This window comes from Macaca nemestrina, chromosome 11, assembly GCF_043159975.1.
Source record: "Macaca nemestrina isolate mMacNem1 chromosome 11, mMacNem.hap1, whole genome shotgun sequence".
In the NCBI taxonomy this organism is placed as follows: domain Eukaryota; kingdom Metazoa; phylum Chordata; class Mammalia; order Primates; family Cercopithecidae; genus Macaca; species Macaca nemestrina.
Window position 1 is genome coordinate 49,613,014 of NC_092135.1, and position 525,618 is coordinate 50,138,631.

Genomic DNA, 525,618 nt, shown 5'->3' on the forward strand with positions numbered 1-525,618 from the left:
TAGAAAACCCCATTGTCTCAGCCCAAAATCTCCTTAAGCTGATAAGCAACTTCAGCAAAGTCTCAGGACACAAAATCAATGTGCAAAAATCACAAGCATTCCTATACACCAATAACAGACAAACAGCCAAATCATGAGTGAACTCCCATTCACAACAGCTTCAAAGAGAATAAAATACCTAGGAATCCAACTTACAAGGGATGTGAAGGACCTTTTCAAGGAGAATTACAAACCACTGCTCAATGAAATAAAAGAGGACACAAACAAATGGAAGAACATTCCATGCTCATGGGTAGAAAGAATCAATATCATGAAAATGGCCATACTGCCCAAGGTAATTTATAGATTCAATGCCATCCCCATCAAGCTACCAATGACTTTCTTCACAGAATGGGAAAAAACTACTTTAAAGTTCACATGGAACCAAAAAAGAGCCCGCATTGCCAAGACAATCCTAAGCTAAATGAACAAAGCTGGAGGCATCACACTACCTGACTTTAAACTATACTACAAGGCTACAGTAACCAAAACAGCTTGGTACTGGTACCAAAAGAGAGAGATAAACCAATGAAACAGAATAGAGCCCTCGGAAATAATACCACACATCTACAACCATCTGATCTTTGACAAACCTGACAAAAACAAGAAATGGAGAAAGGATTCCCTATTTAATAAATGGTGCCGGGAAAACTAGCTAGCTATATGCAGAAAGCTGAAACTGGATCCCTTCCTTATGCCTTATACAAAAATTAATTCAAGATGGATTAAAGACTTAAATGTTAGACTTAAAACCATAAAAACTGTAGAAGAAAACCCAGGCAATACCATTCAGGCCATAGGTATGGGCAAGGACTTCATGACTAAAACACCAAAAGCAATGGTAACAAAAGCCAAAATTGACAAATGGGATCTAATTAAACTAAAGAGCTTCTGCACAGCAAAAGAAACTACCATTAGAGTGAACAGGCAACCTACAGAATGGGAGAAAATGTTTACAATCTACCCATCTGACAAAGGGCTAATATCCAGAATCCACAAAGAACTTAAACAAATTTACAAGAAAAAAATCAAACAACCCCATCGAAAAGTGGGCACAGGATATGAACAGACACTTCTCAAAAGAAGACATTTATGCAGCCAACAGACACATGAAAAAATGCTCATCATCACTGGCCATCAGAGAAATGCCAATCAAAACCACAATGAGATACCATCTCACGCCAGTTAGAATGGCAATCATTAAAAAGTCAGGAAACAACAGGTGCTGGAGAGGATGTGGAGAAATAGGAACAATTTTACACTGTTGGTGGGACTGTAAACTAGTCCAACCATTGTGGAAGACAGTGTGGTGATTCCTCAAGGATCTAGAACCAGAAATACCATTTGACCCAGCCATCCCATTACTGGGCATATACCCAAAGGATTATAAATCATGCTGCTATAAAGACACAAGCACATGTATGTTTATTGCAGCACTATTCACAATAGCAAAGACTTGGAACCAACCCAAATGTCCATCAATGATAGACTGGATAAAGAAAATGTGGCACATATACATCATGGAATACTATGCAGCCATAAAAAAGGATGAGTTCATGTCCTTTGTAGGGGCATGGATGAAGCTGGAAAACATTACACTGAGCAAACTATCGCAAGGACAGAAAACAAAATGCTGCATCTTCTCACTCATAGGTGGGAATTGAACAATGAAAACACCTGGACATAGGGTGGGGAACATCACACATGGGGGCCTGTCGTGGGGTAGGGGGAGGGGGGAGAGATAGCATTAGGAGATATACCTAATGACGAGTTAACGAGTGCAGCACACCAACATGGCACATGTATACATATGTAACAAACCTGCATGCTGTGCACATGTACCCTAGAACTTAAAGTATAAAAATAAAATAAAATAAAATAAAATAAAATAAAATAAAATAAAATAAGAAGACCCAAAGAAGTGAATAGTCCTGAGAACCAATACCTCATTTCAATAAAGAACAATATGTGGCGGAGACATAGCAAGACAAGGGAAAGAGGGGTTTGGGCTATGGATGATAACCTGTGGGAAAGTGACCAGGAAATATATGGAGAAGACTAATGAAAAATAAGCGTTATCGTAGTAGGTTCGTTTGTACAGATTCATCTCAGTGTTGACTTCCCCATCTCGAATGATAAAAACATTTTCTTCCTGGTATAGGAAGGACACCTTTTTCATGAGAAAGTTATGCTCCACTTTTAGGTAGGAAAGGGTTAGTCAGAGAGCCCTTCCTGCATCTGCTTTTCTTCAATTACCTTCAATTCAAAATAATGAATATGTGCTGGGTGTGGTGGCTCACGCCTGTAATCCCAACACTTTGGGATGCCAAGGCAGATGGATTACCTGAGATCAGGAGTTCGAGACCAGCCTGACCAACATGGCGAAACCCTGTCTCTACTAAAAATATAAAAATTAGCTGGGCATGATGGTGGGCACCTGTAATCCCAGCTACTCAGGAGGCTGAGGCAGGAGACTCTCTAGAACCCAGGAGGCTGAGGTTGCAGTGAGCCGAGGTGGTGCCACTGCACTCCAGCCTGGGTGACAGAGTAAGACTTCATCTCAAAATAAATAAATAAATAAATAAAAATAATCGATATGTTAAAGTAGTATATTTGTGGTTGGCATGTTCTGATCACCTTTAGGAACCACTGACAATGAAATCAGTAAGGTATGCAAGTAGAAGTAGAAATTATAGGTTATAGAATATGCCAATCTTCAATTTTATTAAGTAATTCCATCTGTTTCTCAAAGTGTTGGTACCAATTTACATTTCCTCAGTCATACATGCTCCTAAGCTGGCCAATACTTAAGATTAGGCTTTCCTGCAGGGCGTGGGGGTTCACGCTGGTAATCCCAACACTATGGGAGAGCAAGGTGGGTGGATCACTTGAAGCTAGGAGTCTGAGACCAGGCTGGGGGACACTGCAAGTCCCTGTCTCTACAAAACAATTTAAAAATTAACCAGGTGTGGTGGCATGCACCTATAGTCCCACCTACTCTGGAGGCTGAGAAGAAAGGATCACTTGAGCCCAGGAGTTCGAGGTTACAGTGAGCTATGATCGCACCACTGCACTCTAGCCTGAACAACAGAGCCAGACCCTGTCTCTGTCTCTCTGTCTCTCTCTCCCTCTCTCCCTCTCCATATATATATATATATATATATATATATACACATTTTTTTTTATTTAAAAATTAGGCTTTCCAAAGTTTGCCTATCTAACGGGTGTGTAACAGTATAATTGTGTGGTTTTAATTTGAATTTTCATGACTACTGGTGAGGCTGAACTCCTTTTTATATGTTTGTTAGTCAATTAAATGTTTTCAAGTGTCTGAGTCTCTTAGCCATTTTTCTGTTGAGTTGTTGACCTTTTGTTTATTGATCTATAGACTTTCTTTATTCTGAATATCCTTTGATGATTACGTGTGCTGCAGATGTCTTTGCCTCTCATTGGCTTTTCTTTTCATCATTTTCATGCTGACATATGATGAAAAGATTTTAATTTTCATGTAGTCAGCTTCATGAATCTTCTTTTTTTGTGACTACTGCTTTCAACAAAAAAATACTTTGTACCCAAAGTCACAAAGATATGTTCCTATATTCTCTTCTAAAATCTTTAGAGTTTTACCTATTACATTTAGATCTTTAACCTACCTACCTGGAAATTATTTTTATATGTTATGAAGGAGAGATTTAATTTTATTTTTAGTATATAGATAGCCAATTGTCTCACATTTTATTGAGAATTCCATCGTTTCCCAACAGGATAAAGTTCCTCCTCTGCTATCAATATTTTCTGTTATCAAAATTGTGAGTTCTTTCTGAACTCCCTGTTATATCCACTGGTCTATTTGTCTAGCCTTGCACGAATACCACACTATTTTAATTCTGTGGCTTTGTGGTATGTCTTGATTTCTAGAAGAGCAAGTCCTCTCACCTCATTCTTTATATTCAACAGAGTTTTTGTTATTCCTGTCTTGTATAGTCCACACAAATTTTACAACCAGCTTATCAAATTCCCTGAAAAGTGTAGTCTCTTTCCTCAATCTGTTTCACTGTTCCTAAGTCAGTATCATACTGTTTCAGCTACTGTAGCTCTTTAGTATGCTTTGATATCTATAGAGAAAACTGCCTCCATTCTTCTAAAATTCATTTGGATATTTTATGTTTTTGTTCTTTATGATGTATTTAGCCTATCATGTTTCACTGAAATTATCCTTGGATTTTAAAAAATTAATTGCATTGAATTTATAGCTTTGTTTTGCAAGAATTGGTACTTTTATAATGTAATATTCCCATTCACTTCCTTTTTTATGTCTACAGCAAGTGTTAAGGCTTTATTTATATAGGTCTTGCATGTTAAATAACATAAGTGTATTTGTGGGTATTTTAAAGCCTTTCTTTTCATTGTGAATTTTGTGTAGAAATTCTAGTAGATGCTATTTATCAAGCTTCTTGTTTTTTTATTGCCATTATTGATTTTTTATTTATTGTTATCATTAACTTTTTGTAGAATTTATTGAGATTTTGAGAAAGGTCACACATTTGACATTTTGATAAATGTCAGCCATCTTGACTCTGAAGCATGGAGCTAGCATTTTAAGTACATTTTCAATAGGATTTCTGAGAGGTAGAAATTACAGGGGGAAGAACATTACAGGATTAGTGGGTATTAAGAGCAACAGCACAGAGTTGGAAGGTGTGTAGCCTGTTTGGTGAATATAAATTGATCTGGTTTTGATCAACTATAAGGTATATGTAGAGAAGCAATGGAAAGCCATAAGGTTGAAGTTATTTTATGGAGGACCCTGCACACCCAGTCAGGCAGCAGAAACTGTACGTTCTGACACTGTCACATTGCTATTCTGTTCTACATAATGTAGAGCTTTAATTCAGACATTATCAAAGTAGAAATATATCAATAATACATTATACAGTATGTAATTAAACATATTCAATTGTGAAACATGCAGATTCAATAACACAGCAGGAATATAGGTATGAATACAAATCTATATCAACATTGAAAAGAGCTTTCTCAAATTATCAAACCTCCTAAGTGTTATCTACTTTTCAAAATCCATGTCAAACACAATAAGTTTCACTAATGCTGCCCCCTCATCCTTCTAAATACTCCTACCTCCTCCTACTGTTGTTCCCTAAAATCAGACCCCAAGAAAAACACATCAGCACGGAAGAGAAACGAGAGGTTTCAAAATATTAAATTACCCTCTGGTCCATTTCTAGGTTGCTTTTCTGCTGTCTGTGATTTCTTATAAGACTTGGATATAGATTTATCTTCTAAGGAGGTATTTCATTCAGTTTCATTGTTTGGAGGGTCCTGACTTTGGAATTGTGTGTCTCTTGATTTCTGTATTGAAATCAGAGTAGCCAAGGGTTGCATGTATTTTGCTTCTCCTCTTTCCATCTCTACAGCAAAGTGCAAAATTGCTCTTTTGACCCACTATTCACAGTTAATCAATTGTTACAGAGTAAATTATCAAATTTGGCCACAATTTACTCCCCATCCCAAACCAGAGTTTGCAAATCATGGGTCTCAAAAAATGCCACTCTTAAATTGCTGACTTCTAAGGAGCTTCCAATATGAGATATAACAAAGCCCATTTCTTGTATGGTTTGTCAACTAACTTTATAGTCAATACCTCTAACCCTTGGCCCCACATACAAATTATATGTGTGTGTGCACATGTGTGCATATGTATGTATATGTACATTTTTTTCCAGGAAAATGACCTCCAGATTTAAGTTTGAATTGATAAGTCCTTACACTGTTGTTAGTAGTAAGTCATAGTGTTTGAAAATTACACATTGCATGTATCCAGGTATACACATATATGTAAATATGAACATAGAAGCAGCCACAGGATTTGCAATATAAAAGGTGATTCTAGCTCAGATGACAATTTTTAAAGTAGAATATATATTTCCATGTTTATTAATTTTCATAGAGCTGGTCTTGAGGGAGGAAGTTGTTGCATAACTTCTAGTTAGCAAGAGAAGTCTGTGTGGAGTAAGTGGCATTTTATGAGGTCCTGTAGATGCCAAACTAACTCACCTGAGCCATCCTTAACAATCATTTTTTAATATTTCTTTTTTAAAAAAATGGATTAAATAGTTCTAAGTGCTTTTCATAAGAGCAATCCAGAAATACTTAATTCCTTTGACAGAGTTTGAACTAATATCTAAGTTACATTTCCATCACTATTACTCAAAGTATCTGGGACCAAAACAGTTGTTTCACAAGAAAAAGAGAGTGAAGAGGAGAGAGTTTGTCAGCAGTAACTTTTCAGGATCCATTATATAGCATCTGATATTGAAAGTTTGACAACAGCAAATACAAGTAGGTAAATAATGAACAATTGTTCCATTGATTCCTAGATCCATTTCACTCACAGGACACTCTCTGGAATGTAAGTCCTTTCCTGAAATCCAGTTCACTGTGGACTGTACAGTCTAGCTGACTCATTTAACATAAGTAGTCTGGAGGCCACTGAAAAACTGGGTCAGTTCTATCATCTCCAGTGACCTCAGATATACCGAGGAAGGGCCAAGATGGCATGATGGGCCCTGAATTAACAGATAATCGCAGATACAAACTGAAGCCCGACTTGATGCATTCCTGGGATTATCATTTCAGTAGACAGCTGTCCAGAGTGGGCATGACCTGGCGCTTGGTTAAACTTGAGAATAGCTTTTTCCAAAATGTAAGACTGGTTCCATAACACCTCTTTCTGGCTTCCTCTCCTCTTAACTCCTAATGAGTTCTTGAGAATCATTAGTCTCACAAGTTGGTCCATGAGAAGAGGTTTCCATCGTTAGCAAGTGTGGGAAATTCTGAACATTAAAACATTTTTGTGGGATTTGTAAATGCATTCAGTTGTAATGACCCCAAGAAGCAGAGCCTTGAAGTAAAATAAACCTACTGACTTTGTTCCACTTTGCATATCTGAAAACTACACAACTACAAAACAATACATTTAAGTAACATCAGTTCATTTTGTTCCATAGCATACGCTTCGTGAATCCCCACATTAACACTGTCCAGAGTGGCAACTCCAGATCTGCCCTGGTCTAAACCCAAATCCTTGGGACAGAATGGGCAGAGGACAGAAATGGCATCCATGGCTGGGGAGAGAGGCTCAGGTTACTGTCCTCCCCACCTCTGCCATTTACTTTACAACTAAATGTGTTACTCTTGGAAGCTACTCCCCTGCTTTGGGACTCATTTTCCTCATCTGCAAAATGAGTGAGCTGAATGACCCTTTCAGCTCTGTCATTGCACCAAATATCCTTCCCATGGGTGAGTTTACTTTAGAATTTGACCTCTTCCCAGCCCCTGGGCTGCTGAGTGACAGACACCACAGCTAATCCTCCATAAATAGATGTTCCAGATCTTGGGTCTCAGAATGAATTTATAGCTGAAGATTGACACGTAGTAACTTTTAAACAAGACTAATTTGACCTCCAAGAAAAAAATGTTATACTATTTTAAAACCATTATATTATGTTACATTACACTGCATAGCAATGTTACATGTTTTAAGAAATATGCATGATACCCCAGATTTTTATTATTTATTTATTTATTTATTTTTGAGACAGAAAGTTTCACTCTTGTCGCCCAGGCTAGAGTGCAATGGCACGATCTCAGCTCACTGTAACCTCTGCCTTCTGGGTTCAAATAGTTCTCCTGCCTCAGCCTCCCCAGTAGCTAGGATTACAGGCGCACATCACCATGCGCAGCTAATGTTTGTATTTTCAGTAGAGACGAGATTTCACCATGTTGGCCAGGCTGGTCTTAAACTCCTGACCTCAGGTGATCCACCTGCCTCGGCCTCCCAAAGTACTGGGATTACAGGCATGAGCCACAGTGCCCAGCCTGGATTTTTATTTTTTAAAATGTGTTTAAAGCTAACCATACTTACTGGTCAGCTTCTCTGGACAAGGCAATATGCAAGAGGAACTTCAATGAAACTTAGAGTTATTCCAGGAACCACTGGGGCTAATAATGACTTTTTATCTAAAATATTTGTTTCCTTTTGCTTTTCCTTTTTATGAAAAGCAATAAAGGGCCTTTCAACATGACTAGTACAGTTCCTCATTGGTCACAGGCATGTGTCATTCGATCAACCCAGGAGCTTAACAAGTAGCAGAAATATTTGGTTCCTCTGTCATTTTGCTTAACTCTAAATGGTGGCAAAAGGAATATGATTCCAGCTGATGGAAAAAAATGAATCCAAGGCTGCAGAGACTTGGAGGAATCAAAAGTAAAATGAAAACCCAATTTAAATGCCCAGGAAAATATGAGTTTCAGGAAAGAGTATTTGTTATGGACTGTACGTCTGTGTCCCTCCTAACCTCCAATTCAGAAATGGCATCTTTGGGAGGTTTAGATGAGCTCATGCGAGTGGAGCCACCGTGAAGGGATTAATATATCTATCAGAAGAGACAGGACTAGAGCTCTCTATCACCTGATGAATTAATCGGAAGACTGCCATCTGCAAACCATGAAGAGAGCTCTCACCAGACCCCAAATCTGCCAGCACCTTGATCTTGGACTTCCTAGACTTCTGAACTATGAGAAATAAATTCCTGTTGTTCAAGCCTCCCAGTCTATGGTATCTTGGTATAGCAGCCCAAACTGACTAACGATATTCTAAAAGACTACCCAAGGTATGGTATTTTTAGTGAGAAAAATGAGATAATGAACTCGTAATGTGCTAATCTCAAGTGAATATCCAAAACAAAACCCAGGACCTCATTAGCAGTTTGGAACTGACTTCTGCTTCCTGGAATAAGAAAAATAGTCCCACATGTAAGGAAGATTAAAATGCACTATTTCCACAGGCTAAATACCTGACATCCTTAGAACACCAAAAGGAATCCTCTCCATCCCAGCTCAACTCACCTTATTGGCTTCCTCTGTCTCTAATTGCACAAAATGAGAATGAACACAGGGTCACAAGGCCAATTGTCGCTTTGCCATAGCCACTTAAAGGTTCAGACCAGGAGCCTTAAGAGAGACCATTATTGGCATTTAGCTAGAGGTTACCCCAGATGGTGTTTATGTACAGTCTTTCCCGTGGACCTTTGAATATATTCCCACCATTTACAAAGCCAACACCTGCATCTCTGTGCCTGAGGCTCTTTCCCCAAGACTCAGGGAAGCCAGCTGCAGACCGGAAGTGCTAAGGAATTAACACACCTCACCTGTCACCAAATACAGCACTCAATCATGACTCTCAAGAGTTATTGTATTAATACCCCAGCCGCCTCCTACCTTGGCTGGGATCATTTTGAGCTTTGCACTTAACCCAGTTTTCCTGTGACTTAATGATTCCACCTTCTCTTCCCTGTACAACATGCCTTTCTTTCCTGGAGTTGCCTGCACTTCTTAAATAAAGTAGTTTCATTAAAATCCTTTTGGCGTCTGAATCTGAACCAACTCACAGTAAGACTCATTAAATCCAATGGCTGTATCACAACATGAACAAGGGAAGCTCTCACAGATACGCTGCAAAGGCACTGGTTATTTAAAAAGTCTTATCTCTACCACACTCAGGCCCTCAAGAGGCCATTTAGAACAGGCAGGACACAGTCTCATATTACTGACTGTCCATGCCATTTAGCCCACCTAACATGTTTTCCTCCATCTTCTCAGCCCATCTGTGTCTAATTCCTTCCTAGAAGCTACATTCAAACCTAACCACGCTATTCTCTAGGATAGTGGTTCCTGATAATGCTCCTGGTCTGAATCATTAGGTGGCCATGGCAAATCAACAATTGGCCTGTGACTTTGCATTCACTCCCATTTTTTGCAACTAGATAAAGAGAAAGCCAATAAAGTGAGTTGACGTGGGGTGGAGAAATAGAGATTGCTGGGCCCCTACCCAAAAGAGGAGCCCACAAATTTGCATTTTTTAACAAGTTCCCAGGTGATCCTAATGCTGTTGGTTCTGGGACCACACCTGTGAAGATTCAAAGGAAGATGGCTGTCTTTGAACTAGGAAGAGAGTCCTCATCCACTCTTGGGTAGGAGCCCAGCAATCTCTATTTTCACAAGCCTGCCAAGTGATTCTAATGTTAAAACAAAAAAAAACTTGAGAACAGCTGCTCTATGAAGTATTTCCTGTCACCCCCAACCCCAGATCCCCATCATCTTCCACATTCATTCAGTTCTCAAACTCTCAGCACTACCTCCTACCTCTCTCTCGCACCGGCCTCTTTTCTTCTCCTCCATTGTTGCTGCTTTAATTCAGACCAATCAATATTTCTCACCTGAATTATCAATACAGCCTCCCTACTCGTCTCCCTGAATCCAGGCGTCCAACTATTCTTCATCAGCTGCTAGAGTTACCTGTCTAGAAAGCCAATGTGTTAAGTTCCTCAAGTGTTTCAAGGAATGCCTGAAATACCTCCATCACAAGTCCATTCTGCAGGGTTTCTGAGGCCACTCCAGCAGCCCTGCTTAAACAAGCAATGGACATGTGAAAAACAGCCCTTTACAGCAATATCAGAGCTCGGAGGGGATCACAGCTGAAAGCAATTCAGACTGCAGCAGTGAAGAGTGAAGGAAGGCAGAGCTAAAGACAGATTTTTCTCACCTTTCACAATATTCCCCAGGGAAGTTCTTACCCTCCTGGCTTAGTCAGCCCACCTGGCTTCTGCATCGACCACCCCAGCCTCTAGGATTTCTCATGTTCCTGAACTCTTTGAAATGAACTCCTCCTCTGTAAACTAGACATGAATATTTGCCTTATCTACTACATGGCACTGGTCAAGGCTCACACGAGAAAACATTTCCCACGGGCTTTGAAAGGTTTGGCATAAGGCAGAAGTAAAGTACTGTTAAATAATTGTAATAATTATACTAGCCAACATTCAGAGAGCACTAATTTTGTTTTTTGGGTTTTTTTTTTTTTTTTTTTTTTTGAGATGGAGTCTCTCTCTCTCTCACTCAGGCTGCAGTGCAGTGGCATGATCTTGGCTCACTGCAACCTCTGACCCCCGGGTTCAAGAGATTCTCCTGCCTCCGCCTCTGGAGTATCTGGGATTACAGGCACGTGCCACCATGCCCAGTTAAATTTTGTATTTTTAGTAGAGATGAGGTTTCACCACATTGGCCAGGCTGGTCTTGAGTTTCCAACCTCAATTGATCCACCCGCCTTGGCCTCCCAAAGTGCTGGGATTACAGGCGTGAGCCACCGCACCCAGCCTCAACAAGCCTAATTTTATTTACTTCTCTTAACATCTCATGAGTAAGATATTTTGATAATGCTATCTTTCTACATAAGAAAACTGAGGCACACAGATGTGGAAAAAACTGCCCCCAGGTTACACAACTTGCAAGTGATGGTACTGGGATTCAAACCCTGGTAGTGTCACTCGGAGTTCAAACTCCTTGCTCCTGCATGCTGCTCCATCACAAGCATGTCTGTGACTGTGTGTACTTGAAAGGCCCGGCATGTCCTTGAGCAGGCCAGTCAAGCTCTCTGTGCGGGGATCAATCTATTGCTCTATTGTCCATCCATCCATCCACCCATCATCCTCCATAGGTCATCCTCCACAGGGGAAGTATGGTCTGAATGTTTATGCCCCACCAAATTCACATGTTGAAACATAGTACCCAGTGTTAGGATATTTGGGCTGGATGTGGTGGCTCATGCCTGTAATCCCAGCACTTTGGGAGACCGAGATCGGAGAAATGCTTGAGGCCAGGAGTCTGAGACCATCCTGGTCAATGTAGTGAGGCTCCATCTCTATTAAAAAAAAATTTTTAAAGGATATTTGGAGATGGGCCTTTGGGGGTTGATCAGGTCATGAGGCTTTCATGAGTGGGGTTACTGCCATTTATAAAAGAGGACTGAGGGAGTTCACTGCCCTGTCTGCCATGTGAGGTCACATTGAAAAGATGGCTATCTCTGAACCAAGAAGACTCTGAACCAGGTCAGAGTCCTGGTTTGGTGTCCTCAGCAGACACCAAATCTGCCAGCACCTGGATCTTGGACTTCCCAGCCCCCAAAACTGTAAGCAATAAATGTTTGTTGTTTTTAAACCACCCAGTCTATGATATTTTGTAATAGCATTCCCAAACAGAGAAGGACAGGGCCAGAGTGATGAAAATTCCTATCCCTGGGGTCAGAGCACGTGAGTGTGGGTTGCCAGGGTCTGCAAAGATACTAACAGTGTTGGATGGGCATGGTGGTTCATGTTTGTAATCCCAGCACTTTAGGAGGCCAAGGCAGGAGGACCACTTGAGACCAGGAGTTCAAGACCAGCCTCGGCAACATGGGGAGATCCTATCTTTACCAAAAAAAAAAAAAAAAAATAGCTGGGCATGGTGGTGTGTACCTGTGGTCCTAGCTACTTGGGAAACTGAGGTGGGAGGATCGCTTGAGCCTGGGACGTCAAGGATACAGTGAGCCGTGATTGTGCCATTGCACTCCAGCCTGGGTGACAGAGTGAGGCCTTGTCTGAAAAATAAATTTAAAAAATAAGATACTAACAATATGGCCTCACACAAGTAACCTACTTGCCTTGGGTCTTGGATTCCTTATCTGGAAAGTGAAGATGATATTTGTTCCTGCCTCATAATGTTTTGTGCAGATTAAATGACAGGATTCATATAAAAAGCCTAGAAGAGTGCCTAATACACAGTAATTGCTCAATAAATATTGGTTATTATTGTTATTTTTCTGGGGCAGTAGCAGTGGGGTCAGGTAAAGCAGTCCCTCACCATCAAAACGTGGAGAGTATATTATAGGCACAATGCCTCAGGGGAACACTGGCAGCACTGAGAAAATGGTTCTGAGCCCTGAGCCCTCTCTGGGTCACTGGACAAGAACAAACAGGCTTAAGGCCTGGGGTAAGCACAGTGTTGTTTGCAGAGCTCACTGCTGCAAATAGCAGCCACCTGCGGGCTGGAGATGAGCACGTCCACCCTCTGGCAAAGGACGGGCGAGATGCGGATGAGAAACGGACAGGAGACAGCCAGGCACTGCTCTGAGTCAGGAGCATGAGGACGTGAGCAGAGTGATGTCAGAGCAAAGGCAGCGTGTGTTGGCTCAGCAGGTAGAAGGGAAGGAACAAGGCACAGGTCAATTAAAAAATGGCTTCTTCCTAAGTGCGAGCAGGGCTATCTGTGGGGAGCCAGTCCCTTGGCCCAGCCTCACTATCGCAACGGGCCTCAAATGTAGGAGTCTGAAGTCATGACTAATGAGGCAAATGATTGCTGCCTGAGATAAACTCACAGGATTAAAATAAATTGTCTTTTCTTAGGGAGTTGAAAACTTGGATGCTCCTTCCAAGAGTACACTGTAAATTAATATTTTCAAAGTAAATTCTGTAATTATCTTGTGAATAACATGGTTGTATTGCACTCTATTTTTGTGTTATAAATGGTTAATTTAAAACATTTAAAGTATCCCACAATATGTATAATCCCACAAATCTTGCTACAGCATTTTTTAAAAATTATTTTTTAGTAAGTCAGGAGGCAACAAAGAGGAAGTGGAATAGGCTAGGAGATGAATCCTGTGAAACTTTGAAAATCCTTTGAAATGAACTGGACCTCAGGGTGTTATGGGTTTGTGTCTCCCTAAAAGATATGTTGAAGTCCTGATCTCCAGGGTCTCACAATGTGACCTCATTTGGAAATAGGGTCACTGTAGATACAGCGAGTTAAAATGACGTCATCCTAGAGCAGTGTGGGTTCTGAATCCAACACGACTGGTGTCCTTGTAGGAGGAGTAGAGACAGAGAGGACAGTGCCATGTGACTAGACAGAGACGCAAAGGGAGAAGATGGGGTGTGACAATGGAGGCAGAGCTTGGATTGAGGCATCTACAAGCCAAGGAACTCCAAGGATTCTCAGCAAACACCAGAAGCTGGAAGAGACAGGAAGAATTCACCCCCAGGTTTCAGAAGGAGCCTGGCCCTTCTGACTCCTTGATTCCAGACTTCTAGCGCCCAGAACTGCAAGACAATAAATGTCTATTGCTGTAGGCCACCCAATTGGTGGTACTTTGTTACTTTGTTTCACTGTCCCTAGGAAACTGATACAAACAGTTTTGTTTTTTTTTTTTTCCTTTGCTTCCACAGATTCAGGCATCTTTTAGAACAAGGTCCCCTGCATTGTATTATGTAACTCAGCATACAATAGTTGCTCAGTAAATGCATGTATGAATGAATGAATAGATCTCAAAGAGCCTCTGGGATTCACCTTGACTGCCTACTTACCTCCAGCCTCTGGCCCTTGAATACTGAACCGCTTCCCAACTTAACAGGAATGCAAAGGTTCCCAGGTGTGAAAAACCAAGACAGCAGCAAATAGACCCGGAGGGCACTGTGGAATCTGAGACACTGAGTTGGCCACAGCCTTGGCCTCAGATCTGCCCCTTACCTCCTCTGAGCAGCCTTGAGCTACACATTTGGCCTTTTGGGTCTTTTTCAGACTGAGTCTCGCTCTGTTGACCATGCTGGCCTTGAACTCCTGGGCTCGAGCTTCCCAACTATCTGGGGCTACTGGTACAAGCCACCATACCTGGTTTCTTTTCCATCTTTTAAAAAGTAAGTTATAGACAATTGACTTGACTGGCTGATTTGCCTGGGAAACAACTCCTTATAATTAAAGATGAGTATCGCTTTGATGTTAAGTGCACATTTTGTGTGATAAAAGCTGTAACTCAGTGTTTCTGCTTCTCCATACACTATACACAAACACGTGCACACATACATATGTAGAGTGTGTGGATGGGTTTCTGATTTTGATGTAAACATCATTTAATTTGATATATTATGATCTTTACAACTAGTCTAATGCAATTCTTACTGTATATGCAATAATTAGATTGAAAATAATTATATTATTAAACATGTCAGCTATGGAAAGATGACATGTAACAAAAGGAAAAGAAATAGTAAAACAAAAATCACCTCATTAAAGTGTATGCGTTTTCAGAAGTATTGGACATTTACAGTTCTTCAAAATGTGTAACTTCAAACATATCCAATTTATGCCTCACTAGAAAAAGTTGTATTTTGTTATTTATCCTTAGATAGAAATAGGTTTATTTCTAACAGAGAACCATCGTGACTTAAGAACTGGCACCCCCAGTCAACCACAGACAGTTGCTGGGAGGATCAGATGGGAAAGAGAATGACTATGTGCTCACCATCTGTTTCCCATATTGCCTGAGAAAAGATCCAGAAAATCTGAGTTTTCAGGGCAGCTAGCCTTCACATCAGTTGCCAGAAAGAGAAACGCTTCCTGACACTTCCAAACTGACCACACTACCATAAGTATACCTCATGTTCAGTGGTCAGAATCTCCATTGCCTGCTGTGATTTGAATAACACAATGCCAAAAAAAATCTAGAGAACTCTGACCCATCTAGATTGCACACTTTTGGGTACAACTGTTTTAGATGTGACACTTGGTTACACTGGGGCCTTCCTTTCTCTGAATTTATACTCAGGCCTGTCTACCTGCCAAGCAGTGTGGATTTCAGTAGCTTGCCAGAGGGTTAGCCAGACTGGGGTTTAAATTGGGGGCATGTTGCTTAAAATCAGATATTGGCATAGACCTGACATGAATATATTTTTTAAAAATATTTAAAAATAATCTTGCCTAGAGGTTTTCTGACCATGGTCTTTAAAGCCCTTGTGGCTGTACGGAGTTCCCCTGGGGTTACTCCAGTGGAAGCTTACTGTAGAATTGCTCTATTTCCTGCTCCCCTCTTTTTATATATTGGGATTTTTCTCTTGAAAGGCAAGGCAGAACTTGGAACTAAAATTTTAATGCATTATAAAAGGCATTCAGTAAATAGTTACTGAATGGCCTAAAATATTAAAAATATATGTACTTGGTGAATTTTGGATTAGCAGATGCTAAATAATGTCACTGCTTATAAAAGCAGGCCAGACCAAAAGGCCTAGTCACTGAAAGCTGTGCAAATGGTATACAGGCATTTAGGTATACCTTCCTCTTGACACTGTCTTGTGGGTATTTCACACAGCATGGGCTGTACCCCCTGAGGAAGAAAGAGGAAACCAAGTGAAGAGAACTCAGAGGTCTTGAGGTCTTTTCATGACCTTTAACTGCTCCGTGTAAACAGGGAAACCAAACCCACATGCAATCAAACAACTCCCCAAGCCCATGTGGTTGAAGCCACAAGGCCCGGCTGCCGTGTGGGGGTGGGGGACCTGGGTCCATGCATTATTATTCCCATCACCACCAGCTCTGGTGAAGCCCCTCTCTGAGACCCATCCTCAACACTGCCTAGAGGCCAGGCATATCACAGGCAGCATCTCCCCTCTGTCCTAGCCAGGCTGAGACCACAGAGAGGTATGGCGGCCCACCTCACTCGGCACTAGGGGAAACCTGCAAGGCTGAAGTTCTCGTTTCCTTCTATTTGCTGGCCAGATGGGCTCCTGACCTTGTAGTCATGGCTATTTTGCAATTTTCAAAAATAAAGTAAAAGTAGCACTTTTACTAGGCGATTCTTATGCAAATGCACACACACACACACACACACACACACACACACACACACACACACATCCAGGAGATATAATCAATGCAAATGATACCTGCAGGCATGTGAAACGAGCTGAGCCGGTGCTGGAGACATTGGGTAGACCAGCAAGTATGACTCTGTCTCACAAATCAAAGCATTTTTCCAGCAAATATTTATTGAGTGCCAACTATGTGCTAGGAACCATTTGCAGTGCCACGGATACAGTGATGACTAAAACAGACGAATTCCCGTCCTACTGTGCTTACATCCTAATGAAGGAGATAGATGATATGCACATGGACAGGTAAATATTCTTACAGAGGGACAAGCTGTCTGGGAGAGCCAGGGAGACCCCAAGAAGGTGAAGTTGGAGCACAGTCCTCAATGAAATGAGAGTGAGCCAAGTGCATGTCTGAGGGAGACCCTTCTGGGCCGAGGAAACAGCAAATACAAAGAAACAGCAAATACAAAGGTCCTAGGGAGGAATGTGCTATTCAAGTAAAAGAGAAACCAAGCAGGCTGGGAGAGAACAATGGGAGAAGATGAGCAGGAGACAGCCAGGAATACCACCTGGATCAATTCTTACTGGCTCTTATGATGCTTTTGAAGGTTTTGAGTCAGGGAGTGGCATCTATGTGCAATGTGGTCCACATGGATAAATCTTGAAAAGGGTATTACTGTACTGCTGAGGACTGGGCAGTGTCTTTGGTCGAGTATTTAGGGATGAGCAGAGAGCCACTTTTGCTTACAGAAAGCAAGTTCAAGTCTCAGACATTATGGAGCTAATTAGGGAGTGGGCATCACTCTGTCCACATTTCTGTCCTCCCGCCTGCTCCCCATCCTCTGGAACTCACCCTCCACTGCAGGCTTCTAGGGAAGGTGAGCTGTGAGAACAGACAAAACAAAGCCAGCTAATCTTTCAACTAAGTCTTTCAACTTGGCCCAAGTTTAGGTAATGGAGGGACTAACGCTGATCGGAGGTCTGGGAAGTAGTCGAGCAATGTGGATCTTTTGTGTTTGCCCTTTGCTTTCTTTAGATTCATTTATGCAGCCCCAGCCTTGCTCTTTTATTTACTTATTCTTTTTTTTTTTAAAATATTGTTACTTCTTTATTTTTGAGCCTTTGAACTCACCCTTCTGGAAAACAGGTTCCCACTTGTACCAGCCCACCCTGTCCACGCCACACCTCTGCCACCTCAGGAGAAACCTGAGGCCAGGAGAGTTGTGACCTCTTCTTGGATTTCAAAAGGTTTCATGGGAAAAAAATGGCTTCGGGAGATAATACAGGAACATTCGATGCACAGCACATAGTCTCTCAGCCTTGCAAATACTTTAAAAGTTAACTGAGAGGCAAATAATAGGCATCAACATCAATTCTCTCTGTCTCCAGGAGAAAATACAAGGGAAAAAGGAAAAGTGGAGGAAATAGGGCTTATCTACTCTTTCTAAGTAGTGACTTCAGAGCTTGGAAATACAAGATGAACTGGAATGCGTGCCCTTTCCTGCCTCTTTCCTCTGCCATCAACTCCACATGCTCTCCAAGAAGCCCTGCCAGACCCGCTCCATCCTTCCCTCCTCACCACCCCCAGACCCGCTCCATCCTTCCCTCCTCCTCACCACCCCCAGACCCGCTCCATCCTTCCCTCCTCCTCACCCCTGCCAGACCCGCTCCATCCTTCCCTCCTCCTCACCCCAACCTCCTGGTTCCACCTTTAGTGTCAAAACCACCAAGGCCACCACAGAGCGGGGAAGGAGATGGGAGAAGCAGTGTTTTAATCTGCTGTACGTGGACTGAAATACAGCACTGGGAGCCGAAATAAAAACAAAGCTCTCCCATTAGAATGAAATCCAATCCCCTTGCCTCAGGCCCACTTCCTGCCCCTCCGTGCTCAGGGCTCCCCAGTGACTGTGCTGCAATCCCCTTGGCCTTGCTGGGAGCTCTGGGCTTCAGATCTGCTGTGCCCTGCCCAGAACATTCTTCCCCCAAACACACCCCGGACTCCCTGCCTCAAGTGCTTAAGCTCCCTGCTCAAACAGCATTTCCTCCCCACAGCGCCTGCCCATCGCTCTCCACACCCTGCCTTGCTGTATTGCCTGCGTGCTGCTCATCCCCTCCACCTTTCACTGTGGCGCTGTCTATCCGGGTACGACCTGACCCCTCCCCGGGGCACGGGCTGCTAAGAGCTGGGACCGCGGGGGCTTGTTTCATGCTGTGAATTAGTTCCCGGCATGCAGAAGGTACACAAAAAAACAAGTGAGAACAGAAGTTTGAGTAGCATAATACACTAGAAATTACTTCCTATTTATGGTATTCATTTTAGAAATGGAGAAAATGAGGCCTAGAAAAGTAGAGGGGCTTCCCCAAAGCCACATAACCAGGGAGCAGTGGAGCCCAGGCCTAGAGGTCCAGGGGTCCTGACTCTCCCAGACCCGTGTTCATCCAAACACCCCACCCTCACCCACAGTGGCCTTGGGCGTGTTCTCTCTCTCTCTCTCTCTCTCACACACACACACACACCCCTTCTAATGGGCCACAAGGGAAATCTCAGGTAAATGATATTCAGTAGTGGTTTCCTGCCTCAACATTCAAAATTTGAGCCAAGAGAGAAAGGAAGTTGATAGCTACTAAGTAAACATCTAAAGCCTACAAGGCAGAGATCTCCCCCAAATTTGACAGATAAAGCACTGGGCCTTGAAGAAGCAGAGAAAGTAAGAAGTTTTGGTCAGTAGCTCCACCACCAAGCTGCGTTGCTGACCCAGAACCCTTTGTCATAACGGCACTGCTGGGCCCCTCATTAGCCTGCCTGCACCAAGGCTGAGGTCTCCTGTTGGTTGTCCCCATCTCTGGTGGATGCCCTTGTGACTGCAATGACCTACAGTCTCTCAGATTCTTTACGAGCCACATCAGCTTTGGGGTAGCAGCTCTACGTTTGATTCAGAGCTTCGGGCGTGCACCGTCGAGGTTGAGAGGAGTGTGCAGGCGTAGCTGGCACTTTCTAGAATGATAGCTCATCTGCCTGCTGGCCCCGGAAAGTGCCAGGGACTGAGATAACCCAAAGGCGCTCACCCTCCCAGGAGTACCTCTCATCCTTCCCCGTGCATTAGCTCCCAGGGTCAGTGGGATGCTCCCCACTAGAGATTACTGGGCAAAGCCACCTTTAAAATGAACAAACTCGCACGTATAGTCCCCCCAGCTACTCAGGAGGCTGAGGCAGGAGCATCACTTGAGCCCAGGAGTTGGGCTCCAGCATGGGCAACATGGCAGGTGAGACCCCCATCTCTAAAACACACAAAAGAAAAGAAAAGAAAAGAAAAATCAATGAGCCCAGCTAGCACTTAGCAAGTGTAGGCACAAACATGCATGTTCAATGTTCAAGCACCAGAGGACACACACGAACACCCCTCACAGTTTTATTTTAGGTCAGAAGTAGGCAACCTTGGAGTTGGAACTTGGAAACAGGCATATGTTAGTGTCGTACAGAGGACAGATGAGACAGAATCTGAGGGGCTCCACGGGGCAGAATGAGGCTTAAGAGAGTTCCAGGGAAGTCGGTACAGAGAAAGACCTCCTAACAGCTAGAGCTGCCTGAAAACTAAGCAGCCTGTCTGGCAAGGCAGTGGCTGCTGTGGCTCAAAGGGTTCGGAAGATGACTGCACAGCCTCCGAGTAGGAGCGCTGAGAGGACTTCAGCCTCCAGGATCCTTCCAACGCTAAGACTCTGAGACAGCGTGAAATAGTTCACTCACTGCTGTCTGGTGTCGAATCATCATTTCCTAAAGTCACTATGAGTCATGGTTCCTGAGGACAACTTTTGTCCCCATATCCCAGACGTATTCACTTTGAAGTTTTTAAGAAAGAAGATAAATTTGTAAGCAGGGAGTTTGTGTTTGGCTGTCAGTGATAACTCACAGCTCTTTCTCATCTCCCTCTCCCCGTGATATATTTTAAAAGTATATTACTATAGGAAATATACTTGGAGGGAACTATCGAAACGTCTTCAAAACTCAGGGAGTTAAAATTGAAGTCCTGCTTTCAGAAATAGCCAGGTAAATCCTTCCATTGACCTAAAACTCTCTGCTCAGCACCTCACTCAGCTCGAACCTGTCTGGGAGCAATAAGGAGGACTTGCTAATCCTCTTCAAGGAGCAGAGAAATATTTGCCATTACACTTGTGAGCCTGCAGTGTGACCCTGGGAAAGCTGCTTAGCTTCTCTGAGCCTCAGTTTCCTCATGTGAAATGTGGAGATTAGAATAGTGCCTACTGTACAGAGTTACTGGTAGCATTAAATTCAATAATGCGTGGAACGCACTTACACTATCAGTCACACAGTCAATACTTAAAAAAGAGGTTAGCTACAATTATTATTAACATCATCAGCATCATCTTCATTAGAAATTACTACTGTAAAGAGAGTACAGTACTTACAAATACAACCAGGTCTCTATTCTGGGTTTGCCACTCTTAGCGTTAGAATAGCACAGACATGTCAGGTTCATCGATGTTTTTCTTGTTGTGACTGGGATGTCATCCAGGCTGGCACAGGGCGCATGACACTAAAGATAAAAGATAGTAAAACACTTCTGAGACGGGTGACATTGCTGACTCTTGCTACCCAAAGTGTGGTCGATAGACCTGCAGCATGGGCCTCACCTGAGAGCTTGCTAGAAAATCAGCCTTGAAGGCTGGCACAGTGGCTCACCCCTGTAATCCCAGCACTTTGGGAGGCTGAGGTGGGAGGATACCTTGTGCCCAAGAGTTTGAAACCAGCCTGACCAATATGGCAAGACCCCGTCTCTAGAAAAAAATTTTAAAAATTAACCAAGTGTGGTGGTATGCTCCTATAGTCCCAGCTACTTAGGGGTGCTGAGATAGGAGGATCGCTTAAGTCCGGGGGGTCAAGGTTGCAGTGAGGTGTGATCATGCCACTGCACTCCAGCCTGGGCAACAGAGTAATACCCTGTTGAGAAAAAGAAAATCAGCTTGGGGAACAACCCTACCTTTGATTCAGAGCTGAGGGTGAGTGTGGGGAGGGAACAGAAGGGAAGTTGTGTAGAATCGCTCCCTGTGTATTTTTTTTAACTGAGCGTTAGAGATATTGTTTCCCTTTAAAATGGTCCAACCCCCACCCCCCACCCTCAGCCAAACACTCTCAGCAACTTGGTATATTCTAGGTGCTCTTGGGCAGTGAATGCAAAATCAAGACTGTCTTTCTAATAGCATGGGATAAGCCAAAGTAAAACGGGTGACTTACTAGACAGAGGAAGCTCATTTTAGAGTTTAGAATTTTAGACCAATGAAAGGATTTACCTGGCTATTTCTGAAAGCAGGACATCAATATTAACCCTGGTGTTTAGAGGATGTTTTGACAGTGCCATTCAAGTACACTACCTATAGTGATGTGCTTTACAAATACATCACAGGGAAAGAGAGATGAGAAATATATGTAAGTTCTCATTGACAGCCAAACATAAACTCATATTTAAATGAACCACAAAAGCATCTCTGTATTGTGGCCTTCAGAAAATTAGCTGAGCATTCCTCCAACATCTGCCGCAATGTCTGCCATACAATAGATGCCCAAAATATAACTGATATATTAATTTTTAAATTGTAGTGTTTCTTAGTCTCTAAAGAATTAAAGTAATTTATCCTGAAATTCTAGGCCTACCACAATCCGGATACATACGACAGAAAAATACTAAAGAACTGTATTTTAAAATTCTCTCTCATATAAAACAAGTCTAGAGATAAGCAGTCTCAGGCTACTTTGAGGCATTATTAATAACCCAGGCTCCTTCTTTTCTTCTCTATAAGCTTCAACATATGCCATTCTCAAATCACCTCCTAGCGCGAGATGGCTGCTGGAACTCCAGCCACCCCATCTGCAGTCCATGTAGCAGGAAGAAAGGAGGAAATGGACATGCATCTTCCCAGAGTCCCCCAGAACATTTCCGCCTCGATCTCCTTGTGTGGAGCCCAGCCATGTGCTCACACTTCATTGCAAAGGAGGGTGGAAAGTGTTATCTTTAACTCTGAGCATTAAGAAGCTCAGCTAAAAATCGAGGTTGGGTTATTAAGGAGGAAGAGAAGATATTGGGATAGGTAACTAGGGATGTCTGCCAAATCTTGAACCCCCTTCCAGCTGAAGCTGCTGTCCACTCACTCTCCTCTGTCCTGCCCTGCGAAGACGCTCATGTGCTTGTTGCTCCCGACACGGCACTTTGGTGTCCCGCTCATCGTGTTGTCCTGGCTTGGCGTGCCTCTGGCTTCTCTTCGCTGCCAGTGGCCTCCTCCTTCCAGGCTCCTATCAGGACCCTCCTCCTCCACAGAGCATCATGACCTCATTTTCCAGGAGATGACACTCCTTGCATTTTACCTTGTTGTTAAAAATTTACCTCCAAGGTCAGGTGCAGTGGCTCACACCTGTCATCCCTGCATTTTGGGAGGCTGAGGGGGGCAGATTACTTGAGCTCAGGAGTTCGAGACCAGCTTGGCCAATAGGGTGAAACTCTGTGTCTACTAAAAATACAAAAATTAGCCGGGCATGGTGGCACCCACCTGTAATCCCAGCTACTTGGGAGGCTGAGGCAGGAGAATCACTTGGACCCGGGAGGCGGAGGTTGTAGTGAGCCTAGATGGTGCCACTGTACTTCGGCCTGAGTGAAAGAACGAAACTGCCTCTCAAAAAAGAAAAAAAAAGAAAGAAAATTTATCTCCAGAATGATAGGATGAGCTTGTCAGGCCTAGGATCAATTTTGTTTTTTAACCAAGTTCCTGTCACAGTAAGCTCACCCCTTTTTGTGAATATTCCATACCTATTTGGCTTTGTTGTCAATGGCAGTGATAAGCAAGAGCTTGATAAGCAGAGCTGTAAGGTTTGGGTAATTATTTCAGCTTGTCGAACTCCCTTGGCTCCTATGAGTAGTATCACAAAACTGTACTGTCTCTCTAACCCTCTTTGGAGTAGAACTAGTCCAAGGTGCTCTTAGCTAATCTCAAAAGAATATGGAGAAGATGTGAAGAGTGGTAATATTATTATACAGACTTTACAGACGACATTAAAAAAATTTGTATAAGCCCTATTTGTGGATGAAGGCTGGGTCTCCTGGGTAGTTTTTGGTCTCTGTTTAACTTTGCAAAGATTATTGAAACTCTTAGAATCAGATGTTAGACAATTAGAAAGTTATCATATTATGAAGTCTTATTTTCCTATTATACAGACGAGCAAACTGAGATAAACTGGGCTTAGAGAGAAAATGTCATGCCCAACATAGAACCAGAGTTAGAAGGCTTTTCTCCAGACACGCTCCAGGTTCCTTACCACTTACCACATCACCATGTTAGAGGACCTTTGCTCCCTTCTCTAAAGACGTCTGAGACAAATACTCTATTGGGCCATTCCGGTACCCATTGTTCTTTCTTCTCTAGCCTCTCCTCCTCGTCAGAAGCCCAGACATAGACTCTCCAGTTGAGCAAGGGTAGAGTGAAGAATTTATGTGTTAAACTAATCCAGACCTTTAAAGACCTTGATTTAGAAACGGAGACCCTCAAATCTTGGCTTAGCCTCCCTTTCCTGCCTAGAGCCTGGACACGATGAAGCATTCCCATGATCTAAGCCAACAAGCCATTGTCATTGCCTTATCATGTTTACATTTAGACCTTGCCATTGTTTTGGTTTTTTTCTTTTCTCAGATCTCTATTTCTGGACTAAATAGAGAGGTGACATGAAACAGTTCAGCAAACACAGCTGTCTGGGGCAGCCCCGTGCCTCTGGGAAAGCAGTTGCTTCTCCTCCAGTAACACCAAGGAGCCAGCTCACACTGAAAGGTCATTGGCTACCAAGCTGGCTCTGAGGTGTCTGAAATGCAACAGTTGTTTGGCGTCCACTAATGCTGGTTTTACTCATGAGTTTGGCTTGTTTCTGGAAGCAACCAGGGATTATTATGACTACCGAGGCATACTATTTATTGAGTGCTTACGGTGTAAACAAAAAAGGGAGTATGTCTGTATTCAAAAAGGAGCTAGTGAAGGCACTGCACATGTCTTGAAGAGAAATACATTTCATTTTGGCTGCTCAACAAATGATCCCACAATAGTTCTTGGAGGTCTCCCATCTCACATAAACCTATTCCTCATTCCCTACCTGAACCAGGAAGGGTGCTGGTACCTGCGAGAGACAGAGGAGGCGTGAAGGAGGTGTGTTGGCCACAGCCCTGAGTCACATGTCCCCAACCTCTTTTCTTTCCAGAGGGCCACATGGGCTTACATCTCAGCCAAGACAGAATCTCCCTTACAACAAATGACATTACAGGGATTCAGCAATGCTCCTTCTAAAAGACTGAAAAATGACTCCAACCAGACTCTTCATAGCACCATCAGCTTACTGAAAACTGGAAGGAACTCTAATGTCTTCTAATCCATTCTTCCTGGCTTCCACACAACATTCCTATCAGATAACTTTTTTCCAGAGTCTGGGATTCCCCAGTTTTGTGAGGCAAATTTATTAGCAATACCCCAGTTTGGTTCTGTAATTGTTTAATAAGAAATCTTTGAGTGGCCAAGACTCAGGCTAGAGTAAGAAAGAAACTTAGGATAAACAAATTCTACAGTCTTGTAACTTAAAGATGAGCCCGGTAAGGCTTTTCAGCAGGGGAGCCTCTGGTTCTGTCCCTTGCAGCACCTTAGGATCACCTGGGATCTTTGTTATTCATCTTGCCATTGAGGATATGCAGCTTGTACTTCTTCTAAATACAGACTTTTCAACTATCTGGTCCAAGAATGGAACAAAAATGGAAGGCCTCATGTGCTACAAAAGAGGGTTACATTCCGTGTCTTTAAAGAAAACCTTCAAACACCTGAAAGTCTCTCTATGAAGCTTCCTCTGCTATCTTCCTCCCTCAAATGGAATTGACTATTCTCTGCTTTGTGTTCCTAGCATGGCCTAAGAATGTTTTCCATAGCACAATAACAATACTTTATTTGGTGGTATACCAGAGCTGGCTAGTAGCTACTCTCTAAAAAAAAAAAGTAAATCTGAAGAAACTAGCCATATTAGATATTAAGCCATATTATTAAACTACAGAAATTTAAAATAGTTTGTGATATTGCAGGATGACTCAGAAGATCACTGGCTCAGAATAGAGAATAAAATAGAAATGATAAAAGCAGCATTTCTAATCAGGGTAAGAAAGATTATTCAGTAGATGGTGTGAGGACTTAGTGCAATTAAAAAAAAGTTAGATTCCTATTTTTTTCTTACATGAATATTAATACCAGACGAATAAAGATGTAAGTACAACATAATGAAACCATGAAAGTACTAGAAGGAGATATTCTTGGCCTGAGGAGATACTTTCTTGAATAAGATACAACCCAGAAACCATAAAGACTGGCAAATGTACTACATAAATTTTGCATTAAAAATATCATAAGTTAAAAGAAAATGAACTGGTAAAAAAAAAAAATTGCAATTCGTAGGAGAATGGAGTTAACTTCCCTAATATATAAAGGCATTTATACAGCAATTTGAAAAAGGGGCATATATGAATCTTTAAATATATTTTAATGTTTTATTTCATTAAGAATATATCTGTAATATTCTTTACAAAATTTGGAGGAAAAAAAAGAATAAAAAAAAAGGAAGACTCATTTGACTCCAACACCCGTTAGTCTTTATAAAAGGGGTTCAATCTGTTTTAAAAATGAGAAAAGGCTTTGAATATGCAGTTCAAAAGGAATAAAAGAAAGGGCCAATAAACAAATGAAGTTTTTATCTCATATATAATTAAAGAAATGCTAATTAAAATGCTATTTTCCACCAATGCTTGTCTAATGTTAAGTCATTTGATAATACCCAGCATATAATAGTCAAACTTTTTGAAGTGCAATTATGTCTTTAAAAATATAACCTGAACAAATCCTTTGACCTGGCAGCTCCATTTCTAGTAATTTAGTTCATATATATATATATATATATATATATACACACTTTTATGAGTACACGGAAACATCTTCAGCAATATTTGTAACAAAGAAATGATTACAATAGGGGAAAGTAAACAATTAAATGCCCATCAATAGGAAGTTGGGGTAATAAATGAAGGTACCTCTAACATGAAATGTACAGCCATTAAAACAAATGAGGTAGATCTGTGTGAATATAAAAAGTTGTCTAAGATATAGTAAGTGAACAACAAAAGGTGCAGATACATAGGAGCTTATTTTATGTAAAATAGATATGTATACTTGTATATTTGTAGACATTTCTCTAAGAAGGCACGAATTATTAGCAGTAATTACCATTTCTTTTAAATTTAACGTATGCAGAGGCAGTTCTGTACTTCATTTATTGATACTACATATATAGCAAGTAGAAAGCATACTTGAAACTAAGACATAATATAGTTTATTTTAGGGAGAAAAGAGTGGAATGAAATTGGAGAGGGGCACATATAAATCTTTAAACATACTTTAATGTTTTATTTTTTTAAGAATATATCTGGAACACACCTTATAAATATTTGAAGGGGGAAAAAAAGAAATGAAAGACTTATTTGACTCCAACACCCGTTAACCTCTATAAAACTGCTTAAAATAATCAGTGATACAATGATGACTCACTTTTTTTTTTTAACGTGAAAGCCTGTCATGCGTAGGGATTAACATTTCCTTTGAGAAACTGGATCTACTTGGTGGAACATTCTTGTACTGATCTTTCTTGTTGACCAGATTTTTTCTATTAATACAGTCTGAAAGGAACAGTTGTGGTTTTATAGCGTGTCTCTGTTTGTTGTCAAACAGCAGCTGATATTTTATTAAGTTAGTAGTGCTGGGGAAATAGCCCCATGAACCCCTTACCTTCCTCACCTGCCTTGGAGATCTCTCACCAAAATTACTGGATCTTTTGTAAGACATGGGTCTCCAGCAAAATATTACTGGCAGATATTCTTTGAAACCTAAGAGGGTAAATCTTCATTTTCTGGAGAAGTCAAAAGTTAAAAACTGTTCACTCTGAGCTGTGGGCTGGGTTCTTAGATCTGCACAGCAGAATTCTCCCTTAAATATTGGAAACTTTTTCCTGCTTACACATCCCCACTGACACCTTTGGGAACTCTCTGTGCAGGATGGTTCAGAATCCACCACTCAGACTGCTCCCTAAGAGCAAAGAGGAGGGCTGGGTGACGTGGCACTACCTGCCCTCTTGTCCCTGATTCAGAAACTCATAGAGACAAGAGATAAAAGCACCAAGCAATGAAACTAACATTAGTCAAATGTGGGTGGGAGGCAGCTATTGCTTTGGATACCAAAGTAAGTGGCTTATCTTCTTGCACGACACACATTTTACCCTAGTAGCATTAAAACGGAGCTTTAAACATGCACAGTGGATTTTCTCCCAAATACTGTGTCATCAGTATGATGAATATTACTTAGTGAGGGGCACACATCTAAAAGTCACTTTTTGTATTGTTTTGTTTTGTTTTGGAGACAAGGTCTAACTCTGTCTCCTAGGCTGGAGTGCAGTGGCATGATCACAGCTCACTGCAGCTATGACCTCCCAGGCTAGTGATCCTCCCACCTTAGCTTCCTGAGTAGCTGGGACAGAGGGATATGCCACCATGCCAGGGTAATTTTTTTTATTTTTTATTTTTTGCAGAGATGGGGTCTTGCTATGGTGACCAGGCTGGTCTTGAACTCCTGGCCTCAAGTGATCTCCTCACTTTGGCCTCCCAAATTGCTGGGATTACAAGCATGAGCCATGATGCCTGGGCCCTAAAAGTCACTTTTAAGGAGACAGTTTCCTGCCCAGAAACCTGGGACAAACTCATTTCAGTAGACAGCCCAGTTGGCTAGTACCAACATCCCAATGGAAAGCATGCTAGCCACAAATTAGCCAAAGAAAGTATTATAGGAAGAAAAAAACTACATTACCTATTGCTAGGGTCTGAATATGTCCCCCCAAATTCATATGTTGAAACATAATTACGAATGTGATAGTGTTGAGAGGTGAGGCCTTCAGAAAGTAATCAAGTCATAATGGCAGAACCCTCATGGATGGGATCAGGGCCCTCATAAAAGGGGGCTTAAGGGACCAGGCCCTCACCAGACACTGAACCTGCCAGCACCTTGGTCTTGGACTTCCCAGCCTTCAGAACTGTGAGAAATAAATTTCTATTGTTTGTCAATTACCCAGTCTGTGTTAGAATGTTACAGCCGTAAAAAACAGACTAAGACACATACCTTGCCATGACAAATCCTAGAACAGTACTGTCAGTGAAAAGAGCCAAAGTCTGTAAAATATTTGAAGAGTTTTACTTTGAGCCAAATATGAGTGACCATGGCCCACATCACTGTCTCAAGAGGTCCTGAGAACATGTGCCCAAGGTGGTTGGGTTGCAGCTTGGTTTTACACGTCTTAGGGAGACATAGGACATCAATCAATACATGTGAGGTATACATTGGTTAAGTCCCAAAAGGCAGGGCAATTTGAAGGGTGGGGACTTACAGGTCACAGGTCAATTCAAAGATTTTCTGATTGGCTGAGAGTTAAGTTATTATCTAAAAACCTGGGATCAATAGAAAGGAGTATCTGGGTTAAGATAAGGGGTTGTGGCTCCAAGGTTCTTATTATGTAGTGAAGCAGGCAGTTTCCAGTAGTCTGTAAGTGGCAGGCCTTTCAGACCATAGATGGCAAATGTTTCCTATTCAGTCCTTTAAGGGGTGCTAGACTCTCAGTTAATCTCTTCAAGACTGGGAGGACCTGGAAGAGGAAAGACTTAGTTATGTTAACGGAGATTCTTTACAGATGCAAATTTCCCCCACAAAAAAACGGCTTTACAGGGCTATTTCAAAATATGGCGATGAAACATATTTTTGGGGTAAAATATTTTCGTTTCCTTCTTCATCTGTCATGTGATGTTATGACAGAATCAAGTTGGAAAGTAATTCACGTTACATAGGGTTAAATAAAACCCATCTTCTGAGACTTTATGTTTGTAGGGTATGGCTCCTATGACCCCTCAGGTAGGGATTTAGACAAGAGAGAAAAATGGTCAGAGTTCAGTTCTTGGTATATTTTGGTGAGCTCTCTGATGGTGTCTGGGTCTTGCTCTGTCAGCCTGACTGGAGTGCAATGACTCAATCATGGCTCAGTGTAGCCTTGACCTCCTGGGCTCAAGTGATCCTCCCACCTCAGCCTCCCAAGTAGCTAGGACTACAGACACACACCACCATACGTGGCTAATTTTTACATTTTTTTTGTAGCAACAAGATTTTTCACTTTGTTGCCCAGGCTGGTTTTGAATTCCTGAGCTCAAGTGTTCCTTCCACCTCAGACTCCCAAAGTGCTGGGATTACAAGTGTGAGCCACTGTGCCCAGCCTGGTTTGCATTTAGAGATGCTCTGTTGGCAGACTCCTCAGCAGAGCCTGCTGTCTGCTGTGTCTTCCCACTGGTGCAACAAGCCTGTTGATCTTTGGGTGTCCTCTGCTCTCCTGTCTCTTTGGGGCTCTGGGAGACATAGGCTTTTGCATATTCACCTCACTCCTGGTCCAGCGTCCTTACTCATTCATCATGGGCACTCTAGGTCTTTCTGCTGCTCCAGATGTTAACAGGTGAATGAAGTCTCATAGTCATCCTGTCAACTAGTGGTTACAGCAGCTCGCAGAATAAAACTTTCTTTCTCCACATCTTGCATTATGTTATTATCTATCAGCTAGCATATATTGAACACTAGGAGGCGCCAGACCTGCCCTGTCCAGTACAGGAGTCATTAGCTACTTTAGACTATGGAGCACTTGCAAGGCACCTAATACAAATTGAGATGTGCTCTGAATGTAAAATACACAATGGATTTTGAAGACTTAACACAAACAAATATAAAATATCTCAATACTTTTTATACTGATTATATGTTGCAGTGATAACATCTTAGATATATTGGGTAATTAAAATATATTATTAAAATTAATGTTATTGTTTCTTATTATGTTTGAATGTAACTACTCAACAATTTAAAATTACATATGTGGCACACATCTTACTTCTATTGGACAGCACTGCCCAGGACACGTTTATTCAAATGTCTGTTGAGTGCCTACAAGGGTTCAGGCACTAGGCCAAGTGCTAGCTGCATGGTGGGGCTTATGAAAAAAATCAAAGTCTTTGCCTTCATGAAGACAGATAGTAATGTAAACACCCTGTGGGTTCTTCTTGCTGACTTCCCAGATAGAGCCAATTTATCAAGGCAGGGGAATTGCAATAGAGAAAGAGTTTACCACTGCACTCCAGCCTGGGTGACAGAGTGAGACTGTCTCAAAAAAAAAAAAAAAAAAAAGAGTTCATCAGAGCGAACAGGCAACCTACAGAATGGGAGAAAACTTTTGCAACCTATCCATCTGACAAAGCGCTAATATTCAGAATCCACAATGAATTGAAACAAATTTACAAGAATAAAACAAACAACCCCATCAAAAAGTGGGCAAATGCAGGGGCCTTTGAAAACAGTATGCTGAGAATAGATAGGGCTCAAGGACAGTATCTCCAATTGAACTTTTAATGAACTCACGTAGGCACCAAGAAGGCGGGCAGATAAGGAAGAGCATAGAAACAAGGAACTGAGTAGAAGGTTACATCTGGGAAAAGAAAGTTTGTTTTGCATTGCATTCTTTCTGCTGACGTGGGGTTTATGGGGTATAAATAAAGTGAGGCAGAGGCTCTGAGCGCGGCCGCCATGTTCTCTGTGTGTCTTTGTCTTTTGTGTGTTCTTTCATTCTCCACCACCCCCAGCACAGACCCCAACAAGTGGCACAGCGAGCAGGTCAGCATGGGTGAGTAGGGGAGAACAACAAGGGGAACCCCCTAGGGGCGGGTAAGGCCTGGATATTGTTAAGGGGAACCTTCTTAAGCTTTCATTATGGGAATTCCATCTCTCTGGCCTCAGAATATTTACCCCTGTTTCAAGGACTGTTGCTGTCTATAGGAGTAGAAGTGAAAGAAAAAGACTTTGAAGCGATTGTTTGCCCATGTTGAACAACATTGTTACTGGTTTCAGTATCAGACTAAAGTGCAGCTGAATCGCAGAGAACAGTTACAGGTAGTAAAAGCTCTGCTTAGAGCTCTCCAGTTAGGGGATATTATGCCTCTAAAATTGTGGACCTTGTGTAACTCTATCATTCAGACATTAGAGTTACTTGAGACTGATTCAGAGTGTGGTGATGTAGCCACAGGAGGAAAGGTATCTGAGGATTTGGGAAAAAATAAATCTGAAATGGAGCCCATTTGTGCCAGGATAACAGAGGATGGGGGGGGAGCAAAAGGGGGAGAAGAGAAAAAGCCAGCTTTTCCTTCTTCTAAGGGAAATTCTGACATGCAGTGTATTATGGAAATGCTTCAACAAATATTACAGATATATTCTTCTAATTCACCTTTGCGAGCTTTCCCTGTTTCTTTTCCTTCTGCCCTGTTAAAAGAGGATTTTCCAGAGCCTCCAACCCCCCAGCTTCCTTATCTTTACCTTTGTTTGGCAAAGTTGAAGCCCTGTTCACATCAGACATACTTTAAATTTATACTAAACACCTGTTTAATATGTCAAAACCAGTGTATATGTATATCTTATTGTTTGTTAAAATATTATGAGTATTTCAATAGTCAATAAATAAGCACATTAATATTAATTATTAATATTAATATAGTATTGATAACCCCAGCTAGGGAATTGTTATGTTATAGGGGTGCATAGGTTCCACCAATTTACACTCCAAACAGAAGTTGAGTATTCAAGTTGCTTAACACATTAACTACCTCTTGATATTTTCTGTGTTTTTAAATTTTAACCATTGTATTGTGTATGTAATGATTCTCAATTTGGTATTAATATACATATTTCCTAGTGAGTAATGATATTAGACATATAGGTTTATTGTCATTTCTTTGTTCTGCTACTTTTGGTTGGGTTATTTACCTTTTCCTATTAATATGTTGGGATTCTTTATATTTGGGATATGAGTATTATTATATATTATATATACTTTTAATTAAAAAAAAAATTTTAAGGAGCTGGATCTGTTTCCAATTATTTGTGCTTCTTTTGCTCCTAATGCTCAGTTTTCAAATGGTGGCAATAATGTCCAATTTAATGCCTTACAAATTAAATTTTTAAAAGAAATGAAAGCTGCCATTTCTAACTATGGACCCCTATCCTTGGTCTTCTTGATATTTTTTCATCAGAAAATTTGATGATTCCTATAGACTGGAAGACTTTGGGGAAGGCTTTTCTTGATCGTTCTCAGTGGTTATAATTGCACAGCTGGTAAATGGACAAGGCACATGTACAGGCTAGAAAAAATGTTATGTGTGATCCCCCAGGACCCACTGAGGAACAACTCACAGGCACGGGCCAATATGCTACTCTTAATGCTCAGGCTGGTCTAGATGATGTTGCCTTTACTCAAATCAAGACTTTGTTTTTAAGGGCCTGAAATAAGGTAGAGATAACAGGAAAATCTTCCCTTTCCTCTGTGAAGATTTTACAGGACACAAATGAACCCTATCCAGATTTCGTAGCCCGTCTTCAGGATGCTGTCTTGAAAATTTTGAGTGCTGGCTTTGCTTCGAAAATTTTGTTACAAACATTGTCTTTTAAAAATGCTTATGCTGTCAAAAATTGTTAAAATCGTTAAAGGCCAATGGGGCCAATTTAAATAAATATATTAAAACTTGTGTTAGTGTTGGAGGGGCTATTTATAATGCTCAATTATTTGCTGGAGCTTTGTCTAAAGCCTTAAAAGGAAATAACAAACAAGGTATTTGCTTTCAGTGTGGTAAACCTAGACATTTCAAAAAAGAATGTCATAAAAATTGAACACTTTTATCCCTCGAGGCAGAAAGCTGCCTTCAGAGGTGTACAAATGTTGTGATAAAGGTCGACATTGGACAAATAAATGTCGTTCCAAAACTGATAAAAGTGGAAATTTACTGTCTCCTCTCCTGGGAAATGAGAGTCGGGGCCCACAGGTTTGAGGCCCCAATAATTACAATACAAGTCTACTACAATATTCAGTGAGCAATGGCCTACAACATTAAGAAATAAATTCAAGTCCTCCTTAAGGATCCCACACCTTACCCCAGTTTCTCAGCTTTATGCGGCAACTAAGTAGAGCGCCGCTGCTGACTTAGCTATTACTCAGCCTTATACTTTGTCTCCTAATAGAGGAGTATATAAATTAGCTATTAGAGTGTGTGGCCCTTTGCCAAAAGGACATGTAGGACTTTTGTTAGGTCAAAACAACAGTGCTATATGAAAGTTAATGATGATTTCAGAAATCATTGATCTTGATGTTACTAATAAAATTCTTATTATGGTACAAGTTCACAATTTATATGCCTAGAGGCAGGGGAACGTATTCTCAATAGGGAGGGTTTGGTAGCACAGAAAAAACTGTTTTTTGGGAAACTTTAGTTTCTAATCAAAAGCCCTTATGTTCATTGCATATTAATGAAATAGTTTTTAAAGGGTTAATTAATATGGGGGTAAATATGTCTATTATTTGTTTAAATTCGTGGCCTATACAATGGGAAAAAAGACAAGTTTCAGTCATACTCACTGGCTTGGGTGCTGCTTCTGTGGTTTATCAAGACGTAAAACCTTTAAACTGTGTCGGTCCTAAAGGTCAACAAGGTCAAGTTTTTTTTTATATTATTCCTATCAATATTAATCTTTGGGGACAAAATCTTTCATAACAATTTGGTGCTTTTTTAAACATTCTTCATATTTCCTCAGCTGCCAAAAATATGATGTTCAAAATGGGCTACAATCCTTTAAACTCATAGCCACTGTTCACCAGCCTCAAGTTTTATAATTAAAGTGTAAAATGACCACTCCTCTTTAGGTAAAACAGTGGCCATTATCTAAAGAAATACTTAGGACTTTAAAAGAGTAAGTCAAAAAACAAATGGCCAAGAGGAATCTAAAGCCACGTACTTCTGCATGGAATTCCCGTCTTTGTCTTGTCTTAAAACTATAAATGTTTACATTCAACCTAGGGAAAGTTTACAGCCCGGTCTTCCTAATCCTGCCCTTATCCCACAAAGTTAAAAATTAATGGTCATAGATCTCAAAAATTGTTTTTTCTCTATTCCATTACAACCTCAAGATTGTAAAAAGTTTGCCTTTATTATTCCTAAATATAATAATGGACAACCTATTCAAAAATATCAGCAAAAGCTTCTTCCCCAGGGTATACTTAATAGCCCTACTATATGTCAAAAATTCGTACATAGGACTTTAAATCCTGTAAACAATCAGTTTCCAACTGTGTTAATTTATCATTGTATGGATCTTCTCTGTCCCTGTTTTTAATAATTTTCAGCCACTTTCTCGATATCAATGGAAAGTTTTACCTCAAGGTATGTTAAATAGCCCTACCTTGTGTCAAGAATTTGTCCATAGGGCCTTGGATCCTGGTCGAAAGCGTCATCCTTCTGTTTTTTTATATCATTATATGGATGACATTCTTCTTGCTGCACCCACCAGAGAAAAGCAGCAAGATGCTTTTGTATCATTACAAACTCAGCTTTCTTTCTACTCACTTAATATTGCCACAGAAAAAAATTTAACTGGATTTTCCTATTCAATATTTAGGTTATACCTTAAGAACATATTCGACCCCAAAAAATTCAAATTCAACGTGATCATTTAAAAACATTAAATGATTTTCAAAAGCTTCTAGGAGACATTAATTGGATGCGTCCTGTTTTAGGAATACCAACATATCAGTTATAACATCTTTTTTCTATTCTAGAAGGAGACAGTCACTTGGACAACTCACGCCATTTAACTCCTTTGGCTTTACAGGAACTCCAGCTTGTTGAAGAGCAACTTCAAAAGGCCCTTCCTTTTGTTTATTTCATACTTTACCTTCTCCCACAGGAATGATTCATCAAACTAGTCCACCACTAAAATGGATCTTTTTGTCCAATAAAATATCTAAACGCTTGGCTACTTATATCGATCGTTTAGCTGAACTGATCATCAAAGGACGGCATCATTGTCGACAACTTTGGGGAGGAGATCCTTCCTTAATTATTCCTCAATTCACTCATAATCAGATCACTTATCTTCTTGCAACTTCTGATTCTTGGCAAGTTGCTTGCGCTTCTTTTGTTGGACAATTTTCTACCCAATATCCTAAGTCTCCGATCTTTTCATTTTTTAGGCAACATTCTGTGTTGCCTTTCTCACCAATTTCTGTATTTCCTGTTCAAGGTCCTACCTTTTTTACTGATGCTAGTAGCAATGGTAAGGCTGGATATTGGAGTGTTCATCAATCTCGAGTTACAGTTTATCCTTATCCCTTGGTGCAACAGGGAGAACTGTTTGCTATTCTCATGGTCTTACTTGATTTCCCTACTACTGGTTGTAACATTGTTAGTGATTCTCAATACGCTGTTTATGTTACTTCTTATATTTCTTAGGCCACTTTACCTCTTTGTGCTACTTCTTCTCTTCAAAAACTCTTTTCCTTGTCATCTTCTACTTTAAGCCAATGTCGAGCTCCTTTATTCATCACTCATCTTCGTTCTCATTCTCAATTTCCTGGACCATTAGTTCATGGTAATACTCAGATTGATTCGCTTTTAATCGGCCACCTACATGCTGCAGAACAAAACAAGCTCATTCTCTTATTCGAGCTTGTCTTTCCTGTGCTCCTTTGAGCATTCCATCCTTCCATCCTGGGGTTAATCCATGAGATGTCCCTTCTTTTGGACAATTAAAGTATGTTCATCATACCATTGATACCTTTTCTCATTTTCAATGGGCCACTCCGTTGCCATCTGAGAAAGCTGATTCTGTTATTACACATCTCTTGGTTTGTTTCGCCATCATGGGCATTCCTCTTATACTTAAAACTAATAATGCCCCTGCCTATGTCTCTCATAAATTACAAGTTTTCTTACAGCAATACAATATTCAACATATCACCGGTATCCCGGGCAACAGTCAAGGTCAAGCCATCATTGAGCGTGCAAATTTAACTTTAAAAACTCAACTACTAAAACAAAAAGGGGGAAATGAGCCCCCCAGAAACCAGATTTTGAAGGTTCTTTTTACCTTAATTTTTTTGAATCAATGGAGACAATTGCAAGACTCTGCTGTCGTAACCCATCTTTCCTCACCTCCCTCGGTGATAGTCCCCGCTGACAATTTAAAGGTTTGGTATCCTAATGAAGAAGGTAAGTATGTTCAAGGGCAAATTCTAAAACAGGGACGGGGCTATGCTCTTGTCCTTACAGGGAGCGGACCTGAGTGGTTTCCTACAAGATGATTGAAACCCTGTTGAAAAGAAAACTGGATTCAGCATACATTTCTTCCTTTGTTAGATGTGCCTCGGCGGGGGACTTATTTCTCTTAGTGAGGCTTTGTATGAATATTGGACTTATATTCCCTTCCGCCCTTGTATCAGGGAGTCGCCTGAGGGGAGGCGGAAATTAAGGTTTTCACCAATGACACTACTTGGATGCCGTCCCCCTATATAGACAAGGACAATATAGAACGGGAAACGGGAATTATAAACAACACATATCAATTTGGAGTGGAAGGACTTCCAATATGTATGGGAAATAGTTCTCATTGTCTCCAAAAATCGCATGAAGCCTGGGCTGTTCGCTATAATCATAGTCATGTGGCTGCTAAAACTGTTATTATTGTAACTAGAAGCTTTTAATATAATCATACTGTATATAGTAATGAAACTATTCCTAGTTCTTTACTTTTTTGTCCTATTCTAGAGGTTTCTCCTAATATTGAGGTGCTGGAGTGACAACAATGTCGGGGAACTAAACCCTGGATTTTATTAGAATACAATGGAATGTAAATAACTAATTGGAGTGTGCACGGTGATTTTCAAATAAAATTTAGTCACATACCTTTGAAATGACACTGGGTAAATAAAAGTATTGCCGCTAACAGTAATGAAACCTTGGTACGGCGTGAAGGAGGCCTGAAGTACAGAGTCATCTTTGGAAGTTGTTAGCTGCAGGCAATGCCATTAGCACTTTTGTGAGGAATATGTCCCTTAATCTTTCTAACCCAACTAACTCCTTTCATATTCAGTTATATCGGAATACCTCCCGATATATTATTGCTTGTGTCCGTAAGCCCTACCTATTATTCGCGGGGAATTTGACATGTGATAATAATACGGGAATTGTTAATTGTACAGATACGTGTACATTTTTGTCTTGCCTCAATCATTCTTGGTGGCACAACTTTACTGGGGATATTTATATCCTCAGGGCTCATAAGGAAATTTGGCTACCTGTTAACCTTACGTGACCGTTGGGGGCATCACCTCTTGAAACTTATATTTGGACTTCTCTTCAGCGAACCCGCCGTGCCCTTGGACTTATAATTGCCTCGGTGATGAGTCTCGTTGCCATCGCCTCCACTGCGACCGTAGCAGGACTCGCTCTTCATCAAAGCATACAAAATGCTGAATTTATGCAGTAATGGCACGAACAATCTCACCGGTTATGGCTTCAACAACGAAACATTGACTCTCAACTTGCTGAAAGATTGGACAACATGGAGCAAGCATTGACATGGCTTGGAGATCAGCTCACTGTACTCAGTACTCGGATGATATTACAATGTGATTGGAACTCCACTCAATTTTGTGTAACGCCTGTACCTTTTAACATCTCTCAGAATTGGACTGTAATCCGAAAATTATTAGTAGGCCATAAAAATACTAGTTTGGACATCCAAGAGCTCACTCAGAACATTTCCGAAGCATTTCGACAACAATTACATGTGTTGTCTGGAACCGTAACCCTGCAGAAGCTGGGTCAGCGCCTTGCTGCCTTTAACCCATGGACCCAGATGAAAACATGGATTTCTACAATCTCTGGAAGTATATTGCTTTGGGCACTTGGATTGGGTCTACTTCTTTTGGTGATTCGATGCTCCCTCTGTCACCTCCAAAAACAAAAGAAAACACAGGAACAAATATGGGCTACCTTTTTAGGATTGAGGCAAAACAAAAACAAAAAGGGGGAAATGCAGGGGCCTTTGAAAACAGTATGCTGAGAATAGATAGGGCTCAAGGACAGTATCTCCAATTGAACTTTTAATGAACTCACGTAGGCGCCAAGAAGGCGGGCAGATAAGGAAGAGCATAGAAACAAGGAACTGAGTAGAAGGTTACATCTGGGAAAAGAAAGTTTGTTTTGCATTGCATTCTTTCTGCTGACGTGGGGTTTATGGGGTATAAATAAAGTGAGGCGGAGGCTCTGAGCGCGGCCGCCATGTTCTCTGTGTGTCTTTGTCTTTTGTGTGTTCTTTCATTCTCCACCACCCCCGGCACTAACCCCAACAGGCAAAGGATATGAACAGACACTTCTCAAAAGATGACATTTATACAGCCAGCGAACATATGAAAAGAAGCTCATCATCACTGGTCATTAGAGAAATGCAAATCAAAACCACAATGAGATACCATCTCACACCAGTTAGAATGGCTATCACTAAAAAGTCAGGAAACAACAGATGCTGGAGAGGATGTGGAGAAATAGGAATGCTTTTACACTGTTGGTGGGAGAGTAAAATAGTTCAACCATTGTGGAAGACAGTGTGGCAATTCCTCAAGGATCTAGAACTAGAAATACCATTTGACTTAGCAATCTCATTACTGGGTATATACCCAAAGGATTATAAATCATTCTACTATAAAGACACATGCACACGTATGTTTATTGCGGCACTATTCACAATAGCAAAGACTTGGAACCAACCCAAATGTCTATCAGTGATAGACTGGATTAAGAAAATGTGGCACATATACACCATGGAATACTATGCAGCCATAAAAAAGGATGAGTTCATGTCCTTTGCAGGGACATGGATAAGCTTGAAACCATCATTCTCAACAAACTAACACAAGAACAGAAAACCAAACACTGCCTGTTCTCACTCATAAGTGGGGGCTGAACAGTGAGAACACATGGACACAGGGAGGGGAACATCACACACCAGGTCCTGTCAGGGAATAGGGGGCTAGGGGAGGGATAGCATTAGGAAAAATACCTCATGTAGGTGACGGGTTGATGGGTGCGGCAAACCACCATGGCACATGTATACCCATGTAACAAACCTGCACGTTTCTGCCCATGTACCCCAGAACCTAAAGTATAAAAACTAAAAAATAAAAAAAATGAAAAGATTTGAGGGACTAGTTAAAAGGCAATAGCAGTCATTCAAGCTTGAGGTGTTGATAACTTGTACTAAGGTGGTAGCAGCAGAAGTGCTCAGTGGGGAAGTATGTTTCACCTGTCCCCAGTCTTCCAGTTCTCTGGGCTCAAATGAAAACAAAGACAAGAAAATATACATAAATTAATAACTAGGAGAAGCTCAGCTCTCTCTCTACTGTTTCCGAGGAGCTCCAGAGAGGAACTTATATTTTCCCGGTGATCTCTCTCACCGTTGCTCCTGATCCCCGCTCTAAACTCTGTACTTGATTCTCTGTTCAGCTTGCTCTGAATGTGACCTTCCCATGCTCATACAAGTCTAGGCTGTGCTAATACAAGTCTAAGGAAGTAGTAAAGCTTCACTGAGGACTAGGGAAAAGGTAAGAAAAAACCAGAGTGTGAAAGAGAAAACAGCCTTCACATCAGTGCCTATTGGTAAAGATCACTTAGGCCATTTTCTCTTCTCTCCTTTTCCTTCAGTTCCAGGGTCCCAACTCCTTTTCTTGAGTTTCGAAGAGAAAATGTAAAAGTCTCCCTCCTTCCTACTTAGAGCCAGTTAGTGTTACTGCCCTCGTTCTCTTGACCTCTTGCATCCAGATGCAGTTGAGGCTTTGCCTTCCAGAAGTACATGGCTCCAAAGCAGTACACATTTTCCTTGGCTGAAGCTTGAAACCATCCTTCTCAGGATACAAAGATTCATGAGACTGTACCTGTCTTCAAGTAGTTCCTTGGTTGAGTCCCTTTAACATGAAATCATCTGAAATTAGGTTTTTAAAGAGAATGTTCTTTTTCCCACATTTGTATGACCTCATTTAATCCTCATATGAAGTAGATGTTGTGAAGCAGAAAAGAGAAGCTAAGAGAGGTGGCAGACTAATTTGCTCCAAATTATACAACAAGATCAAGAAAAGATTCAAAACCGCATCCAGCTGAAACCCTGGACCCATCACCACCAGCCTACACCACCTCCCCTGCAGAGATGGGCCCAAGGGCAAGGTCATTATTATCTCCTCACAGCACCACCACCTACTCCCTCTCCTTTTTGGAAAGCCACTTTTCACCTTGATGACTAGAGACTCAAGAATAAATTTTGCAGAAATTGTATAACCAAAACCGCATTCTAATTTAGTGCCATTTTTCCTCTTAAGGTTAATATTGTTGTTTTCTCTAAAGCACAGTTCTCTGTGTGCCCAGGAGCTGGTAAGTCACTCAAATTCATTCTATTTCAATAAAAAGCAATAGTCACCTATGGAGATTCCAGGTGAAATTATAACAGAATTCTCTGAATTCTAAGCAAGGAAGAAACAGGTCAGAGTTCAGAACACTTCCTCCAACTAGGCAAGGATATACTAGCATCTTAGTGGGAAATAGAAAACAAAAAATTGCAAAGGCTGTGGTGGTGGTGATAATGGGAAGAAGAAAGAAGGAGGAGAAGGAGAAGAAGGGGAAGGAGGAGAGGAATGGGGGGCAGGAATCATCAACATTTATTGTCACTTGGTGTGAGGAGGAGGAGGAGGAGGAGGAGGAGGGGGAGGAGTTGTCGTTGTCATCAACATTTACCGTCACTTGGTGCCATGCACCGCGCCAAGCACTTTGCCTTCATTGACTCATTTAACTCTCACATCAACTCTGTGAGGTTGTTCCTACTGGTATCCCCATCTTACTGCTGAAGAAACTGAGTCTCAGACAAATTTACCAACGTGCCCAAGATCACAGAGTCTAGATGTTTTATTTTTAAAGCACATGAACTTCTGGAAGATTTTAGTAAGATAACCTGGAGAGAAACATTGGTCCTCAGAACCTCTTCCAGATAACAGAACATCTAGAAAAGACAAATATCAATTGGGTGTTACTGAGAATTGGTGTATGAACCAGATGCCACTTGCCACACCTACTGATAAATTAATTAGGGTAGCAATTAATTTAGTTTTGGTTGCACCGATTTAATCATTGAATATTTATTCAAGTCATCACAGTGGAATGAATTTGATGCATTCATTTACTAATTTATTAATTCATTGATTAGCTGACACATGCCAGGTATGGCAAGGCACTGAGGATACAAAGATTCATGAGACTGTACCTGTCTTCAAGCAGTTCAGAGCCTAGAAGGGGACCATAGGCTTGGCAGGGTGGGACTCTTCCCGACTCTGCCCTGTCAAGCTGGCACCTTCAAGGCTAAGGTAATAGAAGGGGTCCTTGTGTACTGTGGCAGAAATGCAGACATTCTTAGCAGTAGAGAAAGGATTGTGTCAGCAAGTGTGCAACCTTCCCCATTTGTTTTTCAGACTTTGTATTCTGAGGTCAGACCTATATGGTGCTTCCTTTTTCCTTTCTTTTCCATTTTTAGAAGCAGAAGCTACCTTTCCTGCGTATCTAACAGGAGACATGTGTGGAGCAGAAAATGGAGACAGATGCATGCAGCTGAGACACAGCAGACAGCAAACCTTTGCAGTGGGGATCCAGGAGAAGGGAAGGACCATCCAGGAGGGGAGAGAGACCTTGAGAGAACTACACTTGGTGCCAGGTATTGAGGGGTGGCCAGAAAGGTGGTCCTAGGGAAGCAGCTGTACCTACAAATGTTTTACTTCCAGCAAAATAACGTTGTCCATCTTATTAAATAAACGTTGCTTCTTTGAACAGTATTAAATTTGTGGTATTTAAAATTTAATTTGTAAATGTATTTTCATTTAAATGTATCAGTAATAAATCTGATTTATAAATAAAAATATACTTGACTTTATATAGTCCTCCCTTATCTGTGGTTTTGCTGACCCACAGACAACTGAAGTCCAAAACTATTACATACAATAAGGCATTGAAAGAGACACCACATTCACAGAACTTGTATCATAGTAAATTGTTATAATTGTTCTATTTTTTTATTATTAATTTCTTACTGTGTGTAATTTATAAATTAAATTTCATCATAGGTATGTATGTACAGGAGAAACATAATATATATGTTTTCAGTACTATCCATGGTTTCAGGCGTCCACTGGGGATCTTGGAACATAACCCTTGCAGGTAAGGGTGCACTATTCAATGTATTCGGATGTGGAAATTTAGTAAAAACAACTCTGGTATGCATAGAATTATTTGATTAATTTTTCCATTTTCAAAATTACAGTATAATTAATATATAGTAAAATGTACCCTCTAGTGTACAGTTCTGTGAATTTTGACAAACATGTATAGTCATGTGGCCACCGCTATAATTAAAATGTCAAACGATTTCATCATCCCAAAAATGTCCCCCATGCTCCTTTGTGGTTAACCCTGCTTATCACCCTGGCTCCTGGTAACCACTGATATGTTTTCTGTCTCCATAGTTTTGCCTTCCTAAGAATGTCACATTAATGGACTTGAACATTATGTAGCCTTCTAAAAAACAAAAAAACCTTTGTTGTGGTATAACTGACATATAATAAATTGCACATATTAAAGGATACAATTTGGTGGTAAGTTTTGATGTATGTAAACACTCATGAAACCATCATCACTATAAAAATAATAAATATATCCATCATTCCAGACTATTTCCTCACGCCCCTTTGTAATCCCAGCTCCCATATTTCCCTGGTCTCCCATTCCCACTAATCTGCTTTCTGTGACTATAGATTACTTGGCATTTTCTAGAATTTCATATAAATGGGATTATTCAGTATGCAATCTTTTTTGTCTGGCTTACATTCAGCATAATAATTTTGATATTCATGTGTCTTGTGTATCAATAGTTTGTTCCTTCTTACGGCAGAGTAGTATTCCATTGTAGGGACATAACACAATTTGTTTGTACTTGCATGTGCTAAGGGACATTTGGTTTTTTTTCAGTTGTGGACTACTATAAATAAAGCTCCTATGAACATTTGTGTACGAGTCTTTGAATGGGCTTTTTCACTTGGGTAAATACCTAGTAATGAAATGGCTGGGTCATACAATAGGCATAGGTTGAACTTTTTGAGAAGCTACTTATTATTTCCCTAATAACTAATGCTGTTGAGCATCTTCTCATGTGCTTATTTGTCCTCTGTATATCTACTTTGTTGAAATGTCTGTTCAGATCTTTTGCCTTTTTTTTCTTTCTTTTGAGACAGGGTCTCGCTCTGTCACCCAGGTTGGAGTGTGGTGGCATGATCTTGGCTCACTGCAACCTCCCCTTCCTGGGCTCAAGCAGTCTTCCCATCTTAGCCTCCTGAGTAGCTGGGACCACAGGTACATGCCACCATACCTGGCTAATTTTTTCTATTTTTTGTAGAGACAGGGTTTTGCCATGTTGCCCAGGCTGGTCTCAAACTCCTGGACTCAAGCAATCTGCCCACCTCATCCTCCCAAAGTGTTGGGATTACAGGTGTGAGACACAGCACATTGTCCTATTTTTTTAATTGAGTTTATTTTCCTGTGATTTTTGGATGTAAGTTCTTTATAAGATATGTGATTTGCAAATATTATTTGTTCCAGTGTGTGGCTTATCTTTTGATTTTCTTATCCACATCTTTCAAAGAGCAGAAGTAAATTAGTTCCCCCTCATCCAGGAGGAATACATTTCAAGACGTCCAGCAGATACCTGGAATAGTACTGAACCTTACACACTATGTTTTTTTCCTATATATAATACCTATGATCAAGTTTAATTTATAAATTAGGCATAGTAAGAGATTAACAATAACAAATCAGAGCAATTATAAAATGCTCTTAAAAGTTATGTGAATGTGGTCTCTATCTCAAACATCTTACTGTATGTAACAATTTTGGACCATGGTATTCACTGCGGATAATGAAACCACAGAGAGTGAACTACAGATAAGAGGAGACTACTGTACTTAATTTTTATGAAGTTTATCTTTTTGTTTTGTTTTGTTTTATGGCTCAAATTTTGGTTATATAGCTAACAAGTCTTTGCCTAGCCGAAAGTCACAAAGATTTTCTTCTGTGTTATCTTAAGAACTTTTATAGTTTCAAGTTTTACAGTTAGGTCTATATTCCATTTTTAGTTGATTTTTGTATAGGTTACAAGATATGGAACAAGGTTCTTTAAAAACAGTTTGCATGAACTCAAGTTTCAGAAACATTATAATGTTTTCTCAAGGAGCTTGCTTGAAAAGGGAAGGGAAGAATCAGGTAGTATCAAGAAGGTGATATAAAGTTAAAAGAATTTAGGATTTTATTTCTTTTATACAGGGGAAAAGTTGGAAATGTCTTAGATCACATAGACAACTTGAGGGAAAGAGACTGAAAAACCAATAAAAAAGATTCTCCTCATCAGAATGGAAGCTCAACTTTGACCATCTTAATTATCATGACTACATTCCCAGCATCAGCACAGTGGCATGCATATAGTAGGTGTTCCATAAACTGTTATAGAATGAAAAAAACAAGGCATGAATGCAAAGGGAAATGGAACTAAGAGTATAGTTATGGAAGGAGTCTTGAATCAGCCTCAGTGATTACAGGAAACTCCCAGAATATGAGCAAAGGGAGATAAAATGGTAGAGAAGTCCAGGAGTTCACACCTCATAGCCTTTATCATCTTTTAAATTATGAAGCAAGGTTGTCTGCTGGGAATGGGAAAAGGAATATGGAGAAGACCTGAGGAGTCCACTGAAGTACAGCAATACCCCATGCAGACAGGGAGGAAGAGCATCCACTGTGTGCTGAGTGAGGTGTTTCAGGAGACACTGTGAAAGTTGAGATTCCCTACTATTCAGCCTTAAAAAAGAAGGAAATGCTGTCATTTGTGACAACATAGATGAACCTAGAGGACACTACGCTAAGTGAAATAAGCCAGGCACATAAAGAGGACTACCACATGATCTCACTCATATGTGAACACTCCATTTAAGGGTGTTGCTACTTTGCAGGGCCAAGATCGGTGCTACCGAAATTTGAGAAATGGGAAAGAAGGAGGCAGGAGGTGGAGGGTAGGGAATATGAATTCCCTTTCTGACATACACATTACCTTTCAGACATCATCTGAATAATCACAGAGGCAGCATGAATCTGTAGGTTACTAGGGTCTAAACAAACACTTAAAGGTCAAGGATGGAGAGGGAAGTTTGGTAAAACCCTGAGTGACTTGGGGTAGCAACAAGTGGGGGCATGTTATAAGGAATACCCCACAATATAGAGGTGAAAGAGCAGTAGGCACAAATAAGAAAAAAAGAAAACAAACCTACCCCAATAGAAGAACCAAGCTTGCTACTGACATCTAATAAAAAGTGGAGATGCCCTGGCACTGACTTATTTCTTACAGGTCTTTAGGCTATTCCAAAAGTATGTACGTCAGGAATTTCATTACTAGAAGCAGAAATACTTACCTGTGATATATTTCTAACACCACATAAGCTATTTGTTCATAAATCTGCCCCACCAGATTAAGCAACCTGGCAGCATACATGGTTTCATTCTCTACATCCCTGACCCCTAGCTGATTCTAAGTCAGAGTAGCTACTCAAATGTCTACTGACTTTTATTTTGCTATAAATAAAATTTTGCTATTATACATAAGAAGCCAAATGACACAATTTTGGATTCCCTAAGGGTGATGGGGTGAGGAGATACATACAGCATCAAAAGAATCATTTGTAGCTAAAATATTGTCCTCAGAAAACTGGACATGCACTTACTGATTTTTGCCCTGTTGATGGGTCCATCGAATGCTGTGTAGTTTACTTGCGTTTCCATTTAGCCAAGAAGGAGGGTAGGACTGCTTTCAGCCCACGGGGGCTCGTGCATTTATATGCTTGACAGTCTTACACTGTGAGGAAACAGACAACTAACAAATGCCTCTGAAGTACATTTCTTATATGTCTGAAATGAAACGAGCAACGTAGGTTTAAATTCCAGACACCCAAATAATGTTTTTACCCCAAAAGATCTATCTCCAAAGGAACTTTTCCAAAAAGTAAAATTTTTAACAGTGTCACCTTTTTCTGAATTCCCAGTATGGGCTATGCAAGCTGGTATAGTTACACTTTAAAGAAGCAAATATACTGAAAAGAAAAAAAAGCACAAGGTTTCCTTTGACTTTAATTAGTAGACTTTCAGCTCATTTCCTTTAAAATGCTGCCCCTGAATTGCAAATTACTTCATGGGCTTTATTTAGTGAGCTCTCTTCCTAGACTGACAGAGCCAGCTGCAGAATTGTACTGTCTGTGGAAATAATACCATCAGCACTTTGTCGCTGAATAAGACCACAATCATTACATTTGGCTTCTTTTTGCACAGCAGGAACTGAATATACGCTTGTTTACAGCAACAATATTCAGAAAGTTATCACTTTTGTACTCTATCAGTTGGCAACTTAAAATCAAAGGAAAATTTAGCATGAAATACCTGAATCCCTTTTTAAGGTCATTTAAATTTTAGCACATTGCTAATACTTAAACTCTTAGCTATTTTCCTAGGATTCAAAGATCATATTAATTATTATTAATTTTGATATTAAGTCAGAGCAGAAAGTATTAAGAAATCAATTTATATTATACATATTTATATTTCTTAGATTTTTGTTCCAACTTAGAAATAAAATTTTTGAGAACCACATTCACCCTGAAAAATGTTGTATAAATTTATGCCACATCTTTTATTCAAGTGAAGTTCTCATCTGGCAAATATTAGCAAAGTAGTCCATTAAACTATAAATAATTTTAATTTGGCTCTCACCACGTATGAAAATAAGCAAGTAATTCTGTAATTTGAAAAAATATTTTACATTTTCTTTATAAAATAACCACCTCTCTCTCACACTATTTAATAAAAGCTTTATTAAAATGAAGCCAAAACATTAACACCATTTATATGTACAAGACCATTAAACATTTTATTTTTCTATCTTTAATAAATGTTCTTCCATTTTTTGTCATTGGCTACTTTCCTAATTTGAAAAATTGATTAATGTGAAGAAACATTACTAAATTAAACAAATGTAAAGTTTAAATTTAATTATTAAACTGTTGAGTTTAAAGTTGACAGCTAGTTGAAGGTAGAAGACCTTCACAGTGCAATTACTTTTACTTGGTTTCAGAACTACTCCTAGGCAAACTGTTTCTCCTAAAATAGAAACTACATGCAAGAAAAACACAAGCAATGTTCATCATTTAAGATAAACTTAAAAACAGTTAAATTTTTAAAATTAATTTTAATAAAAATTGATTTGTTACCAGTTAGCTATATAACCTAGAGCCTATCAATCTCTGTGTGTTTTCTCTTTTGTTAAATGTAGAACTTAATTCTTGCTCTACATACTTCTCAGGATTGTGAGAATAAAGATGATACATGTAAAATCAACTTGGAAATTATGGCACTATTGTAGAGGTGGCAACGAATGGGAAATACTTTAGCAGATATACTGAACTCAGTTCCCAGCCAAGAACCAAATAATTTCAAAAATATTTAAGTGCAAAGAAACCACTAAGGTACCATGTAATCTCCTTTTACTAACAAATAGATGTAGTAATAAGACAAATCCAGACATAGTACTTGCATCACTTTATGATAATACATGCTAAGGAAAAGTAAAATTGGCCAAACCCTGAAAGTTTCTGTTCTGTATATGTATTCATGGACACCCCCAATGCATGCCATGCTGGTAGTGGGGATATGGAGCTGAATGGAATCGAGTCACTGCCCTCCAGAGGCTTGCAGTCTGGAACAACCTGCTGAAAACAGACAAAAATCCCGCACTATGGCAACAGAGAAAGACGTGCTGAATGGTCTTCCGGATAAGGCCAGACCTCCCAGGGTGATGGGAGAGCTCAGTCTTCAAGGATATGTCAAAGATTGCTATGTGAGAAAAGGAAGGAAAAGTCATTCTAGCTTAAAGGAACAGACTAGATCAAGGCATGAGACAGAAAGAGCAGATGTTTAGAATACATTTAATTATAATAACCAGTATTCAATATTTTAGAAATTGTTAAGACAATCAGTAAAACCACTATTTATTGAGGTTCCAAAATATATCGGGCTTGTGTTAAGGACTCTGATATATATTTAGTTAAAAATACAATGAAACTAAGGTCCAGGGATGTTACTTAGCTTGCTGATAATGTTGTGGGCATATTAATAGGGTGTCTTTTTCATGGTATCAGGCTGATGATTTTTCTTGGCACCATATCCTACTTACAGTTAGCTTTCTAAGAAAAAGATCAGGTAAAGTTAAAACATTTTTTAAGTTCTCCAGTTTGATTCTTATCTGTAGGCACATCTTTGTAATAAACTTGAAATAGCAGCATTCTTTACATGGCATAAGGCAGTTACAATTCCTTCCAAAGGAATGAGAATTAGGTAATTCCTAGGAATAGTCATTATAGGTGAGTTTGACTCAACCAATTGTCTACTGCTTCTGAATAACTTTTAAAAAGGTTTATTGCTAATCATTCTTCCCTGCCACTTGCCTTCTTACCTCAAACATAAAAGATGAGAAACAAAAACTTTAAGGCAAAGCTCTTATTTTACAATATCATTTCAGGATTAAAACAACATGAATTGAGTCACAACTATGTGCTTGGATCATAGAACAAGTTTACTTTCTTAATTGAATTAACATAACAGCATCATTTTAAGATTTGTGTAACTAGAGCAGGGCATGGTGGTGCAGGCCTGTAGTCCCAGCTATTCAGGAGGCTCAGGCAGGAGGATCACTTGTACTGAGGAGTTCAAGTCCAGCCTGGGCGACATAGTCAGACCTTGTCTCTAAAAATAAAATAAATAAATAAATAAATAAAGATGTGTGTAACTGAGGCAAAGAACAGGCAGAAATACTGATGATCATTCTGCCAATTTTGCAGATTAAAGAAGCCTTGCCCTTTTTTTTTTTTTCTATTAGCAGTACTTAATGTTCACTACATTCATTCATTCATTCACTTGAGTTATTTTTGATATAAAGGTCATTAATGACATTAAATTGCCTATTATAATGGCTCAATGTAAACATCAGCAGTCTGTCAGCAAGAAAAGCTTCATTATTCATGAATGCTGGTCAAGCCTTGCTACTAATTCATTTGATGATGACACAATTACCAACTGCCCCTTAAGCTGACAACCATTCCCCTCCACTGCTATCACTGCAAAAACACATTGTCCCCTATGTGAACACAGTATCTGAGTGTCATTTATGGATAACGTTGAGCTGATTCAAAACACACTTCATAATTAACAATGTGAATTATTTCACATCATCCCGCCTCTTTCTCTTCTCATACAGTCATTCTTCCAGGCAGCAAGCTCCAACTGCTCTGTGCCTCCTTCCTCTTTCTCCTCATATCTAGTTACCACAACTCTTCTGCCCCAGACTAGTTCTGGAGGAATGTTTTTCTTCTTATTCCCCTTTTTCATGAATTTAAAAAAAAATTACTTTTAGTTGACAAATTGTATATATTTATGGAGTATAATGTGGTATTTTGATATGCTGGAGTAATTATTAATAGTGCCTTCTTTGACTCTTAAATGTATTCCATTTTGGCTGATAACTTATATGGTTACTTACCCATATTCCATTAGATATCAAGTTTGTCTTTGCCTTCTCTGCCTTCAGGCCTTCGTTTTTTCTTTCACTAGGGATACTATAATAATCTATTTATGATATTATCCCCAGTTTCCTCTCTTTTCAACCCATATTTTAAAAGTTGCCACAGTAACTTTCATTTTAAGAGGCTGGCCTTAAAACTATTATTACCAGGCCAGGCACAGTGACTCACGCCTATAATCCCAGCACTTTGGGAGGCCCAGGTGACAGGATCATTTGAGTCCAAGAGTTTGAGACCATCTTGGGCAACATAGCAAGACCACATCTCTAAGAAAAAAAAAAAAAATTAGCCAGACATGGTGGTATGTGCCTGTAGTCTCAGCTATTTGGGAGGCTGAGGAGTGAGGATCACTTGAGCCCAGAAGGTCAAGGATGCAATGAGCCATGATCATGCCACTGCACTCCAGCCTGGGAAACAGAGCAAGATCCTGTCTCAAAACAAAATAAAACAAAAATGTTACTCCCCAGCTGCCAAACCTTCAGTGGTTCCCCAATGCCTACTACTACTACCTCATTTTAGTCTATAAGGACTGTTGACTCTTGCTATCACTGTCTCTTTTCATATAGCCTCCAGTACACCTGAACTATTCACTTTACATTTGGAGTGTTTTTTTTTTTTTTTTTAATTTGAGATAGTCTCATGGTCCCCTGGGCTGGAATGCAGTGTTGCATGTTGCAGTCAGGGCTCACCGTAGCCTCAACCTCCCAAGATCAAGTGATCTTCCCACCTCAGCCTCCCAAGTAGCTGAGACAACAGGCACATGCCACCATGCCTAATTTTTTTGTTTTTTTGTAGAGATGGGGTCTCACTATGTTGCCCAGGCTGGTCTCAAACGCTTGGGTTCAGGCTCTCCTCCTGCCTGGGCCTCCCAAAGTGCTGACATTACAGGTGGGAGCCACCACGCCCAGCCCCTTTGGGTGTTTTTAAATCTTACTTTTGTATTTATAATGAATGCAACCAAATGTTAGATCTTATTAGAAGTACTAAACTTTTAAGACACCATATCAGGTTAGTTGAAGAGTATTTTGAGTACAGCAGTTATCCCATTAAAAAGGCCATTACAATTTACAACTAATTCTCTGTGGGCATTTGATGTCAGTACTACACAGCCAAAAAGAACCTATCCCACAAACCAACCAACCACCAAACCATCTAAAGCAAAACACATAATATCAAGGCATAAGCTAAAAGGGTCATCTCTTTACATCTGCAATATTTGGTAAGAACTTTGTCAAGAGCAAACTTGCACTGGAGGTTGCAAATGGCATTGCATCAGTGAATTTTTGCCAATCATCTTTTGTTGTTGTTGTTGTTTTAATTTCAACTTTTATTTTAGCTTCAGTGGGTGTATGTGCAGGTTGTTACCTGAGTGTATTGCATGAAGCTGAGGTCTGGGGCATGACTGATCCCATCACCGAGGTACTGAGCATAGCACCCAGTAGTTTTTCAACCTTTGGCCCCCTTTCCCTTACCCCTCTAGTAGTCCCCAATATTGCTGCCATCTTTATGTCCATAAGTACCCAATGTCTAGCTCCCACTTATGTCACAACATGTGGTATTTGGTTTTCTATGTTAATTCGCTTAGGATAACCACCTCCAGCCGCATGCATGTTGCCGCAAAGGATATTATTTTGTTCCTTTTTATGGCTGCATAGTATTCCACTTACCAATCATCTTGATCTCTAAACTGAGAGCTGCATCCCATTTACTTAATACATTTACAACTTTTGTATTCCTTCCCAAGCCTCCATCCCTGATTCTTTGAAAACAAAATGTCAAGCCTGTAATCCCAGCACTTTGGAAGGCCGAGGCGGGTGGATCACGAGGTCAGGAGATCGAGACTATCCTGGCTAACATGGTGAAACCCCGTCTCTACTAAAAATACAAAAAATTAGCCGGGCGTGGTGGCGGGCGCCTGTAGTCTCAGCTACTTGGGAGGCTGAGGCGGGAGAATGGCGTGAACCCGGGAGGCGGAGCTTGCAGTGAGCCGAGATCACGCCACTGCACTCCAGCCTGGGAGACACAGCGAGACTCCGTCTCAAAAAAAAAAAGAAAACAAAATGATTCAGCAATGTTTTGTGATTATTGGTATACTGCGCTCAATATAGAATATCTGTAACACACAAAAGCATAATCAGAAAAATATTGACCTTAATGTTGCTGCCTACAACTCCTAATGTTATAATACATTTGTTTTTCTTTTTTTAAGACACGGTTGCACTCTGACACCTACGCTGGAGTGCAAACACAGCTCGCCGCAGCCTTTAACTCCTGGGCTCAAGTGATGCTCCCACTTTAGCCTCCTGAGTAGCTGGGACTATAAGGTTTATGCCACATGTCTGGCTAGTTTTAAAAAATATTTTGTAGAGACAGGGTTTTGCCATGTTGCCCAGGCTGATCTTGAGTTCCTGGGCTCAAGCAATCCTCCTGCCTCAGCTTCCCAAGCTACTTTCTTTTTTTGTTTTTTGTTCTCGCATAATTGAGATGATAGATGTCACAGTTTGTATTTTTTTGTCCTGTTTAACATGTCACAACCATTAATAATTTCCTCATATTATTGAAATCTGTTAAAATATTTAATGGTAGCGTGTTTTATCATATAACAACTGTTTTTAATATAATGAACATAAATGGATGGACACTGGGTGACTTTTCTGAATGAATGAACACAGGACTTCCTACACAGGACTGGCATTTAGAGCTGACAGTGTAGATGGACACATTGGTGGGAGAGCATCCTAGAAGCAGAAGACTGGCCGTCTATGTTAGATAATAAAAGTTCTTCATTATTCTTCCCCAACATTAAAAAAAAGTCAGCTGGGAGATTGTAGATGTCTTTTCCCTTCTACCTTCCCAAAAGGAGTCAATGATCAGCATAGGCTGAATACATTATAAGCGGGTTAACATGTAAATTGCACAATAAAGGCTGAAGATCACAGAAACCCTGTGGGTGGAGGGAAGCTTTGCACTGCCCACTGCTGGAAGGACTGGTGAACATGTAGCATGACCTGAAAATGCCCAAAGAGGTGGTGGCCTGTGACAGTAGTTAACAGGTTTACAAATCTTAATATAAAATGTCTTAATATAGAGACGGCCATGTATATAGCTGAAGAATTGACCAGGATATGGGGAATCTTTTGGCAAGACAATTAGGCAATAGGCCACCAAAGCCTTTTAAAAGGCCATACACTTTGACACAGCAATTGGACTTGTGAGAATTCATTCTACGAAAAATAAATCCAAATGTTAACTACAGGAAAATTACTGCAATGGTAAGAAATAAGGAACAACAATGCACATCAATATTAGACTGGTTAAATAAATTATGTCATGTCCAAACAGCAAACGCAATATATCCATTAAAATGTTTTATATGTAAATGATGTTTACAGTATATGGTGGAAAAATAAAGAGCTTTTTGGAATTCTATATTCAAAACAAACTGAGAAATATACAGTCATTCATTGCATAATGATGGGGATGTGTTCTAAGAAATGCGTTGTAGGTGACTTCATCACTGTGTGATCATAGATTGTATGTAGGCAAACCTAGATGGTATAGCTACATGGTACAGCCTATCGTTCCTAAGCTACAAGCCTGTATAGCCAGTTACTGTACTGAACACTGTAGGCATTCTAATACAATGGTTATGTATTTGTGTATCTAAACATAACTGAACACAGCAACAACATATGTTACTTGGGTGATGGATACACTAAAAGCTCGGAGATCGAGACCATCCTGGCTAACACAGTGAAACCCCGTCTCTACTAAAAAATACAAAAAACTAGCTGGGCGAGGTGGCGGGCGCCTGTAGTCCCAGCTACTCGGGAGGCTGAGGCAGGAGAATGGCGTAAACCTGGGAGGCGGAGCTTGCAGTGAGCTGAGATCCCGCCACTGCACTCCAGCCTGGGCGACAGAGCGAGACTCCGTCTCAAAAAGAAGAAAAAGAAGAAAAAAAAAAAAAAAAAAAAAAGCTCTGACTTCACCACTATGCAATCTATAGATTTAACAAAATTGTACTTATACCCCATAAATTTACACAAAATTTCTTTAAAAGATTAAAAAATGGTACATCTGTATAAGGCACTTAATGTGACTGGAGCTTGCAGGACTGGAAGTTGTTCTGGGTGAGTCAGTGGTGAGTGAAAATAAAGGCCTAGAACATTACTGTGCAGTACTGTAGACTTTACACACACCCTACACTTAGGCTATACTAAATTTATTTTAAAAACAAACGGTGCCACAACGTTACAAGTTACATCATCACTAAGTGATAGGAATTTTTAAGCTCCATTACAATCATACAGGACCACCACCATGTATGTCATCCATTGCTAACTGAAACACCGTTACATGTCTCAAAGTGTTGATAATGGTTTTCTTAGAATGTTGGGAAAATTGATAATTTTAATTATCTCAATTTGGCTTATTATATCTCTTTTCTGATTTTCACTCAAAGGAGTCATGTATATCTTACGTGATTTTTTTTTTTTTTTTTTTTTGAGATGGAGTCTCGCTCTCTCTCTCAGGCTGGAGTGTAGTGGCACAATCCCGGCTCACTGCAAGCTCCGCCTCCCAGGCTCAAGTGGTTCTCCTGCCTCAGCCTCCTGAGCAGCTGGGATTATAGGCATGTGCCACTGCGCCCGGCTAATTTTTGTATTTTTAGTAGAGACAGGGTTTTACCACGTTGCCCAGGCTGGTCTTGAACTCCTGACCTCAGGTGATCCACCTGCCTCGACCTCCCAAAGTGCTGGGATTACAGGTGTGAGCCACCTTGGTGCACAGCCTGTAAGGTTTTTTGTTGTTGTTTTTTTTTTAAGACAAAGTCGCACTCTGTTACCCAGGCTGGAGTGCAGTGGCGTGATCTTGGCTCACTGCAACCTCCGCCTCCCAGGTTCAAGCGATTCTCATGCCTCAGCCTCTTGAGTAGCTAGAATTACTGGCGTGCACCACCACACCCAGCTAATTTTTTTCTATTTTTAGTAGAGACAGGGCTTCACCATGTTGGACAGGCTAGTCTCAAACTCTTGACCTCAAGTGATCTGCCCACCTCAGCCTCCAAAAGTGCTGGGATTACAGGCGTGAGTCACCACACCTGGCTGTAATTTTTTTACATTAACAAACACTTTAGGCCAGGAGTGGTGACTCACAACCATAATCGCAGCACTTTGAGAAGCTGAAACGAGCAGATGACTTGAGACCAGGAGTTTGAGACCAGCCTGGCCAACATGGCAAAACCCTGTCTCTACCAAAAATACAAAAAAATTAACCAGGCATGGTGACACATGCCTGTAATCCCAGCTACTCGGGAGGCTGAGGCAGGAGAACTGCTTGAACCCAGGAGGCACAGATTGCAGTGAGCCAAGATCACACCACTGCATGCCAGCTTGGGTGATAGAGTGGGACTCTATCTCAAAAAACACACCACTCTATATGCTGAAAAGATAATTATAAAAATGTAAACAGCATACTAGGATGTGTTTTGCACACACATCTGCAAAAACATGACAAGAGATAATATATTCACTATTTAAACAAAGCTCCATTGGCGAAATTGGTTAGCACATGGTACTTATATTTACTATTTTAAGAATTTAATTTATTCACAATAACATCAAGATCATAATAAATAAATAAAGCAAAAGAACAATTCAGAGGAAATTAAAACAGCAAAGAAAAATAGTCTAAGTGCAAACTATAACAATATGCTTATCCCTCTGTTAAATTGGAAACGGTTGTTGTTGTTTAACATATTAGTGAAATTTGAAATAGGCACCCTCAAATCCCATCCTACCATTTAATCTAGTAGTTTCACCTGAGATTACAGCCAAAAGAAATAATTTTAAATATGAAAAAACACATTAAGTAGATGTCCATTGCAATGTTGTAATAATATAGGAGATACAGTAGAATATAATTTGGGGATCTAAATGTATTAGAAGTGTTTCAAAAATATTTTTTAGGTAAACATCAATTTTGGTATAGAACAATTTGCTAGAATGCAAAGTATGTGATGATGAGAATAATGAGTCACCTAGGCATCCCACCTCATGGAATCCCAAAAGGGTGGCAATCAATCATAAGGAACACATTCAAAAGGACTGTTAGAGGTTATTCTAATGTTGTGAAAATCTCATCAACTTCATGGGACAAAAATTATTTACCAGCAAAAAGGGGATATTCCAGATATCAAAAAATGAAGGAAGAATGAGCATAAAAGATGAATAAGACAAAGCTGTTTTTCCAAAAAAGTTGCTGTACCATTTACTATTTCAATGTCTGCAGATGCTGACAACAAACTCTGCTATGTTACTTACATTCCTTGATGTAGGCCCACACAGATTTCAAATACATAAAATTTCTACATATCTGCCACTGCATGATGCTTTTAAGCCATTTTTAAGGAAATAAGTGCTATTTCTACTAAAAGACTGAATGAGGAAAACACAGTCACCTAGAAACCCTTTTGAAATTAGGCAGAATTAAATGAGAATTGAGGTAAGTGTTAAGTAAGAATTAAACGAGGCAGTATGCTGCAATCACATAGGTTAAAAAAAAAAAAAAAAAAAAAACCTACCTATGAGAACAAAAGATGTAGAAAAAAACAACAAAAACATTAGGAATCCATTCATTCATTCGTCAACACATATAAATTGAACACCTGTTACATACCAGGCACTGTGTTCAGCACAGAGAGATGTAATTGCCATCCTGCGGTTTACATTCTAGCGGAGGGGAGAAACACGATATTGAAGTCAGCATGTGACTGGGGCTGACTCCTCTCTCCCTTTTTCCCTTTTTTCTTCTGTTTACTATCAACTAAGGTCATGAATGTTCACTTTAATGATATTCATTTTAAATGACTGAACTTTTCTCAGATTTTAAAATAAATCAACTATGCAAACTGATCATAATTTGTCAGGCTCATTTCCAATTCTAACATTCAGAAATAAAAGAGAGAGAGCTCTCTATAAATTGACCAGGGCCAGAAAAGTTTCCTAGAGAAGATCAGGACAATCTTTTTGTCATTTGTACAAAGCAGCTGTCATACCTTTTCAATTACCATGTGGATCCCAGTCTTCCGACACTGAATCTGCACATTTAGAGAATAAACCAGAATAAAAACACTGACAACACAGAGGTGTGAATAGTAATTATAATTAACCCTTTCTAAAAGAAAAGGTATATGTAATAGTACATAACAGAGTTAACAATTGTAACTCGTTTTTTTTTTTTGCCTTTTTACTCAAAGCATAAACCAGAGACAATACGTTATACCAGATTAACATGCAACTTAAAAAGAGGTTAATGTACATATTAAGCATGGAAATTCACCAGTAAAATCTTATTTGTCATTTTACCCCAACTACCTTGACATTATTCTTCCATTTCATAATCAACAAGGTTCTACTTCTGGTCACCTGATAAACACTTTGCATTCCTGGAGCTTGACATTTCAGTCAATTATGGACACAAGAACATTGTTATAAGTATAATGAAAAAACACATCTACAAAGTAGCTGACTGCGCTGCTTTCAATGAAGGTCCCCACTCCAACCTGTCCACTCCCTCCCTTTTCTCAGCACAAACATAAAGATCCCCCAGTCATTCATGAAGCTGTGTTGTTAAAAAGGTCCTGAAGCATTATTTCCCTAGACACCCAACACATCAGTACTGACCAAATAAAAACCACCCAGGCACTCTAAAATTGTTTTTCAAACATTCCTTGTGTGTAAAATTTTCCTAGCATACAGAGAAACACAAGTTCGCAAAATGATAAAAAGATGAGACAAAATTTCTGCCTCTTCTTGCATGCAAATCTTAAGTCAAAACCTTTTATTGTTTTGGAAATTCAAATACAAGAAACCAAAGATTTTCTTATTTGCTTGTCAATATGCATAGAGCTCAATTGGCAGGGATGGGGAGCAGAGCGGGGGAAGGTGTTACACAAAGAGACTAGGTGGAACCCATTTTTATCTAGGCTTCTCTAGGACAATATGATAAACAAGAAAGATTAATATCTACAAGAAGAATGTCATATTTAAAATCAATATGATTAGTAAAATGTATTTTAAGTACAAATTAAAATGATTAGTATACATTTCTCTCATCTCTAGCAACCAACAGAGCCCTCATTAGACATAGCTGCGTCCTCAATGCTGTATCCTGGACATTAGCCTAAAAAACATCTTTAAAAGTGCTTTGCAGGTATCACCTCATCTCATGGAACCACAGAGGGGATGTAAGAAAAGGCTACTCCAATCTAAAGGACTATTTTCAAGCAAAAATAGAGGAATTCTGTGTATCATCAATGAAAGAAGTTTAGGGGAAGGGTATAGTACATATTACAATAATTTAAAATCATATGCACATTTTACTTCCCATGCACGATGATTTCTAACATGAAACAATGTAACTATACATAACTGAAAATACAATCAAGCTTTGCCCCAGAACTTACAGCCACACTCTACAGTCAGTTTAAAAAAAAAACCCTGGAAGAATATATGATAAATGTATTCAGATTCTATTAGTCTGATTTGTAAGTAGAATCTAAACAAAGAGGAGGAATTTGGGCACTTATGCACATGCACAAATGGCTCAACATCTAAATGATACGATGCAAAATCACCACTATGAGAATCAAGAGGCTACTCGTATGCAAGCAACAAACTTTTACTTATGATTTCAAACATACAGTTTAATATTCTGTTAAAATTGTTTTTTAAAAAACAGTAGTAGGGTTCAGTTTTCTAGTCTCGGCATGAACTAATGCCAGGGACATGACTATTTGTATTAGGAAAGAGACAAAATGGTGTGGCTTGTGCTTCATTACGTCATGGTTTGTTGAGGGTTAGGTGAGTGTCTTCAATTTCAAGACTTTTTATTCAGGCCAGGCACAGTGGCTCACGCCTGTAATTCCAGCACTTTGGGAGGCCAAGGCAGGCGAATCATGAGGTCAGCAGATCGAGACCATCCTGGCTAACGTGGTGAAACCTTGTCTCTACTAAAAATACAAAAAAATTAGCCGGGCGTGGTGGCGGGCGCCTGTAGTCCCAGCTACTTGGCAGGCTGAGGCAGGAGAATGGCGTGAACCGGGGAGGTGAAGGTTGCAGTGAACCGAGATCACGCCACTGCAGTCCAGCATGGGCGACAGAGCAAGACAATGTCTCAAAAAAAAAAAAAAAGAAAGAAAAAGAAAAAAAAGACTTTTTATTCAAATAAAGCACAAATTGTGACAGAAACCCTCTAGGCTATGTCATCAGTTAAGACAAGCACATACGATACCATAGAAAATACATATAATTTATTAGATGGGCTTAAAATCAACACAAGTCCATTTTTAGGCACTTCTTGAGTACAGACTATGGGAATCTTTTACCAAAGAACGGGATGTCTAGCAGGTAACAGCATAAAGATTTAAACTTTAGTTTTCAGAACAATACACAAGGGCTAGACAATTGATAAGAAATACTGCATAACTAATCCAAGTGTATCCTGGAACATTTCTTCCCAATTTGACAGGGCTTTAGGGTTAACTAGAAAGTTACTTTTTAGCATCCAAAATTCTAATTTCTGGCTTTCTTTCCTTTTTACTCTATTATCATGGTCTTAAAATAAACTATCATACATTCTTCGAGGGAACATGATATAGAAGTTTTATTTTTGTATAAGTGGAGCTTTAAAGACGTATTTCTTTATCTCTATTTACAGTCAATGCATGACAAGTGATTATTTTGATGTCTTTTAAAGCCCATTTAAACAGGTTTATTTTGTAAGGACAGGCTTTTCATTACTCACTCCTTTAGACATCTAATGTTTATCTCTATTTTGTAAGTAAACATGAACTAAAAAATGGGATGTGGGCAATAGCTTCAAGAATGCCCTTAGGTTATAGGCTATATATAAATTTGGTTTGGCATCTTTTTCCAACTCAAACTGAACTGGTATTCTGTGAAACATAACCATTCTTGGTAGTGGGAAGATAATACACACAAAACTTAATCCTGCCCATGCCTAACTAGTAGCTCAAGGAAGTGGCAGAGTCTGGGTATTTCTCCTAAGTTTCTGAATCTACTTCCCAACATGTGAAGTTAAATTAAGAAGCATGAAAATGTTAAATATAAAGAATTATAATATTGGCATCTATATGCTATTCACACTGCAAGCTGGTCTTCTGATGGACTCCACATCTCTGATAATGCTCTCTAATGAGCAAAGTCCAAATCACTGCCTCAAGTCAGTGGTGAGAAGATAGCAAGGAACTAGAAAAGCTGCATAGAAACTACTGGTTTGGAAACCATTGTCTATAGCAATGATTATAGAGAAAGTTTAAAGTAACCTCCAGGACAGAGATATCGTCACTGAGAGTAAATGAAGACACAGGAGAGAAGGGGATACCTGAGCTATGGGGAAGCTGATCTTGAAAGCAAGGAGATCCAGATTACATTTGGAGAGTGTGAGGGGTCAAAGTTACATGCAGAAACTTGTCTCTTCCCAGCCTTGAAAAAGGGATTGATGACAAGATATAACTGGGCAATTGAGAGAAGACTGGAGTTTGGAGATAACCGATGATGTGGTACTATCTCCTGTATACAAAGCAGAGCCTATTATACATACATTCCCAAAAATGCCTGCAGAGAAATCTAGAAAGTTGTCTATAGTTTTTCTATTTACACTAATATAAACAGGTTTTGAGGTTGTCCGTACTGTATGTGGTTGCTGTAGTGACAGCAAGAAACATAAAGTGCCTATACAAGAGGGGACAATAGAGTCATGTTTCTAGGCATCTTAATACTATATACTGAGACAAAAAGGAAAAGAAAGTCAGGGACTTCATGCCTTTGCTCAAGCTCTGTGCACTTCTCTAGGTCTCAAATGACCTACTAGGCACTTTTTAAGGCCAGAAAATAAAAACTCTTCTTCCCTCTATTTCATCCCATGCTTCTAAAGTCATTTTCACTACCTATATTAAAAATGCCAGTCAGCAGCGCTAAAACACTTATATTCTTAAGGCAAAATGTCATATAAGAAAATGAATCCCCTATCCACTTCCCCACTATAACCCCTAAGCCACCTGCCTTCGTTGTATGCTTTGCCCATTATGAGGACCAAGATGTACTGGGAAGATAAAAAAGAAGTGAAAATTTCAAACAAGAACCCTCTATATAATGTGTAAGATACACTTTCACAGATGCTATTATGACAAAATTAAACATATTCAAATGCTTATAGCATATGGTTACTTTTGCCCAGATATCAAAAGAAGTTAAATAACTTTCAAAATTAGTATCAAACACAGGATATTTAAATCCAACCACATGTACAGAAGTATGAATCTTTGTTCTTCTCAGAGCTGAACACAATGACTCCACGAGATGTTTTCACTCAAAAGTGGCATGTTAAAAACCCAAAAGCATCTCCCTTTGCTTAATTCCACTTAAACTACATACAAATTGCCAATATGACTTTTCACCAGCCTCTCCATCTTATCTGAAAATAATACTGTTAAAATGATTTTGACATTTTCATATATAAATTTATTTCTTCCCAACTATAATTTTGGTTTTATGTACAAGTACACAAATACCACCTTATTTTTAATGTTTACCTTGAAGGGTAGAAAACAAAATCATATTTTATAAATGTGGTATAAAATTACACATCTTCTCATGATATCAAGTCAATAATCCACTAAACCAACTGTAACAAGGTAGTGCATGCTTTAAACATCCAATTAAGAATAAATCTGAGCCAATCTCTTGATGACAAGGTAATGTGCTGATACTGTGTTAAACTGATGTGGCAGTAATCCAAGGGACTAAGCACATGATTATTCAAATTAAAAAATAAAAAGGACAAAAGGTGCGGATTTTCTGGGCTACATCACAGAATATTTGTCTGGTGAAACCGTAATACAGATTTGGGGGAAGGAGATTTTTAATAGATAACAAGTAATTCTTTATAGTGATTTGAAAAAGTATGAGAACATATGAGAAAAGCTTAGTAATTTAAGATTTACTTTTGTAAAACCATGTGGACAAAGATTAAATGTTATGCTTGCATTTTGAACATTATAAATATAAAATACAAAACATCAATGTTAAATACTGATCTCCCATGCCTGACCTGGATTTAGATATTGAGTATTTCCCATTTTAAAGAAAGAAAACTTTCAAAGTTTTGTCAATATTTAAAGTATATACTATTATTCCTCACCAAAATCTTCATGAAACTTAAAAGGCTGATATTAAAAGTAGTTTTTTTTTTTCTTAAATATGCTAAAACAAGTGAGTTTGGATTAACCTTCAGATTTTCAAGGCATGAAAGATACATAGAGATAGAGTACCCCAGAATATGTTTTAACACATTTAGGATAAGTTTGTTTACAATTGTGACAGGAATACCTCTAACTTTCAGACATTGAAAAAAATACCCTAAGCAAACAGAGACGGTGTTTTGGGTCAAGTTACTTCTTAGTACAAATAATACATGGTAGCAATCAATTTTTAAACCAAATCCTTAAAATCATTCAAAAAACACTTGCAGTTTATAATTGTCAATGCATTTATGTAATAGATACAACAAAATTTAGAAATAAAAAATCTCACACTATATTCCAAGTACCAAAATAAGAAGAAATTGACAAATTAAGAAATTATCAATGTTGCTCAGAAACATGCCTTACTTTTACTCTGAAATTCACTTTAACTCCTTGACGTATAATTTAATGCTTAAAAATAATATAGCTAAGTTTTTTAATAGTATTTATAGAATATTACTTTTCTGGGTAGACATGTTTCACACAACAGTTTTCAATGAATGCTGAGCATTCATTTGATAATTTTAATCATAATTTGATTCACTGATTAATGGATTAATAATTTATTCAGTAATTTAGATGCCATAAGAACCACTGAAAGGAATAATCTGATAGTTGCTCATTGTACAATCCTGCCCATTAGTAATACTAAGCCAAGAATCTGATAGCTATCCCACTCTGTTGAATTATGTGTTTCCATGTTTGTGATTTTGGTCAACAACAAAAAATCAATACGCAATGTCATGCTTTTTCCTTTTCCTTTTTTTTTTTAAAATAAGCAGCTCAATGATTTGGGAGGTTGGTTAGTACAATACAGAGAACATAGAGAGAAAGTATAAAATGGCACTGAACACCAATGCCAATACTTATCTCATTATGGTTATAACGAAGGATATTATTAATATTTGTGTTATTTTTCTCTGGAACATAAATCAATGCCATTAACTTGAACTTGAGGTATATACACAATACACACACAACCTTAAGCAAAATACTTTTCATAAGTAACATTACATTTTAAAATATTGGAAACTGAGTATCTGTGCTGATTTGTATTTTGACTTAATGGAACAAGAAGAAAACAACATTCAACTAGGGAGGGTTATACTGATAATAAAGCTCTTAAAATTCAAAATGTCTTCCTCTCCCTTTGTACTTACCACAGGCTACACAATGTCCTGAGAGGATTCATTATGAGAAAAACGTCAATCACAGCTTTAATAACTTACTTTGGAAAAAACTAATAAGAAAGTAAATTGGAAGGTGAGACTTCATCTTTGTTTTCAAATAAGTGGTCTTAATTTTTCTTCTTATAGAAAAAGTTTAAATCAGTTTATTATAAATATATCTAAACCATTAATTTTTGCAGCTTTCAGGTAAAGTCCAGCACTTCATTTATACAAAGTCTATGAGAAGAGGTCAGTAGAGATCATCTAATCTTAAGTCGTGACATCATCCATTCAAGTCCTTGGCACAACCTATAAAGAAAACAAAATCATTTGATTAAATTCTGAACTAAGAAGCTATGAACAGCAAACTAAAAGGCAGTATTTTTCATTTAGCTAAATAACAAAGATTTAAAAATCAATAATATTCAGTGCTTGGGCTGCTGCAGTGAAGCCATATTCTCATACATAATCCATCTGTGCTTTTTTTGTCTTTCCTCTTTTTAAGACAGGGTCTCCCTCTGTCACCCAGGCTGGAGTGCAATGGCACAATCAATGGCAGCCATGACCTCTGGGCTCAAGCGATCTCCCCACCTCAGCCCCCCAGTAGCGGGGAGTAAAGGCGTGTGCCACCACGCCCAGCTAATACATCTGTGCTCTTTTGGTTCCGTTATATCTCTAGTCCCTGGAATGCTGTCTGACACTTTTAAAAAGCTTTGTAATTATACAATGAGTGCCCACAGAAAGCAACATATGTCAAAAATATATCTGGCAATATGTATCAAAAATATTTAAAATATCAATACTCTGAATCTTTTTCTACTTCCAGAAATGTATCCTAAAAAAGAAAATCAGACATAAACATAGACTTACATACAAAACTGTTCATTAAAGTACTTTTAATAGAAAAATAACTTCTGTCTAGAAATACAGAAAACAAATAAATTACAAGACATTTGTATGATGAAATATTTAAAATTTTCCTTTCAAAAATGATTTCATAATTCTCATCACCAGGAAATGGAGGAAATAAAACCATTTTATAATAGGATAAAATGCTCATGATATAAATGACAAATGGCAGAATATTAAACAAAATATATATTTTGTAGTTATTAAAACAAAGTATACACATAATATGTTATATAAATATTATAAAATGTAAGTATATAAAACTTTTGAAGGCAATAAAATTTCATATTGGTAACATCAGTTATCACTGAACAACTGGTAATTGAACATAACCCAAAATACAGAAAAGGATGTTCATTCTGGTAAAAGAAACTAAAAGTTCAGCAAAAGAGAAATGGTTGTACACATTAAGTTACAATAAAATGAAGAACTGTTAATAAGTATTATCTATGACAAGCTTTTGTAGACACAAAAAACTATGTTACAATATAAATTTTTTTCAATTCAGATTTTTGTTAAGTATGAGTCTAATAATGTAAAAGAAGACACAAATAGAAAAAAGACAGCAATGAGGTAAATAGATGGTTGTTTTGGGGTGGTTGTCCCATGCTTTTCTCCTGGGACTAGATTCATTACTTTTAAACTACTGACAGGAAATAGTACATAAAAATAATAGATGAAGAGACTGTTTAACTCCAAACTGATAAATGAACAGTAGTTACCTAATAGCAAACTAGAAACTGACTTAACATCCATTCTCTTAATTAATCTTTACAACACTGAGATTAGAATCCTTCCAATGTTACAGAGGAAATCCAGGTTGGCAATGTTAGCAAATGGGAAAAGTGGGAGTCAAATGAAGTCACACACCGAAGTTTGTGATCTCCAATTCACTGAATCAAAACGCTAATGCATACTAAAACCAATAATTTAGATCAAGGCAGCTGAACTATAAAAGAAAAACAGACCATTTCTCTCAAAACCAAACTCATCTATTACCTTCCTATTTTTAAAACAAAATTGTTTTACCTCTTTTTAAAATGAAATTGAGTTCATACTAATGATACATTTTCCATACAATTATCCAAGTATATAAATTAAATCTATGTCAATCCTAGATGACTTGTCTTTATTGCCAAATATTATAAATCCATGCTTTTGCTTGACAAAGATATATATACTAAACTATTTGACTAAGAAATATTTAACATATTTTTACTTAAATGAATACATGGATAATTGGTATTATCTGTGATTTTTTTAACGAACAGGTTTTTTTTTAAATTAAAAAACCTTTTTTAAGGTTCTAATTATGCTCTTCCAAATGTCAGTAATAGTGCCTTCTATTAAGATTTGGCTTCAATAATTCATTATATTTGGTTTACCCTTCATCTTGGTCTTGAAAGCAAAACGATTTCTCCCACTTGAGCAAATTCGTCCATACCCCACGCTTTTGTCCTTTTCTAAAACCTCAAGAACCCCAAACTTAAGACCTCTATTTAGAATCCTTTATCGCTTATTTCTTTTTTTCCTCTGCTTTTAAATGCAATCATGCATCATTCAATGACAGGGATACATTCTGAGAAACGTGTCAGGTGATTTCATCACTGTGTGAACATCACAGAGTGTACTTACACAAACCTAGATGGTATAGTCTAGTATGCACCTAGGCTCCGTGCTATACAGCCTGGTGCTCCCAGGCTACACATCTACATAGCATGTTACTGTACTAAATTCTGTAGATGACCATAACCCAATAGTAAGAACTTTTGTACTGAAACGTATCTAAAAATAGAACAGGTTATTGTAAACATACAGTATTTTAATTTTATGGGACCACCGTCATATATGTGGTCTATCACTGACCAAAACATCATTATAGGGTGAATGACTGTATATACAGATCCACCATATTTTGGAAAAACAACAACAAAAATTGTACTCTATTTTTATCCTTCTTTTGGCTTTTTATCCTATTTCCAACCTCCTCTATTTCATCTGCCACACTCAAGAGTTTACAAAGCTATTTTTGCTTCCTAAAATCTACCTCCTCTTTAAACTACACTTACCTTATGCCCACTTTCCCAATGCACAGAATTTGTTCTGACAAAATGGTTGAATATATTCATTTGTTGTTAATTCAGTGGCATCCTCCATCTCCTGGTCCTTGATCTTAGATTTGACAATGCCGACCACACCACTTCCTTCTTGAAATACTTTCAACTGTGGGCACTAGACAGGGCAAATTTCTACTCTAGGCACACAGTTCTCTTCCAACACCTATCATTCCAGAACCAAGGAACATCACTGCTACACTCTCTCCAATTCCCTCAATCCTTCTTTTGTTTAAGTGCATCAGTTCCAACAGTCAGTAACCCCAAAGTAGTCTCAGACATGAATTATCTTTGACTTGAGCTTCTTTATGAATAAAATATCACTTACAAACAATTACTCTGTAGGACTGTTATGGGGATTAAATGAAGCACTATATGGAAAGCACTCCAGACACAGGACATGCTCAGCAAGTGTCAGGTCTTCAGTTTCACTATCATCGTAAAATGTATTTCCTAACTTCTCCAGCTCTCACTGATACTCCTGTTTCTCTGAGCTCCTACAGCAATTTTAACAGCTACATGCTTACATGTTCAGTAGGTTTATGTGTATTATGTTTACGTTGTTTTACTATTTACAGAACCACCCTAAAAAGTCTCTGATTATAGACATGAACTACAGCTTACGTCTGTCCCTTACGATGTTTTGTACACAATAGCCTTAAATATTTAGGAGTTTAAAGAAGATATACATGTTTCTAAGCAAAATACAAGTTCGATAACATCTAAGAGGAAGACTTCTTACCCCTCGCCAGTTAGAGCACAGCATGCCTGGATATGCCACTGGTGATCTTTAATAGAAGTTAGCTTCAAAAACTGGGAGATTTCTGCTACAGTCATGCATTCTTTAACATCTTGTTTATTAGCAAAAATCAGCAATCCAGCTTTTCTTAGGTCCTATTAAAGCAAATAAAACTTTAAAGGCCAATACATTTTCCACATATTTTTCAACTTAATTAACAGAATCTTTTTCACAATCTTAGTAAACAAGAATTTCTCAACTATGTGACATAAAAGCATCTCATAGCGCATAGGCTGATAACACATTTTTAATACTTGTATGTGTTTACATATTTCTTGTAGTCTTAGACTACCATTTTTTATGGTCCTAAGTGCTGTATTTAACAGTCATGTTTTCCAGCATACATACTACCCACCCCCTAAATCCAAAATTAGGCTTAAATGGCAAAGAACTACCTTTTAGCCTAATACTTGAGAGCTCTCCAAAATTCTACCTTGCCTATACTTTTCTGTTTTACCTTACATCACTCCCATATAAGTCCTCTGCTGTAATTAGCAACCTATCCTACTGCTCTCTACACAGTTTTGGGCACTGCCATCTCTATGTTGTTCAAATCATTTCTCTTGTGTATATTTCCTTCCCTCCAACCTCCTAAACCAGCCTTTCCCAATCATGATTCCACAAGAGAATTAAGCTCCACAGAAAATGATGAATGACTACATTGCAAATCTTCCAGTAACATACATAGCTAGTACCTTCTAGCTGCATAGGAAATAAATGAATTCATTACAATATATGCCTTAAAGCTTAGGGCTTAATTCTCAGTTGAAGTTCTATCCTAAACCAATCCTATTCACCCTAATTTCTGTCACTGTACATGAAGATTTCTTAGATTTGAATATGTAATATGGCCATCTTGGAGTGGCATTAAACTTACCAAGTTTCCCCAATAAGAAGTTCTATCGCTTCAATGCTATGACTCAGAGGCAAGTTCTTTAGGCTTTCTGAATTTATTCCTCATTATCTTTTGAGTATCTGATCTGAGCAAAACACCCACTGCATAAACCCTTTTCCAAATGTAATTGTGCACACTCCAAATAACAGGTATAATGTTTTACTCACAAAATAGGCCACAGGTTCTTAGTCTTTTCCTGCCCCACTCCTCTCTACCTGCCAGTTTTAAAGCTAGGGACTTCCTTGACAATCTGTTTAAAATCACAGACCTTTCCCCTGAAAACGCACATATGCATATATACAAAAATTTTTAAAGTTTATGTACAATTTTAGGGTGTTAATAAATATCCTAAATTCCCTACATGGATACTGGGCCAAGAATCCATGAAGGATGTACTCAATTCGCAAATGAAATTCTCATAAAATTCTGTTATATATTGAGAGATATAAAATTAAGGTTTTGGTGCCACACTTGCAAGTTTTCACAACTGTTGAATGGCATCTGTCTTCTTAGGGATTTTACTGAGATATTTTGGTTTTAATAATGTGTGTATGTGTTTGAATCAATAAAATCTTCAGCAGATACAAAATGACTCGTTAGAATATAGTTTTGATGATTCTGATGCAAATAAAAACATTAGTAGTATATTTGTATTTTTCATTTGGTTAAAGGAGTTACATAAAACATTTTATATAGCAATCAAGACTAGGCCAGGCCCGTTGGCTCACGCCTGTAATTCCAGCACTTTGGGAGGCCGAGGCGAGCGGATCACAAGGTCAGGAGATCGAGACCATCCTGGGTAACACAGTGAAACCCCGTGTCTACTAAAAATACAAAAAAAATTAACCGGGCGTGGTGGTGGGCACCTGTAGTCCCAGCTACTTGGGAGGCTGAGGCAGGAGAATGGCGTCAACCCAGGAGGTGGAGCTTACAGTGAGCCGAGATCACACCACTGCACTCCAGCCTGGGTGACAGAGCTAGACTCCATATTTAAAAAAAAAAAAAAAAATCAGGACTGACTTTAATTACAGTGCCCTCTGCAGGATGGCAGCTAGTAATGCTACCACAGTTTATACAGTTATCTGAATAAGTATGGTCAGAAAGGAATACTGCTACAATGTTCACAATTGAGATAAAGTATAACTTGTATACATATAGTTATTATCAAGGATATACAGTAAATATTTTTTCTTTTCTCCTAAACAGAAAATGAAACCATTAATCAGCTGGGCGTGGTGTCTCACACCGGTAATCCCAGCACTTTGGAAGGCCAAGGTGGGGGATATCTTGAAGCCAGAAGTTTGAAACCAGCCTGGCCAACAGGGCGAAACCCCGTTTCAACTGAAAACATAAAAATCAGCAAGGTGTAGTGGTGTACACCTGTACTCTCAGCTACTTGGGAGGCTGAGTGATGAAAATCGCTTGAACCCAGGAGGTGGAGGATGTAGTGAGCCAAGATAGTGTTGCTGCACTCCAGCCTGGGTGACAGAGTAAGACTCTGTCTCAAAAAAACACAAATAAAAGAAACCATTATCAATAGTTGTTATGTGGCTGAGTCAATAAGTAGATGGACTTTCCATGGGATTTAATTCCTATCTTTCTATCTTCTCAGTTTCAGTATGTCTTGCTAGTGTGTGCTGAAGTCTTATATAGGTCAAGTTTGCTAATGTTGACATGTTGAAAGAACAACCTTCTGACAAATACTTGGCACAAGTTACGACACATAGTTTATATTATTATAAGTAATTTGTATTCATTCTTAATGATGAAATTATTTGTAGAAGTCCCTAAACTGAAAATTGAAAAATACAAAAAACAAAGCCATTTAATAAAAGGTCTCCAAATACCTTAAATCAATTTTTCTAGATCTCAAAGTTTCAAACTTTAGAGTTCTTGACTTTTAAGAAGTTATTTTATCAATTTTTAAATATTTAGAAAGAGAAGAAAATCTTCATTTGCTTTCTATTATATAACCCCAAAACCAAATATGTATACATTAGAACAGTAGAAAATAGATATATTAAATTAAGGCTGTTCATCAACTCGACTTAACAAGGGGTCAAAGTATAAGGTGAACAATGGTGATCTTTTGTACATAAGCCATTTCAAACACTTTAAAACCATTTCTGCTACAAATTTTTAGTCTAAGATATATTTTAGTTTTATCAAGGAGATGAATAACAGCAATTGCAAGACATATTTACTTAGCATCTTCTATATACCATACATAGTTGTCAATTTGTTTCTTAAAACTTCATTTGGGGGCTGGGCGCAGTGGCTCACGCCTGTAATCCCAGCACTTTGGGAGGCTGCGGTGGGCAAATCACTTGAGATCAGGAGTTTGAGACCAGCCTGGCCAACAAGGTGAAACCTCGTCTCTACTAAAAATATTAAAAAATTAGCTGGGTGTGGTGGTGGGCGCCTGTAATCTCAGCTACTCGGGAGGCTGAGGCAGAAGAATTGCTTGAACCCAGAAGACGGAGGTTGCAGCGAGCCGATACGGTGCCACTGCACTCTGGCCTGGGCAACAGAGTGACACTCTGTAACAAAACAACAACAACAACAACAACAACAACAGCAAAAACACTTCATTTGTGAAGGTAACTCCTAGAAGTTGAGTCACTCTGAATAAAATTTCAGACTTTGGTGTTTGGAACCATTTTAAAATTAATGAGTTTTAAAGTTGAACACTTCATTTATGATAAAACTTTGAAAATTATTTTAAAATTTTTAGTTTTGTATTTTGCAATAATGTAAAGAATCGTTATCAGCAATGACAATAAGATTTTGTTGGTTTATGTAGTATGTATGAAACATCCAAGTAACCTCATGTCTACATTTATTTTTCACTCACACATTCTCACTCTTTGATCCATTTGTCTCTCTCCAGAACTCTGCCTGTTTGGCTCTTCTTGACCCTACTGAGTAGCTTGCTCAAACTCCCAACTTCATCTGTAATTCCTTTCTTCTCTGGTCATCTCCCCATTCAGTCTCCTTTCACTTTCCAACTAGGCCCTACTTATGTCTTCTTTTTTCTTCTGCTAATAAAGAGTCTGAATGAGAATACTCAAGTTCAAAACCTAGATCTTAAAAAGCTAGTCAAGTCACATAACCTTTCTGGGCCCCAGTGTACTCACCCATAACAGATAAAGTTAAGTGACCTATGTAAGTTAATGCCCTCAGCTAGTAAAAATCAAAGACTTTGAACCCTGCTACTGGGCTCTTCATATACTGATCCTGCTGCATATTGGCCAATTAGAGTAAAAATCAGATAGGGTGACTACCTGTTAACAAAGTAAAAGATATAGCCCAGAGACAAATAACATTTGTATCAATTTTCCTTTTTCCAAACTCTTCATAAAACCACCCTTTGGAATAAACTGAAAAATGCTGCATTTTTGCAAAATATGAAGTTGAAAAGAAAAAAAAAAAACAAAAAACCTTTGTCTTCTGCCTCTGTTATGGCTTATTGCTTGTATCCCAACTAGAAATGGAATTTGGCAAATGAACACAGAATGGCAAGATGTATTTCTGTAAACCTCCACGAGGTTTAAACACAGCTGCCGGAATTAAGAGTCCAAAATAGGAAAAGGTGCATCTTAGTGGTCATAAGGAAATGAGGAACCTCAACTTACAAAACTACTTTACTAGGTTTGGTTCCCTAAAGCCCTGAAAGGTTGCCTGAAATACACAAAATTCTTAAAGCAAATCTCAAAAGCAGATCATCAAATCAATAATAAAATTAACATAAAACTTCACTACAAAGATACTCGTTTTCCTAAGCTTTGCAAAACATTCCACTGAAATAAAAAAACTCTACATATCTAAATATTTTTTCTATTCCTATCTATAAATGAGTTGAGAAAGTAGCTTCTGCAATATCCAAAAATACTCAATTTTACTAAATACTATATAAACACTATATTATAGTTATGAAGTTGACTATATTATTGTTTTTTAAACTTACATTATCGTAATATTTTTCTATTTAAAAAACTTAATTTTTAAATCTATTTTTATTTCTACTTATTTATTTTTAATTTAATTTTATTTTTTGAGACAGGGTCTCACTCTGTCATTTAGGCTGGAGTGCACTGGCAAGAACAGCTCACTGTAGCCTTGACCTCCTGGGCTCAAGCAATCCACTTGCTTCAGTCTCTCAAGTAGCTGGGACTACAGGTGCATGCCACCACACCTGGCTAATTTTGTTTATTTTTCGTAGAGATGGGGTCTTGCCATGTTGCTCAGCTGGTCTTGAACTCCTGGGTTCAAGTGATCCTCCCACCTCCGTCTCCTAAAGTGCTGTGATTACAGGAGTGAGCCACTGTGCCCGGCCGGTATTTTTCAAGGACTAAGAAAATGGGGCTAGTCATCTTGTTTTGTTTAGTCAAAGGGACAGTATTAGAGAAATCTAACAGCAATTACATTTAAATATTAGTCTGCTGAGTAACAATCAAGAATTGCTAAGCACACAGGTACTTTAAAATCTCATTTCCAATGATAATCCTCTGTATAATTAATCTATTCAAAATGCAAAATGAAAGCCACTTATAGCACTTACTTTTGCCCAGGAAAATTGTGAAATCAAATGTATCTAGGATAACTGAAATAAAGTTCTGCAACTTACTTCATAATCTTTCTGCTGCTTCCAGATACATTCCAAATTGGGAGATGTCAAAATAATCAAGCAGGCGTGGCCAGCAAATAACTAATTATTTTTAAAAATTTAAAATTGATAGCACCCTCATGAGAAACTAGAAAACAAAATAGCGATTCACATACCCTTCCCCATATCTAATGTAAAAAGACTACTTACTTACCTCATGCGCTAACATTTTATAGAGCTCTTCTCTAGTTACAGAAATCCTCTCTCTGTCTGTACTGTCCACAACAACTATTACAAACTAAAATAATTACAAAAAAATTATTAGTGATTACATAATTTGGTATCTGTAAAATTTATAATGTGTTTATTTGATATACAGGCTATTAATATCAAGAAATTGGAATCTTATGGTATTGTTGGAAAATCAGAGCTACCTATACATTGTGAAGCCAAAAGGTCTGATCGATTTTAATATATTTACTAATTTTTAGAGAAAAGAGAATATATGATACTAACATTCCAACTAATATATATAACGCATGTCTGTTTTCAGTATCTTGAATGCTAATGGGCCTATATCCATCTATTTGCACTACAAATCAGTAAGAAAAACATACAATATGATCCTGAATTTATTACTTCCAGGTAGATATTATTTGTTAATATCAATCTGAAATCCTAAAAGGGCATGGGTATGGGAGTAAAGTAATGTGACAGTTAAAGAAATCAATTAAAAAAAAAAATCAACCAACTGCAAGAATAAATCTCTATCTAAAAACAAGCTCTCTTCCTTACATAAGTATCACCTGCTACCTGCAAGCACAACCCCTTCATGAACTGATGAGACTGGGATCAGAAGGTGCAATGAAAGACTTGTGACTGCTGTGCAGGACTGAGCTCCTTCGCACTGCTTCCTCAACTCCGTGAGCACCCAAAAGCAACAGATCAGCAGGAACAGATGGAGATTTAACTTACTCACTTTATGATAGCATTTATGATGCCCAAGTTGGTTCTGACCGCCTATGAGTAACATGCACTATTTATTTTTTGGACCTAGATCTTAATTTTTAAATAAACTCTTAAGATTTTCTGGATCTTTTCTATTCTTCAGACTTCATCAACCAAAAGGCAGATGTATGAGAGAACTGCGACTTTACCTCCCCTCTCACTTGACAGCTTACTGATAGGTGACTTTATCACTGTAAGGCCCATTTTATTCCAAGGTATTTTAATAAAGCTGTTAATTTTCAGAGTGTTGGCATGAATTTGAAACCTATAGCATTATGTATACAGTAGCATATATACCTTTATAATCACACATAACTTCCCTTATAAAAAAAAAAGATTAAATGCCTAATGCAGTGTTGGGAAATCAGGTTGTTAGATACACTTAATGGTTTCTTAATGACTTAAAAGTCAGCTTTCCATACATATAAACCAGCTTTATTAACTTATAATGAACACTACGAAGACAATTGTCAGTCTTTTAATTCACAGGTCTATGCAATGAAGCACTTAAATGTCAAAGGTCTGAAATTTCCTTTGGAAAATAATGTGTAAATTAAAAGACATGATTACATCTAAAATGCCTTATAACGAAAAGAAAAACAATTATTTAATGTGCAATTGTGTTTTGTAAAAGAAAATAGTAAAACTGGCTAGGATTCAAACCACCAAAACCCTCTCATTTGGTGAGCTAAACTCAGTCAAACATAAATAGAGAGAAATGAAATTATAAACTATGAGATGGAAGTCATTTAAAACAAAAAAAAAAACTACTAAAGACAAGTTCTGGGATCAATACACAATCAAAACATAATTAACCACCAATTCTCCCTATAGAGGTTCAATGATAGTGGACATATTGAACAATGACCCTGGAATAGGAAATCAAAGATTTTACTCTGCTTAAACTCTCTCTATATTAACATACTGTGATATTTCAAAAAGATTAACTATAAGGGCTCAAATCTAGATGTTTTCCAAGCATTCTGTTTTCCAAGCATTAAATATTGTAAGAAACATTACCTCTGTGTTAGTATAGTAAGTGTTCCAGGAAGAACGAAGAGATTCTTGGCCACCAATATCCCACATTAGGAAACGTGTATTATTAATCACTATCTCTTCTACATTACTTCCTATTGTAGGAGATGTATGTACAACTTCATTCATAGAACTGGGGGAAAAAGTTTATATATATTTTACAATTAGCACGGAAGCTAACTTGCTTGAACAATTTTTTAATCAAGGACAAATCAGCATAAACTTTTATAATTTATACCTAAATATCTTTTTCCCACTAGTTTACAACATGAGTGAGGGTTTAAACAGGGCTAGAACTAGGTCTTAGGCTATCTGGCATATACTAGGATCATTCCAGGAAACTATAAAAACAAATATTTTTCTACTTTCTTTTTTTAAATGTTACCCAGGCCAGAGTGCAGTGGCATGATCATACATAATCAGTGGCATGAGGTTCACTGCAGCCTTGACCTCCTCAATAGGATCAAGCAATCTTCCCACCTCAGTCTCCTGAGTAGCTGGAACTACAGGTGTGCACCACTACATCCAGCTAATTTTAAAATATATGTGTATATATATATATCTTATAAAGAGATGGCATACCACTACGTGGCCCAAGCAGTTTCTCAAAGTCCTGGCTTTAAGCAATCCTCCCACCTCTGCCACCCGAAGTGTTGGGATAAAGGCATGAGCCACTGCACCCGGCCATATTTTTCTACTTTCTACAAACAAAAGAGTTTTAGTACAAAACAAGCGGACAACTCAATGCCAACTATATGCTCAATATCATACAAATTTTTTGCTTTCTACAAAGTATTGCTGAGATTTGGCTCCAGGTTTATAGTCAACCTGCTTTCTTACAGGGTAACTTAGGTTTCATGTAATTTCTTACTGTATTCATTGATTGAATATCACCCAGGCCAAAAAAGTAACTAGAAATAAAATAATTTTTAAGACAGTTAATACTTACAATTGGTAAAGAATGGTAGTTTTCCCTGCATTATCCAGCCCAACAATGATAACTTTGTGCTCTGAAATAGAGAAAACACCAGTGATTTTTTCTTCAAAAAAGGAGAAAAAAGATTAATTCGATTATAGACAAAAATAAATTCCGTATTTCACCCTTCTATCTATGGCATAATTCAGTGCATGGCACTTTATACTTTCTTGGAAGTCAAAAGAACATCCTAGCAAGACCACCAGAAGTGTGCCATTATACTCACCTTCCCCATTGCCATTATTCTAGAGACAACTCTCATCTTTCCAACCTCCTCTCTAGGAAGTCACAGCACTACATTTCCTCTACTCCTAGGCAAGCCTACTCTCAGTAAAGTAAACCAAATATAATCACAACGATCTACAAATGACTTAAAGTTTAAATGTTTCACAATGGATTACGTCAATGAGGTTCTAACAGGAAATTCAGGCATCAACTGGGTACGTGTATGTGGAGTGGAATGAGTGGGAAGGAAAAAAGGACCATTTTTTAAATGGGTAATTGTAATTTATGAGTACCTTAAAACCACAGGGCCACTGTAACATGAAAAACAAATCTAAGAACCTATGGCTATGGTGGCAGTGACTCCCTCCCCCCGTTTGGCTTCTGTGGCACCACTTTCTCCAAGTTTTCTTCCTGTCTCTAGTCATTCATTTTTTTTCAATGACTCCTCTTCCTTGGGTCTTCTTTCAAACATTCACGTTCCCCAGATGTTTTCTTGCACCCTCTTCACATTTCAGCCAGGCCCTTGTAAGACCCATCTATTTCCAGGCCGTCTGAAAGCAATCCGCAAAGACGAGCACAGCATGTGGAAGAAACTAGTGTCCAAGATGGCCTCTGGATAGTCATGCCATTATGTAGCCGCCTCCTCTTGAATCTGGGCTGGCCCTGTGACTTACTTTTAACCCACAGATGCAACAGAAATGACCAGGCATGATTTCTGAGCCTAAATCATCAGAAACATTGCAGTTGCTGCCTGGCCGTCTTGGACAAGTCCTCCTGCGGTAAGTCAGATACCATATAGCAAGTCCAAGACTGCTGTGCCTTTTAATGAGTAAGCCCAAGTTGATCATGTGGTGAGACCCTGTTGAAAGGGATGACCAGTCAGTCCCTATCTCTTCCAGCCATTCTAGTTGAGATGACAGACAAGTAAAGAAGCCATCTTGGCTATGCAGCCTGGTTGAACCTACAGAGTATTCTAATTTTAGCTGCTATCTGACTGCAACCAAAGGAGACTCCCCAAGGTAGAACTTCCTAGCTGAGCTCAGCCGACTCATAAGAAACATGAAAAATAATAAATCATTGCTTTAAGTCATAAAATTAGAGTGGGTTACTACATAGAAACAGATAATTGAAGGAAATATTAATGGTATTATAAGACCTTGAGCAAATGACTTTTATTATTTCTCTGACCTTAAGTTTCTTCATTGTAAGATAGGGGAAATACTACCTATCACTCAGGGTTGTTTAACAATTAAAATAGCACATAGCAGTGCCTAGCACTGAAGAGGAGAGAGTTCTTAACCTGTTTTACCAGCCCAGGAAAAGATAAAAATTTACTAGAAACTGTACTTCAAATTTTGAATTTTGATCTTTTCCAAGGCTAGTGATATCCAGTACGACACTCTCAAGACACTGGGCAGTAGCAGCGAGCTGCAGCTCCCAGTCAGCCATGCAATAACAAGGGTAAACAACCAGTACTGCATAATAGTATATACTGTGCTATCAGACGGTTTTGCCCAACTGGAGGCTAACGTCAGTGTGCTGAGCATATTTAAGGCAGGCTAGGCTAAGCTATGATGTTCAGTAGGTTAGATGTAATAAATGTGTTTTGACTTCAGTTACTTTCAACTTACAACAAGTTTACTGACACATAACTACATCATAAGTTGAAGGGCATCTATAAACTAAAGTTCAAGTCATTCTCCCTACATAAGCTGCACATATCTTCACAGCAAACATTTCTCTACAGCTACTCGTGGTATCACCAAATGCTGGAATTATCCTAATTATCCATTTAGGGAATTAGACCAATCCTTTAAAGTCTAGCTTTCCATGTAGAATCAATTTCTCCTGCTTTCCCACACTACCTCTAATCTACCACTTATCCTAATTATTTACATGTGCACTAATCTCAGTTTAAGAAGGCATCTTCAACCATATAGAATACATATTAATCATCTTTACATTTCTAGTGACAACAACTATTCCTGGCATAAAGAAGGTACTCAATAAATGTTGAATTAATATTCATTCTATAAGTAATAAATGTTGAGGATTATAACACCTCAGGGTAAGATCTTTATAATTCAAATGGTAGATGTTTTCCAAATAGTTGCCACTTACCAGAGGAAATTCCTAATGATCTATAGGCACCTGCTATTATACAAAAATAGGAAGATCAATTAAATAAAACATGTTAATACAATCCACTAGGGTCCTTAAATGACATGACCACCTGTCCCTTTTGTGAGTTATTAAGAATCATTTTAAAGACCTAGGGCCCAGGCCGGATTGGTGGCTCACGCCTGTAATCCCAGCACTTTGGGAGGCTGAGGTGTCGGGTGGATCATCTGAGGTCAGGAGTTCACAACCAACATGACCAACATGGTGAAACTCCATCTCTACTAAAAATACAAAATTAGCGGGGCGTGGTGGCACATACCTATAATCCCAGCTACTTGGGAGGCGGAGGCAGGAGAATCGCTTGAACCCAGGAGGCGGGGGTTGCACTAAGCCAAGATCATGCCATTACACTCCAGCCTGGGCAACAAGAGTGAAACTCCGTCTATGGCCCTTAGTCTCCCAGATCCACAAACAATTCTGCTACTATCCCAGAATAGACAGGACTCAGAGAGGGCAATTCATGGAAATGACTAAGACATAAATAAGAACAGTGAATGAGTAACATACAATAAGACCAAATGTTTAAAAATGAGAGACAAGTGCAGTCTATCCCTGAGGAAATGTTACATGGTGGCTGAATTAAAATCAGATGATTACTTGGGGAGCATGGAATCCCAACCCAAGGAGTGTTACAGGCTGCAATGACTGATGTGAATCCTTTTTTTTTTTTTTTTTTTTTTTTAAACAAGGTCTCACTCTTGTTGTCCAGGCTGGATTGCAGTATCACAATCATGGCTCACTGTTGCCTCAACCTCCCGGGCTCAAGCGATCCACCCACCTCAGCCTCCTGAGTAGCTGGGATCACAGGTGTGCACCACCACGCCTGGATATTTTGTTTCTTTTGTAGAGATAGGGTGTCCCTATGTTGCCCAGGCCTGTCTCAGACTCCTGGGCTCAAGCGATCCTCCCACCCCAGCCTCAAAAAGTGCTAGGATTACAGGTGTGAGCCCCTGTACCTGGCCTGAATTCATCTTTAGAGCAAGGCCACACCTGCATGAGGGCAAGGTAATCGAGTTGTTGAGAAAAGGTACCTTTGCACCTACAAAGTTTTTAAATAGCATGGCAATTCTGCCTAACTCCATTTTTCTATGTCCCAAAATTAAGCATTCCCTTTCTGATGACATAACTCCTCTACAGTTTTATTAATACAAGCACTCATAAACATTTTTAATACAACTAGAATTCATTATCAAGCTATACTCTGATCTCTGACTTGGGTAAAAGTTTTTAGCTTCCCAGGTGAATACTGATTTTTAACCATAGCATTCTCAAAATGTCAGATTTTTTTTTTTTTTTTTTTTTTGAGACGGAGTCTCGCTCTGTCGCCTAGGCTGGAGTGCAGTGGCCAGATCTCAGCTCACTGCAAGCTCTGCCTCCAGGGTTTACGCCATTCTCCCGCCTCAGCCTCCCGAGTAGCTGGGACTACAGGCGTCCACCACCTCGCCTGGCTAGTTTTTTGTATTTTTTAGTAGAGACGGGGTTTCACTGTGTTAGCCGGGATGGTCTCGATCTCCTGACCTCGTGATCCGCCCGTCTCGGCCTCCCAAAGTGCTGGGATTACAGGCTTGAGCCACCGCGCCCGGCCAAAATGTCAGCTTATTTTTAAGTTCCAGGAATATATCCCACCCCGCCTCCTCTCCATTCCCCCAATGTATTAGCTACAGGCCAGAATTTAGATGGGCTTGTCAACACTCAGGAAGAAAATACAATTACTCCGACAAATAAAAGAAATGGTACCCTAAAAATAGTACAAAATTAGCAGGAAAAGTCCAAAAGGAAACAAAAATATAGGCAAGAATCTATAATATATAACAATAAAGAATGAGTAAAAAATGTATATATGTATAAATAAGGTACACAGAGACCATGAAGTAAAAAACAGTACTCTCTTAGTTTCTTACAAGGTCCTTAATCAGTTAAGGTTAAACCCTTATTCCAACCACGTTACCATTTTTTCAAAATAGTTTGCTACGCTTCTTTCATAACTGCTTTCAGAGCCTGAGGTACACCATTTTGAATACTGTCACCTAATGGTGGCAAATCTTTTAAACTCTGAAGATGAACTTGACTTTAAAGTGGGAGACGAGCCACCTGATATCATCTTGGTCATAAGTTAAAAGGTATCTAAAATGAGTGCTATCTTTTTGTTGTTAAGTGAAATATGAAGAATTATTTAAAATTTTGTTTCCAAAGAACTTCTAAAAGGAGTTTCAAAGGATACACTGAATAACAGTAGGACATACAGTGAAAAAACTATATAGCCTCCTAAAATGAGAGCTTTAAAGTAAAACCTCATCTGGCTTTAGTACAGGTATTTTTTAAAGTGGTCTCCTTACTTCAGCCATGTCCCTAGGACTTGGTTATTACGTCCTAATTCCAAACCTGGTGCTTTCTAACAGTTCTGTTAGGAAAAACTAGCTTGGCGAAAACTACTAAAAGAAAAAAAAAAGAGACTCTTAGGCTGGGCGTGGTGGCTCACACCTGTAATCCCAGCACTCTGGGAGGCCGAGGCAGGTGGACCACAAGGTCAGGAGTACAAGACCACCCTGGCCAAGGTGGTGAAACCCCATCTCCACTAAAAATACAAAAAAATGAGCCAGGCCTGGTGGCGCGTGCCTATAGTCCCAGCTACTTGGAAGGCTGAGGCAGAAGAATCGCTTGAACCCAGGAGGCAGAGGTAAGATTCTTTATCATACCTGGCCACTAGCTGAACATGATCACCAAGGTAAAACTGCTCTGAACAAAACCATGTGCAACAACACAGAGACAAGCCTAAGATAAAGCAGATGGCAGAAATTACTCATTCCAGAATTTCATCTTATAACACAAGTTAGTTGCCTACTGAGGAAAGGAAAAGGTTAACTGTTTCAAGATGCATCATCTTTTACACCCACTGTATGGAATGAACTAGAGAATCAATAAGCTGAAATTAGATAACCTATCCTGTGGTGGATTAGGATTTAAACTGCTTCAAATCTTTCTTTAACAGTGCCTAGAAATAAAGAAAGCACACTGGAGAGAGAAGGTATAGTAGATGATATAGGGTAGGAATCCACATGTCTCGGCCAGGTGCGGTGGCTCACACCTGTAATCCCAGCACTTTGGGAGGCTGAGGTGGGTGGATCACTTGAGGTCAGGAGTCCAAGACCAGCTTGGCCAACATGGCAAAACCCCGTCTCTACTAAAAATACAAAAATTAGCTGGGTGTGGTGGCACACACTTGTGGTCCCAGCTACTTGGGAGGCTGAGGCATGAGAATCAGTTGAACTTGGGAGGCGGAGGTTGCAGTGAGCCGAGATTGTGTCACTGCACTTCAGCCTGGGCGACAGGTGAGACCCTGTCTCCAATAAATAAATAGACAGAATCCACATGTCTGGCATGGTGGAAAATGTTAATAGAGAAAAGCGCGTCGGAGCCGGTGGTAAGAAAGAAATGAAGCGGCTAGCTGTGGAATTTGGGCAGGGAAAGAAATCCAGTCCTGCCCTACAAAGTTAGAAATGGCTGGAAGTCCTAGTAGGTGAAAGGTTAGGTTACTGTTACAGTAGAACAGGAAAGATGAAAGGTAAAATGGCTATGAACAAGAGGAGGGAAACCAAGGTCTGAAGCTTTGGAGGACCCATAACCTTCTGGCTGCACCTGAAAGTGAGTAAGTAAACTGAGATAATATCGTTAGATAAACATGATGAAAAAGGATGAGTGTGACAAAGAAAGCTAAGCCTTAGCCCAAATCTTCCCCTAACTCTTCTTGACCTACCTCCTAGAATTTAGAAAAGCTGCTCTACTCGGTCTCTAGAACGTGTCATAAACTTTCCAATCATTTAATTTTGCTCACGCCATTTCTCCACACTGCAGACCTTACTCTTCTGCTTAATTTTACAAACTCAATGAATTCCTATATACTTACAAATGCATAAATATGCAACCATGCCCCCAAACTCTTAAGACCTAAGCAGATTTCTAAAGTCAATCAAGGGAAACCAAACTAATATATTTGAACATACCATATTCTTAACAAATGGTTAAAATACTTGAAAAAGGAAGAAAGAAACTCCGATCAAACATAAACAGAACCTGGAAAATATCCCAAAAAACCACATGTAGTCTGAGATCTCTGGAGGGCATTCCAATGAAGAATCCATGATTCAGAGGATCTTTACCTCCTTATTCCACCCAAACACCTACAAACGACATTCATTGCCAAGTTCTAGTTGCTCTCTCCCAAGACATAGCTCTATCTGAATTATTTTTGTATGTGTTTTTACAATAAAGCACCAATGACCTTTTTTTTTTTTGAGGCGCACTCTCGCTCTGTTGCCCAGGCTAGAGGGCAGTGGTGTGATCTTGGCTCAATGAAACCTCCACCTCCTGGGTTCAAACAATTCTCCTCCTGCCTCAGTCTCTCAAGCAGCTGGGACTACAGGAAGGTGCCACCATGCCCGGCTAATTTTTTTGTATATATTTATTTGAGACTGAGTCTCGCCCTGTTGCCTAGGCTAGAGTGCAATGGCATGATCTCAGCTCACTGCAACCTCTGCCTCCCAGGTTCAAGGGATTCTCCTGCCTCAGCCTCCCGAGTAGCTGGGCCTACAGGCACACACCACCACGCCCAGCTAATTTTGCATTTTTAGTAGAGACGGGGTTTCACCATATTGGCCAGGCTGGTCTCAAACTCCTGACCTCATGATCCACCTGCCTTGGCCTCCCAAAGTGCTGGGATTACAGGTGTAAGCCACCTGTACATGAATCATCAGAAGTTTACCGTACCTGGCCTAATTTTTGTATTTTTAGTAGAGACGGGGGTCTTGCCATGTTGGCCAAGCTGGTCTAGAACTCCTGACCTCAGGTGATCCATCTGCCTCGGCCACCCAAAGTGCTGGGATTACAGGCACGATCTACTGTGTCCCGGCCACCAATGACCATTTTTAATAGCTTCCTAAATCTAAGACATAGCATGTAGGTCACAATGAGAACTATAAACTTAAGATCAAACTCTGCAATGGGCTCAAAGACAAACATGTCAACTCAATGATAGGGTCAGATTAGTCATAAAGTTTTTAATACTAGATGAACTTTCTTTGAACATCTTTACTCTCACCACCACAGCCTGTTCCTTTCATTAGCAAGAAGGAAAAGCATCTATACAAAATGTAAATTTGTAGCCAAAAAGTGCTATAATGCACTTCAAAATAAAGACCCCATAGAATCCCAATATGCCTACTATGAGAATGTTATTATGGACAAATGTAATAAAACTTTCAGCCATTCCAACTCTTTGATGCATGCGAATCATCAGAAGTTTACTGCTTAGTATGATTTTTATTTTAGACTATGTCACAGCATTCCTGTATTTACTCAAATAAGCCACAACAACCACACTGTTCTAATGCTTTGATGGAACTGTGAATTATCAATTAGGCTTCAACGTACCAATCAATACCTTAAAGTTTTGTCATGAAAATGCTTGTTTCCCTTCTCCTTCGTTTCTTTTTGACACACTGAGGCAGTCTACCAGTTCCATTCATTGCCAGTCTTTAAAAGTTAATATGTACTCCCCCCAACTCATCAGTCAATAACTTAAGCATAATAATTGTTATTGTAGAGAATTACTATCTCTGTGAATCATACAACATCGGAAAACACAAAAACACCAAGGAAAATAAATGGAGAGTCATCCTAATTCATCATTCTTACCTCATATCTGAACTATCACTAAGCCCTATCAATTCTTTGTCTCTCAGAGCAAAAAATTCCATTTGTCAAGTTCACTAAAGTTCTCTCAGTCCATAGAACAGATCCTGGAATAAAGCATGAGCTTAATATTTTTCATGAATAAGTAAATCAGATCTGGAAAATATAAAGGTTAGGAGGGAGATATCTGATCAAGTCATTTTGTATTAAAAGTTCAATTTTTAAAACTTAAAAGTCTTATCAATAAAAAGAAAGTTTGAAAATAAATTTGCTAGTTCAGTAATGGCAAATGAAGTTTCAGGGTAATAACCAAACTTCTCTTTTGCACTATGAGGTTGCTGGAAAAAAAAAAAAGCAATGATTATACATGGCAAAATTAGAGATCCAATCAGGAGGCAGAAATCACACAATAATTTGAACTTGGAAAGTTCAATATCAAAAAAATATTACAGGGGACTGGAGTAATGAGAGATTGGCTAAAAGATTATGGGAATGACAAACACAAGAAGCACTCACTACCCCTAAGGTTGAGATAAAGGTCCTCCCACTCCCTAACACTGGCTGACTGAATGGCAGAGAAGCAGCAGGTGGGACCCGCCCAAAAATCCTCCCTCTTCGGTGCTGGGAAAAACTGTTTATTGAGAGGTATTTCACTGGAGACCTTCCATTATGAAACCAACTAAGACAGGTACTAGGGGACGCTGCTGGTTGCTGCTGACCACTGTGCAGTACAAGAGCCAGGCCTTGGAGAAGGTGTTCATGCTACAAGCAGAGCCTGTCAAGAAAGCACACTATAACTAAATACAAACACCCTTTCCTCCTGCAATGCCCCTCCAGTACAGCCTATCAACAAAGCTTAACATTTTGCCCAGTGGTAAAAGAAAAACGTTTAAAGGACCCAGCTCCACTTCCACAGAGCATGCAAAAAGGGTTTACAAATGGTCTCTGACTTGTGATATTGTAAAAGCAATACACATTCAGTAGAAACCATACTTCAAGTACCCAGGTAAAGATTCTGTTTTTCACTTTCAGTACAGTATTCAATAAATTACATGAAATATTCAACCTTTATTATAAAATAGGCTTTGAATTAGATTTTGCCAAACTGTAAACTAATGTAAATGTTCTGAGTATGTATAAAGCAAGCTAGGCTGAAGCCATGATTTTCAGGAAGTCTGGCATATTAAACTCATTTTTTACTTACTGTATTTTCAATTTACAGTGGGTTTACCAGGATATAATCCTATCATAAACTGAGGAGAATGTGTATTAGAAGCTAAGAGGCAAGTCTACCCCTTGGCTACTCAGCTTCCATATGTACTCTTCTCTACACATTTGAACTCCCTTATAATAATAATAATAAGCCAAAGGCAGAGGTGGCTTCCTCAGCATCAGGTTCCTGAAGCACAGGCAGCTTCTTCTGCACCCATTGATACTTACAATTCCTTTTCTAGCAACCAATCAAGAGAGCAATACAAGGCCATTAAGGAGGAAATTCCACAACTTCTTTTATAGTTCACATCAGAGTCAGTTCTTTGTATCTGAGTCCTTCTTATACAAAGTCCTTCTTATATGAAGTTGTGGGCAAACGTGTGTGTGTGTGTGTGTGTGTGTGTGTGTGTGTAGAACTGACTCTGGCACTAGATCTCGGTTAAAATCCAGGGGGGTGGAGGGGAGGTGTGTGTAGGAGAAATAATTCTGGCACTAGATAATCTTAGTTAAAATCCAGGTCTATCACTTTTAACTATAGTGCTTTAAGCAAGTTACCTGTTTCCTTGCCCCTGTAAAATAAGGGGAATAATACCTACCTAGTAGGGTTGTTGTGAAGAGTAAATCAACTAAGTGAAGATTAAATCAAACAACCTGTGTGAACCTTGCACAAGTGTTAACCACTATTATTTTACTTGTAGAGACAAAGTGAGTTAATTTCCTGTCTCCCCACACTGCATGAAAGCTTCATAAAGGCAGTGGAATTTGCCTGTTTTGTCTGTTATTCCCACCACCTAGAACAGTTCCTGGACTAAATAGGTGTTTAAATATTTGTTTATTGAAAACAAGTAAACCACTGATCACAAGCTCTTCTATAAAAAAAGTTACTAATGGCAACTTTTCGAAGTTCTAAAGACAACCTAGAGTTTAGCAACTAAAAAAGTTAATGGGGGGAGGAGGAGGGAGGAAAAAATGATGTTGATCTCTTCTTTAAAAAGACCAAAAATCAGCAACACATTCCTTCAGTGTTTTAACTTGCCTGACTCTGGCATATACCAGTTGTATGGCCTGGGGAAAAAAAAAAAATCATTCCACTTGAGCCTCAGTTTTCCCTTTTCAGGGGAAATAACTATTTCAAAAGATTGTTAAAACATAAAATACAATAAAATGATTTAAATGACAGCATCTAGGATAAAGTTTGTACTCTACTAAAGCTCAGTCTCATCGAAATGTGACCTCCGGTTTTTCTAGTTCGAACAGTATACAAAGAGCTTTCACTGTGCACTCAATCTGAGCTTTAACTGAGAAAGCTGTTCTCAGGGGGTTTCAGAAACAGGAGATACTGCTTAGTTTAAGTTTCATCAGATGGCAAATTCTGTAATCTCCCAAAACATTCTTTCCAAGAGTTTCTATGAAAAGAATATAAGATTGTATTCTGAATCCACTGAAGGTAAAACAAGAGCGTCCAAGACATATCTAACTTAAATACGTCCTATACAGAAAAAAAAAAAAACAAACAAAAAACCAAAAAAACCCTGCCGTGGCTAATGCCTGTAATCCTAGCACTTTGGGAGTCCGAGGCGGGCGGATCGTGAGGTCAAGAGATCGAGACCATCCTGGCCAACATGGTGAAACCCCATTTCTACTAAAAATACAAAAATTAGCTGGGCGTGGTGGCGCGCGCCTGTAGTCCAGCTACTCGGGAGGCTGAGGCAGGAGAATCGCTTGAACCCGGGAGGCAGAGGTTGCAGTGGGCCAAGATCACTTCACTGCACTCCAGCCTGGTGACAGAGCAAGACTCCGTCTCAAAAAAAAAAAAAAAAAAAAAAAAAACCAACAAATATCTGGCATTAAATGGTGGATATTCTGAAAAGTGACCCTATTGATAAGCCACATTGTTTACCAGAAGAGAAATAATTTATTCATATTTTCACAATATTCACATCTAATTTTCTAGAACTTAACTTCATTAATTCCCTTATTAATTTCTGCCAAACTGACATAAACGTCCCGTCAAAAAGTACCACAAAATACAGGTTATAAAAACACTACTATTAGCAATTTGTAGTGATACCAGAGCACACACCCTTATTATTTACTACTCCAAGGAGCTGTTGGCAAAGTTCTCAATTATTCTTAACTTACAGAAACAAATAATTTTATCATTGACTCAAAACAGAAAGTGGTGATATCTATTTTTCTGGCAGTACTAGAGCTCAATTAACAAGCAGTCTTTCTAAACCTCACAGCAGATGAAACACTAGCTTTGCTAAAAATAATATAAAATGATGGATGTTAAAACTAGAATAGATCTTATCTACTGTAAGTACTACCAGTCTTACAGCAATGTAAGTTTTAATATTTGAAATGTAGAAATAAAGTTTACAAGATTTGTAGGCTCCACAGAACCCTGGTGTTCTAGGTGAGAAAACCTAGACCAGAAAACCAGAGTTTAAGTGACTGGTTCCCACTCTCTTGCTCCCAACACAAACAGCCAGGCCAGTCAGAGACAGTGCTGATTAGAACTGATTTTCTCTACTTTATGAAAACTCCTCTTATCAGAAAAATTGATACTGCCCTTTCTTTCGGTATCACGTTATCTACACATTTGTGTGTGTGTGTGTGTGTAAAAGATACATTAAGGATCACAAGTTCTAGTTATGCTTGCTTCCCCTAAGCTTCTTACAAGAGCAGCTAGATCATGAAGGAGGTGGTTGTAGTACGTGTACGTAATAGATATCAACATTCACGTAAGTCTTTATTGGAAAACTGGGATGTAACACCACCAACCAGCTTACACAAGAGAAAAACACAAACTAAGTTACTGACAGCGGGATGATGAACCACCCAACGAGTTAAAAAGAAACAAAAGTACGCCACTATATCTTAATAAGTATCCAGTCTTTGGGTTCAAATTATATTCTTTCCCCAGTTTTAGTCATTTTGTAACAAATTTTAATAAGCCTGATATGTATTTCATGGTCATGTCTGAGGTTGGCTGAACTTAAGCATCCCTATATAACACACTTAACACTTAGTAACTTGCTAGTTACCTATGGTTAACAAATGTTTCATATGGTATGTTTTTAAAACTTTCAGTGAAACACTTTAACATTTTTAACCCAGCAAACAAAAACTGTCTAAGCAAATAACCCACACGAGTAGAAAAATGACCTTAAGCTTAACCTGAAACACATGTATAATAAGGAAAACAAATGGAGAGAAGTCCATCTCAATTCAGGAGGCAGAAGAACTCCCGCTGCCCCCAACACACACAAAGAGGGATGGCAGTGGAAGGCAGGCTCATAAACCAGAGGTGTACTGGACAAGTCAAGCGATTCCTCCCGGTTTCCGCATTCTGCAACAGCGGTCGCTCAGTGGTGCGGTTAGGGCCGCAATCTATAACCTTCATTCCAGAAGACCCCAGCATTTCTATGTGGTGTCCAAATCCAATTGGTGAGCAAAGAAAGGGCTGAAAGGCCAGGCCGTGATACTTAGGGACGTTGGACGTACGGCAAGAAACATTTTCCACTCTCAATCGAAATCGGAGCAATGGGTGTATTGCGGAAAAGACTTATTAGGAAGGTCCCCTAAGACAAAGGGCTGCGAGTCAGGAACCATCCCCAAGCTCGGGAGCGGGAACCGAACGGTCCCGGGGCCGTATCGGCGCAGCCTGCACCCCGCGCTAAGGCGGCGCCCGACCGCGCCGCCCACATTCCGGAAGTATTCGGAGACCCCTACCCAGCCGGCCCGAGCTGACCCTCTCCTCCACCCGTACGCCCGCGGACCGAGCTCCTCACCCTGGTGATTGAACAGTCTCCATATTCTGGTGAAGAGAATTCCCATTCTCGGACAGCAGACCCCCCCCTCCAGACACCCGGGCCGCCTGGCTTCCCCTGGCTCAAGCTGAAGGGGAGGAGAGAGACGCGTTGGAGCCTCCGCCTCTGCTGCTGCTCCCGCGCTGGTCGCGGGCCCGCTTCCAGGGAACCGGAGGGAGGCCGCAGCCCAGGCCGCCCTGCCGCGCGCAAGGCCCCGCCGCTGCCGCCGCGGCACTCGCCTGGCTCGCGGACATCGCCGCCGCGTTGTCTGCGACGAGCCTCGCGGGCCACCGTCCTCCCCCTGTTCCTCTCGGGCGGCTGCGGTGGCGACGACCACGCGGGCGGGGGAGGCGAGGGGGTGGGTTTGGCGGGACGTGAGTGCGCAGGCGCGCGGCCAGAGGGGCGGAGCCTGGGAAAGGGCGCCCGCCTGGTTCTCGCTTATTTGCATAACCAAGACTGCTGAAGGCGTGGGACCTTTCCCTGGGACTGAGGCTGTGAAGGCCGCAAGTTGGGGCAGATGGCTTCCGATTGCTTGCTGTTGCGTCCCCGAGTATTTATATTTCTCTCGAATCTCCTCCCTTGCTCCATAATGTGAACATATAATTGAGTACCCCATGTCCATCCCCAACCCTTGGCACACCAGTAAAAGTTCCACGTCTTGACCTCTAAGACATGGTGTCCCCCCTGGGTCTTTTAGGGAAAAGCCTGCCGCCCTCTGACACTCAGCTGAAGTCAGTGGCCTTACCTAGATAGTCGCCTTAAAGCCGTTTTTGCACTTCAGGGCTCTTTTCTTTCCAATCTCTCTTCACTCTCAGGTCAGTATTGCCCAAAACAACGATTTTGATCAAGTCACTCCCCTATTTAAAAACCTTTAGTGGCCACTAAAGCTCCGTCCCTTTCTGTTCTCCTTAACCTTAGTAAAAAGGAAAAGAAAGAAAAATTGGGAGACGTAGGAGCCATTTGAACTGCTTTGTACGCCCATCCACAACAGCTGCATGAAATTAAGCAAAATCAGCAATAAACTGCACCTTCCCATCTCACTTCTCCTAACTACATACAATTTTACCTCAAAATATAGAAAAGTAATTTATTTGACTTCTTTTGGGGCTTTATGGTTAAAAAGCCAAAATTTAGAGGAGCCATACATGAAGGGAAGGAAAATCATAGTAATCCATATTAATTTATAGATTATCATGTCTGGATTTACTTAATACTCTGTACGCTGTTTAGAAAAACAATGTAGTTTGTACAAGCAATTTGCATTAACTCTTTAATATTTCCATTCTTGCATGCTGTAGGTAATGCTTTGGTAGCTCTAAGACTTTTGCAGATTCCCACGCAGATGTCAGCTTATGAAATGGATGTCATATACACATTAACCTGTGATGCTGGAGCTTCATGTTTCACAATCTACCTTAAGGAAATTGTCTCCCAGGTTATTTTCCGAGTGAAAAAAGAAGAGAGAGAGAGAGACAGTTTAAAGACCAGTTTATCTATGATTAGAGAGAAGTGCAAAATGTCATTAGAGAGACTTCTGATTTCAGGCATGAGAGAGTAGGATGGTTTGAATATACCCTCCTACCATTAACAAATAGAAAACTGCACAAAGTACAGGCAACGACATTTCAGATATTGAAAAACACATCACAGGACTGTGATTCTTTGCAAAAGAGAAACAAGTGGAGTCTTACCATTTCCTGGACTTTATCCCTAAAAGGAATTCCCAGTCAACTACGGAGGAAGTGGGAACCTAAATGAGAATTTGGGAACCTCCTAGAACTGAAGATGCACATCAGCATTCCCAGAGATCAAGATGGCTAGAATTTGTGAAGCAGAGTAACTGGAAGGAGGCAGCTACACAGAGAAAAGCTCTACAAACCTGTTAATGGGCCATGGAGTCTTTGGCTGCATATCACTTTGTACTCATACAGTATGCACCCGCAGGAGGCTGGCCAATCACAATTCCTGAGGAAAAATAAGTACCAGGGAACTGTAATGCAAATGATTCCCAGAGATTACAACGGGTCAGGAATTATTCGAATTCCCTTCAGCCAGAGTGAAGAGAACTGAATATATAGGACGGGGGTGTCCAATCTTTTAGCTTCCTTGGGCCACACTGGCAGAAGAATTGTCTTGGGCCACACATAACATAAGCTAACATTATTGATAGCTGATTAGCAAAAAAATAAATAAAATCACAAAAATACTCATAATCTTTTAAGAAAGTTTACGAATTTGTGTTGGCCACATTCAAAACCATCCTGGGGCCAGGTGTGGTGGCTCACATCTGTAATCCCAGCACTTTGGGAGGCCGAGGTGGGCAGACCGCTTGAGGCCAAGAGTTTGAGACCAGCCTGGCCAACACGATGAAATCCCATCTCTACTAAAATTACAAAAATTAGCCGGGTATGGTGGTGCATGCCTGTAATCCCAGCTACTCTGGAGGCTGAGGCAGGAGAATCGCTTGAACTCAGGAGGTGGAGATTGCACTGAGCCGAGATTGAACCACTGCACTCCAGCCTGGGTGACAGAACGAGACTCTGTCTCAAAAACTAAATAAATAAATAAATAAATAAATAAATAAATTTTTAAAAAGCCATCCTGGGCTGCATGCAGCCCACAGGCTGTGGGTTGGATAAACTCGATATAATTGAGTGGACACCCCCAGAGACCTTAGAAGAGGAGCTAACTGGCCTAAGAATAAGCCCTACATAAGACCAGTTCTAAAGAAGCTTAAAACCAAACCTTGAAAGGGCCAAACTAATTCACAATTGCCTGCCAAAATAAGTATAACATTCTTTAAAGGAATACAAGATCAAGTCATCAGCAATGTAAACTTTACATTGTACTAAATCCAATACAAAATCACTAGACGTGCAAGGAAACAGGAAAATGTGATCCATAATCAAAAGAAAATCACTCTACAGAAATACCCAGGCATGGGGACGTTAAGTGATTGCTGCAAGTTCACGGCTAGTAATTGCTGGATCAAGACTTTGAACCCAGACAAAGGTTAGATCCATACTCAAACCACTGTGCTAATCTTCATGTTGTATGAAAGTACAAATGAGATGTTTCTCTCCTTAGTCCATTTTATTATTGGAAATGTGCTGATGACAAGAGAAGTAGCTTCAGGCATGGCTGGTGGATGAGTTTCAAATTGTTGGCTGAAATACTTTGATAGTTGAGATAGCCTTATATAATACCTCTCCAATAACTGAGGTACTGTTCATTCAGTCAACATTTATTATATTCCAGGCATTGTTTTGTATGCTTCAGATAATTACCTAGCTTAACAGTAACATATGAGTACTTTTTTTTTTTTTGAGACAGAGTTTCGCTCTTGTTGCCCAGGCTGGAGTGCATTGGTACGATCTCGGCTTACTGCAACCCCCGCCTCCCGGGTTCAAGCGATTCTGCTGCCTCATTCTCCCGAGTGGCTGAGATTACAGGCATGCGCCACCACACCCAGCTAATTTTGTATTTTTAGCAGAGACGGGGTTTCTCCATGTTGGTCAGGCTGGTCTCGAACTCGCGACCTCAGGTGATCCACCCACCTCGGCCTCCCAAAGTGCTGGGATTACAGGTGTGAGCCACTGTGCCCAGCCAAGAATTTTTCTTTAACATTTAAAATTTTTATTTAAAAATACATACTCATAGCCGGGTGCAGTGGAGGTGAAGGCAAAAGATACCAGTGAAGATGGATCCATTATGTAGGCTCACAATGAAGGAGAAAAATAAGCTGAAATATCCAGTTGAGGGAAATGACTAATGCAACATAATTAAGAATTTAGGCCAGGCGTGGTGGCTCACGCCTGTAATCCCAGCACTTTGGGAGGCCGAGGCAGGCAGATCACCTGAAGTCGCGAGTTCGAGACCAGCCTGACCAACATGGAGAAACCCCGTCTCTGCTAAAAATACAAAATTAGCCAGGTGTGGTGGCGCATGCCTGTAATCCCAGCTACTCGGGAGGCTGAGGCAGGAGAATCACTTGAACCCAGGAGGCAGAGGTTGCAGTAAGCCGAGATCGCACCAGTGCACTCCAGCCTGGGCAACATGAGTGAAACTCCGTCTCAAAAAAAAGAAAGAAAGAAAAATTCTTTGAGAGAGAAGTTTCAATAAGCTTTGGTTTCTTCATTTGTATTTGTGTCTCATAATCCATCCCCTGCCTACTTTCCTGGGTGATCTAATGAATTAAATGTGATAATTGTGAAATAACTTGACTCTAATAAATCACTGTATAATCCTAATGTAGTGATAATAATCAACACAGTCCATATTTCTTTTGAATCTCCTATACAGTGCACTGACAGAAAAGTCAAATTCCAATCAAGTCTTTAAACATAGACAATTGCTCCGAATACATACTATGGAATTCTTATAGGTACAAGATAGCTTTGGAAATGTCTGATAACTGCAATATTAATCATTTTGGAGTGAATGACTTGTGAACAATACTTCATCTAGTATATTTTTCTATACTCAATCCTATTTTGCACATGTATTCTAATATATTTTATTTCACACGTGTGTGTATTTAACTTATAAACTCTTTCCTGATACAGTGCTTATTTTGTGATCACTCATAGCACCTGGCAGAGTATTCAGAAAATAGTCATTTGATTGAATCCATTTTTAGGATAAATGTTTAGACTTTTTTTTTTCATAAAAGGGTACCTACTGATTTCCAGTATTTCTTCAATATATTTCTAGAATAATATAAAGGAGAGGTATAACGCTGGTTTCAGTGTTTTTTCATTTATTATATAAAAGAAAAAAAGTAATGCAGTTGTTTTGTACACATTTGAATTCCATAAAACAAATCCATAGAAATGAGGATACTCTATGCATGCACTCTGCATTTTCTTTGTTAAATGTTTTTATTCACAAAAATAACACCACATTTTTTTCTTTAAAGCCACTAAAGCAGAGGGAGAACAAAACATGCAGCACTGTACACATTTGCATAGTATATTTTACCCAGCATGCCTTGTAGAATGCTACACATACCTAGATAGGAAAAATAAAAGGGGACACATTATTAAAATAATTAAAATTTAAAGAAAGAAAAAAAATTATTTGACAAAGGCATTTTTTTATCCCACTTTGTCAATGGAGATATAGCAATAGCCTGGGATTTCAACAGCCCTCAGAATAGTAGGAAAAATCTTTTTATATCATTTTGCCATATTTCTGTTTTAGTATGTTTTATGTTAATACATTTATTTTTTATTCCCTCCCACCATCCCTACAAAAACACAGCTAATGGCTTTAAATTATGTTTCAAAGTAGTATTCAGTACAAAACAAACTAAAGAATCCCTAAGTAATATAATTCTTTGTGGTTGGGACATCTTTATTGATCTTTCTGACTTGAGGCTGTGAAAAATACGAAAATTTCAAACGTCCAAAATTCAGAGGAGCCCTATGAGCTCACTTGCTGTGACTTTCTGCTGTTGTTATTGAAAGAGAAGAAATAAGAAGAGAAAATATAGTATGAGTGTTATCACAAAATAAAATTTAATAAACTTTATGGAAGGGAATAAAACAAAAGAAATTACATCCACAGATTGCAAGGCTATGAAATAAATTGCTGGAACAGTATCAAGCAGCAAGTTAAAAAGATGGTAGATGAAGTAAATCTGATAGAACTAAATCGACATACTTTTAAAAAATATGACTGCCAAATTTAACAGTGGATTTTGTTATAAGTTTGTGCTATAACAAATGTGCTTCTTTCTCCTCAATCTATTTTTATATTATTGGCAAAATATATATTTTATAATTTTGTACTGTACAATATGTTTTTGCTACATTATTTTTCTACTGCTAATGCAGATTATAAATAACAACATAGATTTATTTTGGCAATAAAATGCTTTCATTTTAATAACGTCCCAGAAAATATTGTAAGGCATATGAAAAATAGTATGCAACAATATAGCGTTAATGATCCCGCATCTTTAATACATCCCTTATGCATACAGAATTCACACCGATTTCAGTTAAAAGTGTGTGAAAGTGGCATGCAAGTAGGGCAAGAGTGGCCCCTACATAAATATAGACATAGCCATTTGTTGAGAAATTTAAGTGTTCAAAACATAACCAAGAACACTTACAAAGTATTGAAAAGCTAGAGGCCAGCCACTACTGGTTCTTAGTTCCCCTTTTAACTCCTTATAATTTTCAAATGAGGAAGTATCAGTGTATTCTCCCAAACCACTCTAAATTCATTAGTAACAATTTCTACCATCCTTCTGCAAACATTTTACATACATCATGAGAAACAAAAGAAAGTTTCATACATAACTAAGACTCCTCTTAGTTAAGAGTGATTGCTACTCACTCTTAATTATACTTTGTTTATGGCAAGTAGAAGTTACAGCCCTTAGGATTATCTGATGAGAAACTTTCTAGTCTTCTCATAATGTCCCTCAATTACATGAAGCATTTAGAATTAATCATCTATAAGTAAAAAGAGATAGTTGCTATCAGAGGATGTATTTTAAGAAAGTCCATTTTAATAAAAGAAGAAATCTTTAAAAGTAATTTTTGAATGCTGTAGTTCTGGGTGCCCATATAAGCCAATTTTACTATTTTGACTAACTTGACTGCTTGAGTCAAAAAGAAGGTTATCCTTACTGTCTGTCTAACAGCTAACTGGATTGACTTGACTGGTTTGATCATGATTACCATTTTAAAGAAGAGGACTGTTTTGCCCCATAGACATAGCTTGAGGAAGTAAACTTAGTAAGAGTTATTTTAAATATTGACAGTATTTAAAGGTATGAGAAACTAATAAAACATATTTTATTACATAATTTCCTATAAAGTTTTCATTCATATAGTCATTCAAGGATGAGTTTTATATAATTAAAAAAAAAACACAACATGCAACATTGTCATAAAAGACAAAGGCAGAAATATAAAAGGAATAAGGGGTACACAGCATTTATTTGAAACATTGATATGAAGTTTATTCCAATTACATGGGAGTCCAAGATAATGCATATCCTTACCCAGTAAATAGCTAAGTCATGCTCTGGGTCTCTGCAGAAGTCAAGGACCAACAAAATGTGGATTTGCAAACCAGCTGCTCTTAAACATAAAGTCTCTGGACTTCTACTCTCTTTTAGACTTAGAACTAGATATTATAACAAGTTGCACACAAAGGCAATTCCCTTGCAGTTTGTTTTGTTCCCTATGATGACTTACATGTTAAATTAACCTTGCCTCATGATAAACTGTGGATCAATTCAAAGAAAACTTCACTAACGTGAAAGAAATGAAAGGGTGTCAAAGAGCATTTTGGAAACAGTTTAAAATCTAAAGGGAAGGCATATTTTAACACTCTATGCATTTAGTTTTGCAGCAAGGTTAGCCAGAATAGTGATAATTTTGATCACTACTTATTGACCAGTGTTTTTCCCTTTAAAGACAGATTGTCTTCTCTAGAGAAGAGGTAGTAAATATATCAGTACAAAGGGTAATTTCTATAATGGTATTACATTTTTTAAGCAAATACCAAAATAAAACTGTGTAACTAAGAAAATATATACTAACATGCAAATTAAGGTTGCCAAGAAACATTCTTAATGGACATCCTGGGTCTTAACAATATTTTGTGATATGTTCATTTAAAGAGTTTAAATTTGCAAACCATCATTTAGAATAATTTCCTTTTCTTACTTCCTTTCACTGCCTCCACTTCCTATTATGAATTTTAAGGCCCCCACACAAAAGACAAGTTCAAGTATGCAGGTATGAAAAGAGGTTAACATTCCAAAAATACATTTTGCAACAACAACAACAATTAAATAGCAGATTATTTAAAGGGAACAAATAATTGTCTCAGAATTTGTTTCACATTAATAAAATTCGTTTCATTAAAGACTAACTGCAATGACTTATATAGTCACAAAATTAAGACTCTTAGTAGGAAAGACCATCAGTCTAAATTGTGAACAATTTCAACCTTCTCTCCAATAGAACTGTATAAAGATAAGAGAGAATCATCATTTATAAACATTTCTAAGTGTTGCTTTAAATGTTAAACAAGATAATGTTGTTGGTTATAATATTAGAGTCACATTATACCCTTGAGAATTAACATCAGGATTGACAAACTGCATTCCTTTTTTTTTCCAGAACTACATTTCCACATTCTCACATGAGTCCATATTATTATATGTCTGTGACTGAAATTACAGAATTCTAGTATGTGGCTTGTACTGTAAGTTAAAACAGCCTCCAAACAGTAAAAGACTTGTTTCTCTTGCCTATAATCATTTGCTATCTTTAAATGAAATTAATTAAAAACAAAGTATTTATGGAATATGTATTTTTCAAAGGTGCTTGGTGTGCTTGGCAAAAATAAAACTTTTCATTTAGTATATATCTAGATTTTAAGTATCATTTACACAATAAACTCTTAAGTCTTTAAAAAAAATAAGATGTATATCCCCTTATCTGAGGAAGATAAACTTATTACAGAAGGAAGGGGAAAGAATATGCCAAATTAAAGTAAACATTTAAATATATCCATCAATAAAATATACATTATACCCTTTCCAAGATTGTCAGCTTTTGAGTAAGAATGCAAAGCAAAACAGGTATGGACGTCTGACGGTAAATGATAGATTGGTTTTGTGTACAGATATTGAATGAGCCTCTCCTTATCGGCATGACATGGAAGACTAAAAACAAGGCTTTGAGAGGCCTTTAAAAACAAGTGACTTTTAAAAAGTTGAAAGAAGATGGTAATCTTGATGACTAGGAAATATATGTAAATGCTGTTACAGCTACCTGCCATAAAATGTAAATATCTTAAAGTAGTTAAATGACCAAATTGCTAATGCTACTACAGAAAAAGCTGAACAGCTGTCTAGTCTAAATTTATACACCTTGGTGCACTCTTTGCAATTAAATACTTTAATGCGCACAAACAAGAAACCAGTAAAGCATATAGAAAAATGTTTTGGCTAATGTTTTCTTTCTCATGCAAGTATGTGCTGTACATGTAATAAATATATTTTTGTTTGCTGGAAGATGCTCTTCTGTGTTCTAACAAAGTATTCAGTAATGGCAGGTTATATGTTTATTAAAGTGCCTAATGGATATAACTCTTTTAAAATGTCTTAACTGAAAGTTTTATAAGCTTCACTAGATGACAGAAGAATCTCACAAGCCAGTATCACATGTTAACTTTTAAAATTTACTAAGCCCATATTTTTTAATTGTATCAAATATTTGAAATGACTTACAGATTTATAGGTATCCTCATTATCAGCTAAACAGGTTTGTAATGGGGTACATATAGTGAACATAAAGGCAGGGGGGATGTGGTGAGGTTGTAATGGGGTTCAAGATATATATATAATTCATCAGTAATATGGAACTTCTTTCCATGGTCGAGAAGATTACTGAACTGGTGCATGCTTTGAGTACCTAAATATTGAAAGGCTTGGGGAGAAAAGAAGATACTATAAAATTAATTATCATCATTTTCAAAAATAGGCTTCATGACATGTACTAGCAGAAAAGGACTTTGATGGCTGGACTTATTGGAGTTTTAGAAAATGCATGCACTGTGGACATTTAGAAACAAGAGCAATTTTTTAAAAGATATTTATGTAAAAAGGGTCAATTTCAATAATTTCTTGGATCATAGTGAATCTAAGGCTTCCTTGATAATATAAAACATAGGTCACCAATTCCATAATTATAGCCACTGGAAAAACGGTGAAGACTTAATAAGATGAAGAGGAGTGTTCATTAGAAATAAGGCAGCTCAATCTCCAAATTCTTTATAATTTTCTGCATTAAAATGCTATAATTTTAGTCAACAAATATTTCTGAATCTATGAGTTTATTTTTTGGTGCAAGCTTTCAAAATCATTTGTTTCAACCTTTTTCAATTAGTCATTTTGTAAAAACACCTCCTGAATATCAAAGTTGAGTGTGTCCACATAAAACAAAAATCCTTAGCATGATTTAAAGAATCTGCTGAAGGGCCAGAACATTCAGATATCCAAAGACAGAGACTGAAAGAAGCAATGGAAAGATACTCAATCTTGTTGGCGGAAAATACTGACCCTGCATTTGTATTAAGAGAAATAGATGAATTCCCGTCTGGAAGTGCTTAGCATTACACTCAGGAGGATTGGTACCACATCCTTACTATCTGACTTTAGATTCCTGGATGTATGTAGTTGTGCTCAGATTGATTAAAGGGAGAACAACACCCCATTTTATATTTCACATAACCAGCTATGCTTGGGCTTCTCTTTACTATTCTCTCTTACTGCTGAAAACATTTTGAGGTTTTTTGCTTGTTTGTATTTGTTTTTGCCAACCTCAAATGAGCTAACAGTACTGACTAAACAAAAAGCAAAACACTTTGAATACAACAGCTGTGCCAGGAAAGAAATAAAAATATTAAAATCTGAGGAGACTATATAATTTCTGCATTAAGATTTCTGAGATTTTTTTTTGGCACTATCAATACATTTGGTAAGTTTGAAAAGTCATTCTGGCAACATTAACATATATTAAAATGTTTATACACTCCAACTTTAAGTGTAAATTTAGCTTCCAGCAAATAAATACCAAAGCTGGATTTGGCTTCTATTGGTATTTCTATTTTCTTATTAGTTTTTTTTTTTTCCCCAGATTTTTCAATTGATTACAACATGCTCAAGTAGACTTTCTAGTCAATTCACCCAAATTCCAACAGGAATTGGTTTATAAATTGGTTCCAACTGGAACTGGTCATTTGGAATTTCCAGCATGGGAAATTATTTTATATGTGCCTTGTAAGTACCCTAAATTACAAATTGATGTGTCTAAATCTATGAAGAAAACAAAATGTACTGTTATCATGTAAATGTTGCACTTAAAAATATCTATATGATCGGGCATCTAATATCCATCTAGACTCAAGGGCATAATGTAATTTTTTTTGCCCCTTACTTAGCATAAAATGACAGCAGCCCATTGGCACAGTAAATACTGTGCTATGTTAGCCAAGTTAAGATGATTGGTTTATCCTAGCACTGCTATGGCAAATTGTCAACAGATGAATATTTTTTGTTTCATCAGACTCAAAGCCTATGTCGGGAGTCATGGCTATATCCCCCAGGTGATCCTCGGTTCCTATGGGGTTTGTAAGTGTCCTGGTATGAGTCAGGGTAATCTTCTTCCACAAGAGGGTAATGATCTCGGCTATGCTGAGAACTGGAAGACAAGCGGTTCCTACTCTTCCGAGCCCTTTCATTGTGATAATTTTCATCAGAGGTCATTAGACTTCGTCTTTCAATTGGAGAGTTCTCTGTGGAGTGGTTGCTGTGCCTCATTCGCTGACTCTAAAAATATCAGATAGTTCATTGATTAAATAATGTCAGCTTCATTCATCTAAACATGTAAATGTATGTAAAATCATAGGATCTGTACAATAAGATGCTAAATATCTGACTTAATAAGGCATTCTGATGCACCAATGGTCTGCTCAGAATATCTGGTCTTATTTATTTGGGACACAACATGAAAAGATGCCAGAGTGTTGATAGTTTATGAGTTTAATTCCACAGTGCTGAATGACTATGCTTCCGATTACAAATGTAGAATTGAAAGCTAACTGTTAAATGGAACTTAATATATTTAGGAAGGTCTAAATGGACTTACTCTATTGCATTTCTATTGCAAAAGTCCATTTCTATTGCAAAAATGAAAATTATTTTACTATTGGGAAATAAAGTTCAGAATAGCATTTATTATTTCTCTCCTGAATTGATATAATATTTCTCTTTCTAAAGTAACACAACTCACCTTGATCTAACTGAATATTCCTTATACCTTTTAAAACATTTTAATAAAATTATTATTTGTGCTGTTCATAAAATAAAGTGTTTCTGCATCCTACATTAATGTAATAATCTTTCCAAGGGTGTATACAATAATTATGAAGCCAGCTAATTGATACATTTATAAATCTTGCTTCCTCAACTATAATGTCCTGCAAAATAATCTTCCAATATAAACTAAATTCCTCTAATACCATTAATTGAAATTAGTATTTTAAGATACTTATTTGAAGGCTCAGAAAATATTATTTAACATTTTTCTTCACTATAAGAAAACATTTATCTACTTGTGTCTACCGGTTTAGGTAGGTCACATCAGTTAAGGCACAGGATCCTGGTGAAACCATGGGCTGACACATCTCATCTAAAGTACACTCAGATTCAGGCAGAAGGAAATTCATTTGACAGGTCACAGACTGTGCCTTTAACCTCAGTCAGGTGCCTCACAATGAAGTGTCAATTGTTACTGGGAGAAGAAATAGGCCACAGAATAAAGGGCAATACATTAACTCATTAGTGAAACAGGGAGGGCCACTCTAGGTGGATGTCTTAGCAGTGATGAGTCAAGATTGTTGTATTCAATACGAAAGTGCAACACTGCATTTCCACCTACATTACAGAAGTGTATTGCTTCATGCATCTATTTCTCATTCCGTAATGTACAATTCAGAGCCAATCCAAACTAGTCAGCAGTAATGTACACTCAGATCAGCCCACAGGAAGTGAAACAAGGCATGAAATAGTCCCAATGTATGCACATGTGCTGTACATTACCATAGTACATTTTTCATGTTCATTTCTAGTTTCAAAAGCTATTCATTTGCATGGCAGTTTTTCTGCTTACAAAGATGCAATTTTGTAACAGAGTAATACAGCTATAATAGCATTTCAGAGAGTGCCATTTATCTCAGAGTTAACTCTGTATGATCGACAATTATGACTATCATTATAATCCATTAAAACAAAACTCATCATCATACAAGAGGGCTCAATTGACTACTTGTTCCTCAGTTTGCTGCAGGTTTGGCCACATTCCAATAGCTACTTGATGAATGGTAAATAATAATTGATGTAGTAAGGCAGGCTCATTTTGTACCATAAGGTCTCTGGCTCCCTATCTCTACCTCTGAGTACAGCACCAGAACAGCAGAAGAGGGAACCTCTTGATCCTGTGTTCATCCCCAGCTTCCCTAAAAGACACGTGCCACAGCCACTTACAAAGGTGGGCCCCTGCACAGCCCCAAGAAAACTCAGGGATCAGTTACTGTTTCTGAACAGAGCAGCTCTACTTATATCCACACTGTCTTGTGCAAGGTAGAGAGCAGGCCTAGCAACCTGGGTGGGGCAGGATTAGTTAAGGGCAGTCGAAAGGCCTATCTGCATCTATATATCTTACTTAGCTATTGTGTAATCCTTGAGAAGTGGCATTAAGAAGTAATGAAGGGGCCAGGAGTGGTGGCTCATGATGGTAATTTCAACATTTTAGAAGGTCAGGGCGGGAAGACTGCTTGAAGCCAGGAGTTTGAGACCATCTTGGGCAACAAAGTGAGACACTGTCTCTACAGATTTTTTTTTTTTTTTTTTTAACTATCCACATGCGTGGTATGTGCCTGTAGTCCCAGCTATTTGGGAGGCTGAGGCAGCAGGACTGCATAAGCCCATGAGTCCAGGAACTTGAGGCTGCAGTGAGCTATGATCATATCACTGCATTCCAGCCTGGACAACAGAGTGAGACTATGTCTCTAAAAAAAGTAATGGGCAGGTACATTGAGTAGGCATTAAGTTTCCCAGCAGAGTTTAGACACAGGAGGAGTTAATTTACCTAAGTAAAATCCATTATAAATTCACAGAGAGCAAAGTTCTCAGGAAATTGTCAGTCTCTGGGTAGTTTTCCCTAGGATAGATCATAATTAGATAATATTTAAGATTTTTAAATATAATGTGCACATAGTGTTCCCTCTTCAGATTAAGGATGACTCTAGTCTCCATTCTAATCAAGTTCCCATAGAATCTTACATGTAAGGTTGTAAAAAGCATGAGCGAAAAAGTGACAATACCTGTAACCCAGAAATTGCTGTGGGATATGGTGAGAGTGCCGTGGAGCCCAAATTCCTTCCCAGCAGTGGGGTCATGGGTGTGCTACTCGTCGTGTGGGTGGCACGCCAGTATGCCTCCAGGTACTCCCCTAGATGTTCACATGCATCCTCAAGCTGATTTTCATCCAATATAACATCAAACATTTCCTGTAGATGACAAGAAAATCCACTTTACTTCCATTTTAGGTTTTTAGGCAATGAAACCTAAAATTCCACTTAACACAGATAATAGCATTTTTAATAGCTATTTGCTAATATCACATTTGAGGTGCTATATGGGCCGTTTCTAAAGTTAGGGTCAAGTGAAGAGTTACACAGTATTCCATGAACAAATGTGGACATTAATATAAAAGTGAGAGTGTTCATTCAATATTTGGATCTTTCTTTCTTTTTTTTTTTTTTTTTTGAGACGGAGTCTCATTCTGTTGCCCAGGCTGAAGTGCGGTGGCATGATCTTGGCTCACTGCAACCTCTGCCCACTGGGTTCAGGCGATTCTCCTGCCTCAGCCTCCCGAGTAGCTAGGATTACAGGTGCCTGCCACTGCACTCGGCTAATTTTTTTGCATTTTTTTAGTGGAGACAGGGTTTCACTATCTTGGCCAGGCTGGTCTTGAACTCCTGACCTCATGATCCACCCGCCTCAGCCTCCCAAAGTGCTGGGATTACAGGCATGAGCCACAGCGCCCGGCTGGATCTTTCATTATTTAGAAAGAAAAAGATAAAGTAAGTGTAAATGTGTTATAGGTAAAATATAATGAAAACCCGTGTGTATTCACATCTTTAGCCATATATTCCTATAGAGCTGCACTCTGCACGCTTCAGAATATGAGAGAAGCAAGTTTGTGGTACTGAGAAGGGAGTTCTAGACATGTTTTGGGCAATGACCACATCATTGGAATAAATATTTCTTCTCCTAAGGTAACTATGTTGAAGGGAATAACATTTACTTAGATAATTTTCAGAATGCTTGTGAAAATAACATTATATGTCTTAAGATAAAACACCAAGGAAAGAAAGTTTAGGATTAATAACAGAAAACCACATGGCAGTGGTTTGCTACCACAAGAGCATTTTGTGAAATGGTTAAAAAAGAACAAGGGGTGTTTAATTGGGGAAAGCAGGGGGTCACAAAAGAAGTATCTGCTGTCCATGTTTCGGACAGTAAGGCCATTGTTCAACATCTGGTCTGGACTTAGGAAGCTGTTCTGCCCCAGAGGAGCAGGGTGGCCCCCCCTGTCATTACAGTTTGGCTGGGAACACAGACAGGATATACCCCAGACATACACTCTTCAGAGGGAAATCAGAAAACTTTGGCATCACACAAAGAGAAAAGTCATTCCACAGGTAAGTGTTAGCACATCTCAACTTTCTTTTCTCTTCTCTTCTTTTCTTTTCTTTCAGAAAGAGTGTTGCTCTGTGGCCCAGGGTGGAGTGCACTGGAGCAAACACAACTCACTGCGGCCTGGAACACCTGGGCTCTAGCGATCCTCCCACCTCAGCTTCCTGAGTAGCTGGGACCACAGACATGCACCACTGCACCTGCCTAATTTTTTTAACTTTTTGTAGAGATAAGATCTCACCATGTTGCCCAGGCTGGCCTCAAACTCCTGGGCTCCAGCGATCCTCCTGCCTCGGCCTCCCAAAGTGCTGGGATTACAGACATGAGTCACCATGCCTGGCTCACATCTCAACTTTCAATAGAAGGATTGAAATGCCTTTCCCACCACCTTCATCTGCTTTTATGAACTCATTTTACCAAAATAAGAACCTCCCAGGAATGAATCAAAGACAGGGTCACTGCCATCGGCACTGATAAAGCTGGCTGAATTTAGGTTAATGGCAACTGGATGATGTGAAGTTCATGGTGTCTCAGCTCAGTCATTCTCTTCTGTGCTTAGAACAGAAGTCACCATGGAAACAATCTCTCTCCCAACATTTACTATTTAAATGTTTCATCACATCAATTTTTATGGAAAATTTTGGCCTTAAATTGGAAAGCCATTTGGGGTTCTTGGAACAGGACTAGGAAAAGAATAAGATGACTTCAGTCCAAATGGACTCATGTTTGAGAAGACTCAGCCAGTTCAACTCAGGTGGAAAATTACCCCCAACCAAGAACAGTTATTAGTAAATTTCAGATTTTTTTTTTGCATATTTTATTCATTCATAAAATATTTACTCAGTCCCTATTTTCTTCTAGGCACTGTGGGTATACAGTGGCAAGGAAAACAGGCAACATCTTATGCTCAAAAAGCATAAAGTGTGGAAGGAGAGGTAAGTATTAAAATCCATAATAATCTATATCACGCTGGGACTTTAATTCAGAAAAATAAAGAGACTCAGCCAGTTAACGTTTGGAGCTGCAGCATAAAGTTCTGGATTTAGAAGGAGGCTTGGAGAGATGTGTGAAAACTGAACTTACAAGAAAGGGGAAGTTATGAGTAAGCCAAAGAATGTTATCTGTAGAGGGACGAGAATAAAACAAAAAAAGAGAAGCAGAGGCACAATGGAAGAAAGAGACCATATAGCCATGAGGGCCAGGGAAAGCAGCTACTGCCTAGAGTTTCTGTCAACATACAGGCTTACAATAAATCCCGTTTTCCACTAAAGTAACCTAAGGGAATTCCTTGTCTCTTGCAATCAAAAGCCCCTCCCCCACTTGTGTAAACGTTCAGCAGTGACAAATATAGAATATCAGAACTGTCCATGATACTTTGACATAAATAGAAGCAGCGAGGTGCTGACTTGAGTGAGACAAGGACAGCTATACCCCAAAGAACATCCACAGACTCAGATGGCACAGGAGGAAGAAAGAGGAAACGAGGCAGCACCAGAACAAAGGACCACTCTCGGTCATTCCAGGCTAAAGTGTGCTGCAAGTTCTACACTTTATGTGATCTGGAGTTGGTTGTTTATATCATTTTATTTATGTGAAACATAAAATTTAATTACATAGGTCTCATATAATATGGGTTTGATTAGTCTCAACAAGTCATTTTCTTGCTGTTTCTTAAAGTGCCAAACTGAAAAACCTTCCAAGGATACCTGGGCTGGATGGGTCCTGACATTCACAGCCAGGATTGCAAAGCCCAAGGAGGGTAAGCAGCACCTATGGCAGAATGTTATTTGAATAAGGTTTATATCTACTTGGCCGTTCTACTTGTTACTTTGTCACTGTTGTAGACATAGTGGCACATTTAATTACCCTAAGTTTAATAAAGCACTTCTCTTTGCCAATGAATGGATAGAATTTGTATGTATCAGCACATGGCTGTGTGCTTAAGCCTCCGTCATTTCTAGGAAACTGCTTTTGCACTGCTAAAAGACAGATATAGGTTGGAAGATGACTTGAAACTGCTTTCAGGCTTTCAAAAAACACAGAGAAAAGCAAATTTCTGCTTCTGAATGAATACTGACATATGTGGCTTATTTTCAATGAGGAAGAATTTCACAGCCTGTGTATCTGTGACAATTTTTCTCTTTAGCTGTTTAGGAAATAACACAGCTGAGTAGACCAGAGTGATAGAAACTCAGTATCAGGGGAAAACAATTTTTAAAAATCATACAAGAAATGCAAAGAGAAGCAACCCAATGAATTATGCAAACCAGCTTTGCCAATTTTTCATAAATTTAAAGGTTCAAGTGCAGTCAACTCCTTACTATGCAATACGTGGCCTGCAGCATGGGCTATGGATGCAGAGAGCTCCAAATCAGCAGAAGTCCCAGGCAGCGAACAGTTACCAACTCAGTGATACCATGCCCTTGGTGCAGCCCAAGAGAAGGGCATCGCTGAGCTGTTTTCAAAGCACGGCCACAGGGAACACCTCTGCCCTTCTATGATGGGATGTTCTCTTCAGCTGAGGTAGGCAGAATGGTGTGGCTGCCAAAGTAAATAAGTAGTGAATAGGAGAATCAAATCAACCATCAAAACATCAGGCACATTAGGCTCCCTTTCTGGATAAGCTCTTTCAAGAAAATTAAAAAATAAAATAAAAGCACTGTAAATAACCCAGAGTGAAAAACAGGCCTCTAGCTCATTTAGTGGAGAGCTCATGTAGCTCTCATTTATGAGAGCTAAAATGGCAGAGAAGAAAGAAAGGGGAAGAAAGACTGAAAGTGAATAAAATGGAAATGAATACTTGCAAGGTCTTAAAAAAACAGTATTTAACCAACCGTTTGGTTCTCCATTAACACAGTAAGATGTAACACTCTTTACTAGGGAAGCCATCTGAATTAGGGTGACCAATTATTGTGGTTGCTGGGGATCTCAGTGTTTCTGGGATGAGACTATCCCTGCTAAACCTTGAAAATCCTGAGCAAATGGTGGGTCGCCCTACTTTTTACAGAAGATGCAGTGCTCTTCGAGTCCTACCTGGAGGAAATGAAGCATATTTCATTTATTTCTTTTCAATTCTTTTTGGAGGGAAGATATATAAAGACACTGGGTAAGTCTTCCTTAATGACTATAAAATACATATTTTCTAGCACGTTGGGGAGAATCTCATTAAAACTAACGTATATTGTCTGATTTTTTAAATCTAGGAAGCAGCTATTGAATATTTTTAATAAAAAGTATATAAAATGTAGAAACTAATTTTGAAGTTTAATTTTAACTTTTTTTTTTGGAGATACGGTCTCACTCCCACACCCAGGCTGGAGTGCAGTGGCGTAATCTCCAATCACTGCAGCCTCTATCTCTGGAGCTCGGGTGATTCTCGCACCTCAGCCTCCTGAGTAACTGGGACTACAGGTATGCACCACCACACCCAGCTAATTTTTTGTAGTTTTTGGTAGGGATGGGTTTTCCCCATGTTGCCCAGGCTAATATCGAACTCCTGGGCTCAAGTGATCCACCTGCCTCAGCTTCCCAAAGTGCTGGGATTACAGGCATAAGCCACTGTGCCTGAACTTCACTTTTTAAAGTTGGTTCATTACTGAATATTAGCTAGACAGGGGACTAAATGTACCAAAACTCTCCCATGCATATAATAATAATTATAATTATATGCATTGCTTTACATTTATTTGTTGTACATAGATAAAACTGCATGTTGGGCATTTTTCTTATTTCTAAGTGGTAAAAAGAAATAATATGGGTGAGCATACTTTTATTTTCTTGTTATTGGAAAATAACCCTGAAACTGACACCAAAAAAAAAAAAAAAAAAAAAAAAGGCAGCACTTTGGGAGGCCAAGGCACGAGGATCAGCTGCGCCCAGGGGTTCAAGACTAGCCCAGGCAAGAGGGCAAAACCCTGTCTCTACAAAAAATCAAAAAATCAGCTGGGCTTAGTGGTGCATTCCTATGGACTCTTACTGGGGAGGCTGAGGTGAAAGAATTGCTTGAGCTGGGGAGGTCACGATTGCACCACCACACTCCGGCCTGAACAACAGAGCGAGACCCTGTCTCAACAAAACAAACCATGCACAATAAAAAAGGACTGGCAAGTACTCTTCAGTAAAATAAAGCGGCTGAATGGTACAACATGTAATGCTAATTATAAAAATAATCAACCAATGTTTCTTTCATATCAAAACTCCATTCTTTACATTATTAAAGCTTTTGAGATTCTGAGTACTTAACTCACTGCTCAACTAATGATGGGAAATTAGACTCCGAGTTGAAGGGCTTTTAAAAGATCTATGATGGGTGCAGCAGCTCACACCTGTAATCCCAGCACTTTGGGAGAACAGGGTGGGCAGGTCACCTGAGGTCAAGAGTTCGAGACCATCTCTTCTTTTAAAAAAATACAAAAATTAGCTGGGCGTGGTGGCACATGCCTGTAGTCCCAGCTACTTGGGAGGCTGAGGCAGGAGAATCACTTGAACCCAGAAGGCGGAGGCTGCAGTGAGCTCAGATCGCACCACTGCACTCCAGCCGGGGTGTCAATAGTACTGGGCTCTAGCAGTTAGTCCCAGGCAGTTTCCACTTTAATGAGCTAAACAGGAAAGATTATCATAATTCTTACCAGTAATTAGTGAGGGTAAAATGAGGGCAAAAAAAATATACCTTTGATTCTTTTGACTTCCTCTCTCTTGATAATTTGTGACACTTGTTGTGAACCCAAACATGTTTTTCTCCCCACACCCCTCCATCCTGTCCACTTGTATTCTTCAAACATTACACCATCTACCAACATTAGTGCCTACAGAAAAGGCATCCCATGCTTTTGTTAAAGTCAGATTAATTGGATGTGTTAGATCATAGCAGTGGTGGGAATGAACTACCCCTAACTTGATATACCCAAGTCCAGTGGCTGAAATCCCTGGAAAAGGTGTAGTCCCCTTTGGGCTGAGAGAAACTGGATCCCATGTGGTCTTGTTTCATGAAGCAGACATCTGAAATTGATTACCTTCCTTTTCAAAAGCAGTGTTAGGACTTAAACTGTGGACATCCAGGGGCTGTGAATAATGAATGCACCAATGAGGAGAGCACTTCAAATAGACAGGTAAATCCACACGATTCTAAATAATTCAAATAAAATGACTGGAAGAGGGCAGTGGAAAATTACTACTGTGAGAGCAACCTGAGCAAGGATAACTGGGCACTATCATTCGCTCCAGAATTCTTGTGTTTCATAGGATAAATCTGAGTCCATTCAGCAGTGGAAAATAAAGGGTGACAGAAGAGAGCTACCATGGTTACTGTAACGTTAGAGGTTTGCAAGACTCTACTGAGGAGATGAGTTCCCTTCTCCCAGAAAGATCGATCAATGTCATTTTACACACACAAAAACATTACACAGCTCAAACTGCCACAGGGTCAGCTCTTGGGAAACACAAGCCAGATTGTAACTAAGTAGGATTAAAGGATTACATTTCATTTATATGTTCAATTGTCTCTCTCAGCTTTTCTTCTTATTACCATAGTACTGGGGACGTTTATACTTGGCCTTCTTAAAAAATATACTATTCTCAACTTATCTGAAGAGAAAAAGAATACCAATACTTGGTAGAAGCAAAAAGAAATAAAAAAAATATAGTGTATAGATGTGTAATGGCAATATAAAATCAGCCTGGTCATATTAAAAAAAAAAAATGAGATGGGTTTGCCAGTCCTGTTCCCATAGGCCCCCTTTTGTCTGCATCCCATCTTTTCTTCTGCGAATTCCGAATGGGCAATGAGAGGAAAGTCCCCCCTCTTCCAAAGTACAACTATCCAGGAGCCCATTTTCCCCTCTCATCTTATTGTCCATGACAGATTTTAAATGGTCACAAATTCCTTGACATTTCCTCATGGAGATGAAGACTTATATTCCCTCTCCTTGAATTTAGGCAGCCTCTGTGACTTTTTTTTTTTTTTTTTTTTTTAAGAGACAAGTCTCATTCTGTCGGGTGGAGTGCAGTGGCATAATCCTGGCTCACTGCAGCTCCAAATCCCTGGGTTCAAGCAATTCTCCCACCTCAGCCTACCAAGTAGCTAGGACTATGCCCAGCTAATTTTTTAAAATTTCCTTTCAGAGACAGGGTCTCAGTATGTCTCCCAGGTTGAAGGGCAGTGGCACAATCACAGCTCAGTGCAGCGTTGAACTCGCGGGCTCAGGTGATCCTCCTGCTTCAACCTCCTGAGTAGCTGGGGCTACAGGCACTCACCACTGCACCCTGCTCTTTGTGACTATTTTGATAAACAGAATGCTGTGGAAATGATGCGGTCTGGTATCTATGCCCAGGCCATAAGAGATTGGAATCTTTGATCTTGGAGCCTGGAGCTGCCATGTAAGAAGCCTGTATCCAAAAAGAGCTGGCGGAGCCCAGCCTTCAGTCATTCCTGCTAAGGTACCAGGTCAGCTGCCAGCTGAATACCACGAGTGGCCATTGTTTGAAGTCACTAAGTTTTGGTGGTTATTTTATTGCATAGTAATAGATAACCACAGCTTGGTCCTAGAACAAGGGGGTAACTTCAGTTTGCTGGCTAAATCAGGCCTCTCATGCCTCTATGAAGTTTGATTGGAACACAGCTACACCCATTTCTTTACACACTGTCTATGTTTGCTTTCCTGCTCAAGAGCAGAGATGAGGAGTTTTGCAAAGCGGTCTGTGTAGCCCACAAAGCCTAAGATATTACTATCTGGCCCTTTACTTAAAAAGTTTACTGATCTCTCTGATCTATCTCCTAGAAAAAGCCTTACCCAATACTTTTCTTGTCTTTTTTGTTTGAGACGGAGTCTTGCTCCGTCGCCCAGGCTGGAGTGCAGTGGCATCGTCTCAGCTCACTGCAACCTCCGCCTCCCAGGTTCAAGCAATTCTGCCTCAGCCTCCTGAGTAGCTGGGATTACAGGTGCGTGCCACCATGCCCAGCTAATTTCTGTATTTTTAGTAGAGAGGGGGTTTCACTGTGTTGGTCAAGCTTGTCTCAAACTCCTGACCTTGTGATTCACCCGCCTCGTCCTCCCAAAGTGCTGGGATTACAGGCATGAGCCACTGCACCCGGCCAAAACCCATATTTTTCTTTCCAGGAGAATATATAACTGACATGTTGCCATTCATCATCTAGTCTTGCTAGACTAGGAGAAAGAGATCTTAAGCTGACTTTCACCCAGGCATATAACCTTTGAAAAGCCAGTTCTCTTGGTCTCAGTTCCATCATTTGTAAAATGAGGAGATTGGACTAAGTCAATCTTTCCCTACACATGTTCCACTGGACCCATAGGATACTCAATGGAAAAGCAGATCTGTAGTCACAATTTTAGGGGAAGCTCTGCATACTATTTGTCCTATTGGAGATATAAAACACACATTGGCGTATTCAGGGTTCCGTAGTGAAGAAACCAGACTACCTTTGTTCACGTAAGTGTTTTCTCAAACATTTTTTGGTATCAGGATTATTTTCCCATAACACTTACTGATATCACATGGGACCCATATTATAAATAACATAGTTTAGGAAATGCTATACTGGGTGCTCTTTAAAGTCTCTTTTTGCTTCAATAGTCCCTGGAGCTAGGATTAATTCTTCTGGCTACAGAGTTAACTTTTTTCAGTGCTCTTACAGATTTCCCTTCCCAAAAACTGTTGCCTTTCATTTCTCAGTAATGTGATACTCTGCCAATGTAATTTGCTGACTTTTCAGACTGGAGATACGGTGGCCAATTAAGTAAGTTGCAAATTCTCCTAAAGGAATTAAAACGACACAGTGATCACCAGTCTTTGGATGACAATTATAATTGCGGTCTTGAAGTAAAACAGGGGCAAATGCAGGCACTTTTTAAGGTTACTACTGGTTTTTATAATCCAAAGATTTCTTCCCACATGCCAAAATAGAGGATATGATTCCTTCTCAGCATTACCACCGTCTGGACAGTATCAATTGAATATGTTTAATAAAGTAAACAGTGTTTAGAAAATGTTAAGTACAAGGTAACCTTATCCATCCAGACTGCCTGTTTAAAATTCCAAGTTATCTTACCAACTACATAAAAAGAGAAAGTGTTTATCCTACTGAGATAATGGTAAGGCAAGTCTGTCTTTCCAGTAATGGAGCTGTTTGAAATCTCTGACCTGGGTACAAGTCCTAAGGTAGTTCATTGTCTTACTTGCTTTTACAGATGCATATATCTTTTCTTGGTTCCAGCTATTTCAGATGTAACAAACCATATTACATGTACAACTACTCAATGATCAACCCTCTCAGCAGCTAAAATCCCTCAAATTTAATAGGTCACAAGAATTTTCTCTAGTAATTATTAGAATAAATGTTAATAAACTTATTTTCATAAAAATAAAATTTCTCCAATAAATCTCTGGCATTTCTAATTCCATTTAGGTGTCTGCTTCCCAGAAGACCAAACTGATACAATTATCCTTATAAGATTGTTCCAAAAATTGGAAATAATAACGTAGTTCCTGGCTTTTGATAGCTAGACAACAAAGATTATCTTCCTTCAACTGTGAAACATTAAAAGGTCAGGGCTGGGCAATACATTCTTCTGTATTGTTCAGTGCTTTAATCATACATTCCACTGTATAATTGGGCTTCATTAGCAGGCAGCGTGAAGTTAAACTTCTTAACAGAGCATGCCATGCTCCAAGCTATCAAATTATCTTCGGGGTAGGTAACCAGGTACATTTGTGTATGGGTGGATGGGTTACGGAGTAGGAAATTGTCTTTGGAGCCAGATAGATCTAGAATAGATTGAATCCTAATTTGCTATGTCACCTTAGGGAAATCGTTTAATCTCTGTTTTCAGTTGCCTAAACTATAAAATGGGGATAATATGGCCGATCTCACTAGGTAACTGTGAAGATTAGAGATAGTCTGTGTAAAGCATCTAGCACACTGTCTGGCCCATTGTAAACATCGAATGAAAGGATGTATTATTACTCTTATTGTCTGACCATCCTTTCATTCATTCACTCATTCCACAAATATATATTATGGGTCTACTATGATAGGGAACTGACATACAACAGTGAGCCAGAGAGGCACAGGTTCTTACAGAGTCTACTGGACCGGACATGACATCACGCAAAATGTATCCAGTAATTATAATAAGAAAACTTAGATGGTGCTTCTTATGTGCCTGGCACTGTTCTAACAGCTTTACCACATATTCATTCACTCAATCCTTACACCAATCCCATGAGATAGGTACTTGCCCAAGATTACATAACGAGTCAGTGTGGATTCAAAACCCAAATATCTGACTCCAGAGTCTGTGCTTTTACAGGTTATGCTGTGTTGCCTCTCTAAACATTTGAATCAGATTTCATGCTTCCATAGAGCTTAAACAATCTTACACAACTATATAAAACAATCTAATGAATCCATTGAGTAAGAAGGACAGTTATTTCCTTTACATAGACACAGAAATAGTAAGTCAGTGGAAAAAGTGGAGAGACTGGCCACTGGGGACCCAGTGCCATGTGATAGCAGTTCCCTCTCCCACCCCCGCCCGCCATTGCTCACCTTCCAACCTAGCAGCTGTTTTCTGGCAATGGCACCAGAAGAAGAGTTGCTATAATTTCGTTTTTCATCTCACTCAGCCCTGACTCTTTCATCTACTATAACCACAGGGCCTCTCTAGTTCCAATCAATTCTTGACCTTCAGTGTTATAATCTTTTATGCCTGCTGGAATTTTCTTGCAGAAAAGTTAAAGGAAGGTAAAATAGGTATGTTTTCTTTTGTTCTCTTCTTAAGCATATCCACATGACTGGAGGCTGAATGCTAAATGGTTTGCTGCATGTTTGCAAAGCAAACAAGGTAGCAGTGAGGAGAGCAGACCCTGGACACTAAGATCATTTCTTATTACAAGGCAAACACCATCCACATCTGGATGCTTGAATACAAGCAACATAACAGCAGAAGTTTGTTCCAAGAAATCTTTTAGATGACAACATACCATCATCACCATCATTTTAGAATGAAAACGACAACATGAAAAAAAACAAAAAAACAAAAAAACACCCTCTTCTAACAAGTCAAGAATGATGAAGACAAAAAATGATCATACTTACTGGGGGACATTGTGCAAGTTTATCAGCTGCCACCAGTTGAACATTCAAGTGTTTACTTTGTGACTTTCCTCTAGATTTAATCAACCGCTGTAAAACCTGATAGAAGAAGACATGAACCTCAGGTATTGTAGATGAGTTAAAAGAAAATCAAATAAGCCAGGATCTTTTTAATGGTCTGCTTGGCCCCAAGCATTATAAGAGAGGAAAATGCAGTGTGAGAAATCATATGTTTAAACCTGTAATGATGTCATCTGCTTACATTGGCTCTCAGTTCCATGGATTTGATATGTTCATCCTATTCCAACTCTGAGTGAAGTCTCAGTAAGAGCCTGAGTTCCCACCCTAGATTTTCCCCAGAGATTTCAAAGAGAGCCCTGCAAAAATGGAGGGAGTGGACTGTACCAGGTCATTTATGTTAAGTAATACTTTAATATTATTCAGTTGAATAATGTTTTAGCTCACTATCTCCATGTCAGATAAATGTCAGAGTCATTTACATCTTTGGTTATTTTTGTCTCCAATTATTAATGGGACATTTCAGTTTAATTTTAAAATAATCAGACTATTCTGTGATTAGGGATCCAAGCAAAACATTTGTATTAGTATATTGCTACATGTAAACCAGTGATATATCTATATCTTTTGGCTACCGCTGTTAACTGCATTTGGCCATATACTGCCATCTCCCATGGCCCTTCCCCTGCAAACAGTGTTAATCTATGAGCTCTATAATACCACAGGACCTAGGGTCTGGGAACTCCTGTTCTTGCACTTAAGGACACGACAGTGTCACGGGCAGTGGGAAGGGCTGAACTCTCCTGCACTGCGGTGAAGTGCTGGAATCCCCAGCAGTAATTTCAATTCACTCTACTGATTCTCAAAAGGCCCTAGTTTGCTCAGGATTCCCAAGTCCACTGCACCAAAGCAGTGTCTGCACAGGTAGATGGAAGGATAGGATCTCAGAAAATTTGGAGGAGAGTACAGCTTCTTTAGACATTCTCCGCCCATGAGAGGAGACTGCCATGCTGGTTGGCAGTTGAATTTGTATTTAGGCACCAAAATACACTAGGAGGCACAGAGAAGAAACTGATTATTAAGATGGTATTTCCCAAGGGCATCCATTTCACATTAACTTTTTAAGAACAATATCCTGTTTTAAAAATGAAAGAACATCCAAATCAAAGGAAACTAATTTGGGGCTATTTCACTTTTATTTTTATCTCCCACGGTGCCATAAAGATACAAAGCAAATTTCCCATTGTGCTTACCATGGAATAACTACATTCTTTCAAGAACTCAACCTAAGCACAAATCAGGGTCTATAATACTTCCATAGGAGATGTTTAAACAGTGATATTCTATTTTATATATGATCAATATAGATACCTTTTTTGATAAATATAGATGTACTCTCTCAACTAGGTACAGAGTATGGGTGACACAGGAATCAACAGTATCCAAGAAATTTACTAATGTAGAATTCATAGTCTATGATAAGCCAGAGTCTACTTTTCCACATCTGTCTTAATGTTTTGTTTTTATTAAACACTTGCATAACTGTCTGGTTTGGGCTCTACAATAGTAGCTTTTAGAAGAAATGAACTATTATATTCTCCACTATCTGAAAATTCATAGAATCTGTACACTGTGGAAAGATTTTAAATGTGCTTATTAATAATCAGCAAGATGTTCTCCTTGTCCACTAACAAAAAATCACAGAGCAAAGCACATTTTTAAAAGACGCACTTCTAACCTTTAAGACAGAAGGGAGCTAATTACCTTTGGAGATGAGACTTTTACATGAACAATAATTGGTGCTAAGGAAGTCTTTATAAGTTGTGCTGGGTGATTGATGGTGTCTGCATCAAGAACGACCAGTTGCAAAGATCTTGCCAACTCAAAGATTCTTTCAATTTCACTTTGTACTTCCGCTAAAAGGAAAAATAATAAATAGATCCTGGTTATTGTTATGAATTAGTTCTTACATTAGAAAGATATAGTATATTTTCAGATATGTTGGTCTACATTACAAAATAAAATATTTTAAATTTTCACAGATGGCTCTCAGACTTCTTCTAGTCAACATAATATTTAGCTGTTTATATACCTACGACAATTCTTTTATGTTGTTTTTGATTGTTGTTTTGTTCTAAAAAACTTTAATGTTAGCCATAGAAGCTGAAACCACATTGAGAAAACAACTGAAATATATGTGCAAAGCAACATCACATGGAAAGCAAATTACACTGAAATATTTCTATCAACAAAGTATATACTAATACTTTGTGGACATGCTTAAAAAAAAAAAACCCCACAACTCATCTGTTTTGACTGATATGCACATTTTTGTACCACTGGTTAACTGCTCTGAATCTATCCTTAAAGCTAATCATATTACTAAGTCTAGTTAGATTTAAGTATGAGAGCCAGTGTACTTGCTCTAAGGCATAATTAGCTTCAGTATTAAGAACAAAAAGTAAGGCCAATTATATTAAAATGCTGCAATGCATCTAGATGCAAATCTCTCTGGCTGACTGTAATAGCCAAGTGACCCAAATCTGTGCATGAGTCTAGTCAAATGAAAAATCTACTCTTTTCAAATGTCTGAAGCAATCCAGTTTTTTTTGTTTTTTTTTTTTTTTTTTTTTTTTTTTTTAAGGAAAACAGATAATCAATATAGGACATGGCTTTCTGAAATATAAAAAAAAAATTTTATATATAGTTTATAAATTACCTGACTTATTGGATCATGCCCAAAGTCTGAATTATACTTGATTTTCAGAGAAATTAATTTGTTTTCATTTTTGAGATACGGTTTTACTCTGTTGCCTAGGCTGGAGTGCAGTGGCATGATCTTGGCTCACTGTAACCTCTACCTCCCAATTCATGTGATTCTTATACCTCAGCCTCCCACATAACTGGGATTATAGGCACACGCCACCATGCCCAGCTAACTTTTGCATTATTAGTAGAGGCGAGGTTTAGCCATATTGGCCAGGCTGGTCTTGAACTCTCGAACTCCTGATCTCAAGTGATGCACCCACCTTGGTCTCCCAAAGTGCTGGGACTACAGGCATGAGCCACTGTGCCCAGCTGATTTTGTTTTTTTATTTTTATTTTTTGGCTATAGATTTGACCAAACAATGCTGTAATCTGGTCCAAAGTACATAGAGTACACAAAACTATCTAATATAAATTATTATTATTAATTTTTAGAGACAGGGTCTCACTCTGTGGCCCATGCTGGAGTGCAGTGGTACAGTCAAGGCTCACTGCAGCCTCAACTTTCTGGGCTCAAGTGATCCTCCCACCTCAGCTTGAAGAGTAGCTGGGACTACAGGTGGACATCACTGTGCCTGGCTAAATTTTTTATTTTTTGTAGAGACAGGGTCTCACTAAGTTTCCCAGGTTGGCCTTGAACTCTGAAGTCCAAGCAATCCTCCTGCCTTGGCTTCCTGAAGTGTTGGCATCACAGGTGTAAGCCACTGTACCCGGCCTTAGATGATCCTAAAGATGGCCTAGGGAAAAGGTAGTGTTGCTGTAACTACCCTCACTGAAAAGTGTTTGTGATTTGCTTTGCTTATTTAGTGTAAATTCAAGCTCACATTGCCCACCGAAAAATTCTCCCTTCCTTAACCAAAAGGATTGACAAGGTATGCAGGGTCAGGAATCCTCAAGACTATTATGAAAATCTATTTTCTCATGTTTTGCCTGATTGCATAAAATTCTTATTTCCCATAGAATCACTGAAGTTTAAGGCATGATATGTATTAAAAAGGATGCATTTGAAGAGTCAACATATCACTTTTCAGGTTATCTAATACCAATGGCCTGAAAGACTTCACATTGCTTGGAAAGGGGACTAGCTTTCAGGATATTAATGAAAACAAAGTGGGCTTATTTGTCAAATTCTTCTGAAATCATATTCTACGTTTGTTAGTAATGTAACATATTTGTCCCCTTTTTTCTCACACGTCAGAAAGTTTTAAAAGAAATGTTTCTTCAGAAGGAAGTTTGGAAAATAAAGTCAATTTTTACTGTAGTAAATTTCAGCCTCAGGATGTCAGGGTATGTTTTCCATTTGCTGTTTTCATTAAACTGTCACTGGCTTATGGGAGCTCCTGGCTAGGACTATATGTGAGTAAGCCTATGTTTTCTTAAGCCTCAAATATGAATACAATATTTTCGGAAGCAGCAAAAAGACATTGACGCGAACTGGACTGCCCTGGTACAAATAACCCTCAAGGCACTCTGAGTTTCTGTGTAAGTGACTCAGAAATACCTGAACCTTATTTACTCTGCACCAGCGGTGAGGTTAAGTGTGGTTTCTGCCAGGAGCAAGGGCAGCGATACCTACTGCTTAACCAACACAAAACTCTTAGGCCATGGGCACTTGGGCAGAAGAAGAGAGGTGCTTGGGCAGAACAAGCCAGGAGGGATGCTGGAGAAGGCCACATTAAATACTAGGGTGAGCCCAATGTTTGGATAATACGTATACAGAATGTAAATAAATACATTTTATCTGTAAGGCACATTTATCTATATAGCCATCTCTCTCTTTTTTTTTTTTTTTGAAAAAGATCTCAGCCAAACCAAACAATGTTGGCTACCTGGACTGATTCTCAGAGGGGTTCCAATGAAGGTTTCCTCATAATCCTATTCTAGTCAAATGGAGCCCTGGGGAGTCATGGACTATGATGCTAGAGGACCTCGATGAACACTTCTATAAACTGATCATGACTGATTTGGGCCCACCTCTCTCCAGGATCTCTGTCACAAATGATATTCCTTATACCCAAACCTGTTCATATTTCTCCCATGCTTAAAACACTTCAGTGGCTCCCCAGGCCCAAAGCAACATTTCCCAAAGTGAGTACTCTGGAACAATACTCTCATAAGATATCCTATGGGAAGAAGGGGGTTTTGTGCAAGGGATATATTGCATACCATACTAGCTTCTCTTTAGAATTTCAAACATGCATTACCCTTTACATCTTCAAGGCTCTTAGAGTCTTGCAGAGAAGAAACCTGTCAGTTTAATCCATCATTTCCAAATTTATTTGACAATGGAAAACATTCTGAATGTAACAACTATTACTATGTTGTAAAATTAACATTGCATGGGATCTATTTTGGAGATCTCTTTAGCAAGGCACATTAGAACCCCAACACATTGGCCTCGGTCTTTTTCAGTCTCTTCTGTTCCTCTCAAATCACACCCCCAACTTCCCTGTTCTAAGCATGCTATACACAAATCTACTTCTTTCTCAACAATACATTTTTGTTTACATGTCAATGTCTTTGTACACTCCTGCCTTGAAGAACCAGCTCAAATATAACTCCTGAGAAGTCTTCTCACACATCTCCTACCCCCTACTCTTCTTTATACCCCTAGCTCTTTGTTCATAATTCCACTGTCACAGGTATTCTAACCATCTGTCCCTTCTGTCTCTTTGCCCACGGGTAAGACACTGTGTGTGGGATATGTCTGTATTTCCTAAGTCTAGTGTAATGCATGGCACATAACAAGTGTTCAATAAACATTTGATGAAGCAATCTACAAATGTGCATGAATAAGCACACAAATGGATCACATTGTGGTTATTATAATATTAACAGATTGCCATGAAATTAACTCCAATGGTTGTGGGTATATGACTTTAAAGAGTAAAGGTAAAAACCACGAGCTGAGATATACTTTGTTTCTTCTTGTTTACTCTAACTTGCCCCCCATCCACCCCACTGACTCTGACAGCAGGTGACTGGATTGTAAGGATGACTTCAGTGAATACGGGTGAAGCCCTTGGCAGGTGTCAGTGGTTAAAGGAGTCAGACAACCTGGCTTAAGCTTTTAATTATCTTTTAGCCTCTCACCATACGTTAGAAGAAGGAGTAGTTAAAAGCCAAAGACACTAGAAGGAGTTACAAAATGGGTAGAAAACAGGAGAGCAGAGAATTGATGTTTATCTGAGAAATCCTCAACCTAACTTAATGTCCTTGTCACCCATGATATTTAACTTTAGTCATTACCTAATAGGATTCACCATCAACATTGCCATTGTACCTCCTCCAGGTCACAATACTGTGCCTTTGAGCATGCTTCCCTCTGCGTGTGGAAGGCTCTAAATACAAGACTAAAGAAGGGACCACTGATCGCTGGGATCTTTCCCTCACAAGCACTGACCACTACTCTATTTGGTATGTTTCGTATTCCTTCACAAAGCAACCATCCAACAAACATTTATTAGCAATGATCATGTGCCAATCCCATGTCAGGAATACGCAGATAATACTTTGTACCTTCTTTACAAATTGTACAATCTTTGGCTCAAGGTCAGTGGGTTCTTAGTGTGATGTTAGGGCATGCACTCTGTCTTGGAAATCTTAATTTTGTTTAGTTTTCTATCATCTATAGAGCTAATTTCAACAGTTTAAAAAATGTAAGGCATGGAAGAGCCCTATTTATCCTTCCTAGTTAAAACAAGTTGCCCTCAGAATATGAATGTAAAGAGAATCCTAGGAAGTCATGAGCGGACTACACCACCCTTGGCAATTGTGGAGACCATGAACATGCTTTCCTGATGAACAATGTAATTCACCAGCACTATGGACTTGCTTCTGTGGGTGGTGATTCCATCCTCCACAGCCCTGTTCACCTATGGCTTGATGGAGCTACTCACTTACAGTCTTTTATTCTTCTCCATCATGGGGAATTTTAGGATGCTTTCCGACTGGTACCCCAGGAAAGACATGTTTAAAGTCCCTGCATGTTACTAATGGTCATTGCCATTTGCAACACCAAGAACACTGTTATCTAGCTTTTCTTCTAAAGATCTCAGAAGGCTGAACACCTCGTTTCCTTTCACGTCCGCTGTGACTCAGGTATGACAGATATCATTAGCCCCGTTGAGAAGCTGAGCAAAGTGGAGATGAGTGGTTTCATGTGGTTAGGCAGGCAAAGACTACGAGAGCCCATTGAGGATTCTTCCCACCAGACTAATTAGCTAACTGACTAAAGCTGAGAGACAGCAGGCTCTGGCTACTGCAAGACTCTGCTGCCTTCCTGCCATAGCTAGCTTTCTCTTCAGGTACTCAGTGCTCCCGCCATTCAGAATGGGGAACAAATTGACAAAGACATTCACAAATGCACCATGTGTCAGCCCGGTCTGTAAGCACAGCTTGAAGAAGTACCACATTTGAACATCTTACCTAAGCTGGACCGGGTGTTCGAACGTTCAATTATTGCTCTCTTGCTGGGATTATTTAGGACAGACCTCTTAGCAAGAGAAATGTCAGCTGTCACTCTCGTTATTGATATCCTATGAATAGGAACACAGAACAGAACAAGCCAGTAAAAATGTTATGGGGCTCTCCAAGTGATTTAGAACCACAGTACTTAATAACCAATTTACATACTACAGGGGAACCACGGTATAACAAACATTGGCCACAAGTGTTTTAAACAGGCTCTGGCTAGTATCAGAATGCAAGCAGAGCAGAATGGAGGAAGGTTTAAACTGCTTCACACACACACACAAAACCTACTCCATTAAAAATATTTTCGTCCATTATGGCCTGCCTTGCTGAATTCCCTTTATAATACACACCATACCAGGAAGGAACCAAAACATATAAATAAACCATGCTCTTTCCAGGAAGCAGCAATACAATTTGCCAGAATTCATAGTTGATTTGCTCTTGAACAAGACCTTCAGGAACTACAAATGCTTTGCTCTGGGATTTAATGATGCTGGTCAAAGCTGGGAAACACTCTTCATTTTGATTATCAAAGACAATCAACCAGTCTGTGGCTAAGTTGCATTCTTTTGTGATACACACGTGATTCTCCAGGGGCCCGAAGGGATACTTCATTTGTAAACATGTGAAAAAATGGTTTTATTTTTTCTGCATGCATAGGATTCTTCAGCATATTTGCATATGACTTTGAATGCATACGGCGGGCGGGCAGTCATAAGGCACTCTAGTTGAGAGCAATGTGAGTATTGTGCCAGGATTTGCTAAGTCAGAAAGTATCCTGCGGTCATGCAAGAATAAAGCAGGACCTGGCACAGTGGCTCACGCCTGTAATCGCAGCACTTTGGGAGGCTGACATGGTTGGATCATTTGAGGTCAGGAGTTCGAGACCAGCCTGGCCAACAAGGGGAGACTCTGTCTCTACTAAAATACAAAAACTAGCCTGGTGTGGTGGCACATGCTTGTAGTCCCAGCTACTTGGGAGGCTGAGGTGGGGGAGGTCATTTGAGCCCAGGGGGCAGAGGCTGCAGTGAGCCAAGATCATGCCACTACCAATCCAGTCTGGGAGACAGAGTGAGACCTTGTCTCAAAAAAAAAGTGAAGAAGTAAAGACATTGCAAATAAATGCAGAGGGGCATCTATTTGCATATGATTTATCAAATGAGAACATCTGCAACTTAGAATTTAAATACTATTTTAAACTGAGATTGCTCAATTTCCAATCATCTACCAGTAGAATTCAAAGTTTGCCTCTTTAAACCAGTTACTGTCACCATGGGCCTTTCTCCATTCTTATCTTCACAGCTTGGTTCCCAGAAAGGAGACAAGGAAAGTAGCACCCCTCCCCTTTTATACTCAGTACACCCATTCTCTTCTGTTTTCAAACTCTTTGGGGATTGAAGAAGGAAGGAGGGTAGAATTATCAACAATTACTGAATCATATGTCATCTCATACCTGTCTGGGGACAACACTGTCAGGAGACTGTACCTGATTTCAGTGACCTAAAGCCTTGGGGAGAATTTAAAATAGTCCTTTCCTCAGATGTCTGGAAATCATTCTTTAAAACAACAGTCTGTGCAAAAGTTCTGGTGCCATTTTAAGCAAAGTACTGCTTGCCTGTGTCATTATGTTTATATGCTGTAGGTTGTCAGGAAGTTTTCAATTCTTAATTTTTTAGAACTGTTAGACCCTAATAATTATTTGATGCATCTTCAAAATTGTCCCCCGCAGAAACCAAGAGTTTTTGCAGATACACCTCAGGGACTGTTCTGAGGACTAAAGGGAGGTTCAGTGGGCTCCAGCTTCACCATCCTCAGTGCCAGGTAAACACGCCTGCATTTCTGTTTTCTGCATTGGGGCTTTATATATGATTTCACTATAAAAAGCTGTTCAACTGCTAGAAAACACTGGTGTAACAACTTTTTCATTTTACCAAGAGGGAAACTGAGACACACACAGAAAGCTACACATGGTTAGTTACAGCTCAGGTCTAAACCAGCCCCTGGGCATCGGGTCAGTGCCAAGTCACCTGACTCCACCATTCTCTTATAGTTCAGTGTTCTACAAGCCCGAATCTCCAGATGTGAGTCAAGTGGTCAAGCACGGATGCACAGTCAGTCTTGGCCTTGCTCTGAGATAGTAAGAATTTAAATCAAGTTGAGGTAGAGTAAACCCCCACCCGACTTTCCATTACTCCAGTTGGCTACTGCAGCTTTCAGGCATGAAGTCTCATAGGCAGCTCCTTTCCTTTCCAGAGTAGGGTTTGTGTGGTTTTATTTTTTTAATTTAATGTTCAGTTTTTGGTCAGTGTTGCTCTGTCACCCAGGCTGGAGGGCAGTGGTACAATCTTAGCTCACTGCAACCTCCACCTCCCACGTTCAAGCAATCCTCCTGCCTCAGCCTCCCAAGTAGCTGGGATTACAAGCATGTGCCACCATGCCCGGTTAATTTTTGTATTTTTACTAGAGATGAGGTTTCACCACATTGGCCAGGCTGGTCTCAAACTCCTGACCTCAGGTGAGCTACCCACCTCAGCCTTCCAAAGTGCTGGGATTACAGGCGTGAGCCACCATGCCCGGCCATGTGTGTTTATTTTTGTGTTTTTGGGTTGCTGGTTTATTTGTTTTAAGAATGGAGCTGCTGGATAGAAACATACAGGCATGTTTCAGAGCAATCCAAATATATGATGAGAGACAAATGGGTAGGTTTAGGGACAGAATTCAGCTTTCTAGACTAATGATTTTTGGAGGACCCAACAACCCAGAAAGTTGAATTCTATTCAGCTTAAGTGAAAATCAAATTTTCTAGTTCTATACAGACAAGAGACTCTTGGTTCTTCGAATCTGAAGAGATTAGCATCAGATCCACATTTACTTTTTCTGAGTTACAAAAGTACTTTTACAAAGCTATTTTCAAACACAGCCAAAGTTTGAAAAAATTCAGAAAAAAACTGCTTCATAAGTTCCAAAATAGAGGGAAAGATGCAGACAATAAAGGGTATGTTTTCTCATTTTATTTGCTAATGCAAGTTAGTTTGCTAATACAAGTTATTTATTAATCAAAATACACATGCATAAAACAGAGCTCCGAAGAAGACAGGCCTAGCCCTAGAAAACCTTCAGTAAGACAAAATAGGAGTTTCTCTTTTCTATGCAAAGATGCTATTATCAAAATCAGACACCAAACCCAAAATTCTTTTTTGTAAAAGGCTCTCCAGAAAAGCAATCACATTCACAACTGAATACTATGTAGCTTATATACTATTTTTAACTTAAAGTAGTATCCTTTCTACTTCTTTTCTTGCTATCCTGAGACCCCCTAGTCTCAGCATTCCTATGTACCTTGTTCAATAAACATCTCTAAAAAGTTCCCTTGGAAAACTTCCTGTGACTTGCTGTTAGTAGTTACTGGCCAGTAGGTAAAAGACTAATAGGAGTTTAGTTCCCCAGCAGACTGGATGTAGCAACAAATGTTCCTGAAAACTAGCAAACATCATTCCCTAAATAGAGTAAATCTGAACCCCCATTGTTGCTTATTTCCACTTTAGAATTCATCCTAACTGCTGCAATCCCTCATGAGCTGTATTAGTTTTCTGTGATTTTCTGTGGAAAGATACTGTTTTCAGTTATAACACATTCATTAAAAAATAATCTGCATTTCCACGCTGGTAACATAACAGCTGTAAGATCTGTCTGTATTCTATCCTTGCTACATCCAATATGCAGCCCAGACAGTATAATAATTTTGGAAAACTTCTAGTATTAGTAGGGAAAAGTGTTCCAAAGAATGGAACAGTGCACTTACAGGAGAATTGAAACACACAGGAAGACCTGAGTATCTTCCTGGATCTTTCTCCTGGTAGTTGCATGAGTCATTCTATCTTTTGACCTCAGTATCCTAATCAATAAAATGGTAATAGTAGCTTTGCCATAACTATCTCATGGGATTGCCACTAAGAGCAAATAAGGTTATATATAAAAGTGCATTCTTAAATAATTATTCATAGTGTCCTCTGTTAATAAAAACATATATAATGTACACAAGGCAAACAATTATTAGAGATTTAAAGACTTGAAGGAGATAGTTTCCTCATATCCTCCTCTCAAAAGTGGGCAGTCTACCATGAACTCTCTCATTCCCAGAGTCTGTGAAATGTGGGTGAGAGAATCAGGTCAGATATGTTGTACTCAAACTACTAATTTAAATATTCAAGTTTGACACTGAAGTGTTCAATTAATTATTACTGGTGTTTGAGTGGCTGTTTATGAGTCTGCATTTGAATAGAGAACAGTAGGAAGAATGCATAGAAGAATGAAATTGATTATGAAACAGAAGTTGTGGCTGTTCTTTTACCATTTGTTGACTGCAATTAGAAATTATCTTCATTCTTATACGGCTTGGTTGCCTTGTGATAGCACCAATTATTCCCATTTCCTTTTATTAATAAGTACTATCTCTTTGAGTCTCCCTAAGTTGTATGTTTAGCTTCTTTTCTTTCAAATTCTTTCTCAAGCCTATTTTTCCCTTTATGTGTTCTTTGGCTAAAAGCATCCTTTAGCTTGAGATCTTATCTGTGTAGATTACATAATGTTCATCTAAGATTTTTGGCCATGATCATTATCAGTTACAAATTGTCCAATAAATGTCATAGAGTTGATCTGATCCAGTTGTCAAAAGCCTAAAGTAACAACTTTTGGGAGGATTTGAAATGACTGGCATAGGTCAACAAACTGCAACTGGTTTGACTGCTGGCTGTTCAGCCTGTGAATGGTAGATTCAGCCAGCTGAACAAACCTCATCCAAATGGGTAATCCCCAATGAATATTTGTGGTGTGAAATGAAGAGAGAAGCTCCATGCCCATTGTGTATCCACGGTGTCCTCGTCAGCACAGGAATCACTGCTCCATGTGGATATTCACAAATACAGAGGGCACTCAGGAACTATTTAGTGTCGTGTTTTTCTTTTTCTTTATGAGACAGAGTTTCGCTCCTGTTGCCCAGGCTGGAGTGCAATAGCACGATCTCAGCTCACCGTGTAACCTCCGCCTCCCAGGTTCAAGCGATTTTCCTGCCTCAGCCTCTTGAGTAGCTGGAATTACAGGCATACGCCACCACGCCTGGCTAATTTTGTATTTTTAGTAGAGAAGGGGTTTCTCCATGTTGGTCAGGCTGGTCTCGAACTCCCGACCTCAGTTGATCTGCCCACCTCGGCCCCGCACAGTGCTGGAATTACAGGCATGAGCCACTGCGCCCGGCCTAGTATTCTGTTTTTCTTACATGTATCACAGTTAGGCCCCACAATAGCAGCTATAGCAATAAAACTGTATAATAAGTAGCTCTAAACTGACTCAAATAATTTCTAAGGTATCAAAAAAATCCCAAGTTTATGATTCTGCAATAGTCAAACAGTTGGACTTTCATCCAATTTGCTGAATTATTTTCTACTAAGATCTGAAAAGCAGATGAAAGAAGAAAGCCTCATAGCCAACAGATCCCTTCTTTGCACTTTCCGAAAAATAATAGGACTTTCTCCTATTTTGTCTAACGCACTGCATTCATAGCCCATGAAACACAGAGTAGGTTTCCATTAGAACGTATTGTTTATGCCGTGTCACTGTGCTAAAACCTTCCTTGTCATTGTTCTCTTGGCTGGTTTCAACTAAAGACTATTTGTTTTTTTCTCTCTTTGTATCAATTGGTAAAACATAATGCAGCACAATGTTATAGCTCAAAACCTAACAATATTCCCACGAAGAAGACATGTCAGAGTCAGTGTGACGCTACCAGCGAATTTCTTCTTTCTTATCAAAGTCTCCACATACACTCAATCAAGGAACTCATTATTGTTCATCCTGCTGCCTGGCCTCTTAATATTTGAAATCAAGTCCATTCTCTCACCCCTCACCCCTTTAATATTTACCTGTCTTTTTCCTCAGCCCTGCTGGAGAAATACATCAGATTTCTCCAGGGCTAAGTCTCTCTCTTCAGCTATTACTTTCGCTGCTGCTGGGCTCTTCCTCTAGACCCTCTGCCATGTCATCAGATCCCATGAATACTTGAGATTGAAATTTGCATTCAATTTCTATTAAAACCAACTTCAACAGTATGCGTACAGTAATGGATGCAGACAATTCTACTTGATTCAGGACAAATCTCTGCTGTTACAATTAAATAAATTCCCTTCTTCTGGGCCTCAGGATTGAGGAAGAACATCAGATTCTTCATTCTTGAAGGCAAACCTTTAACAACGCTGTCGTGTATCAGTATGTTATAGACCAAAATAATCTAATGCAAACGTAGGCTGTCTTATGGGAAGGGATTTGCTCAGATAGGGCTGTTATGGGGCCAGTGGATTCGGCACTGCTCAGAACTGCCTTAGGTAACAGCTCCACAGGTTAAAACCATGTGACTCCATACATATCTGAAGGAACCGTACATGTGCACCCAAGAACACAGAAGACTGGGCTAGGCATGCTGGCTGCCTTCAATCCACAGGGACCTGCATGAGGGTTAGGGTTAAGGCCAGAGCATCAGACAGCAGGACCAAGACCAACCCTATTAAGTTACAAAGTCAAAGTTCAGCTGTTTCTTTGCAATGCTTTTTAGAAAGTGAATTCCCAATAGCCAAAAATTTCAAACGGAAGCAGGTTATCTATCTGATTGTGGTTGTTGGAGAAGGGAGATTAGTCTAAAAGACATTTTATGTATCCTTCCAACTCCAATGCTCTAGGATTCAGGGCTTTTAACTTATTTTATTTGAAACTACTTCATTATCTGCCTATTTCCTTTTTAAAGAGAGTGAAATGGAATAAATACATCTTTCTTATTAAGCCCTTGTCCAGTAGATGAATGTGACGAAGGCTATTACTGGTTCAACAAATTCTATCTTCTCTTCCTCCTGGACTGCAAGAGTGCCTCCGCTGCAATAAGTATGACTACATAACCAAGTTCTAACCAGTGAAATGTGAGTAATAACGTGCTCTATCTCCAGGCCCGGCAAGCTGACTAGAGACATCATACCTGGGCTAAGGGCCCCAAATGACAGAGGGAACAAACTTTCTGCCCAATTCTCCCCTCCCCCAACTCCATCCTCCCTCCCAGCTAAGGAACACCTGCCTTAGACTGTTAAGTGAGCAATAATAAGTTTCCATTGTGTTTGAATCACTACACATTTTGGGGTCTATTTATTAAGGCAGCCTGACCTACATACTAATGTACCTAGAAGTATTCTTATTTCTTAAACTAAAATCTCAGTTTACTTTCTTTCTATATAGTTCTAGAAACTAATGAATATTTTACCCAATTATCCAGAAAGCTTTTAACAAATGCATACAATTTATATTTAAAGCAATACCATGTTTGTTTTTATTATTAATGTACCAATTTATTACACTTTATCTGAAGTTTTTTTTACATTTTAAAATTATTTTGTGCATTTAGCGCATTCTCATAATTTAGCAAAGAGAAAGTGAGTGGCTTAATTACTGTTTTCAAAAATAAAGAATGTGATGTTCTTCCGCTATCCTACAGTAATAAATTGGATGCATTTGCCCATACTTTTTGATGCACACTATTTAAATTTTCCACATTTCTGATAAATCTTCAGGTTTTTTCATGTGGTTATTTTTACATGGACTGTATTCTGCATATGAAAGAGCTTAATATTTAGAATTGAGTCATTACAGGCTTTTTACCATTTCTCTGCAAAACAGAGAAACTTTCTCTAGATATTTTTCACAAAACTTAAATGATAAAATTATTTAATGGCTAATGTCTGAGCCATATTGTTGATGGATCATAGTAAGATACATTAAAAAATAGATCAATAAAATAACAGGAAATTTCTAATAAAAGCAAACCCTCAACTATAATAAATATCCATATAAGTACTATTCCCTACAAAATGATCACTTTGGGAGGCTTATGATTAAAAGAATTCTCACTCACTTCGTTTGAGAAAATTCAGTACTTGATATTTATACTTTCATATGACACACATACACATACACACACACACTGCTATACACACACACTGCTATTTATACTTTCATATACACACACACACACACCAAATACTCCTAGCTTGACCAGCAAGCCACTATACTCATCAGAAATATAATATATTTTAATTAATTTTTTAATAAAAACCATTTGGTATCAAATTATTAATAACTGAGAAAATAAAGACATATACATTTAAATAAAACAAATGGCTTAGTTTTCTTCTCCTGGTCCTTTCTTCATTGGGGACTCAATGTTATACTTCATATTTTCAGAGTTCTTTTATTATATTCTTCCCAAGAATACTGAGTTAACTTTTAACTAGAGAACTTCTGAAATCTCTGGAAACATACATCTACAATTCAATTTATCATACAAGTTTGGTTAAAGGAAAATAAAAATACAAAAACATCTATATTTCTCACCTCCCATCAAACCTGTGCTTCAGGAAATCAAAGAGGGCTTTCTGCATCATGTCTGTTACCTTTGCAGAGGTGAGAAAAAAAGAATGAGGCAAACACATGCAGAGAGAGAGAGAGAGAGAGAGAAGTCAAAAGTGAGAGAGGAGGGAGGGAAGGGCACTATGAGCCAAGACCTTATTGCAGCCAGTCGTCTCCTGGGGGGAAGTTACCATGGAAGATGTTTTTCATGCTTAACCATGTGCAATTGCTAATTTCCACCCCCCTTGGTTCTCCTCCAGGGTGTTGAGGAACAAACCAGCAGTGTTCACCGGACCCTCTTCCCTCTTCCCTCGTTAAGGGATAGAACTGCTGCCAGGAGACAACAGGCTGGCTTTGTACACAGGTGCCGGGCATCCTTGGCACGCCTGAGCTGTGCCTGCCTCCAGTGAGGAGCAGCTAGAGAATTGAGGCCAGCACTGGACTCAGCCTTCCTGCTAGTTTGTGCGTGTTGGAGGAAATTCTCCATGCCCATGGCTGGATTTTTGTAGACCACTCCTCCTGCTCATCCCTCTGACATTTCCAACTCAGAGAAAGACAAGAGAGAAAGAGAGGGGGAGAGAGCAAGGATTCTTAGATCTGCCTGAAAGAGATTCATTAATTCATTCAGCAAATGTGTACTGAGTGCCTACTATGTGCCACACATTGTCCTAGCTCGATGGGAATGGTGTCCTGGAGGCTGCTCACCTTCAGAGTTTAAATGTCATATCTACCTATTTTTTAATCCATGCTAGCACAAAGTCAAAACAAACATCTGAAACAAAGTCTCTACTCTTTTCCTTGTCACATGGTTTTGTTTAATCTCCAAAGTTTAAAAATGTGCCCTTTAAAATAAACAAGCAGAGAAGGATTTGGTGGCATATGCCATCATCTTAAAACCCCAGCAGGGTGAACTCTGTTTGGGCTTTAAAAGTTTGGGTTTGCTGGAAGATTGATTGTTTGTCCTCTTGTGCTGTTCATTGTCTATTACTTCTAATAATGAGAATGGTCAAGACAGATAAAGTCCTTTTCTTTGCATTTAATGCACAGCAAATCTTTGACCAGATCTTCCCATTGTAAATATTTTGAGGGAGGTATTTCTAAACAATGTAATACATAAAAGATGAGAAGTGTCCAAGAGAGGAAAGAAAGGGCAAAGGGCCTTGTGAGCCCCACACAGTACCCCCTGCCTTCCCATGCTGAGCACTGGCTTCCATCAGGACCCACGTGGAAACAGACCCTTGAGGAGCAAGCGGCAACACGACCGTCTCCTGGGCGCTCGATCAAGAACTGAAGAGTAACAGATGATATTTGTACCTCATAACCTTTCAGTGACGGCCCCACTAACACCACCGGACGCATTGATGGCACAACATCGTAAGGAGGAATGTGCTCCGTCTGAAAAAGAGGATTCGACACGTGTGACAAGGTGAGGTTGAGTATGCCTCTCCACAGTCACAACATTCATAATGCTCAGGTCAAACGACAAATGATTATCAAAGTCCCCAGCGAGGAGGCTCTTCCCTTATTTTACAGCCACTTTGGGTCACTGAAATGGAGCACTGCAGGCATGTACGTATAGGAACCTTAACAGTAGATTTAAAAAGGAAACACAACTTACCACTTTTTGCTTCTGTTTTGCTAAAAGACAATAACGAGAGCCATATCAAAATATGTAATCTCTGCAAATGACAGTACATGAGTTTAAAAGATGGAAGAATGTACCCATTTGCCCCTATAATTATCTTCACCACTTTCCTATCACCCACTTTGGAGAACCTGCTTTACGATTTCATTCTGGACATGTCAATGTTGAAGACGTATGAAAAACAGACAGCTCCTTCCCTGGTACAAACGACCTTATATCCTGATTTCTCACTGGGTGGGAGTTGGGTACAGGAGTTGAGAACAACATTGGAAGTTCCGAGCCGGCCTTCACCATGGGTTGTTCCCGTGCTGGACACAGCACAGTGTTGCTGGGAACAAGTTGGACAAATGCAATTTCATAAAAGGAAACAGAATAACCACTTGGGCAAAAATGACTAGCATCTCAATCACTAGTTATGTTTATATTTGTAACTCATAATTCTGCACTCCCTCGGGCATTTTTGCCCATTTTCTAGAATATTGGCACATTTTTCCTACTATCTTGCTTTTAAATTTCAAATAAATTTATAACCAGTTATTCCTCAGATAAATTTGTAACCAGTTTTTCCTGTTCTTTCCTGTTTGTAATAGCTAAAGTCTGCAATGTCCTGAATGTCCAATAAATGGGAACAAAGCAAAATATACTCAATAACTGATTCAAAGCAATTCTGTGGACATCCAAGCAGGTCCAGTCTAGTTGCGCACAGCTCAGCAACCTGGTTTGATTCAGTGTCCTGTAGATCAGAGGGCTTCACATGAACAAGGACCCAAACACTTAGAACCATTCCAGAACCAATCCAGTTGCCTCCAGTTTTGGTAGGCCAGAATAGGGCCTTGGACTTGCCTTTCCAAATTGATAATACAATTGGAATTGGTAATTAGGGCACTGGATGCCCTAATGCAACAGTTCTAGGCCAGAATGAAATTAGCCTATAGGAGTCAGGGAATGTGGTAGAAGAAAAATTCCTACATGAAGACCTCCATAGTTTCCAAATGCACCACAACTCCCAATTAGGCCACCATTGTCTCTTCATTACCATGAATTCCAGGGCTTGGCTGTCTGCTGTCCAAATGGAAATGAGGCTGTCCCTCATTTGGGCCCTGCCTGACTCTCTGCTTCAACCCTCCCAGCTCAGGCTGTACCAATACATCCTGAAGTTCCACATGGAGACTGAAAACAGAGCATTTTCTTGAGAGTCTGCTTCACTTTGTTTCCTTTTTTTATTTTTACTCACCATCTTAAAGTCTGTCCGTTTCTTAGGTAAAATAATGAATTTTTTGAATATCAGTTTACACAATGGACAGTTATTAACTCGGGGGGGTAAATAAGATTTTTCAAAATTATATTCTAACGATGTGAATTTTTTAGTACCATTTTAAATCAAATCAAATTACCATAGAAAACAAATAAGAAATGAAATATTAATTAGAAAAACCTTTAAATTAAGCCTTCAAATTGTTTCCAAATTAGCAAAAATACTTGCATGTGTGTTCAAATATTTTAAAAAGGAATACAGTCTATGAATAGGAGTTTAACTAAAACCCTCACCTGTTGATGTGGGAGTTGCTCGAAATGTCCCAGATACCATTTCTCCAAGACTTGAAGAAGAATTTCCACTTGATTTCCTAGGATATAGAAAAGGAACTAAAGACTCACTCCCCAGATTCTTTGAAAATAGAACTTGAGAGTACAAAGCTTTCTTTGGCCCTCATCCTATTAAATAATTCAAAACACACCAAATTCTGCTATAAAGAACTTCAAGAATCTGTCCAAATGTTTTCTTTGACCTCATTTCTAAGAGAATGTGGAGAACTAGTTAAGACCTGAAATATTTTGCAAAAGCATCTCTTCTAGTTAGTCAATGCGGAAATCAGGCAAAACCGTCACTGACGGGAATGTTCTTATGAACTGCTTGTTAACCTAACACCAGGCACCAATGTGCCAGTCAGATGTCAAACACAGCTCAAAACAAGCAGTAAGACCCGGAGAAACCATTTCTTCTTACAAGATGATTACATGGGCATCAGAGTTAAGAACTGATTATAGGGAATTGGTCACAGAAAATATTATTTATTTGAATGGAAGATCCTCAACTCTGGTCTCCTCAGGTGTGCTCTGGAAGCTTCCCTGAAGCCCACAGATGCCATCAGGAGCTGCCACCTTCCTACTTCCCCAGCGCCCTTCTCTTTTAGTCCTTAAGAGTATGGTCCCTATAGTCAGAAAAATCTCTCTCTCCTCTTAGCTCTGCCACTTACTAGTTGTGGGACTGTGGCACATCATAATGTCTTTGAGCCTTAGGTTCCCCACCTATAGAAGGAGATGCTACACCTCACATGGTTGGTATAAAGATCAAACAAAATCATGTCTGTGAGCTCTTGGCTTTACTATTTGTGACTGCCGCAAGGTAAGTTTTTAGTTTAAAAGTATATATAGTCAGCCGGGGGCGGTGGCTCACAGCTGTAATCCCAGCCCACTTTGGGAGACCAAGGTGGGCGGATCACCTGAGGTGGGCGGATCACCTGAGGTCGGAAGTTCCAGATCAGCCTGGCCAACATGGTGAAACCCCCATCTCTACTAAAAATGCAAAACTGAGCCAGGCATGGTGGCAGGCACCTGTAATGCCAGCTATTCCAGAGGCTGAGGCATGATAATTGCTTGAACCTGGGAGGCGGAGGTTGCAGTGAGGCGATATTGTGCCACTGCACTCCAGCCTGGGTGACACAGCAAGACTCTGTCTCAGGAAAAAAAAAAAAAAAAATTATATACTGTTATGAGAGGCTTAACAATGGGGATATCCTCTGAGGAATGTGTCACTAGGCAATTTCGTTGCTGTGTGAGCACTGTAGAGCGTCTTACACAAACCTAGATGGTACAGCGTACTCCATTGCTCTGGGCTACAAACCTGTATAGGATGTTACTATACTGAACACTGTAGATGACTCTAACACAGTGGTTAGTATTTGTGTATCTAAATCTAGAAAAGATACAATAAAAATACGGTATTATAATCTTATGGGACCACCACCATATGTGTGATCATCTTTGACAAAAATGTTATTTGGCCCATAGCTGTAATAATTAACAAATAATAATAATAAAGCTTTTAAAATGATAATAATTCAGTTGTTGTATACAACAAATATTGATGGTACATCCCTGTTTTAGAAAGTAAAAATGTAACAGTGGCATTGGGGAGACAAAATCCTTTCCCTTATTGAGTCATATACTAGTAGGACATATCAGTACAGGTTGAACATCCCTTATCCAAAATGCTTGGGAGCAGAAATGTTTTGGATTTCCATTGTTTTCAGATTTTGGAAATTCGCACTATATACTTACTAGCTGAACATCCCTAATCCAAATGTCTGAAATCTAAAATGCTCTGATGAGCATCTCCTTCAAGCATCATGTCAGTCCTCAAAAAGTTTTGAATTTTGGAGCATTCTGGAGTTCAGCTTTTCAGATTATGGATGCTCAGCTTGTACCAAACAAGATAAATAGGTAAACATATAATATTTCTGAGAGTAATAAGTGTAACAGAGAAAACTAAGTCAGGGAAAGGATGGGACTTACAGGGAAGGGGAGTGAGTACAATTTTAAATACAGTTGGCAGGAAAGGGGTCACTGAAAGGGTGACATCTAACAAAGATATAAAGCAGATGGAGTGGCCTGGTGAACGTGTGAAGAGAAAGGTTCTAGTAAGAAAAAACAGCAAATGCAAAGACCCCAAGACAGGAAAACATGCTCCCCATGTGTCTAAAAAGAAGCATGGAAGACAAACAGTTTAGAAAAAAAGGGATGATATGGTTTGGATCTGTGTCCGCAGGAAATCTCATGTTGAGATGTAATCCCCAGTGTTGGAGGTGGGGCCTGGTGAGAGGTGATTGGACCATGGGGGCAGTCCCTCATGAATTGTTTGGCACCATCTCCTGGTGCTGTTCCTGTGACAGTGAGTGAGTTACAGTGAGATCTGATTGTTTAAAAGTGTGTGGCACCTCCCTGTCTCTTCCTCCTGCTCCAGTCATGTAAGACACCTGCTCCTGCTTTGCCTTCTGCTACCAGTAAAAGCTCCCTAAGACCTCCCCAGAAGCAGATGCTGCCATGCTTCCTGTACAGTCTACAGAACCATGACAATTAAAGCTCTTTTCTTCATAAGTTATCCAGTTTTATAGAAGTGTGAGAACAGGCCGGGTGCGGTGGCTCACACCTGTAATCCCAACACTTTGGGAGGCTGAGGCAGGCAAATCACAAGGTCAAGAGTTCGAGACCAGCCTGACCAACATGGTGAAACCCCACCTCTACCAAAAATACCAAAATTAGCCAGGCATGGTGCGCACTGGTAACCCCAGCTACTCAGGAGGCTGAGTCAGGAGAATTGCTTGAACCTGGGAGGCAGAGGTTGAAGTGAGCCAAAATTGCGCCACTGCTCTCCAGCCTAGGTGACAGAGCAAGACTCCGTCTAAGAAAAAAAAAAAAAAGAAGTATGAGAACAGACTAATACAAGGGACAAGAGGGATTAATATTAATAATAGTATTGGCAAGTTATATGCTAAAAAAGATCGATAATTAAAAGTGGGGTAACTATACTTTTGTGATCTCCTATTACTGTTGGAGCAGTTCTTATTATGACAAAAGTGGGCGCCCAAAGAACACAGGAGTTTTTTGAAATAGAAAAGCATTCAACAGAAAACAGAGGTTGAGGGTCAAGACAAAGAGCTGCTTCTATTTTAGAGCTTTCAAAAAATTGTAACACATATGAAATCAAGGCTTCAGTGCAGGCTGCGACACGGTACATGCAGACTCAGGATGAATTGGTTTCTCTTCTCTCAAGCTGTGCTTGTGTTCCTGGGGCCTTTAAATACCTGCACTCTGAGATCTACATGGCTACTTGAGTGGTTCACTATAAAGGTTGTTTCACCTGAAGCTGTCTTCACCCAAATACCAGGGGAAAAGAGATGCCACAAAAAGCCTGGGGTGGAGAAGGTACTGTCAGTGCCGGGACCTGCACGTACCATCACATTATGTGCCCGCTTAAGGGAGAGTCTGTAAGTGAACCAAGAGGAGCCATAATGCTTGTTCAGGTCAGCTCCCACTCACTGTGTGGAGAAAGAATGCCCGAGGTGACTCTCCTAGAGGAAAGCCTGGGTTCCAAGGAGGGCTTGCTGAGGCCACAGAAAACAGTCTTTGCCATGGAATTCATATGGTTTCCAGTGTTGTTAGGCTTCGGCATGCACAGAAGGTAGAGAACTATCTGAAACTCTTCTGTGTCAATTTCAGAAACACCTTGCACACAGCAAAGTATCTTCTATTTTGACAGCATACACTCTTGAAAATATCACCCAATTTTCTGACCAAAAAAAAAGTGCATAGAAAAGATGGAAACGTACCCTCCGTGAAAACGTCCTCTTTTTTGTTCTTGCTGAATCCGTATGTTCTCCAATCTGAGTGGACTTGGAATGAAGCCAATTTCACAGCCCTCTTTCACCAGCCTTCCTATCCACCAATCATTGTTATATTTCTGGAATTCAGAAATAAAATTGCTATCAATAGTAATTCACTTATCTTCACGTTGTTTATGAATCTTAGGGGACAAGAAGAATAAAATGCTATTTATAAGATATGATATTATACTATATTTTATATAAACTATATTTTATATGTATATGTGTATACCATATTTTATATAAATTATATTTTATATGTATGTGTATACTATATTGTATACACCATACTATATACCATATTTATATAAACTATACTCTCATAGTATACTATACTTTATTTTATATAAACTATATTATATATGTATATGTGCATATATGTCTATATATCTATACTGTTTTATATAAACTATATTGTATATGTATATATGTGTGTATATATACCTGTACTATATTTTATATAAACTATATTGTGTGTGTGTATATATGTGTGTGTGTGTATATATATCTCTCTATATATCTGAGGTAGATTCATAGACTAAAGCAGGGTTCTGCAAACTTTTTCTGTAAAGGTCCAAGTAGTAAATAGTTTAGGCTTTGCCGACCATGTGGTCTCTGTTACAATTAGTTGAATCTGCTGTCCTTGTGTGAAAGCAGCCTCAGGCAAACATCAACAAGTGAGCATGGCTCTGTTTCAATAAAACTTTTCTTTACAAAAAAGGCAGTGGGTCAGACTGGACCTGTGGGCTATAGTTTGTGAACCCCTGGACTAATGTCTGGTCCTAACCTTTGGATTCTTTTGGTCTTTGTCAAGAAGCTCTAACCAATTCTTTATTTATTTATTTATTTATTTTTTATTATTATTATACTTTAATTTATTTTATTTTATTATTTTATTTTTTTATTTATTATTAACCAATTCTTAAAGAACATATTTCACAAGGATAAATATGCACCAATGTAATTGGGACTCTGGAAGGCAAGACGGATATGTCTGATATGAAATACATTTAATAGTCCATAATTTGTCAAAAGCTTTCAGGTAAAAATTCCACGATACTATTTGTAGTGTAATCTCACCGGGGAAGAGTCATGATCTTTCAACTATAGATTTGCAAATTAATGTCCAACTTACTACTTGAAGAAAAAGATGCCTACTCTTACAAAGTCTGAGCATATTACATATTTGTATGTGAAATTTTGCAAGTAATTTCCAAACGCTCTGAAGCCCAAGGGGAACTCCAGAATTTCCATTTAAGTTAAGTTCCATGACATGTAAACTCAAGACCCAAGTCTACGCAAAGGCTTCAACCAGTGTGGGGTGAGAGTCTGTCAATGTGGGCTTATTTGGTGGATCAGTAAAATTGCATTTCTAACTATACATTTGCTGAATTATAGAGCAGAAAGCAATTTAGTTCAAGCTCCCTGCCTCAAGGAAAGGTTTCTGCTAGGTCACTTCTACAAAATAGGTATCAGCTCTATTGTTTAAACTCTCCGGAGATGATTCTAAAAACTTCCTTTACTGTTTTTATCAGTGTTGGGCAAGACAATTCTCTCCTACTTTGACCCAAAACATATATATTTATAAACACATATATTTTTTTCAAAATGTAACAATGATATGTAGTTTGTTTTGCTGAGCTCATAGAAAAGTGAAATATATATATGTGTGTGTGTATATATGTGATTCTGATACATTATGAAGGAGGAATGGAAGGTTTCATTGAATTATCATAGCATGAAGTTCTGGGTAAACTTTAAGTTATTCTGAGTAACAGCTTTACACTCATGAGAAATGTGGTCTGGTAAGAATTTGGCCTTTGTTAGGCACACAGCTTCTCCATGCATATTATATGAGTGGCATATAGTATATTGCATTGAAATAAATGTAAATTGAGGGCTGGGCATGGTGGCACATTCCTGTAATCCCAGCATTTTCAAAGGCTGAGGTAGAAGGATCAGTTGAGGCTAGGAGTTTGTGGTCAGTCAGGGCAACATAGCAAGACCCCATCTACACACACACAGACACACACACACACAATTAGCTGGGTGTAGTAGTGTGCCTGTAGTCCTAGTGCACTACACAATTAGCTAGTGTAGTGTACTACACTATTAGCTAGCTATGCAATTACCTAGTGTAGTGTACTACACTATTAGCTAGTGTAGTAGTGTACTACTAATTACCTAGTGTACTACACAATTAGCTAGTGTAGTGCACTATACTACACTACACAATTAGCTGGGTGTATTAGTGCACCTGTAGTCCTAGCTACTTGGGAGGCTGAGGCTGAGGTGGGAGGATCACTTGAGCCCAGGAGTTCAAGACTGCAGTGAGCTGTGATTGCATCATTGCACTCCAACGAAAACAGAGCAAGACCCTGTCTCCAAAAAAATTAAAAAAGAAAGAAAGGAAATGTGAATTGACGTGATATAAAACCTTGAACAATCTAGGTCTTAGGTGTTTCTCCCCATTTTCCTGTCTTTTATTTTAGTATAACAGGCCTAAAATAATAGGTCTGTTTATTTTGGAATTAATAAAGGGCAAAGGGACCCTTTTAGAATCTTAGGTGCATAGGTCTGGAATTTAAATTTTACTGTGTTGAGGACAAAGCAGACCATGAGTCATAGTTTCCTAGGGCTTAAGTTATTTCCTGAAATGAAGTTAGCCCACTGGAACACTCATTTGTTAAATGGCACCCAAGTGACTTTAAAGGGCTTGCTGAAATGGTTAATGCAACTTCCCAAAATGTTTTAACTTAGTTCTAGGAAACAGCCAAAGCACAGTGAGAATTTGACTCAGGGTGAATGAAAGTTTTTTGAGTTACTAGGGAGAAAGTCACTATGTAAATTCAAGAGCTTAATTTGATCATCATTTGACTTACATGACAAGCATAGTTGTAGCTTTTCTCCGCATTTAAGCTTTTATTTGTTACTGAGAAAGTACTTAACATGGTGCATAATAGATAGCCTTCTAAGTGATGGATGAGAGGAAAGGCTATAACTTGATTATAGAAATGTGTTCATTTGTGTTGATGTTCTGGGAGCTTGTGCCAGCTCTCTACAAAGGTCACCTCGGTGTTGTTCCAACCCTTCTCTATTTGGATTTCCCTAAAATGATTAGCACTTTCTCTTTCAAAGATATTTTCTTATCTGATAATTTCAAGACATAAAAACAGGTGGTTCTGGTCCACATAGGATTATCAGCTCAATGCCACATATCAAACTGCCAGACTGAAGAGAAAATCACTGATCAACAAGCACATAGCTCAAACAGCAGCCAGGACAAATTGAGGCATTGATAAAATGCAGGAAAGCAATAAAATACAAGGTTGGAATGTTGGTGTGAGTGAGTGCACGTGACATGTAAGAATGTCTCTTACCTTTTCAAGGGCTGCTTCTCCTTGGACACAGTGGGTGTTAGCAATTAATGAATATAGTTTGGGCATTTTTGATGGGAATGGTGAGACATAATCAACTTAACCATTCAGATGCCAGGGCACATGTTTCAGGTCAAGAGTTCTTGTTTTCTAGACAAATGTAGACATCCTCACCCCGTGTACCATCAAGAAAGTAGAGGCCATGGTTGAAGTTGATGGGTCCTCAGTCTCTTATTACCAAGGTCCTGAAGTGTCTGTGCCTGCACTCATCTTTTCCCTGATTGTCACAATGAATTAGCATTCTTCTTTCTATCAAAGGTCTGTCCCTCCACTAGGGGTCTTGGATCCACCCTTCTTGGCTACTCAAACACTTTACCCTTTTGCCTTTCTGCTTCCCAGAGTCCTCTGCCCTTTTCTTAGCTGTAAATCTTTCTTTGAATGATTATACACTCTAGTGTTGGTTCCGTGGTCAAGGTGCACAGGACTATAGTCTACGTGTCTATAATTACAACATCGCCTGTAAATAGTCCCTTCTGGGTAGGTGCCATGCCACCAAACTTACATTTTCCTAAACTGGATCCATACATTTATGGCTCTGCAGTCACAGAAGGGGATTTAAGGTGTCCAGAGGATCATAGAGGTCTGTCGGAAATCCATGCTATAATTTTAGGGTTGACTGTGATTTAACTTTGTAAGTGTGTGATAATGCAAGCAATGATCTCAGACTTCTCAATCTTGATGAAAATGACTAGATTTGGAAGACTCAGCAAATTAAATGAGGTACCGCACTGGCAGCTCCTCGGGTCTCCCTCTGGCTAGTCTGGCTCAGAGCTGATTCCTAGCTTCAGCTTTTTGGCAGGTGAAGGGATACAGTATGTTCTACATTTACCTCTTTAATGTGTAGAAAGTCCTTCGCATCAAAGGAGATAGCCGTGCTTGGAACAGGCACATCCTCGTCCAAGGCGCCGCAGTAGCTCACATTTGTCTTCACGGCAAATGCTACAGGTTTGGACTAGGGACAGAACCATGGAATAAGGAATGAGGAAGGGAGGACAGAGGAGCATTTTAAATATTGAAACTCTGATCGTACCAGGTAGTAAGAGAAATAACTTTCCAAAGAGGGATCTCAAATGAGTTTTACATTCTCAGGCAATATCAAGAAACCTGCAGAGACGACTCTGAAAACGATTCGGTCCTATCAGCCCAATCATTTTTCCTCTCCTGCAATACTTTCCAATATTCCAAATTTTAAAATGTGCTCTAAAGTATTAAGAGGGATAGACAAAGGCAGGGGAGAAAGACAGTCTCTTCTCTAATCTTAAAATCTGTGCTTATTTTAAATGATAACCAATACCTTCTTACCTTGGAATATAGGAAACGTGTGCTAGGTCTTTTTAAAAAGAAAAAAAAAGTGGGAAGAGGATAAAATAGTATTTTTGAAATAGTCCAGATTTGAAAACCTGTGGAATTCTATACAACAGACTATCTGGTCCTTCAAGGGAAAAAAAGGGTTAGTCAGCCTCAAAGCTGATGGGCAGGGCTCTTCACAGATCATCTTCTCTCTAGCTAACACAGCTGGTTTTGAAACTCTTTTTACACAAATTCCTCTCAGCAAAGTGCTCTCAGGCTGGCACAGCCCTGTGGGGACAAGTAAACCACCAACCTAAGCAAACGGTGCTGCCACCCACATTTGGGTGACCACAATGGCCACAAAACAGATTCTGAAAGAAAATTTTATAACAAAAATTAGCCACAGTGAGACACAAGATTCCTGATATTCTGAGCTGCTTTGTTACCAGCTTATATATTTATGCTGGGAATCTGACTGGGGAACAGCAGTTGAGGCTAGAATCTCACTGATGTCCCTTCACATGTACTGCAAGAAGAGCCCCTTCCACCAAGAGAGCACAAACATCACAGGTGTTGAGGCAAATGAAGACACCTAATTTGACTGTATTGTTCTCCTCCCACCTCTTTTTTTTTTTCTTTCTTCCTTTTTTTTTTTTTTTGAGACAGAGTCTTGTCGTCACCCAGGCTGAAGTGCAATGGCGTGATCTTTGCACTCCTCAGCTCACTGCAACCTCCGCCTCCTGGGTTCAAGTGATTCTCTTGCCTCAGCCTCCTGAGTAGCTGGGATTACAGGGACACGCCACCAGGCCCGGCTAATTTTATTGTGTATTTAGTAGAGGTGGGGTTTCACCATGTTGGTCAGGCTGTTCTATAACTCCTGACCTTGTGATCTGACTGCCTCGGCCTCCCAAAGTGCTGGGATTACAGGCATGAGCCACTGCACCTGGCCCCTCTTTTTTCTTTTCTTTTTTTTTTTTTTTTTGGTAGGGTTTTGCTCTGTTGCCCAGGCTGGAGTGCAGTGGTATGATCTCAGCTCACTGAAGCCTTTATTTCCTGGGTACGTGATCCTCCCACCTTAGCCTCCCAAGTAGCTAGAATTACAGGTGTGAGCCACCACGCACAGCCTCTCACCTCTAAAGATTTTACAGTAAAAATAGAAAAGGGAAGGAATTCACTTTATTTGGGCTTCTGTTTTTTCTTCTTCTAAAAATCAGAAAGACTAAATCAATATACCTTAGGAGTCTGTCATGGAGGGCAAAGAGGACAGACTGGCTATGACCTTGTCTTGTATTTTGCTATTGTGCATAAAATGTCAATGGACAAAAGGGGTCTGTGCTTCAAAAAATCAGAAAACAAACAAAACGAAGTTGGAAGCACACAGAATGGGAGATCCCTAGTGACTGTTCTGGTTCTAACTTTCAACTGTGCAAGTGTTTCCTTGCTGCTTCCTGTGGATGCAGCGATTTCTATGGAGGCCTCTCCTTGTGGAATATCTGAAGGTCTATTTTGGCAATGGCCTTTATTGCTCGTCTTTGCTGCACTTTTCAGAGTTGTTCAAAGTCCCGAACTTCACACTGAACTTGAGGTGGGACACTGAAAGCTAGAGAGAAGAGTAGAGAAACAAACAGGGCGATCCACAGAGCAACAGCACACGTGTGGCCTGTAATAAAGGCTGAGGTAATGGACGAGGAGGGGCCAGGAATAGACAGGGCGAGCTGGTACCTGGTGGGCTCTCTGCCAACACTGGGCATGGGAGGCTTGATATTGCTAAGTTGGAAGATAACCAATAATTCACCACTAAACCAAATACAAAAAGGTGAAGGTTCTGAGGAAATGCCCCTTTGGAGATGTTAACTAACCTCAACTAGAGGTGAAGGGATCAGAGAGCTTCCCAATCTGGAGGCTTATTAGAATAATCACGAAATGATTATTCCAGAAATGTGTGAGGTAGGGGAAGAGCAGCTGGTAGCCACTGAGCAGTGACCCACTTGTGAGCTAAAGAGAGGGAAAGAGAGTCACCTTTGCTCTCTCAAGCTGGATAGCTGCTTGCTGTTCTCTCTCCTGTCGAATTGCTTCCCGGTCCTCTTCCAAAGAGACATCGGAGTCAGACGGCCTGCTTGTGTAGGAATCCGCTGAACCCTGGCAAAGAAAACAGAATAGTTTGAGATGATGTGTAGCTTCTTAAATTGTCACATCCATAACAGTATCCTGGGGCGAGTTCTTTTCATTTGCCTAAAATTTGATGCACACACTCCATGCCTTATTGCAGATATAAATTTAGATGACAGAATATAGTTAAGCGTCTGAGTTATTCGGAAAGTAGCAATGTTGTGAAGAAAAATATTTTGACTAGATTAAGTGCTAGGAAGTAAACTGCAATAAAAATTATGTGATACTCAGCACCAATTCTTGTTTTTGTGCTATATTAAGCCCATATCACTTGTGAAACGTTAGTTTTCATCCATCTTCTCTTTTACATATACATCTAAAGGAAAAAGAGACTCAGCTTATTACAAAAGATAAATCCTACCTGTATTGGGGCTATGGGTCATCTATTTGTCTAAGATTTCAATATAGTAAAGCATCATCCTACATTAGTAAAATGATTTTCCAGTTTCAGTGTCAACACTATTGAACTCTTTCACTACTAAAACTTCATTGTCCTGCAGCAGCCCAGACGTGGTCAACAAGAACACTGAGCAGAAAAACAACCTTGAGGATGAAAACAAGGATGTTCTCAGTTGAAGCCCACACTAGAAGAGCTATTTAAATAGCACTGAAGGCTGGGCGCGGTGGCTCACGCCTGTAATCCCAGCACTTTGGGAGGCCCAAGTGGGCGGATCACAAGGTCAGGAGTTTGAAACCAGCCTGGCTAACATAGTGAAACCCCGTCTCTACTAAAAATACAAAAATTAGCCAGGTGTGGTGGCGGGCGCCTGTAATCCCAGATACTTGGGAGGCTGAGGCAGGAGTGAGGCAGAGGCTGCAGTGAGCCGAGCCAGCGCCATTGCACTCCAGACTGGGTGACAGAGCAAGATTCCACCTCAAAAAAAAAAAAAAAAAAAAAAGCACTGAAATCCAGTCTGACTGATGTGGTCAAGTTAAAAAGTCAACCACCCCCTCCATGCCTCCCCCCACAAAAAACCCCGGAGGTTTGTCTTATGGCTGCTACAGGAACATCATCCTTACAGTTTCCTTAAGCTGGCATTAGAAGTTGATATTTGCATAGATGGTAACATTTACACAGCAGAGGTATTGGGAGGACTGGTGTATTTGATATGTTTCATAAATCATGCACAGGTTTTGAAAAACATAGACCTATCCATATAGCTGAGAATTTGCTGTCCACTGGGGGGAAGAAGAGCTTTAAGAAATAGTTGACTGCTGAATCTGGCCCTTTGAAAGTTTTTCTACATGTAGAAATGTTTATTTGTGAATTTGCTGGCTTTAAGAGCAACTTTGTCTCTCAGTAGAGGCCATCATTCTAGCGAAGGTAGCATAGATTTTCCCAGCAGCCTAGAACAAGAACTCCTGGCTAGCGGTTTTATCAGAGTGCCCAGTCAAGCCCTGGTTCCAAATTTTGCCTCTGCAACGTACTGCAGAAAACATTATAGAGGTTACTGGACCACTCTGAGACAGTCTCCTTGTCTATTAAAGAGGGACACTGCCTACTTACTGAGTTCTTGCTATCACACCAGCATGAGCTAGATACTTTGGACACTCTTTCTCACTGAATCCTCACAGCAGTGGGAAGGCTGAGATTCAAACGCAGGTAGTTCAGCCTTAGAGCCAGCAGATTCACATCCCACACTGAGCTGCATTTGACATTAAAATACCTACTCCAGGATCTGGCACATAACAGGCACACAATAAATCAACTTTTTCATCCTCGTTTCCTAGTGCTGACATTTTCACATTGATAAAAACAAAAAGCATTAATTTCTCAATGATTATATATACACAATAACCCATCTTGAAATGTAGCCATTTTTCTTACTGTATTTACTGCATAGAAAATGTCCTATAAACCTGATAATCGGAATGTGTCCAAATCCATGTACTTTATGTAGTGCTTCTGAAAGTGCCTTTATAGAGGAAATGTATTTGTTAACTGAATTATAATGAAATTCCTCCGTGCAAATCTACTAGGGAAAAATTTTGGACCTACAAAACGAATCAGCGCAGGGTGACTGTTTCATAGACATATTCATTGCCTAAAAAGAGAGCTATCTTGAAGTCCTTTAAACCAGAGAGTTCTCTCAGAACACATCTTTTGTCTGAATTTAGGTACACCTGCATAAAATCCAGAAGAAGACGGAAAAAAAAAAAAAACAATATTTCAATTTTTCTTTTTCTTTTTCTTTTTTTTTTTTTTGTAGAGATGGGGCCTTGTCATGTTGCCCAGGCTGGTCTCAAATTCCTAGGCTCAGGTGATCCTCCTGCCTTGGCCTCCCAAAGTGCTGGGATTATAGGCGTAAACCACTGTGCCTGACCCAGTGTTTCTAAAATACCAAAGGAAACAGTTTGGAGTTAGTCCTAGGCAATGCTTTGCTGGAAATGTGATATGTGATGGACCATCCTAAGGGAGCTGGACTGGCTGCTGTGAAGACATTGGGAGTATCAAGTGAGACTATGGAATATAAGTCAGTAAGAAGGCACTTGCCTAGTTTTGAAAACATGTTCTGGGGATGGTTAGTGCCTACAGTTCACAAAAAAAGCAAGCTGCCTGCTGGGGTAGTGAGTCAAGCAGCTGAATACACACTCCACTACTGCCACTAGAAGACAGCTGATTTCCTGCAACTACCTTAACAACTTTTCAAATCCTGGCATTTAATTATCTCTGAGTACACAAGAAGTGACTCAGGGACTCCTACAAATGAACTTTATGTTGAAATGTGAACGACATTGTAAGAGTCTCAAATCTAATAAACTCTACTATGGCCAAATGTGTAGAAGCAGAAGTTTCTGTTTACTCCCTGTTTCTAAGGATATTGGTAGAGGGAAAAATAAAGCACTGTGATACCCATTTTCATAATCAGTGTTATATCATCACAACATTTACTTTTTTTTTTTTTTAACGTCATCTCCATTGCTTTGTATATGAAAAAGCAAAAGTCCAACATTCAAGAGTCCAAATTTGGCCCACAGACATGTTCTGCGGGCTTGATACCGGCTTGGTTTCTTGTTTTTATTTATTTTTGGTTTGGTTTGGTTTATTTTGTTTCAACTAGTTGAAAGGGAGTATGAACATATCCCAGAAAAAAAGGAAGGAAAAGATAAAGGAAAGGATCTGTGTTGTTTACAAAGGCACAGAGGGAAGAGCAAGTGAGCTAGAGAGGCTAGAAGGAAACTGCCTGGGCCTGACCCCTGGAAGTATCCAGGAAGGGCAGGTGGCCATGCGAGGCTTAGTAAGACCAGGACAGGTTGGAGAAGCATCACCCAGATATCTGGTTAAATAGTTAACGATCGAAAAGACAGAGAGATGGCAAGAAGGAAAGAATGTTAGATGCTAAGAGAACACAACTGAAGACACAAATGTTACTAGGCCTGGCCAAAGCTGGAGAGACCTGATGGAAGCCCCATCAGCTTATAATTTTCTAGCATTCTGTTTCATAAAACAGGTAGGAGCAAGCTACCCAATGTATCAAGTGATCTAAAACTGGGCTGTTAACCCACGTGCAAGAAACATGACAGTGACTAGTCCTTCAAAAGCTCTTATGCAGACACCTCTGCAAGTCATACCATGTAGTGATAAAGTCATATTGCAGTGAGCCAAGATCACGCCACTGCACTCCAGCCTGGGTGACAGAGCCAGACCCTGTCTCAAAAAAAAAAAAAAAAAAAAGAAAGACATTTTGGTCTAGTCTTTTTTCCCTTTAGGGAATCTTCTCAAGTACAAAAGGCAAAATGCAGATAGTAACACTGGAAAATCAGCTAGCTGTGGTCTTCTGAGAGAAGGAAGATGATCTTAAGTGAAACAATGCAAGGGCTTCTTCTCATTCACAGAGAGAGGGTGCATGATATCAACAGGACAGCAGCCATGGCTGTTGGAGCCAGACAGTATTGGGTTTGACGCTGTCACCAGTTCTAGTTGGCTGTGAATCTTAAGCAAGTTATTTAACCTTCTGAGTCCTAATTTCCCCTGTTAGAAAATGTAGATAATAATGCACACCTTGTAGAGTTTCCTGGTGTTTGGTTTCAGATGAAACATCATTTCTTTTTCAACATCATGCGGGAAATTTGGAAAATACCAGCAATTAAACTTTGACCCACTAATTAAAGGTTTGGCAGCTTTTTCACATTAAATTTTTGGCTGCCCTAGAGTCTTAGGATTGTTCTTTGTTTAAAAATAGCTTTATTGAAGTATAACTTACATATACATAAAATTCACACATTTTTAGTGTACAATTCAATGATTTTTAATAAATTTACAGAAGACAATTTATATCACAATCGAATAGAACATTTCTAACCCCTCAAAAGAAACCTTGTGCCTATTTGCAGCTATTCTCCATTCCCAGCTCAGGACGACGCATCTACTTACTTATCTTGTCCTTTTAAAACGGAAATAGACTTTCTCTTTTTATGAGTAATTTTAGTATTTAGGCAAATCATTAAATTACAGCAAGGAGAGGCAAGGGTCTACAAAGGTTTGATTTTAAAATGCAACCAGGCCGGGCATGGTAGCTCATGCCTGAAATCCCAGCACTTTGGGAGGCTGAGGCAGGAGAATTGCTTGAGCCCAGGAGTTTGAGACCAGCCTAGGTAACATAGTAAGGCCCCATATCTACAAAAAATAAATTTAAAACAAAATTAGTCAGGCATGCTAGTGTGCACCTATAGTCCCATTACTTGGGAGGGTGAGGTGGGAGGATTACTTGAGCCTGCAAGGTCGAGGCTCCAGTGAGCCATGATCATGCCAAAGCACTCTGCCTGAAAGACAAAACAAGACTCTGTCTCAAATAAATAAATAAATAAAATAAAATGCAATCATACTGGAACAGAATCTTGCCACTGTTGGAAGTGCTGGGCCTCCTAGCCCCACAATCCCAGTCTCTCACAACCTAGCTTAGCTCTCCATTCACTGAATGCTGACCATCAGTCGGATACTAGAGTGGCCACTACATGAGAGAGAACTGCTCATTTTCCTGGGGATTCTTGCCTCATCTGCAAAATGAGAATGAAGTCCTTCTTTGGGATTGATTTGAGAATCAATAAGATAATACATGTACAACATAGTGCATAAGCGTAATGCTGATGCTACTAAACCAGTGCTGTCCAAAGGAACTTTTACTGCAATGATGGACATGGACGCTGTCTACTATGGCAGCCACAATCCACATGTGGTTATTGAGCCCTTGAAATGTGACTAGAGAGACTAATACGCTGAATTTTTAATTTAATTTTTTAGAATTTTAAAGTGTTACTGCCTTTTAATTAATTTAAATTTAAATTCTACCTGTAGCTAGTGGCTACCATATTGGGCTGTGTGGTAGTAGACATTCAAAATGTCAGTTTCCCCTTCTGGATCAGATAAACGAATGCTAATCTTGGTGTAAATCTGGCATTTTAAGAGTTGCACTGGGCCAGGTGCCATGGCTCATGCCTGTAATCCCAGCACTTTGGGAGGCCAAGGCAGGTGGATCACCTGAGGTCAGGAGTTCAAGACCAGCCTGGCCAACGTTGTGAAACCCTGTCTCTACAAAAATACAAAAATTAGCTGGGTGTGGTGGTACACACCTGTAATCCCAGCTCTTTGGGAGGCTGAGACAGGAGAATTGTTTGAATCTGGGAGAAGGAGGTTGCAGTGAGCCGAGATCATGCCACTGCACTCCAGACTGGGCAACAGAGTAAGACTCTGTCTCAAAATAAATAAATAAATAAATAAGGTGCATTAAGTAGACTAAGCGATCATGAAACGCTCAGAGAAATATATCACTCCCAATGAGTTTGTGCCCGTTTTTCTCTGCTAAGTTTGTAATGACTTGACAATGCATTTCTCCACATTGCAGAAGGAACACAGCCCATTCTTGGTGACTTTCCCAGATTTCCCTGGGTAGATGAGTGAATATAACTCACCTACAAGGTTGCCATTAGGCTATCTTTATCTTGACAGGCCGGCCCCTCCCTTTCTTGCAAATACGCTTTCTTTTTCCTTCACCCCCTTTATCAAACATGTCCAGAGCTCTTTGCTAGGGCACCCAGCCTAGCAGGGTCCGGGCTGTGTCTCCAAGTACGTAGGCCCTACACTGCCTGGCATGGCAGGACCTCGAGTTTGTACAAAGAAAGACACAGTCACTCCCATTAGAATCTCTCTCTTCTTTGTTCCATGATTTTAAGTTCTTCTCGGGTGGTTAATTGACCAAGGTTGTACTTACTTGGCGTGATGCTAATTATTAGCAACTTCACCCTCATAGCATGAGTTTTGTTTTTTTTTTTAATTACAGACTTCATTGCCTAAATCCAGAGCACTGGATAAGTATACATTCCCAGTACGTTGGTGGAGTGAGAATCTCTTGAAATTGTATCTCCGAGATGACAACTTTTCTTTAAGGTACCTTGCGTGGATTCTCATAAATAGGTTTTCAAAAATGTTGGTTGAAAAAAGTAAGACGAGTTCTGCTTAACAATCACAGCAGCTCACTCTTATTGGATGGAAGACCTAAAGTTCAGCCCCAGCTATTAATCTGACTAAGGTTCCTTTTTAGGTTTCAAAGAGCAGTCAAGGGTAGCAAAGGAGCACATTCATAGAAGGCTGTTAAAAGGAAGTGGAAGAGAATGAATGTTTGCTCATCCCTCACTAACTTATAGATATTATTATCTCATCAACCCTAAGAAGTAAGTTATGATTATCCACGCTGTACGGATGACGCCTCTGAGGCTCAGACAGGCAACACGAACCTCCTCCCATTCCACACACTCTCACAGATCACTACTGGGGGACCTAGGGTGTGGTAGACTCATTTTTTAAAATTTGCCCTATAAAATCTGGTGCAAAAACTTACGTTAAAACATCAAACATTTTAGTCGCCTTCAGTAAAACAAAACAACCTTCCTCAGTATTTTGTTAATATTAATCAAACACCAGAATCTCACTAATTTACAATGATAGATGTAAATTTAAAAATGCCAATCTGAGATCATGGGAAGTGAACGGCAGACTGCTTTTCAAAAGACATGTTCACTATTTCTGCATTCACATGGTATCTGTAGGCTACCAAGGTTTTGATTTGTGAATTTCTTTGAGTTTCTACTCTAATCACAAAATTTTTCTTCAGCATTTTAGTTCTTGGTAGGTGATTCTAAGGTACTAGTGAGAGTTTTCTTTTTCTCTAAAATGATAATGCCTCGGATTATGTTCACACCACTTATTTACAGATTATTTCTTGTAATTAAATTATAATTATATATAAATATACAGTATAGTTCAAAGTACCAGCCATGGCCATTTAGGCACTTCTGAGAAAGGAGAAACTGAGATGTGAGCTACAAGCAGATTTGCAAGTTAAACCAATGGTAATGGTGGTAGCAAGAGGGTAGATTCCTTTTACATTAGGTTGAATCATGAAATTGCAAACATTGCAGTTGTAATTTCATGTGGTTTAACATATACACTGGGGAAAGAACAAAAAACAAAGATTACTTGATATGGATGCTTTTGGGCAAAAACTGCTGTGATAATCAGCACGTAATATTTTACAGGTATGTAAGAAGTGCTATATCAATAAGCACAATTAGCAATACATCAAAACCCTTCTGTGAGACTAAGGAGTAACAGAAGTTGAAAACATCCATGATCATTTTTGCATCCAACAAGAACTTTATTTTAACAGTAGGGACAGTGAGATTGTGGAGCTCACTTTCCTTCTGGGAAAGGGAAAGTGATCACCTACTGGGAGAAGGTGGTCTCCAGCAACCAAGCTTTACTATATACAGGTCACAGAATAACATCATGCGACACTGAGCAGCTGCTCTAGAGACCCACTCTGCCTAGTCAAAACTTCATGAGAGCTTCTGATCAACCTACATGACACAGGTATACGACAGGGTGGCTCCCGCTGGCTGATCCTGGCACTTGCACTTGGCAGCGTTAGCCCTGGCACAAGGGCTTCATTCCAGGGTGGCTGCTCAAACTGCACTAATCTAGTTTCAGCAGAGACGTTAAAAAGGAAATCGCAGTATTTGTTCAGGAAATCCTGAATATGCTGCTGGTAGAAGCAGTGCTGCCTGCTGATGAGGCGCTGATCGTTGCTTGAAAACACAGACTTCTGTGACTTCTGGAAAAGTGATTGACTGAGAGACGCTTTCTTCTCACGTGGCCCCCAGAGTGGTTTACAAAGCAGCACACCCAACACTATTTTTACATTGCGGTCTGTTTTCTTGAGAGTCAGATTAGAGATACGACAACAGTATATATGTTTTCCCTAAAAGTAGCTTTAGGCAATCACTTGTGTCTTTAAAAAAAAGAAAAGACTTCCTTCTGTCAGATAAAAAAGAATAATGTAGCTTGGTTTAGAAGACAGGAAGAAAGTAGGGAAAAGGACTCGAGTCTTGCCCATGTCATTTCTTAGCCCCAGGAACCGTGTGATGAAAAAACATCTTTAAATAACTCTTTGGAATGATTTTTTTTTAAAAACTGGCTAAAGTTTCCCATTAAGGGAATGTGTATGCACGGCTAACTGAATCCAGGTATGCCATCAAAAACAGAAGGGCTTCCCCAAGAGGTCGCTGAAGACACAATTGAAACCACAGTAAAGCCTCTACTTCATTTCAGGCAGGACTCATGTCTTATCAGTTTTGTGGTCCTCAAAGTTCCTAGCACAAAGCTTCATAGGAGCTCCAAACTATTTGCTGAATGAAAAAATCAATGAGATGGCTTCAGGGGGAAGGCGAGAACCTTAAATGGAGACCCCAATACTGCCCAGACTTCACCCAAAGGGCGTACATTCTTCCTGCCTCCAGGGGTTGCTGGAAATCATGCAGGAAAGACCAGTGAAGAATAAAATCAATTTTAACTTGACAGAATGATACGCAAGTTGACTGGAAATATTAAAATCCAGAAACTGTTTAGAAAAAAATGTTAAAAGAAGAATAAAAGATAATTAGCCTTTTTAATAGATATGAAAATATACAAAACTACAAAAGTTAAACATGTTTGGTACTGGCGCAGATCAATGAAATTACGAGACCACAAACTGACTGCTCTGTATGGGAGACTAATGTATGATATAGGAAACTGTAAATCAAAGGGAAAAGAATGACCATCCAATTAACAGTGTTGGGAAACTGAGCTAGCCAACTGGAAAAAAAAAAAATAGATCCCTATTTTATATCTTTTTTTTTTTTTGAGACAAAGTCTTGTTCTGTTGCCCAGGCTAGAGTGCAGAGGTATGATCTTGGCTCACTGCAACATCTGTCCCCTAGGCTCAAGCAATTCTCGTGCCTCAGCTCCTTAGTAGCTGGGACTGTAGGCATGTGCCACCATGCCCAGCTAATTTTTGTATTTTTCATAAAGATGGCATTTTGCCATGCTGATCAGGCTGGTCTCGAACTCCTGACCTCAAGCACTCTACCCAACTAAGCCTCCCAAAGTGCTGAGATTACAGGCATGAGCCATCACAATCAGTCTTGTATGTTATATAAAAATAAATTGTAGATGAAGGTATTTAAAGGCAATATTATATATAAACACATATATATTAAAATATACATATATATGTATATAAACACACACCCACTACCAGTAGCAGAAACTATGCTAAAGTTTTAAAATAGCATGCCAAAAAGTTCAGAAGCCATGAAAAGAAAAGATTGATAAATCTCACTAAGTAAAAATTTTAAAACATCTGTCTGGGAAAAATAATAAAATAGTCAAAATGAAAATGACAAAAAGAAAACATTGTCACATAAGTGACTCGGGTTTAATATCCTTCATATCCAAAGAGCTCTAACAAGTTAATAAGAAAAAGATGAACAACCTATCTCTTCACTCATTAATATGAGAAAGGAATAAAAATAGAAAAAAGGACGAGGCAAAAAAAGAAAACGAAGGGTCAATGCCAATATCTTTGATGAATAAGACACAACAATCCTCAACAAGACCAAGTGTGGTGGTGCATGCCTGTAATCCCAGCACTTAGGGAGGCTGAGGCAGGAGAATTACCTGAGCTTAGGAGTTCAAGGCTGTAATGAGCTATGATCATGCCACTGCACTCCAGCTTGGGCAACAGATCAAAACTCTGTCTCTAAAAAAGATAAAAATAATTTTAAAATCTCCACAAAATACTAGCAAATGGAATTCAACATATCAAAAACATCACGTGGGATTTATCAAGTGGGATTTATCCCAGGGATGCAAGGATGATTCAACATATGCCAGTCAATAAATGTGACACATTGCATCAACAGACTGAAAGACAAAAACCATATGATCATCTCAACAGATGAAGAAAACTCATTTGACAAAAGTCAACACCCATTCATGATAAAAATTCTCAACGAATTAGGGATAAAAGGAACATATATCAATGTAATAAAGTCCATGTATGACAAACCCACAGCTAACATCATGCTGAATCCTCTAAGAACTGGAACAAAGATGCCCACTTTCGCTACTGTTATTCAACATATACTGAAAGTTTTAGCCAGAGCAATCAGGTAAGAGAAAGAAATAAAAGGCATCCAGATGGAAATGAGAAGTCAAATTGTTCCTCTTTACGGATGACATGATCTTAAATATATAGAAACCTAAAGACTCCACCAAAAAACTCTTAGAATTGATAAATTCAGTAATGTTGCAGGATACAAAATAAACATACAAAAATCAGTATTGTTTCTATACACCAATAATAGACTAGCTGAAAAAGGAATAAAGAAAGCAATCCCATTTACAATAGTTACAAGATAATAATAATAATAAAATATCTATGAATACATTTAACTAAGGAGGTGAAAGACCCTTACAACAAAAGCTACAAAACCCTGATGAAAGAAATAGAAGAAAACACAAATGTAAAGACATCCCATGTTCATGGATCAAAAAAATTAATATTATTAAAATGACCATATTACCCAAAGCAATCTCCAGATTCTTCCCTATCAAAATACCAATAGCATTCTTCAAAGAAATAGAAAACAAAAATCTAAAATTCATATGGAACCAGACCTCAAATAGCCACACACACATACACACACAAATCCTGAGCAAAATGAACAAAGCTGGAGGCATCACATAACCTGACTTCAAAATATACTACAAAGCTATAGCACCTAAAACAATATGGTCTTGGTATAAAAACAGACACATGTTATCCACAGAAGACGTGTTTTTAAAAAGTATGGCTCATTTGTAAAATAGAAGAGCACGTAGCCAGGCACCATGGCACATGCCTATAGTCTCTGCTACTCTGGAGTCTGAAAAAAGAGAATTTCTTGAGCCCAGGAGTATGACACAGACCTCCAACTAATAAAATGTGAAATTGTTAAGTCAGAAAATCACATTGTAAAATAATCTAGTATGTTATTTGAAATTGTGTTAAATTTACTAAGACTCTATTATGCATCAATATACCTAAATATATTAGAGAAAGGAAACAGACTTACAGTTCACTTTAAACCCTGCTATATAGTTTCAATTTTTACCTTCAGAATTTTTAAAAACAAAAACATTGGCCAGGTGCAGTGGCTCACGCCTGTAATCTCAGCACTTTGGGAGGCCAAGACGGGTGGATTACGAGGTCAGGAGATCAAAACCATTCTGGTTAACACGGTGAAACCCCTTCTCTACTAAAAATATAAAAAAATTAGCTGGGCATGGGCCAGGCATGGTGGCTCACACCTGTAATCCCAGCATTTTCGGAGGCCAAGGCGGCGGATCACAAGGTCAGGAGATTGAGACCATCCTGGCTAACATGGTGAAACCCCGTCTCTACTAAAAATACAAAAAATTAGCCAGGAATGGTGGCGGGCGCCTGTAGTCCCAGCTACTTGGGAGACTGAGGCAGGAGAATGGCATGAACCTGGGAGGTGGAGCTTGCAGTGAGCCAAGATCATGCCACTGTACTGTAGCCTGGGCGACAGAGCAAGACTCTGTCTCAAAAAAAAAAAAAAAAAATTAGCCAGGCATGGTGGCGGGCGCCTGTATTCCCAGCTACTTGGGAGGCTGAGGCAGGAGAATGGCATGAACCCAGGAGGCGGAGGTTGCAGTGAGCCAAGATTGCACCACTGCACTCAAGCCTGGGTGACAGAGCAGACTCAATCTCAAAAAAAAAAAAATTATATGTCTCCATATACCTATATACATTTGTACATAAATATGTAAAAATATGCATATTTTTACAAAGTTATACAGCTTAAGATTGCCTGCATTAACCCTAAAATAATTATTTTGATAGGTGACATTAAATATTAATAATCACTATCAAAAACAATAACCATTATTATTTATTGAGCACTTAGTATGTCCCATAATTAGTGTTAAGTACTTTTATTAACGGTGTACCTTTTTTTTTTTTTGAGATGGAGTTTCGCTCTTGTCATCCAGGCAGGAGTGCAAATGGCATAATCTCAGCTCACATGCAACGTCCGCCTCCTGGGTTCAAGCAATTCTTCTGCCTCAGCCTCCCCAGTAGCTGGAATTACAGGCACATGCCATGATATCCAGCTAATTTTTTGGAATTTTTTTTTTTTTTTTTTTTTGAGACGGAGTCTCACTCTGTCGCCCAGGCTGGAGTGCAGTGGCCGGATTTTTTTGTAGAGATGTGATTTTACCATATTGGCCGGGCTGGTCTCGAACTCCTGACTTCAGGTGATCTGCCTGCCTCGGCCTCCCAAAATGCTGGGATTTCAGGGGTGAGACACCACGCCCAGCCAACTGTGTTCTTTCAAAAAGAATATTTCCTGTGAGAGGCCCAGGAGCCCCAACAGAGGCTATATTAGTATGAGTTTTTCTCTTTGGTCACCAGTCTCCTAAATGTGTGAAGCCTGTAGTGTTCTAGGTGATATCACCTGTGCAGTAATTTAAGTTTAGGTACAAATGCTGTTTTTGAATTAGAAGATGACGAATGGTTGGGAGTTTCTGAAGGTATGGCGGGCCCCTTGTGCACGTGCTGCCTCACAAGCAAACACCCAGGGCTCTAGGTAAGAGCTACGCCTACCCGTAACTTCCTCCACAGAAGGAGCTTATTGTCACAAGACATGCGCCCTAGGCTGTGCTACTCCTTACAGCACCGCTTTCCTCCTTTGACTTTTGTGGTCTTGATGGTGACCACACGATACCCACCCTTCCCGCCAGCATGGACCAACTCCATTTGGAGTTTGGAGTGGTATAGGCCCATACTCTTTCCTGGGGTAATGCCCTTCCTCTCCAATCAGTTCAGAGGGCAGGAGATGAAAGTAAGGCTTGTTTTTTTGATCCCTATCTGCTAATTCCGTGTTCTGTGTGTTAGAGCTCATTATGGCAGAGGAAAAGAACTTATTCTGAAATTTAACCTTTGGAACTAGGAAATAGGGCTTTGATTGGAATAAAACAGCACTTTACTGATGTTATCTAATTTAGTCACAATAAAAACTTAAGAGGAAGACTTCATTATCCGCACTGAAGTAAACAAGGCACTAAGTAAGATGCCCAAGGTCATGAAGCTGGTAAAGTGTGGCGAACCCCGGTCTGACTGGCTCTAAAGCCCTTGCTAATTAACTAATAATCATGTCCAGCAGAAGTGTTGGTAGGCACTGTTGGATGAGCAGATCACTGAGGCTGAAGGCACTAAAAACAGAATCTTTCTGTCTCTGCATTTAGATTGAACTAAAAATTACTGAGAATGCCAGGCTCTCTCCAGCACATTATCTTGATTTCTCTCCAAAGCACTTTTGAGGTCTTATAAGAGAAGTCAGGCCACATGGCCCAGAAGTCACTGGGCCATCATCCACTGGAGAAGCTGAGACTTCATTTCAGGCAAGAACATCTCTTGGATGATCTCTAAGATTCCTCTGAGGTCTGTTGTTAAAGATGTCAGCCTAGTGCCTGGAATTAGGTCTTTAAGTGCTTGGTGATAGAATCGGTCATTTGAATTGACATCAAAACACATACAATCAACTGTTACTAAGGAAGTGACTACCAAACCTTGGACTTTCTCTTCCCTTCCTCCAGTGAATTAGCTCATCAGTAGATCCAAACTGGTCAAAGAGGAAAGCCACATCTGTTCATCAATTTGTTGGAAACTTTTTTGGACCAAACAAATAGAAACGAAAGTAAAGAGATGATGAAACCTTGATTTAAATAAGTTTGACAGAGAAGCTATAAGTTAATTTATTCTGATCATCACCTTTATTCTTTATTAGGGAATATAAGGAGAGGAGGTGGTTACTCATATGAGAGCTGGCATACAATAAGCAGTTCTGAGTGATGCCATGAAGCTTGACTACCTGGGCTGGAATTCTAGGACTGCTCCTTACCAGACATTTGTTTTCAAGCACAATACTTATTCTTTCTGGGCTCAGTTTCCTTTCTGAAGATGAGATAATAACCTAACTCACGGAGCTGCCGTGAAGATTATGCACTCAGAACGTGCAAGCACTCAGCCAAGGAATCCCTCAATGCAGGTTAGCGAGAACACTTCAGTATATGGAATTGTCCCGGCCCTTTGTTTCTCGGGTGAGGCCAATTTGCTGTTGTAATCCCTCTCTTAAAAAAGGGATAGAGATATAAAACTTAATTAATTAAAGTGAGTAGGAATTACATGCTCTAGTAAGAACTTTGGGACAATTAAAGGTATTGACTAAAATGAAATATAGGAATCATGTTGGTTGTATTCCTCCATATTTCTTCTGCCTGCAAGAAGCGTGTTTACCCAGAGGCACCACCTTGTTTGGGAATAACAAGAAGACAGTCATATCTGGTTTTCTTGGTCAGACAGCAGCATGAATAAGACTGCTGTCCTTTGCATATGAGGCTGACCCTCCTGACCTGCTGTCTCCTCTGGGCTGCGTGGCTCTGGACTCACATCAGCTGGGACAGCTGTGGGTTGCCCCTCCTCTTTATGACCCAGTACCCACTTCAAGACGGCCAGGACTAGAGATGGTCACCCATCACAGAGCACTGTCACAACCTCTGCTAGCCTACCCACATCCCAAAATTCAAGACCGGCACTCTCAACAAAAGAAGCCAACCCACCACAAACTTTAAGAATCCTAAACAGGTGTGAAAAGTCACCTCTCAGAGACAAAATACCCTACTCCCTCCCAAAAGCTGAATATGAGCTCTCTGGCCAAAGGATGCCCTTTTGTTGTTTCAACGAGGAAAATAAGGCAGCTATTCCTTTTACTTAGCTATTTTTTAAAATTCTATTTTCTCATTAACTTTGCTTTTCTATGAAATGCATGCTTTAAAAGGAATAATTCCCATTTTAAAACTAAGGTGAATTTATTAAAAATAGATTTTTCGTTATCATTCTCATGCTGCATCATTATAGATAAATTCACAAACCATATGCATATATTATCCAAATGACTGGATTTGAAATAAATCAACAAATGTTTGAGTAGCATAGACCTATACTGTCTACGGCTGGGAGTGATGATGTGCATAGAGTGAAATCCAAGTCCAGATGAAGGGAAGGGCCTGAGGACAGAGGTAAAGGGTTCAGAGTAAAACACAAGAGGCAGGCAGGATGTCCATTCAGTGGGAAAATTTGTTTCCTCCCAGACTCACCCTGAAAGCTCTTCTTCTCTCACCAATATTGATCAAACTCCTTCAATGCTGCACAGCAAAGCTCAGAGAGACCCACAGTGCAGAAGAGGACAGCCCTGAGGACAACAGGTAGCATTCTGCAGGTTGAAGTGGAGGAGAGAGGAGCTATCTATCCAGCTGGTGTTCCATGCACCTACGCATTGGCTAGTGTGGAACAAGAGAGATGAGTTCAAGAAATTCACACTCAGTACTTCAACGGAGAGTTTAGGGGAAAATGCAGACACAAAGACCAGGAACTCTCTGCTCTTGAAGAAAATGGTCTTAGATGAGGAAGAAACATTCCAGCAGAGGTGGCCTGAGAAATAAAACAGTACCGGATCAGTGAACAATCCACTACTGCAGAAGGAAGGTCCCTGGAATAAAGGGCACTCAGAGATACTTCCCTTATATAACTTCCCCAGGGCAAATATGCTACCAAGTCCCAAAGACAAGGGACTACTAGTTAGTACTCAGCATTCTTGCAGAATCTTTGTAGCTTGCTGTACACATTAAGTAGAGGAACTATGCTTAATCGTTTGGTTTTAACTTCACAGTATAGCTTTAGTCATTTTTACCAAGTATTTTACTGTCTTTATTACGTTCTAAATAAAAGAATCCCTTCAGGTGATCATACGTGAACCAGGTGAAATGTCGCTAGGTACTAGGTACCCCACGAGGACAGAGCAGGTAAGTGGACTTCCATATACCAACCATCCTTGGTGCCCTAACAACACTAGGTCATATCTGATTGTCTACTATCTAAGACGCAATTCAAATTGACAAACATTCATTGAAAAATTAGTATGTATGAGGCCTGTACTAAGTATAGTGGCAGGCAAAAAAAATACATAAGACATGGTCCTTGCCGAATAAGGGCTTATAACCTAATAGGGCTGACAGTTATGTAAATAACCACATTATAAAGGAGAGTACAAAAAGTACCATAAAAGTACCATAAACAAAAATGCAAATCCAATCAGTGACTAGAAGAGGACAGATTAATTTTGTTTTGGGGGAAGAGAAGACCTCAGGGAGAAGGTGAGGGAGGTTTAAGCAGAATTATCAGGAATGGCAGAGAGCAAAGCTAAAGGGCAGGAAAATAAAGGCAATGTCTGGAGAGTGATGAATTTGGACAACTCTGTAGTCAGTATGGGGGTAGGAGTTGCAGTGGATACTAAAGAAGTAAAAGGCATGTTTCTTGCCTTTAAAGAGCTTTCAAACAAGCTGGAGAAATAAGATCTGTGTTCATGAAACAAGGCAGTTCAGTGCTGAACCATGTCATTTAAAAAAAGAAACGAAGGTTACTGACTTTGGAACTGCAGAAAGGCAGAGGTCAGTGTGAGGTGATGAAGCCAAGAAAGGTTCATGGAGAAGTCAGTGTTGGAACTGCGCCATCAGCATCATCATGATCTGCTGGGGGCAGAGAAATGTTGTAAAGGCATTTCAAGAAAAGGTGGGGGCAGCATGAACAAAGGCATGAAAGTGGTGCCTCGCCTCATGCGCTGGGGAATGAGAAGTTCAGACGTTCATGTTGAGGAGTAGCTGGAAATAAAATTGTAGAGTAGAATAAATGCAGATCACAGCAAATCAGGAAAGCCAGGAGGAAGTGTTTGCAGCCATATGGTTGTGAGTAGATGGCTGATGCTGCACTAAAGTAAGTGAATGAGAGTTTCAGATTGAAAAGGATGTACGGGCAAGATCTGTCTGAAAGCGTGAAAAACTGCAGTCAGAGAGACTGACTGGGAGACTGATAGGATAGTGACAGTGGGAAAAGAGAGCAAGAAGTAAATTAGAAACCTATTCCAAAAAGGTCTAAAACTGATCAACAGGACATAGGGGATATACACAATTTATCTACTGCTTAACAGACACTGAGCACAGTATTAGACATTGGCTAAAGGGGAAAAAACATCTTTTAACCACTTTCAACTTGAAGACTTCGGTATTTTTCATGATTTTCTTTTTTTTTTTTTTTTTTTTTTTTTGGCGACACGGTCTTATTCTGTTGTCCAGGCTGGAATGCAGTGGTGCAATCACCACTGCATTGCAGCCTTGACCTCCTGGGTGCAAGCAATCCTCTCACCTCAGCCTCCCACGTAGATGGAACTACAGGTGTGTGCCATCACCCCTGGCTAATTTTTGTAGAGACAGGGTTTTGCCATGTTGCCCAAGCTGGTCTCGAACTCCTGAGCTCAAGTGATCCACACACCTCAGCCTTGCAGTATTGGAATTACAGGTGTGAGCCACCGTGTCTGCCCTTTTCACGATTTTTTTTTTGTAACCGTGTTAAATTTATCAACAAACCATCAGCAGTTTGTCTGTCTTCTGATGTTTGGCTGAGACAAGAAGAAACGAATATCAGAGCTGAAAAATAAAATGTAGTAGAGGTGGGGAGGCTTTTAAATATATTGAGTTATTTACTGAAAAGTGCAGGAAATCATTAGTAACCTCAATATTTTTTGGAAATGTTCTTCACCAATTTTAGCTATGCAGGTCCAAGACAATACAATACCATCTACAATACTACAAAATTACAATTAAAAATACAAAACAAAAAACGAAACAAACAAAAAAAAAACTCCTTACTAGAAAAGATTATGAAGGATTTTTTTTAAATGTGCATTCCGTTTTGAAAATTGCTATTGAAATGTGGTCTGGTGCTTGTTCCAGAAGTTATTTATAACCAAAGAACATAAAAATTGACAATGATGGACAAACACAATGCCTCCCTGGGTAGATGTTGAGGCTTATATTGAGGAAAAGAATTTGAAAAACAAGCCTTTCCCATTTTAAGCAATCATTGTTTTACCAAAGAATTCCAGAGAACTTGATTTTACTGCAAATTCTATTACTTCATTACAAAATCGGAATACAATGGAATCTATCAACTTGCAGAACAAACTACCAGAAAAATAGGTCGTTTTGAATGATTGTCAAAGAAGAAAAGTCCTTGTGAGAATAAAGCAGGTGCAGCTGAAGTTGGCAATGCTCTTCTTAGTGGGTAACACCATCACCATTTTATTTATTTATTTATTTGTTTTGAGACAGAATCTTGCTCTGTCACCCAAGCTGGAGTGCAATGGCACGATCATAGTTCATTGCAGCTTTGACCTCCCTGGCTCAAGTGATCCTCCCACCTAAACTTCTCAAGCGGGGACCACAAGCGCACGCCACCATGCATAACTAACTTACTATTTTTTGTAGAGACAGAGGCTCCCTATGTGACTGAGGCTGGTCTCGAACTCCTGGACTCAAGTCACCCTCCCCATTCAGCATCCTAAAGTATTGGGATTACAGGAATAAGCCAGTACACTCAGTCTTCACCCATCTTTTGATGAAATGCCTGCATGAGAACTCTGTAGCAAAATGCCTTGTACATGAAAGACACTGGAAGCACTTTGTTAACCTACTGGCAAAGTCCCCTAGCGAAATGTTCCCCAAAACATGGAAGGCTGAATCTACTTATACCTTAATGACTAAATGAAAAAGGGCTCTTCATAATTATTAGAATCTTTCATTATGGATAATGAAAATTAAGTCATATCTGTCTTGAAATATCTTCTATGAACAACGAGGAGCCTATGATTAATTATATTTTGGTTTTTACATCAGCCACGGAAGATCAGAGCTCAGTTCTAGCTTTCTTCTTGGTATAAGATTTTCTAGCCGGGTGCTGCGGCTCACACCTGTAATCCCAGCACTTTGGGAGGCCGAGGCAGACGGATCACAAGGTCAGGAGGTCGAGACTAGCCTGGCCAACATGGTGAAATCCCGTCTCTACTAAAAATACAAAAATTAGCTGGGCACAGCGGCGCGTGCCTGTAGTCCCAACAACTTGGGAGGCTGAGGCAGGAGAGTTGTTTGAACCCGGGAGGCAGAGGGTGCAGTGAGCCGAGATCGCGCCACTGCACTCCAGCCTGGGTGACATGAACAAAATGCCATCTCAAAAGAAAAAAAAAAAAGATTTTCTATCTTAATTTATATTTTCTCTGATTCTGATATTTTGCTGGTTACTAACTTTTTTGTGACTTCACATAGTCTTCTAAGCTGCCTGAAAAACTTATAGAATGAGGTGAGGGTAGAAATTAAAAAATAATCCACCTAGTTTTCATTGAATTGTATCCTATTGCGTGCAATGAATGAAAATTTCCTCCATTATACAGATGTCTATACAGAATTCTTTTGAACCCTGGGTTGTTACTATTGGGTTAAAATAATTGCTAATAGTTTCTGTTTTCAGACAGGAAGTTTTCAATCTCTCTCTTGAAGGACTGCTAGCCAATTTCTCCTAGCAATTTGGAAGTTTCCAGATAAGAAATGAAGTACTTTACTGTGCTATGTGTCAGCCTAGCTCTGCTCTTGAATGCTGAGTTTGTGATTCATTCGGTATGTTTGTATATTTACTAAGATTAGGTATAAATATGTATTAATACTAAATCTACTCAAAATGTTTGTTCTGACTACCTCTTATTTCATCAACATTAAGCTAGAACAAAAATAAGAAAATATTCATTTACTTTGAGGCCGGGCATGGCGGCTCAACCCTGTAATCCCAGCACTTTGGGGGGCTGAGGCAGGTGGATAACTGGAGGGCTGGAGTTCCAGACCAGCCTGGCCAACACAGCAAAACCCCGTCTCTACTAAAAATACAAAAAAAAAAAAAAAAAAAAATTAGCTCGGTGTGGTGGTGTGCACCTGTAATCCCAGCTACACGGGAGGTTAAGGCAAGAGAATCACTTGAACTTGAGAGGTGGAGGCTGCAGTGAGCCGAGATTGTGTGCCACAGCACTCCAGCCTGAGCAGCAGAGAGAGACTCTGTCTCAAAAAAAAAAAAAAAATTCATTTACCTTGAAAAGAAGAAAAAAACTGGGAATGACACTATTAAAATGACATTTTAAATTGTCCCTGTCAACCTCCAGGCCCATCTCTTATCTTTCTCCTCCAACATGCTCTGGCCAATAACATGCTTCTCACACTTTTCCAAACGTATTTCATCCACACTGTGTGGCACATAGTAGGTACCCAGGTAAAATACTTGTTGTATAAGGTGGGTACATGCTCTGAAAGCTCCCTGCTCTTGCACAGAAGACGGACTCTTATTTTAAAAGCCCCTTTCTCCTTGTCCATCTGGCAAACTCCATTTCATCCATCCATTGTGTTACAACTGTATGTGCGGCTATTTAACCTTTCTGACAATAACTCCTCGAGGGCAGGTAGTGTATCTTTTTCATCTTTGTGTCCCCATTGTGGGCTTGGCATATGGTAGGTGTATAATAAGTATGTATAGGAAAGAAGGGAGGGAGGAAGGGCAAAAAAGAAGGAAGAAGGAACTCATATTTCTTTGCATTCATCCTAAAAAAAATGTATGGCATTTTCCTAGACACTCAGAGTTGTGTTCAATAGAGAAAAAAACACTTGCCTCCAATTTTTCAAAACCACCGCTGCAAAAGCAGATTGAATTTTGTGTTTCACTGAATCCATCCATTCATGATTAATTGGGCAGTTAAGCACTTCTAGTTACATGTGCAGCTGGGAATTCCTCCAGCTGTCATTAATTTTACTAAAGATTCAAATCCTCACTATTTATCTGCTGAAATGGAGCCACTATTATTCCTCGGCCAATCAAAATCAAGTAAATAACTGTCCTGTTATTGAGTGACAATTGAGTAATTTACAAAAGCTACAAGTATGCTAACTCCAGTTGCCCTGTTGGTTACTATCATAATAAATGCCATGTTATTCAACCTCCTATTTTATTCCACTAACCAGGTGGGAAAAAATCCAGATATACACCATAAATCAGTGAACCCTAACATACTCAACAAAAAGACAGTAACAATTAGAGATATCTTTTTTTTTTTTTTTTTGAGATAGAGTCTGACCGTCGCCCAGGCTGGAGTGCAGTGGTATGACCTCAACTCACTGCAACCTCTACCTCCCGGGTTCAAGCAATCCTCCTGCCTCAGCCTCTCAAGTAGCTGGGATTACAGGCGCACACCACCACACCCAGCTAATTTATGTATTTTCAGTATAGACGGGGTTTCGCCATGTTGGTCAGGCTGGTCTCGAACTCCTGACCTCAGGTGATCTGCGTGCCTCAGCCTCCCAAAGTGCTGGGGTTATAGGTAGGAGCTACCGTGCCTGGCAGAGACATCTTTTAACAACTGAATTTGAAATTAAATACAGTCCATGTATTTGGCTTCCAGGATTATTTAGCTGTGTGGTAAGAGAGGAACTACACTTGAAACCTATGCACTTTCGGGCCATGAAACATTCTGAAATGTAATGCATGCTTTTTCCAAAAGAAGAACTAGAATGCTATCATTTCCCCTCATAGCCTGCCATCAAATAACAAAGTGAGAACAAGGTCCAGCTCATTTTGACTGTCAGCCTCTCAGCATGGTTCAAGTGTGTGCCAGGATACTGTACTCTTAAATGTAGCATAGGTCTGCAGATGAACCTAAAATATTCAACCCATTTCCCAAAGAAGGAAAAAACAGAAAGTTCAGCCACCATGCCTAGGATGCCCATAATAATCATTTTCTACCCCCAACCTGGAGTTCTCTCCAGCCCATTGCTTGCTACTCATTGCCATTTCATTTCCTAACATATTGTATTATCAATTTACAGTTTTTCACATTGTACAGAAAATGCAAAACACATATTGCTTCCCCCTAAAACACATCTTCCCAATGTGCACTCATCTTTCAAACTAAAAATCCAATTCCCTCTGCAGCAGAAGACAACGATTCATAAACTTAGGAACAAGATAATTTGATTGCCAAAACCAAGTGTTTGTGAGTCTTGGATAGAAGCCTTGTTCTCTTTAATTTAGAGACCTAAAAAAACAATAATATGATAGAATAGCCACAAATGTATTTTGTACCTGGCAATATAAAGTAGGGATCAGGTTCCGTTTATTTACTCTTTCAGGTATCAGTTGCATTAGATCAGAGAAAGGTCTTTAGCTAACAAATGGTTATTCTTCGCAACTCAAGAAAACATGACATGTAAGGCCCAGCAAGGGAAAGATGACCAGTGGGCTTGACAGCTAAAGAAATCAACCAGAAAGGCAGGGCAAGAAGGGGTAGATTTCAGTAAATAGTCACTGACAAGAAATGGGAATGTGTCATTTACTGTCTAAAACAATTTCATAATGAAACTGTTCATAAAACTGAAAGAATTCTCCACTTCGTCTACCAAGTTCATATTTAACTCAATGGGAGTAAACTCTGATGTAGCCAGATTCCCTTTAAGTAAAAAGAGTGTTTAATCAAAACTCTAAGTTGGCTAGAGTTCCTTCTAGCTCTGTATAAGCAGCTACCTCATCCTGTCTTTCTACACATGAGCGCATGCACACACACACATCGTGCTATCCTCTCCCTACTCAGTAGCCTCCAGGAATTGGAATGAAACCAGAATGTAAAACTTGACATTTTTCTCCAAAAAGTTGAGGGACCCTACATCAACAGAAATTACTCAGCTGAATTTTTATTCTTAGCCCCAATTCAAGCATGATCAACAGTGTGAGAGCATCTACAAGAAGCAACTCACCAACCCCTTTAAAGAAGAACTTCTCATGTTGCATCACATGAGTTTTCAAAAACAGAAAGCAGTTGAAGCCACTGGTTGCCCTATGAGTAAAAGCAAAACATTTCTTTTGCAGGGGGTGAAAATCACTGTCTTATGCATTATTTTTAAGTAGCAATCATTGAGCATTAGTACCTACATAAACTTTAGAAATAAACCACTGTTCCTCACTGCTAGGGAAGAGGGTAAGAGTCTAAGAGCTGCTACTCTGTCTATGATGCCACCAACTTCTTTTGTAGCAAGAATAGCTCCTTTGGGGTTAGCCATATTTTCAGGAAATGCCTGAGTCATTGTAACTGATGGAGAACAAAGGTGAGATGAAACTCTCTGGTCTTTATCTTTTGCTGTCCTATTTTCATCTGCTTATGATTTAAAGGGTGAAACTACAGTCTTCTCCAGCAACAGAAGGCCTTCCTAATTCTGATGGCCCTAAGTCAGGCTCTTGTCTCTTTGTCCACCTTCGTCTCCCTCCACATCCTATCAGTCTTCCCTTATGCTATGCTGAAAAGCTTGCCACTCCCTAGCTCTCTGAACACATCATGTGGATTGCTACCCTGACGTGTCTCTTCGGTACATTCATCCTAACTCCTACTCGCCCTGAAGGCGGAGGCGTGTCACCTTTAGGGTGTTTTTTTCTGATAATGCTTTTCAGGCTTGCTTAGTTCTCATTAAAATTACTGTGTACATTTGTTATCACTGCACTTACATTATTCAACAGTTATCTCTGTATGTTTATTCCCTACTAGCTTGTGTACTCTGAGGTGAAAAACCACATTTTATCCATCTCTTTTTTTTCCTTCAGAGTTAAACTCAGTACCTAGTTTTATAAATGTTTACTGAATGAGAAAACATGGAAATGAGTAAATAATTTATAGGTAATCAGAGAACAGAGGTAGGGAAAACAGAACAAGCAAGGACCCTAATATATGATCAGATATTTTCATTTAGGGACATAGATGAACTAGCTACAGACTTAACCATTCTTTTCTGCATATGAAAGCTTTAATTTATGTTCATATTTTTTCCTGAATCAGGTCCTTAATATACTAACGAGTAAAGAAATAGAGGTGAATAACCCAAATTACTGGGAAGAAAAAATATAGGCTATCTTTTAAAATAAACATATTTTGGAATAATTTTAGATTTACAGAAAAGTTGCAAAGATAGTACAGAGAGTTCCATTTACCCTTCACCCAGTTTCCCCTAATGTTAACACCTTACATAACCAAGGTGCATTTGTCATAAATAAGAAAGTAACATTGGCACATTATTATTAATAAAACACCAGTCTTTATCAGATTTCACTGGTTTTCCACTTATGTCCTTTTTCTGTTCCAGGAGCACCACAATTCAGAATACCATATTCTATTTAGTGTGTGGTTTTCAAAATAAAATATTGACTCAATTTTGAATAAGAAAAATGGCTTCAAAAAGTGACTAAACATCTCGGCCATTCTTCCCATTTTTTTCCTCCCACATGTGATGGATGAGCCGGCCCCCTCTTTTCCTGGTCTCAGCCAAGAAGAGCACAGCAGGGAAAGTCCTCTTCACTGGCTGTCATAGCTGTTCCCTCATGTGGGATGAGAATATTTCAATCAGGTCAGCACACAGTTTCCAAAGAAAAGAAACTGAGGTAGATTAGAGATCATTGCAAATATAACAACCAGCAATAAAGAGCATCCTGAGTTGGTGTTTCAAAAGGGTCACAGGTGGATTGAACGTTCTCAAATATTCTTCAAGAGCCTTTTGTCCTGAAGCCTAGCTTGCTGCCATGGGTTAGAAAAAAAAGAGCTGCAGGAGGAGACCGTGAGGATGGGAAGAGTCTCTGCTGCTGTCAAAGCCTAGTCAGACAGGCAGGGCCCGGGGAAAAGGAACAAAGACGCCAGGAGAGAGTCTGATTGCAGCCAAAGGACCTGTTAAGGTGCACAGGCATTAAAAACAGAAAATAAGGAGATCGTTTGCTGCTAATTTCTGTGTTCCCAGGCCTTATAGGATAGAGAGTGGTATATTTAGGAAGAGGTGGTAAACTAAGCACTTTGGAAAGTTTGAAAGCAGACACCATGCAGAGACTATTTTGAAGGCAAAGAAAAGCTGACCATTTTGCTTGATGATCAAGAGAGGATTTTATTCCAGGTAGAACAGTCACTTAAGGCCAATCAGGGTACCTGAACAGGCACTGTGAGTGTAGGCCCTCTAAGGTACCTTCCTGGCATTGTCAACCCTGCCTGGTTTTAGAAATGTGCAACTCTAAGGAAAGTGAAGAAAATCCTGAAGGAAGCCTGGGGGAAGTTGCAGATGATGAAAGTTATGAAAGTCATGGCAAAAAATCTGGACCAACTCATCTGTAGATAAAAAGCCAAGGGAAGACTTTAGATAACATGCTTTAAGACTTGGAAAAGCTCAAACTCAAGGGCTGGGAGACAGCCATTTTGCAGTGAGGACAGAGTGAAAGAAAACATGTCTTGCTGCAGCCTGAGAGATTTAAGTCAGACATTTTCTGACCAAGACAGTAAAGGTTATCAGGCACAGGATTTGGTTTCTGAAGCAGGTCATAAACTCCCATGTCCTAAGTGTTCTCTCAAATTCCCTTCATTTGGGAGCACATTTAAATGGAAGTAAGCTGGTATTTTAGATATTTCCCCATTTTCTTTAATTCAGATGCAAAGGTGACAAAGTAAAGGATTTAAGATTTTTTTTTTAAGAAAGGGAACAGGTGTTATGCTTGAAAAATATTAATTGGATAAATTTAGGAAAAAAAAACTTAGGTAAGTTTTTACCATTGACAATTTATCCCTGGATACATACACACACGTACATACATACACATACATACACATACACACACACACACACACATATATATTCTTTATTTATTTCAAAAAACAAAAAACAAAAAAAAACGAGGCCTGACACAGTGGCTCACACCTGTATTCTGAGCACCTTGGGAGGCCAAGGTGGGCGGATCACCTGAGGTCAGGAGTTCAAGACCAGCCTGACCAACATGGCAAAACCCCGTTTCTATTAAAAATACAAAAAAAAAAACCAGCCGGGCATAATGGTGGGCGCCTGTAATCCCAGTTACTAGGGAGGCTGAGGCAGAAAGAATTGCTTGAACCCGGGAGATGCAAGTTGCAGTGAGCCGAGATCACACCACTGCACTCCAGCCTGGGTGACACAGACAGACTCTGTCTTAGGGAGAAGAAAACAAAAAACAAAAAACGGGATACAGGTGCAGAACGTGCAGGCTTGTTACACAGGTATACATGTGCAATAGTGGTTTGCTGCACCTATTGACCCACCCTCCAAGTTCCTTCCCCTCACTCCCCAGCCCCCAGCAGGCCCTGGTGTGTGTTGTTCCCCATTCTGTGTTCATGTGTTCTCAATGGTCAACTCCCACTTGTGAGTGAAAACATGCGGTGTTTGGTTTTCTGTTCCTGTGTTAGTTTGCTGAGGATGATAGCTTCCAGTTTCATCCATGTCCCTGCAAGGGACATTATCTCATTCCCTTTTATGACTGCATAGTATTCCATGGTGGAAATGTACCACATTCTCTTTATCCAGTCTATCATTGATGGGCATTTGGGTTGGTTCCATGTCTTTGCTATTGTAAATGGTGCTGCAATAAACATACATGTGCATGTGTCTTTAATAGTAGAATGATTTATTTATTTATTTATTTTGGGGGGGCTATATATACCCAGCAATGGGATTGCTGGGTCAAATGGTATTTCTGGTTCTAGATCCTTGAGGAATCACCATACTGTCTTCCACAATGGTTGAACTAGTTTACATTCCCACCAATGGTGTAAAAGCGTTCCTCTTTCTCCACAGCCTCGCCAGCATCTATTGTTTCCTGACTTTTTAATAGTCGCCATTCTGACTGGTATGAGATGGTATCTCACTGTGGTTTTGACTTGCATCTCTCTGATGACCAGTGATGTTATGCTTTTTTATTCATATGTTTGTGGGCCACGTAAATGTCTCCTTCTGAGAAGTGCCTGTTCATATCCTTTGCCCACTTTTTCATGGGGTTGTTTTTTTCTGGTAAATATGTTTAAGTTCCTTGTAAATTCTGGATATTAGCCCTCTGTCAGATGGGTAGATTGCAACAATTTTCTCCCATTCTGTAGGTTGCCTGTTCACTCTGATGATAGTTTCTTTTGCTGTGCAGAAGCTCTTTAGTTAGATCTCATTTGTCAATTTTTACTTTTGTTGCAACTGTTTTTGGTGTGTTTGTCATGAAGTTTTTGCCCATGCCTATGTCCTGAATGGAATTGCCTAGGTTTTCTTCTACGGTTTTTATGGTATGGCCATTTTCACAATATTGATTCTTCCTATATATGAGGATGGAATTTTTTCCATTTGTTTGTGTTCTGTCTTATTTCCTTAAGCAGTAGTTTGTAGTTCTCCTTGAAGAGGTTCTTCACATCCCTTGTTAGCTGTATTCCTAGGTATTTTATTCTCTTTGCAGTGATTGTGAATGGGAGTTCATTCATGATTTGGCTCTCTGCTTGCCTATTGTTGGTGTAAAGGAATGCCTGTGATTTCTGCACACTGATTTTGTATCCCGAGACTTTGCTGAAGTGCTTATCAGTTCGAGGAGTTTTGGGGCTGAGGTGATGGGGTTTTCTACATATTAAATCAAGCTGTCTGTGAACAGACACAACTTGACTTCCCCTCTTCCTATTTGAATACCCTTTCTTTCTCTTGCCTGATTGCCCTGGCCAGAACTTCAAATACTATGTTGAATAAGAGTGGTAAGAGGGGGCATCCTTGTCTTGTACTGGTTTTCAAAGGGAATACTTACAGCTTTTGTCCATTCAGTGTGATATTGGCTGTGGGTTTGTTATAAATAGCTCTTATGATTTTGAGATGTGTTCCGTCAATGACTTGCGTATGTTGAACCAGCCTTGCATCCCAGGGATGAAGCCAACTTGATCATGGTGGATAAATTTTTTAATGTGCTGCTGGATTTGGTTTGCCAGTATTTTATTGAGGATTTTCACATTGATGTTCATCAGGGGTATTGGCCTGAAGTTTTCTTTTTTTGTTATACTTCTTCCTGGTTTTGGTATCAGGATAATGCTGGCTTCATAAAATGAGTTAGGGAAGAGTCCCTCTTTTTCGATTGTTTGGAATAGTTTCAGAAGAAATGGTACCAGCTCTTCCTTGTATTTCTAGTAGAATTCAGCTGTGAATCTGTCTGGTCCTGGGCTTTTTTTGGTAGGCTATTCATTACTCAGTTTCAGAGCTTGTTGTTGGTCTATTCAGGGATTTGACCTCTTCCTGGTTTAATCTTGGTAGGGTGTATGCGTCCAGGAATTCATCCATTTCTTCTAGATTTTCTAGTTTATTTGTGTAGAGGTGATTATAGTATTCTCTGATGGTAGTTTGTATTTCTTGGGGTCAGTGGGGATATCCCCTTTATCATTTTTTATTGTGCCTATTTGATTCTTCTCTCTCTTTTTCTTTATTAGTCTAGCTAGCAGTTTATTTGTTAATTTTTTCAAAAAACCAGCTCCTGGATTCGGTGATTTTTTGGAGGGTTTTTCATGCCTCTATTTCTTTCAACTCTTCTCTGATCTCTGTTATTTCTCACCTTCTACTAGCTTCTGGATTAGCTTGCTCTTGCCTCTCTAGCTCTTTTAATTGTGATGTTAGGGTGTTGATGTGAGATCTTTCTAGCTTTCTGATATGGACATTTAGTGCTATACATTTCCCTCTTAACACTGCTTTAGCTGTGTCCCAGAGATTCTAGTATGTTGTCTCTTTGTTCTCATTGGTTTCAAAGTTGGTGGCACAGGAAGCAGGACCCATTTAACAAAGCACTTTGTCCCTTGGCGGAGAGGGTGTGCTTTGCTGGGGGAAACCCACTCATCTGGGCTGCCCGGGTTCCTCAGAACTACCAGGAGGAGAGGCTAAGTCTGCTGGTCCACAAAGACTGTGGTCACCCCTCCCCCTAGGGGCTCAGGCCCAGGGAGATCCGGATTCTGTCCCTAAACCTCTGTCTGGAGTTATTAGAGCTCCTGCAGGGAAGCTCCACCCAATGAGGAAGGACGGGTCAGGGTTAGGTCTGAAGAGGCACTGGCCGCAAACTACCACAGCTGGTGTGTTGGATTGTGGGGACAAGTCTTGGGACCAAGCCGTCCAGCCTCCCTGGCTCCAGCAGGGGAAAAGTGCAGCTTGGAGCTATAGAAATGGGTGCCGCCCTTCCCCCGTACAGGGAGCTCAGCATGTTAGGCAGTTGTGAGTCCCAATGCAGGCTGCTGTCCCTCCCGCAAGGAGCTCAAACAGCTTAGATAGCAGGCAGCCACAGCTGGTGCTGGCTGCCCCTCCCCCGTGAGGGTTCCCTAGGCTTAAGCAGACTCCAGCTGAGAGGCTGCAAGAATGTGCAGGTGGCCGGGCGGTGGCTCCCGCCTGGAATCCCAGCACTTTGGGAGGCTGAGGCAGGTGGATCGCCTGAGGTCAGGAGTTCGAGACCAGCCTGGCCAACATAGTGAAACCCCATCTCTACTAAAAAATACAAAAAATTAGCTGAGCATGGTGGCAGGTGCCTGTAATCCCAGCTACTCAGGAAACTGAGGCAGGAGAATCTCTTGAACCTGAGAGGCAGAGGTTGCAGTGAGCTGAGATTGCCCCATTGCACTCCAGCTTGGGCAACAAGAGTGAAGCTCCGTCTCAAAAAAAAAAAAAAAAAAAAAGAATGTACACATTCTGGGGTTGAGACGCTGGGCCCTGGTGGCTCGAGTGGTGAGTGGGATCTTCTGATCCATGGGCTGCACAGTTACGTGGAAAAAGCACAGTTTCTCCCGGGGGATAGTGCACTCACTCGCCACCTCCCTTGGCCGGGGGGTGGGGGTTCCCCGACCCTGTGGCTCTCAGCCGGGCGGCCGCACCACACTGTTCTTCCTTCTCTCCTGGTCACACCAGCCCTCTAGTCAACTTTGATGAGAGAACCTGGATACCCTGGTTGCCAGTGAAGGATTCACATGCTTATTATGGGTTTTTTCCATGGGAGCCTCTAAAAGCCGCTGCTTCTAATCAGCCATCTTGGTCCCGCCTCATTCCTGGATCCTTTCTCGAGGTTTTCAGGCCTCTTTAAATGATTATATACTGTTATCTCCTTTTTAAAGCATAAAATTAGAGACTTAGGTCCTCTTGTGCATGATTTCCTGATAAAACCCCTCTCTTTGTTACAGAGAAAACAAATACATGAGATATCAAAAAAGATATAAATTGCACCAGTTTACTCTGTATTTATACAAACACTTGGAAGAATGAAAGTGCTTGAGGCATAAAATTACTCATGTCTATTTTAAAAGGTTTCCATTTGTGAAAAAAAAAGAGAGAATGTCTTATAGTGAAAGTATCACCCATTTTAAAATAGTCGACTAAAAAATGTTAAATCTTATCTTGATTACAAATTGCTGAAAGGAAGGAATTATGCATATTTATATTGATATAAAGACTGTGAAGTACTTAATGATCACTCACACAGAAAGCCAAAATATTGAAACTACGTACAATACCTGACTGCAGAGCCACAAGAGGAAACATCAGACTACTATTCTGGTGCAAAGCAAAGCTTTTTAAACTATGGGTTTAGAACAGTGGTTCCCAGCTGGAGGCAATTTTGTTTCCCCAAGGGACATTCACAATGTCCAGAGACATTTTTCATTCTCACAGTTGGGAGGAGGAGTTGGTACTGACATCTGGTGGGTAGAAGCCAGGAATGGTACAAAACATCCTACAATGCACAGCACAGGTCTCCCTGACCAATCATTATCTGGTCAGAAATGTCAGTGGTGCCAAAGTTCAGACACTGGTATAGAACCACTAGATCTCCTTAACATGCAGTTTGTTTTCTCAAAATTAAATGGATATATTTAGAAACATGGTTGTGTTTTTCTCATTAACAAGAAACTATTTACCAACCAAACAAATATAGCTTTCCTTTAAAACAAATGCTTAAATAAGAAGACAGCTAGGATGTGGGGGTATTAGTACAATGTTAAACAATATGTATGAGCTGAGTTTGGGTCATATGCCCCTTGAATATCATATCCCTGCTATGAAAGAATGAAATCATAATGGATGAAAAGATGACTGCCAATTTGGAAGGCATTGGGAAAACTCAAGCAAAACCTGTTTGGCTTTCAGTATAATCGCTGTATAAGACAGGTTCTGGAGTATAAGGAATATAAAACGAACACCTGGAAGGACTCTGAGGTGAGCTCAGGTCTGGAGATGTGGGTTAATAAAGCATACTGCCACACAGCATTGTGGACTAAATAAGGCAATCCACATAAAGAGCTCAGCCCAGGGCAAACCCAGTAAATGTTCAAAAATATATTTGCTACAATGAGGAGGAGGATGATGAATACCAAATACATACAAGAAGATTTCTGTCCAGGCACAGTGGCTCACACCTGTAATCTCAGCACTCTGGGAGGCTGAGGCAGGTGGATCACCTGAGGTCAGGAGTTCGAGACCAGCCTGGCCAACATAGTGAAACCCTGTCTCTACTAAAAATACAAAATTAGCCAGGCATGGTGGCAGGTGCCTGTAATCCCAACTACTTGGGAGGCTGAGGCAGAAGAATCACTTGAACCCAGGATGTGGAAGTTGCAGTGAGCTGAGATCGTACCACTGCACTCCAGCCTGGGCGATAGAGTGAGACTCCGTCTCAAAAAAAAAAAAAAAAAAAAAAGAACATTTCTGGAAATGAACACTGTAGTTTACCCCTAAACTTCTCGCCTCCATATGCTTTGGCTATGCACTGCTAGAAAGGCATTAAGGAGAAAGTTGGCTGGAAACCCCAATGCACTGACAACTTAAGGAGGTCTTTTGTCTTATCTCCCCCTCTCAATATGGCAGAAACAAATGTTTTGAAACAAAAGTGAAAAGGGCTGGGGGGAAAAGGGTGCTACCGAGTTCCACATTAAGATACAACAGCCACCCTCAACCATATGTACTGGTTTGTTATCTGCCAAAATATGTAGTTGGCCATTATGAAGGCATTGCCCATGCTTTCAAGTCACCACAAAGCATATATTAATATTTATTTTTTCATTACAGTAGTCATTCAGCATTGATTGAAGTCTGTTATATCATCTGCTCAGTCAATAAGTATGTACTAAGCATTCAACTACAGGTAGGACACCAGGGGAGTTGCAAAGATCTGTACAACATTGTCTTTCCTCCCAAATTGCTTACAATCATGTAAAAAGAACGGTTAATCTGTGGTTAGCAAGAGACAAATCTGGGTGGCTCTGGAGACTCATTTCCTTCCCTCATTTGCTAGCTTAGCAGAAAGCTGGCTCAGCTAAACAAATGAACAAAAAAAATAGGCTGATACCAACCACTGGGCTCCAGGGGCTTTCCCTCTCCAGTAAGGGCACTTCCCTGATCAGAGAGCCTCCACAGTTACATAAGCACATAGATGCTCCCTGCCTACTGACCCTATAAATAGTACAGCATTAGCTACCAGAGCTGTGGCTATGGTGCATACAGATATCCATGCCTAGCCTAGGATGCAGGTTGAGAGTTCAAGGGATTGTGTGCGCACTGCTACATGGCTGCTTATGAATTCTCCTCCAAATCAAACCTACATTATATCTGCACTGTGTAGCATTAGCACTGCATGCAAGCAAACCCTTGCACATAGGCAGAACTGACAAAGGCAGCACGTCCAGAGATGCAGATATCATGTTCACTATATCAACATTCCGACTTCATACAGATTTTATAAAATTTTAAATGTTTCCATTTGTATAGTACAAATGTGGATAATCATTCACTGAAAGTTTTCCTAAATCAAAAGGCATGTAGGAGGGCTGAATGAATCTCTGTTCCCTGAAGTTCTGTAAGATATGGAAGGTGTGATTTCACCCAGAGCCAACCATAGGGGCAAGCTCTCTTTAGGATTGAGCCTTGAACCTTGACCAGGGGAGCCTCAGGAGGTGTGCTTGAAAGGAGAGATCATGTTCAGTTCTACATTGACCTGGGGCTATACTAAGTTAGGCTTTCTGGGAATTCTCTCTAATGGTCCAAGTTTTGCCAAAGAGAGATGGTCTGAAATGCATGAGGATTGTCTTCTCTTCTGCTTTTACTTTTCTTTTCTTTGAGTGAGACCTTGTCTCACTCATTCACCCAGGCTGGAGTACTGTGGCACAATCATAGCTCACCGCAGCCTCATATTCCTGGGCTCAAGTGATCCCCCGGCCTTGGCCTCCCAGAATGTTGGGATTACAGATGTGAGCCACCACGCCCAGCCTGTATGAGGATTCTGAAGGCAAAACATGCTTTCCAAGCTACAGGCAGGCTTATATCCCTCATTACAGCCATCACCACCCATGCCAGTCACCTCCAGGGTGAGATTATCAAGGCAAGAGAGGTCTAAGATGCAAAATGTAAGAAGGCACTCCCACCTCACTCTTAAGGGGGCATTCCCCCTCAGGATCCTTCCTGCAAGTACAGGTTGTGGCTTGAATAGTCCAGAGAGGGAGCGCCTCCTCAAATGTCTACCTTAGGCTCCTCACTGCCTCACCATACTCTCAGCCCTGTTCACCTCTCATTATTTTCCTCCCTCCCACCTTGACACCCCCCTTAATTTGTACATCATTCCTCCATGTACACTTTTAAGAACTAGGATCTAGCCATGCCTAAAGAAATCATTAAGACCAGATCTACCTTAAAAGAGGTACAACTTAAGTGCAAGTTTGGAAAACAAACAACAAAACCTGAATTATTTCCTCACACAAAAACTAGAATACATCTTGGAAAGTTCAGACAAAACTCAATTCCTAAATAGCTCATTTTTCTTCCTATCCATGACAACCACAAAAGCCAGCTATAAAGCCATTTGACAATGGTTGTGATTTCCAAGTTAAATGCCTTACATTTAGCTCATCCTATATGTTTGTTAATCCTATTATGGCAACCCAATAAGTGTAACACCAATTTAGAAATTATTAGAATGTGTTTTTCCTTTGTAAATAGAAATAGAACAACTTCTTTTTCTATTGTAATAGAAATAGAACAACTATAAAATGATTTCATTTTATGTTTATTTTTTACTTTACCAGTCTAGCAACTTTTCTTCTTCTTTTTTTTTTTTTTTTTTTTTTTTTTTTGAGACAGGGTCTTGCTTTGTTGTTCACGATGAGGTACAGTGGTATAATCTTGGCTCACTGCGACCTCGACCTCTTGGGCTCAAGTGATCCTCTTGCCTCAGTCTCTTGAGTAGCTGGGACTACAAGCACGTGCCACCACATCTGGTTCATTTTTGCACGTTTTTTTTTTTTTTTTTTTTGTAGAGACAGGGTCTTGCTATGTTACCCTGGCTAGTCCTGGCCTCAAGCAATCCTCCCACCTTGTCCTCCCAAAGTGCTGGGGTTACAGGCATGACCACCATGCCAGGCCCAGTCTACAGTCTTTGTAGTTACCTCAGCATGTATCAGTCTAATGTAATTTGTAATTTGGTTCTCTCTTTACCAAAGAAGAATTTCTCTCTAAACATGCAACCATGCTTTGTGATCAGGATCACAACTGACAAGTAAGACAGAGCTAAGTGGCAAGGTTATAATGCATCTTCGGGATTTTGAGAGCTGCCTTAGAATCCTTAGCTTTTCCCATCTTAAAACCTACTTGAGTTCGGGCGCAGTGATTCACGCCTGTAATCCCAGCACTTTGGGAGGCCAAAGCGGGCGGATCACGAGGTCAGAAGATCGAGACCATCCTGGCTAACACAGTGAAACCCCGTCTCCACTAAAAATACAAAAAGAAATTAGCCAGGCACGGCGGCGGGCGCCTGTAGTCCCAGCTACCAGAGAGGCCGAGGCAGGAGAATGGCGTGAACCTGGGAGGCGGAGCTTGTAGTGAGCCAAGATGGCGCTACTGCACTCCAGCCTGGGCGACAGAGCGAGACTCTGTCTCAAAAAAAAAAAAAAAAAAAAAAAACCTTACTTGATTGGTTTAGGAATTTGAAAGCTTCACAAACATCATCCCATGAAAACAAGCCATAATTTCATCATCTAAAAAATGATGACAGCTGCAAATGCCAAATAATGAATATCAAATGGTGAACCTTGGTTTAAAACAACACGAATGGTAGCAGATGAGCCACACTAATCTAGTCATGCATCGCTGACTTTTCTTCATCTAAGAGTTTATTACTTACCTATTGCTGCTGTAAGAATGACCACAGACTTAATGGCTTAAGCCAACACAAGTTTAATATTTTATAGTTCTGGATATCAGAAGTCCAAAATGGATCTCGCTGTCCTAAAATCAAGGTGCCGGCAGGACTGTGTTCCTTCTGGAGGCTCTAAGGGAGGAGCTGTTTCCTGGCCTTTTCTGGCTTCTAAAGCCAGCCACCTCCCTTGGCTCATATGCCCCTTCCTCCATATTTGATATGGTTTGGCTCCGTTTCCCTACCCAAATTTCATGTTGAATTGTAATTCCCAGTGTTGGGGGAAGGTTCTGGTGGAGGGTGATTGGATTATGGGGCTGATTTTTCCCTTGCTGTTCTCGTGAGTTCTCACTAGATCTGGTTGTTGAAAAGCGTGTGGCACTTCCACCTTTGCTCTCTCTCTCCTGCTCCGCCATGGTTAAGATGTGCCTGCTTCCCCTTCACCTTCTGCCATGAGTCTAAGTTTCCTGAGGCCTCCCAGCCATGCTTCCTGTAGGCCTTCAGAACTGTGAGTCAATTAAACCTCTTTTCTTCATAAATTACCCAGTCTCTGGTAGTTCTTTATAGCAGTGTGAGAATGGACTAATACAATATTCAGAAAAGTAATGTCAGACTGATTCATCCTCACAATGCCATCTCTCTTGTTTTTTCTCTTCTGTCTCCCTCTTCCACTCACAAGAACCCAGGTGATTACATAAGACTCACCAGGATAATAATGTACAATCTTCCCATCTCAAGGTCAGCTGATAAGTAACTTTACCTTTTTATTTATTTTATTTTTTGAGATGGAGGTCTCCCTCTATTGCCCAGTTGGAGTCAATGATGTGATTACAGCTCATTGCAGCCTCATCCTCCTGGGCTCAAGGGATCTTCTCACCTCTGCATCCTGAGTAGCTGGGACTATAGGTGTGTGCTGCCATGGCTAGCTAATTTTATAATTTTTTGTAGGGATGGGGTCTTGCTGTGTTGCCCAGGCTGGTCTCAAACTCCTGGCCTCAAGTGATCCTTCTGGCTCCACCTCCCAAAGTGCTGGGATTAAAAGTGTGAACTATGATACCCAGTTAATAAGCAACTTTAACTCCCCTTTGTCATGAAACCCAACATATTCACAGATTCCAGGGATTAGTATGTGGACATCTTTGGGCAGCCATTGTTCTGCCCAGCATGAGGAGTTTAGATGAAATCTGCCCTGTGTGAGGCAGGGGCTTATATGATTCATGACATTTCCGGTGTCAGACCTTTGGCATGTATAGTCTGGAGTTTTCTGACAATCAGAACTTTCCAAAAGATATTTACCAAGACAGTTGTAGTTTGTGGACTCCAGCAACTGGTAAAAATCACAAATCCTGTTTTCATTCTATTATTTTTTAGACCTTTTGAATTGTGCAAGTCAGTTTCATAAAATATTGAGTTGATTCCTAAAAGACCAAATGTAGTCAATACCCAGGGTTTGTTGATTTTGCCTACAGCAAAATAACCTCAAGTTGGAATCTCTCCACATGCATATTTGTGAATCTATGAGGATTGCCAGCTTGTCTTAAGGAACTGTGTTCAGTCCCTGCCCAGCTGTGCAATGCCCAGAACTCTGAAGAAACAGCAAGGCTGGGCTCATTGCGGACCTGTCTGAATGGGTGTGAGACAACAGGTGGAACCATGGTGAAACAGACAGCGCAAGAAAGTATTTCAGGTAAGCATTATTTTAAGAAATAATAACAACTATGCTGAACCAAACAAAAGCAACTGCAGGTCAGTTAGCCTCCAGGCTATGTGGTGGCTCCTCCTCCTAGCTATTGCTTCTATTCTGAAACTGGCTCCAACACCTAAACTCCTGAGGACTCCACTACTTTGCTTTTAGACCTCACCTCATTTGCCCTCTCAATTCCATAGGACAGGCTATCCTTAAACACTCTGCCATCCCATCTTGGTCTTTCTTTATGTACTGGATCTCTCACCTACTAGCTTGGCTTTCAACACATTGCTGTCTAGACCTGAACTTCTGTGCTTTGCTCCCCAGTCTTGACAGCAGGCCCATGACCCTGTGTGGCCCCTTGCTATATGCACATGGCTTGCTCTTGTAGCAGCTAGGTGCAGGGAGCCGGAGGAAGCCTGGTTGGAGGCCCAGATGGCATCTAGCTGACATTCCATTCTTCAAGTACAAAATACCAGTCTTGGCCAGACAATTTCAGACTGACCTACAGAATTCTAATGGGAAATATTTTTGCTAAGCATCAGCCAATAACATCTCATTTACAAAATGGAAGAAGAACCATAAGACTATGGCAACTTATGGAAGAAGAACCATAAGGCTAAGGAAACTTGGATTCTATTCCCAACCCTCTTGCAGATTGGCTGGGTAACCCTAGGAAAGTTCCTCACCTCTAAAAAATTGATCTGTTTCCTCATGAGTAAAATGTGTAAGACTGGGAAATTGTTTCCTGATTTCATGGACCCAACACTAAGTAAAGTAAAATTAAAGCAAGGTAATACTTTCACATACTCAGGCAGTATGTTATAATTCTGTAATTTCTAGTAATTCTCCATGAGTTTCCATCTCCTCTCCATTCAGAGGGACTGGTTTTTAAATGTGACTCTATGATACATTATATACATACAGAGATACATAGATACATGCATACATACATGCACACATACATATGTGTGTGTAATCTATTCTGAAATCTCTTTAAGTAGATTATGGATAATTGATTCTGGAATCTCTTCGATTGCAGCTATTACTACTATATAATTTATATTGCTACTATACAATATAATTTGTATTATATATATATAATAATATATGGAGGGATCTTCTCACCTTTGCATACTGAGTAGCTGGGACTATAGGTGTGTGCCATCATGCCTGCTGTAGTATATACATATAATTGCATCATATAATATGTATATATTACACCACCACAGAGAAAAGTTGTAACATGATGGAGGTGAATTACTTAAATTAGGAATCCCTAGGAAACATTCTCAATCCCTGGATGAATAAGAGAAGTTCTGGAATATATTTACTTTAGAAAGTTATAGGAAGTTTCAGAACAGATTCTACTTTCTGGAATGCCAGACTGGCATTATTTCAACATAGGGTGTTTATAACACATATGATATCTGTTTTTCATCCTTCAGAATTCCAAGGCAACTCCTTTTTGGAAGAGAGTTGAGGTATGGTAAGGATAGGTACCCTTTACACATTGTGACAATGATTCTATTGTTTCTTTTTCTATTGTTTCTTCATGCAATGCCTCCAGATAAAACTTTCTGACCTATTTAAACAGAGCTGATAATTCCATTCTTATCACCTCTATTATGAAATGGATCACATTTTTATTGTACTTAATTGTTTATTCCTCTGCCTCTCCCACTTATCTGTGATCTCTTTAAGAATATTCACTGGATTTTATTCCTCTTTGTATCCCCAGCACCCACTGGAGTACCTGGCACACAAAAGCCATTCAACAGTGGTTAGTGAACAAATGACTTAATTAATTGTTAAGAAAAGTTACCTGCACTCTAAGCTACTTGAAGCATTTCTATTATTTTCTGATTTTATAGCAGAGAATGAGCAGTAGAAGAATACAGCTATTAGCTAACACATTTTCTATTATTTGGTAGTCACATATCAGAAATAATTCCTTTATATTTGGATGATGTACGTCCCAATTTCATTTGAACATTTGAAACAATTTCTGAGCGTCCTTTAAAAGTAAGGTTCTGGCCGGGCGGGGTGGCTCACACCTGTAATCCCAGCACTTTGGGAGGCCGAGGCGGGCGGATCACGAGGTCAGGAGATTGAGACCATCCTGGCTAACATGGTGAAACCCCGTCTCTACTAAAAAATACAGAAAATTAGCCAGGCGTGGTGGTTGGCACCTGTAGTCCCAGCTATTCGGGAGGCTGAGGCAGGAGAATGGCATGAACCCGGGAGGCAGAGCTTGCAGTGAGCCGAGATCGTACCACTGCACTCCAGCCTGGGGAACAGAGTGAGACTCCGTTTCAAAAAAAAAAAAAAGTAAGGTCCTAAAGTTGAAGTACCACGATTTTGAAACTGTCTTTCTATGGGTACCAAACCTACAGAGCTGCATTTAAAATCCTATCAAGTTAATGTTTTTGCTGATGAATGAATTACATATGTCACTTATAGGAAAACATCTATCAGTTTGGAATCAAGTACATTAGCAATCCATGGTACCTGGAAGAGTATTCAATTTTGTTTGGCAACTGTGCCTATTTCTTCTGAATTCAAAGGAGCAGGGTGGATAGGTTGTTTGTAGGATTTGCGAACATCCAAATTTAAGAACAGAAAAGAGGAACAGGGAGGGGGTGGGGAGGCTAGGGTGGAATTCCAGGGGAGGGACCTTAGAGGCTGGTGTAGCAGGCAATAGCAAGGTGGTTGAGAAGGGTAACATTTGGAACATACTGTGAAGAGAGGACTGACAGGATTTGCTGATGGATTGGATGTAGGATGTGAGAAAGAGAGTTAAACCTGAATCCAAGGTGTCTGACCCAAGCAGCTGGAAGAATCGAGATACCACTTGCTGGGATGGGAAAGACCACAGGAAAAGCAGGTAAACCCAGATCTGGACATGATTCATTTGTTTGCCTATTATGCAACCAAATGGAGATATTGAGTAGGCAGCTGGAATTCAGGAGATAGGTTAGGGCCAAAGTTATAGTTTGGGAGGAACATTAGAATACATTGGATATTTAAAGCCTCAAGGATGGATGAGATAAATAAAAGAATGTATACAGATAGAAAGAGAAGACATTGAAGTATTGAGTGCTGGGTCTCCAAAATCTAGCAGTCAGAAGATGAGGAATCAGTATAGGTATCTGAGAACTAGTTGCCAAAAAAGCCAGAGGAAAACCAAGAGTGTGTGTAGCCTTGAAGACAAGTGAAGAAAAGTAAAGAAGAATGATCAGTTGTCTCAAATACTACTCATAAGGCAAGCAAGGTCATGGGCCACAGCAATATGGAAGTCACTGGCAACCCTGACAAGAACAGTTTCACCAGATTATGGGGGCAAAAGCTTGATTGGAGTGGACTCAATAAAGGGTGAAGAGACGTAGAAGGCAGGGAGTAGAAAAACTCTGAAATGGAATTTTGCTATAAAAAGCAGAGTCTCTTAAATGAAGGTCCCCAAAAAATCTATGGATAGAATTCAGAGAGCTCAGGGATTTTGATGGAAAAAAAATTACATCTTTATTTTGACTCCTCCCTGATGTAGCATTTTCTTCAACTAATAATATAATAGCAGCATCTCTTACTTCGTAGCCTACAGAAACTGTGGATATTTTCATATTACATTATAGTTGTTACAAACATCTCAAAACATCATGCTCATTACTATTTCAAATGTACAGTAATTACTGTACCCATCACTAGGTTTCGTGTGACTGTGCTCTTCTGCTCTACAAGTGCTCTGATAGAAGGAAGCTTCTTATACTGAAGAGTGACAGGTTTTGGAATCAGAGACCTTGATTTAAATCCTTGACTGCTACTTACTAACTTTGCCTTTGGGTGTCTAATTCTCTAAGCCTCAGTTTCTTCATTTGTAACATGCTACCATATCACAACAGTGGAAAGTTATTTTGATCAGTATATTCCAATATCCTGTGTTTCTTTTTTAGTCTTATGTTTCACTTTAAGCACTTTAAAACACTATTCTGAGAAGGCGTCCATGGCTTCACCAGACCATTGAAGGTCTTCATGGCACAAAAAAGTTAGGAATTTTTTTGGAAATGTTTCTGAAAATGTAAGACAGAAATGGATAGGAGAAGGAGAAAGAAACATCCACAGAGGATTTTCGAACATGAGAGAAATAAAAGAATATTTGTATTGCAGATGAGAGTGATTCAGTAGAGAGAAGGGAAATTGGTGATGCAGGAGTAGGGAAAACTGCTAAAGCATTGCTCTTGAGTAGGCACAAGGAGATGAATCTAAAACAGGAGGGGAGAGGCTGGGCTAAGATAGGTATGTGGGCCATTCGTGCAGTTATAGGAGAGAAGGCAGAGAATATGGGCAGAGCCACTCGCTGGGAACATGTGGTGGAAAGACCCTATGTGGACTCTATTCTGATTGCTCCCATAATAAGAAGCAAGGTCATCAGCTGAGAGTGAGGACGGGGGAAGAGGTGCTGGAGTTTGGGGAAAGAGCAGAAGGTATGAATGAATTGGTTGTCTAGAAAAGCAGGACAGTGAATGGACTGGTGAGGGGTAACACAACTGGTGACTGGAAACTCACTTGAGATGAATGATCACGAGCTGCAGGTGAGTCAGCGCGACTGTGTGCTTCACCCAAGTCTTATCCAGCTGCAGCGACGCAGGTGCTGAGTAGGCGGAGGGTTGGATGTAACCACAGTTGTGCAAGTGAAGACAAAGCAAGAGAACAGCAAGACTGCAAAGAGCGGCTGATGGGCTGGAAAATAAAAAGCTCTGGCACAGTAGTGGTGAGCTTGATCAAACAGATTTATTTCTGCTTTTTGCTTTTCCCCTCACTCCTGCTTTCTTGAGAGTCAAACATAAGAAAAAGGAAAATCTCTGGGCAGGCAGCAACAGAAACAGAAAGGCCACAGAATGGAGAGGCAGGAAGGGGCTGTGAGTAAGCACAAGCTGGAGCTGGGTATGAGGCAGCAGAAGCAGCAGCAGACTTGGTTATGTGAAGGGCTGCACATCAGAGAGAAGCTCCATCAGCTCCGGCTGCTCAGGGCATGGCGGAGAATCTGGTTCCTGAGGCTGCTTTGAATTCTAAGTATGAACAGCTACCTGTTTCTATTAAAGAGTATAAAAGCAAATGATAGCCATATATTGCCTAATTTTAAGAGAATACCTTTCTATTACTGAATGACTGTCGACTTACAAACACGAGCTTTTGACCAGTTTGATGCTCCCTTTTACAGCACTTTCTACACTTTGTGTTAAATTGTAGATACTTGAATATTAAATAGAAGTGTCTGAATAACTCTAATGTAACAGAACCAAAAGCAGACCCAAGGAGGCAAGGACCATGCCTCATTTATTCCTGTGCCTCCTAGGACATCCCTTTGTGTTTGGTAGGCAGTCCATGAAGGGACGGGTGTGATAACTCTCAAGGGATTATGCCCTGATTGTATCTCACCAATTTCTACCTCCTTGGGAAACCGAGTTGCCCAAGTGGTCAGAAAGGTAGTTGCAAAATCAAGTTATGGATATGCAATCTCTGTGCTTCATTTGGTAAATAGTTCCAAACAAACAAACAAAAAGGCTGGGCGCAGTGACTTATGCTTTTAATTCTAGCACTTTGAGAGGCCAAGGCAGGCGCATCACTTTGAGCTCAGGAGTTTGGACCAGCCTGGGCAACATGTTGAAGTCCCGACTCTACAAAAATGCAAAAATTAGCAGGCCATGGTGGTATGTGCCAGTGGTCCCAGCTGAGGCTGGATAATTGCTTGAACTTGGGAGGCAGAGGTTGCAATGAGCTGAGATTGTGCTACTGCACTCCAGCCCCGATGACAGAGTGAGACCCTGTCTCAAAAACAAAAAAAAAAAACATAATGCAGATGGACTCACTCACTATACTGTCTGAACTCAACAAATAGTTCTTCACTTTCTGCCTCTTTTCAGCAAGCTGGCTGTGGTCTCTAACTCCTGGGGATTCTGCTGAAGATATTGCATTCCAACCCAGAATTTTGGCTACCTACTGTCATTCCATCTAAAGGCTGAAAAGCCATCACAGTGCTTACATAATTCTACTCAGTCCTCCTACTCAGGGGGAAGCAAGGAGAAATGGAACCAAGAGGCGACAGTATCCTCTAACTTCCAGAAGATCAGGAAAAGTATCTGTAACTTCAAAAAAAAAAAAATCACTTAAATGAATACATTTCAAACATTTTTTTACTACCACTTACAGTAAGAAATTTTACCATATGACCCAGTAAATGTACACACATACATAAAACTAAAAGGTAAGATTCATAATCCTTACTATATGTAATGCTCTGATATTTTTCTATTCTTTTTTTTTTTTTTTTTTTTTTTTTTTTGAGACAGAGTCTTGCTCTGTAGCCCAGGCTGGAGTGCGGTGGCCGGATCTCAGCTCACTGCAAGCTCCGCCTCCCGGGTTCACGCCATTCTCCGGCCTCAGCCTCCCAAGTAGCTGGGACTACAGGCGCCCGCCACCTCGCCCGGCTAGTTTTTTGTATTTCTTAGTAGAGACGGGGTTTCACCGTGTTAGCCAGGATGGTCTCGATCTCCTGACCTCGTGATCCGCCCGTCTCGGCCTCCCAAAGTGCTGGGATTACAGGCTTGAGCCACTGCGCCCGGCAATATTTTTCTATTCTACTTTTACCTCATTTTTAAAAAACTCTGGTTATAATATACCAGAAGGTTTTAATGACCCACAAATGGGCTATAACCTGCAGTTTGAAATCATTAGCCTATGTGAATTAGAAAACAAAAGATATCATTGTCTTTGTTCTGTAATAGCATACAAAATTTATCAACATGGAAAATAAATCTCCATAGTGGAAAGGAAGGGGCAACAGTTATCATTATTTGCAGATAATATGACCGTATACCTGGGAATTCCAAGAGCATCGACTAAAAAACTGATTAAGAATTGCATATATTGATTACTACATTAATATGTTAAAACTAATAGTTTCCCTTTATCCAACTAATAACCTGACAGAGGACAAAGAGAAAAAACAGCAACCATTTAGGATAAAAACAAAATAAGTAGAATACTTAGGGAGAAATTTCCAGGCTCTATATGAAGAAAAACAAATCTCCCCTGATAATCATAAAATAATTGAATAGAAGGTCATGCTTTGTTCTAGGGTGAGAGGACTCAGTATTATGAAGATATCATCTTTCCCATATTAAATTTAATATAATCATAATCAAAATACAAACAAGATTTGGGGAAATTTTTCACAAAATTATACACAGATTTATACAGAAAAATAAATTCGTGACAAAGACCAGGAAAACTGTCAGGAAAAAATAATTGAATGGGAGAACTAAGCCGCCAAACATCAAAATGTATTATAAAGCTGCAGTAATGGAAACAGTTTAGTATTAACCCAGCAACAGACAAAATAACCCTAAACAGAGTTCAGAGAAAGTTCTGCATGTCACATATAGGTGTTTTGAATATGGTAAATGAAGCTCTTCAAAACTGGAGTGGGACAAGGAGATGATAGATTAATGATAGATGTTGCAAAAGCTGGCTGGCTTTTGGGGCGAAAATGTTAGGGCGGATTCCTACTTTGTTATTCTCTTAAAGACTCTTAAAGGGTAAGAAAAGTAACCTAAAATAGTGTCAGAATACAGTATATAAAACTTTACATTTTTTTATATGGGGAGTATTAAAGCATGATCCAAATCCTTGAAGTCATAAAAATCATGAATGAATTTGTCAATATAAAATTTAACACACATGGCTGCACAAAGATAGTCGTGTAAGGATGTTATTTGCAATATTGGTTGTAATTGCAAAGCACTGAGAACTGCATACATGTTCATTAGTAGGGGACCTGGTGAAACAAATACTACGACACAACCCAGCAGAGGATTGCTAGGCAGAAATTGATAAGAATGGGGTAGATCTAGAAGTGATGATATGGAAATGTGTTAAAGGTAATATTGTTTAGTGAAAAGGCAAGGTTCCAGAACACTCTATATTCCTTTATTTTTTAAACCCATTTATTTTTACATATATATGTATATGTACATGCATATATTTACATACAGTATATATGTATGTAATATTTACATTAGAGTTCATTATGTAATATATGTAGCATAACACTCTCTATAATATTCTACAACATACATTTGCCCACTTAACAATACATCATGAAGATAAGAAGTGGTTGTTATCAACTACTTATGGGAATTAGAATGATGGGACTCAGTCGGGTGCGGTGGCTCATGCCTGTAATCCCAGCACTCTGGGAGGCCGAGGCGGGCAGATCACGAGGTCAGGAGATCAAGACCACCCTGGCTAACACGGTGAAACCTCGTCTCTACTAAAAAAATACAAAAAATTAGCCGGGTGTGGTGGCAGGCGCCTGTAGTCCCAGCTACTGGGGAGGCTGAGGCAGGAGAATGGCGTGAACCCGGGAGGCGGAGCTTGCAGTGAGCCTAGATCGTGCCACTGCACTCTAGCCTGGGCGAAAGAGAGAGAGACTCTGTCTCAAAAAACAAAAAAAACAACAACAAAAAAAAAAAGGAATTATGGATCTAGATCTTTATTTGATAGTTTATATCCTTCTATACTATTTGAAGTTTGTTTTTATCACGATCTTTTAAAAAGTAGAAAATACAAAACATGCCGGTACCATATCCAAGTAAGGCATACTCCCTCCTCCCCCATTTTCTGTTTCATCAGTTAAAATATATAAACCTATAAACCCATTCCTTGTAGTTGAATTCTCAGGTTATCCCAGGTCACTGCAGTATACCAGCTGGCTATTGATCAAGAATTGCTAAGGAATCTGTCCTGTGCTTGCTCCAAAAATAGAACCAGTTTAGATGAGTAATGCTAACTAGTGACTGGAATACAGTATCTGGAAGCCTATTACTGATATTTCTATAGAGAAACTAAGCCCTGAAGTTGCCCTAAAGTGGCAGTAACATTCAGTTAAGCTTAGCTTTAAAATCCAGGTTCCCTTTACTGTGTTCTAATTATTTTTCCTGAATGGCCTGCTTGTCCAGTCTAGTTGGCAACAACATGTGTAGTATGTAACACATAAAGGCTTATTTTCAGGCTCACAAAAAGAACGTGGCAACACCAAAGTCATGAAATTCAGACATCATTAAATTACAGGCTCAAAGAAGCTCCCAAAGCACATTTGGAAGCTCTCCCTTGGTCCCAGGAACTCTCTGACATTTTTATGAAGGCATAAGGCAGCCAAGTGGCAATGGGGGGGTGACCTTTTTCATCACTCTAAGAAATCCTTCTAGATATTCCTGTAACTGTTAAGAACTGACATTTCAGGGCATTTTTTCTTTTAAAATAATAATTGTTCAAGTTGCACAGTAAGCAAACAAAAAAGATGAGTTCCACCTCTTCTCAACATTTCATACAGCTCAAAATGGAAAAATGGCAATCTACATTTCCATTAGTAAGTGAACGACTAAAAAACTGTAGGTACCAGTGGATTATGCAGCTATTAAAAAGAAAGATAACCCTCCCTCTACTGACATGGAAGCAAGCAAAGTATGAATATGACACAATCCCATTTTCTGTAAAAATAGCCAAAAACATGACAAGAGGTATTTGCACATGATTGAGCATGAAGAAACATACAGAAGGAGAGACACCAGGCTGTTAATGTTTTTTTGTTTGTTTGTTTGTTTGTTTGTTTTGAGACGGAGTCTCGCTCTGTCGCCCAGGCTGGAGTGCAGTGGCCGGATGTCAGCTCACTGCAAGCTCCGCCTCCCGGGTTGACGCCATTCTCCTGCCTCAGCCTCCCGAGTAGCTGGGACTACAGGCGCCCGCCACCGCGCCTGGCTAGTTTTTTGTATTTTTTTAGTAGAGACGGGGTTTCACCATGTCAGCCAGGATGGTCTCGATCTCCTGACCTCGTGATCCGCCCGTCTCGGCCTCCCAAAGTGCCGGGATTACAGGCTTGAGCCACCGTGCCCGGCCTGTTCATGTTGACTTTAATATTGGAGAAGATAAAAATGGAAGGAAGCTAGGGAGAGATGGCTAACTTTTGCTGTTATATATAACTGAGTTGTTACAATAAGCACACAAAATATAAAAACATTTTAAATAATTTTAATAAATTGTAATAAAATGTATATTTTAAAATATAACTAAAATTAAAAATTATAAAATAAGACTGGGGGAACTTCTAAAAGCCAGTAAAATGGGCCACTGAGAAAGTAACACATCTTGGAAGAAAGAGTCTGTGCCAGGATGACAGATTTTTAACAGCTCTGAAGGCTACAGATGAAACATGACCCATAAACTCTGAAATATCCGGTTAATAGCAGTCGATATACACCACAAGAGGGAAGGAACTTCACTAGTGGAGCTGAAGGTTATAGACAATGCTAGAGACCACATAACTGATGTGAGCTGAATTATGTCCCCTGAAAAAGATATGTTGAAGTCCTAACCTCCAGTATCTCAGATGTGATCTGATTTGGAAACAGGGTCCCTATAAAGGTAATTAGTGTTGAAATGCGGTCATTGGGGTGGGCTGTAAACCAGTATGACCAGTGTCTATTAAAAGGGGAAATCTGACCAGCCTGGCCAACATGACAAAACTGTCTCTACTAAAAATACAAAAATTAGCGTGGTGGTGTGCAACTGTAATCTCAGCTACTTGGAAGGCTGAGGCACAAGAATTGCTTGAACCTGGGAGGCGGAAGTTCAGTGAGCTGAGATTGTGCCATTGCACTCCAGCCTGGGCAACAGAGATTGGGTCTAAAAAAAAAGAAAAAAAAAAGGGGGGGCGGGTCGGGGAATTTGGACTTAGGAACAGACACTAGGGGGAAGAGAATGTAAAGAGGCACAGAAAGAACACCATTATGCTGCCACAAACTAAGAACACCTGGGCTCATTATGCTGCCACAAGCCAGGAACACCTGGGCTATGAGAAGCTCTAAGAACAAAGGCAGGCTCCTTGCCTTGCAGGCTTTAGAAGGAACATGGCACTGCCAACAGCTTGATTTTGGACTTGTAGCTTTCAGAACTGTGAGACAATAAATTTCTGTTTTCAAAACCACCCAGTTCGTGGTACTTTGTTATGGCAGCACCAAGAAACTGATATATTAGGTTGATGCAAAAGTCCTTGCGGTTTTTGTCATTAAAAAGAAAAAAGGCAAAAACCATAATGACTTTTGCACCAACCTAATAGTATCCAATAAGGTAAACTAGAAATCTCAGTGTCTTGACGTTGGCCTCATTAGATATTTTACATAATTTAGCATGTTATTAACAGGATAATCTCTGCTTGTTCTGTGGATATATGCTTTCTCTTCAAAAGACGGTAAGGCATCTTGACCATGTCTCACTTTATAATGAGCTAGTATTTTGATTATTTACTAAACAGTCAACATTGAGCTGTACATGCATTATTTTATATACATCTCACCACTGAGGGTGTTGGTTTTATTGTAACTGTCATCTCCCTTGTGACAGAGAGAAAAACTGTGACTCAAAAAGACCAACCAATGTACTCAAGATCACACAACTAGAATCCTGGACTCAAAGCTGGGTCTGAACAACATCAGGTCTTCTGTGTGAACTGCCAGACCCTACTGCTTCTACTCAGGCTCCCACTCACAGGCCCAGAAGGTGGTGCCAAGGTCAGTAAAGCACAGTTTTGTAATACTTTCATTCTTAAATCAAGTTGTACTGGCACTTGAAATCAAAATCCATATATTTTGAGGGTTTTAAAAAAATTGTAGGGTCACCATTAAAGCAACTACTGAAGCAATTTTTTAAAATGATGGACAAGATTTTCTAAGGCAGCTATTCCTAAGACATAGCAACTCAATATATAAAATTTCAGTGATCAAACTCATTAAAGCAGGAGCTGCTATGGAATATAAAATCTGCAGTCTCATGGCTACAGAATCAGAAGCCTGAGGAGGACAACACCCTGACAACACTCCTGTTCTACTCTGAAGAGAGTTATAAGGTGCCTGAGAAGGAAGGAATAGCTGAACTATATAAAGTTTGCAAAATGCAGACAGAAAAGTTTTCTGGCCCTGAGGGAAAGACCAGCTAGCTGCTTTGTAGGTTGAATAATAAGAACTTGAGGTCACTGTCTCCACCAGTGTGATCACAGGGGACAAAAGGGAAAGGGAGTGTTACCTATGTGAAACCAAGATTATTCTGCTCTCTTCCTATGTCATGTAAACTTTGTAAATCTGGGAAATGTAAAAATGTCCAAGGAAGTGAATGTCGCCGCTTGGTCAGATTTAGAGGCCAGTGAGAGTTCAGGGGAGGCTATGCCTACAGACAGATACACATCCAGTTGGATACACAGGTGAAGTGCGCAAAGTATGGCAGAGTGCTTTATTTTTCAGCCAACCACCTACCAGATATTGTTCTAGGTGCTTAACAGCACTCTCATTTGTCTCATTCCACTTTACAAAGCTTCAAAGACATAAGTAACACAGCTAAAGTCCAAAACTGAAGAATGACAGATGTGAGACTCAGTTAAAATCCTTCTTTACGGCTGGGCACGGTGGCTCATGACTGTAATACCGGCACTTTGGGAGGCCGAGGTGGGCAGATCATGAGGTCAAGAGATCAAGACCATCCTGGCCAACATGGTGAAACCCTGTCTCTACTAAAAATACACAAATTAGTTGGGCATGGTGGCGCAAACCTGTAGTCCCAGCTACTTGGGAGGCTGAGGCAGGAGAATTGCTTGAACCCGGGAGGCAGAAGTTGCAGTGAGCCGAGATACGGCCATTGCACTCCAGCCTGGCAAAAGAGCAAGACTCCATCTCAAAAAAAGAAAGAAATCTTTATTTACCATTTCTATGATCCACATTCCATATAGAAATTCAATAATATGCATTGATTAACTGTTGATTAATTCATGTTATGACTAAACACACACATCCGCTATGAATATGCCACACATATTTGTTCCATGCTTTCCAAGTAAAGGTAGCAGTGATGCTTTCCTTCGTATAGTTAATACAGAGATCTGTGTACCTTCCTAGAACTCACCTGGAACATTACAAGTGAGTGAAAAATAAATGTCTGTTGATGGGTTGATTAAGGTAGAATTCTTAGAACCATTAGTACTTCAAAATAATGCCGTCATTTACACAGTATTATACAGCTTGAAACAAGGCTTTCTTGTGCAGATGGAAGGAAGCTTCTTAAACTGAAGAGTGACAGGTTTTGGAATCAGAGACCTTGATTTAAATCCTTGACTGCTACTTTGCCTTTGGATATCTAATTCTCTAAGCCTCAGTTTCTTCATTCGTAACAAGGCAACTCCTATTACACTTACAAACCACAAGGGATTTTTGGAGTAAAAGTGAGACAATGCATCAAAGCCCTTAGCATGAGGCTGAATTAATGGAAATTATCATGTTGTCTCTGAATATGTGAAATTTAGGCTTTGATTTTTAGCCTGTGTAGACTTTCCTATTTTTAACACAAGAACAGCCTAAATACAACCTGGTTATCTGAACCTAGCGAAGCACGCTGTGTTACTATAACTAAACTTTTAGAAACAATCATTACAGTAGTTACAGACAAATCCACATGCAGATGGAAATCCACTTTACTTGAATGCAGATGCTGAACTCACTCAAGAAAATTTAAGTTATTCTGTGTTCATATTCTACTACAAATTATCAAAACATGCGATGTCAATATAAACATGAAACTTCTGATAGCATTTAAAGAAATAGCATTGATAAGGCTATTAGATATTCTTCAAGGTAGGATGTGTTCTTTTATTCAACTGAAGTATCAACTTTTCAAAAAGCTTTCCCTTCAAGGAATATGAAATGCCTAGACAAAGGAGATCTGGATTGCTTTCTGCAAGACTGTAAATCCTTTTGTTATAATTTTCCTTATAACTGAATCTACCCAGTTTTCAAATCCCCAAACTATTATAGATTTAGTTTCAGGTGCTGGTGAATGAAGGAAGTCTTAAACCAGCTGTCAAAAACAAAACTAACAAATAAAACAAAACTATATCAACTTTCAGATTCCCAAGATTTGGTCAAGTAAGCAACTCAGTCTATAACAAATTTAAGTTGTAAAGTGCAATTCATGGATTTTTCTATGCAGTTTGAAACAGAAATGTAAACAGCTTTTGCAGAATGCAGAGTGCCAGAAAGCCCACCTTAATTTCCCAAGGAGCAGAAATTCAAACAGCCCACATACAGTAATCCTTGACTGGAGAATTCTGGGGAGCAGCCAACTCTGTTTATTACACAGAGAACTGTGACTTTCTTGCAAGGAAAAGCCATGTTTAGGCTCCCAGGAACATTCAGAGATCATAGCACATTCTGCTTCTTCGCCACTTCTTTAGGGAATCTCAGTCAAAGACCTTGGCCAAAGAAGCATGAAATGGTAGTCACACCTCCAAAGAAATTTTGTACAAATAACTTGGCTTAAATGGTTCCCAACTTACAAAGAATAGTAAAAGGCTGTGTCATGTTGTGAAAATGATTGCTGAAAATGAATCATGTTGTTTAATTTCAGCTCTGTGTATGAACGTGTTCTGTGCCTCAGATGTCCTGTGGTATTTAATTCCTTGGTCATTTGTGTATCATCTGCTTCCTTCAGTGATAAAAGGCAGCCTTGCAGGGAGCAGGTCTGCAAAGGTGAAAGCCTCCTCCTCCTTTCTTGTTTCTCTCCCAGTAATATGTGGTTGGGAATGCCCAAGGGCCTGGACCACCTATCATTAGGAAAACAAAATGCCTATTACATCATCAGTAAAAATGAGATTCTCTCCTTGCAGACCACTGTGATTCTGTCTGATATGAACCAGAACTGCCACTACAAACTTCGAAAAGCCCTCCTATGTTTCAATATTATAAATGCTCTCTGGGCTCTCAAAGCATAAATCATTGAAGATGCTTTAGTTGATTTATGGAGGCCATTTCATGAGAATGTATTTGGTATCTTTATACGTCTCATTGAATAAGTTTTTTTTTGCAGGACTCAGAGAGGCCTTCTCAGAGGAGACATTCAGTAGTCATGGAAAAGGCACAAGTTACCTTTCAACCCAGTTTCAGCAACAAATACGTACCACTCCACATTCATTGTGTTCTCATTGGAAACCACTGAAATTAACACATTTCAGTGAATTCCTATCCGAGCAGGTCTCGTAAGTGGCTGGGTGTAATAACTATCTATATGCCAGGAAGGCTCTTCTCCTTTCCAATCCCCCTCTCCATCAAATCTCTTTCTGCCAGGCCCAGGGTCAAGCTCTACCATTGGTGAAGTTTTCTTTTTAAGTGTTAGAGTTTCATTTAATGCTGCCTTACACTATGAAAATGCAAAGAACTCTGGGAGAGGCATTATATTAAGCTTTTTTGCAGCTATTAATTCAGAGATTACTTCCTGGCTACCTGGAGATAAAGAGAGGGATCTGAGATGCCAAGGCCTCCTGAAAAGAAGGAAGCCCTTCTCAGTTTATTTATATTTGGCATGTGCTTTTGCATATTATGGATAAACAGAATATTCTGGAATAGTACCAACTCAGAAATCAGAGAAAAAACTGGCAAGGTTTCTAAGGAACCCGTGCATCATATCTGCATCTACAGTCTGGGGGTTCTGCTGGGGGTCATTCATGCTTCCCTTTTCTGTAGACAGTGGATAAGTGGTGACTTGCAGAATTTGCAATGAAACAATGAAATCACATGTCATGGTGCCATATGTGATGGCTGCTAAATGGTCACCAATGTAATGGTCAAATTCCAAAGTCTGACTCCTAATTGACACACATGATCACCAATTTCAAGGTTAGAGGGCACTTTGGAGAGCATGTAGTTCATCTGCCAATTAAAGAACTGAATTCCATCTACGTAACAAATGCCAAGTGCTCTTCCAGCTTTTGCTGGAACATCTGCAGGGCTGGGGAACTCACCCATTCTATTTTCAGAAAGTTCTGAAATTTTATTCTTACATATTTTACAAAAATCTGCCTCCCTAAGACTTCTATCCATTGGTCCTAACCCAATATCTTGAGTTCCCACATAATAAGCTAGACGCCCTTTACACATGACAATTATTCAAAGAGCTGAAGACAGCTATCACGTCTCCTAAGTCTTTCATGTACCAGAAATGGTGAATAATAAACACACTGCTTTTGACTTAAAGAAACTGTAGCACATTCTCAGCAACTGTTAGTTAATAAGGAGAGTAAAAATCTTGCCAGAGGTCTTCTCTCAAAGCGTAATGTGCTAATACAGCCGCCTGGCCAACCATGTCAATTCTGTCCAGCAGACATGGACATACATAGAACGTACCTGGCTATCTGAAAAGTTTGAAGAGGCTCTTAAAACCATTCTTAATGACTTATTTCTTCCTTTCTAGCTATTTACATCTGCTATTTAGAATGAGTATGAAACAGAACATCTGAAATCTTGGACCTACTTACTTAGCCTCTGACGAGTTATGTGACACCCTCCCCAATCAAAGTTTCCATTGCCCATCTGTGTCTTTCCAGAGTACTGTTGTATCTGGGTGTAGAGGTTGTGCCAGGAAGGAATGGACCCTGCTCCACGCTCACACAGATGAGCACAGGGTATCACTGGTGCTTGGAAATTCATTCATTTCTACTTTCACCTAGGTTGGATTTCTGTAAGTAAGATCTTTCATGTCATTTCAAAGTTTTACCTGGATGCCAGAATGTCAGCGAGAATAAAATATTTTTTTTAAAAAACCAAATGAGTCATTCGAAATATGACAAAGGTTGAACTGCTATTCTTCGTCTCCTCACCAACCCTCCTACCCCCAATACACAAAAATGAGAATAATCAGGAATTCTCGTCTTCAGAGCATGGGGGGAAGGGATAGTTGCAAACACAGCATCAGACGTCGGATTTTGTGGTAAATACAATCGAAAGGTTCAAGGATTAGAACTGGCATGGATTTCTGTTGAAAGGAGAGCTGGATTGGAAATCAGGAAATTTAAGTTCTATCAGTTCTGCCATGTTGGCTCTGGGACCTTTGTCAGATCTCACAACTCCTTTCTCCATCTGTAGATCTAATACCTTCCCTGTGTATTCCTATGAGAAGCAAAAAAAGCTAGTGGATATTGTTGCAAGATATTAATCTTTTGGCTTTTCTTTTTTGCCCTTCCTTGTTGGAGATGCTCCTCCTCAGTGCCTCAAAAGGAATTATGACTGGCATCCAAAAAGCAGAAAGGCAAGGAGAAGAAAAGAGTCTACCTTCAGTTTTGACTTCCAAAATGATTGTGTTTTTATACAGCATGTGTTTTTGTTCACCATGAACAACAGCTTTGAAAGTCAAAACGCTTGTTTTAAAGCAGTGGGTTTGGTTGAGAGAAAGCGCCCTTGAGAATCAACAGGAAGATGTTCAAAGAGCAAAGCAGAGGACAGTCACCTACTGTTGAGGGCTGGGGGGAGTGGAGGTGAAGCAAGGCCTGACCTTGGAGGAGATTTGCAGGAGGCCCCAGACAAGGGGATCAGACCTGAGGGTCTATGCAAAATAAATGAAAATGGCCAAGGACTTTCCTTGAACAAATGACAAGTTCTGGAAGTCTCCAGACAAGGCATCACCCGTGACCATTTCTGTGATCTCCCTGTGTCTCTGGGCTGTGCTCTTCTCTCTGGCAGGTGAGGAACTTGCATGCATAGTTATGGGTACTGTATGCTGGAATGAGCCCACCGAAGTCACTACCCATGACCGAACAATTTGCTAAGTGCCCTCCAAACTGTTACATGTGAATATCCCTCTCTTTTCAGTGACCCAAGGCATTTATTTACTAGCACCCCACACTACCCAAAAAACTGATGAGTCTAGACAACGGTGAAATTCACCCTGTTATGAAAGTTCTTGGGAAAGCAAAAACAAAAGCTATACAAATGGAAGGAATTAAGAAGAAACAAATATGGAAAAAAGTTGTTTCATATATCTTAAAGAAAAAAAAAAACTAGCCTCTTTGGCTTTTATAAGAGCCTGGCTGAGATGTATATAAAATTTTATATCCAAAAATCGGCCTAATTTCTAAATTTTACTCATCAGTTTTGAAATCAATCTAAAAAAATTGTTCCAGTTTAATAAAATTTGCCCAAATAATGATTCTTAGTTTATCTACATGATTGGCAAGTGTTAACATAAATATATGTGCACAACCAAAAAGCAGATTAATAATATTGGAATCAAGTTTTCCTAAGAAGTATGGCTCTTTCTAGTTAATGTGACATTTATAAACAGCTCATGTTCTGAGTCCTTACTCTATATACTGGAGACATGAGGTACAAGGTGCTAACTTCAAACCAAACAGCATGACACAGGAGCCTTCTTGAATTTCTAGAATCTCCCCCAAAGAGGAACCTCTGAACTTCAGTAGGATTTATGCAGAAAATGGGTAACTGGTACCAGAAGAGAGAAATGATATGAGCAAAGGTAAAAAGGCAGGAAAGGGTTAAGTGTTGAGGAAATAGAAAATTGTTGCTAAAACTGCTTCTCCAAAATAGTATTCTGGAGAAGGAAGCCATATTTCTGACCCCTATGGCTTGGGCACATCTGAGTGCTAGTAGTTTCTTCAGGACATCCAAAGACTTGTTAGGTTCAGGATTGAATTTAAGTCTCAGGTTCAACATATACTAACAATTGGGCTCTGGGCAAGAAATTTGTCCTATCAGAGCTTCAATTTTTTCATGTATAAAATGGGGGTAATCTTTGAGGTGGAGATCTTTGGTCAACTCTAAGGCATTAAGGAATACAAGGGAGGGTTATGTGATATTAACTGTCTATGGTGGGGAAAAATACCTTTGCCAAATGGTGGTATGATTATAAAGGATCTTGGAATAGAGATGAATGAATATATTGTCACCCCGGCTATAGTGCTTTTCTTTTAGGCAGTCCAAATAGACTAGGAAAACAGCCGAAACAGAGTATCCCTTGTCCAACTCAGTCCTGGTCTGGCTGGGTTCATTTTTGACATTACCTTGCAGGTAGTAAATGGGAATGTACCTTCTAAGTGCTACTTCCTCATCCAGAAGAACTCGCTGTCTCTATGGCACGGGAGTGTCTAATACTTTCAGAATAAGGCTTCCTAGAGTCTACAACTTAGCGTTTCCAAAAGTAAAAAACTGGCTATGTTTATAAATCCATTTCAAAGGATCTGGGTAATTAGTTATTAGTTATTAATTAGTCACAGCATGCTATGGAGGAACCATCAGGTAATTGTTAGCAAATGCCTATTTGAGCATCTTCTGTATGCCCAGTTATCATGCATTGTGTAAAAGTTAAAATTGTAAGCACTGAATTGTTCAGTTTAAAATGGTTAATTTTTTTTTTTTTTTTTTTAATATAGCCAGAGTCTTGCTCTGTCGCCCAGGCTGAAGTGCATTGGCGTGATCTTCACTCACTGCAACTTCAGCCTCCCGGGTTAAAGCAATTCTCCTGCCTCAGCATCCCAAGTAGCTGGGATTACAGGCGCCTGCCACCATGCCTGGCTAATTTTTGTATTTTTAGTAGAAACAGGGTTTCACCATGTTGATCAGGCTGGTCTTGAACTCCTGACCTCAGGTGATCTGCCCACCTCAGCCTCCCAAAGTGCTGGGATTATAGGCATGAGCCACTGGGCCCGGCTTCATCTCAATTTTTTAAAAGGGGGAGAAAAAGAATTGTAAGACTCTCATCTTCCCTCAAGAATCTTATTGCTACAGTCTGATCAAGATGACAAGACTTACCTTCAGTCATTCAACAGGTATTTACCAAGTGTGCATTTCATCCTGGACATACACATAATACCAAGCAATGTACAAACAATGCAAAGCACTTTAAGGTTATGTGCTAAATTGTGTTATGTGCCAAAAATTAATGCCTAGAATTAAAGGAAAGGAGTGAGCGCTGGCTTCTTGAAGGAGATACAGCTGTTCTGGCCATGGAAGAGAATACTATGATTGTAAATAAAAAATGAAAAAAGAGAGCCTGTATACAGAAAGGATGACAAAAGGCCCCAAAGTGACCCTAACATGGAGTAGAGGCTAGGCAGCAAGGGTTCCACCATGATTTCAGTGCTCTTCTTTTCTAAGTCAGTTATAAGAAATGCTATCTAGAATTCATCAAGACATTTAACAGAGTCATTCATAAGATGGTGAAACACAAACTGTGTGAACAGATAAATTCTCCAGTGCCTGAACAATCACAGGATATCTACCACTGTATCAAATACCAGGCTATCTAGGAGGATCTAGGTAGATCTAGATTCACAGTTATCTAGAACTGTGCTGCATTGCAGGAAGTCAGGGACCCCAAAGGGAGGGACTGGCTGGAGCTGTGGCAGAGGAACATAAATTGTGAAGACTTCATTTTAATATGGACATTTATCAGTTCCCAAATAATACTTTTATAATTTCTTACGCCTGTCTTACTTTAATCTCTTAATCCTGTTATCTTCGGAAACTGGGGATGTATGTCACCTCAGGACCACTGTGATAATTGTGTTAACTGTACAAATTGATTGTAAAACACATGTGTTTGAACAATATGAAATCAGTGCACCTTGAAAATGAACAGAATAACAGCAATTTTTAGGGAACGAGGGAAGACAACCATAAGGTCTGACTGCCTTTGGGGTTCGGCAAAAAGAGCCGTATTTTTCTTCTTGCAGAGAGTCTATAAACGAACGTGCAAGTAGGGAAGATATCACTAAATTCTTTTCCTAGTGAGGAATATTAAGATTAATACCCTGGGAAATGAATGGATGCCTGGGGGGAGGTTTATAAACGGCCACTCTGGGAATGTCTGTCTTATGCGGTTGAGATAAGGATTGAGATACACCCTGGTCTCCTGCAGTACCGTCAGGCTTATTAGGGTGGGGAAAAACTCTGCCCTGGTAAATTTGTGGTCATACCAGTTCTCTGCTCTTGAACCCTGTTTTCTGTTGTTTAAGATGTTTATCAAGACAATAAGTGCACCACTGAACATAGACCGTTATCAGTAGTTCTGCTTTTGCCCTTTGCCTTGTGATCTTTGTTGGACCCTTATCAGTAGTTCTGGTTTTGCCCTTTGTCCTGTTCCCTCAGAAGCGTGTGATCTTTGTTCTGCTTTTTGCCCTTTGAAGCATGTGACCTTTGTACCTACTCTCTGTTATTATACCCCTTCCCCTTTAGAAACCCTTAATAAAAAACCTGCTGGTTTGAGGCTCAGGTGGACATCACAGTCCTACCGATATGTGATGTCACCCCCGGTGGCCCAGCTGTAAAAGTCCTCTCTTTGTACTCTTTCTCTTTATTTCTCAGCCGACCGACACTTATGGAAAATAGAAAGAACCTATGTTGAAATATTGCGGGTGGGCTCCCCCAGTAGTGCTGCTGGTTCTGAAACGTGTCCTGCCCAAATTGTCATTATCACAAGCTTTGCTGAAAACATAAATAGAAACCATGATCAAATTTAGGGTTGACCATGACACTGGAAGAGAATACTCACACATAAGATGACAGATGGAAAATCTATAAAGAGATCTTCTGGCTAAAATGTTGGCCAGATTGGATAAGATGGAGTAAGTACAGATTAAGACACTTATTTCTGGAAGAAAAAAAAACTATCCAAGTACAGTCATGAAAGGCATGGCTTAAAAGCAGTACAAATATTCATTGAGAGGGAATGTGGTTTTAGTTGACTAATATTAATCATGTCATCCCACTTCCAAAGGCTAATAAGGGGTTCGTCCAGTTCTGGGTGCCTCATATTAGGAAGATCCCCATCAACTGGGAAAGCCTCCAGAAAATAACCAGGAGGGTAAAGGATTTTTGATGATCATTTGAAGAAACTGATTATGCATCATTTGGAGAAGATAACACATGATCGCCATGTGCAAATATTCAGAGGCTGGCAGATGAAAAAAGGACAGAACAAAGGCTGATGAACAATTATTATAAAGACTCCAATTTTACCTACATTCAATGAAGAACTTTCTGACAAAATGTGTAAATGAAATGTGTTTCCATGAAGTTGCCTGTCATTGAAGGTGTTAAAAATTGCCCCTGAATGATGGTTTGTATGGAACACTGATTATCGGATACAGGATTATATTTTCTTTCTTTCTTTTTTTTAGAGACATGGTCTCCTTCTGTTGCCCAGGCTGGAGTGCAATGGAGTGATCACAGCTCACTACAGCTTCCAACACCTGGACTCAAGTTATCCTCCTGCCTCAGTCTCCCGAGTAGCTGAGATGATACAACAAGCACGTGCCACCATGCCTGGCTAATTTTGTTTTTAACTTTTTTTGTACAGATGGAGTTTCGCTTTGTTGCCCAGGCTTGTCTCAAATTCCTGGCCTCAAGTGATCCTCCCACCTCAGCCTCCCAAAGCACTGGGATTACAGGCATAAGCCACCACGTCCAGCCTGGGATTGTACTTTCTAAGGTCCTTTTCAGTGCTGAGCTCCTATGATGAGAAATACAGGAGAATATTGTAGACAGAAAAAATTAGCCTTGAGTTATTTGGGTCTGATCTGGAAGAAAAAGGGAGTATAGGTATCAAACAGGAGAGAGAGATGATAAAAGTTACAACTGAAAGCCGGGCACAGTAGCTTATGCCTATAATCCCAGCACCTGGGGAGGCCAAGGCAGGTGGATCACCTGAGGTCAGGAGTTCGAGACCAGCCTGGCCAACATGGCAAAATCCCATCTCTACTTAAAATATAAAAATTAGCCAGGTGTGGTGGCTGGCGCCTGTAATCGCAGATACTCAGGAGGGTGAGGTAGAAGAATCACTTGAACCTGGGACGTGGAGGTTGCAGTGAGTCGAGATCCTGCCACTGCACTCCAGGCTGGGTGACAGAGCAAGACCCTGTTGTTTCAACAACAACAAAAAAGTTACAACTGAAGACAGTTCTAGCAGAAACTGTCTTCTTGGAAAGAAGAGAAAGAGAAGGACTTGAATCCAGGAAGTCAAAAATGAGGTTGTGGCAGTAATCCAGTTGTGAGACAATAGGGTTTAGATTGGGTCAATATTAATAGGAATAGGAAGAAAATGGCATAATACATAACATAACAAAAGATGACAGGATTTCCTCATTAGCTATTCACAGGAGATGGGGTAGGGGTATAAGCTTTGCTTGCAGTCTGGGTTTCTCTGTTCTCAGTAGAACTTCCAGTAAATATTGAACTTAGTCCCAATAAGTGACTGAGACACTGGGTGTCTCAATGTATTTGTTTGTTAAAATGATTTCCAAACAAACAAAAAGTTCATCAAAAGGAAAGCTATCTGGGATAATGCAAAATACTCGAGTTTTGAAGGCAGTTTTATCCCAGGACTATGTCTTGCACAGCAGCCTTACACACAGGTAGAACAGGCAGACTCATGCCAACTTTAGAAATTCCAGAAATCTTCCTCTCCTGCCTGTACTTGCCCAGGGGTGTCTCTATCTCCGTTTCCTCATCTCAACAATAGGGACAGGCCAGGCATGATGGCTCATGCCTGTAATCCCAGCACTTTGAGAGGCTGAAGCGGAAGGACTGCTTGAGCCCAGGAGTTCAGGATGGTGAAACCTTGTTTCTACAAAAATTATAAAGATTAGCTGGGTATGGTGGTGTGTGCCATAGTCATAGCTACTCAGGAGGCTGAGGTGGGAGCCTCACCTGGGCCCCGGAAGTAAAGGCTCCAGTGAGTTACGATTGCACCACTGCACTCCAGCCTAGGCGACAGAGTGAGACCCTGTCTTGAATAAATGCATTATAATTAAAATTAAAATTGGGGAAATGTTAGTACATAGCTCACAGGGTTGTTGAGAGGAACAAATGAGTTAATATATGTAATATAGCAATAGTACACGCCTGTAGTCCTAGCTACTTAGGAGGCTGAGGCGGAAGCTGAGCCCAGGAGTTCAAGGCTGCAGTGAGCTAAGATCTTTGCACTTCAGCTTGTGTGATGGAGCAAGACGACTCTGTTTTTTTTTTAAAAAAAAAAAAAAAAAAAAAAAAAGAATAACGTGTGTGTGTGTGCATGTGTGTGTGTATATGAAGAAGTTAGAACAACACTGGCACAAAGCACCACATAAATGTTAGCTATTATTATTACTACTGCTGCTGCTGCTATTGCTGTTGTTGTTGTTGTTGTTGTTGTTATTATAATAAAATGGCTCCCAAGGCCAGGTGCGGCGGCTGGGATCCCAGCACTTTGTTGTAATCCCAGCACTTTGGGAGACCGAGGCGGGTAGATTACTTGAGGTCAGGAGTTCAAGACCAGTCTGGCCAACATGGCGAAGCCCTGTCTCTACTAAAAATACAAAAATTAGCCAGGCATGGTGGTGGGTGCCTGTAATCCCAGCTATTCAGGAGGCTGAGGCAGGAGAATCACTCGAACTCGGGAGGTGGAGGTTGCAGTGAGCCAAGATTGCGCCACTGCACTCCAGCCTGGGCAACAAGAGTAAAACTTCGTCTCAAAAAAAAAAGAAAAAAAAAAGGCTCCCAATGAGGCTTCAGTGACCAAACTTCCTTGTTTGCCTGAGACTTCAGTGTTTCCTAGGACACAGGACAGTCCCAGGCAAACCCTGATGGCTGGTCACCCTAAGGGGCCTCAAAATCCTACATTACTCACTCCACTAAAGGTTGTTACTGAGATACAAATATTATCAGAAGGCTGTTGGATGCACTTTAAACTATTAGCATTCCTTAACAATATATAATGAGATCATCAATTTAGCAAAACTCTGAGAACATGAGCTACATGACAGATACATTCTGATGGACAACCAACAGTCAGAAAAAGATCAGAGCTTCAGGGTGTGTCCTGAGTACCCAAGGGCTCCAGCAGGGCGTGAGGCATCTGGCACAATGGGGTGGGAAGCGGGGCCAGCATGTCCCATGGGGAGGAGAGAAAGAAAAAATAAAACACCGACCCAGGGATATAAGCTGTTTCTCTCTTACAATTTCATCAAATTTCATACAAATTTCAGTGATGAAATTTCATCAATACAATTTCATCAATCTCTTCAATGTTTCCTTATGGAAGGAATATTATGACTCTGAAGGATGGCGATTCTGAGTCCTTTAGAAAACAAAACCTGAGCAAATTCTGGTGTCCTGTGCCATAAATCCTGGTGTGACATGTGCTCACAGCCTGAAATTTGATTTCAGTCCAATCCCCTAAGAAGAGACACCGGATGAAAAACATTCTGTGTGTGGTCAATGTGAAAAAAAAAAAAAAAAGAGCAGTCCTCAGGAAAAGCAACCCCATGAAAAGAATGGATTAAACCGGATCCCCAGAAGGAGCGCCCTCCACAGCCTGCAGAAGGCACTTCATGGTTGGTAGTGTCATCCTGTAACACAGGGTCACCCAGGTGAAACAACAGGGACGAGGCTACGCAGGCAACAGAAGATGGAAATAGAAGATGTCCAGGGCTTGCTTGCCTTTCAAGATCTGCTGCTCTGTAAACTTGCAAAACAGTAGTTCTGGAACTTCAGAGTGCAAAGAAGAATCACGTGGGGTACTTATTAAAGATACTGCTCCCTGCTGCCCCTAGTGGATCCTGAGTGGAGTTCTAGAAACTGCATTCCTAACCAATTTCCCTGGGCGGGGGAAGTGAGGGGGCGGGATTCTACTGCAGAGTAGCCTGTGGACCACACTTTAAGAGTCGCTGCTATAGGAATTCTGCATCACACATAGACTAAGTAACTTCAGAACAGATCCCAAGTGGCCTGAGAATGTCTATGCACTTTTCAAAAGTGCTGCTGGAAACGTTAACTGCAGGGCTCCCTTGGTAGGGAGAAGGTTCTTTCATTTGCAAAAAGCTGCGAGGTCTTCTCAGTCTGGCAGCAAGGCTTCTATTTGGGAGTGGACACTGCCAGTTCCACTTGCTGCTTCTGAGCCCACCCAGCACTTCCTGCAGGCACCTGCCCTGGAGCCCAGCAGAGAGACAGATATGATCAGATTTCACTCACTATTATGAGAATGTCTATTTGTTGGCTGATAAGTCCCTGGTTTATAAAAACAAGCAGCAGTAGCTTAAAAAGGGAGGAAAAGGCAAACCAGAGTGCAGAAATGGCATACTGAGGAATCTTGGCTGAGGCTGCCGGAGGTAGGTGAGGGCATTCTGGTGTTCCACTGAGGAGATCAGGCCTTCAGGAGGCCAGTGACTCACTTGGCGGCTTTCTTGGGTTTTCAGTTTTTGGCACGCATAAGGCAATGTGGGTATGGATGATAGTGTCATTAGTGTATTTATTGCATTTGGACTGGTTGCCTTAAAATCTCTCATGAGAAACTAGGAACAAACCAGGTGTCATTTTTTTCTTAGAGATCTACATTTAAAAAGCTTTCCTACCCCAAAGCTAGCATTTCCTAAATGAGCCTTGCAGTTTAGCTGCAGTCAAAAGGCAGTGGCATCACTAGCAAAGGTGTAAATTATATAACCTGGGACAGGTAAGCAAAAGGCAGAAGACAGCCACTCCCACTTCAGTCTTGAATGTCCCTTTCTGTGCTCTGACCTGAAGGTCCTAAAAACAGTTCAGACCAGGCACAGTGGTTCATGCCTGTAATCCCAACACTTTGGAGGCCAAAGAGGGTGGATCGCTTGAGCCCAGGAGTTTGAGACCAGCCTGGGCACACAGGGAGACCCCCGTCTCTATAAAAAAAAAATACAAAAATTAGCCAGGCATAGTGATGCGTGCCTGTAGTCCCAGCTACTCAGGAAGCTGAGATGGGAGATTCATCTGAGCCAAGATTGTGCCACTGCACTGCAGCCTGGGCGACAGAGTGAGACCCTGTCAGAAAAAAAATGTCTAAAATGACAGATATAATGGAAGCAGCAATTCATGCCAAGGGCCAGGTACCCTTGGGGATTTGGAAACTACTAGTTCCCCTGCCCCTGGCTACAGTATGGCGTGTAAGTGGAATGAGGTGTGACTGGGAGGCATTCATTCTCGGGATTTAAGCCCTACACTTCTCCAGCTTCTCTCTTCCACCCTTCTACTCTGCAAGCACACAGTTTAAAGTAATAATTATGAGATCTAGAGAATAAATGGAAAGATAGTACATTTGTTTAAAGGTAGGTGTCATTGGTATCCACTTCCTGTCTTTCCCGGTTTCATTCATTCCCCTACCTCTTTCTGCTTGCTCTCTTTTTTGGTTTTTGGTCTTTTTCTTTACCTGACCTGCTTTCTTCTTTCCTCTTCTTCTCCTCCTATCTTTTCTCCCTGCATTCCTCCTTCTTTGCCCCTTCCTCTTTCCTTCCATACTTTAATTCAATTAACACGTATGATACCTATTGCTTTCAAATAGGTATCAAAATAAATAGGTAACAAAAAAAAGAAAAGTGCCATCCTGACCTAAGAGGACTGACACTCAATTCAGTTAACACCTATTTTGTGAGCTTCTTTTTGCCAAGCAAGGCTACGGGTATTTCAGACACATCATGGACTAAACAGAGTAAGCATCCTTGCCCTTACGGAGCCTAGTAAAAGATACAGAGAAGCAAACAAGGAGTTAAAATGCAGAGGAAAGTACCAAAAGTTCAGACTAGGGAATTATGAGAGGCTTCTGGCAGGATGTGATGTTGAGTCAAGCCTTGAAGGAGATGGAACAGTTAGTTCTGTAGGCAAAAGAGGACACATATGCAAAGGCAAGAAGGTATAAAAGAGCACAGTCCATTCAGAGACCTAGCAAGTGGGTGATGTGACTGACGTGCAAGGATGGCTGTGAGAAAGAGGAAGAAGCCGAGGCTAAAGTCCCAGCAAGAGCCACGGTGTCAAGGTCCTGATGTGCCAAGGAAAGGCATCTGCAATGGGTTCTGAAGGCCATGGAGAACTACTGAAGGGTTTCATATAGGTAAATAACATGATCAGATTTGCATTTTAAAGAGTATTCTGGCCAGGCACGGTAGCTCACACCTGTAATCCTGGCACTTTAGGAGACTGAGGTGGTGGATCACTTGAGGTTAGGAGTTCGAGACCAGCATGGCCAACATGAAGAAACCCTGTCTCTACTAAAAATACAAAAATTAGCCGGGCATGGTGGTACACGCCTGTAGCCCCAGCTACCTGGGAGGCTGAGGCAAGAGAATCGCTTGAACCAGGGAGGCGGAGGTTGCAGGGAGCTGAGATGGCACTCTAGCCTAGGCAAAAGAGCAAGACTCCATCCCAAAAATAAAAAATAAAATAAATTAAAAATAAAAATAAAAACAGAAAATAGTCTTCTGAGAGGAAACCACTCCAAGAGAAGGACTGGAAAGAAAGGGACAAGGCCAGAGAGAGAGAGATGAAAGAAGAAGTTATTTCCATCATCCTAGTGGGAGATGAACCTGGGAAGACATTAAAAAAACCTCTGCCCCTATACATACAGAGCCATTATTTTTATTTCTCAATAAAGGCATCCTAATGTACATTTTTAGCCTTGTTCCAAGATGCACAGAGTTTCTACAGAGACAGTCATATGTCCTTTCCTGACTTCATGGATGCCTGCTCTAAAGATCTCTATCAAAACTAATGGCCCATGCCTCAGGCCCTACGGAAAATCTTTTGGCAGTTTCACAAAAAGTTAAACAGAGAATAACCATGTGACCCTGCCACTTGACTCCTAGTTATATCCCCCAAATAACTGAAAACAGGAACTCAAACGAATACTTGTCCATGAAGTTCCCAGCAGCACTATTCACAATCACCAAAAGGCGGAACAAAACTAGATGCCCATCAGCAGATGAATGTGCGCCATCCATCCATAAATGGAAAATTATTCAGTCATAAGAAAAGGAATGAAGTACCAATACATACTATGACACAGATGAACCTTGAAACATTATGCTACATGAATGTTTGACTAAAAGGTCACATACTGTATACTTTCATTTATGTGAAATATCCAAAATAAGTAAATCTACAGAAACAGAAAGTAAATTGGTGATTGCCAACAGTAGAATGAGAAGGGAGTGGGCAGTAACTGCTTAATGGGTACAAGGTTTTATTTTGGAGTGATGAAAATGCTTCAGGACTAGATAGAGGTGGTGGTTAGACAATATTCTGAATGTACCAAATGCCACTGAATTGTTCATTTATTTATTTAGTTTTTTGAGACGGAGTCTTGCTCTGTCACCCCAGCTGGAGGCTGGAGTACAGTGTCACAATTTCACCTCCCTGAAGCCTCCATCACCTGGATTCAAGCAATTCTCCTGCCTCAGCCTCCCGAGTAGCTGGGACTATAGGCTAAGTTTTGTATTTTCAGTAGAGAAGGGGTTTCGCGATGTTGGCCAGACTGATCTTGTACTGACCTCAAGTGATCCACCCACCTCAGCCTCCCAAAGTGCTAGGATTACAAGCATGGGCCACTGCATCCTGCCTGAATTGTTCATTTTAAAATGGTTAATTGCATGGTTTGTGAATCTCACCTCAATTTCTAAAAATTAAAAACAAAAACTAATAACCAAATGCCACCCTCTTCTTTCCCCTACCCAATTCCCCCTTCAATCAATCTCTGATGACTGAAGTGCTAGAAGGCTGGTATTGACTAAGGAAGCCCTCCAGAGCTGGCGCACAGCCCCAGATGACCACATTTTCCAATTTCTCTTAAGGATGCTAAGAATTTAAAGGAGAAGAGGCATCAGAAAGGTCAGTGAGAATAAGTTTCAGTGTGCTCCTTTGAGTGATGGAACTTGATAGGTTAAGGGAATGAGATATATCATAAGTCAGGGCAATAAGATGAGGTCCAGGCAAGGGGAGACATGGGAAGAAAGCTTAGCTCCCACTGCAGCTTAGCTCCCACAGCAGAGGCTGGCCCACAGGCTTCAAGGAAAGGAGCTTGAAAGATGCCTGCAAACTGCAGCAGTTGGCTTCTGCCACGGATGCACCTCTGTTTCTTCCTAACATAAAAGACTAATGAGGAAGCTGGAGTCCTCCGCACAGGGAAGCTGATTAAACCTCCTTCCTCTGGTCTTCGAGAAGGAGGCTTTCTGAGAGAACCTGTCTAGTAAACAAAGCTGCAAAAAAATTCCTTATGCATCCTGAGAACTGAAAAAGGGCTTTGTAGGGCTTGGAAAGCAGCAAGGCATAATTGAACAGCCTGGAAGCTCTGGGTATGAACATCAATTCTGCCATAGACTGTGTGTCATTTACCTTCTCTGTGCCTCAGTTTCCTCAACTGTCAAATAGGGATAATAACACCTACCTCAACTGCTCTTTTGAGAATTAAATGATATATGTATATATGCCATCTAAGGTATTCAGAATAGTGAAGGGCACTATTCAAATTATTTAATAACTACTGTGATACAAATGTCAACTAATCAGAGTCAACAATGATCTAAACCATCCACTCAGAATGGAATCAGCCACGTCCTACCTATGAGATGTATAAATAACATACAAAGCAGCCCTGAAACAGTCCATGGCTCATAGAAAGCCTACAATGGGGAGTAATGATTTGGAAGAGACAGCTAGAAATAGGATTCCAAGGGTTATTATTTCTGCAAAATACAGACTACTCTTTGATAGCTCTAAGACAGACAGACAGAGCCATGCACAGTCTAGAAAAGACTCCAAAGGTCCCCCTTACTTGAGGTCTCCTCTTTCTCTGTCGCTTCACCACACTCTGCCTCTGTAGAGAGGTGATCTCCAGAAAGGGTGGCAGAATGGATCCTGTTTCCCAGATGGTTAAAAGGAATGCACAAAGAAAATGTAAATATGATTGAGGTATATTTAAAACTGGCTAATAATATGCCTTAGAACGCCAGAGGCTCCAAATAACGGGACCCGAGAAGCAGCTAGTCCAGAACTTAATGGGCTGCCCCAGAAGGAAACAGGAGCAAATGCACCAGAATGCAAATCAGTGCCCTGATTCCTTCATCAAAAAAGGATTGCGACAGGGGCAAAATGTCAGCTGAACTAAAAGCCTGTTTTATGATGTAATTGATTCACGTTCTGGCACTGTTACTCAAAAACATCTGAAACATTTATATTCCTGGGAAGAAGGGTGAATTTCAGGGAATCGTGTGAGAAGGATGAAAACCGGTTTCTAGTTTTCTTTGCTCATTGTTTTGCTAGCACGGTCTTCAACCATTCAGACTGGGCTTAACGAATAGATGAATAAGTCAGAGAATGGCTTGTGGAGAAAAGAAGACTGGGTATATGTTTACGGAGAGGAAACTGAATACTAGGTGGGGTATTAGGAGCAATTTCTGTCATAAACCTAAGAAAATTAGGGATGACTGAGCTGAGATGAGCGATTTTGTCCTGACACAGAAAATGAATATGAAGTGGCTCAGTCATCAACAGTAGGAATTCAAAAAGGAAATGGAGGCATAAATGTGAGACCAACATGTTCTCAGGATTCTTCCAGTGCAAAGGAAGCTCCCTCTTGGGAGACAATGGCTCCCTCCTGCCTACGGGATCTGTCCAACACCTGCTGATGTGAATCCCATGGCCATGCCCAACACCAGCAGGTCCCCATCCTTACTCGTGTGCCAGTACCTCGCTTACTCCTTCTCTTGTTCTGTTTCTTTATTCAGCCTGCCATGCTCTCCTTTCGAGCCCTCCAACCCCTCCCTTTCCTGTTTTAAGATGAGAGTCTAGAGTAGGACACTTGGGTTCAAATCCTGGCTCCACTGTCTCCTAGCTGCATGACCCTAGACACATCACTTGATCTTTTTTTTATGCCTAGAAAATGTGTGATAAAAATATCTATATCAGAAAGTCATTGTGAAAATTGAGGGAAAGAATTTGTGTGGAGCACTTAGAACCATTCTGGCCCTGATGGTGAAACACACTTAGGGAGGTAAACAATTGTCCAAACCCAAACAGTTAGTAAATGGAAAGCATTGTAAGTCCAGTTCGTTTCGCAAACATAAAGCCCATCCTCTTACTCTATGCTCCCTCCTGGTGGTTTCAAATGCACGGATCTCCTCCTGATTTCACTCTAAGAATTTTTCTACTAGGAACGTCTTCTATTTCTATGACTCTTATAAGAGCTGTCATCTCTAGCACAGTATTGGAAATTCCATAGGTACTTGTGAACTTTTCATTTAGATGCTCAGAAAAGAATGCATCCATAAACAGTCCTTTGGTGACACACTGACAAACGTGTTCACCCCGTATGAAGACCATCAATAGATATATCCAGGATTAATTTACAAAGCTCAGATGTCTTTACAACAAATTCAATCTGTCTGTTGAGCAAATATGTCAATATATTTTCACAGTAAGAACTTAAGGAAGTCACCCACATGCCTCCCATCTTAACATGAATGACCGTGGGGATACAAGGACACATTCCTGTGGAAGGGATCAGTCATCTACCTCTTGCGACTGTGACCAGGGTCATCAGTGTGGCCCTGAAGCAACAACCACAGCTTCACTATAATGTATACTCTGCCTCTACAACCTTCAGCAAGCCCCTCGTTCTAAACCAGGGTGGAATGGTTTATTACTACCAACGGAGACCATCCTGGTCCTTCGTTCTTTTCAACATCACACCAAAATTAAGGCTATGAATTAATAGAGTAATTTTATTTAGGCAGAATTATTTCCAAGGAACGTTTCATAAGCAGCTCATAAAGATCAAACTGGGATGATTTGCTTAATTCTGTCATCCACGGGGAAATGTCTGAAGAGCAGATTTTATAGAGAAATTTTCATTGCCAAGAGTGAGAAAAACTAAAATACCTTTGTTCTGTTTCAAATTATTGTACCTTTATGTGTCTGATTTCCTGTAATTTGTTGTTTGTTTGTTTGTCTGTTTCTATTTGGCTTTAGAGATTAACATGAGAAGGTTCGTTTGCAGGGTTCATTCAAATAACTAACCTTGCCTGCAAACTCACAGAGATTTCGATATGGCCATCACAGACATAATGACTCTGATAATAATACAGTCGCTAAATTATGATCTGAACTTGGAAATAAAAGAGAAGAAGTTGAAAGAATCCTATTTTCAAGACAATCTCTCTGAATATGTCCTTGCAAATGAGAACAAGAAGAAACAAAGACACTATATGATATACAGACAAGATTATTTCAAAATAGAATGCCTTTCGGCATTTTCTGTGACAAGTCAGCAACTTTTAAATAAGCCCCCCACAATTTCAGAGCTGCACCTGGTTTAATTACACTCGACATTGGCTCACTGGTTGGTGCAAACCATTCCCATTTTACTATGCATTGAGAACATCAATATCATAGAGCTATAGCACTCATTCACTCATTCGATATTAACTTTCTGTGTATCACTGTGCCACATGTCTTTTTAAATTCATTCTCTACCCTTTCATAGTTGGGGTTGAGGGAAGGAAGGCAAAAAAGAGTGGTAAGACTTGATCCTTGCCCTCTAGAATCCTATGTTTGCAGAAATAACATGCAGACACATGAAATGGTGAAGAAGCCATCCAAGGCTGCAGGTGGCTAACGCCCAAGTGAATGGGGCAAATGTTGCTATGGGAATTCAGAAGAGGTTGGAAAAGCTGAGGAACCTCATAGAAGAAGCGGAATAAGAGTTGGACTTTGGTTGGGTGCAGTGGCTCACACTTGCAATCCCAGCACTTTGGGAGGCTGAGGCTGGAGGCCTGCTTGAGCCCAGGAGTTTGAACCAGCCTCGGCAACATAGTGAGACCCCATCTCCACGAAATAAAAAATTAGCCAGGTGTGGTGGTACACGCCTGCAGTCTCAGTTACCCAGGAAGCTAAGGTGGGAGGATTGCTTGAGCCCAGGAAGTCAAGGCTGCAGTGAGCCATGATAGCACTACTGCCCTCCATCCTGGGTCACCTTCATCCTGGGCCAACAGAGCAAAGCATGGTCTCAAAAATAAAAAATAGAAGAAAAAAAAAAGAGTTGAGCAATTCAAAGTCTATAAAGTGTATAAAGAGGATGTGGGAGAAGAGATTCTCAAAAGGAAGAGTAGTGTCCACAATTCTTGTACTTGAGACTGAGCATTGCTTAGTCATACAAACTGACAAGAGCAAGATTATATGGAAATAGCTGAGATATGGCCACTCAGGCCAGTGGAGTGGGATTTTAAAACACCTTGCCTCTTCGATACACTTTTAGTATACATGAAATTATTAAAGATGATGCATTTTGATGTGACTGGTGAAGAAACTTATGATCCACACATACCCAAGATCTTGTGCGTGAATGTTCACAGCAGCATTATTCATAATAGCCACAAAGTGGAAACAACCCAAATGTCCATCAATGGATGAATGAATAGATAAAATGTGATCTATCCATGTAATGGAATAATATTTGGCAATAAAAAGAAATGAAATGCTGATACAAGTTGCAACATGGATGGATCCTGAAAACATGATGCTAAATGAAAGAAGTCAATCACAAAAGGCTGTCTATTGTGTGGATCCCTATGTACAAAATATCCAGAAGAGGCAAATGCACACACACACCCCCTAGGACTGAGAGAGTTGGAAGGAAATGGGGAGTGGCTACTAATAGGTATGAGTTTTCTTTTTGGGGTGATTAAAATGTTATAAATTGGTCATGGTGATGGCTGTAGTTTACCACTCTGAATATAGTAAAACCCTTGAATTGTACACTTTAAACGGCTGAATTCTATGGTATGTGAATTATATGCAGTGAAGCTGTTATTAAAGAAACAAACTATCAAGTGTTTACTCTAAGGAATAGGGTCTAGGACTGTAGGGGAGGAGGGAGAGTAACACTACCACCAATTTTTTTACAATCAATATAGCTGAGTGTCTCATCATATTCTGGCTCCTTTAAGAATGCAGGCCTTTTAATTTCCAGCCGGGTGCAGTGGCTCACGCCTGTAATCCTAGCACTTTGGGAGACCAAGACAGTGGATCACCTGAGGTCAGGAGTTCAAGACCAGCCTGACCAACATGGTGAAGCCTAATCTCTACTAAAAATACAAAAATTAGCCGTTAGCCAGGTGTGGTGAAGCATGCTTGTAATCCCAGCTACTTGGGAGGCTGAGGCAGGAGAATCGCTTGAACCTGGGAGGTGGAAGTTGCAGTGAGCCAAGTTCGTGCTACTGCACTCCAGCCTGGGCAACAGAGTCAGACTCCATCTCAAAAAAAAAAAAAAAAAAAGAGTATAGGCCTTTTAATTTCCTAAACCTGCTAACCCCCAATTTTAAATTCACTTTGATTTAAAAAAAAAAAAGTAGAGTGGCTGGGCATGGGTGTGTGGGTGTATGTGTGTGTGGGGTGTGTGTGTGTGTGTGTGTGTGTGTGTGTGTGTGTGTGTGTGTGTCCCTTGGGAATCCCTGATAAATATATTGTGTTCAATCATTTCTGACCATTCCCTAGATTCCTCTTGATTCCTGGAGGAATTAAAGTTATTGAATTTCAATTCATTCCAACAACCATTTATTGAGTGCCTGTCTTGAGGCAAGCACACAAGGCAAGCAAGGGCAGAGTAAGGATACGGAGATGAATAAACCAATTATATTTTATTTAAAGAAAGACATTCATACTTCAAAGTGCTTACCACCCCAAATAAGTGGACAGGAACCTCAAAGAACAAGGAAACTAAGTGCTGTGCACTGTCACAAACTCTCGAGCTGACCAAGACAATAATTTGACCCAGTATTTCTCAAAGAATTTACATGAAAGTGATTTGGGGAGCGTTTGCCAAAAATATGAATCCTCAGCCTTACTCCAAACTAACTGAATCAAAGTCTCCTAAGAGGGAGGTCCCAGAAATATATATACTATATTTATTTAACGTTAACTTCACTCCATCTCACAAAATCCTTTCAATCTACAACACTGAGATGGTTTGCAGTGATTATTAGGCCTGGTGTAAATAACTAAACCAGCATTTCCCTAATTGTATTCTGCAGTATACTAGTTATTCAAGTACTTAATAGGTATTCTTTAAGGAAAAAAATGGGTTCTGAGATCAAGTAAGTTTGGGATATCTTTGGGTTAAATAAAATTTACTTGGTTTATTTATTGCAGAATGCTAAGAGATATTAGTGGGTTATTGGGTGCTGTGAATCTTTTGAGAAAGGGACAGAGTATGGTGATTATCAAGCTTATTTGACTAGGAACCTGTTTTCTTCACATGTATCAACAGGCACACTAAATTAATGGCTAGAAACTCATCTACCACATATAAGAAGTATGAGAGACTCTGGAAAATGTTACAATCTACTTCTAAATAGAAAAAGAAACATTTAATGGAAAAGGATAATACATGGCAAGCTTCCTCTGTAGTTTCCAAACAGGGCATAATAGGGTATATAAGGATGGGTATAGGCCCAGAATGGATAGAGCCACAACCCGATTATTCGGCAGCAAGTTCCCGGTCACGGGGAGTCCCAGCTGTCCAGAACGACACTATTTCATGATCTTGGGATGAAGTCAGTAACTTTCTTAGCCAGAAACCAATGGCTAAAGGATTGAGGACTTCAATCCTGGACCTGGCTTCTAACCTGAGATCCCCAGGGTCAGCAGAAAAGATACCAGAAAAAAATGGCCTAGTTTCCCAATCTCAGTGGCATCACTGTCCAACCAGTCAGTCACCTAAGCCAAAAGTGGGAGTTCCTCTTCCTTTGTAAGCTAATTAGTCATTAAACCTGATGCATTTATGACTTAAATATTTTTTCAGTTCACCTCCTCCTCTCTATCCCCACTACTACTGCCCTAGTTCAGGCTTCCATCAGCTCACACCTGTACTATTTCCACAGCTTTCAAATCCGTCTTCCACCCTGACCAATGCACAGCTGATCAAACCACTTTCCAGTTTAAAAATCTGTCAATGGCTCCCAATTACCTACTGCAAATAATTTCTCTCACAGTATGTTCTGCAAAACATCAATACAATGTGTGATCACAGATAAGGGGCTCCTTTCAAATAGGAGGCTAGGTATTTTTAAGTGTAGGTACAATGAAAAGAACTACCTATCAGTGTCTGATCTGTTCCCAGTACAGACAGGTCCAATAATTGCTTGGAGTCTAAGGACCTCGAGGAAGGCCCAATCAGTAAACTGGGAAATGCTTCCAAAGTCTATCAACATCCTTGATTAGAGCATCTCAGAAGTCATTTAACACAAATGCTGATAGGATAATGGACACTTTTTTTTTTTTTTTTTTTGAGCCGGAGTCTCACTCTGTAGCCCAGGCTGGAGTGCAGTGGCCGGATCTCAGCTCACTGCAAGCTCCACCTCCCGGGTTCACGCCATTCTCCGGCCTCAGCCTCCCGAGTAGCTGGGACTACAGGCGCTCGCCACCTCGCCCGGCTAGTTTTTTGTATTTCTTAGTAGAGACGGGGTTTCACCGTGTTAGCCAGGATGGTCTCGATCTCCTGACCTCGTGATCCACCCGTCTCGGCCTCCCAAAGTGCTGGGATTACAGGCTTGAGCCACCGCGCCCGGCCGACACTTTTTATACTTCTAAAGAAATGATATAGTTTATAGCCACAGCCTGCTGAATGTCCTCATTTTCCACAGGAAGGCAATCTGGAACTTCAAAACTATACATCTTCCATTAAATACATGGAGGTGAGGCTTTGTGTTCACAGTATCTTTGCAAGCTCTAAATTAGGAACTGGAAATTCGAATACCCTAAGAATCAGATGAATCACAGCTGACAAAATTCTGGCTGAGTTTCCAGAACAAGGTGTCCCATGCATACCCTTCCCCCAACTTCCTCAAGACATCTTACAAAACTAGTCACTAAGTTAGACTCAAATCTTCCACATTTGAATTGGCTGCTGGCTGGCATTTTGAAAGCCAGCTTCTCTATGTAAATGCAGCACTCAAATGAAAAATCTAACAACTACTTGTACATCTTACAGCCAGAACATATTTTAGTTAAAAGCAATATAAATCAAAACATTCATAGAATCTAGATTATGCATTTCTCATTCTCTTTCTATCTTATGTGTATCCTACTCTTTTTTTTTTCTTGCTTTTAAATTTTGGGGGTAAATTTACCTACCTTGTATTTGGAATGTGGGATGAACAATTTTTTTTTAGCTACTTTTATGCCTGTGTAATTTCAAAACCAAAGCAGAACAATATCATATTTATCAACATACTATTCAATCTTAATAAAATCCTATTATAATATCTTGCATAATTTGCATAGTTCTTTATATTGTAGCTCTGATTCAAGGAGTTTAACACACACACATTTTATTCAAAATATTACAGCTAATGAAAAGCACCCATAACAAATGGTAACAGTATACTTCAGTTATAAGATCTGCCTCACCCTTCTTATAACGCTGCACTCTACACTAGGAATAATGTAAGAATTTGAGTTATAAAAATTAGAAATCAATTTTAAGTAGATTATTTTATGTCCTTAAACTGTGAAAACGAAACAATACAAGCAGTGGTCATATAATATGTATGCTAGCTTAGCTTTCATAAAACCCCTTACATATATTTAAAGACTCATGCAGTACCTCTCCAGTGAGTGTCTCTGTATACCATATGCCAAGCACACACCCTCCCAGGAGTAAACATCTGAACCTTAGAATCTTATCAAAATAAAACACAACTGCGACTCACGGCAATGATTTTATTCCTTGTTACTGGAATTGACTCTCTGCTGTGGCCATTGGCACAGTTCCGTAAGCATAAGGACCAGCTCTCACCACTGAGAACAGCCTGGCTCTGACCCCGCAGACACTGCTAAAAGCAAGGAGAAAATCTACTTCCCCTTAGTTCGCCTTACCTTAAGAATCCTGGCTATTCAGAGAGGTGAGGCATCTGCTGGCTTGGGCACATGACCACCACTACTGCGATCGGTCCCAGGGAGGGCAGTGAAGCAAAAGGCCATCATGAGCATCACCAATGAGAGCACCTTCTGTTCCAGAGACTGGAGGCACATGCTCTTCCCACGTCCCAGTGATGGGTCACGTGTCCCAATCCTTGGCTAACTGGTCCACCAGTCAAGGGTTAGTGCTCTTTCTGCACTCAGGATTCCAGCATCTAGTGAGTGCATGAATCTGCTCCCTTCTACATTGTGCAAGTCTTAGCAATGGAAAGAAAGGGCCTTGATTATATCCATCCTAATCCTGATCACAGCTTTCAGAATTCCATTAGTTTCACTTGTTTCCCCAAAAGACACTCCCCAAATTTCTAATTAAAGTACAACACATATGTAGAAATGTGCAGATATCATACATGTACATCAATGGATTTTCACATATTTTACACACTGTGAAACCAGTAACCAGAGTTGATTTTTAAATAGAGACACGTGGGGTCTGTTTTAGCTTGACTAAAAATGGCAAGACTTGGCCTCCAAGCTACTATCATCCATGTAAAGGAAATGCTCCTCTTAGCATTCCTACCCCTGCCCAGTCAACAAATCTTTTAATAAGGAGGCATCATCAGAACTGTAAAATCTCACATTGCTAATCCCTGTTCCCCCTACTCCTCTCACTGTTATATGTGGTGGGAATCACAACGTGATGACATTTGGAGAGATCCTGAAAATTATTCTGGCCTGGCCATGACAATGGAGCACATCTAAGCCACAAGTTGGTCTCATTCACACTCTCCTTTATCTTCTCATTCTCCACAGAGGCCTCTGGGTATTTGAAGGCAATCATGGAAGCCCTCTTAGCTTAGCTTCTCAAGCTTTCTCCACAAAACTAACATTTAAATCTTTTATTTGCTCCTATTACTGGACATTTTGTTGAAGTGCTCAAGGTCTTCATCAAAGCAACAGTACAGGAATGAAAACCCAGGAGATAGATTGCAGTGAAACTATTCCCACACATGAAAGCCAACACCCATCTCCAGTGGAAGATGACCAACAACAGCTCCTTTAGAACTTCACCTGCATCTTCAGAGGTGTGCTTTAAGAGTGGCTTCATGGCCGGGCGCGGTGGCTCAAGCCTGTAATCCCAGCACTTTGGGAGGCCGAGACGGGCGGATCACGAGGTCAGGAGATCGAGACCATCCTGGCTAACACGGTGAAACCCCATCTCTACTAAAAATATACAAAAAAACTAGCCGGGCGAGGTGGCGGGTGCCTGTAGTCCCAGCTACTCGGGAGGCTGAGGCAGGAGAATGGCGTAAACCTGGGAGGCGGAGCTTGCAGTGAGCTGAGATCCGGCCACTGCACTCCAGCCTGGGTGACAGAGCGAGACTCCATTTCAAAAAAAAAAAGAGTGGCTTCAGGCTGAGCATAGTGGCTCATGGCTATAATCTTAGCACTGTGGGAAGCCGAGGCAGGAGGACTGCTTGAACCCAGGAGTACGAGATCAGTCTGGGCAACACAGTGAGACCCTACCTCTACAAAAAAATTAAAAATCAGCCAGGTGTGATGGCATGCACGTGTAGTCCCAGCTACTCAAAAGAATGAGGTAGGAGGATCACTTCAGCCCAGGAGGTCCGAGGCTGCAGTGCGCCATGATTGCACCACTGCAGTCTAGACTGGGCAACAGAGGAAGACTCTGTCTCAAAAAAAAAAGAATGTCTTCAAATTATATGATTTCATCAACTTATGTGTATATACACTCAGACAATACAGTAATACAGATGGAACCAAATCACCTCTCTAAACCACCCTTCATCCTTCCCCATTCTGCTACTGCACTGCGTGTCTAACCTGTAAGCTCTGCTCTTTGGCTTCTGGTTGAGTTTGGCCAAAAGGCACCCTAGCAGGGATCAGAGTAAGGGAGAATAAGATTGGGGTATTTATTCTCTGGCCTCCTCCTTGTGGGATGCTTCAAAGTTGGCTGTATCCATCTACAGGGAAAGCTGTGTCCTTCTCAAGGTAGCTTTCTGGACACAGTTCAGTCTTCCCAGGTTCCTATAACCACACCCTTTCTAGGAGTGCTCACAACTCTGCACTTACTAGCCATGGGGGTACAGCACTATCCCTTGTGGTTTCCTTGCACCCTACCAATATCTTTTCATTTTTTTAAATCCTCTCAATTTATCCTGATTTGAGCATGTTGTCGGAGACACTCTCCACCCCCACCCCCAGAACTTACAGTTCCTCGTACCTTTTGCAAATACTGCTATTCCTTTTACCTTTTAAAAAATATTGCTACTGAATCATGCAAATGTTTCTTTGAATTGGAAGCTCATGGAGATGAATCGTAAATGAGAAAGGCAGAGAATAAAAATGAAATTCGGATGCTCATGGCTAAGGCCAAACGTAGCAGTAACTTGCAACTGTCATCAAGAGCTGCATACAAATCATGAGAACGCTAACATTTCCCTAAAACACAAAACCTCTTTGTGACATTCTCTAGCATTGCAATTTTATGTTCATTTAAGTTTTATGGGTGTATTATCATTCTAATCCATCAACGACTTGGGACTTCAAACCATATCATAAAGCAACATCAACAAAAGCTTGAAAGAAATTGGTAAGCAAATCTTGTCTCCAAGTAGATAAAGTTCTCACCATTTGGGTCAGAGAGCAATCTGATCTCTGTTTTGGAGATTCTCCCAACTCTCAACTGTTTTGTAAGCTGTCAAGCACCATACAAATAATATGATTATACCACTCTTCAGGTTTATTCCAGCTTTTTTATAGTACTAATCCTTGAAATTTGGCATCATAAAAAAAAATATTGCTCTAGAAAGAAATGTGGGCCGGGGGCAATGGCTCACACCTGTAGTCCAGCACTTTGGGAGGCCGAGGCGGGCAGATCACGAGGTCAGGAGATCAAGACCATCCTGGCTAACACAGCGAAACCCCGTCTCTACTAAAAATACAAAAAATTAGCCTGGCGTGGTGGCGAGCGCCTGTAGTCCCAGCTACTCGGGAGGCTGAGGCAGGAGAATGGCGTGAACCAGGAGGCAGAGCTTACAGTGAGCCAAGATGGCGCCACTGCACTCCAGCCTAGGTGACAGAGCAAGACTCTGTCTCAAAATAATAAAAAGAAATGTGAGGAAGGCTCTAGGTCCACTTCTACTACAGATTGCGTCATTCTAAACAAATGGCCTAATCTCTCCGGGCCTCAGCTGTTTCATCTTTGATATGATGAGGGCATGTGAAACTTCCCACGTTTTTGTGTGTTATTTTTAAACCAAATTATTACAACAGACAGTAAATAAATTCTTCCTACAGAATCTGGAGGTCATATCCTAAAGTTGCTCTCCACAATCAAGAAACTTCTTTGAAGTCTTATATGTCAAGTTAAAAAGGCTGAACTAAATTGGTTTTTTTCTGAACCAAAAAAGAATGTATAATGGAAAAATGTTTTACAAAGCTCACCAATATATATACATCTTAAAATGTGTTAATCCTTTGATCCAGTAATTTTACTTCTAAGAAGCTGTTTTGGAGAAATGCTCCATGTGTACACAACGATTCATGTAAAAGAATGTTGGGCCAGGCGCGGTGGTTTACGCCTGTAATCCCAGCACTTTGGGAGGCCAAGGCAGGTGGATTACCTGAGGTCAGGAGTTCGAGACCAGCCTGGCCGACATGGTGAAATTCCCGTCTCCACTAAAAATACAAAAACTAGCTGGGCATGGTGGCACACGCCTGTAATCCCAGCTACTCGGGAGGCTGAGGCAGGAGAATTGCTTGAGCACGGGAGACAGAGGTTGCAGTGAGCCGAGATTGCGTCACTGCACTCCAACCTGGGCAACAGAGCAAGACTCTGTCTAAACAAAAAAGGGGGGGGCGGGGAATGTTAACTGTAGCATTTATCTGTAGGACTGAAAAACAAGAAACATTCTAAACCTCTATCAGTGGGAAAAATTCATCATGGCTAAACCACACTGCACAGCAATTATGTCACTTTTTATTAAAAAGAATCAATTAATATGAAAAAAAATCCACAGTACATTTTTAGGTAAAGAAAGCAAGTCAGAATAATAATATTTATTATGATCTTATTTGCATTTTTAAAGATTACAAATATGACAAGTTTGCTTGTAAGTACATTTTTCTAAATATTCCTGTTTGTCAATGCATAGAAATGGATATCCACTGAATTGTTAAGAATGGCTACCAGTGGGGAGGAGAGCAGATTAGGAAGTTATCAAGGAAGACTAATTTTTTACACCCTATGGTTTTGTATTGTTTAAAGATTTTCCCCCAAATAATCCTATGTCACTGAATTTGAGATATCAATATTTTTAAGATTTAACATTAGATTATGTACCACTAATGGGAAAAAACTGCCAATAAAACTGCAAGACAACATTAGTTTTAAGATATAGCCCTGTGTTAGACATGTTAAATATGGGAGGAAAAGTGTGCCTTTGGATCAATAAAGTACAAAATATGGCGTTAGGAATTTTTACAATACAGAAAAATACTGTCATTGGCACTCTAGAATATGTATTATGTTTTAGGTACCAAATTTTTTATTTTTAGTTAATTAAATGTGAAACGTGACTATCATGTGCTCTTTTCTTTTTGAAATCTAATGTCTACCCAGCGTTCCTTGATCTGTGTGCTTTCATTACTTACCCTGCTCTGCAATATCCTGGCACTTCACAAAGGGCCCTGTGCATCATAATTAAATGTTCTGTGCTCCCCTACCTTATCAACTTCACCTTGGTTCCGTTTCTATATTCGAAGCATTAACAACATGATCAAGTGAGATGATTTGAAAATTTGATAAATAGGTTCTTAATTCTATCACTTGGATCAATAGAACCACTGAATCAAGTAAACCCCAAGACATTAATCTCCAGGATATCATTTGAAATTAGATGATATTAAACTATCAATAATAACTCTTTGGAAATAAGCTAGGGAACTAATCTGTTTATGTACTAACCACTTTAGCATGACATTCGCCATAGTTTTCTAGCTTGATAAATTATTTGCCTACCCTTACTTCATGCAAACATTATTTAAAGGCATGTTTGAAAGATTGGGCTCAAGTCAAGACTGATGTTTTCTCTCTCATCTTTGCATCCTTTCATCTTATCATAGAGGGAACTTAACCAGGTGAGGCACAATTATTCCTTTTAAAAGTAATGAATGACTTTTAAAATTAATGAATGTCTCCTAGAATTGATTATATTCCCGGGGTTTTTCAACTGATGAATTATTGGTTTTAAGACATCCCAAAGGATAATCATAATGAGCTGAAGAAAATTCTGTAAAGCAAGAAAACACTGAACAACAAATATTCTTGATTATTAGGCAGGATAATCACAAAACAATAATTTTAAATATTTATCAATACTCTTGGTAGTGTAGAGCTCAGATACCTTAGCCAAGAAGGAAAAATAATTTAAAGTAGAATTACCTTTCCTCAATCATCAGTAAGAGTTAGGAGAAATTTACTTCTCAGAAAGCTTTTGCTTTTGATTTTTTTTCTTAGAGATGAGACTCAAGTGTTTCCAAGCTCAAATCACTGTGGGCTGGAAGTGCACCGTGGGTATTGGCAAGCGAACGAGCAATAGACAAAGCATCCTTTTTGGCTTCTAGAATTCAAAGTCTTAAATAAAACATTTTCCTTTTCAAACATCTACTCTACTCAAAGATATGCACCACACATACCTGCTTCCATCAAAGAAACTGAAAAGGCCAAACATCCAGACTCAAGGTCTGAACACTGACACCTTACCCAGTATGTACAAAACACCGTGGTAATTGATCATTTCAAAAAGCAAATGGCATATGGTGACATTTTTATCTTAACTGAAGAAACTGCTTATCAGCAAAAAGTACAAAATTTTGCATGTGAAGAAACCTTAGAAAATGATCTACTCAAACATCTTCATTTTATACGAGGGAAAAACTGAGGATTACAGAGTCAGAGATTAAGTGACTAGACCACGATCACTGTTAAGAAGTGGCAAAGACCAAGATTTCCAACTCCTAGCGTTCTTTCTTTTTCTTCTTATCTTTTTCTTTTATTTATTTATTTTTTAAGATGGTGTTTCGCTTTTGTCGCCCAGGCTGAAGTGTAATGTCGTGATCCTGGCTCACTGCAACCTCTGCCTCCCGGGGTTCAAGTGATTCTCCTGCCTCAGCCTCCCGGGTACCTGGGATTACAGGCGCACACCACCATGCCCAGCTAATTTTTATATTTTTAGTAGAGACGGAGTTTCACCATCTTGGCCAGGCTAGTCTCGAACTCCTGATATCATGATCCACCCACTTCAGCCTCCCAAAGTGCTGGGATTACAGGCCTGAGTCATTGTGCCTGGCCTCGCAGTGTTCTTCAATTACACTTTACCACCTGCTTTTCTAAAACAAAATACAACGAACTAATCATAAGGTCTTCGGGGATTACTGAATTCTTTTACCTGTCAACCACTATAAGATTTTTGGAAATCACTGTCAAAAACCATGCAAGGGCTCTGAAAATAAACCAAAAAATTTGGTTGGACTAACAGAACCTATAGAGGAAGGAGCATATTTAGTTACCAAAACTGTAAGTATTTTCATTATATGTATAACAATAATGGCAGATAACATTTATCTGATTTTAAGGGCTTTATACACATTAACTAACTTAATCTTCAAAACCACCCAAAAAGTAAGTTCAATTATTATTGACAGGCATGAGGAGGAAACAACGGCACAGAAAGTTGAAGAAATATACCCACGGCCACAAAGTAGGAAAGGGAAAGTCAGGATTCAATCCCTGGCAATACGGCACTGTCTCCATCTTTTTTTTTTTTTTTTTTTTTTTTTTTTTTGAGACAGGGTCTCATTCTGTCACCAAGCCTGAAGTGCAGTGGCAAGATCACACCTCACTGAAGCCTCAACCTCCTGGGCTCAAGCGATTCTCCCGCATCAGCTTTCTGAGTAGCTTGGACTACAAGCACACGCCACCATGCCCCGCTAATTTTTTTAGTTTTATTTTTTTGTAAAGATGGGGTTTTGCCATGTTGCCCAGACAGGTCTCAAACTCCTGAGCTCAAGCAGCCTGCCCACCTGTGCCTCCTAAAGTGCTGAGATTACAGGTGTGAGCCACTGCGCCTGATCTGTCTCCACTTTTTATCAGGACACTATTATACTACACCATTTTTTCATAACACAAAGTACAAAAAGTAAACCTGAAATTTTCCTGGCTGATAGATATGCCCAATAGAAGACAAAAATTTTTAAGTTTTATGGAGATTTAAAAAGATCTAGAAACAATTTCAACTACAACCTTATCACTCACCAAACTTTTCAACAAAGCTGCCAATAGAGTAATAACACTGAAGGTCAGAATCTTTTTCCTATATGATGCTCAGGTTAAAAAGAAAAGAGAGATTAAGGAATAACAGGCATAAGAAAGGCAAAATAAGAGAACTGGTTTTTTTTACAAACTACACAGACAAGCTCCTGAGTAATTGACAGTCGCCAGTCTCCGTGTCTGAGTGGATCCCTTGGATCAACTCCTCTGAATGAAAAGGGTAAAAGCAAATTCAGAACATCCTGTTTTAAATATAAGATTTTTCAATATTTCTGATGCCAGACACAAAAGAAAACAAAGGACACAGGAAGTACTAACAATGTGGCACCATTTAAAAAGAGAGGAAAATACTTATAACTAAAACTATACAGTTATGTTATAAAATATAAAATGTAGAGCAAGAGCAAGTATTGGTCTATTTAGATCTCAAAAATTGTCACGTGAGCTATCTGGGCTACCTTCTTTTGGCATACCAATACGTACTGTAAAAATAGCCACACGGTTTTATCTTAGATTCACGCCCTTCAAAGTCTTAAAAAGCTCAAAGTTGTCATTATTTTATAGGAACTGTAAGCTCCCTTAGGTTTTACACACTAAGTTGTTCTGAGGACAGGGCACTAGCTTTACACAGCAGTGCCCCAGCCTCCTGTGAGAACTCAGGGATTCACCCAATGAATTTATTTTTTCTAGTGTGGCAGGTTACAGCTGTTGCTGTTTTCACAGCCACCAGAGCCTGATGCAACCACATGAAAGGCCCCTAAATCAGCCGATGTAGATGAGAACACAGAGCCTGTATCTGTAGCACTTCCTTGGTACAATTTTTAACTTAACGTCATGGATATCTGAGTTCATGGCTTGATGATTATTTTAAAGGACTAGTGGGAGAGGGAAGAGAAGAGAATGAAACATGACAGCCCGTCCAGTTATATCCTCTTGTCCTCCTTAGGTGGCCTTGTTCATCTGGGTAAGAGACAGTAAAGGGGAGATAGTGACCAGAATGGGAGAACTGTCCACGTAGAAATAAGGTCCAAGCTGAACCCCATAGAAAGAGAAGAGTTAAGGCAATGGGAAGCCTCCCCACCTTCACCCTAAAAGAATGGTTGTTCACAGTTATTGCTGACCCTCATACAGAATGTCTTGCACCACAGAATAATGGAATGTTCATTGAGTATATACAAAGGGAGTCACAGGACCTTATTCTAAAATCCTGGATTGACTCATCATAATCTAATAATAATAATAACAGCAGCAGAAAAGGAGACACGGAAGTACTTGGCGAGGATTGATCCAAATTCTTGCCTCTGTGACTCAAAAACAGAAAATTAACAAGAAAGCAGCAAGACTGACAAGCTGGAACAGCAAATTCATGGGATCTGATCGATTCAAGGAATTTCTCTCTTTGGCTCCATGCCAGTTATATCTAGAAATAATTTCAATCTATATTTTAGAAAACCATCACTGCTGATTGAAGAGAAAGCCCTGTTCATCACTTACTTAACACATCCTAGCCAAACACCAACATAGCTCAGCTGAGTAAAACAAGTTGATTTTCTGAGTCAAATTCCTTACACAAACCAGGAGCAACATTTGGTTTTCTTCTCTGGTCAGAGATGCCAACATCCAGTCCTTGGATTCTCTTACAAATCAGTCCTCATTCTCTATAAATAGACCAGAAAGACTTTTTGACCCCAGAAGGGATGCTCTGATCCACCAAACCATACAGACCTCTGGCCTTCTTGTTTCCAAAAGAAATCTAATCCTTAAATCCCTAAAGTGTCTTCCGAATGCCCCTAAACATATAAATCCTTCTCTCTGAAGTTTATCCACCTCCCTAGCAAGCACAAGGACATATCTTCATATTTAAAATAACTTTACTATACTTTGAAAGGAGCAATCCTTTATTCTCTTGTGGCTGCGTTGTCTTTCAGCTCTCTTGGGTATCTTTGTTCATATCAAAAGCAGCTAATTTTCCTTCTCCAAAAGCTCCACAGTAGAAATCTCCCACTTAGCATTAACCATCAATTAGCGATGCATGGAACATATCTGTATATGAATGTAGGTGAAGGTACGAGGATGAACAGTACATATGCATGCAGAGGTGCACAGACATTGAGACAAACATACATAGTTCCACAGCTTATAGAAAATAAATAGTTTAAATAACTAACACAAAGCTATCCTTATAATGTGTAGGTACATGTAAATTTAAACATGTGCTTTTATACATACACTCACATATTGTTATACATACATATTGTTTGTAAAATTTACCTTTGCTGTAACTTTTACATACATTAAATTTCTAACAGTATGAATCAATATATTATGATTCCTTTCTATCATTGAAAACACTTAAAGACTACATTTTCCTCTCTGGAAATTGCCCTGAATGATGATCTGATCATCTTTTTCACAGGAAAAGATCAGGTCTCTCCTTCTAAATGCTTTAGAATTTAAGCATTTAGAAATGGAAGCAATTGTGTCAGAGAAATGAACTATTAATTCTATGTGCAACTAACCCCGGCATCACTTTACAATATACCCTAAGAATCTATATTTCAAGCTGCTCACAATTCCAGAAGGTCCATGTAGGAGCTTTCAATTTTGCAAAGCGTCTCCTGTGCAGGCCAGTTCTAGTCCTAGTATGCTCAACATTTTTCTCAAGTGAGAACAGCATTTAACAGAATAGGATGCAACACACAGTAGCAGGTTGAGACTGACCTATTTACATATATGTGGATTGATCATCTGAAAGGGTGTGCAGCAATATACTAACAGTGACTATTTCTGGATGGTAGGTTTTTGGTAACTTTCTCTGCTGCTTCCATGGATCCCCATAAGAACATCCCTCGGTTTGTGTAATAAACCTGATGAATGAAAAATAAATCTATTCCCAGAATAATTCCACTAACATCAAAATACACAATGAATCCATTTATGAAATACGTGTACACATTAAAGAGCAGGTCTAATGAAATCTACTGCAAATCAGATGAAAACACATAGTATAGTGTACATGGGGGGCTCAGTCCATGAAAAAACTCTTGGCCGCCAGGACTTTTATTAAGACACGGTGGGGGACAGTGAAGGTAGAAGAGGCAGCTCTTATATAGCAGCCAGTGTAGGAAGAGTCGATGTGCACGACCCACTGGAACCAGCCTGGGCTAGGTATGGGCTCACCTGGAAGCACACACTCCATCATCCATGTCAAGGTAACACAAGAAGTAAGGTGATGCTCTGTGTGAAATCTCCTATTCGGAAGCAGGGCCCTGCTGTGAGGCACCGAATGAATGATCTTTTGCACTTCCCTGTAATCCAGATTCTTAACTATCCTCCTGGACACCAAAGCAGAAGTTAATGGACTTGCCCAAAAAGGCTCCACAGGACTCAAGAATCTAAAATGCCAGACTTGAGTGTGTTTTGGCACGTTTCTTTTTCCTCTCTCTTCATATAGAGAGTATGTGAAACACGGAGGTTACAAACTAAAATCTAGGGCACTGGGAGCATAATATCTACTTTTGGACCAAACTCTTAAGAAAGGCCTTGCATCACAGTACCAAAATCTCTCTCCCACTGTGGGGATGTGAGGTGCTAACAGTGTATAATAATGTGTTATTCTTATTCGGAATAAAATAGCCCCTAGGCAAGATGATCTTATTACAAGCTTACTGTGTGAAAACATTGAAAATAATCGCTTATCACAGGTGAACCCCCACACACCCCACAAAGACATTTTCAACAGCACAGAGTGGCAGGACATATGCGGATGGTTCCCCAACCCCCACCCCCAACCGAAGTGCCGTACTCAGCTTTTAGTGCCTGTGTATTCTCGGACTGCAGCTGGCCATCTGAGAAAAGCCTTTCCACGCCTATCCACCAGACCTGTTCCGAGAGCTCTGCTTCCATCTGGACAACCCCCCACACTTACAGCCATAAATGCATTGGCACTGAGAAAGACTGCTGAGGAGGTGGCACTCCAGGTGTGGCTTTATGTGTCACTTCACCAGGTCAGCTATTTAGGCCTAGTCTTCTCCATTGGCTTGAAGCTCTGTTCACACCATCTTGGGTAACACATCACATTATTCTTCCTTATAAAAACAAATAAACTCAAATGAGCATTCAGAGTCAGTTCACCCCTCCGAACATCTCTGTCTTCCCCTCTGATTTATGTGACACGGTTTCAATCCCGCCCCCCTGAAAGCCTCCTATACTCTCAACTGAGGATTTGCCAGATGCCCATCTCCACTCCTCACGTTTCCCACCTTCCTCACCTCCACGGATGTGCATAGCCCGGAGGATCTCAGCCTGCTGGTCACCACTGAGTCACCAGGAGTACAGCACTGCAGTACCTAGCACTACCCGCCATCAACTACCACCACCGAGTCAAGTCACTGCACTCTTCGTTTCCCATCCTACAGAAAAACTCAGCTGTCCTGTGAGACTGGACCCAAAGGCAAAAAATAGCAATAAAATAAAATGTTTTCATACTTATAATGGCTCCCCCTCTGAACCAGTGCATCTGAAATTTATACAGTTCTGGAGAACAAGGAGCTGGATATATTAGTTCCTAGCCAACTCTTCACAGCAGCCAGTTTCTACAGGCATTTCTAAAATGACTCCAGTCCACTTCGGTGCAACACACTGCCTGCTCAAGTTTAACATCAATGGCCGAAAATAAAACTTATCATTCACAAGGCATCACAGGTTTCATAACTGAGTGAGCAGAGAAGGGTAGAAGAAGTGATCAGGCCTTCTGAAGAACCCAGCCCGGGAAGCCGGCTTCCTGAACTCCTATAATTGCCTTTACCAATCCCCCACCCCACCGGCAAGTGTGGACCTTCTTGATTTCAGCCGCCAATGTTTTAGACTACGGTCCCTTGCAATACACTGACAGTCTGATCATTTATGAGCACGTTGGGCAACATGCAGAGAGACTTTGCAGAAACAGAGTTAGAGTTAGAGCAAACACACAGACAGGAAGGAAAAACGGAATGCCTTAACAGAACTGAGGATTCCTATCTTTCATGGATAGCACATCATTAGACATATACGTCTGCATTGACGTACACCACAGGGCTTTTTTTTTTCTTTCTTTTGTTATAACCTGTTTATTTGGTGGTTTAGCCAGAGAATCTTATATAACACACTCCTGTTTCAAATGTAGCAACATGTATGGCACTGCACTCCCATAAAATTCAGACTCCTCACAGCACTTCCCATTAACCACCCTCAACCATTCTACCTCGCGACGTTTCTGTGTATTGATGAAAAACATAGGAACTACCACCAGCAAGAGTCAAAAGAAAGACTCAATTATCAGCTTTACCCTATATTCAAAAGCTAGCAGTCTGTGGTATGATTTTTAGGGATTTCAGGAAATTATTTCATCCCGATTTTAACAGATTGCATGAACCTGACCTAGGGGGGAGAAGGAATCCAGTTCTCTAACCCAAAACACATGTGAGTCTACTTCGCTCTTCCAAGGTAGAGTACAGGAACACTGCCCACTGCCTCTGCACTGGGGTGCTGTATGGCCACAACCCTTGCATCTGATTTCCTTAACAAAGAAGCAGTAGATCTGCACTGCTTGTTTGGCCAGAAAGCACATAATAATACAGCTACAGCTCAGGAACTTCCATTCATGCTAGCTCAACGAACAATGTATATTATATAATGAATGAGGCTTTTCTATGAACCCTGCTATTGGAAAACATAGGCACTTTCTGCATAGTTTAAACCAGTCTACAAGGAGCAGTTACCCCTGGTGAGATCAAATGTGGACCCGGTAATGTATAAATTCAAAGAGCCTACACTCTTAAGATGCTTTGCCATCACCCTAATTTCATTTTTGCTTGACAATAAATAATTTCAGTTACCTACAAACTACACAGAGAACATTTACACAGCAGCCAGCAAGCCCCAGAATGATGTTAGCTTTCTGCTCCATGTTCCCTGCGTTGCCTAAGAAATAAGAAGGGGGGGGGGGATGGTGAAGGGGATAGTGGGAGGAGGAAGAGGAGGGGAGAGGGAATTAGCTATCTATGAAAATACTTACAGCCTCCGAGTCTTCAATTCCATGCAGGTACAAATTGTCATACATGGAGGTCTGATAATCCAGAGCACCTCTTTCAAGGCAAAAACAAAATTGCTGCAGAAACCACAGCTAGAGCTTAAAGAGAAAAGGCCTGTTTGGGAGAACTGCGCCTGCCTTATCAATTCCTGTGGATTTACCAGGCAAGATGCTATTCATTCACATCCCACAGGGTGAGGTTATCCCCAGAGGCAGTCCAGACCTGGCATTTTATCTGCCTTCCCAATACAGAGCACAAAAAGCAAAACCCTTCCTCAACCACAGACTGGTGACTGAGCTAGGAAAGCGGCCTCTGATTGGCTCGGCTTCCCTGCTTCAGTCAGCTGAAGAGCGTTCCCTCGGAGAGTGGAGGGCGCCTCGGAGCATCCTACCCAGCAAAGAGCTGCTTCCTGTTTCGCCTGTATTGTTAATTCTACAATAAACACTTATCAATATCCAAAAGGCTGCGTGGAATGTTTGGAAAGGCAGACTATTGAATACTCCAAACACAACTGCTCATCTTCTTAATTAAATTCACAATTGGAGAGGGGAGCAAAGGAAAGATTTTATTTTCAGAGAATATCATGTAAAGACAGGTAAACAGATACTAATCTCATCCAACATCTGTACTTAACAGATGCGTTTAAGTCAAAAGGGCAATGAGTCATAAAAAAAATCTTTAAACCCAAGGTGAAGAAAAAAATGACTAGAATAAACAGATGGTAAGATTTCTTGTGGGAATTTCTATAGTAAAAGTTTTCAATATTCTCGATGAAGTCTCTGCCTCACTGGCAAGAAAAGAGCTCTGTGTCCCAACTGGTGAAGTTCGAAAAGGAAGCCAAAAACCTCTCAACTTTTAGACACAAAATGTTTAATGCTCTGTAGTAGAATGTTTTTAATCAACTTTAAGCAACAGCCAATGTTTTCATGTAAATTCTTCATGCCCTTCCCATACATAAATCTTTAATAATCCTGAAATGGCATTGGTCTTTCCCCCAAAACCTAAATAGAAACGTCAGACTCCCTCCGCCTGCTGTGGCCACACCGCAACTCAAGTTGACCTAGGACAGGTCCCACATTGCAGCAGCCTGGGATGGAGTTTCTCTAGGTACTCAGAACTTTCTGGTCAACCGATAGAAAAAAAAGCTGCAGCTTTGACACAGGAGAGCTTTATGGCCCACTCTAAAAGAAGCTAGCTAAAGTCAGGGGACAAAGGAGCTGGCGAGGGGCACAGAACATATTTTAGAGCAGCTGCATGACTGACTGGGTAAGTAATGACCCAGAAACTCAGAGGCTCTGAGTCCCCCGTATCAGCTTTGCCACTAATGGGTCAGATGACTCTGGACCAGTCAGTCACCACCTCGATGGGCTCTGGTTTCTTCAGCCGCCAAAATGAGGTAAGAAATAACTTAGGGAAAGAACTCTGCAAATCTAAAGTGCAACATAAACACTTACCATTGAGAAGCTGCTTTGTCAGCTGGAAGGCATTGGCTGCAGTTCATGGGAGCTCAGCACAGGAGTAACTGGCTGGCCCTGAACCTAGGAAAGGAGGCCTGTCCTTCCAGCCAGTATCTCTGAAAAGCGTAATTCTTAAAGGAACAAACCTGAGTCAAAATAATAAACAACACAAGGGCTACAACAGCTGAGCAGAGCATAGTTCTCCCAGGTCTGTGCTGACCCGTTCATGTCTTTCAATCAGAGTTGCACATCTTGGGAGTGGCATCAATACCTAGTCCATTTTCAGATATAAATGACAGCAAGATGATGCTGCTGTCCTTCAGAATCCCAAAATGGTAGGGTTTGAACAGATTGTCACCTCTGAGGCTGTGCCCCCATGGAGGGAGGACAGCAGCAGGGGATGAGTGCAGTCAACGGGATTCCATAGAGAGAAACCCAGTGCTGGCCCTACCTGTCGACAAGGATGCATGTTGGAGCAAGTCCCTGGCCAGGTGGAACCTCGGTTCCCTCCCCTATACACCAAGAGGACCGGATCAAAGGGCTGCTGTGCTCAAATTCACGTGTTAGACTCTTATTTTAATTATTAACTCTCTAACTACAGCCATACGGTATTTCAACCAGAATCAACGGAAAACTGAGACAAGACGGTCTTTTTTTTCTCTGAAATTCTCTAGATCATTTCCCGACTTTACCACTGCAATTCCAAGTATAGGTATTCTCTGATTATGTTAAATGGACATCTAAATTAAGGGGAGAAGACAGAGGCAGCCCACTTTCACAACTCATCAAGATGAGAGAAATTGTTCCCAATTGGATAAACTGTACATAGCTCAGCTCTTCTGTGGATGGCTGCCGTGGAGCACTCCCTATAGCCAGTGTGAGGGCCTAAAGGAAGTTTTAAAGAGAAGGGGCGCACTTTACGGTACCCTAATGCATGCAGTCAGCGAGTCTGACCAGGACGGGATGTCAGCAGGGAGGCACTGGATCACGCATAGCAGGCTGTGGTCCCTCCTGCACCCAACTCCTCTAACTAAGAATAGATGTGAAGCATGGGCAGCGTGGCTCTGCCTGCTTCCCAGGAAGTCAGAAACGTGCTGGACTCCGAATCATAAACTGTAAGAGGTGGGAGAACAACAGGAGTCTCCTTATCTGGTCCTTCTAGTGCCTACAAAGGTTGTTTTATTCAAAGCCATATGTTCTATACTGGAGTGTTCCTTCCCCTACTTCCTCCTTGATAGAGTTTTCAAGATGAGGGGCAGTAGGCGTGTTCCCAAGAGGAATTTGGTGAAATAGAGAGAAGTCACTGTGTTGGGGAAATTCCTATTTTTCCCACGCCTTCCATTCAAACAAATTATCCCATCAGAAGTCATTTTGTTCACCCACAGCTGATAACTAAAAATCAGATCACAGGTGGGGGAGTCTTCCCCTAGGGTCTGTATCTACACAGAATCAGCACCACACCTATGAGTCACCTAAGGGTTTCAACCCAATATTTGGGCTGATCCCAGAGTTCCAGAGGAACCCCAGTGAGACACTCAGCTCTGAACCTCCCCAGAGGAACTCTAAGGAGTTCCAGAAAAGTGAGCTCAGAACTCTAGAAAGATCTTAGAACTGACTATCTCTGTCCCAAGATTCTCTAAACTTAGACCCGGCTGAGAAGTAGTGAGAGGTCCCTGGGAGCTTCCCGGGCCTGTTTCAGATCACCTCCAGTCCCTGGCTTTTAGTGAAAGGGTCTATGGATTCCAGCAGGTTCAAGTTCCTAGGGCCAAATTTCACACTTCACTGCAGCAGGTGGTGAAAAGCAACCAAGACACTGGTACCTTCTTGGTTTTGACTTTAACAGTTCTCCATTTGAATGATGGTCAAGAAGATGAAAGAGAAACCACCCCGTTTCTGGCCTACTTCTCCCACCTGCAGTTACAGTGAGAACAAGTTTGAAAACCTTGGGGCTTATCTTGTGCTGGTGCTTCCCAGAAACCCACCTACCTCTCATTACTGAGTAGCCTCCAAAACTGCATAGCCTCAAGGGGGCTGCCTCTGATTCTGAGGATGCCCTGCTGAATGTACTTCTGACTCAACTCTTTTTCAGTTATCTCTCATTATGATCAACAGTTCGAACTCAAAAAAACCCTATGAAAAAGCATCGTCTTTATGACTCTGTTTATAAATGTCACGTGATTCATGATGGGGAAGGTATCCTTGCAATTTGACAAATGCCTCAACTGAGCTTAATTCAGTGGAGGAAATGGCATGGCCCTCAACAAATTAGGACAGCTCTGTTTTGTATCACAAGGAAACATTACTTTCAGTTCGTTTTCATGGGCTTTACACTTAGGGATATTAAGTCCCTCTTCCTTACCCAGTGCTGGGCTTTGTCATAGAGCGAACCCATGAAAATGACAGTAGAGTACAAAAGATAGGTATTTCTGTTTTCCACTTGTTTGGACAGAGAGAAGGAGAGAAAAGCCAAAAGTGAGATGATTAGCTATGAGATTTAGATAGCCATGATCAAGACAAACTGGTGCAAATTTAGAAGCAAAAGGCAATTCTGATTCTAATTTTCCACCTAAATTTCTTGGGAATTTAACTGTTCAAAGCCAGTGTAGTTATGTGTTCTATAGCAGAACTGCAAGAGCTCAGAGAAGAGACAAAGGAATAATGTTGGGACTCAGCCAAGGCTAGTTCTCTTCTTGTCTCCATGGGCTAGAACACAAGTCCAAGGTCTCTGTTTGCCAATTCAGTCTTGGGAATTATTTTGTTCTCTGTTTTTGTTTAAATTTTACTAAGTGACTACTGTGTGCTAGATGAATTTTCTCGTCTTCTGTAAGTAATATTACTCCACTCATTTGCCTCTAGAAATCTGTGTGGCCAACTGCAAGAATGAGTATCATACCCCTGTTTCCTCCCTGGAGCCCATCAGATAGGTGGTAGCAACAGGGCAGACAAGGGAATGAAAACAAAACAAACAAACAAACAAAAAACTACAGACAATAGATTCCACTTCTATTAGTCCTCTGCTGTAGTTCTCTGAGGCTGAACTCAGACCTTACCACCTAGGGAGGCATGTCCAGAGTCTCTCCAGGCCCCATGAATACCACGGAGATAATAGTTTTGAAATTAACGAGTTAAGATATGAAAGATACACAGGAGGCAGTGTGGAAGAATCCGCCTTTTAAATTTTTTAAGGGAAGTAGTATGGAATCAGGGCAGCCCACATTGCCCAGCTCCAAAGGCCCCATGCACCCCGTGTGAGTGGTCCTCCCTGTGATATGTAACAGGAATACCATGAAGCAAGGTGGTTATGAGCAGGGACCCTGGAGCCAGACTGTCTGCATATCCCAGCTGTGCCACTTCCCAGCAGGGTAACACTCGGCAGCTACTCTACCTTCCTGTGCCTCCATTTCCTCACTTACAAAATGAAGATTCTATCAAGAAGATTGTGCAGATTAAAAGCCTTGGTCTAATAAAATGTTCGGATGGGTACCTGGCACCAACAGTCCTCCACAAGCAAGCACTGGGTTACTATGGTCGTTCTCATCACTCTCTGCCTGGGTTCTGGCCTGAAGTTCTGGTGCCCTTGCCTCTGGGGTAGGATTGCTAACTTTTGCCCCTGATGCCGGCCTGGTCCTCTCAATCCCACCTGAGTCTCAGGTCTCAGCCGCCAGAGCTGAGCCCAGCCTCCGGCCTCCTGCTGCCCTCCTACATTCATGCCAGCTCCTGCCTGCTGCCTACCTGCTCTATCTGGCCAGGCTGACTGCTTCTCGTGCCAAGGCTGTCATGCTTCCCCAGACCTCCTCCACCTCCTGACAGCACCCCCACCCTCAGCCACCCCACTGAACGCTGCGTCTTTCCTCTGTACCTGGGTGTACCCAGTGCTCTCCCACTGGCCTCCTCAATTGCCTGGCCTCTTGCTCCATCATCCCCACGAGCCACTCCTGGATGCCCCACCCTGTCACAAACCACTGCCCAGAAGACCGTACGCATGAAAATCCTGTAACAAATGCTACTGCTGGTTCATGCCAAAGAGGCAAGAGAAGAGGAAGAACAGCAGAAACAAGCAGAGACAGGGATAAAGAGGCAGAGACAGAAAACCCTAGAGACGCGCAGAGGAAGAGTGAATATATGGACTAGCTCCCCTCCTCCCTGCCATTCTTGATGGCTTCAGGAAAAATAATACTTCATAACTCATAAGACAGCAAGTGTAGGTAAGGTAGAAAAAATTCCCATGGCCTATTCAACTTGCCAGAAAAAGACAGATCCCTCTCTGTGATTGATATATTACTCAGAAAGCTCTCACTTTCTAAAATTTCAGTTTACAAAAAAAAAAAAAAAAGAGCCAATCTCTTAGAAAAAAAAACATTCCATAAAGCCACAATTTTCATGAATGCTACACAACTTTACTTTCCACTATTCTCCAAAATGAATCTAGGAGACTAGTTCAGCTGGTCACCTTCCCATTACCTATATATTGTTTAGCTGATATTATTATTAGTGCTAATCTACCAATTACAGCTTTGAATTGTTGACTGGTCTGCGCTACTGGAGACACTGGAATGTGAAGATCAACAAGACATGATGGCATCTCCCTGGGGACAGACAGGGATGGCGTGGCAGCAACACTGAAGATCCTGAAGACAGAAATTGAACCAAGGAGATGGTTGCAATCAAAGCTCTCACATTTTGAGAAGCTCTGATGAGAGACAGAGAGTAATTTGATTCCTTATCTGCAAAGCTTCAGCAGGAGTGGGAGGCAGGAAAGGGGGAAGGAAAGGAACAGTGTCACTCATGTAGCAGGGCAGAAATGAATCAGCCACCAACTTACTACTCACTCTTGCGCAAACCACCTCCCTAAAAGGTGGGACTCCTTCAGTTCCATGATGCCAGATTTGCTATAAAGAGTAAACAAAACTGTTTAACGTAAAATTAGTAAAACTTTATTTTCTATTTTGTCACTGCTTTTAGGTAACAATTTACGTTTTTGCCTCCCAGGAGTTTTTCTATTTGATTTGATAACATGATTAATAATAAGCATCCATAAATGCTTGTTTAGCACCTAATATTTCCTCTAAACAAAAATCAGTCAGCTCCAATTCAAAATCTTTCAGTGGCTTCCCACTGAAAAACCCAAATCCTTAAAAAGGTCTAGTGTGTAGTGTGGGCCCAACACTTCTCTTCTCAAAACCCTGATTTTGCATGCCTTTCCCCTTCACTCTCTCCAAGCTTCCTGGACACATCACACCCCTTCCCACCACTGGGCTTTATTGCTTCTGAGCCCTTTGCCTAGAACCCCACACCTCCTCTCAATCCACCCGCATTAGGTTGCATTAGTGCAACTGGTGAATAAATAGCTGTCTTTTAAATGTGAGTTCTGTGGGAAGAGAGACCAGGATACCTTTTTACACACCATTATATCCCCACTGCCTAGCACATAGGCTTTCCACAAATACCTGAATAATTAATGATGGCCCTGAGCTCCTTGGCTACCTTTGCACTTTGGTTGACAAAGCAGTGCAGTGACTGGCAAAAGAGCTCACAAAGTGAAATGAGGGTATTTTTTAGAGCTAAGAAAACCTAGAACATGAGCATCCCTAGAGAGTCCTTACCAAACTGTCTTCATGCCCTGATTGGGACACAATGGTCCTGTTCAGATTCAGATTCTTACAAACTAAATAATCTAGGTGTCACATAGAGTTGTTTTAACAGAGTCTTTATTTCAAGGGAAACATCATTTATAATGTGCTGATGGAGATTTTGGTTTTGGTTCTTGGTTTTTTAGTGTTGAGGACAAGACCCCATGATATTTCACGTGTCACCCTTTGCACAAGATGTCCCCTCTGTCAGGAAGGCCACCTTCACTCTGTCCCCTACCCCTGACTACTTTTATTTGGTGAACTCATTCCTTCTTTATGGTCAAATGTAAATGTCACTAACTTCTCCAACCCCCTCAGACATTAGCCAGTCCTTCTCCTATACTTCCATAACACTCTATCTCCCATACCTCTACCAGTGGACGAATCACATAATAGTGTAATTCTTTCATTACAAGATGAACAGCTCAAGAGCAAGAACCACGTCTTACTCAGCTTCACACCCCACATGCTTCATTCCATAGAAGAGCCTCAACAAATATCGGTTACAGGAACTGAACAGCAAACATGAAAAGAAAACTCACACTGTGAGCCTTGATATCCTTGCCTCCATCAGAATGCATGCAGCCTAGTCTAGAGCCAAGGAATCTGTGAGGTCAATTTCAGAGCCACTGCAGATTTAGAAAACAAATACAAAATGGAAACTGATGTCAGGAATTCAGGTCTGAGCCGAACTCCTGTCGGTGGTAGGGGCTCTTCTTGGGTGGAATCTATGGGAAGAGGGAATATTGGTAGATAATGGATAGATGGTAGCAATAAGGTCCTAGGGTATTTTCCTCAGAACATAGTTTTGGAGAAACATTTACCTTTGAAAAAGTGTGCCAGAGCATGTATCCCTTAAAGGCAGGAACTATGTTTTATTCATCTTGTTGATATACCCCTCTCTGATGCAGTGCCTATTACAACTTAAAAACAGTTGAAATTTAATAACTACATTGCAAAAAGCCAGCTAAGCTGGTATAATATAGATAATCTTCACAGTAGAGCATTCACTGAAAGAACCCCATGTCTCAAGCACCAGGCACCAGGCATGCTAGAACCAAAACAAGGGAGTAGAAAAATCTAGCTGACTCTAAAATACTGAGCTTAGAGTAGCGACACTCATTCTAGATCCCTCCTGCAAGCAGATCTAAAGCTTTTAAAGTACTATTAGACATGGATAGAATTATCTCAAGCAATGGATTAGTGTTAGCCCTCAGGTTGCAAGCTTTCAGTTTCTGCAACATGGTATCAGGTATGGAGAAAATGGAGGTTTGGGTGCACACTGCTGAACTTTGACCTCTCTATTATTCTAGGTGACAGAGATGACTAAAAGCTCCAGTATTCTTTCTCCATTTCTCCCATTTAGCATTACACCATTCCACCTTCAATTTTAGCAAGGCTAAAATTCAACAAGGTTCTTCAACTAGAAACTGTACCTCACAGCCTCCCTTGCAACTGGATATGACTGTGTTCTTGCCAATACAATAGGAGCTAAAGTCACGTGTCCAACTTACACATTACACCCTTAAAAAGATACTGACTGCTGGCCAGGCGCAGTGGCTCACACCAGTAATCCCAGCACTTTGGGAGGCCGAGGCCGGTGGATCACGAGGTCAGGAGATCAAGACCATCCTGGCTAACACAGTGAAACCCTGTCTCTACTAAAAATACAAAAAAATTAGCTAGGCATAGTGGCGAGCGCCTGTAGTCCCAGCTATTCAGGAGGCTGAGGCAGGATAATGGCCTGAACCCAGGAGGCAGAGCTTGCAGTGAGCTGAGATTGCACCACTGCACTCCAGCCTGGGCGACAGAGTGAGACTCAGTTTCAAAAAAAAAGATACTGACTGCCTACCATATACTCTCTTCCCATTCCTTTGGATGTGGTGCTGATGAAACAACTTCCAGTATACAGATGAAGACCTCACCTTAAGGATGAAAAGTTAATAGAATAAAGAAGCTTCTGCATTGTTAGATGAAAGAGAAAGGCATTTCCATCTTATTTAGGCAACTTTATTTAGGGGTCTCTTGTTGCAGCAGCTCAACCTAATACCAGCTGCAAAAGTAAAAATATTGAGGTCATTAGAATAGGAATAAAGACAACCAGAAAAACACATACAGAAGGTAAGAACTGGACTTAGAAAAAAAGACCTCACTAGGTTATATTGTTTCTTCTAATTCTCCTTTCATGAAATGCTGACAAACCCAAGATGGTGGTCAGTGATGGCAAATCTCCACCTAAACCCATCATCCCCATTAAAAACAGAACAGTGCTATGCACATGTTAGCCTGCTTACTTTCTGAAACCAAAGACTAGGGGCCAAAACAAAATGTTTGTGAGCTAAAAACACATACACAGATAAATTACCAATTTTACACAGTTTTTTCAAAACCCAAATGAATTCAAAGAAAAATCTTCAACTCTATTGAGTTTTTGAGCTTAAGTAGAGCATTACAAAGACAAAAATATCTGCCACCTTTTAGCCAAGTCCATAAGTAATTCCTCATGAAGATTTGGATTTTTTATATAACTTCTCTTAGTTCTCAGTCTGTTTGGTCATTTCCTTTGCAGTATTGGATGGAAAATTAGTTGGAGCACTAAGTCCAAAGCCTTTCCCCAAGAGGCGCAAATGGAAACAAACTGAATTACTTATCTAAATGCCAGTTCTCAGAAGTGATTCTTGCATCAAATATTCAAGGAAAATAACAATTATCTACATAGAAAACAGTATAAATTCGCAGCCAAATAATAAAAATAATGTACATTGGTACTAACAGAAAATAGAGGAGACTGTAAAAAAAAATCAAGGATCTCTTATATTTGTTGGTATGTCTCATAAGTCCAAAAGTATGAAAAAAGCTATAAATTTTGGTCACACACACACACACACACACACACACCCCACAGGGCTTTGCAAGTTGTTTAGTAATGCATTTTTCTTCATAACAGAAAATGAACTCTCAAATTTTTAAGATAGATTGAAAAACTTAAAATAGCAAGACGCAAATAAATCTTTCACAGCCACGTATCTCACAGCACCCCTATAGTCACTGGATTTCTGACCTTTGCATGGGAGAGTAAGCTATAAATACTACCTGACCCTCTGGTCTTGTGTACCTCAGAAATCCATTCTCTTTTAAACTAAGAAGAGCAATAGTATCACAATTTTCAAAAACATTAGTTTTAAAAAAAATTATTTCTAACAGTTCCTTTAAGTTATTCTTTCAATATCAAATAAGCTTTAAATAAATGTACAATACCGCAAGATAGTAAAGTAATAACTAGTCGATCCAGAAGCTCTATCGAATCATAATGCTCCCTGCACTTCTTGGGCTCCTCTAACCAGCCATTTAAACCTACGAATTGCTTGAACATGGAGCAATTGTTTTAACATGCTTTGGAAATGTTGACATGCAACAAAAGAGATACTAACAAACACAAATAGTCCACTCCAAAAACCAAAGGGAAATTCATAAATACATTGTTATGGCTTTTAGTAGGTTTTTGGAAAAGGGCTATTGTTAGTAAATGATCAGATTTACCTAACTTAATGAGAAATTATGAGCTTTTCTCAACCAGGTACCTTTAGAGCTTTCCATCAAAGTCTTGACTAAAAAAGACAATGTCAGATAGATTGCCTGTGGGCCTCAACTAATACAGGTTCACTTTTGAAAGAGATATCTTCTAGAATACTAACATGTTAACCAACACAGCAACTTTGGGAATCATCCTATCCCCAACCAAGCCTATCAACTTCTAAAAGTTTGGGGAGAAGAACAAAAGGCCTAGAAGAAGAAAGTCATTTCTGAACCAACAGAGTCATCCACTTCCTTTCACATTCAGTCTTTGATGGTTGTGTTTACTTCATTTAAACATATACTCGACGAACATAAACAAATCATGAAGATTCAAAGGGTTAGGAAAGTTTCCTAACATCGCACAACTCTGAAGCCATAAAAGAAGAGAATGAAATATATTTTTCATTATATCCATCCTCCATCAACTTGCCTCCTGCCATCTCTACAACATACTTCTCATATTTTGTATTTCAGCCACTCATTACACTTTCCTCAGAACACATGCTTATGATCCAGCTTTCTGTTTCTTCTTATGCTTGAAAATAACTTAAGCATTTTTCTGATCTATTGAAATTTTTCTCAAATCTCTTCCCTTCACAGATCGATTCCCCAATTTATGAGATCTTCCACAGCCAATTCTTCCACAAAATATTTGCCTTTAAAGCATTTCCCATGAGTGTATCTTTTTTTGCTGATTATAAAAGTAAAACATGTTCTTTAAAAAGTGGTATTGTAGAAAACTTGGAAAATGCAAAAGAGTACAAAGGCAAGAATTAAAATTTGTAGTCTTACTACTAAAATATGATTACTGTTAATACTTTGGTCTTTTTCTACCTTTGTAGGCATTTTGCTTTACATCTAGAATCTACTATATGTAAATGTTTGCATTCTCTTAGCAATAACAACATAAGTATTCCCCACATTACTAAAAACTCATCATAAGCATAATTTATTACAATTATCAACTATTGCACCATATAGATGTACTATGCAGTTCCCATTGTTTTGCTCATATAAATAATGCTGGAATTCTATTAGTCTGCAATTCAGATTATTTTCTCGGGCTAAATTCCCATATATTCTTGGGTCAAAGTCTATGAATGCTTTTAAGCCTCTCGATCACATTGCCAAAAGCCGTACAGAAAAATTCTGCCAATTTACATACCTATTAGCTCAAAGTGAAGTACCAGCTCTCAGCTTTATTACCAACAATATGACATAGAGGGACCTAAGTGTCTAATTTTTTTAATCTGTTAATTTGATATGCCAAAAGTAGAAATCCACCGCTGCCTTAATTTTCTTTCTTTCTTTTTTTTTTTTTTTTTTTTGCCAATGAACAAGAATGTGAATATATATAACACTATATTTTTTCATAAGTATATTTAACCTACTGTCTCTGAGTGAGGAATGTCCATCCACATCTAAATAACAAAGACTGTGATGTTCATGTCTCTAATCTCTTTTTGGAAAGTCTTAAGACATTGGCACCTAAGGTAATGGCTCTCGACAATGGCAGAAAATCTGAATCACCTGTGGAGCTTTTGAAACATCCATTTACACTCCAGGAACTCAAGCTCAGTAAAGGTTCTACTAAAAGTATCTACATTTTCTAAAAATTCCAAAGTCGTTCTATTAGGCAAATGAATGAGACGACTGAGCTAAGACTACCATAGTTAGATATCATATCTGGTGGATGAAAAAGCTACTACATGTACTTCCTTAGATATATGAAGAAGAGCATCATTCCCTAAACTATCATCTTGTTCTATGGTACTGACCTTACATCCAGTACAGCACTTATTTACCTTGCGTGATCTACTTTCACAAGGTGGCGCAACAGTGCCCATTGCTGTTAGTCTCATTTCTAAGAATGCTCTTGTTTCATATGAAAAGAGAGTAATCTAAACACTGATATGCCCGTTACTTATATACTTACCACTTGGCGGAAATATTTATACAGTAGATAGAATAAGCATCTGGTTTGAATTTCCAAAATGGCTCCTTCCAACTCAAGGAGAGCCTCTGTTTGTATTTTATGGGTCAGTGATAAGTGTTCATATTATTTACTGATTTATGGTGAGGTTTACCGAGATGTGAAATCTCAGCTAACCCTTCAACCCACTCCCAATCCCACTCCCATCTCTAAGCCACCAATTATTCTACTCCATATTATTAAGCACTGTACTAGAATCATCTATAGCTATTGATACTGAGGTCACATTTAGCATACTCATCAACCTCATATAACCTGGGCTTAAGAAGTACACTTGACTCACTTTCAGAGCTAGGTTAGTTAACATTCTAATGAAGAAAAATACATAGAGAAAAACAAAGGGCTGGTATTAGAGAGAAAAGTTCCCTTCTTTCAGACTCTGGTACAATGCCATCTGACAGGGATATGCTAGCATAAGAGCAGCCTGGCCCAGTCTGATTCTCCTACTTTTGCTTGGACTGAGTGCCACCTCCAGACTAATCCCTTACTGGGGTTGAGGGGAGTCACACATTGAATTATCACAAATCATCAGTATAAGAAGTTCAGCAGGAGTTGCTTCAGAGATTGTTTCTTTCCCTCCCAGGTGCTCAAAGTGGTCATCTCCTACCACCATAAAGAGACCCTTCTGGAAGGAAGAGATGGAAGAACACCAAGTGCTGACAACCAATACACTGTTGGGTCAAATGCAAAGAGGAAACTGAATTCCTCAACAAATCCATTACTTGGAAACTCATTCCAATTTTCCAACAAGAAAAGTAAGGGATGGATTTTCAAAATTAGGTGAAGTATGAATCCAAATGAATTATTGTATTTGCTCTGCAGATAACCTCCACAACATATCAGCACTACCACACCAACCACCTTGAGCTCTTAGTACAAATTAATTGACAGTGATGGATAGGTTACCTGAACTTCAAAAATTAAGTCTTAATATGGCAATGATATTCTTTACGGTATACTACCGTAGCTCAGTGGGGGGCAGCACTACAATCTCTGGGCTTGGTTGAGTTCAGAGAACACTCTGTTCCATTCTGTTTCTCTCTTTCCAGGGGCTATTTTGCCAGCCTTTGGATTGTCTCTACAACGGACATCATCCTCAAAAAAGCCTCACGACAGAAAAGTCTGGACATTCCTGAGCATAATAAATTGGTATGATGGATCCAAAAGAAAGGCACTTTGTTGATGTTTTAAATTAAGTAAAAGAAAAAAGCATTAACAAGTGTACCAAACTTGGTGACTGGAATTAGCAAACCAGGACATACATCCAAAAGTGTAATCACAAGGTCACACGTTCACATCTCAGCATTAGCTCTGTGTCACTGTAAATCGCCATGCCAGCACTTTCCCTCCTCTTCATTTTATTTTATTTTTCTAAATTTAGAGTCATTACAAATGCTGCTAACTCAGATAACTTAGTACCTATGCACAAGGAGAATGAATCACAGTTTCGATGCGACCCACCAATTTAAATGTCTTCCCTTTGTATATTTCCATTTCCAATGACAGTATCTCCATCACCATGTATCATTTTCTGGTGTTCATTCTTGAGGACTTATGCATCTGCATGAATTTGCCTGAAGAATCTCTACATATATTCATTACAAACTGTAACTTTCCTTTCGAAAATGATTCCATTAAATAATTTTTATACTCCCATTTTCTTACCAAGTAATTTATCACCAACGGAAATACTTTTTTTAAGATCTGAAGCTTAAGATGAAAACACATCGTTAAAATGATCTAGAAATCAAAGTAAATTAAAATCCTAATGGGAAGTTGTTACAAGTGATTAGCTGTAAATTATTGTTACTGTATTTTTTTTTCCCAAAGAAAAGTCAAAGTGGACAACGGTTGCAGCAAAGGGTTAGACAAACCAGTCTCCCTACCCAAAAACGTGACTTCCACTACTAATCTCTCTAAATTTATCTCTCAATTATTCATATTCACTTACATTCTGGACCCACTGAGCTCTCTAGGCCCTAAATGCCTCCAATTTTACCTAATACATCTACCTTTCCTGTGCTTACTTCGCCCACATCCTGGTGGACTCTAAAAACCTTCTCCACCCTACATGAGAGTAGGTAATCAAATAATAAATATACGTATCAAAATCATGCAGTGCAGCCTCATAACCTTGGGCCTCTACTTGTCTCTCAATACTGCTGTTTTAGTCAGCTCGAGCTGCTATAAAAAAAAAAAATCAAGCACTGGGTGGCTTAAACAACAAACATTTATTTCTCTGAATTTTGGAGGCTGAGAAGTCCAAGACCAACACAGCAGTAGAGTCAGGGTCTGGGGAGGGCCCAGTTCCTGGTTTGCAGAAGGCGACCTTCCTGCCATATCCTCGAGTGGTAGAGGGACGAGGCTCTGGTTCCTCCTCTTCTTCTATAAGGACGCTAATCCCATCATGGGGGCTCCACCCTCCTGGCCCAATCACATCCCAAAGGCCCCACCTCCCACTACCAACACCTTGGGCGTTAGGATTTCAACCTATGAACTGGGAGGAGGGAGGCATAAACATGTAGTCTATAGCAACTGCCCAGCACACCTTTCATATCTATTATGAGTTTTTTCCCTCAATCCACAAAAGTCTTCACCAATTGCCTCAAGACTGCTACCTCATCTCTCTTCTTTTACCATTAGCAAATTATCTCACCCCCAACCCCACAGGAGTTGAATAGAGCAAGTGACTATTCCTCAATATCCTGTCCCACCCCACAAATACCTCTTTTCATTCTATTTCGGTGGAAGAAGTATCCCCTCTACTTCTAAGATTGCTCTTCTCACCTGTGTTCGGAATCCCAATTTCTCCGCCCTCAAGAGAGCATATGAACCTGGTTCCATCCACACCTCTCTTTGAGCTGTTAGCCTTAACACACAAACACTTCAAAGAATAACAACGCTTCCCTCGCCTTGCCTCTCCCAACTATCAACTTATTTCTATCTGTCCTTCATAGCCAACATCCAAAGAGTGCTTCTACACTCTGTCTTCATTTCTTCTCCATTATTCATGTTTCAATAATCTGGCCTTTATCTCTGTCTCTGACTCAAACTATACTTGCCAAGGTTGCCAGTGACCTCTTTGTTGCAATTTCTAATAGAACCTCATCTTATGTGACCCCTGACACTATTGACCTTTCTCCTGTTGGAAGTTCTCCTGCTCCTTGGTTTCTAGGGTACGGCTCTCCATCGTTTCTCTTCTACTTCTCAGGTCATTCTTTCTTGATTTCCTTTGTGGGTTCTTCACCCTCTGGCCACCTCTCAAATTTCAGTTTCACCTCCTCTCCCTTAGCTTCAACTATATTCCATCTTCTGATGATTCATAAATAAATAAATCCAGTTCAAATATAGGTCTGAAGTTCTAGAACCACATATTTAACTGCCTACCAGATAACTCTCCTCAGATGCCCCATGGTCCAGATATATTAGACTCAACATGTCCAATAGCGAACTCACCTCCATCTCCTTTGAAACCAGGTCCTTATATTCTAAAACAGAGTGACTACCCACCCAGTTGTCTGATTTGGAAATTTGGAAATCATCCTTGACTCTTCCCTTCCCCCTCTCCACTGACTTTATGTTCTGTTGGTATTCCCCCAACCCTAACACCTTTTGAACCTCTCCTCTTTTTTCAGTCTCTACAGTTGAGGCTCTCCCAATTTGTTCCCCACGACAGCCTCCTTACCAGTCTTCCTGCATCCAACTGTGCTCACCTCTCAAGTCCCATATATCTTTCCATTTGAATACCAAAATGTTCTGCAAGTCCAATCAGATGACTGTTGACACAACATCCATGACACCTCCCTTTCTTTAGGATAAAATTTGAATTATTTCAGGGATAAAGTACAAGCCAGTTCTGGTGTGCCCAGACTCATCTCTTGCCATAATTTCCTCACACATGCTCCAGTCAAACCTCACTGTATCAAATTCTTGCACTTGTTATTCTAGGCTTCGGAGCACATTGAACCTTGTTCCTCAAAAACTATTTCACTACCTAATTCCCTGTGCCTACCTTTCTCCTACTGGTCATTCAAAAGTCAGTCCAGACATCTCCTCACTTCCCTGCCAAAACCACAACCCTCTCCAGTTAGAGATTACATATCCCTCCTGCGGGGTCTCTCAGGTGCCACCACATCACAGCATTTCCCACGCTGCGCCCTCCTCACTCAGGCAACAATGTGAGCTCCAGGAGGAACAGAGACTGGGTCTTGTGCACTGTTGCTTCCTTAACAACCACCATAGTGCCTGTGACAGAGAAAGTGCCCCCAATCTTTTAAAAAAGAGTTCTGCAGATTCTAGGATTAATCTCATGATCAGTGAACACATTCTGATCCCTTTTACCTTCTGATTCTATCTCATACCCCACGGGCACAACTCTGACCAGAAGCCACAATTTCAACTGAGTGAGCAAACAGGACAAGGAAGTAGTCAGTTAATTACCTTGGAAAGAAAAAGATGTCTGTAGGCAGAGACTCTCCCAAGGAATGAGAGAATATTCAAAAATTAGTTTAATAAGATGACAGATAAGCTCATTTAAAATCTTGCTAATATCTGTTTGAAAGGTCATTTTAAAATGCTGTCTTCTGGCCGGGCGCGGTGGCTCAAGTCTGTAATCCCAGCACTTTGGGAGGCCGAGACGGGCGGATCACGAGGTCAGGAGATCGAGACCATCCTGACTAACAGGGTGAAACCCCGTCTCTACTAAAAAATACAAAAAACTAGCCGGGCAAGGTGGCGGGCGCCTGTAGTCCCAGCTACTTGGGAGGCTGAGGCAGGAGAATGGCGTCAACCCGGGAGGCGGAGCTTGCAGTGAGCTGAGATGCGCCACTGCACTCCAGCCTGGATGGCAGAGAGAGACTCCGTCTCAAAAAAAAAAAAAAAAATGCTGTCTTCTGATTGGGAGATGGTGAATTGTGTAGCTATATAAAATGGCATTATCCAGCAGGAACAAATTTGCAATGCGTTACATATGGAATACAAATTATACTAAATTTCTTTCAACAAAAACTGCATGTCTAAGTCCTATTCATGTTAGACCTTTGGTTGCATTCGAAAATATCTCAGAGGAGCCTGCTCCTGATAAAGCTGAGTTTCTCTCTAGCATGCTCCCATCCAGCTAGCAGTGATGAACTCTCTTTAGAGAGAGGGCTTGGACTCTGAGCACTGGAGGTGAGCAGCTCATCACCTTCTAACTTCAGAGCTCGGCTCCAGGCTAGCCTTAGGACTCTGAGTATAGTAGTTCCATTTTGGAGATCCAATTTAGTTCTTATTAATCAATAACACTTAATCCAAAATCCAAATTCAGGAACCCATCCTGAAAAACCAGTCTTCCCAGAAGCTGGTCTGAACAGTTCTGCTGAGCTCACTGTGAAATCTCTTTACATGTTGTTCTCTAACCTGAGTTCTCCTCTCACCTGAAGATGGAGCATTGAACCAGATGACTTTTCATTGTCTCTTCTTATAATTTTCCATATGTGGTTCTGAACTGGGAGTAGTCATTAGTTGATGAATTCTGAAAATGGGCTAAATGACATGCCAATAACTGAAAAATGGGGTGTGAAGAATGTGCTTCTTGCTTTCTAAAGCATAACCATAGAAATGCAGGGCTTCTCAATGTCTTCTTTTTCTTAACATGACAATAAGAAACAAGCAATCCTCTTCTTAATCTGTCCATTTTTTAAAAAAAATCTGGAAAAACTATCTTTCTCTACAGGGAGTTAAAAGGAGATGCTAAAAGAGATGCTTCTAGTGATTTCTTTATCATTCTGTAATGGCGATTGTCTTCATTTGGCCTCCCTCAAAGCAGAACCTAAGATAACAACTTTCGGAGGGGATCTTATGAAGCAGGAATGAGGGAAACAAAACAGCGAATCCAGGAGGGAGGAAAAGTCAATGAAGAATATATAACGGATTTCCGATTGCAGAGAGGTAACTGGGACTCAGTCCCACTGAGAACTTCTAAGCAAGAGTAAAATGCTCCTCAGAATGGCCCCCCTGAAGGACAATGGGCTAGGGTACTTAATCATTGACCCCCCTTCACCATTGGTGGAGAGGGCATTAAGTGTCCTATATTTGGAGACAGGCCTGGATGGAGTAAACTCCTTCAAGGGAGAACCCTGAGGCAGAAGAGAGAAGGCAAACAAGCTGGATGCATAAGCACTGTCCACCACAGCTGCAGCTGAAGTCTACGGTGGGCCAAGGAGATGCATGCAGCCTGGCACCCAAAAAGTGCCAGCTAGAGTTATGTGTGGGTGTAAGACTATGCAGCATGGCAAGCTACACCTACTTTTCAAAAAGCACTATTTCCTTCAGTTTATCCCGTATCCTGGGGATTTTAATTAATAAATGGTGCTCATTTACTCCCTGCATTATTAGTTTATCTTGCAAGAATTAAGAATGAAATGCAAGAGCAACCATAGCTTTGGGACATTGTTAGCATGTAACTATGGCGAGAAAAGAAGTATGATAACCACTGGAAGGAACAACTAAGTGTATACCTACTCTGAAGGGCTTTTACTTACCAGCACAAAGTTCTAGCTTTTTCTGTAAACAGCATGGCTGTTGCACGTGTCATTATGACAGTAGCTGAGATATGTGAATGCAAACCAGCACCCAGGGGAGCAGAGCAAATTTAAGTTTCTGGGAAAGCTACAAGCTAGCCCCCACTGCAATCAGGAAGCAATGCTTAGTCCCATTTCTCACCTCATTCCAACTGGGACCAATTCAGTCACCCCTAGAAAAAGCTGATGCTATGAGTACTTAGTAAATGTAACCTGAGTATTTCACATCCTTTGACTGACTCTTACTCCTCCAAAGTCAAGGTTAAGCCATGTCACTAAAGATGCTTTGGAAATATTCCACTTCCTAAATTGCAAATAGTTCTGCAAGCAATGCAAACAGAACACTTAAGTTCTCGGGACTGTCAAAATCACACCTTCATCAGCTTCCAAATCCGGTAATTACTGTCTTCCTCACACCCACGAACAGGACTGAAACTAAGTGGATCTCACAAGGTTCTCAACTCTGGTGTATTTTTTGGTAGGTGTAGGAAGAAGGGAAAAGAAAACATCTTGAATAAGATCAGGGTCAGAGACAGTAAACCATGCTTTTTTGTTTTGTTTTGTTTTTTGTTTTTTAACATCTTTTTTTACTATCAAGGCTTTTACCCACAAGCTTTCCTCCTTGTTTGGAAGCACATTTTTGATCACTAACTATATCTAGAAATACTCCTTGAGATTTAGTAATTTGTAGATACCATTTTTGTTTGACCCAAGAAGCCCAGACCTACTTTTCAGGGACAGGAAATAGGAGCCTGGGGCCCAGGAGAAATGATATTCATGGTAGCCAATGAAAGTGGAATTGGATGAGAAGGTACACAGGGCAAAGTGCCAAAGCAAGGATGAAACACACAGCAGTGAGAATTCGTAGGCCAGACGAGGCACACAAATTACAAGAAGGGCCAGGTAAGGAACCAGAAAAACAGGATAGTGCCAGAGGCTACATCTCTGAAGAAGGAGGCATAGGTTGGGGACCACTTTTTTTTTTTTGAGACAGAGTCTCGCTCTGTCACCCAGGCTGGAGTACAGTGGCGCGATCTCGGCTCACTGCAACCTCCACCTCCCAGGTTCAAGCGATTCTCCTGCCTCAGCCTCCTGAGTAGTTGGGATTACAGGCATGCGCCACCACACCCAGCTAATTTTTGTATTTTTAGTAGAGACGGGGTTTCACCATGTTGGTCAGGCTGGTCTCCAACTCCTGATCTTGTGATCTGCCCATCTCGGGCTCCCAGTGTGCTGGGATTACAGGCATGAGCCACCGTGCCCAGTCGGGGACCACTTTTAAAGTTGGAATTGGCCAGGCACAGTGGCTCACGCCTGTAATCCCAGCACTTTGGGAAGTCAACGCAGGAGGGCTGCTTGAGCCCAGGAGTTTGAGACCAGCCTGGATAACATGGCAAGACCTCATCTCTACAAAAAAATTAAAATAAAAATTAGCTGAGTATGGTGGTGTGTGCCTGTAGTCCCAGCTACCTGGGAGGCTGAGGCAGGAGAATTGCTTTAGCCCAGGAGTTTGAGGCTGCAGTGAGCTATGCTGAAACCACTACACTCCGGCCAAAGTAACAGAGAAAGACCCTGTTTCAAAACAAAACAAAACACACTGAGGATTAAATTTTCCTATCTGGAATCCAGAAAAAAAAAACAAAAAACACTGAGGATTAAATTTTCCTATCTGGAATCCAGAAAAAAAGGGTCCCTTTTCTTTCTTTTTTTTTTTTTTTTTCAGACAGAGTCTCTCTCTGTTGCCCAGGCTGGAGTGCAGTGGCACAATCATGGCTCACTGCAGCCTCTGCCTCCTGGGCTCAAGGGATTCTCCTGCCTCAGCCTCCTGAGTAGCTGGGATTACAGGAGTTCACCACCACACCCGGCTAATTTTGTATTTTCAGTAGAGATGGGGTTTCACCATGTTGCCAGGCTGGTCTCAAACTCCTGGCCTCAAGTGATCTGCCCGCCTCGGCCTCCCAAAGTGCTGGGATTACAGGCATGAGCCACTGTACCCAGTCAAAAGGGTCCCTTTTTTTTCAAGGCACAGTCTCACTCTGTCACCCAGGCTGGAGTGCAGTGGCTCAATCTTGGCTCGCTGCAACCTCCACCTCCTGAGTTTCAGCGATCCACCTGCCTCAGCCTCCCGAGGAGCTGGGATTAGAGGCGCCTGTCTCTTTTCTACAGGCTGCCTCATAGGCTCCTTAAGCAAATGTGACTGCCTGCCCCACCTACATCTAGGAGATACATCATTTAAGCCAGGTTTTCCTTTTAGCCTCCTGATTTCTATTAGCTTTGAGAATGCATTTTTCTTTTCTTTCTTTTTTTTTTTAGAGACAGAGTCTTCCCCATGCTGGTCTTGAACTCCTGGCCTCAAGTGATCCTTCTGCCTCAGCCTCCCAAAGTACTGAGATTACAGGTCTGAGCCACCACACCTGGCTGCCTTGTCAATTCTTGCAATAATTTTTGTGTCCAAGTGAAAATAGAAAATAAATTTAAACTTGAGGCCCAGTTTGATGCTGATCAAATAAGGAATTAGATAAATTTGCAGAAAGTTTGATTTTTTTTTTTTAACATCTCTCAGAAGTTTATACTTAACAAGACCTATTCCAAACTATTACAGGCCTACTCAGTTGGCAAACATAAGTGCCAAAAAAGGTTGCAAGCATAAATGCCAAAATAACTGACTCCCCTCTCCGCCCCACCAAGGCTATCCCTTAGACACACACCGGGAGTGTTTTGGGTACTTTATATGACAAAAGTAAAAATGTACCTCAAAAACCCTCCCAAACCATAACAATAAACCACAAGGTCAAGGTCATTGTAAGGTAAAATGAGAAAACATCATGTGAATTTTTTGAGTGTAAGATATACGGCTCATAGCTGTTCAGTCACGTGCTTAGCACAAAAAGCAGCAGAATACATTAGATTTAACAGGCATTAGCCAAAAAAAAAAAAAAAGGCACTAAATTCATACACAAAATGATTCAAAGCATAATATAACTAACAGACATGCTTTATTAAAGTCTGTTATTTACAAGTCTGCAGCGCCTACCAACATTGCCTGGCAGTTGGGCCTTATTTTGGGAGACTACCTACCAGTACCTGGTAAAGCTATCAGCTTCTCCTGAGACAAGGCAAACTGCTCTTTGGACTGGTTTACTTCAATATTTACTCCAGCTCTCCAGATAGCTTTCATTCTCCTGAACTAGTGAAGGGCTGACCTCGCAAACAAGTTCAAAGCAGTTCAAAGTCTGCAAAGAGAAAATCTACTTTTAGATGAATGGTCGGAGCAAGTCCTTATGAAGAAGAAAGGCTGGCTTCTGTTTGTTGTTATTTTTCTCATATAACTCTACAAACATCAACTCCAGACATGGTAATCCTTCAGACAATTCATTTGGATTCAAGAACAGTATTGCCAATAACAGACACTAGTATGAAATTTTAAAAATCCATTTGCTTACAGACTTCTCACCACTGGCTAGCTTGGAAACAAGCTGAACAATACAACCACAGCATTCATTTCTTTTACTCATTTATTGAATGAAGATCAAACACAGCAAAGTCAAGGGTTAACCTCTCCTGTGTGCTCATTTGGTTGTGAGTGTCAAGACCCTCATATACCACTTAGACAATCAAAGATTAATAGAGTGAGACCCCCTTGAGAGTCACTGTGATTCAGAAGCTCAGAACAGAGAACTCATCGGGGCTGCAGTGAGCTGTGATCACGCTGCTGCACTCCAGACTGGGCAACAGAGCAAGACCCTGTCTCTTAAAGAAAGAAAAGAATAGAGAACTCAGAAGCTCTCAGTGTTAACACTGGGTCAGCCCACAACTTGCCAAGTGACCTTACATAATCCTTCTGGCTTTCAGCTTTTTCCATCTTCAAACTGAAGAATGTGAGTGACTCAAAAATAAATAGCCCAATATCCACTCCTGTCCCAAGATTTTTACCTTTCTTTCCAATCTGGGCTGAGTAAACCTGCCATTTCTTTCCATGACTAAAGAAGCAGAAACCTCAGAATATTTTTCTTATTTTCTGTCACTTGATTTCCTCCCTTTTGAATACCAGTTTCTAAAATCAAAGTGTCTTGCCCAGGAAACTAAAGAAAAGGAGGGAGAGATGGAGTCACAGGAAATGTCATCGCAGACAGACACAGGAAAGGCTCAAGAGAAGCTTCTGCTTTCTAACTGGCAGCTGTTACCTGTTTGTGTTTAAGAAAAAAAATAACACAAACCTAGTCCCTAGGGATGCAATGGTTGTATAAATATACACCACAGGGTATAAGGACCAAGGAATTTCACTATGAAAAAGTAAGTAAATAAAACAAAAACACCCTGTAGTGAGCTGAGTGATGACCCTGCACCAAAAGATACGCCTGCATTCAAATCCCTGGAACCTCTCAATGTGACCTCATTTGGAAAAAGGGTCTTTGCAAATTTAACGATGTTGCAATGAGATCATCCTGGACTACTCAAATGGGTCCTACATCCAATGTCAAGTGTCCTTATAAGAGACAAAGGGGGCCAGGCACGATGGCTCATGCCTGTAATCCCAGCACTTTGGGAGGCCAAGGTGGGTGGATCATGAGGTCAGGAGATCGAGACCATCCTGGCTAACACGGAGAAACCCCGTCTCTACTAAAAATACAAAAAATTAGCCAGGCGTGGTGGCAGGCGCCTGTAGTCCCAGTTACTCAGGAGGCTGAGGCAGGATAATGGCGTGAATCCGGGAGGTGGAGCTTCACACCACTGCACTCCAGCCTGGGTAACAAAGCGAGACTCTGCCTCAAAAAAAAAAAAAAAAAAAAAAAAAGGAGATGAAGAGGACAAAGGGAAGAAGACACACAGGACAAGGTGACATGAAGATGAACGCTGAGACTGGAGCAACGTAACCATGAGCCAAGAAGTCACGGAATGCTAATGGCCACCAGAAGAGCAAGGAACAAAATTCTCTCCAGAGCCTTCCAAGGAAGGCAACCCTGCTAATACCTTCATTTCCAACTTCTGATCCCTAGAACTGTGAGAAAATAAATGTGTGCTATTTTACACCACTGGCTTGGTAGTAATTTGTTGCAGCAACCTCAGGAAACAAGTACATCCTCCACCCAACTACAGTCAAATTCCTAAATTAATCCCTTTTCAATACATGATACTATCTTTTTCACTTTCAAGGGAGCCATCATTTGAGGATATTTCTCAATGTTTTTCAGCTTCATTAGTCTATTACATTGGCACAAATTTATCTACAGATCCCAAAGTCTACTCTATCTTCCAGAAATGAATGTTTATCAAAAAGTTGAAATAGGCTGGGCACAGTGGCTCATGTCTGTAATCCCAGCACTTTGGCAGGCCAAGGTGGGGGGATCGCCTGAGTCAGGAGTTCAAGACCAGCCTGGCCAACATGGTGAACCCCTGTCTCTAATAAAAATACAAAAAAATTAGCCGGGTGTGGTGGTGCACACCTGTAGTCCCAGCTACTCGGGAGGCTGAGATGAGAATCACTTGAATTCGAGAGGTGTAGGTTGTAGTGAGTGGAGATGGCGCCACTGCACTCCAGCCTGGGCAACACCATCTCCAAAAAACAACAACAACAAAAAGTTGAAATTAAGTAAATTAAGTAACTGGAAACTATGCGATAAGTAGAAAGAGAACATCATCTGAGGTCGCAAAACTGAGTTTTGATTCCTTACTCTGCCACGTGTTATCTGAATGAACGTGAACAAGTCCCTGAACTTTCTTAACTTCTCAAAACCTCAGCTGTCTTATTGGTAAAATGAAAATATAAGTGCCATTTGCCTCACAAGATTGTTATGAGGCTCAGATGAAAGATGTGGAAATGATAAGGCCTATACAGAAATCCACGGTGCTTATTACCCTTCCTCTCACTATTCTGTCTCCCCTCCACGGGGGCACTAAGTCCATCTAGGAGGACCGGCGATGGATACGGCTAATAATGGGCTGCTCACCCCACATCTGCATCACTGGAATGTTGTATTCAGCACACCCCACAGAAAAATCGATTTTCACAGTCCGCCTCTCCCCTGCATTCGAGGGCTGTCTACCCTAGTCTGTGAGAATACGGACATCGGTGGGCAACCAGGTCTCCCAATGGATGTCTGAGCGGTGAGCAAGAGGGTGGCCCACCTCTCCACCGAAGTGTGAAAAGCTTTCCCCTGGAGCTTGGTGAGCTTCACTCTCATGAAGACGCAAAAGTACCTTCTGCTTCTCTGTCACCTTGGTGCCAATGTAGGGACTCACACCCCGGGACCGAGCCTGCATTTTATTTGGAGAACAGTTCTTGCAGCTTTAGCCTGAGAACAAATGCTGCTGTCAGCTGCCTGGCATAAGGCATCAGTGGGAACAGGGTGTCTTTTAATTAATTATCCAGATAATCACTCACTCACTCCATGGCCTACTCATGACCTCCACTAGACGGCGCTGGTGGTGCTTCTTCCCAGCTCCACGGCCCAGAAAGGTGCTCCCCTCGGACAGTTCGTGTCGGCTCCTTCTGGGTTTTTTTTGCTCTATCTTTTAAAATCCAGTCCCCAGTCCCATCTGCTGGTATCTTCAGGACAATCCTCAGAATTTCTTTCCAGTTGATGGTACCTTATCCTGTCTGCCAGCTCTGTTATGGGTTTTTTTTTTTTTTTCTTATACCCTTTGGGGGAATCATTTCAATGAGATTGTGGGATGAAAAGGAAATAAATACTTGTGTTATTCCAGCAACTTGACAAAGGAGCACCTCTTTTTAAAATGCACTAACAACAACAACAACAACAGCCCCAGTCCATTCCTTTACCTCTACCCTAATTTACCCAACCGAAATTTGCAGAGGTGGGGCCTAAGAATGCAGTTTCTTAAAGCACCTTGGGTGATTCTGAGGCACAGCCAGAGCTGAGAGCCACTGTGTTAATCCTCTTCTTGGTATAATTAAGGCAGCTTGTAGAGTAAAAATAAATCATTAGCAGCCACTTCATTTTGTTTAGGTACCAGGCTATGGCACCCTAAAAGTTAATTGAAAATTACTAACCCAACTCCAGGACATAACTAGTACTTTGCAATCTACACCCTCTATCAGTGTGTGCTTTGTTAAATAAAACTCTTGGCGGGGAGTGTCTGGCTAGGATTCTATTCCCAAATTCAATTCTTCCTGTGTACCCTCAGTAATAACACTTCCCACCTACTTACCTCACAAGAGTGTTAATCTAAGGAATATAAAAGCCATCTGAGCAAACCTTGTTGACTGAAATGGGCACATAAGTATTGTATCAAAGCATTGTGTCATCAATCCTATAGCCTTTACTTAGAGATATTAACAAGAGTATCATCCTCCGACTTGACCTTTCTTCCCAGTCATACCTTTTATTGATCCTGAATTTTCAACAATGATGCTCACTTGCATTGGCAAATTGAGTTTCTTTCCGCCACTACCCACCTCACTCTGCAGGGGCTTTCGAGCTATGTCCTCCCTGCCAAGGCTTCACCACACCTACAAGTCCAGACCTATCCTCCCCTGAAATGAGATGCAGGGTCTGTGTAGAGTAGCAGCAAAATGTGGGGGCTCTGGACCAGACTACCTGGGTCCCAGTCTCTGCACCATCTCTTGTTAGCAGTATGGCCTTACACAAGTGACTTAAGCACTCTGCATCTAGTCTTCTCATCTGTAAAATGGGAATAAGAATTGTACCTCCTTCATAAGGTTGTTGTGAGAATAAGTGGATTCAAACCTGTGAAGGGCTTGGAACAGAGACTGGAGCATGATATTCCAAACATGTTATCTGTTGTCTTTACAGTTGGATGGCTCCATCTAGATGCATCCCAGATCCTGCAAACCCAACATGTCTGTAACTGAACTCATTACCAGCCCTTCTAAACCTGTTCCAACTCTTGGATCCCTTTCTCAGTTAATAGCATCCATGTCAACCCAATTGTCCAAGCTGGAAACCTGAAAGGTATCCTTAACTCCCCATTTACTTTTCATATATCCAATCAGCCACCAAATCCTGTCCCCTCCACCTCAGAATTCCCTCCCAGTGACAGCACTCTGTACCTACTCTCCCCTCCCAGCACTCACACACCCCTGACCTCTTGGGTTGGGACAAGGCTGCAGGGAGGACTGATGCTCGTGGCCTGGGCAGAGGATGTGCAGAAAAGTACGCGGGCTCTTGAGGCAGCTCAGATGTGGCTCTTCACCATCACCGCCCCAGAGGCCTCCTCATGGGCCTCCAGCCTCCCACCTCCAGCAGATTCTTCCTGAAGCATAACAATAGCTATGGCTTTTATCGTGCCTACTGCATACCAGACACCAGAAAACTGCTAAGCAGTTTTCACATCAAACCTCACTGAATCTTTTCAACAACCCTACAGGGCAGGTACCATTAGGATTTCCATTTTACGGATTAAGAGGCTGAGTTACCAAAGGTCACAGTCAGTAAGTAGCAGTCAGGATTCAAACTTAGGAAGTCGGGATCAGAGCACATGGCCTTAACCACAGCCTCCTGCCTCTTGCCTCTCAACAAACTGGGCCTGGCCAAAGGCTGGGTGCCAAGGGGTGGTGGAAGGAGAGGGTAGCAAGAATGGGGCCTGAGACCCAGGCCCTGCCCTCTGGAAATTCATACTAAAGGAAGGGAGATGAAAAGTATATGTACCTGAATAAAACCACCATCTGGCAGGGCAGCGTCCATCAGTTAAAGAATGAGTGGGCCTGGTGCGGTGGCTCACACCTGCAATCCCAGCACTTTGGGAGGCCAAGCAGGCGGATCACCTGAGGTCAGGAGTTCGAGACCAGCCTGACCAATATGGTGAAACCCCATCTCTACTAAAAAAAAAAAAAACTACAAAATTAGCCAGGCATGGTGGCACATGGCAATAATCCCAGCTACTCAGGAGGCTGAGGCAAGAGAATCACTTGAACCCGGGAGGTGCCGAGATCACGCCACTGCACTCCAGCCTGGGCGACAAGAGCAAAACTCCGCCTCGAAAGAAACAAAAAAAAAAGAATAAATCTTACGGGTAATAAGTGCTTCTGGAGGATAATGTTTACATAAGGCTGAGATGTCAGGGAAGGAGTTTAGGAAAGGTGGCTCTTACGGGCCGTGGAATAGAATGTAAATAAGTGTAAATGGTCACCGAGGGCTCTCCTCATCAGGAGGATGCTAACGCAAAGATAGCAGGGAGGGGCGGGAGAGGTAGTCGTTTTAGAAAGCTGGCTTCTGCCATTCTGCCAGCAAAATCCTAACCGTGCTAACAATGAGCATTTCTCCAAGAAGTGGTCCACAGCACACCAAAGTCTTCACATGCCACACCCCCTACAAGAGGGACTGCTCACAACCTTTCTGTGTGTGCTTCAGGCATGATCACGGAGTGAACAGCAATGCTGCACCTCCATGATCTGCAAGTCCCAGGAGATTTTAAAACAAAAGTCGTCTCAGAGTTTCAGCAGTGGCTGACTTGCAGTGCAGCAACATTTTTAAAGAGAAGAGGCTTTTTTCGTTCCTCTCTCCTCTTCCTTCCTCTTACTTGAAACACACACACGTGATGGCACTTCTTGATTCAATGAATTGGGAATATGATTTTTTTAGGAAGACAATTTTTTTAATACCAAATCACGTGGAACTGACCTAAATCAAAGATGTATCTGTGTGGGTCTTTCTCTGTTCAGGTATACAACAAATACTGCCGAGGTTATACAGCGCCCATGGCCTAAATATCTGCAGTGGAAGATTTTGCAGTTACTTCCCCAAAGCAAAATGTTTATTAATGGAATCTATTCATTTTAATAAGAATTCTTCTGAGATCAAATATGCAACTTATCCAACCAATTATTGCCTTGGTCAAGTTAATTAATCTCTCTGAGACTTGATTCTGTCATCTATCATCTATCAAATATATTTAACAACGTGTACCTTATACCACTCAGAGTTGCTGTAAGAATTCAGTGTAACCACATGTGATAGTGTGATTCAAATGTGCGGTATGGCTATCACCATTCACACCAAATAGATACAGCAGCATCAAAACGAGCTTGATACCATCCTATGTGGTGTTGGTGATGACCGAGGACTCAAATGGAAGCATCTGTGGTTACATGCAATAAAGAGGTACTGGTGTTAGTAGGATTCCTATTTGAAATAACTTAGTATTTGCATTTTTGTGTTTAGCAGAAAGTCTCCATTTGAATTAATAAGGGTAGAAAATTTGAGAGCCCCAATTCGGTTCCACATTTTTAAAATACATTCCATCAAGCATGCTTTCCACTCCCATGCAAATGAATTTCCATCCCCAGGGCCCATGGAAAATATAAAGTTCTGCCTGATACCATTTTCTTCCTGTAATTTAAAGACATTCATCTATACCATTTGCTTTATTATCCAGATTTTTAAAAAATATCTCAGCCGGGCACGATGGCTCATGCCTGTAATCCCAGCACTTTGGGAGGCCGAGGCGGGCGGATTGCCTGAAGTCAGGAGTTTGAGACCAGTCTGGCCAACATGGTAAAACCCTGTGTCTACTAAAAATACAAAAAAAATTAGCTAGGCTTGGTGGCATGCACCTGTAATCCCAGCTACTTGGGAGGCTGAGGCAGGGGAACTTCTTCAACCAGGAAGGTGGAGGTTGCAGTGAGCCGAGATTGTGCCACTGCACTCCAGTCTGGGCGACAGAGCGAGACTCCATCTTTAAAAAAAAAAAACCTCTGCAGCTGTTCTCATAACTCACACAGCCCCATTTTTCAAAACAGCCCCTGATGCGCCTATTATATTTTGACCTCCTCTCCAAAAGAAAGGAGACACGTTTCAGTAAAAGCTTTAAGGTTTTTTTACAGCAGCTCCCTCCTCCCCCTTCTCTGCTCTACTTTGGTATGGGTTACCTTTCACCGTGTTCTAGAGAACCCTCCCTTCGTTTTCCAGCCTCAAGTGAACTGGATAAAAATGTAATTCATCATTGTATTGACTATATTTAGATATAAAGAATTCTCGAAATATTTACAGTAAAGAAGGAAGAATTTTAAATTAGTTGAGGATGCTGGGATGGAGGAAAAGGAATTTCTTTAAAGAGAATTTTCTTTAAAATAGCATACCTTACTTAAATTAAAAAAAAAAAAAAAGAAAAGAAAAGAAAGACAACATGGTCTGTGTCACCCAGGCTGGAGTGCAATGGAGCCATTAAGGCTCACTGCAGCCTTAAACTTCTGGGGTCAAGCAATCCTCTCACCTCAGCCTCCCAAGTACTGGGGCAACAGGCACACGCCACCACGTCTGGTGACAGGATCTTGTTGTTACCCAGGCTGGTCTTGAACTCCTGGGCTCAAGTGATCCTCCTGCCTCAGCCTCCAAAAGCGTTGGGACTATAGGCGTGAGCCACCATGCCTGGCTGATTTGCTCAACTCTGACAAATCTTTGTAGATACCTGAAGAACATGTACATTCTATAGCTATATCCTGAATGGGTAAGTCGGGTACCTGTGAGGAGGGCACCACGCCCCTTCCTTTATTTCCCTCTGAATGAGCCCCTGGTACACTCTCCTCTACCTACCCACTGCCCTGAGAGGTTCAGGCACTACCTAGTCCCTTCCAAGATCCTCCTCTCCTTTTCAATGATCTGTGCAGAAGCCCCATTCCTGCCCTTCTGTGCAACTTAATTCAGCATACATTGGTCACACTTCTACCCTGTGCAAGTCCCATGTTAAGGAAGGTCTTAGTTGAAAGCACTAGACCAATGTGCAAGAGCAGGTCCTGAGTTATTCAAACTGGAAACAACCCCGTGTCCCCCCTACTGTACACACACACACACACACACACACACACACACACACACACACACTCCCTAACAACCAAAACCTCCTTCGGTCAATCCTGCCCCTCCTGCCTTCAGTGGAGTGGGCAGCTGATGTAGGAAGGAGTTGACTTATGAAATGACAGAGTCCCTTCTAGTTTTCCGTAAATCACAAAATCTACCAGCAGAATAGGGCTCCCACAGCACCACTTAGCTGGGCTGGACAATGGGGATTGGAAGGAGTCAGAGGCAGTGTGGCAACCAGGTCACATCAGCATTCTCCAATAGGAAGACCATAAATATCAGTGGTTAAGCAGTTTTTCTGTTTCTTCAAGGCAGAGCCACAGCGGCGTTTCTCGTCTGTTTCTTTCTTAAGGAGCACTGGGTAGTGACATCTAGTGGTCCCTATTTAAATTACTCTTGGATGCAAATCAAAGCCACAATGAGACACTATCTCACACCAGTCAGAATTGCTATTATTAAAAAGTCAAAAAATAACAGATGCTGGTGAGGTTGTGGCAAAAAAACAAATGCTTATAAACTGTTGGTAGGAATGCAAATTAGTTCAGCCCCTGTGGAAAGCACTTTGGAAATTTTGCAAAGAACTAAAAATAGAACTACCATTCAACCCAGCAGTTCCATTACTAGATATCTACTCAAAGGAAAATGAACTTTCTACCAAAAAGACACATGCATGTGTATGTTCATCGCATGTGTATGTTCATCGCTATTTGCTATTCACAATAGCAAAGACATACACTCAACCTACATGCCCATCAACGGTGGAATAGACAAAGAAAACGTGGGACATATACATCATGAAATACTAGGCAGTCATAAAAAGAACAAAATCAGGTTCTTTGCAGCAATGGGGATGCAGCCAGAGGCTGTCACCCTAAGAGAACTAACGCAGAAATGGAAAACCAAGAATTACATGTTCTCATAAGTGAGAGCTAAATCTTGGGCTCACACAGACATAAAGATGGGAAAAAGAGACAATGGAGACTCCAAAAGGAGGGAGTGAGGGGGGCTGAAAAACTTCCTATTGGGTACTATGTTCAAAATCTGGGTGAAGGGATCGATAGAAACACAAACCTCAGCACCACACAATCTTGTCCTTGGAACAAACCTGCACAGGTATTTCTAAATCTACAATAAAAATGGAAATTTTTAAAAAATTACTCCTGGACTATAGAGCCACAAAACAATAAAAGAAAAGTAGTTTTCAGGAGACTCAGAGTTAATTCTAAGTGCAAGTGCAACCAGCACTGTATCCCAGATTCCTGTCACAACCATTTTGGGCAAGTTACTTCCCTTTTCTGCACCTCCATTTCCTTATTTGTAAATAGGGGTAACAACGGAACTGAGTACATGGGCTGTTTGGAGGACTGAAGGAGATAATATATGCAAAGTGCTCAGAATGGTGCCTCGCCTGGCACCTAGTGAGCAGTCAATCATGCTCGCTATCGTTAGTATTCTACTCCACCTGTCTTTGTCATACCATAAAAATCATTTCTTAATTACTTAGTGAAAGTGCATCAATTTTTACCCATAATCTTCTAGTGCTACTGACACAGCCAGGAAGATATGCCTCATACACCATGTGGTCTTGCATATGCCCTCAGCGCCACTCTGCATGCCTTCAAAGGGCACAGCCACCTCACCGTCAGAAGTTCAATGTCATCCAAGTCCATCGGTGGCCTACATTGCCCAGGATTTATGTTTGAGATCTGAATGTCTCAGGCAGGATGTGCTCTATTCAGCTTGCCACAGTCCATACTACTCTCTGTCACCTGTACTAAGCCAGTTCTCTCACATTTGTTCCCTGCTGGCCTCTGAAAACACTTGAGTTCCCATTCCATATCTCTTCTTCCTTTTTTTTTTTTTTTTTTTTGAGATGGAGTCTCACTCTGTTGTCCAGGCAGGAGAGCAGTGGCACGATCTCGGTTCACTGAAACCTCTGCCTCCTGGGTTCAAGCGATTCATGCCTCCACCTCCCAAGTAGCTGGGACTACAGGTGTGAGCCACCACATCTGGCTAATTTTTGTACTTTTAGTAGTGTTTTCACATGTTGACCAGGCTGGTCTCAAACTCCTGACCTCAGGTGATCCAGCTGCCTCAGCTTCCCAAAGTGCTGGGATTACAGGCATGAGCCAACGCGCCCGGTCCTATATCTCTTACTATGGGATTGAAAGCCTTTCATTATCTGCCCTGCTAGTCATGTTTCATTCATATGAACCCTACATACCAGCCACCATCATGGCAGCTGCCAGGGTTTCACTGTCTCTACTAAATATGTTGGCCAAGCTGGTCTCGAACTCCTGGCCTCAAGTGATTCACCCACCTTGGTCTCCCAAAGTGCTGGGATTACAAGCATGAGCCACCATGCCCAGCCAGTCTTCTTTATTTTTCTGATAGAACCATGAACTTCCTGATGGCAGAAACTGTGATATATAATTTATCTAACTCTTCTCTCATCTCCCACCTGGCCTCCTTGCTCTCACTGCCACTTAATATGGAGCTTGGCCCAAGTCTAGGGTCTTGATCCTCCAAGCATGATCTCTTGCAGCCTGGGTGCAGCGGGGAGCTTGTTGGAAATGCAAAATCTCAGGCCCTGCCCTGGAACTACTGAACAAGAATCTGCATTTTTAACAAGATCTCCAGCGACGCGCTGGGCAGCACTAGAACAGGGAAAGGTAACTTCCCTTGGCTCTGTCATTAGGTTCAGTGACCTCATCTGGTAAGTACTCTGCAAATGTTTGCTGACTGGAGGATTAATGAAGAAAATGAACAGCCCTGTTAACAACCACCATCAGGCCTTTATCAAAAATGTGAAAAAGGGCCAGTCATGGTGGCTCACACCTTTAATCCCAGCACTTTGGGAGGCTGAGGTGGGAGGATCGCTTGAGCCCAGGAGGTCAAGGCTGCAGTTAGCTGTGTTTGTGCCCCTGCACTCTAGCCTGGGAAACAGAGTGAGAGCCTGTCTCAAAAAAAAAAAAAAAAAAAAAAAAGGTGAAAAAGCATCTTTTTCAAAGTAGCTCAAAGCAGGTTGAAAAATAGGGCACAAAAAACTGTCATAGCCAAAAGGAAAGTAAGGAGACATAATGACAAAATGTCATGTGGTATCCCGGGTGAGACTGTCGTGTGGTATCCCGGGTGAGACTGTCATGCGGTATCCTGGATGAGATCATGGGACAGAAAAAAGGTCATTAGGCAAAAGGTAGGGAAATCTGAATAAAGAATGGACTTATTCATAAGAACATATCAGTATCAGTTTACTGATGGTGACAAATGTACCATACTAAGGTAAGATGTTACTAACGGGGGAAACTCGGTGCAGGGTATACAGGAACTCCTTGTACCACTGTCACGGTTGTACATCTAAAACAACTCTAAAATACGAAGTTTATTTAAGAAGGGGAGGCAGAGAAGAGGCAGACCTCAGGATGACCCTCAGCAGCAAATGTGTAGGAAGTAACCTTTGTGCCATTAATTTCCCGTAGTGCAGTGCACAGGTGCCTCCAGGACCCTATGGAATCAAAAGGACACATTTGTTGCTCGAAGGAAAGACAGTCCACAGCTGGTTGTCTCTGAATCTGAGGTCAGTTTGGCCTCCCTCTGCGGGGCGTGGGACGGGCCTCTGCTTTCTAACTGGCTACTCACCTTTTTCCCTAGAGGAGGGAGCCACCTGCTAAAAAGGCACCAAGAAACTGGGGCTGAGGACACAGCAACAGTAAGAAATCTTCCAGCACTCTCTTCTCTGCCTTTCTTGTGTTGAAATGTACTTTCTTGAGATTAACATTTGAGTTATGTTCGTTCTTAAAAGAAAACACTAATATTGAGTCACAACCAAAGTCAAGGGCCATAGGGAGCTAAGTTTTATTGAGGGGCCGCTACCTTCCTCCAGATGTTGCGCTAACCTTTAAGCTCACTCTAAGTGGGGTGACTTCTTTCTCTCTTAACTTCTCCAATAAGCTTCTTTGTTGAATATGACACACTTTGTTGATATCAAAATACAGATCTTAGGGGAAGTAAGCACCATTAAAATCAATCTGCACTAAAACAGGTAATCATAATAAAGTTTTACAGCTAGCATTTCTTCTTTGTACTATGTTCTAGACGAGGCAAGCATGTTATTATCTCCACGGAACACTTGTTACGCTCGCAGGATAGAAGAGACGGGTTTAACGTGGAAGGCTTTGGGACTTGAGATCATTGCAAGTTCGGTGTGGCACAGGGGAGATGTGGCTAACCAAAAAGCTGACATAATATTATACTGAATTAATAAAAATATAATGACTAGGGCAATGGGAAGGCAAACACTTACTAGAAAAGATTATTTGCCATACACTAATGTTAGAGACTTCACACACGTCATTGCCTTATTGTGTACAGCACCCCTTAGGGGGAGGAATTATTGTTCCCTCTTTACAAGATGAATAAACTTGAGACACGAAGAACAGATAAACGGCACATGGGTCTCTCTGCTAGCAAGTGGCAGAGCTGGATCTTGAGCCCAGGTGCATTTGAGGGCAAAGCTTGGGCACATTCCATGAGGGCCACCCTGCCCAGGCAGGGTCAATGATGGCCCAGCTGTGTTTGGCACTGGGGTCCCACATCTGTTCCCAGCCCAGCACTGTAAAGGGTAGGGGCTGGGGATCTGTGGGAACACACCTCAAGGACAGCAACCAGGAGGGAGGCAAAGCTAAAACGATTTCCTGTAAGAGATGGTGAGGGAGAAAACGTGGCCCAGAGAGAAGATGTTACAGGGAAATGTGACTGCTCCCCCTCATATTTAAGAGCTCCCAAGGTAGAAAAAGGAACAGACACCCTCGGGTGATCAAAGAAAACAGAAATAGGGCGGAAGAAAACCAAAACTAGAGGGAGACAGAGGTAGGTTCAATACAATAAAGAACACAGAACAATTATTCCAGAAAAGTCACTGTCTCGTGAGGTGGCAAGGTCTGCATCTGCACAGGTGAGAGCCCATCTATCTTCGAGGTGAAGTCATCTAGAATTCAAGATAAATTTCAGTTCCCTTCTAACTGAAACTCCAGGCTCAGTTATCTGGTGTAGAACCCCCCAGTAACCCCCAGGTCCCTCCACCTTCTTTCTTTGGGGTCCTGACCAAGAAACACGATGCCTTGATCACTCTGTGACCTGGACACCTGCATGCTTTCTGCTCCAGGCTTGAACCCAAGCTGGGGTCTTGAACATTCCCAGGCACTGATAAAGTTGTTCAGGTTATTGCTTGAAGCACAGAGAAATCAACTATGTTGCTAAACACATAGAAAGTACCCCTGACCCTGAGCCAAATTCCTTGAACCCTCATAGAACCCTGGTGTCCCAGTAGGGACATACCTGGGTCAAATATCTCTTTTCTCACTGTCTGTTGCAAAGATCCTAAAGCTCCCTAAGTTCCCCCTAATAAATGTTTTGGACTGATCACCCTGGTGTTTGATGCTTCTTTCTTTGGAATCCCAAATGGTCCCATCTCTGGTCTGAGACGGTCCCTTGCAGGAATTCCCCTGCTGCCACTTTTGGGGTGGCTCCAGGGCAGGTTCAGTGGACAGAACATCCTAATACAGTCATGTGCCACAAAATGATGTTTCACATTTTGGTCAACCATGGACCACGTATATAACAGTGGTCCCAAAAGACCGCAATGGGGCTTAAGAATTCCTGTCACCTAGTGACTCTGTAGCTGTTCTAACTTCATAGCACGAGGCATTACTTGGGTTTTTGTGGCAATGCTGGTGTAAACAAACCCACTGCACTGTCAGTCATATAAAAGTATAGCACAGATGGTTATGTACAGTACATCATATTGACAATAAACAACTGTATTTCTGGTTTATATATTTACTAAACTAGGCTTCTTATTTTTATTTTAGAGTATATTCCTCTTTTTTTTTTTTAAAGTTAACTGTAAAACAGCCTCTGGCAGGTCCTTCTGGAGGCATCCCAGAAGCAGGCATCGCTGTCATAGCTGATGACAGCTCCATGTGGGTTACTGCCCCTGAGATTCTTCCAGTGGGAAAATACGTGGAGATGGAGGACAGCAAGATTGATGATCCTCACCCTGTGGAGACCTAGGCTAATGTGCATGCTTGTGTGTTAGTTTTTAAGTAAAGGGCGCGGTGGCCCACGCCTGTAATCCCAGCACTCTGGGAGGCCAAGGCAGGTGGATCGCCTGAGGTCAGGAGTTCCAGACCAGCCTGACCAATATGGCGAAACCCAGTCTCTACTAAAAATACAAAAATTAGCTGGACATGGTGGCGGGTGCCTGTAGTCCCAGCTACTCAGGAGGCTGAGGCTGGAGAATTGTTTGAACCCGGGAGGTGGAGGTTGCAGTGAGCTGAGATCCGGCCACTGCACTGCCGCCTGGGAGACAGAGTGACACTCCGTCTCAAAAAAAAAAAAAAAAAAAAAGGGTAAAAAGTAAAAGAAAAAAGTCCATATAATGAAGACAAATAGAAAATACATTTGTACAGAAGTACAATGTGTTTGTGTTTTAAGCTACATGTTATTCCAAAAGAGTCAAAAAGTTAAAAAGAAGTTAAAGTTTATAAAGTAAAAAAGTTATACTAAGCTAAGGTTAATTTATTACTGAAGAAAAAAAATTTCTTAAAAATGTAGTGTGTCCTAATAGTACAGGATAAAGTCTACAGTAGTGGACAGTAACGTCCCTGGCATTCACATTCACTTAGGACTCACTCACTGACTCACCCAGAGCAACTTCCAATCCTGCAAGTTCCATTCGTGGTAAGTGCCCTAGACAAGTGTACCATTTTTATCTCTTACAACATACTTTTACTGTACCTCTTCTATGTGTAGATACCTTTAGATACACAAACACTTACTATTGTGTTACAATTGGCTACAGCATCCAGCAGCTGCACAGGTTTGTAGCTAGGAACAACAGGCATAGCCTAGGTGTGTGGTAGGCTACACCATCTAGGTTTGTGTAAGTGCACCTCGTGATGTTCACACAATGACCAAGTCACCTACAATGATGTGTTTTTCAGAACGTCTCCCCATCATTAAGTGGTGCATGACTGTACAGAGTTTGACCACATAACTCATTTAGATAGAACATACACAGGCCATATGAGGATTACACATTCTCAAGAGAGCAAATTATAAACATGTCTAATTCACACCAAACATACGGAAGTCTTTGTCAGCACCTCAAGGATATCATTATGAACATGGAGTGCCATCAAGCAGTAGGTACACAGAAATGCCAGTGAAAGAGAGTACTAGGCTGCTCGGAATGAAGGCAGGAGAGGTGCCTTTAGACCTGGTGAAGCCCATTAGCATATATCCTTGTGAGCCCCATGATGAAATCCTGGGGTTCACATAGCAGAGAGGCTCTGCAGACGAGACAGGGAGGGGGTCAAATTGAGCACCAGGTCCTGCACAAAAGCATGCCCCATGCAAAGGACCCTTCTCCCAGCATATAGAGAGGTCCACTTTGAACCTCTTCATGCAACCATTACCAAGGAATCAGCAAGAATGTGAGAGCTGTTGTGTTATAATCACAAAGCCCTGGTGACTCTGGAAAGGAGGCTCACTCTGCTACTGCTCATTATGGGATGGGATGGTGCCTTCCTTCTAAGAATGTAATCTTCCCAGCATACCTTTTACAGATTTCCCAGCTTTGCTCCATATGGATGAAATGCTTCTAGGTCTCCAGAGCCAACACGGCTCTTCCACTTAGTGGTTTCATCTGTTCTGCAGGTCAGCTCACTGGTTAAGTAAGTCATGCCTTTCCTAGCCAGTTGGGAAAACAATGACACTACCCTGTTACATGATGGGATGTGGTGAGCAACACTCCATGGTCCATAAGAGTCCTTCTTAGCCTGATGCGGTGGCTCATGCCTGTAATCCCGGCACTTTGGGAGACTGAGGTGGGAGGATCACTTACTTGAGCTCAGGAGTTTGAAACCAGCCTGGTCAACATGGTGAAACCCCATCTCTACTTAAATTACAAAAATTAGCTGGGCATTACAAAAATTAGCTGGGATTACATGACAGATGCCTGTAATCCCATCTACTCCAGAGGTTGAGACACGAGAATCACTCAAACCCAGGGGACAGAGATTGTAGTAAGCCAAGATCGCACCACTGCACTCCAGCCTGGGCAACAAAGCGAGTCTCCATCTCAAAAACAAACAAAAACAGAATAGTCCTTTTTGGTCCAATACAGGCCTCTTTCTAAAGCTCTCTTCTTACGGATAATTTTGGTACAATCTAAAGAATCATAATTTTTGGCCAGGCATGGTGGCTGTCACCTGTAATCCTAGCACTTTGGGAGGCTAAGGTGGGCACATCACTTGAGGCCAGGAGTTCAAGACCAGCCTGGCCAACATGGCGAAACCCCGTCTCTACTATAAATACAAAAATTAGCTGGGTGTGATGGCACGCACCTGTAATCTCAGCTACTCAGGAGGCTGAGGCAGGAGAATCGCTTGGACCCAGGAGGCGGAGGTTGCAGTGAGCTGAGATTGCACCACTGCACTCCAGCCTGGGTGACAGAGTGCAACTCTGTCTCAAAAAAAAATAAAAATAAAATAAAAATTTAAAAATCAGAATTTTAAATCAATATGGAAAAACTATCTTAAAAAAAAGTCTTGTTGGCCATTTTCATTTCTTGTAAGTTTTGTGCCTCAGAGAACCAATTATAAAAACATTTATGCAGTCACTGTGTTCCACTATTAGAAATTTAAATGTTTAACTTAATTTAATTATCCAAAGCAATGTTAATCAAAAGGACAAAAACAAATGGAAGGCAAGGCGCTGTAAACCAAGGCTGAATGTGCTGTCTTGTACAAAGTGCTCATTTGTCAAAACCACGAAACCAAGCTTCCTAATTCTAGAAAGAAAAGAATGTAAGCCCCAAAAACTTCATGAACCTTTTCCTCCAGCCCTAAAATTCTGTGATTTTACCATTACTCCCCCCACCAGCACCTCTAAAACAATTTTTTTTTTTTTTGAGACAGAGTCTCGCTCTGTTGCCCAGGCTGGAGTGCAGTGGCATGATCTCGGCTCACCACAACCTCTGCCTCCTGGGTTCAAGCAATTCTCCTGTCTCAGCCTCCCAAGTAGCTGAGATTATGGCATCTGCCACCACGCCCAGCTAATTTTTGTACTTTTAGTAAAGATGGGGCTTCACTATGTTGGCCAGGCTGGTCTCGAACTCCTGACCTCGTGATGCAGCCACCTCGGCCTCCCAAAGTACTGGGATTACAGGCGTGAGCCACCGTGCCCGGCCAAGACAATTCTTTTAATTAAAAACATATTATCTACAAGTTCTAACGTCTCTCTGTGGCAGACCTTCTTAGCACAAGTAGGGACAATAGTCACTGCCTTGCAGAGGGATTCTATTTCCCTAACCAATGGATGCAGGCCAGACATGGGATTGGCTTTGGAAAATGAATTGTGAGCAAAAATGTGTGTTACTTCCGGATGGAAGCTTTAAGGGTCAGTAGTTGCTTCATTGTATTCTTCTCCCTTTGCCGCGCAATGTTCCAGATAGGGGCTGTTCTGTCAGCTGAGGTCCCAGAGCGAAGATGACAGACAGAGCAACTACAGCAAACCTGCATGGGCAGGAGCAACGAATGAGAAACAAACTCTGGTCGTCATAAGCCACTGAGACTTTCCACTGTGTTTGTTACCACAGCCCAACATAGCCTTTATACTTGGAACTGCCTACCCAGTTAGTCAATATCTGCAAAAGACTTTGTCTTCAGGATTATGAGATCCAATTTTAAAGTATTTCCAGACAGATAGGCGCTAAAATACATCGTTTACAAAAATTAGGTATTTACTCAAAAGCTTTTCTTTTCTAGTTGCCACTAAAAATAGGCTGACTTGCTAACCTAGGAATTCTGTAACAGGTGTTCTCTCCTATTATCAATTGCTATAGTATTAGAAAAGTAAAAACTATATAGTGCATCTGCTATAAATGACAAAGTGAAACATACCTATTCATAGCAAAACAAGCACTTTAGGGTGGCTTGAGATTCTCATTCAGAGATACAGAAAGAATGTAGTACTACAAAATTGTTAAAATTATTAATGGCAAGAAAATAAAAAGACAAAAGATCCATTTAGAAAATACTTTGTACAAACTATATGTTCCATAACTACAGAAAGAATGAAACTTGCTTTTCCTACTCTGAAGAGGCTTCTAACATCCTATTTTGAATTCACGTTGCCATAGAAACCAGTAGACTTCTGTATGGGATTCCATCAAAATTACTGCATAATTTGATGCACACAGAAGAACGCTGTCTCACTGTCTCAACTTAAAACAAAGCCACTACTCTGGTTTGAATCCTTTGACGAGTCTCATCGTTTGAGGCTAAAACAACCGATTAAAAAAAATTAAGGCTCATGACAGTGATATTCCTTTGAATTTAGACATTTTGCTTTCCAAGAGATAGGAGCAATGTTGACATGACCATGACCCACAGTCACGCTATTTGAAGCCAGGTCATGATACGTCACTCACCATTCCAGGCATGCATGTCTATGTTTGCACACTCAGGCACAAATGTGGCTAGGAGGATATCTTTATGTACAGCCACAATAACTGTGCTTTGGATAAGCCACAAAATGTATGATACAGCCACTATACAAAAATATAATATTAATAGTAATAACAGCTGCCATTCATTGTGTGCCTACTGTTTTAAATTATTTTTCTATATTAATGCAACAGCCCTATGAACCAGGTTTTATTATCATCTTCCTTGTATACACAGGGGAAATGAGGCAAAATGAGTTTTCATAGATTTCCCAGTATCATTTAGTTGTTAAAGGTAGAACTGCAAGTTTAACCCAGGTGTCTCTCTTTAGAGTTTGCACTTTTAACCACTAGGCTTACTTCTCCAGGCATCTCATCTTAATTTACTACTACAAATATGAGACAAGCTTAACTCAGATTAAGAACACAGGCATAGCACCCACTCCAATAGTTATCAAGCTCTAGGGCATACATATAACTGAGGCTGTTTAATGAAAATGTATATTCCTGGGTCTCCCATCCAGATATTCTGATTCAACGTGTCTGAGAAGGGACCGGTGCACCTGCATTTCAATGGCACCCCTAGTGGCTCTGACACAAGTAGTTCTGCAGACCACATTTGAAAAATAACAATTTATTCAGACTCAGCTAATGAGTCATTGCAGATAGATGAATCAACTTCGCCTATCCAGAGAAAAACCGAGAAACAGAAGAGAGCCTTAAAAAAATGAGATGGGCTGGGCACGGTGGCTCACGCCTGTTATCCCAGCACTTTGGGAGGCCGAGTCGGGCAGATCACGAGGTCAGGAGATCAATACCATCCTGGCTAACATGGTGAAACCCCGTCTCTACTAAAAATAAAAAAATCAGCTGGGCATGGTGGCAGGTGCCTGTAGTCCCAGCTACTCAGGAGGCTGAGGCAGGTGAATTGCTTCGACCCAGGAGGTGGAGTTGCAGTGAGCCGAGATCGCGCCACTGCACTCCAGCCTGGGCGACAGAGTGAGATTCTGTCTCAGAAAAAAAAAAAAAAGAGAGAGAGATGAGAAAAGCAGAAAATAAAAGTACTAAAACAATAAAACTCTCATAAACTGATACTGTATTTCTTAGAATTTCCTCAGACCTTTGATCAAACACTGTTTCTTCTAATTTTATACACTTTTTTTTTTTTTTTGACAGAATTTCACTCGTTGCCCACGCTGAAGTGCAATGGCACAGTCTCGGCTCACTGCAACCTCTGCCTCCTGGGTTCAAGCGATTCTCCTGCCTCAGCCTCCGGAGTAGCTGGGATTCAGGTGCCCGCCACCACACCCAGATAATTTTTGTAATTTTAGTAGAGACGGAGTTTCACCATGTTGGCCAGGCTGGTCTCGAACTCCTGATCTCTGGTGATCCACCCACTTCAGTTTCCCAAAGTGCTGGGATTACAAGAGTGAGCCACCACTCCCGGCCTTTTTACACACAATTCTAAGAAGCTATTTAGTTTTCAAAAATCACAGATTAGAAGCAAAAATAAATAAAAGGTGAAATGGGCTGGAGGAATTAGGGACCTCAGGCAGAAACACAGCCAGCAATGAATGAAAGCAGGTAGAAAAGGGAAGGAGGAGGCAAGAGAAGAAAGTTTAAAAATACAAACATTCAAAGAAGCACTAAGACCTGACAGCATCAGGGTTTAGACCCTGAGCCCCCTACACACCTAAAAAGAAGGACTATTTCTCATAATATGGTAAAAAATAATAATAATAATATTCCATCCAAAAACAAAAAGAAGGGGTAGTCAAATATTTATTACATTTTGCGTAGCATTTTCAAAAGACAAATAAAAAGGTCAAGCACAGTGGTTCATGCCTGCAGTCCCAGCACTTTGGGAAGCTGAGGCAGGAGAATTACTTGAGCTCAAGAGTTCGAGACCAGCCCTGGCAACACAGTGAAACCCCATCGCTACAAAAAATACAAAAATTAGCTGAGCGTGGTGGCAAGCACCTGTAGTCCTAGCTACTTGGGAGGCTGAGACAGGAGAATCACTTTGAGCCCAGGAGATCCAGGCTGCAGTGACCCATAATTGCACTACTGCACTCCAGCCTGGGCAACATAGTAAGACCCTGTCTCAGAAACAAACAAACAAACACAAAGTATCAAATATGTGAGGAAACTTTCCATTTAAATAATTGGAACTACAAAAACTGGAGTGCTGAAAAGCTGGTATGAGGTCATTCTCTCTTGGGCAAGAGAGACGCTAAGAAATTTATTGATGGGGGTGGGTGAAGTCAAGGGGGAAAGGCTTGGTTAGTGATTAGCACCTGGGGGCCAGGAGCGGGGAATCCACACAACACACTGTGTTTTGTCCTCTGCTGCTTGGAAAATATATGTTGCATTCACAGTGGCACAGTGACCAGGCTTTCATGTTGAACAAAGACCAGTGCTGCATGAGTGCTTGCACCTCAGAGTGTTTTTGACTTGAGGACGGGCTTTTCAGGACTGTTACCCAGATGGTAATTTTCAACCACACTTCTTTTCCTTCGGTAAAATTGGATGATAGAAGTGATTTCAGACCATTTCTGGTTTCCTCTATGCCTCAGGAATATGATCTTATATATAAGCATCTTTTCAATCCCACTTCTACTTTTGATGGTCAGTTAGCACTAATTCAAAAAGTTAGATGTATATGAGTGTAAGACAGATGAGATAGCAAAATGAAGGGAAATCATTCTCAGATTTTGAGCTCCCTATATCTAGCAGTAATGGCTCACCATAGCTGCTCAATACATGTTTAATTGGGGAACGATGGGCGGACGGGTGGGTGGGCAGATGGATGAATGAGTGGGTGGACAGGTGGATGGATGGATAAGTAGATACCTGAACAGGTGGATGACTGGAAAGATTAATGGAAAAAATAAGTGAATGAAAATGTTTTCTGATAACATGAAAGATGACATCTCCCCAAAAGATGGAAATAAACGTTAAAAGAGGTTAAATGGCAAGTGGATTGAACAGAGTTAAGATGACCACCAAATATTGTGTGTGTGCATACATATAACTGTATATATAAATTTATACAAAGGATCAGGGACAGAGGTGCTCCTCAATGAAATTAGTTTTCTCTTTTATTAATTATTCTGGAAATGTCAAACACCTCACACAGCTGAGACAGGCAGGAGGACTGTGCAGTGGGTATATGGGCAAGTCAGCTGTACCTATGGTTGGCCAAAGGCCAAAAGAGCAAGAGGAATCTAGACTGTGAGGCAGTCAGAATGAGAGTGAGAGCGCAAAGAGGGCCCAGAAGCAGATGAAGCTCTTAAAAACTTAAGGAAAAACCACTGTGTTTCCATGCCTCCACCTCCAGGATTTTCACCCTGCGGCCTATGTGTACATTCCCAAATCAATATCTCTGGAACGTAGAGGTCCTGGTCCAGTCCTGTTTATTGTGGGCTCTACCCTTTAAGGAAAGGAGAGCCTTCGCAGACTAAAAAGTACCCAACAGCATCGATTTGAGATGCTGGGGCCATGACAGTTTAATTGAAAGAGGCTGTCATGCATTTATTTGTCCACTTGGGTTTTGATGGGATCAAGACAGTGGGTGGCATTCTTCTCCTATTCTTCCAGGATTTCTCCTATTATTGGCTCCTGGGTAAGAATTGGATAAGTGGCATTCTCTAAAGTCTTCCAATTTGGCAATGAAGTCGTGATGACTTTTCAGAGAGCATTTCAGTATAGGGTGAGGGGGCAAGAAGCCAAGTGGTCCTTTCTGAGAAGTGAATTGGATGTGAGGAAATAAAGGCAGTCGGTAAAAGATTGCTCTTTTGTGATGTCTGATGATAAAGAAAGAAAAGAAAGATCCAGCAGTAGTTTGAGAAGGAAATTGTGGGGAGTTAGTAGGTTTCTGTGTTTACTATTCTTTTGATTTCAGAATGGGGTGCACACTGGTGCCAGGAAGCCAAAGGAGAAGTTCTCAGAGAAGAGGGAAAGGCTGAAGTTGAAGGGCATAACCAACAGTGATCATTAACAGGTGGCAACGCTGGTAATGGGGTTCGAATTGAGAGCACAACCAGAGGAGGAAGCTGGGGAGAGGAAAGCACAAGGCATTTCCTTGTCTGAAACACTACTGGAAGCAGGCAAAAACCTAACCTCGGGCACCTAAATTGTGGTTTACATAAATGTAAATATTTAATATCCTCCCCCCTGCACTCGAGGCTTACCCCCAAAATCAATGCTTAAAATAACTCGGAAACTACTAGCACAGAGACGGAAGAAAAAAATAACTCTAGCTGGGCGCAGTGGCTCATGCCTATAATCCCAGCACTTTGGGAGGCTGAGGCGGGTGGATCACAAGGTCAGGAGATCGAGGCCATCCTGGCCAACGTGGTGAAACCCCAGCTCTACTAAAATACAAAAAATTAGCCCAGGTGTGGTGGTGCGCACCTGTAGTCCCAGCTACTCTGGAGGCTGAGGCAGGGGAATCGCTTGAACCCGGGAGGCGGAGGTTGCATTGAGCGGAGACTGCATCACTGCGCTCCAGCCTGGTGACAGAGCAAGACTCTGTCTCAAAATAAATAAATAAATAACTCTGAAACATTAGAACAATTTTTTTCAAACTATATTCTCTACCTTATATTTAAGCAAGCAGAAAAACACATAATCCATTTTAGAATGATTTCAAATTCAAAAAAAATTATAGGTCAGATACTCAAAGGGTTAAAACTTCAAACAAGGAGCAATGCTACCCTTCTGGCAGCCAAAGTTTGACTTAATAAAAACAGGCATATTCATTGCATCAACCCATAATCTCTTAACATTTGATTTGCCTCAAAATTTCCGTAGACTATTGGCGAAAACACGGTGAAAAATCTCTTCATATGAAAATATTTTGCTTCTGAAAATACTGTCAAAACTTGCATAAATATTTGACATTCACTCTAAATAATAAAACAGTGACTCTTTTCCCCATCTCATACGTGTGTAAATCAATGATGCTTTATCAAGGATAAAAATATCATTAGATTTAGACTTCACAGAATTAGAGACCACTCAAGACACTGAATCTTAAACATGAAAGGAAGAAAACTGAAAAGCTAAAAGTAATTTGATGCTTCTTTTTTCTTTCTTAATTCAATTCTCACATCTAACTCTTAAGAAAGGATACAGCTTATTCTTTTATCTTGCTGAACGTTGGCTTTTTAGGTTTTATCTTCTTGAAAAGATTTTCTCTACTAGAATAGGTATTTAAAGTCAAGACTATATACATTCAACAAGTATAAGCTCCTAATCTTTAAACATGTCATTTTGATCCAGCATCCAAAGTTGTATTAAAAAGCACATTTACAGATAAGTTCCTTCACAGTTGTAGTGACTGCACGTGAGCTCATCAAGTAAGTCTTGGGGAAACAAAGAACCTCTCTCCTCCTCTCTTTGGCAATCAGCTTACTACCTATTACTTGCATCTCTTCCCTTCCACCACCTCCGCACCATCTTCAACCAAAGATACGCCACTCAAACCGCTACCCTGAATTTCACTCCTACAAATAAGCCCTGTTTGTTTACTGTTCACCATTCATTATACTCTGAGTGAAGGACAGAAATGAATCGTATGCAGCCCATAGCCATCAAGGAGAAGCGGTGCAGGGAATGTGAAACCAGTAACTATTTCACAAAGGACACAATCAATGTCTCAAATGATATAAAAGCGAAGTACTTCAGAGTGCTTTGCAAAAAGCTACTAATTTAGTCCAAACACAATATAAAAACATGAGCAGTAATTAAGAATAATCCCTATTGCTACAATTTTTCTAAAATTCCTTGGTTTTAATTTGGACAAGAAGTGCAATATTCCTTTCCAAAGAGACACCAGCATGTCATAGATCTCTCTTTTTAAAATATACTTGATTTGCATATGTGAAAGTATGGGCTTTATTTTAATGACCTGCAATCTCTACATTTGTTTCAGTCCTCCATGCAATACACATGTTTACCTCCTACACTTAGACTCTTGGTACGATTTTTCCTTAATGAAGTAACATAAAGCAAAGAATCATAGAAAGCATAGTATTCTACTGGGATCCACAGCACCCCCATCACTTACAATGTTGTTGCCACAACTCTCCTACTGGATCATGTACAGGACTCAAAACTGTAATCATTAAGACCCAGATGATCAGGGCAAAGGAATTTAGGGTTGTTTTGAGGTTGTTTAACAACATTTACACTTGGAAAAGTTGAGGAACATATTAGTCTGTTTTCACACTGCTACAAAGACATACCCAAGACTGGGTAATTTATAAAGAAAAGAGGTGTCATTGACTCACGGTTCCACAAGACTGGGAACACCTCAGGAAACTTACAATCATGGTGGAAGGGGAAGAGGCATGTCTTACATGGTGACAGGTGCAGGGGGTCCAGGAGGAGGGGAGAGAAAGGAAGGTGGAAGAGAGAGAGCATGCACGAGTGCAAACAAGTGAACGGGGAAGAACCCCACATCAAACCATCAGATCTCGTGAGAACTCACTATCAGGAGAACAGCATGGGGGATACTGCCCCATGATCCCATCACCTCCCACCAGGTCCTGCCCTCAACACATGGGGATTATGGGAATTACAATTTGAGATGAGATTTGGGTGGGGACACAGAGCCAAACCATATCAAGGAGGCCCAAGAAAAATAAAACTGAAGTAAGTTTAGACAAAGAGAATGGGCGCTGGATAAAGGCCACTGTAAAAGTGAGAGGTGCTTTTTTTTTTTTTCTTTTGGTCAGACAAAGTCTCACTCTTGTCCCCCAGGCTGGAGTGCAATGGTGCTATCTCAGTTCACTGCAACCTTTGTCTCCCGGGTTCAAGTAATTCTCCTGCCTCAACCTCCCGAGTACCTGGGATTACAAGCGCCTGCCACCACGCCCGACTAATTTTTGTATTTTAAGTAGAGATGGGGTTTCACCATGTTGACCAGGCTGGTCTCGAACTCCTGACCTCAGGTGATCCGCCTGCCTCGGCCTCCCAAAGTGCTGGGATTACAGGCGTGAGCCACCACACTCGGCCAGTAATAGCATTTAATTTGAATTTCTGGGATTCTATTTTAAATAGCTTTCCTCTACCAAAGCAATGTGTGAAAACAACAACAACTTAAGTGTACAGCTCAACAAATTGAAAATGTTTACGTTATCACAAAGTCAGAACAAGAAACTCGAAAAGCACAGATCAATTAGAACTGTGTCCTGGAGGCACATATCTGTTTACCATGGTGACAATTCATATTTAAGATGAAGAAGCACAACGAATGGATTGTGGTAGGAGTACCTAAAATATCAGGAGCAACCTAACACGTTTAGTTTAAGAACCAGTGTTGGCTGGGCACAGTGGCTCACATCTGTAGGCCCAACACTTTGGGAGGCTGAAGAAGGAGGATTGCTTGAGGCCAGGAGGTCAAGACCAGCTTGGGTAACATAATGAGACCTGTCTCTACAAAAAATACAAATAAAAATTAGCCAGGTATGGTGTCACGTGCCTAGCTACTCACGTAGTCCTAGCTACTCAGGAGGCTGAGATGGAAGGGCAGACTGAGCCCAGGAGTTTAAGGTTGCAGGGAGCTATGAACGCATGCCACTGTACGTGTGTGCCTGGGCAACAGAGCTGTCTCAAAACAAGAACGAATTGTTTACCAGTTCAAGGTAAACTGAGAAAAATACAAAGTGGTTAAAAAATGAATATATGCAGACATTGATTTTGTAATTATTTAGCTGACAATGGCTACTTTTGATCATTTCTGTTTGTCTGTTTCTTTTACATTTAAGTAGCTTCCATAAAGCCTTTGCATAGACAACAATGTAATTTTCTTATTGGATAGCCCTAAAAATGGCATTAAAAGATCATATATTACTTTGGCTTTGAATCGTGAAACAAAGCAGGAAGAAATACTTGCCCCAGTAGTTGCTTACTAACATAGCATACCAACTACCATAGGGATTCACAGCATCATTGTATCTTTCCCCACAAGCAAATCATTACACAATTCAAGGCTGCTACACCCTTAGGGATTTGCCATTGTTTGCAACAATCTGATGGGCAACACACATTTAAATATTGCAAAACCAGGGCCAGGTGGGGTAGCTCAGCCCTGTAATCCCAGCATTTTGGGAGGCCGAAGCGGGCGGATCACCTGAGGTCAGGAGTTTGAGACCAGCCTGGCCAACATGGCGAAACCTCATCTCTACTAAAAATACAAAAATTAGCCAGGCGTGGTGGCACGTGCCTGTAATCCCAGGTACTCGGGAGGCAGAGGTTGCAGAGAGCCGAGATCACACCACTGCACTCCAACCTGGGCAACAGAGTGAGATTCTGTCTCAAAAAAATAAAAATAATAAATAAATAAATTTTGCAAAACCAGAAATCTGAGGCCCAATATTAACTTTCAACTAATTTGTCATTTTGGCTAAATTATTTGCAAATACTAGCTTCTCTCTTGCTAGACAGTGAGCAAATTCTATTCTTCTCCTAATCCTATGCTACCTCTGAAACCTCTTCTTTCATGTGTGTAAATTAAGTTTGATAGCTTTCCTGAAAACAGGAAATTGTTCAAAAGACTTAATTTTTTCTTTCCTGTCATAAAAAAGTGTAACAGCTCAAGCTTCAGAGACGAGGGCTGGGGAATGGTGGGATGAGAACCAAGAAAGACAAGGACATTTTCTCTCGAATTGTCTACTTCAGTCAACCTTATTCCAGATATGAGCACAAACTGGACTCACTGCTAGCTCACAGGCTGTATTGTAAGCATACGAAAGAGCAGAAATGAGAAACATACGCATTGCGCCTTAACTGCAAAGGAAGTGGCTGTAACATTAAAAGAATGATTGCCCAGGGGTCAGATTAAATTAAACACCTAGGAGTTTGTAGTATCTCAAATCATCTATGAAGTACAGAAAATATTTTGTTATTGTGACACAATAACTTCTCTTCTAAAAGGAAAATAAACTTCAGGAAACTGAACTTTGAAGATGCCACTGTTTCAATCATCAAAATTGGACATACAGTACTGTGTATTTTAAAGGAATAGCGCCCCCGTGTGGTTTCTGACATGATTTCAGAAAATGTTCAGCGTTGACTCAGAAGTCACATTTGTTATACTACAGTGAATTTTGCTTGTGTGGATTTATTTTTAAACGTGATTACAGATGTGTTTGCAGTATAGTAGAAAAATGTCAGAGCTGTGAAGAGCTGTGTTCGCAGCGGGAGAGCTATTCCTTGTATCTCCGTGTTTAGTAAAGAGAACGTGAGGACAGGACGTGCACAGGGCGCCCCCTGCAGGTGCTGATGCAGCCGACACCTCTGGAGGGCGCAGGGCTGAGGCCACCACAAGTCACTTGGCATGAGTGTCCACAGAGCTTCCTAGGAGCTACCAGAAGTGAACCACATCTCCCCTCCCACTTGCAGTGGGTTCACACACTCTGCCTTTTCTCTTGTTGTGAACAAACTGACCAAATCCCTTACAGACTGGCCCTTCCACTCCAGCACTGGATCTTAACTCCAGGACAGGGCCCCAGCAATTCTCCTTCTTCCCTCCTGAATCTTCAGTGTCTTCCTTTCCACAGGACTGTTTCCATCAGCGTCAACATATAAACATGCTATCATATTAATAAAAACCCTCTCTGGGCTCCACTTCCCTAGCCCCTTTTTTTTCCCCTTTGAGACAGGGTCTCGTTCTGTCACCCAGGCTGGAGTGCAGTGGTGCCATCGCCACTCACTGCAACCTCTGCTTCCTGGGCTCAAGCAATTCTCAGGCCTCAGTCTCCTGAACAGCTGGGATTACAGGTGCATGCCACCACGCAAAGCTAATTTTTGTATTTCTAGTAGAGATGAGGTTTCTCCATGTTGGCCAGGCTTAAACTCCTGACCTCAGGTGATCTGCCTGCCTCGGCCTCCCAACGTGCTGAGATTACAGCCATGAGCCACTGCAGCCGGCCTCTACTGCGCCTTTTACTGCTATACTACTTAAAAGAATTGTCCATATTAACTGACTCTAACTTCAATCTTTCCATTCTCTCTTGAACCCATTCCAATAAGGCTTTTCTGCTCACTACTCAACCAAAACTGAGGTCACCAATGGTGTCCATATTGTGAAGCCCATTGGGGAATCTTGTGCTCATCTAACTTGACCCATTGACAGCATTTGACACAATTTTCTTTCTTTCTATTTATTTTTTATTTATTTTTACTTATAGATATATATCTTTTTGATACGGAGTCTCACTCTGTCACCCAGGCTGGAACGCAGTGGTGTAATCTCAGCTCACTGCAACATCCACCTCCTGGGTTCAGGCGAATCTCCTATCCCAGCCTCCTGAGTAACTGGGATTACAGGCACACACCACCACGCCCGGCTAATTTTCGTATTTTTAGTAGAGACAGGGTCCACGTTGGCCAGGCTGGTCTCAAACTCCTGACCTTAGGTGATCCGCCCACCTCGGCCTCCCAAAGCATTGAGATTACAGGCAGGAGCCAGGGCTCTCAGCCACTTTCCTCCTTTCTTAGAATCTATTTCTTCTATTGGCTTTCAGGCACCTCCTCCCATTTTTGTGGCCACTCCTTCATCTCCTTTGCTGGATCCACATCTCCCCAACCACTAAACCTGTGGTTCTCAACCCTGGCTGTGAATTAGAATCACCCAGAAAGGGTGATTCGTGTCTGTGTGTGTATGTGTGTGTGTGTGTGTGTGTGTGTATGTGTGTGTGTATGTGTGTGTGTGTGTGAGTGTGTGTGTGTGTGTATGTGTGTGTGTATGTGTGTGTGTGTGTGTATATGTGTGTGTGTGTGTGAGTGTGTGTGTGTGTATGTGTGTGTATGTGTGTGTGTGTGTATGTGTGTGTGTGTGAGTGTGTGTGTGTGTGAGTGTGTGTGTGTGTGTGTGTGTGTGTATGTGTGTGTGTATGTGTGTGTATGTGTGTATGTGTGTGTGTGTGTATGTGTGTATGTGTGTGTGTGTATGTGTGTGTGTATGTGTGTGTATGTGTGTATGTGTGTGTGTATGTGTGTGTGTGTGTGTGTGTATGTGTGTGTGTGTGTGTGTGTGTGTGTGTGTGTGTGTGTGACGGAGAGAGACAGAGAGAGAGCGAAAGAGAGACTTCCTCTGTTTTCCAGGGTGGAGTGCAGTGGTGCCATGATAACACTGAAGTGTCAACCTCCAGGGCTCAAGCAATCCGCCCACCTCAGCCTCCAGAGTAGCTGGGATTACAGGTGTGCACCACCACACCTGGCTAATTTTTATGTAGAGATGAGGTCTCACTATGTTGCCCAGGCTGGTCTTGAACTCCAGGGCTCAAGTGATTCTCCCGCCTTGCCCTCCCAAAGTGCTGGGATTACAGGCATGAACCACCACACCTGGCCCTCACCCAGGGCGCTTTCAAAAGATAGTTACGCCAGAGCCTACTGCTCCCAGTGATTCTGATTTAATTCATTCAGGAAGGACCCCAGGTGATTTTGACGTTCACCCAGGATGAGGTCACTGCTCTAAATGCTGGGATGCCCCATGGCTGAGTTCCTAGACCTCTTCTTTTACTGTCTACACGCACTTTCTGGAAGATCTCATTAAGTCTCATGGCTTTAAATGCCTTTTACAAGTTGTCTTGGTTTCAGTTTACCTGAAAGCAGAGCCTGAGAAAAGGATTTGCGTGCAGGGAGTTTATTTGGAAAGTGATCTTATTCATTAGGACTGAGAAAGTGGGAGAGAAGGAGAGAAGATGGAAAAAAGCCAGTGTAAATGTGCATTTTCAGGGTGATGGCTACAGCCAACCGGGGCTCAGCTCTCCTGGGCCTTCTGAAAAATGGACCCCTTTTTACCCAGTGGCATTTGCCTGGTGGCTTCATCTCCCATTGCTGGGGGGTTTTGCAGGAGGCATTAACTCCCTTGCACATCTAGGCTGCAGTGAGCTTCAGAGAAGACCAGTCAGCAGAAGGTAAAAAGATATGCAGTGTGCACTTGAGATGAGTCTGAGTTCACTCACAGCAGCTGGCCCAGGACGGCTATGACAGATATCAAAAGTGGGCCGACTGGCACCAGAGTTATGTGCCACATCTGATGCTTCCAAAATGTACATGCCCAGCCCCAACCTTTCCCCTGGACTACAGACTCACATGTCTGTAGGCATCCCAAATATTTAGTAGGCATCCCAAACTTAACATGCCCCAAACAAAGTTCCTGATCTATTGTCTTCCCCCACCAAACCTGCTCCCCTCCGTTATTTTCAAACAACGGCAAACCCATTCTTTCTTGCTCAGGTCAAAAACCTTTAAAGTCATCCTTGATTCCTTACTTTTTCCCACTCACCACATTCTATCCATCAGCAAAGCCTATTGACTCTACCTTCAAAATATATCCAGAATCTGACACTTCTCACCACCTCCACCACCCTGGTCTAAGCCATCATCATCTCTTGCCTGAATTATTGCTCTAACTTTCTCACTAGAATCTCTGCTTCTGCCGTCTCTTTTTCCCTGAAAACCACGCTCAGCTCAGCAGTCAGAGTGATCCTGTTAAAATGGAAGGGAAAGCATTTAATACCCTGCTCCAGACTCCCCAAAGACTTCTCTTCTTGCCCAAAATAAAAGTCAGGGAACAACATGACTTAGCTCCTTGTGACCTCTCAGATCACATCTACTACTTGCCCTTTTTGCTCCTTAAAATGTACCAGGCATGATTCTGCCTTGGGGCCTTTGCACTTGCTGTAACCTCTGCTTGAAATATTCTTTTCCCATGTAATCACTTGCCTCCCTCATCATTTCCTTTTCCTGCCAACTCTATTTAAAATTGCAGCTCTTTTTTTTTTTTTTTTTTTAAAGACAGGGTCTCACTCTGTTGCCCAGGCTGGAGTACAGTGGCACAACACAATCACAGCTCACTGCAGCCTCAACCTCCCGGACTTAGGCCATTCTCCCCACTCAGCCTCCTGAGAAGCTGGGACTACAGGCACAAGCCACCATGCCCAGCTAATTTTATTTTTTGTAGAGATAGGGGTCTCCCTATGTTGCCCAGGCTGGTCTTGGACTCCTGGCTTCAAGTGATCCTCCTGCCTCAGCCTCCCAAAGTGCTGGGATTACAGGAATGAGTGACCATACCTGACCTGCAGCTCTTTTCTGAATTTGCTTTTTCTCCTTGGCACTTACCACATTCTAACATTGTGTGTATTTTTCTTATTTATCTTGTGCATATAATATGCACTCAATAAATAGAAGCTGAATGAATAAATGAGAAGACCAATAATTATAACCAAAATGAATATTTATTGAGTATTTTCCATATGCCAGGCACTGTCTATTAAGCACTCATTTAAACTTCACAATCAGCTTAAGAAGTTCAATTATCTCCATGTTATTTATGAAAAACGTACGAATGTATGCATACATTTTTCATATATAACATGGAGATAATAATTGAATTGATGCACAAGAGAATTGATGCATAAATTGCCAAAGTTATGCAATTATTAAGCAGCCTAATATAAGTCCATACATATCCCATTCTGAACTGTAGACTCTTAACAACTAGAAAATACTGAGACTGGTTGCTAATCCCGAAGATTAATCTTGTCCCTAAATCTTCTGGGAAACAAATGTCACTCTGACAATGATGTCAATGTAAATCTCATGGTAAGAAATGAGTGTTCACTCAGTGACTTGGGAGCCACAGATGAGCTGAACTAGAGAAGAATGCCACAAAAAGGAGGGTCGGGGACGTGCTGGTCAAGCGGACATTCACACCACAGTATTGTTTCAGCGAATACCTACTGAGAGCCTCTCACTGCCTGGTATAGTTCTCGGCTGTGGAAATTGGATGCTGAGCAAATCAAAGAGCTTACAATCTAGCAGAAGAAACCATAATTAGACACATTTTAAATATACAATCAGATATTGACAAGTTATGGTCAGGAAAGCCTCCCTGGGCTTTCAAGCTCCTTCCCTGCCACCTCCCTCCTGACTCGCACCAGGGGAAGTGACAGGAAAGCCACGTGACATCTCTTTGGCTCCAGTGGGAAGCTCAAACCACACAAGCCTTGGCCCCAGCCCAAACCCCTGACCACCATAAAAGCCAAAGCCAAGGGAGGCGGATCACGAGGTCAGGAGTTCGGGACCAGCCTGACCAACATGGTGAAACCCAGTCTCTACTAAAAATACAAAAATTAGCTGGGCTTGGTGGCGCACGCCTATAATTCTAGCTACTCGGGAGGCTGAGGCAGGAGAATTGCTTGAACCCGGGAGGCGGAGGTTGCAGTGAGCCGAGATCGTTGCCATTGCACTCCAGCCTGGGCGACAGAGTGAGACTCCATCTCAAAAAAACAAAAAAGCCAAAGCCGGTTGCCCTTGAGGCTCTCAAGCCATTTTCTAACCTGCCTGAGAGCCTGCCCAGCTCTCCCCGGAGAGCTTCGATTTGTGAGTAACACATCTCTTCACACCTTCTTAGTGCACAGGTGGCACCCTCAGTCTCAATATCAGAACCAAATTTTAGGTCAGAGGTTGACACCTCCTCCCTTCTACAAGGGCAATCACAAGGCAAGGATCACCTGAGCAGAAACCTCATCAAATGACTGAGCAGAAACCTCATCAAATGAGGGGATGAGGGAGGAGCAAAGAGGATGTGATCTCCAATCCCCGCTGAACTCAAAGCAACAATTTAGGACTGGGAACCCCAGGAATTTGGATGATGGATACTGAACCAAAGGGTTGTGGATTTGTTCATGATTACTGCCACCTCCAGACCAGCAAAGGACGCAGCTGGGAAAGGCTGCACTACAAAATTTAAAATACCTAAAATATGGAAATGGAACATGAACAAGCACTTTATTGGGGCCCAGATTTATATGTGCCCCAAATGAGTCAATATGAATTCTCCTGACACCCACTGATACCTTCGTGTGTAACACAGAACAGCACAAGCTTAACTAGTTCTACTGTAGCCTGTAGACAAATCTCTCCGTAACTGCATCTTTGAATACTTCACCTATATGACGTCTAGATAATGATATAATCATCTAATCGTGTTATCACAATGATATATATAACCATATCATTTATATTTGTCTTTCTACGAAAGAAGAAGAGAGTATTATTTTAATTTGTTTTCCTTGGAATCTGACCAAGACTGAGACCAAATGAGCTATCTGTTGGTCAAAAACATTTCATGCATAACCACGTGGTGAACAGCTTGCAGTGAGATTTGGGAGAGTCACAAGGAAAGGAGGAGCAGATCCTCACATACAGTGTTTAAAATCTAATAAGCAACAAGGAGCTTACACAAATGGGTATAAACCAAAACATGATAAATACATACAAATGCTCCAGCTATTTTTGTTGTGTACAAGTGCTAGGGATGGAAAACTAAAGAAAGTATTTGTCCAAGAAAGCTTCATAAAGGATGGCACTTCTGAGTACCTTTGAAGAAGAAAAATCCAAGTAGGTTGGGAGAAGACATTCCATACAGAAGAAATGGATTAAGGCCAAGAAGATAGATGTGTTGGTGACATGGAAGCAAAGGCATTGTTATAGACTGAACTGTGTCCCCTGACAAATTCATATGTTAAAGCTCTCACCTCCAATATGATGGTATTTGAATGTATTTGGGAGGTAATTAGATTCAGATGAGGTCCTGAGGGCCTTATAAGGATACTAATCCCATGATGAGATTAGGGTTCTTATAAGAAAAGAAAGAGCCCAGGGCTTGGCGCGGTGGCTCACACCTGTAATCCCAGCACTTTGGGAGGCTGAGGCGGGTGGATCACGAGGTCAGGAGTTCAAGACCAGCCTGGACAACATGGTGAAACCCCATCTCTATTAAAAATACAAAAAATTAGCCGGGCATGGTGGTGTGCACCTGTAATCCCAGCTACTCAGGAGGCTGAGGCAGGAGAATCACTTGAACCCAGGAGGCAGAGGTTGCAGTGAGCCAAGACTGTGCCACTGCACTCCAGCCTGGGCAACAGAGCGAGACTCCATCTCAAAAAAAAAAAAAAAAAAGAAAGAAAAGAAAAGAAAAAAAAAGAAAAGGAAAGAAAAGAAAGAGCCCGGAGTTTGCTCTTTCTGCCACATGAAGACACAGCAGGAAGACAACCACCTGCAGATTAGAAAGAGGGTCTGCTATGGTCTGAATGTTTGTGTCCCCTCAAAATTCACAGATTGAAATCCTAACCTCCACGGTGATGGTATTAGGAGCTGGGACCTTTAGGAGGTGCTTAGGTCATGAGGGCAGAGCCTCATGAAAGTGATTAGTGCCTTTATGAAAGAGGCCCCGGATTGACCCCTTGCCCCTTCTACCATTTGAGGACACAGTGAGAAGGCACCATCCATGAACCAGAACGCTGGCCTTTGCCAGACACCAAATTTACCACCACCTGGATCTCGGACTTCCCAGCCTCTAGAACTGTGAGAAATAAATTCCTGTTGTTTAAGCCCCCTGGTCTACGGTATTTTATTATGGCATCCTGAGCTGACTAATACAGTTATGCATCATGATCATAAGTAAAGAGTGAATTACACAAAAAGGTGCATTGAGTAGAGAATGCTGAAGCCCAAGTTCAAGAAGCCTCATTTTCTTTTTGAGGCAATTGTGAGCACTCTCACCTTCTAAAATCGATACTGATGTCAAGCAAGGTTGGGGAAAGAGGATTCATTCACTGCACAGCCTCCGCCCTGGGCAGAAAACATGACAGTAACAGGGAAGCGGGTGCAAGCAGTACAGGGCAAAAGGTATTTGGGGTAGACAGGAGGTATTGCCACGGTACTAGCAAGATGTTTTACAGATGAAGAAATCATAATTTACAGAGAAACTTCCTTTCAGAAAGAAAAAGAAGACCCAAGAGAAGAATGACCATCATCCTGGTTTGCCCAGAACTCTTTCGGTTTTAGCACCTAATATTGTACATCCTGGGAAACCCCTCAGTCCCCAGGACTGTTGGTGACCCCACAAAGGACACTTCCCAAATTATTAAATCGGAACAAGTAACAGGCACAAGGTATTAAGATGATGACCTGATGACAGAGTAAGACTCTAAGGGTGAATCAAGATTTAAATTGCAGTCACGTGTTATAGGACACATGTAGTTCAGGCTGGCAGGAGGACCTTCCAGAAACTGGAAACGTGGGACTCTGAGGATGAGGGAGCACACACAGGTGAGCGCACACTTCCTCTCCTCCTAATCTCCCACTGTTGACGGGTGCTGTATTATCTGTACTGTGGCCCCTCTGCAGCACAACCTGAGGGAGGAAGGCAGGTCAGACACGGCCAGGGGCTTGCTCCAAGGCCTGGACTGGGCAGAGGAGGATCCATCCACAGACGGAACTCAGGTCTCCTCATCCTTAATCCCAGGCTTTCTCCCCTGCCCATCGGCCCCTCCCGGCGGCCACTCATCCTCAGATTTCAGAGTCCTGATGGCCTCTTGGGAGTGAGAGGACAGTCCGCGGGGGCTCTGGGAGACCCTGAAGAGAGACCTGGAGTTAATGGTAGAGAACTAGGCAACAGGAAAAAGAGGAGGTTTTAAAAATTACCCATATTTTTGAAAACTGATATTTTCCTCCATTACTAGAAAACTGCCCTTTCTGTTGGCAGGAGGCTCTCTAAAAGGTAAGCACCGTGCTGACAGTCTTGCCAAGCCGAGGGTGAAAGCCCCGCAGCCCGTGGCTTGCTTTAATGAAGGCTCCATCAGGGGACAGCAAACTCCCTCATTTCATACTCAGGCAAGAGTGGAGAGCAACAGAGCCTTGATGATTCCAGTGTCTGGATCCTTTTAGGGCGGGGAAAGGATGTGGCAAATAAGGGAGAAAGAAAAAAGGAATAGGAGGCACATGACCAAGTCTGATTTTTCAAACCTTCTGTTAAAACTGCCCCACAGATGGTTTCAAAATATAGAACCAGAGACTGTGGAGAGCTGGAAGGAATCCCTTTCCCCCCGTCCATTATCTTTGCTCCACGGATAAGAAACTGGCCTCAGAAGGGAAGGGACTGACCCAGGCCACACAGCCAGGAAGGTACAACAGCCACGTCTCCTGACTCTCAGTGTAACATTTTTTTCCGTAAAATACATTGGACCAAAACCTACTTAGCAGCCCACAGAAATGAACAAGTAAATTGTTAACATGCTATTAATTTTAGCTATCAACTATTGATGGTGGCGCTCTAACTCACTGAGTCATGATTTTAAGAAAGCCACAATTAATTACAAATGCCTTAAAAAACGCAAATAGAGACTATGGTTTAACCATATATTACCGAGACATTTTAATACAACTTTATTTTTAATAATAGGGAATTCAAAAACATCTAAATGCTTTTTTGCTTAACGCATTTTCTTTCTCCAAAGAAAGTCTCAATATACTTTATATGTTTCCATCTTAAAAAGATTTTTTAGGTAGGGTGTGGTGGCTCATGCCTATAATCTCAGCACTTTGGGAGGCTGAGGCATGAAGATTACTTCAAGACCACCCAGGGCAACATAGTGAGACCCCCCATCTCTACAAAAACAAAAAATTAGCTGCGTATGTTGGCCTATAGTCCCAGCTACTCAGGAGACTGAGGCAGAAGAATCGATTAAGCCCTGGAGTTCGAGGTTGCAGTGACCTATGATTATGCCACTGCACTCCAGCCTGGGCAAGAGAGTAAGACCCTGTCTCAAAAAAAAAAAAAAAAAAGAAAAGAAAAGAAAAAAAAAAACAAAAATGAACTAGTTTGGTGTCGACAGGTTCCCCTGCAGAGGTTCTGCTTCAGGCCTGAGTGAGGCGGTGGCAGCCAGGCAAGCCCCTGGAGAACAGCAGGCCAAACAAGAGCAACAGACAGGGCCAAGGTCCCCAGGTGGGGAAGGGACTGGCATGCTTGAAAGCAGAAAGAAGACCCAGATGGCTGGTTGAACAATGAACGAGGCGAAGTGGGGTGGGGGAATGAGAATGAAGAGGCATGCTGACATGTTTTTACAAAAGGGCAGCTTTTGACTTGCTGAAGCAAATGAAATGCTTCCATTAAATTCCCGCTTGGTGTTGTGGACCGGCTGCCACCACCTCTCTGAAGTGACTGAAAACAACAGGGAGGGGACTGAGGGGATGCGACCAGCATCCTAGAAGAGCAACTTCAGACTCCCTCCTTCAACTCCAGCAGCCACAGTTGCTTGGATACCCTTGCGGTTCAGGTCTCCTGAGGTCTCCACATGGCTTCCAGCTGCGTTTCTAGCACGTGAAGATTCTACCCTATCATTCTCTGCCATTTAAGGCGAGAGGCAGATTCACTGTGATCTGGGCAAATACCATTTCCAAAAAGGAAACCGGCACCCAAACCTCCCATCTTTTTATAAATTCTCCTGCACAGACGGTATAGTCTCAAAGGACGTAGGAGCCAAACTTGGGAAAAAAATTTTTTTCTCCCCCTATTTAGAATAATCTGACACAACATTCAGCTAGTGCGGGTGGGAGAAAGTGGGAAGGAGGACTTTAAGGCAAAAGTCACATGAAATAAAGAGAAAAACGAAAAATGTAAGCTTTTGCCCTTTTTTGAAGACTTCTTTAATTCTCGTGATATTTCAGATTTCCCTGAATCAAATTATTCACTCCTTCAGTTTGTAGGTAACAGATATTTCCCTTCCTTATTAACAAGATGCAGGTAGTTAGCAACTTAATAGAAGCAAGACCTTTTTATTGCTTGGTGTGTCTGGGTCACATACTATTTTTAATTCCTGTCTCCTAACAGCTGGGGGGAAATATTAAGTTCAACAGTTCTTTACACAGGAAAAAAAAGAAATGAGCATTTCTCCCTCACTAACAGGCAGCACTTCCACATAAAACCTGTCAGGCTTAAGAGCAAGATGGACTCGGAGTGGCTTTCTCCTCATTACTTGTCTCCCAACAGGGCTATTAAATGATCGGAATGCCCAGGGTCGGTACATTTAAATTTCATTTCAAATTAAAATCCCAACAGAAGTCACATCCTGCAAAGTAGGTCTTAAAAATACTTCTGTGCTGGGCAGATGAGATCTGCAGGGGAAAGAAAAGCAGAAAGTGGAATGCAGGTGGCAGTACCTAATGAACTAGAAGCTCTTGAAGTCTCCATTAGGGCCCTCACACAGGGCTCGGGTGAAGGGCGATAACAAGGAAGGGGCGAGGCCACACAGCAGGGGAACTGAGAGCAAGGACAACGCTTATCCTGCAAGAGCAAGCTAACCTCGCTGCTCTCCTTTATTTCAAGCCCTGTTACCACAAAATGGGCAGGCGGCTTCCCTTACAGAAAATCCCCCATCATGAAATGCATTGCATAAATATCCAGTTTCAACGATCTGTATATAAATGAGAGAATGTGGGTTTTGGTTTTGTTTTGTGTTTGTAGCTCTGCCTTGAAAACACCAGGGGATGGCATTCGATACAGAGTTGCTGCTTTCTACAACAGCACCTCCACAGTGCTCTTTTAAACACACTAACCTCTGGAGTAAGGAAAATAAGTTATGAGGAAAAGTGTTGCCTGGCTTCATCTTCTCTAATAAGTACTGTGTGGTTCTGCTTCACTGGGATCAACTGGTTTCAACTTTCTATTCTCAGTGGCATCTACAGCAGGCTTGAGGCAGAAGAGTTGACCAAAGGAACCATCAGTGTAGCTAGAGTCCTGGGAAGTCCACGGCAAAAGTATTGGCAGTGGTTGATCAAGTGGCATCTGTTGTTAAATGAACAAATTCTCCATTTCCAGACCTAACCACAAATTGGCAAGTGCACTTTATAATCAATCCAATGCCCTTCAAAATCCCAAACCTCGGGCAGGAGAAGGAAAGTGACGTTCAATGAGAGACACAATGTCTAACACTGACTCCACCATGTTACAAGCAATATCCAGATGCTTCATGGAAAGCAAGAACTTTCTTTTTTTTTTTTTTTTTTTTGAGGCGGAGTCTCGCTCTGTCGCCCAGGCTGGAGTGCAGTGGCGCGATCTCGGCTCACTGCAAGCTCCGCCTCCCGGGTTCCCGCCATTCTCCTGCCTCAGCCTCCCGAGTAGCTGGGACTACAGGCGCCGCCACCACGCCCGGCTAATTTTTTTGTATTTTTAGTAGAGACGGGGTTTCATTGTGTTAGCCAGGATGGTCTCGATCTCCTGACCTCGTGATCCGCCCGTCTCGGCCTCCGGATGATGTTCTTTTGTATATTTATTTGCTGTCTTGCTCCAAAAATGATTCAAGACAACTTTAAAAAGTATATTCACAGACCGGGAGCAGTGGCTTATGCCTGTAATCCCAGAACTTTGGGAGGCCAAGGCAGGCAGGTCACCTGAGGTCGGGAGTTCGAGACCAACCTGACCAACATGGAGAAACCCCATCTCTATAAAAATACAAAATTACCCAGACGTGGTGGCGCATGCCTGTAATCCCAACTGCTCGGGAGACTGAGGCAGGAGAATCGCTTGAACCCAGGAGGCAGAGGTTAGGGTGAGCTGAGATCGTGCCATTGCACTCCAGCTGGGCAATAGTCTCTCTCTCTCTCTCTCTCTCTCTACATATATATATATACACACACATATTTATGTGTGTGTGTGTATATATATACATACACACACACATACATTTATATATATATATGTATCAAGATGCACCTGATATAGATTAAGATTGTCCTTGTTAGACAAACCACAAGAATAGCTCTGATTAACCAACAGACATTTCTCAAGCTTTTACCCCTCAAGTATTTGAGTTTAAAACTTCAAGAATAAATGAAATTCTCCACAAGGTTTTTAAACTCCGTCATATTGAGAATAAAAGTGTTAAATGTGCACACCGCGTTCACTGCAGCATTATACACAATAGCCAAGAGTTGGAAGCAACCAAAATGTCCATCTCTGCATGAATGGATAAACAAAATGTGGTGTATGCAGACAATATGATTCAGCGGAAAAAGGAGGAAATCCTGCCATATGTAACGTGGATGAAACTTGAAGATGTTAAGTGAAATAAGCCAGTCACAAAAAAGATACTGCATGATTCCACTTATATGAGGTATCCAAAGCAGTAAAACTCTCAGAAGTAGAAAATATAATGTGGTTGCCAAGCGCTGGGAGGAGGCGGTAACAGGTAGTTGTTGTTCAATGGATATAGAATTTCAGTTTTGCAAGATGAAAAAGTTCTAGGGATCTGTTGCATAATGGAGTGCATATAGTTAACACTGCTGTACTGTACACTTAAAAATGGTTAAGATGCTAAATTTTATGCTTTGTTTTGTGAGTCTCGCTCTGTCTCCCAGGCAGGAGGGCAGTGGCAGAATCTTGGCTCACTGCAACCTCTGCCTCCCAGGTTCAAGCAATCCTCTTGCCTCAGCCTCCCAAGTAGCTGGGATTACAGACGTGTGCCAGTATGCCTGGCTAATTTTTGTACTTTAAGTAGAGATGGGGTTTCGCCATGTTGGCCAGGCTGGTCTCGAACTCCTGACCTTAGGTGATCTGCTCTCCTGGCTTTCCAAAGTGCTGGGATTATAGGCATGAGCCACTGTGCCCGGCCAGTAAATTTTATGTTACATGTTTTTTACCACAATAATTTTTTTAAAGTGTTAAGTGAGGTGAAAGGCAGATTTCAGTGAGGATGTCAACCTCTAGAAGCAGAGTTTCCAGAGTCTTGGAAGTAATATTTCTGGGGTACTTTAGGCTACTCAGACCATGTTTAGAGTATTCTGTCTTATTTTGGACACGATGGCCTTGGACTATGGCTGAAAGACATGTCAGTCTTGGCTATGCCTTCTAGTATAACATAGAACAAGTACACTCTGCCATGACATGAGATTCCTTCTAAAAGTTTCACTTGACAAATACTAATTGAGAATGCCAGAAAGTGCACTAGATGCTAGAAAGCAGCTATCATGAACTTCAGCTTCAAAAAGGCAGTGAACCTGAGCAGAAGCCTTATTTGGGTGTTTCTATCTCAAAACGTTCTTGATGGCCTTAGCCACAAGATGGCGCATGTAGACCATTTCCACACTTGCGGCTCAGGCCGGTGGATTCTTGCGGGGACATAAGTTCTCAAGCGCTTATGCAGCGTCGTCTTCCCTGGGCTTCTGTTTTGTTACCTTCTCAATGAGTCATATCTGAGGAGCTTGGTTTGGGCAGAAATAATATCCTGCTTACCTCCTTTGAACAAGTATTCAAAGGTGGATATTACAATAACACACTTGCTATACCTAATAATATAACAAGACTCTCCTTTGAATACGAATCAGAGGAGTGCTTCTGTGGCAATCTATATCCCGTCAATTTACAAACCGAGTGATTGCAAGAATAAATAAATCCTGCGTGGGCCCAAATGTTAATCTTTGCTAAAGAAATATGTCTGTGGACATTACAGAGGAATCATGCCGTTCTTAAATCTACTCACACCCTGCTTCTGCAAATACTTACGTATCTGACTTGTTTTAAGGTATTTCAAAGACAAAAGAGAGGCAAGAAATAAATGCTCACACATTTTGAAGTATTCCATGAACAAATGAATTATGTGACCTTCTGACTCCCAGTGAATCTAAATTTTTCTCATTCTTCTTGCTTAGACCAAAAGCACATATCCCCTCCCAGGTGAGGGCGCAGCATTTAGGATGACACTCTTCTTTTGCTAGGGATGGGAGGGAGAGAAAGAAATGCTCTAGGGGGCCATGGCCTCCCTCTGAGACCTAAAGGGAGGAGGGAAGATTTTTTTCTTCTCCCATTTGGTCAAAGGTCAGCCAGAGAAGCCACCCTGAGCCAAGACCTCAGCAGGCCTGCAGCACTGCTGCTCCCCCGTCATCCTTGGAGCTGCCTGCCCACTGCTACAGCAGGGAGCTGGCCGGGCCCCAGCCTGCTGTGAACACAGAGCCAGGCTGTTACAGCTGCATGTAGAAGGGAAGCACCCCCAAGGAGGCCACGACAAAATGTAGGGCCCAAGGAATCTTCAGCATTCATGCTGGCCAGAAAACTGGGGAGGATCAGAGGCCCCCAAAGAAACGTGTGTCAGGAACCTACTGGGATACCATGTTGTATTTGGAGGCAGGAGGTGGGAGCGCTGGTAGCTGTCATAAATCTTGCCAATGGCAAATTTCCTGAATTCTTCAAAGCATCAAGGATGCTGGCCTGCAGTAGGAACGTAGAACAAAAAGCCTTGTAAGGTAAGGGGTTGGTGAGCTTGTAATTCTGGGGCTTGGTCATTCTCACACCAGAGTGTGCACAAGTTGCTGAGAACCACGCAACAGCCCTCCCCAGCCTTTTCCGAGTTTTGCTGCTTGCCTTTGGCCTAATGAGCCAAATTCAGACCGCATATCCCCATGCAGCTTCTACTGACAGACAAGGGTTTGGCAAGAAGCTGGAACGCAGCTTGATTGCAGATAATGAGTGTGTTCAGCAGAGATGATGAGCACTTGGGACACAGGCCTCTACCTCAGCAACGAGTCTGGCTGGGAGGTGGAAGAGGATAGGTGTGCGCGAGCAGCTGGAGGCGCAGAAGAGGAAAGGCCCACTACTCTGCTGCAGCCCTCTGGCTCATGTAACGGCTCATTAACAGCAGAGGCTGAGGCTTCCTTTTCCTCTTTCCACAAAAGACATAGCAATAAAAGCAGGAACAGGCTGCAAACTCAGTCATTTTCAAAGACTCATGGCATGTGAGATTGGGAGGAGGGTGATCAGCTGTGGCCACACAGATGGGCACAGAGGCCCTGAATGGTGCTAGGATTTGGCTGTAGTTACACACGTTAGTGGTGGAGAGGGGCAGTTCCCTCAGGCCTTCTACCTCCCAGCCCAGGACACTCTGGACAGGAAATCTCCCCCTCTCTTCCCAGCCCTGTATGTCCTCACCCCAAGAGGGTGCAACACTTCCTCAAGTTCCTAGAGGTGACTCCCTGCTGGCCCATTGGCTAGACTCTGGACAGATATAGAGGAAAGATAATAAACTAATCCAAAACTGAGGTCATTGCTTGCTTAGTTAATATAGGGATAATTAAACAGCATTTAAAGAAAATGGTTTAGCTGTATAAGCGAACATTTCCTTGTATTTAAAAAGAAGCAAGAAACATAGTTTTCTGAGGTCTCTACTTAAGAATCTTATTATTGGGCCGGGCACGGTGGCTCACGCCTGTAATCCCAGCACTTTGGGAGCCTGAGGCAGGTCGATCACAAGGTCAGGAGTTCAAGACCAGACTGGCCAAGATAGTGAAACCCCATCTCTACTAAAAATACAAAAATTAGCCAGGTGTGGTGGCGGATGCCTGTAATCCTAGCTACTCAGGAGGCTGAGGCAGAGAATTGCTTGAACCTGGGAGGTGGAGGTTGCAGTGAGCTAAGATCTCGACACCGCACTTCAGCATGGGCGATAGAGTGAGACTCCGTCTCAAAAAAAAAAAAAAAAAAAGAATCTTTTTATTCCCTCAATGCTAAACCTAAACCTTCCCCTGACCAGTCTTTTGTAGGAAGCCTACACTTTTCCTACTCTGTTCACTTGCCAAGCAGCATATGGAGCCCTAGAATATTCTTGTTTTCACATAGGTTTTATCTTACATTTCCAACTACATTATTTGCTCTGTGAGGATAAGAGCCTTGTTATATGCTCTATGTCTTAATGAAAACATCTAATAAAACATAATTGATAATTCTGTGCATGACAGGCAGGCAGGCAGGGCAAGGGAGCAGGGTAGGACCCAGCACTGCTCACCAAAACGTAGGTATTCCTCCTGACCCTGGACAGGCAGAGCGAAGCTCGGAGAAAACCACATAAGCCCTCAGAAACATAGTTGAAGGCATGAAGTAAGCACTGAAGCAGACCATATGGAAAATAATGTCTATTTTTCAAAAGTATTTAAAATAGAGAATGCAGAACAAAAGAAGATGTTTATGGCAATATGTTTCTTGTGTATACCTAAGACATAATTTGTTGACAAAGATTAAAGTCCCTTAATGGTCTTAAGGCAATGAATATGCTTTATATCCAAAAAGAATAAGAATTTTAATTCCACCTTCTATTTCTACAAAAACTGTACTGGCTGATAAGTGATGGCCCCCAGTTTTCATCGCAGCTAAATGGGAATGTCTCATTTATGGGCTATTCTGAATAAATTAGCTGGGAGTTTTTTTAAGTATCAAAAATACCAAGAGGTCTAACCCATATACTAGTGAAAAAGTAGAATTTTATACATCTGCTGAATCCGAAGGCTCTGTGATTCTCCTATCTCACGGTATTTAACTCCTACATTTTATAAAGAATTCAATGACATCTAGAATCTTTAAATTTATAAATACCTATCATTAAATCTGGTTCAGATAATAATAGAACCAAAGCATATAATGCCATGTCTATTCACGCCCTCACATTTCACTGATACTTTCTTCAGCTAATTAAATTTATTTATTTGTATTATTTTATTTTATTTATTCATTTATTTTTTTTGAGACAGTCTTGCTCTGTCACCCAGGCTGGAGTGCAGTGGCACGATCTCGGCTCACTGCAACCTCTGCCCCCTGGCTTCAAGCGATTCTACTGCCTCAGCTTCCTGAGTAACTAGAATTACAGGTGTGTACCACCATGCCCAGCTAATTTTTGTATTTTTAGCAGAAATGAGGTTTCACCATGTTGACCAGGCTAGTCTTGAACTCCTGACTTCAGGTGATCCACTCACCTTGGCCTCCTAAAGTGCTAGGATTACAGGCACCGTTTCCAGCCAGCTCATTAAATTTAAAAATAAGTTTTCAAGATTAGCAACACCTTTAGAACTCATCTAAAAATCTAGTCCTTTGTTCACATCTAAATGCATACGCTGCCGGTGCCAAATGATGGTGATTAACCCCTGGCTGATATTTTCTGTGAAACAAATTGGTATTTTCAAGACAATTTCCTAGTGAGAAAATGTCCACATAAACAAAATTGCATTTTGATCAAATCCCCATGTTGGTCATCTTGGCAAAGCCCTCAAAGACCATGGCAAAATGGCCATGACTGCAATTCCTGACCTCAGCCTTTCGGGCCCTTTGGGAGCAGACTCCGCACACTCCACAGGTGAGAACACCATTAGGCCATTAGGATTTCAACCTCGGATAAAGCTCTTCCTCCTGTTTCTCCCCACAAACTTTTGGCACTCAATATAATGATTGTGAGACACTAAGAAAGACAAATGATTTTTTTCTCTCCCATTTGGTAATCCCAAAGTATTACTTTATTCCCCTTTGGAACTTTTCACTGCGGAATCCTTTGTGCATAGAGAGGTCTGTGTTCTTAGGCTCAAGGAGCTGTTTAATAAACCATGAATTTAGAAGTCATCATCATAAGCTCAGTACTTATGGGAAACATTTCTGGAAGAAGGTAAAGGGCAATCTGTAACGGGGGCTATAAATTTCTGTTTAAATTTGCCACGAGTGATTAAATCCAGTTAAAATAATAATAATATGACAGTGGGAAGAAACATGGAAGGTGGGCAGTTGGCCAGGCCAGGGGCTGAAGGGACATTAGTGCTGGTTATGAGAGTTTACTAAAATCATTACCATGAAAGGTCTGAGTTTGGATAGGAAACTGGGGCACAGCAACTACAGGAAGAAAGAAGCATCTGGACAAATCAGTCTATCACCAGAAGACCTGGAGATTATATTGCTGGAGACATCTTAGAAGTCCTCTGATTTTCTAAGGAAAGCTGAATTTAAAAAAAACGGCTTTAGGTATGACTTCTCTTTCTTCTTCCAAAACCATCTAAAAGGGAGACACTTTGCAAGTGATTAAAAGATAGTGTTCTGTCTAGCACTATGGCAAGTAACATCCATGTAGAAGACAGAAGGCCCTGCATGAGCACTAATTCCCCCGTTACTTCCACCAGAACACAAACCCAAAGAGGGCAGAGCCTCTGTCCTGCTCACTCCATCATTCCCAGCACTTGGCATAACGCCCAGCACATAGGAGGTGTTCAATAAATCGTTGAAGGAGTGAAAGAATGAGCAAACTACGTGATCTGTTCAGTCTGCCACAATTCTAGCCAAATCTCATCCTAAATGCAGAGCTGGAATGGGCCATGCTGGGAAGCAAAGCTCTATCTCCCCAGTGCCCAGGGTCAGGTCAATGACTCTGTACGGGACGAACTCCCAGAAGCTTCCAAACTAATTGCTACAAGGCATGGTGAGAAAGCCATAAAGCCATTTTTTAGGTTCCCCTACTAACTAATATAGGGTCACCAGCAAGGCCTCAAACAGCATCTTGCTCCTCTTTCCATGTAACCCTAGGAACACTTTCCAATTCCATTTCCTTTCATCCATCTGCTCCCTCCCCAGGCCTGGTTCTCATATGTTATAGCTTGCCAGGGGGTTGGACCATATTTCTTGGAGCCTCAATTTTCTACTTTTTCAGGCTCCTGCTTAACAAAGGTCCGGACCTCTCGGGCCTCTGAGGATCCCTAAGTGCGTCCTGCAGACCTGGCAAGTTACTCTTGGAAGTCAGGTTGAAGTCAAAGCAGCTAGACTAGCAGCACCATTGACCCAAATCACCAGCTAAATTTACTACATTATTTACTGCTCATGTTGTGTGGCCATCTGCTGATAGCAGATAATCATTTTTTAAAAAATGATCAAAAAAAGAAAAATAGCATTTTATATCTTATGTTCCCCCTTCTGGCTGAAAGTGTTGTTAATTTTATTTTTATTTTTTTAGAGATGTTTTCAGAAGGCTTTGAACCAGAGCAACTCCATCTTGAATAGGAGCTGGGTAAAATAAGGCTGAGACCTACTGGGCTGCATTCCCAGGAGAGAAGGCATTCTTAGTTATAGGATAAGATAAGAGGTTGGCACAAGATACAGGTCACAAAGACCTTGCTGATAAAACAGCATGCAGGCATGATCATAGCTCACTGCCACCTCAAATTTCTGGGCTCAGGGATCCTCCCACCTCAGCCTCTGTAATGGCTAGGACAGCAGGTGTACACCACCGTGCCTGCATAATTTTTTATTTTTTTTGTAGAGATGGGGTCTTGCCATCTCCAGGCTGGTCTCAAACTCCTGGGCTCAAATGATCCTCCTGCCTCAGCCTCCCAAAGTGCTGGGATTATGTGTGTGAGCCACCGTGCTTGTCCCAGTTTTTTTTTTTTACCTTCACACTTACAACTAAAAGTGAGAGGGACTAGGTGTGTGTATACACATATACATACATACATACATACATATACGTATGTACACCTGCTTGGGTTTTATAACATATTTGTGGCAAGATGTCTCAAATGCACTTATTTCTTTTGTTAAATAAATTGACTGATAGAAACTTACCCACTTTTCAAGTATTAAATCGTTCAAACTGAGCAACATCATTCTTCAAATGTTAAATTGTTAAATTGAGAGGGCTTCTTTTCCAGGCTTTACAAACATTTGATTCAATCAGATTTTAGCTAATAAAAAAACCAACAGCTCCGGGCTGGATGGCACACACTTCTAGTCCCAGTTACTCAGGAGACCAAGGTGAGAGGATCGCTTGGGGCAAGGAGTTCAAGGCTGGCCTGGGCAACTCAGCAAGACTCTGTCTCTTAAAAAGAGTTTTTCAAAATCTTTCAAAAACCAATAGAATTACAAGAAAAAAAATCAAACTAGATTACAGATGTAAAATATACGAAAAACAAAACATGCTTCTTTCTTTGAAGCATGGAGAGAATATCTAAGATTACATCAAACACAAATGCACTTCTTTTAAAACAAATTATTTTTTTTTATTTAAATTTTATTTTATTTTATTTATTTATTTATTTTTGAGACAGAGTCTTGCTCTGTGGTCCAGGCTGGAGTGCAGTGGTGCAATCTTGGCTCACTGCAACCTCTGCCTCCCAGGTTCAAGCGATTCTCCTGCCTCAGTCTCCTGAGTAGCTGGGATTACAGGCGTGCACCACCATGCCCGGCTAATTTTTGTATTTTTAGTAGAGATGGGGTTTCACCATGTTGGTCAGGATGGTCTGGAATTCCTGACCTTGTGATCCGCCTGCCTCGGCCTCCCAAAGTGCTGGGATTACGGGCATGAGCCACCACGCCCGGCCTTAAAACACATTATTAAAGGGAAATTTTCTATATAAAATCTACAATACGGAGTGGAGAAATCACTATTACTCCCAAGTAGGGAACTTATCAAGCACATCCTAATATTTAAAAACATTTAAAGGCCACATACAAATTAAAACAACTTAAAATGAAATACGTCCAACATTTTCCATCCCACACCCTTTGCTTGGGTCATTTTCTCTGGCTGGAATGAGTTTCCCCTCATCTTTGCCATCCTTTCATGAGCCTGACCACCACAGCAGGTCCACAGCCTGACTCACTCAACTGCTACCGTGGGTCTTGTCTCCAATAAGAGACCATGAAAAACCCAAGGCCAGTTTTATTCTTCGAAATTTCCAGAGCATTTTACACCCAAAAAGTTAACAATAATAAAAGTCTGCTAAACTGAATTGGCAGGAGAAAGAGAAGATGGGGAAGAGATGGTGGGGTCGGGGGGCGAGGGAAAGAGATTTAGTGGAGAGAAAGGAGGATGTGAAGCAAGGGCATGAGATGATATTGTTCTGGCTTAGGATTTCAAGCCAGAAAAAATGATTGCCACCACATAACTATGTCTAGCACGTATAGCTAGATAAATACATGTATATATGTATGTATGGATATGGAGAGGCATCATTTGCCAATTTTTTTCGTGCTTTCACATGCAGATATGCTTTTAAAGATAAGGACTGGGAACATACCAGTGTTTACAGCAGCATCAGTCACAGTAGCCAAAAGGCAGAAACAGTCCAGGTGTCCATCAACAGAGGAGTAGCTAAAGACAATGTGGTATGTACATACAACAGAATATTATCCAGCTTTAAAAAGGAAAGAAATCCTGTCTCATGTTATGACACGGATGAACCTTGAGGATATGATGCGAAGTGAAATAAGCAGTCACAAAAGGAAAAATATTGTGTGATTCCATTTATATGAGCTACCTACAGTAGTCAAATTCATGGAGACAGAAGTAGAAGAGTGGTCACCAGGAGCTGGGAGGGGCAAAATTCTGCATCTAATGTACTTCGTGCCACTGAATTGCATACTTAAAAATGGTGAAAATGGTAAATGTTATGTATATTTTACCACATTTTTTAAAAAAAGATAAGGATTGAAAAGGTGGATCAAAGTACACCCTCAAAGTCTTATAAGCAGCCTCTTCTCCCTCTCTCTCACACACAACCTGCAAGAGCACAGACTGGAATTCCCAGTCCTGTGGTTCCAAGAGAGTTCAGATGGTACCTTATGCATAGCTGTGCACCCACAGCTCTAAATACAGTGACTCGCAGCTAGCAGGGATTCATTAAACATTTGCAGATTCATTGAAAAGGAAAAAAACACAAGTAATGAACAGTTGGAAAGATTTTTTTTTTTAGAACATAGCTTGAAATAGAGGGGATAAAAAGTTCTGATAAATGAGCTAGAATGTAGGCAGATTGGAAATCAACAAGTCTCGGTCTTTAGAGTAACTGAGAATCAATGGAAGGATGAAAAACTTTTTCTTTAATAACAACCTCCATTATAATAGGAGAAAAAATAAATTGACCATATAGAAATAAAATCAACATGAGTTAGCTTTTTAAATAAACTAGAACAAAAATGAGTTATTAAGAAGGAAGTGGCAATTACTTTGCTTGGAAACTTTGATTATATAACAGTATATTTTTATATCATATGGATTGTCCATTCAGGGGAGGCTAGAACGGCCCAGAACACGTAGCACCCCTTTTCTCATATGTGAGCGCAGGCAGAAACATCACCAAAATTCCTTCCTGGAAAAAGACAGCTTGTTAGAAACACAAATGCACGCTGTGGCTCGGGGAAGGTAAAAAGAGGTTAAAGTACGAAAATGTGAAAGCAGCACCTTTGGCCTAGAGCAATTTCATAGAACAATCACTAAGATGATAATCTCTCTATAAATTCTCCCCTACAGCTATGGCTGCTTTAAACTTGACTGCTGCAAACAGGAGAATCTAGTTTGCCTTTTATAAAATCTGTCTCTCCACCTTCCATTTCACGCTCATTTCCTTTCTGGTTTAATTCTCCACCATGACTACTCACAGAGTTCTATCCGTTCAGCACTACACTTCGACCACTGGAAGTCCACATCTAAGAGAGTCCTTATTTCTGCCCTTTTAAGATGTCGCCCTAAGCAGAGGAGAAGCAGGTAAGCTATGCCTGTTGGGCTGTAGCCAGGGGAAAGGAGATGAGAATTCTGCCTGTTTTTCAGCAAACTTTGACTTTTTAAATTAATTAACCCTGAAATTCTGGGTTATCATTTCAGGCAGCTTGTCCAAGCTCAAATATCTGCACTAAACTGTCCCCAGGCGCTACCACCCAGTTAGGAAAAAGGGTCTCTGACTATCCTGGGCCATGAGTACTGAACTTTCACTAAGAAAAGATTCAGGTAAAGCAAAATTTCTTTACCTCAACATTATTGAGATGGAGCAGGGATCCCTTTTAGGGGCCTCCCCAGCTTCCTCTCAGCCTGAAAATAAAGAAAAATTTGAGTTCCTTCAAGGGAAATTCTGGGTACCTAGCTAGCCAGGCAGCCAGCAACTAAGGAAATGAATAAATAACCTGCTAAGCAAGAAGGTAATAACAGCTTAACAATAGTCACCCAAGTACATCAGAGTCACAAGATGTTTGGTTCCCTATAGAAACTAAAAATAACATCTTGACACATGTCCCTGAGTCGTTTTTCAGAAAACCGAACCCTTACCAGATGGAAAATATCAACCACTATCACACAGACCTCAAATAAGGGGGAAATGAAGACTGAACTCTGAGGACAGTTCTTTGTTGTAAATTTCTTCCTGAGGGGCCTAGAGATAGTCATGCCCACAGGCAAAACCTTGACATTTGTTCCTGCTGACCCCAAGTTTTCAGATGAATTCTTACTTCCTTAACCAACTGCAAATCAAAAAATCTCTGAATCCACACAGGACCTGTAACCCTCACTTCAAGACATCCCATCTTTTTGGGCCAAACCAGCGTACAATCCCCATGTATTGATTTACGATTATGCTTTTAACTTCTGCTTTCTTGAAATGAACCCCTGCCTTTAAAACCCCTCAGTTGTAGCCAGGTGCAGTGGCTCACGCCTGTAATCCCAGCACTTTGAGAGGCCAAGGAAGTCTGATCACTTGAGGTCAGGAGTTCGAGACCAGCCTGACCAACATAGTAAAACCCTATCTCTACTAAAAATACAAAAATTAGCTGGGCATGGTGGCAGGCACCTGTAATTTTAGCTACTCAGGAGTCTGAGGCAGGTGAATCACTTGAACCTGGGAAGTGGAGATTGTAGTGAGCTGAGAATGAGCCGCTCCACTCCAGTCTGGGTGACAAGGCAAGACTCTGTTTCAAAAACAAAACAAAACATCTCTTGCTTGTAAGCCATTGGAGAGTTTGGGTCTTAAGCATTCACTGCTCAGTTCTCTTTGTTTGGCACCCTGCCACAAACGCCTAACTTTCTCTCCCTGCAAATCCCAGTATCAGTGCTTGGATTTTTGTGCATGCCGGGCGAGAGTACCCAAGTTCAGTTGGGTAACACTGCTGACATCCTGGACCAGATGACTCTTTGTTATGGGGGGCTGTCTGTGCATTGGAGAATGTCTGACAGCATCCCTGGTCTCTACCCACTAGATGCTAGTAGCATCCATATCCCTATACCACCCATACACCATATCACAGCTGCCCCGGACGGATGACTTTCCAAAGTGACATACTGTGCTGGGCCTGCTGCCTGTCATGTAAAGACGAGGAAAGAAAGTTTCCGGGTTCTCCCACACCTAATTCAGCCCGCACTTTGTCTTCCATCCTTTTGTAACAACAAAAAATGCCTCCAGACATTACCAAAATCTAGATGTAACAACAAAAAACGCCTCCAGACATTACCAAAATCTAGATGTAACAACAAAAAATGCCTCCAGACATTACCAAAATCTAGATGTAACAACAAAAAAATGCCTCCAGACATTACCAAAACTTCCCTGGGGGGCAAAATCATCCCAGCTGAGAACCAGTGGGTTAAAGTGAGATTCCACCCTGCTGCCCACTGCCATTAGAAACTTCCATCTGAATGCTCTTCACCCATCCCCACCTGCACTATTGCAGATAACATGTGGTAGATCCAGAAGGGGCCATCAGCAGGTGGCCAAGCAGAATCCAAGGGAGAAAGAGAATCTGTCCAATAGGTAACCAACTGGCCTCCAAAAGGGAGAGAATAAAAAGTACCTGCAACACCTGTCTCCTGACGATGAAAGAAGCTGGCAGAGCTAGCACTTTGTTGGCCACCTTGTCTCCCACCTTCTTCTTTGCCAATGAGGATTTACCCAGGATGTGAGCAGCAGAGACAGCTCTCTACAGAGAGAAGTGTGTCCCTCAGGACCCAGCCTGCACCCATGGGATGGAAACTCTGCCCTCTAGTCCAGCCGTGCAATCCGCAGCTTATAGGACCTTGGGCAAGTCATTTAATTTTGCTGGATTTCTTTTTCTTCAGCTGTAAAGTGAAAGAGCCAAATCTTAGCCCTTCTCTGAGGTTGCTTCTAGATCTAAAGTACTACTATTTTAGGGACCAACTGTTGGGGAGGGTAAAAGAAAGAAGAGAGCAGATGGAGGCAGAAGAACCAAAGAAAGCACTGGAACACTCAGGTGACTGTATGGTGTGCACAAGAGAGGGTATGAGCTAGGTTTTTAAGAGAAATCCGCAAGCTCCAGGCTGTTGGCAACAATCAATTGCAATTTCTAGGATAAAGAAGGAAGAATACATGAGCGGTAGCTTTGTATGTTTTTCAGCACTCCCTATATCTTTACCCATCATAACTTGTTTTCCTGTTCATACCTTGATACCATTCTCTCCTCTATTTGCATTCTCTCTCTCTCTTTATTTTATTTTATTTTATTTTATTTTATTTTATTTTTATTTTGAGTCTCACTCTGTTGCCCAGGCTGGAGTGCAGTGGCACAATCTCAGCTCACTGCAACCTCCACCTCCCAGGTTCAAGCGATTTTCTTGCCTCAGCCACCTGGGTAGCTGGGGTTACAGGTGCATGCCACCAGTACCGGCTAATTTTTGTATTTTCAGTAGAGATGGGGTTTTGCCATGTTGGCCAGGCTGGTCTGGAACTCCTGACCTCAAGTGATGTGCCCGCCTCAGCCTCCCAAAGAGCTGGGATTACAGGTGTGAGCCACTGCACCCAGCCTGCGTTCTCTTTCCCTCTCGTTTCACAACTGTATTTCTCCTTCTTCTCCTTATTCTTTTTTCAGATCCCTTAATTTCTTCTCATTCATTATAATGATTATTTTTCTGTGGCTCTCTTGCTCACTCTCTCTTTCCTTCTTTCCTTTTTTTCTTCTCCCTCCCTCATTTTCTCTCTCCCTAACCTTCTTCACCATAAGAAGGAAGTGGGTCACCAGCCACAGCCCTAGATTCTGTCTCCCTGTAATATCCGAATCTATAGAAAGAAAGGCTGTGTTCTAAAGCATGACTCTTCCACATGGAGCAGCAAGGGCTTACACAGGTGCCCACGTGACAAGCTAACTTCCTCTTTTAGGCTATGAATTAATAAACCAATAAAAGGACCCATTTCATTCCTTTTAGAGGATTCAAGTTAAGATCATATTGGTTTGACTAGTGGCTGTCATTAACCTACGGTGAGGAACTTCTACTGAGGGCCAAATGTGTCATCTTGTCTGCAAGGCAACTGCATCTCAACCAACCAGGCCACAGTATGGAGGTGGGACACCCACATGTTTTAATCTGGTCTGCAGAATCCCAGCATGGGCCAGTCTGCTGGGTGGATGTATCTTGGCCAAACTGGCATCAACAAGTTGGGTGAAAGCCACAGGTTTTTTGTGGAACACCATATCACAGCTGCCCCGGACGGATGACTTTCCAAAGTGACATACTGTGCTGGGCCTGCTGCCTGTCATATAAAGACGAGGAAAGAAAGTTTCCAGGTTCTCCCACACCCAATTCAGCCCGCACTTTGCCTTCTATCCTTTTGGCACACTGGCTGGTCAGAAATGTGATCATTTGCTATTGATGAAGTGGACACAACCTCTAAAACAGAGCTCTTTGGAATGCTGGACATAAGAGGAGGGCAAATCACCCACTAGATTTACTCTAAATGAGCCACATCAAATGGAACATGAACAAGAACCTCTAATCAGTCGCAATCAAACGAAAAGAGACTTCCTGGGGAGTAACAGCCAGATGGGAAGTTAAAGTTGTTCAGACCATTAACATTCCACTAATGCTCACTGCTTTTTTAACAAGCAAATGGAGCCAGGTTTGGTAGAGGAAAGGAAAATGCAAGACCAGTGCAGTGGCTCACAGCTGCAATCCCAGCTCTTTGGGAAGCCAAGGTAGGAGGATCACTTAACCCTTGAAGCTTGAGGCTGCAGTGAGCCATGATTGTGCCATTGCACTCCAGCCTGTGTGACAGAGCAAGACCCTGTCTCTAAAAAATACATATATATTTTTTTAATGCAGGCATATCCACTTTTTGGGGGTTTTCTGTTTGTTTGTTTGTTTGTTTGTTTGTTTGTTTTGATGTAGCAGGACAAGCCGCAGACAAAACCCCTCAGACACCGAGTTAAAGGAGGAAGGGCTTTATTCGGCCAGGAGCTTCGGCAAGATGCACATCTCCAACAACCGAGCTCCTGGAGTGAGCAATTCCTGTCCCTTTTAAGGGCTCACAACTCTAAGGGGGTCCACGTGAGAGGGTTGTGATCAATTGAGCAAGCAGCGGGTACATGACTGGGGGCTGCCTGCACCAATAATTAAAACGGAACACAACAGGACAGGGATCTTCACAGTGCTTTTTTAATGCAAATAACCAGTTAGGTCAGGGGTCGATCTTTAACCACCAGGCCCAGGGTGTGGCACCAGGCTGTCTGCTTGTGGATTTCATTTCTGCCTTTTAGTTTTTACTTCTTCTTTCTATGGAGGCAGAAATTGGGCATAAGACAATATGAGGGGTGGTCTCCTCCCTTATTGAAACAGGGTCTCCCTTTGTCACCCAGGCTGGAGTGCAGTGGCACGATCTTGGCTCACTGCAGCCTCGATCTCCCGGGTTCAAGTGATCCTTCTGCCTCAGGTCCCCAGGTAGCTGGGACTACAGATGCACGTCACCACATCCAGCTAATTTTTTTTTATAGACACAGGGTTTCACCATGTTACCAGGCTGGTCTTGAATTCCTGAGCTTAAGTGATCTGCCCACCTTGGTCTCCCAAGTGCTGAGATTACAGTCTGAGCCACTGGGCCCAGCCCACACCCACTCTTCCTAAAACAACACCACCAACAACAGAAAAAAACCCTCAAAAACCACACACAATGACCTAATGGAGAGACACATGACTGGTGAAGAAATTTACCCAGGGAGGTCCTTTTCCTCGACCGCCCCCCATCCCTACCCAGCAGCCCAGCTTTCCCTTTGGCTTTTTACTATCAACTTTTTTTTTGAACAGTATTATTGAAATATAATTCACATACTATTCAATTCACCCATTTAAAGTGCACAATTCAATGGTTTTAGTATATTCAGAGTTGTGCTGCAACTATCACCACAACGAGTTTTAGATTATTTTCATTACCCCAAAGATAAACACTTGCTATGGACTGAATGTGTCCCCACAAAATTCATACGTTAAGCCCTAATCCCCAGTGTGATGGCATTTGAAGATGGAGCCCTCAGGAGGTGATCAGGTCACAAGGGTGAAGCCCTCCCGATGGGGTTAGTGCCCTTCTAAGAAGAGACAGGAGAGGGCTTGCTTCCTCTCTCTGCTCTCGGCCATGTGAGGATGTGAAGGTACAAGAAGACAGTTGTCTGCAAACTGAGAAGAGGGCTTTCAACAAGAACCCAACCATGCTGGTACCAGTATCTTGGACTTTCAGCCTCCAGAACTTTGAAAAGTAACTTTCTGTTGTTTAAGCCACCCATCTATGGTAATTTGTCATGGCAGCCAGAGCAAACTAAAACAACTCTGCTCCCTGTAGCAGGCACTCTCCAATCCCGCCACTCCCCCTACCGTGGCAATTACGAACCACTCTGTCTCTATAAATATGCCTAGACTAGACTCTTCCTATAAAGGGTAACATATAATATGTAGTTTTTGTAGTTTATGTAGTTTAAACTACATATAATATGTAGTTTTTCATAATACGAAGCCTCTTATATCTGGCTTCTTTCAGACATAATGTTAGCATCATATTTTCAAGGTTCACACATATTGTAGCACATTATCAGTACAGATGCTACTCCACTTATGGCGGGGTTACATCCCATTGAAAATATCATAAATTGAAGATGCATTTAACACATCCAACCTACTGAACATCATAGCTTAGTCTAGCCTACCTTAAATGTGCTCAGAATACATATGTTAGCCTACAGTTGGGCAAAATCATTTTAACCCAAAACCTATTTTATAATAAAGTATTGAATGTCTTGTGTAATTTATTGAATACTGTACTAAAAGTGAAAATCAGATCATTCACATTATCTCTTTTTGTTTTTTGAGACAGAGTCTCACTCTGTCACCCAGGCTGGAGTACAGTGGTGTGATCTCGGCTCACTGTAACCTCTACCTCCCAGGTTCAAGCAATTCTCGTGCCACAGCCTCCTAAGTAGCCGGGACTACAGGCGTACACCACCACACCCGGCTAATTTTTGTATTTTAAGTAGAGACAGTGTTTTGCCACGTTGGCCAGGCTGGCCTTGAATTCCTGACCTCAGGTGATCCACCCACCTTGGCCTCCCAAAGTGCTGGGATTTCATGCATGAGCCACTGTGCCTGGCTATTCACACCATCTTAAAGTTAAACCATTTTAAGTCAGGGACCCTCTGTACTTCATTCCTTGTTATTGCCAAATAATATTCCATTGTATAGAAACACCATATGTGGGCCAGGAGTGGTGGCTCACGCCTGTAATCCCAGCACTTTGGGGGTCCGAGGCAGACAGATCACGGGGTCTGGAATTCAAGCCTACCCTGGCCAACATAGTGAAACCCCATCTCCACTAAAAATACAAAAAAAATGAGCCGGGCATGGTGGCGGGCACCTGTCGTCCCAGCTAGTTGGGAGGCTAAAGCAGGAGAATCACTTGAACCTGGGAGGTGAAGGCTGCAGTGAGCCAAGATCGCGCCACTGCACTCCAGCCTGGGTGACACAGTGAGACTCTGTCGTAAAAAAAAAAAAAAAAAAAAAAAAAAATGCCATATGTGATAGTGAGAGATAATAAGAGACATATTTGGTCTGTGCATCTAATTCCTGGCACATAGCTCCTAAAGCCTTTGGAATCTCTAGAACTCTGGGTCTATAGTTTTGAGTATAAAAAAGATATTCAAAAGTGAATATCTGATGGCTGAGAGCCCCTAGGTAGCTTCAGGAAGGGGGCTGGTCAGGAAAGACCAGGACATGACTAGTGGCCTGTAACTTTCAACCTCACCCTCAACCTCTGGGAAGGGAACAGGAGCTGTAGGTTGAGTTGATCACTAATGGCCAGTGATGCACTCAATCATACCTACTTAATGAAGCTCCATAAAAAAACCAAAGGGCAGGGTTTGGAGAGCTTTTGGATTGCTGAGTTAGTGCCTGGAGGGTGACACGACTGAAGAGGGCATGGAAGCCCCATGTTCCGCACCCATCCAACTAGCAGTTCAACTGTATCCTTAGAATATTCTTTATAATTAACCAGTAAATGTAAGTGTTTCCCTGGGTTCTGTGATCTGCTCTAGCAATTTTTTTTTTTTTAAACAGGGTCTCGATCTGTCACCCAGGCTGGAGTGCAGTGGTGTGATCACAGCTCACTGCAGCCTCGACCTCCTGAACTCAAGAGATCCTCCCACCTCAACCTCCAGACTAGGTGGCACTACAGGCACATGCCACCATGCTCAGCTAATTTTTCAATTTTTTGTAGAGATAGAGTCTCACTATGTTGCCCAGGCCTGTCTCCAACTCCTGGGCCCAAGCAATCCTCCTGCCTCAGCCTCCCAAAAGTGCTAGGATTACAGGCATGAGCCACCACACCTGGCCCTGCTCCAGCAAATTAACTGAACCCAAAAAGAGGATCATGGGAATCCCTCAGTTAGAAGTACAAGTAACAATCTATTACTTGCGATTGGCATCTGAAATTGGGGGAGTAGTGTTGACTGAGTCCTCAACGTGTGGGATCTATCCTGTCTTCAAGTAGTTAGTGTCAGAACTGAGTAAAATTATAGGATACCCAGTTTGCATCTGCTGGAGAATTGTTTGGTGTGTGGAGAAAACCCTATACACTTTAGAAGTATTGTGTTGAGTGACTGTATGAGAGTAGAGGAGAAAAATTGTTTATTTTTTCTTCAGACCATATTTTACTGATCCACTCATCAACTGATGGCCATTTGGGTTGTTTCTATTCATCTATTATGAATAATACTGCAATGAACATTCTTATATAGGCTTTTGTGTGGACATATGCCTTCATTTACCCTGCATATGTACCTAGTAGTGGAATTGCTGGGTCATAAGATAACTCTATATTTAACCTTTTCAGAAACTGCCAAACTTTTCCATGGTAGTTGCACCATTTTACATTCCTACCAGCAGTGTATGAGGATTCCAATGTCCCCATATTCTTGCCAAAAATTATCTGTCTTTTTTATTATAGTCATCCTAGTGGGTGTAAAGTGGCGTCTCATTGTGGTTTTGAATTGCATTTCCCCCTGGTGACTAATGATACTGAGCACTTTTTTTTAATGTGATTATTGGCCACTGGGGTATGTCTTCTCTGGAGAAATGTCTATTCCTATCCATTGTCTATTTTTGAAATGTTTTTTTTACTGAGTCTAAGAGTTCTTTATATATCCTAGACACAAGTCCCTTATCAGATATAAGATTTGCAAATATTTCCTTCCATTCTGTGGGTTGTCTTCTTTTTTTTTTTTTAGACAGAGCCTTGCTCTGTCACCCAGGCTGTAGTGCAGTGGCACGATCTCAGCTCACCGCAACCTCTGCCTCCCAGGTTCAAGGGATTCTCATGCCTCAGCCTCCCAAGTAGCTGGGAAGACAGGCACATGCCACCACACTCAGCTAATTTTTGTATTTTTAGTAGAGACAGGGTTTCTCCATGTTGACCAGGCTGGTCTGGAATCCCTGACCTCAAGCGATCAGCCTGCCTTGGCCTCCCAAATTGCTGGGATTACAGGCGTGAACCCCATGCCCGGCCTTCTTCTTACTTTCTTGATAGTAACCTTTGAAGCACAGGAGTTTTTAATTTTGATGAGCTCCAAATTATCCATTTTCTTCTTTGGTTACTTGTACTTCCGTACCATATCTTAAGATCAACTTTAAACAAGATTTTTCAGCTTGTATTGTCAGTTGCAGGCATTGATTCTTTTCCACTTTAGCAATAGGGCCTCTCCTTACCCTGACTCACTCACTTATGGAGACATGGCAGACCACACAGCCCACAGGCAATGCAAGACATGAATGGATCTGCACACCCCACTGAGTCCTGCTGCGTTCTGATTATCACTTTGATTATTACTGAACACTCCGAAGTCTAGATAAGGCTTTTAAGCTTCTGGAGCCTTTCAGAATTGTTAATTAATCCTTAAAATAGCTTTGAAGGCTGATTTCCCTCCTGATTCTAAGAAGACAATTAAGAAGTTATTGCCAAGACAAATAACTTTCTTCAGAGGAACTCTAACCTCTGAAATTTTCGAACTTTGATTACTAAGGAGGAAGGAGACAGAAACCGGGCAAAGTGTGACAAAGAGCAGTCGAGGCACAGCAAGTGAGTGGTGACCAAAGCTCAATATGTTTATATCCTCACTCGCCTGTTACTATCATAACCTCCTCACATGGTTTCTACTCACCACCACGCCCCTGTGACTACACTGAAGCCAGAAGGAAAATATTTAAAAATCTGGTTATACCAATTGGTTCATCAATACCTGCAAGATTTTTTAGAAATTAGAAATTTTCAGCCAGGTGTACTGGCTCACACCTGTAATCCCAGCACTTTGAAAGGCTGAGGCAGGTGGATCACAAGGTCAGGAGATCGAGACCATCCTGGCTAACACAGTGAAACCCCATCTCTACTAAAAATACAAAAAATTAGCCAGGTGTGGTGTTGGGGCCTGTAGTCCCAGCTACTTGGGAGGCTGAGGTAGGAGAATGGCGTGAACCCAGGAGGCGGAGCTTTCAGTGAGCCGAGATCATGCCACTGCACTCCAGCCTGGGTGACAAGAGTAAGACTCCGTCTCACAAAAAAAAAAAAAAGAAATTAGAAATTTTCTGAAATATCATACCCCCAAATGCTTCGTCAACTCATCTGCTACAATGATCTCCCATGTTTCATACACTCAAGCCTCATCAACTTCCTTCAGGTTTACCAAAACAACTGCACCACTAGAAACTTCTTTGTTCTGGAAGGTACCTTCCTTCGCCTACTCACATGGGAAGACCCAGACATGTCACCCCCTAGAGACGTCTTCCCAGCTTTGCTAGGCAATTAATAGACTCTACCTGTGTGTGATGCCCTTGGCATTTTCTTCACAGTTCTATTATTATTATAACCCAGATGGCAACTGGAATCATGCTGCCCTTTATGCTCCAGTTACCAGTGGCTTGCACCACAACTCTACATCCTGTGGAAAATTTAGTACCTGTTCAAGATGTTTGAAATCCCTAGACAATAAGGCGAGAGTGGCGATTATCCTATGGATACTGTTACCTCCAACTTTCTGCCCTCATTGACTTCTTGTTCTCTGCTATGTGTCTTGTGACTATCCCTTACTTCTACAAACATAGACCTCAACTCCTTATGCTGATTTCCACTGAAAGCTCTGCTAGCAAGCCTCTAAGATGGCCCCCAAAGATCTCCACCTCCCAGTATTCCTAGTCATGTACAATCCTCTTCTCAGGAGTAACCAACAGAATATGGCAACATTGAGGGATGTCACTCCCCTGATCAATACAAAAGATTGTGATGGTCATCTTGCTATTAATAGCAGACTCACTCTCACTGGCTGGAGGCCCATGTATTAATAGTAAGGAACTTAGGGTGGTCTCCTGTCAACAGCCAGCAAGGAACTGAGACCCTCAGTCCAACACACCTTAAGGAACTGAATGCTGTCACAATCCATGCAAATGAGCTGAGAAGCAGATCCTTCCCCACACAAATCCTCAGATGAGACCCCAGGTCTAGCTGACACCCTCATTGCAGCCTTGTGACTACAGGTGATACAGAGGACACAGCTAAGCCATGCTTAGATTCCTAAGCCACAAAAATTAGGAGAAAACAAATGTGTGTTATTCATGCAACAATAATTAAGGGATACAAAAACCTAAAAATAAACAAACTGCCCCTTCACTTACGACAGAAGACTTTATTCATGGGCTAGGGAGACAGGGAGGCTTTACGTTACAAAAATCCTAAAAGCACAAAACTGAATACCGGACATTTAGTCTGTGAGAATCCTTTGACCACTAGATTGTATTACTCAGTCTCTCCCTCTCACTCCCCTTCTCGTCCATGACACCCATGCCAGGTTTTAAAACATGTATATACATACACACACACGCCCACACACACACAGAGGCATGTGCACACGCACAGAACTTCAGCAGAGACTTTGAATTGAACTGACCCCTGAAAGGTCCTAATGAGGTACACTGACAAAGCCCCATTCTTCTCTCTAGTCTCTGCCTATGGTAGGCAGAGGGAAGGAAACTTTTATTTTTCCAAGGACATAGTACAATACAACTTACCATGATGTTTGATGTGGTTTGGCTGTGTCCCCACGCAAATCTCATCTTGAATCGTAATCTGCATAATCCCCATGTGTCATGGGAGGGAGCTGGTAGAAGGTGATTAGACCACGGAGACAGTTTCCCCCATGCTGTTCTAATGATAGTAAGTGAGTTCTCACAGGTCTGATGGTTTTATAAGGGGCTCTTCCCACTTTGCTCCTCACTCTTCTCTCTCTTGCCACCACGTAAAAAAGGTCCTCGCTTCCCCTTTGCCTTCCTCCATGACTGTAAAGTTTCCTGATGCCTCCTCAGCCATGCAGAATTGTGAGTCAATTAAACCTCTTTCCTTTATAAATTACCCCATCTCAAGTATTTCTTTACAGCAGTATGAAAACAGACTAATACAGTAAATTGGTACCGCAAAGAGGTGGGTACTGCTATAAAGACACCCAAAAATGTGGAAGCGACTTTGGAACTGGGTAATGGGCAGAGGTTGGAATAGTTTGGAGGGCTCCAAAGAAGACAGGAAGATGTGGAAAGGTTTGGAACTTCCCAGAAACTTGTTGAAAGTTTTGACAAAATGCTGGTAGTGATATGGGCAATGAAGTACTGGCTGAGGTGGTCTCAGTTGAAGATGAAGAATTTATTGGGAACTAGAGCAAATGTTTAGCAAAGAGACTGGCAGGATTTTTTCCCTGCCCTAGAGATCTGTGGAATTTTGAACTTGAGAGAGATAAACTGAAATTGGAACTTATGTTTAAAAGGGAAGCAGAGCATAACAGTTTGGAAAATTCGCAGCCTAATGATGTGGTAGAGAAGAAAAACCCATTTTCTGGGGAGAAATTCAAGTTGGCTGCAGAAATTGGTGTAAGTAACCAGGAGTCTAATGTTAATATCAAGAGAATGTAGAAAATGTCTCCAAGGTATGTCAGAGACCTTCACAAAAGCCCCTCCCACCACAGACCCAAAGGCCTAAGAGGGAAAAACGGTTTCATGGGCTGTGCCCAGGGTCCCCCTGCTGTGTGCAGCCTCTTGGTGCCCTTCGTCCCAGTCACTCTAGCTGTGGCTAAAAGGGGCCAAGATACAGCCTGGGCCATTGCTTCAGAGGGTGCAAGTCCCAAGCCTTGGCAGCTTCCATGTGGTGTTTGTCCTATGGGTGTGCAGAAGACAGGAACTGAGGTTTGGAAACTTCTGCCTAGATTTCAGAGAATGTATGGAAATGCCTGGATGTCCAAGCAGAGGTGTGCTGCAGGAGTGGAGCCCTCATGGAGAACCTCTGCTGGGGCAGTGTGGAAGGGAAATGTGGGGTTGGAGCCCCCACACAGAGTTCCCCACTGGGGCACTGTATAGTGGAGCTGTAAGAAGAGGACCACCATTCTCCAGACCCCAGAATGATAGATCCACTGACAGCCTGCACTGTGTGTGCGCCTGGAAAAGCTGCAGATACTCAATGCCAGCCATGAAAGCAGCCAGGGCAGGGGGGCTGTACCCGGCAAAGCCACAGGGGTGGAGCTGCCCAAGACTGTGGGAGCCCACCTCTTGCAACAGCATCACCTGGATGTCAGACGTGAATTCAAAGGAGATCATTTTGGAGCTTTAAGATTTAATGACTGTCTTGTTGTATTTTGGATTTGCATGGGGCTTGTAGTCCCCGTTTTGGACAATTGCTCCCATTTGAAATGGGAACATTTATCCAACGCCTATATCCACATTGAATCTTGGAAGGAACTAACTTGCTTTTGATTTTACAGGCTCACAGGCAGAAGGGACTTGCATTGTCTCAGATGAGACTGGACTTTGGACTTTTGGGTTAATACTGAAATGAATTAAGGCTTTGAGGGACTGTTGGAAAGGCATGATTGTGTTTTGAAATGTGAGGACATGAAATTTGGGAGAGGCCAGGGGCAGAATGATATGGTTTGGCTCTGTGTCCCTACTCAAATCTCATTTTGAATTGTAATCCCCATGTGTCTAGGGAGAGACCTGGAGGGAGGTGATTGGATCATGGGGGTGGTTTCCCCCATGCTGTTCTCATGATAGTGAGTGAGTTCTCACAAGATCTGATGGTTTTATAAAGGGCTCTTCCCTCTTCACTCCTCACTCTTTTCTCTACTGCCACCATGTGAAGAAGGTCCTGGCTTTCCCTTCACCTTCTGCCATGTTTGTAAGTTTCCTGAGGCCTCCCAAGACATATGGAACTGTGAGTCAATTAAACCTCTTTTCTTTATAAATTACCCAGTCTTGGGTGTTTCTTTATAGCAGTGTGAAAATGGACTAATACAATGTTATATAATTAATTCTTACATGTCTATCTCCCACACTAGACTGTTTTTCAAGGAAAATGACTTGAGTTTTATTCATCTTTATAGCATTTGGTGTGTAGTAAAAAGTTAATCAACAGTCGGGATTCAGTAAATGTTTGCTGAATGTTGATTCATTTCATACCATTACACTAAAAGATTTAAAATTAATTGTTAATGCATTATTAATTCACAGGAGAACCGCTGCTGAGCTACAAGTAAAACTATGCTATAATGAGGTCTTCAGATTTTTTAAATTAAGCATACTTCCTTTGAATAGGTTCAAGAAAAACCACTGCTCTGATAAATCCAATGTTATAGCATGCTATGAGGCTCAAAATGTATCAAAGACTGTAAAAAAGCATACAATCTACATTATTAGCTATTCCACAACTCATGGCAAGGGGTGAGGGAGCAGCGTATGTTAGATTTTCAACTTAGAAAACAACTGCCCAGGAACTCCAACTCTATACATTTATCATAAGAAAATAAAACATCAACATCAAGAAAATATAAGAAGTTGGAAAACCAAATATCCAGCAACAGGGGCAAGTTAAATACATCATGGTACATGTACACATTGGATTAACAGTGATTAACTAAAACTTATTAACTGGAAAATATGTCTAAAATATAGTCTTATATGAAAACAGCAAATAACAAAACAATACATAAATTTTTGTAAAAAAATGCATTGTCTATATTTATGTGTACATATACATAGAAAATATGGAAAGATGTAACAAAATGTTAACACATAGCAGTTGATATATTATAGGTCATATGTACAAAGACATATTATCTTTATACTTTTCTGTGCTTCTCAGATGTGTTGCAATGAACATTTATTTCTTTTTAATAAAAAATACTTAAAACTGGCTGGGCAAGGTAGCTCACGCCTATAATCCCAGCGTTTTGGGAGGCTCAGGTGGGAGGATCTCTTGAGGCCAGGAGTTTGAGATCAGCCTGGTCAACATAAGGAGACCCTGTCTCTACAAAAAATTTTTGTCAAGTAGCTAGGCATGGTGGCACATGCCTGTAGCCTCCCAGCTACTTGGGAGGCTAAGGTAGGAGGACTGCTTGAGCCCAGGGGTTGGAGGTTGCTGTGAGCTATGATCGTGCCAATGAACTCCAGCTTGGGTGACAGAGCAAGATCCTGTCTCTTAAAAAAATTAATTTAATTTTTTAAAATATCTGAAACTTTTAAAATAGAGAAAAGAGGTAATTAATATTGTCCTAATTTAGCAAACGATTACTAATTGAATATTTACTATAGTAACATCTAGAATGTAAAAATATATAATCTATCACATTTTACTTTTAAAAACAGCTTTAAGTAAGTAGGCTTATTTGAGCCTCCCAAAACTTTGTGAAGTAAAAAGAGCTTATTAAGTCCATTTTATAGATATTAAATGACTTGCTCAAGTCATATACCATGTAAATTCAAAAATCCAAATCTAGCCACTGTGATTTCTGCTTCTCAAAGCAAAAAAAAAAAAAAAAAAAATGTTATGAATGTCCAGATGTGGCTGGTCATCTCAAGCAGTAGAATAAAGAATGACCATGTAAACAATGATTAGGGGCCAGGCGCAGTGGCTCAAGCCTGTAATCCCAGCACCTTGGGAGGCCGAGGCAGGCGGATCACCAGAGGTCAGGGGTCCGAGACCAGTCTGGCCAACATGGTGAAATCTTGTCTCTACTAAAAATACAAAAATTAGCTGGGGGCGGGTAGCACACACCTGTCATCCCAGCTACTTGGGAGGCTGAGGGAGGAGAATCACTTGAACCCAGGAGGCAGAGGTTGCCGTGAGCCGAGATTGCACCACTGCACTCCAGCCTGGGTGACAGAGTGAGATTCCATCTCAAAATAATAATAATAATAATAATAATAATAATAATAATAATAATGACTAGGAATGCTTTCTGGATTTCCTAATACCGGGAGTAATTCTTTTTCAGCAAATACTTAAGATTACTAGATAAATTCACTTTCCATGTACCTTGTTGTAAAAATTTCCCCTAATTTTTGATTAACTATTCATTAGTCCAATGAATAAACACAGGCCAATACATGGAATTCCTAATGCATTACAACAGATAGATAGAAAAAAACTAGCCAGAGAGTTTAGGAAAAACAGTATTCAGGCAGCAAAGACTGTGAACATCCCCTCAGCCAGAGGCCAGTCTAATCACACCACTGAGTTGAGACCACCATTGAGTTGAGACCAACACTTCACTGACCACTCTTCTAAATCATTTTATTTTATTTTTGATCCAGTCTCTCTATGTACTGTGTCAGTTGCCTAAGGATAGTTGCTTTAAACCACCAGAACAAAGAAATTTCCAGAAAAACGGCACTTCTGACAGACACAGGCATTCCTAAAGCAAGCCAAGGGGGTGCATACACAGAATGGGCAAGATCTCTGTGGCTAAGCCAAACTGGAAACCACCTAGAACCAATCACCTCCCCATCTCCATAGTGGAAGCGGCTCTTCATGGAGCACTGAACGTGCAGCGGCTCTCTTTCCACCGGCTTTGGAGCAGCTCCTGGCCTCTCCCATCACGGCAAGACAGAGCCTTTGCCAATGACAGACGGGAAGCATTTGGCAGAGGACATGGGAGGAGAGGGAACTTCCTTAAAGTCTGGCTTTGCACAGACCTGTGTAACGCCAAATTAGGAAGGAAACAGAGCAGAAGACAAGACGTGAGGTGTGAACTGTGAGCAATTTTAGACAGAAAGGCTAGCACTTCTCTGAAATTAGCATATCAACTTTTGGACAAGAAAGTGCCCCTTGGGACTCAGATTAGCTTTAGGGTGTGGGCCAGACATCCACACAGAGGAGGATCAGCAGATGAGTCAGAAGCATCCAGATGGACTTGGACAGAGACAATTCCCTCGGCTGCTCCATACTAAGGAATTCACTAACCTCTTAGTGAGAAGGGATTAGATTTCATTCCAGACATATCGCAGTGCCACTGGGAGTTTACTGCACATATTTTGGTAATCAGTTAACTGTTCGGTGAACTGTACATAGATGATTCTACAGTGTAGATTTAGTTATTCTCAACCAGTTTAGATAGTCTCTAACAGTTCCAAATCTGTTCAAAATCATTACAAAACACCCAATTATAGGAATCGGTAAATTAAAGATAATATAACAGCCAACACATATAAAATGCTTACTATGTGCCAAGCAATGTTATTATAAAATAATAAAATAATATTTTACATCTATTCATTTATTATCTCCATTATGCAGATAAAGAAACTGAGGCAGAGAGTGGTTAATTAATGTGCCCAGGGTCCCATAGTTAGAAAATGACAGAGTCAGAACCCGAAGCCAGGCAATCTTGCTCTAGAAGCTGTTTGGAAAATCACACTGCACCAAGCCAGCTCCAGCCTGTGCATGCAATCAAGCTCCTGGGGCTCTGAGCAAATAAACCAGGTAAACAGCACTCCTCACAGATTGAGGCCTGAAGAGTTTTCTGCACATTGCACAATTTCAAGAAGCCTGTGTTAATATTAACACTTGCAAAATTTAGACCAAAGCAAACAACTTAAATTCTACAGAAGACACATAAGTAATATAAGTGAGTGAAGCACACTGGCTGTGAGGTGGGGGGGTAGGGTTAATGAGGACCAAGAGGGCAGATGCCTACCTAAAAGAGGCAGCCACCCATCACATCTCCAAATGCCTTCCTAGAAGAATGAAAAGCCAGTTTTGCCATTCCTCACAATTTTTCCAGAAAAGTTGAAAATTCAGACTCTTGTACAAAATCCCCCAACTTTCAAATCTTGGCAGTCATTCAAAATTATTTTTTTCTAAATGATGAGCCAAACAAAACCTATCTGCCAACACAGGCTGACACCCCTGTTCTAAATTCATTGTAATTCTCAGCAGACAATGTAATAACAGTCTTGTGAATGACAGAGTACTGGAAATTAATAGAAGTTCTGAAATGTTAGGAAGGCAGTCTTCAATATATAACTACACACAGAGGTTAGTTTAGGTCTAGCTGTGTCTAATGATGGGTCCAAACATCTCTCAAAATTCACATCTGTTGAAGTACATGAACGGAGCCATGGACATCTGAATTGGATGTCTCCCACACGGACTGCAGCAGCCCAGGGAGAAGGCAAAAACATTTGCTGGAGTGCAGGAAGAAAACATTCAAGTCTCTATTTCCATGTTCAAATCTATATTTTATTCTTTTAATATTTCATTTTGTATATGCACCAGAATGTTTACAGTGTACTTTATTTTATTTATTTATTTTTGAGACAGAGTCTGGCTCTGTCACACAGGCTGGCGTGCAGTGTGCGATCTCAGCTCACTGCAACCTCTGCCTCCCAGGTTCAAGCAATTCTCCTGCCTCAGCCTCCCGAGTAGCTGGGATTACAGGCGCGCCATACCATGCCCAGCTAATTTTGTATTTTTAGTAGAGACAGGGTTTCACCATGTTGGCCAGGCTGGTCTCGAACTCCTGACCTCAGGTGATCCGCCCGCCTTGGCCTCCCAAAGTGCTGGGATTACAGGCATGAGCCACCACGCTCAGCCTTGTAGTGTACTTTAAAGTAGTACATACATACATTCTTCAAATAAATACACGTAAGAAAGAAAATAAACTTTTTCATAATCATCAGCTAAGATAGTTACCCAAAAACTGGTATCAAAATATATCCAGGCAAAGAAACTAGACCATAAAATCCAAGAAATTCTGTCTAGATGGTCATAAAATCCAAGAAATCCTCTCCACCTGTCACAGAGAGAAACTAGACCCCCAATATTAAATCCAGAGAAGCTTGACCCTTGAGTCTACAAGCAGCTGCTACACAGCAGCGCGCCTATGAAACTTCAAGACCAGCAGAAGGAACGGCTCTTGAGGGCAAGGATTGCTTCTTATTCACTTTTCTATGCATACTCTTGCTTGTGTGATAAATGTTATTTACTTGCATGTCTGTCTCCCAACCCAAACCCAGAATAGTTCCAACTTTAAGAGAAGTTAGCAGTTTGGAAGGCCGAGGTGGGCAGATCATTTGAGATCAGGAGTTCGATACCAACCTAGCTAACATGGCGAAACCCCATCTCTACTAACAATACCAAAAATTAGCTGGGTGTGGTGATGTACGCCTGTAATCCCAACTACTCGGGAGGCTGAGGCAGGAGAATCACTTGAACCTGGGAGCCAGATGTTGCTGTGAGCCAAGATCGTGCCCTGCACTCCAGCCTTGGTGGCAGAGCAAGATTCCATCTCAAAAGAAAAAAAGAGAGAGAGAGAGAGAAGTTATACACTTTTTCCCCAGGGAACGTCACTTAGGGCTTGGTTAGATCTGCTAAAGTCACACAGATCACCCCCACCCCCGAAGTATGAGGGAAAGAAAGAGTGCTGGGAAGAAAAGTTTTTAGCAATGTGCTGCTTTGACTAGGTCTTTAAGGACTTCACACAGGACAAATTCAGGCTCTTGGCTATAGTGTTTAACTTTCCTACACTCTACTTGGAAAGTAACAGCCAGCAGAAATTTACTTATATAATTGATTCTCTCTCTTCTACACTCTCCACTTGTCCTTTCCTCAGGTCGTCCTATATGTCCTCACGTTAAGCCTAAAATCTTTATGTAAGGAGGTAATTTTTTTAAGATGGGGTCTCACTCTGTCGCTCAGGCTGGAGTGCACTGGCGCAATCACTGCAACCTACAATTCCTGGGCTTAAACGATCCTCCTGTCTCAGACTTCCAAGTAGCTGAGACTACAGGTGCATGCTACCACATCTGGCCTAAGGGGGTAATATTTTTATTTTTTTAATTAATTAATTAATTTTTGAGACGGAGCCTCACATTGTCGCCCAGGCTGGAGTGCAGTGGCGCGATCTCGGCTCACTGCAAGCTCTGCCTCCTGGATTCATGCCATTCTCCTGCCTCAGCCTCCCGAGTAGCTCAGACTACAGGCACGCGCCACCTCACTCAGCTAATTCTTTTGTATTTTTAGTAGAGACGGGGTTTCACTGTGTTAGCCAGGATGGTCTCGATCTACTGACCTTGTGATCCGCCCGCCTCAGCCTCCCAAAGTGCTGGAATTACAGGCGTGAGCCACCGTACCCAGCCGGGGGTAATATTTTTAAAGTAACACCATTCTTGGTTACAAAAGTTAAATATATTTATATCAGAAATAGTAGAAAACAAAGAGGAAAAGTGGATACATTTAGTGAGCATAATAAATGAATGCATCTTAAATCAATCAAGTGGAATAAAGCCTATACAGGATGCCCTTCAAGTACTTCACAACCTCTCAGCCCCACATCTTACTCCAGCCTCTGCTGAGGTGGCCACGTACATGCAGGCTTCAACCAGATTCAAACAGGTATAATCAGACAGCACCTTGCCTCTGCCTCCCTCTCCCCCTTCCACATACCTTTCGCCTCCTGCTCCAGAGCGTTCTAATGCTAACTAAGGCTTAGGAGCAGCTCCACACTCCTGCATTTGCAACCCAGAAGTGCAGGGGAGTAAATGATTGTGGGTCACTCGTGGCCAATGGGGACAGAAGCAAATGGACACATGCTTCTGCATTTCCGTCCCAAGGCAGAGTTCTGAGATACATTTTATATGGCTCCTCAAAAGTGCCTGACATCAAGTACCCAGTATTCTCAGCAGTGGTCAATTTGATATTGTATTCTTCTTTGTTTTTTATAGAGATGTAGGGGGGTCGGGTGTGCATTTCACTGTGTTGCCCAGGCTGGTCTTGAACTTCTGGGCTCAAGCAATCCTCCCACCTCAGCTTCCCAAAGTGCTGAGATTACAGGTATAAGCCACTGTGCCCAGCCTGATAATGTATTCTTGTACTGGCTTTCTCTCCTTCCCTTTTCTCTTCCTAGGTCCTTTACTCCAACTGGGATCTCATCCCAAATAAACTACCTGAATGCAAGTAATTATCTCAGGCTTTGTTTTTGCAGGGACTTGAGCTATAAAGATGAGAAGCAAGTGGCCTTAGAAAGCAGCCCCTCTGGACCATGGAGCTGGATCACCTGCCCTATTGCTGGTGGTAAGTACGACAGCAATCATCACAGGCATACAGTAGCATCACATCTACTGAAACTCTTACCTGCAGTGAACTGGGATGAGATACATAGATGGAACGGGAAATACTGAATTAAGTGGTAGTTGTGGTACTTGAATGACATAAGGTCAATGGTAATTATAAGAATGATGGAGTTGTATGGCTTTTATTAACTGCTTTGGAAGCCTTGAAGAGGTAATATTAAAATTATATGTTTAGTGCATTAACTATTAACTCAAAGAGGATTGTGAAAGGCCTCCTTGACAGTGTTTAGGTTGACTCATTGCTGGCAGCCATGGGGCTGAAATTCAGGCTTAGGAACTAACTATAAAGCTGGAAGACCTGCAAAGGAGAATGAAGGCACAGTCTCAATATGTCTCTCATGTCAAAGTCAGAGCCCTCATAGGAAAAAGAGAGGATTCCAAGACCTGGAATGAGGGCATCTGGGCAGATACCTAAGAATCTTTAATCCTCAGGTTCCCTTGAATTCTCCAAACCATTAGCAACTCTCCCTTCCTCTTGCTAGAGGAGAGCAATAGCCCCTTGCCTAGAGACCCTGCAGTCTTCACACAAGGTAGCTGCCTAACAAGGACATTCTTGTCCTTTTTAAGATCTGCTGCCAGTTAATCTCTTTGCCTCTGAGCCAATAACTAGAGTCAGGTCCCAGCACAGCCCAAGCAGGGAAATATAGTTCCTGCTGCAGAAGTAAACTGCTTATTCATCAAAGGAATATGTATCAGTGGGAACCAGAGGAAGATTATCGGGAGTGGTTTTAGACCAGGGGCTACAAAATGCTAAGCCGGATAAAGAATAATTTATTGACATGGGGGTACTCTTCCATGACTCTGGGTTCAAACTCCTGACAAGGACACCTGAAACTGGTCCTAACACTGAGCTGGAATGGCTCCAAGAAGCTTGGGCAGGAAGATGGTTTCCTGTTAATGAGGTGGAGATGCTGGAACTGAGGAGGTGATTAGAAGGGTCAGGGTGGTGAGATCATTAGTATGGATTTATTGTATGAGACTGAAGAATCCAGACCTATGTTTTCTGGAAGGATGGAAAGGAGAATTCTCCCTTCACAGAGGCTATAAAAAAGTAAACCGATGAAAGAGATGTTGACATCTTTGAGATGCAGAGTTGGTCCCGTTAGGAACCACATCATGTCCTCTAGGCCCTACCACTTCAGCCACTGGCAATAATCAGTCCCACACAGGCTTTGACCAGCTTCACACTGGGGCGGGGACCTTTGGCTTTCTGGCCACAACTAGGTGCCAGATGCTTGGCACTCACACATGTGCAACTAGGTAGTATGAGGGAGCTAACCCCTGTGAGGCTACTCTGGGTCAATGGGGAACAGATGCCCGTGAATAAATACTTCCCCCTATCGCTGTCCAGGGTGGTCAGTTCTGATGCACATTTCATCGGGCTTCACAGGGAGGCATGGTAGCACCAATCACTAATAGCTCCCAGCACTGGCCAACTTGTTAATATATTCTGATATTAGCTCTTCATCCGCTCCAATCCCACGCCATCGAATCACTTCCCAAATAAATACCTGCACACATGCTATCACAGGAACATGGGATAAAACAAAGCCCAATAGTTTGGAGGGCAGGAGAGGAGTATTTTTCTATGGGTCAAGACCTCAAAGCCTCCTAGGAAACTGGTCCTAAAGCAGAAGTGGCAGTGATAGAGCATCATCACCAGATATTCACCCCCAACCAACCTCCCACTGAATCTCATCACAAGCACATAAACAACACACTTTTGTTTTTTTAGTAGAACCAAATTCTTCCTTCACACTTACCCTCCATACTGGATCTTTTACAGCTCAACCTGATCAGCTGACAGCAAAGTAAGTAAATATAGAGACATGACAGTGGAAAATGAGGTGAAAAAGTTTTAACAGATATATAAATGAAACTCTCAGGTGATCTTGTCATAGGATTTCAGCTCCCATCACATATTAAAAAGAGCCCATCGCAGGGCCAGGCACTCCAGGTCTGCCTAATTTTCTTAATTTTCTGCTGTTGGACAGAAAATATTCTCCTGTATTCTAGATCTTTTGATAGAACAACAATTTCATCAACATTTACAGCTAAACAAGGAAAAATATGTCATGACTTCACAAAAATAAACATTTAAAAGTAGATCCAAAAATAAGAATTGATTTTTCTGTGGGAGGTACAATCACACCGTATCAAGAACAGGGCACTTCTTAGGAAAATGCAAGAATTTTAACAAACCAAACATACCCCTCTCTTTAAAATATCTTTTCATGCTTTGTTATTGTACATGCCTTAGAGAATCATTTATGTATTAGATGGGTTTGGGGTTGCAATTCTTTATGCATGTCAATCAAAGATACTAAAACCCAATCATGGGGCTGTGGTCCCATGAAATCACACATGCTTTTTTTATAGTTAGCAAAAACACCACACTTAACACAAAAATGGGTGCTCACAGAAACACACAAGAAGAAGACAGGCTTGGTTTTGTCTTTCACGTCGATGATGAAATAATGCAATGCACTATTACTATGTTGTCGACTCCTAAGTGAAGTGTGGTACATAATCTGATTTGGCTAGCAAAAAGGAAGTTGGGAAAGGGAGGCATTTAATTTAAACAAGTATCCAATAGTTAATCATTTCAGCAAACCAATTGGCACATCCTAATCTGAATGAATATTAAAATTATATTCATATATGCCTTTTTATTTTGAGGCAGAGTCTCACTCTGTCACCCAGGCTGGAGTGCAGTGGTGCGCTCTTGGCTCACTGCAACCTTCGCCTCCCGAGGTCAAGCAAGTCTCCTGCCTCAGCCTCCCAAGGAAGCTGGGACTACCCAAGTAGCAGGCACACACCATCACACCCAGCTAATTTTTATATTTTTGTAGAAACAGGGTTTCGCCATGTTGGTCAGGCTGGTCTCAAACTCCTGACCTCAAGCATCCGCCTGCCTTGGCTTCCCAGAGTGTTGAGATTACAGGCATGAGCCACTGCGCCCGGCCAACTTATATTCACACATGCTTAATCACAGTTGCTGTATATCACAAATGATGCTGGATGAAGAAACAAGTAATCAAAGCCTGTATACTTAATAACTGTTGTTCACACTGAAATTTCTTATGCTATTAATATCTAAGTTCTCTTCTGTGACTTTGGGCTATTTTAAAAAGGGGGAAAAAATACAGAAACCTTGTTACCATGGAGACCGTAAGCCGGTCAGCCCATCTGCTGAAGAGGATATAAAATTTTGTAAAGTAGAATTTTTAAAAACCTTACTATGAGAAACACTTCCTCAAACATAGCAGGGGTGAGAGAGCTACAGAAAATCTGGCAAACAGCCATTTGCAAAATTTGGGGCTATCATTATTTTGATACTAACCATGAATTTGCAATAATTCTTATTAAGGGGAAGCTTTTAATATCTACACATTAGGCTGCTAAAGACGTGAAACCTCTTGGCATGTTCTATGTTAATGATGGTTATGCCAATTTTTAGGGAAAAAATTAAGAATTTATATTAAAAACTAGTCAAGGTAAACCTAAGATTTGGTTGGTTTTGTTTTGTTTGTTTTTTTATTTTTGTTTTTTGTTTTGAGACAGAGTCTCGCTCTGTCGCCCAGGCTGGAGTGCAGTGGCATAATCTCGGCTCGCTGCAAGCTCCACCTGCCAGGTTCATGCCACGCTCCTGCCTTGGCCTCCCGAGTAGCTGGGACCACAGGCACCCGCCACCACACCCAGGTAATTTTTTGTATTTTTTAGTAGAGACGGGGTTTCACTGTGTTAGCCAGGATGGTCTCGATCTCCTGACCTTGTGATCCACCCACCTCAGCCTCCCAAAGTGCTGGTAATTGATTACACGCATGAGCCACCGCGCCTGGCCGGTATCTAGTATTTCCTAATCCAGAAATGTATTCATTCAACAAACATAGTGCAAATGTACCAGAGCCAGGCCTAGACCAAGATGAATGTGTAAGAAACATCAATGTAAACCACTCCTGCCATTTAGGAACTGGTGGAGGTGATTTAATTTCATTCATTCATCCATTCATTCATTTGTTCCATAAGGGTTTACACTGAGCACCCACTATGTGCCAGACACAGTTCTAGGCATTGGGAATTGCAGTGATCAAATGCAATAAAAATTCTTGCCTTCCCGAAGCTTGCAATCAGGTTTAATTTACAGTTAGATGACAATAATTGAGAGGGGCAGTTTAGAGATAAGAACAAGGAGCTGCAAGATGTCAGAATGACTCCTTTTGCCAGGAGCAGTTAGCTCAGGATTCCAGAGAAGTGACTTTTGAGCTGGGGCTTGAGAGATGAGCAGCAGGACACCAGCCAAGAATGGGGACCATCATTCCAGATCAAGGGAGCACAGTGTGGAGGCACAGATCTGGAGGAATGTCCATCACGGAGCTGGCTCCAACACAACTTCAGAGATCCAACGTGGCTAGGGGAGCTTAATGAATATTACATTTTAGGGAAATGTGTGTATGAAAACCAATTTAAGAGTACAATTATTTTCACAAAGATTTGTAATACTTACTTTGCCTAAACAACAAAATTCCTAAAGAGCATTCATGCCTCAAGATAATATCATAAGTCAAATTTAATAACATAGTAATCTTTTAACATTATAAACCTTTTTTGCAGGTAATATCTACAACAAGGCTTACAAAAGCCTTATGATGAAGCACAGCAGTTGATTATCTCCATTTTTTTTCTTTTTTTTTGAGACAAAGTCTTGCTGTCACCCAGGCTGGAGTGCAGTGGCGCGATCTTGGCTCACTGCAAGCTCCGTCTCCCGGGTTCACACCATTCTCCTGCCTCAGCCTCCTGAGTAGCTGGGACGACAGGTGCCCACCACCACACCCAGCTAATTTTTTTTTTTTTTTTTTTTTGTATTTTTAGTAGAGATGGGGTTTCACCATGTTAGCCAGGATGGTTTCAATCTCCTGACCTCATGATCTGCCCACCTTGGCCTCCCAAAGTGCTGGGATTACAGGCGTGAGCCACCACGCCCGGCTGATTACCTCTGTTTTATAGGGTTGGAAACTAAAATTCAAGTTAAGTGGCTTGGTCTAGTATATGGTTAAGCTAGACCTTGAACTTAGGCTTTTGCTGAAAATATTATGCTCTTTCTACTACTAGAATTTAGGGCCATTTCAAGAGTTTTCACAAAGTAACAGGAAAATGCTTTCAGAGAGCAATATATCACAAATGGCATGGGTCTCAGGAAGAAATCTATATAGATTTACCTTGTGCAGTTGGCACAGAGAATAAGGTCCAGGAGAGCAGACAGAAGTCAGCGATCAGCAAACTGAAACATCTCAATTCCAGCATAATGATTTCCTTAATGAAGGGAGCCAGTCAAGAAGGAAAGACCATATTCCTTGTCATCCAAGGTCCAAACACATCTCCCTCTCCAACCCTCACCCATCACCCCATGCCAAATTCAAAATACCTAAAAGCATCCTCCTCTTTGAAGTGAATGCTTTAGCTCAATGCCATTCGCCTGTGTAGTAAACTGGCAATCGTGCTTTGCTATGTTTACATAAGAATTTAGCCACCACCCCCAGATTCTAGTGCCATCACCAAGGCTGGCATAAGTTAGCATAAGAATGGGATGATTATGAATTTTGAGCAAGCAGAGATTGCTAAGTATTTAAATAAACAGGTTAAGTAACGTTAAGGGATTGGAAAACAGTGCAGGATAATGAAAACAATCTACAAAAATAATTAAAAATACATTTTAAAAATGGAACAAAAGAGATAATGGTGGGCAGATTTGTCAATCTGCTTTCACTCTCAAAAGAATTTAGTCCATTCTCCATTGCCAGCTGTGTTCTCCAAGAGTGGGGCTCTCAGAACTTGGGGGCACTCCCTTCAATAACAAATGCAATCCTCTGGCATTAAAGGCTCTTATTTGACAACAACTCAACGACCTCAACTAACGAAGAAATGTCCCTAGCTTCTAGGTGAAAAGCAGGGATCTAGGACCAGAAGAGGCAGGACTGTATGAAGCAGGGGATAGGGGCAGGCAGGATAGGATGCTGTGCTGGATCCAAAGCTATCATCCAGGGTCAAAGACTGAGAATCAGCTGAAGAGTCCTAGGTAAGCCCATGTGAAGGGGACTGAGTTCAGAATAAGGCAGGCAGGGAAGGAATGGCAAAACAAAAGAAAACAATGCTATGCAGTCATTACTCCAGGAGGCTATGAATCCCAGCAGGCAGGCTGAGCAACAGAGGTGAGGACCCCAGGGTAAGAACCACCAACACTACCACCATCACCACCACCATCATTGCCATCTCCACCACAGCTACCATCAGCACCCCCCCCATTTATACTAATACCACCATCACCATTACCAACATCACCACCATCACTGCCATCAGCACCCTCACCACTACCATCATGGCATAATCACTACTACCATTTCCACCTTCCTCTCTGCCATCACCAACATCACCATCATCAACATCAGCAGCATCACCACCACAACCATCACCACGCCATCATGGCATAATCACTACTATCATTACTACTGTCCCCACCCTCCTCTCTGCCATCACCATCATTACCACTACTGCCACCATCATCACCGCCAGCAGCACCAACCACAACCGTCACCACTGTCACCACAGCATAATCACTACTACCACTACTACCGTCCCCACCCTCCTCTCTACCATCACCATCACTCCATCACCATTACCACCTCTATCATCACCATCACCTCCGCCTCCACCCAACCCTTACCAAGCACCATCACCATCCTATAGTCACCACTATTGCCCCATCTTCATCATCACCACACCTACCCTGACACCCAGTACCATCAACAGCACCATCGTAACCACTCATGTCACCATCACCACAACCACCCTCACTGCCATCACCAATGTTACCATCATCACTCTAGGATGCTCCCCCAACAAATAGAGAAACAGGGAGAGGCTTTCAAATGTCAGACTTCCCACCAGTCTCTAAAGGTGGAAGGCAAATACCGATACAAATTATGGCCACCACCCTGCTTGAAAAGAAGAGCTACAGTGAGATGTGCTTTTAAATAAAATAATTTGCATCCAATATTTACATATATTATTTCATTTTTCAAAATTCTGACACCATCCTACAAGGCAAGTATTATTATCCTTATTTCACATTATTATTTGCCTGAGGTCACACAAATAGTAAGTGATAGAACATGGACTCACAGTCCATTCACCTGATGCCACAACTGATTCCATCAACAGCTCTGCTGGTGCTGCTTCTGAAGAAAATTAAGTCACAACCAAGTCCTGGGGAGGTTCACTGTCAATGGGAGAGAGACCTGTAAACATATCACTGCACAACAATGTGAGAGTTACTCGGAGCATACTAAGGGAGGAAGAAACAAATCCTGCCCAGGAGTGTCAGATGAGGCTGTACAGAGGCTGTGACATATATGCAATCATGAAGAAAAGGAGTAAGAGTCACCAGAAAAAGCAACAGAAGGAAGAGAATTCCAGGTGGAGGCCAGCCAACCCGAAGCACACGGGCAGCGTGGACTCTCTGCCGCTGGCTCTGCTGACTTTCCCACGTTTGACTTGGCCTGAGAGCCTCAAGTCTGGTCAGCTGAGCCATACACCCCTCAGCCACACACACAGACTCCTGCTAAGACTAGCTTTGCCCTGCCTCCAGCTCAAATTCCAGAGCCCAGTAAGTCTTGCTGCCTCCTGAGGAGGTCTGGGACCAAAGGATCTCATCTACAGGAACTCAGGCATTGAATACTGGGCACCGGACCAAAGCATTAGCCACCAGCAGATTAAGAGCTGAGGCCAAAGTCAGTGCTGCCCCGGATGCTCTCTATTAGGGTGGAAACTGTCCTGAAGCAGGTCAAGGATGGGGCATCCAAACAAACAAGAGTGAAATATTTGCTCACCTGCATTTCACCAAACTGTAGCTAATATCCCCGAAATCATGTCACGTAACTCGGTGTGTGGGGTATGCATTTTGTCATAAGGTCTTTTTGGAAAGCAGATTAGGAAGGAACTTGCTGAAAGTTAGCAGGCCATGGCAGGAGCTAATAAGGAGGACATGTGATTACAACCGCTTTTCGTTTTTGTCCATGCAAAAAATCACTGCAGTTATGTGTTTGGGATCGAAACTATGGGTCCATGGACATCTCTTTACATAGTTTCAGGTAAACTCCAAATTACTTTCTGAGAAGACCCTCGGCCCTTGAATCATCTCTAAGCCTTCATTTCAGGCACATGTTATTAAAGGATATCTTAATTCTTAAAGGAAGACATCCTGTCTATCCTTGTGTAATACCCCACTCAGCTGATAACAAAGACTAGGACCTACCCAGATACTGAATCTCAGAAGTCACTGTCATTCTATTCACTTACCAGTTAATATTTACTAAACTTATATGGCGTTCCTGATGCCTATTCTGTCAATACGGAATGTGCAATGACAAGGATATATACCAGTTCTTTGCCTCTTTGGAGCTTACATTCCAGTGAGAATTGACAGAAATGAGTAAGTGAAAACTACAGAAGGTAAATTCTGATAGTAACAGATTATGACAGAGAGTAAGCAGGGAGGGGGGCTGGCCGCCATGGATTGGGCAGCCAGGGGAGGTTTCTCTAAAAAGGTGATGTTTGGCTTGGGGAATGAAAGAACCAGCCATCTAGAGAGCTGGGGAGGGAGCATTCCAGAAGGAGAGCAGAAGTGCAAAGGCCTGGAGGTAGGACTAATCTTGGTTTATTAAAAGAATGCAAAGAGCCTAGCATAGTGGCTCATGCCTATAATCCCAGCACTTTGGGAGGCCGAGGTGGGTGGATCACTTGAGGTTAGGAGTTTGAGACCAGCCTGGCCAACATGGCGAAGCCTTGTTTCTACTAAAAATACAAAAATTGGCCAGGCACAGTGGCTCACACCTGTAATCACAACACTTTGGGAGGCCAAGGCACGCGGATCACGAGGTCAAGAGTTCGAGACCAGCCTGACCAACATGGTGAAACCCCATCTCTACTAAAAATACAAAAATTAGCTGGACGTGATGGCACGTGCCTCTAATCCCAGCTACTCAGGAGGCTGAGGCAGGAGAATCGCTTGAACCCGGGAGGCGGAGGTTGCAGTAAGCCAAGATAATGCCACTGTACTCCAGCCTGGGCGACAGAGCAAGACTCTGTTTTTAAACAAACAAACAAATACAAAAATTAGTCACGCGTGGTGGTGCACACCTATAGTCCCAGCTACTCGGGAGGCTTGAGGCAGGAGAAATGCCTGAACCTGAGAGGCAGAGGTTGCAGTGAGCCGAGATCATGCCATCACACTCCAGCCTGGGCGACAGAGGGAGGCTCCCTCTCAAAAAAAGAACATAAAGAAAACCCGAGACTGGGAGGAGAAGGGTTAGTAAGCCGAAAAATGAAGATGAAGTAAGAGAGTCTGACAGGAGGTATATCACTGCAGAGCCTTGGAGGCCACAGTAGCGAATTTAGATTATATTTTAAACCCAACCGAAATCCATTAGAGGGTTTTAAAACAAAAATGGCCTGATCTGATTTCCTTTCTAAAAAGACAACTCTGGCAGCTGTGTGCAGAATGGACCTGCTGGCATATGGACAGAGGGAGATTCTTTCAGTAGGTCAGAAGAGAGACGGCAGTGGCGCAAGCTGAGAACTAGGGCAGCAGGAGGAGCGATGGAGAGCAGGAGGAGCGATGGCTGAGCTTGGGATGGTTTTTTGCGATAGAACTGACTAGAAGGATGCAGTTCCATTTTCAATATCCATCCAAAGTCCTTCTGTGAGGAACAACATTCTGGGAGGATGTTCTGCTGCATATGTAAATCATCAGTTCATCTGCATCCATGATTTTCATAGAGCCCTCAGGGTCCTCAGAGATGCCTCTAGAACTGCTGCAGAGAGTATGAGGAGGAAACTGGGAAGGTGGTCCACACAGATCCCCGAATCTCATCAAAGCATCTCCAAATATGTCAATTACCAAAGACGACATCCGCAATTTCATTTGAAGGAAATGTTTCTGTGTGAAAACCAAACTTCGAAAACTACTATCGTGATGAGGCATAGTCTGCATAACTGGCTCCAACATCCATTCTCTCCTTCCTTCCAGAAATAGAGCTGTCCCAATTTTTAGCCCTCACATGGCAACTCAGCTAGAGACAGAATTTCTCAGCCTCCTTTGAAGCTAGATATCGCCTCATGACAAAGTTCAGGCCAATGGATTGTGAGCTGAAGAAATCTGTTTAACTTCTGGGTCATCCTCTTAAAAAGCAAGCCGCTTATCCTTCTTTTACCGCTTTGAGCTACCTGGAAAATGGTAATGACTGTAGGGCTCACACTGGATCCAAAGATGGAATCTAAATGTTGAAAATGGCAAAGCCACCCAACAACCTAGGTCCTTGGACTACTGATCTCTTGGAATAGAGCCAACTACCCATGCTGAACTGCCCACCTTCCTGTAGACTGTTAAGTGACAAAGAAATACATATTGATCTTTTGGTGTCAGTATTACAGCAGCTTAGCATAGACCCAGGCAGAGTTTCACAGGCCAGTGTGTGGTCCACCATGTGTCTCATACCCTCTTCTGCAGCAAACAGTAATGTTCTAGATGGCAGCTGCGCTACTGGAGAAAGAACAGTGAGTAAACCCCAGCTAACCCGCCAAGAGATATGCAGAGTGAGTGTAAAATAAACCTTTGTTGTGTTTTGTTGTTGTTGTTGTTTTGAGACAGTCTTGCTCTGTCGCCCAGGCTGGAGTGCAGTGGTGCAATCTCGGCTCACTGCAAGCACTGCCTCCCGGGTTCACGCCATTCTCCTGCCTCAGCCTCCTGAGTAGCTGGGACTACAGGCACCCATCACCATGCCCAGCTAATTTTCTGTATTTTTAGTAGAGACGGGGTTTCACCATGTTAGCCAGGATGGTTTCGATCTCCTGACCTCGTGATCCACCCGCCTTAGCCTCCCAGAGTGCTGGGATTACAGGCGTGAGCCACCGCGCCCAGCTGTATTGTTGTTGTTATTACTGTTTTAGAGAAGTATTTATTATACATCACCTAATGTATCCTGACTGCTGAAAAGAGCTGCTCTAAAATCTCCCTGCTTGGCCGGGCATGGTGGCACACACCTATAATCCCAGCACTTTAAGAGACCAAGGAAGGAGGATCACTTGAGTCCAGGAGTTTGAGACCAGACTGGGCAACATAGTGAAACCCTGTCTCTACAAAATATTGTAAAATTAGCTAGGCACAGTGGTGTGTGCCTGTAGTCCCAGGTACCTTGGAAACCAAAGTGGAAGGATTGCTTGAGCCCAGGAGGTTAAGGCTGCAATGGATGGTGATGGTGCCACTGCGCTCCAGCCTGGGTAACAGAGCAAGATCCTGCCTCAAAAAAATAAACAAATAAAAGTAAAATCTCCCTCTCAATTACATCAGACCAGAAAAGTACATCCATCACCTAGAGTTCTGAAAAAGGCTGATGTCTGAATCCCACCCCCAAGAAATCCAGATATCATTAGGTTGGGATGTGGCTTGGACATGGGGATTCCAATGTACAGCCAAGGTTGAGAATCACAGACATTTGTAAATCATACAGCAATAGCTCCTACATAATTGCTTTTATTGAATTGTACTCTAGCATGATGAGAAGTATAATCTATATACTGAAGTATATTATAAGAAACAACTCTAGAATTATAAGGTTTAATTATTCAGGGTTTAATTTACTGTCTTTTTAAATTTTTTTTATTTTTTATTTTATTTTTTTTGAGACGGAGTCTCACTCTGTGGCCCAGACTGGAGTGCAGTGATGCAATCTTGGCTCACTGCAACCTCTGCCTCCTGGGTTCAAGTGATTCTTCTGCCTCAGTCTTCTGATTAGCTGGGACTACAGGAGCACACCACCATAACCGGGTAATTTTTTGTATTTTTAGTAGAGACAGGGTTTTACTATATTGGTCAGGATGGTCTTGAACTCCTGATGTCGTGATCCCCCTGCCTCGACCTCCCAGAGTGCTGGGATTACAGGTGTGAGTCACCACGCCCAGCCAATTCACTGTCTTATACAGTGTCAACTCTATGAGAACATGGGAGAAGTTTCTCTCTAATTTTGAGGTGGGAAATACTTGTAGTTTTCTTAAACAAGTTTACTTTTACCCTTGGACATTGAAAATCTCATAAATGACCTTGCTTTCCTCTCTGGGTACTTTCTAGAAAGTTCAGAGTCAAATCAGGGAATAAGATCAGTGGCATATATTTTGTGTACTCGACGCACTGTCTTACCTGCATTTTTTCCTTAGTTCATTGTATTCACTATTGGTTTGGATGTTTTGTCCCCTCCAGATCTCATGCTGAAATGTGATCCCCAATGTTAGAGGCAGGGCCTAGTAGGAGGTGCTTGGGCCATGGGGCACATCTCTCATGAACGTCTTGGTGCCCTGCTCAGGGTAATGAGTGATTTCATGCTTTGAGTTCATGCGAGATTTGTTTTTTGAAAAAAGCACCTTCCCCCTCGTGCTCCCAATCTCGCCATGTGATATATCTGCTCCCCGTTCACCTTCCACCATGACTGGGAGCTTGCTGAGGCCCTCACCAGCAGCAGATGTGGGCACCACGCTTCCTGGACAGCCTGCGGAACTGTAAGCCAAAATATGTGAGCCAAAATAAACCTATTTTCTTTATAAGTTACCCAGTCTCAGGTATTCTTTTATAGCAATGCCAACAGACTAACACTCTTGTGATATCATACAAGCTAACTTAAGTCATTTCCAGAATAAAGCAGGATATAAATATAATGTTTACATAATGAATAAGGAGCATGTGCTACTGACTAGAAGGATGAGAAGGAAAATAGTCAAGTGCACCAGCTTACCAAGTGAATTAGTCAGCTTGAGCTGCTGTAACAAAATACCACAGATGGGTAACTTAAACAATGTGATTTTATTTCTCGCAGTCCCAGAGGCTAGGAAGTCCAAGATCAAGATACTGACAGAGAGCTGGGCTCAGTGTGCATGCCTGTAATCCTAGCTACTTGGGAGGCTGAGGCAGGAGGATTACTTGAGCCAGGAGTTCAAGTTCAGCCTGGGCAACATAGCAAGACCCTGTCAATAAAAAATAAAAATAATAAAAAAAAAAAGATCCTGACAGATTTGGTTCTTAGTAAGAGCCCTTTTCCTGGCTTGCAGACAGCCACCCTCTAGCTATATTCTCACATTGTAGAGACAGAGAGAGCTCTGGTCCCGCTTCTTCTTACAAGGGCACTAATTCCCTCATAGGGGCCCTACCCTCAAAATCTCATCTAAACCTAATTACCTCCCAAAGGCCGCACCTCCAAATACTATCACATTGGTTAGTGTTTTGTCATATGACTAAAAAAAAATTCCACCAGAATCTACTTATTAAATAGTTAATGTTACTTAAAAACAGTAATTCCTACCTCATCTTTTGCAATAAAGGCAACTTTGATGAACTATATGTGCAAATATCAGGCCCATGGCAAACACGGAGTAAGCAGGAAAGTCAGTATTAAAAGCCCCTAATGCAGTATTTTCAAATGACGAGAATCAACCTTGTGGTTCCACTCACCTTCAGCAAAGTTCCAATATGGCAACTTGTGTTATTCTTTATTATAGATTTAAAGCCCCATTAGCTACTTGTTCTTCCTGGCGGCTATAATAATTATAATAGCAGGAGCTATACTATTCCTCAGCAGACTTCCTCTTAATAGCTTCCAGGATGCTTATCTGAGAACCATCTCACCACATTTCACAAATACTTCATCCTTGACAGCCCACTCTATTCTTTGCACATCCTTTCATGCTGCATGCATATACTTGAAAGAGTTATAAATTCCAGCTCCATCCCAAATTATCTTTCCTCCTGTAAACTCCACATCATCTCTTTGCTACATTATAAAGGAATGTCCTTATCTGAAGTTTCCAATATTTGATACTGAATGACCGTATGTTGCATGAGTTCGTTTCAGCAGCTAAGTGACAATGGCTTTCTGCCAAAGCTGCAGAATAGTCATTCCTCAGAATCAGTAGGAAATTGGATTCAGGACCCTCCATGGACACCAAAGTCCTTGATGCTTGAGTCCCGCAGTCAGCCTGCAGAACCCTCAGACCTGAGAGCTAACTGTACAGTGTATTCTACCAAAATGAATGAGTTGACCACATAATCTGTGGACACAGCCATAAAGTCCTATAATACTAGAACTTGATGGAATCTTAGAGGTTACCTAGTCCTCCCCACTCTCACCTGCATTTTGCAACAAGGAAAACAGAGGCCTTAAGAAGTATTCATTCAGGCAGTCTCCCCTGTATCAATAGTTATGTGGTGTCCCAGAAGTTCAACTGTTCAGTCAGTTATTTGAAACTTGCTACATAATTTCCCATTAAAATATATTGTTACAACAGAAAGCTAGGCTCCCAGATTAGTCCACAAAATCCCACTTAGGATAGATGGTGGTGATGTTGGTAGGCACAACCATGTGAATGTAGTTAAATGTCACTCAACTGTATATTAAAAAAATGGTAAAGATGGTAAATTTTCTCTCATATTTATTTTACCACACTTAAAAAAAAAAATGTAACTCATGAAGTGACTGAAAGTTGTGGTACCAGAGGAAGGAGGAGCAGAAGGAAGAAGTTCCCACCATCCTGCCTACGTCCAAAATTCCCTTAGGAAACTGCCCTCCCCAGTTTCAGCCACTGTGGGGCTGCCTCAATCTCATCTCCAGGTAGCCAACTGCTGCCTTAAGATAGTCCCCCTGGCCACAGTGTTGGTTTATGAGCCATTTCAGTTCAATGAGATTCAAGAAGTATGTGTATGTATGTGTGTGTCTGCACGTGCACACAAGCATGTGTACGTGTGTGTATGTGTGTGTGTGTGCTGCCAGGGAGGGTATTTAAAGCCCCATTAGCTGCAAAAAGAAAGCAAGCAAGGAAAGCAAGGAAGGAAGAAGGGAGGGAAGGGAAGCGGGAAAGAGGGAGGGAGAGAAAGAAGGAGGGAGGAAAGAAGGCACCTCTCCTTTTTTATTCTGCTGGAACTACTATAAGGAAGCCTATCTGGACAGGATCGTGGATAAATGGGAGATCCTGAATCACTGTGGCCACTGCTGCCACCATAATGGGTGCTAAACTGAGGCCTAAACCAGCACACAGAAGAACACACAGTGTTAACTGCACAGAAAGAGTAGAGCTGCTGATGAAGCCATGATCTTTGGAACATACAGTATCTGAAGTATAAAGTTTACCTCTGAGCTTTTACTTGCATGAGTCAATAATTCCTTATTTTGTTGTAGCCAATTTGTGCTGGCTTTCTGTTGACTTGCAATGAAAATATTCTTATCAGATACACTTCTAGAATAAAGTTTGAAATAGACCAAGTTTGATCCTCATCCACTTCCCTTTCTGAAACCATCTTCCACCAGCCACTCTCTTTCTGCCCAGGCACCAGTGCCCTCCTCTGTTCCAAGGATCCCATTCCGATATCCTACTCAGGCCTGCACTAACTTTGAAAATGCTTCAGGCCCTGACATCACCTTCTCCTTTCCTCCTCCTTCTTTTACTCCCTGCTCCACCTCCACCACAAGTACAAATGCATACAACAAAAATATTTTAAATATATAAATTACTATAAGTATGTTGTAACTGAGCCTAAAAGAGGACGAAGTTTGTGCCCACATCAGTTCGTGTGGGTCGACATGAATGGGTAGAAAAGTCACTGCTGGAAGCAGGTTTTAGGTGCAGTTCTGGGCAGAGGCTGAATGATGTCTGTTCCCCACAGAGAGATGCAGGTCATGCTGCAGAAGCTGGCTTTACAAGGGAATCTGGGAGCCACTAGGCACAAGAAGAGCCACTTGAGGGCCCAGGGGACACACTGTGACCCAGAGTTGTGAAAGTCTGGAACACAGGTGGTCCAGGGAGGCTGAAGAGTACAGTGCTCAAAAACAGCACCTTAGAAGGAAGGAGCTGTGTTCTCACTGAGGAAGGCACAGCCCCTGCAGCAGAAGCCTCTTCAAAGGCTGGTGGCAGTAGACATCCATGATGGGGGAGCTGTGAGCACACGTTAAGACACTTGCTGGACTCAGAAACAATGGGCAACAGGTTAGGGGGAAGGTGTTAAGGTTCTATGTCTCCAGGTGAGAAATGTGAGCAAGCAATACATGGACTATTAATGTGGATACATGACAACTGCTGCTGCTGCTGCTCCTGCCTCCTCTGTTTTTTGTTTTTTGAGGCAGGGTCTCACTGTGTCAACTAGGCTGGAGTGCACTGGCACAATCATAGCTCACTGCAGCCTCAACCTCCTAGGCTCAAGCAATCCGCCTGCCTCAGCCTCCAGAGTATCTGGGACCACAGGTGCGTGCCACCACGCCTGGCTAATGTTTTTGTTTGTTTTGTTTTTGTTTGTTTTGTAGAGATAGGCTCTTGATATGTTGCCCAGGCTGGTCTCGAACTCCTGGGCACAAGTAATCCTCCCACCTCAGCTTCCCAAAGTGCTGGGATTACAGGCGTGATTATGGGCACAATGTCAATGTATATCCACAGGTTAGTGTGACATAGGGACATTTAGATTATACAAAGGAGATTTTAATAAGTGAACAGCCAAAACACAGTATCAGGGCCATGAGAGAGGAGACCTAGCGCCACATTAAAGAGCTTCAGGGAGAAGATTCAAGAGGGATTTTGACAAGTGGGAAGATTATCAAGTGGAAATGGGGAAAGCACTTTAAGGTGAAGGAATGTCATGATCGAGGGAGTAGAGGGATGAAAGCAGGGGTTACGTCCAAGTCTAGGTACCTGTGGCTGCCATGCAAGTACGGTCAGAGGGGAGGGAAGGGGAACACACTGACATGAAAGGGCAAACAGATCCGGGGAGATGGGAGCGCCGCTGCTTCGTTGGGGTGGGCTTTGTTAAGATGGTAAAATGAGCATACTTGTAAGCAATAAGTCAAATTACCATAATGTATGAATGAATAGCGCCTCCAAAGACTCCTGGGAACATTTATCGTTTTAAAATAGGCTGCTTGTTAACCCAAACCATCTTGGAACTGTCTGAATTTCAGACAGTGGAGGAAACAGAAAAGCAGTCAGGCAGTGTGAAAACAAGTATCTGGGGGCAGGACTACCCCTGGGCGGCCTCATCCTCCCACTCCTACCTTCCCATCCCCACCGTGAGGGTCCCGGCCGGTCTCCACAGCTCTTCCCACTTCCTCTCAGCTGGTTCCCTTCTCAACTTCCAAACCCACACTTGGGTGTGGCACTCCAAGGTCTGGCTTTGTGTTGCTGTTGTTGCTTTAAACAAGACCACAGCCGGGCGCGGTGGCTCAAGCCTGTAATCCCAGCACTTCGGGAGGCCGAGGCGGGCGGATCACGAGGTCAGGAGATCGAGACCATCCTGGCTAACCGGGTGAAACCCCGTCTCTACTAAAAAATACAAAAAAACTAGCCGGGCGCGGTGGCGGGCGCCTGTAGTCCCAGCTACTCAGGAAGCTGAGGCAGGAGAATGGTGGGAACCCGGGAGGCGGAGCTTGCAGTGAGCTGAGATCCGGCCACTGCACTCTAGCCTGGGCGACAGAGCAAGACTCCGTCTCAAAAAAAAAAAAAAAAAACAAGACCACAGTTGTGGAGGGAGGCCTCAATAATGGCGGATGTTTTTAACATATGTATATGTTGGACATATTATGTTTTGCCTGCCTGCACTGTCTTTTTAATAACCTGCTGCAGCCATAAAAAAATAAATAAATAAAAAATAAAAAACCAGCAGTGAATGTACTGAATGCTACTGCACCTACACTTTAAAATGCTTACAATAGTAAATTTTATATTACATTTATTATACCACAATAAAAAATAAATAAAACATAATTGTTAGAAAAAATACCAAGGTCCTTGTTTTTTATTCAACAATTAGCACTCTTTGGTGTCTTCTTACTAAAGAGGGGAAATAAATAAATACTTATAAATATGACATTTGCCTTTGATTGGGTTGGTTTACACCCTCAGTGTCTCTACTAATGTACAAATAGTCATAACAATAATATCCATGGTACACATTTCTCTTACAACATAGATTTGACAGAGTTTTTAAAAAGATATTAGATATAGTTTAATGTTCATTTTACATATCAAGAGGAATATGTATATTGTATTAAAGTAAATGAATACAACAATCAATACTACATGAAAAACAGAGCCTTCCCTATCAGAGTCCTCAACACGGAGACAGAAAGAATGAAACATATTCTCAAACTAAATCACCCCTCAAGCTTTCTGAAATTAGCAAAGAATGTTTGCAGCTGACCTATTTCTCGCCCACACGACTGTGTTGATAATTGACTTTTGTCCCCCAGGGAAGTACTCAAATATAATTGAGAAGCACCTGCCACATAGAGAGTACAGTTTTATATACCTAATAATTCCCGTAAATATTGTATTTAGCTTGGAACTCAAGCACTCTGCTTTCTCCTTAATTGTATTTCTCAAGAAAGAAATGTTATAATTACCAAAGCTGAGTTATTATGAACATCTAGATAAACTAAAAGAAGCATTTTGAATTGTAAGCACCCAAGATATTTCTATTATTAGAAATTATTGAAAATGATAACAATAACCATTTATATTGTTCATATACTTTTCTTTAATCCTGTCGATCACATCCTATTATAAAAACCACCCCCCTCTATAGATGGGAGCCACTCCATGATGACAAGAAGTCAAGTCAGGGGTTTGATTTCCATGCAGGTTAAAGAGTTTTGTGGCCGGGCGCGGTGTCTCACGCCTGTAATCCCAACACTTTGGGAGGCTGAAGTGGGTGGATCACCTGAGGTTGGGAGTTCGAGACCAGCGTGACCAACATGGAGAAACCACCATCTCTACTAAAAATACAAAATTAGCCGGGCATGGTGGCGCATGCCTGTAATCCCAGCTACTCGGGAGGCTGAGGCAGGAGAATTGCTTGAACCCAGCAGGTGGAGGTTGTAGTGAGCCAAGATCACACCATTGCACTTCAGCCTGGGCAACAAGAGCGAGATTCTAACTCAAAAAAAAAATAAATAAATAACTGGGCATGGTGGCTCACGCCTATAATCCCAGGAGTTTGGGAGGCTGAGGCAGGCGGATCACCTGAGGTCAGCAGTTTAAGACCAGCCTGGCAACATGGTGAAACCCCGTCTCTACTAAAAATATAAAAATTAGCCAGGCATGGTGGCGCACGCCTGTAATCCCAGCTACTCGGCAGGCTGAGGCAAGAGAATCGCTTGAACCTGGGAGGCGGAGGTTGCAGTGAGCTGAGATTGTGCCAGTGCACTCTAGTCTGGGAAACAGAGTGAGACTCCATCTCAAAAAAAAAAGAATTTTGCCAAAAAAAAAACACATTCAGCTTTATGAGCTGAGACTGCAGTCTCAACATAATTAAGAATATGATCCATCCCATTCAACACTGTGACTTGAAAAGTCTCTGACATTGACTTAAGGTAAGGCAAGTCCATTTCTATCCTCACGCCAACATCTACACAGCTACAACTGAAACTTCTCGGGCTGGTGTGAACAGTATGTTAATGAAAAAATTTGAGCCTTGGCAACATAGCAAGACCCCATCTCTACAAAAAAAATAAGAAAAACAGCCAGGCATGATGGCACATGCCTTTAGTTCCAGCTACTTGGGAGACTGAGGCAACTTGGGCCCAGGAGTTCGAGGCTGCAGTGAGTTGTGATTGCGCCACTGCACTCCAGCCCGGGTGACAGAGCGAGACCCTGTCTAAAAAAAGAAACAGAAAAAAAGAAAAAATCTGAAGGCAGTCACAAAAGACCACATGTGATTTTATGGTTCCATTGATAGAAAATGTTCAGAGTAGGTAAATCCATAAAGACAGAGAATAGATTAGTGGATGCCTAGGGCTGGGAGGTGGGGAAGAAGATGCAGAATGACTGCTAACAGGGACAGGTTTCTTCTCCAAGTCATGAAAATATTAGATTATGACATGCCTGAAAAAAAGAATGCCTTCCCCACTTCTCCACACACACACACGCACACACACACACACACACACACACACACACACACAGGGCAAATTAAAAAGCAGTGACTAAGGAACATTCTACTGGTAACAATGATCATTTTACCCACCTGTCTGATTCTAAACAATAATCAGCATTGAATTGTTAGCAATAGCATTGGGTCATTTAAGAAGACAAAAAGGAAGATGATAAATTTATCTGCACAAGTTACTATGCATTTCCATTACTGCTAGATTTTCCATATGTTATCAATGAAACTGCTAAAAAAATTTCCATAAGGAATTTAAAATCTCATCATAATATATGGACACAGTGAGCACTATAAAAGCTAACCACCTGTAGTGATCTTACAACCCAGAAAATGCATACTCTTTTCAAGTTTAGGCTTACAAAATATTTACTCCCAGAACAAATGCTACAACAGAAATTAAACTGCAACCTTGGAGAAAGATACATCCATCAACATAGAACAGAAAATAAGAAATGAAATAGACACGATTTGTCATCCAAATGATTACAGTGAGATGACCAGAAAAATTCAGGAGCCATTGAATAAGTTTTACAGCCCTTACCTAACTAATGCTTTCAAATCATGAATGCCATCCCTTCAGATTCAAGTAATTACCTCTGCTCTATTTATGTGTGTAATAAGAAAAGACACGTTAAAGAAAATAGGGAAATTTATAAAGGCGCATGTTTACTCTACTCGAAATGAGAACTATCTTTAAGGAATTCCAAAGCACTGATTATATTCAAACCAGATGATAATACATTAGCCTCATCTATTTCTGAAGGCAGGGTGCCCTAGCACACAGCTTGTCATTGTTACTTGAAAGCAGTAAAGCTACAGTATTCCCTTAAAATTGAGTCTCTAATTCAGCTTTCTCATGAATTTGGGTTTCTACTTCCAGTCCTACCTCCCTGAGTGCCCTCCTTCCTCCTCACAGTACACATGTTTAAATCCATGTGAAATTCTTGATGTGTCCACGTAGTCGAGTTCAGAACTGACATTCTTATAGAGTGAAGAACACTGGATTCACCTCATTGATTTCTTGGTTCATGAAGTACAAGGGCAACTGTGCAAAAGCAGGACAGTACTGACTGCTTCAACCAGAGTGTGTTTGGATTGGGGTTTGTTGAGGATAACAGCCCAGCTCTTCTTGAGACTTATCCATTCATGTATTCTAAGATGGAGAGGTATAGCAGAGTGGGTTCCTGGGGATGGTCAAAGAGTGCTTTGCAAGCTTTGTCTTACCATGGCCCACAAAGGAAATAATTGTGCAACACACTGGATTCAGTGGAAGTGAAAAACAGTCCAGAAGCTCAGCCTACACCAGGCTCACCCCACTGAAGGATCATCTTGGAGGATACATGTTTTGAGGCCTGTCACCCATTCTCGGCCCACACGCTCTGTGGGAAAGAAAGCTCCAGCAAAGGAAGAGCAAATAGAGAGATGGCACTGTTCTGGGAAGCTCTCTGTTCCAAAATACGGCTTAAAAAGCATGCAGAGCCAGGCGCAGTGGCTCATGCCTGTAATCCTAACACTTTGGGAGGCTGAGGTGAAAGGACTGCTTGAGCCCAGGATTTGAGACCAGCCTGGGCAATATGGTGAGACCCCATCTCTACTAAAAGTTTAAAAAAAAAAAAAAAAAGCCAGGCTTGGTGGTGCACACCTGTAGTCCCAGCTACTTATAGGCTGACGTGGGAGGATCACGGGAGCACAGGAGGTTGAGGCTGCAGGGAGCACGACAAAGAAAGAAAAGAAAGAAAGACAGAGAGAGAGAGAGAAAGCAAGCAGAGGCCAAACACAGAGGGCTACTGAGCAGAATGGGACCTGCATGCCCCACTCACCACATGTCTGTAGAGTCTTCATGAATTTGAGTGAGTTGCAAGCTGCTCACCCTGGTTAGGATTTATGCTTTATTCTGAGTCGGAGCTTCAGAAATGAGACCAACAATGGGCCAAGCTTTGAGGAAGATGAGTATGGACAATGCCAAGACCACACCCAGAAAAATGGGTCAGACCCAGATTTGAGTGGCCAAAGGAAACCCATTAAACAGCATTGCCTTTTGTTTAAACCTTGTTTGAAAGGGCAGTCTCTGCTTCCTTAATATCCAGGGTTGACCCTGTCTGGGGCAGCAGGTGGAGCAATAAAGGGGAGAGGGCCAAAGCCAAAGTCATTTTCAGTTTACATTTCCACACAGCTTCCTATAATTTTCTAGAAAAATTAAAACTTGAATCAGAACTTATCTAAGTTTCAATAAAATCGTACCATTCTAAATTAAAGGATAAATATTTATTCTACAGAAACGAAATTTAGGGCTGGGTGTGATAGCTCACGCCTGTAATCGTAGCACTTTGGGTGGCTGAGGCAGGTGGATCACTTGAGGTCAGGCGTTCAAGACCAGCCTGGTCAACATGGTGAAGCCCCATCTCTACTGAAAATACAAAAGTTAGCTAGGCGTGTTGGCGGGTGCCTGCAATCCCAGCTACTTGGGAGGCTGAGGCAGGAGAATCACTTGAACCTGGGCGGGAGAGGTTTCAGTGAGCTGCAATTGCGCCACTGCACTCCGGCCTGAGCAACAGAGTGTGATTCCATCCCAAAAAAAAAAAAAAAGAAGAAGAAGAAATGAAATTTTGGCAATTCTATCCATCAAGAACAGAGACTCAGACATAAGTAAAAATGACTGGTTAACGGGTTAGCTCCCCAGTAATTATACTTCTTTCTTTGTAAGCTCAGTTCAATTTATTTAAGCCCCAAAACAAGAAGAAGTACAGTTTGCCAAGAGGGACAGAGTTCTTTCTTGCTCTATCAGAGCAAGAGAAGATTCACTGCACAAAAAACTCACAAAGGAAATAAGTGTGAACTTTTTAAAGTTCATTGTAACTGGATTACACCATTTAGCAAGGAAGGTCTACTTACAGAGCAAGTAGAAACTCCCAACTTTGCAGATGAAAATGATTCACTACTGTCTTCCATGCAGCTAAAATATAAAAATGATTGTGCCCCAGCTTGGCCAGCATGGTGAAACCCTGTCTCTACTAAACGTACAAAAATTAGCCAGATGTGGTGGTGCGTGCCTGTAGTCCCAGTTACTTGGGAAGCTGAGGCAGGAGAATCACTTGAACCCGGGAGGCAGAGGTTGCAGTGAGCCAAGATTGTGCCACTGCACTCTAGCCTGGGCAACAGAATGAGACTCCTTCTCAAACAAAAATAAACATAAATATAACTGGTTGTGCCCCTCCTTGGCTGTTTCCCTCAGATCCACTCCTCCCCTCCACTGCTCCGCTTTCTATCTCAGGGGACCACAGCCTGCAGCTTGTTTCCCAGAATCCCAGGTCAGTGGGCTTCTAGAGAGGCTCAGCCAGTGGGAGGAATTGGTAGAAGACTGGAAGGTGGAAGGAATAATCCTACAAGAAGCTAACCAAGCAAACAAAAATTCCACCCATGATAGAACTCAGAAGAAACCACAGTCTCTAAATTCTTCAACTGATGCTATGGTTCTTCAAGCAACCACACAGATTCAGAACATTTCCAGGATCTAAGAGGAATAAGCTCCATATGTCCTTGCATGTATCCACACCTATGTGAGTTTGTGTGTTTGGCTTGTTTATCCAGGGATAAAGTGGACTGTGGTGAAAAAAAGAGTAGAGTCTGAGCCAGGATCCCTTGTGTCTGTTCTACCATTATCTATTGGTGTGACCTTTATGTCCTTGGGCCTATGTTTTATTCATCTGAAAAAAGAGACTGAAGTATTTTCTTTCTGCAATCTCTTCCTGTTCTAAAATTCTGTGATTCTAAGTTTATGGATACATTTTGCATATATGCATGCCTCTAGACATATGATTATTCTCAGAGCTATGCGCAAAGCATATACCTTCTGTTGATGAATTTGCATTTCATCAGAGAAACATATCTATAACTGGTGCTCAAATTATAACCTAAAGAATTTGTTTGCCAACTTGTTTTATTCTAGTATCAACCTAAAAATCTGAATGTTTTAGATCTCTAAATACACTGCGGTTCATTGAATTATTGTAACGATCATCTGATTAGCATACCTTTAAAAATACGAGGTTCCTTGCTCTAAGGTAGATGGTTCCAACAATGGCTGCAACCGTATCTTCCATTCCACATGCTCTTTTTTAAATGAAATATTATTATACATTATTCTGTAACTTATTATTTTCACTTAAATGTATTTCCATATCATTACATGCAGGGTGGCTTCATTTTTTTCTTTAATGGCTGAATAGTACTCTGTAGTATAATATATAGTAGTCCCCCCGTAACCGCGGGGGATACATTCCAAGACCCCAGTGGATGCCTGGAACTATAGATAGTAACAAACCCTATATATATATTATGTATTTCCCTATACATATATACTTAAAATGAAGTCTAATTTGTAAATTAGGCACAGTAAGAGATTAACAACAATAACTAATAATAAAATAGAACAATGTTAACAATATGCCGTAATAAAATTTATATGTAATGTAGTCTCTTTCTCACTCTCAAGATATCTACTGTACTGTACTCACCTACATTCAGACCTCAGTTGACCACAGGTAACTGAAACCAGGGAATGCAAAACCATGGATAAGAGGGTCCCAATGCGGCCGGCCGCGATGGCTCATGCCTGTAATCCCAGCATTTTGGGAGGCCGAGGCGGGTGGATCACAAGGTCAGGAGATCGAGACCATCCTGGCTAACACAGTGAAACCTCGTCTCTACTAAAATTACAAAAAATTAGCCGGGCCTGGTGGCAGGTGCCTGTAGTCCCAGCTACTCGGGAGGCTGAGGCAGGAGAATCCCTGGAACCAGGGAGTCATAGGTTGCAGTGAGCCGAGATCATGCCACTGCATTCCAGCCTGGGCGACAGAGTGAGACTCCATCTCAAAAAAAAAAAAAAAAAAAAAAAGAGGACCCCAATGTACATTATTTGCTCTTTTACTGACTGCTGCATACATATGTTGTTTCTAGTTTCTCTGCTCAATGTGATGTTTGCTGTGGATTTTAGTAGATAATTTTTATTAGATCTAGGGAGCTGCCTTCTATTCTTTTTTTATACCATGTGCCTCTAGATATGCTCTATTCTTAACTTACAAAATTTATCAAATACTTTTTTGGCACCCATTGAAATTAACATATATTTTTTTGTAATTTGTTACATAAATTGAATAATCTTTGAATTCCTGTTTATACTATTGGCACTGAATTTGACTTGCTGTTTTTCTGTGTGTGTGTGTGTGTGTGTGTGTGTGTGTGTGTGTGTGTGTTTACCCATATGCTCTTTTATAATGTGACCTTGTTGCACCCCATCAAAAGATAGTCTGTTTTCTCCTTCCTTGCAACTGGGCAGGCTCTTGGACATGTTTGGACTTGAGGTTGCAAGAGAAGTGATACAGTGTAGCTTTCGAAACTGGGTCTTAGGAGAGCTGCAGCTTCAGCCTTCACTTCTTGGAACCTAGCCACCATATTAAGGAAGCTCAAGCAACCATGTTGAGAGGCCCAGGTGGAGGAAAACTGAGCCCCTGCCAAAAGCTCTAGTTGAGTTCACAGCCGGCAGCCAGCACCAACTGCCAGCCACATGTGTGAGGCTACTCTGGACCTTCCAGTCATCCCAGTGCCCATATAACATCACACAATGCAGAACTGTCTGGTTAGTACACAGAAATAAAAAAATATTGTTGTTTTAAGCCACAGAGTTTTGGGAGAAGTTTGTTAGGAGGCAATTTCTCCCCACTAAACAAAGCATTTAATGTTGGAGCAGAACCTCATGCCTAAAATATATCAAGTTAGTCCTCCATCCATCGATGGCTTCATTCATTCAAGTGTATGTTTACTGAACATATACTATGCTAGATGCTGAGAACACAAAGATCAAATGCTGGCATGTCCCTGTCCTCGTGGAACGCATCTGGATGAGGAGACAGAATGTAACAGAGAAATCTAAGTACATGTTAAATAAAAGTGGTGTGCTACTGAAAACTGGCACAAGGCCCTCTGGGAGCCCCTACTTGGGGAACTGACTTTATCAGGAAGGTTAGAAGAGGAAGTGAAGACTAAACTCCCAGATCTCAGGACAGAGAGCTCAGCATATGCAAAGGACCAGTGGCAAGAGGGAGGACAGTGTGCTCAAACTCTGTGTCCAGAGCTAAGAGATCATGGCTCAAGATGAGGCCAGAAACAGGTAGGGACCAGGCCAGGTACGACTTTGCTGGCCTCATAACAGCAGACTTAACAAGGAAAAGTCAACAAACTATTCCCACTCTGATCAGATTTTCTCTTCAAACCCCAGTGGGAAGAGGACTAACTTGGAGTACTCAACCATATAAACTGTAGGTGTAGTGACACACATGGGTAGATATACTTATGGGTATATAATAGATACTCGGGGTACATGGTCATTGAGCCCGCCCTCTCATTCCTTGTCACATGTCACTGTACTGTTTGTAGACATCTCTGTCTCCATTGCTAGATTATAAAAATCTTTGAGTATGGGGGCTGTGTCTCATCCATCTTTTCATTCCTCCTGTATAATATCTAACACAGTGCTGGGCACATAGCAAATACTTAAGTGTTTCCTAAAACTTTAAAACATGACTAAATAATCCATTCATAAATAGCCTGTAAGAAGGGCTCTCCTGAAAGAAAATTCTACAGCCTCATTTGGAAAGCCACTCCAATGATGGCAACACTCTTACGAAGGTCTTGCTGTAAAACATCATTCCTTTCTAATTTGGGCCAATTCTTGAGTTTCATCCTCAATGAAGAGTGAGAACACTTCATCACATTTCCAAAGAAGGCCTTTGTGTACACTTTGAAGATCATTTCTGGGTCACTCCTAGCTTTCTTTCCTTTCAGTGGCAAAGAACTTCATCTTCTCACCTTTCCTCAAAGAAGCCATTTAGTTGCTCCCTGGATTCATTCCAAAACCTCCATGGTGGAGGCCAGCAATCTTGTAGACCAGAAACAAGGTCAAAGATTCCTGAGGGGCTTCATGAACAGTACTCAGAATGGAAGCAGGCTCTCTTTCTCAGTCTGCTTGTTTTCCAGCCAATTCAAATGTGCACGTGTGTGCGTGCACACATATGTGCATATATATTCTCACAAATACTGAAACTTTTTAACAAGCTCAAAGAACAAATACTGTCTTATTGGGTGAGTTTGTCAACTGCCTTCTCTGCTTCACCAACAGCCCAATCTTCCCCATCAAATGTGACAGATCGATTTTTTTTTTTTTTTTTTTAGTGAAAGCTTTTCTCCATATTTTTGTAAATAATATGACAAAGAAATTAGCTATTTTTTTTTTTTTTGGTATTTCACTATCTTCTTCAAAGGCATCACACAGACTGTGAAACAGCACCAAGAAATTTCATCGCTCCAATGTATCAAGAATTCAAATATCAATAAATCACTGATAATTCTATAAATAATGAGACTCTGGTTTTGGGGTTTTTTTGGTTTTTGGTTTTGTTTTGTTTTGTTTTGACGGAGTCTTGCTCTGTCACCTAGGCTGGAGTGCCGTGGAGCAGTCTTGGCTCACTGCAACCTCCACCGCTTAGGTTCAAAAAATTCTCCTGCCTCAGCCTCCCAAGTAGCTGGGATTACAGGCACACACCACTATGCTTGGCAAATTTCTTTGTATTTTTAGTACAGTTGGGGTTTCACCACGTTAGCCAGGCTGGTTTCAAACTCCTGACTTCAAATGATCCTCCCACCTTAGTCTCCCAAAGTGCTGGGATTACAGGCATGAGCCACTGTGACCCGCCCAAGGCTCTGTTAACATAAGCAGCTGTTATGCTTTCATAAAAAATATTTTTTGGCATTTGGGTGAAAATTTCAATTTTATCCCAAAGTTACTGTTAAACTGCATTTGCAATCATTGTCTTTATCTCATCAAAGAAATGTAAATCCCTCAGTGATTTTTATTGTAGCCAATACAGAAGTCTGTATGATGTCATTTGAATGAGATCATGTGTAGGATACTTACTGAGTTGTAAAGTGCTCATAAAAATTAAGTACTATTTTTGTACTGAAAAACAAGAAGATTGTATATATAACACAATTACAATTAACTCCAGAATTTAAATTAGACTATTTAATCAAAGCAATGAATTCCCATTTCATAGATGAAATGTATTTATTCAAAAAAACCTACTTTGCTTTAAATTATTCCCAAAATTATTTAGCATGCAATACTTTTAACATTTTTCAAGCCAGCACATAGCAGCACGCTTTACAAGAACTTACATATATATCATCTCAATCAGTTATGGGCATAAATTGAGAAAAGAATAATAATATTAGAATATTATTTTGTTTGTGCTTGGAAGGAAGAATAAAGCATTAGTGCAGTTATGTAGATGAACTCAAAAGTTTTAGTCAAACAGTTTATAGAACGAACTGCTGTGTAATTAGTATTTCCAAGAATTTGCAACATTGAAACACCACTAAAAATAGGCACCTACAAAATAAACACCAGCAAGACCTCAAACAGTTGCATAACAGAAAGATGTTTTAAGATAAACAATGTTTGCCCTATCAAATACACAATATAAGTACTGCAAATGGGATAGAATTCACTTTTAGAATGAATTCGGAATCCAAAATGTATTTATTTCCATAATGTACATGCTTAGTGCTCACTGAATTAAAGGGTAGTCAAAATTTCCGCTTCTGCAGAAAGTGAAATTCTGCATAATAAATATCATCTAAATATGCTTTACAGACCCTTTTAGGAGAGGTCTGAGTCCAATTTTGAGGCTAAAGCCCATTCCTTGTTGATATGTTTAAACTGATGATAATCACTAAAGAAACACCAGAGCTGCCATCATAGGTTAGAAAACACATTACACAATACTGAGTAACCTAGAGGGAAAAGAACTTCTCAAGGTCACTTCAGCAGCTCACAGGAAGACCTGGGATAAAAGCCTCTTGGTGCGATGACCAATGTCTTCCTAGGTCACCCGAAACCTAGGACACACCCTGACAATTTCTGTTCCAAAGAAAGATCAAGGTGACTCACTTTTGCATGATCTCTCTAGCACCCAGCAGCCAGGGGTGGTTTCGTTAACAGCACATGCACAGTTGGAAAACTGAGGACCAATTTCTTGTGCCAAGGTGAAAGGCACCTAAGCATCCAGCGTTACCAGCGATCCCGATCCCGAGCACAGACAACTCGCACTAGAACCACGCAGGAGAAAGCAAGCACTAGGAAAACAAACACGACGTGAAGGCGCACGCAGACTGGGAGCTGAGTGCTGGCCTTCGTTAATTCCTATTTAACCAGATACGGCTGTCTTTCCCTAATTAAGCGAATCCAAGAAACGGTCCTAAAGTGAGACTAAACTTTCTGCTCAAAGTGTCTTTCTTTTGACCGCAGCTTGACGATCTCTCCCAAGATCCAGACAGATAAGAGTATTCAAATTAGGACAAAACAGAAGAAACCACTAACTCAACTCGAATCAAACCAGGTCGCCGGCCCCGAGGGGTCTGGTTACTCTAGGTCGAGTTATACGACTTAAAGACATTTCTCCACGCACCAAAGGTGCAACCAGACATATTTCCAGCTCTCAAATTCAACGTCCCTGACTTAAGCCAGGTCCCCGCCGAAATGTCCACACACATGCACAAACTAACTTCCCGGGGCGGTGCGGAGACGCCGGGAAGCGAAGACTTCAAGAGCCCAGGCTAGAGGGAGAGGGACTGAGTCCAAGCACCGGCCGAGGCCGGGAAGGGACGCGCGCGGGCTGGACCCGCAGCTCCCGCACGTGGGGGCCACGACCGGCTCCAGGACCCCGCGCCACGCGCTCGGCCTCCTCCCCATCCTGCTCTCCCTCCTCCTTCTCTTACCTGTCTGAGGATGAAGCTGGTCGAAGTGGTGCTGCCATCGGATCTTTTCAACCTGCTCCTCCGGGTTGTGGTGCCTCGGGCCACCTGGACTCGACACACGGGGCCAGAGAGAAGCCGGTGAGGACCGCAGCGCGGAGCGGGGCGACCACCCCCGGCTGGAGTCCGCCTCCGGACCCGCTCCCCGGGGTCCCCCAGAGCCCGCACCCAAGTCTCCTCCGCGACTCCCAAATTCAGCCCCCATCCCCACCCACCCACTCCAAGCCTCGACGGCTGAAAAGATGCTCCAGAAGAGCAGCCCGCAAGCACCCACCACATCCATTAACAAAGACTCTCAGGGTGCGGGGTCCGAGTCCCCGGCATCCGCTGGGGGAGGCTGCGGGCTCCGGAGCGGGAGCGCAGAGACCTGAAGAAGGGTGAGGAGGAGGAGGAAGAGAAGGAGGAGAAAGAGGAGGAGCGGGAGGAGAAAGGGACGTGGAGGAGGGGTGGGGGAAGCGGGGCCGCCGACTCCCGGGACTGGGGCCCCGCACGCCGGGCACAAAGGCGGGGCGCTCTCGGGCGGCAGAGGAGGTGTGAGGAAGAGGAGGAAGAGGAGGAGGGGGAAGAGGGGGCGGTACCTGCGAGGTGGGGGAGTGCGGCCCGTCCGCGGTCCCATTCTTGGCGTAGGAGGAGGAGGACATGGTTCAGAGCCGCCGCATGGCCAGCCCGTGCGCGGTGGGCGGAGGGCGCTGGCCCCCTAGGCTGGGCTGCGGACGGAGGGGGAGGGCGCAGGACTTCCCCACCCGGCTCCAGGACCCGCGCCGGCGCCCAGGCTCCCTTCCCGCACTTCGGGGAGCGCGGCACCTTAAAGGGACCGAGGCGCTTCCCCCGCGCTTGCGGCGGGGTCCCGGGGAGGGGGCTTCTCGGAAACTCGCCTACCCGAGCGGATTGGGAGAAGCGCTCTCCCACCTAGCGAGCGCTTTACATCAGAGCTTCCAGAGGATGAAGGGAGGGGGAAATCTGGGATGGGGGTGGCAGGATTAAAATAGTCTGCACAGTTTAAAATGAGACAAAGGTGGCACGGTTCATGAATCAGGACTTGGGGAGGGAAGCTGGTGCAGTGTGGTGGGAGTGGGAAGAACCGAGCGGGTGTGTGTGTGTGTTTGCTGCACTGGAATTTTAAAAGGGCAAGAGCAGAGCCACCTTCCGCGACTTCACTGATCAGCCTACTGTGTAAGGCATGAGGTTTTGTGGCTTGCTTTTCGTCCGCGTCTTTGTATTGCTTTGGCAATTCCATCCTTAGAGCTGCGAGTCACACACATCCACGCAGCCGTGGGAAACCCAGCCAGCCTGAGTCTGACGGGAGATGCTGCCCCGCCAAAGACCAGTATGTCCTAAGGAGTTTTGAAGGTCATATTAGACCTGCTAAGAAGCAAGAGTTGGTCACTGTGCCTCCCATTTCTTTGCGGATGGATGTTTTCAAGGGGAGAAATTCATCCTTGCAACCATACACACCGTTTGCCATTGCTTTCCTCCTGTAAATCCATACAAGAGATTAATTTGTGATCGAATTAAAAGAGAGGAATTGCGGCGAGGAAGAATAAGTGCGAGGTATTGTACAGAGGAATAAGAAGAGGGAAGAAAAATATATGCAAATTCAAAAATAAAGAGACTCCGTTTAAATGAAAATATACATACTATCTCAAATCGCTAAATCAGCTTGCATTCCAGGACTTTATGTTTATAGACGCAACTACCATGCTTGTTTTAACAATTGTTTGGCTTTATTCAGGTCCCGGTTATATCTTACCATCCACCAGACACTTCCTTTCCATTCCTAATCCCGTCACTTAATCCAAACTTCTGTAACAATCTTATTAACTAGTATCCTTGCCTCCAGGCTTTCTAGTGCATGTGCACATATGCACACATACACACGCAGAGATTTCATTCCCTCTACACACTACAGGCAAAACCGTTTTCCTAAAATATCCTGCCCATCAGCCTCTCTTGCATTTCTGATCACTCTCCATCTCATTTCTCCATCTTGATCTCTCTATACAAACCTTCCAGCAAGTAGGCAGGTCTAGTCATCATTAGCCAAGTATTCCAAATACAATCACACTCGAGCACCTCTGCTTTGGAACGCCTCCTTGGAATATGCCCTCCCAACAACCTACACACCCGGCTGAATCCTACTTTTCCTCTAAATGGGACTCAGCTCACTCTTCCTCCACAGAAATCCTCTCTGACCACTCCAGTCCCAGATAATTCTTGTGCTTCTGAAAAACTGGAGCATGTATTCTCTGGGAACTTAGCATAGGCTGCCTTAGTTTATTAGTTTGTTAGTTCTGTTGTTGTGAAAATCTCCTAATTTTCAGGACAGATTTTTAGCTATTCTATTCCTATTCCAATTCCTTCCATATAGTAGATACTCCATGAATTTATGGGGAATGGTAGGTCTAACCATGCAGGACTCCCTGCTTTAGTTACTGTCAACCCAATCTGTATTTAGTTCTGAGCCATTTTGATAGCTGATACGTGTGTGCATATTAAATTACTGTGTGAGCACTGGACTTTGAATTGTGTGGTTTTCCACTGTCCACAGTCTCACTGACTTTGAGTTACTGAAACAGAACCCACAGAGGCATAACAGCATGAGAAGCTCTGTACACTCAGCTCAAAGCAAAACTGGTGAACATTATAAAACATATATATACAACCATTTAAATTTCTAAAAATGGTCCTAAAGGTGCACAACAAATGAAGGAACATTCACTCAAGAAAACCTACTGAAACCCAGTAAGAAAAGTGAGCTTGCCGGGCGCGGTGGCTCAAGCCTGTAATCCCAGCACTTTGGGAGGCCGAGACGGGCGGATCACGAGGTCAGGAGATCGAGACCATCCTGGCGAACACGGTGAAACCCCGTCTCTACTAAAGAAATACAAAAAACTAGCCGGGCGAGGTGGCGGGCGCCTGTAGTCCCAGCTACTCTGGAGGCTGAGGCCGGAGAATGGCGTGAACCCGGGAGGCGGAGCTTGCAGTGAGCTGAGATCCGGCCACTGCACTCCAGCCTGGGCTACAGAGCGAGACTCCGTCTCAAAAAAAAAAAAAAAAGAAAAGTGAGCTTGAGGTATCTGATCCAAGACCTACTCACTCTCTTCCTGCTTCCAGCTCAGAGAGGGAAACTCCATGCTATACTGGTGCAGCCAAGAACACAGGGCTCCCTCACCTCTTCAGCTCCCAGTTGGAGGGTCAGCTTCCTAGGAGGGACAAAACATCAGCATTTGTCATCCTCCCCCAAGCTACCTGTTGTTGAGACTAAGTTCTAAGCAAGAATGGCAGAGGTGAGGGCTCCCTTCTTCTGCCCAGCTGTACCTGGAGGCTGTACCTTGGCCACAGCAGCACTGAGTATACTCTGGCCTTGATCACCTTTGCTCCAGGCTCATCGAGAAGGAAGTCAGGAAACGTGGGACTGCTTCTGCCCGCTACCAGAAACACTCAGCATCTAACGTGGTGATGTCGTTCAGAGAAAGGTGCATCATTTTCCCTGCCTCCAACACCAGAGTGGAAATGTTGAAGCCCGAACTTACATCAAGGATCCCTAACCCCCAGGCCACAGACTAGTACCAGTCTGTGGCCTGTTAGGAACTGGGCCACACAGCAGGAGGTGAGCAGTGGGGCAAGTGAGCATTACGGCCTGAGCTTCGCCTCCCATCAGATCAGGGGCAGTAATACATTCTCATAGAAGCGCAAACTCTATTGTGAACTGCACATGCACGGGATCTAGGTTGCGGGCTTCTTATGAGAATCTAATGCCTGATGATCTGTCACTATCCCCCATCACCCCCAGATGAGACCATCTAGTTGCAGGAAAACAAGCTCAAGGTTCCCACTGATTCTACATTATGGTGACTATATAATAATAATAGAAATAAAGTGCACAATAAATGTAATGTACTTGAATCATCCCCAAACCATCCCCCATCCCCGTCCCATGGAAAAATTATCTTCCACGAAACCAGTCCCTAGTGCCAAAAAGGTTGGGGATTGCTGCCTTACGTCATAATAAAAATTAACTCAAAATTAATCAAAGACTTAAAAGAGTTAAAAATATAAAACTATTAGAAGATAAGGGTAAATATTCATGACCTTAGATTTGGCAATAAATTCTTCGACATGACACCAAAAGCACGAGTAGAAAAAGAAAAAAATGTTAGACAAGGATGGTGGTGTGTCTGTGGTCCCAGCTAACTAAGAGGCTGAGGTGGGAGAATCACTTAAGCCCAGGACGTCAAGGCTTCAGTGAGCTGTGATCACGCCACTGTACTCCAGTGTGGGCACCACAGCGAGACTCCATCTCTGGCTCAAGCAATACCTCAGTCTTCTGAGTAGCTGAGAACACAGGTGGGCACTGCTGCCATGTGTAGCTATTTTTTATTTTCTGAGTAGCTGAGACCACAGGTGGGCACTACCATGCCTAGCTAATTTTTGATTTTTTATAGTATTGGAGTCTCCTTATGTTGTCCAGGCTGGTCTTGAATTCCTGGGCTCAAGCCATCCTCCCACCTTGCCCACCCAAAGTACTGGGATTACAGGTGTGAGCCACTGCACCCTGCCACATTGTATACTTTCAGCAGGTGAATTGTATGGTATGTGAATTATATGTCAATAAAGCTATTTTTTTAATCTTCAGATCTTACAGAAAAATTAACTCAAAATGGATTACAGACCTAAGTGTAAATGCAAAACTACAAAACTTCTAGGGGAAAACAGAAGAGAAAATCTCCACGAGTCTGAGTTTGGTGTTGAGATTTTACCCCACCACCAAAAGCATGATGCAATAAAATAAAAATTGATGTTCTGGGCTTAATTAAAATTAAAACTTTCTGCTCTGTGAAAAACTCTGTTAAGATAATAAAAAGACAAAGAACTTGTAAATAAAATATATAAATAAATCTTAAAACTCAACTATAACAGGCCAGGCATGGTGGCTCACGCCTGTAATCCCAGCATTTTGGGAGGCCAAGGCAGGCGGATCACAAGGTCAGGAGATTGAGACCATCCTGGCTAACACAGTGAAACCCCATCTCTACTAAAAATACAAAAAATTAGCCGGGCGTGGTGGCAGGCACCTGTAGTCACAGCTATTGGGGAGGCTGAGGCAGGAGAATGTCATGAAGCTGGGAGGCGAAGTTTGCAGCCTGGGCAACAGAGCGAGACTCTGTCTCAAAAAAAAAGAAAAAAAAAAAAGAAAAACACTCAACATTTATAATAAACAACTCAAATAAAAAATGGACAAAAGTAGCAGGGTGTTGTGGCTCACACCTGTAACCCCAGCACTTTGGGAGGCTGAGGAGAGAATTGCCGAAGAAGCCGGGAGATCAAGACCATTCTGAGCAACAAAGCAGGACCTCATCTCTACAAAAAATTTAAAAAAAAATTAGCCATGCGCAGTGGGTGGCATGCGCCTGTAATCCTAGCTACTTGGGAGGCTGAGGTGGGAGGATCCCTTGAGCCCAGGGGTTTGAGGCTGCCGGGAGCCATCATCTCACTACTGTACTCCAGCCTAAGACACAGACCCATCTCTAACATTTGGAAAAAAAAAATTATTTAAATTAACAAAAGATTTGAATGGATACTTTACCAAAGAAGACCCATACATAGGAAATAGGTACATGACAAGATGCTCAACATCATTTACTTTAGGGGAAATGCAGATTAAAACAACAATGCAATGCCACTATACACCTAAAAGGGTGACTAAACATAAAAATGATAATAGCAATAGCTAGTAAGGATAAGGAGCAACAGGAACTCTCATTCATTGCTGATGGAAATGCTAAATGGTACAGCCACTTAGGATCATACTTCAGCAGTTTCTTGGCAGTTTCTTAACAAGCTAAACCATCTTATACAATCCAGCAATCGAGAACCTATGTATTTATGCAACTGATCTTAAAATTTGCATCCACACAAAGACCAGCATGCAAATGTTTAATAGGTTTATTCATAATAACCCAAAACTGGAAGCAACCAAGGTGTCCATTAATGGGTGAATGAATAAACAAAGCATGGTCTAATCATATGATAAAACGATAAAATACTATTCAGCTATCAAGTCATAAAAAAATGGATAAAACTTAAATGCATATTAGTAAATGAAAAAAGCCAGTCTGAGGCTATATACTATTTGGGATTCTAGAAAAGGCAAAGCTATAAAGACAATAAACAGATCAGTGGTTCTGGAGGGGGTGATGAAGACGACAGGTTGACTAGGTGGAGCGTGGGGAGGTTTTAAGGGTGATGAAACTGTTCTGTATGATACTGTAATGATGGAATCCTAACATAGATCTGTCAAAACCTATAGAACTTCACAGCATAAAGTAAGCCTTAATGTGTGTGAATTAATAAGAAAATCATTGAGGATGTTGAGAGATCAGGATGGAATGCAGAATGTGACAAAGGAATATAACTGTATTACAAATACATTAAACAATGTCACTGAAGAATATGGAGGAAAGGGGTGCTGGCGTAAGTAACCCTGGAAATGAGTGGGCCTTGTAAGACTAAAAGAACTGTGCATAAGCATTGTACTACAGTTAATACATTGTTTCTGAGGAGTGTGGGTTAACTATTCTGAAATCACTATATGTATACACTGGAACTGAACAATTCATTACATAGATGGCAAATGATGGGGGCCAGGTTTTCCACTGTTGGAGTGGAAGTTTACATAGATGCAAAGAGAGGAGACTGGAATGATCCATATGGTAATGGACTGGAGTCAGAGAATCTGCATGAATTCGAGGGTAACTTAATAGATACAGATGGCTATATACAGAAATATTTATAGGGCCCCATGCCATGGGTCACGCCTGTAATCCCAGGACTTTGGGAGGCTGAGACAGGAGGATCACTTGAGCCCAGGAATTCAAGGCCAGCCTGGGCAACACAGTTAAACCCATCCCTACAAAAAACTTCTTTTCTAAATTACCAGGGCATGGTGGTGTGTGCCTGTAATCCCAGCAAATTGGGAGGCTGAGGTGAGAGGATCACTAGAGCCTGGGAGGTTGAGGTTGCAGTGAGCTGTGACTATGCCACTGCACTCCAGCCTGGGCAACAGAGTGAGACCCTGTCTCAAAAAAAAAATAACTTTTAAAAAGAAATATTTGCCGGGCACGGTAGCTAGCACTTTGGGAGGCTGAGGCGGGTGGATCACCTTAGGTCAGCAGTTGGAGACCAGCCAACATGGTGAAACCACGTCTCTACTAAAAATACAAAAATTAGCTGGGCGTGGTGGCTCATGCCTGTAATCATAGCTATTTGGGAGGCTGAGACACAAGAATCACTCAAACCCAGGAGGTAGAGGTTGCAGTCAGTCAAGATCATGCCACTGTACTCCATCCAGCCTAGGCAACAGAGTGAGACTCGGTCTCAAAAAAAAAAAAAAAAAAAAAAAAAAAAGCCAGGCACGGTGGCTCACGCCTGTAATCCCAGCACTTTGGGAGGCCGAGACAGGCGGATCACAAGGTCAGGAGATCGAGACCATCCTCGCTAACATGGTCAAACCCCGTCCCTACTAAAAATACAAAAAAAAATTAGCTGGGCATGGTGGTGGGTGCCTGTAGTCCCAGCTACTGGGGAGGCTGAGGCAGGAGAATGGCGCGAACCCGGGAGGTGGAGCTTGCAGTGAGCCGAGATCAAGCCACTGCACTCCAGCCTGGGTGACAGAGCGAGACTCCATCTCAAAAAAAAAAAAAAAAAAAAGAAAAGAAAAGAAATATTTACAGATAGCTGTATATACATGAGTTAGTATACATATATATTTTTTCTTGCTTTTAGCTGAGGGCCAGAAGCAATGACCCCTTAGTAGCAACAAATACATCTAGTACCAAGATGTTGGTTTCCAAGACCATCCTGTAATAGAAGAAATCAGGGCAACCCTGGACAAATAGCTAATTCTAGGACTGGGGCAGGAAATATACAAGAGGAGTCTGGAGTATCCTATAGTGCCAGAAAGTAAGGTAAGTGCCTTAAAAAAGAACTCCAAAATCAAAACCACAATGATGGTGTATGTCAAAGGGCAATAGGAGCAAATTGAAGGAGCTCCCAATGGCCAAAGTTTGAATAATTTGAGTAATAAAAGTAGTATTGAAATAAAACCCAAAGTATAAAATAAATACCCATGAGTTCATAGTGATAAAAATAAATTATCAAACAAACAAATACGTGGGAGAAAAGAGACAAACCTCCCATGTGGAAAATTCCACATAATTTATGTAGAAACTCTACCCTCAAGAAAGAGAAGAATAACTTCTCACCCTGTAAAGTGTGGGCTGCATATAGTGACTTCCCTCCAAAGAGTACAGCAGGAAAGCGGGGAGTGCAGAAACTCCACAAACGCTGCCTGAGCCAGGTGATCAAGGTCAACGTCAACAGCAATGTCGGGGTGATAGCATGTGCCCTCGATAGAATGCGACGAGAATGGTACTTCTGGGGTGAAAACCCACAACCTCAGTCTAATCATGAGGAAAATGTCAGACAAATCCCAACTGAGAACATTCTACAAAATATATGACTAGTACTCCTCAAAACTGTCAAGGTCATCAAAAACAAGGAAAGTCTGTGCAACTGTCAGAGCCAAAAGGAGCCTAAGGGGACATGACTAAATGTGATGTATGTCCTGGATGGGATCCTGGAACAGAAAAAGGACATTAGGTAAAAGCTACAAAAACCTGAATACAGTATGAAATTTAATTAATAATAATGTATAATATTGGCCCATTAATTGTGACAAATTTACCATGAGAAAGTGTTAATAATCAAGGAAACTAGGTGTAGAATTCTCTGTACTAACTTAGCAATTGTTTGTGAATAAATCTAAAACTACTCCAAAACAAAAATTTATTTTTAAAACTTCTAAAATTTTAGAGCTGGAAGGGAATTTAGTAACTGTTTAGAACAAACTCCACATTTAGCAAATTAAGAAGCTGAGCTCAAGAGAATGAACTGTTCAAGAGCAAGTGACTGTTATTAGACTCTGCTTCTTTCCTAAACATTCATCACTGCTGAATCACTTTGTCAGCTACAGATTCTCTCTTCATAAACTTTATTGTCACTTAATAAATACTTTTGTTAAGTGCTTCCTAAAGTCAAAGTCTTGTCCAAAGAGCTGTTTAAAAAAAAGAAATGATTTGCAGAACTCACGGAGCTCAGGAATATAAGATGACAATGTGTTTCTTAATTTAAAAAAAAATTTTTTTTTTTTGGGGGGGCAGAGTTTCACTCTTATTGCCCAGGCTGGAGTGCAATGGCACGATCTCGGCTCACTGCAACCTCCGCCTCCCAGGTTCAAGCAATTCTCCTGCCTCAGCCTCCCTAGTAGCTGGGATTATAGGCATGTGCCACCAGGCCCAGCTAATTTTGTATTTTTAGTAGAGATGGGGTTTCTCCATGTTGGTCAGGCTCGTCTCGAACTCCCAACCTCAGGTGATCCACCCGCCTCGGCCTCCCAAAGTGCTGGGATTACAGGCGTGAGCCGCCGCGCCCGGCCTTCTTAATTAAAAATTAAATCGGCTGGGTGTGGTGGCTCACGCCTATAATCCCAGCACTTTGGGAGGCAGAGATGGGCAGATCACCTGAGGGCAGGAGTTGGAGACCATCCTGGCCAACATGGCGAAACCCCGTCTCTACTAAAAATACAAAAAATTAGCTAGGCGTGGTGATGGGTGCCTGTAATCCCAGCTACTCAGGAGGCTGAAGCAGAAGAATCGCTTGAACCCAGGAGGCGGAGGTTGCAGTGAGCCAACATGGTCCCACTGGACTCCAGCCTGGGCGACAGAGGAAGACGCTGTCTCAAAACAAAAACAAACAAACAAACAAAAAATTAAGTTAAAACACATTTTGTCTAGGGTCCATGCATATCTAGAGTGTTGTATTTTTAATCTAGGAGCATACAAAAATCACAATAATGGCACATGTGCTTAGATACATATTATAGATTTGTGTAATTAACCTCTTATTTATGCCCAACTAACCATGGCATCAAGTTTCAGAGTTTTCATCTTACAGGATCTGTTTTCTCTTGTTCTAAAGAATATCTCCAGAATTACCTCTCCCCCGTCCCCAGTGTTCTGGTCCAAGCTGAAAATCTGTTCAAAAGGCACATAAGCCATGTACTTTCAGGATATTAAAGGTTAAGCTTTCAAGAACTGGATTTAAAATGTTTACTTTCCCAACCCTAAAAAATTTACATGCTATAAAACCCAGTGAATCCTGGGCATGGTGGTGTGTGCCTGTAGTCCCAGCTACTTGAGAGGCTGAGGATCTCTTGAACCCAGGTGTTCAAGGCTACAGTGAGCTATGGTTGTGCCACTGCACTCCAGCCTGGGTGACAGAGTGAGACCTGGTCTTTAGAAAAAAACAAAAACACAAACAGAAAACCAACAGCAACAAAGAAAAAGTGAAAATGCTATTCTCTTGGTACAATTTGTTGCTGTTGTTGTTTAGACAGGGCCTCACTCTGTCGCCCATGGAAGAGTGCAGTGGTGCAATCATGGCTCACTGCAGCCTCAATTTCCTGGACACAAACCATCTTCCCACCTCAGCCTTCTAAGTAGCTGGGACTACAGGTGTGCACCACCACACCTAACTAATTTTTTAATTTTTGTAGAGATAGGTCTCACTGTGTTGCCCAAGCTGGTCTCGAACTCCTGGCCTCAAGTGATCCTCCTGCCTCAGCCTCCCAAAGGCTGGATATGTGAGCCACCACATCCAGCCATACAACTTTGAAAGGTACAAATGGTTCCAATTGGTAATGGAAATAAAATCCAAAATCTAAGTTGTAAGTATAGTCACTGTGAAGATGAATCATACACATCTTTTAAGTTGTGAATTATATTAAGATTCTACCTACTAGCTAATTTAAATTTACATTTTAAAACCTACATTTATTTTACCAGGCCTATTTGCCATCTTTGCTATGGTAACAACTCTAAAATCTCAGTGGATTACACCACCATATAGCCTGTTTCGCTGGTCCACGGTGTAGCTCTGTTCCCCTTGTCTTCCCACTCCCAGGCTCAGGTTGAAGAAGCAGCCACAATCTGGAACATACTGGCTCTGAAGAGAGCAGAAGCTAGAGAGCTACAGGAAGCTCATGATGCCTCTTGAGCTTCTGCTTAGATGTGGGCATCTGTTGCATCTGCTCATCATATCCCTTTGGTCAACGCATGACATAGACATACAACCAATTCCAAAATCACTGAATGAGGACATGATACTCCAGAAGTCAAGTGCATGGGCAAATACAAACAGTCCTCTTACAGAAAAAGGGGAAAGTAAAACACTGCAAACAACAGTACAGTCTTCCACCCGAAGGATTACCTGCTTAAAACAGACAACTATAAAATATAATCACCTATCTTTCGTCTTCATTCTGCCATTTTGGGTAGTTGTCATAAATTATAAAAAGTTTTCTATAAAGTTTAAAGGAAGTATTCTTCTAAAGGTGCTGAAATATGTAGGCTCCAAATATTAAAAATCTTGTCCTATTTTGCTATGATATAGCTTTCTGTCACATATCAGAAAGAAATGTTCACTGTGCTTCTGCCTCTGCTGCAATCTCTGGACTCAGAATGGAGAAAGGAGCATTATTTGATGAGCACTAGAGACACGATATTTATTTATTTTTATTTTTTTGAGACAGAGTCTTGTCCAGACTGGAGTGCAGTGGCACTATCATGGTTCACTGCAGCCTTAACCTCTCAGGCTCAAGTGATCCTCCCACTTCATCCTCCCAAGTAGCTGGCACTACAGCTATGCCACCAGACCTGGCTAATTTTTTTTCTTTTTTTTAATATCCCTATGTTGCCCAGGTTGGTCTTGAACTCCTGGGCTCAAGGGATCTTCCTTGACCTCTCAAAGTGCTGGGATTAAAGTTGTGCACTATAACACCTAAGATATTTAAAAAATAAAACAAAGCAAAGCCATTGGGTTTCCTGACCCTTACACTGGACCCTAACCCCCTTTGTTTCTTTTCTTGTTGAGACAGAGTCTCACTCTGTCACCCAGGCTGGAGAACAGTGGCATGACCTCGGCTCACTGCCTACCAGGTTCAAGCGATTTTCGTGTCTCAGCCTCCCAAGTAGCTGGGATACCAGGCGTTCACCACCATGCCTGGCTAATTTTTGTGTTTTTAGTAGATATGAGGTTTTGCCACATTGGCCAGGCTGGTCTTGAACTCCTGACCTCAAGTGATCCGCCCACCTCAGTTCCCAAAGTGCTGGAATTACAGGCGTGAGCCACCGCACCCGGGCCCCACTTTGTTTCTTGATAGTTAAAGTAATACAATATTCCTTTGATTCTAAAAGACTGTGGATTTTCAGATGTATCAATGATTAAATAGCTTTAAGAGAATAAAATGAAATCCTGTAAAACATGCTTATCCCACTGTAAAATAAATCTTGATTTCTTTTTCTTTTCTTTTTTTTTTTTTTTGAGACAAGAGTTTTGCTCTTGTTGCCCAGGCTGGAGTACAGTGGCATGATCTTGGCTCACTGCAACCTCTGCCTCCTGAGTTCAAGCGATTCTCCTGCCTCAGCCTCCTGAGTAGCTGGGATTACAGGCACCTGCCACCATGTCCGGCTAAGTTTTGTGTTTTTAGTAGAGACAGTTTCACCATGTTGGTCAGGCTGGTCTCGACCTCCTGCCCTCAGGTGATCTGCCCGTCTCGGCCTCCCAAAGTGCTGGGATTACAGGCGTGAGCCACCACACCCAGCCAAATCTTGATTTCAGCAATGTTAAAATAGAATGATGATAAGCACATGGATAAGGTCAAAGAAAACTCAAATTTACTAAATAGCAGGCACTGTGAGGTGCTAAATCCATTTTCATTCTTTATTCCGCAAATGTTTTATGTATCCGTGCTAGGCCCAGGAACTGCAATGAGTAAAACTCTGAAAGCTTTTATAGACCTAGCGGGGGTAGAAATGCTTTCAGATTCAAATAGCAAAACTGTACCAGCCAGGCACGGTGGCTCATGCCTGTAATCCCAGCACTTTGGGAGGCCAAGGCAGGTGGATCACGAGGTCAGGAGATCAAGACCATCCTGGCTAACACAGTGAAACCCCATCTCTACTAAAAAAAGTACAAAAAATTAGCCGGGCGTGGTGGCAAGCGCCTGTAGTCCTAGCTACTCGGGAGGTTGAGGCAGGAGAATAGCGTGAACGCGAGAGGCGGAGCTTGCAGTGAGCCGAGATCATGCCACTGCCCTCCAGACTAGGAGAGAGAGCGAGACACCGTCTCAAAAAAAAAAAAGAAAAAAACTGTTCCAACCATAGTTCAGACTAATAAGGGTAACAGATGATAGGGGCTTTTTTCCCTTGTCACATATGCAGAAGTCCAGAGGAAGACAGTCTAGAACGGAATAGCCACTCAAAGATGTCATCAAGCAGCCAGACACCTTCAGTATTTCTGAGCCATCGTAACTTTCTTTCTCATAGTCACATGGTTGCTCTATCTCCTGGGATTACACCTGCTTTCTAATCCAGAAGTGTAAAGAGCCTTTTCTTTAAAAGTTTTTTATTTCATCCTAGGGAGTCCTCCCCAGGAACTCTGAGCTAAATCTCATTGGCCAAAACCATGTTATGTGGCCACCCTTGGCTGCAACAGTCTGGGAAGGCAAGTACTATTATCTTGCCTACTGACTTCCTTGCAGAGGAATCTAAGTAAGGGGATGGTTGGAAATGCATGCTGAGTGAGCCAAACTACGTTCTGATGTGACAGGGCAACCCCTATAACACTGTTACAAGATACTTCAGAACCATGGCATGGTTTTGGGATCAGTGAAATTTGGGCTAACACTTGAAAGGATAATTTATTAGGTGAACAAAAGTATTCTGGGCAGAAAAAAAAAATAACAGGGCCAAACAGGCACAGAAAAAGTCAAATTGTCACCTGTGGAATTTTGGGTTGGGTTTGGTGGCTAGAGTCTAGAGAGTATGTGAGAGTGAAGAAGAGGTTAGAAAAGCTGCTAACGGGGGCTCATGAAGACCCTAACATGTGATTCTAGAGTCTGGCCATCATCCAAAATATAACAGAACCCTGGCAAAGGCTAGAATTGTTTTCTCAGTAATCTTGGTTCTTGGTTCTTGGAGAAATCAGGCTATGTGTGTGGGCTTCAACTTAGACCTACTGTCCTCACAACCAAATTAGCCTCAAGTAGTCACCTGCTTTTTCCTCACAGCAGCTCCTTGAATTCAGCTCTCTTCTGTTCAGAAAACAGTACTCTGAAGCCTTTGCCCATTTGCCGGATGTTTGACCCATCCTGTGTGACAGAACCACATGGATTCTCAGAAAGAGCCAGTCTGTTTGCATCAAGCTTTGTTCTCATCACAGAGCTAACTGTACTACAATGTACACATTAAATAGATCCATCCACTCTAATGCTCTTCCTTGCATTAGCATTCTCATATCTGAAGGCATTTTATACCTGTGTGAGCCCTTTGCAGCCCCATCCATCTTAGTGAGTTGTGGGAAAGGGAACTGAAAGATTCTGACAACCTTAATAAAGAAATTATTTCTAGTTAACAGTCACATTAGTACAGTGAGGACACATTCTCAGCATCAAATAGAGCCTAGGTTGTATTTCCCGCTTTGTCACTGCACGGGACATGTGAAAGCTATTTAACCTCTTCACCTACTTTTCTGCCTAACAGGAACTATGAGAATTCAAAGATAATGTATATAAAAGTGGTTTTAAAATCAAACAGCAATGTCTGATGTTATGAAACTAGTTAGTGCATGGTGAAACCAACATATAACTTTGGCTTGGAAATGCACAATTTTTTTTTTTTTTTTTTTTTTTTTTTGAGATGGAGTCTCGCTCTATCCCCCAGGCTGGAGGGCAGTGGCGCGATCTCGGCTCACTGCAAGCTCTGCCTCCCGGGTTCGTGCCATTCTCCTGCCTCAGCCTCCCGAGTAGCTGGGACTACAGGAGCCTGCCACCTCGCCCGGCTAATTTTTTGTATTTTTAGCAGAGATGGGTTTTCACCATGTTAGCCAGGATGGCCTCGATCTCCTGACCTCGCGATCCACCCGCTTCGGCCTCCCAAAGTGCTGAGATTACAGGCATGAGCCACCGCGCCTGGCTGGAAATGCAAATTCTTAGCATCCCCAGTGTATAATAATTATGTTATTGAATAAATTAATGAATGCTAGTAACTCTTTTTCATCTGTTTCAAAATAGAGAGACAGGGGCAGTTTGAAGCTTTTAACTCTGTCTTCTTTTCCAGGGCTTTCTCTGTGTCTCCCAAGAAAGTGTTTGTTTAAAAAAGTCCCGGTTATGTGAGGTCAGATGTAAATATGTTATTTCTAGCCTCCACTGACTAAAAACTATGGTATGGTATGCTTTTGTTAGAGAATCTTAAGAGTTTATTTGGTCATGGAATTGCAACAACCAATGCAACTTCAAATTTATCAGTCACACAAAATAGTAACACCATGGTGTAAACACATTTCAACAGGTCTGTCTCTGTGGCAGATTACTATCAACAATTGTTTCCCTCTGCATTTTCCCAATCTTCTCCTTTACCTTCTCTATATACAGGATGGAAAGCAAAATTCTCACCTCCCAAAGGCATGTCCAGCTAAGAGTAGTCCTTTCACACAGTTCTGACCAATAACATGTAGCTGAAAATCTCTGGAGAGGGTTTTCCAGAAGTATGAAGATTATTTTTGGCTAGGGCACAAAGTCTAAGTTTCTTTTTTCTATTTAGACAATGCACTTTTCACAATACAGTACATGTCTGAAGTTGCTTGGAGAACATATCTATGTGACAATTAAGAACTATCTCTACACTGACACCTAACATATCTGTTCCTAGACACCACGGAAAGCTATATCCTAACAAGATAGCATTGTCTCCCCTTCAGGTGTATGATAAACATATCAGATTAGGACGAAGCTGTCCTCTCTTAGAAGTGCAAATTATACGCCTATGGGTTTGATGCATCACAGCTGGAAAACCTAGGTCCTAGAACTGACCACCACTAGGGTATGTTATAGCAGTGTCAAAAAGTAGCTGGTAAAAGCAGAGTCTTTTCAACAAATCATACTGGGACAACTCGATACCAATATGCAAAAAACTAAAGTTGGACCCAATACCTCATACCATGTACAAAAATTAACTCAAAAGGATCCACAACCTAATTATAAGAGCTAAAACCATAATAGTCTTAGAAGAAAACAAAGGAAATACTCATGGCCTTAGATTTGGCAATGGATTCTTAGACATAACACCAAAAGCAAGAGCAATACTAAAAAAAAAAGAAAAAAAAAAAGAACAATAAAAGAGGAAATAAACTAGACCTAACCAAAATTTCAAGCTTTGGTGTGTCAAAGAACATTATCAAAACAACTCAACAACAGAGACAAAAAACTTGATTACAAAATGAGCAAAGGCAGCTCCAGGGGAGGCTGAGACAAAAGGATCACTTGAGCCCAGGAGATCAGGCCAGGCTGGGCAACACAGCAAGACTCCACTTCAAAACACAACAAAAACAATGGGCAAAGGACTTCTCTAAAGAAGATACCAGACTGGGTGCAGTGGCTCACGCCTGTAATCCCAGCACTTCGGGAGGCCGAGGTGGGCGAATCATGAGGTCAGGCGATCCAGACCATCCTGGCTAACACAGTGAAACCCCGTCTCAAAAAAAAAAACTAGCCAGGCGAGGTTGTGGGTGCCTATAGTCCCAGCTACTCAGGAGGCTGAGGCAGGAGAATGCCGTGAACCCAGGAGGCAGAGCTTGCAGTGAGCTGAGATAACACCACTGCACTCCAGCCTGGGCAACAGAGCAAGACACCGTCTCAAAAAAAAAAAAAAAAGATACCTAAGTGGCTAATAAACATATGAAAAGATGTTCAACATCACTGGTCATTAGGAAAATGCAAATAAAAGCCACAATGAGGTATCAACTTTATCAACTTCACACCCAGTAGCATGGCTATAATAATAAAAAAAAGGAAATTAGCAAATGTCAGTGAGGATGTGGAGAAAATGGAAGCCTTGTGCATTGCTGGTGGAAATGTAAAATGGTTCCGCTGTGGAAAAGTTTGGTAGTTCCTCAAAAAGTTAAATGTTGAACTACCATATGACCCAGTACTTCTACTCTTATGTATCTAAAAGAATTGGAAACTGGTATTCATACACATGTACACACACATATTCACAGCACCCTTCACAACAAAAAGTAAAAGTAGGCTGGGCACTGTGACTCATGCCTGTAATCCCAGCACTTCAGGAGGCTGAGGCGGGCAGATCACCTGAGGTCAGGAGTTCTAGACCAGCCTGGCCAACATGGCAAAACCCCATCTCTACTAAAAATACAAAAATTAGCCGGGCGTGGTGGCACGCATCTGTTAATCCCGGCTATTCAGGAGGCTGAGGCAGGGTAATCACTTGAATCCAGGAGGCAGAGTTTGCAGTGAGCTGAGATCATGCCACTGCACCCCAGCCTGGGTGAGAGAGTGAGACTCCGTCTCAAAAGGAAAAAAAAAAAAAAGTAAAAATAGCACAAGTGTTCACCAAAAGATGAACAAACAGGCCAGGCGCGGTGGCTCACGCCTGTAATCCCAGCACTTTGGGAGGCCCCGAGGTGGGCAGATCACAAGGTCAGGAGATCGAGACCATCCTGGCTAACACAGTGAAACCCTGTCTCTACTAAAAATACAAAAAAAAAAAAAAAAAAAAAAAAAAAAAATTAGCTGGGCGTGGTGGCGGGCACCTGTAGTCCCAGCTACTTGGGAGGCTGAGGCAGGAGAATGGCATGAACCCGGGAGGTGGAGCTTGCAGTGAGCTGAGAGCACACCACTGCAGTACTGCCTGGGTGAAGGAGCGACACTCCGTCTCAAAAAAAAAGAAAAAAGACAAACAAATTTGTGATATATACAATGGAGTATTATTGTCATAAATGAAATGAAGTACATGCTACAATAAAAATGAACTGCAAAAACATTAAATAAGACAGACACACAAAAAAACTGCAAAAACATCTGAAAAAAGGCAGTTGTGCCTGCCCAACACTGTGAATGTATTATTAGGTTGGTGCAAAAGTAACTTCAGTTTTTGCCATTACTTTTAATGGCAAAATGCCACTGACCTGTTCATTTTAAAATGGTTAATTTTATGTGAATTTCACCTCAATTTTTTTAAAGTAGTAGTCAGCTCCTGAGACCAAAATGTAATCAGTATGTCACTGACTTAGTGTAAAGGTACTGGAAAACGTTTTTTTTGTTTTTTGTTTTTTTAAAGAGATTTTTTTTTTTTTTTTAAAGAGATGTGGTTGACCAGGCAGACCTCCAACTCCAGGCCTCAAGCAATCCTCCCATCTCGGCCTCCCAAAGTGCTGGGATTACAGGGTGAGCCACAATGCCCAGCCAACTGGAAAGCCTTTATTAGGATATAAAATGGTGTAAAGCTAAGAACAAGACCAAACCTCCATTCTTGAGTAGCTTTTGAGGGGGAATATCCATCCAGTTTTTTTGTTTCTTCTTCATCTCTGTTTGGCTTTCAACATTTCTCCTGTCATTCAATAACTACTGCTCAAGATGAGCAGAGGAGCAGATGAAAATGCAAGTCAGTTATAATCTTACTAACTGTAAACACCTCTGGCATAATGAAATCAATTGTTGAAATGTAGATGTGGTATTTAAAAATCAAGAAATAGGATTATGGGATTAACAGAGGTCTTAGTTTCATCTACCCATGCAATATCATTATAGTTTAGCAAAAATAAAAAGACTGCCACCGGACTACAGACATCTTTCTCAGAATTCCTGCGTCAATTCTAAGCAATCTTATCAAAGTCTTGAGTGCTTGGTACTCAGATTTCACTGTACACTTTTACCCATGTCTGAATTCCCCAGGACTGCTGTTAACAATTAAACAACCGAAATTTGTTCTCTCACATTTCTGGAGTCTGAAATCAAGGTGTTAGCAAGGCCATGCTCCCTCTGAAGGCTCTATGGAGGGAGGAATCCTTTGCCTCTTCCAACTTCTGGTGATTCCAGGTAGTCCTTGCCCTCTGGCAGCATAACTGTAACTTTCACTGCCACCTTCACATGGCCTCTTTTCATTTGTGTGTGTCTTCTCTTCTTGTAAGGACACTAGGCATTGGATTTAGGGCCCACCCTAAATCCAGGATAAATTTGCCTCAAGATCCTTAACTAATTATATCTGCAAAGACCCTATTTCCAAATACAGTAGTTCACCCTTAACCAGGATTTCACTTTTTTTTTTTTTTTTTTGAGATGGAGTTTCATTCTTGTTGTCCAGGCTGGAGAGCAATGGCGTGATCTTGGCTCACTGCAACCTCCGCCTCCCAGGTTCAAGCGATTCTCCTGCCTCAGCTTCCCAAGTAGCTGTGATCAGTTATGTGCCACCACACACAGCTAATTTTGTATTTTTAGTAAGAGACAAGGTTTCACCATGTTGGCCAGGCTGGTCTCAAACTCGTGACCTCCCAAAGTGCGGGGATTACAGGCGTGAGCCACCACGCCCGGCCCACGATTTCACTTTCTATACTTTCAGTTACCCTAATTAAACCATAGTCCGAAATAAACACTTCATACATTTTAAATAATTTTTATTATATTGTCACAACTCTTTCATCTTATTAGTTCTGCTGTTAAGTGCCAAATTCATAAACTTTATCATAGGGGTATGTATGCATAAGAAAACAAACAGTATATATAAGGTTCAGTACTATCTGCGGTTTCAGTCATCCACTCGGGATCTTGCAAATGTATCCACCACAGATAAGGGTGGGGGTGGGGGGTGGCTACTGTAAAGTCACATTGTGACAGTCCAGGTGTACATGAAATTTGGAGGGACACTATTCACTATATCACATAAGCAACATAATGCCTCTTTTGACACAGTAAGATTTTTAAAAAAGACTCAAATTTTAATTCAGCTTGATAAAATGTGAATTCTTCTTCTGGGGAAGTTTCTTTTTGAGACAGGATCTCACTCTGTCAGGCCAGAGTGCAGTAGTGTGATCACACCTCACTGCAGCCTCAAGCAATATTCCCACCTCAGCCTACTGACTAGCTGGGACTACAGGTGCACTACCACACCTGGCTAAGTTTTAAAATTTTTGCAGAGATAGGGTCTTGCCATGTTGCCAAGCTGGTCTCAAACTCCTAGCCTCAAGCGATCCTCCCACCTCAGGCTCCCAAAGTGCTGGGATTACAGGCATGAGCCACTGTATCTGGCCTCTGGGGAAAACTTTTAGAAATATACCTTTAATTTTTGAAAGAAAACTAAACCAAACAACAAGAAAAAAATCAAATCTCTAAAAGTAAGTATTCCCATTTATTTACTGGCTAAAACTGATGATGAATGAAGAAAAAGTACCTTCTGATAGAAATAAAGCATTATAGATCAGTGCTATTTATAATTTATTACTTGTTAAAGTAACTTCAGCTTTCTCATAACAATTCAATAAGCCCTCTCCTAGAACTCAGGAGCTTTTAAATTTATGTTTTTTACTAAGAAAGCCTTTTTAAAAAAATCCCTAAGCTATATGTTTTTAAAACATTTAAAATTGATTTTTTACATTTTGAAAGGTGAAATTATAATCATCTTCAAAACATACAGTAAAATGTATTACGTAGTCAAGTATCAATTATTTCAAATAGCATGACAATTTAACTACAAATAATTTCAAATCCTAACAAATATAATTACCTAATGTTTAAGTAATTTTATAAATAAATTACCAAATTAGAAGACAATATTGATTGACTACATTTTACAAACTATAAGAATATATCCCACACTTCATATATTTTAACACCCCAGGGTATTTTTCTACATTAATAAAATTCATTCTATTATAAATTTTCAGGAATTCTTTCTGATGTACCAAGATTTCATATGAAAAAGCAGAAGCTATTTTTTTATTTCTGATATAAAACAGTAAGTATGAACCCAATGTAGAAATCTGAAGTTAGACAATTCCTTTGGCAGAAAACAATCATAAACAGGTCTTAATATAAATAGAATCCATAAGCTCATAAAAAGGAAAGAAAATAACCCTGTGTTTCTTAACACCGAAAGAATCATCAGTACACAGATTTAAAATCATTTTTATCTTTCGACAGCCTGCAACACAAAATTTATTACATATGGCAAAAAATAATTTTTAATTTAAGAGGAAAAAAAAACTTCTGCATGTATAAACTTTCACTGATAAATGCCAATATATACTATATATATGTGTGTCATGTTTTATTATTCTAAAACTACATTATTTATAATGGCTGATCCCAATTTAGTGGGTGTGCAGTATTTATACTGGCTCAAAAACATGCTGAATTAAGCTTTTATAACTGAGATCACAATTATACATGAAATACACAAACATTAAAATAAGTTTATTAAATACAGTTTGGGAGAAAAATGTAAGAAATTCCATATATATGCAAATGTTGACTATTATCAAGAGCATCTTTGGATTTTTTAAAATGTTTTTTAAAAAGTATTATTTTGTAAAGAACAGAAGATTTGTTTCCAACAAGTAAGGTGCCATTCAGAAGTATATAAGTGAATTAACATAAAGGAAAATACTCAAAAACAGAACATGAAATATTAAAGGTTAAAACTTTCTGTTCAGTTATTTGTATCTGAAGTTAATGACATAAACTGAGCTTTCAAATACTGCTAATTTTTCCACTTAAATGTAGATCACGTACCATATAGACTATTTTGTTCTAGGATAGTTTCTTTGAAAAAGGAACATATTTATAATCAAATTTCTGTAGATAAACGGCAACATTTTCAGAGAATTAGCTTGAAATGGATTTAGTAGAAAGACTAACAGCTTTCTTTAAAAACACAAATATAGAAATCTTGCTTCCATATAAGTAACTTTTTAAAAACTAATGTCCATTGTTTTTCCCAGTCTGAATATGTTTCCATATGCATATGTATTTGCAATTTCTATTTTCCAATATGTAAAAAGTTGGTAGATAATGAAGTAGTGTGCAAATTTTTAGGAGAGAAAACAATCCCTATTTGTTTACTACCAAACTCCCACAGTTATATAGAATCTATTAGCACTATAAACTAACTCAAAATGCAGGCTGCAGAAAAACTGCTTCAATAGCCTCCCTATCAATCTGTCACCTTCTATGAAGTCATCATCTGCTATTATTGCACAGGCTGAGAATTACTTCTGAAAGAAATCGTCAATTTTTTTCAACAGCTTGGTATGTTGACAGCTTAGCAATGGTGCAAGTGATTTGACTTCTTTAAAAAAACAACACATCACTAAAAACACACTTATCATCCATGCTTGGTATATCTCACAACAAATTATTAGGAATGTCTCATGGCTCAAATTCACACGCAATCCCATAAAAAGCGTATGCAGCATCTCTGCACACCACATTCCAGGAAGGAAAACAAATGAACCATATCTTCATTAGGAATGGCCAAAGTCACCTGAAAAGGTTATTAGTGACAACTGTAAATACCAGAGATACATACAGGAAAGAAAATGTTTTTCCTCAGGGAATGGAAATGTTTCGTGGGATAATCCTTCACAGTTGGCATGACTGTTTGGGGGACTGACTAAATGCTTTATCACACATCTGCATTTACAAGGTCTTCACTGTTAATCACAGAAAACATTTTTGTTCCTTTCAGATTGCTCTTGCTTCTGTAGACAATTATATGCTAATTATTATTTAACGTAACAGCGAGAGCAAAAGTGACAATACTGCAAACAAAACTGCAATTTAAGGAGCCAAAAAGAAATATGCTGGCAAGCTAAATGCTTACACACACAAAAGTTAGGCTTTTAAAATAACAGTGTGTGAGAAACTCTGAAAAAAATATTTCAAGTTCTTCAGTGCTCTTATGACATTTTAGGGGGAAACAGTGGTTTCCTTAAAATAATATTTTAATACTCCTATCTCATACTGTTTAGTGTCATAAGGCTACTTAAAGGGTATCTAGATTTATGTAGAGAAAACTGAAAGTAAGACAAAACTAACTGAAAGCATCTTTAAGCTGCCTCTGATCCAAAGATTGACTTCAAACAAACCGGACTGAAAAAAAAAACCTTTATGGCCTTGTAGAGTAAGAGAGGTTTTTGTGCTTTATTTATTCATGGTCCTTTCGAGTTAAGAGGAAAAAAAGTTTTAATATTTTCAGGTTGGTATCACAAGGATTGAATAATACACTTATGAAGGCTTTCAAGAAAATGCTTGCTTTGTTTCTAAAGGAGAGGCTGCTGATGGTAATTTGTGTGCTGCTGTGCAACTGGATGAGCTGGAACTGTCACCGGAAAGCCTGCCAGTTGAGGCAAATTGGAAGTAGTGTTCTGATAAGATGACATATCCACAGACATCCCCATTTGCTGAGTGTAAGCAGTTGTACCAGTAGCTGACTGTAGGTTAGAGTTCTGGTTCATATAAGTAGGATTGGAAACAGTGTCTTGTCCAGTGCTACAAACAAAATTTTAAAAAGAAAACTATATTTACTTTGCAATATCTAGGTTACAGTTAAGAGATCATGACAAAAATGCCTTTTCCATCTTCAAGTTTATGTAGCTCTACTGTTCTGATTACAATTTAATCATTCCAGCCATTGAATACTGTTAATCAAATTTTCTTTCTTTTTTTTTGAGATGGGATCTTGCTCTGTTGCCCAGGCTGGGGTGCAGATCATAGCTCACTGCATTCTCGAACTCCTGGGCTCAAGCAATCCTCCTGCCTCAGCCTCCTGAGTAGCTGGGGCTATTTTTAAAAGATTTAAATTAGTCCAGACTAATTTAAAAAAATTTCTTTTTGTAGAGACTGGGTCTTGCTATGTTGCCCAGGATGGTCTCAAACTCCTGGACTCAAGTGATCCTCTGGCCTCGGCCTCTCAAAGTGTTGGGATTACAGGCATAAGCCACCATGCCGAGCTTGTTAATGTAATTTTTATATTGGTAAGAAGAGAGAGGTACTTGAAAACAAACAAAATGTAAGATTCTAAGACCAGTTTAACTTCCCTTCTCCAGAATCTCTAAAAACATTCAGAAACCATCTGAGGAGATGTAAACTGTTCTTGACTGAAGTACCCTTGGCCAGTTGCAATGAGAATGGAGTCCTGGCTCAAGATGCCACTTTTAGCCTATATTCTCCCTCTGCAACTCCCAATCCAGCACAAAGAAGTCCGCCTCTTCTCTGTAAACCTCTTTCAAGCTTTCCCTCAGTAAGGACTTTCTACTTTTAAAAGGAAAACAGTGTAGTCTGCATAGGGCCCAAAATCTACCCTCACGATACTCCGAAACTATTTCTTTATTGACATTTCACAAACTAAGCTGAAAAATCACACCAAATTGCAAGACTTGTTTGTTCCTATAACTACTATGGCATACATTTCTCTTAAAAATATATATATAATTTTGGCCGGGTGCGGTGGCTCACACCTGTAATCCCAGCACTTTGGGAGGCCGAGACGGGCGGATCACGAGGTCAGGAGATGGAGACCATCCTGGCTAACAGTGAAACCTGTCTCTACTAAAAATACAAAAACAAAATTAGCTGGGTGTGGTGGCGGGCGCCTATAGTCCCAGTTACTTGGGAGGCTGAGGTGGGAGAACGGCATGAACCCGGGAGGCGGAGTTTGCAGTGAGCCGAGATTGCGCCACTGCACTCCAGCCTGGGTGACAGAACAAGACTCCGTCTCAAAAAAAAAAAAAAAAAAATATATATATATATATACACACACACACACACACACACATATACGTATACATATATATACGTGTGTGTGTATATATATAAATAAAACAGGCGTGAGCCACTGCGCCCGGCAGTTTTAGGGCTGTGCTCGGAGGCTCATGCCTCTAATCCCAGCATTTTGGGAGGCCAAGGTGAGAGAATTGCTTGGGCTAGACTGGTTTGAGACCAGCCCAGGCAACATGACTATACCCATCTCTACAAAAAATTAAAAACATTAGCTGGGCGTAGTATGTGCCTGTGGTCTCAGCTACTCAGGAGGCAGAGGTTGGAAGATTCCTTAAGCCCGGGAGTTGGAGGCTGCAGTGCACTATGATCACACCACTGTACTCCAGTCTGGGTGATAAAGCTCCATCTAAAAAAAAGTTTCAATAAAAAAATTACATAACTTTAAATTCCACCAAATATACTGCTTGCAATAAAAGAGAATTAGTTTCAACACTATACCACTTTTTTCTCCATAATTCCTAGTGTTACCAAGGACAGCAAAATTTTATATTTTATTCTAACTGAACACTAATCTGAACAGATTTATTTAATATTCATAAAATATCTAAAATTCATACTCATGGAGTTTGAGGGTGGGAAGGGACCTTACAGATCATCTACATATGATTATATTGAATGAACATTTTGTATGGTTAAGCAAAGTGAATAGAAAGAAAGATTTAAATACAACTCTCAGAGTAGAAGTGTTTTTATTAAAAAACAGAAATACAGGGCTGGGTGCAGTGGTGCATGCCTATAATCCTAGCACTTTGAGAAGCCATAGCAGGCGGATTCCTTGAGCTCAGGAGTTTGAGACCAGCCTGGGCAACATGGCGAAACCCCACTTTGACAAAAAAATACAAAAATTAGCAGAGCATGGTGGTGCTCGCCTGTAGTCCCAGCTATTCGAGAGGCTGAGGAGGGTGGATAGCTTGAGACCGGGAGGTCAAGACTGTAGTGAGCTGAGATCATGCCTCTGCACTCTAGCCTGGGTGACTGAGTGAGACCTTGTCTTAAAAAAAAAAAAAAAAAAAAAAAAACCCTTGTTGGCCGGGCGCGGCGGCTCACACCTATAATCCCAGCACTTTGGGAGGCTGAGGCGGGTGGATCATCACGAGGTCAGGAGTTTGAGACCAGCCTCACCAACATGCTGAAACCCCGTCTCTACTAAAAATACAAAAACATCAGATGGGCGTGGTGGCACCTGTCTGTAATCCCAGCTACTCAGGAGGCTGAGGCAGGAGAATTGCTTGAACCTGGGAGGCAGAGGTTGCAGTGAGCAGGGATCTAGCCACTGCACTCCAGCCTGGGTGAAAGAGGGAGACTCTGTCTCAAAAAAACAAAGCAAAACAAAAAAAACCTGAACTACAAATTCCACAGTTCAAACACGCTTCTTTTTAAGGGTCAAAGTAACAACAGTTTTCTAATTTTTAGCAGTACATGCAGACAAGTAAGTCTGGGGCTACTTCACAGGCTGATTATAGCACAGTGCTAAGCACATAATAGGCTTAGTCTCATAAAGGACAATTAGCTTTATTTTGTCCCAGGGATGCAGACTGTAAGCTTAAGGGCGGGCAATAATCTCAGTATGGGTAGCAAAGCTAAGGTAACACCATTCCACTTCACAGGATTATGAATAAACAGCTCTGTAACTTCATCTTAATAAGGGTCTATATATTCCCATTCTGAAAATCTAGGAAAATTAACACATATAATTATAAAATTAGCACAGCTCCCAAAACTTACCTTAAATAAGAAGTTTGAGCAGGCTGTGTTGTCACTGAGGAATTCACATTTGGAGGCAGAGATCTCAGTGGACCAATCTGATCGGGTCCTAGGCTATAGCTTTGGGCAACAGTTACTTGGTGAATGCTCTGACCCATATAGTTTCCACCATGTGATTGAACTGGATATGTCTATTAATCAGAAAGAAAAAGTTGATTCACGAATCTCCCAAACATGTGCCTAATAATATATTTAAAATGTTAAAAGACTTAAAGGAAAGAAACTATATGTCTTTGGGAAGCAATCTGATTCTACCAATCTATCCATCTTAGAACTAAAAGTGGTGAGCTGTCAAATCACAGTGCCATATCTATGGAAATTTGATTTGTTTGGCTGTTCTTTTATTTTTACAGAGAGCTGGGAGAAAGACAGGTGGTATACTTTTAAGTAGTGGATTGCCATCTATCCAGGTTGCCTATTACTCAGTAAACATGTCTTGTAGAGCCACAGAAAACTGTACACTCCCTTGAAGGAAAGCCCACCATCACTTAAAGTCACTATAAGAATGATAACCTTCTTTACCCTCATCCCAGGATGACTCATCCAACTCCTTCCTAAGAATGAAACTTAAAAGAACAAGCTGAAAAAGAAACGGTATAAGGATGCCAGGGCTTCCCTGGCAATGTCTACTTTATCTCTTACCTTTCAGACAAACAGGACAAAAGTAAGGAAGAGTTATTGGTAAAAGACATGTATCCTCAGGAAAGAGCAAAAATGGTTTAGGTCTCTTTGGATACTTATATGTGCCCTACTTATTTTCAGGACAACAGCTCCTTAAGGACAGGGTCTACCACCTGTCTACTACATATAGCATCAAAACAATGCACACATTTAATATCATATCATACCATAATGATCATCAATCCAGTTTTAAATTAAGCTATTTTTTAAAGCAAAGACCATTTATCTGAAAATTTAGAATGCTAGAAATCCCAAATAAGCTATATTAAGTACAATCACATTACCTCCTTAGTAGACATGTAACAATCTACTGACAATAGGCTGAGACTGTGAGAATCAGCTTCTTCTGCAGTTTAGGGTTCCTGAGTAGCCTACACAGATACAACTAACTTGTTACCCCAATTGCTTCTAGTAGAGATGTATTTTTGTCAAATTAGAATAGAAACTTTTGAATATTTCAAATGCTCGAGTGAATAGTGTAGATACAGATTATGTGAGGAATCAAACAGAAAGTTAACTTTTCAGAGAAATGAGTTGTGCTTGGCAAAATGCAGTAAGCAGAATGCAAGTAAACACCGAAACCTGACACAGAATAGCAAATAACCCTTTACAGACACATAAAAAAGCCAACATAGGCCGGGCGCGGTGGCTCAAGCCTGTAATCCCAGCACTTTGGGAGGCCGAGACGGGTGGATCACGAGGTCAGGAGATCGAGACCATCCTGGCTAACACGGTGAAACGTCTCTACTAAAAAATACAAAAAAAAAAAAAAAAAAAAAAAACTAGCCGGGCGAGGTGGCGGGCGCCTGTAGTCCCAGCTACTTGGGAGGCTGAGGCAGGAGAATGGCGTGAACCCGGGAGGCGGAGCTTGCAGTGAGCTGAGATCCAGCCACCACACTCCAGCCTGGGTGACAGAGCGAGACTCCGTCTCAAAAAAAAAAAAAAAAAAAAAAAAAGCCAACATAGTTTTATCATACAACGATGCAGACACTGCTTTTTGTCCCACTTTCACAGTAGCAGCAAACAACTCTGAAAACAGAAGCAAACTGAGTAACTCCCAAATGTCTTTTGCAGCCAGAAATCTTTCTTACCCTCCTAATTTTCAAAAAGATCAAGGCATGGCACATTTGATAAATGTATCTTGTCTGACGTGACAGTTACCATAGTGACTATTCTTTTTTTACTTAACAATTACGTTGTGTCAAGTCATCTAAATTATTCACCCACATTCTACCCTTTCTCCTTGGTGTCTCCTTCACATGTACCTTTAGATACCAGTGTTCATAAATTAACATGCATTTTGCTCATCCAAGCTCATTCTGAATTCAATTGGCTAACTGGCTGAAATTTCAAAATGCTTCTGAATGGGGATACTGACAAATATAAAGTATTCACTTCATATGGCAAGCACACAAAAAAGGTGAAAAGTACTGGAAAAAGATGGCTTACGGATGTTCATGGATGGCTTATGGAGTCTGTACCTCCTAGATGTGTATCATATCTTTGCTATGCACAAATTTTTAACAATTTAAGTCATGCAGCTAAGTAAAGGAAGTATAAAGCATACTCTAGAAGTTCATTGTGCCTGTTAATAATCATGTGAGTCAAATAAATCTTTATGGAAATTTGTAAAGAAATGTTAAATCTTGTTGAGCAGCAGCAAAGTCTTGGTACCTGGGGAACTTCAGATATGCTAGGTACCATCCGAAATCAAAGGATTTATACTCCACATTTACAAAAAGGATTTATACTTACATAAAAGATTTATGCTTTATACTTACAAAAGCATATGAAGAACCAGACCTACCCTCACATACTTAATGGTCTTTTCATCCATGTTAAAACTGAACTATAATGTATTTGTGAAATGTCAGTATCTGTCTAAGTTGTTCTGGTGAATGTTAATTGTTCAGTCAATATTTACTGAAACAATCAAAGATAAATTTTATAATTTTATTTACATACAAAAGAAATCTTAATACTATGCTGTAAAACACTTTCTTTTACTTTAAAACTTGTTTATAATTTAGAAAATGTTCTCAAAAAACATGCTCACCTGCATTGGAACCCCGGATGATGCAGGTGGGTAATGTGCTGGAGGGTGGAGCTTTGAATAGACTGAGTACACTGGTGCTTCATTCACCAATTTGTTATATAGTTCCAGAGCTTCCAGGACTTTTACATTCAATTCAGACAATTCTGAATGCTTCCTGATGTAGAAGAAAAGTATTATAATACTCTTCTAGTTTTTAGCATCTGTTTAGTGATATGAATTATTTTTTAAATTTAGCACAATTTCTATTCATATATCAAAAGGCTATTTTATATTTAATGAAAGAATATTCACAAAGGGAAACTGAGAGGAAGAACTGCTTAATCCTTGTAATAGCTAGCCTGATACTAAGGCAGGAAAATAGGGTCTGGAGGCAGGGAATCTAAGGCTGTTTTTCAAGCTGACTTCTTGTAACTACACTGAAAGGAAAACCAACCCTAACTTTCCACACCTAAGTAACAAAAGGACCACAGGCTGCTCCCTTTGCAAACTCCCCACGTTTTCTGTGCAGCAGATGGGAAATTGGGTGTCCGAAAAAAATCAGACTGATTACAAGTCCAGTCTTCCTTTGCAACTTTGTAACTTCAGACTCCGAATGGTTGCTGTCCACAACCAGCCTCTGAATGGCTGCTCCAGCCTCTGAATGGTTGCTGTCCACAACCAGTCAGACTGACTGTGGGCGGAGTCTTCCTTTGCATACAAGCATAACTGTAACTTCTCCCTAGCCTCTAATTGGTTGCTTTTTGCAACCAATCAGATGGTTGCACAGCACTGTGACCTTTGTAACTTCATTTCAGCCTCTGGTTGGCTGCTTTCTGCAACCAGACTGATCGTGAGCTTCCACTTCATTTACATGAGGTGAGCATGAAGCGGCCAATGGGAAACTTCTAGGGGGTACTGTACTTGGACCCAAGAAGGTTCTGTATCCGGGTCCTTCAGCTGCTGCTCAGGCCCACTCCCACACTGTGGGGCGTACTTTCGTTTTCAATAAATCTCTGCTTTTGTTCTTCTGTTGCTTCGATCTTTCTTTCCTTTGCTGGGCATTTTGTCCAATTCTTTCTTCAAAATGCCAAGAACCTGGACAACCTGCAGTCACAATCCTCTACCAGTGACAAAATGACTTTATAATATTAGGGAAAAGTCCTTTCCATGCCTCATAAAATGCAATCAATTCACAATTTTGGTGCTGAGAGAATTTACTTTCACACATTCCAGTTTTATTTTGAGAATTCAATTATTAAAAAGAAAATTCTCAATTTGGGTAAGAATCTAGGCCTGAATTATAAATCTCAATAAAAGAAAGTACCCAGGCAAGGCCCAGAACCTCTATGAAGTACACGATATGATGGAAATTTAAAAACACTTGTTAAAAAAAAAAAAAATCACACACATTTTCATTTGTTTATATCCATAAAAATATCAACTGAAAAAAAAAACCTACTTAAATAATTACCCTTGAAAATCCAAGTAAAAACAATGTGTAAGACTAGTCTCTACAGCTCGTTTGTTGGTTGGTTTATTTTGAGAAAGTAAGTAAACCAATACTTTATTATGTAGTAACAAAAAATCCAAATAAAAGCATCTTCAAATATGACCAAGAAGCTTCAGAGCAGACTCTTCCTACTTGAAACAATTTTGTCTGTTCCCCTGGGAGTAATAAAGAACTCTCTTTGCACTGTCAAATTTATAATAGTTAAGCAACCACTTTTCATCTGGCCTGAAACATCCACAAGCCTTTTTATTGAAATGTGGTTCTTTCTATATAAACACAGAGAGGCAACAAGCAGAGGCACACAGACACAGGACTACCAAGTAAACAGCCACTGAGTCCTATCAAGATTTGTCACTTTTCTTCTATTAGTCTTTTACGTCTGAACAACAACAACAAAAAGTTTGTTCCCTCTCTGGTAGGAATGACTGCATTAAGCAGGTCAAACTCTATTATCAAAAATAAGAGTTACGAGCCACCCAGAAAGCTACAGAAATTAGTGCCATGCTAACAAATGCATAACTAAAATTTAACTGTAGGAAATCCACAAAACCCAGTATGTTGATGAAACAACAGAAAAATGCAGTAGAAAGACGTGATCACTGTGTTTGAAATCCCCTGAAAGATTTGAGACACAATCCCAGAGTAATAAGGCAAAAGAGCAACTTGATCAGATGGTAGAAAATGATCTTTGGAGGACAGGAGGAAATAAGATTAGAATAGTCTGGAACATAGTTAAGGCCAGACTATGAATCTCTCTTCAATAAATCTACCTAAACTTTTTTGGAGTCAATTTACATGTTTACTCAATATAATTTCTTAGGGTGATAAAATGCTACAAAATTTCATTCTGTAAAATGACAGAAATGAAATGTACAATTTAACTTTCTAACAGTAGAGTTGTTTTTCTCAGCAGGAATAACAAACGCAATGATCCATTCAAGGGAAAAATTGGTATTTTATTCATCTCTGAATACTTGACAAGGGTAAATAACAGTCAATAAGAATTTGTTGAAGAACAGGAAACATTTCCCAGAACAGGAGCTGCATCTGCAGCTGTGGCCATGGAACAAGAAAAAATGCCAGTTGGCCTATTCAAAAACTGAAACTGGTAAGAAAACTGGTTAATGATTGAGTTCTCACTCAAAAAATTAACTACCATCAGAATGGTCACTTTGATTTTTTTTTTCTTTTGAGACAGGATCTCATTGTGTCACCTAGACTGGAGTGCAGTGGTGCAACTGTGGCTCACTGCAGCCTCCTTGACCTCCCAGGCTCAAGCAATCTTCCCACCTCAGCCTCCTGAGGACCTGGGACCACAGGTGCATACCACCAAGCCCAGCTAATTGTTAAAATTTTTTTTTTTAGAGATGGGGTCTCACTGTATTGCCCAAGCTGGTCTCAAATTCCTGGGCTCTGATGATCCTCCCACTTCAGCCTCCTGAAGTGCTGGGATTATAGGTGTGAGCCCCCACACCGGCCTCACTCTGACTTCTAATTCTTCTAGATCTTTTCCTTTAACAAAATTATTTTTATGAACCAAAAATAAGATTAAATTGTCATAGCTTCTGCCTTTTTTCATTATATATTATAATATCTGTTCATATCAAGGGATAATTATCAAGGACAATGATATTCATTGTAGAATGTGTGGACACACACTCAGTCCTCCATGTCCATGGGTTCTGCATCCGTGCACTCAACTTCAAATTGAAAATACAAAACATTTAAAAAAATTGTGTCTGAACTAAACATACAGCCACATCTGTAATACTTTTTAATCTTTTCCAGTTTGATTATTCACTAACCATTAACATCCTGCATTGAAACAAAGTAGATGTGTAAGGAGATATTTAATGCTTTCTCTAAAATATGGCAAAACTACTGTCAATTGACACACAGATTTTTCATTTCTTTAGAAAACACATTTATTTTTAAAATGTCCCCTGGAACAAAGATGACAATCTCTGGTGACTAGGAAAAGTCCTGCTGCTACTGCACTTCTCTGGTAGAGGCAGAAAAGAAGTAGTTTCTGTTCTCCTTATTTTGGCCCTATCTAATCTCTTTTTCTTGTGCTGTTTATATATTAATTCAATAAATACCACTAGAGACGGATGATAATGGAATACTAAGCCCTATCCCTTGTTTTCCTTTCACTAAGGGTTCTCTCTCTGACTTCAGATAGAGAGCTGAGAAACAAGGGAGCAGAACCAAGTTAAAAGCTCAACCTTGAAAGTCTACCCTTCAGTGTTGCTGCTATTTTTAAAGGACAATAAGGGCCAGACACAGTGGCTCAAGCCTATAATCCCAACACTTTGGGAAGCTGAGGCAGGAAGATCACTTGAGGCCAAGAGTTTGAGACCAGCCTGGGCAGCACAGCAAGGCCCTGTCTTTAAAAAAAAAAAAAAAAAAAGCTGGGTGTGAGGCTGGGTGCAGTGGCTCACACCTGTAATCCCAGCACTTTGGGAGGCTAAGGCGAGCGGATCATGAGGTCAGGAGTTCGAGACCAGCCTGGCTAATATGGTGAAACCCCGTCTCTACTAAAAATACAAAAATTAGCAGGGCATGGTGGCGGGCACCTGTAATCCTAGCTACTTGGGAGGCTAAGGCAGAGAATGGCTTGAACCCAGGAGGTGGAGGCTGCAGTGAGCCGAGATTGCACCACTGCACTCCAGCCTGGGTGACGGGGCAAGACTCTATCTCCAAAAAAAAAAAAGAAAAAGAAAACTACGTAGGATAAAATTAAAAGAGCAATAGAAACAAAGAAATACAAGGACAAGAAATGAAAAGAGAAGACATGATTTAGCTTCAAATACTAGAGAAATTTCATTTAAAATTTTTATAAGTACCACTTCTCATAAGAATTCAATTCTTGGCCAGGCACGGTGGTTCACGCCTGTAATTCCAGCACTTTGGGAGGCCAAGGTGGGCAGATCATGAGGTCAGGAGCTCGAGACCAGCCTGGCCAACAAGGTGAAACCCTGTCTGTACTAAAAATACAAAAATTAGCCGGGTGTGGTGGTGCACGCCTGTGCTAGCTACTCAGGAGGCTGAGGCGGGAGAATTGCTTGAACCTGGGAGACAGAGGTTGCAGTGAGCCGAGATCGTGCCACTGCACTCCAGCTTCGGCATCAGCGCAAAACTCCATCTCAAAAAAACCCCCCAGAAAACTGTTATCTTTAAATAAAAAGCACTTGACTCCCCAGCTATCTTGGCAGCTGCTCTTAGTTGGGGACCTTCCTGGACTTAAGGCAGGATAGTCTCAAAGAAGAGGAAAAAGTCAGTGGAGTTGATCAACTCTAGGCTCCAACTCGTTATGAAAAGTGGAAAGTATGTGCTGGGGTAAAAGCAGACTCTGAAGATGATCAGACAAGGCAAAGCAAAATTGGTCATCCTCACTAAAACTGTCCAGCTTTGAGGAAATCTGAAATAGAGTGCTATACAATGTTGGCCAAAACTGCTGTCCATCACTACAGTGGCAATGATGGGCAGAGCATGCAGAAAATACTAGAGAGTATGCACACTGGCTATCACTGATCCAGGCAGTTCTAATATCACTAGAAGCATGCTAGAAGAGACTGGTGAAAAGTAAGCCATGCAAAATTTTTATTCTTTTTAAATTTTTTTTTTTTTTTTTTTGAGACGGAGTCTCGCTCTGTTGCCCAAGCTGGAGTGCAGTGGCGCGATCTCCGCTCACTACAAGCTCCGCTGCCTCCCGGGTTCACGCCATTCTCCTGCCTCAGCCTCCCTAGAAGCTGGGACTACAGGCGCCCGCCACCACGCCCAGCTAATTTTTTTGTATTTTTTTAGTAGAGACGGGGTTTCACCGTGTTCGCCAGGATGGTCTCGATCTCCTGACCTCGTGATCCGCCCGCCTCGGCCTCCCAAAGTGCTGGGATTACAGACGTGAGCCACCGCGCCCGGCGCAAAATTTTTATTTAATAAAACTTGTCAGAGCTTATTGCACCACCTTGCTATAAATTTGTAAGAGTTTGGGAAACTGAAAAACAATTTCCATGAATTGTACAGTTCCACAAAAACTTTCCCTACTTTACTGTTTGCCAAAAAACAAGTGAACCCCCCAAAACTATACTTTTTATTCCTTGCATGAAAAATCTCACCTATCAATTTCTTCGAGTTTTTCATCTATCATTGGACCCATCTGTTGGCAGATATCTGTAAATACAAAAATACTTACAAACACAGAAAATCCAATTTAAGCCAATTTCAACAATTTTTAACAATATAGCACCAATATACAACACTATGCATAATACACAGAGATTAAGCTCATGCTAGAGAAAGACTACTATTCAGCACTACTACTGTACATTACTATCATGTGACTAAAAGCAAGGACAACTTTAAAATAAAAATCTCATTATGTTTTCTTGAAACTATTAACTAAGTTGACAGACTGTCAAATCTGGAGTTATCCCAAAGTCTTAAAGACATCTAGAAAACTATGATTAGTTAACTAAAACAAACTTGAGCCACAATATATAAATTATGTAACCTTTGCCCATCAAATATGAAGATTTTTCATTTACTTAAGACATTTCAAGATTAAACAGTGTATTTCCCAATGTGAACACTGATACTATAGAGCACAATGCTGTATTCTATATTCATAACCAGAAGTTTCTTCTATAAAGATTTAACAAGGATTATTCATTTACCAGAGATTCTTCTCCCAAGGGATTTTTTTTAAAAACAAAAAAACACATTTTAATTGTTCTCACATTTCTTAAGAGACTAAAAGACACATCAACATGCATCAAGTGACTATGTTACGAAGTTAACAATGATCATGTATAATTTCATCCTTTAAATTCATAATACAAGAAAATTAAACAGGAATAAGCATTTTAAACGTTTTGACTCAATTTGATACGCTGTTATTTTTAATTCTGTCCTTTTTTGGACTGCAAAAATCTTCAGCCAATTTTACTTGTAGGCTTAAAGAAATACAAAGACTTCCTTCAGGAAAAGGATTTGCAGGTTTATGACAATGCCTTCCGAGTAATATTTATTATTTTACTGTACTAGTCTGTTCCCCACCAGAGATTTCTAACCTCTAGAGGCAAATACAAGGCAGAAGAAACTGAAGACACTATGAATAGCTAAAATACTAAATAATATTAAAATAATATCTAATATTCACTACCTTCTAAATCCAAAAGGTCTTGGGAGTCTGGTTTTGAATCTGTTGGATCTATACTCTGAAGTACCTGCAGGGCTCTATCCATCTTATCCTAAAAAAGTAATAGGACACTTTTTAAAAACTCAAGAGTTTTAACTTCAGTGAATATGAAATTACTCTTTCCAAGCACTCTCAAAGATAGTACATTTAAATGTCTTGATAGTTTAACTATTAAACAAAAGAGGGACTCTACCTCATCTATATAAACAGGCTCAGGCTCTGATTTCTTAATTTCCTCCACATCATCATCAATTACATTCAATTTGTCCACAGCCGCTATAGAAACAAAGTAAATTTTAAGTTCCTCAGCATTTACTTCAGTAATTTTAGTTATTAATTTATAAGTGGCCTATGATTGTCCATAAGAAAAAAAATAGAAGTCCTTCAAATATTCACCACATTTCATAATCAATATGTTATTACATACGTTTGGTCATTTATTTCACAAACATTTATTTAGAACTCATTATGTGCCAGGCATTGTTCAGGCATTTATACATACACCGGTGAATAAAACAGACAAGAATCTCTAACCTCATGGAACTTAAAATTTTAGTGGAACAAATGTGCGATATTAACAGCAGCTGACATTTTAGGCATTTTCCTGAAAACTGAGAGTTACCACTGGGGTGAATAAATGTATGAGAGCAGATTATTATCTACCTAGCTAATTTCAAACTTACATCTATGAGTTCCGTCTACTCTTCCTTTCTATTAAAAAAAAACTATTGCCTATATGAACAAAAAATAAAACTTATTTTAAGCTAACTTTGACAATAGTTAAAACAACACTAAACACAAAAGTTTTTCATGAAGGTTGAAAAAAAACTTACAAATACACAAACCCAGAAAACTATTTAAATGTTCCCTGAAGTATTGCTAGAATGTACCATATTTTAACAAAGTAAATTTTGGTAAAAATAAAACAACAATAAAAACCTACGCAGCCAAACAATTTTAAATCCCAACTGTTAGCCATTTATTTCAAACATATGGCTAACTTTCAAAGAACAGAAGTCAGCATAACACAAGGATAAGCTGAAAACCCACAATATTTTTTCCTGTTAATACTTTCCAGCCTATGTCAAGGAGAAATTGCTGTATAGAATCCCCTGAGCATGATCTATAAAGTTATTTTTTAAAGGTATCTCCAATATTCCTATCTACTTAGAGAGTCAGATAAGAGGAATAAAAGTATAAATAATGGCAAAGTACTCTATATTCACGTCAGTGAGTATCAACCTCTCACGACTTCATTTTTCTGAATGTATCACTCTACACATACAAAGACGATGTTACACATGATGCATAATGCTTTCATTTGAAGTTCTTTCTCCTGAACTGGAAAGGATTAGCACTGATATATCCCTCAGTGAGTCAGTGTTAAGGTCAGACTGTCCTGACTTTAGAATCCTGGCTCAATCACTTACTAGACACATAACTGCTCAGCCTCAGTGTCCTTATCTGTAAGACAGGGCAACAAAAGTAGCTATCTCACAGAACTGTGAGACTGAAATGCAATAGTACAAATGACTTAGCACAATGCCTGACAAATAATGAATGCTCAAAAACCAGTAACTATTTCTAATTATCATCATTAGTATTATTACAAGCTGTTCCTTTACACTCAGATCCCCCCACCTCCCTACCTGAATAACAAATGGAATGCTTTCTCAGCATCGTTGACAATGGCTAAAATGTCTAAAATGGAACTGTCTGTGGCTGCAGACTGACTAAAGTTCAGCAGATCTGAACCAGGAAGCTTAGTGGCTTGATTACATTACTTTATTATTGTTTCAAGCTCCCTAGGATCAAATCAAGGTGAGGAAAGGTCTAAAATTTAGGAGTACTCCTAAACCCAGTAATTATATTCGGCACTTGCCAACCACAACCTCCCCACACCATTCCCGCTTTGCCACTGTGGTTCACTGATGAATCAAAACACTCTTTGTACAGAATAGATATGAACTGCCTCTTACACTACACAGTTAGGCTGATTTAAATACTTGCATGGTCACATATGATTTTATGCCTGACTTAACTATGTATGCTAACTCTCAGAAGATGTAAAATAAGAGGAAATATTCTTGCGATTGACACAGGCTAAATTAACCCCTTAATTCGGTTAAAAAGTAGGTTAGATTGTCATGCCTATAAAGAAATGATTTAAAACAAAAAGTTAAATGCCAATCTACTTTACATCCAAAACCAAATCATAAAATTTAAGTGAAAAAAACTTAAATAGATCTAATGTTCTCTAAGTTAACTTACCTGCCTCAGTCTCTACGTTTAAATTAGTTGTTACAAAATTGGATGGGAAAAGTCCTATTCCTCTGTGATTTTCTCCTTTCCACCAATTGGCATCACTAAAAATACAGTGCAAAAAATATCATTTGTTCCCCCACATTTTAATACAATAGCAAAGAGGAATTAAAAATTAAATTTAGCCTCCTTTGAATATATTCGTTTACATGCAGCTATAATTAAGTCATTTTTCTTAAATTTAGTAAATATTAAAAAGTACAAGTAAAACAAATATCCACATCCCTATATCTAAACTTAGAACCAGGCCAGGCACGGTGGCTCACGCCTATAATCCCAACACTTTGGGAGGCCAAGGTGGGCAGATCACCTGAGGTCAGGAGTTTGAGACCAGCCTGGCCAACATGGTGAAACCTCGTTTCTACTAAAAATACAAAAATTAGCCAGGCATGGTGGTGCACACCTGTAGCCCCAGCTACTTGGGAGGCTGAGGCAGAAGAATCACTTAAACCTGGGAGGAAGAGGTTGCAGTGAGCCAAGATGGCGCCACTGCACTCCAGCCTGGATGACACAGCAAGACTCATCTCAAAAAAACAAACAAAAAATTTAGAACCAATTAGCAATTCATCATTTGTTACTCTGGGCTTTAAAAAAGTAAGGCTGGGTGCGGTCATGCCTGTAATCCTAGCACTGTGGGAGGCTGAGGTGGATGGATCACCTGAGGTCAGGAGTTCGAGACTAGCTGGGCTAACATGACAAAACCCCATCTCTACTAAAAATACAAAAATTAGCCGGGTGTGGTGGCAGGTGCCTGTAATCCCAGCAACTCAGGAGCCTGAGGCATGAGAATCGCTTTAACCCGGGAGGCAGAGGTTGCAATAAGCTGAGATCACGTCACTGCACTCCAGCCTGGGGAATAGAGTGAGACTCTGTCTCAAAAAATAAATAATAAAATTAAAAAATTAAAAAGTAAACAGGAAACACTTAAGTGCCCTTTAGTAATGACCCCAAATCCCAGGCCACATCCATCTTACCACACTACCATAATAAAGTTGGTAGCCTTCCTGTCGGTTTTTTGTTCTTTTACACATATCTATAGCCAAGTCCATATAGAAACAGACAGACATAGATGCTAATCCACACAGATCTTTTTAATTTTATATATTAATTCTTTCAAATTTTGCTTATTCTTTTTAAATTAAAATTCCATCACACGAATGGGCCATATTTAGCCATTCCTGTACAGATGGATATTTAGGTTGATTCCAGTCTTTCACCATTATAAAGATAATGTAATGATCATCCTAGACTTGAAGACACACATGCAACAATTTCTCTGCACTTATTCACAGACGTGAACTTGTTGGGATTTAAGAATATAAATATTTCGTTTTTTTTTTTTTTTGTTTTTTTTTTTTTTTTGAGATAGGGTCTTGCTGTGTTACCCAGGCTGGAGTGCAGTGGCGTGATCTTGGCTCACTGCAACCTCTGCCTCCCAGATTCAAGCCATTCTCCTGCCACAGTCTCCCAAGTAGCTGGGACTATAGGTATGCACCACCACTCCTGGCTCATTTTTGTATTTTTAGTAGAGATGGGGTTTTGCCATGTTGGTCAGGCTGGTCTCAAACTTGATCTCAAGTGATCTGCCCGCCTCAGCCTCCCAAAGTGCTAGGATTACAGGTGAGCCACCACACCCAGCCATAAACATTTCATTTTACTAGATACTGCCAAATGTTCCCTAGAATGGCTGTGAAAATTCACCTTCCTCCTTCCCCCGGTTGCATGTAACAATGTCATCTTCCCTTATATGTGATAATTTTCCCAACTAACACTTGATAATTAGACAGGAGAGAAATCGTATTTCACTGTATGCACGTGCATTTCCCAAGCATCTACTTGTGCTTGCTAGCTATTCAGATTGCCTTTTCTGAAAATTGCCTGTTCATATTTTTGCCCACTTTTCTTATTCTACTGGGTCATTTGTCTTTTTTCATGGATCTGTAGAAGTTCTTTATATATTTTGGACAGCAGTTGTTTGTCTGAATTATGCAGATACCTTCTTCCAGGCTATCACTGTCTTTTTAGTATATGTTTATGGCTTAACTGTACAGTGGCTTTTTCCCCCTATGCAATCAAATTTGGCAATCTTTTCTTTCATGGCTTATACTTTTACCTTTTTCTACCCTTAAACTCCTAAATCTATTCTCCTATAGACTTAACTGTAGTTTTAGTTTGTTTTTGCTATTTTTTTTCCCTCTCATATGTTTAGGTCTTTAGTTCATTTGGAATGAAATTTTAATGTACTATGTGAAACTAATCAAAATTTTATCTGTACTATAAAAAGAGCCATTCATCACAGCAAAATTTATTAAATAGTCCATCATGTTTTCTACTAATTTATAATACCCTACCTTTCAAACAGTAATCTGTTCATGAGCCTATTTCTAGATTCCATTCTGCTGCAATAGTCCACATATCTATTTACGCATCTTGTTAATGTACCTTAATACCTGCCAGGGAAAATACCCTTTCTATATTACTCTTTCTCACTTATTACACACCTTCAAATTTCCACAATTACATTAAATTACTTTTCAAGTTCTCTGGGGAAAAAGTCCTGTTGGGATTTGAACTGGAAATGCACCAAAATTACGCAATAATATAAGAAAAAGGAAATCTTTGTAATATTAAGGTTTCTTCCCTATGAACATGGTATCTTTCTCCATTTACATTTATATAAAACATAATGTGTAAATATATATTTGTATCCTTTTATAGCTTTCAAATAATTTTATAATTTAATCCATAAAGACCTTATGTATCTTTGTTAGGCTTATTCATTTCTAGATCATTTATATAATTTTTGTTACTACTGAGAATGCCTTTTTTTCTACTATATTTTCTAAAAAGTTGTGATTAAAGCATACTACTGAATTTTGTATGTTGAGCTTGTATCCAACAACCCTGATGAACTCCTACCACTTGAAATAGTATGTCCATTGGACTCCTGAACGTTCTATATGGAAAATCACAGTATCTGGAAATAATGATAATTTTATCTATTCCTTTCCAAAAATCTGACTTACTGAACAGACATTCTTAAGTATGAGTCTTATGGATGAATTAATGTCTATGATTATGAAACATCATTTCATTTATGAGCACTAGAAAGAGATGAAAGAGTTATACATCATCCAAGTTCTTAAAGCCAGAAAATAACTGATGTATTGATGTACTGACAGTTCTAAGATATCATATCTGCAAATATCTATGTAAGATAGGAAAAAGTTTCTTTCTCTTACAACATATTTTTAAGTTAACTTTTCATTTTGAAAAGGAAAGCTGAACTTGAGAAATTTTTATATAAAACGAGAGAACCCAAACCTGTGAAATGGATGCATGCATTTTATATGAACCTATCAACAACTATATGTATACCCTTCCTCAGTGGTCCTTCCTACCAATATAGGATACTTTTTTCCTCCCAGCCACTACTACGAACTCTGATGAAGCATAAAAGTAGGCAAAGCAACCAAATTAACAACTCCTTTCCAGTCCTAATCCAGCTCTATACTCTCTTCACTGACTACAAGTTGATTCTATGGAATGCTGATGGCAAAAAAACGTTGTTCAAGTTTAAATTCCCAAATTAAAGAAAGTGGCACTCTAATTTTACACAAATCATTTAACAATTAAAGAAAACTTTAATGTAGCATTTATATTTAGAGCTTTTTATATTAAAAAAATAAATCACAACTGAGTGAAAAACAAAAAAATGATACAAGTCTAAAGAACATAAACCTCACCTTCAACAAACATTATTCAGCTAACATTTATGAAAACCTACCATGGAGAAAATAGTACCTTCAGGCTAAGTACTGAAGTTACAAAGATAATTAGGACACCATTTGTGCCCTCAAGAAGTTTAAAATCTAGCACAAAGCTGTAGTCCCAGTTACCCAGGAGGCGGAGGGACGAGGCCTGCTTGAGTCCAGGAGTCCAGGCTGTAGTATGCTATGCCCACCTCTGTGAATAACCACTGCACTCCAGCCTGGGCAACCCAGTCACACCCTATCTATAAAAACAAGAAAAAAAAAAAAATCTAGCAGTGTTTTACAACCTTTCCTACAGAACTGAGTAAAAACATGTTATCTTGCTTTACCATCAGAATTGGTTTTCTCCTTTCCCCTTTCTCCCGCCCAAGGAAGTGATGAGCCTCTTCAGAATCAACTGATTTAGTAGAGAGACATATGTAAAGAAGTGCAGTTTGCCCTCCGTATCTGGCGAGTGCTACATCCATGGACTCAACAAACCCCAAATGAAAAGTATTCATGAAAGATAAACAAAAATGACAATAGAACAAAAAAAAATTTTTTTAAATACAATATGTTGTATTTAAAAATACAATATAGTGATTTGCATAGCATTTACATTGTATCAGGTACTATAAGTTATCTAGAGATAATTTAAAATATATAGGAAGATATGTGTAAGTTATATGCAAATATGATGCTATTTTATATCAAAGACTTGCATCTGTGGATTTTGGTATCAACAGGGGTCCTGGAACCAACCCTCTAAGGTATTGAGAAATGACTCTGTTTAAAATCCAGTATGAGAAATGCTGTTATATATGTTCAGAGAACTATAGCTCAAAGAAGGGAACTCCTAACTCCACTGGGAACTAAAAAGCAGAGAAAGGTTGAAAGGCTTCCCAGAGGATATAAAATCTGACACGGGTTTTAAAGGTTAAGTAGGCACTTGCCAGGAGGAAAAGAAAATTAAGGCTGTGGAAATAAAAATGACATTTTGTCCTCCTGCCATTATTGATAAGCAAGAAAACAAGGCACAAAGAAACAAAAACCTCTGTACTCTGAGATAAAACAAAAAATGTTACCATACTTAGTTTTAGGTCTCAAAGTACATGAAAACTTGAGCGTTTCCTTTTAACTACTGATTTCTTAACAAAAAGTACTCACCTGCTAACTTTTGCAATGACAATGACTGAAGGTAGTAATGTCCTCTCTGGATATAAGAATCACATGAGAAAACTGCCATTTCTACCATGAACATATAAATAGTACACCTGGAAAAATTTGCTAATCTTGTGGGGGTCTTATTCCTTAAAATACCTGTTTTATTTTTTAATATGGGGAGGCAACTTTTCTAAAGCTTGGACTCCCTTGCAACCTGTCTTTGAAAGTAAAGTTCTTCTCCTTTTCTAAATGCTTTTACCTCCTTCAACAGGGCTTTCCAGGCAGACAGAACCAAAGGTACAATGCTACAGAGGACTAAGCAGAAAATGGCATTTTTGGAACTGCAAGAATTCCACTTGATTATCTGAAATGGTACACAGAAAACAAACATGGAGTGGGCCAGGCATGGTGGCTCACGCCTGTAGTCCTGGCACTTTGGGAGGCTGAGGCGGGTGGATCACTTGAGGCCAGGAGTTTGAGACCAGCCTGGCCAACATGGTGAAACCCTGTCTCTACCCCTAAAAGTACAAAAAATTAGCTGGGCATGGTGGTGCATGCCTGTATTCCCAGCTACTCAGGAGACTGAGGTGGGAGAATCGCTTGAACCTGGGAGGTGGAGGTTGCAGTGAACTGAGATCATGCCACTGCACTCCAGCCTGGGCGACAGAGTGAGACCCTGTCTCAAAAAAAACAAAGAAAAAGAAAAGAAAAGAAACATGGAGTGGTAAGATAAAGCTAAAATGTAGAAAGTGAAAAGCTTTTCTTGATATACTCTGTTAATAAAAAATGTGCACCTTTGGGCCGGCGCAGTGGCTCATGCCTGTAATCCCAGCACTTTGGGAGGCCAAGGTGGGCAGATCACCTGAGGTCAGGAGTTCGAGACCAGCCTGGCCAACGTGGTGAAACCCTGTCTCTACTAAAAATACAAAAATTAGCTGGGCATGGTGGCGCATGCCTGTAATCCCAGCCACTGGAGAGGCTGAGGCAGGAGAATCACTTGAACATAGGAGGCGGGGGTTGCAGTGAGCTGAAATGGCACCACTGCACTCCAGCCTGGGTGACAGAGCGAGACTCTGTCTCAAATAAAAAAATAAGAAATGTGCACCTTTTCTATCAGCTCAATGGTTTTTCTTTGTTTGTTTTTGAGACAGAGTCTCGCTCTGTCATCCAGGCTGGAGTGCAGTGGTACAATCTCGGCTCACTGCAACCTCCGCTTCCCAGGTTCCAGCAATTCTCCTGCCTCAGCCTCCCCAGTAGCTGGGACTACAGGTGTGCGCGCTACCATGCATGGCTAATTTTTGTATTTTTAATAGAGATGGGGTTTCACCATATTGGCCAAGGTGGTCTTGAACTCCTGACCTCATGATCGGCCCACCTCAGCCTCCCAAAATGCTGGGATTACAGGTGTGAGCCACCATGCCCTGCCAGCTCAATGGTTCTTAAATGGAGATCCAAGAATGATATGTTTTCAAGGGACTTCAAGGGACTTCTGTGTGTGAAAATTTTACGCTTTACATTCCACAAAAGTATACAAACAATGAGTAGAGTCATTTTCTGGATGACCTCCTTTTAACCGAAGACTGTCATTTAACTTTAGCACGCAAGTTTGCATTTGTCTACCAGCGATTACCAATCACCTAGAATGACAATATTTTACCCATAAGCATGCTTACAGCAACTATAAAATTGTGGTGTACTATTGTCAAAATGACAGCAATTGACCTACATATTCCATCATACTCATGTTGAATTATTTTAGCAGTTACAATTTAAAAAGTTCTTTTTTGTGGTGATAAACCTTAATTGAAAATTGTTTGGTGAGCAGCAGTTTATTTTAGAAAATTTTGTTATATAAAGTAATGCTCTAAATTAAAATCTTAGATAAAACCACCCATTTTGTTTTTATTTTATAAATATCTTTAACTTCATAGTTGTATAAGAATATCAAAACAGTAAACATAAGCTCTTTTGTAAGTACTCTAACTAAAAGACACTTATAAGCCTGACATTTTAGACTGTCAGTGTTCAGAGCCCACACTATCTCTCTACCTTTACAGTCTCAAACTCATGATGGCATGACTTACGATGGTGCAAAAGTGATACACACTGAGGTACCCATAAACCATTCTGGTTTTAACTTTCAGTACAGTATTCAATAAGTCACATGAGATATTCAATACTTTATTATAATAAATAGGTTCTGTGTTACATGATTTTGCCCAACTGTAGGCTAATATAAGTTGAGAAGTATCTGCATTTCTATCTATTCTCCTTCAGGGATCATGGTGTTCCACTCCAAATGATTATTTTTTTTTTTAATTTTTTCTTCATGGAAAAAAGATTTTCTAAGTGAAGATGGTATTATCTTGATTGTCTAAGAGACCTTCCTTTTCCCATCCTCAATTTCTTGCAAAATTTTTTATCCTATCAAAACCAATCAAGAAACACAACTCAAATGGAACCCTAGGATAAGCCTTCTTTGCCAGATGCTTGCACCAAATCTGCTATCTGGGCTCCAACAGCACCTCTTTTATGGTATTCACCACATTCTGCCTTCCATACAACTGTCTATATTGTAATTTTAACTCCCTTACTTTATTCTAGGTTTTATGAAGACAACTGCGTCCTCATTTGTTATTAATTATAAATAGTCGATTACATAACATTTTCTCAATAAATATTTACCACAGCAAAGTAAAACCATTACTTATCTACCCTTTATCTTAAAATATACTAGAAATATTAGACTAGTGCGTTATAAATAAGTTATTTATAATGGATACCAAATACATCTGCAATCTCTGTTCACGGCAACAAGCTTACTTCTCACTCTTGCTAAGTTCCATGAATTTCCTTTAAAAGTACAGAACAGTATTAAGCTCAACAGAGATTGATCTATTTTTTATGACAGCTTTAAATGGCAGGAAAATTCTAAGAGTACAGTAGTAGATTAAGAAATGGGGAGGAGCCAAGTTTAGCTTTTGGTGCTTTGATCAAGGGTATATTGCTATATTTCTTCCTAAAGTTTTTCTGTCAGTAATTTCGGTACACACAACTGCCAACGTAAACATATGCAAGTAACTGAGTATTTACATGTTTCCCACTTGTGGTCATCAGCAATATTTAATACATCTTTCATCCAATACATAAATTATCAAATATAACAAACATAAATTATCAAATATAATGAGAGGAGGCTCACATTATCTACCTTTTATTTTAGAAAAAAATAAGGTATGAAAATGTTCTATTATTATTTAAATACACTAAAAGTCAAAGAACTGAATACTCTGGATTCTAAAAGAAGGGCATTACACTTTAAAACTTTCCATAAAGATTTAAAACATACCTGTCATCCAAAACAATAATTATTTCACCATGTTTAAAGGTGAGTTCATTGTCCTCAACAGCTTCAAAATCATATAAAGCTCTCACTTTCCGTGCAACCTTATTATTTAACTGAATTTCTGCAGATGGATATAAGGATTTTGTTTCTGTGTGTTGCTGTTTCTGCTCTTGCAGCGATAATTCAATAGCTAGTTTCAAAAATTAAAATGCAAAACAACTGGAATTAATTTTGATAAACATTAGATGGCAATGTAAAATTTAATAAGAATAAATCAAGCATTTTATTTGTCTAATTACAAGCTACAGTTATCTTTCGGTAGGGTGGGGCAGGGCAGGGAACCGTGACATTTTTAAAATAAAGTTTTTGCTCATTCCTTATTATCACGGTCTGTCATATACAGCAGCAATTATTTTTATAGCAAACAGATTGTGACATTATAATATGGGTAGCTTTCCATATAGGATAAGCCATGAACATATTTCTGTGCTTGACTCATAACTTTGGCATTAAAAAAAAGGTGAAATGTAATCTCTCCAAAGGTAGCACATCAAACATATATTACTGAAAAAAGATAATGAATTAAATTCATTTGACAGCATGTCATTTGTTTTCCTTACTTTTTGGACGCTACTAGTTTTTAGATCTGAGGTAGAAATAAAAGTATACTAGTTTTATTATCATTTTTATTTAAAAAAATGTTCTGGCAAAGATATTTTAAGCAACACTAAATTACACGTGCTTGATCATTTACCTTTAGCTATGTCTTCATCCTCTTTGTTTTTGTTCGATGACGTACCATTCTTGGCGGCAGCTGAGACAGTCTGTAAATGTATGAGTAAAATGAACACAACTATCTCTTCAAACAAAACACAAGCTCTATAATTACTTGCAGATGCTAAATTTTTAATGATATAACTGAGTTTCATTTAAAAGTGAAGTTCTTTTCTGAGACAGAGTCTCACCCTGTCAGCCAGGCTGGAGTGCATGGCACAGTCATAGCTCACTGAAACTTCCAACTCCTGGGCTCAAGTGATCCTCTTACCTCAGCCTCCTGGGAAGCCGGAACTACAAGTATATGCCTCCGCATCTGGCTAATTTTTATTTTTTGTAGAGACAGGATCTCACTATGTTTCCCACACTGATCTGCAACTCTTAGCCTCAAGTGATTCTCCTGTCTCAGCCTCCCAAAGTGCTAAGATTACAGGCATGAGCCACCATGACTGGTCTAAAAGTGAAGTTCTTTATAATAATTTTAAGTACTTGTTTTCAAATCCTAAAATAAAACATCAGATTTTTCAAGAAAACATTATCAACTCACACAGGACTCAAACTGGCTTAGATTTTGCATAAATCTAACACAGAATTTGGCATACAGAAAGTACTTAAATATTAATAGAATAAAAAAATATGACTCTTTCCTGATTGTATTCCTGATCTCAAGGTCTCTTAGTGAGAGGAGCTCTACTGCTACAGGAGTACAGCTACACGAGAAGTGCCAGCAAGAAGTCATGATCATCACTGAAGAGAGAGGAGTGGGGACAGAGACAAGAGGTGCAGTTCTAGGAATACGTGTGAAGTCCTTTTACTAGTTACTGTGGCTGGATGGCAGTGGTCTGCCAGGCAAAGTAGAGAACTAAGGAAGGTCATGCTTGAATTTAATAAGTGGCATGTAAGACAGGTATCCAGGACTCTGATCCATCAACCAGTTCTTTACATAGATTTTTCAGAAAAATATGCAGAAAGGACAGAACAGGAAAATGTTTCCCTTTTATTATTTACAAGACTTTTGTCTCAAAACTCTACCTTGTACTCTTAGGTCTGGTCAGTTATAATCTTTTTTCAGTTGGTGTGGCTCATGCCTGTAATCCCAGCACTTTGGGAGGTCGAGGCAGGTGGATCACCTGAGGCCAGAAGTTCGAGACCAGCCTGGCCAACATGGTGAAACCCCATCTCTACTAAAAATACAAAAAATTAGCCGGGCCTGGTGGTAGGAGGCACCTGTAATCCCAGCTACTCTAGAGGCAGAGGCAGGAAAATTGCTTGAACCCAGGAGACAGAGATTGCAGTGAGCCGAGGTTGCGCCACTGCACTCCGGCCTGGACAACAAGAGCGAAACTCCGTCTCCAAAAAAAAAAGCATCTTTTTTTCTCTTTAATCTATGATCTAAAAGAAAAGAAAATATAGTACTTCTCATAGTCTCTTTCCCTAGCCCATATCCTAATATTAATGGCAGGGAATAAGGTACTGAGAGCAAAACCCAAGGAATAGTATTTTCCTCCCCTAGATCTAAAAAAACAAAAAAACAGCCCACTCCATGAGTCAACATCCCTGCCTCCACACCCCGGTTCTACTAAAGCTATCCCCTCTCCCAGCAAATAAATTTCTAGTCTTACATTTCCATCTATCTTATATGTAAAGCATTCACTCTAGGCATTTTCACTCTTCAACAAACAAGTCTTGAGCCTCTCAATTCCATGAATTTGTTCATTTCACTTATCTCCTGGTGTGACTTCTTCACTTCTAACAAAATAGTAATACATTCAAGTTTCAAAATTCTACCTCTTTACCTTCTTCACCATTCCAATCAGTAGTCACTTCTTTCTCTCTTTAGTATTGAGACAGACAGCATACAGTCTATTCCCCTCATCCTATGTTTGTCACTTACAATCTAAATTAGTTATTTTTCACATGTATAAAGCTATCGTTCAAATTTGCTACAAATTTCTTGACTATAAGGGCTATGTCATACACCTATGCCTTTTTCATGACTGCAGACTTAGAGAAACATTAAATATACTATTTTTGTCTGATTAACTTCTCAAGGTTCTGATATGTGGAAGAAATACACAAAAACTAATACGTCTACTAAATGTAAGGAAGGCACTATGCTAGAGAGTCATTTGGGAAGTAGAGGTGGAAAATGATAATCTAGACATACCTTGCCTAGTCTTTACATAATATACATACCTTCAAACTATTACAGGGTCAACCATGGGTCTGAATGAATCTCTCACCTGAGAACCTGCTGGAGGAAAAGTAATTCCTTCCTCTTTCATAGATTTAATAGTTGCAGATATTAGACTAAACTGAGGGTCCTTCTGAAATTCTTCTGACCACTCCACCATTAAAGATTTCAGTTTTTCACATACTTTAGGATGTGCCTTTTAAGGAAAAGGAAAGGGAAATGAACACAAATCTATGGTTAAAATAAGTACTTAAATTATTTAACAAGGAGAACTACCATCAAAATTCTCTGTAATTATATGAACATCTACAAAAGTCCAGCAATTTCTAGCCTAGTTGAGTAATTGATAGATGCCTATTTACATGCTATTTCATACAAAATGACTGTTTTTAACACCAATTCCTAAGTCTTATTATAATGACAACAAATCTTTTATATTCAGAGATTATTTCCTCCATGTTTTGGAGAATGGAACCAGAGAAACTTGGATGTAAATCTTGGCTCTTCCACTTACTAGCTGCATGACCTTGGACAAGTTACTTCTAAGTCTCAGTTTTTGCATTTATAAAATAAGAATGATAAGGGAATCTAATTTCCAAGAATCTAATGCTCCAAGGGTAGTTAAGAGCATTCAACAAGACAGTATATGTAAAATGCTTAAAGCAATGACTACTTACTGGCCCTCAAAAAGGATTTGCTATTATCTACAGTATATATACTTTGGGGAGAAGAGTTTTTGGTGCTACAAATTAAAAAATCAAATATCAGAACAGTTTATTTCATTTCAATGTATCTAAAAATGACTTCATTTATAACACTTTAGTAATACCACATATAGTTATAACAACACACAATCTATGTATTTTTTAATGACTTAAATTTCTTCTGTTTTTAAAATTTACCTTATTTTTAATCACAGCACGTACTTCTGTTGCAAAATCACGGGAACATACTTCTAAATGAAATATCTTTCCACAGTTTGCCACACAAGCCCCAAGAAGCTATTAATTGAAATAAAAATTAATATACAAATGTTAAAATATTAACTTACTATAATTAAAAACATTTAAAATTTGCGTCAAATAATAACACGACTTGTACTCACGGTTAGTGCCTGCAGAGCAACATGTGGAACCTTATGATTTACCCTTTTCATTATGGCTTTTAGGCAATCTTTTGCTCTAAAAAAAAAAAAAAAGAGACAGTTAAGTATTTATTGATAAATGTAATTCAAACATTAAGGTATTATTCTATAACCAAATACTTTTATATTTAACGGCTCAGGCCTGTAATTCCAACACTTTGGGAAGCCAAGGCAGGAGGATCACTTGAGCCCAGGAATTTGAGACCAGCCTGGACAACAAAGTAAGAACTCATCTCTATAAAAAATTTTAAAATTAGCTGGGCATGGTGGTGTGTGTCTGTACTCCTAGCTACTCAGGAGGCTGAGGCAAGCTGATTGTTTGAGCCCAGGAGGCTGCAGTGAGCTGTGTCATGCCACCGTACTCCAGCCTGGATGACAGAGAGAGACTCTGACTCAAAATAAAATAAAGTAAGTATAAAATAAAAATAAATTAAACTAAAATCCTGGAAATTTCATGTTATTAAAGGAATAAATCTATAAAATGATTGTACACAATATTTTGTTTATAGGCTCATAGAACTTTTAAAAAAAAGCATGTTGCAAATGTTGTGTATTCCAAAATCAAGAGACAAACCACTTCACAAACAGTCTGTCAACACAAGAGACGTATACCAGATCTTTCAATTTCTTCAAGACAGATTTAGCTTTCAGACAGCAAAATCTTATTTTGAAAAAAATCTAACATGATATGTAAAGTATAAACATGTGAATATACTATGAAAAGTTTTCATGTTAAAACAAATGCTTTCATCACTTTTCTAAATTTCTAACATATAGTTCAGCTAATTGCCACAACTCCCCAAAAGCACTTTTTATATTCACTTTTTTCATTTGTTAGCCTATTATATTTATATGTATATGACTCAAAGACTTTTTTGTTATATTATCTATTGTGTTATCTACTTCATTATTTAAAAGTTCCCATACATATAGAACTCCTACAGGAATTCCTTAAATAACTCACCTAAACATTGTTATCATGTGTCCCTATTGTGTCAAGGCTTTCATCACGTGTGTGACTAAAGCAGATTTTCAGTTGAACTCTTTTTCATTTGTTCCTTCAGGATGAAGTTAATCCCATAAATCCAGCAACTGGGCTTTTTTAACTTTTATGTCCCAAAAGTACAACTGAGCCTTTAAGTACATGAAAGTTAGGGGCACCAACAACCCACACAGCCTAAAATCTGTGTATAACTTTTGATTCCCCAAAAGCTTAACTATTAATAGCCTAGTCTTGTCTTTTTTTTGAGACAAGAGTCTCACTCTGCCGCCCAGGCTGGAGTGCAGTGGTGCCATCTCAGTTCATTGCAACCTCTGCCTCCTGGGTTCAAGTGATCCTCCTGTCTCAGCCTCCCAAGTAGCTGGGATTACAGGTGCACACCATTATGTCCAGCTAAGTTTTGTATTTTTAGTAGAGACGAGGTTTTACCATATTGGCCAGGCTGGTTTCAAACTCCTGACCTCAAGTAATCCGCTCACCTCAGCCTCTCAAAGTACTGGGATTACAGGCGTGAGCCACTGCAACCAGCCAACTAACAGCCTACTCTTGACCAGAAGCTCTTCACCAATAGCATAAACAGTAGATGGACATATATTTTGTATCTACATAATATACTGTATTCTTACAATAAGGTAAGCTAGAGAAAAAAAAAAATGTTGTTAAGGAAATCATGAGTTGGAGGAAGAGGGGTTGGTCCTGCAGTCTTAGAGGCGGCAGAGGTGGAAGAAAACCTATGTATAAGTGGACCCTCGCAGTTTAAATCTGTGTTGTTCAAGGGTCAACTGTGATAAAGTCTCATTGTTCTCTCAAAGTTACATCACAAAAAGAGACACTGGTTATCAAGGTCCTAGACATTGACTGAGCATGACTGGACATCTTACCCATTAGGAGTACTTCCAACTTTGTCACATATGTCCATAATAAGACTCCAATCTTCTGTAGTGTTGTACTCATTCGTGGCTTTTTCTATAAAATATATTAGCATACACAACAATGAGGACACATTTCATGTAACACTAAAATACCAGTAAAGGCCCAACATTTAAGAAATCCTACCTTTTCTCTTGCCGAAGATACTACAGATGACCTTCAGAAGACAAAAGTACTTCTATTAACTTCAATTTTAAATTGTATAATTAAATGAACTAAGTATCTTGAGGTAAAGCAATTAAATGCCTTCTAAATAAACAAATTACTAAGTATCAATAATCCCATAAAATTCTAATTTGGAAGAAAGTTTTAAAAATGTATCATCAGGACTGGGCATGGTGGCTCATGCCTGTAATCCCATGCATGGGAGGCCAAGGCAGGAGGATCGTTTGAGGCCAGGAGTTTGAGACCAGCCTGGGCAATATAGTGAGACCCTGTCTCTACAAAAAATAAATGTTATACATTAGCCAGGCATGGTGGCAAATGCCTGTAATCTTAGCTACTTGGGAGGCTGAAATGGGAGGATTGCTTTGCCTATGAATTCAAGGCCGCAGTGAGCTATTATCACGCTACTGCACTCCAGCCTGGGTGACAGGGAGAGACCGTATCTCTTAAAAAAATAGAAAGTATATCATACAAGTAAATATGTACTAAACTGTCCAATAAAGCATTGGTTTTGTAAATTTTTTTTAATAGAGAAGGGGTCTCACTATGTTGCCCAGGTTGGTCTTGAACTCCTGGGCTCGAGGAATCTTCCTCCTTGGCCTCCCAAATGTTGGGATTACAGGCCACTGTACTCAGCCTGAAGCATTGTTTTCACAGCAAAAAGAAAAACTGATTAATATAGTAAATTCATACAATGGAATATGAAATGAGGGATCCAAAATTAAATGAACAAAAATTTATGAAACTCAAAACATGATTTGCTTGGGCTTATAATGCTGAGTCAAAAAAGCTAACAGCAGAAGAATTCATAATATTTACATGAGTTGTTTTTCTTCCTTTTTTCTGCTTTTTTTTTTGTTGTTGAGACAGAGTCTCCACTCTGTTGCCCAGGCTGGCTGGAGTGCAGTGGCACAATCTCAGCTGACTGCAACCTCTGCCTCCCAGGTTCAAGCGATTCTCCTGCCTCAGCCTCCCAAGTATCTGGGACTACAGCCTGCCATCATGCTCGGCTAATTTTTGTATTTTTAGTAGAGATGGGGTGTCACCATATTGGCCAGGCTGGTCTCAAACTCCTGACCTTGCGATCCGCCCACCTTGGCCTCCCAAAGTGCTGGGATTACAGGCGTGAGGCACTGCACCCAGCTACATGAGTTTTTTTAAGACAGCTTTATTGCTATAATTCACGTATTAATACAATTTACACATTTAAAATGTACAATTCAATGTTTTGACTATATTCATAGAGTTGTACAACTAACACCAGTATCTAATTTGAGAACATTTAATCACTTCCAAGAGAAATCCATACCCACTGGCAATTACTGTTCATTCTCCCTACATACTCCCAGCCCCAGGCAACCACTTGTCTACTTTCTGTCTCCAAAGATTCACCTATTCTGGATTTTTCATATAAATAGAACCATACAATACATGTTCTTTTCTGACTGGCTTCTGCTATTTGGCATAATGTTTGCAAGGGTCATCCACGTTGTAGCATGTATCAGTACTTCATTTCTTCTTACGGCTAAATAATATTCCACTGTATAGATATACCACATTTATCCATTTACCAGTTCATGAACATCTGGGTTGGCTGGCTGGTTGGCTGGCTTACTGAGACAGGGTCTCACTCTGTTGCCCAGGCTGGTGTGCAGTGGTGTCACCACGACTCACTGCAGCCTTGATCTCCCGGTGCTCACGTGATCCTCCCACCTCGGCTTCCCGAGTAGCTAGGACCACAGGTGTGCACCATCACGCCCAACTAAGTTTTGCATTTTTTGTGGAGATGGGGTTTCGTCATGTTGCCCAGGTTGGTCTCAAACTGCTGGGCTCAAGTTATCTGCCTGCCTCAGCCTCCGAAAGTGCTGAGATTACAAGTCTGAGCCACCATGCCAGTCAACATTTGGATTTTCAAAAACGTTTTTGGGCCAGGAGCGGTGGCTCACGGCACTTCGGGAGGCCGAGCTGGGCAGATCACGAGGTCAGGGGATCGAGACCATCCTGGCTAACACGGTGAAACTCCATCACTACTAAAATTACAAAAAATTAGCCGGGCATGGTGGTGGGCGCCTGTAGACCCAGCTACTCAGGAGGCTGAGGCAGGAGAATGGCCTGAACCTGGGACATGGAGCTTGCAGTGAGCAGAATTCGTGCCACTGCACTCCAGCCTGGGCGACAGAGCAAAATTCCATCTCAAAAAAAAAAAAAACACTTTTTGGCTAATATACATAATGCACTGATGCTATCAACATTCATGTACAAGTCCCTGTGTAGACATCATGTTTTCATTTTCCTTTAGCATATATCTAGGAATAGAAATGCTGTGTCATATGATAACTCTATGTTTAATTTTTTTAGGAATGGGCAGTTTTCCAAGGGAACTATACTATGGTACATTCCCACCAGCAATATGTGAATGTTTCACCTGGAATTTCATAACATCCAAAAAATACACTATATTCTTTAGGGATATATACACAGGTCATAAAAGTATTAACATGCATGAGAAGGATAAACATCAAACTTGGGGGGTGGTTCAAAAGAAGACAGGGGCTTCATTGTATTTATAAAGGTTTATTAAGTTGTACAGTATGTATCCAGAAAATATTTTATTTTCAATATCTTTTTTGTGGTCTGAAATATTACATGATCAAAGTAAAAACTGACAAGTAACCTGCATTGTGAGAAATAAAATAAATTAATTAAACATAAACTGTTAAAAAGCATGATCGGAATATAATGATTGAGTTATGGAGCATTTTTACTTTACTAACTTTTACAAAAATTTCAATATCAAGGAATACAATTTTTTCTTCTAGTATGGAGAGGTGGAGATATAAAAAACACCACTTTAGAAACATTGTATCATTTTATGTCTTTTCCTCTTTATCACATATACTCTATAATTTCAAATATAGAATAAGCTAGCAAAACATACACACATACACACACACACACACACACACACACACACACACACACACACACACGACAGGTGATATCACAGTGATCATCAGGAAAGATGGTAGGAAACCAGAGTAATTTTTTTTTTAAACAGCAAGGAATAATCAAAAGAAGCCAAAAAATGAACTGGCTTAGCAAACAACTATACTTTGTGAGTAAAGAGAAACACACCAATGCAGTTAACCTCAGTTAAATGCTGGAACTCACTTTAAAAAGCCATGCAAATTGCCTACTACTTATGGATGGAAAGCAACTGTTTTGACATGTGATGAAATGACAAACCAAAGGTTTTAGAAAAGTAATATATTTTTGTCTACTGAAAGTTCTAGATCCAGGCACCAAACTATGCAGGTAAAACATACCTACTCAGGTTTTCACCTTCTTCCCTTGCGCAAAAAAGACTATTGCTTTGGAAAGTCAGAGCAGACTATATTGTTTTCAAGGCTTAACTATTTCTGAATTACGTATCTAATAAATTCCATGAATTCAGAAGTACAGACAAGGAAAAACCTTTTTCCAATCTCTTTTAAAACTATGATGTATATCCTTCCAGACATTATATATACATATATACACACACATACATATACACACACACACACACACACAAAAATAATAAAAGCTAATGCAAAATTAAATAGTATAAGGTGTACAAAGACAGCACCCAAAAACAGACAACTTCTTCCTTGGCTAAGTTATGAACAAGATGAGAAAAAAAACACAATAAAATAACACTTTTGTTACTAACAGAAGCTTTAGATATACTGGCCAAATGAATTTAGTAGTGAACCCCAGAAGTGGGCATGCCTTAGCACTAAAGAGGAGAAGGTCTCTCCCTGCAGGGGTAAACCTCTGCATAACTTATTCCATGGAGAAGTAAATGAAAAATCACTCAGTGGTGGTGGAAAGACTAGCTAGTCCTACACAGAAGGGCATACATAAGGCCAGTTATTCTCAAACTTACCAATCAGGTGTCCTCACACCAGAGATGAAGTGAATAAAAAAGCAAGGGCAAGCCAGGTGAGGTGGCACACACCTATCGTCCCAGCACTTGAGAGGCCAAGACAGGCAGATCACTTGAGCCCAGGAGTTCAACACCAACATGGGCAACATGGTAAAACCCTGTCTCTACAAAAAACACAAAAAAGTTAGCTGGGCCTGATGGCACACATCTGTAGTCCCAGCTACTTGGGAGGCTGAGGTAGGAGGATGGCTTGAGCCTGGGAGGTCGAGGTTGCAGTGAGACAAGATCGCACCACTGCACTCCAACGTGGACAACAGAGTGAGCCCTGTCTCCACAAAACAAAACACAGGGCAGGCTCAGGGTGACACTAATGGAACTCCCTTCTCACAAAGAAAACCATAGGGGTACAGAAAAAATATTCCCCACTAATATTGTGATCATACTTAAATGTATCATTTCTTAACATGCATTTCTACTCATAAACATCTGTCCACATTCAGAAATATACATCTATACCAGTATTTTTAGTAGCTGCACAATGTACCATTATATACAGAGTGGCCATAAAGTTCCAAAACGAGCTAGAGAGAAGCTATCAGTAAACTGATTGTAAATCCATTAGGTACTCAATCTGTCTTCTTTGTTATACTTACTGGTATCATTCATATTGGTGACTCACATAGACTAAATACAAAATAATTAGGAGGTCAGGATTTTGTGCATAGTCCTTTCTGAAGATGTTTCACAGCTTTTTTTTTTTTGTTTAGCATCTGTCTTTGTCACAACCTTTCACCACATTCCACCCCCAGATGAATGTAACAATCATAGCATGAATTTTTGTTTGTTTTGTTCACAATTATTATTCTTAGTACATAAACAGCATGTAGGGCACGAAGTAGGTGCTCCATCAATATTTGTTTCATGAGTGAATGAATGATGTTGGTTGCTCCTCCACACTCCATTAGCCTGGTACAATGTGTAAAGTGGCAAACAACAGCAGAGCTTTTGAGTACATAAACTAAAAGGGCTTTAACTCTGATGCCCATCTGTGGACATGGTTTGGCTGATGTGTGCAAAGTTCTGGACCAACCAAAGCTTCACTGCTGAGCAGACAAATATTCAAGGGGCTACATAAGATCAAACTCCAATAGCAACACCACACGGCAACAAAAGGTAACAGCACTAGTGGGCTTATGAAGTTCTAGTTCTCCTCTTATTTACTGAGAGAAGTAACTCTATGTTTGGGAGTCTCAACAAGGAGGCAGGGTAAGTGGGGAAGGCAATGCTTCAAGAGCTTCTTAGACAGGTGACTAACTTTATATACTGAGTCTGAAAAGCAAATCATATATTTTACAGCTTCATGCCAATCTTTCCTATTCGTTTATGATGTAGTTTTTGCTATAACAGAATCTACCATTTTTCTTTTTATAGTGTCATTTAGCATACTGTTTGAATTACCTGAAGATTAAATATCCACCCACATTCTTTTCTGTATATTAATCCCCTTTTACATGTAAATCTTTAGGGTATCTAGAACTTCATTTAGTATATCTGGACCCTCACACACGGTGTGAGGCAGGAACAGAAAAATATTTTTACAAATTTGTTGTCAGTTCTACCATTTAAGAATCTATCCTTTCCTCATTGATCTGAGAAGCCAGCATCACCAATTAGCAAATTTTACGAGTATGGATGTGTATGAGTACAAAGACACAAACATAATCAGGTGAGTCTGATTTTAGACCATCTAATAACCTACCTAGTCCAGCTAGAATTCAACTTTTCATGGTATTTTTCCAATTCTGGTCATGTAACACATTAAATATGAAGCCTATCTGATGCCTTCTAAAGCCTCCCAACAATTTTTAAAATATCTAATTAGACTATTGTTTATTCGATTTAATTTCCACAGAAAATGGAAAATTCCTGATTTGAACACTCTATCAAGCACAGTTTAGTCTCTACAAATATAGACTCACAATTACTCTTTTTAAAAAGTATAAAACCTGAAGACTTCATAATGGCCTGCCAAAAAGGACTTCGTTTTTCAAGTGAGCTAAATAACATTTAAATTACGCACTTAGGAGTATTTTAAACCCCTGGGAAATCTTAAATATTATAATTAAGAAACCAGTCTTTTATAGCATGTCACTTTGCCCAATGTTGGGGCCCTATATCACATTACTCTGTGTCAAACGCATAGCGAGGGAGAAAGTTGAAAGAGCCCTCCTGGGGCCTAAATGCTAAATTGCCAGCATTTGGTGGGTGTAAGTCATAACATTTCATCACCAGGCTTCGATTACTGTATGTAGAAAGCCTCAAATACAACATGAAATAGCTTAGAAAGATTCTAACAATATAATAAAGAATAATTCCATCAATACCTACCTACAAGGAACAAAAAGGCTCCGCCCAACTTAGTCATTATGTTCAAAGTACAGCTTTAAAAACAATCTAGCTCTACCCATAAAACTTTTAATAAAATAGGCTCTATCAGTAATAAAAAATTTACATGAAATAAGAATGCCTGCAAGAAAGCTTTAAAGCTCCTCCTATTATGTTTGCAAATAAAAATTCATGACTAGTCTTCTGCTTCCAAACATGATAGAATATCTGGTACCAGACTTGCGATCCTACCAAAAACAACTATAAACAGGCCAAAATCGATGAGGCAATTGTTTTCAGGGAATGAATAGCAGGCAGAGCAGGTCCCAGATCTTTGAGGGAAGGAAAATATGTAGTGAGCCTCACGATGGCCTCAGCTTTCTGCCTTGGAATACTTTCCTGTCCAGCACAAGGAAGACTAGCCCAAGTAGAGGAGGACTAGCCCAAGAAGAGCAGCTGAGAGACGGAGACCAGGTTTCTAAGCACGGTGATTAACCAGAGGCCCTTGGCCAAGGGCTGGGCTACACAAACACACGAGATGAGTCTCTATGCAGTCTAGCAGAGATTACCTTCTATGGGGCTGAAAGGTCAAGCAGCACTGGGAGTCATCCTCCCTATTATGCATGGAATGTTTGTGTTCCTCCCAAAATTCTTATGTTGAAGCTGTAATCCCCAGTGTGGCTGTATTTGCAGATGGGGCCTCTAAGGAAGTAATTATTGTTAAATGACGCCAAAAGGATGGGACCCTGATCCAACAAGATTAGTGTCCTTTTAAGAAGATACACCAGAGAGCTAGCACTCTCTTTGTGTACACACAGCCAGGAAAAGCCATATGAGGACACAGGAATAAGGGGGCTGTATATAATCCAAGGGGCGAACTCTCACCAGACAGCACCTCTGCTGGCACTTTGATCTCGGACTTGCAGGCCCCAGAACTGTGAGAAAATAAATTTCTGCTGTGTAAGCTACCTAGCCTATGGTATTGTTATGGCAGCCCAAGCAGGCTAATTAACACTGCCCAAACAAAGCAAAAGAACACTTCATGCATTTAGTTGAAAATCCAAAAAGGGCACACCTTAGGAGGAAAAGTCCTCTAGAATTTAGTTCAAAACCAAAATAGGCCTTCCTCCAAGGAATAAAACCAAGCCTGTCAAAACCTAAAAGATCCCCCCCAATAATATTACAACCTGACAAAACTCAACACCATTTAGAGGAAGACAATGTAATTTAGCTTCCCTACAAAGAATAATCACAATGTCCACCGTAATATAAAAAATTACTAAATAAGCAAACAAGTATCCCAAAATCAAGATTAGTCAATAAAAACAGATGTTAGCATAACCCAAATGTTAGACTTAGCAAGAAAGAACTTTAGAGAATTATATATATTTTCAAGAATGCAAAGATTGGTGAATGCTCAGCAGAGAAATGAAAATATAAAAATGGAATCTCTGAACTGCAAAGTACAATATCTCAATTTAAAAATGCATTAAATGGGCTGGGTGCGGGGGGCTCACACCTGTAATTCCAGCACTTTGGGAGGACGAGCAGGGTGGATCACGAGGTCAAGAGATCGAGACCATCCTGGCCAACATGGTGAAGCCCTGTCTCTACTAAAAATACAAAAAATTAGCCAGGTGTGGTGGTGGGTGCCTGTAGTTCCAGCTACTCAGGAGGCTGAGGCAGGAGAATCACTTGAACCTGGGAAGTGGAGGTTGCAGTGAGCCAAGATTACATAACTGTACTCTAGTCTGGGCAACAGAGCGAGACTCTGTCTCAAAAAAAAAAAAAAACTTGTAATACCCAATCACATGGGAACTAACAAGCAGAACACGCGGATAATTTAAAGTATAACAGAAGGCAACATAAAAATGTATTATGATTAAGATACTATGTATCAATACCTTTGGACATGACTAAAGCAATTTAGAATTTTGTCTTAGTCTGTTTTACACTTCTATTTAACAGAATACCTGAAATGGGGTAGTTCATAAAGAACAGAAATTTATTTCTCACAGTTCTGGAGGCTGGAAAGTCCAAGATCAAAGCAATGGCATCTGGTCAGGGCCTTCTTACTGTGTCCTCACATGGCAGAAGGTGGAAGGGCAAGGGAGAGTGAACCCACTCCTGTAAGCCCTTTTTATTGCAGCATTAATCCATTCATAAAGGAGGTACTCTCATGACCTAAACACTTCCCAAAAGGCCCCATCCCCCAACACTGTTACATTGGCGACTGTTTCCAACACGTAAATTGTGGGGGATACATTCTCACCATAGCAATCTTAGGGGAAAAAATTGCTTTTTATCTATTAATAGGAGGAAAAACCCTCAATTGTTTCTATACCTTAAAATTGCAGTATAAGAACCGAGAAAAGCTAGCCAAAAATATATATATATATAAAATATATATATATATATAAACACATATATACAATTTTTTTTTTTTTTGAGATGGAGTCTTGCTCTGTTGCCCAGGCTGGAGTGCAGTGGCCGGATCTCAGCTCACTGCAAGCTCCACCTCCCGGGTTTACGCCATTCTCCTGCCTCAGTCTCCCGAGTAGCTGCGACTACAGGCACTCGCCACCAAGCCTGGCTAGTTTTTTGTATTTTTTTTAGTAGAGACGGGGTTTCACTGTGTTAGCCAGGATGGTCTCGATCTCCTGACCTCGTGATCCGCCTGTCTCGGCCTCCCAAAGTGCTGGGATTACAGGCTTGAGCCACCACGCTCAATTAATTAACAATTTAATTAAAAACAATAATAGGAATTAAGCAATAACTCCTGAGCATTTTACATATGCTAAATCACTTGCTCCTCAATCAAATGAAGGATTCTCATAATTGGGGACTGGTGGTTCACACCTGTAATCCTAGCACTTTGGGAGGCCAAGCCAGGAGGATCACTTGAGAGTCCAGGAGTTCAAGACCAGCCTGGGCAACACAGTAAGATCCCTCATCTCTAACAACAACAACAAAAAAATTTAAAAAGTAGTCTGGTACAGTGATGCACACTTGCAGTTCTAGCTACTCAGAAGGCTGAAACAGGAGAGTGCATGAGCCCAGGAGTTTGAGGTTACAGTGAGCTATGATTGTGCCACTGTACTCCAGCCTGGGCTGGGTTATTTTACAACCTTGCATGTAAAATAAATAAATAAAAATAAAAACTATATAAATGGGAAAGCTGAGATACAGAAAATTCTTCTTATTCTTATTATTTGAGATACAGTCTCACTCTGTCGCCCAGGTTGGAGTAGAATGGCACGATCTCAGCTCACTGCAACCTCTGCCTCCCGGGTTCAAGCAATTCTCCTGCCTCAGCCTCCCGAGTAGCTGGAACTACAGGCGCATGCCACCATGGCTGGGTAATTTTTGCATTTTTAGTAGAGACAAGGTTTTGCCATGTTGGTCAGGCTGGTCTCGAACTCCTGACCTCAGGTGATCTGCCCGCCTCGGCCTCCCAAAGTGCTGGGATTACAGGCATGAGCCACTGCACCTGGTCCAGAAAATTATTAAATAACTAGCACAAGGTTATACAGTTAGTAAGCAATAAAATAGAGATTTCAATCTGTGCCATCTGGCTCAGAGTGTGTGCTCCAGGTTCAAATCACTACATTAAACTGCCTCTTGAGAGTAATTTTTGTTCAAAATTGCCAAATTAACATAGTTTTTCTGTTTCCCTATGTATACACTGTTGCAGGAAGTCAGGGACCCTGAATGGGGGGACTGGCTGGAGCCATGGCAGAGGAACATAAATTGTGAAGATTTCATGGACATTTATCAGTTCCCAAAATTAATACTTTTATCATTTCTTAGGCCTGTCTTTACTGCAATCTCTGAATATAAGTTGTGGAGATTTCATGGACATTTATCAGTTCCCAAATAATACTCTTATTAATTTCTTATGCCTGTCTTTAATCTCTTAATCCTGTTATCTTCGTAAGCTGAGAATGTACATCACCTCAGGACTCTGTGATGATTGTGTTAACTATACAAATTGATTGTAAAACATGTGTTTTAAGAATATGAAATCTGACTGTAAAACGTGTGTTTGAACAATATGAAATCAGTGCACCTTAAAAAAGAACAGAATAACAGCAATTTTAGGGAACAAGGGAAGATAACCATAAGGTCTGACTGCCTGCGGGGTGTGGCAAAAAGAGCCATATTTTTCTTCCTGCAGAGAGTCTATAAACAGATGTGCAAGGAGGAGAGATACTCAATTCTTCTCCTAGCAAAGAATATTAAATATTAAGACCCTAGGAAAAGAAGTGCATTCTTGGGGGGAGGTCTATAAACGGCCGCTCTGGGAGTGTCTGTCTTATGTGGTTGAGACAAGGACTGAAATACACCCTGGTCTCCTGCAGTATCCCCAGGCTTACTAGGATTGGGAAAGTCCAGCCTGGTAAATTTTGGTCAGACTGGTTCTCTGCTCTTGAACCCTGTTTTCTGTTAAGATGTTAATCAAGACAATACGTGCACAGCTGAACACAGATCCTCATTAGTAATTCTAATTTTGCCCTTTGCCTTGTGATCTTTACTGGCCTCAGAAGCATGTGATCTTTGTGACCTACTCCCTGTTCATACACCACCTCCCCTTTTGAAATCCTTAATAAAAACTTGCTGGTTTTGCGGTTCAGGTGGGGCATTACAGACCTACCGATATGTGATGTCACCCCCGGCGGCCCAGCCGTAAAATTCCTCTCTTTGTACTCTTTCTCTTTCTGAGACCGGCTGACACTTAGGGAAACTAGAAAGAACCTACATTGAAATATTGGGGGCGGGTTCCCCTGATAATACATATCTTAAACACGCTGAATAGGAAACACGCAAATTCAACTCTCGTTTATAAGCAATGAATTAGGCAGAGTGCCATGATTAACTTTTTTTTTTTTTGAGATGCAGTTTTGCTCTTGTTGCCCAGGCTGGAGTGCAATGGCACAATCTCGGCTCAATGCAAACCTCTGCCTCCCGAGTTCAAGCGATTCTCCTGCCTCAGCCTCCCAAGTACCTGGGATTACAGGCATGCACCACCATGCCGGGCTAATTTTGTATTTTTAGTAGGGGTGGGGTTTCTCCACGTTGGTCAGGCTGGTCTCGAACTCCTAACCTCGGGTGATCTGCTCACCTAGGCCTCCCAAAGTGCTGGGATTAAAAGTGTGAGCCACTGTGCCCACCGATTAACTCCATTTACTAAACCATATAATAATACAATATATTCAAGAGCTGCTTCCTCGGATGCAATACAGATCAGTCATTGCCATTCTATTCATTTCTCATGTCGCCACCAACATTTTTGGGGCGATTAGGAGGAATTAAGAGAATTGAGCGTAAGGGGAGCCAGGAAGAAAAGAAGGGGGAAAAACACATAAAAATTCCCTTTTACTGTCTTTTAATATTTTAAACCATCTATTAAAAAGGCAAGTCCTGGGGCCAGCCTTTATTTTCCTACAAGTTTACTTTCTTCTTGGCTGATATTTCCAAAATACCCTCTGTAATCCTGTTAGGTGAGAACCATGTCCCCCTAACTCCACAAAATGAGCACACTCATTTATACACACCCTTACTCAGGAGACAGGGCAGCAGCACACATGTTATAATTTCCATTGTAATAGGCCTATTAGGAAGCATAATGTGCCAGACATTTTCTAGTGACTGGGATAAAGGAAAAATGAGTCAGCCGGGTGCAGTGGCTCATGTCTGTAATCTCACCACTTTGGGAGGTTGAGGCGGGCAGATCACAAGGTCAGGAGATCAAGACGAGCCTGGTTAACATGGTGAAACCCCATCTCTATTAAAAAAATATATATATACAAAAAATTATCTGGGTGGGGTGGCACACACCTGTAGTCCCAACTACTCAGGAGGCTGTGCCAGGAGAATCACTTGAACCCGGGAGATGGAGGTTGCAGTGAGCCAAAATAGCGCCACTGCACTCCAGCCTGGGCAACAGAACGAGACTCTGTCTCGGGAAAAAAAAAAAGAGTCTCCAAGGTAGCCACTAGCATGCCAAAAAGTTACAGATAGAGAATCAAAAGCAAATAGGCCAGGCATATGATTACATTACCTCTGCAGACCGAGAAGACCATTATGCACACTCTGTATGCACCTGTGGAGTACTGTCAGGCTTCAGGGGTGGGATACACATCACCAGTTAAACAACAAGGACCTGCCCTGCCTACATCCAGCTCTGAAGCTTTCTTACTAGCTTATAAGCTTTGGAGTAGTTCACCTTCATTTTGACTCAAACTCAAATCCATGTTCTCATTTGTCAAATGGAGATTAAAATAGCTGCCGTGCTTAAAAGAGTTGTGAAAATTACGTGAAAAGAAAAATGGACAAAATACTTAAACAAGTAGTACTTTGAAAAAGAGAATATCCATTTAGCAAAATAAATATATTTAAAGGTGCCCAACATCAAGAGTTATCAGGTAAATGCATATTAAAACTACAATGAAGGCCAGGCATGGTGGCTCCCGCCTGTAACTCCAGCACTTTGGGAGGTCAAGGCGAGCGGATCACATGAGGCCAGGAGCTGGAGACAAGCCTGGCCAACACAGGGAAACCCTGTCTCTACTGAAAATGCAAAAACTAGCCAGGCATGGTGGTGTACATCTGTAGTCCCAGCTACTCGGGAGGTAGGAGAATCGCTTGAACCTGGGAGGGAGAGGTTGCAGTGAGCCCAGATCATGTCACTGCATTCCAGCCTGGGGGACAGAGCAAGACTCTGTCTCAAAATCAACAACAATGACAAAGCCCATAATGAGATACCCACTAGAATGGCTAAAAATTTTAAAACTACATCATCATGTACTGACAAATTTCTGACATAAAATTGTAATAATACGACAAAATGAAAAATCAAGGCAGGGAAGAAGAGAAGTGGTCAGATTCAGAGACAGAAAACAACCAAGGAGAAAAAAATAACAAAAGATAAAGAAATGATATATCCTTAAGTTTTATTTTGATATCTGGGTGATAAATAGTTAGAACCAATAGTTGTCAAGTAACCAGAGTTTGATATCCTACCCTACATACATACACACAAAGCCTATTCTTAACACCTATAAGCAGGTGGCCACTTCAGAATGTCAATAATTTTCAGGGGACAATGGCCATTCCCAGATATCTGCCACAATGACCTTCTTAGGTTCAATCTCTACATTAGATACAAATGTTTATTCATTATCAGATAACTTAACAGAACCTAATAAGGTATTAATGTTTGGGAAAAAAAAAGTTCTTCCCCTTCAACCCTCCATCTCAAGGACTTAGTACTGCTGTGGACAAACCAAAACACTGCACATGCTAGATTTCTTTAAGCAGATCTCTTTTTAGAAGAGAAGGTTAAGATAATACATCCCATGACAAATGAAAGTAAAAGCTGCTGTTCCAGATAAGAATTAAAAAAAAAACTTTTAGTACAAATGAGAAGTAAAATTCTGAGTCACTACAATTCTCATATTGCAAATGAAAATAGGCAAGTGCTTACTAAGGGAATGTTTACCGACCAAGAAAATAGTCTGCAAGTTTTCAGATACAATAAAAATTTCACTGCATAACAAATTTTTCATCCGAATGCTATCATTTAAAAATGATACTAAATATGAGGGAGACTGCACATAATAAAAATTTTTTAATCCTTCACCATTTCCCCTCATGCTTTTATAAAATATGAGATAAAACACAGTTCTGAGCTTGCATTAAAAGTCAGTAAGAACTGGAACTACTTCACAAGATACTTCATTTTTAACATTCCTTAACTGGAGAAAACTAAAGAAAGGCCTCCCTGAATGGAACAGAGATCACCATAACAGGTCTCCATGGTAAAGAACTGCAAATGTTCCACAAGGTGCTACAGGGACAGAGAGGTGCTTGTCCTTTAAGCATAGCAGCCACAGACCCATTAAGAAAATAATGCTAAAGGAAGTCTAAAAGCTGAGAGCAACACTTATTACACCAAAAAAGACAGCAGATGCCAATAAGTCAATGTGAAACTTAATCCTAAAAAAGAAAGGATGAGGGAAAAGAATGTTTCAACAATACCAAAATACCTCAGGAACTAATATCCTTCTCACCCATGGTATTGGACAAATATTGCCAATTAGCTGCTATTTTTATAACAGGAAAAAGACTGTAAGCAAAAACACTTTTAAAAACTTTGTAACTTAGGCCAGGCATGGTGCTCATTCCTATAATCCCAGTACTTTGGGAGGCCAAGGTAGGTGAATCACTTGAGGTCAGGAGTTGAAGACCAGCCTGGACCACATGGTGAAACCCCATTTCTAGAAAAAATACAACAACAAAAAAATTAGCCAGGCATGGTGGTGGGCGCTTCTAATCCCAGCTACTCAGGAGGCTGAGGTAGGAGAATTGCTTGAACCCAGGAGGCAGAGGCTGCAGTGAGCTGAGACTGTACCACTGCACTTCAGCCTGGGTGACCAAGTGAGGCTGTGTCTCAAAAAAGAAAAAATAATAAAATACAGCCGGGCGCGGTGGCTCAAGCCTGTAATCCCAGCACTTTGGGAGGCCGAGATGGGTGGATCACGAGGTCAGGAGATCGAGACCATCCGGGCTAACACAGTGAAACCCCATCTCTACTAAAAAAAATACAAAAAACTAGCCGGGCGATGTGGCGGGCGCCTGTAGTCCCAGCTACTCGGGAGGCTGAGGCAGGAGAATGGCGTAAACCCGGGAGGCGGAGCTTGCAGTGAGCTGAGATCCGGCCACTGCACTCCAGCCTGGGCGACAGAGCCAGACTCCGTCTCAAAAAAAATAAAAATAAAAATAAAATAAAATAAAAACTTTTTAACTTAAACAAAATGAAAAATCAAGGAAGGGGGAGAAGAAAAGTGGTCAGATTCAAGGACAAAAGACAACCAAAGAGGAAGAAAATAACAAGAGATAAATGATATATCCTTAAGTTTCATTTTGATACCTGGGTAATAGATGGTTAGAACCATCACTTGTCAAGTAACTAGAGTTTGCTATCCTACCCTACATACTTATAAACAAGGCCTATTCTTTTCTTTTTTTTTTTTTTCTTTTGAGACAGAGTCTTGCTCTGTCGTCCAGGCTGGAGTGCAGTGGCACAATCTCAGCTCACTGCAACCTCTGCCTCCCGGGTTCAAGTGATTTTCCTGCCTCAGCTTCCCGAGTGGCTGGGATTACAGGCGTGCACCACCATGTCCGGCTAATTTTTGTATTTTTAGTAGAGACGGGGTTTCACCATGTTGGTCAGGCTGGTCTCGAACTTCTGACCCTGTGATCCGCCCACCTCGGCATCCCAACATGTTGGGATTACAGGTGTGAGCCACCACGCACGGCCACAAGGCCTATTCTTAACATGCAGGTTAAGGTCCTTTATTTAAACAAAAGCCATGCTAGAGACACATCCACCTAACCACACTGCTGTAGTATTATGTTGTATATTCACTGGCAGAAAATCATTCTCTTCTTGACTTACTTTCAAATTACACATAAACTTATTAAATGTTATTATTAATGAATAAAAATATTTTTTAAACTATCGATATCAGCTGATGTGAAACAAAAATAAAATTAATGTCTTTTCTCTTAAATCCTAAAAACCTACAAGAAATTCCCTTGTATAATGATTTTAACCAATCTGTCATATAATCCATTTGAAATGCCCAAAATAGCTAAGACAATTATAAAACAGTGGGGAAAGAACAGACAATTCAATCCATAGTGATTAGACAACTGATTATTATCTATTGTCAAATGATTATCCAATTCAATTCCTCCGCAGACCTTATACAAAAAATAATTCCTGGTGGATCAAAGACCTAAATGTGAAAATCAAGAGTTTAGTAAAACTTGCAGAAGAAAATATGAAACGATCTGTATAACCTCAGGGTGGAGAAGGGTTTCTTTTCCTTATTACAGGTGTGAGCCACCACACTCAGCCCTAAAGCCTTTCTTAAGAAAAATAAAACTAAGGGAGAATGACAAATATCACTAAGTGAAAACTCACATTTTCTTTACAATAAAAGACACCAGAAACAAAAAGAACTAGAATACAGATTTGCAACACACATACCCAACTAAAGATTAGTAGGAAATGTATCTGGAACTCTAAAAATCAATTTTATTTTTCGGTGTTGGTTTTTGGTTTCGTTTTTTTGTTTTGTTTTATTTGAGAGACAGGATCTGGCTCTGTCACCCAGGCTGGAATGCAGTGGCGCAATCATGGCTCACTGTAGCCTCAAGCTCCCCAGCTCAAGCCATCCTCCCACCTCAATCTCCCAAGTAGCTCGGACTACAGGCATGCGCCACCATGCTCAGCTAATTTTTGTATTTTTTGTAGAGACGGGGTTTCATCATGTGGCCTTGGCTGATCTCGAACTCCTGAGATCAAGCAATCCACCAAGTGCTGGGATTACAGGTGTGAGCTGCTGCACCCTGCCATCAATTTTTAAAAAGTAACCCAATAGAATAATAAAAGTAATGAGCAGGCAATTTATAGAAAAAGAAAACAGAATGATGAAGAAACATATGAAAAGATGCTCATCTTCACTGGCAATGAAGTGGAAATTGAAAATGAAATGAAAACAATGTCTTACTTCATACCCATCAAATAGGCATAAAGAAAATGTGACAATGCTCAGCATTAGTGAGGATGTGGAACAACAGGAATTTCACTGCTGACAGGAAGGAAATCAACAAACCCTTGGAAGGGTGACTTTGCAAGACCTACATTTCTTTTTTTTTTTTTTTTTTTTTTTTTTTTGAGACGGAGTCTTACTCTGTTGCCCTGGTTGGAGTGCAGTGGCACAATCTCCACCTCCCAGGTTCAAGTGATTCTTCTACCTCAGCCTCCCAAGCAGCTGGGATGACAGGCATTCACTACCACACTCAGCTAATTTTTGTATTTTCAGTAGAGTCAGGTTTCACCACGTTGGCCAGGTTGGTCTTGAACTCCTGACCTCAGGTGATCTGCCCACCTCAGCCTCCCAAAGTGTTGGGATTACAGGCATGAGCCACCACACCAGGCCAAGAGCTACACTTCTACTGAAGAATTCCTGTTCAAGACAACAACCTTTAAGAATTTTACGCTCTGGCCAGGCGCGGTGGCTCAAGCCTGTAATCCCAGCACTTTGGGAGGCCAAGACGGGCGGATCACGAGGTCAGGAGATCGAGACCATCCGGGCTAACACGGTGAAACCCCGTCTCTACTAAAAAAAGTACAAAAAAAACTAGCCGGGCGAGGTGGCGAGCACCTGTAGTCCCAGCTACTCGGGAGGCTGAGGCAGGAGAATGGCGTAAACCCGGTAGGCGGAGCTTGCAGTGAGCAGAGATCCGGCCACTGCACTCCAGCCTGGGTGACAGAGCGAGACTCCGTCTCAAAAAAAAAAAAAAAAAAAAGAATTTTACGCTCTGCCAGGCACGGTGGCTCAGGTCTGTAATCCCAGCACTTCGGGAGGCCGAGGCAGGCGGATCACGAGGTCAGGAGTTGCACACAAGAAAACACAGATAAAAACGTTCAATACAGAGCTGTCTGTAGGTGCAAGAAATTGGAAATAAAGTCATGTTAGTCAATAGGACAACAGATAATGCATATTCATATAGTGGTATAGTATCACACAGCCATTAAAATTAATAACCTAGAGCTACAAACATCAACATGAATAACTCTCGCAAAGAAATGCTGTATGGGCCAGGCACGGTGACTCATGCCTGTAATCCCAGCACTTTGGGAGGCCAAGGCAGGCAGATCACCTGAGGTCAGGAGTTCAAGACCGGCCTGGCCAACATGGCAAAACCCCAACTCTGCTAAAACATGCCAAACTAGCAGAGCATGGTGGTGCACGCCTGTAACCCCAGCTACTCAGGAGGCTGAGGCACAAGAATTGCTTGAACCTGGGAAGTAGGGGTTGCAGTGAGCTGAGATCACACCACTGCACTCCAGCCTGGGCGACAGAGCAAGACTCTGTCTCAAAAAAAAAGAAATGCTGAATGACGAAAGTTGCAGAATGACAAAAAGACACTACTTTTTAAAAGTTTAAAAACATCTAAACAATATACAGTAATTTGTAAGTGTAGTATATATACTATTAAAGAGAATTTCCATCTATTTATAGAGTGTTTAACTCTGAGAAAGGAGGAAGAATGGGATCAGGTAGCTGCTAAAAATACTAAAGTATTTCACTGCATCTTGAATGTTCCTTTCTTTAAAAAAAGAATCAAGTATATCAGAATATTAGTACTTGACATAATTGCCTGGCAGGAATGGGAGTTCATATTTTGTATTTTATGCTGAAAATATTTCATAGTTTAAAAAGCTACAAAATACATTAGAAAAAACTTGGCTAAGTCTACTATTCTTATTCAAAACCAAAAAACTTTTAATTTTACTTTTTTACGAAGATTTTAACTTATTGTACAGAGTGGCCTAGTTAAGCAAATGTTATAAATTTGAATGTATAAAATGAATTTGTATTATTCTTATGCTATCAGTTATCTATTTTTATATTGGGATTTTTTATAAAATTTCACTGGAGAAAAGGACTGCATGACTGCATTTCACTGGAGAAAGTCTTAAGCTACTTCCTGGTCAATGTCTTCTAACACAGCAAAAGTCAAAAACACAGCAATACACACATTAAAAAGTCGTTTGGAAACGTATTCTCTTAAAAGTTCACAAATCAAACCGCTGCGTCCACAGTTTTGTAGAGGTAGAATCTGAGCTCAGCTTTGTGGGACACAAGTATATCTTTAAAGGAAATACCAAGGTTGAAAGAAGCAAACATTTAGCAATGAATGGTAAATAGCACAGAGGCAGAAAACTGGCAAGAAAGATTGCCTGGCTGAGTAAGGGGAAAAAAGATATGCAAACAAGAACCAGAGTTAAGGCTTAGAACAGAAAAGTCATGACTTGGAAATCAATGAATAAAGAAATGACATCTTCTCTGTTAACACTAACCACTATGGCCCCGTCCCCCATGTTTCACTTTCCCCTCAGAATTCTATGAGAATGGCTACTCCAACCAGGCTCCACCTCAAGATCCCCATACCCCTCTAACACTTGAGGCCCCCGTTGGGGAGAAGAGGCGGGATATAAGGATATTTTCTTTTTTCCCCTCAGAACACATCAAAGAAATCTTATTAAACAAAACAAAAAAATGAATCTAGATTTGAGGAATTCCAATAAAATGTTTAAAGAGCTCTAATACTACCAAATCTAGTATATTCTTCAGGGCTTAGGTTCTGATGCCAAGAAAATATAGGAATTTGCCAAGAGTTCCCTACTTTCTAGACTTTGACCTGCTTCCATTTGACAAGTCACATATCATCATCAATTCATGAGTGCCTTCCTAAGACACCTTGATCCATCCTTTTCTCAGCCTCTAAGAAAAGGATTCCTTCCTCGTATGAATGTCAGAAAGACTGCTCACCCTTAAGCAAGACTCTTCACCTACCAAAAGAGATTAATCTTTAAAGGCCTTTAATCATAAAATGAGCATATCATACACTAGCAAAAGGTGGTTACTTCCTGTTGTGAAAGTGCTATCAGAGAAGGGGGGAAGGAGGCTGGGCACAGTGGCTCACGCCTGTTATCCCAACACTTTGGGAGGCTGAGGCGGGCAGATCACTTGAGGGCAGGAGTTCAAGACCAGCCTGGCCAACATGGTGAAACCCCCATCTCTACTAAAAATACAAAAATTAGCCAGGTGTGGTGGTGCGCACCTATAGTCCCAGCTACTTGGGAGGCTGAGGCAAGAGAATTGCTTGAACCTGGGAGGTGGGGTTGCAGTGCAGATCAGGCCACTGCACTCCAGCCTGGGAGACAGATTCGTCTCAAAAAAAAAAAAAGAAAAGAAAAAAGAAAAGGTGGGAAGGAGAGGATAGTGTCAACACCTTCTCAGAGAAAGCTCCTATCTGAAGGTCCTTGTCTTTTCTTCAGGTACTATATTTCAAATAAAGAGAGAATGTAAGGTTTCTTGTATATTTCTGGCAATATACTTGTACTAAATTACAATTCTTATGTCTGTATGTTTCCTTCATTAGACTGAGAGTTCCTTGAAGGCAGGAACTCACAGTCTATTTATTTTGTGTTCATAGGTTAACACAATGTTTGACACAGTAATTATTCATTATATGTCTGGTGAATGAAGAGTGAACAAAGGAATGACCAAAAAAAAAAAAAGGTAATAAAAATCTCACTGAATCAAGGAGAACAAGTGAAAAAGACAATGACAATGTAAAGTAACATTCCTATAGATATCTCAAGCCAAATTAATGACTTCTCTGTGTGTGTGTATATGTATATATGTGTGAGTGTATATACATATATATATATATTTTCTGAGACGGAGTCTTGCTCTGTTGCCAGGCTGGAGTGCAGTGGTGAGATGTCGGCTCACTGCAACCTCCACCTCCTGGGTTCAAGCGATTCTCCTGCCTCAGCCTCCCGAGTAGCAGGGACTACAGGCACGCGCCACCATGCCTGGCTAATTTTTTGCATTTTGGTAGAAACAGGGTTTCACCATGTTGGTCAGGCTGGTCTCGAACTCCCGACCTCAGGTGATCCACCCACCTCAGCCTCCCAAAGTGCTGGGATTACAGGCGTGAGCCACCGTGTCTGGCCCTTGCTTTGTATTAACGATTTAAAATGAAAAGTTTCAAGATATGAAAAACGCAACATGTAATTTTCCTTCTATGATATATGTGCAAGTCCAACTTGAGCTCCTTAGTATTTCATTCTACTTTTTCTAACTCCATTCTCTTGTCTAGAAGTTGCACGAGGGCCTCAAATTCATTCTTTCACCCTTAAAATGCCTTTGGGGTACTGAATTCAGCCATCCTTAAGCTAATATGTAACTACTTGAAGCTCTGGCTTATGGCATTGGCCATAAAATAATCTAGACACAGTTTTTTTGTTTTTGTTTTTTAAATTTCAACAGCAGTGCCTCCTTTACAACTGTGGGACTAAACTGTGATCCACTAAACCATGCTGGAGCCTCGGGAGCCAGGCAGGGAAAGGTTTAGAACAGAACAGTAGGAGTAACTCTGCCTACTTCCACCAGAGAATTTTTCCATCAGAAAACAATCAACTTCCAAGAAAGATTTACCTTAAAGAAAAGAGTTCACGGTTTTTAAGTTTTAAAAACATTTGTCTAATTCTATTTTGTACCTTCTGTTTTATTTCATTACAACAGAACCAAAGTGTTCTTTTAAAAGCAATTTTTTTAAAGTACAAGTTGCACAAAGGTAGTATGATTCAAACAAAAGAATAAATACTGCAATGAAGTGTTTCAAAAGGAAACAGTGAGCCTCAGAGTGATGTTTCCCAGATTTATGCCAGTTACCTGTATTCAGCCACCAAGAAAAAAGTTGAATGAAATAAGGAACATACAAATTTGAACTATTTACATATATTATTTGACTCAAACATATTTTTTTAAATGGCTTAGGGATTACACAACGTACCAGAATACGGCAGTTTCTGCAGTTTCCTAATAACCAAATGCTAACCAAGAAACAGGTGAATTACTGCCCAAGATGTACTGTATTCTTGTGAGTCCCCCTGCCCCAACCCCATTTTCAAGTTCTAAAACTTTACCTAGAGTTCTGTTAACTAAGGCTACAAAAAGAAACAAAAAACAAACCTGTAGTCCCAGCTACTCGGGAAGGGAAAACGGACGTGGAGACTGAGGCGAGAGGAATTCTAGTCGCACCTGGGCAACATAGTGAGACTCAGACTCTCAAAAATACATACATATATGTCTGTTTGTTTTAGTGTTACTCAAATTTCCAAAATAATTTCGTATATATCTTGTCCATGTTTTTCTCATTCTACAGTCACTCAGACCAGCGCTTTATGACCGCAACAAGTAAAATACTTGTTGTTCTGGAGTGTTTTGAGACTCGAGATTTCCTTTTCATACTCTAAAACAGAACATCTCCTAGCACCCGTGCAATCTTTGCAATTCGGGGATGAAGAGCAACACCTTTACAACTGCAATAAATCTTAAGACTACCCTATCAGGGATTTAATGCAAGAGTAATATAAATAATGGGAAGTAAGTTCTTCCTATCCAATGCGGCTGTCTAGGTGTTAAGTGTCTGGTGTTGGGCTTCTCTAGACAGTAGGGTCTCCACTGCTGCATCATCCTCAAAAAATGATGGGGCAGACACAGAGATAACTAGCTGTCGAACGAGCAGGAAGTTTTTAATCACCAACTACACAATTACTTAATCAGTCCAGTCTCCAGCAAGCCCTAGGCTCTTCCCAAATCCTACGCTTGGAAGGGAGAACGGCCCTTTGAGCGTCCCCAAATTCACGCGGCAGGAAGCACTCCCCAAATCGCTAGCGACGCGCCGAGGTTGCCCCCAGAAAAATCCCAACGTCGAAGTAGCGGGCGGCACCGCCCCTCCCCTCCCTACGCTTGGCTTCCTAGTCCGGAGTCGCTACCGCCCACTTTCTAGCTGGACAAACAGCAGTCCAGGGCCGGGCACAGAGCAGTCCAGGACCGGGCACAACACTCACCCACGTCTTGCTCGAAGGGGTTGGCGGTGAACAAAGGCATCTCGCCGGCGCCCGAGCCCTACTCGCTGCTGTCTAGCTGAGACTCCGCAACTGCTCCCCGCCGGGTGACCCGCGGCCACGGCTCCCTAGACCGCTCCGCTTCGGCCTCCGTCCCCGCACTTCCGCCACCGCACCTGCCCGGCTCCTGCCTGACGGGCCGGCTCGGAGTCCACCCTTCGACCCCGCGCTCCTGTCCCAACTTTTCTCCCGGGGCAAGATCCCTCCGATCACGGGCGTCCTCCCAAGGCCTTTGTCGCTGCCCCAGTCCCAGACTTTTGTAGGGGTCAGGCGGCCGCTACGGCCACCTTTCCAGCGCTAGGACCCCGGCGAGCCACGGAGCCGGGGACCTTCGGAGCCGGAAGTAGTCCCGCCTGGAACTCGACGACCCCGGAAGCTGCAGTGCCGGCGGCGGCGCGGCAGGGGGCGCGGTTGCCTGTGGTTTTTCGCGTTGGACGCCGGCTCTGAGGGCCTTGTTCTTGTCGCTAATTTAGTTGGTTCCAGAGCGGCAGGACTCGTAGCTAGAGAACGAGGAGCCACGATGCGTACGCGTTACAGTCCTGTTTCCCTAGAAACGGAGCCGCCGGCGCAGAGGTGGCTTTGAGATTCTGCGAAAGACCTGACTGCTCTCGAACACTTACTGTGTTGCACCCTCCCTGGGCGCCCAATCCAAACCCCGTCGGAATAACCACCCGGGACAGCGGTGGTCGAAGTAACTACGCCTAACTTTTCGCTTTCCATCGTGTCCCCCCATAAAAACACTGCTGGACCCCGGGAATCCAAAGTCGAAGGAGGCACACTCCCTGCCTTAGAGAATTTTATAGGGGCAGTGCATAACGTACATGATGGTGTATGGCGATTCGGATAGTAGTACAAGTCATAAACTCAAATTCCTATAGGATCAAGGCAGGTATTTAAATGAATGCAAAAGCCCAAGCACCCTTCCCACCCACATATTCTCTGCTCCTCTTAGAAAACTGTAGTAATGATTATGTTGCCTGTCTCTCTCCTCCTCATTAGATTATAAACTCCCCGATGAGTTTTGGTCACTACTGTATCCCCAGCGTCTAAAACAGTGTCCCAAGTAATAGGTGCTCAATACTTTTCGAATGAAGCTGTAACTTTCTAACCGAACAGTGCATATCTAAAGATGTCAACTATTGGCAAATTTCAGCCATTTGTTGAAATGTGGGTCCTACTAGAGTTTGCAATTTTTTAACGATTTTTAAATGTTGAGAATTACTCCAACATTTTAAATAATGGATTAATCAAAACCATTTTACAATCTCCAGTATAAAGACCTGATGCTATAAAGAGAGAGCTCATACACATTCAGAAAGGTGGTTGCATTTTATAAAGTTAGGGGCACAAATGAGAAGGAATTGTGTAGGTGAAGGGGCTGTTTTTCATAGAATGTTGAACCTAGGATGTTCAAGATAAATTGGGAGGCTGGGCATGGTGGCTCATGCCTGTAATCCCAGCACTTTGGGAGGTCAAGGCGGGCAGATTGCTTGAGGCCAGGAGTTCAAGAGCAGCCTGGCTAACATGGCGAAAACCCATCTCTATTAAAAATACAAAAATTAGCCAGGCATGATGGCGCAGGCCTGTAATGCCAACTTCTTGGGAGGCTGAGGCACGAGAATCGCTTGAGCCCAGGAGGCGGAGGTTACAGTGAGCCAAGATCAGGCAACTGCGCTCAAGCCTGGGCAACACAGCAAGACTGTCTCAAAAAAAAAAAAAAAAAGTTGGAGATTTTTTGGGCAGATAAAGAATTTTTGTCTAAGACTTAGTGTTGGAATGGAAAACAAGGCTAACTAGGGATAAGAGGAAACAGATTGAGAAGAATTTTAAAGGGCAAGCTGGGAAATTTTTATTTTAAGGCACTCAATAATTATTTAAGGATATTGAGTAGCAAAATAGTATAATTTTTTTTTTTTTGAGATGGAGTCTCGCTCTGTCACCAAGGCTGGAGTGCAGTGGTGAGATTTTGGCTCACTGCAAGCTCCGCCTCCTGGGTTCACGCCATTCTCCCGCCTCAGCCTCCTGAGTAGCTGGGATTACAGGCGACCACCACCACGCCCGGCTACTTTTGTTTTTGTATTTTTAGTAGAAATGGGGTTTCACCATGTTAGTCAGAATGGTCTCGATCTCCTGACCTCGTGATCTGCCTGCGTCGGCCTCCCAAAGTGCTGGGATTACAGGCGTGAGCCACCACGCCTGGCCGCAGAATGGTATATTTTTAAAAAGAGTTTTCAGAATATAGTCTGACATCAGTGTGCATGACATATATAAAAACGCAGACCCAGTCAGAACAGTTTAAGAGGCTATTATGCTTGAAACCATAAGAGGAAATATTGTGGAGAAGCTTGTATTAAGAGCAGGAGACTGTCAGGTGTGGTGGCACACGCCTGTAATCCCAACTACTTGGGAGACTGAGGCAGGAGGATCGCTTTGAGCCCAGGAGTTGGAAACCAGCCTGGACAACATAGCAAGACCCCAGTCACAATTGGAAAAAAAAAAAAAACAAGCCAGGCAAGGTGTTTCATACCTGTAATCCCAGCACTTTGGGAGGCTGAGTTGGATGAATTGCTTGAGCCCAGGAGTTCCAGACCAGTCTGCACAACATGGCAAAATCCCATCTGTACAAAAAATACAAAAACTAACCAGGTGTGGTTGTGCACGCGCAGCTACTTGGGAGGCTGAGGTGGGACGATCACCTGAGCCCAGGATTTCAAGGATACAGTGAGCTATGATTGTGCCACTGCACTGCAGCCTGGGTGAAAGAGTGAGACCCTGTCAAAAAAATAAAATGAAATAATTTTTTAAAAAGAGCAGAAAGCTGAGGATTTGCCTTTGGAAAGCATTCATTTTTATTTTTATTTGTTATTATTATTTTTTTGAGACATGTTCTTGCTCTGTCGCTCAGCCTGGAGCACAGTGGCGCAATCTCGGCTCAATGTAGCCTCTACCTCCCAAGTTCAAGCAATTCTCCTGGCTCAGCTTCCCATGTAGCCGGGACTACAGGTGCAGGCCACCATGTCTTGTCTAATTTTTCTATTTTTAGTAGGGATGGGTTTTCACCATGTTGTCCAGGCTGATCTCAAACTCCTGACCTCAAAGTGATCTATCCGCCTTGGCCTCCCAGAGTGCTGGGATTACAGGCGTGAGCCACCGCTCCTGGTCACATTCATGTTTTAAAAAGACTCTTTTAATTCCTCCTCTTTAAAGGCGAGTATACTCAAGGATCTATAGGTATTTTTTTTTTCTAGGTATATATTCAGTTCCTCAGTGAGTTCCTCTAATTAACAAAGTTTTTTTTTAGTCTTTTGTAACTAACATTTTTAATAGTCACCAGGAGCCAGACCGTGTGTTAGAAACAAGAGAATATAAAAATTGTTCACTGTTGCTTCATCTTAGGAAGTAATTGGGCAATTAAAAAATATTTTAGTGGCAGCCCACAAATTCTGGTGTGCAAAGAATTTGAAACACACTTTACAAACAAACAAAAAACCTGGAGGCTTGGTGGCATGCACCTGTAGCACCAGCTACTTTGGAGGATGAGGCAGAAGGATTGCTTGAGCTAGGGCAGTCAAGGCGCAGTGATCCGTGATCATGTCACTGCACCCCAGCCTGGATGACAGAGGGAGACCCTGTCTCAAAAAGAAGCAAAAAAAAAAAAAAAAAAAAAAAGAGAGAGAGAGAAAAAGAGAAAAAGAAGAAGAAAAAGAAAATGTTTTATTCACCTTATTCATCTTTATTTATCTTTTTTTTTTTTTTTTTTTTTTTTTTTTTTTTTGAGACGGAGTCTCGCTCTGTCGCCCAGGCTGGAGTGCAGTGGCCGGATCTCAGCTCACTGCAAGCTCCGCCTCCCGGGTTTACGCCATTCTCCTGCCTCAGCCTCCCCAGTAGCTGGGACCACAGGCGCCCGCCACCTCGCCCAGCTAGTTTTTTGTATTTTTTAGTAGAGACGGGGTTTCACCATGTTAGCCAGGATGGTCTCAATCTCCCGACCTCGTGATCCGCCCGTCTCGGCCTCCCTTTTTTTTTTTTTTGAGGCAAGGTCTCTCTCTCTGTCACCTGGGCTGGAGTGCAGTGGCAGTTATACCTCATTGCAGCCTCAAACTCCTGAGCTCAAGCTCCTGCCTCAGCCTCCAAAGTAGTTGGGACTATAGGTATGCACCACTGACCCTAGCTCTTTTTTTTTTTTTGTAGAGACAGGGTCTCACTATGTTGCCCAGGCTGTTTACCTTCATTGATTCCTTCTCTAATGCTCTTCGTTTTTAAAATGTTGATCCAAGTTTCTGACCTGCATCATTTTCCTTCTCTCTCAAGGATTTTTAACATTCCTTGCAAGGCAAATGTACTGGTGACAAATTCCCTCAAATTTTGTTTGCCTGAGAAAGTCTTTCTCCCTCACTATTGAAAGATAATTTCACTGGATACAGAATTCTAGGTAAGTGGTTTTTTTTTTTTTCTTTCAATACCTCAAAGATTTCACTTTTCTCTCCTCTTGCTTGCCCAATTTCTGAAGAGAAGTCTAACGTAATTCTTATCCTTACTCCTCTGTAGGCAAAATGTGTTTTTTTTCTCCTTTTTGCTTCTTTCAAGATTTTCTGTCTCATGATTATGGTTAGGTGCAGATTTTTTGGTATTTACACTGCTTAGTGTACTCTGAGCTCCTGGATCTGTGGTTTTTTATCCATCATTAATTTGGGGAAATTCTCAGTCATTATTGCTTCAAATTTTCTTCTTTTCTTCTCCCTCTGGTATTTGTTATGTATATATTACATCTTTTGTAATTCTCCTGCCATTTTTGGATATCTGATTTTTTCTTTTTTTCTCTTTGCATTTCAGTTTTAGACGTTCCCCCCCCCCAATTTTAGAAGTTTCTATTTATATTCCTTCAAACTCAGCTTCTTTGTCTCTGAAGTTTATTGATGGCGCCCATCAAAGACATTTTTCCTTTCCGTTAGTGTTTTTTATCTCTAGCATTTCCTTTTGATTCTTTCTTAGAGTTTCTATCATTCTACTTACACTACCCATCTGTTCTTGCATAATGTCTACTTTTTTCCATTACAGCCCTTAACATATCAATCACAGTTAATATAAATTCTTTGTATAATAATTCTATTATCCATATTATAGTAACATTCTTGCCATACCTGATTCTGATTCTGATGTTTGCTCTGTCTTTTCAAACCGTGTTTTTTGTCTTTCATTAAGTGTTGTCTTTTTGGTGAAAGCTGGACAACATTTACTGGGTAAAAGGAACTAAAGTAAACAGGCCTTAGTATCAGGTTTTATGTTTATCTGGCTAGGGATTAGGCTGTGTTTACTGCTTGCTATAGCATTAAGTGTCAAAGGCTGATTTCCCTGTTTTTGTCTCCTCTGTTGTCTTTGGGTTCCTGAGACTTAAATAAGGTCTGAGAGTAGGTCTCAATTCTTTAGTGAGCCTGTGCCTCTGCTATGAACTTCACAAGTGCTTTCTGGCCATGCATGGTGGCTCATGCCTATTATCTCAGCACTTTGGGAGGCTGAGGTGGGAGGATAACTTGAGCCCAAAAGTTGAAGACCAGCCCGGGCAACATAGCAAGACCCTGTCTCTACAATAAATTTAAAAAAAGAAAAAAAAAAAAAGGCTGGATATGGTGGTGCATACCTGCAGTCCCAGCTAGTTGGGAAGCTGAGGTGTGTTGATCACTTGAGCCTGGGAGATGAGGGCTCCCTAGTGAGCCGTGATCGCACCACCTACACACTCCAGCCTGAGTGACAGAGTGAAACCCTATCTAAAACAAAACAACCGCCACCACAACAACAAAAACACAGGTGCTTTCTGCTCCTCTCCCCTTACCTACCTCCCCATCTGCAGTCTCCAGTTTCAGTGAGACAAGAAGGCTTAGGGGAAGCTGGAGTTGAGAATTTCCCTTCCACCAGCTACGTTAAGCTCTGGTAAAACCCTAATTGGTTAGGCTTGGGTCAAATAGTTTCTCTTGAGGATGCTCCTTAAGAACATAATTCTGTGGGATAATTCAAAATAATTTCTTTTCCTCTCCCCCTTCCAGAAACACACAGTGATTTCTCTTACTGTGAACCAGATTGAATTCCTGGAGGTAAAACTCACAAAAGTGTAGGGACCCTTCAATAACTAGGCCCCGCTGGAGTTTCTAACTCTCAGACTTGTCCACCCTGAGCCTCCAGCAATTTGTCAATGGCAGTTCAGGTTTTCCACCCCAGCCACTGGTCCCCAAGGACGTTTCTGCTCCAATAAGTTGTGATCCTCTGTATCTATCTGTCTGCCTCTCCAATTTTGAGGGCAGTAATTTGCCCTGTGACCTTAACTCTCTATTGGGTATAAAATGCTCCAGGAATAAATGCTTGGTGCCGTGAAGTAAAACCAGCACTCAGGCAAAAGTTTAATTCTCTTGGCAAGGCAATTTACTTCTGCAGAAGGGTGCCACTTGGGTCAATCAAGATCACAAGAGCACAGAGAACAAAGGAGACCAGGGGGGTTTGTCCTTAACGCAGTCCCTATCTCTGTGTCACTCTTCCATGGGCTGGGGTTGGACTGTACAATCTGAGCTGACCCGATTGGCTACTTATACATATTTTCCTAAATATAGAAGGGGACGGGGAGGTGAGGTACAGAGGTGGAGCATGTGGAATGTGCAGTTTCGGGGGAACAATTGGTACAGGTAACAAGGGAACAGATGTGAGTTATTGATTAGAGCTGATGGGAAGTGGGTAGGCTGTTTATGGTAACTAGGGGCAAGGAAGAACAAGAAAGTTGAGTTTGAGAACAAAGGATAAGGAAGTTAACAGGCTAAACCCTTTGAAGAGAAACTCAGAAAGATTTATTGTATCTTACACTCTGGTGGATCCAAGAAGAGTTGTTGATTTTTACTTTGTTCAGTTGTTTTCCTTGTGTGGATAGGAGTGGTGACTTATAAGCTTCCATGCCTGATTAGAACCCAGGAATCAGCTCCCTTTTTTCTCTCTCTCTCTCTCTCTCTCTTTTTTTTTAACACGGGATGTCACATTGTCACCCAGGCTGGAGTGCAGTGTGGCACAATCTCAGCTCGCCGCAACCTCAACCTCCCAAGTTTAAGAGATCCTTCTAGCTCAGCCTCCTGAGTAGCTGGCACTACAGGCATGCATCACCATCCCCAGCTTGTGTGTGTGTGTGTGTGTGTGTGTGTGTGTTGAGACGGAGTCTTGCTCTGTTACTCAGGCTGGAGTGCAGTGGTGCAATCTTGGCTCACTGCAACCTCTGCCTCCCTGGCTTAAGTGATCCTCCTGCCTCAGCCTCCCAAGTAGCTGGGACTACAGGCTTGTGCCACCACGCCCAGCTAATTTTTGTATTTTTAGTAAAGACAGGGTTTCACCATGTTGGCCAGGCTGGTCTTGAGCTCCTAGGCTCAAGTGATCTGCCCCCACTTGGCCTCCCCAAAGTGCTAGGACTGCAGGCATGCACTATCACACCGAGCCCTTTCTATCTCTTTTCTATTATAAGTGCCACAGTGTTTTAGACCAGCATACTGGAAACCTTGGAATAAACTCTGACTTTGCTCTGATTTTCCCATTTTTTAAAATTTTTAATTAAATTTTTAAATTTTTAATTTTTTAGATTTCCTTTTTCAAATTTTGTTTTTGCTGTTTTTTCTCTTTCTTTTGGCATTGCCTCCATTATAGCACAGGCTTCCATTTCCTCCATGCCTTCCAATTGCTTCCTTTTGAAACAGAGTGCCCAACGTTGGGGCTGAGAAGAGGCTGGAGTCTACTTTATACTCTATTAACTAAGTTAAATGCCCATAAGGCTACATCCTTCCTAGAGAGGGAGGCTTTTTTTTTCTAGTCGTCAAAAGAAATCATGTGGGCCAGCCTACCCCTGCACATAGCAGTCTACTTAATATCCTGAAATACCACTTTTGTGATTTTATTCTCTCCCTTGAGAATCTAGTGGATTTTGCCTGCCATAAAAAGGTCAAGCTGGGGTGTCACTGTCTCTGGTAAATGACTTATTTTTCCCTATCTAACAGGCTTATTTTCTATAGCTTAAACCATCAGTTTTTGGAGTCACATAAAATTTCAAATCACGGCTCTGCTACTGACTATGTAACTTTGAACAAATACTTAAGTTTTAGGGACTTCAGTTTTCTTTCTTTTCTTTTTTTTTTTTTTTTTTTTTTTTTGAGACAGAGATCTCAGCTCACTGCAACCTCTGCCTCCCGGGTTCAAGCAATTCTCCTGCCTCAGCCTCCTGAGTAGCTGGGATTATGGGCACCTGCCACCACGCCCAGCTAACTTTTTGTATTTTTAGTAGAGACAGGGTTTCACCATGTTGGCCAGGCTGGTCTTGAACTCCTGACCTCGGGTGATCCGCCTGCCTCAGCCTTCTAAAATGCTGGAATTACAGGCATGAGCCACCGCACCTGGCCCTTTAACTATATACTTTATTATTTATTTATTTATTTTGTATTTTGAGACAGACTCTCAAAATATAAATAAAACATTTAATATACATAAAATATATTAAATTTAAAAATACTTTATTTGTTTATATTTTGAGACAGTCTCATTCTGTCACCAAGGCTGGAGTGCAGTGGTGTGATCTCAGCTCACTGCAGCTTTGACCTCCGGGGCTTAAATGATCCCCCACCTCAGACCCCCAAGTAGCTGGGACTATAGGCACACGCCACCATGCCTGGCTAATTTTTGTATTTTTTGTAGAGATGGGGTCTCACTATGTTGTCCATCTGGTGTTGCATTCCTGGGCTCAAGCAGTCTGCCCACCTTGACCTCCCAAAGTGCTGGGATTACAGGCATGAGCCACCACACCTGGCTACTATATACTTTATAAGATTGCTGTGAAGATTAAATGGGGTTACGAGAGCTTTTTATATAGTAAATACTCAGTAGCACTCACTATAGTACAATAGAAGTTTTTTGCGATGATGGATGTGTTTTTTGTTTTTGTTTTTGTTTTGAGAAGGAATCTCACTCTGCTGCCAGGCTGGAGTGCAGTGGCGTGATCTCGGCTCACTGAAACCTCTGCCTCCCGGGTTCACGCCATTCTCCTGCCTCGGCCTCCGGAGCAGCTGGCACTACAGGCGCCCACCACCACGCCCAGCTAATTTTTTGTATTTTTAGTAGAGATGGGGTTTCACCAGGTTGGCCAGGATGGTCTCGCTCTCTTGGCCTTGTTATCCACCCGCCTCAGCCTCTCAAAGTGCTGGGATTACAGGCATGAGCCACCGTGCCCAGCCGGGTATGTTTTGTATTTGCATTGCTCAATACAAATACCAATAGGCACATGTGACTGTTGATCACTTGAAACGTAACTAGTGCAACTGAGGAACTGAATTTTTAATTTTATTTCATTTTAAATGCAAATACCCACATGTGGCTGCCTAGTAGCTGGTGTAATAGAGTGCTCTATACCGTACTTGAAAATCAGTTGAAGGAGAAATAGGAGTGTTTTCCATCTCTGTTATTATGCTTTATGATATTTCACTTTCCAAAAATGCATGCTTTCTTCTTTCACCTATCTTCATCTTTTATCTCTTCTCATTTTTCACATCTGGAAATTTAAGAATCCATTCAACAGCCCCTCTTCTCCAGAAGTATTCCTCGGTTGATCCCAATCTACATGTTTTTCACATTTCTGAAACTTTTTTTTTTTTTTTGAAGTGGAAGAGTCTCGCTCTGTCGCCCAGGCTGGAGTGCAGTGGTGATCTTGGCTCGCTGCAAGCTCTGCCTCCCGGGTTCCCGCCATTCTCCTGCCTCAGCCTCCGAGTAGCTGGGACTTAGAGGCGCCCGCCACCGTGCCTGGCTAATTTTTTGTATTTTTAGTAGAGACGGGGTTTCACCGTGTTAGCCAGGATGGTCTCGATCTTCTGACCTCGTGATCCGCCCGCCTTGGCCTCCCAAAGTGCTGGGATTACAGGCGTGAGCCACTGCGCCCGGCCGCTGAAACTTTTATTGAACATGGGTCAACACTGCACTGGTTAGCACTTAATATTCTTCTAACCTATCTTGTGTGATTGTTGGAACTTCCCAAGAGCACAATCTTTGTGGCTTTTCATTCTGTGTCCTCCCTTTCAAAAGCAATTAGCCCATTACTTAGAATACTGATTTGTATCTCCCCAACATTCATATGTTGAAATACAATTCCCAATAAGATAGTATTTGAAAGTGGGATTTGGGGGAGGTAATTAGGTCACGAGAGTGGAATCCTCATGAATAGAATTAGTGCCCTTATAAGAAGAGGCCAGAAACCTCTCTTGCTCTCTTTACTTCATGTTAGGACACAATGAGAAGTCAGCAGTTTGCAATCAAAAGAGAGTCCTCTCTAGAACCTGACCAGGCTGACACAGCAATCTGCGACTTCCAGCCTCCAGAACTGTGAGAAATAAGTTGCTGTTATTTATAAGACACCCAGTCTATGGTACTTTGTTATAGCAGCCAAACCTGACTAAAACACACTGAATAACCCCATGTTTGATTGATTACCTGTCCTTTACTTCTCTAATCCATTCTTCTTGCCTTCCAATTCCCGCTACCATTCTCTAGAAGTTGGCTCTCTCTCTCACTCTTGCATGATGAATAAGATCATTTTTTCAGAGGCATTATACTTTTCACACTTTATGTAGTAAATATTGGGTACCTACCATGTCCAAAATACTAGCAGTAGGGGCAAGGATTGATGAGAGGGGAGGCATGAAAATAACATAATAACTGCCCTCAATGACTCATATTCAGGTGAGGAGAAAATGATTTATAAGAGTAGTTAATGGAAGAGAATACATAGGAATAAGGGGAATTCCGTGTGGAGGCCGAGTGTAGAGTAATGGTATTTTGCTTTGTACCCATTGGAAATTATATTTTAGTGCCTAGTTGAGGGTAGTTAGCCCAATGAATTTGATGTTGTGGACCATCTAGAAAAATGTCATTTTGGAAATCAGCTTATAAAAAAGGTAATATGAGAAAGTAAAACATAAGCAGAAATGATAATAAAATTGATTGGTTAGGTGAAATTTGAAGGAAAAAAATGTACAAATTCAGGAAATTGTGTGTACACATGTATTGTTTTAAAAAGCCCAAAAACCTTCCGCTAGGCATGGTAGCCTATACCTGTAGTCCTAGCTATTCTGGAGGCTGAGGTGGGAGAATCACTTGCAGGAGGTCAAGTCTGCAGTGAACTGTGATCATGCAACTGCACTGCAGTGTGGATGACACAGCAAGACCCTGTCTCAAAAAAAAAAAAAAAAATCCCAAACCAAAAAACTTCAAGGAAGGCTATGTTAAAAGCCCATTAGCCAGGCATTGTGGTGCTTTCTTGTAGTCTCAGCTACAGGGGAGGATCACCTGAACCCAAGAGTTTGAGCCTAGCCTGGGCTACATAGTAAGATCCCTACCAAAAAAAAAAAAAAGATTTCCCACAGCTCCAAAGGCCTGACTTCACAGGACTCCTAGTGGACCTGGTTCATTCAATGCAGTAACTATTTTTACTGGCAATTCAGTTCAAGAGTACTATAACTTGTATGGATGGATCTGCTGAATTTTTACTTCATAATTTATTTGAAACTCTGTTATTACTCTTTGTTCATTTTCCTTTGTCATCATCATTACCACACTCTGCACAGTAGGTGGCAACAGTGCTTCACTCCCAGAATCAACTGAACGGCCTAGAAGTACAAAACAGAGGCAAACATTGAAACAAATTTCAGGATCCTAATTTGGCCAAAAATAAAAGCATTGCCTTATAAGGTCATGTCAGTAATATGCCATTATAATAAGCCAATTATTGTATATTATATATGCAAAATTGTTATATATTCTACATTCAGTGTTTAATAAAAATTCATACGTTGAATAATTCATTTTGCCAGTGAATGTCAATGAACCAGGATGTGCTATCTTAAAAATTAATACTCACTTAATCTTTATTATGATAATATAATAAATTGTCTCCTTTATAGTTTAATGTAAAGGTAGGTATTTATTTCTACTTAATTTCATGTGTGCTGGTCATTCAGCAAATTTTATTATGTCTACTCTGACAAGAACTTAATATCTGCACATGTGCAGAGAAAAGCAGTTATCTTGGTGGTGCACTAAAGACAGGTATAATCCAAATTGCACAACATAAGTGGAAATTTAAAACATCATTTTAAGGCAATATATGCTATAGAGTAGTAAAATATAGTTATCCTAACATTTACCTCTTTTTTTTTTTTTTTTGAGATGGAGTCTTGCTCTGTCGCCCAGGCTGGAGTGCAGTGGTACGATCTCAGCTCACTGCAACCTCCACCTCCCAAGTTCAAGTGATTCTCCTGCCTCAGCCTTTGGAGTAACTGGAATTGCAGGCATGTGCCACCATGTCCGGCTAATTTTTGTATTTTTAGTAAAGACAGGGTTTTGCCATATCAGCCAGGCTAGTCTTGAACTCCTGACCTCATGATCTGCCCACCTCAGCCTCCCAGTGTGCTGGGATTACAGGTGTGTGAGCCACCACGCCTGGCCTAAAGCTTCTTTTAAAATGGCTTATATACTAAATAGGCAGTTTTTAAATTTTTTGGTGAAGACAACATCTCACTATGTTGTCCAGGCTTATCTGAAACTCCTGGGCTCAAGCAGTCCTCCTGCCTTAACCTCCCAAAGTGTTGGGATTACAGGTGTGAGCCACTGCATCCAGCTAATTTCAAAGAATATTAAGATCAATGTATAGATGATATATACATAATGAGTTGTTAGGAAAAAATAGAGGACAGTGTTTTTCAACAAAGCATCCCCATGGTCTATGGTAGAGCCAAACCTTAGATGCTGAAAGCAGATGTCACATGGAATTAAGTGCATTGCCGTATTCATCTAAATATCCTGTATGCGAATCTTAATACACAACAAAATTGCTATATTAGGACTAACTTTCAGTCATAAGATTCCATATTCCATCTTCCTTATTCCACTTACTCAAAATGAGAACAGCCATTGCTTTGTAAATTCATTAGCACCTTAGTAGAATCCAGGCCTATCCCTGGTTAGAGAAATGGCAAAATGAAACTCTAAGTGTAACAAATGAATGACTTTACCACACAAATACTCAACACGTGTATTCCCTGTTCTGGCTTCAGTTAGAAAATAAAATGTTCATGATTTTTGTAGTCATAAAGGTATCTGGAGGCTTAAAAAAAGAAAAATAGGCCCTGCACAATGGCTGACACCTGTAATCCCAGCACTTTGGGAGGCTGAGATGGGAGGATCATTTGAGGCCAGGAGTTTAAGACCAGCCTGGCCAACATGGTGAAAACCCGTCTCTACTAAAAATGTAAAAATTAGCCAGGTAGGGTGGTATGCGCCTGTAGTCCCATCTACTGGGGTGGCTGAAGCATAAGAATCACTTGAACCCAGGAGGTTGTAGTGAGCCAAGATCATGCCACTGCACTCCAACCTGGTTGTCAGAGCAAGACTGTCTCAAAAACAAAACAGAACAAAGCAAACAAACAAGACAAATGAAAAATATATCTCTGCTTTAGCTAGTTCCCAAATGCCTTTTTAAAAATGCCTTTTGACTACATCTAATCTAACTATAGTACAAATCAGGCTGTGATATTGGGCCAGAGCTAAGAAAAGGATAGTTTTAAAGTACTGCAACATAATCTGTAGTTGGTATTTATTAGTTATGACGGCATGAGGTATTAATATCTGTTTCATAATAGTCTTTCCAATACCACTCATTTAGCCAAATCAAACAACCCTGAGATGGCTTTTTAGGTTTTTTATGCAAAGATTTGCATGGCATGCAAGACAATGAAAACAAAGTGCTTAGATATTTTTCACAAATTATCTTAATGTTCTTAAGACATGAGGCCGGGCGCGGTGGCTCAAGCCTGTAATCCCAGCACTTTGGGAGGCCGAGACGGGCGGATCACGAGGTCAGGAGATCGAGACCATCCTGGCTAACACAATGAAACCCCGTCTCCACTAAAAATACAAAAAAATTAGCCGAGTGTGGTGGCGGCGCCTGTAGTCCCAGCTACTCGGGAGGCTGAGGCAGGAGAATGGCGGGAACCCGGGAGGCGGAGCTTGCAGTGAGCCGAGATCGCGCCACTGCACTCCAGCCTGGGCGACAGAGCGAGACTCCGCCTCAAAAAAAAAAAAAAAAAAAAGACATGCAAAGAGGGGGGAACACAGAAGAGGCTCTTTAGAGCATTTAATTTTTTTTTTTTTTTTTTTTTTTTTGAGACAGGCTCTTGCTCTGTCACCAGGACTGGAGTGCAGTCACGTGATCATGGGTCACTGCAGCCTCAACCTCCCGGGCTCAAGCAGTACTCCCACCTCAGCTTCCTGTGTATCTCGGACTACTGGCATGTGCTACCATGGCTGGTCAATTAATTTTAAACTTTCTTATTTTATTTATTTTTGTGGAGATAGGTTCTTACTATGTTGCTCAGGCTGGTCTTGGAACTCCTAGGCTCAAGTGATCCTCCTGCCTTGGCCTCCCAAAGTCTTGGGATTACAGGTGTGTGCCCGGCCTGATTTTTTAAGCAACACAATCAAGTATAAATGATTTCAGGCCGGGCGCGGTGGCTCAAGCCTGTAATCTCAGCACTTTGGGAGGCCGAGACGGGCGGATCATGAGGTCAGGAGATTAAGACCATCCTGGCTAACACAGTGAAACCCCGTCTCTACTACAAAATACAAAAAAACTAGCCAGGTGAGGTGGCGGGCGCCTGTAATCCCAGCTACTCGGGAGGCTGAGGCAGGAGAATGGTGTGAACCCGGGAGGCGGAGCTTGCAGTGAGCTGAGATCCGGCCACTGCACTCCAGCCTTGGCGACAGAGTGAGACTCCATCTCAAAAAAAAAAAAAAAAAAAAAAAAGATTTCAAATCACTGAAAACAGTATGACTCAAAGGACTTTGAAGCTATAATTTTACAGACATGTATACAAGGTCTACAATAATCAGAGCCTTGTGTCTGTTTTACCCTTCCCACAACTCAAAGGAAAGTTGAGGAAAGATCTCAGGAGATGTGCAGGAGCCAGTAGCAAATATGATCTGAGGAACAAGTGTAGACTCTTGCTGAGAAGTAGAGGCAAGGGCAGCACCAAAGAAGCAAAGTAGGCATCTGTCTAGTCCAGAGGAAAGACTACAGAAAGAAGACTGGTCAACAAGTCAAGAGCAAGGAGATAAAGAGCAGGCTGGCAAACTGGTATGAGACAAGACAGGGCAAGAAACTAGAGGCTTTTTCTGGAGGGATGCTGCAGGTTTGTACACATAGAGAGTAAAGACAGACACTCTGGAAGATAATAACATCAAACGGTATAGAATGAGGTTGCAGATCTCAAGAAATGGACACCATAGTTGGAGAGACAGTGTTTATACCAATGGAAAGGGAAATAACACAGAACAATAATTCAACTGGTGTTGCAAAACCTTGTATGATTAAATACCAAATTATTAGTCAGGGAAAGCTTCAAAGTAGAGAGGAGCTTTGAGCTCAGTCTTTGATGAATGAGAAGAGTTCAAAGAAGTAAAACAAATATGGGGATTAACAGAGTTAATAAAAGGAAGGGGTTCAAAATATATCTGGTATAAGATCAACTTAGTGAAATAAAGCGTGAAGACAAGATTAGAAAAAAAAGAATGAAAAGGAATGAACAAAGCCTCCAAGAAATATGGGACTATGTGAAAAGGCCTAACCTATGTGACGGGGAGAATGGAAGGAACCAAGTTGGAAAACACTCTTCAGGATATTATCCAGGGGAACTTCCCCAACCTAGCAAGACAGGCCAGCATTCAAATTCAGGAAATACAGAGGACACCACAAAGATGCTCCTCGAGAAGAGCAACCCCAAGACACATGATCATCAGATTCACCAAGGTTGAAATGGAGGAAGAAATGTTAAGGGCAGCCAGAGAGAAAGGTCGGGTTACCCACAAAGGGAAGCCGTCAAACTAACAGTGGATCTCTTTGCAGAAACCCTCAAGTCAGAAGAGAGTGGGGGCCAATATTCAACATTTTTTTTTTTTTTTTTTTTGAGACAGAGCCTCACCCTGTCACCCAGGCTGTAGTGCAGTGGCGTAATCTCAGCTCAATGAACCTCCATCTCCTGGGTTCAAGCAATTCTTCTGCCTCAGCCTCCCGAGTAGCTGGGACTATAGGCACGCAACACCCTGCCTGGCTAATTTTTCTATTTTTAGTAGAGACGGGGTTTCACCATATTGGCCAGGCTGGTCTCGAGCTCCTGACCTCGTGATCCACCTGCCTCAGCCTCCCAAAGTGCTGGGATTACAGGCGTGAGCCACCACACCCAGCCTCAACATTCTTAAAGAAAAGAATTTTCAACCCAGAATTTCATATCCAGCCAGACTAAGCTTCATAAGTGAAGGAGAAATAAAATCCTTTATAGACAAGCAAATGCTGAGAGATTTTGTCACCACCAGGCCAGCCTTACAAGAACTCCTGAAGGAAGCACTAAATATGGAAAGGAAAAACTGGTACCAGCCACTACAAAAACATACCAAATTGTAAAGACCATCAGCACTTTGGTGGATGAAGAAACTGCATCAACTAATGGGCAAAATAACCAGCTAGTATCATAATGACAGGATCAAATTCACACATAACAATATTAACCTTAAATGTAAACGGGCTTACTGCCCCAATTAAAAGACACTGACTGGCAAACTAGATAGAGTCAAGACCAACTGGTGTGCTGTATTCAGGAGAGCTGTCTCATGTGCAGAGACATACATAGGCTCAAAATAAAGGATGGAGGAAAATTTACCAAGCAAATGGAAAGCAAAAAAAAAAAGCAGGGGTTACAATCCTAGTCTCTGATAAAACAGACCTTAAACCAACAAAGATCAAAAAAGACAAAGAAGGGCATTATATAATGATAAACGGATCAACACAAGAAGAGCTAACTATCCTAAATATATATGCACCCAGTACAGGAGCACCCAGATTCATAAATTGAGTTATTAGAGACCTACAAAGAGACTTAGACTCCCACACAATAATAATGGGAGACTTTAACACCCCACTGTCAATATTAGACAGACAAATGAGACAGAAAATTAACAAAGATATTCAGAACTTGAACTCAGCTCTGGACCAAGCGGACCTAATAGACATCTACAGAACTCTCCACCCCAAATCAACAGAATATACATTCTTCTCAGCACCACATCACACTTACTCTAAAATTGACCACATGATTGGAAGTAAAACACTACTCAGCAAATGCAGAACTAAAATCGTAACAGTCTCTCAGGCCACAGCACAATCAAATCAGAACTCAGGATTAAGAAACTCACTCAAAACGACACAACTACATGGAAACTGAACAACCTGCTCTTGAATGACTACTGGGTACATAACGAAGTGAAGGCAGAAATCAGTTCTTTGAAACCAATGAGAACAAAGACACAACATACCAGAATCTCGAGGACACAGCTAAAGCAGTGTTTAGAGGGAAATTTATAGCACTAAATGCCCACAGGAGAAAGCGGAAAAGATCTAAAATTGACACTCTAACATCACAATTAAAAGAACTAGAGAAGTAAGAGCAAACAAATTCAAAAGCTAGCAGAAGACAAGAAATAACTAAGATCAGAGCAGAACTGAAGGAGATAGAGACAAAAAAAAAAACCTTCAAAAAAATCAATGAATCCAGGAGCTGTTTTTTTTTTTAAAGATCAACAAAATAGATAGACCACTAGCCAGACTAATAAAGAAGAAAAGGGAGAAGAATCAAATAGACACAATAAAAAAATGATAAAGGGGATATCACCACTTTTCCCACAGAAATACAACCATCAGAGAATAAACACCTCTATCCAAATAAACTAGAAAATCTAGAAGAAATGGATAAATTCCTGGACACATACACCCTCCCAAGACTAAACCAAGAAGAAGTTGGATCCCTGAATAGATCAATAACAAGTTCTGAAATTGAGGCAGTAATTAACAGCCTACCAGCCAAAAAAGCCCAGGACCAGACGGATTCACAGCTGAATCTACCAGAAGTACAAAGAGATGCTGTTACTATTCCTTCTGAAGCTGTTCCAAACAACAGAAAAAGAGTGACTCCTCCCTAACTCATTTTACGAGGCCAGCATCATCCTGATACCAAAACCTGGCAAAGACACAACAAAAAAAGAAAATTTCAGGCCAATATCCCTGATGAACATCGATGCGAAAATCCTCAATAAAATACTGGCAAACTGAATCCAACAGCACATCAAAAAGCTTATCCACCACAACCAAGTCAACTTCATCTCTGGGGTGCAAGTCTGGTTCAACATACGCAAATTGATAAGTGTAATCCATCACATAAACAGAACCAATGACAAAAACCAAATGATTATCTCAATAGATGCAGAAAAGGCCTTCGACAAAATTCAACACTCCTTCATGCTAAAAACTCTCAATAAACTAGGTATTGATGGAACGTATCTCAAAATAATAAGAGCTATTTATGATAAACCCACAGCCAATATCATACTGAATGAGCAAAAGCTGGAAGCCTTCCCTATGAAAACCAGCACAAGACAAGGATGCCCTCTCTCACCACTCCTATTCAATATAGTATTGTAAGTTCTGGCCAGGGCAATCAGGTGAGAGAAAGAAATAAAGGGTATTCTAATAAGAAGAGAGGAAGTTAAATTATCTCTGTTTGCAGATGACATGATTGTATATTTAGAAAACCCCATTGTCTCAGCCCAAAAATTCCTTAAGCTGATAAGCAACTTCAGCAGTCTCAGGATAAAAAATCAATGTGCAGAAATCACAAGCATTCCTATACACCAATAATCGACAAACAGAGAGAGCCAAATCATGAGTGAACTCTGATTCACAATTGCTACAAAGAGAATAAAATGCCTAGGAATATAATTTACAAGGGATGTGAAGGAACTTTTCAAGGAGAACTACAAACCACTGCTCAAGGAAATAAGAGAGGATGCAAGTAAATGGAAAAATATTCCATGCTCATGGATAAGAAGGATCAATATTGTAAAAATGGCCATACTGCCCAAAGTAATTTATAGATTCAACGCTATCCTCATCAAACTACCACTGACTTTCTTCACAGAATTAGAAAAAAATACTTTAAATTTTATATGGAACCAAAAAATAACCCATATAGCCTAGACAATCCTAAACAAAAAGACCAAAGCTAGAGGCATCACACTACCTGACCTCAAACTATGCTACAAGGCTACAGTAACCAAAACAGCATGGTACTGGTACCAAAACAGATATATAAACCAATGGAACAGAACAGAGGCCTCAGAAACAATGCCACACATCTACAATTATCTGATCTTAGACAAACTTTACAAAAACAAGCAATGGGGAAAGGATTCCCTATTTAATAGATGGTGTTGGGAAAACTGGCTAGCCATATGCAGAAAACTGAAACTGGACCCCTTCCTTACACCTTATACAAAACTTAACTCAAGATGGATTAAGGACTTAAACATATGACCTGAAAACATAAAAACCCTAGAAGAAAACCTAGATAATACCATTCAGGACATAGACATGGGCAAAGATTTCATGATTGAAACACCAAAAGCAATAGCAACAAAAGCCAAAATTGACAAATGGGATCTAATTAAACTAAGGAGCTTTTGCACAACAAAAGAAACTGTCATCAGAGTGAACAGGCAACGTACTGAATGGGAGAAAATTTTTGCAATCTATTCATCTGACAAAGGGCTAATATCCAGAATCTACAAAGAACTTAAACAAATTTGCAAGAAAAAAACAACCCCATCAAAAAGTGGGCAAAGAATATGAACAGATACTTCTCAGGAGAAGACATTTATGTGGCCAACAAACATATGGAAAAAAAAAGCTCATCATCACCGGTCATTAGAGAAATGCAAATCAAAACCACAATGAGATACCATCTCATGCCAGTTAGAATGTCCATCATTAAAAAGTCAGGAAGCAACAGATGCTGGAGAGGATGTGGAGAAATAGGAACACTTTTACACTGTTGATGGGAGTGTAAATTAGTTCAACCATTGTGGAAGACAGTGTGGCAATTCCTCAAGGATCTAGAGCCAGAAATACCATTTGACCCAGCGATCCCATTACTGGGTATATATCCAAAGGATTATAAATCATTCTATAAAGACACATGCACATGTATGTTTATTGCAGCACTGTTCACAATAGCAAAGACTTGGAACCAATCCAGATGCCCATCAATGATAGACTGGATAAAGAAAATGTGGCACACAGACACCATGAAATACTATGCAGCCACGAAAAAGGATGAGTTTGTGTCCTTTGCAGGGACATGGATGAAGCTGGAAACCATCATTCTCAGCAAACTAACACAGGAACAGAAAACCAAACACTACATGTTCTCACTCATAAGTGGGAATTGAACAATGAGAACACGTGGACACAGGGAGGGGAATATCACACACTGGGGTATGTTGTGGAGTGGGGGTCTAGGGAAGGGATAGCATTAGGAGAAATACCTAATGTAGATGATGGATTGATGGGTGCAGCAAACCACCATGGGATATGTGTACCTATGTATCAAACCTGCACATTCTGCACATGTATCCCAGAACTTAAAGTTTAATTTTTTAAAAAGTGAAAAAAAAATGTATCTGGTATATTATGGGAAAGTAATTAAACCAACCTGAGGGGTGTATTAATCATGTCTTTCATTTTCTATATTTTGTGAGGCTTTGACATATTGGGGTTTTGTGGATTCAGGGAGGGACTGCCCCTCTCAGGGATAGCGAATTCCTGGAGATAGCAAACAACTTGGCTTTGAGAATGCCTTTGATATACAAACCAACCACACCCCCAGCTCCTTTCATCAGACTCCTGCAGTGTCCTCCTGACCTCAGCCTCCCTAGGGCCAGGTACTGGACAACTAGAGACCACCTCTATAGTCCAGAACCCGCCAAAATTATTCAAGCTATGCAATCCTAATCCTGCCCAACTCCTTATCCTGCCTTGCGCATTCTTTCCCATGAAAACCACAATAAAGGCTTTTGTCCGTGCCTCCTCCTTGCATCTTCTGCCACCTAACTGACCCTGGTGACTTCCCCATGTGGCTCTGCATGGAATGGAGTGCCCCGTTCTCTTGAGAGCTGTGAATAACAAATTATCTTTTCAGCCACAATTGTCTCCTGCCTGACCTGTTGACCTCACCATACCTAAATAAAAACAAAATCCCAGGTACATTTTAGAACGAGAAGTACAGAGAGTTCGTATAGAGCAGTGGTTCTTGAAATGCAGTCTGAGGAACCCTGGGATGCCTGAGACGCATCAGGGAGTCTGTAAGATCAAAATCATATGCAAAGTATCCTCACAGAGTGCAAAATAGCCAAATGGATTTTAATGTAACAGAGCATGGAAAGACCATTGATACGGTTACAGATTCCTCATTGCAACTAACCTTTGAGAAACTACCATTTTTTGAATTTTAGTGTTGTATCATAGAAAAATATCTGTAGCTAACCAAAAAGATTTAAACTACACTCCCTCTTCCAGCTACTTATCTGTGAGATGCCAGATTTTCTTCATATACTTGAACCAAAACAACATATTTGCAACATATTGAATGCAGAAGCAGATATGAGAATGCAGCTGTATTTCATTAAGCCAGATATTAAAGAGATTTGCAAATGTGAAAGTGATGCTCTTTTCATGAAATTTGTTTAATTTAGAAAACATTTATTTTTAAATAAAACCTATGGTGTTCATAATATGTAATACGCTTATTTTTAAATGAATCAATCTTTTCAATGTTTCTCAGTTTAAATTTCAAATATGGTAAATATCAGTAGATATAATCAACATAAAAGAAAGCCCTTTGGGGGCCTCAGTAATTCTTACAAACAGAGAAGTTCTGAGAGCAAAATTATGAGAACAGTTGATACAAAGGAATAACAACAGTCACAACTGGAAAGACTAGGAAGAGCCAAGCTGTGAAACCACTTGAATTGCAAGCTAAAAAAGGGATTTTTGTTTTAAATCATGGAAATAATGACTTTGAGCAGAGAGATAATATGATGAAAAAACTTTTTAGAACAAAAACTCTAGTATATATGTATATGTGTGTGGAATCATTTAAAAAAGTGTGTGTATGTGTATGAATCTGTTTACTATGTTTTGATGGAGGGAGACATGGTGAGAAACTGGAGAAGCCAGGCAGGAAACTAATGGAACTCTGTAGACACAAGGTAATTGAGGTCTTAACGAAGGGGATAGTAAGGGAATGAAAATATTAGCTAGTATTTGCTAAAATTTGTAAAGTGTTTACTATGTGTCAGGCACTTGGTGCGGATTATCTTACTATCTTCTCAACAATCTAATAATACTTTTACAAAGCACATTTTAAAGATGAAGACACTAAAGCACAAAGATGCTAATGGAAGATAGCAAGTAAGGGATGAAACTAAGATTTGAAGCCACACAGCCTGACTGCAGAGCCTGGACAGAAGAATGTCCAGCATAGAGGATGAGTCATTTCAGACACCGCTGATTTTTAAATGAATCAATCTTTTCAGTGTTTCTCAGTTTCAATTTCAATTATGGTAAATATCAACAGATGTAATCAACATAAAAGAAAGCTCTTTGGGGGCCTCAATAATTCTTAGAAACAAAGATAATTCCTGAGACTAAAATTATGAAAACAGCTGATAAAAAAGAATAAGAACAGTTAAAACTGGAAAGGCAATGAAGAACCTTTTCATTGAACTTTATGTGACAGTTCATTTCTTTATGTGACAGACGCCTTCGGTGTCCTCCCTGATCCCCTTACTGGGCAGTGCACCCAACCCCAGCCGCTGTGAATGCTGGCCACTCCTGGCTCACAGCTGCACAGCTGCACCCTTTGAGGGGGTGAGGGGCATTGCCCTTGGCTGACAGGATATGATTAGAAAGCCTGGAAGGTGGCTGGTGGTGGCCCGTGGCCAATGAGTCACTGTGCGAGTGTATACTAGCCCAGCCCTCTTGCCTCCAGGCAGGAAAAGCTGTGTGAAGTGCTCCACTTGCTCCATGCTCCAGCGCTCCCTGTACCCATGCAGGCTGAAGCTGAGCCTAGACATCTCCTGAAACCACACCTTTGACTCACTTCTTCCCCCTCCTTCACTCCCTTACAGTGTCTCAGGAAAGCACTCTCTCAGTAAATCAATTGCACATGAATTCTTGTCTAAGCTCCGCTTCTAGGAACCCAACTAAGACACTGAGAATTTTGTTTTAAAATGTCTTTCAGAATTCCTTTTTTGGTCTCAGTTTTTATAGCTATCTCTGAGATGGATCTATAATGTGGTCACTCATTAACATTTTGGAATCTAGATCTCTTTTGAAACTCGTTAGATATGAGGTGGGGGTTTTAAATTCATTCCAAGTCGTAACTGCAGTTAGAACCTTGAGTACTTTATTTTTTTTCTTAATCAAGGCATTCTGGGCACTCTACTCTTCCCTTAGCAGAGTAGAATCACTTGGAGAACAGAAACCTCCATATTAGTCATCTTTTTATTTCCTCAGCACCTAGCATAATATTCTGAACTTTGGAGGCATATAGTAAACGTATTAAATAAAAAAAAAACCTTCAGAACTTACCAAATCATTTTACCATGATTTTTTAAAAAGACATTTTTTAGACTAGTTTTAGGTTCATGGCAAAATTGAACAGGTCAGAGATTTCCCATATACCTCCTGCCATCACACACACAAACTCCCAACTATCAAAATCTCCCACCAGAGTGATACATTTTTTACAATTGATGAACTTACATTAACACATCGTTATCATGCAAAGTCCATAGTTGATATTAGGATGCACTCTTGGTGTTGCACACTCTGTGAGTTTGGACAAATGTATAATGACATGGACCCACCATGTAGTGTACTCTGTGTAGTATCATATAAAATGTTTTCATGGCTGTAAAAATCTTATGTATTCCACCTATTCATCCCCTCCTCCACCAACCCCTGATAACCACTGGTCTTTTTGCTGCCTCCACAGTTTAGCTTTTTCCAGAATGTCATATAATTGGAATCATGCAGTATGTAGCCTTCTGAGATTGGCTGTGTCTTTTTCATGGCTTGACAGTTCATTTCTTTCTCGTGTGATCTCGATACTGAAGAAATCTTTCTGAGAACCTAATATAATTATTTTCCTTCATGTGGGTGAGACTTGCCTAGAAGAACGTGACAAAACTCAAGTAAAAAGGTCTCATCTCTTCTACCCTCCTATTTGGGGTCTTGATATTGCAGGGCTGAGGTAAGGTTAGGAATGTGCATTTTTAGCAACACCACAGGAGATTTTAATGCATTAAAATCATTGGACCACATTTTGAGAAACAGTTGTAAGATATGAGTTCTAAATTTCAAATAATTAATATGTCAGTATGTTCAATTCTTTGCTTTATACTTTTAAACTTAACTTCCTCGTAAAACAGCCTTTTTCGATCACCTCCTCCACCCTAACTCGTTCTGATGACCTGCTCCTGGTCTGCCCTGACTCCCACCAAAGCACTCACCCCGTCATTCTCTTTAAATTAGCCAGTCGGAATTAGTTTATCCCGTGTGGTCTAACCCTAGTCAATAGGGGAACGACACAGCAGCAGGGGATAAGAACCCCTTCCCCTCCCTTGTCCAAGTGTGCACTCACCATTGCTCCATCTGTAAGGGTGCACCCTTCTATAGAAGTACCTTGCCTAGGTGAAAATTAAAATTTTATATTCGAGTGCTATTTTTTTTTTTGCGGCACTGAAACTTTATATATAACACATTGTTGTAAAATATACTTAAACATGACGTGAGATACCTATTTCAAACAACACAACAAGAAGATTTGAGATCTAAAGGGTATATAGCCTTCTCTCACTATCTCCTACCCATAACGATTATTACCAGAATTACAGGCCAATGTAAGGATCTTAAAACATTTTCAAACTTGTCAAATTTTATTGAGATTAGTTTGTTAGTAAACATGGGAACAATGAAAAACATAACGTTTCTGACAAGTTGGCATTTAAATATATGTCCAACATCCTATACGATCTATCATTAGTCACCTTGTAACATGCTATTAGGACTCCTAGGGACCTTGGTTATCCCACCACACATTAACCACAGTGATTTGTACAGCCTTCAGGCAATTCGCCTTCCATCCTTTTTGGGTTTTTCCTCCAAATACAGTAATGAACACTTTTGATGTGTCTCTGAGGTAAATGACCTCTGCCATCTAGAAAGCACTATTAAAGTGATGTCTGCTCTGGGAAATTGTTGCCACAACATTGTAAATCCATTAGTGATTGGTGACCGTGAAAAAGCAAGAGGTTCTGAACAGTCTCAGAGGGGCTAGTTCTTCATGCTGAAAATCAGTGATTTACAGGGGACTGACTGTGCTATAAGGGACATCCAAAAGGCTTATGACAGAATCATCCGCAGCTTATTCACAACCTTTGTTGCCTTAAGGAACAACCCTGAAACGACTGTGAGTAGGTTAGTCTGGCTACGGCGTGGCTATAATAATAGGAGAAAGCTCTTTCACTGTCTCACCAAGAAATGTGTAATGGTGTGCCAGGGCATACTTTATTTATGTCAACCGTCAATAAATTTTAAGCATCTATTCAGCTAACATTTCTTCTTAAATATGACTTTGAAACTGAAGATATGGAAAAGTTACTCTTTTAGCATAGTGGCATAAGCTCCTAACAGACTGAAACTCCCTCAGATAAAAACATAAAAACCAACTAACTACCTGAGAGTTCTGAAGAGTGAACAAAAGGCAGCACATTTTGGAGGGAAATTAAAACTCGGAAGATGTGACCAGCATGGGGTGAATTTCCTGTTTTCTTGCAGTGTGGCTTCAAGCCTAGACTGCAGACAAAGCAGCTAAGACTGATAGAAAGTCAGCCATCTTCTGGCATGAGCAATTAGGGGACAGAACTTGGGGTATCAAGGACTTCCAGAGAATGAGACAGAAATCTCAGAAAAGCAGGGCACAGTGGCTCACACCTGTAATCCCAGCACTCTAGAAGGCCGAGGCAGGCAGATCACCTGAGGTCAGGAGTTCAAAACCAGCCTGGCCAACATGGTGAAACTCTGTCTCTACTAAAAGTACAAAAATTAGCCGGGCATGATAGTGGACACCTGTGATCCCAGCTAGTTGGGAGGCTGAGGCAGGAGAATCGCTCGAGCCCAGAAGGTGGAGGTTACAGTGAGCTGAGATCATGCCATTGCACTCCAGCGTGGGCGACAGAGCAAGACTCTGTCTCAAAAAAAAAAAAAAAGAAAGAAAGAAAAACATAAGAGGACAGTATAAGAAGGGAAATTTATAAGGCAGTATCATTCATGAATTGAAATGCAAAAACCCTAAACAAACTATTAGCAAATTTAATCCAGCTAAAAAAGAGGATATATCCTTTTTTAGCTCTTGGGAACTTGGTTAAAAGAGAAAAAAAAGAGAGACAAAGGATGTCTCCTCATAAAATTGGGTTTAACAAAATATAATATTTAATTTATATTTTTAACAGCTTAATGGAGATATATGATTATCTTCATAAATGCAGAAAACGTATTTGCTAATAACATTTATTTATGATAAAACTCTTAGAAAACTAGGAAGAGAAGAGAACTTTCTAAATTTGACAAGGGTTATATATAAAATAGGACATCAAATGTTATTTGTGAAACAATGAAAGTACACTTTCTAGATCAGGAAAATGACAAGGTTAGCCACAGTAATTATTGCTATTCAACAATGTACCAGCCATCCTAGGCAAAGCAGAAAGGCAGAAGGAAAAGAAATCGAGATTAAAAGGAAGAAACAGAAAGTCCACTATTTTGCAGGTGATATCATTGCCCACATAAAAAACCCAAAGTAACCTATGGATTACTTATTAGAATTACTTTAAAAATTAAGCAAGGTTGCTAGCCACATCAATATTTATACATTTTTCCATGAGCAAAGTGTTAGTTGAAAAAAAAAAGTATACATTGCATTTTTGTAAACCATCAACAAATGCTTCAAAAATTAAAAAAAATTAAAAATATTTATAACAGCATTAAACATATTAAATACCTAGGAATAAATATAAGAAGAGAATTATAAAATTTTTTTTTTTTTTTTTTTTTTTAAGACAGGATCCTACCCTGTCACCCAGCCTGAATGCAGTGGTAAGAACACAGCACACTGCAGCCTCAAACGATCTTCCCACCTTGTCCTTCCATGTAGCTGGGACTACAGGCACACACCAGCATGCCTAGCTAATTTTAAAAAATGTTTTGTAGAGAAAGAACCCCACCACATTGGCCAGGCTGGTCTTGAACTCCTAGGCTCAAAGAGATCCTCCCACCTCAGCCTCAGCCTCCCAAAGTGCTACAGGGCAAGACTCTGTCTCTTAAAAATAAATAAATAAATACATAAATAAAAATGAAATAAAATAATACAATTTAATTTAAAGACATGTTTTTAAAAGACCTTGAAGCCATGAGCCTTGGGGAAAAAAAACAAAACAAAACAAAACCTAAATTAATGGAGAGATGCCATGTTCATGGTTGAAAGACTCAATATAGTAAAGATGCCATTTCTCCCCAAATTGCTCTATAGGTTTTATATAATTCCAATCAATATCTCAGGGTATTTACTTTGTTAAATTTGAACAAACTAATCCTAAACTTTATATGGAAGAGCAAAGGCCAGTAATAACCAACACCCTCTTAAAGAAAATGAATAAGGAGGAGCATACTTATTCTACCAGTTATAAAATTATTTTATAAAGTTGTAGCAATTAAAATGGTGTGGTGTTGGCTAGGCATGGTGGCTTGTGCCTGTAATCCCAGCATTTTGGGAGTCTGAGGCGGACAGATCACCTGAGGTCAGGAGTTCTAGACCAGCCTGGCCAACATGGTGAAACCCTGTCTCTAGTTAAAATACAAAAATTAGCCAGGGGTGCTAGTGGGCACCTGTAATCCCAGCTACTCAGGAGGCTGAGACAGGAGAATCACTTGAACTTGGGAGGCAGAGGGTGCAGTGAGCCAAGAAGTGAGCCAAGATCATGCCACTGCACTCCAGCTTGGGCAACAGAGTGAGACTCGATCTCAAAAAAAAAAAAAAAAAATTATGTGGTGTTTGTGCAGTGACAGGAAAAAAAGACTAAGGGGCAGAATTGAGAGCCCAGAAAAAGACCCTTGCAAATATGGATATTTGATACATGAATGAGATTATCTTGCAAATGAACAAGGAAAGAGTAGTCTTGCAACAAATGGATAAATATACAGAAAAAAAAAATTGCACCCCTTCACACCATACACACAAGAAAGACAGATTAGAGACCTAATGGAATAACAATACAATTGAGTTTTCAGAAGACAAAATTGGTTATATTTATAACATCATAATGAGGAAAGATTTCTTAAAACACAGAAGTGTAAAAAATAAGGGGAAAATGATGAATCAACTACATTTAAGTTTACGGCTTTTATTCTTCAAAGGTCACCATGAAGAGAGTGAAAAGACAAACCGTAAACTGGGAGAAGATAATTACAGCACGTATAACCAATAAAGGATTAGTCCAAAATGTATAGAGAGTTTTTGTGATTTTATTTATGTATTCATTTTAATTTTTATTTTTGAGACAGAGTTTTGTTCTGTCTCCCAGGCTGTAGTGCAGTGGCACAATCTCGGATCACTACAGCCTCTGCCTCCTGCTTCAAGCAATTCTCCTGCCTCAGCCTCCCAAGTAGCTGGAATTACAGGCTAATTTTTGTATTTTTAGTAGAGAGGGGGTTTCACCATGTTGGCCAGGCTGGTCTCAAACTCCTGACCTCAGTGATCTGCCCACCTTGGCGTTCCAAAGTGCTGGGATTACAGGCGTGAGGCACTGTGCCTGGCTGAATTCCTGTGATTTCAATAAGGAAAATACAAACATTCCAATAGAAAGATGGTCAAAAGAAATGACCAGAAATTTCACCAAACTGAAACAGAAATGGCCCATAAACCTATGAAAAGTGTTTAATCTTTCAGATATCATCATGGACATTTAAAATAAAAGCATTATGAAACCATTTCACAAACTAGATCGAAAAACAAAATCACTAACCAAATATATTTCCTCCCCAGATTCATTCCTTGTGATGCAACTGCTTTGATTTTCATTAAAAATTCAACATTGTCTTCAATTCCCTTCCTCATATATAGGTGGGAAGAAATTCACTTCATACAATGATTCTTGCTGCCTTCCCTGTTTATAGCTGTTCTTGATTGCTAAATGGAAAAAGTCTGGCCGGTGCACCATGATGACTTTTCTTTCTACTTTTTTTTTTTTTTTTTTTACACAGAGTCTGGCTCTGTTGCCCAGGCTGGAGTGCAGTGGCACCATCTTGGCTCACTGAAGCCTCCATCTCCCGGGTTCAAGCGACTCTCCTGCCTCAGCCTCCCGGGTAGCTGGGATTACAGACGTGTGCCACCACGCCTGGCTAATTTTTGTATTTTTAGTAGAGATGGGGTTTCACCACGTTGGCCAGTCTAGTCTCAAACTCCTGACCTCAGGTGATCCGCCTGCCTTGGCCTCCCAAAGTGCTGGAATTACGGGTATGAGCCAGGGTGCCCGGCTTGTTTTCTTTCTACTTTTCAACCATATCTTTGCCCTGCACTTATTTCTATGTTGGTGGCATTTTCTTATTTAAGCACTTACAGGTATATTAACAATGAGCACCTAATAAAGTTAGGTTTATTGTTTAGTTGTAATTTTTCTAACATACTGGGAGACTAACCACATTGGAAATCAAATTTCAACTAGAGTTTTGGGAAACTAACCAGACCACGTGAATTCCAGCACTTTAGGAGGCCAAGGAGGGCAGATTACTTGAGGTCAGGTGTTTGAGACCAGCCTGGCCAACATGGTGAAACCCATTTCTACTAAGAATACAAAAAAACTAGCTGGGCATGATGGCGGGCGCCTGTATTCCCAGCTACCGGGGAGGCTGAGGCAGGAGAATCACTTGAATCTGGGAGGTGGAGGTTGCAGTGAACCGAGATCACATCACTGTACTCCAGCCTGGGTGACAGAGGGAGACTCCATCTCAAAATAAATAATAAATAAATAAATAAAAGTTTCATAGAGGGACAACTTCAGGTCACTGGCATCTTAATTTGAATTCATTTATTAAGTGATTCTCTTCCCAAACAGAAAGTATGGCAGCGTGGAGTCTGAAATGGAATTGAGGTAAAGGAGGTGTGGGTAGTAAAACGAGGGAAAGAGAATCAAGAAGCAAGTGTGGGAAGCACAGTAGAGCACAAGCTTCACCATTTGCTTAGCCCTATTGTCGAGTCCTATGGTCAGGTGCTACATTGTATTGTCTCTCCTAATAATCGCTATGAAAATATCACAGATGAAATAAGTTAAAAGACATTTTAGTGTTAATTTTATTTGGGAAAATAGAGAGGTAGGTTGCCAGGATATGACTTCTTCTGGGGGGAAGATGCTGGAATCTCCTCCAGGCATTCTTGTTTTGCAAACTTTTGGATAATATTTTATGCTTAGTCATGTAGCACACCAGTTTTCTCAATGAGAGCAATCCCTAGTCTTCGTTAGCCAAATTCTCTTCTATGGAGAAACCTCTTCCTGATGTTACATCATAATTGTAGTGGCATGTGCACATGATGATACATTAAGACTTTGAAACAGAACCTTAGGTCAGGTTGCTCAAAAGAGATTATTCCTGATAGAGCAAGGTATCCTGATTATAGACTCTTAACTCCCTGTACACCCTGGTCTTTTGTTCTGGCTCTCAAAGCAAGTTGCTTTCTTGCATATATGCCAGTTTTCTGCAAATGGTAAGTGAATTGGTTTTCATTTTGCAATTTTATTTTAAAATATCAAACCTACAGCACACAGCTGGATATTAAGAATCAGACTGGGATCATATATCATCAAAAGTAATCCTGGTGTTCCATATTTATTTCATAATATACACCGATGAATCAAAGTTAAAGCAGCTGTCATTTTCAAAAAAGTGTTCACATCCATTTTTATATTGCATTCAAAACAAAAAATACAAAGCTTACAATTTGACATATCCACAGCAAGTCATAATATTGAAAGCATAAGTTTCATTATTTCATGCTAGCTTCATGACTAGCTTGGAACAAAGTCTGAATGCATTAACAGGGGAGTATTTCTCAGTGTCCATACCAACCACAAGCTGATTCTGACTCTAGTTATCAGAGACACATAATATGTTTTCAGACTTCTGGGAATATCTTATTTTCTGGATTCAGGTTCTCATGATACATTCTGCTAAACTAACTTGTAAGTAAATAGCAAAATCACCAATGCATTTTCTATCACTAAATATTAAGGCAATAAAGTGAGTTAAAGCTTTTCTTTTTTAACTGAAATTACATGTATTCCTTTTTCCTTAAGTGTAATCCCAAGTAAGTTCAGACTCCTTCTCCTTTCTCCGCAGATTTTGCTTTATTTAGACTTTCAAGATGTATTACATTTGCTATTATCACTTTCTGCACTAATGTTATTGATCTGACAGTGATATATTTGTATGAAAAGGGCCCACTTTTTAACATTTAAATGTTTTCGGTAACATCTTAAGATTTAATCACATACAATCTACCTACTTAAAGTATACAATTAAATGGTTTTCTTTTTTTTTTTTTTTTGAGACGGAGTCTTGCTCTGTAGCCCGGGCTGGAGTGCAGTGGCCGGATCTCAGCTCACTGCAAGCTCCGCCTCCCGGGTTTACGCCATTCTCCTGCCTCAGCCTCCGGAGTAGCTGGGACTACAGGCGCCCGCCACCTCGCCCGGCTAGTTTTTTGTATTTTTAGTAGAGACGGGGTCTCACGGTGTTAGCCAGGATGGTCTCGATCTCCTGACCTCGTGATCTGCCCGTCTCGGCCTCCCAAAGTGCTGGGATTACAGGCTTGAGCCACCGCGCCCGGCCAATTAAATGGTTTTCAAACCTACAGCACACAGCTGGATATATCACAGATATATGCAACTATCACCACAATCGATTTTTGAACATTTTTATCACCCTAAGACGACCCTGTAGCCTTTAGCTTTTACCCCTCAATCTTCCCACTCCTTGCTCCCATAATAGATAACCAATAATCTACTTTCTATCTCTGTAAATTTGCCTATTCTGGATATTTCATATAAATGGAATCATATAATGTGTGGTCCTTTGTGACTGACTTCTTTCGCTTGACATGATGTTTTCTTTCTTCCTCTCTCTCTCTCTTTTTTTTTTTTTTTTTTTTAAGATAAGGTCTTGCTCTGTTGCCCAGGCTGGAGTGCAGTGGCACAGTCATACTTACTGCAGCCTCAACTTCCCAGGCTCAAGTGATGCTCCTGCCTCAGCCTCCTGAGTAGCTGGGACTACAGGCTCATGCCACCATGCCTAACTCATTTTTAATTTTTTTTTTGAAGAGGGGTCTTGCTATGTTGCCCAGGCTGGTCTCAAACTCTAGGCCTCAAACAATCCTCTCCCTTGGGCTTCCCAAAGTGCTGGAATTACAGGCCTGAGCCACTATGCCCAGCCAGCATAATATTTTCAAGGTTCATCATGTTGTCATATGTATCAGTATTCTTTTTCAATGCCAAATAATATTTCATTGTGTGGATACACCATGTTTTGTTTATTCATTCATTAATTGTTGGACATTTGGGTTGTTTCTACCTTTTGGCCACTAAGAAAATTGCTGTTATAAACATTCAGGTACAAGTTTTTTTGTGGACATATGTTTGTATTTCCATTCATTATATACCTAGGAGTAGAACTGCTCCATGGTAGCTTTTTAGCCAGGCTGTTTTTCAAAGTAACAGAACAATCACATTCTCAGCAGCAGTGTTTGAGGGTTCTGATTTCCCTACATCCTCACCAAAACTTGTATTTATCTGTTGTTTTGATTGTAACCGTTCTAGTGAGTATGAAGTGGTATGTCATTGTGGTTTTGCCAACTAATTATGTCGAGCATTTTTTCAAGTGTTTATTGGCCATTTGTATATCCTCTTTGGAGAATTGTCTTAAGATCCTTTGTCCATTTTTAAATTGGATTACTTATCTCTTTATTATTTAATTGTAGGAGTACTTTATATATTCTAGATACAAGCCCTTGTCCAATGTATGAATTGCTAGTATTTTCTCCCATTCCATGAGTTGTCTTTGCACTTTTTTTGAGACAGGGTTTTACTGTCATCCAGGCTGGAGTTCAGTGGCACAATCACAGCTGACTGCAGCCTTGACCTCCTGGGCTCAAGTGATCCTCCCACTTCAGCCTCCCAAGCAGCTGGGACCACAGGCACACACCACCAAGCCCAACTAATTTTTTTTTTTTTTTTTTTTTTTTTTAAGAGAAGGGATCTCACTATGTTGCCTGGGCTGATCTTGAACTCCTGGGCTCAAACAATCCTCCTGCCATGGCCTCCAAAAGTGCTAGGATTACAGGTATGAATCACTGAGACTGCCCTTGGCTCGCTTTCTTGACAGTATCCTTTGACACACCAATGTATTTAATTTTGACGAAGTTCAATTTATCTATTTTTATTTTTCTTGCTCATGCCTTTAGTGTTGTATTTAAGAAAATATTGCAGAATCCAAGGTCATGAAGATTTACTCCTATCTTCTCCTCTAAGATTAGAAGATTTTAGCTATTAGGCCAGGCATGATGGCTCATGCCTGTAATCCCAGCACTTTGGGAGGCCAAGGCGGGCAGATCACCGGAGGTCGAGAGTTCAAGACCAGCCTGACCAACATGGTGAAATGCCATCTCTACTAAAAATACAAAAATAGCTGGGTGTGATGGTGCATGCCTGTAATCCCAGCTACTCAGGAGGCTGAGGCAGGAGAATTGCTTGCACCCAGGAGGCGGAGGTTGTGGTGAGCGGAGATCGTGCCATTGCACTCCAGCCTGGGCAACAAGAGCAAAACTCCATCTCAAAAAAAGAGAAGATTTTAGCTCTTACATTTTATAATTTTAACGTTAATGCTTAGGTGTTTGATCCATTTTGAGTAAGTTGTGTATAGTATGAGTTAGGAGTCCAAAATAATTATTTTGCCTGTGGCTATGCAGTTGTCCCATTGCTATTTGTTGAAAAGACTATTTTTCTCCATTAAGTTGTTTTGGGATCCTTGCAGGCAGTTAATAACTATAAATGTGAGGGTTTAGAGTAAATTCTCAATTCTATTCCATTGATCTCTATGTCTGTCCTTATGCCAGCATCACACTTTTTTTTTTTTTTTTTGAGACAGGGTCTTACTCTGCTACCCAGGCTAGATTGCCATGGTATAATCTCAGCTCACTGCAACCTCCACCTCCTGGGTTCAAGCAATTCTCCCACCTCAGCCTCCTGGGTAGCTAGGACTAGAGGTGCACACCACCATGCCCACCTAATTTTTGTATTTTTTGGTAGAAAGGGGATTTCACCATGTTGGCCAGGCTGGTCACAAACTCCTGACCTTAAGTGATCCACCCCCCTCAGACTCCCAAAGTGTTGGGATTACAGGTGTTAGCTACCATGGCTGGCCGCACACTGTCTTGATTACTGTTGCTTTGTAGTAAGTTTTGAAATTGGGAAGTCCCCCAACTTTGTTCTTTTTAAAAGATTGTTCCAGCTATTCTGGGTCCCTTGAGTTTCCATATAAATGTTAGGGTCAGTTTGTTAAGTTACTCTGAGAGTAATTGCATTAAATCTGTAGAACGGTTTGGAGATTATTGCCATTTTTCTTAGTCCTGTTTAGTGTTGCTATCACTGAATACTGGGTAACTTGAAAAGAGGTTTATTTGGCACATGATTCTGGTGGATGGAAAGTTCAAGATTTGGCAACTGCATCTGGTGAGGGCCTCGTGCTGCTTCAACTCATGGCAGAAAACAGAAGGGGCATAGGTATGTGCAAAGAGATCACATGGCAAGAGACGAAGCAAGAGAGAAACTGAGGAAGCCAAACTCTTTTTAAACAACCTGCTCTCCTAGGAACCAGTCCATTCCTGGGAGAGTGAGAATTCACTCATTCTTATGGGAGGGCATTAATCTATTCATGAGGGATCTTCCCCTGTGACCCAAACACCTCTACTAGGTCCTGCCTGCCAACACTGCCACATTGGAAATCAAATTTAAACTTGAGTTTTGTCAAGATTGCCACATCCAAACCATAGCATCATCTTAACAATATTAAATGTCCTGATCCATGAATATGAGTTGTCTTTCCACTTAAATCTTCTTTAATTAATTTCAACAGTTTTGTAGGTTTCAGAATTTAAGTTTTTCACTTCTTTCATTAAATTCATTCCTAAGTATGTTATTCTTTTCAATGCTATTATGATGGGATTATTTTCTTAATTTCATTTTCCGATTGCTTACTACAAGTTAAAAGAAATACAATTGATTTTTGTATATTGATCTTACATCCTGCAAACTTGCTGAACTCATTTATTAGGTCTAATAGTTTTTTAGTGAAATTTTTAGGACTGTCTATGTACAATATCTTGTTGTCTGAGAACAGATTTAGTTTTACCTCTTTTCCAATCTGCCCCAACTAGAATCTCTAGTACAATGTTGAATAAAAGTGGCAAGAGTGGATATCCTTGTCTTGTTGCTAACCTTATGGTAAAATCATCTAGTCTTTTACCATTAAATACCATGCTAGCTGTGGATATTTCCTTTAGTGTTTTTTGTTTTTTGTTTTTGAGGAGGAGTCTTGCTCTGTGGCCCAGGTTGGAGTACAGTGGCACCATCCCAGCTCACTGCAACCTCCGCCTCCCAGTTTCAAGCTATTCTTATGCCTCAGCCTCCCAAGTTGCTGGGATTACAGGGTGGGGGCCACCACACCTGGCTAATTTTTTTTGTATTTTTAGTAGAGATGGGGTTTCGCCATGTTGGCCAGGATGGTCTTGAACTGCTGACCTCATGTGATCCACCTGCCTCGGCCTCCTAAAGTGCTGGGATTACAGGCATGAGCCTTTGCCCCCAGCCAGCTGTATTGTATATGTATATGTATATGTATATGTATATGTATATGTATATGTATATGTATATATGTATATGTATAGTGCATGTATTGATGCCCTTTGTGAGGTTAAGGAAGTTCCCTTTGGCTTCGTGCAGTGGCTCACGCCTGTAATCCTAGCACTTTGGGAGGCCAAGGTAAAAAGATTGCTTGAGCCCAAGGAGTTTGAGACCAACCTGGGCAACAAAGTGAGAACTTGTCTCTACAAATAATACAAAAATTAGCCGGGCGTGGTGGCATGTGCCTGTGGTCCCAGCTACTCAGGAGCTGAGGCAGGAGGACTGTTTGAACCCAAGCAGTCAAGACTGCAGTGAGTTATGACTGTGCCACTGCACTCCAGCTTGGGTGATACAGTGAGACCCTATCTCAAAAAAAAGGTTTTCTTCTATTCCCAGTTCCTTAGGTGTTTTTTTTTTTTAATCATTAAATGGTGTTGAATTTGATAAATATTATTCTGTATTTATTGAGATGGTATTTTTTTTCTTCTTTATTCTATTTATATGGTATATTACATTGACTAATTTTCATATATTGAACCAACTTTATATTCCTGGGATAAATTCCACTTGGTCACGGTATATAATCCTTTTTATATGCTGCTAAATAGAGTTTTCTAGTTTTTACTGAAGATTTTTTCTCTATATTTATAAAGGATATTGGAAAGTATATTATAGTTTTATATGCATAGGCCCAATGACATATTTGATACATACACTTTATATATACATGTACCATTTAATACGTATTTATGCATTTTACATATGTATATGGGCACAACTATATAATTGCTTTTAAATCTGTTAGGTGAAGAATTTAGAGGGCCGGGCGCGGTGGCTCAAGCCTGTAATCCCAGCACTTTGGGAGGCCGAGACGGGCGGATCACGAGGTCAGGAGATCGAGACCATCCTGGCTAACACGGTGAAACCCCGTCTCTACTAAGAAATACAAAAAACTAGCCGGGCGAGGTGGCAGGCGCCTGTAGTCCCAGCTACTCGGGAGGCTGAGGCAGGAGAATGGCGTGAACCCGGGAGGCGGAGCTTGCAGTGAGCTGAGATCCAGCCACTGCACTCCAGCCTGGGCTACAGAGCGAGACTCCGTCTCAAAAAAAAAAAAAAAAAAAAAAAAAAGAATTTAGAAGAAAAGAACGTGTTTAATGTTTTGTGATTTTCTCTTTGAATTTCCTACTGAGAATTCAGAAAAATATTCAGGTGCATTTTCTTTTAGATTACTATGATTTAATTATTTCTACCTTTTTTGTTTTAAAGAGACAAGGTCTCACTCTGTTGCCCAGGCTGGAGTGCAGTAGCACAATCCTAGCTCATGGCAGCCTCAAATTCCTGGGCTCAATTGATTCTCCCCTCAGCCTCCTAAAGTGCTAGGATTACAGGTATGAGTCACCATGCCTGGCCAATTATTTCCACCATTAACTCTGATCCCCAGAATTCATGTTAATGTTTTGTCAGAAGTAATGAATTTTTTTTTCAAATTGCTAAGCAACTATCCCAGATAATTCTTCCTTTTCCCTCTTTCATCATGTAATAAAATATTATATGTAAAAAAGTGTGTGTCTCCATCATATTGTTGGTGGTACATATCTCATGTTTTCTTCCTTATTTCCTTTAAGGTACTGCTCCTTCATTTTCCACCAAATTCTGGTGTAGCTGCCAATCATTTTGCCACCACCAGGACAGGATGTAGGGATGCACATATGATAGTTTGGTCCAAGTATAGGACACTAGCAAGGCTAAGAACACTTCTCTGGGATTAAATGTATAGTTTTTCAGAAAAAAAAGAGTTCTCTCTGAGATTGTTAACTTGAACAGTGTCATTCTTATTTCCTGTAAAATAGTAGCTGTATTGGAGGTTTGATCAGATTGAGGTTCTATATTTTTTAGCTAGGCTTCTTCTGTTAGTTCATGATGAATGTAAATGGTGATATATTAGTTTTATCATTCCTTTGTCATATATTAGCTTGAATATTTCTTTAAAGAGAAACTTCCTTCCATTGATTGTGGCATAATTACAATGTGCAAATCAAGAATCTATTTAGGCTTTAATTTTATGAAGCAAACACATAGGTAGAGTCTATCCATTGCTAGAGGACAATTTTAGCCTAAAGGATGCCTGTCAAACATGTAGATAGACACTGCAGAATACCCAGTTTCACAGTGATCATGAGAACGGACATTCTACTTCCAATTTGTTCATTCTAGAGCAGAATCAAAGTCCCTGATTGGTCCTCAGTTGGCTTACATTCGTGAATAATTGGGAGTTTCCAGAAAAAAGTATTAGATTGAGGATAAGGTAGTGGTTAGCAATCTCCAAAACTTCTGTATTTATCTTTAGCTGACTTCATCTAAAATGCCTAACTACCAGATCAACTTCTACATCCAGTAATTAGGAACGAAGTAACTTGGACCAGCTCTTCTGAGGACAACCTGAAAGGCTGCACAAATGCCCAAACCAAAGCATACTTTAAAAATTTTGCTTGAAGACATCAAAGATCAAATAAAATAAGACTTTTAGGGCAATATTTGAGAGAAGTGGAAAATCCAGAAAGGTAAGCTTGTCTCTTTTTTTTGAGACGGAGTCTTGCTCTGTCGCCCAGGCTGGAGTGCTGTGGTATGATCTCGGCTCACTGCAACCTCCACCTCCTGGGTTCACACCATTCTCCTGCCTCAGCCTCCCGAGTAGCTGGGACTACAGGCGCCCGCCACCATGCCCAGCTAATTTTTTGTATTTTTAGTAGAGACAGGGTTTCACCATGTTAGCCAGGATGGTCTTGATCTCCTGACCTCGTGATCCACCCGCCTTGGCCTCCCAAAGTGCTAGGATTACAGTCATGGGCCACCACGCCCTACCAGCTTGTCTCTTTTTACAGTGACTTTTCCCCCAGGGACATTTGCTAATTAGAGAAGAGAAACCAATAGTCTGATCAGTACTTTTAATAACCTCATGGAGTTAGAATAGTAAAGTTGAAGTCTAAGACCTGCAAGTAGCAGAGTAGCCATGGTAAACCACTTCTGTGAACCCCAAAGGGCTGAGCTATGGAAACACTGGTGAACAGGAAATAGATTAGTTCTCACAGGGACCAGTTTTACATAGTCTCAGTCCCCAGAATTTGATTGTTTATTCATAATTCTAGTGTCTCACAGCTTGCCTGAAGGTACATAAATACACTATACAGTAAGGTGATTTTTTGTTTGTTTGTTTTGTTTTGTTTTGTTTTTTTGAGACAGAGTCATGCTATGTTGCCCATGCTGGAGTGCAGTGGTACAATCTTGGCTCACTGCAACCTCCACCTCCTAGGTTCAAGTGATTCTCCTGCCTTAGCCTCCCAAGTAGCTGGGATCACTCATGTGCCACCATGCCCAGCTAATTTTTGTATTTTTAGTAGAGATGGGGTTTTGCCATGTTGGCCAGGCTGGTCTCCAACTCCTGACCTCAAGTGATCTGCCTGCCTCACCTCCCAAAGTGCTGGGATTACAGGTGTGAGCCACTGCGCCCAGCCACAGTATGGTAATATTATCCTAGCCATCAAATTATTTTTATAAACGTTTTCAGATACAATGTCCAGTATACAATAAAAAATAACCAGGTACCCAAGGAGACATGACAATACAATTGAGAACCAGCAGAAACAATAAACAACAGAAACAGACTCTCAAGGTTTATTAAAGTTATCAGAAATAGACTTTTTTTATTTTTTATTTTTTGAGACAGAGTTGCTTGGTTCACTGGAACATCCACCTCCCAGGCTCAAGTGATTCTTGTGCCTCAGCTTCCCAAATAACTGGGATTACAGGTGTGCACCACCATGCCTGGCTAATTTTCATATTTTTAGTAGAGATGGGGTTTTGCCATGTTGGCCAGGCTGATCTCGAACTCCTGGCCTCAAGTGATCTGCCTGCCTCGGCCTCCGGAAGTGCTGGGATTACAGTCATGAACCACAATGCCTTGCAAGAAGTAGACTTTAGAATAAGTATGTTTACCATGTTCAAGAAGGTAAAAAGGTAAAAAGACACGATTGGAGCTTTAGGAGCTATAGAAAATAAAAAGACTTGAAAATCTTACCAAATATAATCCTATGAGTGAAAAGTGAATAATTAAAACTTAGATTAGATGTATTATGTAAAAAGAAAACTATTGAGAATGAAGCACAAAAAGACAAAAGGATGGAAAATATAGGGCAAATGGTTAAAAGTGATAAAGGATAACATAGGTATAGATGAAGTCCCAGAAGAAGAGGAAAGAGACTGTGGGTTAGTATCTGAATAGATAATAGCTGAGAATTGTCCCCAAACTGATGAAAAATAAGTTAAAAATTCAAGAATCTCTAAAAGCTCTAAACAGGATAAACAACAACAACAAAAATCTACCCCTAGGCCCATCACAGTAAAATGTAAAACATATAAGTAGAAAATATTAAAAATCAAGTGGGATGAGGAGAAGCAGCCAGAGGGGGAAAAAACAGATTACCTTCAAAGGAGAAATAATTACACTAAGAGCCAACAACTAACCTCCGAACAGAGACAGTGGAAGCCAGAAGACAGTGGTAATGAAGGTAGTTAAAAAAATAATGACTAAGTAGAAATTTGTATGCAGTCAAAGTATTCTTCAATAATAAAGGGGAAATAAAGACATTTTCAGACAAATAAAAACTGGGAGAATTAGTAACCTGCACATCTACATTTAAGGGAATACCACAGAGGTTTTTTTATTGTTGTTTTAAGAGAGGGTCTTACTGTGTCTTCCAGGCTGGAGTGCAGTGGTGTGATCATAGCTCACTGCAGCTTCCAGGTCCTGGGCTCAAGTGATTCTCCTGCCTCAGCTTCCTTTGTAGCTGGGACTATAGGCACTCACCACCGAGCCTGACTGATTTTTAAATTTTTTGTAGAGACAGAATCTTACCATGTTGCCCAGGCTGACCTCAGACCCCTGGCCCCAAGCGATTCTCCTGCCTTGGCCTCCCAAACTGCTGGAATTACCAAGGGCATGAGACACTGTGCCTGTCCCAGGATATTCTTTAGGTAGAAAAAGAATGATCCTAATTGGAGTGAAAGCAGTAAAATTAAAACATTGGGATAAATCTAAATGAGTATTTACTGCATAAACAGTAATAATAATGACATTCAGTCTTTAAAATATGGAAAAATGCAGAACAATAATATATTAGGAGAAAGATAAATATTGTTAAAGTGTTCAAAGCTTCTAACACTTTCTGGAAAAAGGGTAAACATATTAATAAACATCAGATTTTGTTAAATCACAAATGCCTGTTATAATAATTATGGTAACCACTAAAAACATAATAAAATAGCAAATACTTTTTTAGTTAATCATGGGTCAAGAATAGGGAGATTAGGTTTATCTAATAACTAGAAATATGATTAAGCAAGAGAAATTTTAATGAAAAATACGTATTTCAGAAGACACGAACTCATTTTAGGTCATCAAAATCTTGAATAACTGGCACTTATTTAGCATTCTACTTTTCATTTACGGCTATTTCACCTTTTCATTATAATTTCTGAGAAGCCAATTGTTTCCCAAAAGATTTGTTTAAAAATATCTAACTTCATGCATTTTATTCGCAACCAAAAATAAAATGGAATTAAACATGTGCAAAGTAACTGAATGCCAAGTAACCAGTTATGCAGCCAACTCATTTACACTGAATTAGTAATTTGTTCAAACAGTCTGCAATTTATGTTAATTAAAGAAAGATTATTTTATGTTATACATTTACATAATGACATAAATGTCTCATTCTTCTCCATAAATGTTATTATTATCTTAAGTTTTCATTTTTCCCACTATTAGCCTCTTAGAGTAATCCATATAATGTCATTTTCATTATACACTTGCTGGCATTGTAGTTGGGAGAATGTTCAACTTAAAAATTAAATAAGTACTAAAAACACATAGGATTCCCTTGGCTTCAACAATATGTGTGATACTCTGCATAAAATTATAGTCATCCTTCAATATTCATGGGGAGTGGGTTCCAGGACCTCCCACAGATACCAAAATCTGCTGATGCTCAAGTCCCTTAGTAAAATGGTGTTGTATTTGGAATAACCTATGCACATCCTCTCATATACTTTAAATCATCTCTAGAATACTTATAATACCTAATTCAATGTAAACACCATGTAAATGGTTGTTATACCATGTTGTTTAGGAAATAATGACAAGAAATAAAGTCCATATATGGTCAGCACAGATGCAATTAAAATAAAAATTTCCATCCACAGTTGGTTGAATTCACACATTCAGAACCCAGAAACATGGAGGGCAGACTGTATATATTAAAGATTAGACAACCACTGTGATATATTTAGTTTTAAACTATAAATAGCTCTTATGCTTTCTAAAGTTTTATAGCTTTTTAATGTAATTCTGTTTTTACAAAATCTTCTTAATCAATTTTTTTTTTTTTTTTTTTTCTGGACAGGGCCTCACTTTGTCACCCAGGCTGGAATGCATTGGCACAATCTTGGCTCACTGCAACCTCTGCCTCCTGGACTTAAGCGATCCTCCTACCTCAGCCTCCTGAGTAGCTGGGAGTACAAGGGGGTGCCACTGTCCCCAGCTAATTTTTTGTGTTTTTAGTACAGATGGGGTTTCACCATGTTGCCCAGGCTGAAATAGTAATCTTAATAGTAAAATATTTGTGAAGTATGTTGCATTCTTTTTTCCCTATATTACAGAGAGTAAACATTGACTTGTATATCAGTGTTTTCCAAAGAAACAGAACCAACAGGATATATATATAGATTGAAAGGTAGATATACAGGTTGAGTATCCCTTACTTGAAATGCTTGGGAACACAAGTGTCTCAGATTTTTTCTGATTTTGGAACATTTGTGTATACACACACACACACACACACACACACACACATATATATATATATATAAAATGTGATATCTTGGGGATGAAACCCAAGTCTAAACATAAAATTCATTTATGTTTCATAAAGACCTTATACACATCACCTAAAGGTAATTTTCTACAATATTTTAAATAATTTTGTGCAAGATTTTGACTGCGTTTTGACTGTGACTTGTCACATAAAATTCACACATAGAAGGTGTGAATTTTCCACTTGTAGTGTCATGTGAACACTCAGAAAGTGTCAGATTTTGGAACATTTTGGATTTTGGACTTTCAGATTAGGGATGCTCAACCTGTATTAGAGGAGATTTATTTGGGGAATTGGCTCATGCAATTATGGAGGCAGAGAAGCCCCACAATCTGCCGTCCGCAAGCTGGAGAACCAGGAAAGCCAGTGGTGTAATTCCGTCTGAGTTTAAATGAGAACCAGGAGCTCCGAGAGAAGATGGATGTCCCAGCTCAAGAAGGGAGAGCAAATGTGTCCTTCCTCCACCATTGTGTTCCGCTTGGTCTTAGGTGGTTTGGATAATACCTCACCACACCGGGCAAGGCAGATCTTCCTTATTCAGTCTATGGATTCAAATTCTGGAAACACCTTCACAGACATATCCAGAAATAAATAATAATGTTGTGTATTTGAGACAGAGTCCCACTGTGTCGCCCAGACTGGAGTGGAGTGGCGTAGTCTCAGCTTACTGCAATCTCTGCATCCCAGGTTCAAGCGGCTCTCTTGCCTCAGCCTCCGGAGTAGCTGGGATTACAGGCGTATGCCACTATGCCCAACTAATTTTTTTGTATTTTTAGTAGAGGGGGGTTTCGCCATGTTGTCCAGGCTGGTCTCAAACTCCTGACCTTAAGTGGTCCGCCTACCTCGGCCTCCTAAAGTGCTGGGATTACAAGCAGGAGCCACTGTTCCTGGCCGCAGAAATAATGTTTTATCAGCTATCTGGATATCACTTAACCCAGTCAAGTTGACACATAACACAGCTTGGTTATTTTCATTTGTTCTGAATCTGTGTCTAGCCAGTTAATTTTATGCATATAGTTGGAGCCCTCAATCATTAGCTAGGATGATCTGAGGGAAATGGGACATTTTACTGATAGTCTACACTGCATACATTCACCAAATAATTGTCAACTCTCTGAAATAAGTAGACCTACATTTCAGTTTGATTTTGGCCACTGACTTGCTTTTGTCAACTCAATTTACTTCTCCAGGCTTTTTAGTTTTCTCTTTGCAAATTGTCCTTGCCTATAATGAGTAATTTGGTCTCTTGTTGAAAAGGATTTCAGCGAATCCAAAGCATTATCACTATTCTTCATTGGAATACTAGTATCTAAAAGTTTTGGCTGAAAAGGAGCCTGTTTCCCTGAGCATATTAAGAGCCTCCCCACAAATTGAGGCCTCAACATAAAGCATATGCACAGCCCAGCAGCCTCTCAAAATAGTTGAGCGAGCCTGTGAAGTTTGTCATCGTATTGTTCATTGTTTCCTGAGCGTGTGTGTAAGAGGCTGCTTTTCCAGCGTTCCCTGCTAACATTTCTTTCTGCTGTCATGGCATCTTTCCACCCAACATTTTGTTGTTTATTGTGAGTCAGAAAAGCATCTACAATAGAGAACTTAGTTTATCCCACTAGAAACTTCAGGCCAAGAGCTGAAGTGCCAAGGAAATTCTGGAATGAGCAAAGCCTAGACATGAGTAGCTGCTAAATGACATAAATGTATATTTTATTGTGTCCAAGACTTAGATGACTTCTACCTGCGCAATCAAGGAGTCAGGCTCTGTACAAGAGTGAAACTTGCAGAAGCAGGAAGTACACTAAATGCTAAAAATAGATTAATTCAAGTAACACCACTAAATTAGGAATATATGTAAATCACTAAAATTTGAGTTTTACAGTCACTGTCAAAAGAATTTTTAATAGTAAAAGATGTTGACTTTTTCTCAATGAAAAAGAGAGGACCAGGTCAATAAAGGTCACTGCAACAGCACTGTAAATAAAATAAATTAATTAAAAAAGCACCATAGGCATTAGGTCTAGGAAAAGGTCAAATCTGTCCTATGAGCATGTAGGGGATGAAAAAAAAAAACGAAGAATTCCAAAAGTGAGACTTTCAAAAGTGCCAGGATAAGAAATACTGTATATACATTTGAAGGATTAGGTCACAAAAGTGTTCTAATAGTGAGAATGGAGAAGAAAAAAGGGTTTGAGGAAATAGAAAACAGAATCAATGGACAGTGTATAAAAAGGGAAAGGCTGGGTACGGTAGTTCATACCTGTAATCCCAGCACTTTCGGAGGCCAAGGTGGGAGGATCATTTGAGCCCAGGAGTTTGAGACCAGCCTGGGAAACATAGTGAGACTTTGTCTGTACAATTTTTTTTTTTTTTTTTTTAATTAGCCGGGCATGGTGGCACGTGCCTGTAGTCCCAGCTACTTGGAAAGCTGAGGTGGGAGGATTACTTGACCCGGAGGCTGCAGTGACCATGATCACGCTACTGCATTCCAGCCTAGGCAATAGAGTTAGATCCTGTCTCAAATTAAATAAATAAGTAAACAATAAAAAGAGAAAGATATGAAGAGAGAAAGGACAAAAAAGAGATTTAAACACACATAAGTATACTGATGAGAACTGTACATTCTTAGTGATTTTGCAGTGCTTTGGCTGCTGTGATTTACAAGATGCCTTGAACAATGATCATATCCTGGAATTTCACCTTCTATAATGTCTGTTTATGGAAGAAGGAGTTTGCTAAGTAAGCATGCAGGGTCTGCTTGGAGCATACTAACAAAGATATCATGATTTCTCAAAGTTAAAAGTCCTTGAAAGATTAAGCCATAGCCGGGAGACACTTCTGTCTGCCAGAAACAAAGATGATGGGCTCCCCTGCTGGGATTAGTATCCTAATGATCAGAGAACCATTGTTTCTTTCTGCTCCTGGGCATCAAATATGCTGACCCCCCTCAACTTCAAATAGCCTCCCACCAATACTGAGAGCATTCTCTGGCTCGCATTTGCCTTCTCCAAAACCAAAGGCACTTGGCTGTCATCCAGTTCTTAGTATTACAGTCCTTGGCACATTTCCATCAGCACTGAACTTTAAAACACACAGGCACACACACATACACAGGCAATTCAAAAGTTCAGTTCACAATTTTTTTGCATTAAAAAAGGAGAAGAAGTCCTCTAGTATTTCTTTTAATGATCTCTTACCACTGAGGTATCTTATAGGAAAAGCCTTCTTATGATGGATTTTTAAAAAATGGAAATTCTAAAGTAGTATCTTTGTGAGAGATCAAAAAACAACTCACTTTCAAGCAAACTGTGTTACTACAGAATTTGAGACTATAAGCACTACTGTCAGCCAAATTTCTTCTGAAATAGACCTTTATCTTAAAATTCTATAAAATTTAAAATAATTTAAATAAATTTATACAAGGGGTACATGTACTTATTTGCCTTGGCTTTAAATGGGACCTACCTCCATCTTTCTTCTTTCAAGCTAAATAACCTCCTTAATGAAAAAGAGATAGGATTCTAGATATTTGTCTCTTGGGAATAGAATTGCATCCACAGTTGGGATATTTGCATTTGATACTTTTAATACTTTATTTACCACCCACTTTGTTTTTCCTCCTCTTAATACAGCTGTGTTCCCTCCACACCCAAATATGGCCTGAGTCCTGATTCACAAGAATAAACTAACTTCATTACGGCTGTTGTCTGGCCAACTCTTTCCTCCTCCACCAGGCTCTTTCCTTTCCAGGGACCCTGGGTCATGGCTGAAGCAGTGAGGAATAGTAAAAAGAGTGCTGGAAATCCGGAGCCTCAGATTTTAGTCTACTGATGAGACTGACTGGCTGTGTTTTCTAATTAAGCTTGGTCACATCTGTGGGCCTCAGCTTTCTCAGCCATAGAATCATGAGGTTAGACTACTTATTATCTAACATGTCTTCCCTTTCTAAATTCAGTGATTTTAATACAGCTTTCTAGTTCCACTGTTTCTAGAAGGGGGGGAATAGTCAAAAAATCTGAGAGATGCCTTTCTGAACAGAGACCATGTAGCAAGAGGCCTCTTTAATTAATTCATTATTCAACAAATGTTTGTTGAACACCGACTGTCCCCTTGGCACTATGCTAACTAGGCATTGGGTGTTAATTGCACTTACTGTTGTTCATTCTCAAACTGTTATTTTTATTGAGGTAAAATTCATATAACATAAAATTACCATTTCGAAGTAAACAATTCAGTGCATTTTGCACATTCACAATGTTGTACATACCCACCTCTATCTGTTTTAGTTTTTAATATGAAAAAATTTTTTTTTGAGATGGAGTCTGACTCTGTCGCCCAAGCTGGAGTGTAGTGGCTCAGTCTTGGCTCACTGCAACCTCCACCTCCGGAGTTCAAGCAATTCTCCTGCCTCAGCCTCCCTAGTAGTTGGGATTACAGCTGACTGACACCATGCCTGGCTAATCTTTGTATTTTTAGTAGAGACAGAGTTTCACCATATTAGCCAGGCTGGTCTCAAACTGCTGACCTTGTGATCTGCCCACCTCAGCCTCCCAAAGTGCCGGGATTACAGGCGTGAGTCACCACACCCAGCCAATATTTTCTTTTTTCTTGCGATGGGGTCTCACTCTATCACCCAGGCTGGAGTGCAGTGGTGTGATCTCAGCTCACTGCAACCTTTGCCTCCTGGGCTCAAATGATCCTCTATCCTCAGCCTCCTGAGTAGCTGGAACTACGGCATATGCCATCACGTTTGGCCAACTTGCTAACACCACCTCTCTCTGGTTCCAAAACATTTTCACCACTCTAAAAGGAAATCCCATACTTGCTAAGCCATCAATTCCCATTCTCCCCTCTCTGTGCCCCTGCTAACCACAAATATGCTTTCTGTCTCTGTGGGTTTACCTGTTATGGATATTTCATGTAGATGGATCCATATGATATGTGACCTTTTTTGTCTTTCTTCTTTCACTTAACACAGTGTTTTGAGAGTCATCCATATTGTAGCATGTTTCAGTAACTTTTTTCCTTTTTATGGCTGAATAATATTCCATGATATGTCCATATTACAATGTTTATCCATTCTTCTATTGGTAAGACATCTGGCTGTTTCCACTTTTTTGCTATTGTGAATAGTGCTGCTGTGAACTTGTGTGTACATCAAACTGTTTTTAATATCTAGTCAAATATGGCTCAAATATAGTTTATGGCCAGAACGCTTATACTTTTGGAAGCAGTTAACTATCTTCCTGAGCTGGATTCAATGAAGACCACTACACTGTTGTCTAATCTCTGACTTCACTTACGTCTTTGTTTCTAGTTTTACTACTCAATAAATTCAGAAAGTATATAGAGTATCTCCTAATCCTTGCTGTGTTCCTGTAACCATATAAGTATAAAACTAAAATCTGACAAAAGTCTTTATAGTCAATGCCACATTCAGTCACATAAGGAACCATTAACATCAGAAAGAGAAAAGACCATGTTTTACAAAATGTTTCCAACTGATCAATTACTTACTGGGAAGAAAAGTAGGGTGAAAGTGCCAGGCTACTCAGATCAGTTAGGGTAGCAAAGATGTAAATATTTTTCTTCTTTGAATTTTAATAGTAGGGATCATTTCTCTTCTTCAGTATGTAATAATATAATAAGAACTGTTTCTTCCACATTATTTTTGTTGTCATGTCCAGCAGCCCTTTTGGAAAATCACTCTAAAGGTTGGTGTAATTTTCAGATAAAGCTTCATGCCAATTCCTGCTGCTCAATATCTAAGACATCTGTGATTCTATTCCAGTATCTTTGCTTATCAGTTCTAAATTATCTGTGTGCTACTTCCATTCTTAGGTTCATTGACTCAGTGTACATTTGCGAGAACTACAGTGGTTGGCCAAAACCAGTCGTCACATTAATACACACATACACACACACACACACACACACACACACACACACACACACACACATATTCAGTGTTCTCTTTCCTATTGTCTTCATCAGTCTAAAGATTTTGGCTTCATGTGGTTTGCTACTTTAGAACAATTTCTTTTAAATAACTGTAAGTACGTTCTGACTTGGACTAGGTGCACGCTTAAAAATGATAAAGAGAAATTTTTCAAATTGACAGAGGATTGCCTTTATGAATCACTAAGACCTTTCCACTTTTCTAAAATAATAGACTCCATTATTTCTAGTGTAGTACAATTCGCTGCTCTGGGTAGTGTTAATTCTTTTTTCTTTTTAAAAATTATTATTATTATTATTATTATTTGAGACAGAGTCTTGCTCTGTTGCCCATGCTGGAGTGCAGTGGTGCGATCTCAGCTCACTGCAACCTCCTCCTTCTGGGTTCAAATGATTCCCGTGCCTCAGCCTCTTGAGTAGCTGGGATTACAGGTGCATGCCATCATCCCCAGCTAATTTCTATATTTTTAGTAGAGACAGGGTTTCACCATGTTTCCCAGGCTGGTTTCGAACTCCAGAGCTCAAGCGATCTGCTCGCCATGGCCTCCCAAAGTGTTGGGATTACAGGCATGAGCCACCATGCCCAGTCTAGTGTTAATTCTTTCAGTCCAGTCATAAATGCGTGCTTTTTACTTACACAAAGTGCTGCAGCTGTGTCTCTTTCACTCAGTGGGGAAGAACAGTTAAGTTAGTTCTTTGAATTGAGTTCAATTAAGACTTTAGCTCAGATAGACAGAAATGGAATGATCGTCTATGTATTAAATAGAATCCGAAATCACTTAAGTTTATGGTAAATTGCTAGCATACAGAGCTTTATATGGTATTTGTGCTTGCGAGAAGCCATGTGGTAATGTAATTTTGAAATATTGAATCATCTTAAGTATACTAGGGGATCTCAATAACTGGAGAAATGTCATCCTGATATCTCTTATAAAGCAAAGAATCATCAAGAAATGTTAATTATTTCTTATTTGATCTGTTTTGCAAAGTTGAATTTTCACACTGCGTTTGTTTCAAAAGTGAAGTACTAATACCTTAAGTAAAACACATATGAGTTAGATGTCTTAAGACCTTACTGCTCTAAGTGTGGTCTGAGGACCAGCTTCATAATGACCTGTTTGTTAGAAACGCAGGACCTCAGGCCCTCCCCCACACCCCCGCTCCACCCACGCCAGAGCCACTGAATCAGAATCTGCATTAAGAAATATCAGGTGAGGCTGGGCCGGGTGGCTCGTGCCTGTAATCCCAGCACTTTGGGAGGCCCGGGGGTGTGGATCACTTGAGCCCAGGAGTTTGACACCAGCTTGGCCAACATAGCGAAGCCCTGTCTCTACAAAACATACAAAAATTACCCGGGTGTGGTGGTGGGCACCTGTACGCCCAGCTACTCAGGATGCTAGGCAGGAGAATTGCTTGAACCTGGGAGAGGTTGCAGTGAGTCGACATCATGCCACAGCACTCCAGCCTGGGTGACAGAGTGAGACTCTGTCTCAAGAAAAAAAAGAAAAAGAAAAAAGGTGAAAGTTTGGGGGCATACCTGCAGATGGTAATAAAAAAGACAATATAGCTCTATAATACTTTACCCTTTCAGATTGTTTTCCCTTGCTTGTGTCTTATGGTGATGAGGTAATGAGGCTAGGGAAGACAGAAAGAGGCAGGAAGAGCCTCTAAGAGGGGAGGACTTGAGCCCGGCCAAGGAGACACAGTGAAAATTTGAAGAAACTTTTCCTTGGGATTCTGTCCAGGAGAGCTCTTTGGGGTGTTTGCCCAGCTTGGGAGCAACTGTGAACCTAAGTCTGCATTCACAAAGGAAAGTGCTGTCCATCTTCATATTTAAGCTATCACTCTCTTAATTGACTTAGGACAGTGAAATTCCTTAAGAGAATATCTGTCTTTTCAAACAGAGGAATGAATATTTCAAAGACTTTTAGTCCCCTTTTACTGTTTCTTCCTGGGTTACCCTAAAGAAAGGCTTTCTTAAAAAAAAAAAGGAATTTTAAATACTGGAATGGGTCACAAGGAAGGTTGTGAAATCAACATAACTGAAATATTTAAAAATAAAAAAGCATCCAAGGCCTTTGAGATGGTTAGATAGACACTGTCTAAAAGCAGAATGATAGACCAAAACAGTGTTTAAGTACCTCCGCCCAGCAACTCACATAGACAAATGCAATGCTTATGTTTAAAATGAGGCTTTAGTTTTGAGTTCCTAAACATTCTACAATTTCACAAGTGTCTTTCAAATTTTGTACTCGAATTAGTAGTTTGGTTTGCAAGAGCTACAGTGTAAGAACACTTAATAAAACAAGTATATTTGTACATTCAAGACGATTCTTATTAAAAATCAAGATTTCCTTTTGGGTCTTTTTAAAAATCCAATTACTCTTTGTGTGGTTTTTATGTGTTTTAGGATTATAAATATAATTATTTCTAAAGTATGAGTGTCATATGACAGAGAAGGATGGAATCTTAATGAATTATACATAAATAAGAAAAAATATTCTTAAACTTCTTTACCCTTAAAGTTCTTTCTTACATTCATTTGTTTCAGGTTGTAGATGCTTTAATTTACCTATGGAAAGAGACTCAAGTTAATAAGTTACTCTTAAATTACAAAGTATGCAAATTTAGCAGACTTTGATCAAGGTTATTTCATATGTTTTATAAACTTGATCCACTTATGAGACTAAAAGCAACTTATTATGGAAAACATATTTTTTACATATGTTAAATGCCTTCCGATAATTTTAAGAATGTTCTGTAATTCATTCAATCTGGTGGAGGTTTTTTTTGTTTGCTTTTTTGAGGTGGGTTCTTGCTATGTTACCCATGCTGGTCTCAAATACCTGGGTTCAACCCATCCTCCCATCTTAACCTCCCAAGTAACAGGGGCTGCAGGAGTGCACCATTGAGCCAAGCTTTGTCCTGATTTTTTGAATCAAATTAATTAAAATGGCAAACTGCAATATACAATTAGTGACTTATTGCTATTTATTAAAATTAAGTGTAAGGTGATTAAGTGTTAAAAGAAACTTCTTAGGCCAGGCACGGTGGCTCATGCCTGCATCCCAGCGCTTTGGGAGGCTGAGGTGGGTGGATCACCTGAGGTCAGGGGTTCGAGACCAGCTTGGCCAATATGGTGAAACCCTGTCTCCCTACTAAAAATACAAAAATTAGCCAGGCGTGGTGCCAGGCACCTGTAATCCCAGCTACTCAGGAGGCTGGGGCAGGAGAATCACTTGAACCTGAGAAGCGGAGGTTGCAGTGAGCCAAGATCGAGCCATGGCACTCCAGCCTGGGTGACAAAAAAAGAAAAAAAAACTTCTTAAGATATCTTGTATGTCATATCCTAAAATTTTATAGTGTGTATTTGATAACATATTTAGAAAATGGTAAGAACTATAGTGGCTAAAAATATTAAAATAGATGAGATGATTCTGTTTTTGTATAAGTAAGCAAATGTTGAGAATTCTGTTTGATAATAATATATATATTGATCAATTTATAATTCCATATATAACTATGTAGGTATGTATGTATAAAGATTTTTTAAAAACAGTCTCAGTTTGCACCTGATGTTGACATACTACAGTCCTCGACAGGGAAGAGTAAATATTATTTTTATATATATATACAAAATGTCAATATATAGTATATATTTGTATGTGTATTCGTCCTCCCCAAAACACACAGATATACACACCACGAATCTGCCAAAGTGAAGAAAAATTAATAGGCCCATGAATCCTGGACTACTTTTCAACAATACTTGCTTTAAAATAGAACTTATTCATCAATTAAAAAAGTAAAACAAAACTATTAATCTAAGAAGTGCTCAGTGAGCATAAATCCCTGTTAACTACGTACAAAATATGGGAATTCAAATTAGATGTAAAGGTATTTATTAAGGAAGGCTACCACTTTGAGTAGGTCTAGCATTTTGACTTAAAATAATAAAATAATTATTTTGTGTATCAAAAGAACTCCAATTAGTGAATGTGCCAGTTGAACTTTCTTGGCCTGTTGTGACATCATCCATTTCCCTGACTTATTTCTGAAGGGAGTTATTTTATTCATTCAGCTCTTATATTGGGCTAGGTTCTTATACACTGTTTTTGCTCAATAAAATAAAAGGGAGATTTAGCACATGACTAGTCTTTGTTTTTTAATTTGAGGCACAAAGAAATTTAGTGTCTATAATCTCACCATTTAGATTTCACCCCTCTCTGTCCTCCTCCCGTCATAGCAGTTTTCTCAAGAAGAACCCACTGTTAAAAAATTTGGTGCATAGAAATTCTTTTCCATTTTCTCCATTTACACAGCTAATCAATCTATATATACAGGTTTTACAAAAATGGATCAGGCTGTCCATACTGATCTGTGACATGCTTTTCTCCCTTATACACCTGAACATCTTTCTATATCATCATACATAGATTTCCTCACTTTCAATGACTGCATTGCGTCCCACTATGTGGCTGTATTGCAATTTATGTAGGCATCCTCCACTGATATTTAAACAGTTTTAGGTAGATTTATTTTTTTCTTTTTCCTTTTTCTTTTTCTTTTTTTTCGGACACGGTCTTGCTTTGTCACCCAAGCTGGAGTGCAGTGGCACGATCACAGGTCACTACAGTCTCGACTTCCCAGACTCACGCGGTTCTCCCACCTCAGCCTCCTTAGTAGGTGGGACTACAGGCATGCACTACCAAACCCAGCTAATTTTGTGTTTTTTGTAGAGACGGGGTTTCACCATATTGCCCAGTTGGTCTGGAACTCCTGGGCTTAAGCAATCCTTCTGTCTCAGCCTCCCAAAATGCTGGGATTACAGTTGGGAGCCACCTTACCTGGCGTTTTTTTTTTTTTTTTTTTTCTTTCACACTACTGACAACACTGCTTCAGGGAGCATTATGTGGCTTTATGTGTTTGCGGTAATATTTATGTAAGACAGATTCCTCCAGAGACAAGTTCTTGCTAAGGTCACCATGACCAGCATGTTAAAGCCAATGGGACATTTCTTATCCTTAACACATACTTGACCATCCTCTCTGTTCCTTGGAATCCTCTGCTTTTCCTCATACCATTTTTGCTGCTGCTTCTCAGTCTACTTTGCTCCCACCTCTTCCACAATGCATCTTCCTCCAATTTTGTCTCTGCACTCTTCTCTTTACATATTATATTCTGTCTCTAGACAACCTCATCAATGCCTGAGGCTTCAGTTACCATAGTTCAGTTAAACTAGAATGGCACATATATTTATATCTTCATCTTACATGGATATGCTTTGGTTGTGTTCCCACCCAAATCTCATCTTGAATTGTAGCTCCCATAATCTGCATGTGCCATGAGAGGGACCTCATGGGAAGTAATTGAATTGTTGGTGGGGGCGGGGGTTCCCATGCTGTTCTCATGATAGTGAATAAGTCTCACAAGATCTGATGGTTTTATAAAAGGCAGTTCTCCTACACATGCTGTTTTGCCCACTGCCACACAAAGATGTGCCTTTGCTTCTCCTTCACCTTCTGCCATGATTGTGAGGCCTTCTCAGCCATGTGGAACTATGAGTCTTTTTCTTTATAAATTACCCAGTCTCAGGTATGCTTTATTAGCAGCATGAGAACAAACTAATACATACACCAAGACTCTGGATTCCACAACCATGAAGAGTGAAATACATCTGTTAATTTTTAATATTACTTTTGATTTATTTTTCCATTCCATACCCCTCCTCATGACCCCTGACCCATAAATCCTCCTGCCACAAACTCATTATATCTAAAACTAAACTCATAATTCCATCAAACCCAGCCCTCCCCAGTATTTCTATCTTAGTGAGTGGCACTGCCATTCAAACAGTTGTACAAGCAGAAATAAATACCCTTATAAAATTAATCACCCAGCATAGTTTTACCCCCTAAATATTTCTTTAGTCCATCCACTTTCCGCATCTCCACTGCTACCCCACTAAGTCATGCTGTTACCATCACTCACCATCGTAATATCTCCCTAGTTGAGCTCTGTCACTCACTCTTATCTACCCTAATAGAGTTTCCATCTATAGCCGGATGACTTTTCCACCCTACTTTCTGCTTTTCAGCCATACAGCCTTCTTTCAATTCCTCCAGTGTCCTCCCATGCTCCCTCCATCTGCAGAACATCATTGTTTACTTCAAGGTTCAAGTAATAGCAATGAAAATACAGGCAAGGCTTCTGCTCTGAATGGTGCTTACATTCTAGTGGAGCAAGAGAAGAGATACAAAAGGCAAACACAAAAATAGATATGCAAGACAAGTATCAGATAGTGATCACTGTAAATTACTATGCTGAGAATATATTAAAGCAGATATAAGATAAAATACCTAACTTGCTCCTCCTTATGAAGTTGGCAGAGTTGGAATTTCTTATAATGTCTTTTAATACCTTATGGAAAGGTAACCAGCCATGCAGAGATGATGGGGAAGAACATTCAGACAAAGGCAACAGAAAATGCAAAGACTCTCATATCGGAATAAGCTTGGCTTGCTGGACCCGTGTAATAGGTGGATGTTGTGAGATCAAGGAAATGCTTCTATATGCTGTTCTTTCTGTCTGGAATGTATGTTTCCCCTCCTTTTCACCCACTTTATTCCTACACTTTTCCCTTTTGCTCTGATTATTCCTACTCATTCTTTGATCTTACTTCCGCGGGGAATTCTTTCCTGACTCTGCAGACTTGATCAGTCCCCTCATATGCATGTATTATGCACTTTCCTTCATAAAATACATCACAATTGTAGTTTAGTAACATCAATCTCTTTGGTGATTTGATTCATTTTTCCATCTCCTTCATGAAAACTTGCTCCATGAGGATCTGGACCAATCTCTTTGCTCAATATGGTTTTTCTGCTTTTTAACTTTGAAGCGGTGGCCTGCCCCTCCACACCTGTGGGCGTTTCTCGTTAGGTGGAACGAGAGACTTGAGAAAAGAAACGAAACACAGAGACAAAGTATAGAGAAAGAAAAAGTGGGCCCAGGGGACCGGCGCTCAGCATACAGAGGACCCACGCTGGCACCGGTCTCTGAGTTTCCTCAGTATTTATTGATCATTATCTTTACCATCTTAAAAAAGGGAAGTGGCATAAACTTTTTTAGTGCATAAAGAGCAGCATCTCCATAAACCTTTTTAGTGCATAAAGAGCAGCATTGCGCTATCTAGTCCCACCTTTCGCCCTAAGGCAGTTTTCTCCTTTCTCAGTAAACAGAACATACAATCAGGTTTACACCGAGATGTTCCATTGCCCAGGGACAGGCAGGAGACAGATGCTTTTCTCTATCTCAACCACCAAGTGACCTTCTTTCCTCTTATATTAATCCTCCTCAGCACAGACCCTTCACGGGTGTCAGGCTGGGGGACAATCAGGCCTTTCCCTTCCCACGAGGCCATATTTCAGACATATTTCACATGGGGAGAAACCTTGGACAATACCTAGCTTTCCTAGGCAGAGGTCCCTGGAATCTTTGGCAGTGTACGTGTCCCTGGGTACTTGAGATTAAGAGAATGGTGATGACTTTTCACAAGCATACTGCCTTCAGGCACTTGTTTAACAAAGCACACCCTGCACAGCCCAAAATCCTTTAAACCTTGAGTCACCACAGCACATGTGTCTTGCAAGGACAAGGTTGGGGATAGGGTCACAGATTAACAGCATCTCAAATACAGAACAAAATGGAGTCTCTTATGTCTACTTCTTTCTATATAGACACAGTAACAGTCTGATCTCTCTTTCTTTTACCCATAAACTTGGTAAGTATTTGTTAAAGTGGGATTGTTAGGTCAAAGGTAGGTGCCTTTTAAATTTCAATAGATATAGCTAAATTACTTTCTCCCATGTGTACTGCTTTACATTTCCATTAATCATTTATGAAAACACTCATTTCCTCTCATCCCCACCAGTCCTGTACATTGGCATTCTGTTTGATTTCACCACTTTAGTAAATGGTCATTTGCATTTTTTCTTCTTGAGCAACTACATTTTGGACACATTTAATTATATTAGCTGAGGTTCATACCAGACATTTTAGGCCTAAATTAAATGTGTTTATTTGGGGAGCGCTTTTCTCCTATCTAACTCTCCAGTTTGCATGGGACATACTGAATACTCCTTGTTTGGAAATTTCTGTGCTGTAAACTATATGCCACTTTGGCAGTCATGCTCTATGCAGCTAGGAGAGGTTAGGTGCCCGTGAAAGACAGGTGGGTTCTGGGCATCCAAATGAGAAGGATGCACCAAATTAAAAGGAGAATCAGAGAAAGGGATGAGTCGGAGTTAGAAATGAGCAGAGTTGGCCAGGCGTGGTGGCTCACGCCTGTAATCCCAGCACTTTGGGAGGCCGAGGCGGGCGGATCATGAGGTCAAGAGATTGAGACCATCCTGGCTAACACAGTGAAACCCCGTCTCTACTAAAAAAAATACAAAAAAAAAAATTAGCCAGGCATGGTGGCGGGTGCCTGTAGTCCCAGCTACTTGGGAGGCTGGGGCAGGAGAATGGCGTGAACCCGGGAGGTGGAACTTGCAGTGAGCCGAGATCACACCACTACACTCCAGCCTGGGCAACAGAGCGAGACTCCATCTCAAAAAAAAAAAAAGAAATGAGCAGTCTGGTAAGACTGGAGCCAAGGTAGGATCTGATGGTATAAAAGATCTTGAGCAAAGTGTGCCAGAGATCTTTATAGCACCTTGAGAACTTTGTAGGGCCCCTATTTCTTCAGCAGCCAGGAGAATGTACAGTACAGACATAAGATGGAATTAGGAAGAGAAAGTAGATTTATTGGGCAGTAAGACAACATAGAACCCAGATCTGAAAAGTTTGGATTGAGGAAATTGGGCAAATAAATCTAAGACCAAGGACCACTAAGGTCTTGCCCATTTGGACAAACTTGGACCTAGATATTCATAAATGTACCCTAATAGACCCTCACTCTTGAATAAGGTGGTGTTCTTGCCAAGAAATAGTACATTATCTTTTAAGAAGGGACCTGGGAGACATCGGGGGAAGTGTTCTGTTTTTAGCATCTTAGCCCATGAATACAAAGCCATGGGGCCATGGGTGATGACAGTAGGAGATGTCAACAAAGGTAGTCATTGCTGGGGACTTGGGCATAAGGCATGCACAATCATGGTTGTACTTATGGTCATAAGAAATAGAGATCTCAGATGCTGGACAAAGAACCCACAGCTGCAACTGTAGTAATTGAGTCTCTAGAACCCTAGGCTGATAATGAACTTAATAATATTAAGTCCTAACAGATTGGGGGCAGGGAAGAAGTAGAGGGGGGCAGGATTTTTTTTTTTAATTTGCTTAAAAACTGAGACAAGGCCTAAGCAAATTGTGGACCTACAGAAAGCTGAGGGATGAAAGCAGAGAGAAATGAGGTGGAGTCTAACAATGGCCAAGCCTGGAGATTCATCACAGTCTGCCCCAGTGTTTTCTATCACCTCTGCCTTCACTGTGGACTGGAACAATTTGATAATTAATTTTTGTAGGATGTAACAGTTTCTTGTGCTGAAGTATGTATACGAATAAATGATCTCCTTAGGAACATTCAGTCCTAGAATTCTGAAATGGGGTGAATGCTGAAAAGGGGTAAAATTGGGCCCTCAAGTACTGAGGGTGTATGAAGTTTGGTTAGTCCTTTTATTTCCCCGTTGTCTGGGGAGTATTTCAGTGTACAGTTTCTAGTGCATTGTCCAGGCTGTTTTCAATGCTTCATTTAATACAGATTTCTTTTTCCTGGCAGAATATACCTTACTATTAAATAAGTCTCACTACTAGGAAGTCAGATAGGCTCCCTACATTTTCCCATTTTGTTTCACCTCATTGCTTGTAACTCATGATAGTAAATAATTCCTCTCCCAGCATGGCACTTTGAAATAAGCACTATTGTATTTTAACAAAGCCGGGTAAGATTTTCTGTTGTGTTCCAGTCCCATATTTTACATACAATCTCTTCTGTTTCCAATTATTACAACCAATTTGAGTCAGCATAACATACTTTAGCCCTCACAATCTGTTCTACCTAGATCAATGTTTGTAAATGTCTCACCTTTAGAATATAATAAAAAGCCCTTTGAACATCTTTGGAATTATTGATGTTGTAAATGAGGAGAAACCTCATATTTAACATGTTTTTATGCATGTTCAGAAATGGGAGAGTTCTAGTGAATTTTGACTCTTTAAGAAAACACTAACATCTATAACAACAACAAAAAATTTTTAGACATGCTCCCCGGAAAATTAATTGGCTTCTTTTTTTTTTTTTTTTTTTTTTTTAGTGCAGTGGTACAATCTCAGCTCACTGCAGGGTTCAAGCGATTCTTGTGCCTCGGCCTTCTGAGTAGCTGGCAATACAGACATGTGCCACCATGCCAAGCTAATTTTTATATTTTTAGTAGAGACAGTTTCACCATGTTGTCCATGCTGGTCTCAAATTCCTGACCTCAAGTGATCTGCCCGCCTCGGCCTCCCAAAGTGCTTGGATTACAGGCATGAGCCACCACACCCGGCCAGCTGTCCTGCTTTTGTTGATGAAGACAAATATAATCTTCCTATTAGGCTTTCTATTCAAATGGAGCCAGTGTAATTTTCAGTGTATCTTAGTAGCAGCAAGAATACTTCACATATAGCTAATTTTTAAAGAGGGAATGATAAATAATATTTTCCTACAAGGAAAAAAAATCAGATCTCTAAATATGAGAACTCATTGTCAAGGCAAAAAAGCTAGCCAATTGCTGAACAAAAGCTGGCTGCTGTATAGGCAGTTTAGTTGGCAGCTCTATCACTACCTGCTGTGTGTATTTGTGTCCAGATGGCCAAAATGCCAAGCAAATCCTTAAAGCACAGGTGGTGTTGAGATGCTGATTATGCATGGGAGATTGCGGGTGAGCACCCACCTTCCACAGCAGGTAGGCTCTCTAGGTGAACCCTGGCAACCCACAGAGTCATTGCTATCCATGTGTGGGTGGTGATAGATGATGCTGAGTTAGGGGATCCTTGGGTAAGGAACAAGGCAACTGAGTGAAGAGACATTGTCCTTCCCTGATCTGAGATAATGTTTCTCAAGGTGTGGTCTATGGACCACCTGAATTGTTATAAACTGGGTGCCTATTAAAATTGCTAGGTGAGTCCAGTCCTATTTCTGACTAATCAATTTTTACAGATACAGTTCATGAGTCTGCATTTCTTAGCAAGATGCTTTTTTTTTTTTTTTTTTTTTTAAACAGGGTCTCACTCTGTCACCCAGGTTGGAGTGCAGTGTGATCTTGGCTCACTGCAGCCTGGACCTCCCAGGTTCTAGTGATTCTCCTGCCTCAGCTCCTGGAGTAGCTAGGACTGCAGGCACATGCCCCCATGCTTGGCTAATTTTTAAATTTTTGTAGGGGGGGGTTTCACCATGTTGTCCAGGCTGCTCTCGAACTCTTGGACTCAAGCCATCCACCCACCTCGGCCTCCCTAAGTGCTGGGATTACAGGCGTGAGCCACCATGCCTAGCCAAGATACACTTTTTTTTTTTTTTTTTGAGATGGAGTCTCACACCGTCCCCTGGACTGGAGTGCCATCTCCACTCACTGCAACTTCTGCCTCTCAGGTTCAAGTGATTCTCCTGCCTCAGCCTCCGGAGTAGCTGGGATTACAGGCGACTGCCACCACACCCAGCTAATTTTTTTGGTTTTTTTGTTTGTTTGTTTGTTTGTTTGTTTTGTTTTTTTGAGACAGAGTTTCGCTCTTGTTGCCCAGGCTGGAGTGCAATGGCGCGATCTTGGCTCACCACAACCTCCGCCTCCCAGGTTCAAACGATTCTCCTGCCTCAGTCTCCTGAATAGCTGCGATTACAGGCATGCGCCACCATGCCTAGCTAATATTTTTGTATTTTTAGTAGAGACAGGGTTTCTCCATGTTGGTCAGGCTGGTCTTGAACTCCTGCCCTCAGGTGATCCACACGCTTCGGCCTCCCAAAGTGCTGGGATTACAGGTGTGAGGCACTGCATCTGGCCAATTTTTTTGTATTTTTAGTAGAGACAGTGTTTCACTATGTTGGCCAGGCTGGTCTCAAACTCCTGACCTTGTGATCCGCCTGCCTGGTCCTCGCAAAGTGCTGGGATAACAGGCCTGAGCCACTGCACGTGGCCCAAGATACATTTTTAAAGAAGCTCTCAGGCTGATTCTTCCAAGCACTATATTTAAGGACCATTGATTTGACATTAATTGGATAACGCATGCAGACACATTGCTTATGAAATTTAAAGAAAGCACAAAGGCCCATCTGTCCATTGGCACAGGATACCTGACTAGGTGCCTCACAATGTAGCTTTCTCTGGCTCCTGGTGATCTTTCCTAAATAGTAAATTCCCTCAATATTACATATACACAATGCAACCTATGGCAGCTATGCAATTGGATTTTCTAGGACAGCTCCAACTTAATGTCAGTTCATTCTTTTCAATTAGAGAAAAATATTTTAATATTAAATCATGTATTTGGAAAATCTCATTTACCCCTGCTCTTGCCGTATCATTCAAGTATTAATAGTATCAAGAACACTCTGTAAGGCTGAGTGCAGTGGCTCAGGCCTGTAATCCCAGCACTTTGGGAGAACAAGGTGGGAGGATCGCTTGAGGCCAGGAGTTTGAAACCAGCGTGGGCACCATAGTGAGACTTCGTCTCTGCTAAAAAAAAAAATATTAAAAATAAATTAATTAATTAATTTTAAAAAAATTAGTAGGATGTGGTGACTCATACCTGTAGTCCCAGCTACTTGGGAGGCTGAGGTGGGGGGAAGATCACTTGAGCCCAGGAGATTGAGGCTGTAGTGAGCCATGATCACACCACTGTACTCCAGCCTGGGCATCAGAATAAGAACCTGTCAAAAAAAAACAAAAAACAAAAAACACTCTATATCTACATGGACTCTTCTCTAGATTGAGGTGACACACCAGCAATTAGTGGAATTCCTGGTTTTCAGCTTTTAAGAAGTCATTATAAATACATAATAGAAACAATAGTCTAAAAGCCAAAGCATTTTTTAGTTGCATGAAAGAGAATCAGAGAAAAAGAAGTGTTGTTTTGTGGATTGTTTTTTAATTCAAAAACCAAATTTTGAATATCAAGAGTCAAGCTTAGTAAGTAGCAGTGACAAGATTCAAACCCAGATCTGTAATTGCAAAGGCTAAGCTCTTGAACTTAACGGCCTGCCTGCATCTCTCTTTTGCTTGCTTTGCTTGCTTTTCGTCACGGTGTGGTCTGTGCTAAGGTATGTCAGACTCTTACTACTTTTTGCAGGGTTTTTTTTTTTTAAATTTCTTTTTTCAATTTCTGTTTGTTTCAATTTCCAGGTTTTCCTAAAATATCTCTCACAAATCACTTACCTTCCCAATAATCACCTCTATTTGCCTATCAGTAATGAGGGCCCTGTGTTTTCTGGCCAACAGCATTTTCATTCTGTTTATATTGCTGATGGAACTGGTGTTTGTTTTTGTTCCTTCTGGAGGGAAAAGTAAGTTCATGATTGAAATATAAGCTGAAAATTGATCCCCTATTGGGTAAAATATGGATACCACTTTACTGCAATCCCATTTGGAATCTTCCTAGGTGTTCCATAGACCTAGTGCTATGGTCTGAATGTTGGTGTTCCCCCAAAATTCATTCCTTGACATCCCGGCCCCCAAAGTGATGGTATTAGGAGGTAGGGACCTCTGGGAGGTGATTACATTGTGAAAGCACAGCCTTCATGATTGGGTTAGGGCTCATATAAAAGAGACTACAGAGAACAGCTAGTCCCTTCCAGTATTTGAGCACACAGGGAGAATGTGCCATCTATGAGAAGGTGAATCCCCACCAGAACCCAACCATGCTGGCACTCTGATCTTGGCCTTCCCAACCTCCAGAACTCTGAGTTCTGTTGTTTATAAGCTATCTAGTCTGTGGTATTTTGTTATAGCAGCCCAAACAGACTAAGATACCTGGCTATAGAAATTCTGGGATATTATTATAAACAATTTCATATCCTATGTTATGAAGCCTGTTCTAATTATTTGCCACTGTAGATAACTACCTAAACAATCAATGACTGAAAAAATATTTTATTCTTGTATCTTCAATTTTGTGGATTTTAGGGGTTCAGCTGGGCAGTTCTAACTTGGAGTCTCTTATGCAGTTCTTATTAGATGTTGGCTGAGGCTGGAGTCATCCAGAACACAATTGGCAGTACAAGAGAGATTCTTCACTCGTCTTGTACCTGGGCTGAGATGGCTTGAATATCTGGGGACGGCCTGGGCATATCTCTCCATGTGGCCTCTCCATGTGACTAGCTTGGGTTTCCTTACAGCATGGAAATCTCAGGGTAGTCAGAGTCCGTATCTAGTAGCTGTCTTTCCCTGGAGTGAACATTCCAAGAGACCAAGGTGAAAACTGCAAGGCTTCTTCTGACCCTGCATTGGAAACAATGCACAATCACTTTCACTGCATTCTGTTGATCCTATGATAACTAATGGATTTTAAGAGAAGGGACTACAAAGGGGAATGAATACTGGGAGGCATGGTTCATTAGGAAACTGCTGTGGTTTGAATATGTCCCCCCAAGTTTATGTGTTAGAAATTTAATCCCCAGTGCAGCAGTGTTGAAAGGTGGAACCTTTAAGAGGTGATTATGTCATGAAGGCTCTGCCCTGTGAATGGATTAATGTCATTATCGCAAAGGTGGGTTCATTATCGAGGGGAGTGGGCTCCTGATGTAAGGGTAAGTTGGGGTCAATCTCTGCTCTTGCTAGTGCTCACACTTCTGCCTTTTGTCTTTTGCCCTGGGATGACCCTTGCCAGATGCTGGTGCCATGCTCTTAGACTTCCCAGCCTCTAGAACTGTGAGCCAAATAAACCTCTATTTATAAATTACCCAGCCTGTGATATTCTGTTACAGCCTCAGTAAAAAGACTAAGATAGAGACATTTTTAGAGAATAGCTACCACACAGTCTAGACCTATAACTGTTTTCCCTCAGGTCACCCCAGCTGAAGGGAAAAGACAAGGATATGACTAAGACTTCTAATGCTAATAGAAGCAGCTTTCCAAGTTCTATCCCATCCTTTGGCTGGTTTCCAGAATATGTTCCAAGTTTTTCTGCTTCAAATGTTAATGCTGTTTTCTGCCATCTGGTAACTTTATTTAGCAACTGTTTCTTCTATTATCTCAGAATATGACCTTAATATTATTGCTGAGGTCTGACCTTGCTATTTGAATGATGTCAGTCTTACTGCTTCTCCTTGAGGTATGACAGTCCTCTGATTTACTTGGAGGAGTCTTTCCTTCTGTAACAGTGTTGCAGATTTTTTATTTGATTCCCAAAAGTGTAGTTTAGTTTCCTCAAAAATCTTAGGATAATTTTATCTGTATTTTATTCAATTCCTCCAGGTCAAAGGGAATTTGGTGGCATCACTCAAAGACACATTCAGATTTACCTTTCAATTCCCCAGTTTGAACGAGCAGCCTCTGTTTCCTGGGGATTCCTCTCTTGACTCTCTATGTATACTTCACTGCTTAACTCCAAGATGTCTTTTTTTTTTTTTTTTTTTTGGAGACAGAGTCTTGCTCAGTTGCCCAGGCTGGAGTGCAGTGGCGCGATCTCGGTTCACTGCAACCTCCACCTCCCAGGTTCACGCCATTTTCCTGCCTCAGTCTCCCGAGTAGCTGGGACTACAGGCACCCGCCACTATACCTGGCTAATTTTTTTTTGTATTTTTAGTAGAGACGGGGTTTCACCATGTTAGCCGGGATGGTCTCAATCTCCTGACCTCGTGATCCTCCCGTCTCAGCCTCCCAAAGTGCTGGGATTACAGGTGTAAGCCACTGCGCCTGGCAACTCAAGATCTCTTTAAAGAGGTGCAGTGAGTGAGAATTATTGGGGGCCTAGGAGGCAGCAAATATGCAACTTTGTTGATCCTAACTCATCATTCTGTGATGCTGGGCATTTTAGGGGTCTAAACTAAGATTGCTGAGTTTGAGTCACGTAAAAATGAAGGCACAGAGATAAGAAGATGAGGATGGAAAAGTTAGCTTCATTACTCATTTACACCTATAGTTTTAGATTTGTGGCTGAAAGAGATTGTAAACAACCTTCTGGCTTTTTTCCCAGAAATTGAACTTCTTACTGCAGAAAACTTCCCACTAAGGTTATCACCTCTTGGAGAACAAACTGGAATGACAGAGTCATGTGTCCAGGCTGGCTCCTCAAAAGATCCCAGAAGAGGTGAGCCAAGCCCGGCCAAACATGTCCTTCTTCAAAATTCACCCAGTCAGACAAGTGATTTCTCTCATGGGGTAGAGTAAGTGAGGAGTAGAAGGAGGCTGAAAGTGATCCTCTTCTACTCATCCCTCCATGGAGAACATGAGGACAGGTGAACATATGTTTTTCTTTGTTGAGTCCTAGGACATCTCTCTGCCCAGGGATGTTAGAGAAGAAGCATACAGCACTCTGAAATTCCCAACATCGTGCCTCTCGTTGCCAGGAGGGCTGTTGGCCTGTGGCGGCATGCCAGAGATCCTGAATTAGGCATGCCGTAAGTATGCTCACCTACCCCTGAATCTTTTTTTATACTGTTTCAAAAATACCATTGTAATTACCAAATAAAACCACATCTACGTAGCGAGGTGGAAAGACAAGGATAAACACAGCTTTGAATTTAGGGACATGATCCAGAGTCTGATGAGACCCTTCACTGTGACCTAGTAATTCACAATTTTCTTCCTATCATGTTTAATTTGAAGAACTATTTGTTATTGTATAGTACAAATGAAGTAGGAGTAAGTTTCATATGTTTTTATCTAGATATATGAATAGGTGCGTGCATGAATATGTATGTAAATTGCCTGTTCATGGCAGAATATGCATATGTAAATGTGATGCCTGTGTTTCCCTGACATAAATATTTCATTGGTTTCTCTTATGTGGTTTGAGACTGGAGGTTTGGACCCCTGTGCGTTGCCTTTGAGCTACTTCTCACATGTAATTTGCACATTAAACATGTATGCGTGCTTCTTTATAGCTCTATAATTGTCACATCTACATAATATATGTGCTGAATAAACAAAGCACTTCTTTTCCTTTTGAATTAAAATTTCAAAAATACTAATCCATCTCTAGAAGCAAAAACACTGATCAAAGCATGCAATAAGATACTCATTAACACCGACAAATGAAAAACCTGTTGTAATTATGGTGCGCAATAAGTTCTGGTGGTGGGCACAGAGAACTATGCAACGGGCTTTACAAGTCATAACTCCATCTCAGCACTGTCTGACAAGCAGCCAGACCCTACCCTGGGTCTATTGTAGTTACCCAACATCCCAGGAATGTTGTGCAAATTAGTTTCTGAGAAACATTTTTAAAAGATCATGTGAGTAGATAAGGAGCAAAACATAAGATCTTTACCATCCCATTGTATATGTTTAATAAACACTTACATAGTACCGATCAGATATTGTTCTAGGAACTTGAAATAGACGAGCTCATCTAGCCCTCATAGCTAATCTGTGAGTTAGAAACTACTATTATTCCCATATTGTCGGCTGGGGTTGGGGGGATTGAGGCATAGCGAAGTTAAGCAGGTTGTCTAAGGTCAGCCAGCTGAGACTTGAATGCAGACAAGGCTGATGCTAAAGGTCAGGCAGTCACTCCATCTCCCTCCCTCCAGCCTGAGCATGTGATACCCAATAGCATTCTAGTCCTAGTGATCCTACTGCTTTCTTAACCCTCTGGGCCTTCCAGTCTCCCTCTTTAAAAGAAGGTTGATTTATAGCTATTTACTGAACCCATTCCAGTAGTAGGATGACACCAAATGAAATGAACCTTGAGTTTCTCAAAGTTTTTACCCTGATTCAATATACAATTTTAATTGTCTGCAAGTATTTTTGAATATCTTAAGATAAACCTATCAATCGGTTGAAAATTTATAAACAAATTCTAACTTTGTTATGCTATTTCAGTTGTTGCAAGTAAGATTTGAGGGAAATTGAATGAGTTGATGGATGTAACATGAAAAGGCTTTGATAGTTTCCAACTGTGAAGCTCCAATCTCCTGAGTATTTAATCTTGCAAACTGCTTCCTCAGTGTTCTAGCAGATGCCTTCTTAGTAGTCTAGTTCCTGAAATGAATCCATCTTCTCAGTTGTGTTCCTGGGTCCAGACCTTAAACCCCGGCCACAATTATGAACACTAATTGGTAGGCTCAGCAGAGAGGCTAAGGGGTGAATAGGCACCAAGAACAAAAGTAGGTTCTCTCCTTAGAACTGTGTGAATGAAAAGGGTGGGAAAGGTCAGCTTGCTGCTGCCTGTACTGAGTCCACTCTGGAAGAGAGGACTTCAGTCTGGCACATCTCCCAGTAAGGAAAATAGAAAAGAAAACCCACAAGGCAAAATTTTCTCTTTGGATTTTGTCAGATGATACAGATCTAACAGAAAAGCACACAAAAAAGAAACGAATCTACCCCATAGTTTTTGGGCCGAAATGAGATTATATTTAGACAGTGGCCCTGGGTGCTACAAATTGTCTGAGGAGCCTTTGCCCTGTGACTTTGCTTTACTGAGAGCTTACTGCTGAACCCAGCCAGCAACTCACTCCAGGATCCTAGGGTGGTCGGGCAGGCATGGGTCTAGGGCATTCTGTGCCCACTGTGCCAAGGACGCAAGGACAGGAAGGCAGGAGCAGGATTCTCAGATTTGAATAAACAGAGGGGAGGCTCTCAATGATTTCATCGGGAAAAACATCACACACAGCTTTTCTTTTGAAGTGGCAGTGACATTATGAAATGAACAGTTTTTCCTCTCGGGACAAAATGGGAGCAATTTCCCTGGGGCATTTTTGCTCAGGTTTTTGACCAACAGGAATGCATGGTCTGGATTCAGGTGAAAGTAGAAAAGTACTTAAATATCTCATGGATTCCAAGACTACACCTTTAGCTGGTCATGATTAGTTAAAAATCCGTATAGTTTGGTTTCTGAAAATTTCCAAATGAAAATCATGAATGGATTTTTCCTCTATCCAGAAGAGTTCTAGATATCAAGAAGTTTGATATGTGTGGCCCATGGCAAAATATTTTAAAACAGCTCATAGCCTTTCATCAAATGACCAAATAAAATGATCATATTGAACACAGGGTCATTTAACTCAATCATGATATTCAGATATACAGAAAATACTACAAAGATAACGTCTCATATCTGGAGATTGTAACCAGAGAAACTCTCTAGTTTGTGACTGTTTGGTTTTTTGAGATGGAGTCTCCCTCTGTCATCCAGGATGGAGTGCAGTGGCACGGTCTTGACTCACTGCAACCTTCACCTCCTGGGTTCAAGTGATTCTCCTGCCTCAGCCTCCCAAATAGCTGGAACTACAGGCTAATTTTTTGTATTTTTTTGTATTATTTATTATTTTTTGTACATTTTTAGAGATGGGGTTTCACAATGTTGACCAGGCTGGTCTCGAACTCCTGATTGCAAATGATCCACCTGCTTCAGCCTCCTAAATTGCTGAGATTACAGGGCGTGAGTCACCACCCTTGCTGATTGTTTAAATCAAGTTCATCAAACACTTGAAACAAACATGACTCAAAGCGTCATTAAGTGTTGGAGTAAATTTGAATAGGACCATAAACTCAAAGAGCATTCATGAATACTTTTTGATAATAAAATTGGAATTTTATTATCAAATAAATGATATATGCAGCAAAAGAATTGCCGAATCTTTTCTAAATCTAGGCTGGCATTTTCTAAACCTGGACCCCCATTTTCCTTTGTAATTTATTTGGCTGGTCTTTATGCCTGGGTGAGTTTATCAGCTCTTTCCACCCAGATTCTCTATTCCTACACCAACTGAGAAACTCAAGAAAGGAGAGTTGAACCTTGGTTTAACTCTTAATGTCCTGGTATGTTGAATCACTGCCACTGCTGAACACAGAGAATTCGCAGCTGGGTGTGGTGGCTCATGCCTATAATCCCAGCACGTTGAGAGACTGAGGCGAGAGGATTATTGCTTGAGCCCAGGAATTCAAGCTCGCAGTGAGCTGTAACTGTATCACTCACTCCATCCTGAGCAACAGAGCAAGAGGGAGATCCTGTCAAGAAGGGGAAAGAAGGGGAAAGAAAGAAAGGGAAAAACAGAGAAAGGGAGAAAGAAGGAAAGAAGGGAGTGAGGGAGGGGAGAGAGGGAAGGAAGGGAAAAGAGAGGGAGAAAGAAAGAAGGATCTCTGGCAAACTAAGGTCTTTCACAAATGTTACAACTTTGGGGTTCTTATGTTTTATCATTTGTACTATATTATACAGAAATACTACAATCATATTGTAGTAGATATCATTTAATTGATCTGTATGAATGCCTATAATGTAGGGCATAATTAGCAACACAAGGAGTATACTTTAGTTGTTCCTTTAGTTCTGAATATAAAGTTTACATAAATATAGCACAAAGGAATTTTCTGGAAGTGTTGGCAGCTAAGCAGCTAGACCAGTGTTGGCTTTTTTGCCTCCAAAACTATCTCTTCCTATAAGAATTCCATAGCATACCACAGACATCACCAGAACCTTTATTCAAAGGTTCTGTCAAAACTGTCATTAAAACTCTAATAAATAAATTCGAATAAAAGAGAGACATGTTTCTGAAGCTGGGTAGTGATACTAACATCCTAAAAAAAAATGTTGATTCTAGCAGATGTGCTTCACCTTTCAAAATGATGAAATCTAGAAAGCTTTCATTTCTCTTGAAGATCACAACAATTTGGCTTTCGGACATATCACAGAGAGTGTATTTTCCAAAGGCACAAAAATAAATGTTTTAGTGAGTGCTGGCACATTATTTGAAGTAAGCTAGCAGTGTTTTCCTTTTCTAGAGAAAACAGCCTGAACCACACGCTGCCCCTACCATCTCTGAGGAACTCATCCTTCTGAGGCTGTGCTGCAGAAACTCTTTTTTTTTTTTTTTTTTTTTTGAGACGGAGTCTCACTCTGTCACTCAGGCTGGAGTGCAATGGTGCGCTCTCAGCTCACTGCAACCTCCGTCTCCTGGGTGCAGGCAATTCTCCTGCCTCAGCCTCCCAAGTAGCTGGGATTACAGGCATGCGCCACCATGCCCAGCTAATTTTTGTATTTTTAGTAGATACTGGGTTTCACCATATTGGTCAGGCTGGTCTCAAACTCCTGAGCTCAGGCAATGTGCCCACCTTGGCCTCCCAAAGTGCTAGGATTACAGGTGTGAGCCACCCTGCCCGGCAACAGAAACTCTGTAATTGTTCAAGTTTCCTTCCTTCGCTGTGGTACTACTGTCTGGGGCAAATGGATCAGATGAGTGAGCAAGAGTCCTGGCCCTCTGGCTACAGTTGTGGGGTGTGGCATCTGTATCAGTCCCACTGATATGCATCCTCCTTCTAGATAAACAACAAGCATCACCATTTACAAAAAGTATATATTACTTCAAGGGCTGCTGAGATTCATTCCTCTGAGAAATACCAGCCTGTTGATCTTGCTCAGGACTCCCTTACTGTAAAACCCATCCTCCCAACCCCCCCAGCCCACCGCCCGCACAGTGTATTCTAGGGAATTGCAGTCAGTAGGTTAACTAGGAGGCTGTTCAGACTGAATGACCCAGAGTCCCAGAAAGACATTAAAGATCTAGATTTATGCTGTCCAATAGAAATGCAAGTCACATATGCACAGTGGTCCCCCCTTATCCACAGTTTCTGTGACTTCAGTTACCCACAGGCAACTGTGGCCTGAAAATATTAAATGGTAAATTTCAGAAACAATTCATAAATTTTAAGTTGTGCACTGTTTGGAGTAGCGATGAAATCTCATGCTGTCCTGCTCTGTCCTACCCAGAATATGAATTATCATCCCTTTGTTCAGTGTCTCCAAGCTGTCCACGCTCCCAGCCTGTTAGTCACTTGGTAGTCATCTCAGTTATGACGCTGGCAGTCCTGGTATCCAGTGCTTGTGTTCAAGAAACCCTTAATTTACTCAATAATGGCCCTAAAGCTCAAGAGGAGTGATGCTGGTAATTCAGATAAGCCCAAGAGAATTCACAAAGGGCTTCCTTTCGTGAAAAAGTAAAAGTTCTTGACTTAAGAAAAAAAATTGGCTGGGCACGGTGGCTCACACCTGTAATCCCAGCAATTTGGGAGGCTGAGGTGTGTGGATCACCTGAGATCGAGAGTTTGAGACCAGCCTGGACAACATGGTAAAACCCCATCTCTACTAAAAATACAAAAATTAGCCGGGCGTGGTGGCGAGCACCTGTAATCCCAGCTACTCAGGAGGCTGAGGCAGGACAGTTGCTGGAACCGGGGAGGCAGAGGTTGCAGTGAGCCAAGATCATGCCACTGCATTCCAGCCTGGGCAATAAGAGTGAAACTCCATCTCAAAAATAAAGAAAAGAAAATAAAAGAAAAAATATCAGCCAGCACAGTGGCTCATGCCTGTAATCCCACACTTTGGGAGGCCAAGGTGGGCGTATCACTTGAGGTCAGAAGTTTGAGACCAGCCTGGTCAACATAGGAAATCCCGTCTCTAATAAAAATACAAAAATTAGCCGGGTGTGATGGCAGGTGCCTGTAATCTCAGCTACTTGGGAGGCTGAGCAGGAGGATCGCTTGAACCCGGGAGGTGGAGGTTGCAGTGAGCCGAGATTGTGCCACTGCACTCCAGCCTGGGTGGCAGCATGAGACTCTGTCTCAAAAAAAAAAAAAAGAAAGAAGAAAAGAAAAAAAATTCATATGCTGAAGTTGCTAAGATCTGCAGTTAGGATGAATCTTATCCATGAATTGGGAAGAAGGAAAAATAAACTGGTGCTAGTTTTGCTGTCACATCTCAAACTGCAAAAGTTACAGCCACAGTGAATGACAAGAGCTTAGTTAAGATATAAAATTCATTACATTTATGAGTGGAGGACAGGAATAGTAACATGTTCCGATTGATGGCACTCAGGTTTGGTACTATGTATGGTTTCGGGCAGTCACTGTGGGTCTTGGAATGTATTTCCTTGGATAAGGGGGACTACTGTAATTTAAATTTTTCTAGTAACCTTGTTTAAAGGTTTTTAAAACAACAGGTAAAGTTAATTTTAATAGGTCATTCTTAACCTAATATAGTCCAAATAATCTATGGATCTCATTCAAATGTCACCAATTGTCCCACCAATTAATTTTTTCTGGTCCAAGATCCAGACTACCAGACTAGAGTTTCCTTTAGTCTGGAACCATTTATCGGTCTTTGATTTTCCTGACCTTGACATTGCTTAAGAGTCTTGCTCGATTATTTTGTAGATCTCTCTTAATTTGAGTTTGTGTGATGTTTTCTCATGATTAGATTGAAGTTGTGTATTTTGGGCTGAAAAATGGCAGAAGTGCTGTTGTGTCTTTCTTGGAGTAACTGATTTGTGGAGAGATACTTTGAGATATTGTAGGCAAATAGCTTAGTATACTTTTGTCCTCTAATTTTAGCATCTGTTGATGAGTCTTGCCTGAAACAATTATTACTGCAGTGTTTGCCAAATGATCATTTTCTATTTTTACCATTCCTTCTACATTTATTAGTTAAAATTCTGTTGTGAGGTAGAACTTTTGCTTCTTCCTCATTTGTTTATTAATAATAGTATGAACTCAAATTCTTACTTTATTCAATGGATTATAAATCATTCCTAAGATTATGTATCTTGTTGCTCAAATCGTCCCAGATTAGCCATTTGGAGCCCCTTAAAGTTGGTTCATGTGTCCCTTCAAGATGCCCTTATCCAAGAGCACTTCCTCAGTTTTTGGCACTACATGTTGTTCTAGGCTCATCTTGTATTTTCTTTGCCCAGACCTGGAATCAGCCATTGATAAAGAACACCAGTCCCTTTTGATAGAGAATGGCATTTAGAAGACAACCATTGAACATTAGGTGTGCTCATTACCATGAAATATTACTTTTCCCAGAACCTTTCTGTGAAAAGATCCAGATAGCATATGTACATATGTATGCATGTATGTATGTATATGCACACACACACTCATATTTATATCCATATTTATTTCTCTATATTTCTATGTAAGTGGAAAACCATGAATTCACAATGCCTTCAATTCCAATCAACACCACAGAGTTCACTAATTTTCTCCTTTTCCATATCTATAGCTCTCTTCAACAATAAGAAACTTGGATCCCATTATTTGTAATATATTACTTTTTTTTTTTTTTTTGCAATGGAGGCTTGCTGTGTCGCCTGGCTGAAGTACAGTGGCATGATCTTGGCTCACTGAAACCTCCACCTCCTGGGTTCAAGTGATTCTCCTGCCTCAACCTCAACCTCCTGAGTAGCTGAAATTACCGGTGCTCACCACTATGCCTAGCTAATTTTTGTGTTTTTAGTAGAGACGGGGTTTCACCATGTTGGCCAGGCAGGTCTTGAACTCCTGACCTCAAGTGATCATCTGTCTCAGCCTCCCAAAGTACTGGGATTACAGGTGTGAGCCATCGTGCCTGGTTTGTAATATATTAAGTCTTTTATCATTGCCCTGAAGGTAATCATCCTCTCACAGGCCATCACCACCCCTTTCTTTGCATGGATGCCTTCTGTGCTTAATACACTTGGGATGTGACACGCTGTCAGTATTGTCCTGTGAACAGGATGCCCCCCGACATCCTACTTAGGCTCTGACACTTTGTGCCTGGCTGCCACTCTTCTCTCTTATCCCTTATCTAAGCCCATAGCCACATGGAGGAGAGTAGATAATTAAACACAATCAGGGTTCAGTTAGCAAGGAAGAAGAGGAAAGTAGATTTTGGATAGGCAGCCAACAGTGCCTACTACAAACATCCATTACCGTTTTGGTATCAGTAACGACTATCTTTTGGGCAACTATGCAACTGTTCAAACTGTCCTTGTGGCTTGAGTGAGGTCAGATGAATCTTTGGCTCCAATGAGGGCCAGTTAAACATATTTCAAGCCCTTGACACCGTGGCTGGTTCAAGAATGGGCATAGGACCTAAGTCAGGCCAATGAGAACCTTGCCTAAAATTGCTGAAAGGATTACATAGAAATTGAATCTTTTTCTACTAGTATTACCAAATCTGGGGCTGCTAATATTCCTCTTGTCACCACATCAGAAAATGAAGCCAACGTAAAGGAAAGCAGACCTGTGACTTGGAGAAAAAGACAGTTTCCATGCACCATCATATAAGCATCTTGATCCAGCCATGCCTGAAGCTAGATATACTCCTTGGCTTTAGTTATATGAACGAATAACTTCTTCTTTTTGCTTAACCCAATTTGAAATGTATTTCTGCCTCTTTTAATCAAAAGAATAACTGATACAGCTGGACCTTAGATGGCTTTTTTATTCTTGGGGAGGCTTAGGTGCTGTAATTCTTAGCCTAATATAGTGGAATGAGGCAAAGATAATAACTATGAACTTTAAGTGAGAACTTCATGAAAAAGTTGAAGGGTCAGTAAGGGTTAAAAAACATTTTCTTGGACCCTGATACATTTTTACATCGCATGCCAGGCTTGCTTAACTAGTCTGCTTCCTTTCCATATCTGAAAAATGGTGACAACAACACTGAAACTTTCAAACTACTCCTCCCAAAGATCAGGCAAGGAATTCTTAGCACATGTTTTAAAGCAACTTCAATTCCTCAAGAGATGCAACTAAGTGTGTTCTTTATCGTATTTTCCTATGCTGCACTTCTATTCATCCCCTAGCTTGCAGCCAAGATAAAGAACTGTTATTAAACACTTGAACATATGGCATATATCACTTTTTGAAAAATAAACTTATTCAAGAAAGAGCTTTGGAGGCCACATGTGGGCATCTCAAGATAGTGATCCAAAAGGAAGTCAGAAGCCTCAAATGAACAAAATGGGTGTTTCAGTCCAACAATGATTTGGTTCTCTAGGCTTGTTTTAGTCATCTGTTTGGTACCAGGGCGGAGGTCACTCTTCCAGTTGTTCACTGCAGCATCTTGCAAAGAAAAGCGTTAGCACAGAAAAGTGAGGCAAAGAGAAACAGTCAGCAGGACCTAACCAGCAACTGTGTGTGACCAGAAAAGTGGGACATGAAGCAGCTTTTCTCACAGCTGTGCATGTCACATTGTCTCTTTAAACCTAAAAACTTGGAATTTCAGGAGTTTTCTTTCTGTTGTTTATTCTTTTTTCCTTTCAAATGACAGATTTCTCCTTTCCTTTGCCCCTTATGATTTCCAGTCCCCACTCTGTGTCAGCCCTACCCCTTGGTTTGAGGATGTAGTGCTGTGATCCAGCCATGTGGCAGAACCACACGGTTGCTACTAACCTGCCACTCACTCCCCAGGGGAAAAGACTTAGCTGTAATCCTGTAATCTTTTCTTCAAACAATGACTCCATTTCACTTGAAGTAGTCAAAAATGAATGGCTTTTGTCATTTGGAATCTAAGCACATATGGATGATTTTTAAGTTAAAAAAAAAACTGTAAAGATGGCAACAATATTTTTCTGTGTTGAGGACAAATGTGATCTCATTATACTAAAAACATGTTGGAACGGTCTACTCATTCTTATTTCCTTCTCCTGATGAAGCTGCAAAGAAGACTGAGCTTACTCTTGCCTCACGTTGACCAGATAAGGTAGATATTATAGGAGCTGGGATATAGGTGGAGTAGCTCTAGCCATATAGCATTTTTTAAGATCTGACAAACAGAAGGAAACTAAAGCTTCAGTATATGGCTGTATAAGATGATTGGCAATTCATTTTTCATTATCATAAAAATAATACGTTTAGTAAATAAATTTAGATTCTTTAAAAAGACAGACTGTCTAAACTTTTTTCTGTAAACTACAAGCCCAATAGCGCAAACCTAGGGAAACTCACCCTACCCTGGATAAAAGAGAAGCTTCGTGGCTCAACATTCTACGTGAATTTCACACTTATAAAGTGATCTGTCAAAGGTATAAATTGACTTTATACCTCCAGTAAGATCGTTGGTCTTTTAGGAAAAAGAAAAGGATCACCTGGTTTCTTTCCTCCATGAGTTCTTGTACAGCCAGTTACCAAACCTGACAGACACTGCTTCCTAAGCAATTGTAGTGTTTGTTTCCTGTTTTACCTCCCCATCTGTTCTAAGTCCTATAATTTCTCACCTGAATGACTGCAAAAGTTACTTAACTAATTTCCTTGCCCAGATCTTCCACCCTGCCATAAGATGCTTAAATTTTATCAGTGTCTCCAAGGTGCCTCCAGCACACTGCAGAACTCAGTCTTTGAATCTGTCCCTGCTACTCCCTCCTGCCTCAACTTGGTCACTCTTCCCACTTGACGCTCCAAGATGCCGTATCGCTTGGGGATTCTCTTACTGTCTCATGTGGGTCTTTCTCTCATTTGAACCTTTGCATGTGCTGTTACCTCCTCCAGTAACCCACTCTGCCAATTTGTAGCTGGTTAAATAACTGCTGCTGGAATTTCGAAACTTAGTTCAGATACCAGACATCTTTTGTGACTTCCCATCTGCATCCAAGCAAGGAACATTTGCCTGTTTGCCTGCTATGTTGTCCTGCATCATAGCACTAATAATAATCTTTTACTTGTTTGTTTTACCTATACACGTGGGAAGGGTTGGGCCTTTCATTTCCACATTTCCATCATCTACCATGATTCTCAACTTATAGGTGGTGCCCAAATGTTGAATGAATGAATGAACAATGTAGAATATGGAGAACTGATTGTGGCTATATAAAGTTTAAGCATTTGGGGGCTTTCTTTTCTTTTCTTTTCTTTTCTTTTCTTTTCTTTTCTTTTCTTTTCTTTTCTTTCTGCAGTGATCGATCTTGGCTCACTGCAACCTCCACCTCGTGGGTTCAGGCGATTCTCGTGCCTCAGCCACCCAAATAGCTGGGATTGCATGCATGCATCACCACGCCCAGGTAATTTTTTGTGTTTGTAGTAGAAATGGGATTTCACCATGTTGGCCAGGCTGGTCTTGAACTCCTGACCTCAAGTGGTCCATGCGGCTTGGCTTGCCAAAGTTCTGGGATTACAGGTGTGGGCCACAGCACTTGGCAGGAGTTTGATTTTCAATTGACAATGGCGCTGACCAACTCTAGGTCCCTGTGTGAATTTATTGAGTTGGACATTTTTGGTTAGGTTGTTAGAAACTTTGAAATATATATTGAATCTCTGCTCCAGTTAACTGTAACAGCACTAAATTCTTCAACACAGAACACTGTAAGGCAAACACAAAAATTCACCATAGGGAGCCAATAAAAGGTGTTAGAAACAGGGGGAAAGTTACTGATAAAATGTGACAAGGTTTTCAAACAGAGGCAATATTGTTAACTTAAATTGCAGAGACCTTATTCACACTCACCAGAAAACAAAGGAAAAAGATTACAACTCATTTTGGAATATTTGGAAGATGAAACAGTCCTTGAATTCCCTGTACCTGAGTCGGGGTACCTAGTCTAGCAATGCTTATCAAAATTTATGCTCTACTACTAAGGAAATTGAACTTTATATCCTGGTAAGGCTGGTTTCCTTACTATTTTCTAAATCCATTATTTTTAGTACAGATTCCACATCCTTACTCATGTATCCTCCAACTTAGAATATTCTATGTCCTATCTTTAGTCTAATCAACTTTAGTTCTTCAATGTTCTTTATTCTCAGCCTAAATCCTGCCACCTTCAAAGAAGCCTGCCCTAACTCCCTGGCCCATATGAACTGTGCCTTTTCTGATTTTCTACCACACACACATAGACGCTACTCACATGGTTCCTCTTGTACCCTGACCTTTACGCCTGTTGTGGTCGACAATCGAATGACACCTTTTCATTGTCCTCACATCTCTCATCGTCCCTCTGTATCTGGTGTAACTGACCTCCATGGTTGATCATTAGAATCATTCCTTTGAATGTATTTTCAACTCCTGCTTATACTACTTGCTTAACAAAACCCTAATCCAGGCATAGTTTCAACTTTCTGCCTGTGTGGCAACTGCCCTTACATAGCTGAGCATGACTGACTGAAAGAAAATGTCACCATGACACCTGGTCTCATTTTGAATATATGATCACTAGCCTCGAGTGGGTTCTGCTTGACAATCTTTTCCTATGTCCCTATTCCATTCACTCTCCCATTCTCCTAGACACCTATATCATGTTGTCTTGTGATTGTATATTGGCTTGATCCCCAGTTATCTGAGAAACCTTGTTTTTGCAAGTTATAAATGACGTGGGGGCAGAAGCCCACTGGCCCATGCCCCTTTTATATCCTGAGTAATACTAAGCACATGAGTGGTGCCCATGTAAATAGGCCAAGATCCTCTAATAGATTCCCTATCCCACTTTCAGGATATGGCAAGGAATTTCAGGAGACTAGGAAGTTCAACTAAGTGTAAAAGGCCCCACAGTTATTTGAAATTTACCCTGATAGAGAATGCTGACAGTGAGGGTGGGGGGAAAGAAACAAATGGCTCCTTTGTCTTCAGTGGGGGGCGGGTAGCCAATTAAGGCAGCAAAAAGTTAATTGTTGGGAGGACCAGCTCTAGAGTCAGGTTGCCTGGGTTTTTCAGTTGGCATCACTGGCAGCTGGCTTAGGGGATAATAAAATTGGTTGAAATGAATTGCATTTTGAAAAAGCATGTAGGCAATTGGCCCTACTTTGGCAGTGGTGGAGTTACTTTCATTTTACATCAAGGTAATCTGTTTTACAAACACAAATACAACTTCTGGGGAGGACAGTGAGTTCTACAACTGGCCAGTCAAAACCTTGGGAAGGTGACACAGCTGGTGACCTGAACCAAGAAGGCCTTTGGTGCTGTTTGAGTTCAGGGTAGAACAGTCATCTATGTTCATCTGATACGTCCTCCTCTTAACATTCTACCTCTTGTTGAGTTTTGTGTTAGGCATGAAAGAATATATAAGCCAAGTATAAGACATTGTCCTGTCTTCATAAAGCTTAGTCTGGCTATGTAAGAGACTCTCAAAGGCACATACTCCAAGTTGGGAACATGTTGCACAGTCAGGTGTTAGGTTGTGCGAGGTAGTAAGTGTTCACAGAAGAAGGCAAACAGAATAGTTAGAAGCATAGGAACCTGGCCTACTTAGTTGATGGGTTCATTCACTTTTCTGTGTTATCTGAGTACTGCCAAGGAGTCCTGAGTTAATATATATGTGTGCCTAAGTGTGGGAGGAGGCAAGATGATGGGCAGAGCCCAGTCCGTGATATTACTCCTGTAACTGTTTTGAAGTTTGGGTGTGAATGTCTGCAAAATTTAATCAAAGTATTTGATGTAGAGATCTAATATTTTGGTAAACACTTGCTAGGGCAGCTTTCTGCTTTAAAAAGTAACATAGGAACTTAAGGATCCATCGATGTCATGAGCATATAAAATTCTTACCATTTTCCTCACTGTCAGACACACACACAAATGCTGGACTAGTCCATATATTCCCCAGAGAAATCTTGATAATCTTGCCATGCATTTGAAGGTAAACCTGAGCTCTGATTCTATAAGAAAACACATATAGCACAGATGGGTAGCATGAAGGAAATAGATGAACTGGGACCAGTTGCCCAAGGACATACTCACCAACATTCACATTTCCTACTGCTGCTCTCCATTGCTGTGGCCCTTAGAGATGGCTTGGATGGAGGGTGAATAGTGTTCTGATATGACAGTCTCTAAAATCCCTGCCCTCAAGGAAAGGGAGGGGGGGTAAGTTGTAGCTCAGGAGGTAACCAAGTTTAATAATGAGTTTATTTTAATTGTTCATTCTTTTTAAAAATTCAGTCACTGACTCTTTAGTCTCTTTAATGTTTAGATGTTGTATTAGTTTGGGCAGAGACAGAAGGAAAGAGTGACATCAATAATTAAAAATGAACTGTAAGGAGAGGCAGAAATGAAACCCATTGTCCATAGAATAGCATTTCTCACAAAGACATGCCTGGGCTGCAGTTTCTCACTGAAGTCACCTATTTCAAGAAGTTCCTGCCTGCCACCCCCAAATTAACTCTGCCAGGACCTGATGTAAACCAGTCCACATTAGACTTTATGAGATTTCTTTTGAAAAGTTAAAAAAAAAAATTCCTCTATTCAAGGGAAGCATTCCTAGACTGTAATACTGGATGAGGGAAAAGCCAATACCCAGTTGACATCATCATATTTTGGCAAGAATCTGAGATCTGCGTCCAGTTTGAATTAATTGGGATGCCTAGTAAGTGTCATTTTACCCTTCTTTGTCAAAGTTGGTCCCAGCAGTTACTAGTTCTAGTTTACATCATGTATGACTAGTAATCATAGTTAAGGTTTATTGAGCTCTGATTATGCGCTGGTTACTTGCTGAGCAAGCAGTCTAATTTGTACTGTTAATGTAAGTGAATGGCAGGTCTAACGAGGTTGGCTTGAGACTGGTTGTGGATCTTCTAATCAAGGAGAGTTGAGTAAAGTGAAAATCCCAAGAAAGTGATACATATATACCTTACAACATGTACATTTATATTTATCTGCCAACATTTTAATGTTTAGCTGAGGTCTTTTCTTCTAGTATAGGTCTGCTGAGTGGAGTTCTGCTTTGTTTTTTATTTTGTTTTGTTTTTGCCTTTCATAAACCATACCCATAATTAGCAGTCAAAAATTTCCACATTTCCTTTCTTGAAAGAGCAGCGGTAACTTTAGTACGCTTGGGATACATCTTGAACACAAAAGCTTTCTAGATTTTTATGATTGTTTCCACTATCTTTTCCATTCATCTAATTCACACGATTATTTTCCATTGATTTGCCTTTTCTGAGTTTTTCAAGACTGAGTTTAGCTCTACTGCCCAGGCTGGCATGCAGTGGCATGATCTCGGCTCACTGCAACCTCTATTTCCCAGGTTCAAGTGATTCTTGTGCCTCAGCCTCCCAAGTAGCTGGGATTACAGGCGCACACCACCACGCCCGGCTAATTTTTGTATTTTTAGTAGAGACGGGGTTTCAAGATGTTGGCCAGGCTGGTCTCGAACTCCTGACCTCAGGTGATCCACCTGCCTTGGCCTCCCAAAGTGCTGAGATTACAGGCATGAACCACCATGCCTGGCCCTTTTCTGAGTTTTTCTAAAGCAGTTGAAGTTATTTTTTATAAGTTTGCATGCATTTTCATCTCTTTAATTAAATGAATTAATTATAATAACAAGTACAATGGGCATAAACAGTTTTAAGAATAAACACAATTGGCTGCTCTGCCTATGGAGTAGCCATTCTTTATTCCTTTAATTTGTTCATAATAATAACAACAACAAAAAGAATAAACACAATGACTTATTGAGAATTTGAATTTAATTGGTAGAAGCAGAAATGTGCATACATACAAGAGAGTAGACTACTAGCCTCAAGCAGTCAGTAATTCTGCATTTATTCCCAAGAACATTGAGAAGGCCGGTTTTCTTCCTTCTTTCCTTCCTTCCTTCCTTCCTTCCTTCCTTCCTTCCTTCCTTCCTTCCTTCCTTCCTTCCTTCCTTCCTTCCTTCTTTCCTTCCTTCTTTCCTTCCTTCCTTCCTTCCTTCCTTCCTTCCTTCCTTCCTTCCTTCCTTCCTTCCTCTCTCTCTTTCTTTTTTTTGTTTTTTTTTTTTTGCTTTGAGACAGTCTAACTCTGTCATCCAGGCTGAAGTGCAGTGGCATCGTCACAGCTCACTGCAGTCTCGACCTCCTGGGTTCAAGTGATCCTCCTACCTCAACTTCCCTAGTAGCTGACACTACATGGGAGAGCCACCACACTCTGCTAATTTTGTGTGTGTGTGTGTGTGTGTGTGTGTGTGTAAACGAGTTCTCCCTATGTTGTCCAGGCTGGTCTTGAACTCATGGGCTCAAGCGATCCACCTACGTCAGAGCTGGAATTACAGGCGTGGGCCACCGCGCCCAGCCGCAGCCAGTTATTTAACCTCTCTAAACCTTAGTTTCTTCAAAATGAGAGAAATAATATTCCCTACTTTCAGTGTTGCTATATTGGGATCAAGTGAAATCACTTAGGTAAGCACTGGCACATGGAAGGAGCTCAACAAACAGCACTTTTGAAAGAAATAAGAGCCAATTCATTTCTGTCCATTGTTCACTATTATCAACAGTGCCATTTTTCTTACCTAAGAGGCCTTCCCTACTCGTGGTTTAGCTTCATCCTCACTGCTACCTGATGCTTCATTTGGCTGTTACTCCATATTAATTCTTCCATTTTTTTTTTTCTTTTTTTTGAGACAGGGTCCCTCTCTGTCACCCAGGCTGGAAAGCAGTGGCATGATCTCAGTTCACTGCATCCTCTACCTCCTAGGCTCAAGCAATCCTACTGCCTCAGCCTCCTAAGCAGCTAGGACTACTGGCCTGCGGCACCACACCTGGCTAATTGTTGTATTTTTTTGTAGATACGGGTTTCGCCATGTTGCCCAGGCTGGTCTTGAACTCCTGGGCTCAAGCAATCCCCTGGCCTGGGCCTCCAAAAATGCTGGGATTACAGTCATGAACCACCACACCCAGACTGATTCTTCCCTTCTAATAACTTGCTATGCCACATCGTAGGCAATTGGACTCAATAAATATCTAATTCTCACCCTAAACAAGACTGTAGTCAAAACTTTGAGATATAACAACAAATATGACACAGACTCCGTCTTAAATAATTTCCAGTCTAGTTAGTGATATAAAAGAGTACACAAATTCTATTATATGATGTATAAAAGCAGCCGAAATTAATCTATGGTGCTATGTCAGAATAATGATGACATTTTAAAGTAATGACAAAGAGCAAAATTAAAGGAAGCCTCTGGAGGGTTGTGTGACTGATCTTCATGGTTGTAATATAGATGTGTTCAATTTATTTTTTAAAAATCAAGCTATTGACTTATGATTTGTACACTTTTCTGTGTGTACATTATATATCAATAAAAATCTTACCAACAAAAATCAAAAGAGACCAGGCATGGTGGCTCATGCCTGTAATTCCAGCACTTTGGGAGGCCAAGGCTGGAGAATTGCTTCTAGAATCTAGAGAACAGCCTGGGCAACACAGTGAGACTCCATCTCTACAAAATGAAAAATAAAAAAATTAGTCAGGCATGGTGGCCTGCGCCTTTAGTCCTAGCCACTTGGGAGGCTGAGGTGGGAGGATCCACTTGAGCCCAGGAGGTTGAGGCTGCAGTGAGCTGTGATTGCACCACTGCACTACTCCAGCCTGGGCAACAGAACAAGACCCCATCTGAAAGAAAGGAAAGAAAAGAAAAGGAAAGAAAAGAAAAGAATTAGCTCTTTAGTGAAAAATAAAAGATGAGCAGGAGAGGAGGGGCCAAGATGGCCAAACAGGAACAGCTCTGGTCTGCAGCTCCCAGCAAGACCAACGCAGAAGCTCAACTCAATCAGACATCATTAGAACTCGCCTGTAAAAGTCAAATACCTGTCCACGCCTTTCAACTCCAGAGAAGATATATCCAAGCTTTCTGAACATGCACAGTGCTCCTCCTTTCAGATGCCCTGCTTCTCTCAAAATGGACACTGACCAGGATCTTCAGAGAATTCCTCCTAGAGGTATCTCCCATCAATTCTCACTGCAGTTTAGTGGGAAGCAACATATGGCAGAACACACTTTATAATTTTTCAGCATGCCCTTCCTGCAAGGTTTCACGTAACACTTCAGACTTTAGGAACTGGTCTGAGTTGGGAAGTTCAAAAAAATAAGAAACTGGTTTGGAACCTGAATGGCAAAAATGTCTGAGGTTTATGGAAATCCAAAGAAACAGGCAATTACATTGGTCTTCTAAAGACCTCTAAACCTGGAATGTGGTTGATAGAAGCTACACAAAGGCAAAATGTTTCCATTTATATGTTTATATATAGCGTAACTATCCCTTGTGTTTATATTTGCTTATGTATTTGGAAAACAATAAATAACAAACTGTCTTGATAAAAAACAGACAACCTACAGAATAGGAGAAAATATTTGCAAACTATGCACCTGACAAAGGTCAGATATCCAGCATCTGTAAGGAACACAAACAAATTTGTAAGAAAAAAACAGCCCCATTAAAAAGTGGGCAAAAGGCATGACACTTTTCAAAAGAAGACATATATGCGACCAACAAGCATATAAAAAAATGCTCGACATCACTAATCAGAGAAATGTAAATCAAAACTACAATGAGATACCATCTCACTCCAGTCAAAATTGCTTTTATTAAAACGTCAAACTATAACCGATGCTGGCAAGGTTGGAGGTAAAAGAGAATGCTTATACACTGCTAGTAGTAATGCAAATTAGTTCAACCATTGTGGAAAGCAGTGTGGCAATACCTCAAAGAACTAAAAACAAGACTAACATTCAACCCAGCAATGCCGTTGTTGGGTATATACCCAAAGGAATATAAATCATTCTGCCATGAAGACAGGTGCACATGTATGCTCATTGCAGCACTATTTACAATAGCAAAGACATTGATTCAACTGAAATGGCTGTCAACAATAGACTGGATTAAAAAAAAAAAGTGGTACATATATACTGCGGAATACTATGCAGCCATGAAAAAGAATGAGAACATGTTCTTTTCAGCAACATAGATGGAGGTGAAGGCCATTATCCTTAGCAAACTAACATGGGAACAGAAAACCAATTACTGCATGTTCTCACTTATAAGTGGGAGCTAAATGATAAGAACTTATGAACATAAAGAAGGAAACAACAGATACTGGGGGCTACTTCAGGGGAGAGGGTGGGAGGAGGGAAAGAATCAGGAAGAATACTTATTGGGTACTATGCTTATTACTGGGTGATAAAATAATCTGTATATCAAATCCTCATGACACGAGTTTATCTGTATAACAAACTTTGCACGTGGACCTCTGAACCTTAAGTAAAGGTTAAAAGAAATAAACTATTAAAAAATAAACTGGGCACAGTGGCTCACGCCTGTAATCCCAGCACTTTGGGAGGCTGAGGTGGGTGGATCACCTGAGGTCAGGAGTTCAAGACCAGCCTGGCCAACATGGTGAAATCCCATCTCTACTAAAAATACAAAAATTAGCCAGGCATGGTGGCAAACACCTGTAATCCCAGCTACTTGGGAGGCTAAGGCAGGAGAATCATTTGAACCTGGGAGGTGGGGGTTGCAGTGAGCCGAGATAGCACCACTGCACTTCAGCCTGCGCAACAAGAGTGAAATTCCATCTCAAATAAAAAAGAAAGACAATATATACTTAGCATAATAGCTTTGTGGAATTGAATTTATGGTTGCAGTCATGAATATGAAACTCGAATTGTAAAATTTTTTAAATGATTTTTTTGATGGTTATTTTGCAAATTAGTTACTATAGAGATCAAAATTTCTGGTAACTATTTACTGAATGCCATAAGAAAAAAATGTGGTATACTTTAATCAAACCAAGATACTAGGGTTTGATAAAGCTTAATCAAATTTCTAAATAACTGTGTACCTTAGATTTTTTATTTAAAGTTATTCTCTTTAATAAACAAAATGTTCAGTTACCTAAATTCTTGCATATTAAATCTGTGAAACTGGTTTGCAATGTGTGGGTTCATCTTATAGAGTTAAACCTTTCTTTTGATTCAGCAGGTTGGAAACACTCTTTTTGTAGAATCTGCAAAGGAACATTTCAGAGCCCATTGAGGCCTATTGTGAAAAACCGAATAGCCTACCATAAAAACTAGAAAGAAGCTATCTGTGAAACTGCTTTGAGATGTGTGGATTCACCTCACAGTCAAACCTTTCTTTTGATTCAGCAGGTTGGAAACACTCTTTTTGTAGAATCTGCAAAGGGACATTTCAGAGCCCATTGAAACCTATTGTGAAAAACCAAATAGCTCGCCATGAAAACTAGAAAGAAGCTATCTGTGAAACCGCTTTGTGATGTGTGGATTCATCTCACAGAGTTAAACCTTTCTTATGATTCAGCAGTTTGGAAACACTCTTTTTGTAGAATCTGCGAAGGGACATTTCGGAGCCCGTTGAGGCCTATTGTGAAAAACCAAATATCCCACGATAAAAACTAGAAAGAAGCTATCTGTGAAAAAGTTTTGCAATAAGTGGATTCATCTCAGAGTTAAACCTTTTTTTTGATTCAGCAGGTTGGAAACACTCTTTTTGTAGAGTCTACGAAGGGACGTTTCGGAGCCCACTGAGGCTGATAGGGAAAAACCGAAAATCCTGTGATGAAAACTAGAAACAAGCTATCTCTGAGAACGCTTTGTGATGTGTGGATTCATCTCACAGAGTTAAACATTTCTTTTGATCTAGCGGGTTGGAAACACTCTTTTTTTAGAAACTACAAAGGGACATTTCGGAGCTTATTGGGGCCTAGTGAAAAACCGAATATCCCACGATAAAAACTAGAAAGAAGCTATCTTTGAAAACGCTTTGTGATGTGTGGATTCATCTCACAGAGTTAAACATTTCTTTTGATTCAGCAGGTTGGAAACACTCTTTTCGGAGAATCCACGAAGGAACAAGGAACATTTCGGAGCCCATTGAGGCCGACAGGGAAAAACTGAATATCCCATGATAAAAACTAGAAACAAGCTGTTTGTGAAAATGCTTTATGATGTGTGGATTCATCTCACAGAGTTAATCCTTTCTCCTCCTTTTCTGCCCACCTGTGCCCCCACCACAATCTAGGACCTTTTTGTTGGGACTGCCGGAAACCCATCACAACAGCTCCCTGAGCCCTTAGGGCAGCCAGGCACTCCTTGCTGACTTCTACTGCCATACCCTCCTCACTCTGGAAGCTAAGCAAGGTCTGCCCGGCAAGGACTTGGATGAGAGACCACCTGGGAATACTTCAAGCAGTGAAAGCGGTGCGTTTTTGGCCTTCGGCTCCCTCCCTCATTTCCCCTTCAGTCAATGGGCTTCTCAACTGCCTCTGGCAGTTCTCTACCCCTTTTCCACCCACCTGTAGCTTGGGATCTCCTTGTAGGGGACTGAGGCAGCAGCTCTGTGGGCCCTTGGGGCGGACTGGCGCCCCCTGCGGGCGTCTATGGCGATACCACCGTGAATTCGGAAGCTAAGCGGAGTTGGGCCTGGCCAGGGCCTTGATGGGAGACCGCCTGAAAATACCAAGGGCGGTGAGCTCTTGGCTTCTCACTTTCCCGGGCTTTCCCTTTTACCTCACCACGCTTCCCAACCACCCCGTCTTCTCTCCCTATGTTCTGCCCGCCTGCATCTCTGACGCAGCCCAGGGGCTTCTCTATACTTGTAGGGTGCATGTTCTATACATGTAGTGTGCATGTAGTATACATGTATGTATGTTGCATCAATGTAGCAGGCATGTTACACATAATATGCATTTTGTGTACATGTAGTATACATGAATGCATGTTGCAAATATTAGTATTCATGTAGGCTGCATGTACATGTAGTATGCATGTAGTATGCATGTTGTATGCAAACAAGCATGATGCATGTATTATGCCTACATTATACATATTCTGTACATGGCGTGGTAGTATACATGCAATGGTATGCAGTATTCATGTTGCATGTATGTGGTATGTGTGTAGTATGCATGTTGTTTGCATGTATTATACATGTAGCATGCATGTGGCATGCAGTATGCATTTTGTATGCACATAGTATACTTGCAGTGTGCATGAAGTATGCATGTTACATGCATGTAGTGTGCATGTAGTATGCCTGTAGTGTGTATGTTGTATGCGTGTACTATGCATGTATGCATGCCGTATTCATTTTGTATATAGTACACATGTAGTGTACTTGTATATATGTAATATACATATTTTAGCCATGTGCTATGTAGTGTGTATGTTATATGCATGTAGTTAGCTTGTAGTATACATGTAGCATGCATGTAGTATGCGCATCGCATGCATGTAGTATACTTTTCGTATGTTTCATGTGTGGCATGCATGTGTTATACATGTAGCATACACGTTATATGCATGTTGCATGAATGTAGTGTGCATGTTGCATGCAGTGCATATGTTGTATGCATGTGCACATGCACTGAACATGTGTGCATTTTGTATACATGTTGTATGCATGTAGTGTGCACATGGTATACATGTAGTGTGCATGCAGTATACACGTATACATGTAGTATTCAGGTAGTGTGCTTGTATGTAAGAGTAGTATGCATGTAGTATGTGTGTTCTATGCATGTAGCATACATATTGTATGCAAGTTGCATTCATGTATTTTGCATGTTTCATGCATGTTGTATGCATATGCTGTACATATGTGCATGTTCCCTCTGTCACATGCATGTCGGGTGTATGTTGTGTGTATATAGAAAGCATGTTTTATGCAACCTTATGCATGTTTTATGTGTGTTGCATACATGTCTTATGCATGTTGTATGTATGGAGTATGTATGTTTAGTGTGGCATGCATATTGCATGTATGTACTATATGTTGTATGCATGTGATGTGCATGTTTTTGTATGTTGTGTACCTATAGTGTGCACATAGTATACATGTAGTGTACATGTATGCATGTAGTATGTATATAGAAATAATTACATCAAAAATTGTTGAATCCTCGTGAACAAAATTATAGCCTTCTATAAAGCAAAATTGGAGGAAAAAAAGATGAGCACAAGGCCAAGTCTTGGCCTTAAAGGCCCAATCTTGTTGCCACAAAAAGATCACAAGTGACAAGTTGGTGATAAAGAGACTATATCAGAACCAAAGACATCATGAAAAATAGATTTAGTTTGCCTGGGAAGGACAAGGGTGAGTTGGATGAGGGCAAGAGAGAGCATTCCTGAAGCACATGCTTTGAATAGCAAGCACAAAGACACAGTACTGGCCCAAAGAACAGCAAATTTTCTAGTTTGGCTGGGGTATCAGGTAAAATATGGACAATAATGTGAAAAAAGACTGGAAAAATAGGTTATAAATTGTATAAGGCCTTGAAAATGTGACTGAGGAATATGCATTCTATTTAATAAAAAATAGGGAGCCAGCCGGGCATGGTGGCTCATACCTGTAATCTCAGCACTTTGGGAGGGTGAGGCAGGCAGATCACGATGTCAGGAGTTCAAGACTAGCCTGGCCAACATGGTGAAACCCCGTCTCTACTAAAAATACACAAATTAGCTGGGCGTGGTGGCATGTGCCTGTAATCCCAGCAACTTAGGAGGCTGAGGCAGGAGGATCGTTTGAACCCCGGAGGCAGATGTTGCAGTGAGCCAAGATCATGCCATTGCTCTCCAGTCTGGGAGACAGGGCAAGACTCTGTTTCAAAAAAAAAACAAAAGAAAGAAATAGGGAGCCATTGAAGATTTTTGAGCAGGTACACCTTTGCAAGATCAAACAAGTGGGAGAGGAATGTAAGATTAAAGGAACAGGAACTACAAGCTGAGCAATCAGGAGTCTGTCTCAAATGAAGTAAAAGGAAGATCTGAGGACTTGAACCAGGTTGTAAGCATCACACATGGAAAGGACAGGTTGAGTGCAGATGTCACCATAGAAAGAGACTCGGCCGGGTGCGGTGGCTCACGCCTGTAATCCCAGCACTTTGGGAGGCCGAGGCAGGCGGACCTCTTAAGGTCAGGAGTTTGAGACCAGCCTGGCCAACATGGTGAAACCCCATCTCTGCTAAAAATAAAAAAATTAGCTGGGCATGGAGGCGCGCACCTGTTATCCCATCCTTAATCTCAGGAGGCTGAGGCAGGAGAATTGCTTGAACACAGGAAGCGGAGGCTGCAGTGAACCGAGATCACGCCATGCACTCCAGCCTTGGCGACAGAATAAGGCTCTGTCTCAGAAAACCAAACCAAACCAAACCAAACCAAACCAAACCAAACCAAACCTAACAAAACAAAACAACAAAAACAAAAACAAAAGAGAAAGACTTGATAGAACTTGAAAACCATTTGGAAACAAACGCAGGGGAGACAGAGCAAAGAGAGACAATAGACTGGCTGTTCGGGAAGGTACGGGTGCATTTGCTGTGAGAAAACTCTAAACTATTAAACCTTTTTCTTTCCCTCTGTTTTGTCTCAATTAAACTTCATCTTTTCTGGGATAAGACTGTATGTCATAATTGCCTGTATCCTCACCTCCTAAACTGATGCTTTGAACATAAAGGTATTCAGATAAATATTTGATTTTGACTTTTATCATGACAGGAACAGCATGCAGCCAAGACCTCCCACATTGCGTCAGATAGATGAGGAGTCTGACTCTGCTTGCAGTTGTAGCTTTGCCAAATTCAATAATGCCCTGGTCTCAAAACTAGTTGAGCAGGAAAGAATTTCCAAAGGCAATCAAAAAGTCGTCACATGTCAAACATCCTTGTGTTTAATTCAAGGGATATCTGGATGTAAGAGTTAAGATTGTTTCCCAAAGAAGCTCTTCATTCAACCAACATGTATTTAAGTATCTTCTATGTGTCAGGCGCATTAAGGAACTCACGGAATTTGGAAAACGTTTCTTAAATAAATTGATGGGGTTTCAAATTTTAGACATTAGCAGCAAAGATGTGGATGGGTGCCTTTAATGACACTTAGTTGTCAGATTATGGAATAATTTAAAGTAGTCTCACAATCAACTTGGTTCAATGTTCTAGAAACATAGTACTTGGGCTTTTTATTGTTTTCTGAAACTAGCTTTAGCACCTGGGCTTTATATGAAGCCGGAAACTGACTTTCTAAAATACCTCTGAAAAGCAGTGTGGGTATTAGGTTTATAAAACAACCTTGAATTATTTTTTAATTACTGAAAGGTTGTGAGTTTTATTTCCTATGCTCTGGACAAATGCTGCCCAAAATAACATTTTGAACTGATAGAAGTGTTCATTCTGGGCCGGGCATGGTAGTTCACGCCTGTAATCCCAGCACTTTGGGAGGCCAAGGCGGGCAGATCACAAGGTCAGGAGTTCGAGACCAGCCTGACCAACATGGTGAAACCCCATCTCTACTAAAAATATAATAATTAGCTGAGCATACTGGTATGCACCTGTAATCCCAGCTACTCAGGAGGCTGAGGCGGGAGAATCACTTGAACCCGGGAGGTGGAGGTTGCAGTGAGCTGAGATAGCGCCATTGCACTCCAGCCTGGGTGACAGAGCGAGACTCCGTCTCAAAAATAAAGAAAAAGCAATGTTAATTCCGAGCTATCTACACAATAGCCATTAGCCACATGTGACTACTAAGCAGTTGAAATGTAGCTGTGGTGACTGAATAACTTGATTTTATTTAAATTTAATTAATTTTGATTTAAAATTTAAATAGTCACACGTAGGTATTGACTACCATATTGGATAAAAAGCACAGTCCAAGATATTAGTAATTATCTTTCCCAAGGGTGCTCAGTCCTCCCAACAGCACAACTTAATGCTGAATAAATGTTTTGTACAGAAAATACTGACCTTTTACGTCAATTATTTGGCTGAAATTTCTCAGGAACTTGGTGGGGAGAATAAGGACTCCTGTGTCATTAATTCGGTTAGATTCCATATGTATTTACTGGCCACTTACTAAGTCTAAGTGTCAAACTCTGCTAGTGTAGGGGATACATTGGGGAAGATGGTCTTTGCTTCGGAGAAACTCATAGCCAATTGGATTTCATTTAAGAATTATTAATCTCTTTTTATTTTCCCCATAGAGTGCTATATAGCTTACAATTATGTTGATAGTGAAATGGCTAAATGTTCTTTCATTTGCACATTGCTTCGACTAATGTTTACTGAAGACTCTTTTTGAATTTAAGCTCCTTAAGAGCAGGAAAAACTACCTTTCATCTCTCTCTCCCCACATATGAAATCCAGTATACAAAGGGGTCAAATAATATTTATTGAAATAAAAAAGAATGAAGAAATAAAAGAATGCCAGGCAGGTACTAGATGTTATTATTTCAATATGATGGCTGCCACTGACAAGTTCACAGTTTAACCAGAAGATTAGACATATGTTATCTACCTAATATAACATTGAGTTTCTGAGAATGTGTTCCATGGAAACTCTAGCCTTGAGGAATTATCTAAGAAAAGATAACTGCATAGTCAAATAAGTATGTGGAAATTTATGTTTGCAATTCACTCCAGGATATTCAAGCCTCTGAGAAGTCCTGAAGTAAAGAAACTTAATTAACCTACTATTTGCCAAATTAATTTTATTTGCTCTTTTTGCATAATATCCATTAACATGTCACAGAGCT

At 40.8% G+C, this 525,618-nt stretch overlaps 3 protein-coding genes, 1 long non-coding RNA gene and 1 pseudogene across 11 annotated transcripts; 2 read left to right on the forward strand and 3 right to left on the reverse strand.

The window, feature by feature from the left end:
* Nucleotides 1-54,824: 54,824 nt before the first annotated feature.
* On the reverse strand, nt 54,825-89,573 carry LOC105492664 (ARF like GTPase 5A). Of its 2 annotated transcripts, XR_011609774.1 has the most exons (7): nt 89,283-89,573; nt 76,153-76,213; nt 75,189-75,336; nt 73,375-73,458; nt 67,603-67,754; nt 57,398-64,146; nt 54,825-57,071 (listed from the first exon to the last, which is right to left on the reverse strand). XR_011609774.1 is itself a non-coding variant. In XM_011759905.3 (6 exons), the coding sequence occupies exons 1-6, from the start codon at nt 89,326-89,328 to the stop codon at nt 64,098-64,100; spliced, it is 540 nt and encodes a 179-aa protein (XP_011758207.1). In that variant the 5' UTR covers nt 89,329-89,573; the 3' UTR covers nt 54,825-64,097. The 2 variants fall into 2 exon arrangements, 1 of the variants encoding a protein (XP_011758207.1); XM_011759905.3 differs by having other exon boundaries at nt 54,825-64,146.
* A 4,469-nt stretch (nt 89,574-94,042) lies between these two features.
* On the reverse strand, nt 94,043-358,822 carry LOC105492663 (calcium voltage-gated channel auxiliary subunit beta 4). Of its 5 annotated transcripts, none has more exons than XM_011759898.3 (14): nt 358,542-358,822; nt 357,928-358,011; nt 144,238-144,357; nt 141,758-141,880; nt 137,438-137,568; nt 133,599-133,675; nt 132,024-132,043; nt 131,720-131,800; nt 130,391-130,449; nt 121,919-122,028; nt 116,489-116,640; nt 114,710-114,805; nt 103,218-103,403; nt 94,043-100,662 (listed from the first exon to the last, which is right to left on the reverse strand). In XM_011759898.3, the coding sequence occupies exons 1-14, from the start codon at nt 358,602-358,604 to the stop codon at nt 100,402-100,404; spliced, it is 1,563 nt and encodes a 520-aa protein (XP_011758200.1). In that variant the 5' UTR covers nt 358,605-358,822; the 3' UTR covers nt 94,043-100,401. The 5 variants fall into 5 exon arrangements, with proteins under 5 accessions (XP_011758200.1, XP_011758202.1, XP_011758204.1 ...); XM_011759900.3 differs by lacking the exon at nt 358,542-358,822 and adding an exon at nt 358,238-358,376; XM_011759902.3 differs by lacking the exons at nt 357,928-358,011; nt 358,542-358,822 and adding exons at nt 231,323-231,482; nt 233,450-233,820.
* Nucleotides 358,823-379,324: 20,502 nt separating this feature from the next.
* On the reverse strand, nt 379,325-433,704 carry LOC105492661 (signal transducing adaptor molecule 2). Of its 3 annotated transcripts, XM_071072763.1 has the most exons (15): nt 433,513-433,677; nt 410,654-410,684; nt 410,479-410,563; nt 408,559-408,634; nt 408,356-408,454; nt 407,503-407,649; nt 405,240-405,309; nt 404,489-404,675; nt 396,173-396,267; nt 394,095-394,177; nt 393,866-393,953; nt 392,820-392,874; nt 387,213-387,366; nt 384,437-384,606; nt 379,325-381,421 (listed from the first exon to the last, which is right to left on the reverse strand). In XM_071072763.1, exons 3-15 carry the CDS (start codon nt 410,514-410,516, stop codon nt 381,193-381,195), a joined length of 1,491 nt encoding a protein of 496 aa, XP_070928864.1. In that variant the 5' UTR covers nt 410,517-410,563; nt 410,654-410,684; nt 433,513-433,677; the 3' UTR covers nt 379,325-381,192. The 3 variants fall into 3 exon arrangements, with proteins under 3 accessions (XP_070928864.1, XP_011758198.1, XP_070928865.1); XM_011759896.3 differs by lacking the exon at nt 410,654-410,684 and having other exon boundaries at nt 433,513-433,704; XM_071072764.1 differs by lacking the exons at nt 379,325-381,421; nt 410,654-410,684 and adding an exon at nt 382,773-383,057 and having other exon boundaries at nt 433,513-433,704.
* Nucleotides 387,967-392,290, forward strand: LOC112428625 (large ribosomal subunit protein eL30 pseudogene; annotated as a pseudogene).
* Nucleotides 433,705-433,897: 193 nt separating the features above from the next.
* LOC139357114 (uncharacterized) lies at nt 433,898-455,284 on the forward strand. The gene is made up of 3 exons (XR_011609777.1): nt 433,898-434,458; nt 437,881-438,001; nt 455,081-455,284. It is a non-coding gene; the product is annotated as an uncharacterized lncRNA (long non-coding RNA).
* The last annotated feature ends 70,334 nt before the right edge of the window (nt 455,285-525,618 follow it).

Excerpts from the sequence above, each read along its gene's own strand:
- LOC105492664 (XM_011759905.3), bottom strand. The coding sequence starts at position 89,328 with ATGGGAATTCTCTTCACCAGAATATGGAGACTGTTCAATCACCAGG. Across the intron at positions 76,214-89,282 it reads GAGACTGTTCAATCACCAGG|AGCACAAAGTTATCATTGTT; the intron begins GTGAGGAGCTCG and ends TCTCTATTTCAG. Across the intron at positions 67,755-73,374 it reads ATAAAATGTTAGCGCATGAG|GACCTAAGAAAAGCTGGATT; the intron begins GTAAGTAAGTAG and ends TTGCTTTAATAG.
- LOC105492663 (XM_011759898.3), bottom strand. The coding sequence starts at position 358,604 with ATGTCCTCCTCCTCCTACGCCAAGAATGGGACCGCGGACGGGCCGCAC. Across the intron at positions 141,881-144,237 it reads TCCAGCTTGAGAGAGCAAAG|TCCAAACCTGTAGCATTTGC; the intron begins GTGACTCTCTTT and ends TTCTGTCCCTAG. Across the intron at positions 133,676-137,437 it reads AGAGGACGTTTTCACGGAGG|GAAATCAAGTGGAAATTCTT; the intron begins GTACGTTTCCAT and ends TCTATATCCTAG.
- LOC105492661 (XM_011759896.3), bottom strand. The coding sequence starts at position 433,552 with ATGCCTTTGTTCACCGCCAACCCCTTCGAGCAAGACGTGG. Across the intron at positions 410,564-433,512 it reads CCCCTTCGAGCAAGACGTGG|AAAAAGCCACGAATGAGTAC; the intron begins GTGAGTGTTGTG and ends TATATTTTATAG. Across the intron at positions 408,635-410,478 it reads GTTGGAAGTACTCCTAATGG|AGCAAAAGATTGCCTAAAAG; the intron begins GTAAGATGTCCA and ends TTTTTTTTTTAG.